The sequence below is a fragment of the Argopecten irradians genome, chromosome 2 (genome assembly GCF_041381155.1).
Source record: "Argopecten irradians isolate NY chromosome 2, Ai_NY, whole genome shotgun sequence".
Lineage (NCBI taxonomy): Eukaryota > Metazoa > Mollusca > Bivalvia > Pectinida > Pectinidae > Argopecten > Argopecten irradians.
Genome location: NC_091135.1, coordinates 39,101,951 through 39,627,486, shown reverse-complemented (window position 1 = coordinate 39,627,486; position 525,536 = coordinate 39,101,951). Strand labels below are relative to the sequence as shown.

The following is a 525,536-nucleotide window of genomic DNA, read 5'->3' as shown; positions in this document are numbered from 1 at the left end:
TAAACATATCCCGGTTTTATTGTCATAGGCGGGTGTAAAACCACGTGTAGTCAACCCTTACCCCAAACATATCCCGGTTTTATTGTCATGTGTCGAGAAACACGTGTAGTCAACCACCTTACCCCAACATATCCCGGTTTTATTGTCATGTGGCGAGAAACACGTGTAGTCAACCCTCACCTCAACATATCCCGTTTATTGTTTTGTGGCGAGAAACACGTGTAGTCAACCCTTACCCCAACATATCCCGGTTTTATTGTCATGTGGCGAGAAACACGTGTAGTCAACCCTCACCTCAACATATCCCGGTTTTATTGTTTTGTGGCGAGAAACACGTGTAGTCAACCCTCACTCCAACATATCCCGGTTTTATTGTCATGTGGTGTAAAACACGTGTAGTCAGCCCACACCCGAACATATCCCGGTTTTATTGTCATGTGGCGAGAAACACGTGTAGTCAACCCTCACTCCATCATATCCCGGTTTTATTGTCATGTGGTGTAAAACACGTGTAGTCAACCCTCACCCCAACATTTCCAGGTTTTATTGTCATGTGGCAAGAAACACGTGTAGTCAACCCTCACTCCAACATATCCCGGTTTTATTGTCATGTGGTGTAAAACACGTGTAGTCAACCCTCACCCCAACATTTCCAGGTTTTATTGTCATGTGGCGAGAAACACGTGTAGTCAACCCTCACCTCATCATATCCTGGTTTTATTGTCATGTGGTGTAAAACACGTGTAGTCAACCCTCACCCCAACATTTCCAGGTTTTATTGTTTTGTGGCGAGAAACACGTGTAGTCAACCCTTACCCATACATATCCCTGTTTTATTGTCATGTGGTGTAAAACACGTGTAGTCAACCCTCACCCCAACATATTCCTGTTTTATTGTCATATGGCGAGAAACACGTGTAGTCAACCCTTACACCAGCATATCCCGGTTTTATTGTCTTGTGGCGAGAAACACGTGTAGTCAACCCTCACCCCAACATATCCCGGTTTTATTGTCATGTGGCGAGAAACACGTGTAGTCAACCCTCACTCCAACATATCCCGGTTTTATTGTCATGTGGCGAGAAACACGTGTAGTCAACCCTTACCCCAACATATCCCGGTTTTATTGTCATGCGGCGAGAAACACGTGTAGTCAACCCTCAACCCAACATATCCCGGTTATATATTCATGATGAGGGGAAACACGTGTAGTCTACCCTTACCCCAATATCTCCCGGTTTTATTGTCGTGTGGTGTGAAACACGTGTAGTCAACCCTCACCTCAACATATCCCGGTTTTATTGTCGTGTGGCGAGAAACACGTGTAGTCAACCCTTACACCAGCATATCCCGGTTTTATTATCTTGTGGCGAGAAACACGTGTAGTCAACCCTCACCCCAACATATCCCGGTTTTATTGTCGTGTGGCGAGAAACACGTGTAGTCAACCCTCACTCCAACATATCCCGGTTTTATTGTCATGTGGCGAGAAACACGTGTAGTCAACCCTTACCCCAACATATCCCGGTTTTATTGTCATGCGGCGAGAAACACGTGTAGTCAACCCTCAACCCAACATATCCCGGTTATATATTCATGATGAGGGGAAACACGTGTAGTCTACCCTTACCCCAATATCTCCCGGTTTTATTGTCGTGTGGTGTGAAACACGTGTAGTCAACCCTCACCTCAACATATCCCGGTTTTATTGTTTTGTGGCGAGAAACATGTGTAGTCAACCCTCAACTCAACATATCCCGGTTATATTTGTCATGATGAGGGGAAACACGTGTAGTCTACCCTTACCCCAATATCTCCCGGTTTTATTGTCGTGTGGGGTGAAACACGTGTAGTCAAATTCCCACTCGAACATATCCCGGTTTTATTGTCATGTGGCGAGGAAACACGTGTAGTCAACCCTCACCTCAAATATATCCCGGTTTTATTGTTTTGTGGCGAGAAAAACACGTGTAGTCAACCCTCACCCCAACATATCCCGGTTTTATTGTCGTGTGGCGAGAAACACGTGTAGCCAACCCTCACCTCAACATATCCCGGTTTTATTGTCATGTGGCGAGAAACACACGTGTAGTCAACCCTCACTCCCAACATATCCCGGTTTTATTGTTTTGTGGCGAGAAACACGTGTAGTCAACCCTCACCTCAACATATCCCGGTTTTATTGTCATGTGGCGCGTAGAAACACGTGTAGTCAACCCTCACCCCAACATATCCCGGTTTTATTGTCATGTGGCGAGAAACACGTGTAGTCAACCCTCACCACAACATATCCCGGTTTTATTGTTTTGTGGCGAGAAACACGTGTAGTCAACCCTCACCTAAACATATCCCGGTTTTATTGTCATGTGGCGAGAAACACGTGTAGTCAACCCTTACCCCAACATATCCCGGTTTTATTGTCATGTGGCGAGAAACACGTGTAGTCAACCCTCACCCCAACATATCCCGGTTTTATTGTCATGTGGCGAGAAACACGTGTAGTCAACCCTCACCTCAACATATCCCGGTTTTATTGTTTTGTGGCGAGAAACACGTGTAGTCAACCCTCACCCCAACATATCCCGGTTTTATTGTCATGTGGCGAGAAACACGTGTAGTCAACCCTCACCCCAACATATCCCGGTTTTATTGTATCTTGTGGCAAGAAACACGTGTAGTCAACCCTCACTCCAACATATCCCGGTTTTATTGTTTTGTGGCGAGAAACACGTGTAGTCAACCCTTACCCCAACATATCCCGGTTTTATTGTTTTGTGGCGAGAAACACGTGTAGTCAACCCTTACCCCAACATATCCCGGTTTTATTGTCATGTGGCGAGAAACACGTGTAGTCAACCCTCACTCCAACATATCCCGGTTTTATTGTTTTGTGGCGAGAAACACGTGTAGTCAACCCTCAACTCAACATATCCCGGTTATATTGTCATGATGAGGGAAACATGTGTAGTCTACCCTTACCCCAATATCTCCCGGTTTCATCGTCATCATGAAGGGAAACGCGTGTAATCAACCCTCACCCAACTTCTCCTTGTTATAAAATGATCATGGCGGGAAACGTGTAGTCAACCTTCATCCAACATATCCCGAGTAAATCTTCATTATGGCAGGAAACACGTCTAGTCAACCCTCGCTCAACATGTCCCAGTTATATATTGTCATCATGGCGGGGAACGCGGCATGTATTCTACCCTCACCCCAACATCTCCCGGTTATATTGTCATCATTGTGGGAAACACGTGTATTTCAAACCTCACCGAACATATCCTGGGTATATCGTTATTGTGGCAGGAAGCATGTATCCAACCCTGACCTTATTCTCCCAGTTATACGTCATGATGGCGGGAAACACGTGTAGTCAAGCCTCACTCAACATCTCCCAGGTATATTGTCATGATGGCGGGAAAACGCGTGTAGTCTGCTCTCAACCAACATCTCCAGGTTATATCGTCAACTTGGCGCGGAACAAGTGTATTCAACTCTCAGCCAACTTTTCCTTGTTATATAGTTATCATTGCGGGAAACTCATGTAGTCAACCCTCGCCCCAACAATTCCCAGGTGTAATGTCATCATGGCGGGAAACACGTGTATTCAACCCTCACCCAACTTCTCCCAGTTATATAATGATCATGGCGGGAAACACGTGTAGCCAACCCTCACTCAACATCTCCCAGTTACAAAATGTACATATATTGTCATCATGGCGGGAAACAGATGTAGTCTACCTCCCAGTTACAAAATGTACATATATTGTCATCATGGCGGGAAACAGATGTAGTCTACCCTCAACCCCAACATCTCCCGATTATATCGTCATCATGGAGGGAAACACGTGTAGTCTACCCTCGTTCCAACATCTCTCGGTTACATCGTCATCATGGAGGGAAACACTTGTATATAATGATCATGGCGGAAAATGCGTGTAGTCAACCCTCACCCCAACATGTCCCAGTTTTGTTGTCATGTGGCGAGAAACACGTGTAGTCAACCCTTACCCCAACATGTCACGGTTATATTGTAATCATGGCGGGAAACACGTGTAGCCAACCCTCACCTCAACATATCCCAGTTATATTGTCATCATGGCGGGAAACACGCATATTGTATTTCATTATCAGTCCTATCGATTGTTTCCTTAGTCTAAAGATCCGTTTAATACATTACTTTTGTAAATCTTCTAATACACAATAGTTTGTCTCGCGTCTCAGTTTCTTCCTCGTGTTCTGCTTTTGTTCTAAGTATTAACAAAAGGTGTACCGAAATTCTGCGAAATACATATTATTAGGGATAAGCTAGATATCTCAATCGTATTGATGTTAAGTATGCATCGTTGAGTGTTTCAGCATCCGTAGCGATACTTCCGTGAAATAGTATATGCATGTAATAAGTATAGGATAAGGGTATGAAGAACACTATATATAAAGATGAAATGGTATACATCTCAAGTTTGACATTTAAAGATGCTCCACCGCTAACAAATGGTATTTTTTCACTATCAAAAACAGGAGCAGACGATTTAGTATTTTTCTTCAGTTACAAAAGTTACTTACTTTACACTATTACCACCACTGAAAAGTTTGAGCTTCTAATTTTACTTCAAGTTAAAAATATGAAAAATCATTAATTGCATCCCGAAAAAAAATCCGTGGCACTATATTCTATATGGAATGAAGTACTGATTGCACATGCACCACAGGCGAAATGAATTATTTTATATTATTTTTTGTCTTAATTAGGCATATTTATACACGATTTAACACCAACTATTGTTCAAATGATGAATATCATTTATACTCTGTAGGCGGTGGAGCATCTTTAAATCAATGAACAATATAAATAAACTGTTATATAAAAAACATTCTAGTAATTGTAATTAACTCTTTCTCTTAATAATTTCGATGCAAAGAAAACTATAGACCTACAGGGTAAATGGTCTTAAAACGTCAAATAACCTCGAAAAATACGACACTAATTTAACAAATACGGTGCTAATCGTCGCTAATCATTCCTGACGACAAGTGTGGTGACGTGATTCCTGGAGGGGAGGGCGGAAGTGATTAGCAGCAGAACAAAAATTATCTGTCGAATAGTCCCTGCTAATCAGAGCTTCAAGGTGATGATTAGGGGTGGGCAGGTGTAAACAACTGTAAAATAATGCCATTGGCTGTTGTGTTTGGGAATATATGAGCATGGGGCGAGAAATCGAAGTAGTTTGACATTTTATATGCAATACGTAAGTATATACTCGCCTATCCTTAGATTACATCAGTTACTATACAAATGTACCAATGATCGGAAGATGATCGAGCATATGTAGATTTATGAAATGAAATTGATATTAGGTAAGTTTTGTTAAATATAATTTTATAAATGTAGGTAGATACTCTAAACTTCTAGGGGTTTAACAAGAAATATTGGATTCCCATAGTTCAGTTGATCAATTACTTTTCATATTCAAGATGAAAATTATAGTTGTGTATTTAATGCCATTAAAATATCACTATGAAATTTAATTCAATCATCGTAAGAACACTAAATATATTATTTAGTTCAACCAACTTTCTGAACAATCAGCCGAAACAAATACAACTAACTCAGTCATTTAACTCATTGCACAAACAAAAGAGAAAACATTCAATAAATTCCACAATATGAATTAGGCCTATTTATAACTGGCTACGTATGTTTTCACGAGTAGATTCTATACAATTGAATTTATTTTAACATATCTACCCGAATATTGTATGTACACAACGTACATAGATATCCTCTATAAGAATTGAACTATTGTATACATGTCTCTGTCAACGTACTTTACACATGTGTCCAGCCTGTGTCGTTAGCACTTGTTTCGTCATCGATGCTTATCATAATATCTCAAGTCATAACTAATAATATTATTATAATGACAAAATAGGTGCATTCATTCAAACTGATGATACACAATATAATCTATGAAAGTTCATGTCATAATTTGTGAAAAAATTGTGAAAAACATTTTTTTTCAATTACATACGCGAGTGAAAAATGTACACATTGATCGGTTATTTGGTATTATTATGTGGGCGACCATTGTTTTCTGTGGCATCTCGACCTAATCACGATGGTGCTTTCTCGTTACATTACATATAATTATATTTTGTGATCAAACAATTCTCCTTTCAAGCAATGAAATCGCATGAACATTGATGCAATACTACAATTAGTATATTTACATAAAAATAATATATGCGAAATAACATATTGTTAATGAATCACTTTACGCAAAAGTTTATTAATCTGGCCTATTTTCACTACGCGGACGCACCCACTTAGAACCAAATTGCACCAGACGCCCTATCACACCCTGCCTGCACACCCCTTTGTCTTCCTCAAAGATGTAACTGAGAAATGACGGCAAAATACATACATTTCGATGAACATGAAATAAAATGCAACTCGTATGCAACAAATTACAACTCGGTGTGATAATATGCACCTCAATTAACGACGAAAATGCTTTAGTAGTACGATGCAAATGTCAGACAAATAACCCGATTTCTGACTCATCGGGAACCTTCGGTAAATTTCGCCACTATCCGAAAAACAAAATATTACCAACCAATCAAATGCGGAAAATTCCAGCAAGCCGACCAATCGTAACGCTTGTTACATATTGATGGGCCTTTTCCAACATGGCGGGTGAGTCCTCCTCACATATCAATAGTTTGTTATACGAAATTTGAACTTTTGCGCCTTCACTGACGTAATTATATTACCTTTCAGATATTGACTTTTATACCGACTTAAACGATGACAACCCCGAAGATGGTATGTATTACCTCCATTTTATTATAATCGTATGTGGGTCAGTTTTGATGATGCGGAGAAGAAAAATGCCGTCCCAAGTTCTATATAGATTCGATATCCTTTCGCGCCGTTATTTGTATATTTCTCATTCATAAAATCGTTTTGTGGTATGATATTTATGTAGTAGATAAGTTTATTTGGATATTTAGAGTAATATGTGGTTAGGAATGGGTGAAAGGTAACCGTGCACGTGTAATTCTGTCGAAATTCAAACACGACGCCGAGTTTTTCCGAATATCGTGATGCCATGAAGGTGGGTCACGTGACCTTGGGTTTCCCTGACCTTTTGAACTGTGTTGTGTTCGCGCGCACCGATGTCCCGTTCAATTTTGGGATGATTATTTTCGTGATTTGCTGTATTATTTACATGTTTTCACGTGGAAGTAATCAGGTATTCTACTGGTTAAAGGTATCGACTTGAACGTTGTCACAGTATTGATTTCGAAATAATAACACTTAGTCATATATGAGTAAGAACATCCTCCGAGAGTGGTTCTGTGATTAATGGTAAATTAGGTCACGCTGCCATCCTTCTTCAGCGGGGGATTCGATAGGAGCCCGCCAATTTTGTGTTTTATATCTAAACGTGAGTATATTAGAAATTGTACCTAATATGAATATTTATCATTTTGCAAATTGTCACGTTATGAAAATAACACGTGGTATTCTATTGGAGAACATAAGAAACGTTTGGAGAACAAAGCCATTGTGCAGGAAGCCATTTCCAAACGTAAATAGTCCGCGCACATGTCCCATGACTCGGACAGGTAGTTTTAACGTTTTCTTCGCCAAATTCTGTTCAATAACTTTCCACGGCGCATATTCCTACGTTTTCTATTCAATTATGAAAACATCCATTCTCTCCTTGAGTCATTATTCGTATATTTGTCCTAGCTTTTAAGTTGTTCATAAATAAGGAAATTAAATTCACTTGGTTGAAGCATGAGAATAATAACAAGTATCGGGTTGGGCATTTGTTTATTTATTGCTATTATAATGATAAATAGCTATATAAAACTGGTGAAAAAACAACATTTTTTGAGATAAAAATGCTTGCAGACAAAACCAGATATGTTTTTTGCCTGTTTTATATATATAGCTATCACCATAAAAGCATTAAATTTACATGTACCCAACCTGAGTATATCGCATTAATTCAAATGATTTTCAGCTAAGCAAATGTCAAAATTGATGGTTGATTCATTGTTGTTTATTTACAGTAAATACAGACTGATCATTCATTTAACTCATTGTGAATAATAAGTGATTTGTGGAAATAAATATTGATAGATAAATCCTAATGCTGATCAATCGTTACTTCAGGATAAGCTTGTTTTTTTAATTGATAGACATATTGCCTGCAAATTTGAGGAACTTGTTATTTTCAAATCTCATTGGTTAATAACTCGGTAAAGCATTAAATTTCAAGAATCTTGCATATGAAAAAGATAATTTGAATTTGCTGAAGTGCATCTCTGTACGCTCAGCATTTTAGGTATTGTACAAATTTGGCTTTTATTTTAATAGGATTTGGACTCGACGACAGCCTTGATGGAGAAGATAGTTATGGAACAGATGACAAGCTTACTCCTTTACAGAAACTCGAAAAATACATGCAGAGTGACAACGTTTACACTAGGTAAAGTGGCAGATTGCTGATCTGATTAATGGTTTTCTGTCACATTCTTGGTAATTCTTTTCCCAAATGAATTTCTGAAATAAAATGCTAATGACATTTTTTTGATCAGACAAATGGTGGCAAGAGGTCTGCTGGACACACTACGAGCCGTGGAAGACACAACAGACGGGGAATGTGTTGCCGTCCTCAATGCAATGGTTAGGCTCTCGGAGGACAGTGGTTAGTACTTTAATTGATTGTCAAAATTAAGCATTCATGTACAAAAATATTTTTAGATTGTAATGTTCTGAAACTGTTAATTTCATTTTAATGACTTTACAATAATGATATATCAAGACAAGTTTCCACACAGTTTGATTTTGTTTATGTCTTAAAAATGAGGTTCATTGTTCTAGTAAATAGTATAAGCATTAAATTCATGGTATTTATGACTACAATGAACTCTTATACTATTCCTTAAATGACTTTTATAAAACCAAAAAATGTAAAATTTATTTGACATTGTTTAGGCATATGATGCATCATTTATGTATATTTTGGTTCTTTCAGATCCCATTGTTCGATCCGAGTTGATGGAACAGGTGCCACACATAGCTGTATATTGCCATGAACATGCAATAGTATTTCAAAATTCTGTGCCTTTGTATGTCCTTCCTATGGTAGTAAGGTACCTAAACGACCACCACAATCAGGTAATTGACAGCAATCATTATTATAGGAAAGCATCGTCGCCGTAGGGCTGTTGGCAATCCTTGTAAAATGAATAATTTGAACAATCATTATTATTGATATTTTGAATTGATCTTTTCACAAAGCATTTTGAATTTGTTTCTCATTTACTGCTAAAGTTTGAATTCTGGTATGTTCGGTCTTGAAATCACTTTTTTTTTTTTTTTTTGGTTGGTTGTAGGTTAGAAAAACAAGTCAAGCTGCCCTATTGGTGCTGTTGGAACAGGAATTAATAGTTAAAGGTGAGTTAACTTTAGATGGAAAGAGTTGGATGTGATGGATTCTTTATTGTACTGCGTTATAGCAAAATTTTCGTGAAATCTATGTAGCTTTTCAAACAAGATCCCTCTAATACAACAGACTTGTGAAATCGTGAAATCTTGCTATTAAATCTATAGGTAATCTGTAATAGGTTTAGCTAGACAGTTACCACATGAGGAGAGGGACTGTTACCAGAAGTGATTTGATTGTGTATTTTAGCATCTTGTTGATTGTGTTTTTCACATAATAGTAACTTGTTATGAATTATGTATTTCATACAATACAAATTTGTTATACATTGTTTATTTCAGCGGATATAGAACAACAAGTAGTGAGTGTTATACTAGACCTTGCCAGCCCCGACAGTTTGGACGATTATAGAACAGAGGCTGTGGCTGTAAGTACATCAGTGTTGTAAAAGCTGGAAGACTTAAGGATCTGCTTGATGTATTACACATTTATTGAATCATTAATTATCACATACAAACATATATATGACCTAATTCTGACATCTACATTTGAGTGTCCGTCTCATGTAATGAACCATTTATCTCTACTCTGTGAAAGACATGGGTAGTGAGATGTTAAGTATTGCATCACCTTACTACCCTGTCTTTTGCGCAGTGGAGGGATGTGCTGCCAGGACAAGATCACACTGCAATACTGAATTTGAATATTGTTTCATAGTTTGAGTTATTTTGGATGTTTTCTGGAGATTTTGGCATGTATATTTGAATGTCATCAGTTTCGAATTGTAGCAGGTGTCGGATAAGGTTTAAGTGTTGTGAGGATATGTGCCAACTGGAATGTTTGACATTGTAAAATCAGTCTGGTGTGACTGTCAATGCTGGATGTTATAGTCAGCTATTAGCCCTATCACAGCCAGCTTTGATGAGCCATACTGTCTGTTTTCTCACCATTATCATTTTCTCTGATTTCTTCTCATTCACAGTCTCCTCTTTTATATTTCTCCGTGCATGCATGTTTTGTAATGTAAATATTTCAGTGTGAGGAAAACCATGTGTAGCTGGACAGGGGTTCTGACCAAGTGGCTGTGGTTCAGTGATATTGATTGTATCACAGCCTGCTTGGATCAGTATCTAGGTTTGGCATTTCTACATATATATGTGTATTTGTATCAAGATAATCATCAGAGTCCATCACCTTATGATTTTGTCTCCTGTGCTACCAAGTATCTATTGCTGCACTTCTAATAAAACTACCTCCATGTTGTGTAAGGGAAAGGGGGGGGGGGGGTTAGCAAAATTTGAATTGGGGAAATTACAAAAAAAAAAAATCAACTAAAAGAAATAACAGCTTTCTGTAAAGAAGCAATTGCCTATTGAACTGCAATGAATACAGCACATTGTTTCCTTTCTAAGAAAAAATCCTAATGTTTATCTATGTCCTACATTACATATTTTGTACTAACACTTTAGTGACCTACTGTACAGAGTGTAGGTAAACATCATTTGTGTGCCTGTAGTATTGGTCAGAGGCATCAAAGTGGTTGTGAAATGTTCACCATTATCATATCACAGCCAGCTTTGATGAGCTCGGGGCAGTATCAACCTCATCTTGCCAAGCCACATCTTTCTCTGTCTCTTGTTATATGTTCCTTTGATTGATACCTTCTCTATGATGCTTGGGTTAATCTGAATCTAAATAGAATACAGGTTTTCTGACTTGTCAAAGTGGCTGTGAATTATGTTGTTATATAGTCATATCACAGCCAGCTTTGATGAGCTCAGCAACTGTAATTGACAGTGAAGTACTTGTTCTCTCTATAAGTGTTGCCTTGGAACAGCTTAGTGATGCCTGCTATAATGAATGATTTGGTGTTCTTAAGTGCATTGAAGTGGTTGTGATGTGTTGATACTATAGTTCATATCACAGCCTGCTTTGATGAGCTTTAGGGCATATACTTCTGCTTTGTTTTACCAATATTGTGGAGAATCATTTAAGAATTTTGATATACAAAAGTATTCACAGATTAAAAAAGATTCTGTCCTTTTCAGTGTTGAACTAAAGCCAACTAGGCAATGAAGTGGAGTTGTCGGCTCAAGGGATGATCAAATGAAGACTGAATCTAATCTGTTGAGACTGTCAAAGTGGCTGTGATGTGCTACTTCTTTTCCATATCACAGCCAGCTTTGATGAGCTTTGGCAGAACAATCAAACTACTACCATATCAAGAACACTACTGATGGTTCCACAGTTTGAGAAGGACTACACAAGACTTTATGTACATTTTCTTGAATTTTGATAAACTTTATTGCTTGTGTAATGTGTAGCTTTATTGTGATTTGTGCAACATTTGTGATATAAAAAAAAATCATTGATTTGTTTTGAGATGATTCAGTCGAAGCTGTGGACACTTAGTGAACCTTTATTACACCTCTCGTAACTCCGAGGAAGGCGGAAAATGCTGCTGTCAAAGTGGCCGTGATGTGTTAATAAAACTGTCATATCACAGCCAGCTTTGATGACAGATATTTCTGTCCTATCAGCATTGTTCTCTGGGAGGATTGATGTCTTAATTGTAGAAAAGCATTTTAAATTTCTATGAAGATAAAAGATAAGCTGCTATATGTTTTTTCACTTCCCTTTTGCAATTTAAAAATTGAAGCATTGATTTATCTTTATTTTTGCAGCTGATGAGCAAAATGGCTCCTTTATTAGGAAAGGAAATGACCGAGCGTGTGTTCTTACCCAGATACTGCGAGATGTGCACAGATCCCCTTTTTCATGTGCGAAAGGTAATTTCATAGCCAAGTCTACTTTTTGGTCATTGATCTTTCTGTTCAAATTTGTAGTGGTACTATTAGATCAATTCAACCAAACTTGACATTCTGTGAACTTGTGATATATTATAAATCAAGATTACATAGTTCACTTTGATACTTGAGAGGGAATATATTCCTGATTGCATAAAATGCTGTAAACAAGACGTGATTAAATGGTCAATTTTGTCTTATAAAAAAAATCCACACTAAAGATATGAACCTACAACTAGAACATGGGACAAAGTAGATAAACTATGCTGTTCTATTAGTAGTTTTCTGTACTACAGGAAGTTTGTTGAAATTTTAGGTGTGTGCAGCAAACTTTGGAGACTTCTGTACTGTAGTTGGACAGGGAAATACAGAACAACAATTGGTAAGAGGTCTTATTTGGTTTGTTTATTTTTACGTCCTATTAACAGCCAGGGTCATGTAAGGACGTACCAGGTTTGTTGGTGGAGGAAAGCCGGAGTACCCGGAGAAAAACCACCGGCCAACGGTCAGTACCTGGCAACTGCCCCACATGGGATTCGAACCCGCATCCCAGAGGTGGAGGGCTTGTGGTAGTATGTCGGGACATCTTAACCACTCGGCCACCGCGGCCCCAAGAGGTCTTATCACATCATTCATAATGATAATGACTATAATGTACTATAAAGTTTTTCTTGTATCATAATTTTGACATTCTCAAAAGATGCACTAAAGTATTGTAAAGGGATATTTTGTATTCTCTTGTTTCAGTTTTGAATTTGAAATATACAAAATCTTATTTTGTTGAATTCAAATTTAGGTTTGAGGTTAAATATTTTAAATAATAAAATCACAAATGTTTTCCAGCTGCCAAAGTTCTATTACTTGTGTGAGGATGGTGTGTGGGGAGTGAGGAAGGCCTGTGCAGAATGCTTCATGGCTGTATCATGTGCCTGTTCACCAGATGTACGCAGGGGAGAACTGTCCACGCTCTTTGTTAATTTGCTCTGTGATCTATCTCGATGGGTAAGCAAATTTTCAGGATGTTAGTTTTATACTTGTATACTTTATCTGAAAACTCAAACTATGAAATTTTAGAATAAGCAATTTTGTTAATAGGGAAATGGATGCGAGAAGGAAAGTTAAAACAGAAATATAACCAGCAACTAATTGTTTCAATTAAATTCATGTCTATATAATTAAGGTATAGCTGTACAACTACTTTGTATATTTAAAAATTATGACTTTATTTGAAGGTACGGATGGCAGCATTTCAACAATTAGGTCCATTCATTTCAACGTTTGCTGACCCAGGAGTAACCGGATTATATGTTGATGATGATGGGATTCTCTGTATCAAGAATCCTGAAATATTATTAGCACTGTAGGTATCTGTAATCTTAGTAGGGAGGGGAGAGATGATATATTTGGAATTCTGTCTGAATTTATTTTAAAAAGAAAATGAAATATTGCCAGTTTTGACCAGTTGAATATCTTGCAAATTTGTATCGGAAGAAATGAAAATATTTCAATAAAACTTGTTTGCACTTACATGTTCTGAGAAATTGATAGCGAAGAATGCACAAATTTTGTTTATTGTAAAAGTCTTGATTTTGTTTAAGTATCACAAATATTATCGTTTGAATTAGATATTATATATGATTTAGTGTTACTAAATACTAAACAAGAGAGATAATGGAGAGAAATTGGGTTACAAAATAATTCCCCAAATATTCTTTTTCCTGGATATATTATTTTCGATTTGCAGGGAAAGTGGTGAAAGGCTACAAAATATAGTTGGTCAAATTGACAAAGATGACATTCTTGCATCTTCTGAAGTATGTGAGGAGGAATCTAACGCAAGAGACCTGAAGGTTGTTGAGGAAGGTGGTAGTACGAACTGTGACTGTGATAACACTGGAGAACCAATGGAGATCTCTAATGACAATGAAATTGATGTAGGTATTCTCGAGTCGGAAACCAAAGACACACCAGATATTTCACCTGAAGAGTTACGTGCCAAATGTTACAAGGAGGCAGAAAAATCAGCATCGCCTGAAGATACCAAAGTTGTAAAAGACAATGACAGTAGTGAACAGAGTGAAACTAGAGAAAGTGAACAGGTCTGTGATAATGAGAAGTCGGCTTATGTACAGGAAGGGGCGGAAGAATCAAAAGATAGTTCTGAAAATGTTTTATCAAACTCTGCAACTGAAAAAGAAAGCTCTTCTGCTGGATCAGAAGATGTAGTGCATATACACTTAGATAATGTAGGAACCAATTTCAATTCTTTCCAGTATTGGCGGACTCCATTACCCGAGATTGACTTAGATTTTGATATTGTAAATGGAGCTGCCACCAACTTTCATGTGACCACCAAAGTACGGGAGGACAAGATGTTTAGTTTGTCCAGTCCCCAGGACACTAATACGTCAGATAGCAATACACAAGCATCTAGTGATAAATTGTCGGACACACTCAACTGGCTAAACTTAGACGAGGACAGGGAGTCCAAACAGACTGTGATAGAAGGAGGAGTCACTTTCCACACTGCCAGTGTAAATACTGTGTGTGATGAGACTGTTGATAACATTGGCAGTACACATGTCCTTGGTGAGCATTTGAATGAGACCACCAGTAAAATTGTGGATGGTGTTGTAAAAGGTTGGTTTCTATTAGGTATATTATGTAGCTTTAGAAACCATTTTTCACAAGCCACTATCATATTTGCCATTTAGTATGATAAATTACCAGATTCTATTTTGAATATTTCCTGAATTATTCTTTCGACAGTACTACAAGTTTAATGCATTTATTCCACTTCTCTTTTCCACCAGAAATTAACAGTATTCGTCTACAAAAGCATTTTGATAAATTGGATTAAGTTTTCATTGCAAAATAAATGTGCAACATCTTATGGGTATAATTATGTAATTACTCTAACTTGCAGACATCAATGGAAGCAGTTTATCAGATAATGCAGAAATGGACGAGGCACAACTAGCTCAACAACAGGTATTAATTCTGACCATAGTGTTTTGAAATTTCTATATATCAGCCACTCCATGTAGCATGTTAACCATCAAATGCTCTGTCATGAAATTAGCATTTCGGTTGTCTTTTTCCTCTAGTAGTTTTACAATAAAAATTTGTGTTAAGCAAAACAATTACTTTCATTTAAATTGTGAATTGATCATGAATAGTTGAAATATTGATAATTATTGTAATTATTCAAGTAACAAAATTTTGTGTTTTACTATTAAGTAATAAATTTGTATTGGTGAAATTGTTCAATATTGTTCAAGAAAATGGTGAAGAATAGATTGTTATATTGAAGCAGATGTTGATGTGTTTAAACCAGGACATAGTGCCCCAGAGCCTGCTTGAGAGTTACCTGGGGATGGCTGATCCGTCCCGGGCTCAGACTGTTGATACAGAGATCACTCGTCACTGTGCCTACAATCTGCCAGCAGTGGCCTACACACTAGGTCGAAAAAACTGGAACTGTATCAAGATGCTTTATGATGTACTAGCCACAGACATGCAGGTAAGTCTTAAGAGTAGTTTTAGTGGAATAAATTACAAATTTAACATGGGTAGTTTCTGTATTTGCATATGGTTTCAGGTCTGGTTGCAAATTTTCTAGTCTGGCTTGGGTTCCAATTGACTCCTGAACAGGGTTAATACCAATGTTCTCATTACTGTACTAGATTATGAAGCAATTACAGTGTACTAGCTTTTGATAAAAATTGATTGATTAGAAAAACTTTACTACCAATATCTTTTGAAATAATGCACAATGAAGATGTTATGAATAGTTTAAATAGTGTCCTTAAATTTTCTGGCTATTCTATTGATTTCGGTGTTCCTTAATCTTGTTCAATCTCTGTTCCCAACATTTTTTTGAGTATTTTTGATAATTTATGCTAAAAGTCCTGGTATTTTGTGTTGTTGTCTGCAGTGGAAGGTAAGAAGAACACTGGCCTTTTCCATACATGAAATGGCATTAATACTGGGAGAGGAAATAACACATAGAGACCTTGTTCCTGTATTTGATGGATTCCTCAAAGATTTAGATGAAGTTCGCATTGGAGTATTGAAACATTTAGCAGACTTTCTAAGGGTGAGTAGTCTTTCTGATTAAGAACCCTTTGATTTGTGTGAAATACTTTTACCATGACATTAATTTTGGGATACTATTCTTTATATAGCAAAGCTGTAACATTTCTGCTTTTATAGTATCAATTATTTGACTTATTGTCTTTTAAGAATTTACTCAATTCGCCTTTCATCCATAGTCCATCATCCTTCAGTCTGTTAACAATTCTTGTTATTGCTGTTCCTCAGAAAGTACTGAAGGGATCTGTCTCAAATTTCATCTGCATATTGCATTTTTGGGACCGATCGGTGAACAAGATGGCCAACAGGGAGCCATTTTGGATTTTGATAATTGTTTGTTACTGATATATATATATCAGAAAGTTCTGAAAGGGTCTTTCTCAAATTTCATATGAAGTACGAGTAAAAGTTTGAAAAGCTGAGAAAAGATCCCTCTTTCCATTGGCAGACATAGATCATTCTTTGGCGGGCACCAAGATCTCTCTGTTATATTTGGTAAATTTGCTAAATTAGTTAACAATTGAGAAATTTTTATGAGTATGTGTTTGATTTTACAGCTTTTAAAACCCAATATGCGACAACAATATCTTACTAAAGTGGAGTGCTTTATGAATACCGACAACTGTCGCAACTGGCGATTCCGACTTGAATTGGCAGAGTAAGTTGATGTATTTTGACTATTGGTTAGAGCCGGCTTGTTTAGAATTTATATGCAAATACACAAGTAATCGATGAATTTTATTAAATTAAAGAGGATCTTTGTATTAAATATATAATTAGAAAAGCATTTAGATAGATGTTAATTGTCAGAGCACTTTTAATTACAAGATATTTTGAAATAGAATGATAATTTAAGTCTCTTCTTGTTACAGTCAGCTTATGTTGATGTCAGAGCTATTCTCTGCCCACGAAGTCAGCCACTACCTCCTGCCTTTAGGTATAACTTTAGCCGAGGACAAGGTGTCGGAAGTTCGCCAGGCAGCTTTCAGATTGGTAAGAGGATTTCTTTGTTTAAAGAGATAATTCTACATTGTGCTCCATAAAAGAGATGAATAGATTGATGATACTTGTGTCCAATTTGAAATCTACTTTTTAGTTTCAGGTCTTGTTATGTACTATATATTTCAAAGATGCTCCATCGCTGATAAATGGTATTTTTTGTCCATCAAGAACAGGAGCAGACAAATTAGTATTTTTCTTCAGTTACAAAAGTTAGTTACTTTACACCATTACCACCATTGAAAAGGTTGAGCTTCTAATTTTACTTCAAGTTAAAAATAGAGCAGATAATTAATTGCAGCCCGAAAAAATTCCATGGCACTATATCCTTTATGGAATTAAGTACTGATTGTGCATGCACCAAAGGCAAAATAAATTATTTTATAGTATTTTTTGTGTTAATCAGACATATATACATAAACAAACACCAATTATTGTTCAAATGATGAGTATCATGTATGTCCTGTAGGCAGTGGAGCATCTTTAAATGGAGCTATCATTTCAATTGTAACTAAATATGGAGTAAATTGAAAGTTGATTACACCTAATATATAAACAGTAAATATTTAGATTCTAGAGCGAAAAATGCATAATTTGTGTCAATTGAATGAAAGTTCATGTAGTATTTCCAATTCGTCTTTGTATCAAATAAATTTTTAGGGGAAAGTTAGATATAAATCAGTCATTCATTTGCATTTATTTTAACAGCTAAGTATCATGCTGAAACGAATGGCTGACCAAAATGATGAAAAATTAACTGTAGGTTTGGTTAAGGCATTGAAAGAAAAATTTGCAGAGAGCAATAAATGGGCCAGAAGACAAGTGTAAGTATGGCATAATAATGAGGATGGTGTCTTAAATAATTCTGTAATAAAATAGATTAAATGGAATGCTTTATGCAGTTACTTGTAGTTTTAAACATCTAGTCATTCAGATATATTTTCCAGTGGTTCTTATCTGTTTGAAAAAAGTATTAATATATTTTTAATAAATCTTTGTTTAATTTTGGATCAACTTTCTAATGGTATTGATGACTTGTTTCAGGTATGCTCAGTTGATAGAATATATACTAGAGGAGGATGCCGTTCCAATTGAGATCTTCACTACAGAACTGGTGCCAAGTCTTTTATCGCTATGTCATGATGTTGTGCCAAATGTGAGAATTTCTGTTGCCAAAACAATGTCTCGACACATATTCACACGTGGTAAGTTGGATTTACCGGTATCAAATGTGTATTTCACGTGATCATTTATGAAAGAAACTTGCACACAAAGGTTTTTATAGAAGGAATATAATGAATATGTATTCTTCAGAGAAAACTTTTTGGGACATGTATGACATAGATGATGCTTTGTAATTTTCCTATATAAGTATGCATCTATGGTAGAGTTGGAAAATTGTTTCAATTCCTTAGCTCCATCATTATACCCCTGCAACGAAGTTAAGGGGGTTAAACTGGAATCAGGTTGTCTGTAGATACAACTTTGTTTGGCAAAATCCTCCTAAACTACTTGACATTTTCGATTAATATTTGGCACACAGAACCTCAGCATACAGGAGAGTTAAGCAATCAATATAGGGTTTTACAATGCCCTCTATTAATGGAGTTATTACTAAATTTGTGCAGCAGGGGTATTGGTCCATTCTGACGACAGTTCTAGTTTTACATGGTTCATTCAGTTATAGCACAAAAAGAATGAACAGTCAAACCTGTCTACTAATGTGTTGCATCCAAAGTCCTCCCGCGGTATTTTCTATGTACATTTCACCAGTTTAATGTGTCTAACGCGTCTGCGTCACACATTTCTTGCACATATTTCGTACAAATGACCTGTGTAATGCTTCTCTTAAATTGTCAATCCTAGCCTTACCTACATACCAGGCAGTGAGGCACTGGCTTGATAATTAAGCAAACAACACTCCTTGACAAGTACCCCAGTTCCAATTGGCATTATAAACTTTGGAATCATAATGGCCACAATTTTCGGTAATTGTAATCGTGGATCTGGATTGGTATACAATTTCAGGATTTCACTAATAATCACGTTTTTTTGTTGTTGTTTTTTAAATGGGAAGGGAATTATTTTTCCAAAAAAAAAAAAAAAGTTAATTTTTTAACAAATAATTTGTAAAAAAATATATTAAAGGATCTGAATAAAAGGTATATTTATTAATAGTAAATCTGTGTAAAACTAATAAGAAATGATAAAGAAATTAAATTTTGTTATCTCACATAGATTAAGTTAGATTTTGACAAGTATTGTAACAGGTTTGAAATTATTTTACGAATTATTCATAATTTGGAAACATGTTTAACTTATTCATCTAAGTCCAGTATTGTTGTTTCAATGTTAATACAAATAAAGTGTATATTGTTGTGTCGCAATCCATTGGTAACCTGCATATTAAGGCACATGTCACATTTTTGTCTGTCCATTGGGGTGCCTCATTACACAGGTTTTATTGTAATATTATTAGGTCATCTGACCCGAAGGGTCAGGATGACCTATAGTCATCATGTTTCGTCCGTCGTCGTGCGCGTGCGCCGTCCGTCCGCGTGCGTTAACTTTTCACATTTTGAACTTCTTCTCAAGTTTGACCAGTGGGATTGAGCTGAAACTTACCTGAAATGATCCTGAGATGGTCCCGACAAAGTGTTGTTATTTTTCGGGTCGATCCGAAATCCAAGATGGCCGCCACAGCCGCCATCTTGAAAACACATTTTGAAATTATTCTCAAGTTCAACTCGTGCGATTTGGCTGAAACTTGCATGAAATGATCCTGACATGGTCCCGACAAAGTGTTGTTATTTTTTTTCGGGTCAATCCGAAATCCAAGATGACCGGCACATCTGCCATATTGAAAACACATTTTGAACTTCTTCTCAAGTTTTACTGGTTCGATTTGGCTGAAACTTGCATGAAATGATCCTGACATGGTCCCCGACAAAGTGTTGTTATTTTTCGGGTCGATCCGAAATCCAAGATGGCCGCCACAGCCGCCATCTTGAAAACACATTTTGAACTTCTTCTCAAGTTCTACCGGTGCGATTTGGCTGAAACTTGCATGAAATGATCCTGACATGGTCCCGACAAAGTGTTGTTATTTTTCGGGTCGATCCGAAATCCAAGATGGCCGCCACAGCCGCCATCTTGAAAACACATTTTAAACTTCTTCTCAAGTTCTACCGGTGCGATTTGGCTGAAACTTGCATGAAATGATCCTGACATGGTCCCGACAAAGTGTTGTTATTTTTCGGGTCGATCCGAAATCCAAGATGGCCGCCACAGGCGCCATCTTGAAAACACATTTTGAACTTCTTCTCAAGTTCTACCGGTGCGATTTGGCTGAAACTTTCATGAAATGATCCTGACATGGTCCCGACAAAGTGTTGTTATTTTTCGGGTCGATCCGAAATCCAAGATGGCCGCCACAGCCGCCATCTTGAAAACACATTTTAAACTTCTTCTCAAGTTCTACCGGTGCGATTTGGCTGAAACTTGCATGAAATGATCCTGACATGGTCCCGACAAAGTGTTGTTATTATTTGGGTCGATCCGAAATCCAAGATGGCCGCCACAGGCGCCATCTTGAAAACACATTTTGAACTTTCTCAAGTTCTACCGGTGCGATTTGGCTGAAACTTGCATGAAATGATCCTGACATAGTCCCGACAAAGTGTTGTTATTTTTCGGGTCGATCCGAAATCCAAGATGGCCGCCACAGCCGCCATCTTGAAAACACATTTTGAACTTCTTCTCAAGTTCTACCGGTGCGATTTGGCTGAAACTTGCATGAAATGATCCTGACATGGTCCCGACAAAGTGTTGTTATTTTTCGGGTCGATCCGAAATCCAAGATGGCCGCCACAGCCGCCATCTTGAAAACACATTTTGAAATTATTCTCAAGTTCAACTCGTGCGATTTGGCTGAAACTTGCATGAAATGATCCTGACATGGTCCCGACAAAGTGTTGTTATTTTTCGGGTCAATCCGAAATCCAAGATGACCGGCACATCTGCCATATTGAAAACACATTTTGAACTTCTTCTCAAGTTTTACTGGTTCGATTTGGCTGAAACTTGCATGAAATGATCCTGACATGGTCCCGACAAAGTGTTGTTATTTTTCGGGTCGATCCGAAATCCAAGATGGCCGCCACAGCCGCCATCTTGAAAACACATTTTGAACTTCTTCTCAAGTTCTACCGGTGCGATTTGGCTGAAACTTGCATGAAATGATCTTGACATGGTCCAGACAAAGTGTTGTTGGGTTGATCCGAAATCCAAGATGGCCGCCATCTTGAAAACACATTTTGAACTTCTTCTCAAGTTCTACCGGTGCAATTTGGCTGAAACTTGCATGAAATGATTCTGACATGGTCCCGACAAAATGTTATTACATCTCTGGTTGATCCCAAATTGAAGAAGGCTACTATGACACTATATCTAATTAATTTCCTACATGTTAAGGCCCTTGGGCCTCTTGTTTGAAATAAAATTTGTTGAAGGAAATGGAAAATGATCCTGACATGGTCCTGACAAAGTGACACCATATGAAATTAATTTTACTATTGCCAAGGTAGTCAGATGACCGTTAAGGCCCTTTGGGCCTCTTGTTTTCAAAATTTCGGTTATCACTTTGACATTGTTTACTTCAGTTGGGGAAAAAAGAAGAACTAGTATGATGCACCTTGAAATCCAATAGTAAAGTAAGGCATGGCTAGTCATGTCAGGTAGAGATTTATATTTCATCACTAAAAGCAGTCGAAATATATGGTAATACATTGTATTGCCTGTACCTACATATTCAATTTCCTGTTGCAGAATATTTCACATCACCGAAGAACCCTCTGTATGATGAGATGTGTAAGACTCTACAGAATTTACAGTCGGACAGTGATCGTGATGTGCGTTTCTTTGCTTGTCCCCAGCAGGATACCTTTGTCGATCATGAGGAAGACCTTCATCCTGATTATATACAAGGAAATAACTATTCACAGGAAGAAACGGTAATTTTCTTACCATCCATTATTGATGTGCGAGATTTCTACTGGTCAGGGATTTGTATTGCAATTACCTTGCATAGGTGGAGAAAAAAGATTGTAAGCTGCCATAGTAACAACAATACGTCATTGACATTCAAAGGATGTCTTAAAAACATTCCACACTTACTTTTACAGAAAGAATATTATTGGAGTTTCCTCTAGAACGTTAGAATTCTTGCTGTAATAGTGAATATTGATGGTGAACTAAGCAGAAAGTAGAACATTATTCAATATATTGTCATATTTTTGAGGAGATTATAGACCATTTCCATGATAAAATAAATGAAAAGTTGAGAGAAATGTTGTATTGCAGATGAAAGTAACTCATGTCTCCAAAAGAAAAAGCCTATTTGTCGTTACAAAAGGTAGTGTTTCCATCTCTGACAGGTACCTCAATACTGTGTAGCCCAAAATTTAACCTGACCCTTTGAAATTATAGTCCTTTACAGACATATAATTTCACTTGTATTATAGTACACTATATATTGTAATACATACCTGTTTCCTTTGCAGCTTCCTGTGTAGAACAGAGGAACCCGGATGTGTCCAAGGTATTAGGACTCAGGGACCAAGAATCAACTGTATGCAATGTGACAGGCTGTGATAATAGCTGCACATGTAAATGATTTGTGATAACCATGCTAAATAGTACAAGACAGATGCTGGTGTCTGTAGGCCATGTTTGAAAAATCTTCGTTTTCTGTATACATAGCCGAAACATGCATCTAGTCCATAAACAGTTATATTTGCAAAACTTACAAACCAAATACATGATGTTGGGCCCCTCCATCAATTGACGACCATATTTATAGGAATCAAATATTTTTTTAACTTGGCCTAACTTGTACAATATATACATATATATTATTCTTATTATCCAAATGGGCTGTGACTTTGTGTTGTTTGTGTGAGGAAATTTATGGTGTTTTACTTGAGTGGAAAATGCTGCTTGAAGTCTTTAGAGACGTGTACCGTATGAAATGTATGTAATAAAAGTTGTATGTCTTGTGAGGAAGGAAATGTATGTGTGAAGAATGGAGAATTATGTTCATAGTAATATGAATGCTGCTGATTTCAGCATAACAGTTTTGTTTGCCATATTGGCATGCTCATATTACTTCAAATAATAGATATTATATTAATGTCCAGAGAAATTTTTTAATGCCTTGTATGCCAAACTGTCATCTTATTTCATCTTTATAGATGGAGTTATTAAAGTCCTCTTTCTACTTTAGTCCTTGTTTTAAACAAGTAAAAATTCCACAGTGTGATAAGGTTTTACTTTCCCCAGATATTCTGTTCATATCTTACAATACACCAATATCTTTGATATTATACTATCACAAGTCTTTGTTTATACAGCCTTTTCCTTTAATTTGTTGTATTTCCATTTGATTTGAAAATATGATATTAAATTTAATGCCAATATGACATCAAGTGATTTAATTTTATGCTAATAGCCTGTAGATATCATTATTCTAAAGATGCTGAATTATATATGGTATACAACAAAAAGAGAAAATTGCTTGGTTAGGGTCAGGATGACCTATAGTCATCATGTTTCGTGCGCCGTGCGTTAACTTTTCACATTTTGAACTTCTCAAGTTCTACCAGTGGGATTTGGCTGAAACTTGCATGAAATGATCCTGACATGGTCCCGACAAAGTGTTGTTATTTTTCGGGTTGATCCAAAATCCAAGATGACTGCCACAGCCGCCATCTTGAAAACACATTTTGAACTTCTTCTCAAGTTCTACCAGTGGGATTTGGCTGAAACTTACATGAAATGATCTTGACATGGTCCCAACAAAGTGTTGTTATTTTTCAGGTCGATCTGAAATCCAAGATGGCCGCCACAGCAGCTATCTTGAAAACACATTTTGAACTTCTTCTCAAGCTATACCAGTGGGATTTGGCTGAAACTTGCATGAAATGCTCCTTACATGGTCCGGACAAAATGTTGTTATTTTTCGGGTCGATCCGAAATCCAAGATGGCCGCCACAGCAGCCATCTTGAAAACACATTATGAACTTCTTTTCAATTTCTACCGGTGGGATTTGGCTGAAACTTACATGAAATGATCTTGACATGGTCCCGACAAAGTGTTATTTTCGGGTCTATCTGAAATCCAAGATGGCCGCCACAGCCGCCATCTTGAAAACACATTTTGAACTTCTTCTCAAGTTCTACCGGTGGGATTTGGCTGAAACTTGCATGAAATGATCCTTACATGGTCCGGACAAAGTGTTGTTATTTTCGGGTCGATCTGAAATCCAAGATGGCCGCCACAGCCGCCATCTTGAAAACACATTTTGAACCTTGCATGGTAATGACAAAGTGTTGTTGTTTTTCGGGTCGATCTGAAATCCAAGATTGAAATCTTGAAAACACATTTTGGACGTCTTCTCGAGTTCTACCGGTGCGATTTGGCTGAAACTTGCATGAAATGATCCTGACATGGTCCCGACAAAGTATTGTTAATTACATCTCTGGTTGATCCCAAATCAAAGATGACTACCATGACACTATATCTAATTAATTTCCTATATGTTAAGGCCCTTTGGCCTCTTGTTTGAAATAAAATTTGTTGAAAAAAATTGAAAATGATCCTGAGATGATCATGACAAAGTGACACCATATATAATTAATTTTACTATTGTCAAGGTAGTCGGATGACCGTTAAGGCCCTTTGGACCTCTTGTTACGATTTCTTGACTAGTTAAAAGTGCTATATAACTGTAAAAGACTACAGTTTAATCAAGTTTAGTCCCTGAATACTGGTCATGTTGGTACGTGTGAAAGTGTTAAACAGAATGTCTTGTACGTCCTGAAGGCCATATAGGAGCACAATTGAAGTCTAGTCCATTAAAACGCTTATTTCTTTTCAGGAATTATCTGTGCACATGTTTATACAGTAATGTTTTGAATATTTTAATCATTTTTAGCCAGTCAAGATCAATTCTCGTGATGATTATATACCAATAAGTATAACTAAAATTGCAAAACAATTAATGCAACTGTACCAGATTATTTATATTATTATATTATATTATATTTGAATAACTTTAACAGAGAGGATAAAGAAAGCGAAATTATCAATTGGTTAAGTAAGCCATTTGTATGATTGTACCCGAGCCAGGTTTCTTATTTCTCGTGCCTTCAAGACCTTTTAATTTGAAATCTATTCTTAAATAATCTAGTAACCAAATTGTTTTTTAAGCAGTGTTTTTATTCTTTTGGCAATATGATAAAAACTGTGACATGCAATCGACTTGATTTTGTAATGTTTGCAAATCCATCTCCTGTCGTTTTCCTATGTTAAACGGTTACAACAAACTTAAATGTTACCGGAGGACTCGAGGATGTCAATTTACTTAAAAGTAATCGAACTGAATCAAAAGCTTTTCAGTTCTTTTGGTTATTTCTTTTAAATTGCTTCTAGTCATAGAATTTTACATGGATTGTAACCAAATTTGGCCACAAATATCCTCTAGGGAAGGAAACAGTTTGAATAAATATTGGTTCTGACCCAAACGGGCAGGACTGGCGGGGCCCAATAGGGAAATAGATGTAAATCCTTTAAACTGCTACTAGTCATAGAGTTCTGCATGGATTGTAACCAAATTTGGTCAGAAATATCCTCAAGGGAAGGGGGAACAGAATTTGTATACATTTTGGAGCACTGAGGGGGGCTCAATAAGAAAATTAGAAGTAAATATTAATTTCCTTCAGAAAAGGATCAATGAACATGTATTTAGAACATTTGTTCGCATTACAAACCAGGTGTACACTCGGGGCCTCTTGTTCTTACATTTTTTTTTTTTTTTTTTTTTTTCAAGACTTCAAAAGTTTGAAATTTGCCATTAACTTCTTGGCTAAAGATGATGCAAATTGTGATTCTCCAAAATCTAGATTAGTAGGGTTAAAGTAGATTGAATTTTGAACAAAATTTATAGTTAATGGAGTGGAGATCTTCTTTAGATATTCGAGATGAGTTTTGTTAAAGTGCATGCACGATGTAAAAGAGGCGTGTAACATTTTTGATGGAAAATAGATTTTAAAAAATCTCTATAATTATTTATTTTGATACCACATTGATATTGCTGTTGATTAAAGCTACTACAGCGCCTCGTGTTAAAAATTACAAAGCTCTATATTGATCAATATAGATGTAATCTATTTAGAATTTTGATCCAGAGTCTTCCTTGGATACATTTTTGATTTGTCATTGGTGTGATCAGGGATGAAATACCTGCTTAAGGTCATTTACATACTGTAATAAAAGTGGTTGTAACTAAAACAAAAATGTGTGCTAGGTTACTCAAATATGATTTTACCAATTGATATAAATTTTGAAATGTACATAATGTACTCTACAATATTTATCTACTTTTAGTTTTGTCTAAATTGTATGAATCATTTATATATATTTGGTTGAAATGATAATTTGGTTGAGCAATAAAATGTTGCTGGTAGTATATTATCTAAAATGAAAGACTATCGGATCATGTTGAAATGTTTTTTCCTTTGAATGAAGTGCTGCATCAAAACGAGACATACTCGGGATTTAGGGAATGTCGATATTGTCTTTCACAACCCAAATCCATTTATTTATTGGGTAATATATGTGATTTTGAGTGGCCAAGTATTTGATATTATCGGTTTTAAGTGGTAAATAAAACAAATCTGAAATGATTGAAGTGTTCTAAAGTTGTAATGAATATTTATCTAATTTGTATTGTTTGATAATCTGTTGCCTATAAGTAGGTGATAAAACATTTTACCAATTAATGCCGTTGTTGTTATACCTTTTTATGACTCCATTGTCCCAAGGCTGACCAATATCCTCCGATGGCTTTCACCATACCTTTAAAATTACACTTTAAAAGATAACAAAAATACCCTTATCTAAAGGCTAGTGAATCTTATATTGTGGCCTTGAACAAGCATTCAATACAAAAGAGCATAATAGAGAGCCAATTTACTGAATTGAATATAACTTTGCTATTTTCAAATACGAATGGTATTACTAAAGATCCACCACCTGTCTGAAATGGCTTGTAATTTTAACATGGGAATGTAAAACAAGATCGTTAATTTTGTAGAGTCGCAAAAATTATGAACTTGCCGTTAATATTACATTTATCACCATTATCTTCAATTTAATTAAAATACACGTAAATAAAATGCTAATTTTCTTAACCACCGTGTCCAACCGTACTGGAGGTTGCGGTTGCTCAAGGTAACGCAGAGACCGGTTAACACCGGAAGAGTGCAGGAATTTGAAAGGGTAGATCCACAAAATTGTCAAAATACTAAATTCTGCTGAATTAATCAACAAATGAGGTAGCCCACTTGGTGGAACAGACATTGTAGATTTAAAATTTACTTTGGAATGTAATCGAAAAATTTCATGCAGTCCAAACACTTTGTGATTATTTTGGTCACCGAGGAATTTTTGTAATCGAATCGAAATTTTAGTATGTTTCTAGTCGAATTCTTTGATTTTAACACTTTCTAATAGCATTGTTACAAACAAAAAACAAACCAGCCGAATGTCATACAATTCTGTCTTGAGGTTTGCACATAAAAGCTAATTGAATTTTGTGTGTAAATGAGGTTGCGGTTGCATAAAGTAAAATCTTGGGGTTTGGTCACACAAAATGTTTTGAATGATGGTCAACTTATCTGTGAACTTTGTTGGGATGTTTTAGAGGTGTTTTCGATCATGTTTGCTATTGTAAAACATCAAATAATTTGATGTGAAATTAAAACAGGGTGTAGTTTCAGACATGTAATAATATTTTTTGAACATAAACATCCAGTGGGTACGTGGACGAATATTATGTCAGCTTGTACATTACTTTTGTAATGATAAGGTCAGTTTGAATCTGCGACGAATATTTATACAGGTGTGACGTAAGGTAAAGCACTAATGTCACGAGAATGATTATATGTTGATTTTGTTCTCTTGGTATAAAAACTACTACGACAACTATAAACAGTTGATAGTTTATTTATACACAAAAACGGAGACAGATAACCCTTTCAGTACTGTGGCCGTAAAGCACACATGTACAGGCTTCTAGTTATAGGTCGTGTATGTCCAGTGCCTATTTTCCACGTAATGTCCGGACACGCTTCCTCAAGGGTGGGCGTGCACGTGCAAGGACAGGGTCAATGTGACACACTCAACCAATCCATTCACTCGCCTCTCATACGTCATCATAACAACTTACATACACAGATTTACATGTACAGGACATTACATGACACAGGGACATGTAAATTCAGACAATACACAGCGCATGTAGTTAAAACACCATATATAATACATTTATATATATGGTGAATTTAAACACCGCGACATTCTCCCCTGCAAAGGAAAATGACTCCTGGCATTTAAATCACATAATGTTAAACATCACAGTTAAAATATTAATAGGAAAATCAATGAGCAATACAGTATCCAGTATCCAAGTGATTGGGGCAATCCCTACCTACAAGGATTAAAGGATCACTGCTCACTGAACAGATTTTTTTACCAATATTAGAAATCAATATTTACAAAATTTATCACCTTGGCCAGTGTCCCAAGGTATTATCCAGCATCTATAGCTTAACTAGAATCCCTCCTCGGCCAAGTGAAACAAAACATTCCTGATGCGAATATAATCTAACATTTATTATAATTGAATGTAAATTGCAATTATGCTACAATTCTACTTAATAAATGGTAAATCATAAGGTAATACACATTAGTAGCTGTAGATATTAAATATAATTTTCACAATCAGGAGTGGTCTTTGCTCACTATGACATTCTCCCACTGCTCTAAATGTCTAAACGTAGACCTCAGACCCAGAATTTGAACTTACAAACCATACAACTTAGGAGGTTTACAGGCTCGTTCTGTCTTCCCCAAATCCTTTGGTGATGTGGAGAAAATATGCTGCCACCTACCCAGTACCTGATATGCTCTCTCCAACTGCTCAGGAGTGAGATTATCCCTGTTTACGGAGACCCCCAGTTTGTCCCACCATTCCCCCTGAGTCTTAGAGGATTCAGTATCCTTACTAGAGGGTTTTGGGGACCACCTGTCCATTACCTTAACGTCTGTGAGATTACAGAGAGGCGATTTTGGTGATATGGTAATCGACTCCGTAGACAGATTACATATCCGGACTGGTACTCGTTTCAGTCTTCCAGGTGCACATTCAAGTGACACTACCCTTGGACATACAACAAGGTTTCCAGATTGCAGAGAACTGCCCTGTTCTGTTACAGCCGTACTAAAATCACCATGCTTGCTTACCAAGCCATGGACAGTCTTTACCTGGTTTGGACCTATGTACACTGGGTATGTATTGGCAGATTTCACCACCACGGGATTGTTAACACACAGAGTATCAACAGCAGACTGCCAGGCATCTGGAAATGTAGAATCAGAGCCAGTCTGTTGTGTATCCCTACACATACGAATTATATTTGTGCCAACAATCACAGGAACTTGTCTGTTATAGTTGGTCATTGATGTTACCAGAATAATACACAAAGTTCACAATCAGACAGAAATGGAATAGTGATATCTGCCTCAATATATCCTAAGTATGGTAACTTAGACCCACCTGCTCCAAATACCTTAAGATCAAAATCTTTAATATCCATCAGAACAGGCTTAGGATTCAGAGAGTTGTAACATTTCTCTGAGACACAAGTGATCATAGAGCCACTATCAATGAGAGTAGAATATTTCTCCCCCCCCCCCCCCTAGTATGATATGGTCAACATTAGAACCACCAACCATTCTATCATGCAGAGTACTGTCTGTACTATTAGTGTTATTCGGGCTTGTCCTAACTACACCAATCCCCCATCTGCCCTACAACAGGTGAGGTTACTCTTTTGGCTCAGACTTTCCTGCTGGGGGTTTCTGGGCATTACCTTTATTCTGTTTCTGGTACCCATCGCTGCGTCCAGCCTTCCCTTTATTTTGGTTTGCCCCAGACTTACCATTACCATCAAGCTTCTTTTCGAGGACCTTGATTTTGCTCATTAAGGCACTTACCTGGTTAGTGAGCTTGTCAAGTTTCGTGTCACTCTCTGAAACTTGTACAGGGCTATGTTGAGCTTTAGCCTTTTTAGACTTATCCGTTGCCTTCTGAGCTGGGTTAAGCTCCAGGTCTACCGCTCTGACTTCCCTTAACAGCAAGTCATATGACTTAATGGAGTCATACTTGTGACGCGTCTGGCCTTTCAATTTGTCACAGCGTAAGCCCGTCCAAAATTTGGATCGGAGCATGTCGTCTCTGGCTGCAGAGTTTACATGTCCACTGTTAATGGCGAGCTGTAACAGTGCCTCGAGTCTGCACCCATAAGCGTTGACAGACCCACCTTCTTTCTGTGTAGCAGAGTATAACTGCTGTAACACAACTTCATTAGAAGCTACGTTACCAAAGAAAGTGTCTAGTTTCCTTAAAATCTCAGACAAAGTTGCCCTAGGACCTAATGGTATAAGTGTTTGACGAGCAATACCCCTGAGTGATTTCCTGATGGCTTGGAGAATCGACTCTTCTGACAGGGTGCTGTCGGATGCTAAACACCTTACCTCATACCGCCAACCCTCATAGGTGGTTTCACCACGCTGAGGTGACTCATCTCCAGAGAATGTGGAGATTTTCGGAACTTGAGGTAAAAGGTATGTATCCCTTCTTTGAGGTGGTGGAGTGAGTGGAACTCCATATCCTCCCCCAAGCCCTGAAAATGGAGAATCACTAGGGTCATTACCCTTTGGAGGTAAAGGAGTACTAGTATTCACTCCCTCCCCACGTCCTACAAAATCAAATTTATAAATTGGGGCACCTACCATACCTTTGTCACTATTTGACTTTACCTGTGCAGGCAATACCGAGGCTGCAGGAGTCTTGACAGAACCAGGATCGTTTTGGCCAATATACTGTCATACTCCACCTTGGTAAACAGGACATAGTCGTCATTCTGGCGCAAAAGACTAGCCATGAGACCATAGTCTGCCTGATCCAAGTTGGATGATCCTGCGTGTGGCTTTGACATTGCCATGTTGTACAAAATACAAAATGAAATACAAAGTAAAAGTTAATAAGACAATGAATATAAACGATGAAATAAGTAGTACAATATCTAGTATTCAAGTGATTGGGGCAATCCCTACCTACGAGGAATACAAGATAACCACTTAATCATACAAATACAAACTGAAGGCAGAAATTTAAACACAATATGTACAAATAGAAACAACAAATCTTTTCATCCAACACCTAGCTAGTAGTGGAGTAGAGTGGATTCCGTCCTTGTACAGACTAAAATTCAGTGAAACCCTAGATTTATCCTGGTGTTTTGCCTTCCTGTACCTTACCAGTCCAACCTGAGATGAGGTGAGCTGACACAAAGTCTATTATTGACTTGCGTAAGGAAACTATTCAATTCCAACACCCTGTCATTAAGGATGACATCTTGATGTTGGAATGAATCAGGATTTGGATGTCCCTTGGATTTGTTCCACTCGTAAATAGAGTATGAAGGGATCTCCAAAAATACAAGTTGTACATGGGCGCCAATGTAACTTTAATACCTGCCTCTGCCAGGGATCGAACTCGGGACCTCTGGATTTCTAGTCTGACGCTCAACCGATCGAGCTAAAGAGAAGTTCTCCCTAGCCGAGCGATATATTGCGGCTAGTATTGACCAGAGTTACATACTCCCCCTCCAGGAATCAACTCGTCCTCGAGTTTCCAGGGGTCACAACGATTCCTTCGCAGGTATCGTGAAGTATCATTCCCGAGCCCCACGTTGGGCGCCAATGTCACGAGAATGATTATATGTGGATTTTGTTCTCTTGGTATAAAAAACTACTACGACAACTATAAACAGTTGATAGTTTATTTATACACATAAACGGAGACAGATAACCCTTTCAGTACTGTGGCCGTAAAGCACACATGTACAGGCTTCTAGTTATAGGTCGTGTATGTCCAGACACGCTTCCTCAAGGGTGGGCGTGCACGTGCAAGGACAGGGTCATGCAGGGTCAATGTGACACATTCAACCAATTCATTCACTCGCCTCTCATACGTCATCATAACAACTTACACACACAGATTTACATGTACAGGACATTACATGACACAGGGACATGTAATTCAGACAGACACAGGGACATGTAAATTCAGACAATACACAGCGCATGTAGTTAAAACACCATATATAATACATATTATATATATGGTGAATTTAAACACCGCGACACTAAAATTCTATTTTTTAATGCTGTGAAACAGCATTCCTAGGTACGCTCGGAGAGTCTGTGCACATCAAAACAATGAAACCACTCTGCGATGAAAATTAAAAGTTGTTTTGTTCATTTCACGTAAAACTTGATGGTATGAAAAAAATAAACCCCAATATTCAAAACCACAGACATAGAATTTGTACATACGTATACACCATGGTAGGAGTGTTTTAAGTGTTCAGTTGGGACTCTCTGATATTTGTATTACTCCGAGAACACTGGTCTCCCGAAAATCACGAACAACGCCTTCTTCGCTGTCTTCCTCCGCGACAGACTGTTTATTTAAATTTTACATTTTACGTAATTCATGCTAATGATCGATTATTGTAATAAAATGTTAGGAAGGTAACTGCAAAAGAAAGTTTTCATAACGCTTATACAGTTTTTTGTGTTGGTTGCATTGACGAACTATATCCGATGATACACTGTATTATTGCGCAGTAAAAGTTAATAGTATGTGTCTGTCACTGGGAGTTGTGTCTTTTGTTTATCGACAACTGCGTTATATTGAAAGGGGAAAGATACAAAATTTATCAACATAAACTTACAAAATATAATGATGATATACAGATTAGATCTTTATATGTACGAGCATTTTAAAGTGACAAATAAACTATTGTCGTGTAATGTACGGTAGCCTTATGAAGACTTGCTAAAGTCAGATGTATTGTATGAAGTTTTTTTGATGTTAGCGTTCTTATGAATTCAAAAGAAATTTTAGTGTTATAAGTAAGCAAATAATGTACCTTTTACTCGGCAAAAGTATATGGCCATGTTTCATCATGAGTCAAAAGTCGGCAAAGCACAACTCAAGGTATAATGTTCTGCACGATAATATCTTGCCAACCAGTTACTGTTAGGCTTACGAAGACTTGCTAAAGTCCGGTACATTACATGAAGTTTTCTTGATATTAACGGCTAGCGTTCTTGTGAATGTAAAAGAAATCCGGGTGATATACGTTATGAAATAATGTACCTTTTATTTGGCAAAAGTATCTGGCCATGATTTTAGACAAAAGTCGTCAAAGCAACCCATGATAGTTTTCTAAAAAGGAAACCAAAACATATCCGGAAATGGTAATATATCTAATGTGATATTTTTTCCGAAAATATTCTTCAATGATAAGTGGATATTAAGATACGGATATACTTATTATCTTTTTTTTTTTTGTCTTTGAAGAGACATTGATGAAACGATGAATTATCCTTAATGTGATGAACTGTTTTGGGAATTGAGAAGAGGAAATGATGGGAAAGCAGGGCAAAGAGCCGTCCATGTTACTGATACATTCAGAGGTGGGCGAAATTATTTCTCTGGTATTTCTAGTACTTCAGAAATGTTATTTCAATTTTGTTGATATTCGCCATATTCGTTGGTAATTGCCTAGAACATCGTAATTGCCTAGATCATCAAAATCTGATGAACTGTTTGGGAATTAAGAAAGGGGACTGATGGGAAAAGAAAGTTTTTCATTTGATTGATATATAAGTTTTTCATTTGATTGATATATAAAATTCGGTTGTGGACGAAAATATTTCTCTGGTATTTCTGGTACTTCAAAAATGTTATTTCAATATTGTTGATATTCGCCAAATTCGTTAGTAATTGCCTAGAGCATACTAAGACAACGAATTGTTCAATGTGATGTGACGAGGTAGGCCGATTATGTCCGACAGTTTTATGTCACATGTTTGTTTATAATTATGTTTAAACTGAAAAGCCAAATGGCTTAAAGTCAAAGTGATAAGAGCGCAGCTCTCTGCGCGGCCGAAGGCCGCGTAGAGCGAAGCTCTACTAACCATAACACGTGTGTGAGCATATAGATTCCAATACATTCCAGTACCCCTTGGACTTTGAAATCGTGTCCCGCGGGAAAAGTCTCGCGCCTCCATGTAGGCAGCCATGTTTTAATTCTCGTTATCAGCACGGCGAGATTTGAGATTTTCTGTACTAGACGAAACGTGTCATCGGGATACGCTTTAAAATTACTTTAACTTACATATATACAAGAACAACGCAACAAATGTATTGGCCAAATATAATAATAGGGTACTCTGTATGTTCTCAAGCGCACGGCACCGTCAGCAGTGACGTCACAAAACCTGACGCCAAAGATGACGGCACTGTTTCCCGCGTATTTTTGATAACATGTGTGGCATATTTCCAAGTTTTCTCCGCATCTGATGAAAAGTAAATTGAACTATTGCATTTGGATTATATCGAATTCTTTCCAACTATTGATATCCTGTGCATGTCAGTGAAATATATTTTATTGTTAATCTCGTAGAAAAATGTAAACAATATAAAGTTATGATGTTATATAATCCTGTATTTACATGACATGGAGCTGCGCTCTTCTGAGGCTTTGCCTTAAATTCATATTAGTGAACTTTAACTTTAAAAGCATTCGTCGCTATACAGAAGAACAAAGACCAAATTATCAACAAATTCTATATTGAAAACTGTCTTGAATTATCACCATGGTACTCGTCTATCAGCTTTGAAGAGCAGCAATTGAAATATTTGAAGTAACTAGGAATACATTTGTTTATAGGAAAGTAATTGTACAGATGATAATAAATGTCCATCTTAGACCCGCCAACATCCATTTAGTTTGTATCCATAAATGTACGTCTGTAACGGCCCAAATTTGAAAATTGTTTAAAAAAAACGAAAACCATTTGCTGCTAAGTGTAAAAGTATGAAAGTGTGTATGTATAAAGTTTGCTTTGCTGTTTGTCTTGTAAAATTTACACTTCAAACAGTCTTCTAAATTATTATACAAGTAACACTATCTTTTGAAATATGTACGTCAAGCACCAGTAGTTAATACGACTATGATTCATTAATAATATCACAAAATGTGACACTAAATATCTGACATTGATGATATAGTTTGTATCTACCATAAAATACCCCAGTACTTCTGAAAACTTAAAACCGTTTTTTATTTAAACCATATTGAGGATTATGAAAATAGTATGTAATGCACTGTGGCAATATAATTCTAAGTTTTCTACGGAAGAAAATAAAAATAGTTTCCAAAACATAACAAAAACCAGACAACAACAAAATCCATTTTATATGTGTTTTATTGAATGGTTTTAGTTCATAACTTGTCAGTTACAACCAGTCTCGTGAATAGCACATGCCATCGCCCTGACTCCAGCCCAGGTCTCGATCACAGTAGGTCTTATCTGGTCCTCGGGCAGTACAAAACCATAATATCCATCGTCCCTTAGCTCCAGAGCGTAAGAATATTTCACTCCCAAAACATCTTTTACCCAGTCAAATATCCCACCGGCAGCGTTGTCTGCAATACGTAGACACAAACGTTGATAAAATGTAAATTATATAATTGCAATAAGATTAAAAAGAGTTTTATAAGTGAGTATGGTTTTATATATACTCGGGGAAACATGTTACAGGAAATAGAAATACAAAATTCGGATCGAACAATATTTATTTCTGTATCTCCATTAATAATACATACGCAATGGAATCAGGATATCAAAATTTAAAGTCTGTCTCAAATCTGATCTGGGGCCTGTGCAAAGAACTCTATTTACGTGAACAGCGTTTCTAAAGGTTGCACTTGTAGCTATAGAAAATGCTTGACCTTTGTGCATCCAGCCATTTGTGCCCAAACCCTCTAGCCAAATCTAGACCAATATGGACTGTTCCGACTATGATCAACATATTTTCGCGATTTCGCGGGGCATTGACATGATCGTGAAATTTTGATCCCCGAAATATTAAGAATTTGGTTGAAGGGAATTCACTTGAATTCAAATCGCGAAATTTCGATTCGCTAAAATTTAATTTTCCTAGTTTTTAGTCCAAATCTCGAAAATAAATTTGGACCCACTAAAATAACGGGGTGTAACATCCTCGAGTTGTACGGTATTTTATTATCCTCGAGTATTTTATTATCCTCGAGTTGTACGGTATTTTATCATCCTCGAGTTGTACAGTATTTTATCATCCTCGAGTTGTACGGTATTTTATTATCCTTGAGTTGTACGGTAATTTATCATCCTCGAGTTGTACGGTATTTTATTATCCTCGAGTTGTACGATATTTTATTCACCTTGAGTTGTACGGTATTTTATTATCCTCGAGTTGTACGGTATTTTATCATCCTCGAGTTGTACGGTATTTTATTATCCTCGAGTTGTACGGTATTTTATTATCCTTGAAGTCGTTCGGTTAAAGGAACAATTCAGTCTAAGAGAACCTTAGAATTTGTACTGTATAGGAAAAACCCCATTTCTAATGGAAATTAGATCAGACGATTTTACTTGATATATGTCAGAAAAGCCCATGGTGGTGAAATGCGTGTGAAATGTTCAAACTCGCTCGCTGTCCGCCATTATACATTGTGGTCGAACATCTTGTATGCCGAACCCTGTCCATTGCTCGTATCTAGTAATGCTACTTTTGTCTAGAACTGCTCCAATCGCTCTGACAGTAGTGTGTTTACCTTATTATGCGAATTGTCTTGAATAAAAATCACTTTATCACCTCCTCAGTGGCTATGCAGTTCATTGGTATGGGTACAGCGTACATATTGTACCTACTTAACCGTATTGATCAACGGTTTGTAATTACAGCGGTATCAATTCAAATACTAAGCAATGATGTGGAATTTGTCAATATTTTATGATATATGTTTCATACGAAATGTAGAACAATACATTTATGCCATATTTTGCTTCTTGGTTATGTAAAAGAATTAGCCTGAGTGAATTGTCCCTTTAATGCATTTATCATGTGATGCTATTAATTGTTTGTAGCAATATGACACAATATTGATCACCTTTGGCACATCCCCTCAGGCCCGTGGAGGATCAGCTTAACTATCGGTGTTTGTACATTTTTGAAACCCTATCCCATAGAAATGCAACATAATTCACTACACTAGCCTAACATAGGACCAGATGCGGTAAAAAACAAGAGGCCCAGATAGCCTGTATTGCTCACCTGGAATTTAAAGTCCAGCAATGTTCTTAGTACGGGTAAGATGTTTTTAAAGATTTACTTCTAATCCGCCACCATTTGACTTCACCCCGTGGTTTGTTGCCAAAGGAATACGTATGTTACTACTTTTAAATACTTGCTGGTTGGCTTGCGCGAGATCTTTTCAACAATTGATACCATCTAAGTCGTTTATTTCATTCTAGTTTCAAAAGCAATTTAGCCAATGAAATACCATTTCTTGGACAAGAACCAGACACAAGAATCAAGGTTACAGGTAAATATACTAAAATATTTACAGTTTGCACTGACATGGACTCAATAACCATGTTTTCTAGTATTATCATTATCAGTGTATAATGATATCACAACACGTACAACGATTCTATTGATACGGGAATAGTCAATGGCGTAGCAATGTGAGGTCATTACCCCACTTTTGTTGGGAACATATGAATGACTCGATTCTAATCAGTTATTCAATCGAATTCGTTGACGATGACAGGAGAGAAAAAATATGGGTATTTTAATGAAAATATGCAACTGCTGTGAGAATAAAATGTATTCATTTACGTGAAAAACTGTAAATATAAGGAATATGTTTTAATTTACACGGGCTCCATTATCATTATTTATACCCTATAACCTCAACAAAATAAACATCTATTCCTTAATAGAATGATATACGTTTTACATTTTTTAATCCAGCCGATTTTGTGTATGTGTTATTGCCGTAGAGGTACCGTTGTAGGAGAACATACTGGTTCCTTTTAAACAAACAAAACTATCATATAGGAATCTTCGATAGTTTAATTATTCTATATCTTTATGTTTATACATTTTATTTATCGTGACTTTCTAAATGTCCGTTCTACAAATATTCGTTTACTACTATTTAAGCATTAAGAATGTCCGTCCGTTTTTTGTCTATGACTTCATAAACCCAAAAGATATCGAGAATAATGGTTATAATTTAATTTAGATAACTCAATCAGGTACTAATAAGGCATTAATTTCCGTACTTTAAATTCCTCGCGAAAAAGTTCTGTATGTATGACGTCATAATACTCGATGTACAAATATTTCGGTCTTTGAAAAAATAACCTCGAAGATCTAATCAATAACAATGAGTGTAACAAATGGAATTGAATTATCTGTTAAAACCGTAAACGTGGACAAATTCGTGAGTGATTCATCTTACATTTCGCATTTGCAAACATTCCACAATGGGGTTTTTTTTCGGGATAAATTCACACTGTTTGCAAACTAGCTTCTGATATGACCAAAATAATACAATGGGTAAAAGTTTGGCCCTTAACAATTTCTTCTTAAAATTTTCTCCTCTCGTAAATTTCCAGGGTTACAGTATTCTACTTCTTGGCGTCCGATTAAAGCAAACGATGTTATGAACGAAAGCTTACAAAGAACTGATGGAGAATGAATAAAAAAAATCGAGTTTGTTAATTTTCAAATTTTGGATACTAGACACTTGCTTAAGCGAGTTTCATTATTTATTTGAAAATTAACTAAAGATAATTTAGATAAACATGATGAATAACAGTCACGCTTTAGGGACCTATTATATACAGATATATCCAGTATCCCAAAACAGTCAATATTCTGTTGTTTATAATAATAAGCAACTTCCTGTTTTAATAGCAATTTAAAGGGAAAAGTACTATAAAAAGCAGTCCAAAGTTGAAAGCCTATCGGAATCAAGAGAGTTTGAAATTGACCAATGAATGTAGCCGTATGTGTAAACACTGGGGTGGGTAAACTCAAGCAATAACCAACTGCTGTGGAATTAATCACATGCTTTTTTCCATTGTAAAACATGCATAGCTATTGGATAAACATACTTACATTTCACCGTGTTGTATGGATTTCCGACCAGATACTGAGTGCCGCTCGTTGCATAGAGAGCGTTTATTGCAATGTATGCAACCTCTTCCTGAAATGACATAGACATATTCTTCAATTACTTGTATTATCATTATCATTATTTTGACACTCCTTGTCTTCAAACTTTTTGGTCACATCCGCAAAAATATCTTAAATATGTAATTCTTTCGGCATACTAGTCGCATTATACAGAATCATAAAAGATGCTGCTCTAGTAATACTGCTCTCAAGTGTTTGAACGTTGTGTAGTCAGAATCTTATTATTTTGACAAAGCTCTAAATTCAGGCAAATTATTTTTTGTAATATCAGGAAGGCATTCGACCGCGTATGATATAGTGGCTTTCTTTTCAAACATTAAAAAATGGTATAGGTGGAAAGCTTTTATCTTGGTTTGAAAATTTTTTAATGAATAGGAAACGGAAAGTAATTTTAAAATGAATTTAGATCTAATTATGATGGAACACGTCAAACTTTTTTGGTTCATTACTTTGCTTGGTGTACATAAACGCGATTTTTTTCTGATAGAGATTCCACTAGAAAACGTTTTGCTGATGGCACATCCTTATGTTTGGTTGAAGAAAATCCTGTTACAACATGTACTATATTAGAATCGGAGATAGAAAAATAAATACACGGACAAAGCAATGGCTTGTCACATTTAATCCAGTTAAATTAGAAACTATTAACAAGTTAGAAAAAGAAATTTTGTGAAAAAAGGAAAAAGTGATATAGCATTAACGTGACAAAAATCAAGTTAAGGATGCTCCCCCGCCGACAGAGCATAAACGATACCAATCAGTGTACAAGGCAGAAAACCCACTCAAGAAAATAAATATAAACTATTTTGAGGAATTCGAAATGTAACAGGTCATGTACATTATTTCCATATTTTTTTCCATTGCAAATTATCAAATTCATTGAAGCATTTAATTTTTCACAGATTTTACATCTTTTAAGATATCAGGAAGCTTTATTTTCTGTGTTGCACCTTCAATCGATCAGTTCCCAAGAAAACATTTGTGTTTGTTTCTCAAATTTGGACCTAAACTCTACACAACACAACAATGGGCATATATAAAAATAATAAATGGTAGCTGGGCAGCTCATGGCAACTACATTATTCCAAAATTAAACCTTATACCATCTTTAAAATTCAAACTCGATGAAAACACCCTACAAACAATTTATTGTTCATTCATAAGACGTATCACGACTAAATTTAGGATCATATTATTTTTTCTTCTTCCTAACTGACTTTATCTTTCCTAATGCATCCCTTGGCACCGCCTCACTTTTGGCCTTGAGTTGAGCGTTCGCTCCTGTGAGGAACGCTCTGGGTTCTGTCCCGTGGCCGAGACACACCAAAGTCTATAAAAGTGGTAGTTTCTGCCCCTGCTTAGCGCTCAGCAAAACGGGAGTGGGACGACTGGTTCGTCCGTTGCCAGTATAATGTGACCGGGTGGGGTGTGTTGCTTGGTTTCTTCGGCGGCATGCTTCAGTGATATAGCACTATAAAAAGGACAACAGTTCCACTATACAAGAAGACACAACATGAATATACCGCAGTCTCCCAAAACACGCACCTCGCACAGCATACACGCAAGCACTGCATACATGGGAGGCCGTCCTTACATGACCATAGCTGTTAATAGGACGTTAATTAATCAAACAAACAAACAAGGAGAAAGGAAATACATTTTATGGAAATATACCTCATGAGCCAAATATTGAAGTCGCTGGATTAATAGCAGACGGCACAAAACAGGTTATTATGTGTGGTGTGGTCGAAGATATAAAAACATTTTATATTATTTTTTGTGTTAATTAGGCATATATATACACGATTAAAAACAAATTATTGTTCGAATGATGAATATCATTTATACTCTGTCGGCGGTGGAGTATCTTTAAAACGCAAATTAATGCCTTGATAATGTTAAGAGGATAGATAACTGGCTCAAACAGTATTTTTTTCTGCGTTTCATTTTGGTTTTATATTTTAAAAAGGCATTCTGTATGACTGATTTTAGGACAACTTACCAATCTTGCGTAGTCGTCAGGTATTACATTATTTGTAAATCCCCAGGGTAGCATCCAAAATTGGCTGTACGCATGCACGTTTAGGTATGCAATCAATTTACTGGCTACATTTAACGTAGCATTCGCGACAGCCTGTGTTTCTAGTTCACTGTGTGGTCCCTGGCCTCTGTAGATGTCACTACACATGCTTGAGCTCGTCCCCTCTCCTGCACAATCAACATTATAACATAATATATTACATGTTTTATTATGTATCAAAATCAGATTATATCTGCTGTTTATGATCCGCTCAGTACAGAGCCTATTCGACAGCTATTCTTAATATGATATGTGATACATTTGGAAACTGGTTTTGTTTTGACATGCCTATTGACATTTTCAACATGTCCAAATCACGAGGTACATTTTTTTCTGTGCAATGTGTAGTTATAATTAACTGATGGGACTGGGGAAATATTAAAACGCTTTACGGACAGCGGACGACAGACGGCAATGAAAGATGCTGAAGCGCTGTCATACGCGCAGATCAGACGATAAAAATAGCATTTAAAAGAAATAATATCATTCTTATTTATCAGAGTTACTTCCCTTTTTTTACTCCGTCAGTACTGAATGCGGGTTGGAGTGATGTTTGGTTGATACATGACGTATATTTCATATCAAGGTTGATGACGTATCTAATATAGAAAATTTTGTGGCGCATTTTAAAGAATATGAAATATATTATGAATTTTTTATATAAAAAACAGACAGTGTAATTACTACACCGGCCGGTGACACATCCTCGTGAAAAAATGGCGGTTTTAGAGTTGTAAATAACACAACACGTCAGAGCTTTCTGGGCTCAGTTTCATGAACATTCCTTAACTTCCAGGAATACTTTAACTTACATTTTCCTATAGAAAACCATAACAAAAGTGAAGGAGCCTTCCTTCAAATCTGTAATGGTTTTCTATGGAGAATTTTAAGTTAAGACTTATCTTTAACTTTAGGAATGTTCGTGAAAGTGGGCCAAGTCAATCAGTATAATATTTTACGATAAAAACCGCCATTTGAAAAAGGGCATCATTTTACTGAACATATCTAATATTAAAAAGTGTGTTAAAAATAGTTCAGTTTTGGAATAAATTAAATTTGGTATCAATATAAATATAGCAATTGAAATTATTTAAAAAAATAAATGGTGAAAAATTGGTCACACTAAAGGAAATAAACGAGATTTGTTTATGACCAGTCATATCGTTAGATTATGGTTACGGGGGAAATTAGAGGCAACCATTTACTGATTTATTTATGGCAAAATGACGAATAGTTTTCACATGTTTGTATAAATTATTATTAATTTTTAGTATTCTGAATAAATTCTAAATGTATTTGGATGATTTCCGCTGGTGATTAATTCTGCGACCCCGACCAGTGTTCTTTTTTAAGATTGAATTACAACGACAATGTTGTCTGTCATCACAAGAAGCAGACGATACAAAATTGGGACTATTTAGCTTAGAATAAAGCCGATATCATACATCCCCCTGACTAATGTTGTACTTGTGAGTTAAGCTTTAATATTTTGGTATTTTTTATGCTAAAAATTAATTTTGGTCTAAAACTGAAAATATTGTTGGTAACTGAAATTGGTATTAGTCATCTTTCTGAACAAAAAAATTGTTTAAAAATGACATTTGATTTGGTATACCGGGCCGATTACATGTTCTTCACGATAATATCTCGCCAGCCATTAGGGAACGCCCAGACCTAGAGATAACGTAATGTAAATTTATTTCTGAATTTCGCGATTTCCATTTCAAAACAAGTTTGCGAATATAATTATTCCCGGATTAATAAAAAAGAACGGAGATTCCTATCAATAGAAGTAAATGCAGATATTAATTCGTAGAGACTTACTTCCGCAAATTGACTTGAATTGCGAAACTAAATAACGCGCGAAAGAAAGTTGGTTTGCACTATTAGGTTTGAAAATCAAAGATATGTACCGGTCATCACAACGTACCTCCCCAAGCTGTAGCAAAATTTCTGTTCAGATCTACTCCATAGCAGAAAAAATTGTTATTCCTTCTGTTTTTTCTCCATAACCGCTGTGATGGAAAAAATAGAAATCACTAGGTTAGCGAAACGTCAAAAGGTTAGCATGCATCATTTTTTCAATGATTCTAGAGTCTGAGATAAATTGTGTCTAAAAGCCAGTTTACTTGATCGCACCTTAGAATATTCCTTGTGGTGTACACGATCTAGAGATTTGTGGCAGCCAAAAAGGTAAAACTATGTCTTACATGTTATTAAAATTCTCCAGATTTGACACATTCTCGCTAGATAAACAAAGAACACTTACATTTATTCATCAGAATTACGTTAAACGATTGTTTGGCTGGTTAGAATTTAATTGCAATTTCAAAACCGAAGCGTGGTACATTTTATCTTCGAACTTTGTCATGGTTATGTGGCGCAATTTGCATCACGAATATTGATATATGGCTATTGTTTTTTTTTTACTTAATTTGTCAATTGATTTAGCCTAGTCGAAACAAATATGTTTTCAAATATGATGGCTTTGGCGTCCTTCAAAGAGTCTAAAATAACTACATTTCTTAGGCTGCCATTCTTTGGAAATAGTCGAAAATTTCATCAACAATAACTGAACAATAACTTTTAAATGTGCTTTCATCTTGGATTTCGGATCGACCCGAATTATAACAACACATGGTCGGGACTATGTCAGAATCATTTCACATGAGTTTCAGCTGAATCGGACTGGTAGAAATGAGAAGTTCCAAGTGTGTTGTTAAGATTGCGGCCGTGATGGCCATCCTGGATTTCGAATTACTCGAAAAATAACTTGGTCGAGATCAAGTCAGGATCGATCACTTAAAGCAAGTTTCAGCTCAATCCCACTGTTGGATTGTTTTCGCCTCTGAAAAAACCCCAACTTGGTTGAGACCATGCCAGGATCGATCACTTAAACCAAGTTTCAGCTCAATCCAACTGTTGGGATTTGTTCGCATCTGAAGAAACTTTAGAACAATTCTACAATACTAACACGGACAAGGTGTAAATACACAATGACCAATTAAAGTCGGGTTTCATCCTTTCTATATAAGTTTACAACTGAACAGAGCCAGGTAAGCACTTAGAAGAGCTTCAGATCCATACATAATCACAAACGTAAGATCTGTGCATCCTCGTAAGCAACAGACAAAGCTTTTTTGAAAAAAAAGGTACCGTATTTACCTCAAACTAAATTATATTCATTTTGTAACTGAAGTGATAGACTTACGTCTTTACTTAATTTAGTATTTGCGAAATAGAAATCAAGTTTATAGATAAGTTTCCAACAATCTGTCCACGATGGCATAACAAATTTGTTCTGCGGTTTCCTTCAACCAGATTCTTGTTGATACAGAACCTGGAATAGGACACTTCATATTTTAACTATATATATTATGTATTTTTCTTTGAATTTTCCTGATCGAATCTTTTGACGGATTTCAATCAATTTGGTATACTTATAGAGCATTGCTTACACTTACAGATCACAATATATTCATACTTTTAATTAATGTATTTTTGAGAAAACATTGTTTTATCAACGAGCAGCACTTTTTCTTGGAAGCGATGCAAAACGAAACATAAAAAATAAAAAACATTATGAGCTGAAAGTGTAGATAATTTGCTATAAGTATGCCAAATTTGGTTAATATCCATACATGGGTGAGATCGGGAAAATTCAAAGATTTTTTTATAAAGACATGAAATATATGGTTAAAAATATGAGGTGTCCAAGTACTTTTGTCCAGGTACTGTATGTTAGAGTGTCTGGTCATACTTCGATTGCTGGTTAGTGCCATATTTGCGTTTTCGTGGTTTTGAAAAAGGATAACTCCGTCTCATACCCATCATATGCAACAGTGGCGGTAGTCAAGCTACCACAGGTTAATTTCAAGCTAGGCCAGAATCTACTACTCACTGGAATATCACAATATATCTTAAAATATACCTCGTGAGCGTGGGAGTAGACGTAACCGTCAGGATTAGACACTGGAATGATCTGCCAATCAAACATCTCTAACATTTTAGAGTCATTCTTCAACTGTAATTAAAAAAGCAACAACAATACAGTCAAAACTAGAACTTTTTGGCAAAACCAAACCTACCGCCTTTTTGTTGACAAGAGGTTAATTGGGTAACAATGGAAATCAAATGATAATGGATGTTTTGAGAACTTTATGGTTGAACAGTTTCCATTCTTTGAAAACCCTTTATACCAAATTAAATACTGACCAATCAGAAGACTCAATTGTTTTTATGGTAACAATTATTGAAACATTTGAACTGAAATTATAGACAGCTATATTTCTAAAACTAAACTTCGGTTCATAGGCTAATGAGCTATTGGCCATTTCACACTCTTTAAAGTAACCTGGCTATGATGGCAATCGGAATAACAAAAGACAGATAAGGTCTTGAAAACAATATCCTTAGGATTTGTCATTACTTAAACCTCTATAAGTTTTCAGCTTAATTGGATAGTATTATTTGGAAGCATCCTAGTACAGTACTCAGGGGAGGAGCTTACCTGTTGGATAAGGAAAAGACAGAAGGGAAGAGATGTATAGTACTCAGGGGAGGAGATTACCTGTTCGATAAGGTAAAGACAGAAGGGATGATATGTATAGTACTCAGGAGAGGAGCTTACTTGTTTGATAAGTTAGAGACAGAAGGGATGATATGTATAGTACTCAGGGGAGGAACTTACCTGTGCGATAAGTTAGAGACAGAAGGGAAGAGATGTATAGTACTCAGGGGAGGAGTTTACCTGTTGGATAAGGTAGAGACAGAAGGGATGAGATGTATAGTACTCAGGGGAGGAGCTTACCTGTTCGATAAGGTAGAGACAGAAGGGATGAGATGTATAGTACTCAGGGGAGGAACTTACCTGTGCGATAAGTTAGAGACAGAAGGGAAGAGATGTATAGTACTCAGGGGAGGAGTTTACCTGTTGGATAAGGTAGAAACGAAAAGAAGGGATGAGATGTATAGTACTCAGGGGAGGAGCTTACCTGTTCGATAAGGTAGAGACAGAAGGGAAGAGATGTATAGTACTCAGGGGAGGAGTTTACCTGTTGGATAAGGTAGAGACAGAAGGGAAGAGATGTATAGTACTCAGGGGAGGAGCTTACCTGTTCGATAAGGTAGAGACAGAAGGGAAGAGATGTATAGTACTCAGGGGAGGAGTTTACCTGTTGGATAAGGTAGAGACAGAAGGGAAGAGATGTATAGTACTCAGGGGAGGAACTTACCTGTTCGATAATGTAGAGACAGAAGGGAAGAGATGTATAGTACTCAGGGGAGGAGTTTACCTGTTCGATAAGGTAGAGACAGAAGGGAAGAGATGTATAGTACTCAGGGGAGGAACTTACCTGTTCGATAATGTAGAGACAGAAGGGAAGAGATGTATAGTACTCAGGGGAGGAGTTTACCTGTTCGATAAGGTAGAGACAGAAGGGAAGAGATGTATAGTACTCAGGGGAGGAGTTTACCTGTTCGATAAGGTAGAGACAGAAGGGAAGAGATGTATAGTACTCAGGGGAGGAGTTTACCTGTTCGATAAGGTAGAGACAGAAGGGAAGAGATGTATAGTACTCAGGGGAGGAGCTTACCTGTTCGATAAGTTAGAGACAGAAGGGATGAGATGTATAGTACTCAGGGGAGGAGCTTACCTGCTGGATAAGGTAGAGACAGAAGGCAGGCGATATCCACTCCCTGGCATGTATCCCACAGTCTATGAAGATTGTCTTCTTATCTTGACTAGACTCTCCGTTTGAAATCTATCGTTATTTAAAATACCATTATACCACTAGCAATCACATCAATAGTTATTTAACAAAATAAATCCTAATTCAATGTTGATTGTAATGAACATCACTCATATCACCACATAATTAAAGAGGTAACTTATATACCTGTGACAACTGTAGCTCCCTCGTGAGGACTTTGAAAAAAATGCGACTGCAAGTCAAATCTCCATACATGAAAATTGTGTGATATTTTCAACGCAAATCCCGTTGTTTGTATATTTTATGGTAAATCCAGCTTAATTTCTAAAAGAAATGTTGAAATTGTGCCTAAAAAATAGTAATTTGACGCTTTGACGTCATGAGGCTTTATTGCATGAGTAGCCATGCAATACAGCTTCAGGCGACATGGGTGTATTGCCCTAGACCAGCTAATATTACACGTGTAGGTCCATGGAAGACAGAAATCATTTATGCAAAATCTGACCCCCTTCTCCAAAAGATGATTTTCACATAATGGGATTAAAATCTATCATATGACTGTTAGTTTTTTTTCAAGAATACGCTCTATTTTTCCTATTAAGCTCTGCCCATTCGACCCCATCCTCGATACTCCAGGGGTAACTATCACTGTTATTGTAATAATCCATGGGCTATGTCATAATAAAACTGAAGGCATTTTAATAAACAAAACTAACCATGTACAGGCTTTCACAATCTTCGTTTGCCGATTAGTAGAGAGCAATGCCCAACTTCAAAGCCATACCTACCGTTATTGTACATCAAAGCCATACCTACCGTTATTGTACATCAAAGCCATACCTACCGTTATTGTACATCAAAGCCATACATACCGCTATTGTACATCAAAGCCATACCTACCGTTATTGTACATCAAAGCCATACCTACCGTTACTGTACATCAAAGCCATACATACCGATATTGTACATCAAAGCCATACATACCGTTACTGTACATCAAAGCCATACATACCGCTATTGTACATCAAAGCCATACCTACCGTTACTGTACATCAAAGCCATACATACCGCTATTGTACATCAAAGCCATACCTACCGGTACTGTACATCAAAGCCATACCTACCGTTATTGTACATCAAAGCCATATCTACCGGTACTGTACATCAAAGCCATACCTATTATTATTGTACATCAAAGCCATACCTATCGTTATTGTACATTAAAGCCATACCTACCGTTATTGTACATCAAAGCCATACCTACCGTTATTGTACATCAAAGCCATACCTACCGTTATTGTACATCAAAGCCATACCTACTATTATTGTACATCAAAGCCATACCTACCGTTATTGTACATCAAAGCCATACCTACCGTTATTGTACATCAAAGCCATACCTACCGTTATTGTACATCAAAGCCATAGCTACCGTTATTGTTGATCAAAGCCATACCTACCGTAATTGTACATCAAAGCCATACCTACCGTTATTGTACATCAAAGCTATACCTACCGTTATTGTACATCAAAGCCATACCTACCGTTATTGTACATCAAAGCCATATCTACCGTTATTGTACATCAAAGCCATACCTACCGTTATTGTACATCAAAGCCATATCTACCGTTATTGTACATCAAAGCCATACCTACCGTTATTGTACATCAAAGCCATACCTTCCGGTACTGTACACCAAAGCCACACCTTCCGGTACTGTACATCAAAGCCATACATACCGCTATTGTACATCAAAGCCATACCTACCGGTACTGTACATCAAAGTCATACCTTCCGTTATTGTTGATCAAAGCCATACCTACCGTTATTGTACATCAAAGCCATACCTACCGTTATTGTACATCAAAGCTATACATACCGTTATTGTACATCATAGCCATACATACCGTTATTGTACATAAAAGCCATACCTACCGGTATTGTACATCAAAGCCATACCTACCGGTACTGTACATCAAACCATACCTACCGTTATTGTACATCAAAGCCATACCTACCGTTATTGTACATCAAAGCCATACCTACCGTTATTGTACATCAAAGCTATACATACCGTTATTGTACATCATAGCCATACATACCGTTATTGTACATCAAAGCCATACATACCGTTATTGTACATCAAAGCCATACCTACCGTTTTTGTACATCAAAGCCATATCTACCGTTATTGTACATCTAAGCTATACATACCGTTATTGTACATCAAAGCCATACATACCGTTATTGTACATCAAAGCCATACCTACCGTTATTGATGTTCAAAGCCATACCTACCGTTATTGTTGATCAAAGCCATGCCTACCGTTATTGTACATCAAAGAACCACACCACCAGTCTCATCCCTTGTCACACACAGAACCTTCAGATTTGCTATAGCAAAGTCCGGGATTGTATATTACAACAGTGATAGTAAACCCTTAAGTTTCGAGGATGCTTCGGCCCCTGGGGTGTCAGGGTCACCATTGGCACAACACGAGGTTTCCGAGTAAATTTGGTTAATTCATCGAATAGTTTATAATTAGTAGTGATTAAGGCGAAATATTGACAGACGGAGGCCGAGCCTTGGCATAAACTTCAAACGAACTTGCGGACCAGGAGAGCTACAAATTACGCGCTTTTCATTCATTTCTCTTATTTTTTCATATTTTAAAAACTAAAATTAAGAATTTTTGCTTAACACTTAATACTAACTTTAACAAGGCGAAGCGCTCGATTCTCTGCTGTCCGTGGCAACAGTTTCTCTACTGTCGTGTAGTTTGTTAAATGCAATCCATCCAGGTGGGTTTCTATCTGATAATGAACCAACAATGAAGTTACATTTGATACTTTAGTCGCCTTTACTCGGTTACAATTTTACTATGTTGATTGATAATTATATCGTATTGCGAGACTCACAGATCATTTGATTTCAACATTTAAATTGCCATGACATTTTATGGCAAAATATCTAAGCTGTATATTTAATATATTGATATTTTGTACTGTTTGTTTATTTTGATGAAAATTAAATAATACAATAATCAAAATGAACACAACCAACAAAGAATCGATGAAGATACATTTACATGATTTGCGATAAATAATCCTTTTTGTCATTAAACAAAAATAACAAATATTCAACTTTAGTTAATGTCATTGATAAAAAATATATAAAAAAGTATGTGAAACCCACCTCGCCCATAGTATAGTATGAATCGAAATCTATGGTTCTTGCCCCGGACGTCATTCGGCTTCTTCGTTGCAGAGCAGACCTTTCGCGATCAACCAGTCTAGAAGATATATAACACTTATAAGAATAACAAAAACAACCTATTTCAATACGTAAATGAGGAAAAAACAAAGTATAGATTTTAACCGCCCTCCCTCTCCCTATAATCATACAAAAAACAACCTAATTACTTCTTCCTGTCCCTGATACTGTTTATAACATGAAGCCAAAGGGCTTTACTGGTCACCATGAAACAGGATCATTCCAGACAAGCTCTATCCCACTGGTGGATCTTGAGAAGAACAACAAGGGACGAATGTTTGTGTTTGTTCGGCCACATGCTTTAGTGAGATAGCACTATAAAATGGAGACAACACGAATATACCACAGCCTCCCAAAACATACAGACATTCACACACCACAACACGAATATACCGTAGCCTCTCGAAAGATATAGACATACACACACCACAACACGAATATACCGTAGCCTCCCAAAACACACAAACATTCACACAACACAACACGAATATACCACAGCCTCCCAAAACACACAGACATTCACACACCACAACACGAATATACCGTGTATCAAGTTCATGATCATCTTGAGAAGACGATATCGAGTATAAACGACTCCGAGACATTCACAAGTTAAACTAACACATTTGTATTGGGCGGAAGTGAAGTGTTCAGAGTCTGCGCAGGCGCAGTACATGTTCAGTAAATATTACAGAATGAGATAGTTATCTTAGATCTACAAAAGCGAAACGCATATGTAGCCTCCCAAAAAATACAGACATTCACACACCACAACACGAATACACCACAGCCTTCCAAAACATACAGACATTCACACGCCACAACACAAATACACCACTGCCTCCCAAAACATACGGACATTCACACACCACAACACGAATACACCACAGCCTCCCAAAACATACAGACATTCACACACCACAATACGAATACACCGCAGCCTCCCAAAACATACAGACATTCACATACCACAACACGAATACACCGCAGCCTCCCAAAACATACAGACATTCACACACCACAACACGAATACACCACAGCCTTCCAAATCATACAGACATTCACACACCACGACATAAATACACCACTGCCTCCCAAAACATACAGACATCCACACGCCACAACACAAATACACCACTGGCTCCCAAAACATAAGACATTCACACACCACAACACGAATACACCGCAGCCTTCCAAAACATACAGACATTCACACACCACAACACGAATACACCGCAGCCTCCCAAAACATACAGACATTCACACACCACAACACGAATACACCACAGCCTCCCAATACATACAGACATTCACACACCACAACACGAATACACCACAGCCTCCCAAAACATACAGACATTCACACACCACAACACGAATACATCGCAGCCTCCCAAAACATACAGACATTAACACACCACAACACGAATACACCGCAGCCTCCCAAAACATAAGACATTCACACACCACAACACGAATACACCACAGCCTCCCAAAACATACAGACATTCACACACCACAACACGAATACACCACTGCCTCCCAAAACATAAGACATTCACACACCACAACACGAATACACCGCAGCCTCCCAATACATACAGACATTCACACACCACAACACGAATACATCGCAGCCTCTTAAAACATACAGACATTCACACGCCACAAGACGAATACACCACAGCCTCCCAATACATACAGACATTCACACACCCCATCACGAATACACCGCAGCCTCCCAAAACATACAGACATACACACACCACAACACGATTACATCGTAGCCTCCCTAAACATACAGACATTCACACACCACAACACGAATACACCGCAGCCTCCCAAAACATACAGACATTCACACACCACAACACGAATACACCGCAGCCTCCCAAAACATAAGATATTCACACACCACAACACGAATACACCACAGCCTCCCAATACATACAGACATTCACACACCACAACACGAATACACCACAGCCTCCCAAAACATACAGATATTCACACACCACAACACGAATACATCACAGCCTCCCAAAACATACAGATATTCACACACCACAACACGAATACACCGCAGCCTCCCAAAACATACAGACATTCACACACCACAACACGAATACACCGCAGCCTCCCAAAACATAAGACATTCACACATCACAACACGAATACACCACAGCCTCCCAAAACATACAGACATTCACACACCACAACACGAATACACCGCAGCCTCCCAAAACATACAGACATTCACACACCACAACACGAATACACCGCAGCCTCCCAAAACATACAGACATTCACACACCACAACACGAATACACCACAGCCTCCCAAAACATACAGACATTCACACACCACAACACGAATACACCGCAGCCTCCCAAAACATAAGACATTCACACACCACAACACGAATACACCACAGCCTCCCAAAACATACAGACATTCACACACCACAACACGAATACACCGCAGCCTCCCAAAATTCTATACCACAACATATGTCACACAGGAGGGGTCTGTCTTTAACCCTGGTTGGTATTCACACGTTAAACCTTATAAACCAAACCTAACCATATTGTTATTATTTGCCACATATGACATTGTTCGATTTAGTGACGTATTTCTTGGACGTGAGTATACTTACGTTTGAACATTATCAATCATTACGTCCACATCTAACCCCAAACTCCTTATTTCGGCCATGAAATGTCCGAGCACTTCCGGGGCAACTCTCACCTGGAAACTGTCACCAACATGATGCGGGTAGTGCCAGAAATCGACCTAAATCAGAAATTGGTGTACAACATATACAGAGACATTGTTATATCACGTTTGGTTTAGCGAAATGTGTCACGTTTATACAGTATGGAGAACAACGTTCCGATTTAAGTACCAAGCAACTCACAACCCATCCTTGATACTCCAGTTGTTCCGAACACTTACTATCTCAACGTCCCTGGACTATCTCATAGTAAAATTACAGGCAGCTCAGCGTAAAACATCTGAACCAATCACAGGCCTGAAAAGATTTACTTTGAAGACTACAGAGAGAGCGACGCCCGATATCAAAGCCACACAGCCAACCACAGTGTACCGTTATACGGCTCTTTTGATGTACATAGAACGACTAAATTACCTGTTCTATTCTGTTGTCTCCAATTTTACTATGAGATAGTCCAGGGTGTAGATATCGTAAGTGATTGGAACCCATGGACTATCTAGGATGCTCACAACCCAGACACAACTCCTAGTCATTCGGGACTCCTATGTACAGAGTACAGCGACCCCTATATACAGAGTATCGCGACCCCTATGTACAGAGTACCGCTGTCCCACTATACAGAGTACCGCGACCCCTACATATAGAGTACCGCGTCCCTCTATACAAAGTACCACTGTCCCTCTATACAAAGTACCGGTGCCCCTATATACAAACTACCACTGTCCCTATATACAAAGTACCACTGTCCCTATATACAAAGTACCACTGTCCCTATATATATACAAAGTACCACTGTCCCTATATTTATATACAAAGTACCACTGTCCCTATATACAAAGTGCCACTGTCCCTATATACAAAGTGCCACTGTCCCTATATAAAAAGTACCACTGTCCCTATATACAAAGTACCACTGTCCCTATGTACAAATTATAAAGTACCACTGTCCCTATATACAAAGTACCACTGTCCCTATATACAAAGTACCACTGTCCCTATATATATATTTATCGCACCTCGGACAAAAATGTCCCCAAATGATTGGCGGAGAGCCGTCACGTGGTGACCCCCTAACACTTTTTATCGCACCTCGGACAAAAATGTCCCCAAATGATTGGCGGAGAGCCGTCACGTGGTGACCCCCTAACACTTTATAGGGAGTCAGTAAATTTCATTATTGGGCAATATGGCGGCTGTCGCCCTCGCTTCAAAATTTAAACACATTCTCTTCAACTAAATATACCACTTCATTACCGCAAAACTATATATTACTTGTTATTTTTTGTGTAAAAATAATTTTAATCGTATTAATACTTCAAATTAAATGAAATGCATCTTTTTAAATACGAGTTGCTTCCCCTACGCCAGTTTGAAAGTTGATGACGCGGCGAAAGGCAAACGTAACAATTCAAGCGTTTTCTATACTGTGATTATAAACAAATGGAGGTGTTCGTACCAGTCGATCATATCAATCCTCACACTAAAATCAATTTATCGGCATAACTTTATAGTGATTATCTCAGCGAGAATGCACAGATGATCAAGGAGATTGTGCTTAAAATGTTAGATGGATGTTTGTGTCACTCTTGTTTGTGATGCTTTCAATATATACATACGGTCTGGTGTAGTATTGAGGTAGGCCAACTGTGTACATAGGAATGTCGAAATTATCGTTGATTTATGAATAATTCAGTATTATTCTGCAGGTTCCTTATGCAGTATATTTGAAAATTCTTGAAATAAATAAATAAATGTATAGCCTACTGAAGTAGGCCAATTATTTTAAAAGTGTCGATTGTTTGTTATCATTCGCCAGTATGATTTAAGTTTGATTTCATATTCTTGACCAAACAAATAGGAAACAAAGAATTAATCAAACAAATAAATAGTCCTCGATGCGATAAATTCGTTATATAGTCAGTAACTGACCCCCTATAAAGGCATAGAGGGTCAGTAAGAAGTATAGGAGGCTCGGGCTACGCCCTCGCCCCCTATAAATCTTACTAACCCTCTATGCCTTTACAGGGGGTCAGTAACTGACTATATAACTAATAATATACAAAGTACCACTGTCCCTATATACTAAGTATCACTGTCCCTATATACGAAGTACCACTGTCCCTATATACAAAGTACCACTGTCCCTATATACAAAGTACCACTGTCCCTATATACAAAGTACTGCAGCTGAACAAAAGTAGCGTGTCAAAATTTTCGCCTAGTTATGACACACACACCAATATTTCTGTTATTTCTTAGGATTTCTAGATATAATCACTGCATAAAAATAAGTGTCACATCAGTATTACACGAAATATCGGGAACAAGGGGCGTTACAAATTAAGCTAATACATTACACACAATTTATTGAAATAAGTGTTTCATGTTAAGACCTACTGTATACCACTTGATTTTCGCGCTATTCACATTTCCCCGTTATTTCTCTAGTGAACGCGAGCGTGAATTCAAAACTTTTGCGAAAAGACATGAAGGCGTAATTGTCAGTAAGAGGCCTTGATCACGAATTTACGTATTCACGATCACAATATACCGGTATGTTGAAAATATCAAGAAAAATACTTGTATACGTGAAAACAAACAGGTTTAAAGTATTTTCCGTCTTTGCATATTACAGACTTAGCTCCCTTGTGGGTAGGTATTGATTGTTACGTCATTATTATGTGAGCGCAACTCACGTCGTTTTCTCCGAAACGTATGACGTTACGCTCTTAAACACATGACGTCACAATCAATACCTACCCGCAAGTGCAGATAACTCTGTAATATGCAAATTCGGAATACTGCATTTTGATTACTGTAAAGTTGCAAATTTTCGCGACTCACTGTTTGGAACTTAGTCGACGGAGTTTACTTTCGCGAATTATCTGTTAAGTCTGCGCAAGCGTCATACAGACGTCAAGATGTAATTTGTAAAACCAGGATTTTTGTGAAATTTCGTGAGGTATGAAATTTCGCGAATTTAGATAAATCCGCGAATTTCGAGAAATTAAAACCCCCTGAATATAAAGAACTACACAGTACATCATATTTAATGTATATAAGCCAAAACGAAATGTTACCTCCAGTTGTTCACCCAGAGCTGCTATGGCCGACACATCACTCTGTTGTCTGACGAATACCTTGAGCACACGGTGTCTGTAATTATAATAATTACAGATACTTCTAAGCATAATTCCAAATTGAAAATCAGTGAATGTATACCTATGTTGTCAATGTGTACATTGAAGGAAGTGTGTTAAATGAAAATGCGACATTATCACTGTCGAGTACAACCGCTGAATGTAGGTCAAACCCAACGACAAGCCGATTTGGGGAAATCTTTTGGATTATAATATTGCAAATTAATATCTGATCTACTCAATGATAAAAAATGAAAAAAATTAATTTCAATCTGCACTGGACTTTTTGGTTGTCGTTCTGAACAATAGTATTGTAATTATGTATTACTATATAATATATAATAGCACTATGTATTTGTTCATACGGCTTTTGAGTTTCAAGAAGGTTCGGAAAAAAATTGGTGTAATCATAGCAACTCATGTTCCAGCATAATGATCCGGTGAGGTAACACCATTAATGTCGCTATCACAAGGAGACACAACAAACACACACTCACCACACACATCGCTAAACGCTAAACAGAATAAAGTCAATTGTTTACTGTATAACGCACACTTAAACGTTATATATTCAGATTTACTCGTCCAATAATAATAATAAAAAAATGGAAAAACAAACACACAAATAACAAACAAACTAACTTACCCGTCGTATGATTTTGCGGATGCCACAGTAAGGACTACTAACAGTATAAAAGGAGTCATCGTCTACAATAAGGAGACATATGACACTTGTTTATTACCACTTGGACCAGTTTCAACAACATTCCTCAACTTTAAGGAATTCTTTAAAGGGACAATTCAGTGAGGCCAAATCTGTAACATTACTATGAAGCATAATATGACATAAATGTATTGTTCTACATTCCTTATGAAACGCATAACAAGAAATATTGACAAATTCAACGACATTGTTAAGTTTTTTGATTGATACCATTGAAATTCCAAATCGTTGATCAATATGATTAAGCAGGTACACTCTGTACGCTGTACCCATACCCGAGCCAAAGTCACGGACGTTAAACAAATGCAAAATATAACCACTGAGGAGTTGATGAAATTATTTTTAGACAAGAATGCACACACGTTACTGTAACAGCGATTTGAGTAGTTCTAGACAACAAATTCTTTACTACACTGGTAAGGGCCAGGGCTCGGCATACAAGACATCCGACCACTATATATGATGACGGATAGTAATCGAGTTTGAACATTTCACTACAGTGGACTTTTCTGGCATATCACAGTAAAACCAAATAATTAAATTTCCATTAGAACTGGTTTGTATCCGATATATGTGCAAATTTTAATGTACTCTTAGAGTGAATTGTCTCTTTAACTTAAAATGTTACATAGGAAAGCGTTAGAGAAGATAAAAGAAGACAAAAGCCCCTGTTTGAACTAGTGATATTTTGTATACGTGTATATTACTTCTTAGTTGTACTTGAACAGAACTAATTTGACAACAAGAGTGTATGCTTCCGGCCTAACATAAGGTATTGATATTGACTCGTCAATTACTGTATTGCTTTTAAATATACAAAACTGAAGAAAAAAAATAAAGATTTCAGGAAATAAAGTCCACAGGGTTCAAGTATATATGTATGTTACTATTTAATCTTGTCGTTATATTTACTATTGTCTATAACAGGTACAAGAGGCGTTTGTTTGACCGGACTAGACTTGACAAAAATATATACATCGAATCCTTTATTTAACCTTGTCATGCAGATGGCGGTTGTAAACTACTACACGTGAATATATACTTTTAGAAATACCAAACATGAAATGAAGACTAGTTTTGAGAAAAAATGTCCAACTGCTGTATTTGTGTCAAAATATGCAAATCTATGGAAATGGATTAGAATCTTTTTGTTATTAAAAAGAACATTTAGAATGTTCAGATCACATTATAGCAATAAAACTATTTAACATAAACTGTTTAAGACATACAACAATCTACGATTCACCAGTAATACCTAATGTTAGACCCCATGCATACACACTTTTTATCAACTTAGTTATGTTTAATTACGCCTAAGAATTTACACATATAGTTCACCTAAGAATTGATATAGTTAACGAATGTTCGTGAAACTGGGCCACCGGGAGATTTCCTTTGATGGACATAAAAAGAATCGACGCTCAACTTCAAAGCAACACAGTGTACCATTATTCGATTCTTTTGATGTTCATCTCTACTGGCCTGTTATTGGTCAGTTTGTTTTCTCCTGAAATGCCTTCAGTTTTATTCTGAGATAGTCCAGGGGTGGCTATAACCATAGTGAAAGTAACCCCTTGAGTATCGAGAATTTCAGCAAAACAGATATGAATTTGTTAACATTTTACTTTTACAAAAGCAATGTCACTAGTAGGTTGGCCTGTGTTATACATTTTCGTTGACAGTTTTCAGATGCAGAACTCGAACAGAATTCTCAGGCAGGAAAAATTATATAAATTACCCTTTGTATTACAGGAACTTTACCTGGTCTATTTATTGTCTTATAATACAATAAATCATATTTTAATTATGAAATAATTATTAATGATACATTATTCGATCCTATTGACTGTACCATCATCGATGTCAATAACATTTGTTGAAATGAAAATGCAATAAAATTTCCTACATTCTAATACCTAGATAATTAAGATACAGCCACAGCGTCTCTGTGTGAACAACAAAACATACTTACTTTGAGTAGAGCTTTGCTACCAGGACAACGACTTCTGGTAGAAATGGAGTTGTTACGTCTTATATAATATGCAGTCAAACTCCGCCCATCATCATCATCATCAACTATCATCGCTATACGTGTGTGGGAACGCGCACAAGTGGCAGTTTCCATCTGTTAGAAGACATGTTCTATGGGGCGATGGCTAATCAAGGACTCACGATATTGGACCAAAGTGTTATTTATTTGACAATTTGTAACAAATGCACCTTTTAGGATATTTGTACGGAAGCGTATTCGGCTCACACAAGAAAATTTTTTTTCTTCAAAATAACGAAAATACTTGATTTGGCGGCCGCCACTTTGAGATAATTCGCTAGGCCTACTTACGAATTTTATGGCAAATATTTACATAGCGACCGCCATAAAATCATTTGTCTGCCGCCACATAGATATAAGATCATAATGCGGCCCCCATATATCGGCTATATATCTAAGTGGCGGCCGCTAAATTAAACATTTTCGTTAGCATGAAAAATATTTTCGTTTTTGAGCCTATTACAGATTTATATGGCGACCAGTAAATAATATAAGACTCTTTCATATGTGGATATGGCGGATAGGGATTCTACCCAAGGGTCACAAAACGTTATATTTTCTTCCATACTTCACAGGGATATCCCGTGGTTGCTAGGGAAAAGATATCTCTATCTTACACAGGGGGTGTAAGACAGCTCACACGCGCTAGACAATAACGTAACGGCATCAATACATGCGGCGTAACTGCGGCGTGCATTGTAGATTAAGTCATCAATTTTGACGCATAACGGCGTTCCTGCGATAATGGCGCGATGAAATAGCTGGAAACCAAGTGGAATTTCGTCGTTTTTCTCTTCTAAGTATGGGAGAAAAAGAATCTTACATGGGTATGTGAAGTGGACAGGGATATCTCAAACCTCGTGAAAGATTTTGGCCGGTGGACGATATCCCTGTCCACTTCACAGACCCATGTAAGATTCTATCAATACGCAGCTGGCTTTGTGGTCCCGAGGGTAGAATATCTCTATCATTTATTTCCATATATGAAAGAGTATTTTTCTTTCATACCTCGACGTTTTATGGCAATTTACAATTATGATATACATCATTTATGAAAAAATAGAAGAAGTCAGTTCCCCACACATGAAAATTGCATGATATTTTCAACTCTAGTACCATTGATTGCATCCATTACAGTAAAAGCCAGTCTAGTTTCCGAAAAGAAAAATTACCAAGGAAATGGTGATTTTGTTAACGATGTGACGTCACGAGGCTTTATTGCATGGGTAGCCATGTAATACAGCCTCAGGCGACATGAGTCTATATCACTTGACCAGCCAGTATTACACCCATAGGTATGAGGGAATATTTTCGTTACCCTGAATTTTTTTTTCTCTATTTCCGTATATTTGAAAACGAATTGATATAACATTGTTACATATAAAACGAAAGAAGAAAAGGGGAAACATTGATGAAACTTGTTTTAAACGGATTACCGTACCTAAATACATATCTTTTAAAGTATGGTTGTTAAGTTCAACAATAATTTATAACAATGAGAAGGGCACACATGTTGATCTAAAAACAAGCTTCCCCACAAGGCTTCAATTCAATATGATTTGGAGAAAAGAGGTACTAATATCCAAATGCGCTAAATGATACCATACATCATTCTTCACGTTAGTGGTAAAATCGGAGATAATCATGGCGAATCTCAGAATTTGGTCCAAAGGGAAATAGTCTTGCATTCAATAAAACTATTTTCGATAAATCTAGAAAAAATTCCTTGAATGCTTACGCATGTATTGTGAACCTCAATCACTTAGATTGAGTTTATCACTGTTATTATTTTATTCATCTATGGTTATTTTGTGGCTTTACATACACAAAGTCAGTTCTGCTATGTTCTGTGGGAATGGACGCCAGCCCTTATAGTTACAAAGTCGGTAAGTGACAGGAACATTCTGGTGACAAAAGAAAACGATTTCAAATCATCTTAATTAAAAACATAAAAATATAAAACTTAAAAAATAATAATGCCTATGAAAAACATCAGTTGGAGAGCTTGTTAATGAAGTCATGTCACCATTATACAATCAAAAAGTCACGTGATGTCACGATAACAATTCAACCAATGGGAGCTTGAGTTGATCGATTGGTGACCTTTAACACTAACCTTATTGATTTTAGTACTTGGACACAGTAGCAGGCAGACAGAAGATCATAAATTAGCTGGTCTGTCTCTAAACCAACTCTATTTAAAGGTATATGTGCCGTAACTGGGCGAAAATTTTGGCATATTAATTTTTCTTGATTAATCTATTGAAAACTATCAGGTTTAATCAGAGATTTAAATATAATTTACTATTTAAATCTCTGGTTTAAGCGGTGAAAATCATTCAAATGGCTTCAAATGTCTTATAAACGTTAATTACAACATAGAAATTATGTACTGTAAAATTTTTTATGCATAATGTATGTTTAGATGGAAACTTTCCTACAGAAATCACTTTACAATTACAATAACACTGTAAAAATATGAGATGAAATTGTAGACCACAATTTGGCTTCATGGTCTAACCGTAGGCACTCATTTCGTTTCACTATAGATGTACAAATAATGATTTTTGGCAATACTGCTAAAATAATTTTCTGCTCTTATTTGTAACCAATGCATTGAAAGTACTTTAATTTTCAAAATATTAGTAACTTTTGGTGATGAATAACATATTAAAAGCTTAACTTGTTTCGTGAGTATGAAGAATACGCAACATATACCTTTAAGTTATATGTGGCATAAGTGGGCAATATGTTCTTTTTTCTTCAGTAATCTACAAAACCATACGTTTTGATTAAGCAACATATATTCTAGGTGTACTATGGCATAACATGTCCTTTAACAGAGGCTACTACTGAAGTGTGATGTTTAGCACATACATGTAGTTAACATTTTAACGTTTTCTATAACAAATATATAGAGATACATATTCAGGTGTGAAACACATCTGAGTCCAGTTGTTCAAACCGTGATTATCTTTATCACAATGTAATGACAAGTTTCAAATCAAGATCAAATATTTTCGTGTAATACTAACTTTACACAAAATTTTGCAAGATCCTTAAGAACTTCACTTTCTACCTAAATAGTTATTTTAGTGAAGATATCAGCACAGGTTTTCATAAAAAAAATCACTAATCATTTCATTAAGCTGATAATTTTTTGAACATCAGGACCGTGGTGAATATGATAAACTTTAGGTGGCATTGAAATTTATAACCTTGTTCTATGGTGATCAATAACAAACGTCAGACGCTGGAACGACAACAGATGTCACACATTTACTACCATCATATATCAACAACCCACGGTCTTTAAACTCTTACCGTGTCTTTCCCATAATTAATTCTAACAGGAACATTCAGATTAGCTAGCAATGTCCAACTTTCCATTTAAAATTATCATATGATTATTCTACTGGAACTAAAAAATATTGATTAAAAAATAAATAAACGAACTAAATTTCAAATTATAAAAAGATGTAAAAACAAAAGTTTAAATACAACGAATGCTAAATTTCAAGTGGGTGATTTAAAATTAAAAATGACTTTCCACTATAAACACGATCATATTAAACAATCAACCGTATTATTCTTCGCTTCCACAGAGTCTTACAGATGTCCAAGATAAGAGCTCGTCATCCTCCTTTCCAGAGTTCATCTCCTTTCAAAAACTCCACTTCCTCTTCATACTTCCATCAGCGTGTAGTATTTCTTCAAATCCTCCTTTCATGGACAAAATTTATCAGCGTCATTGCTAGAAAATCGTCATCCTCCTTTCATTGTGCTCGTCATCAATGTCATCCCATCCTTTCATGGGCTGTCGTCAAGTCATTCGACTCTAATAGCTCGGCCGAATTTGCTCGTCATCCTCCTTTCAACTCCTTCAATCAAGCTAGTCATCCTCCTTTCATGGACTTCTTCATCAGCTCGTCATCCTCCTTTCATGGGACTTCTTCATCACTCTGTCAATCCACCTTTCATGGACTTCTTCATCAGCTCGTCATCCTCCTTTCATGGACTCCTCTTCATCAGCTCGTCATCCTCCTTTCATGGACTTCTTCATCAGCTCGTCATCCTCCTTTCATGGACTCCTTCAACAGCTTCGTCATCCTCCTTTCATCTCATGCTCGTCACATCCTTCATTTCTCTCAGCTCGTCATCCTCCTTTCATGGACTCCCTTCAGCAGCTCGTCATCCTCCTTTCATGACTCCTTCAACAGCTCGTCATCCTCCTCATTTCATCAGCACGGACTTCTTCATCAGCTCGTCATCCTCCTTTCATGGACTCCTCAACAGCTTCATCAGCTCGTCATCCTCCTTTCATGGACTTCTTCATCTTATCTCGTCATCCTCCTTTCATGGACTTCCTTCATCAGCTCGTCATCCTCCTTTCATGGACTCCTTCAACAGCTCGTCATCCTCCTTTCATGGACTTCTTCATCAGCTCGTCATCCTCCTTTCATGTGACTTCTTCATCAGCTCGTCATCCTCCTTTCATGGACTTCTTCAACAGCTCGTCATCCTCCTTTCTTTGGACTTACTTCAACAGCTCGTCATCCTCCTTTCATGGATCACTTCATCCTCCCCTTTCATGACTTCGTCATCCTCCTTTCATGGACTTCTTCATCAGCTCGTCATCCTCCTTTCATGGACTTTTCTTCATCTGCTCGTCATCATCCTATTCATGGACTTCTTCATCAGCTCGTCATCCCTCCTTTCATGGACTCTCTTCAATCAGCTCGTCATCCTCCTTTCATGGACTTCTTCAATCAGCTCGTCATCCTCCTTCATGGACTTCTTCCTCAGCTCGGGACTTCTTCATCAGCTCGTCATCCATCCTTTCATGGACTCCTTCATCAGCTCGTCATCCTCCTTTCATGGACTCATCAGCTCGTCTAATCTCTTTTCCTTGACTCTTCCAGCTCGTTCTCCTTCATGGGACTTTTCATCAGCTCGTCATCATCATGGACTCCTTTAATGGACATCAGCTCGTCATCCTCCTTTCATGGACTCCTTCAATCTCGTCATCCAGCTTTCACACTTGGAACTCTCTCATCAGCTCTCATCATGACTCCTCGTAATCTCCTCCTTTCATGGACTCCTTCATCCCCCAGCCTCTCCACTTCATCATCTCCCTTTCATGACTTTTTTTTTTTTTTTTTTCTCATTAGCTCGCATACCTTTCATGGGACTTCTTCTCAGCTCGTCATCCTCTCTTACATGGACTTCTTCATCAGCTCGTCATCCTCCTTTTCATGGACTCCCTTCACCTTCGTCAACTTCATCTCCTCCTGTCATGGTGTCTTCTTCATCAGCTCGTCATCCTCCTTTCATGGACTTTTCAACGCTCGTCATTCTTCAGAGAGCATGGACTTTATTTCATCAGCTCTCATCTCCTTTCCATGGTCTCCTTCATCAGCTATAGCGTCATCCTCCTTCATTGGACTTTCTTCATCAGCTTGTCATCCTCCTTTCACTTCTTCAATTCAGCTCGTCATCCTCCTTTCATGGACTTCTATCATCAGCTCGTCATCCTCGCTTTCATACTCCTTCGCATCAGCTCGTCATCCTCCTTTCATGACTCATTGCATCAAGCTCGTCCATCCTCCTTTCATGGGACTTCTTCATCAGCTGCGTCTCCTACATTTTCCCACCCCAGATGTGCTTCCATCAGTCGTCATCCTCCTTTCATCAGCTCGTCATCCTCCTTTCATGGACTTCTTCAACAGCTCGTCATCCTCCTTTTCATGGACTCACTCCATCAGCTCGTCATCCTCCTTTCATGGACTCCTGTCATCACCTGCTCGTCATCCTCCTTTCATGGACTCCTTCAACAGCTCGTCATCCTCCTTTCATGGACTTCTTCATCAGCTCGTCATCCTCCTTTCATGGACTCCTTCAACAGCTCGTCATCCGCCTTTTCATGGACTTCTTCATCAGCTCGTCATCCTCCTTTCATGGACTTCTTCATCAGCTCGTCACCCTCCTTTCATGGACTTCTTCAACAGCTCGTCATCCTCCTTTCATGGACTCCTTCAAGACAGCTCGTCATCCTCCTTTCATGGACTTCTTTATCAGCTCGTCCATCCTCCTTTTCTGGACTTTCTTCATCAGCTCGTCATCCTCCTTTCATGGACTCCTTTGCAATCTTGTCCGTAATGAACTGTCCAAGACAGACGACAGAACGATGTCAGGTACAAATTTTTATTTCCGCAACATTTAGGAAATCCAACTTGTCACCCGGGTCCACCTCTATTTCCAAAGATTGAGCTTTAATCTAGGATGGAGGAATTGTTTTAAGCTGTCCCGTTTCCCACATCCCTTGTTTCAAAACCCAAATAGAAGACCGATATTCAGACGCACTGTCCCCCATTGTCCGACTTTCTACGTCCGTGATGTCACCCAAAACTGTTTCTTGTGGCTCCTTAAGCTAATAGGGGCCGCGGTGGCCGAGTGGTTAAAATGTCCCGACATATTACCACAAGCCCTCCACCTCTGGGATGCGGGTTCGAATCCCATGTGGGGCAAGTTTGTCAGTACTGACAACTGAACGGTGTTTATTTACTCCCTGTACTCTCCGCATTCCCTCCACCAACAACCCTGCCGTTTAAAGGACTTTAAAACTAAAAAAACCAAAAAACCATTAAGCAAATACGTGGTTTCCAAAGCTAGATGTTACCCACAGACGTAGTCGAAGTGCAAAATTAAGAGTGTTTGTGCCATCTATATAATGCTTTCTCACTGGAGGATGCTTATTCTTTCTGTATGTACATTTTAATTTTAATTGTTTTCATCTTATATAATTTTACATCAATGTTTGCTTTCGAATCAAAAGCCTTTAAGAGTTTGTGGCTTCTTGTGTTCACTGCCAGTGCGTACTACGGGGCTTATTGTTTATTGAAATCGACACCTGATTGAGCTTATTGATCTTAAAGGCTTCAAAAATACTAGGGCTTGGTAAGCCATGTTTCTCAGTTCTTGTCCATAAGTTCCGACTGATGCAACGAGTAACTTGGATCAGTTGCAGTACAGATTCACGTGATTAGCATTATCAACAAATATTTAGGTAGCCGTCGTAAAAACACATTTAGTCTTCTTTGAATATTAAACGGCCAAACAAAATAATTTGCAGTGATATTTCCAACATCGTTTATTTTTCTATTCCAAAGTTCTTATCCTGTAACCTTGCTTTAAAGTTCCAACCACATTTCCAAAACACCGAAAGTATAGGCTTTTTGCGGACCGAACGCTTGACCTTTCCTGGAAGTTATAATGTTATATCGCAATTACTTTAGTCGAATTGAATTACATTTTTTATGAAAATTGTCTCTAAGTTTAACGGTTTTGCTCGCTAGTTCTCACAAAAATAAAAACTTTTAGATTCGTTTCATAAAATCTCATATAAAATGGACACTCATCTAAGATCATATATACATGTATATATACTGCAAACATGGCAATCTGCATGAGGGATTGGGGTGGCAGGGATATTTGCGGTGGAGTGGCGGGGTTATTTTCGCTGGGGTTGCGGCGATATTTTCGCTGGGGTGGGGGATATGTTCGCTGGGGGTTATTATTTATATAAAATAAAGTCTTCGTGAAAATATTCACTTTTACATTTTACTTTTTCATCTTTTTTTAGTTTTTAACATGTCTGACGAATATTGCGTGTTATTAATAATTCCTTACATCTTTCTCAGTCTTGAAACCGTATATAGAAGAGGAGTTGTAACAGTGGTTAACTCAAAGTGAGTAGAATTTTCTTCTGTGTTGTTAATCTGTAGCGTCCAACTGATACTGCACTTAAAATCTAGTATACTTTCGATGATACCCTAACTAAATCATGAAATGGATACAAAAAGGAGCGATTGGTCTGCCCATTTGTTTGAAACAGACACATGTTTAAGTTGTTATCTAAGTTTGTAACTATTGTTGTCCATAGTTTTAAGTAAATAACGTCATCCTTATTTAGTTTGCCTATCTTCTATGGTCATGCAATGGGATATGGAGAGGGACAGGGAGATCTAAACATACCATGGTCTCCCAAACACACATAAAGCACAAAGAAAAGGAAATGCAGTCAACGGTCAAGATTCAATTGATTTTGTTTGTAAGTTTACTTTAGTTTTACGGTCCATCGACAGATTAAGTCATCTAGTGTCGACTGACTTAGAACCTCTTCGATGATACATTTTTATAACTGAGTATGTTGTAAAATTTATTCGTGTCGGTTTTGCTCGTCAGCTCTACCGACTGACCAACGTCAATTCAACACTATGTACCATACACAAAGATTTATTTTACATCACACTTTCAGGTCTTCGCCAATTTTTGCGATGTAAACCCTGTTCGTAGTATTGATTTACTATCTGGATACTTGGTGACGTTGACTGCTATCTTGGGGTTTGTGTTTGGGTATTTTGAATTCAATCAATCTTGGCTTGGTTCCTATCTTGGGGTTTCTGTTTGGGTATTTTGAATTCTATCAACTTGGCTTGGTTCCTCACCGGGGGTTTGCGGTTGGGTATTTTGAATTATATCTACTTGGCTTGGTTCCTCACCGGGTGTTTGCGGTTGGGTATTTTTGAATTATATCTACTTGGCTTAGTTCCTCACCGGAGGTTTGCGGTTGAGTATTTTGAATTATATCTACTTGGCTTGGTTCCTCACCGGGGGTTTGCGGTTGGGTATTTTGAATTATATCTACTTGGCTTGGTTCCTCACCGGGGGTTTGCGGTTGGGTATTTTGAATTATATCTACTTGGCTTGGTTCCTCACCGGGGGTTTGCGGTTGGGTATTTTGAATTATATCTACTTGGCTTGGTTCCTCACCGGTTATGCGGTTGGGTATTTTGAATTATATTAACTTGGCTTGGTTCCTCACCGGGGGTTTGCGATTGGGTATTTTAAATTATATCTACTTGGCTTGTTTCCTCACCGGGGGTTTGCGGTTGGGTATTTTGAATTATATCTACTTGGCTTGGTTCCTCACCGGGGGTTTGCGGTTGGGTATTTTGAATTATATCTACTTGGCTTGGTTCCTCACCGGGGGTTTGCGGTTGGGTATTTTGAATTATATCTACTTGGCTTGGTTCCTCACCGGGGGTTTGCGGTTGGGTATTTTGAATTATATCTACTTGGCTTGGTTCCTCTACGGTTACCGTTTGCGGTTGGGTATTTTTGAATTATATCTACTTGGCTTGGTTCCTCACCGGGGGTTTGCGGTTGGGTATTTTGAATTATATCTACTTGGCTTGGTTCCTCACCGGGGGTTTGCGGTTGGGTATTTTGAATTATATCTACTTGGCTTGGTTCCTCACCGGGGTTTGCGGTTGGGTATTTTGAATTATATCTACTTGGCTTGGTTCCTCACCGGGGGTTTGCGGTTGGGTATTTTGAATTATATCTACTTGGCTTGGTTACTCTACGGTTACGGTTTGCGGTTGGGTATTTTTGAATTATATCTACTTGGCTTGGTTCCTCACCGGGGGTTTGCGGGTGGGTATTTTGAATTATATCTACTTGGCTTGGTTCCTCACCGGGGGTTTGCGGTTGGGTATTTTGAATTATATCTACTTGGCTTGGTTCCTCACCGGGGGTTTTTTGCGGTTGGGTATTTTGAATTATATCTACTTGGCTTGGTTCCTCACCGGGGGTTTGCGGTTGGGTATTTTGAATTATATCTACTTGGCTTGGTTCCTCACCGGGGGTTTGCGGTGCGGTTGGGTATTTTGAATTATATCTACTTGGCTTGGTTCCTCACCGGGGGTTTGCGGTTGGGTATTTTGAATTATATCTACTTGGCTTGGTTCCTCACCGGGGGTTTGCGGTTGGGTATTTTGAATTATATCTACTTGGCTTGGTTCCTCACCGGGGGTTTGCGGTTGGGTATTTTGAATTATATCTACTTGGCTTGTTTCCTCACCGGGGGTTTGCGGTTGGGTATTTTGAATTATATCTACTTGGCTTGGTTCCTCACCGGGGGTTTGCGGTTGGGTATTTTGAATTATATCTACTTGGCTTGGTTCCTCACCGGGGGTTTGCGGTTGGGTATTTTGAATTATATCTACTTGGCTTGGTTCCTCACCGGGGGTTTGCGGTTGGGTATTTTGAATTATATCTACTTGGCTTGGTTCCTCACCGGGGGTTTGCGGTTGGGTATTTTGAATTATATCTACTTGGCTTGGTTCCTCACCGGGGGTTTGCGGTTGGGTATTTTGAATTATATCTACTTGGCTTGGTTCCTCACCGGGGGTTTGCGGTTGGGTATTTTGAATTATATCTACTTGGCTTGGTTCCTCACCGGGGTTTTGCGGTTGGGTATTTTGAATTATATCTACTTGGCTTGGTTCCTCACCGGGGGTTTGCGGTTGGGTATTTTGAATTATATCTACTTGGCTTGGTTCCTCACCGGGGGTTTGCGGTTGGGTATTTTGAATTATATCTACTTGGCTTGGTTCCTCACCGGGGGTTTGCGGTTGGGTATTTTGAATTATATCTACTTGGCTTGGTTCCTCACCGGGGGTTTGCGGTTGGGTATTTTGAATTATATCTACTTGGCTTGGTTCCTCACCGGGGGTTTGCGGTTGGGTATTTTGAATTATATCTACTTGGCTTGGTTCCTCACCGGGGGTTTGCGGTTGGGTATTTTGAATTATATCTACTTGGCTTGGTTCCTCACCGGGGGTTTGCGGTTGGGTATTTTGAATTATATCTACTTGGCTTGGTTCCTCACCGGGGGTTTGCGGTTGGGTATTTTGAATTATATCTACTTGGCTTGGTTCCTCACCGGGGGTTTGCGGTTGGGTATTTTGAATTATATCTACTTGGCTTGGTTCCTCACCGGGGGTTTGCGGTTGGGTATTTTGAATTATATCTACTTGGCTTGGTTCCTCACCGGGGGTTTGCGGTTGGGTATTTTGAATTATATCTACTTGGCTTGGTTCCTCACCGGGGGTTTGTGGTTGGGATATTTTGAATTATATCTACTTGGCTTGGTTCCTCACCGGGGGTTTGCGGTTGGGTATTTTGAATTATATCTACTTGGCTTGGTTCCTCACCGGGGGTTTGCGGTTGGGTATTTTGAATTATATCTACTTGGCTTGGTTCCTCTACGGTTACGGTGCGGTTGGGTATTTTGAATTATATCTACTTGGCTTGGTTCCTCACCGGGGGTTTGCGGTTGGGTATTTTGAATTATATCTACTTGGCTTGGTTCCTCACCGGGGGTTTGCGGTTGGGTATTTTGAATTATATCTACTTGGCTTGGTTCCTCACCGGGGGTTTGCGGTTGGGTATTTTGAATTATATCTACTTGGCTTGGTTCCTCACCGGGGGTTTGCGGTTGGGTATTTTTGAATTATATCTACTTGGCTTAGTTCCTCACCGGTTACGTTTTGCGGTTTGGTATTTTGAATTATATCTACTTGGCTTGGTTCCTCACCGGGGGTTTGCGGTTGGGTATTTTGAATTATATCTACTTGGCTTGGTTCCTCACCGGGGGTTTGCGGTTGGGTATTTTGAATTATATCTACTTGGCTTGGTTCCTCACCGGGGGTTTGCGGTTGGGTATTTTGAATTATATCTACTTGGCTTGGTTCCTCACCGGGGGTTTGCGGTTGGGTATTTTGAATTATATCTACTTGGCTTGGTTCCTCACCGGGGGTTTGCGGTTGGGTATTTTGAATTATATCTACTTGGCTTGGTTCCTCACCGGGGGTTTGCGGTTGGGTATTTTGAATTATATCTACTTGGCTTGGTTCCTCACCGGGGGTTTGCGGTTGGGTATTTTGAATTATATCTACTTGGCTTGGTTCCTCACCGGGGGTTTGCGGTTGGGTATTTTGAATTATATCTACTTGGCTTGGTTCCTCACCGGGGGTTTGCGGTTGGGTATTTTGAATTATATCTACTTGGCTTGGTTCCTCACCGGGGGTTTGCGGTTGGGTATTTTGAATTATATCTACTTGGCTTGGTTCCTCACGGGGGTTTGCGGTTGGGTATTTTGAATTATATCTACTTGGCTTGGTTCCTCACCGGGGGTTTGCGGTTGGGTATTTTGAATTATATCTACTTGGCTTGGTTCCTCACCGGGGGTTTGCGGTTGGGTATTTTGAATTATATCTACTTGGCTTGGTTCCTCTACGGTTACGGTTTGCGGTTGGGTATTTTGAATTATATCTACTTGGCTTGGTTCCTCACCGGGGGTTTGCGGTTGGGTATTTTGAATTATATCTACTTGGCTTGTTTCCTCACCGGGGGTTTTACGGTTACCGTTTGCGGTTGGTTATTTTGAATTATATCTACTTGGCTTGGTTCCTCTACGGTTACGGTTTGCGGTTGGGTATTTTGAATTATATCTACTTGGCTTGGTTCCTCACCGGGGGTTTGCGGTTGGGTATTTTGAATTATATCTACTTGGCTTGGTTCCTCACCGGGGGTTTGCGGTTGGGTATTTTGAATTATATCTACTTGGCTTGGTTCCTCACCGGGGGTTTGCGGTTGGGTATTTTGAATTATATCTACTTGGCTTGGTTCCTCACCGGGGGTTTGCGGTTGGGTATTTTGAATTATATCTACTTGGCTTGGTTCCTCACCGGGGGTTTGCGGTTGGGTATTTTGAATTATATCTACTTGGCTTGGTTCCTCACCGGGGGTTTGCGGTTGGGTATTTTGAATTATATCTACTTGGCTTGGTTCCTCACCGGGGGTTTGCGGTTGGGTATTTTGAATTATATCTACTTGGCTTGGTTCCTCACCGGGGGTTTGCGGTTGGGTATTTTGAATTATATCTACTTGGCTTGGTTCCTCACCGGGGGTTTGCGGTTGGGTATTTTGAATTATATCTACTTGGCTTGGTTCCTCACCGGGGGTTTGCGGTTGGGTATTTTGAATTATATCTACTTGGCTTGGTTCCTCACCGGGGGTTTGCGGTTGGGTATTTTGAATTATATCTACTTGGCTTGGTTCACCGGGGGTTTGCGGTTGGGTATTTTGAATTATATCTACTTGGCTTGGTTCCTCACCGGGGGTTTGCGGTTGGGTATTTTGAATTATATCTACTTGGCTTGGTTCCTCACCGGGGGTTTGCGGTTGGGTATTTTGAATTATATCTACTTGGCTTGGTTCCTCACCGGGGGTTTGCGGTTGGGTATTTTGAATTATATCTACTTGGCTTGGTTCCTCACCGGGGGTTTGCGGTTGGGTATTTTGAATTATATCTACTTGGCTTGGTTCCTCACCGGGGGTTTGCGGTTGGGTATTTTGAATTATATCTACTTGGCTTGGTTCCTCACCGGGGGTTTGCGGTTTGGTATTTTGAATTATATCTACTTGGCTTGGTTCCTCACCGGGGGTTTGCGGTTGGGTATTTTGAATTATATCTACTTGGCTTGGTTCCTCACCGGGGGTTTGCGGTTGGGTATTTTGAATTATATCTACTTGGCTTGGTTCCTCACCGGGGGTTTGCGGTTGGGTATTTTGAATTATATCTACTTGGCTTGGTTCCTCACCGGGGGTTTGCGGTTGGGTTGTTATTTTGAATTATATCTACTTGGCTTGGTTCCTCACCGGGGGTTTGCGGTTGGGTATTTTGAATTATATCTACTTGGCTTGGTTCCTCACCGGGGGTTTGCGGTTGGGTATTTTGAATTATATCTACTTGGCTTGGTTCCTCACCGGGGGTTTGCGGTTGGGTATTTTGAATTATATCTACTTGGCTTGGTTCCTCACCGGGGGTTTGCGGTTGGGTATTTTGAATTATATCTACTTGGCTTGGTTCCTCACCGGGGGTTTGCGGTTGGGTATTTTGAATTATATCTACTTGGCTTGGTTCCTCTACGGTTACGGTGCGGTTGGGTATTTTGAATTATATCTACTTGGCTTGGTTCCTCACCGGGGGTTTGCGGTTGGGTATTTTGAATTATATCTACTTGGCTTGGTTCCTCACCGGGGGTTTGCGGTTGGGTATTTTGAATTATATCTACTTGGCTTGGTTCCTCACCGGGGGTTTGCGGTTGGGTATTTTGAATTATATCTACTTGGCTTGGTTCCTCACCGGGGGTTTGCGGTTGGGTATTTTGAATTATATCTACTTGGCTTGGTTCCTCACCGGGGGTTTGCGGTTGGGTATTTTGAATTATATCTACTTGGCTTGGTTCCTCACCGGGGTTTGCGGTTGGGTATTTTGAATTATATCTACTTGGCTTGGTTCCTCTACGGTTACGGTGCGGTTGGGTATTTTGAATTATATCTACTTGGCTTGGTTCCTCACCGGGGGTTTGCGGTTGGGTATTTTGAATTATATCTACTTGGCTTGGTTCCTCACCGGGGGTTTGCGGTTGGGTATTTTGAATTATATCTACTTGGCTTGGTTCCTCTACGGTTACGGTTTGCGGTTGGGTATTTTGAATTATATCTACTTGGCTTGGTTCCTCACCGGGGGTTTGCGGTTGGGTATTTTGAATTATATCTACTTGGCTTGGTTCCTCACCGGGGGTTTGCGGTTGGGTATTTTGAATTATATCTACTTGGCTTGGTTCCTCACCGGGGGTTTGCGGTTGGGTATTTTGAATTATATCTACTTGGCTTGGTTCCTCTACGGTTACGGTGCGGTTGGGTATTTTGAATTATATTAACTTGGCTTGGTTCCTCACCGGGGGTTTGCGGTTGGGTATTTTGAATTATATCTACTTGGCTTGGTTCCTCACCGGGGGTTTGCGGTTGGGTATTTTGAATTATATCTACTTGGCTTGGTTCCTCACCGGGGGTTTGCGGGTGGGTATTTTGAATTATATCTACTTGGCTTGGTTCCTCACCGGGGGTTTGCGGTTGGGTATTTTGAATTATCTCTACTTGGCTTGGTTCCTCACCGGGGGTTTGCGGTTGGGTATTTTGAATTATATCTACTTGGCTTGGTTCCTCACCGGGGGTTTGCGGTTGGGTATTTTGAATTATATCTACTTGGCTTGGTTCCTCACCGGGGGTTTGCGGTTGGGTATTTTGAATTATATCTACTTGGCTTGGTTCCTCACCGGGGGTTTGCGGTTGGGTATTTTGAATTATATCTACTTGGCTTGGTTCCTCACCGGGGGTTTGCGGTTGGGTATTTTGAATTATATCTACTTGGCTTGGTTCCTCACCGGGGGTTTGCGGTTGGGTATTTTGAATTATATCTACTTGGCTTGGTTCCTCACCGGGGGTTTGCGGTTGGGTATTTTGAATTATATCTACTTGGCTTGGTTCCTCACCGGGGGTTTGCGGTTGGGTATTTTGAATTATATCTACTTGGCTTGGTTCCTCACCGGGGGGTTTGCGGTTGGGTATTTTGAATTATATCTACTTGGCTTGGTTCCTCACCGGGGGTTTGCGGTTGGGTATTTTGAATTATATCTACTTGGCTTGGTTCCTCTACGGTTACGGTTTGCGGTTGGGTATTTTGAATTATATCTACTTGGCTTGGTTCCTCACCGGGGGTTTGCGGTTGGGTATTTTGAATTATATCTACTTGGCTTGGTTCCTCACCGGGGGTTTGCGGTTGGGTATTTTGAATTATATCTACTTGGCTTGGTTCCTCACCGGGGGTTTGCGGTTGGGTATTTTGAATTATATCTACTTGGCTTGGTTCCTCACCGGGGGTTTGCGGTTGGGTATTTTGAATTATATCTACTTGGCTTGGTTCCTCACCGGGGGTTTGCGGTTGGGTATTTTGAATTATATCTACTTGGCTTGGTTCCTCACCGGGGGTTTGCGGTTGGGTATTTTGAATTATATCTACTTGGCTTGGTTCCTCACCGGGGGTTTGCGGTTGGGTATTTTGAATTATATCCACTTGGCTTGGTTCCTCACCGGGTGTTTGCGGTTGGGTATTTTTGAATTAAATCTACTTGGCTTGGTTCCTCACCGGTTACGGTTTGCGGTTTGGTATTTTGAATTATATCTACTTGGCTTGGTTCCTCACCGGGGGTTTGCGGTTGGGTATTTTGAATTATATCTACTTGGCTTGGTTCCTCACCGGGGGTTTGCGGTTGGGTATTTTGAATTATATCTACTTGGCTTGGTTCCTCACCGGGGTTTGCGGTTGGTATTTTGAATTATATTACTGCTTGGTTCCTCACCGGGGTTTGCGGTTGGGGTATTTTTGAATTATATCTACTTGGCTTGGTTCCTCACCGGGGGTTTGCGGTTGGGTATTTTGAATTATATCTACTTGGCTTGGTTCCTCACCGGGGGTTTGCGGTTGGGTATTTTGAATTATATCTACTTGGCTTGGTTCCTCACCGGGGGTTTGCGGTTGGGTATTTTGAATTATATCTACTTGGCTTGGTTCCTCACCGGGGGTTTGCGGTTGGGTATTTTGAATTATATCTACTTGGCTTGGTTCCTCACCGGGGGTTTGCGGTTGGGTATTTTGAATTATATCTACTTGGCTTGGTTCCTCACCGGGGGTTTGCGGTTGGGTATTTTGAATTATATCTACTTGGCTTGGTTCCTCACCGGGGGTTTGCGGTTGGGTATTTTGAAATTATATCTACCTGGCTTGGTTCCTCACCGGGGTTTTGCGGTTGGGTATTTTGAATTATATCTACTTGGCTTGGTTCCTCACCGGGGGTTTGCGGTTGGGTATTTTGAATTATATCTACTTGGCTTGGTTCCTCACCGGGGGTTTGCGGTTGGGTATTTTGAATTATATCTACTTGGCTTGGTTCCTCACCGGGGGTTTGCGGTTGGGTATTTTGAATTATATCTACTTGGCTTGGTTCCTCACCGGGGGTTTGCGGTTGGGTATTTTGAATTATATCTACTTGGCTTGGTTCCTCACCGGGGGTTTGCGGTTGGGTATTTTGAATTATATCTACTTGGCTTGGTTCCTCACCGGGGGTTTGCGGTTGGGTATTTTGAATTATATCTACTTGGCTTGGTTCCTCACCGGGGGTTTGCGGTTGGGTATTTTGAATTATATCTACTTGGCTTGGTTCCTCACCGGGGGTTTGCGGTTGGGTATTTTGAATTATATCTACTTGGCTTGGTTCCTCACCGGGGGTTTGCGGTTGGGTATTTTGAATTATATCTACTTGGCTTGGTTCCTCTACGGTTACGGTGCGGTTTGGTATTTTGAATTATATCTACTTGGCTTGGTTCCTCACCGGGGGTTTGCGGGTGGGTATTTTGAATTATATCTACTTGGCTTGGTTCCTCTACGGTTACCGTTTGGGTTGGGTATTTTGAATTATATCTACTTGGCTTGGTTCCTCACCGGGGGTTTGCGGTTGGGTATTTTGAATTATATCTACTTGGCTTGGTTCCTCACCGGGGGTTTGCGGTTGGGTATTTTGAATTATATCTACTTGGCTTGGTTCCTCACCGGGGGTTTGCGGTTGGGTATTTTGAATTATATCTACTTGGCTTGGTTCCTCACCGGGGGTTTGCGGTTGGGTATTTTGAATTATATCTACTTGGCTTGGTTCCTCCGGGGTTTGGGTTGGGTATTTTGAATTATATCTACTTGGCTTGGTTCCTCACCGGGGGTTTGCGGTTGGGTATTTTGAATTATATCTACTTGGCTTGGTTCCTCACCGGGGGTTTGAGTGTTTGTACTCTCTGTGGGGAAAAACAATGGAATTGTATGTTGATTACATTGAGGATTTAGATATATACAGTACAGTATACTACGTATCATGATGCAATGCACAACGACGACATCACGATGCAAATTTTCAGCTGAACACATTTTAGTTTAGTGATAGTAAAGGAAATCTTTTTACAAACGCTCAGCATTTTTTCCAAATAGAAATAAATTTGAACGATCATGAATTGGTGCAAAAATGCAAAAATCTGGTCATTATGGTATAGTATAATTATTTTTCGCTCTTTAGTTTAACTAAAAAAATAAATCTTTTCGGTGTCATAATAGTCAATAGATTTTAAAAAAAAAGTAACTGTACTGATTTCATTGAATCAACTTACTTGTGTGTATAGTCGATGTTGATATGCCCGAATTTCGCTGTCGTCTTCCGGTAGCACCTGTCCTGTTCTAGTATATTCACCAGCACCACAAACTTTTGACTAAACAACGCAACAGTATATTGATTCCATCATTAAACGATATGGTAAAGTTATACAAAAATGTAGTTATCATAGCAATTCATCGCCCACAAGCAGCGCACTCTCATCAATTTGGCACCTTTCTTACTCCATCCATCGTTGTTGAGCGCACGTCAGATGATTTTCATACCCACTGAAATGATTGGTATTCTATATAACATTGGGGGATTTCAGCTTGTGAAAAGTAAGACATAAATACATGCCAAAGCACTAACTCTTCTCTCTTAATTTGCAATAAAATACTCGGACCTAGGACGTCTTCCCTAATTAGCTACATTGAAAATATAGCGAGCTCGCAGCAACACCCGTCATTATTTCTCGGAATGGGACTGGTGGTCTGGTGTCCACTTTCAACTTTAAGTCTCTCGTCTATCAAGGAATTCCCATTGGTTGATTAAATTCTCGGAGTTTGGATCCATATAGCGTTGGTATGACTGCTTCCCACACCAGTGAGTTTAGGGTTGGTTTTTATCGTCGGTCTGTATTTTTATCGGCTAGCTAATTGGCCGAGGCTATCTTGATTGGTGACACCTAGGTGAAACTAAGCAATATCTTGCATGTGTTTTATTGAGCGTGGTCGACAATCGATTCAATTTGCTAATTATGCGACAATGTGATGTAACCCTTTCTGACGGATTTCATTATTCTAATTTAAGCAAGTTGATAATACACAAGGATTGTAAACTAATTTACCATATTAAGATGATATCAAGTACGCATTTGGTACATAGATTGCACAAAGGCCAACGGTCAACATAGTAATGGTGTCCATTTTGGAACGAGCAAGTGGTAAGTGAGCGAGAAACATTAACACTCAAAAGGAAAGGGTACCTTACGAAATCTACTATACAACTGCTAATTTTCGCGGAACAATGGCGTAGTCGCGAAAATGTTATCTGCGAAAACAATAAGTGGTAGGTGCATCATTAAATAAAAAACCCTGTATAGTTCCTGGGGAAAATCCTGTACACCGACGGATCGAATCAAGCATTATACAAATAACTTATCGCATGCGCGAAAATGAGTTGGTTGACAGTACTTTGAGCGCTAATGAGGCACGAGCTAGAGGCACGACCCTTAACCAATGTTCGATACTGTTCATAGGCACGACCCTTAACCAATGTTCGATACTGTAAGATACAATAACATATACCATATATAAGGCGGGGTCCTTCAGTAGGATAGCACTATAAAAACGGCAAGAGTCCAACTATAACAAAGTCTCCCAAAGTACTCACACACTTCACAAATACACTACATACACGGGAGGCCGTCCTTGAATGACCCCGACTATCCAGTGGGACGTAAATCCAATCAAGCAACTAACTATACAAGGTTTCCTACTAGGTGTTGTGTAACAATAATATTTAAATACCATTATATCCTACCAAGAGGATAGAAGCATCATTTACCACACGGTAATACCAATTACCACAGCCAACAGGATGCATAGGGATCCCGGTGTAACCAGAAACAAGGGTATACGAGTTAAATGATCCTTTTATTTTATCTAACATGTCCTACATGTGATCAGTAGGTAATGCAGATGATGAAGACGGTTGTCTTTCTGGTCCACCTGGTCTCGTTTTCATTGTACTTCTATGGAGGTAATACACATATTACGGTTAATTGTTGTTATAGTTATTAAAAATTACATTGTTACTAATTCAGATAGTCATTAAACAATGCACATGTACAATGTATTATTTGTGAAGCAAATGCATTGCATCGCCGCTTTTGAATGGCGAATTAGAACAAAGACAAACGCGCAGATCTGAAATAATATACCGATGATAATAAGAGCAATTACGCGTAAATTGGAAATAGATTATTACAGATCATAACATTAAATGGAAATTAATCCTACACAAAAGGAACTACTAGAAGATCTGTGTTGCGATGGGATTTCGACCTCGGCAAATATAAACAATATGCATTATAGTATTATTGAGGGGGCGTAGAAAAGACAACTGGTGCAAGATCCAATTTTCGAGCAATTTCCTCAATAAATATAATATAAATATCGGGGATGTGGTGGGGTGGGGGAGAGGTAACGGCCATTTTAGGAGAGTATATTATGTGTACGTGTGGTGAGTGTGTTTTGGGAAAATCTTAGTATTCGTGTTGTCTCATTGCGATAACGGCGGGTTTGTCTGTTTAGAGCGATATATCTTCGGAGTAAAATGGCATAACTATTTGGTTAAACGTTCTATTAACATCCATCCATTGTCATTTAGGACATGTCAGATTTAGGTGAGGGAGTAATCCGGATTACGCGGAGAAAAATCACCGACTTGCAATCAGTACCTGGTAACTATCCCGCATGGAATTCTATCTCCAAAGCCAGAGGTGGTGAGAACTCGTGGTCAGAACTGATAACTGTCCTGCCCAATGGGATTTGAACTCCTCGTGAACCAGCGATACAAAGGTAGAAGAAGGCTTGTGGTAGTACGTCGGGATATCTTAATCACGCGGTCCTGTTCTATGCTATAAACGATTTATGCTAAGCAGAGCAGCATTTTGACTTTTCCTCCCAGTTTCAGCCAATATCGTACGAAAAACAAATAAATTAATTTGTCCCTTGCATTACTTCATATATATAGTAAACATGATGTCTACACAAAAGTATACCTGTGCAACTGGACATGGTGTGACAGTCAAAAAACACAACGCATTTTATTTTCGTCGACGATGGGATATGGATTCTGTCGGAAATCGAACTTCCGAAGTTTAAAGAATAAATCAATCAGTCATACGCGGAGATCAATGGAGAAGATAACACGGGTATTGTTGTGTCTAATTATTTTTTGATTTACTCACGGAAGCTGAAAGATAAGGCCGCGTGGACACATTGTAGATAACAAGGGAAGGGAGAATGGGACACAGTGATGATAGGTGGGTGGGTAGGTTGTCACTAGCACAGGTGAGGGAGAAAGGGAGATATAGGGAGAGGAAGGGAGATATATGGGAGGAAGGGAGATACAGTGGAGGAAGGGAGATATAGGGAGAGGAAGTGAGATATAGAGGAAGAAAGGGAGAATGGGACACAGTGGTGATAGGTGGGCGGCAGGTTGTCACTAGCACAGTTGAGGGAGAAAGAGAGAAAGGGGAGGGATGGAGATAAAGGGGAAGGAAGGGGGATATAGGTAAAAAGGGAGATATAAGGGAGGAAGGGAGATATAGGGAGAGGAAGGGAGATACAGTGGAGGAAGGGAGATATAGGGAGAGGAAGGGAGATACAGTGGAGGAAGGGAGATATAGGGAGAGGAAGGGAGATATAGGGAGAGGAAGGGAGATACAGTGGAGGAAGGGAGATATAGGGAGAGGAAGTGAGATATAGAGGAGGAAAGGGAGAATGGGACACAGTGGTGATAGGTGGGTGGGCAGGTTGTCACTAGCACAGGTGAGGAAGAAAGGGAGAAAGGGGAAGGATGGAGATAAAGGGGAAGGAAGGGGGATATAGGTAAAAAGGGAGATATAAGGGAGGAAGGGAGAAATAGGAGGAAATGTGGATATAGGGGAGGAAGGGAGCTATAGAGGAGGAAGGGAGATTAAGGGGAGGAAGGGAGATACAGTGATGATAGGTAGGCGGGCAGGTTGTCACTGGCTCAGGTGAGGGAGAAAGGAAGATATAGGGAGAGGAAGGGAGGTATAGATGAGGAAAGAGAAATATAGGGGAGGGATGGAGATAAAGGGGAAGGAAGGGGGATATAGATAAAAATAGAGATATAAGGGATGAAGGGAGAACTAGGAGAAAAGGGATATATAGGAAGAAAGAGAGGGGTAGGAAGGGAGATATAGGGGGTAGGGTAGATACAATGGAGGAAGGGAGATATAGGGGATGGACGTGAGATATAGGAGTGGAAGTGATGGATATATAATGAAGAAAGAGGAGGAGGATATAGGTAAGGAAAAAGGAGGAATAGAGATATTGGGGAGAAAGGGGAAGGACAAGAGATATAAGGGATGAATGGAAATGTGGGGTAGAAATTGGAGGTGTAGAGATATAGGGTAGAAATGAGTAGGAGAGGTGGGTAATGATGATATATATGGTAACCATGGTAATGCTTGGCGTATTGTTTATGGCAAGCCAATTTATTTTTATTCCGAATTTCCGAAATTCTATTGCCGATATGGGGAATTCTATTTCCCGATATCGGAAATTCTATTGCCGATATCGGAAATTGAATTTCCCACATCGGAAATTCTATTTCTGATATCAGAAATTACCTTTAATCTCTGATATTGGGAATTCTAATTCTGATATCGGGTATTAGCTAGCAGGGAGTTATTGTAGTCCAAAATGAAATAGTATTTCTCATATCGGGAATTGAATTTCTGATGTCGGAAATTCAATTTCTGTTATCAGGAATAGAATTCCCCATATCGGGTATAGAATTCCTGATATCGGAAATAAAATTTCCATATCAGAATTAGAATTTCTGATGTGGAAAATTGTTTTCTAATTCCTGATATCAAAAATAGAATTTTCAATAAAGGAATTAGAATTCCCGATATATAGGAAATTATCGGAAATTTCAATTCGGATATCGGAATTAATAGAATAAAAAGTAGCTCGGCTTGGCATATATACCATAGCCATCCAAAACATGCAGACATTCACCGACGCAACACATTGCATGTAGGGGTGGCCGTCCTTAATGATGACCACAACTAAATAATGCGTAGGCATAGATTGCATAAACTTGCAGTTATTTAAATTGACTCACTGATAAAATAAAGGTCAGATTCTGACAGGGGCGTAGCTAGAGGCTTTTTACATGTGCAAGCCCAGGCGAGGGGTCTGGGGGCCGCCTAGGCCCACAGCGGGTCCAGGGCAGCGCCCTGGTTAGGGGGTTCAGGGGGGCGAAGTCCCACGAAGGAAAATGGTTTTAGGGAATTGTTTAGCCCCGAAAATGATGTTTGATAATGCTTGGTATTGCTAAACTAGAGTTATTAAAATCAAATGAATAGGTCTGTTATGCGTTAATGTTTTACTCGCTTCTGTTCCATTTGCAAATAGTGTATGAATATCTCATGATAAGTCCTACATATATCTTGAGTGACTCTAAGGGGATTTGAAGATAGATAGACGAAATTTTCTTACGTTACGGAACATTTTCATGTGTAAAAATCGAATTTTACATATATGTGGAAAAAGTGAATGAATATAAAAACAGTGCCTCATATAATAAGGCATAAAAGTCGCACTGATAGAAAAAGACAGTATGCGGAATTTTGTCTTCATAAAGTCTATCTTGACGGGAAGTTCTATTTCTCTAATTTTGGAACAATAATCCCAAATCCAGGTAAGGTGGCCTATTCCTATTTAGATGACTGAATGGAATCTAGTCCTCAAAACCTGCTTATATTATTAGTTTAAAAAAAATCTATTATATAGACTTAAATTGATATTAATTAGACAAAACAAGTCTAATAATATAGGCAGTTTTAGCGGACTATCTAAGTAGAATCTACTCTGTGTCACTAAAATTTGTAGGGTGTCACTTTTCGATATTTCATCTGTCGTCCTTTGACTTTGACTGTGTGTCTTTCGGTTTAAGTTTGAAAAAGCCATTTTGTCGTTAATTGTGTCTCCTTCATATTACCGCACCAAACAACACAAGCATTAATTAAACACCTAGAACCCGTAGGTTTATCGTAATAAACGGATACGACTTCAGGTTTCCATTTCCGGACTTCCAAAACTGCACGGGTATTCAGTATCATTAATTTTAGATAAATAATCTACGGTTAGGTTATTTTTTTCACTTTGATTTTACATTACATTCAAGACTTTGACGGATCGACAATATAGATGTTTTAACTTTACAAGACCATGAATAATTTATACTAGTTAGGATTTTTTATGTGCAAGCCCGGGCTTTTTTTCATAGAGCAAGCTACGCCCCATTTCATCGTTGGTGCTAAATGTTATCTAGGATAAAGGGTTCCCATCTTGTGTGATGTCGTTATGTTTAATGTCCAAAGTCAAATTATAAATCATAATCATCCAATATATTTGACATCGTGACTCTTAATATTTGGAAGATTGAATTTCATCCTGTCATCGACTAATGTCAAGTTTCCGTGCGTCCTTTTGGGGTTAAACTAGGCCTAACATTTCGTAATCCCCGCCATCAGACACATTGGCCGCGAACTCTTCAATCAGTCACGTGACATTGCATGTGATCTTTCAAAATGGCGGCGTTCTGACGACAACACAAGTATTGTCAAACCAAAATTTGTTCTTGATGTTGCATGAAAATCCATCGTAGCAGCACTATTCGACAGCAATGAGCGTTTTTCAAAGCATCAAGGGTACTTTTGCAGCAGGGTAAGATAAATGTCATCAAAACGATAAAGTTTGTTTATGTTTATGCAGTACGTACAGTATTGATCCCGCACCTGATGTCCACAAAAAATTTAATCTTTATTCTTCTACTCAATCACAAAATGATTGAATGATTTAGAAAAAAACCCACAAATATGTATTTCCAGGTTGAAGTCGATAACCTCGCGTGATGTAAAAGAAGAGAAGTTTCAGCATGTGAAATCCGGAGTTTGTTTGGACGCTGGAGCTGATTTATTAAATAGGTATGTACGAATGGTATAAGGTAACACCTTTTCTAAATGATGAAGATTTTATACTGGATATCTAAATCATGTAAGATATCTATATAATGATGGAAACTATGCTTTTAGGCTTCCTAATTTATCATTGCAAAAACCTCAACATTTTCTCTTGAAGTCATGTTACAGGTACAGATAGATGTGTAATTAACAGGAGAGGAGAAAATGTAGTGGCCAGACCGGGATTCGAACCCGGGACCCTCGATCTGAACACTAGCCGAGTGCTCTACCGACTGAGCTACCTGGTCACCGATGATCGACCCAGTCCAATCCCGCTACACTCTTCCCTCCTTTCTCGAAGTCTTCCCCTCGAAGACACACTAAACCCTTCCAAACACCACCACCGTGGGTTATTTAGTTGGGCGCCAATTTTGTAACAGGAGAGGAGAAAATGTAGCGGTCAGACCGGGATTCGAACTCGGGACCCTCCAAACACTAGCCGAGTGCTCTACCGACTGAGCTACCTGGTCGCCGATGATCGACCCAGTCCAATCCCGCTACAGATGTATATTAAATTTGACAATTTCAAGATCACAAAAAGACATAAGTTAAGTACAATTTACCATCGATTAGTCCCACCCTTTTGTGATAATGATGTCCCAAAATGATGAGGTGGGACTAATCAACGGTAAATTGTACTTTACCAACATTGTTTTGGGATCTCCAAAACCCCTGAAAACATCCATAAAAATTAAGAATTGGTGTTGTTATTAATTTTGTATGAAAATGATATAACATGTACATGTATAAGTCTGATTTTTTTCATCAAACATCCTGTTAACATTTCTAGATACCAGAACACATGGAGAGAACTTCATCAGGATGCAGAGGAGAATGCTACTCTGGCTGAGGTAATAAAAATGCTCTGATAAAATACTAGCCAAAATATTTGTGTAGACTGTAGCATTGGTTTGAGAGATCTTTTTCTCTATCAGGTTTTAATAAGTGACCAGTAGTAGGTCATAGGTCCTCAGTTTGACCAACTATATAGAAGAGTTGTTGAAATATACTTTTGGATTTGATCACAGTCACACACTGTAACATTGGCGCAAAGGCAAATTGGAAAGTCATCTACCCCTGGAAACTAGGGAGGCTGAAGTTGGTTCCGAGGTCCGAGTTCCGTTTAAGCTTAACGGACCAGTTCCGAGTTCCGTTTAAGGAGATTTTCTATCATTTTAGATAAAATCATTCAATATGCCTAAGACATATTAGATATGTTGCCTGTTGTCTTTTTTCATGGATTAATATTGGTAAATCCACTATAATTTAGTTTTCAATCAACTTCCATTTCCGAGTTCCGTTTAAGTAAAACGGAACTCGGAACCAGTTCCGCTGGTTCCGAGTTCCGTTTAAGGAATTTTTCTATCCTTCTATACTTTTTCCTTGATTTGTATTGTTATAGTATCTTCAGCTGTTTTAATTTGCGAATATATTTGTTGCTTTACAATTTGTTAATTGCTAACCATTCTCTGGATTAATTCTTCTGTTATTTTGTAATTACAGAGCTTTGTCATAATGATTATAACATGGCGAGATATGTTTGTTGTTATCATTAATCTTGACCTTTATATTTTCACACAGAATGTGGATAGTGAGATTACACAGCTGTTTGTGACCATAGATAGACAGACAGACCTGTTAAGTCAGTTACACACCACCGTGGCAGATCTCCCTGTTATACTCAACAAATTACAGGAACTCACGGATGTACTAGGTAAGTGATCGACCAACAAATTACAGGAACTCACGGATGTACTAGGTAAGTGATCGACCAACAAATTACAGGAACTCACGGATGTACTAGGTAAGTGATCGACCAACAAATTACAGGAACTCACGGATGTACTATGTAAGTCATTGTAGGAACTACTAGGTAAGTGATCGACCAACAAATTACAGGAACTCACGGATGTACTAGGTAAGTGATCGACCAACAAATTACAGGAACTCACGGATGTACTATGTAAGTCATTGACCAACAAATTACAGGAACTCACGGATGTACTAGGTAAGTCATTGACCAACAAATTACAGGAACTCACAGATGTACTAGGTAAGTCATTGACCAACAAATTACAGGAACTCACAGATGTACTAGGTAAGTCATTGACCAATAAATAATATCATTAAAGAATTTATACATGTCATGTTTCTTGCATTGGAATGGAGACTCCTGAAATTTCAAGCGACAGAATCAAAGTCTCTCTGCAGTTTTGAAAAGATAGACCTATGTATGTTTCCTCCAATTTCTAGTTTTCTCCCACTGGTTTGAGAAAATTTACAAAAATTTCAATCTTCACAGTATCACATATATATATTGGATATACATATATTGTATTTCTATTTTTTCAAACTTTTACTCAAAAACTTTAAAGTTTAGATTTAAAATTTTAGCATAACTTTTGTCAGAGATAATTAGTGATGATTTAAATAAATAAATAGTAAATTGATATATATTTATTTTAACATCATAATGATATTTTTACCAATGTGTTACATGATTTGTGTTGGTTTGCTAACAAGAGGCCCAAGGGCCTTAACGGTCATCTGACTATCTTGGCAATAGCTGTATAGGAAAATAATTAGATATGGTGTCATGGTAGCCATCTCCAATCTGGGATCAACCAGAGATATAACAACACTTTGACAAGATCATATCAGTCGCATTTCATGTTTCAAGTTTCAGTTAAATTGCACTGGTAGAACTTGAGAAGAAGTTCAAATGTGTTTTCAAGATGGCATCTGTGGCAGCCATCTTGGATCATCTGTGGCAGCCATCTTGGATTTTGGATCAACATAAAATATAACAACACTTGGTCGGGACCATGTCAGGATCATTTCATGCAGGTTTCAGCTTAATCACACTGCTAGAACTTGAGAAGAAGTTCAAAATTCAAGATTTTGGAATATTTGACTCTCGTAACCTTGAAAGTAGGTCAAGGTTATTCATTTCCAAACTTTGATAGCCCTTTATCTCAGCATGCTATTGACTAAATATGAATACCCTGGACCTTTTGGCTAATAAAAAGGTGTAGTTAAAAGATTTTAGCTTAATTGACCCCTGTGAACCTTGAAAGAAAGTCAAGGTCATTCATTTTTATAACTATGGTAACCCTTCATCCCAGCATGCCACCAGCAAAATATGAGTATCCTGGACTTTTGTGTTAGTTAACAAAAATTGTTCAAAGATTTTAGCCTATTTGACCCCTGGGACCTTCCAAGTAGGTCAAGGTCATTCATTTTCACAACTTTGGTAGCCCTTCATCCCAGCATTTTATAGGCCAAATATGAGTACCCTGGATCTTTCGGTAAGTTAAAAGAAGTCGTTCAAAGATTTTAGCCTATTTGACCCCCGGTAACCTTGACAATATGTCAAGGTCATTAAGTTTCACAACTTTTGTAACTCTTCATCCCAGCATGCTACAGTCCAAATATGAGTACCCTGGACCTTTTGGTTAGTTAAAAGAAGTCGTTCAAAGATTTTAGCCTATTTGACCCCCCGTGACCTTGACAATACGTCAAGGTCATTAGTTTTCACAACTTTTGTAGCCCTTCATCCCAGCATGCTACTGGCTAAATATGAGTACCCTGGACCTTTTGGTTAGTTAGAAGAAGTCGTTCAAAGATTTGAGCCTATTTGACCCCTGTGACCTTGAAAGTAGGTCAAGGTCATTTATTTTCACAACTTTGGTAGCCCTTCATCCCAGCATGCCACAGGCCAAATATGAGTACCCTGGACCTTTCGGTTAGTTAGAAGAAGTCGTTCAAAGATTTTAGCCTATTTGACCCCCGTGACCTTGACAATACGTCAAGGTCATTAATTTTCACAACTTTTGTAGCCCTTCATCCCAGCATGCTACAGGCTAAATATGAGTATCCTGGACCTTTTGGTTAGTTAGAAGAAGTCGTTCAAAGATCTTAGCCTATTTGACCCCTGTGACCTTGAAAGTAGATCAAGGTCATTTATTTTCACAACTGTGGTAGCTCTTTATCCCAGCATGCTACAGGCCAAATATGAGTACCCTGGACCTTTCAGTTAGTTAGAAGAAGTTGTTCAAAGATTTTAGCCTATTTGACCCCTGGTGACCTTGACAGTACGTCAAGGTCACTAATTTTCACAACTTTTGTAGCCCTTCATCCCAGCATGCTACAGGCTAAATATGAGCACCCTGGACCTTTCGGTTAGTTAGAAGAAGTCGTTCAAAGATTTTAGCCTATTTGACCCCTGGTGACCTTGACAGTAGGTCAAGGTCACTAATTTTCACAACTTTTGTAGCCCTTCATCCCAGCATGCTACAGGCCAAATATGAGTACCCTGGACCTTTTGGTTAGTTAGAAGAAGTCGTTCAAAGAATTTAGCCTATTTGACCCATGTGACCTTGAAAGCAGGTCAAGGTCATTTATTTTAACAACTTTGATAGCCCTTCATCCAAGTATGCTACAGGCCAAATATGAGTACTGTGGGCCTTACGGTTATTGAGAAGAAGTTGTTTGAATGAAAAGTTTACGCACGGCGCACGGCGGACGGCGGACGGCGGACGACGACGGACGGTGCATGATGACTATAGGTCATCCTGACCCTTTGGGTCAGATGACCTAAAAATGCTGTTATATGGCATAAATTCCAGTATAAGGGTCGGCAAAATGGAGATCTTCAGTTTGTCAACATTTGACCCATGACAGGTTTGGTTGTCTTTTTAACCTAAGAAAACAGCTGAGTAAAGGTTTACATTACAGCGTCTCTGGAGTACGAGAATGTGGAGGTGGCGTTGGTCCGACTGGAGGACGTGTGTGAGGAACAGGAGCTTGCTCAGGCTAAGATGTACGACGCTCAGAAACTGGCCACTTATACTCACAGAAAGAGTGAAGAGCTCCAGAAAATTAAAGGTAATACTTTACAGGCTTTTCTGGCATAATAGAGTATTGATTAAACCAGAAATGTCTATGAGACGTTATTACCCCTGCTTCAATATGAAATCAGGACAGGATGGGATGGACATCACACTGTAACACAATATAAGCCTTCCTGTTATTTCATGGGGGGGGGGGGGGGGGGGGCCCCCCCCCCCCCCCCCCCCCCCAAAAAAACAAAGAAAATAATTAGCAGGATATTTTTGCCATAGCTTTGATAATATTTGCTATTGTTTTGACAAAACATCATATTGCTTTTTACGTTTATATATATCAGAATTAAAAAAAGGGTTTTGTTCTAATTTAAATTCTATTCTTTTATCTATGTTCTCCTATTTTAGTTGAGTTTGCCAAAGATCATGCCAAAAAGATGGAAGGCTATGAAAAACATCGTCAGACAAAACTAAAGGAAAGACAGGAAGTCTTTGAACAACAATTTAATAATGACCTAGATTACTTCAAATCACACGGTCGTCTAGAAAGTAAGTGGAGATCAAGAGACTTTAATAGTAGCCCTAAAGAGATTCACTCTGGAAGTTGTTAGGTCACCTGACCATAGGTCATGGTGACCTATTGCGATAGCCTTTTGTCTGTCGTCGTCCGTCGTGCGTTGTCCGTTGTGCGTTAACTTTTTGTTGTGAACACAATAACTTGAGTAAATGTGAACCGAGATTGATGAAACTTTGTATGTAGCTTAATATAAACAAGATCTCGGACGATTTCGAGTTTCAGGGTTGCTGGGTCAAGTTCAAGGTCACTGCTACTATTTTTAGAAAATCCCTATCAGCACTCTAGCGGCTTCATTCCTTGAGTGATTTTGATCACACTTCACACATAGACAAAGGATCATAATATCTCGGACAAGTTTGAGTGTGAAGATTGCCAGACTAAGATCAAGGTCACTGTTACTATTTTTAGATAATTTCTTTGTCAGCACTCCATCGTGTGTTAACTTTTTGTTGTGAACACGATAACTTGAGTAAATGTGAACCGAGATTGACGAAACTTTGTATGTAGCTTAATATTAACAAGATCTCGGACGAGTTCGAGTTTCAGGGTTGCTGGGTCAAGTTCAAGGTCACTGCTACTATTTTTAGAAAATCCCTATCAGCACTCTAGCGGCTTCATTCCTTGAGTGATTTTGATCACACTTCACACATAGACAAAGGATCATAATATCTCGGACAAGTTTGAGTGTGAAGATTGCCAGACTAAGATCAAGGTCACTGTTACTATTTTTAGATAATTTCTTTGTCAGCACTCCATCGTGTGTTAACTTTTTGTTGTGAACACGATAACTTGAGTTAATGTGAACCGAGATTGACGAAACTTTGTATGTAGCTTAATATTAACAAGATCTCGGACGAGTTCGAGTTTCAGGGTTGCTGGGTCAAACGAGTTCGAGTTTCAGGGTTGCTGGGTCAAGTTTAAGGTCACTGCTACTATTTTTAGAAAATCCCTATCAGCACTCTAGCGGCTTCATTCCTTGAGTGATTTTGATCACACTTAATACATAGACAAAGGATCATAATATCTCGGACAAGTTTGAGTGTGAAGATTGCCAGACTAAGGTCATGCAAGGTCACTGTTACTATTTTTAGATAATTTCTTTGTCAGCACTCTAGCGGCTTCATTCCTTGAGTTATTTTGATCAAACTGCACACAAATACAAAGGACTGAAAAAGTTTGAGTTTCAAGGTTGCAGGGTCAAGGTCAAGGTCACCGTTTCTATTTTTCAATCATTTTCAGTGCTCTAGCGGCTTCATTCCTTGAGGGATTTTGATCAAACTTCACACAAATTTAAAGGATCATAATATTTTCGACAAGATACAGTTTCAGGATTGCCAGGTCAAAGTCAAGGTCGCTGTTACTATTTTTAGGTCACCTGACCATACGTCATAGTGACCTACTGCAATAGCCTATTGTTCATCGTGCGTTAACTTTACTTTGTGAACATGATGACTTGAGTAAATGTTAACCGAGTTTGATGAAACTTTGTATAAAGCCTTATATCAACAAGATTTCGTACGAGTTCAAAAATTGGAATTATTCGACAGTAACGTACAAGTTATTGCCCTTTGTTCTAATTTTATCATGGTGCTTGTGAACAAGATAACTTTGGTAAATGTGAACTGATTTTGATGAAACTCTGTATGTAGCCTTATATCAACAAGATCTAGGATGAGTTTGAAAAAGGGAATTTTTCGACGGTAACTATATTATAGAGTTCATGTCCTTTGTAATAATGCTATTATTGGACCTTGTGTTCTAAAGATATTGTGCTTTATCAGAATTGTGAATTTTATAACCCTTGACCTCTTTGTTTGCCCCTGGGGAGGAGGCTAAGTTTGCTATAGTTTATATTGAATACTTCTTGGGTATATTTTGTTTATTTTCTACTGGAAATTGTTCAAACTTTTTATTCACATTATAACCACTAGAGGACATTTTGCTATTATGTCATTTTGACCCTGTCTCATCCCCAAAGGCTGAGGGGTGGAGCCCAGTGGGGTCCAAATGGCTTAAATTTTTAGGTCACCTGACCATAGAATGATAAAATTAGAAAGAAAAATAACAACCATATGTCAGTTATGATAAATTGTTCCAGTATGCAAATTCATCCAAGACCTCATTGCATACAGAGTTTCATCAACATCAGTTCATATTTACTTCAGCTTCTGTGTTGAATACAGGAGGGAAAAAATTAACACTCCATGTGTTAAAGTCCCTCATAGCTATTATGTTGGCCCTTAAATGACAAATTACTATTGGATGTCAGGTGACCGTTAAGGCCCATGGGTCTCTTGTTTACAAATAAATTCATCTTCTATAGCTGTTATTTAATCTTTAATATTGAACCATAGCAAGCATACCGTAAGATCTGCCATCTTAGTGCCAACAACCATGTGTTTTGTTGTACGGCCCTAGCTCACCCATACACAGCCATACAGCAGATTGCTGGTTATTTACACAGGTCAAAGTTTTCGTGATTTAAATTAGGGCTGGATCAATATATCGATAAACTGGTATGTATAGGTTTTTTATATATCGATAGGTAAACATGCTGCAGATCGCTGTATCGTTTTAACAACTCAACCCCTCGTTTATGTTATATAAATTGGAAATTCCTGTCCAAAAAATTCTAAAACATCATTCAAGTAAGAGCATTTCAATCAAAAACAGGTGTTAAGCACCTATGTCACCTAGATGCATAAGAAATTAAGAATATCAATTGACAGAGCTTAATTAATACAGACAATAAACCAAATTAGTAGATTTTTGCCAGGTTATACAATGTTTCATCAAAATTGTCTTTTATTGTCACAATATTCAAAACAATGGTCAACTGACTTTGAAAGTATCGCTTATTGTTTCATTGTATTGTCAATATGTATCACAATATCGTTTTAGCCCTTCCAATACCCAACCCTAATTTCAAGGAGGACATTAGACTTAAAATTTTAATTTAATTTTTGTGATTTGGCTTTCAGAAAACATATGATTTTTAAACCATTCTTTAATATTTTGCAGATAAGATTTTTGTAATCATAGAAATGTTCTGTAAATTGTGTAAATAGCATTCCAGTAAAAAATAACCAGCCATCTTGGATTTTGATAGTCAAAGTTTGTTAACACTATTTCTCAGAAAGCACTGAAGGGATCCTTCTCAAATTTCACATGTAGGTTCTCCTAGGGCCCTTATTGTGCATATAAGATTTTGGAACTGATCAGTCAACAAGATGGCCGACAGGCCACCATCTTGGATTTTGATAATTCAAGTTTGTTACTGCTATTTCTCAGAAAGTACTGAAGAGATCTGTCTCAAATTTCATATGCAGGTTCCACTAGGGGTCTAGTTGTGCATATTGCATTTTGGGACTGATTGGTCAACAAGATGGCCAATAGGCCACTATCCTGTATTTTAATAATTGAAGTTTGTTACCACTATTTCTCAGAAAGTAATGAAGCGATCTGTCTCAATGGGACTGTTATCAAATTTCACATGTAGGTTCCCCTAGGACCTTAGTTGTGAATATTGCATTTTCGGACCGATCGGTCAACAAGATTGTTGACAAGTAGCCATCTTGGATTTTTGATAATTGAAGTTTGTTACTGTTGTATATCTCAGAAAGTACTGAAAGGATCTTTCTCAAATTTTATATGTAGTAATATAAAGTAACAGTTTGAAAAGCAGAGAAAAGATCCCTCTTTCCATTGTCAGATGTGGATCATTCTTCGGTGGGTGCCAGGATCCCTCTGGGATCTCTTGTTATAGGCTTAACCTGATTGAATCAATGTTGTTACTCGTGTAAAGATGATTTATTTCAGAATTGATAAATATTACATGTACTCCATTAGTAAGATTTTGACTTGCTGCACTTTTTCTAACAAAGAAATATCCTATTTGGGTATAGCACAGTGCACATGCCTGTCTTGGGATTCAAATATTTTAACTCTAAATTTGGCCAGTAGGCTAGTTTTGCACTACTGACCATCTTGGTTCTCTGCAATAAAAACAAAAATGAAAAAAAAGTATGAAAATTACCTATACGTTTTCCTACCTTACAGGATTATCTACTAGTAGTAATGATAGCAGTAAGAAAACTGACCTAGCTGATATCAGCTGGGAGATGGAGAATACAGGCCTGGACGAATTCCTCGAAACAGACACAGCAGTTCTAGGTAATCATACCTCATACCAACAGGTTTGTTAGGTGTTTTATCACTTTCAGATTTAAAATAAATACATAAATAAAACAAAATAGTAAACATGATTCTGTTATGACCTTTCAATTTCATAAACAATCCAAAATCACCTTGAAAATAATAGTCACTAGATCTAGATCTGTCATCTAGGCAAATTATACTCCATCCCTGCAGTTCCAATATACATGAATACCATCTTCGCTGTATAAGGATTATTGGCTCCAAGTTTCAATGAATTCCTTACATTAGTTTAGGAGGAGTAGCTGTTTAATGGTTGTGTAACAGAGGGGTATAACTTTGACAAAGGTGGAGGTATCTCGTTCCTATACAGATTACACACATCTACACTGTGTAAGTGACAAAGGTGGAGGTATCTCGTTCCTATACAGATTACACACATCTACACTGTGCAAGTGACAAAGGTGGAGGTATCTCGTTCCTATACAGATTACACACATCTACACTGTACAAGTTACAAAGGTGGAGGTATCTCGTTCCTATACAGATTACACACATCTACACTGTATAAGTGACAAAGGTGGAGGTATCTCGTTCCTATACAGATTACACACATCTACACTGTACAAGTGACAAAGGTGGAGGTATCTCGTTCCTATACAGATTACACACATCTACACTGTATAAGTGACAAAGGTGGAGGTATCTCGTTCCTATATAGATTACACACATCTACACGGGCATGATAACAATGCTTGTAGTAAAACTAAAACATAAATTGTACAACCGTTTTAGTTAAGACATTTTTTGAAAATTATTCTACAGATAATTTTGATGTTGAACCTGAAGACGAGATAGAGCAGATATCGGAGGAAGAGGTGGAGGAAGAAGAGAGTGAAGAAGAGGAGAGAATAGATGTGACATTACCTCGGAAGTCTGATTCTATAGAGGAAACAGGGAAAGGGGAGACAACTCCAACTGACAAGGTGGCACCTGAGAGTGAAACAGAAGGAACTAGTGAAAGTAACACAAATATTGACGACTCTGGGGTAAAAACCACTGCACCTGACACGGATAGAAGCGGGGACTAGCATAGGAAGAGAGCTATTTTACTGACATTCCACAAGTGAGAAAGATTTTAAAAAACATTTGGTGCTGTAAGCTAGAATTATTGCCTCAAGTTCTGGATAAAACCATGGTATTTAATTCATTTAAAATCAACACTTGTATATCGAAGACATTGAATGTTTTTTTTTTTTAAATTAAATGTACTGTTTTAGATAGATACCTTTTTGGGGTCAAAGTGATGGAATGGTTCCTAATATTTTACTACTAATAACACTTCACCTCTTTGTTGCACTGTGGTTGGTAAACTCCACTATACATAAAACTCTTTGTCTTTTAGTTGTGCTGTAGTGGAATGGTTTTAAGTTAATGAGATTATCACTGTCTTTTCCTTGAGCCAACAAGTACACTTGCATACATATGGTCCATCAATTCAGAGAGAGATTATTGAACATCCCTGTTAGATACTATATTTTGAAATATGAGATAACGTGTGAGATTGTTTAAATACATATTAGCTATTTTAATGGTCATAAAATAGCAAAGTTGCCAAATTGCCAAAAGTTGAAGAAGAAACAACCTTTAGTGGGACCAAGCCTATGTTAAATATCGGGACCGTTTTTTATGTTGTTTTGTTTGAACATATCAATGTATGCTATGTGTAGATTTATAGTACTGGTCGTTTTTTGTGACATATTCCTTTTATCTGTCCGTCCCAAAACATTATTGGTGGTTTGTTTTGGTGGGGTCTCAAGTTATAATTTACAAAAGATGCAGACTTTCTGATTAATTGGGATACAATGCATAGTAATACCATAAAGATCCAGTAGATAATCATTATTTAAAGAGATTTATATCAAATTTCCAATGAACTACAATTGTTTTGGTATGGTACAGGATTTGTGTTCAAAACTTATATTAATGGTACTCTCTTTTGAAATGCTGAGTAATTAAGGTTACCTCTGGATTGAGAGTTTGTATGAATAGGTACAGACTGTAGGTCAGAGTGTTCAATTATTGTATGACTAGCCTGGCTATTTGTAAGGATGAACTATATAATATATACCTTAAAGGACCCATTGTCTTTATTCAAGCTTTGATGTCACAATTTTTTAACTTCATCAGGGTATGAAAGTAATTTTGTTTGCAAACTGTGTGCAAAAGTTTGCAAACAAAATTTATTTCATAACCCAATGAAGTTAAAGTTAACAAACAGCAACACCAATGGTTATAATTTATTTTCAGACCCCTTGATAGAATAAAATTTGTTTTAACGTACAATTCTGTTGATTTTCCAGTAAATTAGTTTTCCAAATCAATATGCAACGTCGATGCCTCTATTGTGACGTCAAGATTACGTCAGATTTTTGGGCCATTCTCGGATGCAGAAAAAAATCTACCAAGCAGAAAGTCATTTAATATGAAAAAAAAATTGATTAAAAAAACCAGTCTCATCAGGGCTAACTTGTTGCAAAAAAGTATCTGTATACAGGGTATTTTTTTAACAGACCCATTTGCTTTATCTGTCCCTTGGGTGTTCTTTATAGATTGGTTTGAATGTACCGTCATATACAACATTTACATGCTCTTCCAGTTTTGGCATCACATTCCATTTTCTCAAGTATTTAAACATTTATATATTTCACATCTTCTACAACATATCTTTCCATTCCTCTCTGACCACAAATAATATATCAAAGTGTTATGCCAAATTATTGCCAGAAAGTTTGAGGTGTTAGGCAATGTTAACCATTGAATAATGTGTTAGAATTACAAAACATATTTTATTTATATTATAATAAATGATGTCATTGATCAAATTTGTGTTTGTATAATCTTTACTCTGACTACAATGTGTACATATGATTTATATGTTACTCTGGCTACTACGTGTACGTGTGATACATATGTACAGGATAAGTTCATGGGTCGTTAATAAATTTGTGCATCCACGTTACAGCTGATTATATTAAATACAAAGTCCCTTGTTGCAGCAGAAGTGGGTACATATGCACTACAGGATCACACAGATAAGTCATTAACAGATTTATGTCACATCCCCATTTTCTTGTTAGTTGGTAGATTTGCAATGATTTCCAATCGGCGTTGGTGAAGAGCGAGGCACATCCTGCAAATGATGAACTTGATTTTAAAGATCATGTCTCTATTTAAGTATCTGTTTCTGGAGCAGTCTAATACAAGTTCTTCATTAACGAACGCTGAGCGTCCAATCAACTTTTCTTCAATATAGGAGTTTGTTTTGTGTATTACACTCAAGTATAAAGTGTTCACGTGTCTCAAGGGATTTCTTGCAGAGTAGGCAGGTCAAGTCTATAGTGTTTTGGTTGAAAGCCTGTCGGTTTCCCTGTAAGATGTATGTACTGGTCAGGAGGCAGCTGCTTTATGACCATCCTTTCTTTATCTCCTCTGTTCTATGATTGGATGCAGAATGCCTGTCTTGTAATTTTCCATGTTGACATATTTCAAGATATTGGGATACTTTGGCTGTGATACAATAAGCACTTCCCAGTATCTTCTGATGTTTGTATTAACCTTGGAATTCCAGGCAGCATATTAGAATGGGGTATCCAGAAGATAAGCAATACTTAAGGAGATTGTATATAGCTAGTAACTTTAACTATCAAAATCCAAGATGGTGGCCTTGGGGCCATCTTGTAGCCCAACATGTGAAATTTGAGAAAGATCCCTTTAGCACATGTAGGTTCCCTAGTTGTATACATATTGCATTTTGGGTCAGATCGGTTGACAAGATATGGCAGCCAGGCCACCATCTTGGATTTTGATAGGTAAAGTTTGCTACCACTATTTCTCGGAAAGTGCTGAAAGGACTGTTATCAAATGGCCGACAGGCCACCATCTTGAACTTCGATAGTTGAAGTTTGAAAAGCAGAGAAAAGGTCCTCTTTCAATTGTCAGACATAGATCAATCTTTGGTGGGCACCAAAATTCCCCTGGGATCTCTTGTTGAGACATAAAATACTATTTGTCAACAGTGGAGCATCTTTAAGGCCTATTATCGGAGGAGTGGAAACCCAAGTGTAGATTCAAAATGGCCACAGCTGAACCTATATGGGTCAAAACTTAAAAACTTTTCTGGTTTCAATTGGGATATAAGAGTGTTAGGTGTCACTATAGTCATTTATTTGATCTAAGGGACAACTTTAGCCAGAGTTTACCCTTTCTGACGGATGTCATTTTACTAGTTTTTATTGAATGAAGGTGAACCTTGTTACATTTAACTTTTGAAATGATATGACAGTGGTACTAATGATATGAACTAAGCTCTACTGTGTTTTGGTGTGAAGTGAAAAGTTACAAGCTACTTTCATTTTCTATTTCTATTTATCCAATAACAACAGACATTTCCATTAACAAACATATATTTTATTATATTTCAATCTAACATCTTTCTTCATCATTATTTCGTTTATATCATAATTACATAGGTTAATATAAATACATGCATGTACACATCTCTGTACCTCATCTGTACACTGGTAAACAAAAAAACAATACTTAATGATACAGGTGTGAAACAAAATATTACAACTTCAAAAAAGACGTTGATAATGAAACTTACTTGATTTACTCAACTTGCAATACCTTTTCCTCAATGCTGAACATCAATACATAATTTTATCTTGTATGTTAGAAAGAGTTGTCTTTCTTGGGGTATACCTAGCTCATTTGTCCAATTACAAGGGTACTAAAATAGCATCAACAAAGATTCGTATTTCACATCTGTATGACATTTTTAGTGTGATTGCATAGGATACAAGGAAATGTTCTTTTCTCCCCCGTAGTAATGATAGACATCTGTATTGTGACTTTAACCTATATGTGTCAAAATTTAATATACACATAGTGATTTAATGTTGATGTATCATGTATACAGACTTGTACTAAATCATATAGCAGCCATTCATATCCTGTATTTGCATATTACCTATAGGATCTTACATGAATGTTCGTTTCATATGAGATTTTATGAAACAAGTCCAAGAAGTTTTTATTTTTGCGAGCCTTGGCGAGCAAAAACAAGAGGCCCACAGGGCCTGTATCGCTCACCTGGTTTGTAATGTCAAGTCATGTTCTGAATACAGGTTCATTGTTTCTTTTCTGAAGGAATTTGAATATTTACCTCTTATTTCCCTATTGGGCCCCGCCCCTCCTGCCCCCGGGGGGTCAAAGCCAGAATTTATACAAGTTCTGTTCCCCTTCCCCCAAGGATATTTGTGGCCAAATTTGGTTACAATCCATGCAGAACTCTAGGACAATTAAGTAGCGATTTATAGGATTTACCTCTATTTCCCCTATTGGGCCCCGCCCCTCCTGCCCCCAGGGGGTCAGAGCCAAAATTTATACAAGTTCTGTTCCCCTTCCCTCAAGGATGTTTGTGGCCAAATTTGGTTACAATCCATGCAGAACTCTAAGACAAGTAGCGTTTTATATGATTTACCTCTATTTCCCCTATTGGGCCCCGCCCCTCCTGCCCCCAGGGGGTCAGAGCCAAAATTTATACAAGTTCTGTTCCCCTTCCCCCAAGGATGTTTGTGGCCAAATTTGGTTACAATCCATGCAGAACTCTAGGACAAGTAGCGATTTATAGGATTTACCTTTAATTTCCCTATTAGGCCACGCCCCTCCTGCCCCCGGGGGGTCAGAGCCAAAATTTATACAAGTTCTGTTCCCCTTCCCCCAAGGATGTTTGTGGCTAAATTTGGTTACAATCCATGCAGAACTTGATGACTAGTAGCGATTTAAAGGAAATGTTGACGGATGGACGACTGACGGACGATGGACGCCGCGCCATGACATAAGCTCACCGGCCCTTCGGGCCAGGTGAGCTAATAAAAACTTCGAGACAAGTTTCATAAAATCTCATATGAAATGAACATTCATGTAAGATAATTTTTATCACATAGCTCCAAATACCTACAAAACAAAGAATTTCACCTCAAAGTGTATTTCAAATCTCCAGCAAAAGCCGCCATTGTGTCTGTCCGACGTCACAATGAATTTCCAGCCAATGAAAATTGCTTCGGATAATATTACATTAGTGACATTTGCAAAAATATTACACAGGCGAAATCACTGGATATCAGGCGGATTATGTGATAAATAGTTATCTGCTTTTGTGGGTAGGTATTGATTGTGACGTCATATGTTTGGGAGTGACAAGCATTACACTGTTTTTAAAGAAAACTTATATTTTTGCACATATTTAAGACTAATGACATCATAATCAATACCTACCCAAAAGAGCAGATAAATTTATAATACAGTGTATACAAAGACTGGATATGGTTTCTGAATACTGTAAACCAACTGATTCGTGCGTATCGCGGGTGATAGAAAATTGCGAAAATACCCCCGGTAAACATCTGTGATATTGCTTCAAACACAACATAGAATCATAACAGAGTCTATCGCATAATAAAATAGTTGTGAATAAGTTGTTCACCAGAATAATGTGAAATTCAGTGCGGTTACAGTACATTGTAAGGGCTTGGCAAATGTTTGATTTCTGAACTATAAGCTAAATATGTTTCTATGGCCCAAGATAAAATATTAGCCTTGAAGTTCCCAACTACATATGTATATGATTGTTACTAAATACAGTAAAAACTCTTTTACTGACCACCTTGCTATTAACACCACTTATTAGGGGTCCCAAATGGCCAATTTCAACACAATTTGACCTGTGCATAAATACTGCTTGGCTAAAAACACCAATTTCTTTATCAAAAGGCATATATCTTGTACAGTAAAACCTGCCTTGGCAGATCACCTCTCTATAAAGACAGCCTGTTTAATAACAACACTTTCCCAGGGTCAAAATTTCCATGTGTAGAAAGACATTTTTGTCTATGTCCCTTGGATGGTCATTATAGACAGGTTTGACTGGACTATGATTATTGATCATGTTAGTGATTGCCGGTCCAAGTGTGTCAAAGTTTCTGAAGGAACATGTCCAGCTTCAGTAAACCATGAACACAATGCTTATAATTCTGTATCACAGACTGCGAGTTGGAGAGACAATGCCACAGATTACACAGACAGCAAGTTGGAGAGACAATGCCACTCATTACACAGACAGAGAGTTGGAGAGACAATGCCACTCATTACACAGACAGCGAGTTGGAGAGACAATGCCACTCATTACACAGACTGCGAGTTGGAGAGACAATGCCACTCATTACACAGACTGCGAGTTGGAGAGACAATGCCACTCATTACACAGACAGCGAGTTGGAGAGACAATGCCACTCATTACACAGACAGCGAGTTGGAGAGACAATGCCACTCATTACATAGACAGCGAGTTGGAGAGACAATGCCACTCATTACACAGACAGCGAGTTGGAGAGACAATGCCACTCATTACACAGACAGCGAGTTGGAGAGACAATGCCACTCATTACACAGACAGCGAGTTGGAGAGACAATGCCACTCATTACACAGACAGCGAGTTGGAGAGACAATGCCACTCATTACACAGACAGCGAGTTGGAGAGACAATGCCACTCATTACACAGACTGCGAGTTGGAGAGACAATGCCACTCATTACACAGACAGCGAGTTGGAGAGACAATGCCACTCATTACACAGACAGCGAGTTGGAGAGACAATGCCACTCATTACACAGACAGCGAGTTGGAGAGACAATGCCACTCATTACACAGACAGCGAGTTGGAGAGACAATGCCACTCATTACACAGACAGCGAGTTGGAGAGACAATGCCACTCATTACACAGACAGCGAGTTGGAGAGACAATGCCACTCATTACACAGACAGCGAGTTGGAGAGACAATGCCACTCATTACACAGACAGCGAGTTGGAGAGACAATACCACAGATTACACAGACTGCGAGTTGGAGAGACAATGCCACTCATTACACAGACAGCGAGTTGGAGAGACAATGCCATATATTACACAGACAGCGAGTTGGAGAGACAATGCCACAGATTACACAGACAGCGAGTTGGAGAGACAATGCCACATATTACACAGACTGCGAGTTGGAGAGACAATGCCACTCATTACACAGACAGCGAGTTGGAGAGACAATGCCACTCATTACACAGACAGCGAGTTGGAGAGACAATGCCACTCATTACACAGACAGCGAGTTGGAGAGACAATGCCACTCATTACACAGACAGCGAGTTGGAGAGACAATGCCACTCATTACATAGACAGCGAGTTGGAGAGACAATGCCACTCATTACACAGACAGCGAGTTGGAGAGACAATGCCACTCATTACACAGACAGCGAGTTGGAGAGACAATGCCACAGATTACACAGACTGCAAGTTGGAGAGACAATGCCACAGATTACACAGACTGCGAGTTGGAGAGACAATGCCACTCATTACACAGACAGCGAGTTGGAGAGACAATGCCACTCATTACACAGACAGCGAGTTGGAGAGATAAATGCCACTCAGATTACACAGACTGCGAGTTGGAGAGACAATGCCACAGATTACACAGACTGCGAGTTGGAGAGACAATGCCACTCATTACACAGACAGCGAGTTGGAGAGACAATGCCACTCATTACACAGACAGCGAGTTGGAGAGACAATGCCACAGATTACACAGACTGCGAGTTGGAGAGACAATGCCACAGATTACACAGACTCTGAGTTGGAGAGACAATGCCACAGATTACACAGACTGCGAGTTGGAGAGACAATGCCACATTAACACAGACAGCGAGTTGGAGAGACAATGCCACATACACAGACAGCATACTGTGCCACAGATTACACAGACTGTAGAGACAATGTCAGATTACAGATTAGTTGGAGAGACAATGTCACATATTACTCTGAGTTGGAGAGACAATGCCACAGATTACACAGACTGCGAGTTGGAGAGACAATGCCACAGATTATACAGACTGGAAGTTGGAGAGACAATGCCACAGATTACACAGACTGCGAGTTGGAGAGACAATGCCACAGATTACACAGTCTGCGAGTTGGAGAGACGATGCCACAGATTATACAGACTGCGAGTTGGAGAGACAACGCCACAGATTACACAGACTGCGAGTTGGAGAGACAATGCCACAGATTACACAGACAGCGAGTTGGAGAGACAATGCCACTCATTACACAGACAGCGAGTTGGAGAGACAATGCCACAGATTACACAGACTGCGAGTTGGAGAGACAATGCCACAGATTACACAGACTGCGAATTGGAGAGACAATGCCACAGATTACACAGAGAGATAAATGGGGTAGGTACAACCCCAGTCATTAGTCTAGCTAGTGTTTATGAGCCGCGGATTAAGAAATGGGATGCTGCTCATACTTTTAGCTCCTCCACACTCCTGTGTTCAGAATGGACAGATGTAGAACACACAGTCACATGGTCCTAATAACTCTGCCTCAAAAAGGAGGTCATCTCATACTTATTAATTCTTTTGTCGCAATCTTCACCACCATGTTAAAGTCAACATTCATGTGAGCCCTCCAGTAGCGACGGTTTCGTCCCCATACGTTGGCTGGAAAGCAGGGACTACCAATTCCGTGGAACACTCTGGCAATCGCTCGGCCGTTCAGCTTGTGCTCTGTACCGTACACATTCACAAATTGACGAATGTCCGACACCAGTTGTCCCAGTTCGTACTGTGGAACCTATCAAAGCGAAAAAAGTTCTGTAGGTTTTTTTCCCCTTCACATTTTTGTTACTTTGTTTTTTTATGTAAGATGAAGGTTTGAAATCATACAAATCTAAGTTAATGTAACCAATTTGTGCAGCATTGTATTATTTCATCAACTTGACTTAAATATTACATTTCATTCATACCTTATAAAATATCAGGAAAGATTTAAGTTTGTAATGAACAGTTTTAAATTAAAACACTCACACAAAAGTATATAACCAGTATACCTAAATTGTAATATTTAATTTCTGTCACAATGAATTGCACATGGTAAAGTTTGCCTTATACAGAAACAAAACTGTATTTAACTTTACTATTTCTATAAAGAAATAATTATAAACATGCAAAATCGATACAGATGTGTCAAAATCCTGAAAATTGCTGTCATCAAATTACTATCTCAATATTCCCATTTTTAGCAGCATTTTGTTGATTCGTCCAATATATCAGACACAGGTTTATATTTACCTCTGGTGTGTCGTCTGCTTCTTCTAATGCCTGTTTTAATAATGTTTGTTCCTGAAAGTAGTCCACGATTACAACTTTCAACTTCTCATCTTTTCTTTTGTCAAATTCATCCGAGCACATCCAGTAATTCTTGTGGGAAACACTAGTAAAATATAAAAGATACCTCAAATGATATATATGTCCTGCTACCATATGAAATTTGTTTCACTTTATCATAATCAATTTTTTTTTACATTGCTGGAAACCCACAAGCAATATCTCGATTGTTTGTAATAATAGAATGGTACATATACTGGCTCATGGGTTTTTGATGAAAACTCATTTTTTCACATGAAAAAAGGGCCCAAATTGCTCAGCTGCTACCTACCCCTGCGAATTGATGTTCATGAACTTTCATGAACCATGAAATGTTTATGAATGTTCATGAACTTTCTGTAAATGTTCATGAATTGTTCATTAAATTTTTCATACAAAGTTCATGAACCAGTTCATGAACATTGGTTCATGAAGTGTCCATAAAATTTCATGAACTTTTCATGAATAGTTCATGAATATAATATTTAAATATGGTTTTCATGAACTGTTCATGAACACCAGTAGATTGTTCATGAACTTATTCTTAATTCATGAATTATTCATGAACATAAATTATATGTTCATGAACTAAATTGAAGTAACTGGTTATATATTAATTATGCTTTAAAAACATGCCTTGATTTTTTAATGCTAAATTTGGTTTTTTCCCTATTTTTCAAAAATATTTGAAGCTCAAAAATTTTTTTTTTTTTTCATAAAATCAAAGAGAGGCCTCTTGCATGATCACATGACAAACAATCTGGCTTTTGATTGAGTGCTGGAATATAGGGTCATGACATCAGCAGATTTTAAACAGTGATGGAGGCATTTACAAAGAGATGAACTATGTGCAACAATTCTTAGGATATATTATAATCCAAAGGTTCATTTTATGGATTGATGACACAGTTTACAAGGTATGTTAAATATCCAATTATATTGTTTGTTTGATTTCAATTTAATGTGCATAGCATATCTTTAGGAGCTGGAGTTTGCATGTACATGTGTGTGCAACATAACATGGAGATCTTTGATTTGATTTCTACAAGTAAACAAGCTAGTTTCATAACCTGAAAGGTGCGAAACAATAAAGAAATGTATAAATAATTGGTATCTAAAAGATTAAAAGGTTAATATATGTAGAATCTGTTTTTCAAAAGTCACATTTTAACTATTGAAACTTTCCATTTACTGGCTCCATTTGTTTGACAAGAAATGCTTCCAATGTAGTCAGAATCAGTTGATATACATGGTAGCTAGTCCTTTAATTAATAATAAATATTAGCATTTTATGGATACAGAAGCTATCAAATTTAACTAGTCATTTAAAAGGGTCAGGGCATTTCCTTTCACAAGCTAGTAGCCTGAAATGTATGTGTACATAATATTGCGCTTAGACATGTGTAAGGAATTTACATTGAGATTAAGGATGGACCATGGCCTCAAGGCCATACTTAGTGGGGATAGGGAGGGGGTACAGAGTAGGGGAAACAGCTGGACACAAAGGGCCCTTGCACTTATATACTGTCAGTATAAACTTCACCACTGAACTACAATAGACAGGTTTATTAAAAATATTTGCTATCAAAGGAAATTTTTTCAACTCTCTTTAAAAACAAAAAAACAACAATTTGTTACAAAGTATCAAATTGCATTTATGTTGCGATGATTGCAGCTTTTTTATTATGTCTTATTTTGTTTGGCGCCATGCGAATATTTTTGGAGTGAACTGGTCAGCCCTGACTGACCACACAAAAGGTCACGCGAAGGGATATGTGATCACGTGACCTTTGATAGCGTCACTCAGAAAATTCTCACGGCAAGGTAGGCGCCATTTTTTATATTGATTTAATCCCACGTTTTGCCAGTTTGTTTACCTTCCGGGTCACAATCTTCTGCTCAACGATGCGTGTAAAAGTTTTAGTTATGGGACATAGCTATGTCAGACGGCTTGGGGAGGAAGTGAGTAGAGATAGTTCGGGATGGACTAATCTACGTTTGTCCGAGGACGATGTTTTTGTTATGTTTAAAGGCAAAGGAGGTGGGAAGGTGCGCGATATGTTCACAAGGGATTTTTCTAGTTACATTGAGCATGTTAAACCTGATGTAGTCATGCTACAGATTGGTGGTAATGATCTGGATAACGTTAGTGTCGATCCGACCGAGATAGCTCAGGATATTTTGTCTGTTGCGAGCTGGTTAGTGTTCGGACATGGTGTCCGCCATGTTGGCGTGTTGCAGTTGTTGCCTCGTGTGAGGACTCGTTGTTTACCTGCATCTCTGTATAATGACTCTGTACGGAAGGTGAACTGTGTTTTGAAAGACCGCATATCGGAATTACCACATGTTACGTACCATAAACATAAGGGACTGAAAGCCAGTGCACAAAATGTGTTTTTGTCGGACGGCGTTCACTTGAATTATTCATGCGGCATGCCTTAATATATTCGGAGTGTCCGTGGGGCAGTGCTTTCGTCCTATCGGAGAATTACACAGTGCAATATAAAGTAAGTGTCTCCGTGGTTTAAGGGATTGCATTATATAGCTACTAAAGAGTATGTGCATCGAGTACCCTTTAGTCAGCTCTATATGCAATGTGGCGTTTTTTGTCCCCTCACCTACAATAGTTAGGTAATTTTTATGTTAAAATGTATTTAGTTGTATAAATACAAAGAATATGATGTATTCTTACATGTGTACTTACTACAGAGTTTGTATCAAGTCAATGTTGTTTTCCATGTCGTTTTAATAAAACGGCCATTTCAATCAAAATCTGATGTTTTGGTTATTTTTACTATTGTACTATTGCATAGCTTGCTGCTGGTCTGCCTTATGCAATTCATGCAACATAAAGACTTATATATAATAATTATATATATTGTATGTAATGTATATGCTATTATGACATCTATTTATAATCTATACTATGACTTTGCCATTTTCTCCTAAAAAGAAAACTCATTGCTTGAAAAATAAACATGTCAGCTGGAGACATTTTAATGAATTTGTTTTTCAATATTAAAGTATGATTGCTGCAGTTGTAATTCATTACAAATTTTGATTCAGTATCAAACTGGTTTGATGCAGTTCATGAACTGTTCATGAACTAGATATTCATGAACTGCTCATGAACTAAATATTCATGAACTGTCATCAATTTTTTTCATGAACAGTCCATGAAGCATTGTTTACTATTTTCATTTGGCCATTTAATGTTCATGAACTGTTCATGAACTATTCATGAACTATTCATGAACTGTCCATGAACTATTCATGAACTGTCCATGAACTATTCATGAACCTGTTCATGAACTATATATTCACGAACAGTTCATGAACAAGTTCATGAACTGTGCATGAAAATGCTGTGTATTATTTCCATTAGGCCATTCAATGTTCAGGAACATTTATGAATGTTCATGAACTTAATTCATGAACTTTTGATGAATAGTTCCTGAATGTTCATGAATTATTCATGATCGATTCGCAGGGGTTGTAATCATGGTGCATAATATAGGTCCAATATAGTCAATTCAATTTGTTCTCCATGTTTGGCTAAATTAGTTTATAAAGGTCAAGGTAATTCATTTGAACAACCTTAGTACTCCAACTTAGCAAGCTACAATGCTAAAATTAGGTCACTATTTAAGGGTTAAGTTATTGACAGGAAGTCATTTAAAATAATTTAGCCTATTTGACCTCTGTGACCTTATATGAAGGTCAAGATCATTAATTTGAGGTCACATATAAGCTCTCTAGGCCTTTTAGTTATTGACAGGAATTCATTCTGATTTTAGTCTTTTTGACCCCTGCGACCTCTAATAAAAGTCAAGGTCATTCATTTGAAAAAACTTGAAAGCCTTTTATCCAAACACGTTATAAATGCAACATGATGCCTCAAGGATTCTTTGTTTTTGAGGAGAGATTGGAGGGAAAAGTTGATGGAAGACGGATAATGGACCCTGTACCATACCATATACGCTGTCTTGTCCTTTTGGCAGAAGAGCTAAAAACTGTGTACATCTCCATATTGGTGAAGAACATGTACATACAATATACTAAAACAGAATAATATGTAATGGCTTGACTTTATATAACACAGTCTTCATTTCTGGCAACTTACATGAACTTTACATATTTTAGTATCTACCAGAGAATGTGAGGTTTCAACTGTGCTGAATTAGGCCAATAGATATAGATGATTAGCCAACGAATGGAAGAATCTATGGCCTGAAGTTGTAGTCATGGTTATACAAGATGGAAGCACAAAAAAATCTATAGAAGTATGGGAAGCCATAGAACCAGCGAAGCCAAGGTGACCTAGTTTCTTTTCACATTCAAACTCATTGCCAAAGGAAAAGAAATTACTTAGAAGCTTGTTACACAACATAAACCATTTCTAAATAATTAAGTAAATAACTGTCTGATACCACATTTAGCTGGACATTATTGAAATGTATTTCACACTGAAAACTGTTTTTGATATATACAGTAACCATTCATATTCCAAGGGTATTTTTTTTGCTCTTTCCTTGCAAGAAATGTAACATTAATATATGGTTGTGGGAATTTGCTTTTTCTGCATAACATTTACCTATGTAACCAGAAGGATGATTACGCCAGTTTATCATTGCAGTCACCTATTCAAGTTAGCTTTTAAACTTAAATTTGATTACGCCAAAATAAAGGTTAACAGCACAGTATAACTAAGTCATACCCAGCCCTTGTCTAATCCAGATCCCTGTCTACACAGTATAACTTGGTCAAACCCAGCCGTTGTCTAATCCAGATCCCTGTCTATACAGTATAACTTGGTCAAACCCAGCCCTTGTCTAATCCACAGTATAACTTGGTCAAACCCAGCCCTTGTCTAATCCAGATCCCTGTCTATACAGTATAACTTGGTCAAACCCAGCCCTTGTCTAATCCAGATCCCTGTCTATACAGTATAACTTGTCAAATCCAGCCCTTGTCTAATCCAGATCCCTGTCTATACAGTATAACTTGTACAAACCCAGCCCTTGTCTAATCCAGACCTCTGTCTATACTGTATAACTTGTACAAACCCAGTCCTTGTCTGATCCAGATCCCTGTCTACACAGTAGAACTTGGTCAAACCCAGTCCTTGTCTAATCCAGATCCCTGTATATACAATATAACTTGTACAAACCCAGCCCTTGTCTAATCCAGATCCCTGTCTATACAGTATAACTTGGTCAAACCCAGCCCTTGTCTAATCCAGATCCCTGTCTATACAGTATAACTTGGTCAAACCCAGCCCTTGTCTAATCCAGATCCCAGTCTATACAGTATAACTTGGTCAAACCCAGCCCTTGTCTAATCCAGATCCCTGTCTATACAGTATAACTTGGTCAAACCCAGCCCTTGTCTAATCCAGATCCCTGTCTATAAAGTATAACTTGGTCAAACCCAGTCCTTGTCTAATCCAGATCCCTGTCTATACAGTATAACTTGTCAAATCCAGCCCTTGTCTAATCCAGATCCCTGTCTATACAGTATAACTTGTACAAACCCAGCCCTTGTCTAATCCAGACCTCTGTCTATACTGCATAACTTGTACAAACCCAGTCCTTGTCTGATCCAGATCCCTGTCTACACAGTAGAACTTGGTCAAACCCAGTCCTTGTCTAATCCAGATCCCTGTATATACAATATAACTTGTACAAACCCAGCCCTTGTCTAATCCAGATCCCTGTCTATACAGTATAACTTGGTCAAACCCAGCCCTTGTCTAATCCAGATCCCTATCTATACAGTATAACTTGGTCAAACCCAGCCCTTGTCTAATCCAGATCCCTGTCTATACAGTATAACTTGGTCAAACCCAGCCCTTGTCTAATCCAGATCCCTGTCTTCACAGTATAACTTGGTCAAACCCAGCCCTTGTCTTATCCAGATCCCTGTATATACAATATAACTTGTACAAACCAAGCCCTTGTCTAATCCAGATCCCTGTCTATAAAGTATAACTTGGTCAAACCCAGCCCTTGTCTAATCCAGATCCCTGTCTATACAGTATAACTTGGTCAAACCCAACCCTTGTCTTATCCAGATCCCTGTATATACAATATAACTTGTACAAACCCAGCCCTTGTCTAATCCAGATCCCTGTCTATACAGTATAACTTGGTCAAACCCAACCCTTGTCTTATCCAGATCCCTGTATATACAATATAACTTGTACAAACCCAGCCCTTGTCTAATCCAGATCCCTGTCTACACAGTATAACTTAGTCAAACCCAGCCCTTGTCTAATCCAGATCCCTGTTTATACAGTATAACTTGGTCAAACCCAGCCCTTGTCTAATCCAGATCCCTGTCTATACCGTATATAACTTGGTCAAACCCAACCCTTGTCTATATCCAGATCCCTGTATATATACAATATAATTGTACAAACCCAGCCCTTGTCTAATCCAGATCCCTGTCTATACAGTATAACTTGGTCAAACCCAGCCCTTGTCTAATCCAGATCCCTGTCTATACAGTATAACTTGGTCAAACCCAGCCCTTGTCTAATCCAGATCCCTGTCTATACAGTATAACTTGGTCAAACCCAGCCCTTGTCTAATCCAGATCCCTGTCTATACAGTATAACTTGGTCAAACCCAGCCCTTGTCTAATCCAGATCCCTGTCTATACAGTATAACTTGGTCAAACCCAGCCCTTGTCTAATCCAGATCCCTGTCTATACAGTATAACTTGGTCAAACCCAGCCCTTGTCTAATCCAGATCCCTGTCTATACAGTATAACTTGGTCAAACCCAGCCCTTGTCTAATCCAGATCCCTGTCTATACAGTATAACTTGTCAAACCCAGCCCTTGTCTAATCCAGATCCCTGTCTATACAGTATAACTTGTCAAACCCAGCCTTGTCTAATCCAGATCCCTGTCTATACAGTATAACTTGGTCAAACCCAGCCCTTGTCTAATCCAGATCCCTGTCTATACAGTATAACTTGGTCAAACCCAGCCCTTGTCTAATCCAGATCCCTGTCTATACAGTATAACTTGGTCAAACCCAGCCCTTGTCTAATCCAGATCCCTGTATATACAGTATAACTTGTCAAACCCAGCCCTTGTCTAATCCAGATCCCTGTCTATACAGTATAACTTGGTCAAACCCAGCCCTTGTCTAATCCAGATCCCTGTCTATACAGTATAACTTGGTCAAACCCAGCCCTTGTCTAATCCAGATCCCTGTCTATACAGTATAACTTGGTCAAACCCAGCCCTTGTCTAATCCAGATCCCTGTCTATACAGTATAACTTGGTCAAACCCAGCCCTTGTCTAATCCAGATCCCTGTCTATACAGTATAACTTGGTCAAACCCAGCCCTTGTCTAATCCAGATCCCTGTCTATACAGTATAACTTGGTCAAACCCAGTCCTTGTCTAATCCAGATCCCTGTCTATACAGTATAACTTGGTCAAACCCAGCCCTTGTCTAATCCAGATCCCTGTCTATACAGTATAACTTGTCAAACCCAGCCCTTGTCTAATCCAGATCCCTGTCTATACAGTATAACTAAACCACCTTGTCAATCAACAAACCCAGCCCTTGTCTAATCCAGATCCCTGTCTATACAGTATAACTTGGTCAAACCCAGCCCTTGTCTAATCCAGATCCCTGTCTATACAGTATAACTTGGTCAAACCCAGCCCTTGTCTAATCCAGATCCCTGTCTATACAGTATAACTTGGTCAAACCCAGCCCTTGTCTAATCCAGATCCCTGTCTATACAGTATAACTTGGTCAAACCCAGCCCTTGTCTAATCCAGATCCCTGTCTATACAGTATAACTTGTCAAACCCAGCCCTTGTCTAATCCAGATCCCTGTCTATACAGTATAACTTGGTCAAACCCAGCCCTTGTCTAATCCAGATCCCTGTCTATACAGTATAACTTGGTCAAACCCAGCCCTTGTCTAATCCAGATCCCTGTCTATACAGTATAACTTCGTCAAACCCAGCCCTTGTCTAATCCAGATCCCTGTCTATACAGTATAACTTGTACAAACCCAGTCCTTGTCTAATCCAGATCCCTGTCTATACAGTATAACTTGTCAAACCCAGCCCTTGTCTAATCCAGATCCCAGTCTATACAGTATAACTTGGTCAAACCCAGCCCTTGTCTAATCCAGATCCCTGTCTATACAGTATAACTTGGTCAAACCCAGCCCTTGTCTAATCCAGATCCCTGTATATACAGTATAACTTGGTCAAACCCAGTCCTTGTCTAATCCAGATCCCTGTCTATACAGTATAACTTGGTCAAACCCAGCCCTTGTCTAATCCAGATCCCTGTCTATACAGTATAACTTGGTCAAACCCAGCCCTTGTCTAATCCAGATCCCTGTCTATACAGTATAACTTGTCAAACCCAGCCCTTGTCTAATCCAGATCCCTGTCTATACAGTATAACTTGTCAAACCCAGTCCTTGTCTAATCCAGATCCCTGTCTATACAGTATAACTTGGTCAAAACCCAGCCCTTGTCTAATCCAGATCCCTGTCTATACAGTATAACTTGGTCAAACCCAGCCCTTGTCTAATCCAGATCCCTGTTATACAGTATAACTTGGTCAAACCAGCCTTGTCTATCCAGATCCCTGTTAACAGTATAACTTGGTCAAACCCAGCCCTTGTCTAATCCAGATCCCTGTCTATACAGTATAACTTGGTCAAACCCAGCCCTTGTCTAATCCAGATCCCTGTCTATACAGTATAACTTGGTCAAACCCAGCCCTTGTCTAATCCAGATCCCTGTCTATACAGTATAACTTGGTCAAACCCAGCCCTTGTCTAATCCAGATCCCTGTCTATACAGTATAACTTGTCAAACCCAGCCCTTGTCTAATCCAGATCCCTGTCTATACAGTATAACTTGGTCAAACCCAGCCTTGTCTAATCCAGATCCCTGTCTAACATATAACTTGTCAAACCCAGCCTTGTCTATCCAGATCCCTGTCTATACAGTATAACTTGGTCAAACCCAGCCCTTGTCTAATCCAGATCCCTGTCTATACAGTATAACTTGGTCAAACCCAGCCCTTGTCTAATCCAGATCCCTGTTATACAGTATAACTTGGTCAAACCCAGCCCTTGTCTAATCCAGATCCCTGTCTATACAGTATAACTTGGTCAAACCCAGCCCTTGTCTAATCCAGATCCCTGTCTATACAGTATAACTTGTCAAACCCAGCCCTTGTCTAATCCAGATCCCTGTCTATACAGTATAACTTGGTCAAACCCAGCCCTTGTCTAATCCAGATCCCTGTCTATACAGTATAACTTGGTCAAACCAGCCCTTGTCTAATCCAGATCCCTGTCTATACAGTATAACTTGGTCAAACCCAGCCCTTGTCTAATCCAGATCCCTGTCTATACAGTATAACTTGTCAAACCCAGCCCTTGTCTAATCCAGATCCCTGTCTATACAGTATAACTTGTCAAACCCAGCCCTTGTCTAATCCAGATCCCTGTCTATACAGTATAACTTCGTCAAACCCAGCCCTTGTCTAATCCAGATCCCTGTCTATACAGTATAACTTGTACAAACCCAGTCCTTGTCTAATCCAGATCCCTGTCTATACAGTATAACTTGGTCAAACCCAGCCCTTGTCTAATCCAGATCCCTATCTATACAGTATAACTTGGTCAAACCCAGCCCTTGTCTAATCCAGATCCCTGTATATACAATATAACTTGTACAAACCCAGTCCTTGTCTAATCCAGATCCCTGTCTATACAGTATAACTTGGTCAAACCCAGTCCTTGTCTAATCCAGATCCCTGTATATACAGTATAACTTGGTCAAACCCAGTCCTTGTCTAATCCAGATCCCTGTCTATACAGTATAACTTGGTCAAACCCAGCCCTTGTCTAATCCAGATCCCTGTCTATACAGTATAACTTGGTCAAACCCAGCCCTTGTCTTATCCAGATTCCTGTATATACAATATAACTTGGTCAAACCCAGCCCTTGTCTTATCCAGTTCCCTGTTTATACAGTATAACTTCGTCAAACTCGGCCCTTGTCTAATCCAGATCCCTGTCTATTCTGACGTAACCGTATTTTCCTTCTACAGTAATGAATACCTTTAGTACCTGTAATCTTGGCTATATAGGCAGCTCATCCCAGTACAGTAAAATCTGAACAATGTTTAATCTAGAAACTTGTCTTTTCTGACATAACTGTATTTTCCTTCTGATTTATAGTAAATGTAATTAATACCTTTATAATCCAGCATTCTGGCTATATAGGCCAAATTTGCTTCTCCTGGTAGCATATGGTTTAGACAAGTTTCACTGTTTTGGAAATATCATGAAAACCTTATTGGGCCTATAACTGGTTTAATACGGTAGGAATAAGCATCGATCAAGAATATATCCATAGATATATAGCTTTAAAATCAAATGGAATATAAATTCTTTTCTATTTGTGGTAGCAACTTACAATTCAAAACTGAACAAACCTTAACGTTTATATATTTTATAAACAGTGAATATATCAATATTTAATTCTTTTTGAATTTGCTATAACAACAAAGATATTAAAAAATTAGTATAATTTCAATTGCTCCCTGGGATACATTTCTAACGTTAGAGATTCATTCTAGCTTCAATAACACTCTACAATAGCTTTCAGTTTGGAACATATTTCACATTTGATTTCATTTCACCATTTCTAAACATGAAAATTTTATACAAATTGATTCTTTCTGTTTCCGAATTACTTTATAGACAATACTTAACAGCTGAGTTTATTTTAAATGCAATGCTTTTAGCACTTTATAAATATTTGCCTGGTGTAAAGTCGCAATAGCAACCGAAATGTTCTCCTGAGGGTTAGGAATGCACAATGCACTTTATGTACCCATGTGCATTGCTCAATATTGACGAGCATAGTGGAGAGAATTTAATGGCACATTGTATAAAAATCCAGCCATTTTTCTGTACTAGAGAAATGGATTCTGTCTAATGTTGTTCTGAAAATGTCACCTATTTCATTCCTTTTGAAGGTTTCATATGTTTGTATTGTGTATGCTGTTGTGAGTACAATATGTGGCCACATACTACCTGGCGATTGGTCAATATTGACGGTGCAAGACACAATGGCTAATGATAACACATTATCCCTCCCCTTACAAGAAAATTATACTGTTTACCAGATAATGTACCTATATCCTTCCTACATTTCTGGTTCAAACCTTTCTAATATAAAAGATGTGTGGTCCAATAAAAAAAATTTTCTTTGATAATTTAGTGGCATCTATTCCTTTTCGTGGTTCTAATATTTTTCTACAACCCTCCCAACATATGATACATATGTGGCCTTGTATGAAATATTCCAGCAGTCTTATTCAATTACTGTTCGCAAAATACATAGCAATGAATATAGGTTTTCATGAAAATCAATTAGAAGCCATACATACTTCAGATATTACAGAGAAACACATACTAGCCTCTTCACTTAATGGAATTACGGTTTGGCACAAAATATGGATTGAAATTTAAAAATAAATATCACATATTATACATTAATCCTTTAAAAAAGAGAAATTCTATTTCCTATCAACTGACAGCAAATTGAATTTTATCTTTATGTAACTGTATCACACTTTCAAAAACATTGGCTAGGTTCTTGAGTATTGATCATCTGACTGCAGTGTTGTAGAGGTATTGGGCATACTTACCCCCTGAGGTTGTTGTAGAGGTATTGGGCATACTTACCCCCTGAGGTTGTTGTAGAGGTATTGGGTGTACTTACCCCCTGAGGTTGTTGTGGAGGTATTGGGCGTACTTACCCCCTGAGGTTGTTGTAGAAGTATTGGGCGTACTTACCCCCTGAGGTTGTTGTAGAGGTATTGGGCGTACTTACCCCCTGAGGTTGTTGTAGAGGCATTGGGGGTACTTACCTCCTGAGGACGTTGTAGAGGTATGTTGTAGAGGTATTGGGGGTACTTACCTCCTGAGGTTGTTGTAGAGGTATTGGGGGTACTTACCTCCTGAGGTTGTTGTAGAGGTATTAAGGGTACTTACCCCTTGAGGTTGTTGTAGAGGTATTGGGGGTACTTACCTCCTGAGGGTGTTGTAGAGGTATTGGGGGTACTTACCTCCTGAGGGTGTTGTAGAGGTATTGGGGTACTTACCCCCTGAGGTTGTTGTAGAGGCATTGGGGGTACTTACCTCCTGAGGGTGTTGTAGAGGTATTAGGGGTACTTGCCCCTGGAGGGTGTTGTAGAGGTATTGGGGTACTTACCACCTGAGGGTGTTGAAGAGGTATTGGGGGTACTTACCTCCTGAGGGTGTTGAAGAGGTATTGGGGTACTTACCACCTGACGGTGTTGTAGAGGCATTGGGGGTACTTACCTCCTGAGGGTGTTGTAGAGGTATTGGGCGTACTTACCCCCTGAGGTTGTTGTAGAGGTATTGGGCGTTCTTACCCCCTGAGGGTGTTGTAGAGGTATTGGGCGTACTTACCCCCTGAGGGTGTTGTAGAGGTATTGGGGTACTTACCCCCTGAGGGTGTCGAAGAGGTATTGGGGGTACTTGCCCCTGGAGGGTGTTGTAGAGGTATTGAGGTACTTACCAACTGAGGGTTTTGTAGAGGTATTGGAGGTACTTGTCCCCTGAGGTTGTTGAAGAGGTATTGGGGTACTTGCCCCCTGAGGGTGTTGAAGAGGTATTGGGCATACTTACCCCCTGAGGGTGTTGTAGAGGTATTGGGGTACTCACCCCCTGAGGTTGTTGTAGAGGTATTGGGGGTATTTACCTCCTGAGGTTGTTGTAGAGGTATTGGGATTCTTACCCCCTGAGGTTGTTGTAGAGGTATTGGGATTCTTACCCTCTGGGGGTGTTGTAGAGGTATTTGGGGTACTTGCCCCTGGAGGGTGTTGTAGAGGTATTGAGGTACTTACCAACTGAGGGTTTTGTAGAGGTATTGGAGGTACTTGCCCCCTGAGGTTGTTGAAGAGGTATTTGGGTACTTACCCCCTGAGGTGCTTGTAGAGGAATTGAGCGTACTTACCCCCTGAGGTTGTTGTAAAGTTATTGGGGGTACTCACCTCCTGAGGGTGTTGTAGAGGTATTTGGGGTTCTTACCCCCTGATGTTGTTGTAGAGGTATTGGGGGTAATTGCCCCCTGAGGTTGTTGTAGAAGTATTGGGGGTACTTACCACTTGAGGTTGTTGTAGAGGCATTTGGGGTACTTTCCCCCTGAGATTGTTGTAGAGATATTGGGGGTACTTATCACTTAAGGTTGTTGTAGAGGTATTGGGGGTACTTACCATCTAAGGTTGTTGTAGAGGTATTGGGGGTACTTATCACTTAAGGTTGTTGTAGAGGTATTGGGGGTAGGTATTGGGGGTACTTACCACTTAAGGTTGTTGTAGAGGTATTGGGGGTACTTACCACTTAAGGTTGTTGTAGAGGTATTGGGGGTACTTACCACTTAAGGTTGTTGTAGAGGTATTGGGGGTACTTACCACTTAAGGTTGTTGTAGAGGTATTGGGGGTACTTACCACTTAAGGTTGTTGTAGAGGTATTGGGGGTACTTATCACTTAAGGTTGTTGTAGAGGTATTGGGGGTACTTACCACTTAAGGTTGTTGTAGAGGTATTGGGGGTACTTACCCCCTGAGGTTGTTGTAGAGGTATTGGGGGTACTTTACCACTTAAGGTTGTTGTAGAGGTATTGGGGGTACTTACCCCCTGAGGTTGTTGTAGAGGTATTGGGGGTACTTACCACCTAAGGTTGTTGTAGAGGTATTGGGGGTACTTATCACTTAAGGTTGTTGTAGAGGTATTGGGGGTACTTACCACTTAAGGTTGTTGTAGAGGTATTGGGGGTACTTATCACTTAAGGTTGTTGTAGAGGTATTGGTATACATAAGGTTGGGGTTGTTGTAGAGGTATTGGGGTACTTACATATTGGGGTACTTACACTTAAGGTTGTTGTAGAGGTATTGGGGGTACTTACCACTTAAGGTTGTTGTAGAGGTATTGGGGGTACTTACACTTAAGGTTGTTGTAGAGGTATTGGGGGTACTTACCACTTAAGGTTGTTGTAGAGGTATTGGGGGTACTTACCACTTAAGGTTGTTGTAGAGGTATTGGGGTACTTGGGGGTACTTACCACTTAAGGTTGTTGTAGAGGTATTGGGGGTACTTACCACTTAAGGTTGTTGTAGAGGTATTGGGGGTACTTACCACTTAAGGTTGTTGTAGAGGTATTGGGGGTACTTATCACTTAAGGTTGTTGTAGAGGTATTGGGGGTACTTGCCACTTAAGGTTGTTGTAGAGGTATTGGGGTACTTACCACTTAAGGTTGTTGTAGAGGTATTGGGGGTACTTATCACTTAAGGTTGTTGTAGAGGTATTGGGGGTACTTATCACTTAAGGTTGTTGTAGAGGTATTGGGGGTACTTACCCCCTGAGGTTGTTGTAGAGGTATTGGGGGGCATTTACCTCCTTAAGTTGTTGTAAAGGTATTGGGGGTACTACCACTTAAGGTTGTTGTAGAGGTATTGGGGGTACTTACCCCCTGAGGTTGTTGTAGAGGTATTGGGGGTACTTATCACTTAATGTTGTTGTAGAGGTATTGGGGGTACTTGCCACTTAAGGTTGTTGTAGAGGTATTGGGGTACTTACCACTTAAGGTTGTTGTAGAGGTATTGGGGGTACTTACCCCTGAGGTTGTTGTAGAGGTATTGGGGGTACTTACCACTTAAGGTTGTTGTAGAGGTATTGGGGGGTACTTATCACTTAAGGTTGTTGTAGAGGTATTGGGGGTACTTATCACTTAAGGTTGTAGTAGAGGTATTGGGGGTACTTGCCACTTAAGGTTGTTGTAGAGGTATTGGGGTACTTACCACTTAAGGTTGTTGTAGAGGTATTGGGGGTACTTACCCCCTGAGGTTGTTGTAGAGGTATTGGGGGTACTTATCACTTAAGGTTGTTGTAGAGGTATTGGGGGTATTTACCACTTAAGGTTGTTGTAGAGGTATTTGGGGTACTTATCACTTAAGGTTGTTGTAGAGGTATTGGGGGTACTTACCACTTAAGGTTGTTGTAGAGGTATTGGGGGTATTTACCACTTAAGGTTGTTGTAGAGGTATTTGGGGTACTTATCACTTAAGGTTGTTGTAGAGGTATTGGGGGTACTTACCACTTAAGGTTGTTGTAGAGGTATTGGTGGTTCTTGGCCCCTGATGTTGTTGTAGAGATTTTCATGTGTATATTTTAGCTACATTGTACATAGTTACATTACCTTCTTAAAGTGTTGTAGAGGTATTTGAGTTGCTGTATCTCAGTTTTTTCCTGCGTCTGCACCCTGTCGTGTAGAAATTGAAGAACATCGTCTAACTCATCGTCATCCAGATCACCAGGCGAGCGGAAGTGGAATGCAAGGTCAGAAAACTCTACAAGTACTCCACTTCTGACTGGGCCTGTTGTACCTGTAATGTGCATCAAACAGTACTCATTAAAAGGTCAAAGGTGTGACAGCATGCATTAATAACCAGGTCAACAGTTTAATAAAAACAGGTGAGACAATATAACCTTATAACAAGGTCAAAGGTCAAAATAAACTGGTGATACAATATGCACTTGCAAAAAAAGCCAAAGGTAAATGAATTATGACAAGGTCAAATTTGATACACACAGGAGAGATAAGGTTAACACTTAGTGGCTCCAGAGTACAACACTAAGACTTTGGACAGTAGTAGTTTATCACATACAGAGTGCAGATTGTCTAGTTACATATATAGGCGAAGTGAGAGATCTCCCACGAAAAGTGTCTCGGAACTTCACCGGTGGGAGCACATATGAACCAGCATTACCTCTCGACTGGGACTCAGAACTTCAGAGCTCTAGACAAAGATTCTGCATCTCGGTGTCTAGACCTGCACTCAACCATGACAGAGGACACTACGAGTTGGTGTACGCCAGCCTGATTCAGTCACATGACTTAGGGTTAATCCTTGGGTCATGCGACTGAATCCCACTAAGAATTAGTCTAGCTCCTAACTGACTAATTAGACTGAAGAATTTAAAGGCATCTAGATGATAAATGAAATCTACCTGTGAGTAGATCTTTTGTTGCAAAACTAAGTTTTACTTTCATCTATAATGGTAACCTTAAATAGAATTGTCGCCAGAGTGGATGACTAATACCCCATCCACCCACCCCACAAATTCAGCAACAACTCCATTAATAGGGGACATTGCATAACCCTATAGTTTTCTCAACTATTATGTCAAGGGTCTGTTTACCAAATTTTATCAAAATCTGTCAAGTAGTTTAGGAGGAGTTTTCTGGACAAAGTTGTGTCGACAGACAGACAGACAGACAGACAGACAGACAAACAACTCAATTCCATTATACCCCTTTTAACTTGAAGGTATATCAAGCGGGAAACATACTAACCAAGGTAGACAAAGAGAACACCAGAACACTTATAATCTATTTGTTTAATGTCCTATTAAAAGTAAGGGTCATCAAGGACATGACAGGTTTAGGATCTAGAGGAAAGCCGAAGTAACCAGAAAAAACCCACTGACCTAGTCACTGGTAACTGTCCTACATGGATGTTAATTCACCTCTAAACACACATTTAGGCTCTTCTAAATCAAAGACTAGACGAGTCTATTATGATATTTCTAGTTAAACTTGCGATCAACATAAAGGTAGAAGGCTAGTGGCAACATGTTATAACCATGAAGGCAATGTGTTATAACCAGGCAACATGTTATAAACAAGCAGGCAATGTGTTATAACCAGGCAACATGTTATAAACAAGCAGGCAATGTGTTATAACCAGGCAACATGTTATAACCATGCAGGCAATGTGTTATAACCAGGCAATATGTTATAATCACCCACAACATTTTTAGCCTTGGTAATCAAAAATAGAATTTTCAAGATGAGTTTCATTGAATGTCTTTTGAGAGTAATAAAAAATTACGTTTATGATGCTTTTTTAAAATTGAACTCAAAATACAAAATTTTGGTAGATATCAATGTCTAAAAGTGAAATCAAAATGTCAAATTGAGGCAGCAATTTTGTCATGCCATTATGGATTTTCGACATGATGGCTCTTATCCTGTTTCTGCTTAAAAGAAAAGATGAAGAAAAAATCTCTAAGAAAAAGGCAGCAGTAAGATAAGAGTCTATATAAGCCAATAAATGACTGCTCTAGTGTACTTCAATACAATTTGCTTTTGAACAAAAGAAGCCTATAGTAAGGTCATGAATTTTAATGAGCAGTATACATTGTTGGTTTCATGAGACAAACTTACAGTAAGGCACAAAGAAGTGAGGGTTTCGTTTTTCCCTGTAGCAAGATACTGATTTACAGAAATGTCATTGCTGGCTTACTTGGTGACCGGTAAAGCTCAGCCTACACCACAGATGGAAGGGCACACCAATATCACAGCAACATAAATCTAATGTTAAAGTGTCTCTGTTACAACTACTTCAATTAGAATAAATCTGGCTTGTCCAGTAGAATTCTCCAATACCAATCACCCAATCTGTTTTATTGTATTGTGTGAATGTAGACCAAATAAAACTGTTACTTCTATTGTTGCTACATCAAATCTTTGTGCCATTCAGACTCCCTTCTAATAGGATTTCCCATCTATTATAGGGAGAAAATGTTTGTCTCTCAAGTTGAAATTTAATCAGAAGTAATAGAATTTAATATCTTGGTCCAATAAAAGCTGATCAAGGTCAAATTCAAATCACCAAGGAAACTAATGCCTGTTTTCAAGGACACAGATCAAGGTTCACACCAGCTTTAAAAATTCTGTCGCCAAATTTTTTGCCAAAGTGAAATTTCTTATGCCAAATAAGATTTGTTGGAGCCAAAAAAAATGTAAATTTTCTTGTTAAAAAATGAAGAATTATCTCCCTTTCCAATAAATAATTTTACTTTTAGATAACTATTCGGAAAGATTAAACAAACACTTAATGAAAGGCTCATTTAACAGGGTGTATTATTTAGTAGAAAGGCTTTCTCAGCATTTTGTTTTGTGTTAAAAAATGCAAACATTGATTAATTGAATTTCATATTGTATCACAGATATTCTTCAATTAATCCCTAAATAATTATATCTCTAAAAAATCAAAAGAAGTAAAATAAGTGAGTAATAATAACATTAATTGTGAAATTTATTATTTCAATTAATTTGAAATTATACTGATTATTTTTGCTGTAAAAATATTTTTTCGCAAAATGCGACATTGGCGACCGACCACTGGCATGAACCCTGCAAATTGAGTTGTAAAAGGTAGCAGATTACTGGACATCTGAGAGTAATCGCCATCTTGTCTGGACAAAGACAAATTTGACAATGTATACAGGAAAATTGCCATCTTGTCTGGACAAAGATAAAAATGACAATGACCAAAGAACAAATTGTCTCGTCTCTGCTTATTAGGTTGATATATTGTTTGTATTTCAAGTCTTCAAAATTTTTAAACTTTTGCAGAGAACCTGAATGGAAAAAAGAGACTAAATCCATATTCTGTGTAAATCCATATTACTGATTAGTAATTAAAATATGGATCAATTAACAATCAAAATAAAGAATCAACAACAAAGATAAATAAATTGATAAAACCAAAATAACACACACTATCTCAGAAAAGATTCACTAGTCCAAACTCTAAGTGGATTATAACACAGGAAGCAGCGACAGATTTATATCCAGACTCCTGTTAAATCAAGACCAGGAGTTCTGGGAGAGTAAGTGTTTACTGCTTCATCGACGATATCCACCTTATGACTCTAGGCTTCGATTTCTAGAAACTAACTTCAGCAAAAATAAAAAAAAAATTCAGTCAAATATTACATAGAAGAAAGTTTTTATTTTTATTTCAACCAATCTTATCAATAATAATCAATATGATTGGTTCACAAGCTAAGCCTACATAAGCCCTCTTGTAAGTTTTTATTGAAGTCTGCGGTTTTCGTTCTGAGAAATCAGGACGAGGTCAAATCAAGGTCAAGATCATTCTCAGTATAAAAATAAGAAACAGAAGCGAAATTGTGAAATATGTTAATGTCATAGAATACAGTTTTATATAATGTTATATCTAATTTGTTAATACAATTCTGTATCATAAAGCTGAGACAAAATTATATAACAGATTAGATTCAGCGATACACCATGTGCACTGAACTAAGTACCTGGCCGATTAAAGTCCCAAGCAAGTGTCTTAAGCTCCCGCTTGACTGGTCCAGATGACCAACCCATACAGTCACTGACCTCGATGACCGAGAAGGATAGACTGTTAGTGTCACTGAAGGTCTTTCCATTTTTCTTTGCTCTGGCTATCGCCACGGCAACTGGTGGACACTACAATAGAAACAGTATATATAACTAAATTTCCCCTGAGCATTATCCTGTCATTTGCTTAATAGGATTGTTAAGTGTACATTTCAAGTTATTACTACATAAATGATGCCTCATTATCACTGTTAATTAATACTCCTTGTTATCACTGTTTAATACTCCTATTTCATAAATGCCTTGATCATCAGACCTTGGTATTTACAGTCAGAAATATAGACACTACTCGGACATTTTTAAACATTACATTGACATCAAAAGACATGGTTTCTGTATTAGCATCCAGAGTTATCTGTCCTTGTGGGTAGGTATTTATTGTGACTTCATATGTTTACGAGTGAAACTTCATAAATTTTTTTCTAAAAAGAGAAAACAATGTAGAATTTCTATAACAAAATAATGATGTCACAATACAGGGGTTTCAAGATCCCAAAACGATGTTGGTAAGTATGATTTACCATCGTTTAGTCCTGTCTTCCAGTGATTAAAATGTCATCTTTTGATGTAATTTCTGTGATGTCATAATCACTGGAAGGTGGGACTAATCAAAGGTAAATCATACTTTGCCCATGTCATTTTGGATCACAAAACCCCTATATTGATACTAAATTGCACGGGTAAAAACAGCTACATTATATTAAAATAAGTTGTAACTGGTTTAACTATTTCTCAATAAAGACTCTCACCCCAGCATTCTACAGACCCAATATCAGGGTTTCTAGGCCGAACAAAAAGTTGAAAACATGTTTTCACCCATGGTACCTACAGTTGGTAGTAGACTAAAGGTTACACCCTTGTGCACACGGAGTGCACGAGGTTTAGACTACAGGTAGACACGGACGGAGTGCACGAGGTTTAGACTACAGGTAGACACGGAGTGCACAAGGTTTAGACTACAGGTAGACACGGAGTGCACAAGATTTAGACTACAGGTAGACACGGAGTGCACAAGATTTAGACTACAGGTAGACACGGAGTGCACTACATGTGAACACACGGTGTCCACTACGGGTGGACATGGTGTCCAGGTACATTCAGACCTAGACAGACAAGTTGATGTGTTGTAGCTAGGAATCGGGGGAATACATTCTTCAATTTAAAAGAATACATAATTATAATGTTTTAGAGTTTATTTTTTTAATTACAACATCTACAATGAAGTGTACAGTATATATAACTATACTTTATTTTTCTTGGTAAATACATCTCTGCTACATTAATTAATAAAACCTTTTCATTGCAAAAGTAAAAAAGATAAATTTATGTTCATTAAGTATATGTCTATTTGATTTTATATCTGTAGGTTCCATTTCATATCTAAAATATATTACGTTTTCAAAAGTCAATGTATTATAGGTAGATTGCATTAAATATATATATCATTTACATGAAATACAAGCATTTTCACAAGTCAAAAACAACTGTGAATTGCAGCATAAACCAGTCTTATTGTGCTTTTGAGACACTTTTTATTTCATAAAAAACTATACAATGTAAGTAATACAATCATATACCGGGTGATACATAGCTTTTAAATAAAAAAAGATTTGATGCATATCAATCAGTTATCTAGCGATACTGTTCTAGATCGTCTTTCATTAAAATATATATACAGTTGTATATTATTTTTCTTTTCTAATTTAAGTTCTAAGTGTAATGTACGTAAAAAGAGTTTAATTACGTATCCTTTATTAAAAACTGAAAGTCTATAAAAGACCATGCATAATTAAATCCACTTCAAACTATGTGACGTCCTCCACTTATTGGTGGCTAGCCTACCTACAAGTACCCAATTCAGCTTGTTTTGATTCTTAATTACCAGTAAACACAATATGCCCGACCCCGCAAGTTATCTTGACCGTATATTGCGTCATGGTCCAATAATTATAACTTGTCAAAATACAGGTAAGCCAGTATCCAGTTATAAAGGTACCTCACGGATCATCGATAGATATAGCCAGAGGGTAGAATCGTTGCCTTCTGTGTTTGCACGGCTTTTATGAGAATGGGGCAGTATTATCTTTGTACATGTAGTTTTTAGAAATTGTTACAATGGAAGTTTGTTAAGACAAACAAAATATACTTTACCGTTTAAAAATCATATAGGTTTATGAATTTGAAACACATAGAATACCATTCTTATTAGATATATAATAATAATAATAATTTATTTTATTAGAGTACGTGTCACACATTTTTTCAAACATACAATAAAATATATTTGAATTAAAATGTCCAGTCTAAATGACTTACGAGACACTGTTAAAAATATAAACATTCGATGTAGTACACGTTATAGCTTTGACAATATGTACATGTAACTAAAAAGAAATTTAACGTCTTTTCTTTAAAAAAACTGAATATAGAACTAGCTAAAATCGACTGCATTTCACTGTTTGACATCAAGAAATAAAACTTTTCATCAGAACTATACTTTAAAAAGTCATTATTAATACTATTAGATCTGTTAAAAAGTCTTTGCCGTTCTTCATTATAAAAGACACAGTCCCATAAAAAATGTGATTCAGTTTCTCTTTCGTTAAAATCACAATATTTACACAGTCTTTTATGTAAAGGAGATACATGTACATACATGCTGGAGAGCCTGGGTACACCGTGCACCGTATTCTGGGGGGGGTAGATTGCAATTGGGATGAGGTAAAAACTAGCTGGGAAAACACGATAAGTGATGCTGAATACACCTCAATTATAATTATTGTCATGACAGGCAGCCGTGTAGTGGAGATGACGGGAGCTGTACAATGCGTTAATCAAGCATGTCAGTCACAACCATGCATTTCCCAATAATACATGTACAGTGGAACCTCCCGAAACCGATCATGGTCGGTGCATATAATTTCGGCCGGTTTAGAGAGGGTTCGGTTTGGAGAAGTGAACCGAATACCGATCATCACGATCCGGATTTAATCGATCGGAAGTCGTTTTTTACATTAGTGCACCGCATGTATGCCTAGTGTTCGTTAAAACCGACCGATATTGATTGTTAATGTGAATGTTATCACAAAAGAGAAAATCATACGTTTAAAAGGAATGGATTACAGCAAACTTGACTTTGTTACCGCTTATAAATATAGTTTAGTTAGTTGCGTGAATGTTCTTGGGGATGTTCTCGTCTGCAACCTACATACGACCGATCGCTTCCGGTTACGTCAAGAATCAAATTATATGGTCTAATTACACGATGATCAGTCGATGCCGGTGACATTATATGACATAGTCATTTTCTAAAACAATACATGGGCTTCGGCTTCTTCTTACAGATCATTTACGTTATCCGACAACTACAAATGTAAATAAAAAAACCGTGTAATTTGAAATACGAAACTTTCTCTTTATTACTAGCTCTGCTTGTTTTCCTACAGTAAACAAACCGCGTGCACATTCTAGACCTTCTTATAGAATATCTAAAACAATAGGAGCAATGAATAATAAATAATTACACCACCATCACACTCGGAGTATAATTACCGTGTACATAACTACCTATAGCTTTTACACCTGTAAATACATGCCCCAAGGACATGGCATGCGACAACTATGGTACAGGTACGGCTGTGTATATCAAACCCGGATCGGACGCGCTTACTAGACACAGACCTCAATGCCATTCTAATCGGCATGTCGCACACGCTAAGAGCCCGGCTATTTATCAGAACGTGTTATTACATAGTATAACCCTTTAGACTATTCAACACCGATCCTATAAAACAACCGCGCGCTACATCCACGGTAACTGGACAAACGGAATATGAGTAAGGAAAACCTCAGCTTTGTTTGTGGAAGTTTATAATATAACTAATTAATAAAGATGAATGTCAACACCGTACAATCACCATCCAATAGTTCCTGTTTTCTATTCTAGAGGGACATCCGGTTTTTGTGACTAAGGGTTTCGGTTTTGGAGGGTTTTTTTTTCCACTTGATTTTTTTGTATTATATGTGTTATATTTTTTTATTTTAATTTTAAATCTAAAGCACAGCTTCATATCAGTCAAACATAAATATTCAAAAGTGCAAAACCGAAGCCCAGAGTATAAAATACCATTTCCGCCCTACACTTTACGATACATCAGTTATTAAAACAACCTGCTAAGTATATTAGTACGATGAGTACATTGATAAATATATGTAGAAGAAAAGAGATAGCCACACCATAAGTACAAGCCTCACAATGCTACAAATGGACCCTTCTAGTCATGGAGTATGTATAATGTACGTCAAACAGGTGTAGTTGATAAGCTGTGAACACACTCAGACTGAAAAACATAATTGACAAACTGGGGCCAATGAACGGCCCCCATCTATGCCCTCAGTCTGACCAATGTTAGTTGAAATAAAAAAATCATGACCCGAGATTGATGATGGGAGACAGAGTGAAGTCCCAAGTGACCATTTGCAACATGGCAATCCTAGCCTAGTGGGTCAACCTTACGAGCACAAGCGGTGCATATTATCCACAGCGTACTTAATCACTGCATTTTGTTTACCACGAAACTCATGATGTTTTGTAAAAGATCGGTAGAATAGGAATAATGGTCACAAAATTAATCTAGCTTTTCAAAAAAATTAAAACACAAATTGAGCCAAACACTACACATCATCTCATCCAACACATCACTAAATTGTACAAATACTTCCCGAAAATAGAAAAAGTCCAAGAAGCTTTGACTTTATTTTGACTCTGTCCTCGTTTAATATCACTCATCAGGGTCAAGTATAGATCCATCATTTTGGTATCATAAAGCCTCAATCCGCTTGTGAGAAAATTCAGCTATGAGCTGCATAGGCAAGCCGAGGCCACATGCCTCAATACTAAATTAATTACACTAATTCCTAAAGCCAGAGCTTACAGGTTCCTCCACACATTGTTGGTTTCAAGCAAAAGAATAAGCCATATATCTTCTAATGTCGTCTTTTAACGATTCTGTGTGACGATTTTTCATATTTCCAATGCTTTGCAATGCACCAGGTTCCACGAAGCAAATGCACAACGTATACACATTTGACAGGGCTTAAAACAAATTAAGATTTATAAGAATAAAAAGTCAATGTTTAAACTATATATCACTAGCAAGAAACAAGTTTTTTACTGGGAAAATGCGGACTTGAACGATCCATTGATGAGACATAACCAGTACGTGGTTTACCGTAACAACCTGTACGCAGTTAATTTGCTTTTATAACTTCTACTAAAAGTTTTGATTTATAAATTAATTGAATGATGATATGTTTTGATACATTTTTACTGAGACTTTATATGTATCAATTCAAATAAACATTACCGTGCGAATGGTTTTCTAGTAATTAAGGGCAGTTTTATGTTGCAATAAATATTACATGTATGTTTCTGATCGCAATAAATATTTCTATCTGTCAAAGTCCATATAGACTGCAGAATAAATAGATATTTTCTCATATCTCTGTAACACATCATCTAGTTTGTCTGTAGTGTCTGAATGTAGTGGACATATTACCTGGACACGATGTCCACCTGTAGTGGACACCGTGTTCACACGTAGTGCACTCCGTGTCTACCTGTAGTCTAATTCTTGTGCACTCCGTGTCTACCTGTAGTCTAAACCTCGTGCACTCCGTGTCTACCTGTAGTCTAAACCTCGTGCACTCCGTGTCCACTCGTAGTTCACACCGTGTGCACAATGTGTAACCTTTAGTCTACTACCAACTGTATTAGCAAAGTAGCAGATCTCTTAGCCTTTCAGTTAATGAAAAAAAGTTGTTTGAATGTAAAGTATACACAATATCGATTGGTGATGTCTGATGGCTTATGTCATCCTATAAATGACTTGTAACAAATTCATAGCTAGGGATTTTGATTCACTAATTACCACATTACATGTGATGCCTCAAACATCAGCATTGTATTCCATATTACATGAACTTGCAAGTCTTTTACATGTGAATCACAACATAAAAATGCATCTCATAGGTTAAATGGCATATGCATGTTTAATGTAACAGATGAATGTGTCATGAGTACAAGGAGTTAAAATATGACTGATTCTTTTCGTCCACAATCTACATTTTGGTTCACTAACAAGCGCCCCACTTTTTTACAGTTTTTTAAGTGCCCTCGGCGCTATAATGACAGCGAATATGGTATTATGATACATGTGTGCTATCAGGATCTTGGTCCCCATGCAGAGATATTATTTACTGTGCAGGTTCAAGATGTGACATTTACTCTAAAGATCGAGAAATGTTATTTTCATTTAACAATCTCTATATAAGTTAAAACATACTGAAGGAAACTGATAGGGGTCTCTTTGTAGTACAAAATGACATTGGTTGATATTTAAGACATCTGCATGGTACTCATCCTCCTTTTCTTTAACTGGCTAGGGCCTCTGTACCGGCCAGTGTATATGACAGTTTAAATAATCACTTTAATTTTTTAAATGAGTGAGGATCAAAATTTATATGAAAGTTTAAATTATGTTTTGTTTTTGTTATCAAACTGACTGTTTCTGTAACACTGTATAGGGAACAACCAACTAAATAAAAAAAAAGACCTTCAAAATGGCCCCTGTGTATACAAGATTGAGCCCAGCTATTTTAACACGGCCGCTGATTGGCTGGCTAATTATGAATTTCAACAGTAAAAAAGTTTTCTGACAGGTAATTATCCCTTGATAACCATGATATGAATTTGGAAATTCATATTGAGATTTAGGTTCAAAATATCAATTTTGATAATGAATAGGTAAAAACATTAAAATCTCAAGTTTTTTTTAGTGCAAAATGAGCCTGATTTCAATAAAGCTACCCTGGTTGGAGTTTGAGCAGAAGGACCCAAACTTTTTTTTCTATCTAGTGTTATATGAGAACCTAGACTTTAATTATAGAACACAATAGCTAACTAATATTCCTTTGTTTTAATAATACAGTACAAAACTTTAACAAAGTTTAACACTGTGGTCTAAGTAAAATTATTTAGTTGGTTGCTCTCTACATAGAAATAGGCCTATAAATAAAGTCAAAGTACTTGCCTTTTTTGCCAGTTTTTGTAAGTGACTGGGGCCTCCGTAGCACTGTATATGGCAGTTGGCGTACACGTTGGCCATTGACTGTAGCCACATCTGAGAATGGTTCTCCAGGTAACACATTAGTGTACACAGTCCTGGCAGTGTATTTAGGATAGAAAGTCAGTCAAAATGGCGGCTTAAGATAAAATCATACAAAGTACGAAATTTATACATGTTACTGCAAAAATAAATAAATAACATACCTTCCTCTTTGACATCTAAATTAGAGACTGTGTCCTCTATTGGTATGGCTCTCTCATGTCCAGGACAAATCCGAGGCTTTACAGATGTACCAGTGTCTCCCTCTGGTGTTGGTACTCTGGTGTCTCCCTCTGGTGTTGGTACTCTGGTGTCTCCCTCTGGTGTTGGTACTCTGGTGTCTCCCTCTGGTGTTGGTTCTGGTACTCCTCTGGTGTCTCTCCTCTGGTGTTGATATCTGAGTGTCTGCTTGTGGAGTTCGTACTCCAGTGTCTCCATCTTGTGATTGCACTTTGGTGTCTCGCCCCAGTGTTGGTACTAAAGTGTCTCCATCCGATGTTGTTATTCCAGTGTCGCCCACTGGTGACAGTTCTCCAGTGTCTGCATCATCCCAATCTGTCACACACAAACTTGCAGTTTGCTCACATTCTTCCTTCTCCTGTTAATGCGTAAAAAAAACATTTTCTTTACAAAAACGAGTAATCTGTGAATCTATGCTGAAATGATCAGTATCTAGATGTGTAACAGGAGAGGAGAAAATGTAGTGGCCAGACCGGGATGTGAACCTGGGACGTCCGAACACTAGCCAAATGCTCTACCATTGAGCCGATGATTGATCCAGTCCTATCCCGCTACACATGTAACAAGATATTTTCTGTCCCTTTTATAAACAAATCTTTGTGAATGCCAGAAAAAATCAGATGTCAACTTCTGACAAATAGTTTTAGAAACTGAACTACAGTTCACTGCATAATGTCTCATGATTCTGAGATACTGCACAAAATATGTCTCGATAAGAATTAATGGGTGCTGATTTAAACTTTAATCTTTGAGGTCACCATCATAGCAACCTAGGAAAGTGCAAGGCACTATTATAACTTATTTGATGCAAGAATTGTTTTAGATTTATCATGATCAGGTTAAAAAAACTTATGGAGAACTACAAACAAGAGGACCTTTAAGACCCAAAATACGTAACTTTTCATTTTTTTTTTTTTGTTGAACTTCTTCGAATCGTTTTGGTTTGTATTTATTGTGGACCGCATTAATTGAATCAAGCTGAAAAATAATAAAACTTGGTCCGGACCATGTGAGGATCATTTCATGCAAGTTTCAGCTAAATCACATAGGTAGAACTTGAGAATTTCCAAATGTGTTTTCAAGATAGCGGTTGTGGCAGCCATCTGGGATTTCAGATTGAGTCGAAAAAAAAACTATTGGTCAGAACCATGTCAGGATCATTTCAGGCAAGTTTCATTCAAATTGCACCTGTAGAACTTGAGAAGAAGTTCAAAAAGCTTTTTCAAAATGGAGGCTGTGGCGGCCACCGTGGCTTTCTGATTGAGCCAGAAAAAAAAAAAAAAAAAAAAAATTTGTGATGACTAAAGGTCATCCTGACCCTTTGAATCCTGAAGAACAGGAAATGAGCAAGTGGCCATCTTGGAATAGCAAAATCTTTAAGAAAAAAGTTTGCATGTTGTTCGCGATCCCTTAATATCCCTATAAACCAATTTTCATTTAGATCGGAGACTGAAACCTGAAAACAGGAAGTGGACCAGCGGCCATCTTGGAATACCAAAATCTTTACAAAAATGTGGATGAAATAATTAACTTACATTATATATAATAATAATAATAAAAATACTGTAAGAGGTATCTTCATAATTCCAATTGTTCTGAAATCATAACGATTTTTTAAGTGTTCCAGCAAAATTAATGTAGTGTAACTTACTTACTTTTGGAGAAATCTACTTTTTGTGTCCCTATTTCCCTGATGCAAATATTCACTGTTGCCATACTTGGAAGGTCTTTATTACTACGGTGATTATTCCCCTTGAAAACAAGCGATCTGACGCCCTTCGAGGGTTAAGTTCATTTTACGAATTTAAAGTCAACAAAAGAAGCGGAACAATATCAAGAAACAACGCATTTTCAGCACTAATATCGACATTAGTCGGGCATAGAACTCGATACCAGATAATAAGAATTTCCTGTAACAGTTGCAATAGGAAAATATTACAACGTCAGTAAATAGATGTTTAATTTCTTTCGTTTGATTCAATTTCTAAATTCGATGACTTGATCCAGAACATTCTAGTGACGTCACTTTTAGTAGGAGTGAATGAAACGGTAGTCAGTCCTGCCAAACAGTGACGTCACAATCACCGGAATGACGTCGCTTACATATTTCCCATGGTAGTAAAAGGAGTACACACTCATTCGGTTTGGTGAATGTATCTTTTCTTGATCATCAAAGAAGCATTTCGCTTTGAGTAAAATCGTGTAAATAACAGGCAATTTGCTTTCGTTTTGAATACCATTTTCTGTATGTATAATGAAATAGTTGCAGGATACACAGAATACACGGTCACTATCTTACAATACAAGTTTTATTTTGGTGTCGACAGGGAAAACCGAGATGACTCGGCAAAACCTCCTTATCTCATCTCATTGCACAAACGATATCAGCATCGATATTAATTATAGCTAAATAAAAAATGTCCAACGTTGGAAATATTGCAAGTAGATCTACATACATTCATTATTTACATAATCCAGTAATTAGAATAATAATTTATTTTATCTAGACTAAATAATTTGCAAATCCCATACACCGCCTGCAAGGAGACGTCCTTGACCTATCGCTACCCACGATGCTCTCGATCGTGGTCTTATATAATGTAACTTTTCATGGGATATATATATCTAGATATATCTGTTTTCGACAGTTAAATTTCTATGAACATGTGTAAAACAAGCAGTCTCAACTGTTATTCTGAGACCGTAAGGTGCAATCTTGGTCATCCCAGTCCCTCTGGTGTTGGTACTCTGGTGTCTCCCTCTGGTGTTGGTACTCTGGTGTCTCCCTCTGGTGTTGGTACTCTGGTGTCTCCCTCTGGTGTTGATATCTGAGTGTCTGCTTGTGGAGTTCGTACTCCAGTGTCTCCATCTTGTGATTGCACTTTGGTGTCTCGCCCCAGTGTTGGTACTAAAGTGTCTCCATCCGATGTTGTTATTCCAGTGTCGCCCACTGGTGACAGTTCTCCAGTGTCTGCATCATCCCAATCTGTCACACACAAACTTGCAGTTTGCTCACATTCTTCCTTCTCCTGTTAATGCGTAAAAAAAACATTTTCTTTACAAAAACGAGTAATCTGTGAATCTATGCTGAAATGATCAGTATCTAGATGTGTAACAGGAGAGGAGAAAATGTAGTGGCCAGACCGGGATGTGAACCTGGGACGTCCGAACACTAGCCAAATGCTCTACCATTGAGCCGATGATTGATCCAGTCCTATCCCGCTACACATGTAACAAGATATTTTCTGTCCCTTTTATAGACAAATCTTTGTGAATGCCAGAAAAAATCAGATGTCAACTTCTGACAAATAGTTTTAGAAACTGAACTACAGTTCACTGCATAATGTCTCATGATTCTGAGATACTGCACAAAATATGTCTCGATAAGAATTAATGGGTGCTGATTTAAACTTTAATCTTTGAGGTCACCATCATAGCAACCTAGGAAAGTGCAAGGCACTATTATAACTTATTTGATGCAAGAATTGTTTTAGATTTATCATGGTCAGGTTAAAAAAAACTTATGGAGAACTACAAACAAGAGGACCTTTAAGACCCAAAATACGTAACTTTTCATTTTTTTTTTTGTTGAACTTCTTCGAATCGTTTCGGTTTGTATTTATTGTGGACCGCATTAATTGAATCAAGCTGAAAAATAATAAAACTTGGTCGGGACCATGTGAGGATCATTTCATGCAAGTTTCAGCTAAATCACATAGGTAGAACTTGAGAATTTCCAAATGTGTTTTCAAGATAGCGGTTGTGGCAGCCATCTGGAATTTCAGATTGAGTCGAAAAAAAAACCTATTGGTCAGAACCATGTCAGGATCATTTCAGGCAAGTTTCATACAAATTGCACCTGTAGAACTTGAGAAGAAGTTCAAAAAGCTTTTTCAAAATGGAGGCTGTGGCGGCCACCGTGGCTTTCTGATTGAGCCAGAAAGAAAAAAAAAACTTTGTCAGGACTAAAGGTCATCCTGACCCTTTGAATCCTGAAGAACAGGAAATGAGCAAGTGGCCATCTTGGAATAGCAAAATCTTTAAGAAAAAAGTTTGCATGTTGTTCGCGATCCCTTAATATCCCTATAGACCAATTTTCATTTAGATCGGAGACTGAAACCTGAAAACAGGAAGTGGACCAGCGGCCATCTTGGAATACCAAAATCTTTACAAAAATGTGGATGAAATAATTAACTTACATTATATATAATAATAATAATAAAAATACTGTAAGAGGTATCTTCATAATTCCAATTGTTCTGAAATCAGAACGATTTTTTAAGTGTTCCAGCAAAATTAATGTAGTGTAACTTACTTACTTTTGGAGAAAATCTACTTTTTGTGTCCCTATTTCCCTGATGCAAATATTCACTGTTGCCATACTTGGAAGGGCTTTATTACTACGGTGATTATTCCCCTTGAAAAACAAGCGATCTGACGCCCTTCGAGGGTTAAGTTCATTTTACGAATTTAAAGTCAACAAAAGAAGCGGAACAATATCAAGAAACAACGCATTTTCAGCACTAATATCGACATTAGTCGGGCATAGAACTCGATACCAGATAATAAGAATTTCCTGTAACAGTTGCAATAGGAAAATATTACAACGTCAATAAATAGATGTTTAATTTCTTTCGTTTGATTCAATTTCTAAATTTGATGGACTTGATCCAGAACATTCTAGTGACGTCACTTTTAGTAGGAGTGAATGAAACGGTAGTCAGTCCTGCCAAACAGTGACGTCACAATCACCGGAATGACGTCGCTTACATATTTCCCATGGTAGTAAAAGGAGTACACACTCATTCGGTTTGGTGAATGTATCTTTTCTTGATCATCAAAGAAGCATTTCGCTTTGAGTAAAATCGTGTAAATAACAGGCAATTTGCTTTCGTTTTGAATACCATTTTCTGTATGTATAATGAAATAGTTGCAGGATACACAGAATACACGGTCACTATCTTACAATACAAGTTTTATTTTGGTGTCGACAGGGAAAACCGAGATGACTCGGCAAAACCTCCTTATCTCATCTCATTGCACAAACGATATCAGCATCGATATTAATTATAGCTAAATAAAAAATGTCCAACGTTGGAAATATTGCAAGTAGATCTACATACATTCATTATTTACATAATCCAGTAATTAGAATAATAATTTATTTTATCTAGACTAAATAATTTGCAAATCCCATACACCGCCTGCAAGGAGACGTCCTTGACCTATCGCTACCCACGATGCTCTCGATCGTGGTCTTATATAATGTAACTTTTCATGGGATATATATATATCTAGATATATCTGTTTTCGACACTTAAATTTCTATGAACATGTGTAAAACAAGCAGTCTCAACTGTTATTCTGAGACCGTAAGGTGCAATCTTGGTCATCTCAGCCAAAACACAGGCGCACATAAATTAGGACAGAAACATTTACTAGTAATTTGGTACGTATGTCATTTAAAAGTATTGGAGACCTTTTGATATGCACATGTATATCATGACGTTTCAAGTGGCTGGCCGTATTATTTTTTGTGAAAAATTAATTATACATATATGTTATAAAATTCGGTTAGCTCTTTTATTGTCATTATTGTTATATACACTGTATGTGATATTTGAATGAAAACACATATTTTACCTAAAAAGCCAATAATATATATAATGTAAGTATCGGTTTGCTTGTAATAATAATACAAGAGGCCCAGAGGGCCTGTATCGCTCACCTGGTTTTTTGTTAGTAATTATCACAAGACTCTGACAATTAGAAAAATAAGCAAAATTGACTCCCAAAGTTTAATTTTGAATCACAACCATACAATGATGCTATTGATACCATACAAATATGCTATCCAATACATAGGTTCAGAGACAAAGTAATTTATATGAAAGTAGTAGCCTAATTGACCTTTTTGACCTCGCATCTATTGCCGTCTAAGGCCCCGGGGGTCAGCCCTATCATTTGTACAATTTCAAATCCCAACCCTGTAAGGATGCTACCATTGCATTATAAGTGCTCTTCCATTCTTAGTTGCAGAGAAGAAGTCGTTTATATGGAAATAGCTAAATTAACCACTTTTGACCCCACCCAGGCCCCCGGGGGGTCAGCCCCATCATCTGCAAAATTTTGAATCCAAACCCTATAAGGATGTAACCATTGCATTATGAGTGTAATCCCATGTTAAGTTGCAGAGAAAAAGTCATTTACAGTGGACCCTCGATAATCCGGACACCTTCGTTCCCAGCCTAAACCGTCCGGATTACGAGTTTTCCGGACTGCCGAATTCCGTGTTCTTAGTCAATTAAATTGTCACGTACGAGTTACTCCCCTTGACCTTGTAATCGATGATAGGCTTTTATGTAATATACGTGTATCATAATTAATACTTCTTTTGTTATGTTTTATAGGTATTTTTATATCATTACGTTAAAAATATTGAATAAACGTATTTCTTCTTCAAAATACGAAACCTAAAGCCATTGTTAATTGTGTAGTATGTATGCATATAGCTACGTATCCCACTCTTGATCTATCGTACGGCAAATTGCCTAACAAAGGATCAATATCATCTACGTTCTTGGCATAAAAAAACTATGATAACAAATAGTTGTGAACATTTTATGAACTCATATAATTGTTATTTTGTATAATGTGTGTTTTTAATGCCCATTTCTACAAGTATTTGCTTTCTGACTTACAGACGTTTGTAACGACTACGCGCCCGTTCACGTCTAACTTCGTGCACAATGTCACACACGTGTAAATGGCATATGCCGTAGCCTTTATATCTTATACCATAAGCGATGAATTCGAATAGATTCACATACATTTAAAATTCTTATTAATTTTGTGAGTATTATCTCACTTTATTGTATCCGATACTCATAGCGATGTATTCTGCATGCGAAACAAGTAAGGTATCTACAGCATACGTACCCGTACCCAAGCTCAAACTGCATGTTTAAAAGCGTGTGGCTAAACGTATATTGCGTATCTCAATAACAACACTGAAGTACCGTTACATGACTGCATGTACCCGTGTGAAAGATGTTCAGGTAAACGCCCGTGGCTATGACCTGGCAGCCGTCGTTATTACAACACACTCAGTGTCAAGTGATTGTGTGTATTGTACACATGACTGTAGCTGGCCTTGGATTTTCTCGGCACGTGGCGACAACAAATTGTCCGGATTATTGCGGGAATTTATTAACGAAAATGACATTCCGTTCCCAAAATGGAGTTCCGGATTCGGAATACGAATTTCCGGACTAGTGAGTATTAATAACGTTACGGAAATTGACGCCTTTTGACCCCGCCCCTCAGGCCCCCGGGGGTCAGCCCTGTCATTTGCACAATTTGGAATCCCCACCCTATAAGGATGCTACCATTGCTTTATGGGTGCTATACCATGCTTAGTTTCAGAGAAGAAGTCGTTTATATGGAAATAGCCAAATTGACCCCTTTTGATCCCGCCCCTCAGGCCCCCGGGGGGTCAGCCCTGTCATTTGCACAATTTTGAATCCCCACCCTATAAGGATGCTACCATTGCTTTATGGGTGCTATACCATGCTTAGTTTCAGAGAAGAAGTCGTTTATATGGAAATAGCCAAATTGACGCCTTTTGACCCCGCCCCTCAGGCCCCCGGGGGTCAGCCCCATCATTTGTACAATTTTGAATCCCCACCCTATAAGGATGCTACCATTGCATTATGGGTGCTATACCACGCTTAGTTTCAGAGAAGAAGTCGTTTATATGGAAATAGCCAAATTGGCCCCTTTTGACCCGCTCCTCAGGCCCCCGGGAGGTCAGCCCCATCATTTGTACAATTTTGAATCCCCACCCTATAAGGATGCTACCATCGCATTATGGGTGCTATCCTATGCATGGTTTCAGAGAAGAAGTCGTTTATATGGAAATAGCCAAATTGACCCCTTTTGACCCCGCCCCTCAGGCCCCCTGGGGGTCAGCCCCATCATTTGTACAATTTTGAATCCCCACCCTATAAGGATACTACCATTGCATTATGAGTGCTATCCCATGCTTAGTTTCAGAGAAGAAGTCGTTTTTATGGAAATAGCCAAATTGACCCCATTTGACCCCGCCCCTCAGGCCCCCGGGGGGTCAGCCCCATCATTTGTACAATTTTGAATCCCCACCCTATAAGGATGCTACCATTGCATTATGAGTGCTATCCCATGCTTGGTTTCAGAGAAGAGGTCGTTTATATGGAAATGGCCAAATTGACCCCTTTTGGCCCCGCCCCTCAGGCCCCCGGGGGATCAGCCCCATCATTTGTACAATTTTCAATTAGTAGCCCATAAGGATACTACCAGTCATATTTTGTTGAAATCCAACCGGACGCCGGACGCTGCGGTATCCCATAAGCTCACCTCGGTCCTTCGGACCAGGTGAGCTAAAATTTAATAATAAGAAACCGAGCAAAAACAATATGTCCCCCCACTTCTCTTAGGGGACATAATAATAGATATATCTAAATCCCTCTCAAGCTGGGGGAATAAAATATTTATTCTGTAAGCAAGAGGCCCATTGGCCTTAACGGTCTTCTGATATTTGATACAAAATACTTTTGTCATTTACTAGCCAACTGATGTCTTTTGTTCACAAAATAGAAACATAGATCTAATAGGTCTGCATACAAAGTTTCATTAACCTTGGAGCATATTAACTAACATTATCGTGTTTACAAGGTTCAATAATTATTATTGCAAAGGCAACAAGGACATAGTCATTCAGATCCCCCGCCAATGGAGATATCAAAGCTGAAGTAACTTTGATTGTGGAGATTTATGTGTATGAAAAAAAACAGGAAAAAGTGCAAAAAATGAAAACCTAAAAATAGCAAAAGGTACTACTACACCATAAAATGAATGTGTCTATGAAGTGGAAATATCTCTGCTGGTTTTAGAGTTATGCTCCGGAAACGAACCTGGTACAAAAATATGATATTTTCAGCAATGTTTCCATGGTTACGGAAAAAGTGCAAAAAATGAAAACCTTAAAATAGCAAAAGGCACTACTAGACCATAAGAACAATGTGTCTATGAAGTTTCATGGAAATATCTCTGCTGGTTTTAGAGTTGTGCTCCGGAAACGATTCTTACACAAAAATCTGCCATTTTCAGCAATGTTTCCATGGTTACAGAAAAAAGTACAAAAAGTGAAAACCTTAAAATAGCAAAAGGCACTAATAGACCATAAGACCAATGTGTCTATAAATTTTTGTGGAAATATCTCTTCTGGTTTTAGAGTTATGCTCCGGAAACGAACCTGGTACAAAAATATGATATTTTCAGCAATGTTTCCATGGTTACGGAAAAAGTGCAAAAAATGAAAACCTAAAAATAGCAAAAGGCACTACTAGACCATAAGAACAATGTGTCTATGAAGTTTCATGGAAATATCTCTGCTGGTTTTAGAGTTGTGCTCCGGAAACGATTCTTACACAAAAATCTGCCATTTTCAGCAATGTTTCCATGGTTACAGAAAAAAGTACAAAAAGTGAAAACCTTAAAATAGCAAAAGGCACTACTAGACCATAAGACCAATGTGTCTATGAAGTTTCGTGGAAATATCTCTTCTGGTTTTAGAGTTATGCTCCGGAAACGAACCTGGTACAAAAATATGATATTTTCAGCAATGTTTCCATGATTACGGAAAAAATGCAAAAAATGAAAACCTAAAAATAGCAAAAGGCACTACTAGACCATAAGACCAATGTGTGTATGAAGTTTCGTGGAAATATCTCTACTAGTTTTAGAGTTATGCTCCGGAAACCATTCGTATGGACGGACGGAACCCATTTGTATATCCCCCGCCAACTTCGTTGGACGGGGGATAATAACTCCTAATTAAGTTTAAAAGTCGGATCAAGTTTTTGAACTCGTTCGAGATCTAGATCTTTCCTTGAGATCTAGATTATTTCAATATTATCGTGTTCACAACGTCCAATCATAATAGTGCAAAGAGCAATAACTCTGTAAATTACAGTCAAATCAAGCTGATTTTCAAATTTATTCGAGATATTTCCAACGTTAGTCCATATGTAAATTTCCATTAAGCTCAGTGCATATTTACTTAAGTTATCTGCATGTTCACAAGTTCCAATAATTATTAGTGCAAAGGGCAATAACTCCATAAATTATCATCGATTCCAGCTGTTCTCAAAATATTCCAAGATATTTCCAATGTTAGTGTACATACAAAGTTTCATTAAGCTCGGTTCATCTTTACTCAAATTATAGTGTTCAAAAGGTCAAATAATAATTATAAGTGCAAAGGGCAATAATTCCGTAAATTAATGTTGAATCAAGCTGTTTTTTGAACTAGTTCAAAATATTTCCAATGTTAGTCTAAATACAAAGTTTCATTAAGCTCCGTTTTTATTTACTCAAGTTATCGTGTTTAAATAAAAGATCCAATAATAATTATAAGTGCAATGGGCAATATCTCCATAAATTACACTCAAATCAAGCTGATTTTCAAATTCTCCCCAAATCTTTCCAATGTTAGTCTACATACAAAGTTTCATTGAGCTTGGTTTATATTTACTCAAGTTATCGTGTTCCCAAGTTCAAATAATTATTATTAGTGTAAAGGGCAATAACTCCATAAATTACTGCCAAATTACGCTGATTTTCGTACTCATCCGAGATCTTTCCAATGTAAGTCTACATACATAGTTTCATTTAAGCTCTTTGACATATATGTTATATTGGTATACCTACTCTTTGTCTCTATTGTTATATTGGTATACCTACTCTTTGTATCTATTGTTATATTGGTATACCTACTCTTTGTATCTATTGTTATATTGGTATACCTACTCTTTGTATCTTATTGTTATATTGGTATACCTACTCTTTGTATCTATTGTTATATTGGTATACCTAGTTTGTATCTATTGTTATATTGGTATACCTACTCTTTGTTTTTTGTATCTATTGTTATATTGGTATACCTAGTTTTTGTATCTATTGTTATATTGGTATACCTACTCTTTGTATCTATTGTTATATTGGTATACCTACTCTTTGTATCTATTGTTATATTGGTATACCTACTCTTTGTATCTATTGTTATATTGGTATACCTACTCTTTGTCTCTTTGTATCTATTGTTATACCTACTCTTTGTATCTATTGTTATATTGGTATACCTACTCTTTGTATCTATTGTTATATTGGTATACCTACTCTTTGTATCTATTGTTATATTGGTATACCTACTCTTTGTATCTATTGTTATATTGGTATACCTACTCTTTGTATCTATTGTTATATTGGTATACCTACTCTTTGTATCTATTGTTATATTGGTATACCTACTCTTTGTATCTATTGTTATATTGGTATACCTACTCTTTGTATCTATTGTTATATTGGTATACCTACTCTTTGTATCTATTGTTATATTGGTATACCTACTCTTTGTATCTATTGTTATACCTACTCTTTGTATCTATTGTTATATTGGTATACCTACTCTTTGTATCTATTGTTATATTGGTATACCTACTCTTTGTATCTATTGTTATATTGGTATACCTACTCTTTGTATCTATTGTTATATTGGTATACCTACTCTTTGTATCTATTGTTATATTGGTATACCTACTCTTTGTATCTATTGTTATATTGGTATACCTACTCTTTGTATCTATTGTTATATTGGTATACCTACTCTTTGTATCTATTGTTATATTGGTATACCTACTCTTTGTATCTATTGTTATATTGGTATACCTACTCTTTGTATCTATTGTTATATTGGTATACCTACTCTTTGTATCTATTGTTATATTGGTATACCTACTCTTTGTATCTATTGTTATATTGGTATACCTACTCTTTGTATCTATTGTTATATTGGTATACCTACTCTTTGTATCTATTGTTATATTGGTATACCTACTCTTTGTATCTATTGTTATATTGGTATACCTACTCTTTGTATCTATTGTTATATTGGTATACCTACTCTTTGTATCTATTGTTATATTGGTATACCTACTCTTTGTATCTATTGTTATATTGGTATACCTACTCTTTGTATCTATTGTTATATTGGTATACCTACTCTTTGTATCTATTGTTATATTGGTATACCTACTCTTTGTATCTATTGTTATATTGGTATACCTACTCTTTGTATCTATTGTTATATTGGTATACCTACTCTTTGTTATCTATTGTTATATTGGTATACCTATTTTTGTATCTATTTTATTGGTATTTTAATTGTTATAACCTACTCTTTGTATCTATTGTTATATTGGTATACCTACTCTTTGTATCTATTGTTATATTGGTATACCTACTCTTTGTATCTATTGTTATATTGGTATACCTACTCTTTGTATCTATTGTTATATTGGTATACCTACTCTTTGTATCTATTGTTATATTGGTATACCTACTCTTTGTATCTATTGTTATATTGGTATACCTACTCTTTGTATCTATGTTATATTGTATACCTACCTATTGGTATACCTACTCTTTGTATCTATTGTTATATTGGTATACCTACTCTTTGTATCTATTGTTATATTGGTATACCTACTCTTTGTATCTATTGTTATATTGGTATACCTACTCTTTGTATCTATTGTTATATTGGTATACCTACTCTTTGTATCTATTGTTATATTGGTATACCTACTCTTTGTATCTATTGTTATATTGGTATACCTACTCTTTGTATCTATTGTTATATTGGTATACCTAATCTTTGTATCTATTGTTATATTGGTATACCTAGTTTTTGTATCTATTGTTATATTGGTATACCTACTCTTTGAGCTTGTTCCTGAAGTTTCTGGACAGCTTTACAGTGACAGGGTATAAATATGTACTGGAGGAACTTTTTGAGGGTCCGGTAGTCAACTGTATTGGCATAGGTGTGGCGTCTCAGCTCACATAAGTCTTTACCCTAAAACACAGAAAAAGGTCAAAGTTAACACCCAAACACAGAGGTATGTACAAATAAGGTGCAATGTCTACTGTTACGGCTCTGGTCAGTCTTAATTCTGAAATAGAAAAGAAATACAGAAACTAGCTAGGATAACCACTTTCAGAACTTTATATAATCTTATTTCAGCATTTCATGGCAGACAGACAGACAATCAGATTCTAGTATACCCCCCTTAACTTCGTTAAGAGGGTTATAACTATATTATCTTCACAGTTTAGACACCTTCTGTACATTTCATTTTAAAATTCATGTTTCATCCAGGGAAAACATAACTTAAAACACACTGGTTACATTTCAGTTTCTAAAATATAGTGGATCTTGGTTGATAGGAACTGGGATAATTTCGATAACCTGGCTAAATACAAAGTATTTTGCTGATCCTGGCCAAATTCCCTTTGTTTATAAAACTTGGAAAATTTGAATTCGGAAAAATTGAAAAATCAAATAATGTAAAGTAAATTTTTGGTGTGAATGACAAAAATCATACATCATACTTCCTGTATAACTTCCTATGACTACATGTGTCTTATTTACATAACTTATATCTGCTATTTATATGTGCATAAAAAATTTGTTGTGACTGCTGTTGATGAATCAATATTTTGGATATATTCGGTTTTATTGTTGATTTGCAACCACCATCGACACTTTTGACAGCTTCCTTGTTACATTGTTTTACGACATGGAACTAGTTGAGATATATATATATGCTAATAAAATATAAAGTTAAGAAATTGTCAGTAGACTTGAGAATTTGCCTAATTCGAACACTCGGATAACTCAAAGTTTTATCTCGGTCCCTTCGAGTTCGTATTAACTGAGTTCCACTGTACATGGAAAACAATAGACACCCTGATATACATTTCGGTTTTTTTTTTTTTTTTGCTTTTTACAATAAAATGTGTTGAAATTGAAATAAAACATAGCAGAGATCATAATGTCCACTTTCATGGCACTAGACTGTATTATGACAGCTAATGAAAGTAAGAAAATTTAATCATTCACGTGTGTCTGGCTAGTCCTACAGGATACTTAATAGTCTTCAAACTGATGATAACGATGAATGACAATGTTCATTGGCTGTGGGCGATGTCGCTGGTTCTATATCTGAGGACAGTGTATCTGTGCTTTACCATACATCTGAAAAGTAGTCGTTGGCTTTGGACGATGTTGCCAGTTCTATATCTGAGTACAGTGTATCTGTGCTTTACCATACATCTGCAAAGCAGTCGTTGGCTTTGGGCAATGTCGCCAGTTCTATATCTGAGTACAGTATATCTGTGCTTTACCATACATCTGGAAACCAGTCGAGAAATATGACCAAGCACTAGAGGTGACAAAATTAATCACTGGACAGTCATTGCGAGCTTAGACATTAGCACTGGAATTGTCTGGTATGGTTAATGATTCTGATGAGATTGAAGAGATACCGTGACCAATGCTGGGGTTTAGGCACATATGTATGTGGCAAACAAATTAAGGTGTCCAAGTTCATGAATTAACCCTTCAACTCTTGGTTTAGAGTTTGAGATTTTTGCGATTTCGCAGAACATTGGCACTGTTGAGAGAAAACAAAAAAAGTATTTCAAATATGAAGACAAAATTGCGAAATTTTTGCCTGGCTACAATAACTGCCTGTATAGTATACTATATTCGCCTTAATTAGCGCCCATGGCGCTTAGATAATTGAAACAAAGTTGAACCAAAATGTATGTTGTGGAAGAAAAAAGTCAGCCATATTTTAAATCTTTCTGTACTCATGGTACTTTTATCTGTAACAGTAACCATATATATAGAGAATACACGGTTAGTATCTTACAATACAAGGTTTATTTTGGTGCGAGACTTATGTATTGTAAGATTAGCCTCGTCATCTCGGCTTTCCGTGTCGAGCACCAAAATAAAACTTGTATTGTAACATACTAACCGTGTATTCTGTTTATCCTGCAACCATTATGGCATTCAAAACAAAAGCAAATTGACAGTTCCTTTCTTTGTTTCGCTCAAAGCGAGACGCTTCTTTGATGCGGAGGTAAAGATTCATTCACTTAACCGAATGAGAGTGTACTCTTGTTACTGCCGTCGAAAATAAATAAGCGCATTCACAAACAGTAACCGTAATTCTATTCAGTGTGATATATCACTGAAAGGAAATGAAAATACTAAAATAACAATTAATACCCATTAAAGAATTACTTAACAATGCATACCTTTGTCATGAGCCAAGAAAAAGATGACACCGCCATACGAGATTTTCGATATCGTAAAAATGACATCATTTCGATGAATGTGACGTCACATTTTAGCGGGACTGAATGACGTTTCATTCACCGGAAGGTTCAAGTTCTGGGTAAAGTTAAAAAAAGTTCCGTCAGATATGGAACAAATTCACGTGATCTTATTGGAGGATATAGTTTATCCAGCAGTAGCTATCGGTCAGTATGTGGGACAGTTGCAGGATAACTGTCTTTTATCCTCTGAGACGCATTACTATGTTGTGATTCACATGTAAAAGACTCGTTTAAGTTCATGTAATATGGGATACAATGCTGATGTTAGAGGCATTATGTGTTGTAAAACATTGTTCAATCCATGGAAAAGGGGCGTTTATACAACTTAAACTCTCTCTACAAAGGGGAGGGGCACTAATTACAGCAAATACGGTATATGGAGATGCAACCATATGCTATTTATGTTTGAAGTTGATTATCTTTTTCTGAAGAGCACATAAACTTCAGCGTTTATCAAGTACTGAGATTTGACTCAACAATTAAATTTTTTCCAAATTTCAGATAAATAATTCAATAACTAGTTAACTGTTAGGTCATCTTCTGTTTTTGACAAGTAAGCATACATTATCTTCATAACAATGACCATAACAAAGACTAAAGGACAATGTTTTTGACATTATGTGAGAAGGAACTGACTGATCACCAGAAGTATGTCTAGCCACACCCTGTCCTCTCACAGGCACAAGTTTCCATTCAATATCAGAACAAATGTCTTAGTATACAAATTACTAAATTCATGGCATATGTGGTACCTGTTCCATTTGACTGACAGCTGGCAAATCACAAATTACATTCTGAAAGGTTCATTTGGGATCAGTTTATGTTGTTTAAAATAGAAGTCAAATGTTTCAAGTCACCAAAAGTAAGGTATGGCTTACTCTATAGGCCCTACACGAATATTCCCCCAAAGGTATGGCTTACTCTATAGGCCATATGACCTCTATTAATATCCCCTCCCCCAAAGGTATGGCTTACTCTATAGGCCATAGGCCCTCTATGAATACCGACCCCTCCAAGGGTATGGCTTAATTACTCTATAGGCCATAGGCCCTCCATGAATATCCCCCCAAGGGTATGGCTTACTCTATAGGCCATAGGCCCTCCATGAATATCCCCCCAAGGTATGGCTTACTCTATAGTCCATAGACCCTCCATGAATATTCCCCCATCCAAACATTTCATGGAAGGGACATAAAAATGTTCCTTACAAACGGCAATATCCGTTTCTTATGAAGCCAGGAAGCCAAGAACTGGACCAGTCTTCCCTGCTGTGATTTTTACTCAGGATTGTTTCATCTAAATGACACCAGATATATGTATGATTTAAAATTTCAAATGGTTGCTTTAATAGTGTTCAGTGCAAGCAGATTCAATCTGAAGATGAATCTAAAGGGTCAACAAAGGATGACCCCCGAGGTCAACAAAGGATGACCCCTGAGGTCAACAAAGAAGTAATGATGACCCCTGAGGTCAACAAAGAAGTAATGAGGACATTAAGTATATTTATGACCCCTGAGGTCAACAAAGGATGACCCCTGAGGTCAACAAAGGATGACCCCTGAGGTCAACAAAGAAGTAATGAGGACATTAAGTATATTTATGACCCCTGAGGTCAACAAAGGATGACCCCTGAGGTCAACAAAGGATGACCCCTGAGGTCAACAAAGAAGTAATGATGACACAAAGTACGGATGACCCCCGAGGTCAACAAAGGATGACCCCTGAGGTCAACAAAGAAGTAATGATGACATAAAGTACGGTATATTTATAGAGATTTTACTCTTAACTGGTGGCAAATATTTTCATTCATATTGAAAGCAATCTGGCTACATGGTCAACCTTATTCTGCTAAGAGAATTTGTAGATAATGATTCCCACAATGGATGTAGCAGACCATTTAGTTTGTAGATAAGGATTCCCACAATGGATGTAGCAGACCATTTAGTTTGTAGATAAGGATTCCCACAATGGATGTAGCAGACCATTTAGTTTGTAGATAAGGATTCCCACAATGGATGTAGCAGACCATTTAGTTTGTAGATAAAGGATTCCCATAATGGATGTAGCAGACCATTTAGTTTGTAGATAAGGATTCCCAAAATGGATGTAGCAGACCATTTAGTTTGTAGATATGGATTCCCACAATGGATGTAGCAGACCATTTAGTTTGTAGATAAGGATTCCCACAATGGATGTAGCAGACCATTTAGTTTGTAGATAAGGATTCCCACAATGGATGTAGCAGACCATTTAGTTTGTAGATAAAGATTCCCACAATGGATGTAGCAGACCATTTAGTTTGTCGATAAGGATTCCCACAATGGATGTAGCAGACCATTTACGTTGTAGATAAGGATTCCCACAATGGATGTAGCAGACCATTTAGTTTGTAGATAAGGATTCCCACAATGGATGTAGCAGACCATTTAGTTTGTAGATAAAGATTCCCACAATGGATGTAGCAAACCATTTAGTTTGTCGATAAGGATTCCCACAATGGATGTAGCAGACCATTTAGTTTGTAGATAAGGATTCCCACAATGGATGTAGCAGACCATTTAGTTTGTAGATAAAGATTCCCACAATGGATGTAGCAGACCATTTAGTTTGTAGATAAAGATTCCCACAATGGATGTAGCAGACCATTTAGTTTGTCGATAAGGATTCCCACAATGGATGTAGCAGACCATTTAGTTTGTAGATATGGATTCCCACAATGGATGTAGCAGACCATTTAGTTTGTAGATAAAGATTCCCACAATGGATGTAGCAGACCATTTAGTTTGCAGATAAGGATTCCCACAATGGATGTAGCAGACCATTTAGTTTGTAGATAAGGATTCCCACAATGGATGTAGCAGACCATTTAGTTTGTAGATAAGGATTCCCACAATGGATGTAGCAGACCATTTAGTTTGTAGATAGGGATTCCACACAATGGATGTAGCAGACCATTTAGTTTGTAGATAAGGATTCACACAATGGATGTAGCAGACCATTTAGTTTGTAGATATGGATTCCCACAATGGATGTAGCAGACCATTTAGTTTGTAGATAAGGATTCCCACAATGGATGTAGCAAACCATTTAGTTTGTAGATAAGGATTCCCACAATGGATGTAGCAGACCATTTAGTTTGTAGATAAGGATTCCCACAATGGATGTAGCAGACCATTTAGTTTGTAGATAAAGATTCACACAATGGATGTAGCAGACCATTTAGTTTGTAGATATGGATTCCCACAATGGATGTAGCAGACCATTTAGTTTGTAGATAAAGATTCCCACAATGGATGCAGCAGACCATTTAGTTTGTAGATAAGGATTCCCACAATGGATGTAGCAGACCATTTAGCCTCTGATATAGGACCCTAATTATCTTTTATTGATAATAATCACACGGACACAAGCACTTTTGGAACGGCTTCAAATGTCTCCTTGGCTAACGGTCAATAAAACCCTGACATGTAATATCCATATCAATAAATCTGTAGAATGAAAGGGTTTGTGTGTTGTTTGTTACAGTGTTGTATACTTAAGTATCCATCAATATTACTGTGTATTATTATATACCGTTACACAGTCTGTGATCTATACAATTCCTGGAGAGAATCTATTATTCTAAACAGGATTCTGAAACAGGATAATCAAGTTCTAACATCATATATGATATATCTCAGAGAGATATTCATTTGCATGACTGCAATGAAGATTTAAGTCTTTGATTACCGGGGAATTGAAAAGGCGTCACGATCCGGTCACCAGTTCCAATATGCACCAGAGGTTTCAAACATTACACAAAGCCTGATGCTGTTCCAAAACTATAAAAATATCAATTATATTGTTAAAAAAATAAGAGACATGCTTTACAATGATTTTCTCATCACAGTTGAAATCTGTCTGTTTTTATCATCAAAATCACATTTGTGCTACCATGCAGACTAAAGCCACAGAAAGTCAACTGCAGCAGTTTGTTCCAGCAGTCATGCGATATTGATCTTTAAGAGATTTTTTTTCCCTACAAAAATTATATTGCACTATGATTTGTAAAGATAATATTGTGTTGTTTAGAAATTAGTCAATGGTGTTGAATGGGTGCAATGATATTTAGAGACAATTGAATGTTGCTTTAGAAATTCTAAAATTGGGTTTAAAATTCATATTTAGAGACCTTCTTGATCTATTTAACAGTGATCTTTTGTTTTTGCCAAGTACATGATAAGCCCACTGGTTTTGTGACTGTAGAATTCATATATAGCTGAAATTACCATAAATACCATTTTCAGTCCTATGAGCACCCCTATTCGTATAAGCGTCCCCCCCCCCCCCCCCCCCGCCTTTTTTCAGGCCTCAATTTCACTGAACTCAAATTAAACTGAGTATTTTTTTATTGATTTCTTTTGCAAAATTGGTTTTATTCAGTGCCCCCTTTTTTGCTTCAATTTGTGACTGACTATATAACTAATAATAATGGGTAATGTAATAATTATCGCATTGAGGACCATTTATTTGTTTCATTAGATCTTTGTTTCCTATTTGTTTTCTCAAGAATCTGAAATTAAACCTGAATCATGATGGCGAAGTATACAATCAATTGCCACTTTTAAAATATTTGGCCTACAGTAGGCCTACATATTTATTTATGTATTTCTTTCCGGAATCTTCAAATAACTGTATAAGGAACCTGAAGAACAATACTGAATAATTCATAAATCAACAATAATTCGACATTCCAGGTGCACAATAGGCCTACCTCAATGCGACATCAGACTGGTTGTATATTGAAAGCATCACAAACAAAAGCGACACAAACATCCATCCAAAATTTATAGCGCAGACTCCATGATCATCTCTGCATTCTCGCTGAGATAATCACTTAAAGAAATGCCGATAAATTAATTGTAAAGTGAGGGTTGATAGATACGAACACCTCCATTTGTTTATGATCCCAGTGAAGAAAACGCTTGAATTCTTACGTTTGACTTTCACCGCGTCATCAACTTTCAAACTGGCGTAGGGTAAGCAACTTGTATTTAAAAAATGCATTTAATTTAATTTTAAGTATTAAAATGATTTTAAATTAATTTTACATAAAAAATTGATAATAAGTAAAATATATTTTTACGGTAATGAAATGGTATATTTAGTTGAAGAGAATATGTTACAATTTTGAAGCGAGGGCGACAGCCGCCATATTGCACCATAATAAAATTTTCTGACCCCCTATAAAGTGATAGGGGGTCACCACGTGACAGCTCACTGCCAATCATTTAGGGACACATCTGTCCGAGGTGCGTTAATTTTCCTTATTAGGTCACTAACAAACTGTGTACCTAATTGTCTTTTATAAACATTATGACAGGACTGCTAGGACAGGGCAGAATAAGACTCAATACCTGACAGAGGATAGGACAGGATATCACATAACAGGGCAGGACAGGGATGGGACAGGATATAACATAACATGGCTGGACAGGGATAGGGCAGGATATAACATAACAGGGCAGGACGGGTATGGAACAGGAACAGGATATAACATCAGGATATAACATAACAGGACAGGACCGGTATGGGACAGGAACAGGATATAACATAACAGGGCAGGATATAACAGGGCAGGACAGGATGGGACAGGGATATAACAAAAGGGCAGGACAGGATGGGACAGGGACAGGATATAACATAACAGGCAGGACAGGAATGGGACAGGGACAGGATATAACATAACAGGGCAGGACAGGATGGGACAGGACAGGATATAACATAACAGACGGAGAGGACAGGGAAGGACAGGACAGGATAAACAGGGCAGGACAGGATATAACATAACAGGACAGGACAGGGATGGGACAGGGACAGGATATAACATAACAGGGCAGGACAGGGATGGGACAGGACAGGATATAACATAACAGGGCAGGACAGGGATGGGACAGGACAGGATATAACATACACAGGAAACAGGACAGGAGGACAGGTGGGACAGGACAGATATAACATAACAGGCAGGACAGGGATGGGACAGGGACAGGATATAACATAACAGGGCAGGACAGGGATGGGACAGGGACAGGATATAACATAACAGGACAGGACAGGGATGGGACAGGGACAGATATAACATAACAGGGCAGGACAGGGATGGGACAGGACAGATATAACATAACAGGGCAGGACGGGATGGAGACAGGACAGGATATAACATAACAGGACAGGACAGGGATGGGACAGGGACAGGGACAGGATATAACATAACAGGACAGGACAGGGATGGGACAGGGACAGGATATAACATAACAGGGCAGGACAGGGATGAGACAGGACAGGATATAACATAACAGGGCAGGACAGGGATGGGACAGGGACAGGATATAACATAACAGGGCAGGACAGGGATGGGACAGGGACAGGATATAACATAACAGGACAGGGACAGGGATGAGACAGGACAGGATATAACATAACAGGCAGGACGGGATGGACAGGACATAACAGGCAGGACGGGATGGACAGGACAGATATAACATAACAGGGCAGGACAGGGATGGACAGGGACAGGATATAACATAACAGGGCAGGACGGGGATGAGACAGGACAGGATATAACATAACAGGGCAGGACAGGGATGGGACAGGGACAGGATATAACATAACAGGGCAGGACAGGGATGAGACAGGACAGGATATAACATAACAGGGCAGGACAGGGATGGGACAGGGACAGGATATAACATAACAGGGCAGGACGGGGATGGGACAGGACAGGATATAACATAACAGGGCAGGACAGGGATGGGACAGGGACAGGATATAACATAACAGGACAGGACAGGGATGGGACAGGGACAGAATATAACATAACAGGGCAGGACGGGGATGAGACAGGACAGGATATAACATAACAGGGCAGGACAGGGATGGGACAGGACAGATATAACATAACAGGGCAGGACGGGATGAGACAGGACAGGATATAACATAACAGGGCAGGACAGGGATGGGGACAGGGACAGGATATAACATAACAGGGCAGGACGGGATGGGACAGGACAGGATATAACATAACAGGGCAGGACAGGGATGGGACAGGACAGGATATAACATAACAGGGCAGGCAGGGATGGACAGGACAGGATATAACATAACAGGGCAGGACGGGGATGAGACAGGACAGGATATAACATAACAGGGCAGGACAGGGATGGGACAGGGACAGGATATAACATAACAGGGCAGGACAGGGATGAGACAGGACAGGATATAACATAACAGGGCAGGACAGGGATGGGACAGGGACAGGATATAACATAACAGGGCAGGACAGGGATGAGACAGGACAGGATATAACATAACAGGGCAGGACAGGGATGGGACAGGGACAGGATATAACATAACAGGGCAGGACAGGGATGGGACAGGGACAGGATATAACATAACAGGGCAGGACAGGGATGGGACAGGACAGGATATAACATAACAGGACAGGGACAGGATATAACATAACAGGACAGGACAGGGATGGGACAGGGACAGGATATAACATAACAGGACAGGACAGGGATGGACAGGACAGGATATAACATAACAGGGCAGGACAGGGATGGGACAGGGACAGGATATAACATAACAGGCAGGACAGGGATGGGACAGGACAGGATATAACATAACAGGACAGGACAGGGATGGGACAGGGACAGGGACAGGATATAACATAACAGGACAGGGACAGGATATAACATAACAGGGCAGGACAGGGATGGGACAGGGACAGGATATAACATAACAGGGCAGGACAGGGATGGGACAGGACAGGATATAACATAACAGGGCAGGACAGGGATGGGACAGGACAGGATATAACATAACAGGGCAGGACAGGGATGGGACAGGACAGGATATAACATAACAGGGCAGGACAGGGATGGGACAGGGACAGGATATAACATAACAGGGCAGGACAGGGATGGGACAGGACAGGATATAACATAATGGGGCAGGACAGGGACAGGACAGGGATGAGACAGGACAGGATATAACATAACAGGACAGGGACAGGATATAACATAACAGGACAGGACAGGGGTGGGACAGGGACAGGATATAACATAACAGGGCAGGACAGGGATGGGACAGGGACAGGATATAACATAACAGGACAGGACAGGACAGGATATAACATAACTGGGCAGGACAGGGATGGGACAGGGACAGGATATGTCTCAACAGTCCAAACGGAAATGTTAGGGAATGGATCATCTTATGTTACATATTGACTAACAACACAAACTTTGTCAGATCAAAACATTTGTAATCCAGACCGTTTAAGTAACCATCTAACTAATGACTAGAAGTGTAATGTAACAGAAAGGATGAACAAAAATATTCTACCAATCGGCTCCAAAGTGGAATAAGGCTTGTGGTTACAATGTTTATAGATACCATTAAAATCTTCCAGTCAGAACAGAAGAGCTATCAAACCATCATTTTCTTATTTTCACAGGTGAGCAATTCTTAAAGAAGACTATATTATATCATAACGTGCATTTGAACCAGAATTTCATGTTGCACCAGAAAATAAACATGCCATTTCAGAACAAAAAAACCCCGCAAACTATGATAAAGCCACACATACCTTGTATAGTGCTCATAACAAGTTTTAAACGTTGGCATCATATTCCACTAATTGCATTATAGGAGAATATCTTGATCTTTAAGATTTCTATCATGAGAAAATGCTATTAGTGAGATTCAGGCATACATGCAATTTAGAATCAAATTCAATTTCCACCCAATGATGTTGGATTGCGAACCAGTAATTGATAATATTCATATTCAGGTCTAAAACCGCGCTTCTAATCCTGCCCCGGTTACTCATTAGGACATATTAGAGTAACACAAAACCTCTCATAGATTATCAAATGATTGACATTTCAATAAAATCCTCCCTATAATTATATTTCTTAGATTTTAGATTAAAGTGGGACTTCATTGTATGAGGAGAAGATTTCACCAGCCGCCGTTCACTGTACTCCTGGACCACTTAAAAGTGGAGTCACTTTTTTAACAGACCTTTCAAGCGTCATTGACATTTGAAAGGTTTATACCAACTTTATTTACCCTAATAGTTATATTAAGGCTCTTTTGAAATTGACATAGTTCCATGTGGCCAAATTTGGTTACAATACGTGCAGAACTCTATGACTAGAAGCGATTTAAAGGATTTACCTCTATTTCCCCTATTGGGCCCCGCCCCTCCTGCCCCCGGGGGATCAGAGCCAAAATTTATACAAGTTCTGTACCAATTCCCCCAAGGATGTTTGTGGCCAAATTTGGTTACAATCCATGTAGAACTCTATGACTAGTAGCGATTTAAAGGATTTACCTCTATTTCCCCTATTGGGCCCCGCCCCTCCTGCCCCCGGTTGGTCAGAGCCAAAATTTATACAAGTTCTGTTCCCCTTCCCCCAAGGATGTTTGTGGCTAATTTTGGTTACAATCCATGCAGAACTCTAGGACAAGTAGCGATTTAAAGGATTTACCTCTATTTCCCCTAGTGGGCCCCGCCCCTCCTGCCCCCGAGGGGTCAGAGCCAAAATTTATACAAGTTCTGTTCCCTCTCCCCCAAGGATGCTTGTGGCCAAATTTGATTATAATCCATGCAGAACTCTATGACTAGAAGCGATTTAAAGGAAATATTGATGGACGGACGACGGACGCCGCACCATGACATAAACTCACCGGCCCTTCGGGCCAGGTGAGCTAAAAATGCAAGAAAAGAAAACTTAGAGAGAAATTTTAAATGACTTGAGAGATTTTGTTATGTATCATATATATTACTAAATATTTGGGCATTTCGATATAACGCATATTTAGTACATATAGTAGTCGAACAGATACGTGAAGTATAATAGATTAATGATCTTTATTCACGGTTAAAAGCCGTGAAAATGTTTATAAATTATTAATACACACAATGGATTTCATTTACAAAATATATCATCAAAATTGTGGTTCGCAGGGGAAATTAAAGACAGTGCCCCCTGAAAATACTACACGTTGCTATGCGTAGTAAACGAATTCCATTCATAAATCACACTTTCCATTGACCAATTTGAGTACAAATCATGTGCATATCTACAAGGGGAATTACTCGCATGGGAATTTTGTCTCTTCCATATATTGCAATTCAGTCGACCTGACACTGGAGTTTGATCTCCTATAGAAACCAATGAACTGTTACATGACTGCATGAACCCTTGACAAAGGTGTTGAGGTAAACGCCTGTGGCTATGAACTGGCAGCCGTTGTTATGACAACACACAGTGTCAAGTGGTAGTGTATGTTTTACACATGACTGGATTTTCTCGGAACGTGGCGACAGAAAGTTGTACCGATTATTGCGGGAATTTATCAATGAAAATTGCATTCCGTTCCAAAAATGGGGTTTCAGATTCGGAATTTAAATTTCTGGACTAGTGAGTATAAATAATGTTATGGAAATCAGTTCCCTGACATTTCCGTCCGCATTGTGTGTTTTCCGGACTACCAGCGTCCGGATTATCACGGGTCCGCTGTATTTAGTTCTGATTCAGATTAATGTTTTGATTAATGGTACATGTTACCTGTGGTGACTCAAAACATGACTATTATCATAAAAGTTTATAAAAATTAGCTATACATACAGTATAAAATATATCTGATGAAAGATATCAGTTTTCTGTGGGAGTTCTTCTTTGTTTAAATATGGTAAAGCTGACCAATTATGAGACTCCCACATCCCTATTGAATGGTCTAAACAATATACTGACCGCTTTAGTCTTGAGTGCCCGCGGACCTGATTAATGCCAAATAAATCCTGACCCTGATGAAGTTCTTGAGATTGATCACAACAAAATATTGACCGCTATGCATATAAAGCAATCTCTTGACTTTGTATAGGATGTTTTCCTCTCTCGGTCAAAATAAATACCCATCACTATTGCAAAACATTACATACGCATGAGCACGCAATACAAACAGAAATTGTGTACGCAGATCCATTGTACGCGAACAAGATTAGCCGTCATACAATAAAATGAAGTTTCCCAATAAAATCTGTAACAAAGTAGTTAATCACATCAATTTCTGACAGTAATAAAAACGAACTACTCGTTGAATTGAATCCCTTTAACAGATCTGACCCCAAGTTCTCCTGTCAGAGTCCATAAAGGACCATTTCATTTCTTTATAATGACCAACTTGCCGAAGCCTCAAGAAAGATGTGCACTTTTAACAAGACTAATGTATCTTTTACTTCCTCGTTAGCCATTTGGTGAATATCTCTTTTCTTGAGATAAATTTTGGTATGCCCTGTTTTCTGATACAGTACAAAGTGTCTATTCAAGCATCCAACTGTCTTCCTATGGCATCTATGGTCTATATAGATGCCAGAGTTTTACAGACAATCTTCATAATGCACACTGGCGCATTATGGGATGATTGTCTGCAAAGCTCTGGCATCTGTATAGACCATACATGCCATAGGAAGATAGTTTAATACTTATTTTATATTTGACACCTTTTACCTTGAATTAAGGTCAAGGTCATTTATTGTAACAAACTTGTTAGCTCTTCATCCCAGCATGCCGCACACCTAATATGAGCATCCTGTGTCTTTTGGTTCTTGAGAAGAAGTTGTTTAAAACATTTTTGCCTTTTTGACCCCTTTGACCTTAATGAAAGTCAAGGTCCTTCATTTTAACAAATTTGGTAGCCTTTTATCCAAGCATGCTACAGGCCCAATATCAGGTCTCTAGGTCTCTTAGTTATTCACAAGAAGTTGTTTAAGGATTTTAGCCTATTCACAAGAAGTTGTTTAAGGATTTTAGCCTATTTGACCCCTGTGACCTTGAATGAAGATCAAGGTCATTCATTTGAACAAACTTGAACAAACCTTCATGCTATAGGCCCAATATCAGTACCCTGGGCGTTTTTGTTTTTGAGAAGTAGTTGTTTGAATGAAAAGTTTACACATGGCGCACGAGGATGGACGATGCATGATGACAATAGTTTATTATGACCCAGATTAATGTAGAAATCACACACATTTTGAATTCAAGAGACAAAAATATATCATATCTCGTGATTTTCTTAATTTCAAAATTGTAGCCAATCTTGTGGTTTTCTTAATGTCCAAAGAACATAAAATTACATCAAATCTTGTGGTTTTCTTAATTCCAAAAGTGTATAGTATTTTTCACATTATCAGATTTCCAACCTATTACATAACAAAATGTTGCCGGGAAGGTCAAAATCATTATAGGAAATTATCCTATATTTCCAACATATAGATGCAAATTTAAATGCCTAATCTAATGTCTTGAGCATATGCACCAACTTGCAAAAAAAAAAAAAAAAAAAAAAAAAAATTAAAACTGACAATTTCAGGAATGGTGAAAAACACAAAATTGGTGGGTTTTTTTTAATTTCTAAAACACACAAATTAAACAATTTCCTAATTTCCAAGACACCTTCTCAAATATCAAGCTTGCAATATATAATCCTTTTTTCAGTTTCTTCACCAAAATGTTACAGGGTTGTTTGCCATTAATAAAAAGATTTTTTGCTTTCCAATTTTTTCCTCATGTTTGTCAAATCAAGCAAATACTCCGTAGACATCAAATTCTATGAAATTTCTGGTGTGTATAATTAACTCAGGGTGAAAGTGAAGGAAACTTACGGTTTGGACAATCACACCTCTTTTATATTGGTCTAGCTGGGCAGCAGCTGGAGATTTCATTGTTTGCCATCATTTTCAAGAGACCAAGAGATAGTATTTAGTGGCTGTTAACGGAGAATGATGACATTTCCTACTCAATATCTGTTGATAGATTGGACAATTCTGATTTGCCACAACATCAAACATGCGCTACTTTAAATGTTATGTAACACTGCAGACTATCAAATCAATGTTGTAATGGGTCTGCACAGTGAGCTAAATAACCTCTATAACACTTCACCCTAGTACATAGTCTATCATTCCATCATAAGAAACGTCAGCGGGTAAGTGGTTAAAGGTCCTTAGCCATCAGCTCTTTCCCCAATGGGCTAGTAGCTCTTTCCCAATGGGCTAGTAGCTCTTTCCAAATGGGCTTGTAGCTCTTTACCCGGTGGGCTAGTACAGCTCTTCCCTGATGGGCTAGTAGCTCTTTCCCAATAGGCTAGTAGCTCTTCCCCAATGGGCTAGTAGCTCTTTCCAAATGGGCTTGTAGCTCTTTACCCGGTGGGCTAGTACAGCTCTTCCCTGATGGGCTAGTAGCTCTTCCACGATCGGCTAGTAGCTCTTTTCCAATGGGTTAGTGCAGTTCTTCCCCAATAGGCTAGTAGCTCTTTCCCAATGGGCTAGTAGCTCTTCCCCGATGGACTAGTAGCTCTTTCCCAATGGGCTAGTACAGCTCCTCCCCCATGGGCTAGTAGCTCTTCCCCAATGGGCTAGTAGCTATTCCCCAATAGGCTAGTAGCTCTTCCCCATGGACTAGTAGTTCTTTCCAAATGGGCTAGTAGCTCTTTCCCAATGGGCTAGTACAGCTCCTCCTGGATGGGCTAGTAGCTCTTCCCCAATGGGCTAGTAGCTCATTCCCAATGGACTTGTACAGCTCCTCCCCCATGGGCTAGTAGCTCTTCTCCAATGGGCTAGTAGCTCTTTCCCCAGTGGACTAGTAGCTCTTTCCCCAATGGACTAGTAGCTCTTTCCCCAATGGACTAGTAGCTCTTCCCCCTTGGGCCATCAGCTCTTCCCCTATGACATTTTAACACTCAGGACACCCAGGGCTACCATGCCAGTTCACAGCTGTTTCATGCCTTATTAGTTAATAGCCAAAACTGTTATCCATTCACCTGTTTAGCATGTTGCACGAGTGGTTAAGATGTCGGATAGCCCATTGTTATCCCTCTACCTCTAGGCCAAGATGACCCAGTGATTGAAGTGTCAGTTAAAATAACTATCTATTCATGGGTCAGACTCAGCACTGACCAAGGTTTTTATAGTGTAATTATTCTAACACCATGGTCAAAAGTTACAAGGGTTCAGGGTATAAATAAAGGATTTTCCACATTTAGGCTTGTGACATATCAAGTAAGTTAACTTGTTCCATAAATTACATGATACATAGCCATGAGTATAAGTTTCCACTTATCACAAAAATATTTAATGGAAATATTGGCAAAAAATTCAATTTTGCTTAAATACAAGACCAGGCAAAATTTGACTCCGATATGATGTGTCCATCTACAGAGACAATTAGTGTACATCATATATTGATTATAATGTCATAATTACTATTAATGACCTTGGCATTAGTCAATTAGGTTTTATAGCAACCTGTTAAAATCTGAAATAATGACATCTGGCTACACTGTCAGTCATTATTCTAACAGGTCAGTGTAACACCATATTAACCTCAACAAAAGTTAGTAAATGGGTTTTAAGATCTTAGGGTCTATTTAGTAATGAGTGGAAAGTTCATGAAGAGTTAAGACTTAGGTTACCGTCAGATCTAAGTTGGGTATGTGGGATCCAGACCTTGTTATAAGTTGAGTTGTACTAAATCCTACAGATTTATGAGCTAGGTATTTCTGTATACATTAATTAGTTGGGTATCTATAAAGACTATATGTACCAGGGTAGCTGTAATGCTCTGAGCTTTCTCCAGCTGCCGTAGCAAGCGCCTGTCCAGCGTCGTATGGATTATTGATACAGCGAATACTCTGTCACTGGCACACTACCTTCCACACAAGACATTGTGTTAATTCATTATCTTTTATTTGCAAACAATGAACAACTGAGTCGTCCTTGCTGTTTAATTTGGTACAACTCCTCATCCTTTTTGTCCGTGTGTTAGCGAGACTATATTTCTCTGGACACTTGGACATTACTGGACACCAAAACTGACCTATAGTTGAGTCCACTGGAAACTGGACGCTCATGGCTACTTTGACACAGAAGGAATATTTGGAGATGAAGGTAAGATGTTAATTAATAATTAATTAAGAACAAGCTTTTTTCTTTTACATATTTATCATTATACTATTCATGTACCTAGATTGATTGTTTGCTCATTTCAAAAACTTTCAAACCACCAGATTAGTGATGTTAAATAAATACTAAATATTAAATGACAAGAACGCTTCCAGTTATTCGGTTGATTGAATAGAAATGTGCATGCTCTATAAAAAATGATATTTTTGAAGCAGCTATGATTCATCATAATTTCCCATTCTCATGAAACATCATGTACATTCCCGGATTTTTAAAAAACGTTTTCCCCCTCTTGCTGAAGTATTAAATATGAATTTAAAGATCAATAAAATATATTGGTATATTTGAATTGTACCAGTGTTTTGTGGACAGACGACACAAGTTTGTAACCTGCATAACCAACTAATTTAAGAGTTATCGGCGATGAGAAAATGAAACATGACAGTTTCACTTCACCCACACAACTTAAATAAGTGTACATTTCATCATAACCAATCAACATCTTCTAAGATATTACTATTAAAATGAAACTCATTTAAAGCTTCCACAATTACTGTAAAGTGGGCTATTTATGCAGGATCATAATTTTGCACTTTTAGGTAAAAACAAGGCCATTCTCAATATAGTGAACATTATGATGACCCACTAAATTGTGAAAATAATCGGCCAATTGGTACTTAACTTTAAAGGCTTAAAATAAGTCCTTTACCATGCTGTTTCCTTCAATGCAGCTATGGTTTGTTTTTATGTGTTGCAACTTTTTGTGCAAAATAAAATTTTGAGTTCAGGGAATATTTGTTCCATCACAAAGAATGAATTTCTTATTATGATTTTTGTTTGCAATGTTTTATGTAAATTTTGTACATATTTTTACACTCCAGTTGCCGACTGCAATACTAAAAGAGCAATGGAGATGTATGCATGAGATTATCTACCATAGAGAATTGTTAACTTTTGGCTGTATGATATGGAATTTATCAAATAACTTCCAAAATTTGAAATGACACTTTAGAATTTTAGGTGAGCGACATATCTGATTATTCAAGGAGTAAAATTAATTTTATATAACATAACCAAAGGATTGATATTCTGTACACCACAGACAATCAAATAACACTCTCAAAATTCTTCCTTGATATGGAAAGTAAATTTGAAATAGGATGACATGGCTTCTGGCAGAGCCTTTGGTGCGAGGATATAGATTTGATCATTACCAGTTTATTATGATGTCACTGTAATTTCAATATTCTGCCTTATATCAGAGTTATCTGCTGTTGATGGTACTGAGGCTAGACTCAAGGACATATGACAACACTTTAAACACAAAATTGCAAGAATTTGGTTTTGTTATGTGGGTCTAATATTATTATTAACATGATAGAATATTTATATTTAAAGTTAGTGAAATTCAAAATGACCGCACTTTATTAATTTGAAACAAGAGGCCGATGGGCCCTAAAGGTCACTTGATATTTGATACAAATTAGTTATGTTATCTACTAGTCAACTGATGTCTTCTGTTCACGAAATAGGAACATACATCTAATAGGTCTACATACAAAGTTTTATTAAGCTTGGTGCATATTTACTCACATTACCATGTTCACAACGTCTAATATTTATTATTGCAAAGGGCAATAACTCCGTAAGTAAGTTAAAGTCGAATCAGGCCAATTTCAACGTCCAAGATCTTTGCAATGTTAGTTTATATTTACACAGTTTCATTAAGCTTGCTTTACAATTACTCTAGTAATTGTGTTCACAACGGTCAATGATAATTATTAGTGCCAAGGGCAATAACTCCATAAATTACCTTGGAATTCAGCTGATTTTCGAATTTGTCCGAGATCTTTCCAATGTTAGTCTACATACAAAGTTTCATTAAGCTCTGTTTATATTTACTCAAGTTATTGTGTTCACAAGGTCAACAATAATAATTATTGCAAATTAAAGGGCACTAACTCCATAAATTATTGTTGAATCAAGCTGATTTTTGAACTTGACGAGATATTTACAATGTTAGTCTACATACAAAGTTTCAAGAAGCTCGGTTCATATTTTAACTCAAGTTATCGTTTTCACAAGGTTCAATAATTATTATTACAAAGGACAATAACTCCGTAAGTTACGATCAAATAGGGCCAATTTTCATACTCGTCCAAGTTCAATCCACAGTTAGTCTACATACAAAGTTTCACTAAGCTCTATTTACTCAAGTTATCGTGTTCACAAAATCAACAATAATAATTCTTCAGTGGTATTATCTATGTCTCTTTAGTGGTATTATCTATGTCTCTTTAGTGGTATTATCTATGTCTCTTTCGTGGTATTATCTCGGTTTCTTTAGTGGTAATATGTACGTCTCTTTAGTGGTTTTATTTAGGTCTCTTTAGTGGTAATATCAAGGTCTCTTTAGTGGTATTATCTAAGTCTCTTTATTGGCATTATTTAGGTCACTTTAGTGGTATTATCTATGTCTCTTTAGTGGTATTATCTATGTCTCTTTGATGGTATTATTAAGGTCTCTTTTGTGGTAATATCTAGGTCTCTTTAGTGATAATATCTATAGGTCTCTTTAGTGGTATTATCTATGTCTCTTTAGTGGTATTATTAAGGTCTCTTTAGTGGTATTATCTATGTCTCTTTAGTGGTAATCATGCTCTAGTGGTATATCTATGTCTCTTTAGTGTATCATCTAGGTATATCTAGTCTCTTTGTGTATTATCTATGTCTTTGTGTTTATGCTCTTTGTATATCTAGTCTCTTAGTGTATTATCTATGTCTTTAGTGGTATATCAGTCTCTTTAGTGGTATTATCTAGTCTCTTTAGTGTTTATCTAGTCTCTTTAGTGGTATTATCTATGTCTCTTTGTGGTATTATCTAGGTTCTTTAGTGGTAATATCTAGTCTCTTTAGTGTATTATCTATTCTCTTTAGTGGTATTATCTATGTCTCTTTAGTGGTATGTCTCTTTAGTGGTATTATCTATGTCTCTTTAGTGGTATTATCTAGGTCTCTTTAGTGGTATTATCTATGTCTCTTTAGTGGTATTATCTAGGTCTCTTTAGTGGTAATATCTAGTCTCTTTAGTGGTATTATCTATGTCTCTTTAGTGGTATTATCTATGTCTCTTTAGTGGTATTATCTATGTCTCTTTAGTGGTATTATCTATGTCTCTTTAGTGGTATTATCTAGCTCTTAGTCTCTTTTAGTGGTATTATCTATGTCTCTTTAGTGGTAATATCTAGGTCTCTTTAGTGGTATTATCTATGTCTCTTTAGTGGTATATAGTCTCTTTAGTGGTATTATCTATGTCTCTTTAGTGGTATTATCTATGGTCTCTTTAGTGGTATTATCTAGGTCTCTTTAGTGGTATTATCTATGTCTTAGTGGTATCTATGTCTCTTAGGGTATTATCTATGTCTCTTTAGTGGTATTATCTAGGTCTCTTTAGTGGTATTATCTAGGTCTCTTTAGTGGTATTATCTATGTCTCTTTAGTGGTATTATCTAGGTCTCTTTAGTGGTATTATCTATGTCTCTTTAGTGGTATTATCTATGTCTCTTTAGTGGTATTATCTATGTCTCTTTAGTGGTATTATCTATGTCTCTTTAGTGGTATTATCTATGTCTCTTTAGTGGTATTATCTATGTCTCTTTAGTGGTAATATCTAGGTCTCTTTAGTGGTATTATCTATGTCTCTTTAGTGGTATTATCTATGTCTCTTTAGTGGTATTATCTATGTCTCTTTAGTGGTATTATCTAGGTCTCTTTAGTGGTATTATCTAGGTCTCTTTAGTGGTATTATCTAGGTCTCTTTAGTGGTATTATCTAGGTCTCTTTAGTGGTATTATCTAGGTCTCTTTAGCAGTATTTTCTAGCAGTGCCTAAAGGCGATAGAAAGAATGATTAATCGTGCATGAAAATATTTGATATGGATGTAAACTGCAAGTAAACTCTAACCAGTGAAATCTACTGAGACATTCATTTCTATGAATTTTATGTTCCACTGCAAATGATGTCCTTAAAAACTTAGTCACACAAGCATATTCACACAGTTATGGAGGATTGTGTTGTAATTGAAATCTAATTGCTTTATTGGTCCTGTTGGCTGGAATACCAACATTTTAAACTTTGTATAAATTCAGAAAAAAAAGGAATTCAACCATTTCTCAAAACTTTATACCTTTTCCTTGAATTAAATTCTTAAATATTTAATTAAAACAAATTGAATTGAGAGTCTGATAAATCTTGTCATTAAAGAAACATCAAAAACAGTTAAAGGTAAACAACTTTTCCTAAATGGCTTTTGATTTTTAAAATGGGATGTAAAACAATATTGATAATTTTGTAAAGTCGCAAACGCTAATAGCATAACGTTAATATTATACTTATCATCACCTTCTCGGACAAATTAATCAAAATTAATTAAATGTAACTTTCAGAACAACGTAGATTGTATTATGTTTCCCACTGTCCTCATAAATACTGTGTTAACTATCACTGCGCCAGACAACAAAGTGAATCTTTACTGTTAACATAGATTTTTTGTATAGCTTGAAGGATCTTTAAATGTAATTTCAATCTCATTTTCATGGTTATTCTATACAACATCCTGCAAACTCAGTGGCATAAAATATTTGGTGGTATTTGTTCTATTCATAAATTTATAAAACCATGACAAGAAAATAAGGAAAATTCATAAACAAAATACCGGTAATACAATATTCATGATGGTACGTACATGCAGACAAAGGAGAAGGTACGGTAAGATTCGAATATGGCCTCAGAATTAATTCTCCAGTAAAGAACAACATATTTTGCCATATAACTGTTGAATACATTTGCTAACACATTACATCCCGAAAATATCCCGCATGTGCCAACTATGTTCACTATGACGTCACCAACATGCAGTTTCCCGCCATTTTTTACAAAAATCCTTGAAAAATCATACTTTTTGAGTGGTTTTCTCTAAAAATGAATGTGGCCGCCTTCGTGGAGCAGAAAGAGATGTTCACACGTTGTGTAACGTGTATTTACGCATATCCATGCAAAACGTAAAGTTGCTCCAAGATGGCGGCCAAATCCGCTTCAAGCCTTTTCTAACCTAAAGATGATGAATTTCTATCAAAATTTGGCGAGAAGAGGAAAATCATCAATCTGATGATGTCATAGGTGGAGCATAACGTGTACATGGTTATAAAAAGTTATGTTTTGATGAATGGCAAGTATGAGAGTATTTATTGATGTGAAATTGATGTGGATCAGAGTTAATATTTTTCGGCCTGAAAAATTAAGGCCAAATACTGGTCCTATCATATCTACACTCCTTTCTTTAATTCATGTTCTTAATCAGGCCCATTGTTTACTTTGGGAGATCACATGGATCTTCAGTAATTACAGGGTTACATTGCAAGAAGACAATTTTTTAACCACAAACACTAATTGGATCCTACTTTGAATAATTTGAATGTCAGATGATTATCGCTAAGTTCCATGGAAGGTCACACAACATAATGAATGTACCTCGGAGAGTACTCATTACTGTGTCCAAGACCTGATGGCTGATCACTCTTGTACACAGATACTCACACCTAAACTACACTGTTTGGTTTGATTAGTTTAGCAGCTTACCAACATCCAGGGTCATTTAAGAATGTGTAAGATTTAGATGGTAGAGGAAAGCCAGAGTTCCCATAGAAAAATCACCAACCATCAGTCAATACCTGGTGAATGTCCCACATGGGATTTGAACTCTCGATCCAGAAGTGAAGGGCATGATGTAACATGCCAGGACTGAGAAGTAAATGGCATGAACTAATATGTCAAGGCATCTGAATAACTCGGCCATGGTGGCCATCTTTATGTACTTGACAGAGAACTTCACTGGGCTGCTGTGGAGGGCATGATGTCTTTCATCCAAATCCAGAAGTGAGATATCCATATCTCTATTGAATCTCTCCGACCCTGAACTTAATAAATCATTCTTCTATTGAGTTTGAAAATATCTTGATCTACAATATCTACATTCGTTTCTACTGAGAAAAGATATTTGTAAACAGAGTTATCTATCCTGAATAGTGATAGTGACCTTGAACAGATATTTATCATAGACAAAATTAGCTTCTGAACATTGCAAATATGGAAAATAAACAATACAAGAGACCCATTGGGCCTGAACAGTCACCTGACTCATACAATAAAACATAGTGGAAGTGTAAAATACAAAAAATATTAAATTGGCTCTATATCTTACATGCAATTAAGACATGGCATGCTAAGAACTCTTCAGTAAAAGTTGTTAATCATGTCAGGACTAAATTATCAAGTCTCAGAATATGCATAATAGTTATAAAAAATTGTTAAACATAATTGACCTTCTGAGTGAGGGTCAAGGTAATTCATTTGAACATTCGAAGTAACCCTTTTCAATTTCAACAAATTTTATTTGAAAAAAACCCATTATCCGGTATTTGAAAAAGGATTGAACAACAGGCATTGCCTATATGAGTTCTCTCCCACCCTTAGTAACCCTTCATCTAAGTCTGCTACAGGTCCACTCTAGGCCCCATAGTTTTTGACAAGAAGTTAATACGTTCTAGAAAGATTTCAGTCTATTTGACCTCTGAGTCCTTGAAAGAAGGTTAGGATTATAATTCATTTGGACGAACTTGGTAGCCTTTCATCTTAGCATGCTACAGGCCCAAAATTGGTAGCCTGGGTCTTCAGTTATTGGGAAGAAGTTGTTTGAATGAAAAGTTTATGCACAGCAAAAGGTCATCTTGAGACAAGAAACCTACCTTTCAGTTTAAAACTTCAATAAACTGTCTTGTGTCTAATGTCCTGTTAGATGAAAGACTCTCATCATCACAAGTACAACAATTCTAGTCCTCAAAAGGTGAAATATTCTATTAGACTTGTCAAAAGGTATAAATCAATAAAGTACTGTGTCTGAAAAGTTTGTCATATATCATTTTAGAAACATGATTAAGATTTCTTTTTGTGATATATAGCTGCAGATGCTCATTTCTTGTTGTTATTTACTGTAGCTGTCTAAACTTATCACTTTCAAAACAGTTTGAAATATTCCCACATATTTTATCACTGACAGTTTGTGATCATTATGCAGTATTTTAAGCAGGAAGAATATTTCAATTTAGAATTTGTTTAGGCAAACAAGGCAAGAGGTAAACAAACAAAAGATTCATAATGAAATTTCATGGTAAGTTATGTTACAATTAACGCAGAGAGCTGTTTTAAGTCGTAGAATTTATTATCATAGTAAAAAGGATGAGACAAAACCTATTTATGTTGTTTAAACATAAAGTTTAGAATTAATGAAGCTTAAAAGCTTCCATGAGATATTCTAAACACACAATTATCACTGACTTATTTGCTTGTTTCATATTTCAATTACTTTATTTGCACAACAAAGACATATAGAAAAGTTTTCTATTTAAGTACTTTGTTAGCATTTCTCTTGTAAAAATTAAAAAAAAAAACATCGTTCAAATGAAGAATGATCAGAACAGAAAACTTCCAAGTGCCTGAGGGATAAGAATATTGAAGATATAAATACACTCCACTATAGAATGTCAATCACCGATCTAAACAAAAACACAAAACCTTTTTGATTTTTCCTTCTTTATTACTGAACATTTGATATGCCAAGAGCTTTGGACCACAATAACTTGTAATATTAATTTTTACTTTTATCATACCGGTAACTGTTACAATTATCACTGTCTTTGATGAACAAATATTTCACATTCTCTTTTGTTTGACATTCTCTTTGATGCCTGCATGTCAATTTGTGCAATATCTAAATCGAAAAATATTATTGCTTCTTTGATTATACGTTATATTTTTGAATTGTTTGATTGTTCTGGATTTTTATGTGATCACACTAGAAAAGATGGAACAGTTGGATAACCAACTACAGACAACAAACAATCGACATACAAAACGATAAAACAGGAAACACAAACGTAAGCAATAAAATCGTCACTGGTTCATAGTTTTATGACAGAAATAATCATAACATGAACCCGGAATAATTGAGGTGTAAATGTAACATCCACTTAGGCTTATTGTTACACACGGTGACACTCTTCAGAGACAATGATCAACATCTCAATCACCACAATGTTTCATTTAAACACATTGATTAACATCTCAATCATGATAATTTACATTTGGAGACATTGATCAACATCTCAATCACCACAATGTTTAATTTGGAGACATTGATCTACATCTCAATCACCACAATTTTCATTTGAGACATTGATCTACATCTCAATCACCACAATGTTTCATTTGGAGACATTGATTTACATCTCAATCACCACAATGTTTCATTCGAACACATTGATTAACATCTCAATCACCAAAATGTTTCATTTGAAGACATTGATTAACATCTCAATCACCACAATGTTTCATTCGAACACATTGATTTAAACCAATCACACATGTTTCATTGAACACATTGATTTAAATCTCAATCACCACAATGTTTCATTGTTTGATAATAAACATATTAACTTTAAAAAGACATTCGAGACATTGATCAACATCTCAATCACCACAATGTTTCATTTTGAGACATTGATCTACATCTCAATCACCACAATGTTTCATTTGGAGACATTGATTAACATCTCAATCACCACAACGTTTCATTCGAACACATTGATTTAAATCTCAATCACCACAATGTTTCATTTGTTTTGGATAATAAACCATCATAAATAAAGACTTTTAAAAAAAGACACTCTTCAGAGACAATGATCAACATCTCAATCACCACAATGTTTCATTTGAACACATTGATTAACATCTCAATCATGATAATTTACATTTGGAGACATTGATCAACATCTCAATCACCACAATGTTTCATTTTGAGACATTGATCTAAATCTCAATCATCACAATGTTTCATTTGGAGACATTGATTTACATCTCAATCACCACAATATTTCATTCGAACACATTGATTAACATCTCAATCACCAAAATGTTTCTTTGGAGACATTGATTAACATCTCAATCACCACAATGTTTCATTTGAACACATTGATTTATATCTCAATCACCACAATGTTTCATTTGTTTTGGATAATAAACCATCATAAATAAAGACTTTTAAAAAAAAGACACCTTTGTTTGGGACCATGTCATGGACGTACTATGGCAAATGTGTCTTAGAAATCCTTCAGTTAAGACCGATTTCCAAGGACTGTTTGAAAAACTTATGATTTCCAAGGGCAGGCTGAATCTGATCTAATTTATATAGATTTTGAATTCGCTCTGATTTCCAAAGACAGGTGAATCTTTTCTGATTTCCAAAGACTGTTTGAATCTTTTCTGATTTCCAAAGACTGTTTGAATCTTTTCTGATTTCCAAAGACTGTTTGAATCTTTTCTGATTTCCAAAGACTGTTTGAACCTTTTCTGATTTCCAAAGACTGTTTGATTACCTATTTTGCTGATAGAAAGTATTTACTGCCACATGACCTTTTGCTTTAAAACTGTCATTATATACTCTATTGTCCAATATGCTTACTCTCAGAAATTAATTTGCCTTTACCAAATAACTTCTTAGCTTTGATCATATCTTAAATGTTGTTATTAAAGAAAATATCTTTGTGTTATACCTATAATTCAGCTTGAACATTCCATGTTTGCTTGAAATGTGGGGAACCGTATTACCAAATATCTCCATACAAATGTGATCATGGTTATGATTTCTTAATTGATAATGTTTCAACCTTTCAAATTAGGTGAATGACTATCCAAATGGCCCTATAAGCATATATGGATACAGTAAAATATGTTAATAACAAACAAGCTTACAATTTATGGTTGTAATGGTGTAAGTTTCATTACCATAAAGGTTTCTAAAAGATCTGTCTGCAATATGTATAACAAGGGGTTAAGATGTCTCAACATATATAATACCACAAGCCCTCCAACTCTGGGTTGCGGGTTCGGAGGTTTTTCTGTGGGTACTCTGGCTTTCCTCTACCAACAAACCTGGCACAGACCCTTGCTGTTAATATGATGTTAAACTAACAAAACTCCAAAGCTGTGTATAACAACCTATGCTTGTAACAAAGTGATTTTGTCAGTGACCTAAGGTTCGTTATAACTCTGTTGTACTATATATGGTCAACATACAGCAGACCATTAATTTAAATATGACTGTATAACTGTCATGGAAGCTCTTCAAAGAGTGTCCTAGAATTATCATAATTCAACCATTTTCCCAGCTTCTTTAACAGTATTCGTGATCTTAATAAATATGAATTGTGTCAAGGCTACATTGCATTAATATCCATACATTACAAAAAGTCTGCCCTACAGTCAGCCAGCTTGGCATAGGAAATGCTCATGTAGTATCAGACCAGACAATTCAATAGATTTTCTACAGAAATCCTATTCTCACTACCAGATATAGATAAGCTATAAATCACGCCAGTTTGTAAAATGTCTGCCGAATGTCCACCATCAGTCGTGAACACAAAAGTCACATTTCCTCTATGATGGGAACACAGTTAGATAAAGTCGTCTACGCTTTTTGTTGCTGGCGGGTTAACAATGGCGTTATACTGACCTCTATTTCCTATGATAAGTGACACTTAACAAACACACTTTTCAGGGATGTGAAAAAGTGACAGAAAAACTGGATCAGTACTCTTCAACTGATGTAGACGGGTTTCAATTTTCAGACTCAGATGTGTACAGCAAAAAATAATTTTATATACCTTTACCACTAAATTAGATAACCCAACGATGATGGGCTAATCGCAGAAGGTTGAAAATGGAACCTCATGTGTGTGTGTTTTTTTTTTTTTAAATTCTTTATTGAAATTATGAATTACATGTAGCAGCATAATATATAATTCAATAAAGTGTATAATGTATTAAAGTGATCAATCAATTGATCATGCAGTTCTGATTCAGACCAAATCACTTATAAACCCAAAAGTTTGTCAAGTACAAATGCTGCATAAAAAAATAGTGCAAAAATAGCCAGGTTATTAAAAATATTAATTACTAATTAAGTGTGCATGCATGGTGTCGTGATCAGTTCATTTTTTTGTAGTAATAATTTGCAGTAAAATAGGAGATAGTTTCCAATGCAAAAAAATACAGAATCAACCAATTAGAATGCAGATAATTTTAATGACAAATGTTTAATGAATAAAATTTATAAAATTGCTTTATTGAATGAGAAACACAATAGTCCTATGATAAAATGAATTATCAAAGCAACTAGAAATTAATGGCCATTTTAAGGGAAACACTGGTGATGATGGTGGGACAGTGCTTGTCTGTATAAGACAATGAAATCAAGCAACTTTGAAATGTGATAAAAAGTTCAAGAGAATATGTGCAGCGTGATCAACTGAGAAATTAGACTGACTTAGTTAGAGGAGATAGTTTTCCCCAGTGTTTACTTGTATAGTGGACTAGCCACAGGGCAGGTCAAACAGAGGCTAATACTCCTAAGCAGATTGTCCTTCCTTAATTACATCTCGACATCAGTGTCTCTAAAATGTCCACTGTCGACTTCAAAGACGTCACTCTCTGCATCATTACCAGATAATCACCAATTCAGCCATCTGATACCATACCAATAGTCTTCAACTGCATGATAGAGCTCATCAGCAAACTATCCTTTAAAAAATGCTACACCGCTGATGAATGTTTTTTTTCCTCCATCAAAAACAGAAGCAGACGAATAAATATTTTTCTTCAGTTACAAAAGTTACTTACTTTATACCATTACCATCATTGAAAAGTTCGAGCTTCTTATTTTACGTCAAAATGAAATTATCAAAAAATAATTAATTGGGTTCCGAAAAAATTCAATGACACTAAATGGAACGAAGTATTGATTATGTATGTACCAAAACCAAAATAAATCATTGCATAGGCAGTTTTATGTTAATTGACTATTAGTTATTGTTTCAAATGATGGGTATGATTTATGCTCTATCAGCGGTGGAGCAGTTTTAAAGTTTTGATGCCTTGATGTTAAAATGTAGAGAATAAAATTAAATTGGAGATGCAGTATAATTCTAATTAATAATTGATATCGCCAAAAACAACACCAAAAAAATGTAGCCAAAATTTTATTTGTAACAGTTTGCCTACATATTTGTGATCATAATAAGTAATTATACTTTTCAGAAAATATATAAGTTTTAGGACATAAAACATTATTTTGATACCTTTTTGGATCAAAAAGGGAACCCTGTCATACACCTCTACTGGGCAACTTTAATTTTGCCATAGCACAGGCCCCTACCCGGGACCTTTTGAATTTTTTTAAACATATTTCAAGGGTTTGCATTAATGTTTCTACATGTAACATTTAGTTTAAAAAAAATTGGTCTGTGGACAAATTTCCATTGTTCATGAAAGAGGTTATTACAGTCAAATCCAGCTGATTTTTTGAACTTGTCTGAGATCTTACCAATGTTAATCTACATACAAAGTTTCATTAAGCTCTGTTTATATTTATTCAAGTTATCGTGTTCACAGTTATTTCCTATGGTCAAGTGACCTTATAAAATCTACTCTTTATGCAAAGTTACCAATACCATATAATTCTATATATGATAGGATAGCAAAACAGGGCCTGACCGGCACCTATGGAATTTTAAGAATGATCCTTTCTGATTTCTAGAGACAGTTTGAATTCTTTCTGATTACCAAAGACAGTTTGAATTCCTTCTAATTTCCAAAGATAGTTTGATACTTTCTGAAACTGTTTAAATCCTTTCTTATTTCTAAAGACAGGTAAAAACCTCTCCGATTTCTAATGACCGTTAAAAATCTTTCTGATTTCTAAAGACAGGTTGAATCCTTTCTGATTTCTAAAGACAGTTTAAACCCTTTCTGATTTCTAAAGATAGTTTGAATTCTTTCTGATTTTTGAAGACGGTTTCAGATTTCTATCCTGTCTGATTTTTGACGATAGTTTGAATACATTCTGATTTCTAAAGACAATTTGAATACCTTTTGATTTCTTAGAGACTGTTTGACTTCTTGCTTTGCTGAAAAAAAGCCCTTTGCCTACATTAATCATTTTTACATATGTCACAGATCTCAGTCTGTAAAACTGCCATAAATGACTCTTTCAGAGAATTTTTTCTAAATTAAAAACAGGGCCCAGGAGCTTTGAAATTGGGAATTTCAAGTCATATATACACAGTGACATTGGAAGTCTTATAAGCACAATGTAATATTTGTATATGCATATAACTAAGTTGACATTTTAAATTATTTTATTTTCAGCACATAAACTGCAAATCTGAAGTACTTAATGGGAAATCTACTTATTTGAGAAAAAATGTTGTATATTGGTGACCAAATGCACTAGAGAATAGGCTTTGCATGATTCCCAAATGTGAGTATTTAGAGAGGATTTTGATAATAAATATTACCAAGCTGTAACATGCCTATGGGTTTAAGTGCCCCCCACAAGGGTAATATCTGACATCTTTCATGCACTGCATATTGGATGGGGTGTCAATGAGCCAGAATATCTTTAAGAAAATTAAGTCCCTTTGATCCAAAAATGTTACAGCTAAGAATGTTCTACATTTCCTCCATTGATCCACCTGCATGTTCACCCCGTGGGAGCTCATACATGTGGTTTTACCAATGATTAAATTTAGTCAAAATCTAGATTACAACTTGTGACTGATGTTAAAATTGAAGAATTGGCCATGAACACCAAATGGCTACTTCCCTTTGAATAAAGCTTGTACAATGCATCGTGTAACAAAGTTTTTTGCTTTTGTGGTTGCTCTTTCAGTGTTAAACCATGAATAAAAGAACGAATTTGGTTTTATTGTTAACTGGTAATGTACTATATATGGTCAACATACAGCAGACCATTAACTTAAATATGACTGTATAACTGTCATGGAAGCTCTTCAAAGAGTGTCCTAGAATTATCATAATTCAACCATTTTCCCAGCTTCTTTAACAGTATTCGTGATCTTAATAAATATGAATTGTGTCAAGGCTACATTGCATTAATATCCATACATTACAAAAAGTCTGCCCTACAGTCAGCCAGCTTGGCATAGGAAATGCTCATGTAGTATCAGACCAGACAATTCAATAGATTTTCTACAGAAATCCTATTCTCACTACCAGATATAGATAAGCTATAAATCACGCCAGTTTGTAAAATGTCTGCCGAATGTCCACCATCAGTCGTGAACACAAAAGTCACATTTCCTCTATGATGGGAACACAGTTAGATAAAGTCGTCTACGCTTTTTGTTGCTGGCGGGTTAACAATGGCGTTATACTGACCTCTATTTCCTATGATAAGTGACACTTAACAAACACACTTTTCAGGGATGTGAAAAAGTGACAGAAAAACTGGATCAGTACTCTTCAACTGATGTAGACGGGTTTCAATTTTCAGACTCAGATGTGTACAGCAAAAAATAATTTTATATACCTTTACCACTAAATTTGATAACCCAACGATGATGGGCTAATCACAGAAGGTTGAAAATGGAACCTCATGTGTGTGTGTTTTTTTTTTTTTTTAAATTCTTTATTGAAATTATGAATTACATGTAGCAGCATAATATATAATTCAATAAAGTGTATAATGTATTAAAGTAATCAATCAATTGATCATGCAGTTCTGATTCAGACCAAATCACTTATAAACCCAAAAGTTTGTCAAGTACAAATGCTGCATAAAAAAATAGTGCAAAAAATAGCCAGGTTATTAAAAATATTAATTACTAATTAAGTATGCATGCATGGTGTCGTGATCAGTTCATTTTTTTGTAGTAATAATTTGTAGTAAAATAGGAGATAGTTTCCAATGCATAAAAATACAGAATCAACCAATTAGAATGCAGATAATTTTAATGACAAATGTTTAATGAATAAAATTTATAAAATTGCTTTATTGAATCAGAAACACAATAGTCCTATGATAAAATGAATTATCAAAGCAATTAGAAATTAATGGCCATTTTAAGGGAAACACTGGTGATGATGGTGGGACAGTGCTTGTCTGTATAAGACAATGAAATCAAGCAACTTTGAAATGTGATAAAAAGTTCAAGAGAATATGTGCAGCGTGATCAACTGAGAAATTAGACTGACTTAGTTAGAGGAGATAGTTTTCCCCAGTGTTTACTTGTATAGTGGACTAGCCACAGGGCAGGTCAAACAGAGGCTAATACTCCTAAGCAGATTGTCCTTCCTTAATTACATCTCGACATCAGTGTCTCTAAAATGTCCACTGTCGACTTCAAAGACGTCACTCTCTGCATCATTACCAGATAATCACCAATTCAGCCATCTGATACCATACCAATAGTCTTCAACTGCATGATAGAGCTCATCAGCAAACTATCCTTTAAAAAATGCTACACCGCTGATGAATGTTTTTTTTCCTCCATCAAAAACAGAAGCAGACGAATAAATATTTTTCTTCAGTTACAAAAGTTACTTACTTTATACCATTACCATCATTGAAAAGTTCGAGCTTCTTATTTTACGTCAAAATGAAATTATCAAAAAATAATTAATTGGGTTCCGAAAAAATTCAATGACACTAAATGGAACGAAGTATTGATTATGTATGTACCAAAACCAAAATAAATCATTGCATAGGCAGTTTTATGTTAATTGACAATTAGTTATTGTTTCAAATGATGGGTATGATTTATGCTCTATCAGCGGTGGAGCAGTTTTAAAGTTTTGATGCCTTGATGTTAAAATGTAGAGAATAAAATTAAATTGAAGATGCAGTATAATTCTAATTAATAATTGATATCGCCAAAAACAACACCAAAAAAATGTAGCCAAAATTTTATTTGTAACAGTTTGCCTAATATTTGTGATCATAATAAGTAATTATACTTTTCAGAAAATATATAAGTTTTAGGACATAAAACATTATTTTGATACCTTTTTGGATCAAAAAGGGAACCCTGTCATACACCTCTACTGGGCAACTTTAATTTTGCCATAGCACAGGCCCCTACCCGGGACCTTTTGAATTTTTTTAAACATATTTGAAGGGTTTGCATTAATGTTTCTACATGTAACATTTAGTTTAAAAAAAATTGGTCTGTGGACAAATTTCCATTGTTCATGAAAGAGGTTATTACAGTCAAATCCAGCTGATTTTTTGAACTTGTCTGAGATCTTTCCAATGTTAATCAACATACAAAGTTTCATTAAGCTCTGTTTATATTTATTCAAGTTATCGTGTTCAAAGTTATTTCCTATGGTCAAGTGACCTTATAAAATCTACTCTTTATGCAAAGTTACCAATACCATATAATTCTATATATGATAGGATAGCAAAACAGGGCCTGACCGGCACCTATGGAATTTTAAGAATGATCCTTTCTGATTTCTAGAGACAGTTTGAATTCTTTCTGATTACCAAAGACAGTTTGAATTCCTTCTAATTTCCAAAGATAGTTTGATACTTTCTGAAACTGTTTAAATCCTTTCTTATTTCTAAAGACAGGTAAAAACCTCTCCGATTTCTAATGACCGTTAAAAATCTTTCTGATTTCTAAAGACAGGTTGAATCCTTTCTGATTTCTAAAGACAGTTTAAACCCTTTCTGATTTCTAAAGATAGTTTGAATTCTTTCTGATTTTTGAAGACGGTTTCAGATTTCTATCCTGTCTGATTTTTGACATTCTGATTTCTAAAGACAATTTGGATCCCTTCTGATTTCTAAAGACAATTTGAATACCTTTTGATTTCTTAGAGACTGTTTGACTTCTTGCTTTGCTGAAAAAAAGCCCTTTGCCTACATTAATCATTTTTACATATGTCACAGATCTCAGTCTGTAAAACTGCCATAAATGACTCTTTCAGAGAATTTTTTCTAAATTAAAAACAGGGCCCAGGAGCTTTGAAATTGGGAATTTCAAGTCATATATACACAGTGACATTGGAAGTCTTATAAGCACAATGTAATATTTGTATATGCATATAACTAAGTTGACATTTTAAATTATTTTATTTTCAACACATAAACTGCAAATCTGAAGTACTTAATGGGAAATCTACTTATTTGAGAAAAAATGTTGTATATTGGTGACCAAATGCACTAGAGAATAGGCTTTGCATGATTCCCAAATGTGAGTATTTAGAGAGGATTTTGATAATAAATATTACCAAGCTGTAACATGCCTATGGGTTTAAGTGCCCCCCACAAGGGTAATATCTGACATCTTTCATGCACTGCATATTGGATGGGGTGTCAATGAGCCAGAATATCTTTAAGAAAATTAAGTCCCTTTGATCCAAAAATGTTACAGCTAAGAATGTTCTACATTTCCTCCATTGATCCACCTGCATGTTCACCCCGTGGGAGCTCATACATGTGGTTTTACCAATGATTAAATTTAGTCAAAATCTAGATTACAACTTGTGACTGCAAATTGAAGAATTGGCCATGAACACGTAATGGCTACTTCCCTTTGAATAAAGCTTGTACAATGTGCATCGTGTAGAAACATTTTTTGCTTTTGTGGTTGCTCTTTCAGTGTTAAACCATGAATACAAAAGAACGAATTTGGTTTTATTGTTAATGGAAATAGCTGTCCCTTAGGCTATAACTACAAATATTTCTACCTGTGAAATATACTTTAAGGGCTTCAAACTACAAAAAAATAAGTACAGGTCTGCGAACATTTCATTTGACACTGTGTCCATAGCTAGGGAAATAATTGATCTCCATTCAAAACAGTTTGGAATGTATGACAAACTTTCTAATTATAGAACAGGTACAGAAAAATAATTCACTTCCAAAAATATCAAAGATAAAGAGCAATATGATATTTACGAGACAAATAGTCGATTGAAGGTCAGATTCCTGAAAAAAATCATCCCAGTCAAATTAATGCAAGGAAAATGTTTAAAGTGCAGATGTACATGTATAGTTATAATCTTCTATTTATACATTTCAAACCACTCATCATAATTTGAAAATCTGGGACTGCATGGTGCTTTAATATGCTGACAAATGTACTATAACCAGGGTATGACAGCTTTGATACCCAGAGCCAGATGCTGAGATATGGCTTAAAACCAGCATACAAATGACAAGGGACTCAAAGCAATATTATATAAACATAATCAGGGTCTGAAAGTCATAAAGTAGCTTAAACATTCATGTCAAGGCCTGATGATTGAATTAAAGCATCATAAACATGGTCATGGCCTGACAGTTTTTACGTAACTTGAATATGGTTAGCTAGACTGGTGAGTTTTAACATAACCATGGTCCAAAGCCTAGTAGCTTTCAGCTGCATGGACATGATTTGGGCAGGACAGCTCTAAAGCAGCTTGAAAATAAGCATAGCCTAATGGCTTAAAGTAACATGAACATGGTTAGAGCCAGAAATATTACAAGAGGCCCAAGGGCCTTAACGGTCATCTGACTACTTTGGCAATAGCTGTATAGGAAATTAATTAGATATGATTAAAAATAAAAACACTTGGTCGGGACCATGAAAGGATAATTTCATGCAAGTTTCAGCCAAACTGTATGGGTAAACTTTAGAAGAAGTTCAAAATATGTTTTCAAGATGGTGGCTATGGTGGCCATCTTGGTTTTTGGGTCAACCTGACGAATAACAACACTTTGTTGGGACAATGTCAGTATCATTTCAGGCAAGTTCCAGCAAAATCACACTGGTAGAACTTGAGAACAAGTTCAAAATATATATTAAAGATGGCGGGTGTGGTTGCCATCTTGGAATTTGGATCAACATAAAATAGAACACTTGGTTGAGACCATGTCAGGATCATTTCATGCAAGTGTAAGCTAAATCACACTGACAGAACTTCAAAAGAAGTTCAAAATTTAAGATTTTAGAATATTTGACCCCATGACCTTGATAGTTGACCTTGACCTTGATAGTTTTCACAACTTCGGTAGCCCTTTATCTCAGCATCTACTGGCTAAAGATAAAGACCCTGGGCCTTTTGGCTTAAGTTTGAAGAAGTACTTAAAAGATATTAGCCTAATTGATCCCTGACCTTGAAAGAAGGTCAAAAAAATCATTCATTTTAACAACTTTGGTAACTCTTTATCCCAGCATGCCCCAGGCCAAATATGAGTACCCTGGACCTTTTGGTTAGTTAGAAGAAGTCATTCAAAGAATTTAGCCTATTTGACCCTTGTGACCTAGAAAATAAGTCAATGTCATCTGTTTTCACAACTTCAGTAGGCCTTCATCTCAGCATGCTATAGGCCAAATATGAGTACTCTGGTTATTGAGAAGAAGTGGTTCAAATATTTTAACCTATTTAACCACTGTGACCTTGAAAATAGGTCAAGGTCATTCATTTTCACAACTTTGGTCACCCTTTATCCCAGCATACCACAGGCCAAATATTAGCAACCTGGACCTTTTACTTAGTTAGAAGTCCTTCAAAGATTTAAGCTTATTTGACCCCTGTGACCTTGGAAGTAGGTCAAGGTCATTCACTTTCTCAACTTTGATAGCCCTTCATCCCAGCATGCTACAGACCAAATGTGAGTGCTCTGGGCCTTACAATTAATGAGAAGAAGTCGTTTGAATGAAAAGTTTACTCACGGTGGACGACGACGGACGGTGCATGATGACTATAGGTCATCCTAACCCTTCGGGTCAGATGACCTAAAAAGCAACTAGAACATGGTTAGGGCCTGATGGTAGCAACATGAACAGGATCAGGCCTGATGGTAGCAACATGAACATGGACAGGGCCTGATGATAGCAACATGAACATAGTCAGGGCCTGATGGTAGAAACATGAACATGGACAGGGCCTGATGGTAGCAACATGAACATGGACAGGGCCTGATGGTAGCAACATGAACATAGACAGGGTCTGATGATAGCAACATGAACATTGTCAGGGCCTGATGGTAGCAACATGAACATAGTCAGGGCCTGATGGTAGCAACATGAAAATAGACAGGGCCTGATGGTAGCAACATGAACATGGACAGGGCCAACAAGTCAACATTATCTGGTATATACCTTCAGATTGTGAAGCAGCATACCGGGTAAACATGATCAGGGTCTGGTACCATTAAATCATTCACAACTGTAATTTCATAATGGACTTAATCCCTTTGCTCCGGCAGAATCATAAAAAGATCCTGGTGGGTTATATACTCGACAATCACACTCTAATGTTTTGTGAGTTGTTTTATTGTTAATTTTTTAGAAAACCAGAATTCCACGAAAGTGAGTGTGTCGCCTGCAAAGCGTCACACAAAAATAGTTATTTACAGTTGAAAATATTGTTAATAATTAGGTGAAGTTAACAAGTCCTGTAACTCTTGCAAATGTTGATTGATTTTGACCAGTTTCAGTATCAAACCACTCGAAGAGCTCATTAATATAAAGCGATATACCAAATATGGTTGAAAATGGACAATAAATACTAAAGTTATCGAGTGGAAACCAGACATTTATCTGTTTTGACAATTTTAAAGTACTGTAACTCTTGCAAATATTGACGGATTTTGACCATTATCAAACTCATTCTAGATCTCTTTGATATAAAACAATTCTAGATCTCTTTGATATAAAACAATAAGTAAAATTTGGTTGAAATTGGACAATAAATATTTAAGTTATCCAGTGGAAACCACGGATTTATCTGTTTTGACGATTAGAAAGTCCAATAACTCTTATTGATGGATACTGACCATTATCTAACTCATTCGAGATCTCATTGATATAAAGCAATATACCAATTAAGTTATCAAACGGAAACCGTTTCCCGGACCCCGCCAACGACATAGTGATACCTAAGTGTCCACCTTGCGTTGCAGGCAACATAAAAGTAATAGGAATTATCTCCCTTTGTCCTATGTTGCATATTGATTCATGCACTGGAAATAATCAAGCACAATTTAGCCATTCAGCTATAGTCAAAAAGGTGTAAAAATCTTCAGCCTCTATTTTTCCATTTTTAATCAAAATGAATTTCCCAATTACACAAGATAGAAGTGTCTAGATATAAATAAAACAACAATATAGAACTATTTTGGTCATTTTAGATTCGTAAGTGGCGTTGAGATTAGAGGAAGCTGTAAACAAAGCTATATCCTTGGTGTATCTAACGCTGTGTTCCCATTTCACAGCTTACAGGATAAATATCTGCATGCCTCCCTATCCTTGTATACAGCATCCCCAGAAAAGGGATGGTCCAATTGGTGATTACCTTTAGGTAATAACCATGGCAACAAAATGAGTCTTGTTGCGAAAGAAAACACACCACAGATTTCTACGCCATAAAATGCTGTCTATGCTGCACTAAATAGACATTACAATATTGTTATGGTCTGTTTTACTTGTTGAAGTGCTAAATCATAACTGCTATAACAGTCTAGCTAATGTAGAACGTCAACTATATGATGTATATGAAGTATAGTGTACCAGCTAGCAGACTGCAATGTTTGAGCTCATTCTTCTTCTGAACTATAGCTATAGTAAATGTGTTGTTTTTTGGTAAATATTTCATAAATGAGCATCAATCTTTTTTTATAATTAACTGTTTTGTTATTGTCCTAATTAGAACCAAAATAAAGTTCTAGTCAATAATTTTATCAAGGAAGATATTTTCACTCTGTTGTGGGGCATATATATTGCATGGTTATAAAGATATGATCTGTCAAATATTGAAAAATTAATGAGAAATAGAGATGCCCTTAAATTTAAGGTCAAAGCTATCATTTATACAAAATCTGTTCACATTCCCCCAAAGATGTTCCTGACCAAATTTGGTAAAACTTTATGACTAGCAGCGTTTTGAAGGAATTTTCCTCTATTTCCCCTATTGGACCCACCCCTCCTGCTGCCCCTGGGGGGTCAGTGTCACCATTTATACAAAATCTGTTCCCCTTCCCTAAGGATGTTTCTGGTTAAATTTTTGTCCAAATCCAATAAGAACTTTATGACTAAGTAGTGTTTTAAAAAATTACCGAAATTTCCCCTATGGGCCCCACCCTTCAGACCCCAAGGGGGATCAGAGTCAACATTTATACAAAATCTGTTCCCCTTTCCCTAAGGAGGATTTTGGCAAAATTTGGTTAAAATTTCGTCTAAATTTTTTTGACAAGTAGCGATTAAAAATAAAAGTTTTACGCATGGCGCATGACGACTTACCGTGCAAGATGACAATAGGTCATCTGACCCAAAGTAAAAATTACTTTCTCATGACTACAGTGTCTACAGAATCAGGTTAAACCACGCGACCTCCTTGGTCTTGTACTTTAGAACTGAATTAGGATGATGTTGTAAAAACAACATCTGAAACGGCCTTCTTCTGTAAACATCTAATCAAACAAGCTTTATTCTTGTGTAAACAGTTCTCCATTTCCCAAAGTGCCTGTGACCCTGATCCAGCTTTAAGAGGAACTGTAAGACCAGCTAGAATATGTTATCCTTTTAGAACTTCGTTAAATATTGGGAATGGTGCAGGACATATTGCTATCATCACAAGATTTTAATCTGCGAAATATTGAGAAATGAATGGAATCCTATAGACCTTTAAAGCCAGAACATAAAAATTTAAAACGACAAAATTAGAATTTTCTTACTTTTAGCTAAAATTCCAAAAACTTTGAGCTGCACATACTGGCTAAACAGTGTTCAGACACTTTAATATCTTCATTTTTTTTCTTGCATGAATATTAAACAAACATATTTCAAATCAATCAGATATTTATTTCCTTGAAGCTCGTAATGATTAACCCGGAAAACTTAAGCAACAGATTTCTGTCAAATGAGTATAAATCATTATAGCCTATTGACATAATTCTATGAATTTCCATAAATTCAATCTACAGCGAGACTTAAAAAGCAAAACAGAAAATGTTATAGAAACAGGCTTTCAATATGACAGAACATCAATAAGGAGAATGTTCCAATAAAAAACCCAGATAAAAAATGTATTTGTTCTCTCACTGACAAAAATATCAGAAAACTAATTGTTCAGTAATATCAATACTGTATAGCATCAATGTAATAAAGATCAATTGCTATCAATATACAACATTGTTGGTATTACCATGCCAGACATGTACCTTTGGTGAGCAAAAAGAGGTAGATTTTTTACTCAAAAGCGGTAGCATTACATGCGGCATTTTTCGTGACGCGTCAGAGATATAAATATCAATAATATGCAAAATAGCTACAAAAACATATTTTGTTAACAAATTATGATTTAACTTTAATTATCACCATAGGCCATGCATTGGTGGCTCATTTTGTATTTTCTAAATGTTAATTAAGGCTTATATTAAATTTAGAAGATGAAAAATGCCAAAAAATACATTGTATAATTTTATTTCAATGCTATTTATCACCTTTTTTAATTATACATTTTGTCTATTTTTTTTTTTTTTTTTTTTTTTTTTTTTTCACTTTTTTTTTTTTTTTTAATACATACTGGACTCATTTTCTTTTGATTTATGCAAGAAAAAATACAAATATTTGTTTCTAAAATTTACACCAATATTCTAGAGAAATAATCACCCTGAAATTTTTTTTTTTTTTAGTGATATCCTGAAAAAATATACCAAAATCCGGCTCCTTTATTAGAATCACCTCATTCCAAAATGGTGGCCATTACGATTGCAAAGTTTATGATTTTCAGCAGACACTGTATGCCTATTTCACATTAAAAAAGTGAGTAAATCATTTAAATTATAAGTAGTGTTTGTTTTTGAAATGATGCTGACTAGTTTTAAGCACAAAATTTATTGAAAGGCCAGATGATTGTTTCCTTACGGTAATACACATATCGTTACACTCAGACACGTGAAATAGGCTTAGCAAGTGACACCACCAAGCCAAGGTGGAACTAGCCCCAGGCTGCTAATTAGCACCAGTGGGTGTTGGTCAGGGAGTATTCACGCAGAAATCGGATTATTTGGATATTAAAGCGGTAGGCGGAATATCAGTCTCAAAAGCGTTAGACTTCCGCCAGAATCGGTAGGGTTAACATGTCTGCCATGCTTACAAAGTAACATTGTTGGTATCTCCATGGTTACAATGTTACAACATTATCCCCATGGTAACAACATTGTGGATATCCCCTTAGTAACAATATTGTTGGTATCTCCATAGTAACAACATTGTTGATGTCCCCATGGTAATAACATTGTTGATATCCCCATGGTAACAACATTGTAGATATCCCCTTAGTAACAACATTGTTGATATCCCCATAGTAACAACATTGTTGATATCCCCATGGTAACAACATTGTGGATATCCCCTTAGTAACAATATTGTTGGTATCTCCATGGTTACGATGTTACAACATTGTTGACTTCCCCATAGTAACAACATTGTTGATATCCCCAGAGTAACAACATTGTTGATATCCCCATAGTAACAACATTGTTGGTATCTCCATGGTTACAATGTAACAGCACACCTATTTCAGTAATGTTCGTATCACCATGGTTAAAAGTGATGTCAGCATCCATTTTGGATTGCTTTGACCATTCCAAAGACTATTATGAGGTTCAACCAAGCAAATCTCTTAAACTGGAAACAATTTTATATGATGGATGGACTGTGATTACCTAAGGAGGATCCTGTATCAAAGATGTAACAGTCATGGTCCACTGGACTCTATCAATAGGCTTCCATCGCATCGATGAATTGTCACTATAGGTACTAAAAATCTTGTTCAGTATTAAATAAATGTTGGTGACAGATTGTAAGGTATTAACTGATCTGATCCTGTCAAGAGGAAATACAACAGAAACATGATGTAAATAGGAACATTCCTTATACTTAGTTTTAATAGACACAAATCACCATAATGTGTGAATCACAAAACCATACAGTAGAGTGGCTGGGTTTGATCTAAAAGCCTGTCAGTAAACAGGTTTCTGTTTGTCTCTAAAAGGTTAACACCAGCAATGTCATATAAGGACAGGCGACATTATACCAACGAACCAAAACAACAGATGACATACTAACGAACCAAAACAACAAGGGTTCACTGACTTTCCTATCTAAACATCTCTACAAATTTTAACTCCATTATTAAGTACAAGATTATAAAATGTCTTTTGCAAAATGATAGACATATGTAAATTACATAATAACAAAAAAAGAGGAAGCAATACAATTGAAAGTTATCTTGGAATCATTACAGATCAGTTAGACCTGAATCCCGACTCCATACAGGTCACAATCACCCCTTTGTTCCCGTGCATTCTGAGACAAGCCTCATTTAATTAAACACTATGGTCAGTATGATATCCCCTCCCAGTCCCTATTGTTAAGATTGGATTGAGTGACGCTTAAGGGAGATATTCAGAAATTTTGAATCTTATTGCTTGTTTGGGTGTATAGCATATATACATACTAAAGTTATGGTAATGTACTTCAGCGAAATTAATTTTACTGAAAAACAAGAGGCCCAAGGGTCTTAACGGTCATCTGACTACCTTGGCAATAGCCATATAGGAAATTAATTAGATATGGTGTCATGGTTAAAAAATAAAAACACTTGGTCGGGACCATGTAAACATCATTCCATGCAAGTTTTTAGCCTATTTGACCCCTGTGACCTTGAAAGTTGGTCAAGGTCTTTCATTTTCACAACTTTGGTAGCCCTTCATCCTAGCATGCTACAGGCCAAATATGAGTACTCTGAGCCTTATGGTTATTGAGAAGAAGTTTTTCAAAGATTTTAGCCTATTTTACCCCTGTGACCTTGAAAGTAGGTCAAGGTCATTCAATTTCTGAACTTTGATAGCTCTTCATCCCAGCATGCTACAGGCCTAATATGAGTACTTTAGGCCTCACGGTTATTGAGAAGAAGTCGTTTGAATGAAAAGTTTATGCATGGTGCACAGCGCACAGCAGACGACGGACTGTGCATGAAGACTATAGGTCATCCTGACCCTTCGAGTCAGATGACCTAAAAAGAATCAACTAATTCATTTATCAGAGTTGGAAGCAACAGGTTTGGTGCAGTTACCAGAACATCATCCTTTTTGTTTTATTTTAAATACTGTAGTGGACTCAATAAGTACCTTGGGTTCTAAAAAAAAATAAGGGGTCGCTTTACAGAAGCAAATTTGGACAAGTTTTTACATTTAACCCTTTGAGCGCTTGTCACCGCAAATGTCGTTCCGCTAGTATCAGTCTCCTAATGTTGGTCACCGCAAATGTCGTTCTGTTGACAACCTTTTTCACACGGTTCGTAGGTATTTCCCATCCACGTGTTTATAAATAAAAACGATTCTGATTGGTTGTTTAGGCCCCAAACTAGCATAACAGCATGTGTGTACTGATACTCTCTGCAGGAGTACTACAATATGCTCTGTTGAACAGGCCCCGACAGCAAACGTAAACAATTTGTAAATTCAATCATGGCGGCCACTTTTGACTCAGATTGGGACAGTGACGAAGATGATAATATCAAAAATATCTTCAATGAAAATAGTGACAGTTAAACTGATTTTGTAGGTTTTGGACCCGAGGACATTGTTAGGAATGGAGCAGTAATTGCTCACATTGATATGGATGATTTCTCGCCCGAGATTCAGAATGACGACGATGACAACTCGGACAAAGCGGAGGGTTGGATGAAATCATCGGGGCCACCTTTGTGTGCCCCGTTTACAGGGAAATCAAAACTTAATATTAATATGGAAAATCAAGAACCTATTTTCACTTATTTCTTAATGATGGTTTTTTAAATATTGTTGTCCAACAGATTTATATGCCAACCGCAAAATATCAAGGTCGTCAAGAAAATCATTAGAGTATCTTTGAGGGGAAACAGGTGTCACTCGAGGAGATGAAAGTATTTTTTGGTTGTGTTATAGCGATGGTATTGGTCCATAAAGCCGATACTTACTGGGCAACTGAGAACGTTATTTTTACTCCATTTTTCGGAGACAAAATGTCTAAAGATTGTTTCCAAAATATTCTCTCAAACTTACACCTGTGTGACAACGACACCTTCATACCTATGTAAAGTATCGTCAGGTATTATTACCTGCTGATGACAAAGACTCTAATTAAATATCTACCTGACAATTAGAGCTATGATTTACCTGTTCACACCTGAAATTTGAATCAATTAATCACCAAAACTAATGAATTGTATTCCTTGCTGTAGAACAGGAATAAAGAATGATAGTTAGGTGATTTACAATATAAATACTCCTACTTTATGGAATTTTGAAGAAATTATATTTATTTACCCGTAATTTTTACCTGTAAATCCTTACCTGGCAACTTTTTACTATTAGAGACAAATTAACAAATTAACCATCTATGTAAACCTAAACATCTACTGAACAAAATTTGTATATATGTCTATTATTGAAAATGGCATGGAAAAAATGTTGTTGAACATTAAATAAAGGTATTCATAATTTCTGTATTTCTTCAATTTAATTCAACAGTGAGGCCCCTTGTATAGTAAGAGTATATAGCGCTTAAAGGGTTAATTATTGAAGAAACTAAGATATCAATCAATTTGAAAAAAGAAATCAAACAATGAAACTTATGGTTTTCTTATTTTCAGTCTGCATTAGATTTGATGTCAATGGTATTGAGGCCTCAATACATCTAGGTAATCATTGTAGGACTGGCCTGCGGCGGTGATCATAATTGGCGAACATGTAGCTCAATCAGTAAATGATCCGACAAGTGTTCAGAGGTCCCGGGTTCAAACCCCGATCTGATTTCTACAATCCCCATCTCCTGTTACAGAACTAAGATCACTTGTATAGAAAATATGATACAGCCTTGGCCTAGATTTTCAATTTCAACATAAAACCATATTAAATACCCTTGCATTTTCATCCTTTCTTGCATGGCATATTAATCTACAAATTACTGAATGTTGTTGTTTTCATATATAGAAGTTTGCCAGAACCTACCTGGAGCCTGCATTAACCACACATTATTGTTGTTGTGGCGTTAAGTGACAGAACTTCTGTAATGATACATTCATTAAATAGGCATAAGTGTGGAAGACAATACCGTAACGACCATCCATATAACAAAGATATTTACTGAACTGAGAAATCAGTAGCCTACATAGACACAATAATGCTAGTAAAATGACTATTCTAGAAGTTGTCGCCACAACTACCTTAACGACAAATCTCGATCGTTCAATGAACTGTCAGCTTCATCTTTCAATTTTCATTCACCAAGAACCGGAAAGAAAAGGCCCTTTCAAATTTGTTTATAGCTAAAATGGATTCTTATTGGAAGACTCCATAATAATGAGTAATTATAAATTATAAAATTAATCTAAAATTGTTGTTAGAAATAATTTGCTTTTTTAAAAATTTTGAGCCTTAAGCTAACGATACTCACTCCTGTGGAACCTTGGGAGATTCATTCGGCTCTCTCTTATAGGCTCTTGTGGTGTGTGTTGCAACAAATTGGTGTTCAAAACCTCATTAAAGCAAATAAGTATTGATTGCCTTGCTGTACTTCTAATTTCTGTTATTAAGAAAATCAATTGTCCAAAAACTACTTTGCTTCATCGAATTCATTCATTTCTCCTTATTTCAAATTCTAAATAACAAAGCAAGGACTTTGGTTAAAAATGTTTTCTTTGAAAGATATAGTCCAGAATTTGACCCCTATGACCTTGAATGAAGGTCAAGGTTATTCATTTGAACAAACTTGGTAGCCCTTCATCCCAGCATGTCACAGGCCCAATATCAGGTGTCTAGGTCTCCTATTTTTTTATGAAAAGCTTCTGAACTTCTTTTAAATCATGAAAATAATTAAAATACATACATTGGAAGCTGAAAGACTTGCATGCCAGGTTTTTAGAAAAAGGGTAATTTAAAACCATTGACCTTCATGCAGTTGGTATACTTTAACCATTCCTTGGATTGATATAGGGTACTATATATATGTTTACCATTTCATTGTAGGTGTATGGATATATAGGTACATCTTCCAATGGTAAGCTTAATGCTAAGTAGATTTGTTAACAAATGTAAAACAAAAATATTAACATCAATTATGCATGTAATTCACCATCTTTAGGCATGATCTACATAGCCATATTGATTAAGGAATTTTAAATTGCTTTTTCCAAGATGGCAGATGCCAAAAATACTGTTAAACAAATTTTAAGATATAATTTCAGCAGAATTACATTATCTGTTATTCTAACGCGACTGTCGACGAGCTATTTGGATAATCAGTTAAGTACGATGATCCGTGTCATAGACAAACTTGTCATTTTATTGATTTGTCGTTCACCAGCCGTGTTTCTCTGTTATTCTCTGTAGTTACATCCAATCTGTTCCACACATAGACGTACATTATATAGTTTCAATTCTCAATTACAAAATATCTAGTTATATACTCTGAAGATATTTCAGGTAATTACCAGGTTAAGGAACTTATACCTATTATATCCCAAGTTATTGAACCATTCTGCAGATTAACTTCAAAACAGAATCCAATTCTAGGACAGTCCATATTTTCATTAAGATATTTCTCAACCGAATGTCCTCGAGGAATCTTAATAACAAAACATGATCTTTGGTACATAATCTCAGAATAAGAACAAACAATGCCATGTCTTATCCATTTCAATCATTTGTTCTAAATTTTGAAACAGGACACTACATTTTCCATCAAATGCCCTCAAGGCCTCTTAATCACACCATGCATACGTTATAACAAAATCTACCAGTAGGATCAAACAATACCACAGCACATGTATTTAAAGTATCAATCATCATTTTATTCTGATTGAAACAAAAAACAGGATTTTACTGTAAGAACATTAAAAATTTTACTTCAGCTATTTCCCCCCATCAAATGCCTTTGAGGAGACATGAACAGCCCATCCATTAAACAATATACATTCTTATGTCTCAGTACATAATCAACCAATACCGTGAGGTACATGCATTTCATTTTATTTATTTTTTATTTTGTTCTGAAATCCACAACAGAATGCAATTCCAGTGGAAATCACTTCACCGATCTACCAATGTGAATTGTACGTACGTGATGCACTTTACAATATAATCACAGAATCTTGATGTTACTCATTCATAATGGACTGTTCCAGCCTTCGAAACAGAAAAGTTCAAATGTGTCACCAGGGGTGAATGAGTTCAGATCAAACAATTAATGTGTTACCAGGGTGAATGAGTTCAGATCAAACAATTAATGTGTCATCAGGGGTGAATGTTCAAGTGAATGAGTCAGATCAAACAATTAATGTGTCACCAGGGGTGAATGAGTTCAGATTAAACAATTAATGTGTCACCAGGGTGAATGAGTTCAGATTAAACAATTAATGTGTCACCAGGGGTGAATGAGTTCAGATTAAACAATTAATGTGTCACCAGGGGTGAAGAGTTCAGATCAAACAATTAATGTGTCACCAGGGGTGAATGAGTTCAGATCAAACAATTAATGTGTCACCAGGGGTGAATGAGTTCAGATCAAACAATTAATGTGTCACCAGGGGTGAATGAGTTCAGATTAAACAATTAATGTGTCACCAGGGGTGAATGAGTTCAGATTAAACAATTAATGTGTCACCAGGGGTGAATGAGTTCAGATTAAACAATTAATGTGTCACCAGGGGTGAATGAGTTCAGATCAAACAATTAATGTGTCACCAGGGGTGAATGAGTTCAGATCAAACAATTAATGTGTCACCAGGGGTGAATGAGTTCAGATCAAACAATTAATGTGTCACCAGGGGTGAATGAGTTCAGATCAAACAATTAATGTGTCACCAGGGTGAATGAGTTCAGATCAAACAATTAATGTGTCACCAGGGGTGAATGAGTTCAGATCAAACAATTAATGTGTCACCAGGGGTGAATGAGTTCAGATCAAACAATTAATGTGTCACCAGGGGTGAATGAGTCAGATCAAACAATTAATGTGTCACCAGGGGTGAATGAGTTCAGATCAAACAATTAATGTGTCACCAGGGGTGAATGAGTTCAGATCAAACAATTAATGTGTCACCAGGGGTGAATGAGTTCAGATCAAACAATTAATGTGTCACCAGGGGTGAATGAGTTCAGATTAAACAATTAATGTGTCACCAGGGGTGAATGAGTTCAGATTAAACAATTAATGTGTCACCAGGGGTGAACGAGTTCAGATCAAACAATTAATGTGTCACCAGGGGTGAATGAGTTCAGATCAAACAATTAATGTGTCACCAGGGGTGAATGAGTCCAGATCAAACAATTAATGTGTCACCAGGGGTGAATGAGTTCAGATCAAACAATTAATGTGTCACCAGGGTGAATGAGTTCAGATCAAACAATTAATGTGTCACCAGGGGTGAATGAGTTCAGATCAAACAATTAATGTGTCACCAGGGGTGAATGAGTCCAGATCAAACAATTAATGTGTCACCAGGGGTGAATGAGTTCAGATCAAACAATTAATGTGTCACCAGGGGTGAATGAGTTCAGATCAAACAATTAATGTGTCACCAGGGGTGAATGAGTTCAGATCAAACAATTAATGTGTCACCAGGGGTGAATGAGTTTAGATCAAACAATTAATGTGTCACCAGGGGTGAATGAGTCCAGATCAAACAATTAATGTGTCACCAGGGGTGAATGAGTCCAGATCAAACAATTAATGTGTCACCAGGGGTGAATGAGTTCAGATCAAACAATTAATGTGTCACCAGGGGTGAATGAGTTCAGATCAAACAATTAATGTGTCACCAGGGGTGAATGAGTCCAGATCAAACAATTAATGTGTCACCAGGGGTGAATGAGTCCAGGGGTGAATGAGTTCAGATCAAACAATTAATGTGTCACCAGGGGGTGAATGAGTTCAGATCAAACAATTAATGTGTCACCAGGGGTGAATGAGTTCAGATCAAACAATTAATGTGTCACCAGGGGTGAATGAGTTCAGGGTGATCAAACAAACAATTAATGTGTCACCAGGGGTGAATGAGTTCAGATCAAACAATTAATGTGTCACCAGGGGTGAATGAGTCCAGATCAAACAATTAATGTGTCACCAGGGGTGAATGAGTTCAGATCAAACAATTAATGTGTCACCAGGGGTGAATGAGTCCAGATCAAACAATTAATGTGTCACCAGGGGTGAATGAGTTCAGATCAAACAATTAATGTGTCACCAGGGGTGAATGAGTTCAGATCAAAACAATTAATGTGTCACCAGGGGTGAATGAGTCAGATCAAACAATTAATGTGTCACCAGGGTGAATGAGTTCAGATCAAACAATTAATGTGTCACCAGGGGTGAATGAGTTCAGATCAAACAATTAATGTGTCACCAGGGGTGAATGAGTTCAGATCAAACAATTAATGTGTCACCAGGGGTGAATGAGTTCAGATCAAACAATTAATGTGTCACCAGGGGTGAATGAATGAGTTCAGATCAAACAATTAATGTGTCACCAGGGGTGAATGAGTTCAGATCAAACAATTAATGTGTGTCACCAGGGGTGAATGAGTTCAGATCAAACAATTAATGTGTCACCAGGGGTGAATGAGTTCAGATCAAACAATTAATGTGTCACCAGGGGTGAATGAGTTCCAGATCAAACAATTAATGTGTCACCAGGGGTGAATGAGTTCCAGATCAAACAATTAATGTGTCACCAGGGGTGAATGAGTTCAGATCAAACAATTAATGTGTCAGTCAGGGGTGAATGAGTCCAGATCAAACAATTAATGTGTCACCAGGGGTGAATGAGTCCAGGGGTGAATGAGTCAAAACAATTAATGTGTCACCAGGGGTGAATGAGTTTAGATCAAACAATTAATGTGTCACCAGGGGTGAATGAGTTCAGATCAAACAATTAATGTGTCACCAGGGGTGAATGAGTCAGATCAAACAATTAATGTGTCACCAGGGGTGAATGAGTCCAGGGTCACCAGGGGTGAATGAGTTCAGATCAAACAATTAATGTGTCACCAGGGGTGAATGAGTTCAGATCAAACAATTAATGTGTCACCAGGGGTGAATGAGTTCAGATCAAACAATTAATGTGTCACCAGGGGTGAATGAGTTCAGATCAAACAATTAATGTGTCACCAGGGGTGAAATGAGTCCAGGGGTGAATGAGTTCAGATCAAACAATTAATGTGTCACACCGTCCAGGGGTGAATGAGTCCAGATCAAACAATTAATGTGTCAACCAGGGGTGAATGAGTCCAGATCAAACAATTAATGTGTCACCAGGGGTGAATGAGTCAGATCAAACAATTAATGTGTCACCAGGGGTGAATGAGTCCAGGGGTGAATGAGTCAGATCAAACAATTAATGTGTCACCAGGGGTGAATGAGTTCAGATCAAACAATTAATGTGTCACCAGGGGTGAATGAGTCCAGATCAAACAATTAATGTGTCACCAGGGGTGAATGAGTCAGGGGTGAATGAGTCCAGATCAAACAATTAATGTGTCACCAGGGGTGAATGAGTCCAGGGGTGAATGAGTTCAGATCAAACAATTAATGTGTCACCAGGGGTGAATGAGTTTAGATCAAACAATTAATGTGTCACCAGGGGTGAATGAGTTCAGATCAAACAATTAATGTGTCACCAGGGGTGAATGAGTCCAGGGGGTGATGAGTTCAGATCAAACAATTAATGTGTCACCAGGGGTGAATGAGGGGTGATGATCCAGATCAAACAATTAATGTGTCACCAGGGAATGTGAATGAGTTCAGATCCAATACAATTAATGTGTCACCAGGGTGAAGAGTCAGATCAAACAATTAATGTGTCCAGAGGGGTGAATGAGTTTCAGATCCAACAATTAATGTGTCCACCAGGGAGTGAATGAGTCCAGATCAAACAATTAATGTGTCACCAGGGGTGAATGAGTCAAATCCAGATCAAGGGTTGTGATCAAACAATTAATGTGTCACCAGGGGATGAATGAGTTCAGATCAAACAATTAATGTGTCACCAGGGGTGAATGAGTCCAGATCAAACAATTAATGTGTCACCAGGGGTGAATGAGTCCAGATCAAACAATTAATGTGTCACCCAGGATGTGAATGAGTTCAGATCAAACAATTAATGTGTCACCAGGGGTGAATGAGTTCCAGATCAAACAATTAATGTGTCACCAGGGGTGAATGAGTCCAGATCAGGAGTGAATGAGTTCAAACAATTAATGTGTCACCAGGGGTGAATGAGTTTAGATCAAACAATTAATGTGTCACCGGGGTGAATGAGTTCCAGATCAAACAATTAATGTGTCACCAGGGGTGTGAATGAGTTCAGATCAAACAATTAATGTGTCACCAGGAGTGAATGAGTTCAGATCAAACAATTAATGTGTCACCAGGGGTGAATGAGTCCAGATCAAACAATTAATGTGTCACCAGGGTGAATTAGTCCCAGGGTCCAGATCAAACAATTAATGTGTCACCAGGGGTGAATGAGTTTCAGATCAAACAATTAATGTGTCACCAGGGTGAATGAGTTTCAGATCAAACAATTAATGTGTCACCAGGGTGGAGTGAATGAGTTCAGATCAAACAATTAATGTGTCACCAGGGGTGAATGAGTCCAGATCAAACAATTAATGTGTCACCAGGGGTGAATGAGTCAGATCAAACAATTAATGTGTCACCAGGGGTGAAATGAGTTCCCAGATCAAACAATTAATGTGTCACCAGGGGTGAATGAGTTTAGATCAAACAATTAATGTGTCACCAGGGGGAATGAGTTCCAGATCAAACAATTAATGTGTCACCAGGGTGAATGAGTTTAGATCAAACAATTAATGTGTCACCAGGGGTGAATGAGTCCAGATCAAACAATTAATGTGTCACCAGGAGTGAATGAGTTCAGATCAAACAATTAATGTGTCACCAGGGGTGAATGAGTCCAGATCAAACAATTAATGTGTCACCAGGGGTGAATGAGTCCAGATCAAACAATTAATGTGTCACCAGGGTGAATGAATGAGTTCAGATCAAACAATTAATGTTCACCAGTGTGAATGAGTTCAGATCAAACAATTAATGTGTCACCAGGGGTGAATGAGTTTTCAGATCAAACAATTAATGTGTCACCAGGGTGAATGAGTTCAGATCAAACAATTAAATGTGTCACCAGGGGTGAATGAGTTCAGATCAACCATTAATTAATGTGTCACCAGGAGTGAATGAGTTCAGATCAAACAATTAATGTGTCACCAGGGGTGAATGAGTCCAGATCAAACAATTAATGTGTCACCAGTCACCAGGGGGTGAATGAGTTGTCAGATCAAACAATTAATGTGTCACCAGGGGTGAATGAGTTAGATCAAACATAGATGTTCACAGGGTGAATGAGTTCAGATCAAACAATTAATGTGTCACCAGGGGTGAATGAGTTTAGATCAAACAATTAATGTGTCACCAGGGGTGAATGAAGTTCAGATCAAACAATTAATGTGTCACCAGGGTGAATGAGTTCAGATCAAACAATTAATGTGTCACCAGGGGTGAATGAGTTCAGATCAAACAATTAATGTGTCATACAGATCAAACAATTAATGCATACATTTCAAATTTCACTTCCATCTGATATTGTTTTCACTCTTCTGTTCTTTCTTTCCTTCAAATATTTTACAATCATCTCAAAACAATGTTTCTTCCGCTCATTCTAATCATGAACTTATGTATTTTCATTAAAATTCTTTGAAGATATTTTTTCTAACTAAAATAAATCTATATTGATCAAGCAGTGAATGTGACAGATATCAGAATATGATGTTGAACGGATATCAATAAAGAGATTCTAGTATCTACAAATAGATTACTTTTTCAATCTTAATTACTCGAATCATCAAAATATCAGAATTATTGGATGGGATGGGCAAATCTGTATCAATGAAGACATTTCACATTTACAATCAAATAAATAGAGCATAAAGTAACCAAAGAAATTTGAGTTTTCAAAATTTGAATGATAAGTTTTAAAAAGTAGCTACACTGTCAACAATAAACACTATAAGTTTGAACACATTAATTTTTGAATTACCTATATAATCATGTAAAGTCTGCTTGTCGGTATTAATTCATCAGTGAAAATAAACATCACTTATATTCCAAAGACATTTACTTTAAAAGGAAGCCTAAACAGTCACCTGAGTGTTTTAGTAAATTTGCCCCCCTCTCCAGGGGAAGTTCTGAGACCCCAGGGCAATGAAATTCACAATTACTGTAGAGGGTCTCAAGACTTTTCAATCTCTGAAGAGTATTTGATTCTGTCACATCTGCGAGCAGAGAAGATTTTTTTAAAATTTGAACCCTTTTGGTCTCTCCCACAGCGCCCCGGGGTGGGGCTATATTATTCATAAATTAGATTGGTATTATACCCTAGAACCTTTGTGCAAAACGTGATTGAATTTGCTTCAGCAGTTTTGGAGAAGAATTCTAAGTAAATTGATTATGGACACACAATAGACGACGGTCAAAAGGCTGTTAGATTTGGTCACTGACATTGTCTCAGGTGACCTAAAAATGAGGGAAAAATAAATTCTTTATCAAAATTTTATTCATTTATTTGTTTTGACAAACAAAACAAATCCCACTCATATCATAAACATGCAGGTTGACAACGTCCTGACCAATTAGATATTGTAACACATTAACAAATTTAATGCACCTGATAATATAAACAAATATTGGAGTAAGATACAGATTAGGGACTCTCCAATCTCTATCGTCTGGAAAAGTATATAAAACAGCCGTTTATAATCATATAAAACATCCACAGTCTAGGAAGCCAATTCTCAGATCGTCAGAAAGGGCTTGGTTAAGAAACAGGAGCTCTCAAAGGAATTAAGTCACATTCAATTGTTTCTCATGTGAAAGGCATTTGTCCTCACCCATACCACATCTTGCCTATAAAAGACATTTGTCCCCCCCACCACACCTTGCCTCTAAAAGATATTTACCCTGCCCCCTACCACACCTTGCCTGTGAAAGACATTTGCCCTTCCCCTTATACACCTTGACTGTGAAAGACATTTGCCCTCCCTCCTACTAACCCTTGGCTGCAAAAGATATTTCCCCTCCCCATCACTACTTGCCTGTTAAAGACATTTCCCCACTCCCATACCACACCTTACATGTGAAAGACATTTGCCCTTCCCTGTACCACACCTTGCCTGTGAAAGACATTTGTCCCCCCCCCCCCACCACACTTTGCCTGTAAAAGACATTTGCCCTCCCCCTTGCACACCTTGCCTGTTAAAGACATTTGCCCTCCCCTGTACCACACCTTGCCTATGAAAGACATTTGTCCCCCCCTTGCCACACCTTGCCTGCAAAAGACATTTGCCCTCCCCCTTACACGCCTTGAGTGTGAAAGACATTTGCCCTCCCCCTAACACGCCTTGCCTGTAAAAGACATTTGCCCTCCCCCTATCACGCTTTGAGTGTGAAAGACATTTGCCCTCCCTCCTACCAACCCTTGGCTGCAAAAGAAATTTCCCCTCCCAATCACTACTTGCCTGTTAAAGACATTTCCCCTCTCCCATACCACACCTTGCCTGTGAAAGACATTTGCCCTCCCCTGTACCACACCTTGCCTGTGAAAGACATTTACCCCCCCCCCTTCCTACCACACCTTGCCTGTAAAAGACATTTGCCCTCCCCCGTACCACACCTTGCCTTAAAAAGACATTTGCCCTCCCCCCATCACACCTTGCCTGTGAAAGACATTTGCCCTCCCTACTGCCACAGCTTGCCTGTGAAAGACATTTGCCCTCCCCCTAACACGCCTTGAGTGTGAAAGACATTTGCCCTCCCCCTACCACACCTTGCCAGTAAAAGACATTTGCCGTCCCCATTACACACCTTGCCTATGAAAGACATTTGTCCTCCCTCCTACCACACCTTGGCTACAAAAGATATTTTCCATCCCCCATCACTTCTTGCCTTTTAAAGATTCCCCCTACCACACCTTACCTATGAAAGACATCTGCCTTACCCTACCACACCTTGCCTGTGAAAGACAATTCCCCTCTCCCATACCACACCTTACCTATGAAAGACATCTGCCTTACCCTACCACACCTTGCCTGTGAAAGACAATTCCCTCTCCCATTACCACACCTTACCTATGAAAGACATCTGCCTTACCCTTCCACACCTTGCCTGTGAAAGACAATTCCCTCTCCCATACCACACCTTACCTGTGAAAGACATCTGCCTTACCCTTCCACACCTTACCTATGCAAAGACATCTGCCTTACCCTTCCACACCTTGCCTGTGAAAGACAATTCCCTCTCCCATACCACACCTTACCTGTGAAAGACATCTGCCTTACCCTACCACACACTTGCCTGTGAAAGGCATTTTCCCTCTCCATACCACACCTTACCTATGAAAGACATCTGCCTTACCCTTCCACACCTTGCCTGTGAAAGACAATTCCCTCTCCCATACCACACCTTACCTATGAAAGACATCTGCCTTACCCTACCACACCTTGCCTTGTGAAAAGACAATTCCCTCTCCCCATACCACACCTTACCTATGAAAGACATCTGCCTTACCCTTCCACACACTTGCCTGTGAAAGACAATTGCCTTACCCTTCCATACCTTGCTTGTGAACACCCCTTTACCTATGAAAGACATCTGCCTTACCCTACCACACCTTGCCTGTGAAAGACATTTCCCCTCTCCCATACCACACCTTACCTATGAAAGACATCTGCCTTACCCTTCCACACCTTGCCTGTGAAAGACAATTCCCTCTCCCATACCACACCTTACCTATGAAAGACATCTGCCTTACCCTTACCACACCTTGCCTGTGAAAGACAATTCTGCCTTACCCATACCACACCTTACTTGCCTTACCTCCACACTATATGAAAGACAATTCCACTTGCCCACTCCCATACCACACCTTACCTGTGAAAGACATCTGCCTTACCCTTCCACACCTTGCCTGTGAAAGACAATTCCCCTCTCCCATACCACACCTTACCTATGAAAGACATCTGCCTTACCCTTCCACACCTTGCCTGTGAAAGACAATTCCCCTCTCCCATACCACACCTTGCCTGTGAAAGACATTTGCCCTCCCTGTACCACACCTTGCCTGTGAAAGACATTTACCCCCCCCCCTTCCTACCACACCTTGCCTGTAAAAGGGACATTTGCCCTCCCCCCGTACCACACCTTGCCTTAAAAAAGACATTTGCCCTCCCCCCATCCACACCTTGCCTGTGAAAGACATTTGCCCTCCCTACTGCCACAGCTTGCCTGTGAAAGACATTTGCCCTCCCCCTAACACGCTTGAGTGTGAAAGACATTTGCCCCCCCCTACCACACCTTGCAGTAAAAGACATTTGCCGTCCCCCTTACACACCTTGCCTATGAAAGACATTTGCCCTCCCTCCTACCACACCTTGGCTACAAAAGATATTTTCCATCCCCCTCACTTCTTGCCTTTTAAAGATTCCCCTACCACACCCATTACCTATTGAAAGACATCTGCTTACCCTTACCACACTTGCCTGTGAAAGGACAATTCCCTCTCCCATACCACACCTTACCTATGAAAGACATCTGCCTTACCCTACCACACTTGCTGTGAAAGACAATTCCCCCTCTCCCATTACCACACCTTACCTATGAAAGACATCTGCCTTACCCTTCCACCTTGCCTGTGAAAGACAATTCCCTCTCCCATTACCACACCTTACCTATGAAAGACATCTGCCTTACCCTTCCACACCTTAGCCTATGAAAGACATCTGCCTTACCCTTACCACACCTTGCCTGTGAAAGACAATTCCCTCTCCCTACACACACCTTACCTGTGAAAGACATCTGCCTTACCCTACCACACCTTGCCTGTGAAAGGCATTTCCCCTCTCCCATACCACACCTTACCTATGAAAGACATCTGCCTTACCCTTCCACACCTTGCCTGTGAAAGGACAATTCCCTCTCCCATACCACACCTTACCTATGAAAGACATCTGCCTTACCCTACCACACCTTGCCTGTGAAAGACAATTCCTCTCCATACCACACCTTACCCTATGAAAGACATCTGCCTTACCCTTCCACACCTTGCCTGTGAAAGACAATTCCCTCTCCCATACCACACCTTACCTATGAAAGACATCTGCCTTACCCTTCCACACCTTGCCTGTGAAAGACAATTCCCCTCTCCCATACCACACCTTACCTATGAAAGACATCTGCCTTACCCTTCCACACCTTGCCTGTGAAAGACAATTCCCTCTCCCATACCACACCTTACCTATGAAAGACATCTGCCTTACCCTTCCACACCTTGCCTGTGAAAGACAATTCCCTCTCCCATACCACACCTTACCTGTGAAAGACATCTGCCTTACCCTTCCACACCTACCTATGAAAGACATCTGCCTTACCCTTCCACACCTTGCCTGTGAAAGACAATTCCCTCTCCCATACCACACCTTACCTGTGAAAGACATCTGCCTTACCCTACCACACCTTGCCTGTGAAAGGCATTTCCCCCTCTCCCATACCACACCTTACCTATGAAAGACATCTGCCTTACCCTTCCACACCTTGCCTGTGAAAGACAATTCCCTCTCCCATACCACACCTTACCTATGAAAGACATCTGCCTTACCCTACCACACCTTGCCTGTGAAAGGCATTTCCCCTCTCCCATACCACACCTTGCCTGTGAAAGACATTTCTTAGCATCCAAGAAAGAATAGAAACATTAAAGAGAAGATGAAGCTGATCACACGTATCTATAGATGTAACAGAGGCAGTATTTAATATGACAATCGCTGCCTCAACTCTGGATCAAACTCAGGGCCTCTGGATTACAAGTCTCAACCGATAAGGCTAAATGAAAACGCAAGGAACTTTTCAAACTTACAAGTACAGAGTGAGAAACAGCTCATAAAATACTTCTGGAGAAATTGCCATTATAAAATAAATTTTAATTGCCAATATTCAAGATGCAATTCAGTCAATGATCTCTGAGAATTAAGTCAATGACCCCTGAGAATTCAGTTAATGACCCCTGAGAATTCAGTCAATGACCCCTGAGAATTCAGCCAATGACCCCTGAGAATTCAGCCAATGATCTCTGAGAATTCAGTCAATGATCTCTGAGAATTCAGTCAATGACCCCAGAGAATTCAGCCAATGACCCCTGAGAATTCAGCCAATGACACCCGAGAATTCAGTCAATGACCCCTGAGAATTTAGCCAATGATCTCTGAGAATTCAGCCAATGATCTCTGAGAATTCAGTCAATGACCCCTGAGAATTCAGCCAATGACACCAGAGAATTCAGTCAATGACCCCTGAGAATTCAGCCAATGATCTCTGAGAATTCAGTCAATGACCCCTGAGAATTCATGAATTAGAAGAGTTCAAATGTGTCTTCATGGGTGAAAAGTTAATGTGAAGCTTTCATACAATTTTTGTGATTAAATCTGTTTACTAATACACAACATCACAAGACACCCCAGCCCGGGAGTTTGCTGTTCAGCATTTCAGTTGCTTATATATCATTTAACAGAAGAACTAGGTTTACATATTCCTGAATCTAGACTACCTATAATTGATCAGTGTCTATACATTTAAATTGGCTACTATTGTCAACGGTCAAGTTTTGATAACAGAATCTCACCTAGACAACTGGATTGATTTTGCAAAACATAAGTGTGCGCTCACTCTTGCACCTTACAAACAGAGAGGAATGGAAATGGTAAACCATCGCACACTGCTATACTGACAAATAGCCATGCCTGCTGTCGGATTCTAATGGAGTCATAGCGTACAATATAGGCGTCATTCAGTGTCATTCAACTCCTGACCACTTATCACCGTTACAGATTTTAATCATTTTAATCAGATCTAAAAGTGTGGGCAAACTAAACACACCAAGTAATTAAAAAAAAAAAAAAAAAAAATGCCCATTATTCATCAAAAATCTTCACATGATTTCAATATCACAGCTTTTATACCCTTGGTTACTTCAGAAAATAAGGGGAAAAAAATAACATTGGACATTTCATATTTCACGCTAAAAGTATGTATTAAGATTATTAATTAGTATACAAGTTTGTCAAATTCCTACAAAAAGCTAAAATGTCACCCACATCTAGTTCCTGTGATAGTTATAGCCTAGATAAGGCCTAAGGAGTGTTAGTATACAGGAACAAGATTGTTAGTCTTCAATCATCGTCTGAAGTTAGGTAAAAGGGAATGATTTAGATCACAACATTGACAAATCAGATGAAGGAGGAAGTTGAAGACGACATATCTATTAATGTAGATGCTGTTTATGCACTAATAATGACAGAAAATCTGTATTGTAACTAGAACACCAGATAAGTAGCTTCATTAGACAGTTGTTTAATTCTATCGACATCAAGACCATTCAAGGTGCAAAGTTTGACAGACAAGAAAATGTTAAGTACCTAAAGAAATGCCATCAACCAATGACAATTACCAGATAACTGGCCTACATATGTACAGGTCTCCGATTTCGAAATCTCTATTGTAGCGAGTGGGAAGAGAGATTGGCATCATTAGATCTGTACCTATTGGTAAAGCAGAACTGGAAGTGTGTCAGCGGTACTCCAACACCTAATGGCTCTCTGAGAGGTTACACATATCTGTATAGTGTAATTGACACAGAGAAGCACTGCAGCATTTAGGCCATTTGTGTCCCTATGTATAATGACTTGTAAGTTCCAGTGTAACCAAACTTAATATGACATTTCCAGACAGAAAAAAAATCCTCATCACTAATATTCCCAATAGAAACTTCCAGTTCTTTTACATCTATGTTGAACTTAAATAACATCCTTATTTATCTTATTTGAACACCTTGTTATTCATCCAAACAAAAAATATTGTGACCTTGAGATTCCAATAAATTATACTGTAACCTTTATCCAATTAAATTATACTGTGACCTTGACCTTCATCCAAAGAAATTATACTGTGACCTTGACCTTAAAGGAAGTTCATAATTACCTTCAACACCAAAAACAGACACTGACCTGCTTTAATAACTGAACACATGACCCAAACATATTAGGCTCATAATGGGTCAAAAACATACAACCTTGACATAGCTGCATTCCTATGTTCACAATGACCCTAACATAAGACAATGTGACCTTGAAATGTTTTAGAAAGTTTACAATTACCTTATTTATGCTAACAATGTCATGACAAAATGACATAATAATTTTGATGGTTTCAAAGTTATCTATGAAATTGTAGAAGGCCTTTCTATCTGGAATTGTTATGCTTAAAAAAGTTTGCATAAATAAGAGTCCCATGGGCCTTAACGGTCATCTGACTCATATGGCACAAAACAACAAAGTCACAGTATAAAGTAGTGGTTAGCTGTTAATATAAGCAATGCAAGGAACTCCTTTGTTGTATATGTAAGTTTCTGAAATAGGTAAAGGTCATTTGTTGAACAAACTTGGTAGCCCTTTATCCTAGTATGCTGCAGGCCAAATATCAAGTCTCTAGGCCTCTTGGTTATTCACAAGAAGTGGTTTAAAGATTTTAGCTTATTTGACTCTTGTGAAGTTGAATGGTCATCAAAGTCATTCATTTGAATAATTTGTTCCTACAGATGTTCCACAACATATATGATTGTAACCCAATCATGGATTAAAGAGGAGTAAGATTTTAAAGCCAAATTACAGCAAAGCTTCCATTTTGGACCCCTATACCGTTCTAACCCCATGGGTCTTATCTCCGTCCTTTGTCAAATATAATTGTCCTCACCTAATGATGTTTCATGACAAATATGGTTGTAATCCACTCAAAGGTTAACGAGGATTAGGATTTTAATGCAAATTTTCATCAAAGTTTTACTTGTCAACCCTGCCCCTTTGTCCCTAAGAGTCAAATCTGGCTCATTTATACAAAATATGAAAACAATGTTTCAAAACAAATTTGGTTGCCATCCATCCAAGGATGAAGGAGGAGTGCTAAAAATAAGAAAATTTCCCCTTTTGGGGCCCTTCCCCTCTGCCCCTTGGGGTCAGACCTTACCTGTTTAAATAACATATGATTGTCCTTCCCCAATGATGTTTCACACAAAATATGGATGCTTTAAAAAATATCGGCTTTTAAAGGTAGGATGCTAATTACAAAAATACAATATTCAAATATGTTGGTAGAAATTAATTGTCTTTTACAGAAATAAAAAGAAACCTCATTACCTAATTGAAAATTCAAGAAAGCTACTTGTGAATTGCTAACATTCAAAGGGACTATAACTTTAGATTTCACTGTTGAAAAAAGAAGCCCAGCGTTATGCATTTTATTATAAATCATAAAACTTACACTTTCTCTCAATTACAAAAAGTATCGACAAGCATTTAGAATTAGATATAAATAAGAGGCCCATGGGCCTTAATGGTCATCTGACTATTGGCATAAAACAACATAGTCACAGTATAGAGTAGGGGCTAACAATTAAGGCAATACAACAGACCCCTGATTTGAAGCTGCAAGTTTCCAAAATATTTCATGACTTTGACCTTAAAAGTACATAAAGGTCACTCACTTGAACATACTAGGTAGCTCTTTATTCTAGTATGCCACAGGCCCAATATCAGTACTCAAGGCCTCTTAGTTATTCACGGTTATCTGATTATTAATGCACTATAGAGTAGAAATGAAGTACACAGCAAGTTGCATGTTTAAAGATTTTAGCCTTTTTGACCCCTGTGACCTTGAATGAAGGTCAAGGTTATTCATTTGTACAAAGTTGGTAGTCCTTTACCCCAACATGCCACAGGCCCAATATCAGGTCTGTAGGCCTCTTAATTATTCACAAGAACTCCATTTCAACAGACTTGGTAGCCCTTCATCCTAGCATACCGCAGGCCCAATATGAGTAACTTTGGCCCGTTGGTTCTTGAGAAGAATTTGTTAAAGGATTTAGTGTTTTTGACCCATGTGACCTTGAATGAAGGTCAAGGTCATTCATTTGACTTGGTAGCCCTTTATCCCAGCATGCCACAGGCCGACTATGAGTACCCTGGGCCTTTTGGTTCTTGAGAAGATGTTGTTTAAAGATTTTAGCCTTTTTGACCTTGACTGTGACCTTGAATGAAGTTCTTCTGTTGTCCACGTGTGATACATGTACCAGCTAGCGCACATGCTTCTGCTGTCCACGTGTGATACATGTACCAGCTAGCGCACATGCTTCTGCTGTACCAGCTAGCGCACATGCTTCTGCTGTCCACGTGTGATACATGTACCAGCTAGCGCATATGCTTCTGCTGTCCACGTGTGATACATGTGCCAGCTAGTGCACATGCTTCTGCTGTCCATGTGTGATACATGTACCAGCTACCCCACATGCTTCTGCTGTCCACGTGTGATACATGTACCAGCTAGCGCACATGCTTCTGCTGTCCACGTGTGATACATGTACCAGCTAGCGCACATGCTTCTGTTGTCCACGTGTGATACATGTACCAGCTAGCGCACATGCTTCTGCTGTCCACGTTTGATACATGTACCAGCTAGCCCACATGCTTCTGCTGCTGTCCACGTGTGATACATGTACCAGCTAGCGCACATGCTTCTGCTGTCCACGTGTGATACATGTACCAGCTAGCGCACATGCTTCTGCTGTCCACGTGTGATACATGTACCAGCTAGCGCACATGCTTCTGCTGTCCACGTGTGATATATGTACCAGCTAGCGCACATGCTTCTGCTGTCCACGTGTGATACATGTACCAGCTAGCGCACATGCTTCTGCTGTCCACGTGTGATACATGTACCAGCTAGCGCAAATGCTTCTGCTGTCCACGTGTGATATATGTACCAGCTAGCGCACATGCTTCTGCTGTCCACGTGTGATACATGTACCAGCTAGCGCACATGCTTCTGCTGTCCACGTGTGATACATGTACCAGCTAGTGCACATGCTTCTGCTGTCCACATGTGATATCTTCGGCTTTCTCCGTTCAGTATGAGGCAATCATTTTACTGACTTCAAACATTAAACATACTGCTTGTTGGTAATTTTAAATTTGTATCTGCGGGAAAGTGTAAGGTTTGGGATATGTAATAAACTGCATAACGCTTGGCTTCTGTTTTTAACAATGAAATTTAGAGTTGTAGTCCCTTTAAATACCCCAAAAGTTATAAGTTGGTTTTCAATTTCAAGTCAGGCACCAAGCACAACGAATTATAAGCCACATCTGAAGTATCCTGATTGGCTATAACAGGTTGCTATGGGGACAAAATGCTAATTAACTTCTAATTATTTCTCATAAATAACAGGAGTTAATAATTTACATACTCTCACTTCTAAATAATGGGCAGAAGACTCATTAAGGTAGAAGTGTCACAATTTGGAGCATAAAGAGGGGGCGGAGAGTAATTTCCAAACTTTCTCACAAGGATATTCTCCCAAGACACAGGGATAGGTAGGTCAAATTCAATGTGTGAAAACAACATGTGGGTACAACTAATATTAGTGAGTGGGAGGTGCAGATAATTTACACTCACTGAAATCTAAATTGGCATTTGTAGGAGTTAATCTATACGCTCTATAGACTGATTTTTGACAAACGGCCCAAAGGATCTTGACACCCATCTTTGGGGATTTAAGAATCATTTATAGGTGGGTTTCCATGTAGCTGCAATATTGTAGCTCAAAAGACTTTTAGACAGAAAATGGTGTCTTCTTTAGAGCTACAATTGGTGCCTATTACTGCTAATGGAGCAAAGTAATGGTTATTGAAACCGTTATTTAAACGTTTGCATGTATTTTATCGTACTTGTTTTAGATCGGCTACCTACTAGGCATAAAACTGAACCATATAAAATATCAAATTCTCAGCGAGACATCTTGTTTTACATATACACATATGAAGACCTTTCCCCAGTTAATTTATACAGCAAGTCTACAAGGTATGAATTTGATGTTTTGTGAGCGGTACGGTAGGTATTAAAAATGGTAGTTATGTTTGTTTTCGACAAAAATAATATATAAATGCTTGTATACGCACAAAATACTTGGAAACCTACAAAAAAGTATAGAAAATTGTGCCCGAGTGATTTTCGGAGGCAATGCTCCACTAGGACACATAGGGGCCAATTCGTACCCGGCCGAAAGGTAAAGTAGGCCGGGTACGTAAATTCGTTCTAGGTTTCCATGGTGATCTCTGGAGGAGGAAGATTTCTCTATTACATAACATGATAAGAGGCCTGCGGGTCTGAATTGTCATTTGTCTATTGTCATTTTGTAAATAATTTTTGGATCAACATGAAAGAATCAAATGCACCACAAAAGCTCACCTTTTCTGTTACTAAAAATTAATACATTGTACACTAGAAACTCTCATTAGAAATTGTTGAATGATAACATGAATCATAAAAGTTATATTGTAATGTTTGGAAAAGTACCAATTGCATAATAAGTGCAAAAAATTAACCTTTAATAAAGCTGCATTAACTAGGACATAAATAGAAGGGCAGAAAATTATTTCCTAAATTTCCAGATTGCAGGAAATGATGTAATAATTGTGGAACATAAAATATTGCCACACGTATAGCTAAAGGGTAAACTTGCCATCAAAAAAGCTAATAGAGTATAATTATCTTAATTTGACAAATTTGTTGTGATGTTTTTCACATTATAATCAGATATTAATAATAAAATTCCCTTGTTTTTGGTTCATCAAATCTCAGTTTCATTTTCATAACTTCACATATATGAGAATGAATTCTGTATTCAGAAAGTCATGAACAACTTGTCGTAATTAATAAAGGCATATCTTTGTACCGAGTTTGTACTTAAGATAATGAAACTGTAGAAGTTTCAAAAGATGGGCACTTTAAAAAGAGCATCTTGAATAATAGAACAATAAAAAAAATAACGCTAAATAGTAGGGCAATTGAAACATCATTCCACACTTTTCATTAAAATCTTCTGGTAGAATTTCAGAAGTTTGAAATGATTCCTTTTCAGAAAACTGTTTTTTGTCAATTATGTTGCAAAATGGCTGCAATGTCTGCTATGACAAAGACCAAAATGTCACCTGCAATTTGAAATAATTTGACTTGTTTGTAACTTGTTTTTTAATTGACCATAAGGCTTTTGTGTTATCAAACAATATTTTTATTTTAAGTAACAGTTTTTTTCCCTATTTTTTCTAAGTCACAGTGACCTTGACCTTTTAATGATTCCACTCCGGAGCATCTATATAAAGTTTGAGATGAACTAGTTTCAAACAAACAGAATTACAAGACAGAAACAAGTTTTCAGGTTTTAAAATGACAGAAAGTGGTCAACATATGTACTATAAACAGAACAAAAAGATCATGACATTGTATGATAATTTTAAAGATGCTCCACCACTGACAAATGGTATACATCTCTAGTTTGACATTTAAAGATGCTCCACCGCTGACAAATGGTATACATCTCTAGTTTTACATTTAAAGATTCTCCACCACTGACAAATGGTATACATCTCTAGTTTGACATTTAAAGATGCTCCACCGCTGACAAATGGTATACATCTCTAGTTTGACATTTAAAGATGCTCCACCGCTGACAAATGGTATACATCTCTAGTTTGACATTTACAGATGCTCCACCGCTGACAAATGGTATACATCTCTAGTTTGACATTTAAAGATGCTCCACCGCTGACAATTGGATACATCTCTAGTTTGACATTTAAAGATGCTCCACCGCTGACAAATGGTATACATCTCTGGTTTGACATTTAAAGATGCTCCACCGCTGACAAATGGTATACATCTCTGGTTTGACATTTAAAGATGCTCCACCGCTGACAAATGGTATACATCTCTAGTTTGACATTTAAAGATGCTCCACCGCTGACAAATGGTATACATCTCTAGTTTGACATTTAAAGATGCTCCACCGCTGACAAATGGTATACATCTCTAGTTTGACATTTAAAGATGCTCCACCGCTGACAAATGGTATACATCTCTAGTTTGACATTTAAAGATGCTCCACCGCTGACAAATGGTATTTTTTTCACTATCAAAAACAGGAACAGACTATTTAGTATTTTTCTTCAGTTACAAAAGTTACTTAGTTTACACCATTACCACCATTGAAAAGTTTGAGCTTCTGATTTTACTTCAAGTTAAAAATAAAAAAGAATTAATTAATTGCATCCCGAAAAATTTCCATGGCACTATATATCCTATATTTAATGAAGTACTGATTTCGCATGCACAGAAAGCAAAATAAAATATTTTATATTGTGTTTTGTGTCAATTATACACGATTAAACACCAATTAATGTTCAAATGATGAATATCATTTATGCTCTGTCAGCGGTGGAGCAACTTTAATCAATTAGTTCTACCTTTTGGCGATTGTGAATTTGGTATCTCAAATCTGTCTTGTTTTTGAACAATACTGCATATGATATCACTCGTGGAGAGAACATTTTGTGCATTTGTCATTCTGGAACAGTTATATGCAATATATTTTTTTCATTCTTTCCCTTTTGTTTGTTGGTACATGTATTTGATTTAAGGAAATTATGTTGACTATGAATGTAGTGAAGTGCCAAAGGCTCAAAAACCAACTAATAGTTGTCAAATGGTACAAATACAAAGATGAAAGGAAAGATAAGAAATATCTGAAAATCTGAATTAACCTAGGAAAACAGCAAATATAATATCATTTATGTGGTTGTTAGGTGTATAGTTTAACCATAGTATAATTTCAGGCTTTGTGAAGCTCTAGAACTTTTGCTTTTGTTGCACTATTAAGTATTGCCCTAGTAACATTAACCTGTGTGAAGATCCATCAGATAATCTATTTAACAGCTGTCAGTTAGCTGTTGGTTACTATTCATACACACTGGTACATGTCTGTGTGTAGAACTTCCGAAAAAAGAGACAATCTCGTCAATTATATATTTCTATATATCCAAACCTTTATTCAGGTTGGCCAGAGAGAAAATTCTGTAACAAAACATCAGCACACAGAAGTCATCAGATACATCATTATGTGACCTCTAAGTACAGAGGATTCCGCTTATTTGAATAAGTCATTTTCCAGAAGAAAATATGCAAATAACCGGAGTATTCAAATAGGCGGAGATGACATTTTGCACCTTCGTTTGACCTAACACATATGTATGTGAACAGACAAATAGATATCGTTTCGTTTACTTCATAAATACGTAAATTATTTACACTGAAAACGAACAACAAGTAATTATTTTCGAAGTTGTAAATCAATTTTAATTGTTTAATAACAAAAAATATTCCAATATTAGATTCTTGTTTACGTTAGCCTTAGATGGACATGTGAATATTTGAGAAACGGCTAAACGATCGATATCAAATGCAATAACTAAACAGGATTGAATTTGTGTCTACAATTCTGAACCTAAATAATAAACAAATTTACGTACATTTGCCTGGCAAAATGAACTTACGATCGTGATTAAACTTCAAAATGCCGATCAACTAGTAGTGTTGTTTTTACATATGTGTATGAATTTGAAAATGGCGGCAGGTGATGATCGCGAAGCCATGCGCTCACTGGACCTAAATGTGTTTTGAGAATTCTCCCTGTGTTGTTGATCTATACGGCGAATAGCTTGATAACATTTTAGAAATTATTGCATATTCAAGTAGCAATGAAACAACGTAGCAAGTATCGTTTGTATCCTACATACTGTACAAAACTTGCGGTAGTCATTGCACGCCGACTTTGCATGCTATTATGTCTCGTTCAACGAGACGCTTGTTACGCACATGTCTGTCGTAGTCAACAAGACTTTGGTTGAACAAGACTACTCATGAATGGCGATTGTTGTAAGGAAGCATGGTTTCTCCAAGCGATCGCGAACTAAGGTACGCTACGTTAATAAATAAACATATTTGAAAGTGCAAATACTTTAATTAGATGTTTGAGTTAGTGATTATACTAAAGTTATGATCAATCGCTGCTGATGAAAATCATAACAGCATTGAATACCTTTGCAGATTCATGCATAAAATAACTAGCCATTCGATAACGTTAATCTGTCACCATGATGGTTTCTAGTAAAAGCGAAGTATCTTGAAACATATACCGGCGAATTTCGCTAAAAATATATTGCAAAAATTGAAAAATATTCGATTTCATTTTTAGAATTTCCCAAATATTTTATTCAAATAACCGAAGGTCATGTAAAAGTCTATGCAAATACACAGAGTTGAAAAACAAAGATAAAGAAGGAAAAAATCGGGACCGCAGAATTTTATGCAAATAACCGAAATATTCAAATAACCGTTATTCGATTATGTGGAGTCCTCTGTACTCAGATAGCCTATTTTCTCATCCTTGTTGTCATCTTCTCACAACATCCCCCCTTTTTCACATTATCATCTCACATCCTCACTTTCCCAAATTGTCATCTTCTATTATTTCCACCTTCATATATTATCCTCCTCTCACATCCCCACCTTCCTATATTGTCATTCTTTTTTGTCCCCACCTTCCTATATTGTCATTCTCTCACATTCCCACCTCCCTATATTGACATCTTTTCACATCCCCACCTTCATACATTGTCATCCTCTCACATCCCAACCTTCCCATATTGTCCTCTCTCACATCCCATCCTTCCTATATTGTCATTTCTCACATCCCCACCTTCATATATTGTCACCCTTCATATCCCTAGACCTTCCTATATTGTCATCCTCTCACATCCCAACCTTCCCATATTGTCCTCCTCTCACATCCCATCCTTCCTATATTGTCATTTCTCACATCCCCACCTTCATATATTGTCACCCCTTCATATCCCCGTAGACCTTCCTATAATGTCATCCTCTCACATCCCCACCTTCCTATATTGTCATTTCTCACATCCCCTCCTTCTTATAATGTCATCCTCTCACATCCCAACCTTCCTATAATGTCATTTCTCACATCCCCATCTTCATACATTGTCACCCTTTCACATTACCACCTTCCTATATTGTCATCCTCTCACATCCCAACCTTCCTATATTGTCATCTTCTCACAATCCCACCTTCCTTTATTTTCATCCATCTCACATCCCCCACCTTCATACATTGTCACCCTTTCACATCCCCTCCTTCCTATATTGTCACCCTTTCACATCCCCACCTTCCTATATTGTCCTCCTCTCACATCCCCTCCTTCCTATATTGTCATTTCTCACATCCCCTCCTTCCTATATTGTCATTTCTCACCTCCCAACCTTCATATATTGCCACCCTTTCACATCCCCGTAGACCTTCCTATAATGTCATTCTCTCACATCCCCATCTTCCTATATTGTCCTCCTCTCACATCCCATCCTTCCTATATTGTCATTTCTCACCTCCCCACCTTCATACATTGTAACCCTTTCACATCCCCTACTTCCTATATTGCCACCCTTTCACATCCCCACCTTCCTATATTGTCCTCCTCTCACATCCCCACCTTCCTATATTGTCATTTGTCACCTCCCCACCTTCATATATTGCCACCCTTTCACATCCCCGTAGACCTTCCTATAATGTCATTCTCTCACATCCCCATCTTCCTATATTGTCATTTCTCACATCCCCTCCTTCCTATATTGTCATTTCTCACCTTCCAACCTTCATATATTGCCACCCTTTCACATCCCCGTAGACCTTCCTATAATGTCATTCTCTCACATCCCCATCTTCCTATATTGTCATTTCTCACATCCCCTCCTTCCTATATTGTCATTTGTCACCTCCCCACCTTCATACATTGCCACCCTTTCACATCCCTGTAGACCTTCCTATAATGTCATTCTCTCACATCCCCATCTTCCTATATTGTCATTTCTCACATCCCCTCCTTCCTATAGTGTCATTTCTCACCTCCCCACCTTCATATATTGCCACCCTTTCACATCCCCGTAGACCTTCCTATAATGTCATTCTCTCACATCCCCATCTTCCTATATAGTCATTTCTCACATCCCCTCCTTCCTATATTGTCATTTGTCACCTCCCCACCTTCATACATTGCCACCCTTTCACATCCCTGTAGACCTTCCTATAATGTCATCCTCTCACATCCCCACCTTCCTATATTATTATTTCTCACATCTCAACCTTCCAATAATGTCATCCTCTCACATCCCCACCTCCCTATATTGTCATTTCTCACATCCCCACCTTCATACATTGTCACCCTTTCACATCCCAACTTTCCTATAATGTCATCCTCTCATATCTCCTCCTTTCTTTATTGTCATCCTCTCACACTAATACCTTCAATATTTTCCCCATTCTCAAATCCTCACCTTTAGCGTTTGTCATCATAGGTATATGTCTGTCTGTCAGTGTAAAACTAATGAAAGCATTCACAGACAAATGAATTAAGTAGGGTCCAGTAAAATCATTTAAGGGAATTCTACCTTCTGTCTGGCCAAGCCTATTGGAAAACCTGATTATTACGTTTCGCCAAACTTGTCTGTACAGACAATTGTAACAAAGTCTGCAATTGACTCCGAACCAATTCCCCTGGAGGTAATTTCCAAAATATCACAGATTTTCTTTTGTATTCTTGCAATATGGTTACTGGAAAAAAGACTAGATAGAAACGAAAAAGGCACGATTTCGGAAATGAAACTGATAAAAACAGGTCAGTGTCTTAGACGTCTTATTACTACAAGTGTTGCCATGGAAATAGATCGTTTTGATAATTAGATGGCTCACCAAGGACACACCAGTCCAATGACAGTGACCAGTACAAGACGTGGCAAAACATAATGTCACATTCTTATAGTCTAGGATCAATATCAAAATCTTAGTATTTAGAGCAGCTGAAATGGTTTCACTGAAATGTGATCTTCAGAATAAAACATACTTCTTAAGACTTTCAAACAAGTAGATAAATAAAAAGTGCTGTTATTTAAAGGGAATAGATAATTTGAACATTATTATGAAGATCTGACTGTCTGGTTTACATTTTCAGGTTATTTAGTGCAATATTCGACCTTGACACTTGAACAAGCACATTCAAAGAGTAAGATGTTAAGAAATAACTTTGTAATATCACTGAGTGTAAGTTTTTGTGACAAGCTCTATGTACCAAGTAACCAATACAGAGATTGATTAAACAGCCTCATTAAATATTGGCCTAATCACTTCCTTCTTTAAGGAATACATGAATAAAAACAATTCTCATTTGGTACATTGTGATTCTCAACCAAACTAATTAGCATAAAATTGAAAACTAATATATAAAGATAAGTTCCTGATGAGTTCTGGCACCATTTAGCAAGAATTCAGATCAACTTAAAACCATTATACATGCAATTCAACATTGAACATTGTGAATAGGAGAGTAACATAAGACCTCTGTCATGTATTAAATTTGGGCCAAATCAATGTCCCGACATATATGAAAACAAGCGCCTCCACCTGTGGGTCATGAACTATAATCCCATGTGGGACAGTTGCCAGGTATTCAGTGGTTTTTTTCCTGGTACTCCTGCTTCCCTCCACCATCTAAACTAGACACATCAGTCTTCAAATGACTGTGGCTGTTAATAGGACGTTAAATCAATGAAACCACTGCAAGTATAAAACACTACGGTATGTAGGTCATTCAAAGGTCACATAGACTCCAAGTATAAAACACTACGGTATGTAGGTCATTCAAAGGTCACATAGACTCCGAGTATAAAACACTACGGTATGTAGGTCATTCAAAGGTCACATAGACTCCAAGTATAAAACACTACGGTATGTAGGTCATTCAAAGGTCACATAGACTCCGAGTATAAAACACTACGGTATGTAGGTCATTCAAAGGTCACATAGACTCCAAGTATAAAACACTACGGTATGTAGGTCATTCAAAGGTCACATAGACTCCGAGTATAAAACACTACGGTATGTAGGTCATTCAAAGGTCACATGGACTCCGAGTATAAAACACTACGGTATGTAGGTCATTCAAAGGTCACATAGACTCCGAGTATAAAACACTACGGTATGTAGGTCATTCAAAGGTCACATAGACTCCAAGTATAAAACACTACGGTATGTAGGTCATTCAAAGGTCACATAGACTCCAAGTATAAAACACTACGGTATGTAGGTCATTCAAAGGTCACATAGACTCCAGTATAAAACACTACGGTATGTAGGTCATTCAAAGGTCACATAGACTCCAAGTATAAAACACTACGGTATGTAGGTCATTCAAAGGTCACATAGACTCCGAGTATAAAACACTACGGTATGTAGGTCATTCAAAGGTCACATAGACTTATCTTACATTAACAATATCTGACCTCTGATATTGCATGACGATGTATATTATCTTTGAGGATCAGTGCTTTTATCACTGAAGCATGTATCATTAGTCACAGTCAGCTAGTACTTTTCACAAGGATTGTATGTAAAATGTATTCCATCTCTAGATCTTTAGAACACTACATTAAATTTTAATCTGTTGCGCGAGTTGATGAATACAGTATGACGTTCCCAAATCGGCTCATGTCTTATCCGAAACACTGTGTATTCAGCTTTGAAACTTTTTAATCCAGAAACCTTGCTATACTGTCTAAATATACTTACTGTTCCTGGCAACGTTTGATTTCTACAAGTTATTCTATGTTAACATTATCTCTGTAATTCTGAACGAGATTGAAATTCCAGGAAAAAAAGTGTTCCATCCTTTCTTAACTTGAAGTGATGATCGACTGATACTGATGAACTAGTCCAAGTGTTTCCATGGTGATGATACACTTAGATATTACTTTTATAAATCTAAACACCCAGTCAAAGTTATTTTCACTGTTAGGATGTTTCAGAAACCGATCAATTATAATAACTCTAAGCAGAGTACTCAGAGGCATATTTTCAAAACCTGTACGACATACATAAATAATAAATCCATCGTGTATTAGTAGGTACATTTATATCAAACATTTACAAGAAAGGCATAAATAATTATTTTTCTAGGCATATCCACCGCAGTTATGACATTTCTAAGACCTCATGGATTGTTTTTCACATAAGATTAAAGGGTCATAGTGTTTTCTGATAATGTATTTGTACTTGGTGTTCCTGGGTTTTGTTCTATGCACCTATACAATACATCTATAAATACTGAAGATAACACAATAAGAGCGGCAGCAGTATTCTTGTATGACCTGAAGTCAACAATCATTACAGTATTCTTGTATGACCTGAAGTCAATGGTCATTACAGTATTCTTGTATGACCTGAAGTCAATGGTCATTACAGTATTCTTGTATGACCTGAAGTCAATGGTCATTACAGTATTCTTGTATCACCTAAAGCCAACAATCATTACAGTATTCTTGTATCACCTAAAGCCAACAATCATTACAGTATTCTTGTATCACCTAAAGCCAACAATCATTACAGTATTCTTGTATCACTTAGAGGCTAACAATCATTACAGTATTCTTGTATCACCTGAAGTCAACAATCATTACAGTATTCTTGTATCACCTAAAGCCAACAATATTACAGTATTCTTGTATCACTTAGAGGCTAACAATCATTACAGTATTCTTGTATCACCTAAAGCCAACAATCATTACAGTATTCTTGTATCACTTAGAGGCTAACAATCATTACAGTATTCTTGTATCATCTAAAGCCAACAATCATTACAGTATTCTTGTATCACCTAAAGCCAACAAATATTACAGTATTCTTGTATCACCTAAAGCCAACAAATATTACAGTATTCTTGTATCACTTAGAGGCTAACAATCATTACAGTATTCTTGTATCACCTAAAGCCAACAATCATTACAGTATTCTTGTATGACCTGAAGTCAATGGTCATTACAGTATTCTTGTATGACCTGAAGTCAATGGTCATTACAGTATTCTTGTATCACCTAAAGCCAACAATCATTACAGTATTCTTGTATCACCTAAAGCCAACAATCATTACAGTATTCTTGTATCACCTAAAGCCAACAATCATTACAGTATTCTTGTATCACCTAAAGCCAACAATCATTACAGTATTCTTGTATCACTTAGAGGCTAACAATCATTACAGTATTCTTGTATCACCTGAAGTCAACAATCATTACAGTATTCTTGTATCACCTAAAGCCAACAAATATTACAGTATTCTTGTATCACTTAGAGGCTAACAATCATTACAGTATTCTTGTATCACCTAAAGCCAACAATCATTACAGTATTCTTGTATCTGTGACCGGAGCCCTGGTCGGATTGGGCAGGTCACATACGTTTTGATGTTGTAGTAGATTGTCATGATGGGGGAATTAGCGGGGCACAATTAACACATAGTATATGATACGATTGTTTATTTGCAAGTGAGAGGTAAAATTACACATAATCCAATGATAATACACAATAGACACAAATATATATATACAGTTGAAGTCGTAGGGGAAAGTCAAGTCACCATGATGAGTTAGTCAATTAATGCTATGTATCCGTAATAAACTTCATATAAAATCCAGTAAGTAGAGGTAAAATCCAAATATAAGAATCTCTGACTCTATACTCCTAACTGAACTCTCCAACTAACTCTTCTAACTAACTAACTGTTGTATCTCCTTAAATCAGAATCCTAAATCTACTCTAAATTCTAGTGACAGGTGGCAATTGCCTTTTTACTCAAAGTTCTCAAAATAGAGTGACATGTATTTCTCAAGGCAAAAATAGGTGAGAAACAATTAACATGTCTATGAATATAAGTGAAATGTTTTAGATAATTGAAGGCTTAATCCTTTCCTGTTTGTCCCAGGAAGTAAGGGATTAACTCTGACACCTTTAGCTAGGATTTACTTAACAATATAGATAATTGATTACAGGTAAAAATAAAAATGACTTACATATGACAGAAATGGTCTAGATAATGATTTTATATTAATTTCCAATAAAATATATGGACTTATTCAATAAAGAGAAAAATATTATAAATTGTGCAAATTTAGTATTTGCACTGGTGAAATATCACTTAGAGGCTAACAATCATTACAGTATTCTTGTATCATCTAAAGCCAACAATAATTACAGTATTCTTGTATCACCTAAAGCCAACAATCATTACAGTATTCTTGTATCACCTAAAGCCAACAAATATTACAGTATTCTTGTATCACTTAGAGGCTAACAATCATTACAGTATTCTTGTATCACCTAAAGCCAACAATCATTACAGTATTCTTGTATCACTTAGAGGCTAACAATCATTACAGTATTCTTGTATCATCTAAAGCCAACAATAATTACAGTTTTCTTGTATCACCTAAAGCCAACAATCATTACAGTATTCTTGTATCACCTAAAGCCAACAATCATTACAGTATTCTTGTATCACCTAAAGCCAACAATCATTACAGTATTCTTGTATCACCTAAAGCCAACAAATATTACAGTATTCTCGTATCATCTAAAGCCAACAATCATTACATTATTCTTGTATCACTTTAAGGCTAACAATCATTATAATATTCTTGTATCACCTTTAGCCAATGTTTAATACACTATATTATTGATCATTGTGAATAAGACCAAAGAAATGTTTATCATCATTTTGGAGATAAATAACTTAAAGTATAATATTATTATTAATAATATATAATAATATATTGACCATGAGAAGTGCACTATCAAAAGGTACAGTAACCTGCTTTAGTGACCCCCTCTTTATAAAGACCATCTACTTAATAAGGCCACTTTTTCGTGGTCCCAAGTGGTTAATATTCAACACAATATGGTGGTATTGAAATCAAAAACTATCTTCTGGTGATTGTGACATCTTATTTTGACATGATTTTTGTAATATCATCGATATTGTACTTTGCCTACATTGTTTTAGAATCCCCGTATGTCACCATGTATAAAGACAATTTTTCTGAGTCCTTTGGCTGATTTTGATAAACAGGATTTAATGCACTTTAATTTTGACTTATATCAAACAGAGATAAAAATTCTCAGACATCAGAAAGAGATTGCCTGGGTGATGCCAACGGCTCTTAGTTTTAGAAACAAAGGAAGATTATTACATATGTTCACACAAACAAATCAATCATCTACAGAAATAAACACCACAAAAAATGAGAAAAAAACTGAGATAGAAGTCAGAATGATACCAAAAATACATTACAGCTATGGAAATAGGATAAGAGAAATATATAATCCTGTCTTGTGGATGGTATCGAGATAACATATACATCTCAGTCAAAATCAGAAACGTCTGCCAGTCACCCATGATTTTATGTTAATTTGGATATTAAACAGCCACTTCTGAACACCATACAATATCTTCTACACAACAATTTTGATAATATTCTCACAAAAAAAGGGTTTATAATAATTGTTTACAGAAATATTTATCAAGATGCAAGGAGAGAAAAACAGTTATATAGAACATACAAGAGAAAAAAAGTGATTTTGTAATAGCAAGACATGTAATGTATCTCTGTTAAGTAATATACAGCACTTAATGAAATCAGCACGATGTGTAAGTCCGATGGGATATATAGATGGCGCCAGTGTAGAGACACCTGATAGAGTGGTCAGTCATGGACAAAGTAACATCCGGAGTGACATACAACACGGAGTAAACTAACGCTTGACATGTTTCCGAGAACAATGCCCACTAAGAATTACAGGGCCGTTCTCCAATACAATGCCAATTAATATCAAATCTCAAAGGAAGTGAATTAAGACTCACAGAGATTACATCCAAATTTACATGTTAAATCTCTGCTTTTTGGTGTAACGTGATGCCTCCAGCGGTGTCACAAAGCCTCAGAATTGATAAAAACACAGAAAGGCTGATGATCTGAAACTTGTGGTTTCTTGTGACATGTATAACTTTACAGTACACTGTGAAAGTGTTTTATCATTCCATTTTTGTAACAAAATTATCAATCCTTTTTTGCAACAAAGTTGATACAATATATATATATATATATATATAGATAAAAAAATACAGCTGCATGTGAAATGAATAAAAACATGCACTTCAAACTGAGCTTTTGTTTTGTTCTTTTGAAACAATGAGATTGTCTTACTTAATTGATAAAAATCAATATAATAATAATACCTTAATGAAATACACTTGCTAATCATTTGTTACAGGACACAAACTGCTTAGCCTGCAGTCTTTTTAGTTACAATTATTGTAACATAATCACCCTCTTGTTAGAAAATAAATTATATTTCTTTTTATTCCGTTAATTACAATTTGAAACCTTATAGGCAAAGCGTACTTAAGAAAACGATTGCAGTGAATATAATGGGTGGGCTAGTTTATTATTCACTTTCAGATTAATGCCGCAGGAATGTAGTTGCAGTAATCCATCAAATGAGAACAAACTCTCTTGTTCAAAAGTCACTGAGCTTACAGCACCAGCAGTCTAGTTGTAAGCTAGATTCACCTTTTGCATATCTTTTATTGAACACTTTGAATTATTGAATATGCTGATAGCTTTTCATCCTTAAAGTAAGACAGAAAGTAAATATGTTGATGCTGGCAAGTCGCTGAGGCTGCCACAAGAAAAGCAAAGTTTTGGTTTCATCTTCTTGAAATTGACTGATCGCCAGGCAGTATGTAGCCATGCCTCATGTTCACAAACGCATGTGTACCTACTCAATCTCGGAACTAACATGATTGCATACACAATACACAATGCAAAATCACATGCGGTTTGATTGACAGCTGGTGATCCGTCAATTATTATCTACTGCCAGAAAAAATATTTCAATACCTTAAAACTACACCATGTTCATGTTCACCCCCAAATACAAGCAGGTAAACCTGGAAGAAGGAGAAATTTTTGGCTCTGTTAGTGTTTTAAAATGCCATGTATAATGATCAATTAAGTGCCTAATATCAAAACTGAAGAAAATTTTGTAAAGGACTTTAAAGATCTTTACATCTATGAAGAGTATTTGATTCCTCCACATCTGTGAGTAGAGAAGAAGATTTTTGAAATTGTAGTCAATTTTACCCCTTTTGGCCCCTCCCACAGCCCCCTGGGGGTGGGGACCATATAATTCACAATTTTGATTGGCCATATGCCTTAGAAGGTTAGTGCAAAATTTCACTGAAATTGCTTAAGCAGTTTTGGAGAAGAAGTCGAAAATGTAAATTGTTTACGGACATACGACGCACGGCAACGGCAATTAGAATAGGTCACTTGAGACTTCGTCTCCAGTGACCTAAAGATTGGTTTGACAGAACTTTGTATTAAAGCCATTCTTATAACTTTCAGGTGTATGTATACTTATATACACATAAAATTTTCAGTGAATCTCCTGTTCCTTCACCCATGAAAATTCATAATGAACTGGTCCAGTGCTTGAATTGGATGAGTTCAAATGTGTCTTCAGGGGTGAATGATTTCATATTGCTGAATTGTGAAACATGTTTTAGCCACCAGAATTGCCTGTTCATAGTGTGTGCAGCCGTATACCCACAAGTAAGTGATTTTTCACATGGATCTCATTTGTTATTGATGTCCGACAAACCCATCTCCGTCAACTATTCACCAAGGGTGTTGCTACCTTAAATGGTATTGATATCAAGTGTTTTCAAAACCACACTTGGTTATATGTATACATCATCGTGGTCAATGCTTGTCAATCACCACTGGTGTGTATCCATAAACCAGGCAGCAACAGTAACCAGTCTGCAAGTGAGATTGGCATAGTCTAAATGTGGGTCATAGATATTTGTGGAGCCTGCAAGGGATTCCCCGAATTCAGATTGGGTTTCCTATTCTATATATCCTACATGAACATGCAACTATGGGCTCTCATGGCCATTAGTTATCTACTCTCCCCTACAATATACAATGATTTTTTTGTTCACCAATGTAAAATGTTACAAAAACATAATGAGTCTGTTATGGCAAGATATTAATCTGGAAGCCGTAAGATAACAAAGACATCAATTATAATGACAAATCTCGCTTTCAACGTAATCAGAATCCTTACTTCTGTGTTAAAACTTACTTAATTTCAATATAACAACATGTTTGCATTATATGAGTTATTTTTAAAGCCTTCGGGTACCTTTATAATTAAAACATGTGGCCTAATTGTTTCACAACCTCACATGACAAAATTAAAACATTGAAAGAGATTATTCTTTTAAATTATGGCATTAACGATGGTTTTGATTTGGTCGTTTAATACAGATCTATGGCATTGGTCTATATATATACTTTCAATAGAGGCATAATCTGTCCATTTTTATGATTCGTCTGGCTTTTCCAATCATATAATACAAGGACAAATGTCTAATATTATGGACATTTGCATCACTGAAGCATCGTTACGAGTAATCTTATATTTCGGGGATCAATCTATTGACAAGACTGATATTCCATAGAGGTTTGAGGAAGTTTATACTGACTAATGACAAGAATAATGCACCAGGGTTTGTTTGAAATATAGCCTATTAAAAAGGCTGAAATGACACAGGAATTTGAGAAATAGCCTTTTGACAAAGCTGAAATGGCACAGGTGTATGAGAAATAGTCTTTTGACAAGGCTGAAATGACACAGAGGAAATAGCCTAATGGCAAAACTATAATATTACTAAGATTTTAAGAACTATTTATGTTTTCAGCCATTAAGGAGGCCAATTGCAGCCATCTTGTATGTTTATTCGTTAGCTTGCCATAAGTGAAAAAGATTTTAAGATTGTTTACATTGCAAAGTTTGATGACACTGATATTATCACATAAAGCTGCTAGGATATAGGTAGAAAGGGACAAGATAGAACAGATATATATAACACTATATTGCCTCATTCACCCCTCAACACACATTAACTAATTCAATCTTGAAGATTTAGACTCTTCTAAATCAAAGACTTGACCAGTCCATTATGAAATTCTGGGGGTGAATGAGATAACAGCTTCCTCATTTCCTGGTAGTGGCATAAAAAGCACCATATAAACTAGACATTGTATCCACTTAAAAATTATTTTTTTTGACTTATTAAGGTTTTATTGGCATATGCATCCTCCAAGGGAGGGGATGGAAATCTATCTCCGGATTTATGGTAATGGCCCTGCTAGGAAGGAATTCTCCAGTGGGAGCCAAGGACAGATTGACTGTGGCAGATGACAATGATTTATGATATTGTTACGAGGATCTTATGACAATAACAATATCCACATTAATCCTGCTGTACATTTTAATTAAATAGATGAGCAGTAAAGCATTAAACCGACCAGTAAGCATTGTACCAGGCAGACTGGGGAGTTAATTACAATGACATCACAGAACAAGGGGAGGTAATTTGCACCGCTGGGAGTAAACCGTAATACCTTCAGTACCTAATTAGGTTAAATAATTGATACAGGAATTTTTTGTATTCTGTATACCTTCAGTTTGCATTCAATGTCTATAAGCTGATAGAATTAATAATTTTGTGATATTTTTAACAGAGATGATATTAAAATATGATACAGTCAATTGAGGTAATTGATTAGAAAAAAAAATAAGTGAGTTGCAATGACCAAGTGACTGAGCTATTCCAACATTCTAAATCTTGCCCTCCAACTATGGCTCTTTTGTTTGCATCCCACAAGAATAGATTGATGATGATAAAAATAAATGTCATACATCTTTGAATATTATGCTTTTTTGTTGTTTCTTAAGTTTTCATCAAAAAATTTAATTCTACAGATGCCATCAGCAGGGTTAGAAAAGAAAGTATGTCGTGGTAATTTTATTCAAGTAAACAAAGTTCCATTACGACTTTATTGCAAAATGTTACTGACTTAGCATTCTAAGCCATTTTTTTATTGAGAAGAAGTTCTTTACATCAGACATATATTTCAAGCTGGATTGAAGGGTAGAAGAGAGCTCTAGCAAAAAACAAAGGACAGGTCATAGAAATTGTCTGTTGAATCTATCAAGCATGCATGACTGTTACACATGGAAATCAAAAATAATTTTCAAAATATAGTGTTGCTATATTGGTCTCTTTGTTGCCGTCTGCTAGGAAATTCTACATGTTGTACTTATTGAAGAACATGGACAAGTATGGCTGGATAAAGCAGCTGATATTTTATGGTATTACAGTTTGGTGATAACAGGTTTTCATTGTTGATACCTGGCACTTCAATAAAAACTTTTATCATCGCTGGTACATACTAATGTCAATTTACAGTGAAACATGTCATCCATATGTCAGCTTCATAAACGAGCAGTCAAAGAAGATATCAAATTTAATGAAATTCTTGGTGTTGAATCTTGTCTAATTTCAAAGACATTTACTCATGGTACAAAACACTTCACATTGAAACTTGCCATACATACGTTAGCTTGCAGCACTGATACACAAATGAAATGGTGGGTGTTTTGTCAAACAAGGATATATTGTGGCAGCTGAGAGATATATAACAACAACCTGACTGTGATACATGGGAACCATAATGTATTTTACAATAGCACATACATTGAAATTTATTGCAAAGATGGAATTTTGTAGCGATTTCATAGAGATGTTCCATTAACCGTACAGATGTTTTAAACATGTCAATGATACACCAGGTTCACAAGTATAGGGTGTGAAATGTGTCCTTCGAGATACAACATCCATCTCAATGTAGCGCTCTCTTCACACTCCTGCTGCACCATATCAAATGAATGTTTCAAACTCTACCTGATGGTAATAGACATGGTAACATTGGTTGACAGTGAAGGACATTTTATGCAAGAAATGATCTATTATGCAACAATGAACTTTTTTTTTTCTGTTGGAATGTCGAATAAAATCAAGCATAATTTTGTTGTTTTCATTTTCATAATATTTCGATAGATGAAAGGGGTTTCATAATATCTCGATAGATGAAAGGGGAAAAAACAAATGTTTTTTTTGCTGTGAAATTAAACATGAAATATTCAAAGACAAAACACCATGGAAATATTATCACTGGAGATGTGTTAGTTCTTCATTAATATCTCACACAATCCATCCTGATCAATATTAGATGCGGGGATCATGTGGCATATGTACTACAGGGCAATGTCTGTAAAAGGAACAGCGATGGGGTATACCTTTAATGGGGGACAGGAAATTAACCTACACTAGATATGAGGATGTTTAGAACTTTCATCATTACCATATTAATTCACAAGTATTTGAGGTCAACAGATCAAACCATATTAATCAAAAAGAATTTCAGTAACACTGTAAAACAACACAAAATCCTAGACAACTATGAAACACCTATAATACAAAATTGTCCCTGCATAAAAGTGAAACTAGAAAATTGATGGATGTCCGAAAGGACCCTGCTAAAATGATCTTGCAAAGCAGTCATTTCCAGACCTCGTTTCTTGGTGCATTAGGGGTTACTTGCTCCGCAAACCTACCACAAGATCTAATATGAAAAACAAATAATCTAAAAAGTAATTACTTGATAACACTTAGGCGATTTAAGTGTATACTGAATATACTGAGGTTAACAACACAGAAGTGTACTCTTAGGCGATTTAAGAGTGAAGAAAGAAAAATAGCTGCAAAAGACTCTTGAGCGAATCTGTGAGTAAATTTTTTAAGCAATTGAAGAGCCTCTTGAGTGATTCAAGAGAATAAGAATAAAACAACTCTTAAGATTTAAAAGACTCTTGAGCGATTCAATAGAAGATAGTAAGGAAAGTTACAAAAATTGCCATACAAAACTGCATTAAGTATTGGGGGTAGAATTCCCCAGAAATAAAGCCCAAATAAAGCCCCCAGACACAAAATGTATAGCCCACCCATACAAACTATAGGAGTGAGTAGCCCAACCCACCCCAGGTATAAAACAAAAACACTATATTACAGACTTAGTTATAGTTACGGAAACATGCCGTATTCGACCCAATAATTAAGCACCCATGTCCCTATAAGTGCCCCTTCCCCTTTTTGAGGCCTCAATTACAATTGTCCAGGCATAAAGAAAGACCAAAAATACACAAAACTGTCTAGATTTGCAGTAATTTTGTCTTAATAGCACCTTTTCATTTTTTTCAATTTTTTCAAATGCCCTGGGTACTTATTGTGTCAAATATGGTAGTCACCAATTCTCAAAAAAGTGAAGTTAGGGTTGGCGGGCGGGTAAGCAAATAAATTACATGTAACACTCACCAGCACAACAAAATTAATGGGGGCAAATCTAATAATAGACATATACCCCTCTAGGCAATAATGGTCAATAAGTTGACTCTAATCTCATTAGCGTATACATCAATAATAATGAGATACAGATGACACAAACGTGAGACACACAAAACAAGCTGAAGTAAAAACTAAAATAGACTAAGTAAAGGGTAAAAAAAAAAAAAATTAATTCAAACAAACTTAAATACATTGCAACAAATATTTTGAGACAAAAACATTGCATATAAACTATAATTTAACAAGTTAAATTATCATTTAAAACCATGATCATGATTCTCAAAAAAGTGAAGTTAGGGTTGGCGGGCGGGTAAGCAAATAAATTACATATAACACTCGCCAGCACAACAAAATTAATGGGGGCAAATCTAATAATAGACATATACCCCTCTAGGCAATAATGGTCAATAAGTTGACTCTAATCTCATTAGCGTATACATCAATAATAATGAGATACAGATGACACAAACGTGAGACACACAAAACAAGCTGAAGTAAAAACTAAAATAGACTAAGAAAAGGGTAAAAAAAAAAAAAAAAATTAATTCAAACAAACTTAAATACATTGCAACAAATATTTTGAGACAAAAACATTGTATATAAACTATAATTTAACAAGTTAAATTATCATTTAAAACCATGATCATGATATAGGATGTCCCTAAGAACCTCTGTACATACCGATTTTGATTCAAATTTGACAATTTTGAAATTGTCCACGTTTAGGGGCCATGGTGGCCAAAAGTGGTCTCTATAGCAGAGTGGTCTTTATACACAGATCAGATTGTGTCAGCCATTGGGGACCCTACAATGTGGTCTTAATAAGCAGGTGGTCTTTATACAGAGGTGGTCCATATTAAACCTGTTTCACTGTACTGATTAAAAAGCTACATTCTTAGGCTCATACATTTTGCCAGCTTTAAGGTGCAAGTACTGCTAGAAACAAAACTGACCCCAGAAATTGTTTTGTGTTGCAGTTCTCTAGTAATCATACTTCACACTAATCGTATAAAACAGAGCTCAACTCTGGTACACTATACTGGCTCCACTATTGTTTAACATGCTATTAAGTTTGTTTAAGGACAGGCAAACAGATTGCCTATACAATTTAACCGAATCCATACTCCAAATTAATATTATATTGTTTCAAAGCACCATATGGTTGTGGTCATTCACACTGTAGTGGTCAGTTAAGGTCATCTTAAGGACAGATGGTCAGTACATTGACGGGATCCATACACAAATTAATTTCATACATTGTTTCAAAGCATCACCAATGTGGACATTCAATGTCAGCAAGGACAGAATTTTTGACTGATCAAACAACAAATTAATGGTCAGTGTCTCCAATCCCAGACAATATATTCTGACAGATGGCAAACTAAAAATGTCCTGGGAGACATAAACACTCCCACTTCAACATGGAAACTGGACAGATGAGATTGGGCACAACCGGATGCAGAGGCATGGGAAGGGATGCATTCGGATTGACATGAGTATCATTATCTTTAACTCTCATCCAACCATCCCTACATTTCATAGTTGTAGGTGGCATAAAAAGTTCCCCTTCCATGTTGTTCAGTGTGAGGAGGTTTGGTAGGTTAAGTACATTGGGGTTACTTCACATAGGAGTGTAAAGTTATAAGGTTAAATAGAGAACTATAGTTCACTGACCTTCGAGACTTGTTGATGTTCAACTGGACAAGACTAATTGACACAATTAATTAGTAATTAATTTACAGGATTGACCACTAACTATCCCCTCTGTCTGGATAATCTTAATCAGTTACGCACATACAATCTGTCCATGTGACTAGGGAGGATCTGACCTATATGTCCATATATATCCATTCTACTTTCAGTTCCATCATCAGATGGTGGGCTAAAAATCAAGATCGTAACAATAACGCTATACAAAGAGTGAATTTCACTTGATTAAGTAAAAGGCAACTTTATTTTTTTTCTATTTCTGTTGAGTGTTTATAACTTAAGTTTCATTATTTAATCTAAGTTTCGATGAGGAGGCCTTACGTTGTTCTGAAATAATATGATAGTACAAATAGTATTAGTCGCACGGCCACATTTCTAGGGATTCACACGTTTCAGACCAAGTTATCAATGTCAAAGTTATGTTTCAGAGAAAATAACAGAAATAGTTGCATAAAACGAAGCGTAAATACCCATAAATGATGCATCTTTGGTGTCATCAAAAAGAAATGAGATAACCTTGATCTAAAAAATGTTTCAGCTATTTTCTCAATTTGGGTACAATTTGAATGACATTAAATTTTAAAATGTAGCAAAACTAAAGTCATCTTTATTGTCTCAGCATCTTTAACTTGGCCATAACACGGGCCCCTGAGACCTTTGAATTATTTAAAAACATACTTCAAGACTTTTTATTGTTCGTACATATAATAACACTTGGTTTTATCGCAATTGATCTGTAGGATAATTTCCTTTGTTCATAAAAGACGTCCTTTCCTAGAAAGATTCAGCTGATTGACCATCCATATTATTCAATATTTATTTGAAATAAATGATTAAAAACCAATATACAGCCAACATCCTTATAAAGACAATCCAAGGAACCAACAGATAAAATGGTCTTTAAAGCCAAGTGGCCTCTACGTATAGGTTAAAATGATTTTATTAAGCAGGTGGTCTCTCTATAGAGGTGGTCACTAAGGCAGGTTTTCTGTGCCTGCAGTTTCAGTATTAGACAACATAAGTGTCGCCCTTCCTTTCTTGGGCTTAAATTTCATTTACTTTGAATGAAATGCAGACTGAAAATATGAAAACTGTGTTGGTTTCCTAATACTGAAAATTTTGCAAATTGATTTATGGCTAACTTTGTAGAATAATTTTATGAAAGGTTGTCCTAATTTGTTTCTGTAAAGCGCCCTTTTATTTGCTTCATTTTTTTAATTGCCTAGGGGGCTTATTGGGTCGAATAGTTATGTGTATAGTGTTGTAACAGACCATAGAAAGTACATGCAATCTCATTGTGAAACACAGTACAAAACTCACTGTGAAACAAAGTACAATCTCATTGTGAAACACAGTACAAAGCTCATTGTGAAACAAAGTACAAATCTCAATGTGAAACACAGCTGGAAGCATATGCCAGAACTCCACTGAGCTTTCAGTAGAGTAAACAACAGTTTTAAATGTAAACATACATCTATAAAGTTTACCAAAGCACAAGGGAAGCACAACAATGTATTTCCATTAAAACAAGTAGAAACCACAACAATGTATTTCCATTAAAACAAATAGAAACCACAACAATGTATTTCCATTAAAACAAATAGAAACCACAACAATGTATTTCCATTAAAACAAATAGAAACCACAACAATGTATTTCCATTAAGGTAGACCGTCCCTTCTGGTTTCCTCTCATGGATTTCGTTCATTTTTTGATATTTTGATTTTAGGTATACCCTGATCACAAAAACCGCATAAAAATCATATGTCACCGGGTTAATTTTTCTTCCAGGGTTGCTTAAAGATATGTACAAATGACTTAATAATCCGGATTTTAAGGATTTTTAAATAAATAATATTTCCTCCCTGTAGCATCCCTTAACATATAAATAATATACCTGTAACATGTTCATACCTTCAGTAGGTGATATAGAATTCATTACTATATCCAATAAGCTGGGTTTTCCACAATAAAACGAAATATCGTTATTTTAAAATTAAGTCCGGACCCAATTTTAGTGAAAAATTGCATAAAAATAGTAATATTTTCTTTTTTTCTGAAAAAATGATCTCAGGAAAAATCGATTTTTTAGAATTTCCATGAAGACTGGCTTATTTGCAATACGAAAAGCCAATAAAAAGTATACCTCACCGCATTATTTTTCAAATTATGACCGATTTGCTTCCTACAACCCCTTAAATTTTGGTCTGAAAATGTTAAAAAATAGGCGAATCTGTAGCACTTTTCAACGTTTTATGTTATTCATCTACCCTTGTTAGTTTTTACCGATTGGCACACCTTTATATTTATACACTTCAAGTAAACACTCGAAAAGGTTCTAGACGAAATACTTGCTCGAATGCCGATTTCAGAAGCGAGTTGTAACAGGTGGGTACGGAGAAATAAAATACGTTTGCCGGGATTTGGATAGCGACGTAACAAACGTATGACGTCACAGAAGGGACGGTCTACGTTAAAATGAGTAGAAAAATTGCAGTTTAAAGTTCTCAGAGATTCGAGACATTTAATATTCGACTACTGAAAATCAGAAGAGAGTAATAATTGTTATATGACTGTGAGTTTTGCCATTTTCTGATTGGTCTAGACCACTCAGACAGGACTTAACAAAATTCAATGTCAACCTGAGACCGATGAACACCTGTTCAGAGGTTGACATTGCAAATCCAGTAACCTGGCTAAAAATAGACACAGGGAATTCCCTATCTTTTCCACATTTTCGACCAATCAAAATAGAGCATTGCCGATCATCATGCAAGGCAATAGCTAAATCCAAAATGGCAGACAACAGTGAGGTAGGATTAGGAAAGATGATAGGCACATTTGAAATGTAGCTATATGTTCTTAAGTTATATCATGAAGAAGTACAGCAGAAGTACTAAAAGTACCTACTGAGGATACCTGGCTGAAGATATTCTTGTCTTTTTGTTTAATTAGTCATTGCGCTGTCCTTGCTTCAAAATATTGTACCAAGTTGCAAAACTTACAAGTATCAATGTATCGTTTCATATAACAAAACAATTATTGACTTTTTGCAGGTTAATACGAGGAATTGTTAAACCTTTGAAAGGTGATATTTCCCTCGGCCTTCGGCCTCTGGGAATATCACCTTTCTCAGGTTTAACAATTCCTCGTACTAACCTACAAAAAGTCAATATCTGTATAGTGTTTTTCAGATGATTGTTTTCGGTAATAAGTGACATCATAATCTCACTTAGAGATGAAGTGTAGTCACGACCAACATACAAAGTTCTCATGATGAGTTAATAAGTTTACGAATGAAAAGGTAATATTTACAGTTTGCACTGACATGGACTCAATAACCATGCTTTCTGGTATTATCATTATCAGTGTATAATGTTAGCAAAACACGCGCGACTATTCTATTGTTACGTGAATAGTCGATGACGTAGCAACGTGGGGTCATAACCCCACTTTTGGCGGGAACATATGAATGACACAATTCCAATCAGCTGTTCAATCAAATTCGTTGACGATGACAGGAGAGAAAAAAATTTGGTATTTCAATAAAAGAATATGAAACTGCCGCGGGAAAAAACAATATTCATTTACTTGAAAAAGTGTAAATATAAGTAATAGATGTTTATTTTGTTGAGGTTATGAGGGTATAATGATAACGGAGCCCGTGTAAATTTTTTCTATTCCTTAAATAACTTAATTAACCAGAGAATGCACAAGTAACAGGTGATGTCTAACAGAGCAAAAATCAATATTTACTTCAAATACAATGGTATGAGGTGCTGCACTCATAGCTATTTAATATAGGTGAAATACAGACAAAAGCCCTTCCAGACAAAATACCTTCTAGACACCAAGAGGCATCCCTGCATGTCAGAGGCCCAATATCAGGTCTCTAGGCCTCTTTGTTATTCACAAGGTGTCGTTTAACAATTTTATTCTATTTGATAACCTGTGACTTTGAATGGAGGTCAAGGTCATTCATTTGATCAAAGTTTGTAGCCATTCATCCCAGCATGTCACAGGCCCAATTTCAGGTCTCCAGGCCTCTTAATTATTCTAAAAAAGTTTTTTCAAGGTTTGAGCCTATTTGACCCCTGTGATCTTGGATAAAAGTCAAGGTTGTTCATTTGAACAAAATTGGTAAACCTTCATCCCAGAATGTCATATGCCTAATATCAGGTTTCTAGACCTTTAAGTTATTCACAAGAAGTCAAACTAGGCAGCCCTTCATCCCAGCATGTTACAGGCCCAATATGAATTTCCTGGGCCTTTTGGTTCTTGAGAAGAAGTTGTTTAAAGATTTCAGACTTTTTGACCCCTGTGACCTTGAATGAAGGTCAAGGTCATTCATTTGAACACACTTGATAGCCCTTCATCCCAGCATGCTACAGGCCAAACATCAGTAAACTGGGCCTTTTGGTTAGTGAGATGAAGTCGTTTGAATAAAATAGTTTACACACGGCGCATGGCATACAACGGCGGACGATGCATGATGACATTAGGTCATCCTGCCCCTTTGCGTCAGATGACCTTAAAAACCCTCCAGACAAAAACTCCTCAAAACAAAAGCAAGAAAGTGCCTCTAGACTAAAACTCTTCCATACAAAAAACCCTCTGGACAAATGTCCTTCCAGACAAAATCCCCTCTGGATCTGGACAATGTCCCTCACGACAAAAGCTCCTACAAAGAAAAGCCCCTTTGAACAAAAGCCCTTATAGACAAAAGCCCCTCTCAACCAAAGCCCATCCAGAAAAAAGCCCTCTGTAAAAGCTCCTCTTGACAAAAGCCCTTTAGAACAAAAGCCTCTGAAAACAAAAACCCCTCTAGACGAAAACAAAATCTTGACAAAAGCCCTTCTGTACAAAAGCCTCTAAAGACAAAAACTGCTCTAGACAAAAACAACTGGACAAAAGCCCTTCTGTTCAAATGCTCATACAGACAAAAACCCCTACGAAGAAAAGCCCCTCTGAACAAAATCTCTTACAGTCAAAAGCCCGTCCAGACAAAAGCGTCTCGCACATAAACTAATAGGAGAAACAGCAACATTTTATATGTAGATTTTCTAGAGCTATTTTATCAACTTAATGAAAAAGCTCTACTAAATAGTTCTATGTAAGACTTTTATAAGCTGAGTGGAACTTATGATATTAGATATTTTGATGTCATTTTTGTGCAGGGAACACACATGTGAAAGAGGGAAAGTAAAAATTTCCAATATTTCATACTTCATGGAGATATCCCTGATTTCTAGAGAAAAAAAGACTTTCTAACACAGGGGTGTATTAAAAAATACAAATACAGCTCAAAACTGCTTCCCAAAATCTTCTATTCAAAATGTGATATTCCTGTCAACTTAACATGCCCATGTAAAATTCTATTTATCTTTTTTTCCAAAAGCTACATCATTATCTATTTACAAGAGGCCCAGAGGGCATGTATCACTAATACCTTGTTTGTAATGCCAAGTTCTGAAGAATTTAAATATTTGCCTCTAATTTCCCTATTGGGCCTCAGTCATTCTGCACCAGGGGGTCAGAGCCAAAATTTATATTAATTCTGTTCCCTTTCCCCGGCAGATGTTTCTGGCCAAATTTGGTTACAATACAAGAGGCCCAGAGGGCCTGTATCGCTCACCTGGTTTTTTGTTAGTAATTATCACAAGACTCTGACAATTAGAAAAATAAGCAAAATTGACTCCCAAAGTTTAATTTTGAATCACAACCAAACAATGATGCTATTGATACCATACAAATATGCTATCCACTACATAGGTTCAGAGACAAAGTAATTTATATGAAAATAGTAGCCTAATTGACCTTTTTGACCACGTTTATAGTGCCGTTTAAGGCCGGGGGGTAAGCCCCATCATTTGTACAATTTCAAATCCCAACCCTATAAGGATGCTACCATTGCATTATAAGTGCTCTTCCATTCTTAGTTGCAGAGAAGAAGTCGTTTATATGGAAATAGCTAAATTGACCCCTTTTGACCCCACCCTTCAGGCCCCCGGGGGGTCAGCCCCATCATTTGCACAATTTTGAATCCCAACACTATAAGGATGCTACCATTGCATAATGGGTGCTATGCCATGCTTAGTTGCAGAGAAGAAGTCATTTATATGGAAATAGCCAAATTGACCCCTTTTGACCCCGCCCCTCAGACCACCGGGGGGTCAGTCCTATCATTTGCGCAATTTTGAATTCCCACCCTATAAGGATGCTACAATTGCATTATGGGTGCTATCCCATGCTTGGTTTCAGAGAAGAAGTCGTTTATATGGAAATAGCCAAATTGGCCCCTTTTGACCCCGCCCCTCAAGCCCCCCGGGGGTCAGCCCCATCATTTGTACAATTTTGAATCCCCACCCTATAACGATACTACAATTGCATTATGAGTGCTATCTCATGCTTAGTTTCAGAGAAGAAGTCGTTTATATGGAAATAGCCAAATTGACCCCATTTGACCCCGCCCCTCAGGCCCCCCAGGGGTCAGCCCCATCATTTGTACAATTTTGAATCCCCACCCTATAACGATACTACAATTGCATTATGAGTGCTATCTCATGCTTAGTTTCAGAGAAGAAGTCGTTTATATGGAAATAGCCAAATTGACCCCATTTGACCCCGCCCCTCAGGCCCCCGGGGGGTCAGCCCCATCATTTGTACAATTTTGAATCCCCACCCTATAAGGATGCTACCATTGCATTATGGGTGCTATCCCATGCTTGGTTTCAGAGAAGAAGTCGTTTATATGGAAATAGCCAAATTGACCCCTTTTGGCCCCGCCCCTCAGGCCCCCGGGGGGTCAGCCCCATCATTTGTACAATTTTCAGTTAGTAGCCCATAAGGATGCTACCAGTCAAATTTTGTTGAAATCCGACCAGCGGTTATGGAGAAGAAGTCGATTGTTGACGGACGCCGGACGCTGCGGTATCCCATAAGCTCACCTCGGTCCTTTGGACCAGGTGAGCTAACAAGCAGAACTCAGGATGACCAGCAGTGATTTAAAGCATTTACCTCTGTTTCCATATTGGGCCCCGCCCCTTCTGCCCCCAGAGGGTCAGAGCCAAAATTAATACAAATTCTGTTCCCCTTTCCTATAGGATGTTTCTGGCAAAATTTGTTTACAATCCATGCAGAACTCTATGACTAGAAGCGATTAAAGGATTTACCTCTATTTTCCCTATTTGACCTCACCTCTCCTGCCCACGGGGGGTCAGAGCCAAAATTTATATAAATTCTGTTCCCCTTCCCCCAAGGATGTTTCTTGTCAAATTTGAATACAATCCATCCAGAACTTTATGACTAGTAGTGTTTTAAATAAATGTTGATGGACGGACAGACGCCGCGCTATGACATAAGCTCACTGGTCGTTGGGGCCAGGTGATCTAATAATTACAGTATATCATCGTTTTCTAATTAATAATGACATAAGCTCACTGGTCGTTGGGGCCAGGTCATCTAATAATTACAGTATATCATCGTTTTCTAATTAATCAAGTATATCATCGCTTTCTAATTAATAACACCATAGCATCGTTGTGTAATTAATAGCAGTAAATCATCATTTTTTTCAGTACAATTTTTATGTCATAATTACGTATGACACTCAGCATTGAACTGTGTCATTACCATCGTCAGAGAACAACAATTGATTACACACTATGCTTCACCGATCATAAGTACAGCGTAGTGCAATGAACCATGGATCTAGGACAACATGTTGATACCTACATTTTCAGTTAAAGTGACTGCTATAAACGAGAGCAAGATATGTGGGTATGAGAGCACTATATGGTAGCTGTATCGATCTGGACAAAGAGCCGTGTAATCCCTGTGAAAGACCGATACCTGATAGTTGCCAAAAGCCCAGTCAATAACCATGAACAATAATTCATGAACCAGCTTTGATTGTGAATGGCACATGATGATATCTCAGATACATAAAATGCCAAATTACTGTTTTTCATGTTCTTTTTTATTAACGTGTTCTTCCATGTCTCTCGGGCAAAAAATCTTGATTTGTTCCAACCACTTCAGGGTATAAAAATGAGCAATATTGACAGGAACTTTATGGAGCAATCACCTTTTTTTCTACTAATTTCTTTCATTATATAATTACGGTAAAATGTCTATAAAGACCACTTCAGGTAAAGAAGACCAGAGCTCTCGTAGTCTGTTTTCACACAGAGTTTGAATCGTGTTGAAATTGGCCATTTGGAACCTCAAAAAGGTTGTCTTTATACAGATATGTGATTATAAATGCAGGTTTTATTGTGCAGCTTAGATTACAAACATTTGTGAAGGATATACCTTAAATAACAAAGTCTAATATTCACTAAATATCACACACAACTTGTAAGAAAATATTGAAAATTAAAGTCCCATTAAGCTTTCACAAAACCCTGCTAAGATGTGCATTAGGATTCCTTATGAAACATACTTCATTTGATTTCTTTCTAATGAGGATAATTACGTTAATAATCAATTAGTAAATAGTTCTTAAAATAGAACGGGTTGATTACCATACATAGAAATACCTCGTGTTCCCATATGTGTTCGACATCCAGATGGTAAAAAAACAAGTGTGGCCATGAGTGAGTGTTGTTTGTAGATCACTTGATTAAAGTTCGGTATATTAGTTGTCTTTTCTCCAGCTAAAAACTTGCTCACAAATTCATAGTTTATATCTCTATACACAATAGATCTGTACATATAACAAGAGATCCCAGAGGGATCTTGGCGCCCACCAAAGAATTATCTATGTCTGACAATGGAAAGAGGGATCTTTTCCCTGCTTTTCAAACTTTTTCAAACACACTACATATAAAATTTGAGACAGATCGCTATAGTACTTTCTAATAAATAGTGGTAAAAACTTCAACAATGAAATCTAAGATGGAGGCCAGTTGGCCATCTTGTTTACCGATCAGTCCCGAAATGCATTATGGATCAGTCCTTAAAGGTACTATGCACAACTAGGGTACAAGGGGAAACTATGCAGGGAATTCAAGAAAGATCTCTTCAGTGCTTTCTGAGAAATAGCGATAACAAACTTTAACTATCAAAATCCAATATGGTCGTCGGTCGGTCATCTTGTTTACCAATCGGTCCCAAAATACAATATGCACAACTAGGGTCCTAGGGGAACATGTATTTGAAATTTGAGAAAGATCCCTTTGGCACTTTTTGAGAAACATTGGTAACAAACTTTAACTATCAAAATACAAAATGGCCGCCTGTCGGCTATCTTGTTGACCGATTGGTCCCAAAATGCAATATGCACAACTAGGGTCCTAGGGGAACCTACATATGAAATTTGAGAAAGATCCCTTCAGTACTTTTTGAGAAATAGCGGTAACAAACTTTAACTATCAAAATCCAAGATGGCCGCCTCTCAGTCATCTTGTTCACCGATCGGTCCCAAAATGCAACATGCACAACTAGGGCCCTAGGGGAACCTACCGTATAAAAGAGAAAGTCGAGAAAGATCCCTTCAGTACTTTTTGAGAAATAGCGGTAACAAACTTTAACTATCAAAATCCAAGATGGCCGCCTGTCGGCCATCTTGTTCACCGATCGGTCCCAAAATGCAATATGCACAACTAGGGTCCTAGGGGAACCTGTATATGAAATTTGAGAAAGATCCCTTTGGCACTTTTTGAGAAATAGCGGTAACAAACTTTAATTATCAAAATTCAAGATGGCCGCCTGTCGGCCATCTTGTTGACCGATCGGTCCCAAAATGCAATATGCACAACTAGGGTCCTAGGGGAACCTGTATATGAAATTTGAGAAAGATCCCTTCGGCAACTTTTGAGAAACATTGGTAACAAACTTTAACTATCAAAATCAAAGATTGCCGCCTGTCGGCCATCTTGTTGACCGATCGGTCCCAAAATGCAATATGCACAACTGGGGTCCTAGGGGAACCTACATATGAAATTTGAGAAAGATCCATTCTGTACTTTTTGAGAAATAGCGATAACAAACTTTAACTATCAAAATCCAAGATGGCCGCCTGTCGGCCATCTTGTTCACCGATCGGTCCCAAAATGCAATTTGCACAACTAGGGTCCTAGGGGAACCTGTATATAAAATTTGAGAAAGATCCCTTCGGCACTTTTTGAGAAATTGCGGTAACAAACTTTAATTATCAAAATCCAAGATGGCCGCCTGTCGGCCATCTTGTTGACCGATCGGTCCCAAAATGCAATATGCACAACTGGGGTCCTAGGGGAACCTACATATGAAATTTGAGAAAGATCCATTCTGTACTTTTTGAGAAATAGCGATAACAAACTTTAACTATCAAAATCCAAGATGGCCGCCTGTCGGCCATCTTGTTCACAGATCGGTCCCAAAATGCAGTTTGCACAACTAGGGTCCTAGGGGAACCTACATATGAAATTTGAGAAAGATCCATTCTGTACTTTTTGAGAAATAGCGATAACAAACTTTAACTATCAAAATTCAAGATGGCCGCCTGTCGGCCATCTTGTTGACCGATCGGTCCCAAAATGCAGTTGCACAACTAGGGTCCTAGGGGAACCTGTATACGAAATTGGAGAAAGATCCCTTTAGCACTTTTTGAGAAATAGCGGTAACAAACTTTAACTATCAAAATCCAAGATTGCCTCCTGTCGGCCATCTTGTTGACTGATCGGTCCCAAAATGCAATATGCACAACTAGGGTCCTAGGGAAATCGATATATGAAATTTGAGAAAGATCCCTTCAGTACTTTCTGAGAAATAGCGGTAACAAGAATTGTTAACAGACGGACGACAGACCACGGACAAAAGGAGATTCGAATAGCCCACCATCTGATGATGGTGGGCTAAAAACACAATATATCCATAATATACATGAACAAAAATGAACTTCAATATGCGTCCAGAATATAACTGCAGTAATATAAATTTATTCATTAATTACCAGATATAAACAGTATGTATCTTTGGAATATGAAATATACAATATACACAGTGAAAAAGTTAATTCTTGAAAGATTAGAGCTTTGTATTAATGATAAATACTGACCCCAATGTACAAAAGTCAATAGCGTAGTAAGTGCAATTACACGATATATATATATATATATATACTTAAACTTTTAAAAGACGTTGTGCATCAGTAGATATTAAGAAAAAATATATCAACACGGCATTCCTTTTCGCTAACATTTTTCAGGCCTTTCAGGCCATCTTCAGGCGATTGTTTTTTACTTTAGCTTAGATACAAGATGACGTCATAGTAAATGATGACGTCATAATAGACAATACTCGCAGGGGAGGTAACGGTATTGTCAGTAAATATAGGTACAGGTATCACTATATTATTAAATTATTATAACTAATCAATAATGAACATATTAATGACCATTCAACAATGGTTTAAATAATTTTACAAACATATTTTCTTTGCAGAGTCTGTTTGTAATCCCAGCATCTTCCATCATGTAAAATGGGAATATAGTAAAATAGCCTTTACCACATGTGTCGAGGTGTGCACTGAGTGGGATTTTCCGAGTTTCTGGTCAGCGTATTTGCTGCTTGTGAACTCGGACTCTCTCACTCAGTGCATTTCCTGTTTGTCCTATGTAGAATTCTTTACAAGTGGGACATACAATCACGTAGATAAGGTTTTTGCTTTTGCAACTCAAATAATTATTAGGCGTTACTTTTTTCCCAGTCTTTAAAAGAAGATTGGTCCCTTCGTGGATGTAATTGCAGGTCCCACATCGTGTGTCTCCACATTTCGTCACCGAGTAGGTGCATCCCTCTGAATCATTATATCGTGCACTTGTAAGTATCCTTTTCAAATTTGGCGGCTGTCGCTTACTTTGAAGGATTTTAGATTTCTTGACAATTTGTTGCATCTTTTGGCTTTGATTTAAGATTGGAATTATGTCTTTTGCCGTTTCTACGATATTTTGATGATAGGGGTTATGTGTGACCACGAACGGTATATTTTGATTCTCGTGGGAGGACTTTACTTTCCGTAATTCATTAATGGGTATGACTTTAGCCCGGTCAATACTGTTGTTTATTAATTCCATGGGATAATGTTGTTTTCTCAAGAAACATCGAAGTTCATTCAATCTCTTTTCTCGTTTGCCATAGTCGATCACAATTGCACATATACGTCTGGCGAGGCAGAAAGGTATGTTACGCTTTGTGTGAGTTGGATGACATGACCGAAAATCTAAATATTGGTGCGTATCCGTTGGCTTGTAGTACACATCCGTTAAAATGAATTTTCCCGATTTTTGCACTAAAACATCTAAAAAGGCTAGTTCTGTTTCGCTTTGGTCTATGGTGAATTGAATGGACGTGTTTAGGTTATTCAACATGTTGTGAAATGTTACTAAATCTGTTTTTGACCTTGTCCAAATAATAAAGCAATCATCAAGATATCTTTTCCAACACATTTTTACGTAGTTGACGAATGTCTCGCAAAAGTTTGCCCTCAATTTGTCATAGAGCTGTTGTTCAAGATATCCCATCACCAAATTTGCGTATGTCGGAGCGACTTTGGTGCCCATAGCTGTCCCGTTGGTTTGTAGATAATGTTTTCCATTGAAGCAAAAAGAATTATTCTGGAGAATCAGTTTCAAAGCTTCAATTATGAATTCTATTTTGAATCTTGGATCCAATGCATTTGAATGTTTGTTTGTCCAGAAGCGTATGGCTTCAATACCGAGTTCGTGTGGTATGTTTGTGTATAAACTTGTCACATCGAAACTCACTAGAATTGCCTCTTCATCAACTTCAGTTGGGAGTTGTGCGATGAAATCCATGTCGTCTCTGAGGTAACTCGGGATATGTTGACATAGGGGTTTTAAAATGATATCCAAGAGATTGCTTAGACGGTGCGTGGGGCATGCCGGTCCTGCAATAATAGGCCTCAATTTTAAATCTGCCGGTCTTAGGATATTCACAACTTCAGAGTTTTGTAAATCAATGGCTTCTTGGATCATCTTACTTTAATGAATTTTCGGTAAACCATAAAAGTTGCTACATTTAACGTTAATCACTGTTAGATAGTTCTTTTCTTTTTCAGTGAGTGTTTTACATTGTGTTGTTAGCTTGTTAATTTTCCTCATAGTTATTTTGTCCATGTTTTCAGGAATATCTTTATAGTATTTCGGATCATTTAATTGTTCAAGAACCTTTTCCTTGTACTGTCCAGAATCCATTATTACTATGGCCCCACCTTTGTCGGCCTGTTTGATCACTATGGACTTCTCATTTTTCATGGTGTCTAAGGCTTCCCTTTCTAGACGGGTTATGTTTTGCTTTACATTGTTTTTGGTTTGTACCAGATCCGAAAGAGTGTTTATATAGTTATCCAGATGAAAGTCTCGACCTTTTGGTGGCATAAAATTTGATTTATTTCTAACTAGAGATATATCTTCCGTGACCTCTTTATCAGCAAAGTATTCCTTTAGGCGTAATTTTCTTCCAAATTCTTTTATATCTACCTGTAGTTCAAGAATATTTTTGGTTGGAGTTGGAGTGAATTTAAGTCCACGTTTCAAAATCTTTAATTCCTGTTCATTGAGGTCTCTTCTGGATAAGTTAATTACCTTTGGATCTATTCTGATATCGTTTCCGTTGGCTCGGTTTCCTGTTCCGATAGTCTCTCGCGGGATGGGTTTGGTTGACCTGCTCCTAAAAAATGGATAAGGCGATATGATTTTTTAGTTTGTTTCTTTCCCGGTCTGCCTGGTTTTGGTATTCCTCGTGCTTGATTCTGTCCTCTTTTATACACGGTATTCCTCTTTCCTAGATTGATATCCACAGGTGTTGGATTTCTCTTTCTGCCTTTCCTTAGTGCTTCGGAATAACTTTGATAGAAGTTTTGGCGATCCGGTGTTTTATTCCTGCGCTGTCCACTTTGCGATCTTGGCCGTTGGTTTCTGTTTATTACAGTAGTGGTTATTCTTTTTCTCTGGCCACTTTGTGATCTTTTCCGCGGAGGAATGTATTGTTTTTGTGTTCTTGGCTTTTCTCTGCTCCTGCTTCTGCCTCTTACATCCGATGGAGGTGGTCGAGTTGGATTTCTCTTCCTCGTGGGTTGTTTTACGGCAGGTTCCTTGTTATTCTCCTTGCCGTAGTTTGTTTTGGTATGAGTCCAAGAAGGTTTGTTTTTTGGTCCATAGACCGATAGATTTCTGCTCTTCTGCGGAAGTGTCTTTTATCCACATTTCCTTCAACTTTTCCGCAATGTGAGTTGAAGATATTTTGCAGATTTCTTCATTCATAAGAATGTCTACCGCTTTATATGTATCTTCGTATCTCTTCTGTTTGATTTCAATGAGTTTAATGTCAGTTTGAAAGCGTTGGACGGCCAATTCAAATCATAGTATTTTCTCATCCATGGCTTCCCCATTAATCTCCTTTATCAGATACTTTTGCGGGAGGATAGGATTTTCAAGAGCAATCCATTGTTTGTATGTTTCGACGAACTTCTTGTTTCTGTAATGGTTCCAGAAATTTTGTTTTCTTTTGTTAAGTTGCCTTTTCCAAATTGGAAGAATGGTCTTTCTTTTGATGAAAGCTTCTCGTTCCAAATTGACATCATTCAATTCTTTAAGAATTCCGTTTTCCTGATAGCCAGGCAGTTCATTCTGTGGTTGAATTAAATTGTTGATAGTTCCTGATAATTTGCGGATATCGGTAGATAAATTGTCTTTAAATCCGGCGGTGTCTCCACAATAATGATCGATATTTCGCAGGATCCCAGTGTTTACTTCCGTCTTGGTTATCAGTGTTGTTAATTTGCTGGAAATCTCCCCAAGTAGCTTGTCTGTAACTGATTCAGTTTGTTTCGACGAGCGTAGTGTTGCCATGCTGATCACATGCACAAGAAAAATATACTTAAACTTTTAAAAGACGTTGTGCATCAGTAGATATTAAGAAAAAATATATCAACACGGCATTCCTTTTCGCTAACGTTTTCAGGCCTTTCAGGCCATCTTCAGGCGATTGTTTTTTACTTTAGCTTAGATACAAGATGACGTCATAGTAAATGATGACGTCATAATAGACAATACTCGCAGGGGAGGTAACGGTATTGTCAGTAAATATAGGTACAGGTATCACTATATTATTAAATTATTATAACTAATCAATAATGAACATATTAATGACCATTCAACAATGGTTTAAATAATTTTACAAACATATTTTCTTTGCAGAGTCTGTTTGTAATCCCAGCATCTTCCATCATGTAAAATGGGAATATAGTAAAATAGCCTTTACCACATGTGTCGAGGTGTGCACTGAGTGGGATTTTCCGAGTTTCTGGTCAGCGTATTTGCTGCTTGTGAACTCGGACTCTCTCACTCAGTGCATTTCCTGTTTGTCCTATGTAGAATTCTTTACAAGTGGGACATACAATCACGTAGATAAAGTTTTTGCTTTTGCAACTCAAATAATTATTAGGCGTTACTTTTTTCCCAGTCTTTAAAAGAAGATTGGTCCCTTCGTGGATGTAATTGCAGGTCCCACATCGTGTGTCTCCACATTTCGTCACCGAGTAGGTGCATCCCTCTGAATCATTATATCGTGCACTTGTAAGTATCCTTTTCAAATTTGGCGGCTGTCGCTTACTTTGAAGGATTTCAGATTTCTTGACAAGTTGTTGCATCTTTTGGCTTTGATGTAAGATTGGAATTATGTCTTTTGCCGTTTCTACGATATTTTGATGATAGGGGTTATGTGTGACCACGAACGGTATATTTTGATTCTCGTGGGAGGACTTTACTTTCCGTAATTCATTAATGGGTATGACTTTAGCCCGGTCAATACTGTTGTTTATTGTATATATATATATATATATATAAGTATGATGTAGCAACTGGATGCAGGAATAAAGTAACCAGTGCTCCATTATGATATTAAACATATGTTAATTCAAGTTTATTAATCCAGCATAAGTGACAATGTTTAATGATTTAGCATGTTTACATATATATATTGTACATAACATACCTGTAAAATGACTATGCATGTGCCAATAATTTTATGGATGGACAGTTAATAACTTCAAAATGCGCAATTAACCAAGATACATAATTCAAAAATGGAGAATTAAAGGTGGCCTAGAAGCTAATGAGCTGAAATAGACTAAAAATCAGGCAAATAATTAATTATATACATTTTCAAACACTTCAACACATTATTTTAATTGTACATGATGCATGTATAAGTATTATATACACAGTGAATGTATACATATGTTGATTGGATATTGGTGCCAAGTCCCTGTGTATACAGTGTACATGATAGTTAGGCTGATGGGATATACATCCATATTATAAAATGCAATCAAATCATAATATCAAGCTGTACTTATCCGTTCTTTGATCTTCTGTGCAAACTACCTGACATTTGCTTACAAGTTTTGTCTAGTCACCCCATGAAAGGCCTCTTCAGAAAACACTAGACAAACACATACATTTTCTATTTCTATGTACATTTTCAATAAAGCGTGCAGTCGAATAGAAGTGCTTACCAGAGATCAAGCAACTTTTTTAAATGAATCGCTAAATCGTTGTTAGTTATCAGAGTTTAACTCGCCGTACACCTGTTCCAACGGGCCCATTTGTGTTATTCAGAGAGTTTTAGGCTAATTTCGAAATCTGTCATGTACAGTTGTACTTCATCTACAAAGTTTTTCTGGGAAATTCCACTTTTTTTCTGCATGCGCATGCGAACTCCATATGTTTTTTTGTAGCTCTGCTTATGCTCCATGGCAAGGAGTTGGGGAAACACCTTCTTATACAAGAGATGTTGATAAACATGGAAACCTCGGACATTTTTCATTAGCGGATATTTTTATAAGGATATATACTTTATCATTCAGCAAAGTTTAGTACTTTATGATGATAATTTAACTCCCCAAAACATAATGGGACATCAAATTTTCCTTGACAGCTAAACATGAAGGATTTTTCTTTTTTGTTTTGCTAAAATGTAAATAGAAATTGTTTGATTGCATGCTTTGAATACACGGGAACATTTTTATCTGGCTTCATAACCAAATCAAATGATAATCATGAGTTCTGGATAAAAATCACACTGTCCAAAGATAAAAAGATTAAAACCTAGAGTCCAGCAATCATTTTCACATTTTATTGAATTATTAAATAATGTCAAGTAGACACATCAATTTCTACTTTCAATAACAAGGGCCCATTGGGCCTGAATCGCTCACCTGCAATCTGGTAATCATGCTTAACAAATAGAGTAAATAAGAACTTATATCATCCCTAAGCACATTAGAGGCCTCTTTATCTCTTGGTTATTAAAAAGAAGTCGTTTAAAAATGCTCCAAATGGTATTTTTTCACTATCAAAAACAGGAGCAGACGATTTAGTATTTTTACTTTACACCATTACCACCATTGAAAAGTTTGAGCTTCTAATTTTACTTCAAATTGAAAATATGAAAATAATTAATTGCATCCCGAAAAAATTCCGTGGCACTATATATCCTATATGGAATGAAGTACTGATTGCGCATGCACCAAAGGCGAAGTAAATTATTTTATATTATTTTTGTGCGTAATTAGGCATATATATACACGATTAAACAACAATAATTGTTCAAATGATGAATATAATTTATGCTCTGTCGGCGGTGGAGCATCTTTAAAGATTTTAGCCTATTTGATCCCTGTGACCTTGAATGAAGGTCAAGGTCATTCATTTGAACAAACTTGGTAGGCCTTCATCCCAGCATGCCACCAGCCCAATATCAGGTCCCTATGCCTTTTGGTAATTGAGAAGAAGTCATTTAAAAATTTAAGCCTATTTGACCCCTTTGACCTTGAATCAAGGTCAAGGTCATTCATTTGAACAAACTTGGTAGCCCTTTAGTCCCATCATGTCACATGCAAAAAATATCAAGTCTCCAGGTCTCTTGGTTATTACGCAGCAAAAATGTTTCCCAACATATAGCTATTCTATTATCTCATGAGGTTTTTTTGACCCAGAGTTATCATCAAGAGTAGTAAGCTAACGAAATAGCAATCCGCCAAAACTCCAATGTTATACATGATCGTTGGTATAATATTCCAGGCCCTTCATGATCGTCCCCACAAGATTGGCCCCACCATTCTCGCAAATTTCACTACTGAAAAATGATAAGTAATAGGTTCTTAATCATTGGACCGAATTCAAACAGGATATGTTAGGACATGGATGAGGTGTATCAAAAGATGTACGCCAAATTAGAACAACATACATACAGTATCAGGACCAATAATATACCAATATTATGTCAGTGATTTTGAACGCAGGGGACAATTGGAATATAATAATATTTTCACAGCTCAAAAAATAGTAAGTTATTGTAAGACATGTTTTACATATTTGGCTTGACGCAGCAAAATTGTTTCCCAACAACAAATTATTATTCACAATCAGTTATTTAACCACTTATCAATCTGTTAAAACAACAACAACAAAAATATATAGAAATGCAAAAGAGAATTGTTATACCATCATTTGGTTTACAAAAAACATCACCGGATGCGGCATATGATTGTTATTTTTTCCAAACCGCTAACACTACAGTTTCCTGGTGTCTTGGAATTTCCTGAATATAACAATGGCTATTGACGATTTATATATCTTAACAAATTTGAATTTAAAGTTGGCTGAATATCTAAGTGGGACTTCAAAATAATCCATTTTCATGTTCAAAATTTTGTAGACTAGTAGCCTCTCAAACTGAATTATTACAGCAAAACGCTAACTAATAGTTATAGGGTATCAAATTAAAGTTCCGTAAATACCATGACACTTTTCGAAACATATTGTGTCTTTTAGAATGAGCACATCCATTGTTTATTTCCTGTGTATAACGCAAGCAAATATAAGATGGTTACTACAGTGTCACATATTTCTTTCACTAGTTCTTAATGCTAATCATTTTCGTTGTGCGTGCTTTTTCGCCAGAGTGTCGTCTTCGACCTCGGTGACCTGATGTGACATTACATTACCGGGTTACCATCGTGGTTCTACTGTCCATGGTCAGAGTTAAGATCAGAAACATCGGCTTCAGGGATGTGGGAGCTCTTCCTGTTTCCAACTTAGTTTCACCTAGATTCACATATCGTATATGATGTTCCAGACTTCCCCTGGTACAATGATGGGAAAATGACAACACAAGGATCAAATCATTCTGTGGGAGGTTGAGTTTGTTCGTTCTCCGCGTTAATTCGTACTGATGCAACAATTCGCGTGCATATCCTTGTAACCTCATATCTCCGATTAGGATTGGGCAAGGCATGCGTTCGAATGCTTTGGATAGCGACATAAATGAGGTCTGCGAGGTGAAGTTTTACTCGCTACGTCTTTGCCAAAGTCTGGAAATCACGTTTAGAGAACTCTTTTTAAGCCGATGAGTCTTTTCAATGGTCTCTCTTTGGGGGACAACAGGTAGTTGACTACCAGATGAGATGTGGTGGACACAGACCACAACAACCAGCAACCTTCCAAGGGAGTGGGGAAAAGTCAGTCAGGTTACGCAATGAAATTGAACATTAAAGTGCATTTACTTATGTGCCCCATTAAATGACCTTCTTATGATATGATACCATGTTTAGTGCCCATTTATCCGGTTTTGCACGCGGGTCCACAAGATTGCCTAATACGTATCATCATATAATTTTAATACGAATTATGCGAGTTTTATATGTGCTAAAGAGAACCAATCTCCACCATTGGAAGAATGTGCAACTGTTCTAATTTAATTTATCCATATAAATGTGCCGGAGAAGTCTGAAACAGCATTATACTGTACGATCTGTTAGAATCTGAAAAAAGATCCCACACATGCGCCTGAACCTGTTGTTCCCTGATATGAACTCTGGGGAAGGCTCTGGACGGTGGGTTCATAAAAGGGCTAGGAAACAAACACTGGTAATTTAGCAGTGTCCACATGAGACTCTCATCGGACAATCGAAATCGACGTCGATCTGGCTTTCGACGAATTGGAGTTACTTGATATCTCGAGAACTACTCTGAACATTCGGACCTACATGTATCCGAGCTACCAGATATGCCGAGTCTCTTCAGTGGATATGTCAGTGAGGCGAGAAAGCACGCATTTTTCACGCTCATTTTCAAAGACACAAACGCTTTGGGAACTGTTAATGATATTAACGGAAACACAGGCTTAGCTAAGGTTACATTTGTTACGCTATCAGTAGGTGTTGTGTTATTTTTGAGACGCTGCTAATCTACAAAATTGAGGGTATAACAATAATTCTTTTTTTGCATTTCTATATATTTTTGTTGCTGTTTTTTGTTTTTAGTGATTGATAGGAGTTTAAATAACTGTTTACGAGTAATAATTTGTTGTTGGGAAACATTTCTGCTGCGTCAAGCCAAGTATGAAAAATTTGCTGAAAAATCACCATTTTTGAGCTTAAAATATTATTTTTTTATTTCTTCCGTACAAATCACTACACATATTGGATTATTTGGTCCTGATATGTATTTGTCGTTCTATTGTGGTCATTTTGATACCACATTTGTCTACTTTAGTTGAAAAATATCAGTGTTATGACTATTCTTCATTTTTTAGTGAAATTCCAGATGGTGGCCATCTTGATGACGTCATAACCGGAACCTATACCATGTTAACATTGGTTTTTGTTGTTTTTGTTGTTTAAACTGATTGATAAGTGGTCAAAAAACTTATAAGAAATAATAGATTGTTGTTGGGAAACATTTTTGCTGCGTCACAAAATATGAAAAATTTGCTGAAAAATCACGATTTTTTGAGCTTTATAAATTTCCTGCGTATAAATCACTACATACAAGAAGAAGTCTTTTAAAGATTTTCACCTATTTGACCCCTGTGACCTTGAATGACTGTGACCTTGAATGAAAGTCAAGGTCATTCATTTGAACAGACTTTGAAGCACTTCATCCCAATAAGTCACATGCCCAAAATCAGGTCTCTAGCCCTCTTGGTTATTAAAAAGAAGTCGTTTAACGATTTTAGCCTATTTAACCCCTTTGACTTTGAATGAAGGTCAAGGTCATTCATTTGAACAAACTTGGTAGCCTTTGATCCCAGCATGGCACAGGCCCAATATTAGGTCCCTAGACTGTTTGGGTATTAAGAAGAAGTTGTTTAAAGATTTTAGCCTATTTGACCCCTGTGACCTTGAATGAAAGTCAATGTCATTCATTTGAATGAACTTTGTAGCGCTTCATCTCAACATGTCCAATGCTCAATATCAGGTCTCTAGCCCTCTTGGTTATTAAAAAGAAGTCTTTAAAAGATTTTAGCCAATTTGACCCCTGTGACCTTGAATGAAGGTCAAGGTCATTCATTTGAACAAGCTTGGTAGCCCTTCATTCCAGTAGTCCTTCATCCCAGCATGCCACAGGCCCAATATCAGGTCTCTAGGCCTCATGGTTATCAAGAAGAAGTCGCTTAAAGATTTAAGCCTATTTGACCCCTGTGACCTTGAATCAAGGTCAAGGTAATTCATCTGAACAAACTTGGTAGCCTTTTATCCCAGCATGTCACATGCCAAATATTTAGTCTCTAGGCCTCTTGGTTATTAAGAAGAAGTCGTTTAAAGATTTTAGCCTATTTGACCCCTGTGACCTTGAATGAAGGTCAAAGTCATTTATTTGAACAAACTTGGTAGTCGTTTATTCCAGCATGCCACTTACCCAATATCAGGTCCCTAGGCCTCTTGGTTACTAAGGATTAGTCGTTTAAAGATTTTTGCCTATTTGACCCCTATGACCTTGAATGAAGGTCAAGGTCATTCATTTGAACAAATTTGGTAGCCTTTGATCCCAGTATGTCACAGGCCTAATATCAGGCCAAATATCAGGTCCCTAGGCTGTTTGGTTATCAAGAAGAAGTCATTTAAAGATTTTAGCTTTTTTGACCAATGTGACCTTGAATGAAGGTCAAGGTCATTCATTTGAACAAACTTGGTAGCCCTCTATCCCAGTATGTCACAGGCCTAATATCAGTTTCCTAGGCCTCTTGGTTATAAAAAGAAGAAGTCGTTTAAAGATTTTAGCCTATTTGACCCCTGTGACCTTGAATGATAGTCAAGGTCATTCATTTGAACAAGCTTGGAGGTCCTTCATCCCAGCATGTTAGATGCCCAATATCAGGTCACTAGGCCTCTTGATTATGAAGCAGAAGTCTTAACAAGATATTTCAGCCTATTTGACCCCCGTGACCTTGAATGAAGGTCAAGGCCATTCATTTGAACAAACTTGGTAGCCCTTTATCCCATCATGTCACATGCAAAATATCAAGTCTCTAGGTCTTGAAGTTTTTGAGAAGAAGTTGTTTAAATGGAAAAGTTGAAGCCGGACGGCCAAAGTCATTCATGACTTTGCGTAAAGTATAGTGTATGCTATAATGTTTGCTCAGACATTGAAGAGGTACATTTGTGTATGTGCAAGCAAAAGGCGTGCCTATATATTGTCTGGCAGAAAAGTTGTGAAAACTCTTTAAAAGAAGCTATAAATTCGGTAACCCAATATAAATAGATTTTCTTTAACAAGAACAGCAAAATACAGCATGAAATGAGAGGATATAAAGACAGGAATTGAAACTCAAATGACATTTTCAGCTGGGGGTGGAAGCTATATATATAAGTATCAAGTTTTAACACTGAGCTTACCAGGTACTTTAACAGTTGACACTGACCACCAGCAGTCAATCAAATCGCCTGGGTAGCCCAAATGACTTTGCGTTTAGTATAGTGTATGCTATAATGTTTGCTCCGACATTGAAGAGTTACATTTGCGTGTGTGCGAGCAAAAAGCGTGCCTATATATTGTCTGGCAGAAAAGTTGTGAAAACTCTTTATTTAAATTGGAATACGAAAAGCAAAATGAAAAAGAAGCTATCAATTGGGTACCCGATATACGAGGGATGTTCCGAAATTAATGTTACTTGCACAATATCTTGTGGAAATCGTGCTAAATGGGCTTAAAACTACCTCGTGGCAATAGCATGATATCTGAAGCGTGATATAGGTAAATATCTCGCTCACAATTACACTGACCTTGGTGCTGTGTACATTGTTTTGTAGCGTACTCCTTACACTCTATACAAATATGGTTGGCAAGAGAGTTGAAAACGTAATTGAAATTAGGCCCTATATCAAAGGTAGGTCTCTACTTGGCTTAAAGCCGGTGGATATTCATCATGAGGTGTGTGATATATATGGGAAGGGTCAAATGTCATATATGACTATTTGTAGGTGGGTTGCTTGATTTAAGTCGGGACACCAGCAGCTTAAAGATGCTGCCCACACAGGTCGCCCTGCCAACAACAACAAAGCATAACATTGAACTAATTCGGCAAATCCTTGAAAAAGATGCAAGGTACACTGTCCGGCAGTTAGCTAAAATGACAGGCTTGTCTTTAGCACGTATTCATTGCATTTTAAAGAAACATTTTAAGCTGGGCAAGATCAATGCCAGGTGGATACCCCATTTACTAACTGACAACCAAAAGAGGTCCCGGGTTGACAAGGCCAAATCCTTATTGAAGAAATACCCAAAATACAGCAAAAAGGTTTTTGATAATTTGGTCACAGGTGATGAAACATGGGTGTATTTTTTCGAACCCAAAAGAAAATGCTCTAATCGAATCTGGGCCAGCAAAAACGCCAGGCGCCCTAGCATTGCTAAAAGAATACGCACCGTGAGGAAGGTTTTGTATTACATATTCTTTGATAACAAGGTTGCAATCATTCAAATCCCTATTCCAAAAGGCAAAACTGTCACAGCGAAGTATTATAGAGACGTTGTACTTCGAAAACTTTAGAAAGTCTACAAACACCGCCGCCCACAGACAGGTTTGAAGTACCTCAGGCTCTTACATGATAATGCGCCAGCACACAAGGCGCGCATTGTAACGGAGTTTTTGAAGGCAGAAAAGGTCACTGTTCTCCCCACCCTGCATATTCACCAGACTTGGCCCCCTGTGACTTTTTCTTGTTCCCCAAACTGAAATTTCACCTGTCTGGAACAAAATATAAATCAAGAAATGCCCTTGGCTCTGCCATTTACCAGTATCTTATTAGTATACCAATTCAAGAGTACGAAAACTGTTTCCAAAAGTGGATCGATCGGTTGAAACGATGCATAAATGCAGAGGGGGAGTACTTCGAGGGACAGGGCAAAGTAAAATGATCAGAATTACTTCTATCAAAGAACAGGAACAGCAAAATACTGCATGAAATGAGCAGATATAAAGGCAGGAATTGAAACTCAAATGACATTTTCAGCTGGGGGTGGAATCTATATATATATATATATAAGTATTAATATTTAACACAGAAACGGTTTCATTAATGTCAGTTGAAAAATGGGGCAGCTTTATGACGTATCTATTTCCAAGTTTTGATAAATATCTTGTGACTGTGAAGGGAATAGTACGATAGGAAATTTTCATTCATTTTTCTGGGGGAAAAAAGAATTTATTGTATACTGGCGAGTTTATTTAACAAGAAAACATGTGTGGGCATTGTTGTAGTATGTAAAACCAAGGAATGAAATTGCCTTCTTAAAAAAACAAATTACCTCGCCATCGACTGATTGACATGTTTTGTTTATCATCACCATGGATACCCAAACCTGTCCCTTACAATTCAATAGACGACACACTGGAATTTCACTTAAAAACTAATTTCATAGAATCCTCAATGAAATGAAGCCAAAGTGGAATTATTTCTTTTATTACTTTTTCTGATTCTATTTTACATGATAAGACAAATAATGCCTATTTTACCATTATCATAAGGTTTAGTGTTCGATTTTTCCCCCAGACATTTCTTTTATCAATAAAATGATTTAAATTTAATTTCTTTAATGGCCTTCATGATACAATTAAGCTTTTTTGTCGTTTAACTCTTCCTTGTTTTTCAATGAAGTGCACAATGCGCCAAAATTGAATATCTGAGGGACATATTCTCATTAATTAAGATTAGATGGAAATAGGGATAGAGACGGGGGAGGGGGGAGGGGGGGAGGGGATGAGAGGCAATAATATCTATATCTAATATTCTGTTAAATAAAATTATTGGCCTTTCTTTGCTTGATGTTATATGTGTCATATTCGCAGTCATTGCACAAGAAGCATCCTTTTTGTTTATCTTAAAATTGATGTACATATATAGAACAACATTGCACAACATCAAACGACCAATGCTAGCCTAATGATACAAGGAAACTCAAAACCTTTAAAGCTACAACCTCAAAGAAGTTTGTTTCTAACAGAAATAGACACATGTCTTTTACACAGATAATGTGACATTTCCAGCATAAGTATGTAAGATATTAAGTTTTTATTTCTATTCAGAAAATGATTACTATATTTAGGATGCTACAGTTTTTTATTCCGTTGATTTATCACCTCTCTCCTGTGAAATCACTCTCAGTATAAACATCGATAGATCTAATAAGTCGACACATGACACTTTAATAGAATTAATTGTGATACAGACTTATTCGCAACAGGAAATGAACATCACATATTTTACATTATTCTACAACCAATCAAAATCTGATTTATCTCTTGTTAATTCTGTTAATAACATTTTCAATCATTTATGAATAATACATCACATTTTATTGATTGTTTTTTTTTTTTTAATCCATGACTTGTATGTATATATATACCTATATATTGTTCAGCATCAAATCAACAAAACATCTCTCTTACATCATCATGGAATAGCTGTAGCTAAGTAAAGCATTTATAATAAGCAAAACCAATGATGTCATCTTAGTCTTCAACTTTGATCAATGATGTCATTTTAATATTCAAATCTAACCAATGATGTCATTTTAATATTCAACTTTGACCGATAATGTCATCTTAATCTTCAACTTTGACCAATGTCATTTTAATATTCAACTTTGACCAATAATGTCATCTTAGTCTTCAACTTTGACCAATAATGTCATCTTAGTCTTCAACTTTGACCAATAATGTCATCTTAGTCTTCAACTTTGACCAATAATGTCATCTTAACATAATTCAAATCTTCAACCACCATAATGTCATCTTAATATTCAACTTTGACCAATAATGTCATCTTAGTCTTCAACTTTGACCAATAATGTCATCTTAGTCTTCAACTTTGACCAATAATGTCATCTTAGTCTTCAACTTTGACCAATAATGTCATCTTAGTCTTCAACTTTGACCAATAATGTCATCTTAGTCTTCAACTTTGATGATCAATAATGTCATCTTAGTCTTCAACTTTGACCAATAATGTCATCTTAAGTCTTCAACTTTGACCAATAATGTCATCTTAGTCTTCAACTTTGACCAATAATGTCATCTTAGTCTTCAACTTTGACCAATAATGTCATCTTAGTCTTCAACTTTGACCAATAATGTCATCTTAGTCTTCAACTTTGACCAATAATGTCATCTTAGTCTTCAACTTTGACCAATAATGTCATCTTAGTCTTCAACTTTGATCAATAATGTCATCTTAGTCTTCAACTTTGACCAATAATGTCATCTTAGTCTTCAACTTTGACCAATAATGTCATCTTAGTCTTCAACTTTGACCAATAATGTCATCTTAAGTCTTCAACTTTGACCAATATGTCATCTTAGTCTTCAACTTTGATCAATGATGTCATCTTAGTCTTCAACTTTGACCAATAATGTCATCTTAGTCTTCAACTTTGACCAATAATGTCATCTTAGTCTTCAACTTTGACCAATAATGTCATCTTAGTCTTCAACTTTGACCAATAATGTCATCTTAGTCTTCAACTTTGACCAATAATGTCATCTTAGTCTTCAACTTTGACCAATAATGTCATCTTAGTCTTCAACTTTGACCAATAATGTCATCTTAGTCTTCAACTTTGACCAATAATGTCATCTTAGTCTTCAACTTTGACCAATAATGTCATCTTAGTCTTCAACTTTGACCAATAATGTCATCTTAGTCTTCAACTTTGACCAATAATGTCATCTTAGTCTTCAACTTTGACCAATAATGTCATCTTAGTCTTCAACTTTGACCAATAATGTCATCTTAGTCTTCAACTTTGACCAATAATGTCATCTTAGTCTTCAACTTTGACCAATAATGTCATCTTAGTCTTCAACTTTGACATCTTGACTGACCAATATGTCACCTTCCCCTACATCCTGAACCAATGATCTCACCTTCCCCTACATCTTGAACCAATATTATTGCCTGTTTTTTTATTATAAATATTTTCATGATGAAAGTTTGCCTCTGAAGGTAGTGCAATCTAGAACTGATGTCAAAGTGGTCAACTAATACCCCATTTGCAAAAATTTAGTAATAACTGCATTAATAGGGGACATTGCATGCCTCTATATAGTTAACTCAACTCCCCTTTATGTCAGGGTTGGGGTATAAATACCACAAAAAACATCTTGTGCAATGCTTACTCTTTCAAATCAAATCATAAACCTCTTTTTAATCATCTTGAGCTTATATGTCTGTCAGTACTTTGAAATATTGGCAATGCCTGAGAGGTATTAAACTCTAAGGCTTTGACCTTTAAGTTGGTAGACAAAAGGACTTACTGACTGTAACACAGTGAGGAATTGAAAAACGTTATTACAACAAGGTTGGTTGTTTCCATACACACAGTCCTAATAAAAAACACTATCTGTCTGTAATATCTCTCTGATACCCTGTCTGAGAGCCATCCAGCTGGCTATAGTGTAGGTATATGACTATCAATCGATCGGAAGCATTCTGTGAATGAGTCGCTAATTTCCTCACTGATGCGGAGAGGATCTTATCGCCACACTACTTGGGTATATGAGAGTGAATAACTTTAAAAGTGTGTTGATATCTAACATAGCCTGTACTGTAGCCTGTAATAGGGACTAACTACCACAGGGACTTGTAACGTAGGTTGTGTGAAAGTCTGTTGTGTATACATGTGTACTATATACTATATAAAAGGACAAGGGAACCAACGACTCGCTTGGAAGAGGTACACCTGCCTCTACAAAAGTCGCCCGTATTCCGTCAAACATGGATAAATATGTACATATATAATACCAATACATTCTTAAATAAATTTTCGACATGGAAAACACAACTTCAATCACGATATAATATATTAACATACCTTTATTTCACTATGAACGTGGAAAATGCAGTCAGATTTCCTCGCTGTCACGAGGTTAAACACGTTTGAGTGGATATTGTGTACCCCATACCCGGACCCGAACTGGAAACCCCATATACACAGTGCCTGTATACTAAAAGCTACAATATTAATGTGGTAACGGTAAAGTAAAACATTAGAGTCTCGACTTAAGTTAGATTCTTCAATTAATGATACGTGTATTTCAAATAAAGGTACTTCTAAGAACCTTAACCATGAAACTTAATTTATACAGAGTCTGGGTACAGAATTTCAGTGCAGTAGCGGGTAAGGGCGAGTACACTAAAAAGGTACCCATCATCAATTACAATATGGCGGATTATAAGAACAAGAGTCGAGTGCTGGATAAAAAAAGTGTGATTCCTCGCTCAGTTGTTGGATTGGATTAATGAAAGTGTTATCGGAGATAGCCTATTTGTATTTGCAATGGGAAAATATCACCAGAAAATGAAATGAATGCATACAAAATTTGTTACAAGGGAATATGAGTGCCTTTGACCTAGATTTCACTCGACAGGCATAACGACAGTGAGGATATCTGACTGCATTTTCCATGTTCATAATGAAATAAAGGTATGTTAAGATATTATTTCGTGTCTGAAGTTGTGTTTTCCGTATCGAAAATTTATTTAAGAATATATTAGTATTAAATATATACATATTTATCCATGTTTGATGGAATACCGGCGACTTTTGTAGAGGCAGGTGTACCTCTTCCAAGCGAGCCGTTGGTTCCCTTGTCCTTTTATATAGTACAGTATATAGGCCTAGTACACATGTATACACAACAGACTTTCTCACAACCTACGTTTTCTCACAACCTATGTTACAAGTCCCTGTGCTAACTACAGTGTGTTACAAGACCCACATGCCTGTTACCTCAGAACCCAACTTACAGACTGGAAAAATTTATAACAAAGTACATGTAATAGAAACCAACTACAGTCTGTCACAGGACTCAACAACAGTCTGTCACAGGACTCAACTACAACCTGTCACAGGACTCAACTACAAGCTGTCACAGGACTCAACTATAACCAGTCACAGGACTCAACTACAACCTGTCACTAGACTCATCTACAACCTGTCACAGGACTCAACTACAACCTGTCACAGGACTCAACTACAACCTGTCACAAGACTCATCTACAACCTGTCACAGGACTCAACTACAACATGTCACAGGACTCAACTACAACCTGTCACAGGACTCAACTACAACCTGTCACAGGACTCAAGTACAACCTGTCACAGGACTCAACTACAACCTGTCACAGGACTCAACTACAGCCTCCAATAGACTACAGCCTATAATAAAACTCAAACAAATCCAATAACACACTGAGTCCGCCTTACCAGCCTACAACAGACCTAATTAACACGTCCAAAGTAATCAAACTACAACCTGTAGCATGATGTAACTACAGCCTGTTTGAGGACTCAACAATAGCCTGAAACCGGAACCAACTAAAGCCTGTAACTGGGATCAACAACAACCTGAAATAAACCAAACAACAGCCTGTAACAGGGACCAACTACAGCCTGTTACAGACCATCTACAGCTTTTAACCGGGACCAACTGTAGTGTATAACAAGGACCAACTACATCCTGTAACAGGTACCCACTACAGCCTCTAACAGGGACCAACTTAAACCTATAAAAGACCAAACTACAGCTTGTAACGGGGACCAACTGTAGTGAGTAAAAAGGACAAATTACAGCATCTAACAGGGATCAACTACATCCTGTAACAGGGACCAACTATAGCCTGAAACAGGGATCAACTACAGCCTGTAACAGGAACCAATTATAGTTTATAAAAGGTACCCAATGCAACCTGAAACAGGGACCAACTACAGTCTGAAACAGGGATCAACTACAGACTGTAACAGCAACTCACTACAGCCTGAAACAGAGACCAACTACAGCCTGTAACAGCAACCCACTACAGCCTGAAACAGGGACCAACTGCAGCCTGTAACAAGAACCAACTGCAGCCTATAACAGGTACCCACTACTGCCTGTAACAGGGACCAACTACAGCATGTAACAGGTACCCAATGCAGCCTGAAACAGGGGCCAACTACAGCCTGAAACAGGGACCAACTACATAACTTAACTACAGCTTGTAATGGGGACAAACTGTAGTGTGTAACAGGAACAAATTACAGCATCTAACAGGCACCAACTACAACCTTTAATAGTAACCCACTACAGCATCTAACAGGGACCAACTACAGCCTATAAAAGGAACCAATACAGCTTGTAACAGGGACCAACTAGTGCCTATAACGGGTACCAACTACAGTCGACTTGACAACAGGCTGTTATTGAACATGACTACAGCCTGTTACAGTACCTGACTACAGCCAGTTACAAACCTGACTACAGTCTGTTACAGTACCTGACTACAGTCTGTTACAGTACCTGACTACAGTCTGTTACAGTACCTGACTACAGTCTGTTACAGTACCTGACTACAGCCTGTTACAACCTGACTACAGTCTGTTACAGTACCTGACTACAGTCTGTTACAGTAACCTGACTACAGCATGTCATAGTACATGACTACAGCCTGTTACAGTATCCGACTACAGCCTGTTACAATACCTGTCTACAGCCTGTTACAGTACTCGACTACAGCCTGTTACAGTACCTGGTTACAGCCTGTTACAGTACCTGGTTACAGCCTGTTACAGTACCTGACTACAGCCTGTTACAGTACCTGACTACAGCCTGTTACAGTACATGACTACAGCCAGTTACAGTACCTGACTACAGCCTGTTACAGTACCTGTCTACAGCCTGTTACAGCACCTGTCAACAGCCTGTTACAGTACCTGACTACAGCCTGTTACAGTATCTGACTACAGCCTGTTACAGTACCTGACTACAGCCTGTTACAGTACCTGACTACAGCCTGTTACAGTACCTGACTACAGCCTGTTACAGTACCTGACTACAGCCTGTTACAGTACCTGTCTACAGCCTGTTACAGACCTGTCAACAGCCTGTTACAGTACCTGACTACAGCCTGTTACAGTACTGACTACAGTGTTACAGTACTGACTACAGCCTGTTACAGTACCTAACTACAGCCTGTTACAGTACCTGTCTACAGCCTGTTACAGTACCTGACTACAGCCTGTTACAGTACCTGACTACAGTCTGTTACAGTACTTGACTACAGTCTGTTACAGTACCTGACTACAGTCTGTTACAGTACCTGTCTACAGTTTGTTACAGTACCTGACTACAGACTGTTACAATACCTGTCTACAGCCTGTTACAGTACCTGACTACAGCCTGTTACAGTACCTGACTACAGTCTGTTACAGTACCTGACTACAGCCTGTTACAGTACCTGACTACAGTCTGTTACAGTACCTGACTACAGTCTGTTACAGTACCTGACTACAGCCTGTTACAGTACCTGACTACAGTCTGTTACAGTACCTGACTACAGTTTGTTACAGTACCTGACTACAGCCTGTTACAGTTACCTGACTACAGTACCTGACTACAGCCTGTTACAGTACCTGACTACAGTTTGCTACAGTACCTGACTACAGCCTGTTACAGTACCTGGTTACAGCCTGTTACAGTACCTGACTACAGCCTGTTACAGTACCTGACTACAGCCTGTTACAGTACCTGACTACAGCCTGTTACAGTACTCTAGCCTGTTATAGACCTGACTACAGCCTGTTACAGTACCTGACTACAGCCTGTTACAGTACGTACCTGACTACAGCCTTTTACAGTACCTGACTACAGCCTGTTACAGTACCTGACTACAGTCTGTTACAGTACCTGACTACAGCCTGTTACAGTACCTGACTACAGCCTGTTACAGTACCTGAATACAGTCTGTTACAGTACCTGACTACAGCCTGTTACAGTACCTGACTACAGTCTGTTACAGTACCTGACTACAGCTGTTACAGTACCTGACTACAGCCTGTTACAGTACCTGACTACAGCCTGTTACAGTACCTGACTACAGCCTGTTACAGTACCTGACTACAGCCTGTTACAGTACCTGACTACAGTCTGTTACAGTACCTGACTACAGCCTGTTACAGTACCTGACTACAGCCTGTTACAGTACCTGACTACAGTCTGTTACAGTACCTGACTACAGCCTGTTACAGTACCTGACTACAGCCTGTTACAGTACCTGACTACAGCCTGTTACAGTACCTAACTACAGCCTGTTACAGTACCTGACTACAGCCTGTTACAGTACCTGACTACAGCCTGTTACAGTACCTGACTACAGCCTGTTACAGTACCGTACCTGACTACAGCCTGTTACAGTACCTGACTACAGCCTGTTACAGTACCTGACTACAGCCTGTTACAGTACCTGACCTGACTACAGCCTGTTACAGTACGTACCTGTCTACAGCCTGTTACAGTACCTGACTACAGCCTGTTACAGTACCTGACTACAGCCTGTTACAGTACCTGACTACAGCCTGTTACAGTACCTGACTACAGACTGTTACAGTACCTGACTACAGCCTGTTACAGTACCTGACTACAGCCTGTTACAGTACCTGACTACAGACTGTTACAGTACTGTGACTACAGCCTGTTACAGTACCTGACTACAGCCTGTTACAGTACCTGACTACAGCCTGTTACAGTACCTGACTACAGACTGTTACAGTACCTGACTACAGCCTGTTACAGTACCTGACTACAGCCTGTTACAGTACCTGACTACAGCCTGTTACAGTACCTGAACTACAGCCTGTTACAGTACCTGACTACAGACTGTTACAGTACCTGACTACAGCCTGTTACAGTACCTGACTACAGCCTGTTACAGTACCTGACTACAGACTGTTACAGTACCTGACTACAGCCTGTTACAGTACCTGAACTACAGCCTGTTACAGTACCTGACTACAGCCTGTTACAGTACTGACTACGACTGTTACAGTACTACTACAGCAGTACCTGACTACAGCCTGTTACAGTACCTGATACAGCCTGTTACAGTACCTGACTACAGCCTGTTACAGTACCTGACTACAGCCTGTTACAGTACCTGACTACAGCCTGTTACAGTACCTGACTACAGCTGTTACAGTACCTGACTACAGCCTGTTACAGTACCTGACTACAGCTGTTACAGTACCTGACTACAGCCTGCTTACAGTACCTGACTACAGCTGTTACTACCTGACTAGCTGTTACAGTACCTGACTACAGCCTGTTACAGTACCTGACTACAGCCTGTTACAGTACCTGACTACAGCCTGTTACAGTACCTGACTACAGCCTGTTACAGTACCTGACTACAGCCTGTTACAGTACCTGACTACAGCCTGTTACAGTACCTGACTACAGCCTGTTACAGTACCTGACTACAGCCTGTTACAGTACCTGACTACAGCCTGTTACAGTACCTGACTACAGCCTGTTACAGTACCTGACTACAGCCTGTTACAGTACCTGACTACAGCCTGTTACAGTACCTGACTACAGCCTGTTACAGTACCTGACTACAGCCTGTTACAGTACCTGACTACAGCCTGTTACAGTACTGACTACAGTCTGTTACACCTGTACAGTGTACAGTACCTGACTACAGTCTGTTACAGTACCTGACTACAGTCTGTTACAGTACCTGACTACAGCCTGTTACAGTACCTGACTACAGCCTGTTACAGTACCTGACTACAGCCTGTTACAGTACCTGACTACAGCCTGTTACAGTACCTGACTACAGACTGTACAGTACCTGACTACAGTGTTACAGTACCTGACTACAGCCTGTTACAGTACCTGACTACAGCCTGTTACAGTACCTGACTACAGCCTGTTACAGTACCTGACTACAGCCTGTTACAGTACCTGACTACAGCCTGTTACAGTACCTGACTACAGCCTGTTACAGTACCTGACTACAGCCTGTTACAGTACCTGACTACAGCCTGTTACAGTACCTGACTACAGTCTGTTACAGTACCTGACTACAGACTGCTACAGTACCTCACTACAGTCTGTTACAGTACCTGACTACAGCTTGTACCTGAGATGAATTTTTACAGGGCTACATTGTGATATAACACCCAGTACTACCTGTAAGTGTATGTTTTGATACATACTCAGTTTTTCCCAGTAAATGATGCTAATTACGATAGACCAATTCTGGTAGGGTGTGTGATGCCTACAATACAGTGTGGGCCTACCAGAGCGCAGCAGTTTCTAGGATTATTCAGGGAATTAGAACCATGCTGAGGTATGTAACACTCTCGTATCAACCCTGTATAATCTTTTTAGAATCTTTCATGATAAATCACTACATTAATGTTTTATTTAATTATTTTTATCACATCACAGATTGTATCTATTTTAAACCTGCCCTTTCTTGTAATCACTGGCATGTGTCTAGATACTATAGATTTTATCAAAAACTTTCAGCAAGACAATGCTAGCACATATTTTAACGCTGTAACAAATGTTTGAGAATTTTTGTGTGTGTATTTGTATGGGATATAGTCAAATGATTGACTAAAAGGAGATGCTTTGGTGGAAAAGAAAATTAATGAAGCAGCCTTTGTTTGATCGTTATTAATCATGACACTATCATCAGTTAAGTACCTAATCATTTTGTCAATAATGTCAAGTCCTACAGAGAGGTCTGGCACACAAACCTCCCTCCTACAAGTGCTCTGAAATACCTTGTAACCAAAGAAAGTATCACATAATGATATATTTTTTCTTTCCATCTAAAAGTAAAATTTTGCTTTTACACATCCTCATCTTATATAAAATTTTGGTTTATCTTTTCCTCATGTGAAGATGTTAAGAAACGTAGGTTGTAGCATATACAAACATTTAGCAAACTTAAATTTATTTATCACATTCTTATGCTAACTCTGTATGATATAACCATTTTAACTCAACTATAATTATTATAGTATTACAAGATTGCATTTTACGGTCTCGGAATAGCAGATGATACTGCTTGTTTTACACATGTTCATAGAAATTTAACTGTAGCAAACAGATATATCTAGATTTAATATCCCATGAAAAGTTACATGATATTAGTCCACGGTCGAGAGCATCGTGGGTAGCGAAAGGCCAAGGACGTCTCCTTGCAAGCGATGTATGGGATTTGCAAATTGTTTAGTCTAGATGAAATAAATGATTATTCTAATTACTGGTGTATGTAAATAATGAATGTACTTGTAATATTTCCAACATTGGACATTTTTATTTTGCTATATAATTAATATCGATGCTGCTATCGTTTGTGCGATGAGATGAGATGAGGAGGTTTTGCCGAGTCATCTCGGTTTTCCCTGTCGACACCAAAATAAAACTTGTATTGTAAGATAGTGACCGTGTATTCTGTTTATCCTGCAACTTTTTTTATTATACATACAGAAGATGGTATTCAAAACGAAAGCAAATTGTCTGTTATTTACACGATTTCGCTCAAAGCGAAACGCTTCTTTGATGATCAAGAAAAGAATGCATTCCCTAAACAGAATGAGTGTGTACTCCTTTTTACTACTGTGGGAAATATGTAAGCGACGTCATTCCGGTGATTGTGACGTCACTGTTTGGCGGGTCTGACTGCCGTTTCATTCGGTCCTACTAAAAGTGACGTCACTGGAATGTTGGGGATCAAGTCATAAAATTTAGAAATTAAATCAAACGAAAGAAATTAAACATTTATTTACTGACATCGGAATATTTTCCTCTTGCAACTATTACAGGAAATTCTTATTGTCCGGTATCGAGTTCTGTGCCCGACTAATGTCGATATTAACGCTGAAAATGCATTGTTTCTTGATATTTTTCCGCTTCTTTTGTTGTCTTTAAATTCGTAAAATTAACTTAACCCGCGAAGGGCGTCAGAACGCTTGTTTTCAACGGGAATAAACACTGTAGTGATAAAGACCTTCCAAGTATGGCAACAGTGACTATTTGCATCAGGGAAATAAGGACACAAAAAGTCGATTTTCTCCAAAAGTAAGTAAGTTACACTACATTAATTTTGCTGGAACACTTAAAAAATCGTTCTGATTTCAGAACAATTGGAATTATGAAGATACCTCTTACAGTATTTTTATTATTATTATTATATATAATGTAAGTTAATTATATTATATCCCAATTCAATGCCCTTCTCTATTACATCATAAGCCTATGCCCTCCTCTATTATATCATAATTATATGCCCTCTTCTATTACATCTTAATTCTATGCCCTCATCTATTACATCTTAATTCTATGCCCTCCTCTATTATATCATAATTATATGCCTTCTTCTATTACACCATACATCTGTGTTCTAATCTATTACTTAATAATTCTATGCCCTCCCCTAATACATCATAATTCTATGCCCTCCTCTATTACATCATAATTCTATGTTCTACTCTATAACATCATAATTCTATGCCCTTCTCTATTACATCATAATTCTATGTTCTAATCTATAACATCATAATTCTATGCCTTCCTCTATTACACCATGCATCTATGTTCCAATCTATTACATCATAATTCTTTGCCTGCCTCTATCACACCATAAATATTTGCCCTCCTCTATAACATAATAATTATATGCCTTCCTCTATTATATCATTATTTTATGTCCTTTTCTACTACAAGATAAATCTATGTCCTAATCTATTATATAACAATTCTAATCATCATTATTTGCTTTTATTATTTTCAGAAACAACACAATACTTTATTTAGATTTTTTACTGCAATCCATTTTTGTAACCTAACCAAATGCAGTTGGCAGTCATATAGACTATGAACTTCAATCGCTTATCATGACGCCATTATCATTGTGACCTCACAATTGTCGTGCCAGCGATTACTGAAAACAGCTGTTCAAATGTCTTTTCCATCCTTGAAGATAATAAACAACTAATTCATTTTAGATGCAAAATCCCTTGGTGTTCCAAAATAAAATTGTAACCAAATGTAAATATATGCATTGAATGTCTTTCAGTTGGCATTCATAGCCAATATGAATGCCAACCAAACAGAGGCAAATCCAACATGAAGCGTTAGTACACTTCATGAAATTTGCCTCTGTCCAGTTTGCATAAATTTTGGCTATGAATGCCAACTGAAAGACATTCAATACTTAAATAGTATATAGTAAATAGTTGTCATTATGAAGCAAATAAGAATGCACCATTCCTCTTAATCTTGTGTTAGTATGCCATTCTCTCTTACAAGACAATTCTATGCCATTCTCTCTTACAAGACAATTCTATGCCATTCTCTCTTACAAGACAATTCTATGCCATTCTCTCTTACAAGACAATTCTATGCCATTCTCTCTTACAAGACAATTCTATGCCATTCTCTCTTACAAGACAATCTTACAAGACAATTCTATGCCATTCTCTCTTACAAGACAATTCTATGCCATTCTCTCTTACAAGACAATTCTATGCCATTCTCTCTTACAAGACAATTCTATGCCATTCTCTCTTACAAGACAATTCTATGCCATTCTCTATTTCAAGACAATGCTAAAGCCAACTAACAAGCCTTTTCCCTCTATAATATGTTAATGGTGACAAAGACTCTGACATTATTACAAAGTTAAGTTCAGGAAATTAAGATTTATATAGCCTATTAACCTTGATATGTCAGATTAAATAAAGAAAACAACATAGTTAAAATATAAGGGAAATCAAACAGGCTTCATTGGTTGTCAGCTTTGGTGTCCATAGGGAAACTGTGACAATTATGTCGTTGAAATTGAATCTCTTTCCCTTTTTCTCCAGGATATTTTGTACTAAATTGGGTTAATATATCTGTCCGACTGGTCCGAGCTGGTCACAGTCATCTATATATAGACCAATGTACTGAATAACAGTAGACAGGGTGTGGGAACAAACAAATAAAACAAAGAACTGTTGTAGCCATGCAACAATACCATAATATTTAAGCATAGGAGTTAGAAACAAAAATTGTTTTTAAGCTGTGTCAATCCTCATTTGCAAACAATTATTTTTTCTCTCATAACCCGATGAAATTAACAAATAGTGACATCAAATAATAATTAATACTTGATAAAAAAAAAATACATTTCAATGTACGAAAGATAGATATAAGCTTGACATGCATAGTAACCATGACAATAAACATAAACTTGACTTTGGAAATCTTCCAAAAGAAATTGCAAGATATAGGGGGATTGGGAATATACAGCATGATCTATGTAATAATAAATAATTCAATCTGTGACATCTACAATCTGTGACATCTACTGTTTACAATCAGTGTCTACTGTTTACAATCAGTGACATCTACTGTATATAATCTGTGACATCTACTGTTTATAATCAGTGACATCTACTGTTTACAATCAGTGACATCTACTGTTTATAATCAGTGACATCTACTGTTTACAATCAGTGACATCTACTGTTTATAATCAGTGACATCTACTGTTTATAATCTGTGACATCTACTGTTTATAATCTGTGACATCTACTGTTTATAATCTGTGACATCTACTGTTTACAATCTGTGACATCTACTGTTTATAATCAGTGACATCTACTGTTTATAATCTGTGACATCTACTGTTTACAATCAGTGACATCTACTGTATATAATCTGTGACATCTACTGTTTACAATCAGTGACATCTACTGTTTATAATCTGTGACATCTACTGTTTATAATCTGTGACATCTACTGTTTACAATCAGTGACATCTACTGTTTATAATCAGTGACATCTACTGTTTACAATCAGTGACATCTACTGTTTATAATCTGTGACATCTACTGTTTACAATCAGTGACATCTACTGTTTACAATCAGTGACATCTACTGTTTATAATCTGTGACATCTACTGTATATAATCAGTGACATCTACTGTTTATAATCTGTGACATCTACTGTTTATAATCTGTGACATCTACTGTTTATAATCTGTGACATCTACTGTTTACAATCTGTGACATCTACTGTTTATAATCAGTGACATCTACTGTATATAATCTGTGACATCTACTGTTTACAATCAGTGACATCTACTGTGTATATAATCTGTGACATCTACTGTTTATAATCTGTGACATCTACTGTTTATAATCTGTGACATCTACTGTTTATAATCTGTGACATCTACTGTTTACAATCTGTGACATCTACTGTTTATAATCAGTGACATCTACTGTTTACAATCTGTGACATCTACTGTTTACAATCAGTGACATCTACTGTATATAATCTGTGACATCTACTGTTTACAATCTGTGACATTTACTGTATATAATCAGTGACATCTACTGTTTATAATCTGTGACATTTACTGTATATAATCTGTGACATCTACTGTATATAATCAGTGACATCTACTGTTTATAATCTGTGACATCTACTGTTTATAATCTGTGACATCTACTGTTTATAATCAGTGACATCTACTGTTTACAATCTGTGACATCTACTGTTTATAATCAATCTACTGTGACATCTACTGTTTATAATCTAATCAGTGACATCTACTGTTTATAATCAGTGACATCTACTGTTTATAATCTGTGACATCTACTGTTTACAATCAGTGACATCTACTGTATATAATCTGTGACATCTACTGTTTACAATCAGTGACATGACAATAATCTACTGTTTACAATCAGTGACATCTACTGTTTACAATCAGTGACATCTACTGTATACAATCATGACATCTACTGTATACAATCAGTGACATCTACTGTTTTACATCTGTGACATCTACTGTTTACAATCAGTGACATCTACTGTTTATAATCTGTGACATCTACTGTTTACAATCAGTGACATCTACTGTTTACAATCAGTGACATCTACTGTATATAATCAGTGACATCTACTGTTTACAATCAGTGACATCTACTGTATATAATCAGTGACATCTACTGTTTACAATCAGTGACATCTACTGTTTACAATCAGTGACATCTACTGTATATAATCAGTGACATCTACTGTTTATAATCTGTGACATCTACTGTTTACAATCAGTGATATCTACTGTTTACAATCAGTGACATCTACTGTTTATAATCTGTGACATCTACTGTTTACAATCTGTGACATCTACTGTTTACAATCAGTGACATCTACTGTATATAATCAGTGACATCTACTGTTTATAATCTGTGACATCTACTGTTTACAATCAGTGACATCTACTGTTTACAATCTGTGACATCTACTGTTTACAATCAGTGACATCTACTGTTTACAATCAGTGACATCTACTGTTAATAATCAGTGACATCTACTGTTTAAATCTGTGACATTACTGTTTATAATCTGTTTCTACTGTTTATAATCAGTGACATCTACTGTTTATAATCAGTGACATCTACTGTTTACAATCTGTGACATCTACTGTTTATAATCAGTGACATCTACTGTTTACAATCAGTGACATCTACTGTTTACAATCTGTGACATCTACTGTTTATAATCTGTGACATCTACTGTTTATAATCTGTGACATCTACTGTTTAATCAATCTACTGACATCTGTGACATCTACTGTTAATCTGTGACATCTACTGTTTTTAATCAGTGACATCTACTGTTTACAATCTGTGACATCTACTGTTTACAATCAGTGACATCTACTGTTTATAATCTGTGACATCTACTGTTTACAATCAGTGACATCTACTGTTTACAATCTGTGACATCTACTGTATATAATCAGTGACATCTACTGTTTACAATCAGTGACATCTACTGTTTACAATCAGTGACATCTACTGTTTATAATCTGTGACATCTACTGTTTACAATCAGTGACATCTACTGTTTATAATCTGTGACATCTACTGTTTTAATCAGTGACATCTACTGTTTACAATCAGTGACATCTACTGTTTATGATCAGTGACATCTACTATTTATAATCAGTGACATCTACTGTTTACAATCAGTGACATCTACTGTTTACAATCAGTGACATCTACTGTTTACAATCAGTGACATCTACTGTTTACAATCAGTGACATCTACTGTTTACAATCAGTGACATCTACTGTTTATAATCTGTGACATCTACTGTTTATAATCTGTGACATCTACTGTTTTTAATCTGTGACATCTACTGTTTTTAATCAGTGACATCTACTGTTTTTAATCAGTGACATCTACTGTTTACAATCATCTACTGTTTACAATCAGTGACATCTACTGTTTACAATCAGTGACATCTACTGTTTACAATCAGTGACATCTACTGTTTACAATCAGTGACATCTACTGTTTACAATCAGTGACATCTACTGTTTAATAATCAGTGACATCTACTGTTTATAATCAGTGACATCTACTGTTTATAATCTGTGACATCTGTAATCTGTTTACAATCTGTGACATCTACTGTTTATAATCAGTGACATCTACTGTTTACAATCAGTGACATCTACTGTTTACAATCAGTGACATCTACTGTTTACAATCTGTGACATCTACTGTTTAAATCTGTGACATCTACTGTTTACAATCAGTGACATCTACTGTTTACAATCAGTGACATCTACTGTTTAAATCAGTGACATCTACTGTTTACAATCAGTGACATCTACTGTTTATAATCTGTGACATCTACTGTATATAATCAGTGACATCTACTGTTTACAATCAGTGACATCTACTGTTTACAATCAGTGACATCTACTGTTTATAATCAGTGACATCTACTGTTTATAATCATGTGACATCTACTGTTTACAATCAGTGACATCTACTGTTTACAATCAGTGACATCTACTGTTTAATAATCTGTGACATCTACTGTTTACAATCAGTGACTTACAATCTGACTACTGTTTACAATCTGTGACATCTACTGTTTACAATCTGTGACATCTACTGTTTACAATCAGTGACATCTACTGTTTACAATCTGTGACATCTACTGTTTACAATCAGTGACATCTACTGTTTACAATCTGTGACATCTACTGTTAATAATCTGTGACATCTACTGTTTACAATCAGTGACATCTACTGTTTACAATCAGTGACATCTACTGTTTACAATCAGTGACATCTACTGTTTACAATCAGTGACATCTACTGTTTATAATCAGTGACATCTACTGTTTACAATCAGTGACATCTACTGTTTACAATCAGTGACATCTACTGTTTATAATCTGTGACATCTACTGTTTACAATCTGTGACATCTACTGTTTATAATCAGTGACATCTACTGTTTATAATCAGTGACATCTACTGTTTACAATCTGTGACATCTACTGTTTACAATCAGTGACATCTACTGTTTACAATCTGTGACAATCTACTGTTTACAATCTGTTACTGTTTACAATCAGTGACATCTACTGTTTACAATCAGTGACATCTACTGTTTACAATCTGTGACATCTACTGTTTACAATCAGTGACATCTACTGTTTACAATCAGTGACATCTACTGTTTACAATCAGTGACATCTACTGTTTACAATCAGTGACATCTACTGTTTATAATCAGTGACATCTACTGTTTACAATCAGTGACAATCAGTGACATCTACTGTTTATAATCTGTGACATCTACTGTTTATAATCAGTGACATCTACTGTTTACAATCAGTGACATCTACTGTTTATAATCTGTGACATCTACTGTTTATAATCTGTGACATCTACTGTTTACAATCTGTGACATCTACTGTTTATAATCAGTGACATCTACTGTTTATAATCTGTGACATCTACTGTTTATAATCAGTGACATCTACTGTTTATAATCTGTGACATCTACTGTTTATAATCAGTGACATCTACTGTTTATAATCTGTGACATCTACTGTATATAATCAGTGACATCTACTGTTTACAATCAGTGACATCTACTGTTTATAATCAGTGACATCTACTGTTTACAATCAGTGACATCTACTGTTTACAATCAGTGACATCTACTGTTTATAATCTGTGACATCTACTGTTTTATAATCTGTTTAACATCTACTGTTTACAATAGTGATAATCTGTGACATCTACTGTTACATCAGTACATCTATGTTTAATCTGTGACATCTACTGTTTACAATCAGTGACATCTACTGTTTAAATCAGTGACATCTACTGTTTATAATCTGTGACATCTACTATTTATAATCTGTGACATCTACTGTTTATAATCAGTGACATCTACTGTTTACAATCAGTGACATCTACTGTTTACAATCAGTGACATCTACTGTTTACAATCAGTGACATCTACTGTTTACAATCAGTGACATCTACTCTTTACAATCAGTGACATCTACTGTATACAATCAGTGACATCTACTGTTTACAATCTGTGACGTCTCCTGTATATAATCTGTGACATCTACTGTTTAACAATCAGTGACATCTACTGTTTTTAATCTGTGACATCTACTGTATATAATCTGTGACGTCTCCTGTATACAATCTGTGACATCTACTGTTTTTAATCTGTGACATCTACTATATTCAGTAAAAAAAAAAAAAAAGAGGAACTGCCGATACATTTTCAGAAATTCCTTTACGCCATTATTTCAACTTTTTCATTGATGACTAAGGAAGTCAACTTTAGGTCACTTAAAGTAGAGCTCCTAGCTTGGTTGATCTTGGTTTCATATTTATGTACAACTGTTTATATACTGTATCGGATCAGACACCAAACTGTCATAGTACATAGTCTATGTACTTACTCTGATCTGATAGGAGTGATGGATCACACATAAGGATAGTGTGACTTTATTAAAAGGATTCAATTAAATTTTCACAGGACAGACATGGTAATCAAGCAGAAGTTAATGGGATAAGTCAAATATTTCATTGCATTGAGTCTAATGAAACACCTTCCATTTACCCAGCTCGTAATATAAGGACATATCCTTAGATTAAAAACATCCCAGCACAAAGTTCTGTATCAACATTCTATTTAGTACATCATTTAATACAAATGATTGAAAGTGATTTAATGGTTGTTATAAGCACTTTTGTGGTGTCAATAAAGGTATTCCAAATCCGCCGGGAGTGAATTAGAATAGTGACACGTCAGGAAGGACCCAGCTAAATGACTTACCTACCAGGTTTTGGGTTTTATTAGTTTAACGTCCTATTAACAACCCAGGTCATGTAAGGACATGCCATGCTAGGTTTGATGGTGGAAGAAAACGGGAGTATCAGGAGAAAATCCACCGATCAGCATTCAGTACCTGGCAACTGTCACAAGCTGAATTTGGTAGTTATGAGAGATTTTTCTGTCATTCCTTTGAACTGGAAGTACGAGCAAGCCAACTACATGATGTCATAAATTCATGTGGTGTAACCCTGATAGACATTGTCGATAACGATATTTATTTTGATGCGTCTACTATTAATGGACATGTGATCAATGAGTTGCTGTGAAAATGCTTCTTTTGAGACTAAAATCTCATCCATTTTCTTTTGTATAAGTGAGAAAAATATTCCTTCCCCACTCTTTGGGCTTCTCCAACTTGGGATGTGACAACAAAATCTCAGATAATCCTTGGGGGAATTCCTTAATATCCAACCTTTGCCAAAGCCTTGCACTATTCCAATATTCATATCTCACTAAAACTATTCACTCCCTACATTGGGAATGTGACAATGAAATCTCAATCCTTCAGAAATTGATAATCTACATGAAAACTTTTTATGAACATAAATATTAGAAGTATCAACTTGAGCTATAAAAATCAAAAATGGCTGCTCGACCATCATAGAAAAAAAATTAAAAAGGTCATAGGCATCATACAGTATAATTCATTGATTTTATTGATGCAGTGTAGGAAGCAAGTTTGTGAAAATCTCTCAAGAAATAGCAAAGTCAACTTTTATCTATATGGATAATTTTATCTTAGTCTGAATTTGTTTTAGTTAATTGGAAATGTATGGGCAAAGTAAAATTTCAACAATTACATAGGCAATATCAATAAAAAGAACTGCTTACTAAGAGATGTACAGACAACATTTACATTTTATGGTAACTAATCTATATACCCTAAAAGTTAAGGTCATTTTACTAACTTATTTTTTACAAGATGAATTATTAAACTATTAAGGCCAAAAAATTCTCAGGCCACTTTTCCAAAATGAGATGCAGGAGGGAGGGATTTATTTTTATCATTTTATAGCATACAAAACTGAAATTAAGGACATCTTTTTTCTTTTTTTTTTTATTCTGAAATTTCATAGCAATGTTAGCTTAGACCAAATGGTACTTTATTCTATTTACTTATCACTATCATGCATGTTTAATCTTTATTCTATTGTTCTCATATGATTGATAAAACATTATACAACTCCTTGACACCAGAAAACAAAACTTTGAAAGCATGCATTTTTCCTTCATTATAGAACTTAGATGTCTATATATCCATGTAGCACTTGTCGATTCCTTATCATCAATATCTATATCCTTGCCTTAATAATAAGACTTGTCTACTCTGGTCGTTTTTTTTTAAACTTTTCTGGAAATGCCCATGTCTTGGAAATCTCTAATGATCCATTTTCATAGCATGGTGAAAGTCAATGAAAGAACATCCTTCTGAATAATGATGGAAGACCTCTTCCTGATTTGGACATAGTTCAGCGCCATTTATAATGCATGGCACTTCGAAATTGTGCTCATTCAAATTAAACAGCTGTATGTATTTGTGTTATATTTAAGTGTTTTGTCAATCACAGTGAAGGAATGTCTTGTTGATCACAGTGAAGGAGTGTCTTGTTGATCACAGTGAAGGAGTGTCTTGTTGATCACAGTGAAGGAGTGTCTTGTTGATCACAGTGAAGGAGTGTCTTGTTGATCACAGTGAAGGAGTGTCTTGTTGATCACAGTGAAGGAGTGTCTTGTTGATCACAGTGAAGGAGTGTCTTGTTGATCACAATGAAGGAGTGTCTTGTTGATCACAATGAAGGACTGTCTTGTTGATCACAATGAAGGACTGTCTTGTTGATCACAATGAAGGAGTGTCTTGTTGATCAGTGTTGATCACAGTGAAGGATCGAGTGTCTTGTTGATCACAGTGAAGGAGTGTCTTGTTGATCACAGTGAAGGAGTGTCTTGTTGATCACAGTGAAGGAGTGTCTTGTTGATCACAGAGAAGGAGTGTCTTGTTGATCACAGTGAAGGAGTGTCTTGTTGATCACAGTGAAGGAGTGTCTTGTTGATCACAGTGAATGAGTGTCTTGTTGATCAGTGTTGATCACAGTGAATGAGTGTCTTGTTGATCACAGAGAAGGAGTGTCTTGTTGATCACAGTGAAGGAGTGTCTTGTTGATCACAGTGAAGGAGTGTCTTGTTGATCACAGAGAAGGAGTGTCTTGTTGATCACAGTGAAGGAGTGTCTTGTTGATCACAGTGAAGGAGTGTCTTGTTGATCACAGTGAAGGAGTGTCTTGTTGATCACAGTGAAGGAGTGTCTTGTTGATCACAGTGAAGGAGTGTCTTGTTGATCACAGAGAAGGAGTGTCTTGTTGATCACAGTGAAGGAGTGTCTTGTTGATCACAGTGAAGGAGTGTCTTGTTGATCACAGAGAAGGAGTGTCTTGTTGATCACAGTGAAGGAGTGTCTTGTTGATCACAGTGAAGGAGTGTCTTGTTGATCACAGAGAAGGAGTGTCTTGTTGATCACAGTGAAGGAGTGTCTTGTTGATCACAGAGAAGGAGTGTCTTGTTGATCACAGTGAAGGAGTGTCTTGTTGATCACAGAGAAGGAGTGTCTTGTTGATCACAGTGAAGGAGTGTCTTGTTGATCACAGAGAAGGAGTGTCTTTGTTGATCACAGTGAAGGAGTGTCTTGTTGATCACAGTGAAGGAATGTCTTGTTGATCACAGTGAAGGAGTGTCTTGTTGATCACAGTGAAGGAGTGTCTTGTTGATCACAGTGAAGGAGTGTCTTGTTGATCACAGTGAAGGAGTGTCTTGTTGATCACAGAGAAGGAGTGTCTTTGTTGATCACAGTGAAGGAGTGTCTTGTTGATCACAGTGAAGGAGTGTCTTGTTGATCACAGTGAAGGAGTGTCTTGTTGATCACAGAGAAGGAGTGTCTTGTTGATCACAGTGAAGGAGTGTCTTGTTGATCACAGTGAAGGAGTGTCTTGTTGATCACAGTGAAGGAGTGTCTTGTTGATCACAGTGAAGGAGTGTCTTGTTGATCACAGAGAAGGAGTGTCTTGTTGATCACAGTGAAGGACTGTCTTGTTGATCACAGAGAAGGAGTGTCTTGTTGATCACAGTGAAGGAGTGTCTTGTCAATCACAGTGAAGGAATGTCTTGTTGATCAGTGTTGTGATCACAGTGAAGGAGTGTCTTGTTGATCACAGAGAAGGAGTGTCTTGTTGATCAGTTTTGATCACAGTGAAGGATCGAGTGTCTTGTTGATCACAGTGAAGGAGTGTCTTGTTGATCACAGAGAAGGAGTGTCTTGTTGATCACAGTGAAGGAGTGTCTTGTTGATCACAGAGAAGGAGTGTCTTGTTGATCACAGTGAAGGAGTGTCTTGTTGATCACAGTGAAGGAGTGTCTTGTTGATCACAGTGAAGGAGTGTCTTGTTGATCACAGAGAAGGAGTGTCTTGTTGATCACAGTGAAGGAGTGTCTTGTTGATCACAGAGAAGGAGTGTCTTGTTGATCACAGAGAAGGAGTGTCTTGTTGATCACAGTGAAGGAGTGTCTTGTTGATCACAGTGAAGGAGTGTCTTGTTGATCACAGTGAAGGAGTGTCTTGTTGATCACAGAGAAGGAGTGTCTTTGTTGATCACAGTGAAGGAGTGTCTTGTTGATCACAGTGAAGGAGTGTCTTTGTTGATCACAGTGAAGGAGTGTCTTGTTGATCACAGTGAAGGAGTGTCTTGTTGATCACAGTGAAGGAGTGTCTTGTTGATCACAGAGAAGGAGTGTCTTGTTGATCACAGTGAAGGACTGTCTTGTTGATCACAGTGAAGGAGTGTCTTGTTGATCACAGTGAAGGAGTGTCTTGTTGATCACAGAGAAGGAGTGTCTTGTTGATCACAGTGAAGGAGTGTCTTGTTGATCACAGTGAAGGAGTGTCTTGTTGATCACAGTGAAGGAGTGTCTTGTTGATCACAGTGAAGGAGTGTCTTGTTGATCACAGTGAAGGAGTGTCTTGTTGATCACAGTGAAGGACACAGTGAAGGAGTGTCTTGTTGATCACAGTGAAGGAGTGTCTTGTTGATCACAGAGAAGGAGTGTCTTGTTGATCACAGTGAAGGAGTGTCTTGTTGATCACAGAGAAGGAGTGTCTTGTTGATCACAGTGAAGGAGTGTCTTGTTGATCACAGTGAAGGAGTGTCTTGTTGATCACAGTGAAGGAGTGTCTTGTTGATCACAGTGAAGGAGTGTCTTGTTGATCACAGTGAAGGAGTGTCTTGTTGATCACAGAGAAGGAGTGTCTTGTTGATCACAGAGAAGGAGTGTCTTGTTGATCACAGTGAAGGAGTGTCTTTGTTGATCACAGTGAAGGAGTGTCTTGTTGATCACAGTGAAGGAGTGTCTTGTTGATCACAGTGAAGGAGTGTCTTTGTTGATCACAGTGAAGGAGTGTCTTGTTGATCACAGTGAAGGAGTGTCTTGTTGATCACAGAGAAGGAGTGTCTTGTTGATCACAGTGAAGGAGTGTCTTGTTGATCACAGAGAAGGAGTGTCTTGTTGATCACAGTGAAGGAGTGTCTTGTTGATCACAGAGAAGGAGTGTCTTGTTGATCACAGTGAAGGAGTGTCTTGTTGATCACAGTGAAGGAGTGTCTTGTTGATCACAGAGAAGGAGTGTCTTGTTGATCACAGTGAAGGAGTGTCTTGTTGATCACAGTGAAGGAGTGTCTTGTTGATCACAGTGAAGGAGTGTCTTGTTGATCACAGTGAAGGAGTGTCTTGTTGATCACAGTGAAGGAGTGTCTTGTTGATCACAATGAAGGAGTGTCTTGTTGATCACAGTGAAGGAGTGTCTTGTTGATCACAGTGAAGGAGTGTCTTGTTGATCACAGTGAAGGAGTGTCTTTCACAGTGAAGGAGTGTCTTGTTGATCACAGTGAAGGAGTGTCTTGTTGATCACAGTGAAGGAGTGTCTTGTTGATCACAGAGAAGGGGTGTCAAGTGTTTGTGATCACAGAGAAGGAGTGTCTTGTTGATCACAGTGAAGGAGTTTCTTGTCAATCACAGTGAAGGAGTGTCTTGTTGATCAGTGAATGAGTTTCTTGTTGATCACAGTGAAGGAGTGTCTTGTCAATCACAGTGAAGGAGTGTCTTGTTGATCACAATGAAGGAGTGTCTTGTTGATCACAGTGTTCATCACAGTGTGAAGGAGTGTCTTTTTGATCACAGTGTTGATCTCAGTGAAGGAGTGTCTTGTTGATCACAGTGAAGGAGTGTCTATGTCTGGAATGCAGGATGGTTTTTGCAGATTTTTTTTATCAATAACATATTATGTTCACTGCATTTTTTTTTTTTTTTTTTGCTATAGGATTTGAAATGCAGTGGTGTAAAAATATATGTGAGTGGGTCTGAGAACCAATAAATTGTTATGGCCTATAAATATATGTGAGTGGGTCTGAGAAGCAATAAATTGTTATGGCTTATAAATATATGTGAGTGGGTCTGAGAACCAATAAATTGTTATGGCCTATAAATATATGTGAGTGGGTCTGAGAACCAATGAATTGTTATGGCCTATAAATATATGTGAGTGGGTCTGAGAACCAATGAATTGTTATGGCCTATAAATATATGTGAGTGGGTCTGAGAACCAATGAATTGTTATGGCCTATAAATATATGTGAGTGGGTCTGAGAAGCAATAAGTTGTTATGGCCTATAAATATATGTGAGTGGGTCTGAGAAGCAATAAATTGTTATGGCCTATAAATACATGTGAGTGGGTCTGAGAAGCAATAAATTGTTATGGCCTATAAATATATGTGAGTGGGTCTGAGAACCAATAAATTGTTATGGCCTATAAATATATGTGAGTGGGTCTGAGAACCAATGAATTGTTATGGCCTATAAACATATGTGAGTGGGTCTGAGAACCAATAAATTGTTATAGCCTATAAATATATGTGAGTGGGTATGAGAACCAATAAATTGTTATGGCCTATAAATATATGTGAGTGGGTCTGAGAACCAATAAATTGTTATGGCCTATAAATATATGTGATTGGGTCTGAGAACCAATGAATTGTTATGGCCTATAAATATTGTGAGTGGGGGTCTGAGAACCAATAAATTGTTATGGCCTATAAATATATGTGAGTGGGTCTGAGAACCAATAAATTGTTATGGCTTATAAATATATGTGAGTGGGTCTGAGAACCAATAAGCTGTTATGGCCTATAAATATATGTGAGTGGGTCTGAGAACCAATGAATTGTTATGGCCTATAAATATATGTGAGTGGGTCTGAGAACCAATAAATTGTTATGGCCTATAAATATATGTGAGTGGGTCTGAGAACCAATGAATTGTTATGGCCTATAAATATATGTGAGTGGGTCTGAGAACCAATAAATTGTTATGGCCTATAAATATATGTGAGTGGGTCTGAGAACCAATAAATTGTTATGGCCTATAAATATATGTGAGTGGGTCTGAGAACCAATAAATTGTTATGGCCTATAAATATATGTGAGTGGGTCTGAGAACCAATAAATTGTTATGGCCTATAAATATATGTGAGTGGGTCTGAGAACCAATAAATTGTTATGGCCTATAAATATATGTGAGTGGGTCTGAGAACCAATGAATTGTTATGGCCTATAAACATATGTGAGTGGGTCTGAGAAACCAATAAATTGTTATAGCCTATAAATATATGTGAGTGGGTATGAGAACCAATAAATTGTTATGGCCTATAAATATATGTGAGTGGGTCTGAGAACCAATAAATTGTTATGGCCTATAAATATATGTGAGTGGGTCTGAGAACCAATAAATTGTTATGGCCTATAAATATATGTGAGTGGGTCTGAGAACCAATAAGTTGTTATGGCCTATAAATATATGTGAGTGGGTCTGAGAACCAATAAATTGTTATGGCCTATAAATATATGTGAGTGGGTCTGAGAACCAATAAGTTGTTATGGCCTATAAATATATGTGAGTGGGTCTGAGAACCAATAAATTGTTATGGCCTATAAATATATGTGAGTGGGTCTGAGAACCAATAAATTGTTATGGCCTATAAATATATATGAGTGGGTCCGAGAACCAATAAATTGTTATGGCCTAATATGTGTGATAAAAAATTCAACAGATTTCCAAAGAGTAAGGGAGATTACTCATTTTTTTAATAAATACCCTACAACCATTAGCTTATGGTATGATAGATGTTAGAAACTGTAAGGCAGTGAAAGGGAATTAAGGAGGTACGAGATAAATCATTACGTACAAACATATTAGAGTTATTTGTCAATATGCTATCTAGACACTCCTACCACAATACATTATACACAAAACTGAAAAATAGATTTTTTTTTCTTTTTGAAAAAACGGTTTTCTCATCTTTCAAATCTGTCGTCTGCCCACACCATATAACACTGCTATGTATGGCTAATCACCGTCAATGTCATTTATCCAATCAATGCTTGGCATACTAACAACCCATTCCTCATCCTGGAGACTGGTCATCAACCGGAGACCCCGTCATGAAGATGTAAAATTTAATTATACCAATTAGGTAGACACTTATCTATCCACTGAAGAGTTTGTGTATTACATTCCTCGCAGGTGGGCCCCTGAACGTGTCGATCACCACATATTGAAGAACGACGAGTTAAATTACGTCACCCAGTAAGGCCAAATCACCCAACACGAATCTGACGAACAATTTGTCTGACAAACACCATAATAGGCCGCCGTAACTCCTGACACTGGGATAGATAATCAGAACTCAAAAAAACACAAATCTAAAATTCCAGTGGTGTGTATAAAGAATAAAAATCTGTACTAATGATGAACACCTAACTATAATGACCATTTATCATCTCTTCCTCCAGTGTTTTTACTATATTAAGACATTCTGTGTTATAATGACGAATTGCTCAAAGTGGCTAATGATCAATCACTGTCGAAATTGTATAACGACCAGTTGCAGAGATCAAATTTTCAAGTTATTAGATCACTTTGACCAAGATTTTTTTTTTTTTTTTTTTTTAATTTTGGAACTAGCAGGGCTTCCTCAGCAGGAACAGATGTGGACTTGAGTATATAGCAATAGAAGGGTGGTCAATTCACTTACCACCATGGACAATATGCTATATTCTTGTACAAGATATTTAACTTGTTCCAGTATACAAGTGCAGTGTGGTAATGCAACAAAGCTGATTTAGTTGTGTCATTATACTGCCTAAATGGCAGCTCCGACTGCATGCTTTCATAGAAGGCATTGGTTTGCAATTCTTGTGTTACTAAATTACAATAAAATATCATTTAAAATCACTAAAGACATCATTTTAGTAACTTCAGGCAATGGATGCAAGTTTGAAAAATAAAATTGGAGTTTTATGATTTGTGGAGGGGAATTTAATTGTATCTGTCATCTTTGTATGAATGAAATAAATTCCATATTTCAAGAAGATTTTATTGATATTACATACATCAAATGGATAGGAAATCAGGCTACACCTATTTAAGTCCTTTCCCCAGTTCTAAGTCGTTGGGAGGCGTTTGGTTGTAACCCCATAAAATAAATTGTAAATTGTCGTGTATCAGACATTAATTAATTATTTCTCCATCATCCATTTATACCTGAGAATCCAATAACAAGTCAGTCAGATATAAAACAGAATCTTCAAGGGCATATTTGATGATGATTTATCAATTAAGTGAGGGGAGATTATTGAAGTTTAAATTAAAGTTGTTCAGAATACTACAGGGATTAAGTATGCATGACATTTTCTTTTTAACTATTTTCTTCTTATTTGTTGATTAATGAAATCAATTTTTTAGACGCAAGTTTAGACATCAGTGCAATTGATTAAGAAACTACTAGACTTATTGTATTTTCTGCCTGCTCAGTAAGCATCATATAGACTGGTTGAGCTAGGACAATAAAAGACAAGGCCAATATAGAAAGTATGTGCTCCCTGAGCATAATTTTAGCTGTCATAAAAGAAAGATTTTGAAGAGAGGAAAAGTAGCAAATTCCTACTAAATTATTTATCAATTCCAACACCACTGAATGTATAAAATGATGAAGTTGCACAAAGAATGGCTATTCCTTTTCCAAAATGCATGAAAGGAAGGAAATTTCTCATTACTTTCATATACGTAATCAATTGCCTATCAGAGATGCATTTACATCACTTTGTAACAAATTATTATATATAATAGCTTATCTATTACTTCAAGCATCTGAAGAACGTTATTATTCTATTATACGATCAAATCCTTAGGTCCTGTAAACCTGATCTACCAGTAGTGGAGATGGTATCGTCAGTGGTTTAGGTCTGTTAATCTACACTGTAGATGGAAAGGTCTCAGATCCATGACTTAATCACATTCTTGTAATTGTTATCAGGAACCTCAGGGTAAATAAATCACATTGTCTTTCCCCTGACAATTGTTTTCATATAATTAGAGGTGTTTTCTATGAAATTAACCAATTTTAATCAGTGCCAATGTCTGATCTCATTATCGGTGCTTTTCAAAGTGTAATATTAATAGGCTGATTGGTTGGTTGATCAGACTTTTCAGTTGGTTGATTGGACTTTTCAGTTGGTTGATTGGTTGATCAGACTTTTCAGTTGGTTGGTTGATCAGATTTTTCAGTTGGTTGATAAGACATTTCAGTTGGTTGATTAATCAGACATTTCAGTTGGTTGGACATTTCAGTTGGTTGATCAGACATTTCAGCAGGTTGATTGATCATACATTTCAGTTGGTTGGTTGGATATTACAGTTGGTTGATTTATCAGACATTTCAGTTGGTTGGTTGATAAGACATTTCAGTTAGTTTGTTGGTTAGACATTTCAGTAGGTTGACTGGTTGATTAAGCTAAATGTCCTATTTACAGCCTGGGTAATTTTAGACAGCCTCTCATGCAACGTGCTGTGTATGTGTTTTAGGAGACTACAGTATGTTTGTATTGTACTTTGTAATAGTGGAACTTAATCTTGCCCACTTAATATTGCTACTCACCTGGACACTTGATTATACTGAAAACATGCAAATAATTTGATTAAGTTTAATGTCCTATTTTCAAATAAGATCATTTAAAAATGGTTTTCCCTATATGCGATGTGTTTCGTGTGTATAATGTGTTTTTAGCAAAACCAAAACGGATCTAAAGTGATCAACCTCTACATAGATAAACTTCCAGGATGGAACACCAGCAAGTGACAAACTTTTTACAGAAAATTGATTTTATGATTTACAACAATAAAGACCTTAGTAACATCTCTGTATAAAGACCACCTGCTTTAGTGACAATCTCTGTATAAAGACCACCTGCCTTAGTGAACACCTCTGTAAAACGAACACCTGCCTGAGTGAAAATCTCTGTAAAAAGACCATCTGCCTAAGTGAACATTTCTATATAAAGACCATCTGCCTTAGTGAACAATTCTATATAAAGACCACCTGCCTTAGTGAGGCTTAGTGAACATTTCTATAAAAAGACCACCTGCTTTAGTGACAATCTCTGTATAAAGACCACCTGCCTTAGTGAACATCTCTGTATAAAGATCACCTGCAATAGTGACCATCTCTGTATAAAGACCACCTGCTTTAGTGACCATCTCTGTATAAAGACCATCTGCTTTAGTGACCATCTCTGTATAAAGACCAACTGCTTTAGTGACCATCTCTGTATAAAGACCACCTGCTTTAGTGACCATCTCTGTATAAAGACCACCTGCCTTAGCAACCATCTCTGTATAAAGACCACCTGCTTTAGTGACCATCTCTGTATAAAGACCAACTGCTTTAGTGACCATCTCTGTATAAAGACCACCTGCTTTAGTGACCATCTCTGTATAAAGACCACCTGCTTTAGTGACCATCTCTGTATAAAGACCACCTGCCTTAGCAACCATCTCTGTATAAAGACCACCTGCTTTAGTGACCATCTCTGTATAAAGACCACCTGCTTTAGTGACCATCTCTGTATAAAGACCACCTGCTTTAGTGACAATCTCTGTATAAAGACCACCTGCTTTAGTGAAAATCTCTGTATAAAGACCACTTGTTTTAGTGACAATCTCTGTATAAAGACCACCTGCTTTAGTGACCACCTCTGTATAAAGACCACCTGCTTTAGTGACCACCTCTGTAAAAAGACAGCCTGCTTGACAGCTTAGCTATAGCAACATTTTTTTCCTTGTCCCTTGATTTTTAAATGTAATAACTAGTACGTGTATTACATATATATTCTGAGAGTACACTATCCTGAATATGTAGATGTATAATACAATAGTCTATATCTGATCAGAACAACGAAATCTGATAATGTCTGCAATTTTAAAACAGTCATAATCTCCAAACTCAATCTGTGGACATCAAAGAATTCTTTTTTTGAACACAATGATGATGTTTAATTCCGTCAAACAACAAAACTGTAGATAAATTCTCGTCTGATAATGAAGAATTTTTTAACAGAAGCTTAGCACCTGTACCCATTTATATATAACATCAGCACACTTTTATCTACCACGTGATATATTACATCATACATACAATAACTGTATAGTTAAAACAATAAGTATATCCCAGCTATATGTCTGGGACTCTTTGTTTGATGTTTATCTGCTATCAGCCAGGCGTTTTATTCTCATGTTTTTCCTAATAAACCATCCCCTTTAAATTAGCAGGAAGCAGACAGAATCTAGCGCTATCTACAAACATGTATTGGACAATGTTTAAATATAGACAAAAGTCTGTCTGTCACCTAAACAGTACATGTGTATGTCAATAAAGTATTGATCTAATGGTTGGTTCAGGGATAGGTTCAAACAACTGAGAGTACATTTCTATAGAAAGGGACATATGTACTGGGAGATAAAATTGGGGAAGGGGCTGGGAGGAGAGGCAGGATGAGGGGCTGGAAGGAGAGATGGGGGAAGAGGAGGGGTACAGAGGAGTGGGAGGGGGAAAGAGGCAGGGGGATGGGAGGGGCTCAGGGGAGGGGAGAGGAGGAGGGAGAGCTGAAGGGGAACTATGGGCATACTTATGTGCGCTTCATTCTTAACAGAAAAACAAAAAACAACAGAATAGTGGTAGGTCACAAAAACACATAACAAAAATAAATCAATGTAAGTTTTTTCCATATGGCAGATTTTGTATACAATTTCAGACAGCAATATAAGAAAACTAATTTATTATTCTAAATAAAAAATCATTCAATAATGTCATTCAACTATTTTATAGTAAATAAATCCTCATTAAGGAACTATAAAGTAATTGGTACCAGTTCCCTATTTGACACATGATCAAACTCTTTGACTCTCATCAATCTACACAAAAAACTCAACATTCTATTAATCATACCAAGAAATATGACAATCCCTTATAAACATAGACAATTAGGAAAATATTAAACCATGATAAAACATACATCTGATTCTTTCTTAGTTTTTTTTTTTAGAGTCCCCCCCCCCCCCCCTTAGTGTCAGTGAGCATCATTGTATAGGTATGTAGAGCTTGGTTGTTAAGGTTTCTCAGGTTTTTAGGAGGATAATTATGACAGTAATTATCTTTGTAGGTACTTTTCAATTTTTTGCTAATTTGACCCAGTTCCCACAAATGTTTCAGATTTAAAGTAAAACTCCATTAGTTACTTAACTATTTTATCACATCTGGAACTAACTATTTTGCATTTAGATTCATCACTAAAGTTACATAGTCAATCAGAAAAAACAAATATATGGCTAAATTTTATAAAAAGTAGAGATATTGGAGGTATTAACAAACAAATATATAGCAAGTGGTACAGAGATTAAAGTTATACTAAGGCATCGAATAGAAAACAAGAGGTCCAAGAGCCTTAACGGTCATCTGACTACCTTGGCAATAATCTATGGTGGCCATTTTCGATTTCTGATCAACCAGAAAATTAACAAGGATATTGCCAACTCACCCGATTTCCCCGGGTTGACCCGTTTTTTAGACATTTTAGAATGTATAACCCGATTGACCCGGCGGGTCATCAAATAACCCGATTTTCAGCACTTGGACTAAAGTGTCAAAAAGCTCACAAAAAAATTCGTCAGATGAAGCCATTAGCGCAATTTTAGGCAGGCAAGCCAATCATAATGGCCGCCATTTTGTTTAGTCAAAGATAATAATGAAACCGGACAAGAAAAAATCCGGATTTTGCTAAATTTAAATATTATTTCAAAGATTTTTTAATACAATATTTTTATCAATTATCAGATTTAATTATATTATTACATAAATATATCATATATATTATTGAATTACAATATGAAAATAATAAATATATGCATATTTAAGGCTTTTAAAAGGTGTTAAAAAATACACTAAAATGTTGTTTCGCACATGACCCTTGTTTTGACTCTTTCACCCGTTTTTTCAAGGGTGATCACCCGATTTGACTTCATCAGAGGTTGGCAATACTGCAAGGACATAGTCATTCAGATCCCCCGCCAATGGAGATATCAAAGCTGAAGTAAGTTTGATTGTGGAGACTTATGTGTATGAGAAAAAAAAACAGGAAAAAGGAAATTGAGCTTAAGAAAGATGGAGTATAATTCAAGTAGAGCGGGGCTGCAATTGTTGAATCAGGTATACAGCCTTGACATTTATATTAGACTATATACACAAAGATGGGTGGAGTTTTGCAAAGTAACATTTACCATTTACCATATTTTCAGCAATGTTTCTATGGTAACGGAAAAAGTGCAAAAAATGAAAACCTAAAAATAGCAAAAGGTACTACTAGACCATAAGAACAATGTGTCAATGAAGTTTCGTGGAAATATCTCTTCTGGTTTTAGAGTTATGCTCCAGAAACAAACCTGGTACAAAAATCTGCCATTTTCAGCAATGTTTCCAAGGTTATGGAAAAAGTGCAAAAAATGAAAACCAAAAAATAGCAAAAGGCACTACTAGACCATAAGAACAATGTGTCTATGAAGTTTCATGGAAGTATCTGTGCTGGTTTTAGAGTTGTGCTCCGAAAACGATTCTTACACAAAAATCTGCCATTTTCAGCAATGTTTCCATGGTTACAGAAAAAAGTACAAAAAGTGAAAACCTTAAAATAGCAAAAGGCACTACTAGACCATAAGACCAATGTGTCTATGAAGTTTCATGGAAATATCTCTTCTGGTTTTAGAGTTATGCTCCGGAAACGAACCTGGTACAAAAATATGATATTTTCAGCAATGTTTCCATGGTTACGGAAAAAATGCAAAAAATGAAAACCAAAAAATAGCAAAAGGCACTACTAGACCATAAGACCAATGTGTGTATGAAGTTTCGTGGAAATATCTCTACTGGTGTTAGAGTTATGTTCAGGAAACCATTCGTACGGACGGACGGACGGACGGACTGACGGAACCCATTTGTATATCCCCCACCAACTTCATTGGGCGGGGGATAACAACACTTTTTTGGGACCATGTCAGGATCATTTCATGCAATTTCCAGCCAAATCGCACCGGTAGAACTTAAAAAGAAGTTCAAAATGTGTTTTCAAGATGGCGGTTGTAACGGCCATCTTGGATTAAGGATCGACCCGAAAAATAACAATGCTATGTCGTGACCATGTCAGGATCATTTCATGCAAGTTTCAGTAAAATCGAACCGGTAGAACTTGAGAAGAAGTTCAAAATATGTTTTCAAGATGGCCATCTTGGATTTCAGATCAACCCGCAAAATAACAACACTTTATTGGGGCCATGTCAGGATCATTTCAGGCAAGTTTCAGCCAAATTGCACTAGTAGAACTTTCTACTAGTCATCATTACTCACTGGTGGGGTACATTCTACTAGTCATTATCACTCACTGGTGGGGTACATTCTACTAGTCATTATCACTCACTGGTGGGGTACATTCTACTAGTCATCATTACTCACTGGTGGGGTACATTCTACTAGTCATCATTACTCACTGGTGGGGTACATTCTACTAGTCATTATCACTCACTGGTGGGGTACATTCTACCAGTCATTATCACTCACTGGTGGGGTACATTCTACCAGTCATTATCACTCACTGGTGGGGTACATTCTACCAGTCATTATTACTCACTGGTGGGGTACATTCTACTAGTCATCATTACTCACTGGTGGGGTACATTCTACCAGTCATTATCACTCACTGATGGGGTACATTCTATTAGTCATTATCACTCACTGGGGGGGGGGGTACATTCTACCAGTCATTATTACTCACTGGTGGGGTACATTCAATCACTTCCTTTTCTACTTGTTACTAGTCACTGGTGGAGTATATTTATTATCATTTTACATATTAATGGATGACTATGATGAATATGTTTTCATAAGAGTTATGGTCATTATAACTGTACAAACATGAATAGATTGTTTGCCAACATTGACAGATCTGACATTCCCTGATGTATAAGATGATGGAGGACAGCAAATGTACAGTGAGAGGGAACTTTTATTATATCATAACATCACAAGTATGACTGGTTCCTGTTAAATCTTATGTTTTAACATAAAACCTCAAAACACACAATAATTATGGGTATGATTGATAATACACAGACCAAACACAAGCACATTACTTGAACTGAAGACTACTACATGCCAATTTTCTGTAGCAAAAAACAAAGCACAGCATTTTAAGTGCCGTATTTCACTCAAAAAGTCACCATGCTCCCACATAATTGGCACCACTTTTACTTTGTTTCAAGAACAAGTTTTTAACTAGATATACATAGTAAAAAAAATGGATGTTTTTAAACAATAGATATTACAGGTAACATGAATATGTAATCAGATGTAAAACTTAATTAATGATATTTTCAAATAATTGCAAGTCATATAAGCCATATTGTTTTATTTTGACTTTAACCTATTTTACATACGTGTAAAGCAACAGCTATTCCGCATATGAGTTCTACTAGTAAGGGTAAAAGTATGTACAAAAGAAAAGAAAGGGAAAAGTTGTCTGTCTTATTGGTATTGTAATTTTGAAGTTTTGACGACGACCATTAGCTCCAAATATATTGAAACTTACTTACTTTTGGAGAAAATAGAGTTTTTGTGTCCCTCAGTTCCCCCTGAGGCAAATATTCACTATTGCCATACTTTGAAGGTCTTAATCACTACAGTGTTTATTCCGGTTGAAACAAGCGTTCTGACGCCCTTCGAAGGTTAAGTTCATACGAATTTAAAGTCAACAAAGAAGCGGAACAATATCAATAAACAATGCATTTTCAGCACTAATATCGATATTAGTTGGGCATATAACTTGATACCAGATAATAAGAATTTCCTGAACAGTTTTGATAGAAAAATATTACGATGTCAGTAAATAAATGTTTAATTTCTTTCTAAATTTGATGATTTCATCCCGAACATTCCAGTGACGTCTTTTAGTAGGAGTGAATGAAACATCAGTCAGTCAGTCCTGCCAAACAGTGGCGTCACAATCACCGGAATGATGTCGCTTGCATATTTCCCACAGTAGTAAAAAGGAGTACAGTAAAACCCCGTTATCTTGATCATCAAAGAAGTGTTTCACTTTGATATATATATATATAATGTAAATGTCTGTTAGCTTGTAACATGGTATACTTTCTTTACTTATTTGGTGGTAACAACATGGGTCAAATCAGGTATAAAGTCCTATAGAAATGCCAGAAAACGAACTCTCCTACGCCAGCAAGTTAGTGGACAAAATTACACATTGTGTAATCAATTTACATATCCTAACAATAGGAATTTCTGTTTGTTTGGCTAACAAAGCCAAAAACAATATAAGTAATTCCCAAGAGAATCTAACCAGGATCGCAGTTTAGGAAACCTGAGTGAGGATCCCGGTGGGACAAACCAGGATCCTGGTTGGGTAAACCGTGATCCCACATGACCGAGATCCCGGCTGGTCACAGAAGAGTTACTAGAACCCCTTTTTTGTACCTCTTTTTATTGGAACTCTTTTGTTTGGGAAGTTCAAAATCAAGATGTATGCTACCAGGTTAGGTAGTCAAAGTTTGTTGCATTTATTTGTGAATTTAAGGATATCAGCATTTTGGGTAAGTTTCATAATGTTACTAAAGTAATTCATAGATTGCACTAAAGTAATTCATAGATTGCATTCACAGCAATGTTTTTTTAATAGAAATGACCAGTAATGAAGCATGATCTTTCTGAATGATGAATGTCCAAAGGCATGTTTTAATTAATAAGTTACAATTAGGCAATGGCGGCAATAATTAGCATTTATAAGTTTTAACTACATATACTTTGATGGGTAGTGGGTTCCTTATACATATACTTTGTTGGGTAGTGGGTTCCTGTCCATTTACTTTGTTGGGTAGTGGGTTCCTGGTACATTTACTTTGTTGGGTAGTGGGTTCCTTATACATTTACTTTGTTGGGTAGTGGGTTCCTGGTACATTTACTTTGTTGGGTAGTGGGTTCCTGTCGATTTACTTTGATGGGTAGTGGGTTCCTGATACATATACTTTGTTGGGTAGTGGGTTCCTGTCCATTTACTTTGTTGGGTAGTGGGTTCCTGTCCATTTACTTTGTTGGGTAGTGGGTTCCTTACATTTACTTGTTGGGTAGTGGTTCATTTACTTTGTTGGGTAGTGGGTTCCTGATACATTTACTTTGTTGGGTAGTGGGTTCCTGTCCATTTACTTTGTTGGGTAGTGGGTTCCTTATACATTTACTTTGTTGGGTAGTGGGTTCCTGTACATTTACTTTGTTGGGTAGTGGGTTCCTGGTCCATTTACTTTGTTGGGTAGTGGGTTCCTGTCCATTTACTTTGTTGGGTAGTGGGTTCCTGTCCATTTACTTTGTTGGGTAGTGGGTTCCTGGTACATTTACTTTGTTGGGTAGTGGGTTCCTGGTCCATTTACTTTGTTGGGTAGTGGGTTCCTGGTCCATTTACTTTGTTGGGTAGTGGGTTCCTGGTCCATTTACTTTGTTGGGTAGTGGGTTCCTGTCCATTTACTTTGTTGGGTAGTGGGTTCCTGATACATTTACTTTGTTGGGTAGTGGGTTCCTGGTCCATTTACTTTGTTGGGTAGTGGGTTCCTGTCCATTTACTTTGTTGGGTAGTGGGTTCCTGTCCATTTACTTTGTTGGGTAGTGGGTTCCTGTCCATTTACTTTGTTGGGTAGTGGGTTCCTGTCCATTTACTTTGTTGGTGGGTAGTGGGGTTCCTGGTCCATTTACTTTGTTGGGTAGTGGGTTCCTGTCCATTTACTTTGTTGGGTAGTGGGTTCCTGTCCATTTACTTTGTTGGGTAGTGGGTTCCTGTCCATTTACTTTGTTGGGTAGTGGGTTCCTGTCCATTTACTTTGTTTGGTTGGGTAGGTTCCCTGTCCATTTACTTTGTTGGGTAGTGGGTTCCTGTCCATTTACTTTGTTGGGTAGTGGGTTCCTGGTCCATTTACTTTGTTTGGTTGGGTAGTGGGTTCCTGTCCATTTACTTTGTTGGGTAGTGGGTTCCTGTCCATTTACTTTGTTGGGTAGTGGGTTCCTGTCCATTTACTTTGTTGGGTAGTGGGTTCCTGTCCATTTACTTTGTTGGTTGGGTAGTGGGTTCCTGTCCATTTACTTTGTTGGGTAGTGGGTTCCTGTCCATTTACTTTGTTGGGTAGTGGGTTCCTGTCCATTTACTTTGTTGGGTAGTGGGTTCCTGTCCATTTACTTTGTTGGGTAGTGGGTTCCTGTCCATTTACTTTGTTTGGTGGGGGGTAGTGGGTTCCTGTCCATTTACTTTGTTGGGTAGTGGGTTCCTGTCCATTTACTTTGTTGGGTAGTGGGTTCCTGATCCATTTACTTTGTTGGGTAGTGGGTTCCTGTCCATTTACTTTGTTGGGTAGTGGGTTCCTGTCCATTTACTTTGTTGTGGGTAGTGGGTTCCTGTCCATTTACTTTGTTGGGTAGTGGGTTCCTGTCCATTTACTTTGTTGGGTAGTGGGTTCCTGTCCATTTACTTTGTTGGGTAGTGGGTTCCTGATCCATTTACTTTGTTTGGTTGGTAGTGGGTTCCTGTCCATTTACTTTGTTGGGGTAGTGGGTTCCTGTCCATTTACTTTGTTGGGTAGTGGGTTCCTGTCCATTTACTTTGTTGGGTTGGGTAGTGGGTTCCTGTCCATTTACTTTGTTGGGTAGTGGGTTCCTGTCCATTTACTTTGTTGGGTAGTGGGTTCCTGTCCATTTACTTTGTTGGGTAGTGGGTTCCTGTCCATTTACTTTGTTGGGTAGTGGGTTCCTGTCCATTTACTTTGTTGGGTAGTGGGTTCCTGGTCCATTTACTTTGTTGGGTAGTGGGTTCCTGGTCCATTTACTTTGTTGGGTAGTGGGTTCCTGTCCATTTACTTTGTTGGGTAGTGGGTTCCTGTCCATTTACTTTGTTGGGTAGTGGGTTCCTGTCCATTTACTTTTGGGTAGTGGGTTCCTGTCCATTTACTTTGTTGGGTAGTGGGTTCCTGTCCATTTACTTTGTTGGGTAGTGGGTTCCTGGTCCATTTACTTTGTTGGGTAGTGGGTTCCTGTCCATTTACTTTGTTGGGTAGTGGGTTCCTGGTCCATTTACTTTGTTGGGTAGTGGGTTCCTGTCGATTTACATTTACTTTGTTGGGTAGTGGGTTCCTGTCCATTTACTTTGTTGGGTGAGTGTTCCTGGTCCATTTACTTTGTTGGGTAGTGGGTTCCTGGTCCATTTACTTTGTTGGGTAGTGGGTTCCTGTCCATTTACTTTGTTGGGTAGTGGGTTCCTGGTACATTTACTTTGTTGGGTAGTGGGTTCCTGGTCCATTTACTTTGTTGGGTAGTGGGTTCCTGTCCATTTACTTTGTTGGGTAGTGGGTTCCTGGTCCATTTACTTTGTTGGGTAGTGGGTTCCTGGTACATTTACTTTGTTGGGTAGTGGGTTCCTGTCCATTTACTTTGTTGGGTAGTGGGTTCCTGTCCATTTACTTTGTTGGTAGGGGTTGTCCATTTACTTTGTTGGTAGTGGGTTCCTGTCCATTTACTTTGTTGGGTAGTGGGTTCCTGTCCATTTACTTTGTTGGGTAGTGGGTTCCTGTCCATTTACTTTTGGTTGGGTAGTGGGTTCCTGGTCCATTTACTTTGTTGGGTAGTGGGTTCCTGGTACATTTACTTTGTTGGGTAGTGGGTTCCTGTCCATTTACTTTGTTGGGTAGTGGGTTCCTGATACATTTACTTTGTTGGGTAGTGGGTTCCTGGTACATTTACTTTGTTGGGTAGTGGGTTCCTGGTCCATTTACTTTGTTGGGTAGTGGGTTCCTGTCCATTTACTTTGTTGGGTAGTGGGTTCCTGTCCATTTACTTTGTTGGGTAGTGGGTTCCTGGTCCATTTACTTTGTTGGGTAGTGGGTTCCTGGTCCATTTACTTTGTTGGGTAGTGGGTTCCTGGTCCATTTACTTTGTTTTGGGTAGTGGGTTCCTGGTCCATTTACTTTGTTGGGTAGTGGGTTCCTGGTCCATTTACTTTGTTGGGTAGTGGGTTCCGTACATTTACTTTGTTGGGTAGTGGGTTCCTGGTCCATTTACTTTGTTGGGTAGTGGGTTCCTGTCCATTTACTTTGTTGGGTAGTGGGTTCCTGTCCATTTACTTTGTGGTAGTGGTTCGTCATTTACTTTGTGGGTAGTGGTCCTGTCATTTATTTGTTGGGTAGTGGGTTCCTTACATTTACTTTGTTGGGTAGTGGGTTCCTGTCCATTTACTTTGTTGGGTAGTGGGTTCCTGGTACATTTACTTTGTTGGGTAGTGGGTTCCTGGTCCATTTACTTTGTTGGGTAGTGGGTTCCTGTCCATTTACTTTGTTGGGTAGTGGGTTCCTGGTCCATTTACTTTGTTGGGTAGTGGGTTCCTGGTCCATTTACTTTGTTGGGTAGTGGGTTCCTGGTCCATTTACTTTGTTGGGTAGTGGGTTCCTGATACATTTACTGAGGCGGGAACCAGTCTAGGTAGTGGGTTCCTGGTCCATTGTCAGTCATCTTGTGGTATGTATAGGGTGATCAAGGAAATGGAGAAAGCTAGGCTGCAGAAGCTAAAATCACAACAGGCAAAAAGGACATAGAAAATCATCACGAAATTAAAGCAGTCGACAGTAGCAGATCCACCTTGAAAGACATTGCATGCTTCAAAATATCCAAGTCTTTAAACTATCAACTAAAATATATATTACATGAGCTAGTGTAACCATCATGCGGTAGAGAATAAGACAGCTTCATAAAGGACAAAATGCTGAGAAAGGAAATTCATCACACTTTTTATGTCTAAAATGGTGTATAAAGTTTATAATGCTACAACAGGCATAAATGTCAATATCTACCATCCACACCTGTCAGAATGTGTGAAAGTGTCAAATTTCATAAACTTAGCTGGCACATGATCCTGGCTGTAAATAGGACTTAAACCAAGACTAATGACATTTCAGAAATGCTGAAATGGCTGTTTCTATAAGAGGTAAAAATAAACAGAGAAATTGAGAGCAGTTCCAATACACTAAATTCTGTTGTATTAACCCTTTAAGCGCTTGTCACCGCAAATGTCATTCCTCTAGTATCGGTCTCGTAATGTTGGTCACCGCAAATGTCGTTCTGTTAACAACCTTTTTCACACGGCTCTTAGGTATTTCCCATCCATGTGTTTATAAATAAAAACGATTCTGATTGGTAGTTTAGGCCCCAAACTAGCATAACAGTGTGTGTGTACTGATACTCTCGGCGGGAGTACAACGATATGCTATGTTGAACAGGCCCCGACAGCAAACGTAAACAATTCGTAAATTTCATCATGGCGCCCGCTTTTGACTCAGACTGGGACAGTGACGAAGACGATAATATTGAAAATATTTTCAATGAAAATAGTGACAGTTAAACTGAATTTAAAGGTTTTGGGCCCGAGTATATTGTTAGGAATGGAGCAGTAATTGCTCACATTGATATGGATGATTTCTCGCCCGAGAATGACGACGAAGACAACTCGGACAAAGCGGAGGGTTGGATGAAATCATCGGGGCCACCTTTGTGTGCCCCGTTTACAAGGGAATCAAAACTTATTATTAATATGGAAAATCAGGAACCTATAGATTTTTTTCACTTATTTCTAAATGACGATTTTTTAAATACTGTTGTCCAACAGATTTATATGCCGACCGCAAAATATCAAGGTCGTCAAGGAAATTACTCGCGTATCTTCGAGTGGAAACAGGTGTCACTCGAGGAGATGAAAGTATTTTTTGGTCTTGTTATAGCGATGGGATTGTCCATAAAACCGATACTTACTGGGCAACTGAGAACGTTATTTTTACTCTATTTTTTGGAGACAAAATGTCTAAAGATCGTTTCCAAAATATTCTCTCAAACTTACACCCATGTGACAACGTCACCTTCATACCTACACATGTATGTAAATTATCGCCAGGTATTATTACCTGCTAATGACGAGGACTCTGATGAAATATCTACCTCCTGAATCAGTCCTTCAGAGAAGGTAAACTCACAAGAAATGTGTGAAATAATAATCAAAAAGTCAGAATTTACAACATCATTTGTTTTATTTCATAATAATTCAACGACAATGTTTCCCTGTCAATTAGAGTTATGATTTACCTGTTCACACCTGAAATTTGAATCAATTAATCACCAAAACTAATTAATTCTATTCCTTGCTGAAGAACAGGAATAAAGAATGATAGTTAGGTGATTTACATTATAAATACTCCTACTTTATGGAATTTTGAAGAAAATGTATTTATTTACCTGTAATTTTTACCTGTAAATCCTTACCTGACAAATTTTTAGAGACAAATTTACCATCTATGTAAACCTAAACATCTACTGAACAAAATTTGTATGTATGTCTATTATTGAAAATGGCATGGAAAAAATGTTATTGAACATTAAATAAAGGTATTCTTAATTTCTGTATTTCTTCAAATTAATTAAACAGTTAATGGGACAGTTCAATGGAGTGAAATCAGCCACATATAACCAGGGAACAAAGTCATACCAAGTATTGTTAATTCCTAATCATACAGCTATATGATCTAGCAGGTACAATGTGTATGACACACTATATCATACAGCTATATGATCTAGCAGGTACAATGTGTATGACACACCATATCATACAGCTATATGATCTAGCAGGTAATGATGACACATATATGATCTAGCAGGTACAATGTGTATGACACACTATATCATACAGCTATATGATCTAGCAGGTACAATGTGTATGACACACTATATCATACAGCTATATGATCTAGCAGGTACAATGTGTATGACACACTATATCATACAGCTACATGATCTAGCAGGTACAATGTGTATGACACACTATATCATACAGCTATATGATCTAGCAGGTACAATGTGTATGACACACCATATCATACAGCTATATGATCTAGCAGGTACAATGTGTATGACACACTATATCATACAGCTATATGATCTAGCAGGTACAACGTGTGTATGACACACCATATCATACAGCTATATGATCTAGCAGGTACAATGTGTATGACACACCATATCATACAGCTATATGATCTAGCAGGTACAATGTGTATGACACACTATATCATACAGCTATATGATCTAGCAGGTACAATGTGTATGACACACTATATCATACAGCTATATGATCTAGCAGGTACAATGTGTATGACACACTATATCATACAGCTATATGATCTAGCAGGTACAACGTGTATGACACACTATATCATACAGCTATATGATCTAGCAGGTACAATATTGTATAACACACTATATCATACAGCTATATGATCTAGCAGGTACAATGTGTATGACACACTATATCATACAGCTATATGATCTAGCAGGTACAATGTGTATGACACACTATATCATACAGCTATATGATCTAGCAGGTACAATGTGTATGACACACTATATCATACAGCTATATGATCTAGCAGGTACAATGTGTATGACACACTATATCATACAGCTATATGATCTAGCAGGTACAATGTGTATGACACACTATATCATACAGCTACATGATCTAGCAGGTACAATGTGTATGACACACTATATCATACAGCTATATGATCTAGCAGGTACAATGTGTATGACACACTATATCATACAGCTATATGATCTAGCAGGTACAATGTGTATGACACACTATATCATACAGCTATATGATCTAGCAGGTACAACGTGTATGACACACTATATCCATATCAAAGCTGGATCCCATATGGTACAATACAAATTCTTACAAGATCCTGCACCTGAAAAGGCAAATACACTACTGTAAGGCTAATTTGAGTAGTTCTAGACGATGCTTTACTGAACTGGTGCCAGTTCAGTCTACCTGGCGTATCCACCACTCATCTTTAATGGCAGCAATGAGGGAGCTATTTGTTGTATACCAAACATTAACCAGAGCAGATATCTGCGGGCAGTTCACAGCAATACCAACTACTCCAACTTTCAAAAGAACAGGTTTATTACCAATATAAACACTCTCTCTGACAAAATTGTCCCTTGAAACTCAACAACTCAACAATGTCTTCCACATCATTAAAATAAATTACCAGTCATTAAGTACCAACTTATATATCTATTAATATTGTATAATTCCTAACATATGAATTAATGCTTCCCAATTAACCAAACCGCGGGGTTCCCTGTGGAACAATTATTGTACACATTAGGACTCCCGAAGGGTTACTCTCACAATAATTAATATACTGCTGTTTTTGGTATCGATTTTGTAACCAGTAACCAGATAATTCTGACTTAATCAACGTTTACCAACATTTATTGGCTTATACAATTTAGATACATGAAATATTGACAGGGCATCAGTGGCGTCTGATCGAGGACAGATCAATTATATATCACCAGAGCAAATTGAAAATAAACCTATAGATTATATCATTGCTGTTGTTACATATTAATTCTTTAAAGGATCGGTCCTTCAAAAGCTCATTCCAGAACTACGATTCCTATAGTATTGCTACATCTTCATTACTTATGTGAGTATGAATATTTCTCTCATCATTTTTATAACTTGCGTTTATGGGTCTGACTATAATATACTTCCACTCCCAAGGTTGTGGAAACGATGGTTGTTTAAAATTGATATTTGTTTACAATTGCATCAGAAGATGAACCTCAAAGCTGTCACAACTTTGTATTATATAATGGTCATCATGATGTTGCAACATTGTCATCTTGACCTTGGAACATAGTCATCACAACCTTGGATCATTGTTACTGTGACCTTGGAACAATTGTCATCATGACCTTGAAACACTGCCATCATGACCTTGGAGTGATGCTGTTATGACCTTGAATCAGTATTGTTATGACCTTGGACCATTGTTTTCATGATCCAGAGCATCATAACATTTGATCATGGCAGATATATATGACCTAGGATCATCTTTATCATGAACTTAAATAAATTCTCATGTTTTTGGATTATTGCTGTTAAGATCTTAGAAAAATGATGTCATATTTCTGTAGCATTTTTATGAGCTTCAAACACCTGTCATAACCTTAAACCGTGGTAGACATGGCCTTGGATTACTGTTGTCATTGTCATGACCTTTGAACATTGTTGTCATAACCTTGGAACATTGTTGTCATGACATTGGAACATTGTTGTCATAACCTTGGAACATTGTTGTCATGACATTGGAACATTGTTGTCATAACCTTGGAACATTGTTGTCATGACATTTGAACATTGTTGTCATAACCTTGGAACATTGTTGTCATGACATTGGAACATTGTTGTCATAACCTTGGAACATTGTTGTCATGACATTGGAACATTGTTGTCATAACCTTGGAACATTGTTGTCATGACATTGGAACATTGTTGTCATAACCTTGGAACATTGTTGTCATGACCTTGGAACATTGTTTTCATAACCTTGGAACATTGTTGTCATGACATTGGAACATTGTTGACATTATCTTTGATTATTATGACCTTGGAGTAACATTGTTATCACCTTGTATCACCTTTGGCATGAATGTGGATTATTGGTCATCATATCATATATCCTTGTTGAGAAGATCTTGGTGCGTGTTTTTTTTTATTATTATATTAGGCAATGTTGTTGACCTCGGATAATTACTGGTTCAATAGTTTTTATACAGCTGCCGATGAATGATCTAACATTTCATTGTAACAAAGTAAAGGACTAAAGTCTTGTAATAACATTGCACAGATCAAATTGTTAACAAATTGAAGCCCTTTTTCCACTCATGTGGCACATTTATGCTACCATAGAACTCCCTTCCCTCATTTAGTTGCTGTGCGGTCAGACATTTATAGTTTCTATTTAAAGGCCCACTAACTTTCCGAAACAGCTTTCGATTTTTGAAATGGAAATATAAAACAAGATTGATTAAATTTGCAAAGTCACAAAAGTTATGAGCTTAACGTTAATACTTCATTCTGAATGATTCAATTAAAATCAATTAAATGTTAATTATCATAACGTGGGTTGATTATGTTTCCCACCGTTGTCCCAATTACCGCATGTTAGTTGACTACTTGACTATATATGACTATAACTGTGCCAGACGGCAAAACAGCGAAATGAATCTTCACTGTTAACATAGATCATGCAGGAAACTTGCATTTATTTGGTATTGTAACCTTTTCTTAGACTATCGATATATATTTTCTTATGGCATCATCATTTTTAAGGAACTTTTAATTTTTGTTTCGGAAAGGTAAGTAGGCCTTTTATTATATCCATGATAGTCATAACATACCTTCTGCCCTTTGAACGAATCTTCAATGTTAACATAGATTACACAGAAAAACTTATGGTTGGTATTGTAACTTTATCCTAGGCCATCAATATATGTTATTATTTTAGAAAACTTTTGATTTTTGGAAAGCATTGGACTTTTAATTATATCCATGATGGTCAACTTGTGTCCTTTACATTTCAGATAATGGCTGAATGTCTCAACAAGAGCCTGGACAATGTAACGATGCCAGCGACAGCCATGTCACCGGATGCCATACTGGAGAGACAGTTTCACCATATCTTCATGGAAGTGGGCGTTCCTACAGTGTGTGCCTTCGGCCTCATCGGCAATGTGCTAAACTTGATGGTGCTCACGCGTGAAAAAATCCACTGTACCCTAACAAAGATGGAGAAATCGGCCCACATTGGACTGATAGCATTGGCGGTGTCTGATTTTATGTTCTGTTTCCTGGCGCTGATGTTCACAATTCTGCCACTAGAGGGCGTGTATAAGGGTCTCACACCAGTGCTTTATTACCATTGGCTGGGACCAAGTTTCATCACTATCTTTATCATCACAAGTACCTGGCTTATCGTTGTAATGGCGGGGGAGCGTTACCTTGCTGTGTGTCATCCATTTAAAGCCAGGAAAATTATATCACTGAAGCGTACCAGGATCACAATTCTACTAGTCTACTCTGTGTGTATAGTTCTAACGATTCCGCTTTTTTTTGAAAAGGTTATCACGGAAACGAGGTGTTATAATAACAGCTTTCGCTACAAAATTGAAAACCGAATTGAATTTGGCGACGATTTTGTGCCTGTTCGTCGAATGGTATGGGCAGTTTTGTTTGATTTCCTTCCGAGTGCTGCTTTGTTATATTTCAACATCTGTTTGATCTGGAAAATTCACAGAGCAAAAAAGATTCGACGTGAAATGGCCCCCGGACATAGCAAAGACATGGTGATCTACCGTCACGGTCGAGAGAACACAAGTATGCAGACGGAGCGCGACTACACACAACTACAATCCATGGTCCATAACAAGTCAAGTGTGGTAACTCGGAATAACGGACATTCTTACAACGTCTCTACAGTGAGAAAGGCTCCCCAAAAATCACATTTCACATGCCGTTTTTCGAGTGCTAAGCTGAAGAAGCGGCATTCAGAAAGTGCCCTGAACAGTGTCACAGCCACGCTTGTCGCTGTTGTTGTACTGTTCCTGATTTTGGTTTCCCCATCAGAGGTGTTAAAGTTCACGTACTCTAAACTGAACGAAGGAAAGGACGGACCAAAATATACCAGCAAGATGATCACTTATGTAACCAATTTCATGCAAGCGCTCAACTTTTCCTTCAATTTTGTGCTTTACTGTGCCGTGAACAAGTCCTTCCGAGATACACTAGCCAGTATCTGTTGTTTCTGCTCAATTCGTAACTTTCATGATCCTGCCACAACACGTCTTCAACAATCAACAGACGTGCATGAATTGTCATAGACAGACAATAGGAATTCATTATAGACAAGAGTAATATATCATAGACAACAAGAATCCATGAGAGACAATGGGAATTCATCATAGACAATAGGATTTCATCGTAAACAATAGGATTCTATCATAGACAATAGGATTTCATCATAAACAATAGGAATCTATCATAAACAATAGGAATTCATCATAAACAATAGGAATCTATCATAGAACATAGGAATTCATCATAAACAATAGGAATCTATCATAGACAATAGGAATATTCATTCATCATAAAACAATAGGAATCTATCATAGAACATAGGAATTCATCATAAACAATAGGAATCTATCATAGACAATAGGAAATTCATCATAAACAATAGGAATCTATCATAGACAATAGGAATTCATCATAAACAATAGGAATCTATCATAGACAATAGGAATTCATCATAAACAATAGGAATCTATCATAGACAATAGGAATTCATCATAAACAATAGGAATCTATCATAGACAATAGGAATTCATCATAAACAATAGGAATTCATCATAAACAATAGGAATCTATCATAGACAATAGGAATTCATCATAAACAATAGGAATCTATCATAGACAATAGGAATTCATCATAAACAATAGGAATTCATCATAAACAATAGGAATCTATCATAGACAATAGGAATTCATCATAAACAATAGGAATTCATCATAGACAATAGGAATTCATCATAAACATAGACAATAGGAATTCATCATAAACAATAGGAATTCATCATAAACAATAGGAATTCATCATAAACAATAGGAATCTATCATAGACAATAGGAATTTATATATACTGACAATAGGAATTCTTTATAGGCAATAGAAATATATCATGGACAATAGTTAATTCATGATAGACAATAATAATATACCATAGACAATAGAAATTTATCATTAACAATAAATGTCTTTCAAAGACAATTGGATTCATCATAAACAATAGGAATCTATCATACACAATAGGCCTTGATAACCAGGTGGTCTTTATACACAAGTAATTTTGTGTTGAAATTGACATTTTGGGACACTGAGAAAGTGATCTTACCAACTCATTCACCCCTAAAATGTCATAATGGACTGGTCACGTCTTTGATTTAGAAGAGTCTAAATGTGACTTCAGGGGTGAATGAGTTAATAGGTGGCCTTTTTACAGAGAATGGCCGCTAAGGCAGGTTTGACTGTTACTATCCTCAAATCTTCATTAATATTTGGAGAATTCGGATTATAATAGGCAATTTTTTCACCCACTAATTAATTATATCACCATTTTAATTCAAGAGAGATTTCTATGACAATCCTATCAATTTTTACGTGTGGGTGATGGGCCCATGATCATGTCATGGTGAAAAAGCTTCTCTATGACTATAGGTATTTTATTTCGTACTTTTTATGTTGAAGAAACATAATCATTCCCCATCTCAAACTTGTAATAATGAAATATCAACCCTTTGGGAAATACATGAATGTCTTGGCAAGTCTTGGGTTGGACATTCATAAATTACTCCTTAATCAGGTTGTAATTTCCTTGCCGTACCCCAAAAGTAGGGGAAAGTGTTTATTACCAAATCTATAGGACAAAATATGAAATATTCATATCTTAAAGTTGCAAGGTCTATGACTTACTCTCTCCATTTGTCATAGAAAATGCTTTTAAAGTGTTCTACATATTTTACTCCACTTCATTAAGTTTTAAGCTTTCCATATTTACTGACTTTTGGAAAGTTTGTATTTGCAAAGTTATTGAATGATTATATTTAAATATTGATCTTTAAAGTCTCAGAGCTGTTCCGATCTATTCCTATCTGTACGGGTATCACCAATGTTGTATGTGATACAATTCGGGTTTCTAATATTACCCCGGCCCCGGTACCCAAAAGTTTTAAACATGATGTTGATATGTGGCCGCTTTTAAAATATATGACATTTCTTACCTTTATCTGTATGGTATGTTGGTGCTTTTATGGATCTGATACATCATATTATGCATCCATATTCACACATTTTATGTTTTACAACAGTTTAATTGTTGAAGTGAAAATTACATAAAATGTAACTTTAAGATTCATGTAATATTTTTCAAAATTCATATTTCAGATTAGAGCCAGTTTCATCTTTATCCCTGGATCCTATTTAGATAAAACAATTAAGTAATTAACAAGCAACAAATATAACTGCCTAATAACCAACCTATTTGAAACGACAATAATAATTTGCCTCTGGTACCAATGTGTTGCTTGCTATACATAAAAATACCTCATTAAGAAAGCTTCTCATAGGTAACTTACTGAAAACAAATTCTTGTAGTCATTATATCAAAGCTTAAGTTTTTCAGACATTTTTTTACGCTATCATATGTTAGGATCGAAGCTGGTAAAACCCAGAATGCTGTGCTGTTTTGCTCCTCTGAGACAAGCTTATTAAATCAATCATTATAGTAATAGTGTTTTCAAAAACATCTTCAAAGTTGTTAATTATCATCAATCTATTTTTGGAAAACTAACGCCTCGTTATGAATGAATTATTAGCAGATTTAATTAGTATATTGAAATAAACTGCTGTTGCTGTACATGTTGAATTGCATCTCTGTTTATATATATATACCACAAAACCTCCACCCCTGGCTCACCAATTTGAATCCCATGTGGGGCAGTTGCCAGGTAATGACCGCTGGTCGGTAGTTTTTCTCTGGGTATTCCAGCTTTCCTTCAATATCTATAACCCTAGCTGTTAATAGTATGTAAATCTAATCACACCATTGTTATATCATATATACTCTATTCATGGAAATTAGCATATAAGGTTCTGTATAGCTTTGCTTTGGAAATACCAAAACACTAAACAACAGGCTGTAATTATACACCGTAAATAAGTACAACAAACATCTTCCTAGAGTTACCCATCATATCCATAATCTATGAAAAGAAATTCTGTTTAATTAGTGTACATATATGCAAAATAAAAAGCTGCAAAGTTAAACTACTATTCTACGCAATTTCATCTATTTTTGTGCTGATATTTTCATGAACACCTGCGCATACAACATATATCTGTGTATTAATGGTGATTACAGTAGCACGACAATGCAGCCATTTTGGTGTCGGATTCGGCACTTTCTTAATACTGTAAACTCAACAATGTCTTTTGATTCGATTAGATTAATACTATGATAGCCTTGAAATTTTTTTGTAGTAATTTCATTTTGTCCTTTTTATGCTGAAAGCTGTCCAAGGATTAAGATCGTGTTTCTGTATTATGCTGATCTCTACAGCTGTATTTTAATATCAAGTTTCTGTTATATTGATTTGTACATGTCTGGTTAAATATGCTTTAGTGGTGAATTTTAAGCATGCAAAAATTGTTTGTTTTTAGTATTTATCATTAATGTAAGTCGTAAATTATCTATAAAAGTAAAGTACAGTTTTTGTCATAATTAGTGCCCATCTCCCTTTCTGTTGAAACCATTGTATTGAAATCCCTATAACACATAAGCCATTGAGTTGAGGTTAGCCATAGCCTAAATAATGACAAACACCCCCTTCCCCTCCCCTTTATAAAAAGATTGTTTCAGGTGAATACAAATAAGGATGCTCCGATCACAATGCATTATTAAATTAATTAGTGTCAATCAATTCTGAAAGATGAAAACAAATTCCTCATAATCGTATTTTTTGTTATGCCAATATCCTTTATGGAATCCTGAATATTGCAGGTGGCTGGGGCCCTTATTACAGAAAATTACATCAAATCTATATATGATTCGATATTTTTTTTACTTGTTGGTAAATATATTATAGTTATCCAAAAGGTGTCTCCACATAGTTTATAATGACTGTTGGGAACGTTATCTCTACAGCAGATCAATTTTGAAATATGTATTGTGAAACATGTGGTCATGCCTTTTTTTTCTTAACATGCTGCTTATATTACTTATGAGTCCTAAAGCTGGTATGATGAAGGATAAATTGAGCACAAATATGGATACCATAATCAACCCTATAAACTCTCCACCACCTATCTGAGGCTACAATTTCACTCACCTTCATTCAAATGTTGATTGAAACTATGAAATCTGTGTATGTTTCTCTAATTGATTTCTTTTGCAAATTGATTAATACATTGTCATTTTGTCAATTTTAAGTATTTATTGGGTTGAATACGGTGCTTCAAATTTCACTACATCATTATTGTGATTTCTATATCATGATTTTTGTTTTCAATTTCACAGCAGAAACTTTTTCCTGAGTGTTTTGAAATCTTTTTATATGCTGATTTCTTGCACATTTTAGCTTCTTGTGTAATTAAAATACATAAAATACTCAAAATGTTTAATATACATCGTTTATGCTAATCAAATGCCAGTTATGAATATTCCTATTGTGTGTATCTTCTATATGTATGTCTCAATCAGTTCATTATGGCAAAATGTCCCATTTGATATACTTAAGAAATAAAATTGTCCATGTGAGATATATATTGTGTACTCTTTACAAAGAACAAATTTACACATACAATGCACCATAAAAGAAGACAAAGAAAAGATCATATTATTTCAGTGAATAGTTAAAGTCCCATTATGCTTTCACCAAACTTTGCTAAAATATAGATTAACATCCCTTATGAAAGTTTCTTCATTTGGTTTCTTTCCAATGATGATAATTACGCCATAATCAATTAGTAAAGAATTCTTAAAAAGTTAAAAATACCTCGTGTATACGTATATGTTCGATACCCGGATAGTAAACAAAACAAGCGTGGCCGAGAGAGAGGGCAGTTTTGAGCAAACGGTGAGCAATACAATGTTCTATAATTGTTTTAGTATATGATACATATTAGATTTCACAGATTATAAATGTGTCCTGTCAAAGTTTACATATAGTTTATATAAAGCTTAATACAAAATACGTATTAATCGAAAAATAGTGGATGTAAATAATGACATGAATACATAGCTAGAGCACAATATGGGGTATTTTATCGTACAAATATAAACACATGGCCGTGTCAATTTTGGTAATGATCGGTTGATTTTAACTTTTACTCTCGTGTAATAATTTGAGATAAATAAAGTATTTATCCCAAACTATATATAAATAAACAAATAGGGCTATATACCGTTACCTGTTGAGATTTCATTTCTGTATAATACGAGATTTCATTTCTGTATAATTAACTGATTAAATGTTTCTTGATTACGTTTCGTGTGGTTAAAAAAAGGATCATCATACATTTCATCAGAGTATGTGTGTATATACATCAAGTATTGATTACTAGGTGCATGCGTCTTAATTATCGTATGGGCATTTTTATATATAGGCCTACAATTTTATGTACATGGGACAAATTAAACTAATCAAAGACTCGCATTTATATTAGTACAAACGTCAGTATTAGAGTGAACTAAGGGGATATAAATATTGTCAGACTATTGGAGTTTCATCTTTAAAAAGACACAACATATATTATTTTAACCCTTGATGCTACCTGGTGGACTATCATTTGCCTTTAGTACGTAATTCTTATGCCGTAGGTACCGTACCGTATACATGTAAGTATTAAAATGGAAAAGGGAATTGAAACTGAAATTTCTCTATTTTCACGAGTGTGCATTCCATTTTACGCTGAACGTGAATTATGTTTGTAAGCATTAGTCTTTTTTTATTTCGGTATTTATATAAACAGGTTAAGTTTAGTGAATGCACCTGTAAGAGAAGGAAAGTGTCAGGTCAGGATTCAAACCTGTGACCTCCGTACAGTAGCCAGATGTCCAACCATCTGATCTACTAGGTCAACTATGATCAACCCAGTCCAATTCTGCTATACAACAATTATTTCTTTTATTCAAAAATGGTTTGGCAACTTACAAATGTTTGACAAAAAGATATTGGGTTGGACAGTGACTGAAGAAAACAGATGGATGTACAGAAAAAACAGGAAAGGTGAGTGATGAGCACAATATCCTAGAAACATCATTCAGGTTGTGGGGTACAATTACAATCCTCCAGGGCTCCATAGTGAATCCAATATTGTAAGGACCGATTGCCCTTGCCACTCCGATATTGCTGAACTACTATTATATCACTGACACAAGACATAATATCTTCTATAAATAATAAATCCTATAGCTTTCTATGAATTTTGTATTGTCATAATATACACATAACATACAGCACTTTTAGAAATACCAGGATATAATTAAATTTCATATGTTTCACTCATTTGTGTTGGTTAGAAGCTTGAGGTTTTTTACATAAACTGAAATGTTGGTACACAAAGCATTGTGAAGTCATAAACAGAAAAAGTATTTATTGAGAATTTTTAAAGCGGCACAGTCATTCAAGGATAAACTAAAAAACTAAACTATTGGCTATGATAACAATGCACTACATCTGAATTTGTTTTATTGTAAAAATAAGTAAAAGCCTGAAAATTAATGCATAATTAATAACTGACTGAGTTATTATAAATAAATTATAATTAGTTTTTTCAGAGATGCTTGAATAATGTCCTTCTGTTTTATGTCATAGACTTCATTAACTGAAAGGATACTGAGAATACTGCTGAATTTTTACCTCAATATAATGGAACATTAGATATGCTCTGATTTTCTCATTGGATAATACACTGTCACATGGAGGGAAATGGTTAGCAACACCAAGTCAATATTCCTATTGTGATGTCACTCCCAAGTCGATATTGCAACTGTGACTTCACAATACCCTGACATTGAGTTTTTCAGGAAGATGTAGTCGAGCCATTCGCTGTGCATTTCTATATTATTAAGCATGAAACATTTTAAAATAATTACCATATCTAATATAAAACTTTGGTTTGGTCTATAAGGTTTTTGATACCACATCGTTTGAATCTAACATAACACCCTCAGTCATTATTTAAATCTACCAAGGCAGTATACCACCATATGGACCTCATCAGAGGTCCAGGATTGATAAATATGATGACATGCATACATGCATAAACTACAAAAGGATTCTAAAAGACAAATGATCACTTTTCAGCAGTACTGTGACATATCACCAGACACAAAGTAGAGACCCTCACTGAGCTAGCTGGTAAAAATTAAAGCATCAAATTAGGACTTTCAGCTACCATTTCATTTCATATTACAGCTAGTTTAACATCACAGTAACATAAGGCTAATTTTGGTTTCCCTTGTTATAGGGTGAAGTATAAAACAGAAGCATGAAATTGTTTCCAGTTGAAAAATTCTGAAAATAACTTGTCTTCAAATCATCAGTGATAAACAGTTTCAATATAATCAAAATTTTAGCTGCTGCGTGGCAAAACTTCATTTTCAAAATAAAGTCGAGCAGCTGATTTTGAACCGAATCAACAAAAACTGTATCTCAAGACTTCCAATAAAATTTAAATGAAGCTTTTCACCTTCAGTTTGCAATTTAAAAATAAAAAATTTGTCTTCAAAGTGCAAGTTGTGTGTTTCAATCGAGGTATTCTCTACCGAACTCAATAAGAATTTGCCTCTTTCCCCCCGATGTAGCTTCCCAGAGTGCATGGCATTTAAAGACTGATTAGAGGGAGTGGTTTTTGAGCAGTGCAATGAATGGGAAAGGAATTACGGCCATTATAAGAGGAAATGGTTCGACATCACAACGCTACACTGAGACATAACAGGTCATACCATCCAATGATCCAGGATGGCTGTAAGCTTTATCTGAGTTCTATTTTAGTCGTTTCTCAAGGGTGTCTCTACGACTTATCAATGATGATAATTAGAAACCAAACAGTTAGCCCATAATCAGAACCGAATCATATCACCGAATAAATGGTAGCGGACCGTCTGCTCACGCATATACTTTGTATGAAAAGCTGGAGCAGACGTCAGCCAGTGCAGCCATCAGCCAGCAGAAAAACAGCATTGAGCTAAGTATCCTGATTTTGTCTTTGAATACAGCAATCTGTAATCATGTTATTGAAATTAAAAAAAACACCATCACACAAGAGAGATAGTAGGTTATTCCATGGGCATCGACACCTGATGTTAGCATGCTGAGAGTTTACCCCTGTGTACCAGGAACAAAATAAACTCCTGATTTTTTCACAGACATGAGAGCTCAAAGCAAATAACTGAATACAGAGAACAAAACAAAATATTATTATAAATCAAAAGCTGTAAGAGAATCCGACAGCAAACTACAAAATACTGCAGAACAATTTAAAATATTATCATAATAATAATCCAAAAGAAGTGAGAGAACAAAAAAAGCAAATAATTTAAAAAAATATTATCATAATCTTTTAAAAAATTCTTTTAGGTTTTTTATTGACAATGAAGATTGACTCATAGCTACTATAGTAAATAGGTGTAATATCTTTGTCTTTTTTTTAACATTAACGATTAACCGTGACCAAAGCATTACTTGCTGCTATCAAAAAATCAGGTATTCATACCAGTGATAACTAAAATGTAAAAAAATACACTAACAAAACACATTTTTCTCATTAATTTCAAACTTCTTTCAACATTTTTTAAAACCCATCCTCTCTAAGCGAATATGTGAATTTTTCTTGCCGATTGAGCTATAAAATGTTTACTCAATATAAAGAAATATAAAGATCAACCAATCATAAGCTGTATGCGCTATTAAATATTCATAGTTGTTTCCCTAAGCTACTCTCGCTGCCCTTTTCATTGGTATAATTACAGTAAGATATACTGATAAAGGGCCATAACCTGGTGATTTGTCAGACGTTACAGTATGTGACTGTGATATTCTACAGCGATACACTGGCTTTAACGTTGTTCACATTTACACCTAGTGCATAAACAATAACCGATATCCAATCCCTTTACTTATCTTTTTATTATTTATTTGGATGATTTCCATTCATGCTCTTGATCTATATTAACTGACATCACAGATAAAAAACAACAAGAGGCCCAAGAGGCCTTGACGGTCACCCGAGTGCTGATACAGAAAGAGCATTGCAAAGTTGGTTCAAATCTTTAAAAAGTATTTACGAATTAGAATAAACTTTAAAGTTGAACCTTCATATTAAAAGTTTCATTTTTTGTTTCTAATTTTGATAGTTAGTGTATTATGTTACCGAACCTTATGCTTAAAATTCCAATTTGCTTTGCCAATGTTAAACAATAAAACCAAACTAGAAGTCAGTCAGTATCAGTGATTTTATAAATTTCACTTTTTAATCAATGAAAATTATTTGGTTCCATCAAACCTGTGAATTCAGAAAAAGATTTTTGAAATTTTAGCCATTTTGACCCATTTTGGCCCCGCCCTCTGGTCCCTGGGGGTCAGTCAGGACCAATATGGATATGGTGTTAAAATGCTATTTCAGGCTAATAATTCTAACCCAGTTTGACTAATTTCCCAATGGGGAAACATTTTTGGCCCCGCCCCTAAGGCTCCTGGGGGTCAGTCAGGAAAATTTGTTAATAGGATTCATTTGCCATCGCATAGAGATAATTCTGACAACATTTGACTAATTTCCTATTGTAAATGACCAAATATTGCTCCAAAATGTGTTTTCACTATATAAACTATAGTAAACTTAACCCCCTCCCCAGGGGGAAACCGGAGAACCCAAGGTAATATAATTCACAATTTTTGTAGAGGGCCTTGAGACCTTTCTATCTATGTAGAGTATTTGATTCTACCACATCTGTGAGTGGAGAAGAAGATTTTTGAAATTTTAGTCAATTTTACCCCTTTTGGCCCCTCCCACAGCCCCCTGGGGGCTGGGAGTCATATAATTCACAATTTGGAGTGGCCTTATACCTTAGAAGATTTCTGCAAAGTTTCATAGAAATTGCTTCAGTGGTTTTTGAGAAGAAGTCGAAAATGTAAATTGTTTACGAACACATGACGCACGACAAACGACAAACGATGCACGACGACGGGCAAAAGGTGATTGAAAAACTCTTGATGCCATTACAATTACTGAATGAATGAATGAATGACATCAGAAAAATATTTTACCTTACAAGACTGTTGTTCAAACTAAATGTCCTATAATCATCATTTCTTAGCAAGTGACCTTTTATAGTTAACCTTTGACCCAGAGGTAATCCAACCCTTATGTAACCTTATAAGCTAACATTAAACTTTTTTTTCAATCTAATCCTTCCAATATTTTTCAAGCTATAATGTGAAAAGCAACATTTGAACAAAAAATGCCTACTTTTTTGTAACAAAGATGTTGATTCATAATTGAGCTGTTGACAACACCACCCTGTGCTTCCTCATAACCTTACACTTTGTATACTGTTATATCAACTTTAAGGAATTGTAAAATTTTACAATTTATTGGCACTTAAAATTCACGGAGAAGATCTTACAAAATACCAAGTGGTCCTGAATGACATTACAAATAATTAAATGGTTGTATATTTGCTTACCCATGAAAAATTAGTATACTTATGTTTCATAGGTATGCAAATTGTTGATTTTAATTGGTCAAAAAAAAAAGAAAGCCACAAAAATTAAATCCAAATGTTAAACTCAGTCCATCAATTGTTTCTAAAATTGTTGTATGGAAACCAACATTCAGACATGTGGAAGGTCCTGTCCAACACACTGATGGACAATCAGAACCAATCACCACATAATTAGCCCCCTCAGGTTTCACCAGCACAGAAGTAATTAATGACATCACAAATCTTTACACCACATCTTTAACACCATCATCATTGGGAGATATTGAATAGAAACAATACAGATAATGTTAAACCAGTTCGCTGTTGTAATCTAATCTGTAAGTCGGAAACACGGAAAGCTTATTTCAGTAAAAACGTCCAATTAATTGCCCGATATGTTCTATGTAGATGTACAACCACATTCACACTCTTCCTAAATGCAATCCATTTCCTATAAAACAGGAATAATAATACCAGAATTTGCTTCCTTGATCATGAGAAATGTACGTTTGATTGATAATATAATGCATTTTTCTGATCTCGCAGCATTGGTTCTATACTGTTTGGATCAATGGCTTCCGGTCTGTATCAACTCACTTGATACAAGTAAATATAAAAACAACAATCTAAACCAGTGGATTGTTTCCGGCAGGAATGGCTGGGATAGTCATGCAGATATAGGGATTAGAGCGACGGAAATAAAAACAATACTTGGAGATTTTGGAACAATGGGTTTGAACACATACTTAACTGATCAAACAACAGTTAATGTAATCCCACTGATCATAAATAACATGGAAAGAAACAAAACAACATCAGGAGTTGTTTCAGAAAGCAAAACAAACCCTCTTTTACAAACATATCTAATGGTGAAAAATTGATGTTTAACACAGAACAAACTTCCATGTGAAATTTCTGCACTACAAAATCTTTTCTTCCATACATTCTAATTGAAATGTGCCCCAAACATGTCTTTAGTGTGAAATTTGTTTAGTTTGGTTTGTTTATTTTTTACGTCCTATTAACAGCCAGGGTCATGTAAGGACGTGCCAGGTTTGTTGGTGGAGGAAAGCCGGAGTACCAGGAGAAAAACCACCGACCAGCGGTCAGTACCTGGCAACTGCCCCACATGGGATTCGAACCCGCATCCCAGAGGTGGAGGGCTTGTGGTAATATGTCGGGACATCTTAACCACTCGGCCACCGCGGCCCCCTTTAGTGTGAAATATGGAATACATATACCATTGAGATGTTTTTATATTAATCTTTTTTTTAGTTTAATTCCAAACTAGAACTGATATCCAGGAGGTCAACATAAACTGTTTAAGGATTAAAGTTATATATGCTATAACTGGGCAAAAATTATGACATGTTATTTAAGCATTGATGTTATTTTTTTTTAACTTCATATGGTAATGAAAGAAATTTTAATTGCAAACTGTGTGAATCTGTGTAGCGGATGCTTTTTGATTCTTTTGATTTTCCAATGGATTATTTTTTCCAAATCAATACGCAACGTCAACGTCTCTATTGTGACGTCATGATTATGTCGGATTTTCGTGCCATTCTCAGGTTTTTTCTTCATAGTATATGAAGAACAAGAATCTGCCAATCAGAGAGTTGGATTTAGTATGAAAACAAATAGAAATTAATTATTCCTCAGTAATCTATTAAAACCCATCTGGTTTGAGGAATTAATCTGTGAAAATCATTCAAATGGACAGACAAACATTTATGATACCTTCTAAATGTTAGAACACAGATGTTATGCACTGTAAAATTCATGGTTTTATAATTTATGTGTAGGAATCACTTAACAATTACTAGAAATACTGTAAAAATGTGAAATGAAATAGTAGAAAACAATTTGACTTTATGGTCTGACTGTGTGTACTTAAATTTCACTGCACTGTAAACATTATTATAATGAATGATTTTTGGCAGTACTGCCAAAAATCGTTTACAGCCCTTATTTGTATTTCTAAAATTAAAACCTGTGCATTGAAAGTATGATAATTATGAGAATGATTGGTAAATAAAACCTGTGCATTGAAAGTATGATAATTATGAGAATGATTGGTAATTAAAACCTGTGCATTGAAAGTATGATAATTATGAGAATGATTGGTAATTAAAACCTGTGCATTGAAAGTATGATAATTATGAGAATGATTGGTAATTAAAACCTGTGCATTGAAAGTATGATAATTATGAGAATGATTGGTAATAAAAGCCTGTGCATTGAAAGTATGATAATTATGAGAATGATTGGTAATTAAAACCTGTGCATTGAAAGTATGATAATTATGAGAATGATTGGTAATTAAAACCTGTGCATTGAAAGTATGATAATTATGAGAATGATTGGTAATTAAAACCTGTGCATTGAAAGTATGATAATTATGAGAATGATTGGTAATAAAAGCCTGTGCATTGAAAGTATGATAATTATGAGAATGATTGGTAATTAAAAGCCTGTGCATTGAAAGTATGATAATTATGAGAATGATTGGTAATTAAAACCTGTGCATTGAAAGTATGATAATTATGAGAATGATTGGTAATTAAAACCTGTGCATTGAAAGTATGATAATTATGAGAATGATTGGTAATTAAAACCTGTGCATTGAAAGTATGATAATTATGAGAATGATTGGTAATAAAAACCTGTGCATTGAAAGTATGATAATTATGAGAATGATTGGTAATTGTTGGTGGTGAATAACATGTTTATAGCTCATCTCTGTGAGTATGAAACATATGGCACATAAGACTTTAAGATTATTGCCACCATGTTTTATTGAAATCCCTCCAGTAGTTTAGGAGGAGGTTGCATCTAAAAACTAACAGAGAGATGGGCAGATAGATGGACAACTTGAATCCAGTATCCAGTATATCCCTCCCCCAGACTTTGTTGTGGGGGTGGGGGTGAGAGGAGGTATAATAACCATGTTTGACTCCAAACAAATGCATGTCAAGGTGGTCAAAAGATAGGAATGGTGATAGAATGACACTAAATGTTGATATTCTGCCATAACATTATTTCCTCGGAAAATTTACAAAGAGTTATGTTCCAGCGACACTGGATATATACTTAAGTCTCACACAAACGTTATTACTATTCATGAGGGTTCCAGTAGCACCATATGCTACCACAAAGTTTTAAATTTAAAATTTTGGTGAACAAATTAAATAAAGTAGAAGATAGATGGACAAATAAGAAAATAAAGAAACCTATGCTCATACCGACTATTAGCACTTAAATTTGCACCATTGAAGTACTAAACACATCCAACACATGCACGAAAACTTTAATCTAGCAACACAGATGTACATGTTGCTTTCATTTTAATCATTAATGCCAAGATCAGTTTAATGCATTAAGTGCCCTATGTGAACTACAAAGCAATGCACAGCTAAGCATCCTTATATGAATCATCGTTCATCCAGTGAACCTCAAATATTGTTTATTGAAAATATAAATGTATGAAACAGACCAAATTTCTGATTTCTTTAAGCAAACTTTACACAAGGAATATTGTTCACCGATTGGTCCAAAGATACAATATGCACAACTAGGGACCTAGGGCAACTTGCACTTGAAATTTGAGACAGGTCCCTTCAGTGCTTTCTGAGAAAAAGCGGTTACAGACTTCAATTATCATAAGAGATCCCAATGGGATCTTGGCGCCTACAAAAGATTGATCTATGTCTGAATATTGTCAGATGGGAAATTTCTCTACTTTTCAAACTTCAATTATCAAAATCCAAGATGGCGGCCTATCGACCATTTTGTCAACCAATCGGTCCCCAAATGCACAATACACAACTAGGATCCAAGGAGAAACTACATATGGAGTTTGAGACAGATCCTTGCAGTACTTTCTGAGAAATAGTTTTAATAAAATTGACCGATCAGGCCCAACAGCCATCTTGTTGACCGATGGGTCACAAAATGCAATATGCATAACAAGGGCCCTAGGGGAACATACATTTGAAATTTGAGAATGATCCCTTCAGTACTTTCTGAGAAATAGCGATAACAAACTTTAACTATCAAAATTCAAGATGGCTGCCTGGCGGCCATCTTGTTGACTGATTTCTCCCAAAATGCAATATGCATAACTAGGGCCCTAGAGGAACCTACATATGAAATATGAGAAAGATCTCTTCAGCACTTATTGAGAAATAGCAATAACAATAATTGTTAACGGACAGACGAACGAACGTACAACAAACTACGGATGAAAAGCGATTTGAAAAGCCAACCATCTGATGATGGTGGGCTAACAAAACACAACAAAATGCCAGACATAATTTCACTGACAGGAATTTCCTGGTCACAACAAATTTATCATCCAAAGTTATTAGTTGATAGGAATCAGTAGTTCCTTAACCTTTCCTTTCAAATATTCTTCAAGTTCCCCTTTTTCTTTTCAAGAATTCTTCAAATTCTCCACCCCCTTTCTTTGCAATTATTCTTCAAGTTTCCCCCTTTCTTAAGTATTCTTCAAGTTCCCCAACCCTTTCTTTTCAAGTATTCTTCCAGTTCCCCCTCTTTCATTTCAAATATTATTCAAGCCCCCTCCTTTCTTTTTAGGTATTCTTCAAGTTCCTTCTCTCTTTTTTCATGTATTCTTCAAGTCATTCCCCCCTTTCTTTTCAAGCATTCTTTAAGTTCCCCCCTTTCCTTCCAAGTATTCTTTAAGGTGCTGCAATTTCTTTTCAAGTACATGTATACTTCACATTCCCCTACCTTTTCTTTTTTCAAGTATAGGTCAAGTTTCCCCCTTTCTTTTCAAGCATTTTTCAATCAGTCAATATATTATCATATATATTTTTCCCATTATCGGTTTCAAATTTTTTCAAGAAAGGTGGATATCATAAATTCTGTGTTTCCAAGTTGTCCTCAATCCCACATGCCCCCAAGCCCGCCCTTCACCCTTGGACCGCTATTTCTAGGGGAGTACTTAGTTTGTCGTAACCTTAGATATGCATGTTTTGTCCATGAGGTGTGTCATTGTCCTGACAGTATACAGGTCTACGACCTGCTCAGTAATTCCATTTGTTTAATTAAATCATCCAACAAAAGCAGCCCCTCAAAAAATATAAAAATCTGACAACGACAGAATGACCTAAACCATTATGGATGTCTACAACATTAGCTTAACAGGGTATCTCTGTCTCGTGTATTGTTGTGTCCAGGATGTTGCGGTTTACTTGGGGAAATTCTGATACATTGTGTCAACAACAGACTCACTAACAATAACAGACAATAAACAACATACAATAGAAAAAGCTCAGCTGTAAACAGGAGATAATGAAGCAATCGTGTAATGTTTTGTTGTGTAAATAATGCCATTAAGCCACTGGGGCCATCGCACGGTCATTTGTCAATCTGTTGGCTCAAATCACAAAAGGCATATTTCAGATACATGTTTCTGCTACATGAGCATTCAATGTTGTAAGACAGAGCCATTTTAGGATATATTTTTTGTTGCTGCTTTGAATTACAATGATTAAGAACATAAAGTTACAAAAGTAAGAACTTCAGATGGAATCTATACCACAGCTTTGCAGACAATCATCTCGTAATGCGCACATGCATTGTCTGAAAAGCTCTGTCATCTACATAGACCAGATTCCATAGAATTGTTTATTGCTTAAATAATCCACAACATATATCACACTTCATTTTCAAGGTCATTAGAAGCCTACAACACAAGGTGGACCTCCTTAATTAGGAAACTGCACTTTTGATTGACAGCATCAGAGCGTCAATATTCAATGAACCTGTTAACATTGAGATTGTATAATTCTGAAAACTCTAGAGCATTCTGCTGACAACAAACAACAATGTCACTTTTATCGCCTATCTTTTTTAACAAATCTTGTTAGAACCTTTTAACTATATGAACACTAATTATTGTTTTTAATGGGAGAACTGTGTAATTAGGTTCTTAATTATTGATAGATACAGTTGTCTGCATTTCCTTATCAGAGTATGCTATAATAAATGTTCCATGTATCTGTTGGCTTGTCGGACGATATGAATAATATGTGCGACCATTTGTATAAGCAGACGTCTATTACAATCACCAGAGACATTACAGCCAGGCTAACCAATAACGAAATTGTCTGATACAAAATTCAGAATGAGTTTGTCAGATCATTTATCAAAAGCATGAAGATTGATTCCGAACATAAAAGAATAATGAAAGTGCTTATAGCAAATTCTTAAAAGGACAATTCAAAAAAGCCAATTTTCACACATAACCACAAAGCAAATTATTACCTAAAACCATTGTTCTTTATTCCGTATGAAATATGTCAGTATGATATTAAAGCCACTGAAACAACAAATTTTAATTGTTTTTTTCAGGGCATTGAACTCATCCCCCGGACAAGTGGTACCCTAAAATCTACTCATCAAAATGTCATTTTCACTTGTTCTCAATATTTTCCAGGCATCAAAATTAAGCATATGTTTATACATGTACATACGTATTATTTTCGCTGCGTTCAGCTCATTATGGGTTTGCCCAATATTTATCATATTCTGCACTTCTTACATTTCTTCTTTAAAGACAGGAGCTGGCCTATATAAAGTATAGGCCTATTTGATTGGTTCATTTAGCATCAAAATTGGGTAAATCTGATTAATGTACAGACCCTCGGTGTAACATGAATGAGAGACTGTATGTTATTAGATTTACATTAAAAATTTAATGATGAAATAACTATGTATCAAAGTGTTATTTGTTATTTGTATGTGTTTATTGTATATGACATTTAAATTTCCCACTTGATAAGCATTTCAACAATTACTTTCCTGGGACGGAGTTTCAGACTTAACACCATGCATCGTCTTATTTACTTTCTACTTGAACGAAAGTCACAAAAAGCTGCTGAAGATGTCCCTGACCTTATGCTTATATGCAAGTTATTCAATACATCTGGCTTTTTCATTAAGATATCTAAGAATACCTAGGATTTATTCATGTTAACCTGCAGTATTGTACATACACATGCACATTAAAAACAAACTTAGGGAATTTTCTGAAATAATAGAGAAAGCTCATTATTTAAAGATAAATAAGACATATAAGGTCCAGGTCATAATTGGAGTCAGAAACGTTTACTCATCCGACAGCGACGGACAAGCATGTTGTCAATATTCACTCACCCAACAGCCAAATCCACACGTCTAGACAAGCGCAAGAGCGTTCTTTCCCCCAGTCCTGTAAAACTGCATCATAGATCCTTATAAGATAAACATTCTTTTGATAGCATTACACATACTCTAAAGTTAACCAACCGAAGTTTGCGGAATGACAATGAATAAATTGTAGCTTGTTTGTCTGGTGAAGTCAGCAGAGGGATGTGCACACAGGAAAATGGTCCAACATCAACACAATCAGTGGCTTTCAAATCAGGACAAATTCCAAACATTATTGTTTATGTTGGTTATTTTAATTTATTCTGTTGAAATTCCTGATCATAAAGCTACGTGATTAACTCTTTCCATACTCATTCAAATTTCCCACTCACTACTGGAGGTAAATATAATGGGCTTCGTCCTTTGTTTATTGACCAAATGCATGTCAATGCAGAAATTGATTAAACAGTGTTTTATGACTGCAATGTGTATTATATATATTATCTGTAATTTAGGTGTGGAAACTTGATAGCAGATTTCATTTAAAACAGCAAAATTGTTTGACAGAATCCTGGAGAACACACCTATTGACGACATATGTGTAACACAAGTGTAAGTTAGTTCAGAAGAATGGTTTTTCTTTGTCTTCAAATATTTCTTGCACATACATATTATTTAAATAATACAACTAACATATTGTTTGATATTTTTAATTTTTGATGTTTTTTTTTATCATTTTCTTAATAACGATCGTGCAGAAAATCGCTGTTGTGTTGTGATTGCAAACAGCCACGCTTCAGTCGGCCAATTTTCCGTGAAATAATCTTTTTTATTGGACCATGCATTTGGTACGTAATTATTTTCATCTTTCTTATATTTCCAATACATAAGATTTCTTTAAAGGTAGGTTTTGCCCAATGAAATATAAAGACTGCAAAATTGAAATTTATCCTATACATAGATATAATCTTCAGATCATTTTCAATGCATACAGCGAACAATATGGGTGGTCAGTTGCCTAGCTTGACCAGGAAAATACTCCTCTAAAAATAGAGCGAAGTCAAGCTTTACATAGAACATGACGTATTTTTTCCAAAACGAGGCCGCAGCAACAAACGGAAGCGTGCAACAAAATGTCAGATAGAAGTGACAGTCTTGCAACGGCATGTTTAGTTAAAAAACAACAACAACAAATCGAAGTGCGAGGGACTGTTTATACATATCATATAATCTAAAACACTTCATGTTACTTACATACGCTCGCTAACTTTGTACACCAAATATACATGTAGTTAGTCTGTGGCTGTTTGTGCGCTGGCATATGTGTTGAAATTTAACTCACCATGTGCAATGCCGTTACACGAGTCCCAACAGATCCCGGCAAGTTCCGCTTAATATGTGGCTTCTGTTTCTTCTATTGCTACATGCCATCTCTGAATTTAATTCCCTATAGATATCCTAGGGTGCTACCGAATCCATTATAATTTCCTCCACTTTGTTGCCGATTCAGATATATTTTTTTCATCTCACACACTTTCGTTCAGCCATTTTGTTTACTTTTAGTGCGTGACAATGCGCATGCGCCAAACTTCGACAACACAATCCATCACAGCTTCATTTGCATATTATTTTGTCTGACGGACACCGTAATAAATCAAGGATTTCCTTCAATTTTGTATTCAAGACACATTTGTTCAATCTCAAACACATAAAGAAATTAAATTGAGATATTTTAATGTTTTTTTATCTTTTCTTCCGCTTATCGCATTTCACAAAAAAAAATATTTATTTGGTAGGCGAAACCTACCTTTAAAACACTTTTAATGAGATTATTCCGATTTACAACTTTGCTATATCGGTGAATAAAACTTACCATTTTCACAAGCGATGTAATAACGCCTCATGAGGGATACAGGTACATGTTTCAGGTATCGTTTAATGTACCATAAAGTATACGGAGACATGTCTCTGTGACGGGTTAATGCATCACGAGTACAGAAAGAGTTAAGCAGGTCTGACTTGTATGCTCTACCCATAACCAACCCAGACTTCCGTAAGGTTCACAAATACAACCAATAGTCACCTGGGAGTTAATCATTGGTCTCTTTCAAAACTTCTCACACAGGAGGTCCAAGTGATACCAACTGCTCCCAAGCAAAACTTCCATGTACTCTTCGACTGAATTGTACCCTTATAATGGTTTTATAAGGGAGCAACAGCCATACTGTTTAAAAAAGTTTAATTAGTTTTCTGTGTAGGTGACAACCTAATTCTTCAAGACAGGTAAGTTTGTGATGATGAAATAAAAAACAGTGTCCCTAGAGCAATAAGAAATCGCGAAAATTTATCTCCACGCAGATAAAATGGAACAGTAAGACTCTAAATCACAAAATTAAACCGCATGACATGAAAACACAAAATTTTTTAGCCCCAAAAATAACATTCCTTTCATGATTTTGTAACAAAGGGGCATGCTTCAGAAGAGAAAGGAAGATTGCCCTGTCAGGTGTGAACCTGACTGTAATTTACTGACATATTATGAGTTAAGTAAGTGATTCCTGTGAGAGTCACTCTGGGAATGGATTGATAGTACTTGACACTGAATATATTGCAGACCTGATGACAGGGAATGAAATAACACTCTACCTCACAGCACATTTTTGTTCTTTTTTTAATCACAAAAAACTTCAAACAAAACACCATATGGATCTTTTTCAACATCAATAATGAATTGGCCAATCAACAACCATTAGTTCTAATAATCGACCAATCAACAACCATTAGTTCTAATAATCAGCCAATCAACATCCATTCGTTTTAATGATCAGCCAATCAACATCCATTCCTTTGCATGCAGCTCCAAGTTGTACAGGAATACATAACAGAAATGATTGCCCTCAATTATTCCAATTAAGAGTTTTAATTGGCTATATATCAATACATATATATAGATGAGAAAACTCAATGTGTAATGATAATCAGAAAATTGAAATAAATCATCAAGCTCGATCCTTTGAAATCAAGTACCTGGTTCCAGTCGAACACTGTTATATTGAAATTCTGGGGGAATAAAAAAATACTTAACTATATTCCAATATAACTGAGGCCCAACCTTTGTCGGACAAGAACATTTTATATAAAGATTTCACTCTCACATAATGTAAGCTCATTAAATACATAATGCAATAATCAAAAAAAGAAAGTCTGCAAATACTGTTTGTTTTGCGCATGTATATAAAGTTTTCGAACACATGTAAAACATGGTGTACATATAACACTCGGATAGCAATGTTTTTGGTGTTAAAAAGTCATCATGAAAAATTATCTCATTAAAGTTCATTGCAGGGTCATGAAAGAATGAAATCAACTTAAAATTCCAATTGCAAGGTAAAATTTAAAAAAAAAAGAGAGAGAGAGAGAGAAATTGCTTCTTCAGCCAGTGACAAATTTTCCCATGGAAGTAGCCATTCATTTTGTTCTCAATTGGACTTACCTTTATCCTTCCTTCAATGTACCTTATAAATTAAGTATTCCAAAACTATTCCTGAGCAGCATGTTGCCATGCCTAACAATATGTAAGTAAAGGCTACATATAAACACTGGAAGTAACATAGGGATATAAAATGTACCGAAATCAGTCCGCCATTTTGTTGTGACTGTAAACAACCACGCTTCAGTCGGCCGATTTTCCGTGAATTAAACAATTTTACGATTGATCATGTATCTGGTACGTTATTATTTTTATCTTTATTATATTTTCATCACATATTATATCGTTTAAACACTTTTACAGTGATTTTTTCGATGTATAACTTTACTAAACCGCCATTGTGTTGTGACTGACAACCACGCTTCAGTCGGCCGATTTGCCATGAATTAAAGAATTTTACGAATGAACATGCATCTGATACGTAATTATTTTCATCTTTAATATATTTTCATTGCATATTTTATCTTTTAAACACTTTTTACAGTGATTTGGTCAATGTATAACTTAACAAAACTGGCGAGTACAACTAAAGATTTTCACATGTGAATCACGACGTAATCATTCAAAAACATGGTCAGATTTTTGTTTTCGTCCACGGATAAGCCGCACTGATGTATAAGCCGCACTATCGATTTTCAGGTAAAAAAGTAGCGGCTTATACTCCGGAAAATACGGTAATGTTAATTTGCAGAACGTTGGCAATCATAACAACTATTGATGAATAAAGTTCTGAAAAACAAAGTGTTAAGTAACTTAACTCAGCCCTACACCAAAGAGTAGGTCAGTTTCCAAGCAAAGATAACTCTTGATTATTAAATGAAACCAACACAGTTTAACAAGACCTACCTCAGCATCCAGGAACAGATGACAGTGTGAATCTTGCCCATCCCTCCCTGCTCGTCCAATCTCCTGTACGTAACTTTCAAAACTTTTCGGTAAATTGTAATGTATGATTCCGCGGACATTAGACTTGTCCAGGCCCATCCCAAAGGCCACCGTTGCAACTACGACCCGCAGTCGTCCAGACATGAAGGCATTTTGGACACGTTTTCGTTGAGCTGGAGATAAACCTGCATGGTAACTCTCTGCATCCCAGAAGGCATACTTCTTTCTCCCTCCTAAAACAGATAAAAACAAAAAATGAAATAAGGGCCCACAGCAAAGACCATGCAGGGAACCTTTTCTACATCTTATACTGACATTTCATTTAAAAAAACTTTTCTTGTCAATCCAACCCCGTCATTTAAGACCTTGATCATTGTTTTTCTGGGCTGTCCTCCCAATGCTGCAAGTTGAGTTAGGACTTTAAACTAGCCTTTCTGTTCACTTTCACCCTGGCTGTTTTTCAGTTCAATGACTACTGCCCAGTCTTAGACTATATAGTGATCTTTACCTTTAGACTGATCTTTTTTTTTCACTCCTAGCTATCTTCCAAATCCTGTGACAAGTGACCTTGACCTCTATACTAATGACCTCGACCTTAACCGACCTTTCTTTTTACTCTGTCTGTCCTCCCAGTCCTGCCACAAGTGACATTGACCTTTATACTTATGACATTGATCTTAAGTCTGACCTTTCTATTCACTCAGACTGTCCTTCCAGTCCTGCGACTAGTGATCTTGACCTTTATACTAATAACCTTGACCTTTAGACTAACCTTTCTTTTTTCTCAGACTGGCCTTCCAGTCCTGCGACTAGTGAGCTTAACCTTTATACTAATGACCTTGAACTTGAGACTGACCTTTCTTTTTACTCTGACTATCCTCCCAGTCCTGCGACTTCTCTTCCTTCAGACATGTCCTGATCAGTGTGGCTAGCCGTTCTGTCTGTTCACGCCTTGTACAGTATATAATGATGGACTCGCACTCACTAAATCTCTCACCCTGCAGCATCCCAATCAGAGACTGAAACATAAAGTTAATCCATTGAGGGTCAAAGGTCAAAGGAGTCCTAATTTGAGTCCTAATTTGGTATGGTAAATAAAGGTATGACATCAGGGAGAAACAATATGGAGTATTCGAGATACAGAAACAACATGTGTAAAGAAATTATAATTTACATTTGATTAGTCCTACCTTTCTGTGATTGTGATGTCACAAAAATCAAGTCAATAGATGACCAGGGGACAGAACTAAGAACATTCCTTTTAGGAGGCGAGGGTTGGGCGGTGTCAAAGGAGACATGAACAGTACCTGGTCTCTGTCTTCATCCCGTGACACGGACAGGAAAAGGTTCCTGGGTACCGGCGGACCTCTAATGACAGCGTCCTCACAGTCCTCAATACCGATATGTTTGGCCACGTCAGCAGCAGTGGACTGGGTAGCTGTGGCCGTCAGTCCCAGGAAGCAATGGACGCCAAACTTGTCACGTAATACCTGTAATATAAAAATGTTTCAGAAGTTATTGAATATATATACCATGTTTCATATACAGAGGATTCCGCTTATTTGCATAGGTCATTTTCCAGAAGAAAATATGCAAATAACCGGAGTATTCGAATAGGCGGAGATGACATTTTGCACCTCCGTTTGACCCCACACATATGTATGTGAATAGGCAAATAAATATCGTTTTGTTTACTTGATAAATACGTAAATTATTTACACTTAAAACGAACCACAAGTAGTTATTTTCGAAGTTGTAAATCAATTTTAATTGTTTAATAACAAAAAATATTCCAATATTAGATTCTTGTTTACGTTAGATCGACACGTGAATATTTGAGAAACAGCTAAACGATCGATATCAAATGCAATTAGATTCTACTAAACAGGATTGGATTTGTGTCTACAATTCTGAACCTAAATAATAAACAAATTTACGTACATTTGCCTGGCAAAATGAACTTACGATCGTGATTAAACTTCAAAGTGCCGATCAACTAGTAGTGTTGCTTTTACACATGTGCATATGAATTCGAAAATGGCGGCAGGTGATGAAGCCATGCGTTCACTCGACCTAAATGTCTTTTGAGAATTCTCCCTGTATTGTTGATCTATACGGCGAATAGCTTGATAACATTTCAGAAATTAATTCATATTCAAGTAGCAATGAAACAATTAACGTAGCAAGTATCTTTTGTATCCTAAGCTTACATACTGTACGAAACTTGCGGTAGTCATTGTACGCCGACTTTGCATGCTTTTATGTCTCGTTCAACGAGACGCTTGATACGCACATGTCTGTCGTAGTCAACAAGACTCTGGTTGAACGAGACTACTCATGAATGGCGATTGTTGTAAGGAAGCATGGTTTCTCCAACCGATCGCGAACTAAGGTACGTTACGTTAATAAATAAACATATTTGAAAGTGCAAATGCTTTAATTAGATGTTTGAGTCAGTGATTATACTAAAGTTATGATCAACCGCTGCTGATGTAAATCGTAACAGCGTCGAATACCTTTGCAGATTCATGCATAAAATAACAAGCCATACTATAACGTTAATCTGTTACCAGGATGATTTCTAGTAAAAGCGAAGTATCTTGAAACATATATCGGCGAATTTCGCTAAAAATATATTGCAAAATTGAAAAATATTCGATTTTATTTTTAGAATTTCCCAAATATTTTATTCAAATAACCGGAGGTCATGTAAAAGTCTATGCAAATACACGGAGTTGAAAAACAAAGATAAAGAAGGAAAAAATCAGGACCGCAGAATTTTATGCAAATAACCGAAATATTCCAATAACCGTTATTCGATTATGTGGAGTCCTCTGTACAGCATAAAAAAAATGTTGTTTTGCTGTGTTTGGTTTTGTGTTGAGGAAATCAGAATCGATAAGTTATCTGGGAGGTTATCAGGTACTAGTAGTAGGATTGTTGTTTTTCTCAGGGAACTCCAGCTTTCTCACTCACTAGAACCTAGCACATCCTTAAATGACCATAACAATTTCGTCAAAGGATAAATAAAGCTGCTATCCATATCCGACTTATAAAAAAATGACACACAACTGATGTCAAGAAGCAAAACTACAACAGACAACCACCCTACAATTGCTGGTATTTGCAGGGATTTTGATTTAAGAAATTCAGTTTCACCCAAAGTCATGAAATCCAAAGTCATGAAATCGATTACCTCATGAAATTTTTCAAAATTCATGATTTTCTGCATTCCATCATGTGAATGACACATTCAAAGACTAAAAAAAATAAAAAGATGATTTGCAAAATATTCCCGCCATATTGAAGTTCCATAGGGGTAATTACTACAATGTATACAGTATTATCGATATTTCCCACATAAAGACACAACACTATCAAATAGGTCTATGCTAATCACTAAAGAAAAACCACAAAATGTAATAGTAAAACAACGAACTAATCAACAATGCCAAACAACAAACTGCTGACGACGATTTCTCAAAGGAAGAAAACAAAAAATTCATCTACAACCAATTTGCTCTGCTGGCCATAGAGAATACTGCAGGTGCAATAAGTGTTTGGTGTAGATTTCTTCACAAGTAATAGATTTCACCAATGTGATAGTTTGCACAAAAAGAAGCAGTAAATTTTAAAAGGAAACTATAAATTCATTTTCTATTGGGAAATCTCATTGAAAAAGTTTGAAAAATGACAGTCGTGACATTACACAGGAAATCCTATATTAAAATCTAAGAAGATTCTGTAAAGTAATTTTCTTAAGGGAAATCTATTATATGAAATAAGAAAATAATAGCTCGAATGTAACATCAGTCTTTTTATTTATCTAGACAATTTTTCAAACTATTTCAGATTTTACCCTCTAGTGGATAGCATGTGAATAAATTGACAAAGAAAAGTTAAATAAATCCAAATCAGAAGACGTTTCGGATTTTTCTTATCGAGAATAAATCGAGGCCATCGGTAGCCAGGTCACGCATGATCCTCAGCTATGGTACAACACAGACAAATATCGTTATGAGAATATATCAACTGAGCAAAAAATAAAGATTTTAAACAAGGAGCTGCAAAGCGTGGCATTATCCCCTGCGCCCTGCAGTTGATCTGAAAACCCAAACATATATATCTCAAGCTCAAAGTAAGTGTCTTTAAAGTATAACTTTGAATGTATATATTTGAGTTTGGCATTATAACAAAAAGAAATAATAATTTGGTATTTTTGACTAAATTTCCATGGTGACAGAAAAAATATTGAAAATGGATGGTCTGCAATAGCAAAATTAATTAAGGCACAACTAGGGCAGTTGTCTAAATGATAATTTAATGTGTAAGATTAAATTTTTGCTTATGCATAAAATTATTTAGATCACTCATATACTATCTAAATTTTTTTATCCTTATAATTATGTGTGCAGGTATGAATGCTGTATTTCAATTCTTAATTTAGTACATGTATGTTCTGTAATGATTGGATAGTATGCTAATGAGTCTAGAGAATATATGTTGACCAATCAGCATTAGGTTCTAGAGGAGGATGTGAGTAATGGCTAACATCAATCAGATTTTCGCCTTCCGCACTTGTGGTCAGTCTGATCTATCGACTTATTATTCTCATTTTATTATAATAATGAATCTATAATTCTTTTAAAGACAATCGTTTACAACTAAATCTACAAAGATATTGACTTATGTGTAACTTGTCTTTATCCTAGGTGAGACAATCTCACATCGGTAAAATTGCAGATATCCCTGTCTGGGGTAAGAGAGAGATATCTTACCATGGATATATAAATGTATCTGTCTAGGTTCAGAGAAAAGCATCAATCTCCCGATTTTTCCCAGTACTCAATTGCAGGCAACACAATCCTGAGACACAATAAACTACTTTTCCTCACATTTATCTGTCTTTATGTTGTTTGTGATTTAAAAACACACTTACAATTCCTACACTCAACACAACTTAGGGACTATCGAGCGTTTTGATAATTTTACAGCACATCCAGCAATCCAGCCTTATAATTATACACATGAGCCCAATTTTACACCTTTATGCCACCTTTATTAGAAAAGTCACTGAGTTAGCTGTTTGTAATAGGTATTGTAGAACTAGAGTTCTTTTCATGAACTCCCAGGGAAAATAAAACTGATTTCAAAACATCTTATTTGACGGGAGGACAGACGGATCAAAGGACAGATGGCAGACCATGGATTGAATGTGGTTTATAAGCCAAATTCTGATGATAATGATGAGCTAAAAATTGAAAGTTGACCTTACAAATGATGTGGTAAACTTAAAGATGCTCCACTGCTGACAAATGGCATTTTTTCGCAATCAAAAACAGGAGCAGACGAGTTGGTATTTTTCTTCAAAGTTGCTTGCTTTACACCACTAACACCATTGAAAAGAGTGAGCTTCTAGTTGTACTTCATGATAAAAATATTAAAAGTAATTAATTTCAACCCCGAAAAAATTCCATAGCACTATGTCCTATATAGAAAGAAGTATTGATTGTGCATGCACCAAAAGCAAAATCATTCTTTTTTCCCATTATTTTTTGAGTCAATTAGACATAAATACACACGATTAAACACCAATTATTGCTTAAATGATGAGTATCGTTTATGTTTTGTCGGCAGTGGAGCAACTAAGAAGGCGGAAGACATAACTTAAGAAGGCAATAGTCTTAACTTAAGAAGGCAGTAGTCTCAACTTAAGAAGGCAGTAGTCTTAACTTAAGAAGGCAGAAAACTAAACTTAAGAAGGCAGTAGACTTAACTTGAGAAGGCAGTAGTCTTACAAATGAGGTGATAGGTTTATCTTACCAAATGAAGCCTTAACCCATGCTATCTTACCTTACACAGGCGAAGGTAGGCAGGACGAAAGTTATGTGACCATTCTGACAGACAATGAGCCTCATCTATACAAACAAAGGAGATTGGTGGCAGGTTGGCCTGGGAATTCAGCAGGGACATGCTGCCACCAGCCACTGCCTCTGGGGACACCAATAGGAAGTGGACACGGCCATCTTTGACCGATGCCAGTACACCTTCCCTCTGTGCCGGGGTCATATTGGTGTGCAGACAGGCTCCATGTAGGCCAGCAGGTAGGCCTGTAATCTGAAATTTAAAAAAAAAAAGAAAACATAATTTACTCAAGGTATCCCTATTCATGTTACTTAATTAGGTCAACGTAATGTCAAAATATAGACAACAATATCTTTTCAAACTGTGTGAGTGACTTTGGCCAATGTTTTTTTTCATATTGCTTGCTACCTACCAACAGTCACTGAAGAGGGTTTTGATGGCCAAGTAGTTAAGATGGCCCTACACATGAGGTAGCTTTTCGAGATGGCTAAAATAGGCTTTACCTGATGCCAAATACTTTTCCATTTTTAGCAACAATTTGCTGAAATTGAAATGAGGCAGTTGCCAGGTACAGTACACCAGCCATTTTTCTCCGATTTCCTTAAAGACCATAGCTGTTAAATAAGCAAATTTTCTTGTGAATTCTTATTGTGAAAATGACTTGGGCATTCAGACCTTTGAGAGCAATACAATGCATGCTGTTTTGGTGAGTAAGACATGTATAATGTGAAGTGAACAATGACACAGATGTTGATAGAGTGACACAGCTCTATAATAGAACTTAATGTAATTATACAACTTATTGTCAGGAATGTACCACCAGCATAATTATTGACCCTAGAATGATTGTAAATTCATTATAGCATTCCCTACTATACGATATCATGTAATTGTTGGTTATAAAATCATGATGTGAGTACAATACAAGCCAGTTTTAGCAGTATTCACAAAACAGGCATGGTATAAGGTGACAAGATAGGCTGGGTGAGATATATGTTGTAACATGAGGCCGGTGGTCAAATGAGTGTCAAACTAAATACCCAAAAACAAAGCAGTACAAATAATTGTTCAGCTAATTTCCATTACATAGACTTGTTTTATCTCCTATTTATTGGTACCATAGAAAGGAAAGACCAACTCACACCACTATCCCCCACCCCCTAGCTCCCTCTCCCCTACCCCAAGCTTCCCCGACCCTAGCCACCCTCTCATACGGTTTGATCAAAGAGGTTTCATCAGTACATTACTCAACCCCCTCTCCCCACCACCTAAACAATCCCTCAGATTACATTAGACTAGTGCTAATCTATTCATTTATCCCCCATACCAAATTTCTGTAGTGCTAGAGACATTTTACCAGAAATAGTCTGCTCATTTAATCCCTTTGTTTCCCCTTCCTCCTTACTACATAGGTTTGGTGACCTAAAAATGTCAGCTCACTTCATCCCTTAATGTTAGATTAGATTTGACCACAACGAAATCAGGTCATCCCTTGATCCCCATTTAGCTATAGATGACAATGACCAATGGTCAGCCACCGATTCCCATTTGGCTATAGATGACCATCACCAATAGCCAGTCTCTGATCCGCCTTTGGCTATAAATGTCCAACATCAATGGTCAGTCCCTGGTCCCCCTACACCTATAGATGACCACCATCAATGATCAGTCCCTGGTCCCCCTATACCTATAGATGACCACCATCAATGGTCAGTCCCTGGTCCCCCTATACCTATAGATGACCACCATCAATGGTCAGTCCCTGGTCCCCCTATACCTATAGATGACCACCATCAATGATCAGTCCCTGGTCCCCCTATACCTATAGATGACCACCATCAATGGTCAGTCCCTGGTCCCCCTATACCTATAGATGACCACCATCAATGATCAGTCTCTGATCCCCCTATACCTATAGATGACCAACATCAATGATCAGTCCCTGATCCCCCTATACCTATAGATGACCACCATCAATGATCAGTCTCTGATCCCCTATACCTATAGATGACCACCATCAATGATCAGTCCCTGATCCCCCTATACCTATAGATGACCAACATCAATGATCAGTCCCTGGTCCCCCTATACCTATAGATGACCAACATCAATTATCAGTCCCTGATCCCCCTATACCTATAGATGACCACCATCAATGGTCAGTCCCTGGTCCCCCTATACCTATAGATGACCAACATCAATGATCAGTCCCTGGTCCCCCTATACCTATAGATGACCACCATCAATGGTCAGTCCCTGATCCCCCTATACCTATAGATGACCACCATCAATGGTCAGTCCCTGGTCCCCCTATACCTATAGATGACCACCATCAATGGTCAGTCCCTGGTCCCCCTATACCTATAGATGACCACCATCAATGATCAGTCCCTGGTCCCCCTATACCTATAGATGACCACCATCAATGGTCAGTCCCTGATCCCCTATACCTATAGATGACCACCATCAATGGTCAGTCCCTGATCCCCCTATACCTATAGATGACCACCATCAATGGTCAGTCCCTGGTCCCCCTATACCTATAGATGACCACCATCAATGGTCAGTCCCTGGTCCCCCTATACCTATAGATGACCACCATCAATGGTCAGTCCCTGGTCCCCCTATACCTATAGATGATGACCACCATCAATGGTCAGTCCCTGGTCCCCCTATACCTATAGATGACCACCATCAATGGTCAGTCCCTGGTCCCCCTATACCTATAGATGACCACCATCAATGGTCAGTCCCTGATCCCCCTATACCTATAGATGACCACCATCAATGGTCAGTCCCTGATTCCCCTATACCTATAGATGACCAGCATCAATGGTCAGTCCCTGATCCCCCTATACCTATAGATGACCACCATCAATGGTCAGTCCCTGGTCCCCCTATACCTATAGATGACCACCATCAATGGTCAGTCCCTGATCCCCCTATACCTATAGATGACCACCATCAATGATCAGTCCCTGATCCCCTATACCTATAGATGACCACCATCAATGGTCAGTCCCTGATCCCCCTATACCTATAGATGACCAACATCAATGATCAGTCCCTGGTCCCCCTATACCTATAGATGACCACCATCAATGGTCAGTCCCTGGTCCCCCTATACCTATAGATGACCACCATCAATGGTCAGTCCCTGGTCCCCTATACCTATAGATGACCACCATCAATGGTCAGTCCCTGATCCCGCTATACCTATAGATGACCACCATCAATGGTCAGTCCCTGATCCCCCTATACCTATAGATGACCACCATCAATGATCAGTCCCTGATCCCCCTATACCTATAGATGACCACCATCAATGATCAGTCCCTGATCCCCCTATACCTATAGATGACCACCATCAATGATCAGTCCCTGGTCACCCTATACCTATAGATGACCACCATCAATGATCAGTCCCTGATCCCCCTATACCTATAGATGACCACCATCAATGATCAGTCCCTGATCCCCCTATACCTATAGATGACCACCATCAATGATCAGTCCCTGATCCCCCTATACCTATAGATGACCACCATCAATGATCAGTCCCTGATCCCCCTATACCTATAGATGACCACCATCAATGGTCAGTCCCTGATCCTGCTATACCTATAGATGACCACCATCAATGATCAGTCCCTGATCCCCCTATACCTATAGATGACCACCATCAATGGTCAGTCTCTGATCCCCCTATACCTATAGATGACCACCATCAATGGTCAGTCCCTGTGTCCCCCTATACCTACAGATGACCACCATCAATGATCAGTCCCTGATCCCCCTATACCTATAGATGACCACCATCAATGGTCAGTCCCTGGTCCCCCTATACCTATAGATGACCACCATCAATGGTCAGTCCCTGATCCCCCTATACCTATAGATGACCACCATCAATGATCAGTCCCTGGTCCCCCTATACCTATAGATGACCACCATCAATGGTCAGTCCCTGATCCCCCTATACCTATAGATGACCACCATCAATGATCAGTCTCTGATCCCCCTATACCTATAGATGACCACCATCAATGGTCAGTCCCTGATCCCCCTATACCTATAGATGACCACCATCAATGATCAGTCTCTGATCCCCCTATACCTATAGATGACCACCATCAATGGTCAGTCCCTGGTCCCCCTATACCTATAGATGACCACCATCAATGGTCAGTCCCTGATCCCCCTATACCTATAGATGACCACCATCAATGATCAGTCCCTGATCCCCCTATACCTATAGATGACCACCATCAATGGTCAGTCCCTGATCCCCCTATACCTATAGATGACCACCATCAATGGTCAGTCACTGGTCCCCCTATACCTATAGATGACCACCATCAATGGTCAGTCCCTGATCCCCCTATACCAATAGATGACCACCATCAATGGTCAGTCCCTGATCCCGCTATACCTATAGATGACCACCATCAATGATCAGTCTCTGATCCCCCTATACCTATAGATGACCACCATCAATGGTCAGTCCCTGGTCCCCTATACCTATAGATGACCACCATCAATGATCAGTCCCTGATCCCCCTACGCCTATAGATGACCACCATCAATTGTCAGTCCCTGGTCACCTATACCTATAGATGACCACCATCAATGGTCAGTCCCTGGTCCCCTATACCTATAGATGACCACCATCAATGGTCAGTCCCTGATCCCCCTATACCTATAGATGACCACCATCAATGGTCAGTCCCTGGTCCCCCTATACCTATAGATGACCACCATCAATGGTCAATCCCTGGTCCCCCTATACCTATAGATGACCACCATCAATGGTCATCCTGCCCCTATACCTATAGATGACCACCATCAATGGTCAGTCCCTGGTCCCCCTATACCTATAGATGACCACCATCAATGGTCAATCCCTGGTCCCCCTATACCTATAGATGACCACCATCAATGGTCAATCCCTGGTCCCCCTATACCTATAGATGACCACCATCAATGGTCAGTCCCTGATCCCCCTATACCTATAGATGACCACCATCAATGGTCAGTCCCTGGTCCCCCTATACCTATAGATGACCACCATCAATGGTCAGTCCCTGGTCCCCCTATACCTATAGATGACCACCATCAATGGTCAATCCCTGGTCCCCCTATACCTATAGATGACCACCATCAATGGTCAGTCCCTGGTCCCCCTATACCTATAGATGACCACCATCAATGGTCAGTCCCTGGTCCCCCTATACCTATAGATGACCACCATCAATGGTCAATCCCTGGCCCTAACCTATAGATCACCCTATACCCTATATAGATGACCACCATCAATGATCAGTCCCTGGTCCCCCTACACCTATAGATGACCACCATCAATGGTCAGTCCCTGATCCCCTATACCTATAGATGACCACCATCAATGGTCAGTCCCTGGTCCCCCTATACCTATAGATGACCACCATCAATGGTCAGTCCCTGATCCCCCTATACCTATAGATGACCACCATCAATGGTCAGTCCCTGATCCCCCTATACCTATAGATGACCACCATCAATGGTCAGTCCCTGATCCCCCTATACCTATAGATGACCACCATCAATGGTCAGTCCCTGATCCCCCTATACCTATAGATGACCACCATCAATGGTCAGTCCCTTGTCCCCCTATACCTATAGATGATCACCATCAATGACCAGTCCCTGATCCCCCTATACCTATAGATGACCACTGGTCAATGGTCAGCTCTCTACTTACCTGGTCTTCCATAAGAGAGACTAATGGTGATATCACCAGGGTGATGCTCTTGGATCGCTGGGCGTAAAGATAGGCTGGTAACTGGTAACATAAAGATTTACCTCCCCCTGTCGACAAGACAACCAGTGTTGATAGACCTGTCAAATACAAAACAAAGAATTATCTTCCCTTGTCAACAAAAGGGCACACAAAGGATGATCAATCTGTCCAATCTATAACCAAGAATGATATCTACTGTTTTTCGTTGATCTGTCATATATACAACAAGAGGTATTTCCCTCCATTGATAGGACAACTACCTGTTTAATAAGGTAAAACAACTTATTTTAGCATGACATTAAATCTAATGTAATTAGCAGATATTTAACAAGAGGCCCATGGGCCTTAACGGTCGTCTGACTATTGACACAATACAACACTTCAAATAATATATTAGTGGCAAACAATTTAGGTAATACAAAGAACTCTTTTAATAGAAGAAGTTCAATTTCTGATATATTTAATGAATTAGACCATGAACGAAGGTCCCTTGATTCTCACCATGCTAAAGGTCCAATATCCAGTCTCTAGGACTCGTTAAGATATTAACAAGAAGTCGTTTAAAGATTTTAGCCTATTTGACCCCTGTGACCTTGAATGAAGGTCAAGGTCATTCACTTGAACAAGCTTGGTAGCTATTCGTCCAATCATGTCATATACCCAATATCAGGTCTCTAGGCCTCTTAAGTTATTCATAAGAGGTTGTTTAAAGATTTTAGCCTGTTTGACCCGTGATCTTAAATGAAGGTCATGGTCATTCATTTTAACAACCATTCATCCCATCATGTCACAGGCCCAATATTAGGTCTCTAGGATTCTTAGTTATTCAAAAGAAAAATTTAAGATTCTAGCCTATTTGACCCCTGTTAACTTTAATGAAGGTCATGGTCATTCATTTGAAGACACTTGGTAACCATTCATTCAAGCATGTTACAGGCCCAATATCATGTCTCTAGGCCTCTTAGTAATTCACAAAAAGACATTTAAAGATTTTAGCCTATTTGACCCCTGTGACCTTGAATTAAGGTCAAGGTCATTCACTTGAACGAACTTGGTAGACTTTCATGACCCCTGTGACCTTGAATGAAGGTCAAGGTCATTCACTTGAACGAACCTGGTAGCCCTTCATATCAGCATGTCACAGACCTAATATCAGGTCTCTAGGCCTCTTTATTATTCACAAAAAGTTGTTTAAAGATTTTAGCCTATTTGACCCTGTGACATTTTAATATTAAAATACAAAATAAGGCCATTCCAATTTGATTTCTTGTTCTTCGGATTTTAGGATTTTAAAATAGGAGCGAGCGAGCGAAATTTTTTTAATTCTAAAAATATTTTGAAAGCGGAAAAAATTGGAGCGAGCGAATATTTTCACAGTATTTTTTATTAGACTTTTATGTTTATTTCTTGAAATAACAATTACTGGTAATAACCGAGTTTTTATGTTAATATGAGTTTTGCTGTTTTTTTCAGTGTTTTCAACATTAATAACTGTATCAAAGATGAAAAAAAGGAAGTCTAATGTTAAGTTTTTGTGCAGCTATTGAACATATGCTATTGCACAAAATACTTTCAATGCATGATATATTTCAGTTTAAGACAAACCTTGACAAGACAAACCTTGACCATTTTAACATTGAATAGCAATGTTTAATACTTAAAAGGAAATAGTTAAGAAAAATTAACTTCTTGTCAATAATTTCAATATTTAATTTGCTGTTGGCGGAGCTATCTGCAAAAACCAACAAACTAATAGAAACAATCAGGGATTAGCATTAATGGAAAATATTTTAAACTAATGTAACCTCATCTGACATGTACGTTCTTTCTTAGTTGTCACATAATTTTGTATGGAACCCAGTAAAATGTGTAATTTACTACCGATGTTAATTTGACCGAATAGCAGACGAATCGTCACCTACTGTAGCTAGCTGTTACTAAGTCATGCAGTCAAAAAATGGTTGCAAATGCAAGCTACATGTATGTGGGCCACGTGTCAAAATTCACACTGACCAGGTCTTAAGATATAAGGCAACTGAGGTGTTAATTAATAAGCGATTGCCTACAAATAATGGACATGCTTGATTACCGTTATTCGTTCGTAAGTCGGCCAGTCAAATCCCTTTCATGGTCGCCATTTTTAAAGTGAGATCGAATGCAAAGTCTTTTAAAAGAGTTGCAGACCTCGGCAAAAACAGACTGAAATCGGGACACATCCTATTAAAAAGTATGCGTCCCTCAGTCTCTATCTCGAAGTACCACTCTGTCTGCACGTGGTAGCGGAAAAACATTTCTGTTGTTGTAAAGGTTTGTAACATGCTTGCGGGTTTGAAGAGACAATGTACGAATAATTCAAACATCTGAGTGACCAGGAAATGGTGACTAGTAAAAATGAACACTATAAAAAATTGCCCGGGTTTGTCAGATTCCCGACAAAAAAAAGAGGAGCGGTAAAAAAATTAATTTATTTTTATTTCATTTTCGGAAAATAGGAGCGGGAAATCCGACGAACAAGAAATCAAATTGGAATGGTCTAATAAGAATTTTTTTTTTTACTTTTCTTGGCTAAATATCAATCATCACCAGATGTAACAATATCAACACATTTTAGCCAGTCTGGTGCCCAGTTCTGCCAAGTTAACCCAGTCATCCCTGAAATTTCATAATAGAAGAGTCTAAATGTGTCTCCAGGGGTGATTGAGCTAAAGTAGATGTCAGCAGATCCTGAATTATCAACAGATGATTCTAAATTAATTCCGTGACTGCTTCAAAAATTACTCAGGAATTTCGATAACCGAGGTAAAAATTAATGACATCAATTGTATTAGACAAAATTTATTTCCCATGACATGCAGATTAGGAATGAGGGCTGCTTTAAATCTGCTTTATTTCATTTCTATCATAATTTTGGTGATCCTGACTCTCAAAAGACGCCAAAAACAAATCAAATCAAAGTTTTGTGGTCAATGTCAAATCTTGTCAAATTACAACCATATTGTGAGAAAATCGATGTAAAGTTTTCACCAAATTTATCATACAGGAGTCAATCTTGAAACCTCCGGGTCACCATATGACTAGCATTTTGCTTTCTGTTGTTGATCGGTTGATTAATATTTAGTTTTATTAAAGTGTTTTTGCACGTTTTGTAAGTGCTAATTCATATGCAGCCCTAGATTTTCTAATCGGATATTTGCGATATTGATTGAACCATCAAGTTATGGTAATTTATATAAGCGATAATAAATCAAAATTTACATTTTTCTACATTCCACTAAAATTTGACTGTGCTAAAATATGCATGAGTAACCTGGAGTGATTTTCATTGTGACAGAAACATTACCAAGTGACATCATTTTGGCTTGTTTAGTTTTACGTCATATTAACAGCCAGGTTCATGAAAGGATGTGTCAGCTTTGATAGTGGAGGAAAAATGGAGTACCCAGAAAATCCACCAACCAACAGTCAGTGCCTGGCATCAGGAATATGATGTAACGTCAGGATTTAAGAATGGCAGGACAAAGTGACTTTCTCCTCTGTATTTTTGCAGCACATCTTGGCGATGAAATTCTTTAAAATCTAGATTAATGGAGTTTTGTATTCAAAAGAATCTTATTTGTGTTCATTTTCTATGAGTTTCTCATTGATGAAACTTGTTAAAAAATTTTAATTTTTCCTCACCAAGGTTCGTAAGACCTCTTTCATTAATGTCATTGAAAAACAAGAGGCCCAAGGGCCTTAATGGTCATCTCACTACCTTGGCAATAATCATATAGGAAATTAATTAGATATTGTGTGATGGTAGCCATCTTCGATTTGGATCAAGCAGACATGTAACAACACTTTGTCAGGACCATAGAAGGATCATTTCATGCAAATTTCAGCCGAATTGCACCGGTTGATCTTGAGAAGATGTCCCTCAAAATGTGTTTTCAAGATGGCGGCTGTGGTGGCCATCTTGGATTTCAAATTAACCTGAAAAATAACAACACTTTGTCGGGACCATGTCAGGATCATTTCATGCAAGTTTCAGATGGCATCGTTAGAACTTGAGAAGAAGTTTCAAATGTGTTTTCAAGTTGGCGGTTGTGGCGGCCATCTTGGATTTTCGGATCGACCCGAAAAATAACAACACTTTGTCAGGACCTTCTCAGGATCATTTCAGACAAGTTTCAGCTCAATCACACTAGTAGAACTTGAGAAGAGTTCAAAACGTATTATAGAGATGGCGGCTGTGGCGGCCATCTTGGATTTTCGGATGAACCCGAAAAATAACAGCACTTGGTCGGGACCTTCTAAGGATCATTTCAGGCAAGTTTCAGCTAAATCGCACTAGTAGAACTTTAGAAGAAGTTCAAAATATGTTTTCAAGATGGCGGCTGTGGTGGCCATCTTGGATTTCTGATCGACCTGAAAAATAACAACACTTGGTAGGGACCATCTAAGGATCATTCCAGGGTTTCAGCTCAGTCCCACTCGCAGAACTTGAGAAGAAGTTCAAAATGTGAAACGTTTACACATGGCGGACAGCGGACGGCAGACGACGGCGGACGGCGACGGACGAAACACGATGGCTATAGGTCATCCTGACCATTCTGGTCAGATGACCAAATAACTCTGTCAATAACAGTCAAAACAAGCTTATTTTCAAAATTGTTTGAGACATTTCCAATGTTAGTCTATATGTAAAGTTCCATTAAAGTGAACAGTCTAGCAAGGAAAGTTAAAGTTGGTAAAAATGGTGTGAATATATCCAGTATAATTTCTTATGAAATAGAAAAATAAAATCTCCCATCAAAAACTCTGCATGCGAAGAAATTAATTTATAGTATAGGAATCCTAAAATGTCCTCCCGATGGACCATGTTCGTGGTTACATTTCCATGCAGCCTTGCTTTCAAAGAGTTAGGCGAATTATCCCTTACAAACTTTTCCTTAGTTCAATGGTCAGAACTGTGCAACGTAAGCAGAACTTGACCGTCGTTCTAATATGCGAGAACATTTGGAAGGCCAATGAACGCATTTAGACTGGTTTTCTTTGCCTGACTATTCACTTTAAGCTCAGTGCTTATTTACTAAAGTCATCATGTCCACAAGGTTCAATAATTAAAATTGCAAAGAGCAATAACAGATTTTTGAATTTGTCCCAGATCTTTCTTATTTTAGACTAACTACAAAGTTACATGAAGCTGAATGCATATTTACTCAGGTTATCGTGTTTACAAAGTTCAATAACTATTATTGCAAAGGGCAATAACTCTGTAAGGTACGATCGAATCAGGCTGATTTTCGAACTCGTCCAAGATCTTCCTATTGTTAGTCTACATACAAAGTTTCATTAAGTTCGGTTTATATTTACTCAAGTGATCGCGTTCACAAGGTCCAACAATAATTACTAGTGCAGAGGGCAATAACTCTGTAAATTACTGTCGAATCAAGCTGATTTTTCGAACTTGTCCGAGATCTTACCAATGTTAGTCTACATTCCAAGTTTCATTCAGTTCGATTCATATTAACTCAAGTTATCGTGTTCACAAGGAAATATTAACGGACGACGCACGATGACAGACAAAAGACTATTGCAATAGGTCACCATGTCCTATGGTCAGGTGACATAATAAAATAGTAAATCACAACTTGGCTTTATAGTCTGAACATATGTATTGATTTCACTGCACTGTACATGTATAAATATAATGACTTTTGGCAGCGCTCTTATTTGTGCTGGTAATATTTAAGCCAATGCATTGTGTGTATTGTTCTCAAAATGGTGGTAATTTTTGGTGGTAAATAAAATATCAAAAGTTTTACTTAATTCGTGAGTATGAAAATTACAGCACATATAACTATGAAGTTTACACTAATGTCAATTTTGTTAATTCACAGAAGAACATCGCTGATAGGTATCTCTTATTGTTTTTAAAAGATTGGTGTCACTATATCCCGAAAAAATCTACTTAACAGGATAAGACAGTGACTTCCAGTATCATGTGCTCAATTGGAATTAGTGCATATCGGATGTACACATACAGTGGACCCTCGATAATCTGGACAACTTCGTTCCCAGCCTAAACCGTCTGGATTACGATTTTTCCAGACTGCTGAATTCCGTGTTCTAAGTCAATTAAATTGTCATGTATGAGTTACTCCCCTTTACCTTGTAATCGATGATAGGCTTTTATGTAATATACGTGTATTATAATTAATACTTCGTTTGTTATGTTTTATAGGTATTTTTATATCATAATGTTAAAAATATTATATAAACGTATTTCTTTTTCAAAATACAAAACCTAAAGCCATCGGTAATTGTGTATATGTATATGTATGCATATATACATATCCCACTCTTGATCAGTCGTACAGCAAATTGCCCAACCAAGGATCAATATCATCTACGTTCTTGGCATAAAAAAACTATGATAACAAATAGTTGTGAACATTTTATGAACTCGTGTAATTGTTATTTTGTATAATGTGTGATTTTAATTACCATTTCCATAAGTTTTTGCATTCTGACTTACAGACGTGTGTAACAAATTAATTGTAAATGGCATGTGCTGTAGCCTTTATATCTTATACCACAGACAATGTGTAAATGGCATGTGCCGTAGCCTTTATATCTTATACCACAGACGATGAATTTGAATAGATTCACATACATTTAAAATTCTTATTAATTTTGTGAGTATTATCTCACTTTATTGTATCCAATACTCATAGCGATATATTCTGCATGCGAAACAAGTAAGGTATCTACACCATACATACCCGTACTGTATGTTTAAAAGCGTGTGGCTAAAAATGTATTGCATATCTCAATTACAACACTGAAGTTTGATCTCCTATGGAAAACCAATGAACAGTTACATGACTGCATGTACCCGTGTGAAAGGTGTTCAGGTAAACGCCCGTGGCTATGACCTGGCAGCCGTCGTTATGACAACACACTCAGTGTCAAGTGATAGTGTGAATTGAATACATGAGGGTATACAAATTTCCTGACTAGTGAGTATAAATAACATTACAGAAATCCGTTCCCTGACACTTCCGTCCGGATTGTGAGTTTTCCGGACTATCGGCATCCGGATTATCGCGGGTCCACTGTACTCCAAGCCCGACAATGAAAACAATAGTGTTAGAGTATGCTCGCACTAAAAATCAAATCAATAGTGTATCTATATTCATATATAAGTGTGTGTGTTGACAATAGCTGTTTGAGAATAGCTTTAAGAATAGCAAAGTTTGTCTATGCAGTATATATCATAGCTGCAATATTGTAGCTCAAAAGACTTTTTGACAGAAAATGGTGTCGTCTTTAGAGCTACAATTGGTGTCTATTACTGCTAACGGAGCAAAGTAATGATTATGCAAACCATTATAAAACGTTTGTTTGCATTTTTATCGTACTTGTTTGATATTGCTTACCTACTAGGCAATAAAACTGAACCACATAAAATATCAAATTCTCATCGAGGCATTATTTTTTACATAATACATATGAAGGTCTTTCTGAAGGGAATTTTTACGGCAAGTCCACAAATTGTGAATTTGACGTCTTGTGAGCGGTACGGTAGATATTAAGAATGGTAGTTATGTTTGTTTTGGACAAAAATAATATGTTAATGCATGCATATGCATAAAATAATTAGAAACCTACAAAAAAGTATAGAAAACTATGCCCGAGTGATTTTCGGAGGCAGTGCTCCACTACGACACATAGGGACCATTTCGTACCCGGCCGAAAGGAATAGTAGGCCGGGTACGTATATTCGTTCTATATATATCAGTTTGTATTAGTTAGGTGCAAAACTCATTTTATCCTTTTCTTTTAAATCCAAGATGACTGCTTAGTAGCTATTTTGAATACATTTCGTCCAAAAGGTTACACAGTAGATATAGTGGATGACATGGGGAATCATCCTACCAAATTTGAGAACACTTCCCTCCATACAAAACCATACATTTTTATGTCATTATTGAAATCCAAGATGGCTGCTGAGCAGCCATTTTGAATTCATTTCGACCTTAAAGTTACACAGGAGATCTAGATGGGGGATCATTCTACCAAGTTTTAGAATAATTACCAATTCCTTCAATACAAAACTTTCTTTTTTTTTGTCATTTTTTAAATCAAAGATGGCCAGTGAGCAGCCATTTCATTTTGAGTTGTCAATAGTGTAAGGCAAAGTCAACAAGGTGTGACTGAATCATCCTTGACATCATTGTGATGTCATCGAATTGTTGTTGTGACGTCATGATATTGTTAAAACACACAATCATACAATAGTTAAGAACATGCCAAAATCTAGTAAAGATAGCTTGCTGTTATCATAAGATAACATGGGACATCCTCAAGTCAGTTAAATTGACCAATATCCTAATCCAAGATAGGGGAAAAAGTAATCCCTTTAAGACAACCCTAATTCAGTGTATGTATAATTGTGAGAATATGAATGACTGATTCGTCTTAATACCAGAGAGAATCCTCATAACTGCCTGCTCTTGTCCTCTTCTAAACCCGTCAAATCCAAACATCTTCAGGCCAGCCAAAACCTCGGCGGGGGTCACTGAAAAACCCAGATCACTAATTAATCACTTCGTTACATAATGACTGTATAATATGTTGGGAGTCAAGATTCAGACATTCCTCTAGGCAAATTTCTAATGCCATTATGGAAATTACTCCCACTATGATTATCTCTCTGGGTAATTGGCCATCAAGCCTTGTCTGGTAGCACCAAAATATTGGTGTTAAGACCGTATTATCCAGGGCGTCCGGGCCTCGTGACTTAACGAGCGTTTACTGCCACCAGCAGACAGTGTGATAGCGTTGCTGGATGATACCAACATTAAACACAGACTTTATATATAAATGATGTCTCATCACAACCCCTAATTTAGTTTAAGCTTTTCCAAAATCCTGTAAGGTGCGACGATTACCATTTAAGGGCAAGCTAAGTACCTCTCATTACAACTGACAAATTTGTGTATCAAAACAAGATAATAATTGGTTTCCTTTCCCCTGTTATAGGTGTGAACTCCTAAAATATATTAATGGATTTTCCCAATGAGATTTAAAACCTATTTCTTTTCTAATTTTAAGCTTGAATGAATGTCAAATTTAGGGTACAAGCTGCTTTCAAAAAATATCAAAATTTCACAAATCAAAATCACTTTCTCATTACAGATTCCAGGGTTCATTAAGGAAAAGTGACTTTCAAAATAAGTACTAAGAAGGCACTATTTACACTGATTTATAAACACTGATATCATGGTAGTAATTGTGTCACCACAAGAAGTACTTTCTAATGACAAAACCTTTCCTAAGTACTTTCTAATGACAAAACCTTTCCTAAGTACTTTCTAATGACAAAACCTTTCCTAAGTACTTTCTAATGACAAAACCTTTCCTAAGTACTTTCTAATGACAAAACCTTTCCTAAGTACTTTCTAATGACAAAACCTTTCCTAAGTACTTTCTAATGACAAAACCTTTCCAAAGTACTTTCTAATGACAAAACTTTTTCTAAGTACTTTCTAAGAATGTACCTCGAGGCAAAGTACTATTTAAGTTCTATATAAACCTTGGATTCATATAAAATTTTTAATCAGTTCCAGAACTTATTCATCTTAGGCTGCATACAAAGGTTGAATAGGCTCATTTCATATTTACTCAAGTTATCATGTTTACAAGGTCATATAATACAATTGCAAAGGGCAACAACTCTGAAAGTTTATGTCAAATAAGTCTTATTTTCAAAGTTGTCAGAGGTCTTATCAATCTTCGGCTTAATACAAAGTTGAACTCATTCCATGTAAAGTCAAGGAAAAGTTATTAGATGACGGATGATACCAAGGCACCATAGACAAAGTACAGCAGAGAACAAAAACTATCATAAAAGGCCACCATCACCTATATTTAGATGACCTAAAAATACAGATGAATCAATTAAACTTTTAAAAGTACATCCAATTTTTGATTTTGTTATAAGATTCAAAGGAGAAGGTACATTAAGACTCGAATATGGCCGCAAAATTAATTCTCCAGTAAAGAACAACATATTTTGCCATATAACAGTTGAATACATTTGCTAACACATTACATCCCGAAAATATCCTGCATGTGCCAATTATGCTAACTATGACATTATCAACATGCAGTTTCCCGCCATTTTTCACAAAAATAATTGAAAAATCATACTTTTTGAGTGGTTTTCTCTAAAAATGAATGTTGCCGCCTTCGTGGAGCAGAAAGAGATTTTCACATGTTGTGTATCTTGTATTTACACAAATCCATGCAAAATATAAAGTTGCTCAAAGGTGGCGGCCTAATCCATTTCAAGCCTTTTCTAACCTAAAGATGGTTAATTTCTAGCAAAATTTGGCGAGAAGAGGAAAATCATCAATTTGATGACGTCATAGGTGGAGTACATTGTGTACATGGTTATAAAAAGTTATGTTTTGATGAATGGCAAGTATGAGAGTATTTATTGATGTGCAATTGATGTGGATCAGAGTTAATATTTTTCGGCCTGAAATATTAAGGCCAAATAGTGGTCCTATCATATCTACTCCTTTGTTTTACTCAATTCATTCAAAGCCTAATTGCAATTCCACAGACACCAAGATAAAGATGTTCTAATAGTCTTGTAATGGTTACAATTTGTTTTTACCTTGGGTACCTGGTTCGATCAGGGGAGATAATCGGGGCGGGGCAGCAATATCCTCTGGGGCTGATCTAGTGATGCCAGCCTGTATCTGTATATCCTCCTCATCCTCTGACGGATAATGAGAATGACCTTGGTACTCGGAATGACCTTTAAACAATGGAAACAAATGTTAATCTTAGGCAGTAAATAAAACACAATATACCTCAAGCCATGCACCTATGAATTTTTATTTTTTGATGAGAAGCATTAAATACAATTTTTGTGTATGTAATTTTATTTACATGCATAAAAACCTTCTCAAAGTTTAAGAGATAAACCCCAATATTTTCTTGACTGATATTCAAAATTGTACTTTTTCATACATTTTCTTCGATCATATGATAAAACCTTTAAAAAAAAACTCTTTGCAATTTTTTTTTATTGCTTATTCAGTTTAGAAATTTTAACACCAAGACACAGATGCTTATCTATCCCTTGACTGTATATACCTTTTGTATTCTCTTGTACCTTCGTCACCTTTTTCTCTTTTTTGACTTCTGACCTTTTAACTTTGATACCCTTAGCCATCATGGCTGCCTCCTGTAGACTTGGGAAATCCTCTTCATTGATTGGTTCCTCATGGCGATCACCACCTCCCGACTTGGAAGATCCACCTTTGTGAAAACCATGTCTTGGTCAGTTAATATGGTGGTTTATTACAACAGGTAAAACAAAGGTCAAACTATTTACTCCTACCATGGCAACCAAAATGTTCCTATGGGAACCATTATTGAATCATGTGATGTGTCAAATTATAGGCATTCATATGTTCCAACCATTTGACAAAAGTTTGAACAAAATTTGTCAAAAAGCTGTTATTGGCCATTTTACAAAACCTGTGTATATAGACCTGGTTAGCATGGCAACTAAACTTTTGGCAAAACTGAGAGCCTACATGCAAATCTTCACATGGTCCCCAACATTGCTGCAAAGTTTAATTAAAATTGATACAGTATATTAGGAGTTGTCCAGACAAAATATTTCTACAGACAGACAGACAGATAGACAAGCTGATTCCAGTATAATTTCATATAAGGATGTATAAATATGAATACCAAAATTGTGACATAATTTATTTTTTATTATTTCTTTTGCTGATTGATTGATGGTTTATAACTATTCTATCAATCCAAAGGTTTATTTGGTGCCATTAAGCAGCCTTTTACTTTTCTTTAAGTGCCCTAATCCTTGGTGTTTATTAATGGTATTCTATGTTATGCTACTAAGGCACTACCACCCAAAGCTACAAACTGTACATGTGTTAGTCAACAACAACATATAAAGAGGTCAGACCTGGCTCCAATTTCTCCAAACAAAAGTATGGACTTAAGTCAAAACTTTCCTCCTTATGTAACTTATGTGAATAAAATTGACTTAAGTCAGTTTTTGACTTAAGTTTGTTTTGTCATTTTTAGTGCAATATTTGTTGAAACTGGACTTGACCAATCGCCAGACATTAGAGCAACCATCATAGCCTATACAATACCAAATGCAAGTGCAGTACCCAGGTAGATTGATTGGAAGCTGGCGATCCATCAATTGAATTTGAACCATCTAGATATTTTTTGGCAACATCTTCCTTCAGATTTGTTTGACTTACCTGGACATTTGTTAGCCCAGTGACCAGGCTGGCCACACTTGAAGCAGTTGTCTCCCCTACTGGCGTTCCGAGCAGCCATTTTCTGTTTCCACATGAAGCGTTTGTGCTGTGGCCCCGTCATGCCTTTTCCTCCCTTTCTTTTATAGGTCTTTACTTTCATATTCAGTCGCACAAAATTGTCTTGTGATACTTTCCTGCACAGAGTAAAAGGAGTCATTTAAAAGATTGCCTCTTCATATTTTTGAAACATAATAATCAAATAATGTATTTAACGTAAATAACGACTTTGAATTTGGGGTGTACAAATTACATTGATATAGAAGGTTTTAAAATTTAATTGAGAGGGGTAGGTGTTGATCAGTAATCCTGAAGGGCTATTGATCTTTGTTTGTAAAATATCACTCTTGTTATTATAGAAACATACCGGGTACCTATTATACAAATATTGCACAAAATATACTGATAAGATATTTTTCAGAATTTTCTGAATTTTCACAGTATGCCAGTTCTTTTTCTGTCTATGTAACTGGTGTCAAATATCTACCCCATTTGGCCACTATCAGAAATCTGAAAATTGGAAGAAAAAATAATACCCTTTTTCTGTTCATGATTACTCAATAAAATTCCCAATTGAAAAGTTATTGATTCTCATGATGACAGATCTCTTTTGGATCCCTAAACAAGAGGCCCATGGGCCTTAGCGGTCACCTGAGTTCGGATACAGAATAAAACAAAGACACAAAAACACTATATATTGGCCCATCAGGCCCTTAAAACCAGTCAGTGATTTTATAACTGACTTTTCAATCTATGAAGAGTATCTGGTTCCATCAAATCTGTGAATTCAGAAGATTTTTTTCTTATTTTAGTCATTTTGACCCCTTTTGGCCCCACCCATCTACCCCTGGAGGTTGGCCAGGACCAATATGGATATGATGCTAAAATGCTATCACAGGGTAATAATTCTAACCAAGTTTGACCTATTGAAAATTAAGCAAATAATGCTCATAAATGTGTTTTTCCAATATCAATTAAAATAGATTTGACCCCTAATCAGGGGAAAGTCTGAGATGCCAGGGCCATGAAATTCACAATTTTTGTAAAGGGCCTTAAAAAGACCTTCGAATCTATAAAGAGTATTTGGTTCCATTAAATTTGTAAATTCAGAAGGAGACTTTTGAAATTTCAGCCATTTTGACCAATTTCGGCCCCACCCTCTGGCCCCTGGTGGTCGGCCAGGACCAATATGGATATGATGTTAAAATACTATCTCAGGCTAATAATTCTAACCAAGTTTGACCTATTGAAAATTAAGCAAATAATGCTCATAAATGTGTTTTTCCAATATCAATTAAAATAGATTTGACCCCTAATCAGGGGTGCCAGGGCCATGAAATTCACAATTTTTGTAAAGGGCCTTAAAAAGACCTTCGAATCTATAAAGAGTATTTGGTTCCATCAAATTTGTAAATTCAGAAGGAGACTTTTGAAATTTTAGCCATTTTGACCAATTTCGGCCCCACCCTCTGGCCCCTGGTGGTCGGCCAGGACCAATATGGATATGATGTTAAAATACTATCTCAGGCTAATAATTCTAACAAAGTTTGACTCATTTCCTATTACACATGATCAAATAATGCTCAAAAATGAGTTTTCCCTATATAAACTTTAGTAAACTTGACCCCCCTCCCCAGGGGGAAACGTGAGACCCCAGGGTCATATAATTCACAATTTTTGTAAAGGACCTCAAGACCTTTAAATTTATGAAGAGTATTTAATTCTACCATTTCTGGAATTTCAGAAGAAGAAGATTTTTGAAGATTTTGCCTATTTGACCCCTTTTGGCCCCACCCCTCAGGCCCCTGGGGGTCAGTCGTAGAAAAATTGTTAATAGGATTAAATGGCCTTCTCATACTGATAATTCTGACAACATTTGACTTATTTCCTATAACAAATGACCAAATAATGCTCAAAAATATCTTATCCCTATATAAACTATAGTAAACTTGACCCCCTCCCTAGGGGGGAACGTGATACCCCAGGGTCATATAATTAACAATTTTTGTAAAGGACCTCAAAACCTTTTAATCTATGAAGAGTATTTGATTCTACCATTTCTGGAATTTCAGAAGAAGATTTTTGAAGTTTTAGCCTATTTGACCCCTTTTGGCCCCACCCCTCAGGCCCCTTGGGGTCAGTCGTGGTAAAATTGTTAATAGGATTCAATGGCCATCTCATACTGATAATTCTGATAACATTTGACTTATTTCCTATTACAAATGACCAAATAATGCTCAAAAATGTCTTTTCCCTATATAAACTATAGCAAATTGACCCCCTCCCTAGGGGGGAACGTGAGACCCCAGGGTCATATTAAGTTTTAGCCTATTTGACCCCTTTTGGCCCCACCCCTCAGGCCTCTGGGGGGCTGGGACCATATAATTCACAATTTTGGTTGACCTTTGGCTATGGACGGTTTCTGCAAAATTTCAACAAATTTGGTTCAGTAGTTTTGGAGAAGTCGAAAAAGTAAATTGTTTATCGCCATACGCTGCACGACGCACGACGACGGACAAAAGGCGATTAGAATAGGTCACTTGAGACTTCGTCTCAGGTGACCTAAAAATTGTACTACTATTGAGCTTTGCATGTGACTACACTTGTGTCGTTAGACAATTAAGGAACAGTTAAGGCATTATACTGGCACAGTTAATTTAAATCAGCATAAAAAATGCTTCTCAAAATTGGTGATAATCAATTTCTCCATTTAACAAATTTGCGCTAAGATTTTACCAAAATCGATCTTTGAAATATTCTGAAAATATGCAGAAAAAAAGCTTTTAACAAATTCTAAACGTAATTTGGTGTTTTATAGGTGTTAGGTCTTGATGCTGGTTGGTGTTTTCTTTCACTCTGGAAAACTCTCAGCTTTCATTCAACAAAAACAGTTTAGTAGCCTGTGGGGACATCACACACAAAAAATCAGACCAACCTGTTCATTCAATTCAATGGCTGCCTGTTATTTAAGACAAGGGAATATACATAGGTTGTCAAAAAAACACTTTCTAACATCTGACTTCAATATAGTCTCCCACTTTTAACACACTTGAGATACACTTGATTTGATATTTTCTGTCACACATCATTTCTTTAAAAGTTCATACTGCGTCTCACGCAGACTCTTAGAGAACATACGACAGACTAAAGTGTTAAAACTAATGTTCTGCTGTTGGGAAAATCAATTTTACTAGATTAATTTTGCTATGTTTAAATCTCCTTTAATTATATATTTCAGTACATATAGCTAAAATTCACCGTGCTGAAGCTCCAACTCTCTACCAAAAATACCGTAGTCTGTTTTGTCGCAGCTGTTGGTGATAGGGCTAGGGAAAAGATTACTGGTAATTGAAAACCACAATGGTGTTTGGTTTGCTTTGATTTGTCTGTGTTTATATAGTTAGAAAGAGATATACCACAGATTGATGGACTTAACTCCAATGAAATCTCCAGTAATTACATATATCCCTGTAGATGTTTTTTATCAAAATTCTACAATAGCTTCACAACAGCCTATAAATGGTTGATGTGCTACAATCTAATCAAGAGCAATCATGATGTATTGAAAGTAACCACACCCACACAAAAGGTCAAAGGCCATTATACAGTACACCAGCAATTTTATCTACTATTTATTACTGGTAATTTCACAATTTTTTTTTCAAATTCCTCCTCTAAAATCAAGTAGGAACATAAACAAAAGATCCCAGAGGGATCCTTGCACCTACTGACAATGGAAAAAGGGATCTTTTCTCTGCTCTTTATACTCAAACTATCAAAATGCATCATGACTGCCTGTCAGCCATCTTGTTGATGGATTTGTCCAATTCCATATGCACAACTAGGATCTATATGAAGGATGGACAAACATAGAAACTGAATTCAGTATACTACTGTTAAAATCATCCATTACAAACACCTTGCCTAATGAACTTTAGGAGTGAATCCAGTTCTCTCATACTGGAGAATATTTTTCTTCGTAAGAACGATGAAATAAAGAACCCTCGAGATGTAGACCTAAAAACTCTAAACTCTTTTCTGGAAACAGTACCATGAAGTTTTACCCATATAATTCTGTTGAAAAGTACAGACTCTAGAGAAATGTAATCATGCAACCATTGTACTTATCCACCCTTTTCATTTTTATCTAACAGGTTTAAAGCATTTAAAACATTTTAAATTAATCCCATTTGTAACATCTAACAACATTATGTAAATAAAGTCAGCTTCAGTAAAGGTCAATAAAATCTTCCGACTTTGTTCATTAACCTCTGAACCTTCCAACAAGAAAATAATAAAGAAGTTGTATTCCACTAACAGCTAGTTAGCTGATTTGACATGAGTCTGGTCTGCTGATTATGTCTGTCCTTGTCTGACCTCACACAAATCGACATGACGACTTGTGCTGAAACTTTCATTATAACCTGGGAAAGCAATACCAAAGATTTTCCCACATCAATTTGCATTGCATCTATCATGTACTGTGAGCGACCATGCCTAGGTTGATCGGCCATTCTGTTTTTCGATTTTGCCAAAAACATAAATATGACAACAGCCCATTGAGAATCTACCTACAAGGTATGTGAATTATGAGAACGATTTTTCAACATGTGTTAATTCAATGGTAATAGCAATTGATAACACAGGGAATGACAGATGGACAGACGGATAAACAGCACAATTTGACTGCTGCCTATGAAATGTTTCTCACCTGCCTGTTCCCACAGACGACGGTTTCTTCGACACAGTACTGCCTTTGACATCTTCACCACCAGATGCAACTTCTGTATCATCTGTCGGTAAATCCTACAGGGAGGAAAGTTATAAAAGACATAGGTTAATGTTCAAGGTTCATTACTTATTCTGCAGTTACTTTGCATTTCTTCTTCATTTTCATATTTTTTTTAATATTTACAATTTTGATTAACCATAAAGGAGTAAAGTTAACGACTAAATCTACTATTCAGCTGAGGTAGTTCCTAGAAATTCTATGTAATATTCTGTCTTTAATAGACATACATTCAATATGAAGAAATGTGACAAGTGTATATGAAAACAATAACATATTCACATTTTCGACAGTTTCAGCTTTTTTCCTTTTTCTCTGAGCCCCATCTTCACACTTGTCTTTTTTTCGCTTCCTGTTTTGTTTAGGAATAACTGGAATATCATCCATCTCCTTTGGTTCTTCCGTTTCCATGGGAACACAGTCAGGCGTCACTGTCTCTCCCGTCCATTTCTGAGTGGTCCTTCTAATCTGAGGTTTGCTAGTAGAAACTGGTGGAATGGTGTCGTCTGCTGATTTCTGGCTTGTCTTTTGAATTAAAACCTTTTTAGTAGTATCTGCTGTCGATGTTTCATGTGTGCCCTTCTGCACTGTCTTTTTAGTTTTAATATTTGTCTCTTCTGCTTGATTGCCACCAACTTTGGACACAGTTTGTTTGTTGTTGAGTGATGGGTTTGAATTCTCTTCTCTCTCCCGTGATACATATTCTGGATTTCTGTGCCTCATTTTCTTTAGCACTGGACTGTTAAGTTCAGAAACTTTCTCTATAAAATCTGACTTAACATTACCATCTACTTCATCTTCCATGGGTTCATTAAATTCATAACTTGCTGATTTTGGCAGGACTGGAATCTGATTCCTGACTTTACAAGTAGTACTATATTTACTAGATACAATAACCTCATCTACAATCGGTTCAGGAACAAGGGATGTTTTTTTACTAGAAAGTGAAACAGCTTTTCTAAACATACCAAACTTGTTAGAATCATCATCTGTCTCTTTGCTTACTTGATGATCAGAAGCCATTTTGTCCATATCATCTGTTTCGTCACTAAAACAAGTAAAACTGTCCTCATCATCTTTAAATGGTGTTGCTATGGAAACGCTTTGCTGTAGAGACTGTTTCCACTGCCTTGAGATAATTGCTTGCTCTTTAACATCTTTTTCGCCTATCTTTTTAGAATTTGCAAATAACTTACTGCCAAGGCCTTTCAAGTATACATTGTTTTTCTTAGAATTTGAGGTCTTTGGCTTCGATTTAGAGGAACTATTTGTTATCTTTCTATCAAACTGTTTCCCCCAAACTTCTGCTTCTATAGGCGGTATATCATTATTGCTCATTTGATGATTATCACATTCCCCGGAAAAATTTTCCTGTCCTTCTTTGTCTTTATGATCACAGGCAATGTTTTTATTCTCATGTTTGTCAGCAGCTCCATGTGAATTATTCCCCTTGGCAGAATTTGTGGATTTAGTGCCGTCTGCTTCTTTTGTGTCAGACGAATTCTTCCTTGCCTAAAAATATAACAAAAACAAAAAACATTTAATTAAAACATTGTAATTTGGCCAAACATCTGCATGCTACAGTTAATTTACTCAAATATAACTACAGTCAAACCTGCCTTAGGGACTCCCTGAATTAAGTTACTCCCTGTCATATGTGACTGTATATTTCCCTCCCAATGCAACTAACAACCATCATTTCTGTGTAGGAAATACAGAAAGAGACTTTTTTTCAGCCACCTTCCGAAATTTATAAATAAACAAAACTGGAAGTTAAAAAAGATTGATATCGTATCGCGAAAATGTGATTTCGGTGAGTACTGTTAATTGATTATGTTTCGAATAGTTCAATGATGCAGTGTGTAGATATATTAATGTTACCAGTCCACTTTTAAAGACTAAAGCATTGGAGTTTGCTAATGATTTGGGAAAATCTCATTTCGCCACTTTGTTATAATGCTAAATACTGTTGCTGCTTTGTTACAATGCTAAATACTGTTACCGCTTTGTTACAATGCTAAATACTGTTGCCGCTTTGTTACAATGCTAAATACTGTTGCCGCTTTGTTACAATGCTAAATACTGTTGCCGCTTTGTTACAATGCTAAATACTGTTGCCGCTTTGTTACAATGCTAAATACTGTTGCTGCTTTGTTACAGTGCTAAATACTGTTGCCGCTTTGTTACAATGCTAAATACTGTTGCCGCTTTGTTACAATGCTAAATACTGTTGCCGCTTTGTTACAATGCTAAATACTGTTGTAAAACAGGAGGAAATAGTGTGGACGATCATGTTGAGTGGTTGTAGGTAGTTTGAAATCAGTGACTTTTTCCTGTGAGAACTCATATTTAGGTGCAGTGTAGGTTTCAGTGGAGATTTCCAGGACTTTACTTACATCTTCCAGCTTGATGCATTGGTAAAACTTGTATTACTGTTTTAATTTGATATCTGATAGATATTTTATTCCAATTTTGTAACATTATCAACTGATTACATTTCATTGCTAAATGTTATGATGAGTGATGGATATTTAACTCCATTTTAATAACTTGCTTCAGATTTATTATTAAACGTATGAATTGTCTTAATTTATTTGAATGCTTTTAAATTCATACTTCTATATATAGTTGTATATACATATATATTTTTTTAATTTAAGATGTGCTGTGGATTATGTTCCGTTTTGCATTTGATATCAATCAATAAATTTAAACTTCCATTTACGTGTCATTTTCATTGAACCTGGATTAAGAGACCACCTGTCATGTGTGACCTTTTTTACTGTCCCCCTTGGAAGGTCACATATGACAAGTTTGACTGTATAGAAAACAAGAATTTTACAATTTTACTAGTTATTCATGTATTTCATCATATTTCCAATTTTAATGAAAGTTTCCGAAATCTGGAGAGTATCGATCATTACTTCAAGACTGGAATCAACAAGTTCACAAATGTGTTCCTGATCATACAAAAGTGTTATTGAAACTATTGAACTGTGTCACTAACCTTTGATTATAAAATCTTATATATTACTATAATAAACACATAAAGGAATCTCAAAAGGAGATTAATCTGGATGTTAAATGGTATTTAAAACAAGATCTAATTGTGACGGGTGCCGTCACATAAAGTTCTCCCAATCTCCACAGAACTTAATTTGACAAGAGTGACATTGATTTACCGATAAATAAATTCTATTTCGGAGAAGAAAAATGCTTTTGAAAAGTCACATCATTTAAAGTTAATATATTAAGCACAGTAATGCCTATAATTGTATTAGATTTGTTTTCAACCATGTTCCTTTTTGTTTCATTTTGACAAATTGCATGTCATGGCAGCCATTTTGACTCCTGGTCTGCAAAAGTTGTAAAAAAAAATGACCTCAAATTTATTTTATGTCACTAGTAACAGTATGATCTACAACTTCAAAAATACAACAAAAATCAATTGGAACTAAAACGGATCCCTGCTGATCAGTGAATAAAGGAAGCTAACTCTTACTGGTTTTTAGAAAATTTGAAACATTCACAAAATTTGTTTTTTACTCATAATTATGGTATTTTTCAAATTTAAAATTTAGAGTCGGATTTAAACTACATATTGAAACCAATTCCAGGCAAATCTGTCCAGTAGTTAAATATCTATATGCAGTTCAATTTTGAACAATAAAAGGCTCTGCAGCCATGTTGGATGCTTCTCAAAAAAAGGAAACCTGTTGATACATCTACAGGTCACTAGAAATGACATCACAAAATTTCATGGCGATCCGAATGAAGTTTTCGAGAAAATGGTCAGACAAAGTTGCAGCGAAAAAAAAAGAACCAGGAGGAGAAGAAGAAGAATAATAAGAAATGAAGCAAACAGTTCCCCACTCCATTGGGGAAACTTAATTAGAACAAGAGGCCTATGGTCCTTAAGGGTCACCTGATTTTTCATACAAATTAGTTATGTAATTTACTGATGTCTTTTGTTCATGAAATAGGAACACACATCTAATAGGTCTACATAAAAAGTTTCATTAAACTCAATTTATATTTTCTAAAGTTATCGCATTCACAAGTTCCAATAGTAATTACCATTGCAAAGGGCAATAACTCCGTAAATTACAGTTGAATCATACTGATTTCCGAACTTTTCCGAGATCATTCCAATAGTAATTACCACTGCTAAGGGCAATAACTCAGTAAACTACTATTGAATCATACTAATTTTAAAACTCCTCCAAGATGGTTCTAATGTTAAGCTCCGTTTATATTTACTAAGTTATCGCATTCACAAGGTCCAATTATCATTATTAGTGCAAAGGGCAATAAGTCTGTTTACCACTGAATCATACTGATTTTCCAACTCGTCTGAGATCATTCCAATGTTAGTCTACATACAAAGTTTCATTGAGCTTGGTTTATATTACTAAAGTTATAGTGTTCACAAGGTTCAAAAATAATTATTAGTGCAAAGGGCAATAACTCCATAGATTACAATTGCATCATACTGATTTTCGAACTCATCCGAGGTCATTCCAATATTACTGTGAAATCATTTATTTTCATTGGGCTTAATTTTTGAATTTATAAAATTTTACAATTTCGTTGACACGTAAATTCGTGGAGAAGGCCTTACCCATTACTGTTAAAAATACACAGTCGACGCTGTCACTGTACTGTGTGATCGCTCAAGCGGAACTAAGCTCTACCACTACACACCATGTACATTTACAATCACAAGCTAGAGTGGGTACTCAACCAGTGTTTTTACAGGTGTAGCCATGAAACAATTATCGTGTCACATTGATAATTTCATGATAGACTCAATCACTTAATCGTTTGCACATGTAGATATAGTCTATCAAATTTTGAAAACTGTCTTTCTTTGAACAATATATATACTTTCCAAATTTGATCTTGTTATATATGCTATTCCCTGAAATAGACTTCCTGCAGTGAGGTACTAATATAATCATCTAATGAATGCATAAACTAACATGACATTTGTATACATTCATTAACAGAGATCAATTTTCGCGGGTACGTAAATTCATTAATTTTGGTCAAACAACAAAATCCACAAAAATTAAACCCCCATGAAAATCAATGATTTAACAGTAGTCTACATACAAAGTTTCAGTTTATATCTACTAAAATTATCCTGTTCACAAGGTCCAATAGTAATTATGAGTGCAAAGGGCAACAAGGACATAGTCATTCAGATCCCCCGCCAATGGAGATATCAAAGCTGAAGTAAGTTTGATTGTGGAGACTTATGTGTATGGAAAAAAAAAAAGAAAAAAGTAAGTTGAGCTAAAGAAAGATGGAGTATTATTCAAGTAGAGCGGGGCTGCAATTGTTGAATCAGGTATACAGCCTTGACATTTATATTAGACTATATACACAAAGATGGGTGGAGTTTTGCAAAGTAACATTTACCATTTACCATGATATTTTCAGCAATGTTTCCATGATACAGTTTCGTGGAAATATCTCTAATGGTTTTAGAGTTATGCTCCGGAAACGAACCTGGTACAAAAATATGATATTTTTAGCAATGTTTCCATGATACAGAAAAAAGTACAAAAAGTGAAAACCTTAAAATAGCAAAAGGCACTACTAGACCATAAAAAGAATGTGTCTATGAAGTTTCGTGGAAATATCTCTGCTGGTTTTAGAGTTATGCTCCGGAAATGAACCTGCTACAAAAATATGATATTTTCAGCAATGTTTCTATGGTTACAGAAAAAAGCACAAAACGTGAAAACCTAAAAATAGCAAAAGGCACTACTAGACCATAAGAACAATGTGTCTATGAAGTTTCATGGAAATATCTCTGCTGGTTTTAGAGTTGTGCTCCGGAAACGAACCTGGTACAAAAATCTGCCATTTTCAGCAATGTTTCCATGGTTACAGAAAAAAGTACAAAAAGTGAAATCCTGAAAATTGCAAAAGGCACTACTAGACCATAAGACTAATGTGCCTATGGAGTTTCATGCATATATCTCAACCGGTTTTCCAGTTATGCTCCGGAAACGAACCTGGTACAAAAATATGATATTTTCAGCAATGTTTCCATGGTTACGGAAAAAGTGCAAAAAATGAAAACCTAAAAATAGCAAAAGGCACTACTAGACCATAAGACCAATGTGTCTATGAAGTTTCGTGGAAATATCTCTGCTGATTTAGAGTTGTGCTCCGGAAAGGATTCTTACACAAAAATCTGCCATTTTTAGCAATGTTTCCATGGTTACAGAAAAAAGTACAAAAAGTGAAAACCTAAAAATAGCAAAAGGCACTACTAGACCATAAGACCTATGTGTGTATGAAGTTTCGTGGAAATATCTCTTAATGGTTTTAGAGTTATGCTCCGGAAACCATTCGTACGTACAGACCGACGGACGGACGGACAGACGACGGACGGAACCCATTTGTATATCCCCGGCCAACTTCATTGGGTGGGGGATAATAACTGCATGAATTACCATTGAATCATACTGATTTTCAAATTCTTGCGAGATCATTTCAAAGTTAGTCTACATACAAAGTTTCATTAAGCTTGGTTTATATTTACTGAAGTTATCGCGTTCACAAGGAAATGTTAATGGATGTCGCACGATGGACGAAGCATGACGACAGACAAAAGACTATCACAATAGGTCACCATGACCTATGGTCAAGTGATGTAAAAAAGCAATTATATCAATAAAAAATGACACATTTTAGGATGAAATTGTTGACCTTATACTTAGTACAGAATTATCTTTCAAAAAATGTCATTGTATATATTACAGTTATTTCCCATGCGAGAAAGTATTGATGTGAAAATTTGAGAATGAAATACTTTTCTCTGAAAAATATGTTGTTATACTCATAAACATATGTCATCACATTCAATACCAATCAGTAATGGGAGTGCAAGGGGAGATAACTATTCAATATACAAAGACGGGATCTGGCATAGCTGACTGTAACAGATATCTTTTAAAGAAAAATATCTTTTGTTTTCATTTCAAATCATTTTTTTTTTTTTTTTTTTTTTTTGCCCCTGAAATTTTTGTATTAATATCCATATATCCCTAGATACTATCACCAAAATCCATCTGACCACCTTTTGCCCAAAATACAAAATATAGTATATGTCTAGGTAAAAAAATCAGGTAAATCTCACAGGTTAAGGTATCTTTATGATACAGTCTATATTTAACAACATACTTGCTGATATATGTTTTTAAATTGTAGGTGTTCTGGGATATAGCCTTCTGAACTTAGACACTTGAGCACATAACTTGTGTTTTTCACTGAACTGAAACACTTGTGGAGAATATAATATGTGTTTATTGAGCATTTACACTCAATTAAAAGCATATCTAAACTACATGCTTTAACTCTTTTGTAAAACAAAATCTCATTCCAGGAAAACAGTCTCTAAAGGAGAGATCCATGACCTGCCATTTTAACCTGATCTTAATACAAAGGTTTATGCTTATTAAGGATGGTATAGTCCCTGGCGGTCGTCCTTCATTCTTCTTGTTCATCTTACCTTCTCTTGCTTCCTAAGTTGATTGTACTGCGAGTAGGCAACTACAAATATAAAGCAAATTCATAAAGGACCTTAAGGATGTATTCTTCTGAGGTTTCAGTCCCGTTGAAGTCTCGACAAAGATCAAAGAAGTTATGAGATTTTCAAATATATTTTATCAATATCTGTAGCAAGTTGCCAGATGCAAGTTTTGTTAAAAAATTACATTTCTATTTTCAGTAGATTTTTTTATACATGGATTTTCAGAAATGGCCCATTTGGCGGCCATTTTGAAATTGTGTCTTTTCCTCTTTGAGTAGAGCCATAGTTTAACCATTTTTTACTGAAATTGTTTTTACTTAAATCATCACTGCACCAGCATTTTTAGCTGTATCAAGCTAATTTTTGCTGTTAATCTTTACTAGGTTTGTGGTTATTAAAATATTGAGCATTATTGCGTGAAGTGATACGCTTTTGTCACTTTAATTTTACATTTAATGGTAATTTGAGCACTTTTATTTTTTACTCTAAAATACTGAAAAATAACACATATTCAAATGGGGCAAAAAAGTAAGCACACTGACCCCCCATTTTTCTGCCTAATTTAGAAAGAACAACCCATTCCCTATTGATATGCAAAATATTAACAAAAGTTTAATACCACAACTGTTTCTATAAAGGGTTAAATTTGGCAAAAATGCCTGAAAATGGTATATTTTGTAGCTCAAAATTAAGGGGTAGGGGTAGCATATGTTGTTATTAATCAAAACTTGTATATTTTTAAAGAAGACCACAGGAAAATAAATTCTTCAAACTTCCATACATATCAAACATCTCATTAGGAAATTATGGCTTTAAACTCTTGTGTATATGGTCAAAACGGCAAAAATCCCAAAAAATCTAAGATTTTGTCAACTTGGTATCTCTGAGTAACAATAGCTCAAAAACGAACACACCGACATATGTTTTTTCTTCCATTTTCTTGTATGGTATGAACTCCTATTTCCAAAAATCTATATGAGAAAAAAAGTTTAATACAAGAAATTTTTGACTTCTCAGAGGTGTACATCCTTAAATGAATATTTATTTTATATCAAGATTTTATGAAATAACAAGGAGCCGCAAAGCTTGGCATTATCCCCTGCGCCCAGTTGTGTATGAAAGCTCAAACATATAATGAAAGGTTCCCATTAGCAAAAGGCACAACTAGAGCACTAGCCTAACATGTACAGAAAGTTTCGTGTAGCCAAGTTGAATGGTTTTCGATTATAGCCCGGAATAGAAAGGAAACTTTAATAATATGGTATTTTTTAATAAATTTCCATGGTAACAGAAAAAGTATTGAAAATGGAAGGTTCCCATTAGAAAAAGGCACAACTAGAGCACTAGCCTAACATGTACAGAAAGTTTCGTGTAGCCAAATTGAACGGTTTTCGAGTTATAGCCCGGAATAGAAAGGAAACTTTAACAAGAGGCCCAGAGGGCCTGTATCGCTCACCTGGTTTTTTTTTAGTAATTATCACAAAGACTGACAATCATTAGAAAAATTAGCAAAATTGACTCCCAAAGTTTAATTTTGAATCACAACCTTAAAATGATGCTATTGATACCATACAAATATGCTATCCAATACATAGGTTCAGAGACAAAGTAATATATATGAAAATAGTAGCCTAATTGACCTTTTGACCCCGCATCTACTGCCGTCTAAGGCCCCGGGGATCAGCCCTATCATTTGTACAATTTCATATTCCAACCCTGTAAGGATGCTACCATTGCATTATGAGTTCTCTTCCATGCTTAGGTGCAGAGAAGAAGTCGTTTATATGGAAATAGCTAAATTGACCCCTTTTGACCCCACCCTTCAGGCCCCCGGGGGGTCAGCCCCTTCATTTGCAAAATTTTGAATCCAAACCCTTTAAGGATGTAACCATTGCATTATGAGCGTAATCCCATGTTAAGTTGCAGAGAAGAAGTCATTAATATGGAAATTGACCACTTTTGACCACGCCCCTCAGGCCCCCCGGGGGGTCAGTCCTATCATTTGCACAATTTGGAATACCCACCCTATAAGGATGCTACCATTGCATTATGGGTGCTATCCCATGCTTAGTTGCAGACAAGAAGTCATTTATATGGAAAAAGCCAAATCGACCCCTTTGACCCCACCCTTCAGGCCCCCGGGGGGTCAGCCCCATCATTTGTACAATTTTGAATCCCCACCCTATAACGATTCTACCATTGCATTATGAATGCTGTCTCATGCTTGGTTTCAGAGAAGAAGTCGTTTATATGGAAATAGCCAAATTGACCCCTTTTGACCCCGCCCCTCAGGCCCCCGGGGGTCAGCCCTATCATTTGTACAATTTTTAATCCCCACCCTATAACGATACTACCATTGCATTATGAGTGCTATCTCATGCTTGGTTTCAGAGAAGAAGTCGTTTATATGGAAATAGCCAAATTGACCCCTTTTGACCCCGCCCCTCAGGCCCCCGGGGGGTCAGCCCCATCATTTGTACAATTTTGAATCCCCACCCTATAAGGATGCTACCATTGCATTATGGGTGCTATCCCATGTTTGGTTTCAGAGAAGAAGTTGTTTATATGGAAATAGCCAAATTGACCCCTTTTGACCCCGCCCCTCAGGCCCCCGGGGGTCAGCCCCTTTTTTTTTTACAATTTTGAATCCCCACCCTATAAGGATGCTACCATTGCATTATGGGTGCTATCCCATGCTTGGTTTCAGAGAAGAAGTCGTTTATATGGAAATAGCCAAATTGACCCCTTTTGACCCCGCCCCTCAGGCCCCCGGGGGTCAGCCCCATCATTTGTACAATTTTGAATCCCCACCCTATAAGGATGCTACCATTGCATTATGGGTGCTATCCCATGCTTGGTTCCAGAGAAGAAGTTGTTTATATGGAAATAGCCAAATTGACCCCTTTTGGCCCCGCCCCTCAGGCCCCTGGGGGGTCTGCCCCATCATTTGTACAATTTTGAATCCCCACCCTATAAGGATGCTACCATTGCATTATGGGTGCTATCCCATGCTTGGTTTCAGAGAAGAAGTTGTTTATATGGAAATAGTCAAATTGACCCCTTTTGGCCCCGCCCCTCAGCCCCCTGGGGGGTCAGCCCCATCATTTGTACAATTTTGAATCCCCACCCTATAAAGATGCTACCATTGCATTATGGGTGCTATCCCATGCTTGGTTTCAGAGAAGAAGTCGTTTATATGGAAATAGTCAAATTGACCCTTTTTGGCCCCGCCCCTCAGCCCCCTGGGGGGTCAGCCTCATCATTTGTACAATTTTTAGTTAGTAGCCCATAAGGATGCTACCAGTCAAATTTTGTTGAAATCCGACCAGCGGTTATGGAGAAGAAGTCGATTGTTGACGGACGACGGACGACGGACGACGGACGACGGACGCCGGACGCCGGACGACGGACGACGGACGCCGGACGCTGCGGTATCCCATAAGCTCACCTCGGTCCTTCGGACCAGGTGAGCTAATAATATGGTATTTTTAAATAAGTTTCCATGGTAACAGAAAAAGTATCGAAAATGAAAGGTTCCCATTAGCAAAAGGCACAACTAGAGCACTAGCCTAACATGTACAGAAAGTTTCGTGTAGCAAAGTTGAACGGTTTTCGAGTTATAGCCCGGAATAGAAAGGAAACTTTAATAATATGGTATTTTTGAATAAGTTTCCATGGTAACAGAAAAAGTATTGAAAATGGAAGGTTCCCATTAGAAAAAGGCACAACTAGAGCACTAGCCTATCATGTACAGAAAGTTTCGTGTAGCCAAGTTGAACGGTTTTCGAGTTATAGCCCAGAATAGAAAGGAAACTTTAATAATATGGTATTTTTGAATAAGTTTCCATGGTAACAGAAAAAGTATCGAAAATGAAAGGTTCCCATTAGCAAAAGGCACAACTAGAGCACTAGCCTAACATGTACAGAAAGTTTCGTGTAGCCAAGTTGAACGGTTTAGGAGTTATAGCCCGGAAACGATACTCGGACGGACGGACGGACGCACGCACGGACGGACATCCTTAAATGAATATTTATTTTATATCAAGATTTTATGAAATAATAAGTCTTTATGAAGTTTTCATTTTTGAGTTTCATGAAATTTCAGATCAAATCAAAATAAATCTTAGATACCTTTATAAAAATCACAGTGCTACTAATATCCCAGAGGGATCCTAGCGCCCATCAAAGAAGGATCTATGTCTGACAATGGAAAGAGGAATCTTTTCTCTGCTTTTCAAACTTTGACTACCACACATACTTCTTATGAAATTTGAGGAAGATCACTTCAGTACTTTCTAAGATATACAACAACAAAATTCAATTATCAAAATCCAAGATGGTTGCCTGTGGCCATCTTGTTGACTAATCAGTCCCAAAATGGAATTTCCACAATAAGGGCCCTAGGGAAACCTGCATATGCAAATTGAGACAGATCCCTTCAGTACTTTATAAGATTATTCACAGAACGATGGACGTACTACGAACGAAAAGAGATTTGAATAAAACTACATTTCGAAGAATTTCAATGCCAAAGTATGGTACAAAAATCCAGCAGAAGCACTATGGGTCATATGACCTAAACAGTTACTGGATATTACTATATTGTGATATGTTTTCCATTTCTTTGTCAACACGACCATTAAGTGGATTAGTCTGGTCCCCTATGTTTTGTATTACACACAATGACAGACTACATGCACAGAGTCTCATCCTAATCTGTATTAGACTTGAAAATATACTGGAAGTTTATTTCATATTACATTTTTTTTCCATTTCTCATAAGAAGCAATTAGACTAGTTCCATGCAAGTACCTTTGATGTTTTCTGGTGCTTCCTGAATGTCTTCCTGAAAAAGAGTTGATAAAAAGAAGTTAATTAGTTTGTTGATATTGTCATTCAAATGTTTTGTTGAAAGGCAATACATATGTTACACCAGGAACACATATCTATAGACATAATATCACACAGCAAAATTCAAATGAGAAGTGAATGTACAATAAAGTCGTACGAAATTACATGTTTTACCTTTTAAACAAGTTTGCAAAGATAAGCATTCAAACAAATTTAATCTAAATGAAAATTGTTATCAATATAAATGTGAAAGATAACAATTTGCGAAGATAAACGTTCATAAATTACTTTGATCGCAAAATTCCCGAAAGTAAATCGTCGGATAGAAAGTTCTCAGTTGGTTTGCATTATCTGAGCATTAGAATATTTATTGTGAATATTTGAAAATATCATTGAATGAAAAATCGTTTTATTAACAACATCAACAGTTGAAAATCTAATAAGTCAGGAAAGATTTGTTTTGCAGAGGAAATATCAAACAGATTTAATCCAAATGTGTCACTCTGGCCTCAAAATATGAAAATATATCATCTTGTATCTTAAATTTGCTTACACAAAGTCATGACTCACTAGTTTTGACCTTGATCACAGTACTGGTAAGTCATGTCCCTTAGTTTTCACCTTGACATTAAAAGGAATGCCTATATATTTGTTTTCAACTTAGCCTTGATAAAGGCCCACTAGATTTAGACTTGGCAGTATTCAATCGCGACCTAATAAGACTTGAGAATGCTTAAAAAGGAAAGGCTGCTTATAAGGACCAAATTAGGACTATGTACTCTTTCACAAAATTATTGTACAAAGTAAGCCATCAATCAATATGCAAAATAAATCAAATAAAAAACCATTGGTTTCAATAATTTCAGACTTCAATCAAATTGTGGTAGGTAAACATGAGGAGAAGGCCATGAGGAGAACATCAAACAGGGAGAAAGGAATGAAGGCACTAATATTGGGTTGAATACAGTATATAAATATAAAGTAAGAAGTTTAATATACAACAAGTGTGACATATAGGACTGATGTGAGGCAGTCATCATAGATATAATGGGGAAGAAGTCAGTTTACCCTCAACATTTATGATGAGCTCTTCCATCTTCAGAAATAGAATAGTTCAAATATGTTTACAGGGGTGTATCAGATGACAACAAGTTAAAGACATGTACATTGTGTATGCATTACCTGCTTTGGTTTCCGATTGTGTTCTTTATAAAACTGTGATTCCCAGTGCTTGAGGGATTTCTTCAGATCAGATAGTGTTTCCATGTCTGGAATAAAAATAAATTTGTTTAAGTCTGCAGTTCATATTGTTATATATCAGACAGATCAGGTCAAACAGCCACATCGACTTGGATGTCAATAAAATCTACAAAGTTAACATATCAGCCTGTCTTTATTAAAAACTTTCCTTGGTTATTAATATAGAAAATCTACAGTTACAAATAAACTGACAAAATTTCATCAATCTTTTTTGATAAAACTCGTTTCATTGTCCAAACGTCCTGATTCATATCAACTAAATACACTCTATTATATTCCACAGTAAACAAATCTGTAGAATTTAATATCCTTCCAGACGATAGAACTGATGATCCCATATTTCCATGACAACATATTAATTTTCTACATACAAACCTTTATACATTCACATTTTTAATTACAAAAAAAGCTTCATGGCTCTCGAATAATATCAACAATAAAAATTATATTTCTGCTAAGTCAAAATTAGAGTCGAACCAGCCACACTGATCATCTCGGTATGAAATCTTCCTGCGTAATAAGACCACTTTTTATCTCTGTATAAAATCTACCTGTGTAAAAAGTACACTTTTTCAAGCACCCAATTGGTCAATCAATTTTAACACAATTTGACCTGTGTATAAAGACCACTTGGCTATACAAAACATTTTCTTTTTTCCTTTAAGTGGTCTTCATAGACGATATAGACTGGTTAGACTCTAGATCAATGATTCAAATATCAATTAATAACATTATTTCATAATCTCTACAGGACCAACCAGTCCCATTCCTGGAAATCCTCTACAGGACCAATCAGTCCAATCCAATGAAATCCTCTACAGGACTAATCAGTCCAATCCAATGAAATCCTCTACAGGACCAACCAGTCCCATCCGAGGAAATCCTCTAAGGACCAACTAGTCCCATCAAATGTAATCCTCTACAGGACCAACCAGTCCAATCCAATGAAATCGTCTACAGGACCAACCAGTCCCAACCAATGAAATCCTCTACAGGACCAACTAGTCCCAACCAATGAAATCCTCTTCAGGACCAACTAGTCCCAACCAATGAAATCCTCTACAAGACCAACCAGTCCAATCCAATGTAATCCTCTACGGGACCAACCAGTCCAATCCAATGAAATCCTCTACAGGACCAACCAGTCCCAAGCAATGAAATCCTCTACAGGACCAACTAGTCCCAACCAATGAAATCCTCTTCAGGACCAATTAGTCCAATCCAATGAAATCCTCTACAGGACCAATTAGTCCAATCCAAAGAAATCCTCTACAGGACCAACTAGTCCCGTCAAATGTAATCCTCTACAGGACCAATTAGTCCAATCCAATGAAATCCTCTACAGGACCAACTAGTCCCAACCAATGAAATTCTCTACAAGACCAACCAGTCCAATCCAATGTAATCCTCTACAGGACCAACCAGTCCCAACCAATGAAATCCTCTACAGGACCAACTAGTCCCATCCAATGTAATCCTCTACAGGACCAACTATTCCCAACCAATGAAATCCTCTACAGGACAAACTAGTCCCATCAAATGTAATCCTCTACAGGACCAACCAGTCCAATCCAATGTAATCCTCTACAGGACCAACCAGTCCCAACCAATGAAATCCTCTACAGGACCAACTAGTCCCATCCAATGAAATCCTCTAAGGACCAACTAGTCCCATCCAATGTAATCCTCTACAGGACCAACTAGTCCCAACCAATGTAATCCTCTACAGGACCAACCAGTCCCATCCCTGGAAATCCTCTACAGGACCAACCAGTCCCATCCAATGAAATCCTCTACAGGACCAACTAGTCCCATCCAATGAAATCCTCTACAGGACCAACTAGTCCCATCAAATGTAATCCTCTACAGGACCAACCAGTGCACTCCAGTTCAATGAAATCCTCTACAGGACCAACCAGTCCCATCCAATGAAATCCTCTACAGGACCAACCAGTCCAATCCAATGAAATCCTCTACAGGACTAACCAGTCCCATCCAATGAAATCCTCTACAGGACCAACCAGTCCCATCCAATGAAATCCTCTACAGGACCAACCAGTCCCATCAAATGTAATCCTCTACAGGACCAACCAGTCCCAACCAATGAAATCCTCTACAGGGCCAACCAGTCCAATCCAATTCAATGAAATCCTCTACAGGACCAACCAGTCCCAACCAATGAAATCCTCTACAGGACTAACCAGTACAATCCAATTCAATGAAATCCTCTACAGGACCAACCAGTCCCAACCAATGAAATCCTCTACAGGGCCAACCAGTCCAATCCAATTCAATGAAATCCTCTACAGGACCAACCAGTCCCAACCAATGAAATCCTCTACAGGACTAACCAGTACAATCCAATTCAATGAAATCCTCTACAGGACTAACCAGTACAATCCAATTCAATGAAATCCTCTACAGGACCAACTAGTCCCATACGAGGAAACCCTCTACAGGACCAACCAGTCCCATCAAATGTAATCCTCTACAGGACCAACCAGTCCCATCCAATGAAATCCTCTACAGGACCAACCAGTCACAACCAATTAAATCCTCTACAGGGCCAACCAGTCCATCCAATCCAATTTAATCCTCTACAGGACCAACCAGTCCAATCCAATGTAATCCTCTACAGGACCAACCAGTCCCAACCAATGAAATCCTCTACAGGGCCAACCAGTCCAATCCAATTCAATGAAATCCTCTACAGGACCAACCAGTCCCAACCAATGAAATCCTCTACAGGACTAACCAGTACAATCCAATTCAATGAAATCCTCTACAGGACCAACCAGTCTCAATCAATGAAATCCTCTACAGGACCAACCAGTCCAATCCAATTCAATGAAATCCTCTACAGGACCAACTAGTCCCATCAAATGTAATCCTCTAAAGGACCAACCAGTCCAATCCAATTCAATGAAATCATCTACAGGACCAACTAGTCCCAACCAATGAAATCCTCTACAGGACCAACTAGTCCAATCCAATTCAATGAAATCCTCTATAGGCCAACTAGTCCCATCCAATGAAATCCTCTACAGGACCAACAAGTCCCAACCAATGAAATCCTCTACAGGACCAACCAGTCCCATCCGAAGAAATCCTCTAAGGACCAACTAGTCCCATCAAATGTAATCCTCTACAGGACCAACCAGTCCCATCCGAAGAAATCCTCTAAGGACCAACTAGTCCCATCCAATGAAATCCTCTACAGGACCAACCAGTCCCATCCAATGAAATCCTCTACAGGACCAATTAGTCCAATCCAATGAAATGCTCTACAGGACCAACCAGTCCCATACGAGGAAATCCTCTAAGGACCAACTAGTCCCATCCAATGAAATCCTCTACAGGACCAACCAGTCCCATCCGAGGAAATCCTCTACAGGACCAATTAGTCCCATCAATTGTAATCCTCTACAGGACCAACCAGTCCAATCCAATGTAATCCTTTACAGTACCAACCAGTCCCATCCAATGAAATCCTCTACAGGATCAACCAGTCCCATCCAATGAAATCCTCTACAGGATCAACCAGTCCCATCCAATGAAATCCTCTACATGACCAATTAGTCCCATCCAATGAAATCCTCTACATGACCAATTAGTCCAATCCAATGAAATGCTCTACAGGACCAATTAGTCCAATCCAATGAAATCCTCTACAGGACCAATTAGTCCAATCCAATGAAATGCTCTACAGGACCAACCAGTCCCATACGAGGAAATCCTCTACAGGATCAACCAGTCCCATCCATCTACAGGATCAACCAGTCCCATCCAATGAAATCCTCTACATGACCAATTAGTCCAATCCAATGAAATGCTCTACAGGACCAATTAGTCCAATCCAATGAAATCCTCTACAGGACCAATTAGTCCAATCCAATGAAATGCTCTACAGGACCAACCAGTCCCATACGAGGAAATCCTCTACAGGATCAACCAGTCCCATCCAATGAAATCCTCTACAGGATCAACCAGTCCCATCCAATGAAATCCTCTACAGGACCAATTAGTCCAATCCAATGAAATGCTCTACAGGACCAACCAGTCCCATACGAGGAAATCCTCTAAGGACCAACTAGTCCCATCCAATGAAATCCTCTACAGGACCAACCAGTCCCATCCAATGAAATCCTCTACAGGACCCACCAGTCCCATCCAATGAAATCCTCTACATGACCTACCAGTCCCATCCAATGAAATCGTCTACAGGACCAACCAATCCAATCCAATGAAATCCTCTACAGGACCAACCAGTCCCATCCAATGAAATCCTCTACAGGACCAATTAGTTCTATCCAATGAAATCGTCTACAGGACCCACTAGTCCCATCCAATGAAATCCTCTACAGGACCCACTAGTCCCAACCAATGAAATCCTCTACAGGACCAACTAGTCCCATCCAATGAAATCCTCTACAGGACCCTCCAGTCCCATCCAATGAAATCCTCTACAGGACCAACTAGTCCCAACCAATGAAATCCTCTACAGGACCAACCAGTCCAATCCAATGAAATCCTCTACAGGACCAACCAGTCCAATCCAATGAAATCCTCTACAGGACCAACCTGTCCCATCCAATGAAATCCTCTACAGGACCAACCAGTCCCATCCAATGAAATCCTCTACAGGACCAATCCAGTCCCATCAAATGAAATCCTCTATAGGATCAACCAGTCAAAGCCAATGAACACCTCTACAGGACCAACCAGTCCCATCCAATGAACTCCTCTTCAGGACCAACCAGTCCCATCCGAGGAAATCCTCTAAGGACCAACTAGTTCCATCAAACAAAATCATCTATAGGACCAACCAGTCCCATTCAAGGAAATCATATACATGACCAACCAGTCCCATTCAAGGAAATCCTCTAGAGAACCAATCAGTCCCATCCAATGAAATCCTCTAGAGAACCAATCAGTCCCATCCAATGAAATCCTCTACAGAACCAATCAGTCCCATCCAATGAAATCCTCTATAGAACCAATCAGTCCCATCCAATGAAATCCTCTACAGGTCAGTACAGGACAAACCAGTCCCATCCAATGAAATCCTCTACAGGTCAATACAGGACAAACCAGTCCCAACCAAGGAAATCCTCTATAGGACCAACCAGTCTCTTAATTTAAATTTTAATACAAGATATATTGAGATCAAAATCTAGAGTGTCTATTTAGATAACCCTTGTACTGTTATAAAATTGGTTTTAGAGTGTCTAATTTCAATAACCCTTTGTACTGTTATAAGTATTGGTTTTAGTAGTGTCTAATTCCAATAACCCTCTGTACTGTTATAAGTATTGGTTTTAGTAGTGTCTAATTCCAATAACCCTCTGTACTGTTATAAGTATTGGTTTTAGTAGTGTCTAATTCCAATAACCCTCTGTACTGTTATAAGTATTGGTTTTAGTAGTGTCTAATTCCAATAACCCTTTGTACTGTTATAAGTATTGGTTTTAGTAGTGTCTAATTCCAATAACCCTCTGTTTTGTTATAAGTATTGGTTTTAGTAGTGTCTAATTCCAATAACCCTCTGTTTTGTTATAAGTATTGGTTTTAGTAGTGTCTAATTCCAATAACCCTCTGTACTGTTATAAGTATTGGTTTTAGTAGTGTCTAATTCCAATAACCCTCTGTGTACTGTTATAAGTATTGGTTTTAGTAGTGTCTAATTCCAATAACCCTATATACTGTTATAAGTATTGGTTTTAGTACTGTCTAATTCCAATAACCCTCTGTACTGTTATAAGTATTGGTTTTAGTAGTGTCTAATTCCAATAACCCTCTGTACTGTTATAAGTATTGGTTTTAGTAGTGTCTAATTCCAATAACCCTCTGTTTTGTTATAAGTATTGGTTTTAGTAGTGTCTAATTCCAATAACCCTCTGTACTGTTATAAGTATTGGTTTTAGTAGTGTCTAATTCCAATAACCCTTTGTACTGTTATAAGTATTGGTTTTAGTAGTGTCTTATTCCAATAACCCTCTGTACTGTTATAAGTATTGGTTTTAGTAGTGTCTAATTCCAATAACCCTCTGTACTGTTATAAGTATTGGTTTTAGTAGTGTCTAATTCCAATAACCCTCTGTACTGTTATAAGTATTGGTTTTAGTAGTGTCTAATTCCAATAACCCTCTGTACTGTTATAAGTATTGGTTTTAGTAGTGTCTAATTCCAATAACCCTCTGTACTGTTATAAGTATTGGTTTTAGTAGTGTCTAATTCCAATAACCCTTTGTACTGTTATAAGTATTGGTTTTAGTAGTGTCTAATTCCAATAACCCTCTGTACTGTTATAAGTATTGGTTTTAGTAGTGTCTAATTCCAATAACCCTCTGTACTGTTATAAGTATTGGTTTTAGTAGTGTCTAATTCCAATAACCCTTTGTACTGTTATAAGTATTGGTTTTAGTAGTGTCTAATTCCAATAACCCTCTGTACTGTTATAAGTATTGGTTTTAGAAGTGTCTAATTTCAATAACCCTTTGTACTGTTATAAGTATTGGTTTTAGTAGTGTCTAATTCCAATAACCCTCTGTACTGTTATAAGTATTGGTTTTAGTAGTGTCTAATTCCAATAACCCTCTGTACTGTTATAAGTATTGGTTTTAGTAGTGTCTAATTCCAATAACCCTTTGTACTGTTATAAGTATTGGTTTTAGTAGTGTCTAATTCCAATAACCCTCTGTACTGTTATAAGTATTGGTTTTAGTAGTGTCCTAATTCCAATAACCCTCTGTACTGTTATAAGTATTGGTTTTAGTAGTGTCTAATTCCAATAACCCTTTGTACTGTTATAAGTATTGGTTTTAGTAGTGTCTAATTCCAATAACCCTCTGTACTGTTATAAGTATTGGTTTTAGTAGTGTCTAATTCCAATAACCCTCTGTACTGTTATAAGTATTGGTTTTAGTAGTGTCTAATTCCAATAACCCTCTGTACTGTTATAAGTATTGGTTTTAGTAGTGTCTAATTCCAATAACCCTCTGTACTGTTATAAGTATTGGTTTTAGTAGTGTCTAATTCCAATAACCCTCTGTACTGTTATAAGTATTGGTTTTAGTAGTGTCTAATTCCAATAACCCTCTGTACTGTTATAAGTATTGGTTTTAGTAGTGTCTAATTCCAATAACCCTATGTACTGTTATAAGTATTGGTTTTAGTAGTGTCTAATTCCAATAACCCTCTGTACTGTTATAAGTATTGGTTTTAGTAGTGTCCAATTCCAATAACCCTCTGTACTGTTATAAGTATTGGTTTTAGTAGTGTCTAATTCCAATAACCCTTTGTACTGTTATAAGTAAGGTTTTAGTAGTGTCCAAATCCAATAAACCTCTGTACTGTTATAAGTATTGGTTTTAGTAGTAACCCTCTGTACTGTTATAAGTATTGGTTTTAGTAGTGTCTAATTCCAATAACCCTCTGTACTGTTATAAGTATTGGTTTTAGTAGTGTCTAATTCCAATAACCCTCTGTACTGTTATAAGTATTGGTTTTAGTAGTGTCTAATTCCAATAACCCTCTGTACTGTTATAAGTATTGGTTTTAGTAGTGTCTAATTCCAATAACCCTCTGTTTTGTTATAAGTATTGGTTTTAGTAGTGTCTAATTCCAATAACCCTCTGTACTGTTATAAAGTATTGGTTTTAGTAGTGTCTAATTCCAATAACCCTCTGTACTGTTATAAGTATTGGTTTTAGTAGTGTCAAATTCCAATAACCCTCTGTATAGGTTTTAAGTAATTGGTTTTAGTATGTGTCTAATTCCAATAACCCTCTGTACTGTTATAAGTATTGGTTTTAGTAGTGTCTAATTCCAATAACCCTCTGTACTGTTATAAGTATTGGTTTTAGTAGTGTCTAATTCCAATAACCCTCTGTACTGTTATAAGTATTGGTTTTAGTAGTGTCTAATTCCAATAACCCTCTGTACTGTTATAAGTATTGGTTTTAGTAGTGTCTAATTCCAATAACCCTCTGTACTGTTATAAGTATTGGTTTTAGTAGTGTCCAATTCCAATAACCCTCTGTACTGTTATAAGTATTGGTTTTAGTAGTGTCTAATTCAATAACCCTCTGTACTGTTATAAGTATTGGTTTTAGTAGTGTCTAATTCCAATAACCCTCTGTACTGTTATAAGTATTGGTTTTAGTAGTGTCTAATTCCAATAACCCTCTGTACTGTTATAAGTATTGGTTTTAGTAGTGTCTAATTCCAATAACCCTCTGTACTGTTATAAGTATTGGTTTTAGTAGTGTCTAATTCCAATAACCCTCTGTACTGTTAAAAGTATTGGTTTTAGTACTGTCCAATTCCAATAACCCTCTGTACTGTTATAAGTATTGGTTTTAGTAGTGTCTAATTCCAATAACCCTCTGTACTGTTATAAGTATTGGTTTTAGTACTGTCCAATTCCAATAACCCTCTGTACTGCTATAAGTATTGGTTTTATGTGTGTTTTACATCTAATACTATCTATAGTAAGTTAAGAATGTATAATGTCTAAGATTTTGTTGTTAAAGAGTTCCTCGAGTAAATATCATGATTCATCCCCTCAATGTGCTATTCAGTCTTAATTCAGAGGTGAATAGCTATTGTATCAGACAAGCATTAAAACATCAGCCATCAATAGCTAGCCATCAACCATCCCAGCATCGTGCAACATCACATGACAAAGACTGATGTGCACTTAAAGGAAATTCAAAATCAGGTTATCGTATTTATGCACAGATATGACGAGTTCAAAAGAATTTAATGTAGCAGAAGAGATAATTCTAAAAGTGATTTCTGGTGTTCTATTTTGCCATAGTCTAGGTACAGAGGCTAGTTTGAATGGAAATTCTTTGAAACAAATATAGAATTTCATTTTCATACTGGGTATAAATAGTTGCTTTTTCAGGAATGGGCAGCACTGGCAAAGTGGTTTGGGTGTCTGGTATTTCAAAACAAACCCTTCACCTCTGGGCAGCAGTGGCAAAGTGGTTTGGGTGTCTGATATTTTAAAGCAAGCCCTTCACCTCTGGGCAGCAGTGACAAAGTGGTTTGGGTGTCTGATATTTTAAAGCAAGCCCTTCACCTCTTGGCAGCAGTAACAAAGTGGTTTGGGTGTCTGATATTTTAAAACCAGCCCTTCACCTCTGGGCAGCAGTGACAAAGTGGTTTTGGGTGTCTGATATTTTAAAGCAAGCCCTTCACCTCTGGGCAGCAGTGACAAAGTGGTTTGGGTGTCTGATATTTTAAAGCAAGCCCTTCACCTCTGGGCAGCAGTGACAAAGTTGTTTTGGGTGTCTGATATTTTAAAGCAAGCCCTTCACCTCTGGGCAGCAGTGACAAAGTGGTTTTGGGTGTCTGATATTTTAAAGAAGCCCTTCACCTCTGGGCAGCAGTGACAAAGTGGTTTTGGGTGTCTGATATTTTAAAGCAAGCCCTTCACCTCTGGGCAGCAGTGACAAAGTGGTTTTGGGTGTCTGATATTTTAAAGCAAGCCCTTCACCTCTGGGCAGCAGTGACAAAGTGGTTTTGGGTGTCTGATATTTTAAAGCAAGCCCTTCACCTCTGGGCAGCAGTGACAAAGTGGTTTTGGGTGTCTGATATTTTAAAGCAAGCCCTTCACCTCTGGGCAGCAGTGACAAAGTGGTTTGGGTGTCTGATATTTTAAAGCAAGCCCTTCACCTCTGGGCAGCAGTGACAAAGTGGTTTTGGGTGTCTGATATTTTAAAGCAAGCCCTTTACATCTGGGCAGCAATGGCAAAGTGGTTTGGGTGTCTGATATTTTAAAGCAAGCCCTTCACATCTGGACAGCAATGGCACAGTGGATTGGGTGTCTGATGTTTCAAAACAAGCCCTTCACCTCTGGGCAGCAGTGGCAAAGTGGTTTGGGTGTCTGACATTTTAAAACAAGCCCTTCACCTATGGGCAGTAATGACAAAGTGGTTTGGATAATTAGCAAAAAATTCCCCTCATGTATTTTCACGTTTACTGTTTATAGTACAAAATCATGTTACACTTTCAAAATGTTGTAGCTTTTAACATATATATCTATATATACATAGTGCATGAAAAATATAAAGGAACAACATATCTCTGCTACAAATTATTGACACATGAGCTGTTCCATATTTTGTAAAATACTGTGACTTTTGTCCTCTAGTGACCCAGTTCTCATGATCAGACAACCAACAACTAGAGCTGATGTTTTTGGGATATTTTCTTTAAACTGAAGAATGTTTGCTAATGTTAAGATATTACAATGCATGAAAGACCAAGACATTAGCAACTATCTTTTGATCACTACATCAATTGTTTTTAGCCTCATATAACTGTTAGTTTTTTAGGACAAGATCACACCAATAAAAGTTATTGCAAGTTCATACAAAGGAGTATATATACGTAGGTTTACATTGTAAAACAATAGATCACAAACCGACTTTCAATTGACTCTCAGACTCTTAGTAGAGAGAAAAGTTAAAAAATAATGTACTAAATATATATGTCTATTATATCGCTCTCCAAATATCTTTCTTTGAAGACTTAATTCAAATTTTCAGAGATCCATTAAGAATCTTGGAGCCAACCATTGAATGATCTGTGTATATGTTTGAAATTTACAATTGATCTATCCAGTTTTTGCTTTTTTTCTATCCCTATAAGAATCTTTATTTAAAACATCTAGTACTGACATAGGAAAACTACATCTGTATGAAGTCTATAAAGCACTAACAAATTTCCATTATCAAAATTCAGAACAGCCTCCAAGTCAGAATGGTCTAAAAGTGTAGTTAGCAGAGATAAACTTTATGTTGACTCTACAAAAATCTTCTGTGTACTTTTTGATCAATAGTAAAATAAAACTTCAATTGTCAAAATTCAAGATGGCTATCTATTGATCAACAAATTTATATTGTTTTTCAAGTGTTGCTGTTTTGAATAATGTGGGACAAGGAAGTAATTCCAACCGTGTGGACAAAACAAAATTGTCACATTTTCGAGGCGATCTGCCCCTTTATCAAGACATACAAAACAAACACGATTACATAATAGGATATGAACAGTAATGCGGGACAAAGTAGACAAATATTAAACTATACAGCAGGGTAAATTGCGCTCCATTGTGCTGTATAGTTTAATATTTGTCTACTTTGTTCCGCATTACTGTTCGTATCCTATTATGTAATCGTGTTCGTTTTGTATGTCTTGATAAAGGGGCAGATCGCCTCAAAAATTTGACAATTTTGTTTTGTCCACATGGTTGGAATTACTTCCTCGTCCCATATTTACCATTTGAAGGTATTTGTATCAAACGGACTTACGTTTGATTGGATCCCGTGTCATCTGGAAAATCCTGTTTATATTACTTCTTTGACCCTTATTTTGAATAATGTATAGATATAGTACTCCATGTCAAAGAGTGGCATAATCGACAGGATTTTGAGTCGGTAAGATCTATTTTTGTGGGCTTTATCTATCAATTATAACACAACTGTAACCAAGCATTTGAATAAGACTAAGGTCAGTCTAATGCAAACACTTAGAAACCCTGGATTTTAAGTACCTATGGATTTGAAGCCAAAATGTGTACTAAGGGAGGCAACTCCAATTTGGAAATTTGTTTTCGTCAGACTTTGATGGTGGTGTATCAATTTCTTATTTCATACTTGGTTATTATTAATTAAATTTGTTGAAAGGTTATCATTTTGATCTTTTTAATTGCTACAAATAAACTTTATATTGATGGTAGAAATCATTTAAATAGAAAACAAGAACTGTCGTCAGAGTGCACGTGGCAGACTAATATCCCCTGCTGGGGCTAATTAGGCTCCATTAATAGGGGACATTCCAGAAGCCTATATAGTTTACTCAACTCCCATTTATGTCAGGGTTCTATGTACCAAATTTTATCAAAATCTTTTCAATAGTTTATTAGAGGAGTTCACCGAACAAAGTTGTGTCTACAGACAGAGTAGGGCTATGGATCGTGAACCAAGTGGTGATCTGATCCAATCCATGATTCAGACCTTACAATTCAGGGATTGAACCACGAATCTCTAAAAAAGCTAATAAGTATTCAATTAAATTATTTTGAAAGAAACATTACAATTTTAGACTTGCTATTTGATTTTTAGCCTAAAATCCCGCTTTATATTGGAAACAATCCTTATTTGATGTTAATATTGTATTATATAACACCACACTGAAATGCATCGGCTTCGGTAAAATTTTGTTTTGTGTGATGCCTTCATATATCACCGTGTCATTAATATAGCATGATACTTAAATACTTCTAAAGAACGGAAGCCATACTGTGGACATTTGGTAATGATTACAATCGTTTTCGAACTTTTTATCTGCTATACATTGTCAACTTCTCATTACCATAAATTTATTTAGAATTTTTCAACTGCCAACAGAGCATAAATGTTAACGGTACTCATCATTTGAACAATAACTGATGTTTAATCGTGTATATATATGTCGAATTATGTAAAAAAATAATATTACATAATTCATTTTGCTTTTGGTGCATGCCCAATCAGTACTTCATTCCATATAGGACATAGTGCCACAAAATTTTTTCGGGAGGAAATTAATCATTTGGAATATTATTTTACACAAGTTTTTTTTAATTATTTCCGTGCTGACATGTAAACAAAGTAAAAGTTTGAATAATGTGTGAATTAGAATCTAACCTTCTTGCTAGCTTTACTTCATGACAGATGTGTACTTTCGGTTTAACTTATAGTAAATAGTAAACAGCAAATCAATCATAACATTGATCAAATATAATTCAGCCTTCAAGTGTAGGTATACGTATTTTATCTTAACCCATGTCAACATTATGTAGGGTAAATCATTTTGGTGAAAAATCGTGATCCATTAGGGGAGGTAACATCAGAATGTGTGACAAACTACATCAAGGGGAGGTAATGTCAGAATGTGTGACAAACTACATCATGGGGAGTTAATGTCAGAATGTGTGACAAACTACATCAAGGGGAGGTAATGTCAGAATGTGTGACAAACTACATCATGGGGATGTAATGTCAGAATGTGTGACAAACTACATCAAGGGGAGGTAATGTCAGAATGTGTGACAAACTACATCAAGGGGAGGTAATGTCAGAATGTGTGACAAACTACATCAAGGGGAGGTAATGTCAGAATGTGTGACAAACTACATCAAGGGGAGGTAATGTCAGAATGTGTGACAAACTACATCAAGGGGAGGTAATGTCAGAATGTGTGACAAACTACATCAAGGGGAGGTAATGTCAGAATGTGTGACAAACTACATCAAGGGGGAGGTAATGTCAGAATGTGTGACAAACTACATCAAGGGGAGGTAATGTCAGAATGTGTGACAAACTATATCAAGGGGAGGTAATGTCAGAATGTGTGACTAACTACCTCAAGGGGAGGTAATGTCAGAATGTGTGACAAACTACATCAAGGGGAGGTAATGTCAGAATGTGTGACAAACTACATCAAGGGGAGGTAACATCAGAATGTGTGACAAACAACATCAAGAGGAGGTAACATCAGAATGTGTGACAAACTACATCAAGGGGAGGTAATGTCAGAATGTGTGACAAACTACATCAAGGGGAGGTAATGTCAGAATGTGTGACAAACTACATCAAGGGGAGGTAATGTCAGAATGTGTGACAAACTACATCAAGGGGAGGTAATGTCAGAATGTGTGACAAACTACATCAAGGGGAGGTAATGTCAGAATGTGTGACAAACTACATCAAGGGGAGGTAATGTCAGAATGTGTGACAAACAACATCAAGGGGAGGTAACATCAGAATGTGTGACAAACTACATCAAGGGGAGGTAATGTCAGAATGTGTGACAAACTACATCAAGAGGAGGTAATGTCAGAATGTGTGACAAACTACATCAAGGGGAGGTAACATCAGAATGTGTGACAAACTACATCAAGGGGAGGTAATGTCAGAATGTGTGACAAACTACATCAAGGGGAGGTAATGTCAGAATGTGTGACAAACTACATCAAGGGGAGGTAATGTCAGAATGTGTGACAAACTACATCAAGGGGAGGTAATGTCAGAATGTGTGACAAACTACATCAAGGGGAGGTAATGTCAGAATGTGTGACAAACTACATCAAGGGGAGGTAATGTCAGAATGTGTGACAAACTACATTAAGGGGAGGTAATGTCAGAATGTGTGACAAACTACATCAAGGGGAGGTAATGTCAGAATGTGTGACAAACTACATCAAGGGGAGGTAATGTCAGAATGTGTGACAAACTACATCAAGGGGAGGTAACATCAGAATGTGTGACAAACAACATCAAGAGGAGGTAACATCAGAATGTGTGACAAACTACATCAAGGGGAGTAATGTCAGAATGTGTGAACAAACTACATCAAGGAGAGGTAATGTCAGAATGTGTGACAAACTACATCAAGGGGAGGTAATGTCAGAATGTGTGACAAACTACATCAAGGGGAGGTAATGTCAGAATGTGTGACAAACTACATCAAGGGGAGGTAATGTCAGAATGTGTGACAAACTACATCAAGGGGAAGGTAATGTCAGAATGTGTGACAAACTACATCAAGGGGATGTAATGTCAGAATGTGTGACAAACAACATCAAGGGGAGGTAACATCAGAATGTGTGACAAACTACATCAAGGGGAGGTAATGTCAGAATGTGTGACAAACAACATCAAGGGGAGGTAACATCAGAATGTGTGACAAACTACATCAAGGGGAGGTAATGTCAGAATGTGTAACAAACTACACCAAGGGGAGGTAACATCAGAATGTGTAACAAACTACACCAAGGGGAGGTAACATCAGAATGTGTGACAAACTACACCAAGGGGAGGTAACATCAGAATGTGTAACAAACTACACCAAGGGGAGGTAATGTCAGAATGTGTGACAAACTACATCAAGGGGAGGTTATGGTATGAAATTAAGATTAGACAATTCTACAATGTATACTTCAAGACAAAAATATGCATGTCTTAAAGGCCCACTACCATTCCGAAACGGTTTTCAAGTTTTGAATTGAAGATGATTTTGTAGAGTCTTGAAATGAATTAATTAGCTTATCATTCATACAACACTTATTATCACCTTCAGAACAAAGTAATTGAAATAAATGAAACGTTAATTTCCTAACACGGGTCGTCCTATGCTCCCTCCATCATCCTACATGTAAATACTGCACGTTAGTTTACTATCACAGTGTCAGACGACAGAACAGCGAAATAAATCGTCACTGTTGAAATAGATTAAAGTTGTATTTCTGGTAATTTTCACTGTAACGATATGTCGTTTTAACATTTGATATTTGAACATGGACATGTAACTTGATGATTTAGCTCCCCAAAAGCATATGTCGGCCTATAAGAGAGCCGAAATCTAGGGATAATATATTCCTGGTTTTGAATAAAACACCTCCAATCTCCGCCATATTCAGTACCCTCGAGTTTTGTCGAAATTCCAAATCGTATCACGTGACTGGCGTCAACACGTCCTGCACATGGAGATCCAGTTAACTAGCGTAAGCCCACATGTGTTTGTTTACGTTTTCCTTCTGGCTAATATGAGCAAATCGTGCTGGTTTATGTCCACAGAGCGATAATTTGAAACATCTCATTCACACATTCCCGTAATTCAATATTGTGTGTATCAAAAATCGTAATGTTTTAGCATTAATTTCTTTGTACATCCAGTCTGCTGAGGTCGACCACGTGTTTTGTTTACAAAAAATTGTTGACATTTCTCTTGGTTTCACAACTCTCGTATTACTTCGAGATTGTCGCGAGGATGTTCGGAAGAGTTCGGAATGATTCAGTATCTTTCGAGCCTATTTTTTACGTGTACACGTTAAAAAGATTTTTTTATTTTGTAATTAAAGTGAACAGTCGGGCAAGATCGATGGCTAAATTAGGTAAAAATGGTGTGAATGTATCCAGTATTATTTCTTATGAAATAGAAAAATGAAATCTCTCGTCAAAATCTGTCTGCGTACACAGAAATTAATTTAAAGTATAGGAATCCTAAAACGCCCTCCCGGCTGACTATGTCCGTGGTTACATTTCCATGCAGCCTCGCTTTCAATGCTTTCAACTTTTCTTTATTTCAATGGTCAGAACTTGGAAACTAAGCCGAACTTGACCTTCGTATTAATATGTGAGAACTTTTGGAAGGCTAATGAAAGCATTTAGACTGGTTTTCTTTGCCCGACTATTCACTTTAAAATACTCCCATTGCTGCAACTTTATAAAAAGTGGTAAAATTAGAAAGTTTAAACCTCGGACAGACGGAGAAAAATGTGTATAGCACCTATACAGTTTTTACTATGACAAAAAGAGCGAAAGTGATAGACCATCCAACTTTAAGTTACACGGGGAATATTGCATTTTTTTGTTAAATTGCTAACCACTTTCAAGAAACTTTTAATTTGTTTCAGAAAGGTACCGTAGTGGGCCTTAAATAAATAAGAATAGATAAATACTATATAATAGTTTGTACTGTCAGCTGAATCTTCTTTCTGTTACATGTATGTACCTCGAGACCTTGACAAACATTAGTAAAATCATGTGGTGTTTTTGTTTTTTGTAGGATGTCAGCTGAGTTATTACGATCGATCCAATGCCAAATAAATGCGATTTGGGGGAATGACACATCCATATGTTTTCTTTTTGTCTTACAGATACTGTCCGTAAGTTTTGTGCTTCCATCATGTGAATGTAAACATGAACTGCAATGAACGTACTTACCAGTGTGTTCTATTTACAGCTGTCAGTCGCCATATTCCTTTTTACCCGCGGAAAATGAAACCGAGGCTGGAGGGGAATTCCGAAAAAAATTTGCTCAAACCAAACTGGTGCAAGAAAGATAACTCTTACTTCTTTACGTTGACTTTGAAAGACACGACATAAAATCACAAAAAATAACAACCGGAAGTTGATTTTTACCAGCCTTTTTCTGATTATAATGTTTTGATTAATTAAAATATTTAATAATCAATCATACAGTAATTGGTTTTTTCCTTTATTAAAATATTATTACCATACTATTTCCCCTCAATTTGTGCCTACATGTTTATATACATGTATATAATATTGAAAATCTGAAAATCAAAGATATTCTAAATTCCAATATGTTAATTGACGTCTAGATAGGAAAAAAAACTGTGACTGAGGCAAAATATAAATGCATAATTCTGAATTCAAAATCAAGTCAAACCATGCCAAAAAAACAAACAACGGGTTGAATGGATGCACATAGAACGGGTGCGATGAAAAATAACGGAAAAAAAATAATAGGAGCTCCAGAAAATTAACAGTCTTTTTCATCGACGACATTTTCGTATTATAGATATCTACATGTACAGACAGACATTTCCTTTCTTTACAGAGATTTACTAACACGTTTGCAATTGTATGTCAAATGTTTACAAAGTAATTAAAATGGACAATTTCTGCATCAAGTATTATGTTTGTAGCATATATTATTTAATAGATTAGTCACAAATCTTTCTTATTCTATTTCTCAAATTGGCAGCCACATCTCATTTTAATGATTTTAAATTACAAATCAGCGAAAACATCATGATGTTTATCATATTATCTCTACAGTATCCTTTTTATAAAAATAACTTCTTAATTTCTTAAATTCTGAAAACTTCTATCATTCATGTCTCACATTATGCAAAATTTGTGTTAATAGTGTCAAACTGACTGAACTAATTCACGGTAGTACTCCTCTATATATATATCACATATAACTACAGTATATGTATATACGGGGTGTCTGTTGTTACGTAATCACTGCGTATTGTATTATACATGTATACATGTATGAGTCTTAAGACCCTCAGACGTCAATAAAATTCAAAACAGGCGATAAACCAGTTTAGAATTATATTTCAAATACGTATGCTTGTAAAATCTTCTACGGCATTGTATGTGTCAACTTTCTGGGGTAGAAGAATATCTTGTGTTATTTTTTTATAAATCACTGTCATCTGCCATGTCCTCAAGGTAGGGAATCCGTCCGAATTGTCATTGTATTGTTAGTGCATACTACGCCATTTCTCTAAAAATAATAAGTTATATCTTGACAGAGCAGAATGACGAAGTTACATCAGCTACCCAGCAGATATCTTGTTTCAAGGACGTTGGTATGTTTTTGAGCATGAATACACCATGTCCAGAGTGAGTGTTAAAACTGGTTGCGACGAAATGTTTATAGAGAAATATATGAAATTTTTCTACTAAAACAATATTTTTAAATGATTGAAAAAAAATCTTTTCATCAAATTGTGCTTGCCCTTCAAAACAGTTGACAATATTGAAGCAAATTTATCATAGTTAATTCTTGTTCGAATTCTAAAGGTCCAATGTCATAAATTGTGCGTTTTGCCTTCGTTGTCGTCCGATATTCCGATATGTTATAAAAGTGTCAGTGACGATGTAATTAAATTTTACTGGGTTACAATCTCGAGCTATAAGTAAACTCTGAATATCGATAACTCCCTGATGAACCCTATTACTCGAGTGTTATAGAATAAGTCTATTTTGGTACTTATTGAATGTCATAAACTACTAACATTTAGTCAAAAATAACACCGTGATGTATGTGATTATGGCACTCTTAGGTTTAACTTTTCATTGTTAACTTTGATTTACATGAGAGTATACGGATGCTTTATGATATCAGCCAGTGTGTATATTTGATAGTGAAACATTTAAGATATTTTGGATAACATTCCTGTGATAGTGTAAACTTGATATATATAAGTTTCTGTATTTGCATATTACAGAGTTATCTGCCCCTGTGGGAAGGGGTATTGATTGTGACGTCATGTGTTCAAGTTGTGGGCGTAACGTCATACTCTTAAGAAAAAACGATGTGAATTTCGCACACAAAATAATGAAGTAAAAAATGAATACCTACCTGCAAAAACGGAATAGCGCAAATGAAATTTAAGAAAACAGTTTTTGTACTGGAAAAAAAAGTCTTCGAATGAAAATTTTAATTCTCTAACATAAAATACAATTTGAGAATAATAGCTATTGTTTTCATGTGGCAACCGTTTCGCTAAGAACAATAGAAAAACTGCTGAAATTCCGGTAAACAATAAAATAGTTCATTCTTTACGAAATGAAAAATAAAAGGAAACACAGGAAGTGGGATGGTATTGAGAATGTTGAAAATATCTAGTTAATATTCGTCATATTTTTCATGCTTGCGGATTACAGTTTTTACACAACCTCTTATAATCCAAGATGATTCTATTACCAACTCATAACCGTTCTCTGCCATGGCATCTCATAATAAAGATGCCGATAAAGTTTCATTGAAATACGAACCATTTCCGCTTCCCTTTTAAAAGATTTGCCATCTGGTCTATATCACCTATTGGATTTTATAAAACGTTATTTTGTTTCCTCATCTTTGATAACCACGTTAAATTCACATATGCGCACGGTGTGCTCCGGTTTACACAGTCATGTGACTGACTTACATGTGATACATGACCGACATGTGACTACATGACGTGGGTCCGGTTTACACAGTGACTCGACTGACTTACATGTACTTACATGTGATACATGTGATGTGTGGTCCGGTTTACACAGTGACTCGACTGACTTACATGTGATACATGACGTGGTCCGGTTTACACAGTGACCTGACTGACTTACATGTGACACATGGTGTGGTCCGGTTTACACAGTGACCTGACTGACTTACATGTGATACATGGTGTGGTCCGGTTTACACAGTGACCTGACTGTGACCTGACTGACTTACATGTGATACATGACGTGGCCCGGTTTACACAGTGACCTGACTGACTTACATGTGATACATGGTGTGGTCCGGTTTACACAGTGACCTGACTGACTTACATGTGATACATGGTGTGGTCCGGTTTACACAGTGACCTGACTGACTTACATGTGATACATGACGTGGCCCGGTTTACACAGTGACCTGACTGAGTTACATGTGATATATGGTGTGGTCCGGTTTACACAGTGACCTGACTGACTTACATGTGATACATGACGTGGTCCGGTTTACACAGTGACCTGACTGACTTACATGTGACACATGGTGTGGTCCGGTTTACACAGTGACCTGACTGACTTACATGTGATACATGACGTGGCCCGGTTACACAGTGACCTGAGTGACTTACATGTGACACATGGTGTGGTCCGGTTTACACAGTGACCTGAGTGACTTACATGTGATACATGACGTGGTCCGGTTTACACAGTGACCTGACTGACTTTCATGTGATACATGACGTTGTCCGGTTACACAGTGACCTAAATGACTTATATTTGTGTTATATACATGGTATATATATATTTTGTACCATGAATGGAATATCCGGATTACATGGTGTGGTCCGGATTACACAGTGAGCTGACTGAATTGCATGTGATACTTGACGTGGTCGTTTTTTCACAGCCTATATATAGGTCGCGTTTAAAAATTCTAATACACGACATCAATCAGTCAATAAAGATATATAGAAAAAAATGCAATGGTTCCTTGCGAAAGTAAACAGAAATAATAATGAAACTCAAGACATTGCCACAAGGAAGCCGCCTGAAGACGTCTAGACGATACATTGTATTATAAAGGCAAAATACCTTACGGCAAAGTCCTAGTTCTATTGTCTATGTATTGAAATATTCGATTGAGTGCATTTTATTATGAAAACACGATGTTTTTAACCTGGGGTTATACTCGTAAAGCTGCTAGATTAGTGTATGATAGGCAGACTGTTTTATAGGGTCTTAGAAGAAATACTCAGTGACAAATTGGCCAATGTCTCTCAACTCAAGTAGACGTGAGAACACCTCAGACTGTTTAGTTACATCAACAACTTCATAAACTGTCTGACTATTTATTCCTGTTAACATTTGCTAAATGGACATTCAGCCGTCAAGAATTTTTCCTTTGGAAGAAAAGTAGCAAATTCTTATTACCCTCTGCGCATGTCGGCTGACCTTAAAGAAAGGTCATATATATTTTACTGGAGACACTCGTAGGAGTCCCCATTTACTATCGGGGATTGGCGACTATCTCGCCGCACGATGGACATGGACACGAGTTTACGTTAACAAGGTTACCAACGTGAACTGGTAACGCCGATTTTGTCATCACCTGAAGGTTATTTAATCAGAATGAACGGGAAAACACGATGGCTGGCTTTGTTTGCGATCAGCTGTGCGTTTGTGTATTGGGTGCCCGTGGAAGCCCATGGTTCAGAAGGACAAGATTCAAACAACGAAACAGAACGATACCAACTTGTAGTGTTTGACTTTGGCAGAGTGGAACTACCTTATGTGATATGTCTGTGGATTCTGATCGTTAGTTTGGCCAAAATAGGTAAAATGATACCACAAAAACACCTGTGTGATTCTGAGAGTGAAGAGAAGTAAGGGGGGGGGGTAACTTTCTGGTAATCAAGGTGTCTGTAACTTAGACCAAGGTTTAGTAAATAATTTATTTTGAAGATTCTATATAGAGAATACATTTTGATCGTCTACTATACCAGATTTGATTATACTGAGACTCAGTATACATTAAAATTTCCAAGAGACAAAAAGGCCAACCTGTCTATAAAGACCATGCACAAAAGTTAAAGAGACAAAGAATATTGGTCTTTATAAATTTACACGCAGGACACCGTCTGTTAATTTGGTCATTTACTACATTAAGGCCCACAAGAAAATGGCCACATGAAGAAAGTAGCTGTTATTCACAAAAAAAAAAAATTGTATGTATATTTGTAGTAATGTACACTGATTTATTCTGTTCTGCGAGCTTATATATTATCAAATGCTAAAATGAAGAAAGAAGTCCTGCGTAACACTCCTGCCTTGTAATTTGAGGAAAATCTTACTGAAATCATATAGGATGATAGTTTCATAGTGGTAGCTATATATATATAGCATTGATCATATTTTACTTGTATACGGAATGTGATTATTGTCAACAGGTAAGCTTCCATAGCCACACATACTATAATACATAACCACCTACGTTAGCGGGCTATAGTAAACAATATTGAAAGAAACTGTGTCATTTCCCATAATACTATGGTGATGTACGTCAACAAAACAGCTGTCAGACGACCTCCACTCCTTCAGCTTACGTTTTCATCACCATAAAAAATCCATAGAGCATTCACCTATAACACAAATAGAATCTGTTTCATTTGAATATAGCATACTCGTACAATCCTAGATAATTATTACACTTTTGAAATATAAATATAAGTTGTATTCGACCTAATAAGCCTCCCCTTCTATATTTAAGCACCCCTTCCTCTTTTGGAGGCTTCAAGTTCACTAACCTTGAATTTAAATTTAAGTGTAAGTGCCCAGTCCAATCTATTCTCTTATTTTTTGAACACCCTGCTTTGGTCTAATACAGTACTAAAGACTTTTGTAATCTGTTTGTCTTATTCATTTCTTTTGGTTTGATCGATGCTTATAAATTAGCAAGATGATAATATCATAATCATTACCTATTAAAACAAAGCATCACCTGTCAAATCATTATTAAATCAAAACTTATACCTTAATTAATAGAAACAGCTCTTGTTTTTTAAAGCATAACTCTGAAATAAGTTGAATAATTTTATAGAATTTCAAGAGCTGTAAGCTTACTGTTAATACTATGCTTATCATCACTTCCTTTACAATTGTAAATAGATAAATGAAGTGTCTTGCTAACTACCACAAACTACCACAATTAGGTTGACTATCACACATAAACCATCACTGTAACAAAAATTTACAGAGAAATTAACATTTATTTAGAGTGTTGTAACTTTATCTAAGGCCATCAATATAAATGTTGTCGACGTTATACATTTGTAATTGTCATCATTTAACTTTTTACTTTGTTTTTCTTTCGGAAACATAGTGGAGGCTTAAATATATTTAAAGATATTATGACTTGAATTTTTACCTTTTTTTGAATTTTTACCTTGTTTTAAAAACATAGACCTGCTTGTGGTTGGGAGAGTTTATACAATAGAGATAAATTAAAGTCATCTTTTTTATGATAATTGTTGTCCAATGTTCATAAAGATAGTTTCAAATTTTAAAGTATTGTGACGAAGGCCGTTCTTTAATAGCTTATCATCAAAATCAAAGAGTTGTATTCATTACTGTAGTCACAGGCTACTCTCCAACAATCAAGTTTTGGACAAAGATTGTAGTTGACTATTTGATCTGAATGTGTAAAATGATGGAGATGTTTATTTGTCATTTCTGTTTTGACACTTCAAACTTCAAAGCTTTTTTTTGTGTCCCACCTGTTGAATTTAGCTAAACCTTGTCGGTTTTCATTTGTACATAGGAGAATCAGTTTGTTTCAATCAAATTTTGTATTTGATAATCAAGTCAGTCTGAATTTTAAGATGGGATCGAGCTACAGCCTGCATCTTGAAAAACACATTTCTTGAATTGTGCCAGGGGCATTTAAGTTGATACTTTCTTGGGATAATGGATTTCAAGTTATTCTGAAATGAAACAAGATCTAAGCTACCTTTAATCTGCCATATTAAATTTTTACTGTTTTTCCTTAGAGATTTTGACTATAAACATGCTATATGGAATCCTAATATGAAGAAGGTAGCAGAGATTTCCAATATACTCAATGTAGTCAGACGACTACTAAGACCTTTGGGCCTCCTCTTGTGTTATTAAGATCAGACATTTGTCCTTTAGGCCTCTTGTCATATTTTAAAGTCAATATGAGTGCGATAAAACGAGATTAGACGATGCCCAATCTACTTGTTAATTTCTCATAAATTTGTGGAAAAATTGATTAGATATAAGATAAACTAAACAGGGTTGCAAAGTACATGCACATGTATATCGAGTGTAACTCCTATCAGTGACATCGACAACATGTACGTATGCAGTATGCACCCCGTTACCTTCACCTGATAAACCACCAATAAAATATATACTTATCACCAGGTCATGGCTTATTAGGTTTTATTCCGTCTTTGCATATTACAGAGTTAGCTCCCTTGCGGGTAGGTATCGATTGTTACATCATTATTTTGTGAGCACAATTCACGTCGTTTTCTTCGAAATGTATGATGTTACGCTCGCAAACAAATGACGTCACAATCAATACCTACTCGCAAGTGCAGATAACTCAGTAATATGCAAATTCGGAATAAGTGACTAGATCACAAAGTCACCTTGGCGTTTCCTCTAGGAGTTTAAATATTAATGACAAATCTTAACATTTTCAGCGTCTGCACTGTTTTGTAACCTTAATCATCAATGTGATTGTGTTTGTATAATATGACGCATCTTAAATGCCAACCCAAGGCTATATGTGTATGACGTCAGAAAGTATCATTTTGTACTGATGGTATCTTGAATTAAAGCCTAAGAAATTTACAGCTGCAATAACACGCACAGCCCATTTGCATATCAATATACATCTTTGATTAGCTCTTCGTATTGATCTTTCACCTTTTCAGAATGATTTAGTGATCTATATTAATCTGCTGATCTCTGTGTGCCTCGAATACAGATTATGTAGTTTATAGTTTTTAGACTTTCATATGTTGGTTTTGAAGGACAGATCTACCTGAGGGTTAAAAAAAAATCTGGTAAAGCGCAAGTTTAAGGCTATATATATATGTTGAGGATAGAATTTATTTATCCTTCATGCTCAGATGATGAAAGCATTTTTTTTGCCTCAAATCTTAAAGATGCTCCACCGCTGACAAATGGTATTTTTTCACTATTAAAAACAGGAGCAGACGATTTACTATTTTTCTTCAGTTACAAAAGTTACTCACTTTACACCATTACCACAATTGAAAAGTTTGAGCTTCTAATTTTACTTCAAGTTAAAAATATGAAAAATAATTAATTGCATCCCGAAAAAAATCCGTACCACTATATCCTATATGAAATGAACTACTGAATGCGCATGTACCAAAGGCAAAGTAAATCACTTATATTATTTTTTGTGTCAATTAGACTATTATATACACGATTAAACACCAATTATTGTTCAAATGATGAATATCATTTTTGGTCTGTCGGCGGTGGAGCATCTTTAAATTTGTGATTATAATTTCCCTATGAATACGTTGCACCCTTTTAAAAATTTTGAACTACACTGTATTGACACTTTGGTTATATAAGAAAACTACCGGTATATCTGGAAATGAAGTCTTCAAACCTGAAATTGGTTGTATACCTAAGGTTGTATCAAAAGGAATTCCATTGCTACTAGCATCTATTATATGAAAGTCATGACACGATCATGTGTCTGTATTGCATGGGTATAGTAGTTACGTAATGTTATGAAGGAACACGAGGCTTTCACATGGGACAAACTAGTGATAAACCTGTGACATAATTATTGGACAGATGTAAACAGGTAAATCAAGGTAAAAATTAAAAAACAAAAAAACCACATAATTTTTAAAAATAATTTAACACCTGAATGTAACATGATAAAGTGTCCTACCTATATGACGCAAAAGATGCATTCTAAAGTTGTCAGATTCTGAATTGATGATGACATTCACACTATTACTCATGAAAACAGCATTTACAGTCAAACTTGCCATAGCAACCATTATGTATAAAGAACACCTGTTTAATATGACCACTTCCATATAGGGTCCCAAATGACCGGTTATAAGTACAAGTTGACCTGTGTATAAAGATAACATGTCCATAAAGATTGTTTTGTCAGTAAGACAGTCTAAATAGCCATGTTTTAACTGTATGCTTATGACCAAAAGTTTTAAAACATCAGACCTCAAGATCATAAAAAAGTCTTAAGACAGCCTTTATTTGTCCAATCATACACGAATATACAAAAAGATATGTCAATTTTGATTGGCTAAGCTTAATCATGAACCTGAAGCCTGTTTAGCATAACCCGGTAACAATTTAAAGTAATAATTATTATGGTCTGTAAAATTTACTTGTTTAGAAATATAAAAAAAAGAACTTGCTTGGAAATACCAAAGACAAAATTACGATTTAAGTTTACTTTCAACTTTATTAAATCGTCAGCCTGACATTGCAGACATGTCAACAAACGCTTGTTTTGACAAACACTGTTGACTCTGGCTGAGGGATTAATTGGGTTGGTATTATCTACTGAGCAATGGAAAGATGTTGATAAATATGGAAGATCTGGTTATATGCTAATAACTTTTGAACTTAGGACCTTAGAGACAAGTTCAGACCATTTCACTTGTGATACAGGTGTGTTGTTGGATTGACAACGGAAGAATTCACTATCTGGTCAGCAGAATGTTTACATTGTTCAGTAATTAGGTCATACTGTATCCCCATGTACTAATAAACAAAAATTGTCATTCACCAAGATATGAGAAAATTAAGTCCTGATAAAATTCTCTACTGCATTCCTGGATAACAGATAATATATCATGATATATAAATTATTTGAATTTTTATTTATCTCTTTTGTTTGTTTGGAAGATTGAAGGGGAAGCTTAAAGCTACCACGGAAATCTGAAATGATAGTAAAACCTAGTGAGAGTGGGGAGTATCTAACAAGTATACTGTAGTTAATGTTAAAACCTGCTGGATGTTGTCCACCCCATCTCCGTATTATCCTCCATTTCCAATCCAACTTCATCCCTTTGTAACTTTTCCTATTCCATATTTCTCTCCAATCTTACTCAATTTCATCCCTTCATGCCATCCCTTGACCCTAATCTCTCTCCATCCTGTCATGCCATCCCTTGTCCCCAATCCCCCTCCATTCCTTTGTACCATATCCTATCTCCAATCCTACTCCAGCCATTATTTTATATACTATTTCCTGTTTCTCCATCCCTTTGATCGATCCCTTTTCCCATTCCCACCTCATTTCTCTTTGTAACATCCCCAATTTCCAATCCACTCAAGTCATAAACATCTTCTGCCCCTCTACTTTCCCAATCCCTCTTTACCACCTGATCCCTATCTCCAATCCCCCTTCATCCCTTTGTACCATCCCCACTCCTTTATTCCACTCCATTCCTTTGTACCATCCCCTCTCCTTTATTCCACTCCATTCCTTTGTACCACTCCCTCTCCTTTATTCCACTCCATTCCTTTGTACCATCCCCTCTCCTTTATTCCACTCCATTCCTTTGTACCATCCCCTCTCCTTCATTACATTCCAACCCTTTGTACCATCCCCTCTCCTTCATTCCACTCCATCCCTTTGTACCATTCCCTCTCCTTCATTCCTCTTCATCCCTTTGTACCATCCCCTCTCCTTCATTCCAATACATTCCTTTGTACCACTCTCTCTCCTTCATTCCACTCCATTCCTTTGTACCATCCCCTCTCCTTCATTCCACTCCATCCCTTTGTACCACTCCCTCTCCTTCATTCCACTCCATCCCTTTGTACCATCCCCTCTCCTTTATTCCTTTCCATTCCTTTGTACCACTCCCTCTCCTTCATTCCACTCCATCCCTTTGCACCATCCCCTCTCCTTCATTCCACTCCATCCCTTTGTACCACTCCCTCTCCTTCATTCCACTCCATCCCTTTGTACCATCCCCTCTCCTTTATTCCTTTCCATTCCTTTGTACCACTCCCTCTCCTTCATTCCACTCCATCCCTTTGTACCATCCCCTCTCCTTCATTCCACTCCATCCCTTTGTACCATCCTCTCTCCTTTATACCACTCCATTCCTTTGTACCACTCCCTCTCCTTCATTCCACTCCAGCCCTTTGTACCATCCCCTCTCCTTCATTCCACTCCATCCTTTTGTATCATCCCCTCTCCTTCGTTCCACTCCATTCCTTTGTACCACTCCCTCTCCTTCATTCCTCTTCATCCCTTTGTACCATCCCCTCTCCTTCATTCCAATACATTCCTTTGTACCACTCTCTCTCCTTCATTCCACTCCATTCCTTTGTACCATCCCCTCTCCTTCATTCCACTCCATCCCTTTGTACCACTCCCTCTCCTTCATTCCACTCAATCCCTTTGTGCCATCTCCTCTCCTTCATTCCTCTCTATCCCTTTGTACCCTCCCCTCTCCTTCATTCCACTCCATCCCTTTGTACGATCCCCTCTCCTTCATTCCACTCCATCCCTTTGTCATCCCTTTGTACCATCCCCTCTCCTTAATATCACTCCATCCCTTTTTACCATCCCCTATATCCAATCCTCTGCACTATCCCAATCCTTCAATTTTTCTTATCCCTTAATTACCTGTTCTACTTTTTCAACTCAATCATTCCCCCCTTTTATGATCACTCTCCTGACCTAGATTTGAGACAATAGCTCTGTGGGCGGATGGTGGCAGTCAGCCAGGATTCCACTTAATACCAAAAACAATGTCTAATCTGGCTCAAAAAAAAAGGTTATTGTTCCAGTTCACAAACCCTATAGGGTCATAAAGTGCCTGTTACACGATTCAAGGTTGATGTAATTTGATTGTCGAGGAGCTTTCTATTGTCAATTATTTTTAGAAAGTAAATGTTTTATTGCATGAAGATGTCAGAAGCGGTATTTTTATGGTAGGAACATAATGTGAAATGTCCACAGGAGTCTCTACTTGTTGCAAACCACACATTGGGAAATAAACCAAGACCAATTGGATTATAAGTTTTGCTTGTGGTTCATTAATAAATCGGAACAACTGTACTGGTGTAAGTGTATTGATTTATCATTTTTTAAGAAAAACTTCTCAAATCAAAAATGTCCAGTACTCTTATCTGTCTCTTGATCATCTAGGCATTGAGTCTATGTTAAAATCTAAAACTTTTCTAAAAGTGTTTGATAATAATTGTCTACAAAACATGATACCCAATAATTTTCCACAACATAAGGTGGGGGGATTTAAGGGGGGGGGGGGAGGGAACACAAGTACGATTAGCAAACAAATGATAAATATGTACGATGGAAACTTATTTGGAGTCTAAATATTTCAACAATAATCCAGTATCTCTTTATTCTCTGATGTTATTAATTTTCAAACAATATTTTGAGGGGCCTAGCGTTGGACTGCCACTGTCCCTGTACTTAAACGACATAATAGTATCATACATATGGATAGGATGTTCTGAGTAAAGTTGATTGAGTAGCCATGACTCTAACAGCTTGTCCTCATCCTCATTTGTCTATCTATTTCAGCATTCCACCTCCACCACAAGCTACCGTTGATTATCCCCGAGAGTTGTCTCCTCATCGTTCTTGGCCTTATCGTTGGTGCCATCCTTCACTACAGCCATGTTGCCACGACCAGTGAATATGTCCTGGATGCTGACATCTTCTTCATCTACCTGCTCCCTCCCATCATCTTCGAGGCGGGATACTTTATGCCTGTTCGCTCGTTCTTTGACAACCTTGGCACCATCCTGCTCATGGCGGTGGTCAACACCTGTATCAGTGCCGGACTCATCGGTGCCTGTCTCTACGGCCTGTCCTGCTGGGGACTGTTTGGCCGCCAGATCAGCCTTCTCAGTTGTTTTATCTTTAGTAGCCTCATCTCAGCTGTAGATCCGGTCGCTGTCCTGTCAATATTTGAAGAAGTCCATGTTAATCAGATGCTTTACATCATTGTGTTTGGTGAATCTCTACTAAACGATGGAGTGACTGTGGTAAGTACAATATAACTGTAATTCATGCCCAGGTTGCTTATAGTTTCAACAGAACGTTTATTAAAAGAAAAAAAAACTTAAATGTTTGCAAAATGCCTTTAATAAAAATAATGTATTATGACTTAACACACTCATTAACTTGTGATAATTCCATAGAATTATTACAAATTAATGAGTTTTTCACAAATTTTTGTGACTCAACATCCATATTATAGAAATTTAACACACTCAACAGTATAACCTATATGTGCGGTAGTAATTTTACAATGACGAGTATATATGGGGCTTTGGTACTGCATCTTTCCTAAACCTCCTAAACCTGCCAGGTCCTTAAATGACTTGGCCGTTCATAGGGTGTGAAACAAAATAAACAACAAAAACATTTCAAAACTTTCAACACTTCCATAGAAACAAAGCTTGACATGTACATTAGCCCAGATACTCTAGGTCTGACTGACAAGAGCCAGAGCATCTCCAGCTTGATGTATAGTTATTTGATTCTATACAGAAAGTTCCCATCATTTCAGGTGCTCTACCATATGATGGAGGGATTTATAGAGATTGGAGAGGAAAAACTCATCGCTATTGACATCGCCACTGGCCTCAGTTCGTTCTTTGTGATTGCATTTGGGGGCACTCTGATCGGAATCCTGTTTGGATTATTCGGAGGATTTATTACGAAATACACCCAGCACGTTACCATCATTGAACCTTTGTTTGTCTTTGTACTTGGATACCTGATGTACCTTACGTCCGAGATGTGCCATCTGTCAGGAATTCTCGCGTGAGTATTCAGGAATAGACATGAATATGTGAACATGTACTAAAGTCAAAATTAAATTGCTATATTTCATAGATTGAGGTAAATTTGTATCAATTGTGTCATAAAATTAATTTTTGATAAATTACTAGAATATCTAACTTGGAAGCTACACACATTTATTTAGAACATTTATCTGTGCAATTACTTGCCTTAGCATCTTAGCATTATAACATTAATCTGAGTATAGACTGCTTTAGTCACATTTGTATTGGTGCATTAACTGACTAATATAGACAATAAGACATTATGTAAAAATCTAGTTTGTCTCTTGATTCTGTGGTGTTTTCCAGTGAGATAGCCCTATAAATGTGAATCTTTTTGCGCCTCATGTTTTTTTGACCGCTTCAATAAAAAAAAATGGAAATAAGAGATAAATTTTATTTCATCATGGATTGTAATGAAGTCTTTAATTCTGATTACTGACCTGTGTTGTAGGCTATCATTTGGAGGAATCGTACTCCGCCATTACCTAGAGGCTAACATTTCCCGTAAAACAAAAACCAGCATAAAATACTTCATGAAGATGTTAGCAAACATCAGCGAGACAATTATCTTCATGTTCCTGGGTCTCTCAACCATGGTCGACACGCTTGATTGGAATTTCAGCTTCATTCTCTTCGCCCTGCTCTTCTGTCTAGTGTTCAGAGCCCTGGGTAAGTATTTGGTGACAAAAGGGAGATAACTCTAGTATATTAGAATTGTCTGATTTAGATAATTTTCATCTAAGCTCAAGTTTTATGTGTACATAACTGTCTTTCTTGATTTTGCGTATATTATCATCAGCACTTTTCAGGATTTTACTTTTTCAGTTCTTTTCGTTTATAAAGTATCGAAAACAAAATCAAAATGAATAGTGCCAAACAGGTTCCTAGGCAGGTATTGACTTGATTTTATTTGTATGACAAATTAACAAAAGTGAGAAGGCTTGCTACATTTGTACTTTATTCAGGACATTAAATATTTTGTACAATCAATAATACAATGAGCCAATGTTTGTAAAATCCCATTGAAGTCTATCCACTATAATACCGTTGTTACATTTTAGGTGTGATAGTTTTAGCGTTCATCCTGAACCGTCGCCGTCTGGTGAAATTGACAGGAATTGACCAGTTTATCATGGCGTATGGTGGGCTTCGAGGAGGAATTGCATTCTGTCTGGCTCTGTCTCTAAAGGAAGAATTGGTGCCTGAAAAGAATCTCTTTATTACAGCCACAATCATCATTGTTTTCTTCACAGTTTTCATACAGGTACAGGTCAATTGAGATTTATTTAGATAAGTTTTACACCTTTGAAATTTGAAAAATTTAGTTGAGTGTTTAAACGTAGTGAAACATCTCTAGCAAGGATAACCTTATATAAAGTAAATAAATGTTGTCTGGTTGTAAATCTGCACAATAACATTTTGGAAGGAATATCAACATCAGATCTCTAATTATTTCAGGGTATTACAATCAAGCCCGTAGTGAATGCTCTGAAGGTTAAACGACAGAAACATGGTGACCCTTCACTTCACGAGAAAATCAATGAAACTGTAAGTAAAAACTACTCCTCACTTTGCAGTGTTTGTCTTTCTACATAGCTACTCATTTTGGTTCCTTATTAAACATACTCATAGTGCCATTTATTGAAAAAACATAGAAGCTACGTTTCTTCCTTTTTGGCTTATTATTCAAGCTCTTTGAACATCAACAGTTAAATTTCTCCCTTTTTGGGTAGCATTTATATTATACAGTTATTAACTGGGGGTTTTGGGCAACATATATAGAAACTGTTTTAACCTGGTATAACAATCAATTATAGATTTACTGTATAACTTTTTATTAGTTTAATATACTCAGCGTTGACTGTTGACATTTCAGTTCATTGACCACTTGATGGCTGGTATAGAAGGAGTGACAAAGCGATCGGGACACAACCTGATGAGGAGCAAGTAAGTCTAGATAGAAAATTAAACATAGATGCCCTGATCATTATGTAGGCCTAATATTGAAACCTACTCAAATGGCAAAACTCTGTAATATGCTGTTATACAAGTTCATGAGTTTGCAAGAGACTCTCAAAAAGAGAGAATCAAATACCTCGACTGTTTTCAGAGTTTGATAATCTTCTTCATTTTATTAAAAGAAATACTTTTTTTCCATGAAAAATGACCTTGTTATATTTTTCATTCAGATTCCGTCACATAAACCACAAGTATATCAAGCCGTGGCTGAATCGCGAGTCGGTCAAACTGACGAGTACGAAGGCTGACAAGGTTCTGGATATCTATCATAGTATCAGTGTACAAGACGCCCTCCACCAGATGGGAGACGGGGATGCTGTCGAGGTCACTGGAGGTCACAAGCTCCCTCTACTGTCAGCAGAGTAAGTTTTCAATAATCTCCTTTGTACTGTCAGTAGAGACAGTTACCTCCCCAGTCCAGTCAGCTGATTAAGTTTTCAATTATTTCCCTTGTACTGTCAGTAGAGACAGTTACCTCCCCTTCCAGTCAGCAAAGTAAGTTTTTAATTATCTCCCTTGTACTGTCAGTAGAAACAGTTACCTCCCCTGTCATGTCAGCAGAGTAGGTTTTCAATTATCTCCCTTGTACTGTCAGTATAGACAGTTATCTCCCCTGTCCTGTCAGTAGTATATGTTATCTTACCTTTACTGGTGGTACAGACTGGAACTGACAACAGACACAGTTATATTTTCTGTAGTATAAACAGAGTGAGTTATCTTCCTTGTCCTGCTCGCAGAGTAAGTTATCATTTCTGAACTTTCAACAATGTGCGTTATCTCCCCATTAAATTGAGATATAAATTACATCCCACAATTTCAGTATCTTCCTGTCCTGTTAGATTTGTAAGCTTTTCTTTTTGCAAATCTTTCAAGATAATGATAAAATTAGAGAAATGAGTTGTTCATGTTCATAGAAAATACTTTAAATAAGAACATAACTGCATTTAGTGTAAAACACTGTAGTTATAACAAAATATAATGTTGTTTTTAGGTCTAAAATGAATGGTTACCATCAGGAACATGGCAACAATGGCCACCTTGTGCCTTCATCGAATAATGAAAAAGAAGAAAACCTTCACCGTTTACTGAATGAAGGCATGCTCCGACCTCGAACTACCGTGAGTAGACTTGTAACATGATAATTCCTATGCAGTTTTATTCGGCAGCAATCGTCATTGGTTTTCATTTCTGTGGAATAATGTAAAATAAAAACAAAATTGTGGCTACTAAATTTAGCGATTTCCATTTCAAATTTAGTTCCCGGAGGAAAAGGTTCGTGATTAAGTTTATTAATTTAAAATTCATGCAAGCAAATTTTTGCAAATTTAGTTTGACTGTTAAATCATTTAGGACTAACCAGGATGTTGCCATGCACTTATTTCATACAGATGTATTTTTGTTCTCACCTTGCTGTTGACCGTAACTGATTAATGCTTTACATTTCCTTGCAGTGTGTAGTCAACCACAAGAACTCAGTTCCTGAAGTTGAGGAGAGTAAGCGCCTTACACGTCCAGCGAAACTTTTCACCGACACCAGCGATAGCCATCAAAGTATATCCACCCCAAACTTGCATAGCAACAGACATACAGAACACACCTTCATCTCTCCGGAGGTTGTAGGTATGTGTGCAGACATTGTATGTAAAACAACTTGGCGTCTTCTTAGGTCTATATATTTATACATACACATCGATATGATATAGATATTGTTTGAAAAAATGTTTCCCATGAATTTAAATTTCTCAGATATCTACTGTACGATTTTGAAATAAGACTCTTTTTTTTTAAAAGACAGACATCAGATTTTGAAATATGTGATTTTGAAGAAATATTGGAAAAAAATTACCTTTATATGATTTTATCTCTGTTTTTGATTTAGATGAAGTCTTTGATAATGATTCTGATGGACATGAGAACGTAACTTTGAACTTCAAACCTATGACGGAAGATTTCAAGGAAACGACGTGTAAGAAATAACAGAAGCTTTTTGTCCTCAAGGGGAGATAACTCGAATGCATAGGTTGTCAATACAAGATAAATCTGCATCTGGGCCTTATATGTTACATACATTAGAGTTTTTACCTTTCTTTTTTTGACAAATTTGGATTGATGTGTTATTTCTTTTGAACTCTAGTAGAACATATTGTATGCAATTAAGGGAGGTAACTCTTGTTATATCTGAATTTCAGATAAGAAATTACAATTTTATGTTTAGTTTAATGATACCCATTCCCTGGAATGTATTTGATAAGCATGATAAACAATAAGTTTTAAATTTTAATTACAGTTGAACCATTGCCACCACCAACAAGTACAGCTACTGAACTAGAGTTACCATGGAAACGACGCCAGTCGCAGGAGCCAATCCCCTTGACATCACAACTCTCCTCTAGTGAAGAGCCGTTAACAGCAGAAGCCCCTACCTGGGTGAACAATTTGTCATACAATCACCTGCTGGCCTCTGGATCGCCGTATGCCTCCCCAGAGGTCACGGTAATCCCCATCCCAAAGGAAACCAAGGTGCCTGTGTACAATATATTCCCCCCAGCACCTTCTAACGAAAACAGTAGCTTGATGCCTCCGCCATGGTCTACACACAGCGAGTGTTCTCAGGAGGACGATGCTCCCGTCACCTCTGTAAATATGTGTAACACAGGTGATAAAAGTAACAATTATTTATTATCTAATCATACATCTCCGCCTCCTTCACATCACATTATCATTCCCACAATACATCACTTCGATGGCTCGGTGTCACAGGAGCAGGTCTGTGAGGAGGGAGATAAGAAACCTCTCCGTTCTTTACCGGGGTCAGCCTCCGCACCCGACCTGCCCAAACACTGGACACACTTCAACAATAAGGGTCGGCTACACTCCGAGTCGGTGTTAGAGGAGGCACGACTACAGGAACAGCTGCAGAGCCGTGTCCAGGAATGGCTTTGTGCAAACAATTCTAACAACGATGGGATCATAATCAATCTTATGGATCATGGTACCCCTGAAAATGTCAGCGACAATGACGCAGACGATGAGAGTGATGATAGGGAAGATGACAACGAATTAGAGAGCAGTCATTTATAACAGTAATGCAGTGTAGGTGTGCCCTGATGTGCCTGATAACAGGAGGAGGAAGTTTGGTCTGACCCCAATGGACAGATTCAGAATAGTTTATCTGGGTTTAGCCTTACAACACAATATCTGGCCTCAATTTCTCGAAACAACAAAAGGTGCTGACATAAGTCAATTCTCAAGTCATTTCCAGTATGTCAAAATTTTTGACTGGAGTTTGTTTCCAGAAATTAAGACCTACCTGATTTGTTCTTGTCTGACCCTCTATCACTAGACCTGATTGGTCGATTTATATATATATATATATGTATGTCTATTCCTATAAACGCTTCATTTGGAACATTCCATGCAAGTTCTCTTTTGAGGTGTGATCACTTTGGTGTTAAGAATTCCTTTATATGTTTTAATTGTGATTAGCCACCAGGTGCTGTGTCAAACTTCGTAATTTAATGTGTTGTAAAGTGTAATCAGCATGTTCTATGAATAGAATCAATCAAATTTGCTCCCATTAATTTTTTCTCATGACTTAAAATCAATTGAATAAATAGTTCATCTCCACTAAATTCAACTGTATATGTTCATTGATCTAAATTATTTATCTAATTGAAAATCATCTGTATACATCATTATGTGAATAGAATGGTATCTGTTTTCCTCTTTCCATCAGTTGGATATATTCATTAAGTTCAATTATTTATTCCAATGTATATACCTGGTACTCATTTTGGCTATTCCAATAAAATATGGACGACACTCAAGGATATCAGAATTTGAATGCAGTACCACCTGTAAAATTTAATTGATAAATGAATTTCTTTATGAGTTGTATTCTGAAGATAATGAACAACGATGATTATTATGTAATTTTCCTCTTCACATCAATTGTTAATACCATTCAATGAATTCTAATGTATTTCCACTGTTGTACATGTATATACACTAAGGTCATGGTGATGTTATTTTCCTTTTAATAACGGTTATATATATATATTCATTTGAGCTACATAAGTGGTGCATCATCATCATTGTCATTGCCATCATCATCGTTATCATCGTCATCATCATCTTTCTACATATGTGCAGACTACAAAGGTGTAACCTGCTCTCGCCACTGATTATATAATGAAGTTTGACACAGCTCCCTACCGGTGATCTGGTGTATATATATTATATAAGCACAAAATATGTGATATTTGAACTCCTTTTTGTCCTACTTAAGATACACTGTACGTTTATGTACGAGGAATGTAAACTTTTGAGTGAGTTCAACCTCCCAGTGTTTGCACTATGTCTGTCTAAAGCTGACAGGAACATACCCAATTGACTGTGTGAGCTTTAACCGTCTGTTTTATATATAAAACATTTCATTTTTATTGTGATATGAACACATTTGTTCAGTATTCTCATCTTGAACTTCATCTTATTACTGGGGTATGGTAGTGGAAATATCATCCCCTGCTCCTGGGCAAAATACATCAATTTGCCTGGGGCTAATATCTAAAAATTATGAAACTAGCCAAATTTGATGTTGAAAAGTAGATCTGTATGCAAATTTTACTAGTCATGTCCACTTACGTCATCCATGTGCTATTTATTCATGCTTCTGAACTTTATCACCATGACATTTATATCAAAAACACTATTTAATGTGAAAACTTTGCCATGATTTTGAGCTCACCTGCCACGAAGGACCGGTGAGCTTATGTTATAGCACTTTGGCTGTCGTCCATCCAGTTGTCTGTATAGAAGAAGGGGGGCCACTTTTGTATAAGCTATCTCTAACCCCATATCCACAATAAATTGGAAACAGATGGAATTACTTCCCTGTATCAATATATTTAGCTTGTCTTTGAGGAGATAAATACATAACCGATACTCTGACATTATATTGTTGGTTTACCTTAAAAATGCCAGGAGAGTGATACAAACCCTCTGGGCCTCTTGTTAAGTCTTTGAGTTCTGTGAATTGGCAAAGAATGTTACACCAAAGTCGCACCAATGTGATCAAACCACATGTAACAGTCAATACCCAGGCACAGGAGCAGACAACTGGATCTGACTTAACACAATGTTTGATTCCTATGGAGTCATGAATGCTTGCATTCACATGACATATTGCTAAGTTACTTGATGTAAAACTCATTAATTCCTGATTACACATTTGAACTCTGCCAATTCTATGGTTGGAACAGTCCATTTTTGGAATGAGAGGGGTGATGATTTTATGCAAATAAGCGTTCCATAATTGTGTTCTTCAATATCTCCTGGTTTCTCATTGATATTACAAACAGTTTGGATTGTTCTAAAAAATGTTGTAATCAAATATACATTACTAGTCAAAGCTGTATTACTTGAGGATCATACCAAAGAAGATGAAAAATGGGTGTGAAAGCTTTACTGTTGCCTTGTACATGTATTTTAAATGTTGGCTTATCAATCTCTTATTATTTTATATTCACAGTACACCTTTGTAGTACTTAACTGTTGCCTGGTGTCTTTCAAGATGTATTTATCTGTTGTGAAACATTTTTTGCTAGAAATGTAAAACACAAAATGTTAGGTAGAAAAAACTTCAATCTCAGACTTATATATATGAATTGATCATCTGGTTTTTAGTCAATTTTGCCTTTTTGCTGAGTATAATTTGTAACATTAGAAATCATTGCTGGTAACCTTAATAATTGAATGTCTCTGAGTAGCGCGTATATATTTACGAAAACCATTCTTATGTTTAAGCTTAAATTCAACCTGAAATCAAAAAAGGGAGCGAAGTGTAATGGTTCTGGGTCGGGTTGATCCCCCATCAATCAAGATTCACTGGTCAGCTGGAACTCCCATCTAGCTGTGCATTTGTCCACTCCTGATATAAAAGCCACTAGACAAATTAAACATAGTAACTCATGTTGTTTATTTTTATTTGTTTTCCTATCTGAAGATTCTTTGAGATAAAGTAAAATAGACTAAGATATTTTTTATTGCCTGGTTACAAATATTATGAGAGCATAACTATGGCTTTAGGCCTAAATTGATGAAATAGCCAGATTATCTTTCCTTAGTGAATTGAATTTAAGGTCAATGAAGATAGTGACAGTTTATTATAACTATTGTTTTTTACAAAGTACATCTATTGTTCACTGTGGTTTTTTACGTTATGTATGTGGTTGGAGATTTCTAAAATCCTGTAAGAGTTGTAATTTTCTAAACTAGTCATCCTTAAGCTATGATTTAAAAATACTACATCTGTATTACAGTATATTGGGCTTTAGGTGAAGTATATGTATTTGTATATGTGTAATATTCAGATATATATGATATAGTTACATATATAGGCCATATATTGAGGTTATGAAATATAAAGTGTTTATTGTATAAACTATATAATTCAGTTTTAATTTTACCAGATTTATTTTAAATTTCTGTTTTACATGTATTATGTTTAGATGTGTTGAAAATTGCCTCAAAATTTTTGTTTGCTAATCATACTCCTATAAGTATTTTTTTTTTTTTAATTTTCATTCAAATTTGATATGTGAAATGGATTGTAAAATTCTATCCTTTGTGTATTTGTGTGTAATAATATGCAAGATAAATTCTTTAAAGATAAATAGTTGATAAATAGTTGTAGTGAAAAACAATACATTGCCAGAGACCAATGGTTTATTGCATTACACTATCACTTATGAGTAGCATAGCAGAGTGTGAAATCAACAATGGGTCTTCGCGATGAAATACTGCGATCACAAGAATATGCAGAAATTCACGATATAGAAATTTGACGTCAACTTCTACTTAAAATCTTCATCTAACTCCAGTGTTGTATTGTTGTGCAATGCTTTCGTGTTTGCTAAACGTAACGTGTAAATGTTTGAAATTTTTATCATTCTTTAAATATCTGAAGATTTTTTATCCAATCGTGTAAATCTCACATCTGACACTTACTAGCACAGATATTTATTAATGCAAATCAAAATACCTCGGAATTTATAATTTATAAGAATATGTGGTCAGGAAATGCTTTTCATTTGCAAATGTAAAGCTTTCTATAAATAGATATTTCATGATGAACTTGTGAAAATATGATTAGGACAGTGATGCGATGCATGAAATCGGTAAAAATAAATACATGTATTGCTAAAAGTTTTTATCTTCAGCATGAGCAAGTAGTATCTAAAGACTAAAAGAATGACTACACGTGTATTAATTTGAGAAGTTGAACTAAATGTGAAGGCTTTTCATGATGTCTTTCTCCAGTTTTTAAGTTTTGACAGCTGACTTGTATACGTTTGTGCTGTAGGAAGGTGATTGAGATGTCAGGGTTGATCAGAGATATGTTTATATAGACACCTACCCGTGACAGGCCTCTATATATACAGGTCTCTCCATGCTATACATCCCCTGTGGTTGTCATATCGGAAACTTTTTTGATGCACCAATCAATTAAACTGATGATTATGTAATAAAATAATGACAATAAAATCTACTGGGTTCTTTTGTCTGTTAAATAAGTAAATACATGGTGGAGTACATGGCGTAATTCCTTAATTCAGGAATCTTGGCATGAGTAAATGACTAACTCTTGAGTAAACTACAACTTAAAAAAGCGCGCCATCTTAAGAGTATTAGCTGCACCACTTGGCTCACAAGTTTTGGTAGAAGTGCATGACTTAACCCATAGACGTTGATTTTATTACTCAGTAATGTATACTTTTCTTGAAGACACATGAAGCAGATCGCCTTGTGTGTAATGATATGCAAGATAAATTCTTTAGATTCTTGATTCATAAGCACTCCCTTTGTGACAATTTTTGAGCGCCTTTGGGGCGAATATGGTACATCAACTCATGGTTGATTGCACAACGTAAGTGTAGCGTAGTGTAGTGTGCATTCAGCCATGAGTCCCTGTGAAGAAATTCTGCGGATCACGAGAATATGCAAAATACTAGAACTTTGGCTTCAACTTAAAATCTTCATATCAAATTCCTATGTTGGATGTTGGTTTGAGTGCGTGACTTAACCCATCAATGTTGGCTGGAGTGCATGACTTAACCCATCAATCTTGGCGTATGACTTAACCCTTCAATGTTGGCTGGAGTGTATGACTTAACCCATCAATGTTGGCGTATGACTTAACCCATCAATGTTGGCTGGAGTGCATGACTTAACCAATCATTGTTGGCTGGAGTGTATGACTTAACCCATCAATGTTGGCTGGAGTGTATGACTTAACCCATCAATGTTGGCTGGAGTGTATGACTTAACCCATCAATGTTGGCTGTGTATGACTTAACCCATCAATGTTGGCTGGAGTGCATGACTTAACCCATCAATGTTGGCTGGAGTGCATGACTTAACCCATCAATGTTGGCTGGAGTGTATGACTTAACCCATCAATGTTGGCTGGAGTGTATGACTTAACCCATCAATGTTGGCTGGAGTGTATGACTTAACCCATCAATGTTGGCTGGAGTGCATGACTTAACCCATCAATGTTGGCTGGAGTGCATGACTTAACCCATCAATGTTGGCTGGAGTGCATGACTTAACCCATCAATGTTGGCTGGAGTGCATGACTTAACCCATCAATGTTGGCTGGAGTGTATGACTTAACCCATCAATGTTGGCTGGAGTGCATGACTTAACCCATCAATGTTGGCTGGAGTGTATGACTTAACCCATCAATGTTGGCTGGAGTGTATGACTTAACCCATCAATGTTGGCTGGAGTGTATGACTTAACCCATCAATGTTGGCTGGAGTGTATGACTTAACCCATCAATGTTGGCTGGAGTGTATGACTTAACCCATCAATGTTGGCTGGAGTGTATGACTTAACCAATCATTGTTGGCTGGAGTGTATGACTTAACCCATCAATGTTGTCTGGAGTTTATGACTTAACCCATCAATGTTAGCTGGAGTGTATGACTTAACCCTTTCAATGTTGGCTGGAGTGTATGACCTAATCCATCAATGTTGGCTGGAGTGTATGACTTAACCCATCAATGTTGGCTGGAGTGTATGACTTAACCCATCAATGTTGGCTGGAGTGTATGACTTAACCCATCAATGTTGGCTGGAGTGTATGACTTAACCCATCAATGTTGGCTGGAGTGTATGACTTAACCCATCAATGTTGGCTGGAGTGTATGACTTAACCCATCAATGTTGGCTGGAGTGTATGACTTAACCCATCAATGTTGGCTGGAGTGTATGACTTAACAAATCAATGTTGGCTGGAGTGTATGACTTAACCCATCAATGTTGGCTGCAGTGTACGACTTAACCCATCAATGTTGGCTGGAGTGTATGACTTAACCCATCAATGTTGGCTGGAGTGTACGACTTAACCCATCAATGTTGGCTGGAGTGTATGACTTAACCCATCAATGTTGGCTGGAATGTATGACTTAACCCATCAATGTTGGCTGGAGTGTATGACTTAACCCATCAATGTTGGCTGGAGTGTATGACTTAACCCATCAATGTTGGCTGGAGTGTATGACTTAACCCATCAATGTTGGCTGGAGTGTATGACTTAACCCATCAATGTTGGCTGGAGTGTATGACTTAACCCATCAATGTTGGCTGGAGTGTATGACTTAACCCATCAATGTTGGCTGGAGTGTATGACTTAACCCATCAATGTTGACTGGAGTGTATGACTTAACCCATCAATGTTGGCTGGAGTGTATGACTTAACCCATCAATGTTGGCTGGAGTGTATGACTTAACCCATCAATGTTGGCTGGAGTGTATGACTTAACCCATCAATGTTGGCTGGAGTGTATGACTTAACCCATCAATGTTGGCTGGAGTGTATGACTTAACCCATCAATGTTGGCTGGAGTGTATGACTTAACCCATCAATGTTGGCTGGAGTGTATGACTTAACCCATCAATGTTGGCTGGAGTGTATGACTTAACCCATCAATGTTGGCTGGAGTGTATGACTTAACCCATCAATGTTGGCTGGAGTGTATGACTTAACCCATCAATGTTGGCTGGAGTGTATGACTTAACCCATCAATGTTGGCTGGAGTGTATGACTTAACCCATCAATGTTGGCTGGAGTGTATGACTTAACCCATCAATGTTGGCTGGAGTGTATGACTTAACCCATCAATGTTGGCTGGAGTGTATGACTAACCCATCAAATGTTGGCTGGAGTGTATGACTTAACCCATCAATGTTGGCTGGAGTGTATGACTTAACCCATCAATGTTGGCTGGATGTATGACTTAACCCATCAATGTTGGCTGGAGTGTATGACTTAACCCATCAATGTTGGCTGGAGTGTATGACTTAACCCATCAATGTTGGCTGGAGTGTATGACTTAACCCATTAATGTTGGCTGGAGTGTATGACTTAACCCATCAATGTTGGCTGGAGTGTATGACTTAACCCATCAATGTTGGCTGGAGTGTATGACTTAACCCATCAATGTTGGCTGGAGTGTATGCTTAACCCATCAATGTTGGCTGGAGTGTATGACTTAACCCATCAATGTTGGCTGGAGTGTATGACTTAACCCATTCAATGTTGGCTGGAGTGTATGACTTAACCCATCAATGTTGGCTGGAGTGTATGACTTAACCCATCAATGTTGGCTGGAGTGTATGACTTAACCCATCAATGTTGGCTGGAGTGTATGACTTAACCCATCAATGTTGGCTGGAGTGTATGACTTAACCCATCAATGTTGGCTGGAGTGTATGACTTAACCCATCAATGTTGGCTGGAGTGTATGACTTAACCCATCAATGTTGGCTGGAGTGTATGACTTAACCCATCAATGTTGGCTGGAGTGTATGACTTAACCCATCAATGTTGGCTGGAGTGTATGACTTAACCCATCAATGTTGGCTGGAGTGTATGACTTAACCCATCAATGTTGGCTGGAGTGTATGACTTAACCCATCAATGTTGGCTGGAGTGTATGACTTAACCCATCAATGTTGGCTGGAGTGTATGACTTAACCCATCAATGTTGGCTGGAGTGTATGACTTAACCCATCAATGTTGGCTGGAGTGTATGACTTAACCCATCAATGTTGGCTGGAGTGTATGACTTAACCCATCAATGTTGGCTGGAGTGTATGACTTAACCCATCAATGTTGGCTGGAGTGTATGACTTAACCCATCAATGTTGGCTGGAATGTATGACTTAACCCATCAATGTTGGCTGGAGTGTATGACTTAACCCATCAATGTTGGCTGGAGTGCATAACTTAACCCATCAATGTTGACTGGAATGTATGACTTAACCCATCAATGTTGGCTGGAGTGTATGACTTAACCCATCAATGTTGGCTGGAGTGTATGACTTAACCCATCAATGTTGGCTGGAGTGTATGACTTAACCCATCAATGTTGGCTGGAGTGTATGACTTAACCCATCAATGTTGGCTGGAGTGTATGACTTAACCCATCAATGTTGGCTGGAGTGTATGACTTAACCCATCAATGTTGGCTGGAGTGTATGACTTAACCCATCAATGTTGGCTGGAGTGTATGACTTAACCCATCAATGTTGGCTGGAGTGTATGACTTAACCCATCAATGTTGGCTGGAGTGTATGACTTAACCCATCAATGTTGGCTGGAGTGTATGACTTAACCCATCAATGTTGGCTGGAGTGTATGACTTAACCCATCAATGTTGGCTGGAGTGTATGACTTAACCCATCAATGTTGGCTGGAGTGTATGACTTAACCCATCAATGTTGGCTGGAGTGTATGACTTAACCCATCAATGTTGGCTGGAGTGTATGACTTAACCAATCAATGTTGGCTGGAGTGTATGACTTAACCCATCAATGTTGGCTGGAGTGTATGACTTAACCCATCAATGTTGGCTGGAGTGTATGACTTAACCCATCAATGTTGACTGGAGTGTATGACTTAATCTGTTGGCTGGAGTTTATGACTTAACCCATCAATGTTGGCTGGAGTGTATGACTTAACCCATCAATGTTGGCTGGAGTGTATGACTTAACCCATCAATGTTGGCTGGAGTGTATGACTTAACCCATCAATGTTGGCTGGAGTGTATGACTTAACCCATCAATGTTGGCTGGAGTGTATGACTTAACCCATCAATGTTGGCTGGAGTGTATGACTTAACCCATCAATGTTGGCTGGAGTGTATGACTTAACCCATCAATGTTGGCTGGAGTGTATGACTTAACCCATCAATGTTGGCTGGAGTGTATGACTTAACCCATCAATGTTGGCTGGAGTGTATGACTTAACCCATCAATGTTGGCTGGAGTGTATGACTTAACCCATCAATGTTGGCTGGAGTGTATGACTTAACCCATCAATGTTGGCTGGAGTGTATGACTTAACCCATCAATGTTGGCTGGAGTGTATGACTTAACCCATCAATGTTGGCTGGAGTGTATGACTTAACCCATCAATGTTGGCTGGAGTGTATGACTTAACCCATCAATGTTGGCTGGAGTGTATGACTTAACCCATCAATGTTGGCTGGAGTGTATGACTTAACCCATCAATGTTGGCTGGAGTGTATGACTTAACCCATCAATGTTGGCTGGAGTGTATGACTTAACCCATCAATGTTGGCTGGAGTGTATGACTTAACCCATCAATGTTGGCTGGAGTGATGACTTAACCCATCAATGTTGGCTGGAGTGTATGACTTAACCCATCAATGTTGGCTGGAGTGTATGACTTAACCCATCAATGTTGGCTGGAGTGTATGACTTAACCCATCAATGTTGGCTGGAGTGTATGACTTAACCCATCAATGTTGGCTGGAGTGTATGACTAAACCCATCAATGTTGGCTGGAGTGTATGACTTAACCCATCAATGTTGGCTGGAGTGTAACTTAACCCATCAATGTTGGCTGGAGTGTATGACTTAACCCATCAATGTTGGCTGGAGTGTATGACTTAACCCATCAATGTTGGCTGGAGTGTATGACTTAACCCATCAATGTTGGCTGGAGTGTATGACTTAACCCATCAATGTTGGCTGGAGTGTATGACTTAACCCATCAATGTTGGCTGGAGTGTATGACTTAACCCATCAATGTTGGCTGGAGTGTATGACTTAACCCATCAATGTTGGCTGGAGTGTATGACTTAACCCATCAATGTTGGCTGGAGTGTATGACTTAACCCATCAATGTTGGCTGGAGTGTATGACTTAACCCATCAATGTTGGCTGGAGTGTATGACTTAACCCATCAATGTTGGCTGGAGTGGATTACTTAACCATCAATGTTGACTGGAGTGTATGACTTAACCCATCAATGTTGGCTGGAGTGTATGACTTAACCCATCAATGTTGGCTGGAGTGTATGACTTAACCCATCAATGTTGGCTGGAGTGTATGACTTAACCCATCAATGTTGGCTGGAGTGTATGACTTAACCATCAATGTTGGCTGGAGTGTATGACTTAACCCATCAATGTTGGCTGGAGTGTATGACTTAACCCATCAATGTTGGCTGGAGTGTATGACTTAACCCATCAATGTTGGCTGGAGTGTATGACTTAACCCTTTCAATGTTGGCTGGAGTGTATGACCTAATCCATCAATGTTGGCTGGAGTGTATGACTTAACCCATCAATGTTGGCTGGAGTGTATGACTTAACCCATCAATGTTGGCTGGAGTGTATGACTTAACCCATCAATGTTGGCTGGAGTGTATGACTTAACCCATCAATGTTGGCTGGAGTGTATGACTTAACCCATCAATGTTGGCTGGAGTGTATGACTTAACCCATCAATGTTGGCTGGAGTGTATGACTTAACCCATCAATGTTGGCTGGAGTGTACGACTTAACCCATCAATGTTGGCTGGAGTGTATGACTTAACCCATCAATGTTGGCTGGAGTGTATGACTTAACCCATCAATGTTGGCTGGAGTGTATGACTTAACCCATCAATGTTGGCTGGAGTGTATGACTTAACCCATCAATGTTGGCTGGAGTGTATGACTTAACCCATCAATGTTGGCTGGAGTGTATGACTTAACCCATCAATGTTGGCTGGAGTGTATGACTTAACCCATCAATGTTGGCTGGAGTGTATGACTTAACCCATCAATGTTGGCTGGAGTGTATGACTTAACCCATCAATGTTGGCTGGAGTGTATGACTTAACCCATCAATGTTGGCTGGAGTGTATGACTTAACCCATCAATGTTGGCTGGAGTGTATGACTTAACCCATCAATGTTGGCTGGAGTGTATGACTTAACCCATCAATGTTGGCTGGAGTGTATGACTTAACCCATCAATGTTGGCTGGAGTGTATGACTTAACCCATCAATGTTGGCTGGAGTGTATGACTTAACCCATCAATGTTGGCTGGAGTGTATGACTTAACCCATCAATGTTGGCTGGAGTGTATGACTTAACCCATCAATGTTGGCTGGAGTGTATGACTTAACCCATCAATGTTGGCTGGAGTGTATGACTTAACCCATCAATGTTGGCTGGAGTGTATGACTTAACCCATCAATGTTGGCTGGAGTGTATGACTTAACCCATCAATGTTGGCTGGAGTGTATGACTTAACCCATCAATGTTGGCTGGAGTGTATGACTTAACCCATCAATGTTGGCTGGAGTGTATGACTTAACCCATCAATGTTGGCTGGAGTGTATGACTTAACCCATCAATGTTGGCTGGAGTGTATGACTTAACCCATCAATGTTGGCTGGAGTGTATGACTTAACCCATCAATGTTGGCTGGAGTGTATGACTTAACCCATCAATGTTGGCTGGAGTGTATGACTTAACCCATCAATGTTGGCTGGAGTGTATGACTTAACCCATCAATGTTGGCTGGAGTGTATGACTTAACCCATCAATGTTGGCTGGAGTGTATGACTTAACCCATCAATGTTGGCTGGAGTGTATGACTTAACCCATCAATGTTGGCTGGAGTGTATGACTTAACCCATCAATGTTGGCTGGAGTGTATGACTTAACCCATCAATGTTGGCTGGAGTGTATGACTTAACCCATCAATGTTGGCTGGAGTGTATGACTTAACCCATCAATGTTGGCTGGAGTGTATGACTTAACCCATCAATGTTGGCTGGAGTGTATGACTTAACCCATCAATGTTGGCTGGAGTGTATGACTTAACCCATCAATGTTGGCTGGAGTGTATGACTTAACCCATCAATGTTGGCTGGAGTGTATGACTTAACCCATCAATGTTGGCTGGAGTGTATGACTTAACCCATCAATGTTGGCTGGAGTGTATGACTTAACCCATCAATGTTGGCTGGAGTGTATGACTTAACCCATCAATGTTGGCTGGAGTGTATGACTTAACCCATCAATGTTGGCTGGAGTGTATGACTTAACCCATCAATGTTGGCTGGAGTGTATGACTTAACCCATCAATGTTGGCTGGAGTGTATGACTTAACCCATCAATGTTGGCTGGAGTGTATGACTTAACCCATCAATGTTGGCTGGAGTGTATGACTTAACCCATCAATGTTGGCTGGAGTGTATGACTTAACCCATCAATGTTGGCTGGAGTGTATGACTTAACCCATCAATGTTGGCTGGAGTGTATGACTTAACCCATCAATGTTGGCTGGAGTGTATGACTTAACCCATCAATGTTGGCTGGAGTGTATGACTTAACCCATCAATGTTGGCTGGAGTGTATGACTTAACCCATCAATGTTGGCTGGAGTGTATGACTTAACCCATCAATGTTGGCTGGAGTGTATGACTTAACCCATCAATGTTGGCTGGAGTGTATGACTTAACCCATCAATGTTGGCTGGAGTGTATGACTTAACCCATCAATGTTGGCTGGAGTGTATGACTTAACCCATCAATGTTGGCTGGAGTGTATGACTTAACCCATCAATGTTGGCTGGAGTGTATGACTTAACCCATCAATGTTGGCTGGAGTGTATGACTTAACCCATCAATGTTGGCTGGAGTGTATGACTTAACCCATCAATGTTGGCTGGAGTGTATGACTTAACCCATCAATGTTGGCTGGAGTGTATGACTTAACCCATCAATGTTGGCTGGAGTGTATGACTTAACCCATCAATGTTGGCTGGAGTGTATGACTTAACCCATCAATGTTGGCTGGAGTGTATGACTTAACCCATCAATGTTGGCTGGAGTGTATGACTTAACCCATCAATGTTGGCTGGAGTGTATGACTTAACCCATCAATGTTGGCTGGAGTGTATGACTTAACCCATCAATGTTGGCTGGAGTGTATGACTTAACCCATCAATGTTGGCTGGAGTGTATGACTTAACCCATCAATGTTGGCTGGAGTGTATGACTTAACCCATCAATGTTGGCTGGAGTGTATGACTTAACCCATCAATGTTGGCTGGAGTGTATGACTTAACCCATCAATGTTGGCTGGAGTGTATGACTTAACCCATCAATGTTGGCTGGAGTGTATGACTTAACCCATCAATGTTGGCTGGAGTGTATGACTTAACCCATCAATGTTGGCTGGAGTGTATGACTTAACCCATCAATGTTGGCTGGAGTGTATGACTTAACCCATCAATGTTGGCTGGAGTGTATGACTTAACCCATCAATGTTGGCTGGAGTGTATGACTTAACCCATCAATGTTGGCTGGAGTGTATGACTTAACCCATCAATGTTGGCTGGAGTGTATGACTTAACCCATCAATGTTGGCTGGAGTGTATGACTTAACCCATCAATGTTGGCTGGAGTGTATGACTTAACCCATCAATGTTGGCTGGAGTGTATGACTTAACCCATCAATGTTGGCTGGAGTGTATGACTTAACCCATCAATGTTGGCTGGAGTGTATGACTTAACCCATCAATGTTGGCTGGAGTGTATGACTTAACCCATCAATGTTGGCTGGAGTGTATGACTTAACCCATCAATGTTGGCTGGAGTGTATGACTTAACCCATCAATGTTGGCTGGAGTGTATGACTTAACCCATCAATGTTGGCTGGAGTGTATGACTTAACCCATCAATGTTGGCTGGAGTGTATGACTTAACCCATCAATGTTGGCTGGAGTGTATGACTTAACCCATCAATGTTGGCTGGAGTGTATGACTTAACCCATCAATGTTGGCTGGAGTGTACGACTTAACCCATCAATGTTGGCTGGAGTGTATGACTTAACCCATCAATGTTGGCTGGAGTGTATGACTTAACCCATCAATGTTGGCTGGAGTGTATGACTTAACCCATCAATGTTGGCTGGAGTGTATGACTTAACCCATCAATGTTGGCTGGAGTGTATGACTTAACCCATCAATGTTGGCTGGAGTGTATGACTTAACCCATCAATGTTGGCTGGAGTGTATGACTTAACCCATCAATGTTGGCTGGAGTGTATGACTTAACCCATCAATGTTGGCTGGAGTGTATGACTTAACCCATCAATGTTGGCTGGAGTGTATGACTTAACCCATCAATGTTGGCTGGAGTGTATGACTTAACCCATCAATGTTGGCTGGAGTGTACGACTTAACCCATCAATGTTGGCTGGAGTGTATGACTTAACCCATCAATGTTGGCTGGAGTGTATGACTTAACCCATCAATGTTGGCTGGAGTGTATGACTTAACCCTTTCAATGTTGGCTGGAGTGTATGACCTAACCCATCAATGTTGGCTGGAGTGTATGACTTAACCCATCAATGTTGGCTGGAGTGTATGATCAAACCCATTAATGTTGGCTGGAGTGTATGACTTAACCCATCAATGTTGGCTGGAGTGTATGACTTAACCCATCAATGTTGGCTGGAGTGTATGACTTAACCCATCAATGTTGGCTGGAGTGTATGACTTAACCCATCAATGTTGGCTGGAGTGTATGACTTAACCCATCAATGTTGGCTGGAGTGTATGACTTAACCCATCAATGTTGGCTGGAGTGTATGACTTAACCCATCAATGTTGGCTGGAGTGTATGACTTAACCCATCAATGTTGGCTGGAGTGTATGACTTAACCCATCAATGTTGGCTGGAGTGTATGACTTAACCCATCAATGTTGGCTGGAGTGTATGACTTAACCCATCAATGTTGGCTGGAGTGTACGACTTAACCCATCAATGTTGGCTGGAGTGTATGACTTAACCCATCAATGTTGGCTGGAGTGTATGACTTAACCCATCAATGTTGGCTGGAGTGTATGACTTAACCCATCAATGTTGGCTGGAGTGTATGACTTAACCCATCAATGTTGGCTGGAGTGTATGACTTAACCCATCAATGTTGGCTGGAGTGTATGACTTAACCCATCAATGTTGGCTGGAGTGTATGACTTAACCCATCAATGTTGGCTGGAGTGTATGACTTAACCCATCAATGTTGGCTGGAGTGTATGACTTAACCCATCAATGTTGGCTGGAGTGTATGACTTAACCCATCAATGTTGGCTGGAGTGTATGACTTAACCCATCAATGTTGGCTGGAGTGTATGACTTAACCCATCAATGTTGGCTGGAGTGTATGACTTAACCCATCAATGTTGGCTGGAGTGTATGACTTAACCCATCAATGTTGGCTGGAGTGTATGACTTAACCCATCAATGTTGGCTGGAGTGTATGACTTAACCCATCAATGTTGGCTGGAGTGTATGACTTAACCCATCAATGTTGGCTGGAGTGTATGACTTAACCCATCAATGTTGGCTGGAGTGTATGACTTAACCCATCAATGTTGGCTGGAGTGTATGACTTAACCCATCAATGTTGGCTGGAGTGTATGACTTAACCCATCAATGTTGGCTGGAGTGTATGACTTAACCCATCAATGTTGGCTGGAGTGTATGACTTAACCCATCAATGTTGGCTGGAGTGTATGACTTAACCCATCAATGTTGGCTGGAGTGTATGACTTAACCCATCAATGTTGGCTGGAGTGTATGACTTAACCCATCAATGTTGGCTGGAGTGTATGACTTAACCCATCAATGTTGGCTGGAGTGTATGACTTAACCCATCAATGTTGGCTGGAGTGTATGACTTAACCCATCAATGTTGGCTGGAGTGTATGACTTAACCCATCAATGTTGGCTGGAGTGTATGACTTAACCCATCAATGTTGGCTGGAGTGTATGACTTAACCCATCAATGTTGGCTGGAGTGTATGACTTAACCCATCAATGTTGGCTGGAGTGTATGACTTAACCCATCAATGTTGGCTGGAGTGTATGACTTAACCCATCAATGTTGGCTGGAGTGTATGACTTAACCCATCAATGTTGGCTGGAGTGTATGACTTAACCCATCAATGTTGGCTGGAGTGTATGACTTAACCCATCAATGTTGGCTGGAGTGTATGACTTAACCAATCAATGTTGGCTGGAGTGTATGACTTAACCCATCAATGTTGTCTGGAGTTTATGACTTAACCCATCAATGTTAGCTGGAGTGTATGACTTAACCCTTTCAATGTTGGCTGGAGTGTATGACTTAACCCATCAATGTTGGCTGGAGTGTATGACTTAACCCATCAATGTTGGCTGGAGTGTATGACTTAACCCATCAATGTTGGCTGGAGTGTATGACTTAACCATCAATGTTGGCTGGAGTGTATGACTTAACCCATCAATGTTGGCTGGAGTGTATGACTTAACCCATCAATGTTGGCTGGAGTGTATGACTTAACCCATCAATGTTGGCTGGAGTGTATGACTTAACCCATCAATGTTGGCTGGAGTGTATGACTTAACCCATCAATGTTGGCTGGAGTGTATGACTTAACCCATCAATGTTGGCTGGAGTGTATGACTTAACCCATCAATGTTGGCTGGAGTGTATGACTTAACCCATCAATGTTGGCTGGAGTGTATGATTTAACCATCAATGTTGGCTGGAGTGTACGACTTAACCCATCAATGTTGGCTGGAGTGTATGACTTAACCAATCAATGTTGGCTGGAGTGTATGACTTAACCCATCAATGTTGGCTGGAGTGTATGACTTAACCCATCAATGTTGGCTGGAGTGTATGACTTAACCCATCAATGTTGGCTGGAGTGTATGACTTAACCCATCAATGTTGGCTGGAGTGTATGACTTAACCCATCAATGTTGGCTGGAGTGTATGACTTAACCCATCATATGTTGGCTGGAGTGTATGACTTAACCCATCAATGTTGGCTGGAGTGTATGACTTAACCCATCAATGTTGGCTGGAGTGTATGACTTAACCCATCAATGTTGGCTGGAGTGTATGACTTAACCCATCAATGTTGGCTGGAGTGTATGACTTAACCAATCATTGTTGGCTGGAGTGTATGACTTAACCCATCAATGTTGGCTGGAGTGTATGACTTAACCCATCAATGTTGGCTGGAGTGTATGACTTAACCCATCAATGTTGGCTGGAGTGTATGACTTAACCCATCAATGTTGGCTGGAGTGTATGACTTAACCCATCAATGTTGGCTGGAGTGTATGACTTAACCCATCAATGTTGGCTGGAGTGTATGACTTAACCCATCAATGTTGGCTGGAGTGTATGACTTAACCCATCAATGTTGGCTGGAGTGTATGACTTAACCCATCAATGTTGGCTGGAGTGTATGACTTAACCCATCAATGTTGGCTGGAGTGTATGACTTAACCCATCAATGTTGGCTGGAGTGTATGACTTAACCCATCAATGTTGGCTGGAGTGTATGACTTAACCCATCAATGTTGGCTGGAGTGTATGACTTAACCCATCAATGTTGGCTGGAGTGTATGACTTAACCCATCAATGTTGGCTGGAGTGTATGACTTAACCCATCAATGTTGGCTGGAGTGTATGACTTAACCCATCAATGTTGGCTGGAGTGTATGACTTAACCCATCAATGTTGGCTGGAGTGTATGATTAAACCCATCAATGTTGGCTGGAGTGTATGACTTAACCCATCAATGTTGGCTGGAGTGTATGACTTAACCCATCAATGTTGGCTGGAGTGTATGACTTAACCCATCAATGTTGGCTGGAGTGTATGACTTAACCCATCAATGTTGGCTGGAGTGTATGACTTAACCCATCAATGTTGGCTGGAGTGTATGACTTAACCCATCAATGTTGGCTGGAGTGTATGACTTAACCCATCAATGTTGGCTGGAGTGTATGACTTAACCCATCAATGTTGGCTGGAGTGTATGACTTAACCCATCAATGTTGGCTGGAGTGTATGACTTAACACATCAATGTTGGCTGGAGTGTATGACTTAACCCATCAATGTTGGCTGGAGTGTATGACTTAACCCATCAATGTTGGCTGGAGTGTATGACTTAACCCATCAATGTTGGCTGGAGTGTATGACTTAACCCATCAATGTTGGCTGGAGTGTATGACTTAACCATCATGTGTGTTATGACCCATCAATGTTGGCTGGAGTGTATGACTTAACCCATCAATGTTGGCTGGAGTGTATGACTTAACCCATCAATGTTGGCTGGAGTGTATGACTTAACCCATCAATGTTGGCTGGAGTGTATGACTTAACCCATCAATGTTGGCTGGAGTGTATGACTTAACCCATCAATGTTGGCTGGAGTGTATGACTTAACCCATCAATGTTGGCTGGAGTGTATGACTTAACCCATCAATGTTGGCTGGAGTGTATGACTTAACCCATCAATGTTGGCTGGAGTGTATGACTTAACCCATCAATGTTGGCTGGAGTGTATGACTTAACCCATCAATGTTGGCTGGAGTGTATGACTTAACCCATCAATGTTGGCTGGAGTGTATGACTTAACCCATCAATGTTGGCTGGAGTGTATGACTTAACCCATCAATGTTGGCTGGAGTGTATGACTTAACCCATCAATGTTGGCTGGAGTGTATGACTTAACCCATCAATGTTGGCTGGAGTGTATGACTTAACCCATCAATGTTGGCTGGAGTGTATGACTTAACCCATCAATGTTGGCTGGAGTGTATGACTTAACCCATCAATGTTGGCTGGAGTGTATGACTTAACCCATCAATGTTGGCTGGAGTGTATGACTTAACCCATCAATGTTGGCTGGAGTGTATGACTTAACCCATCAATGTTGGCTGGAGTGTATGACTTAACCCATCAATGTTGGCTGGAGTGTATGACTTAACCCATCAATGTTGGCTGGAGTGTATGACTTAACCCATCAATGTTGGCTGGAGTGTATGACTTAACCCATCAATGTTGGCTGGATGATGACTATAACCCATCAATGTTGGCTGGAGTGTATGACTTAACCATCAATGTTGGCTGGAGTGTATGACTTAACCCATCAATGTTGGCTGGAGTGTATGACTTAACCCATCAATGTTGGCTGGAGTGTATGACTTAACCCATCAATGTTGGCTGGAGTGTATGACTTAACCCATCAATGTTGGCTGGAATGTATGACTTAACCCATCAATGTTGGCTGGAGTGTATGACTTAACCCATCAATGTTGGCTAGAGTGTATGACTTAACCCATCAATGTTGGCTGGAGTGTATGACTTAACCCATCAATGTTGGCTGAAATGCATAACTTAACTTATGACAACCATCCTTGATATTTCAGGGGTTTCTGTCACTGTTGTTATATCCACCCCGAATTATATCATAGCAAAACTAAAGGCTCTGTCTGCGACAATGATGAACATTTTAATTTTGTCCTTTGTCCAAAAGAATTGAATAATAGTACATTGTGGTTCACTGTGTGACTTTGAAGTTGGGCTTCTTTATCCACGATAAATGATTTGGTTTGGTATTAGTAGATAATGGTGTATGGACTAAACCAATGAGCATGGGTTGAATTGCATGACTTTGCATCCAACAATTAGTTGGAATATATAGCACTTAAGTCACAAAGAAGAACTCACAAACATTTGATAATGCGTGCACGAGGATTGGATTGGTGATATTTGCTTGGCCATTCATCGTCAGGAAATCCTCGGTTGATTGCACTACGCTACGCGCTTCTTTTATCGTTGTAGCGTACCGAAGAACAACCATCCGTGAATCTCTGACGATGTTGAGCAGCATGACATTACCAATAGCCGGTTACACACGTAATCAGCCTAGTTACGTTGCGGTCTTTAGACACTGGGTTTCTGAAGGTGAATATTGCCCAGCAAATGTTGTTGAAATATCATATTTCACCATGGAAACTTGGTTTGGTAAGTTACCTTACCAATCAGACTTGATTGCAGAGTATAACTTCGTTAGGACGAACGCTGGTGTGTACCCACAAGAGCTGGTGGGATGAAATATCAGCAAGAATGAGAGTTTGTAGGAGGATGCTACTAACTTTCTTGTGATAATAAGAGTACGACTCTGTTTACGAGTCCTGATTTAACAGTAAGGAGTGTATCTATTTCCGAAACTTGATCGGAGACGAGTGTTTAACATAGGTTCAGTAAGATGTGTGTTTGTTCAGACTTGAATGCTATATCGAATACTAAATCTGCGTGTCAAGTCAGTGAAATTCTGTAAACTAGTCTTTTAAATGGCATCCTTCTGTGAATCCTTATGCAGCATGTATAAGTTTAAGAGCACAAGTCTGTTTAATAGTCCGAATTTAAAAAGACATACGACAAAACGGACCAATAATGTAATGATTGATGTATATCACCTCCAATGTCTTCATTATCTTGAAGATTTACAAAATGAACATCCGACAGATTTTTGTATTTATTTTATATTTCTTAGTAGTACCATCCCCATTTTTGTAAATTCGAAAATTATGCAATTTTAAAGCAAAGAATGGACTTTTGTAGTCAAACAGAATAGATTAGTTTGAATGTGTTCTAGTTATAGGAGATTTCAGAAAAGATGGCGTGACGTCACAGAAAGTTTACATCCGGGTCCTCAAAGGTACTAAAGTGGTAATAAAAAGCAGTAAAGTACAGGACGTGCGTTTTCTGTACAACCAGACATGGATTTGTCGGGTCCTTGCCAACCACAGCCTATATTGATACCATCCATCCAAAGGAGAGTCTCATAAAGAGAGACAACACCATCGTCATGGGGATATCGCCAACAAAACTGTGTATGTCATTATATTTAAAGTTGGAGACAAACAGATGACTTGTTGATAAAGAAGTCTATCGCACTTCTACACGCCATGACGATGTTCCTGTTGCAGATGTCATGATTGAATTACAGCAGTATTTACAGCATACATCATGCATCAAAGACAGGAAGATATTCTCTGTCCGGACGGAAAGAGTTCATTGTATAAGTTACTAATAGACGACGCATTTCCCAATTTTGTTACTCAGTAATGTCCACTTTTCTTAAAAATACATGTGGTAGACTGCCTTGGTCTGGATTACTCCATACTTATTTTCAAGATACTGTGATTATTTAATTACGAAACACTGTATGCTTTATGGTAAGATATCTAATAACTATATCCACTGAGACATTCCTTGAGTCAGAACATTTTCCATCCACTCATATTTACCAAATTTCAGCTGGTCGGAGTAGTTTAAATAAAGACGTTCTAAGTACCTAGCATCTGCTCCAGATAGGTCTTGAACTCACGACGTGAAGAACTGACGCTAATGGTAGAAACACCATTTGACAGCAGGGTCCCACTCGGGTCACACATTTTGTCGATAATACTGATAAACAATGAGACAAGCACACGTGACTGATGAAAGCATAATCGAGTTCATAAATCAAGGAGCAGTAAATCTTCGCCAACCAAGGTTCTTGCTATAAATACCTCCCAAGCGCCAAGATCTTTGACGCAATAATGACCGTTATCAAAGACGGATTCTAGGATTTGCAGTTTGCAGTTTGAGGACTGTCACAACCATGTGTGATGTCAAGTTTGACGTCTCCTTGATTATCACCCCGCACTTCTTCGTCTTTAATATCGGTACCTGAGCGGATGGCCTCCAGTCTACTGTAGTCAAGGACGTAAGGCTGCCTTTTCCTCGCCATACTCCTCTGGTCCGACATGAGTTCTTCGAGTTTTCGAGGCGATAATGTTTCTTTGTATGTTCGAAAATCTCGAAATATTGCTGACGTTGTCTTCCGTCTTTCAATGAGTTGAGGAAGACGAGCTTTCTCAATCAATTTGTCAAATTTTGCTTTGTCTTTCTTCGGTGATGAAAGCACCACTGCCCTATTTGATATTTCACGTTCGATGAACTTCTTCATTGAAAACACAGTTTTACAGTCCCCTGGTAAAAACGAGGCTTGTCGGGACAACGGTGCCCGGATGTTTGTTGACGGGGGCGCTTCACCTACGGTAGTTTTCCGAACAAATCGTGGACGTTCTGAAGCAGCTCGTTCTGGTACCTTGTGCATATGTTGTTTCCACATTACCAAAGCATGCAATTTTACCGCAAGTATCGTCGATATAGCAGATCTTATTTTCTCTTCTTCGTCATCTGCTGTGTCTGTAATTTGTTCCTCTGGAATGGGTTCCATATCGTTTTCCAGATCGTCCATGTCAGTATTTCTATTATTGTCGACGGTTGTGGAGATATCACTGATATCACTCTCAGCGATGGAGGAAAACCTGGTCCGGGTACCGACGTCTCTTTGAGTTCGTCTCATGTCCGACACATCCGATTTACTCCGTCTAACTGGAGCCCTCTTCAGTACCCTCACATAGCCTGGAATGTCGTCTGCCGTGTCGGTGAGATGCGTCGAACACTGTGAAGTTTGTCGAGAAAGTTGAGGTAGGTTGTTGTTCTGAACATGACTTTTCTCTGTCATTGGTCGTCTGTTGGTGTTTAGGTCATACCTCTCGAAGCCGTGCTCTCTATAGACACTGCCACACGCCAACATCTTTGTGTACTCGTCTTTCAGCATCTCAAGCTCGCGACTACTGTGTAGACGTGCTACTCTCTCGCTGGAAATCAACTGCTTGAGCTCTTTCAATAACTTCCACCTTTCGTGCTCGTTTTTCATCTTGGTTTGTAACATAGCCTCGTTGCTCATCCTCACGATAGAACTGTTGGCTGTCTCACCAAACAGGTGGTCAGGTAGGAGTTTTCTTGGCATAGTTCACAGTATCTGAAAATATACAAAATAGTCATAGTATGCATGCATAATCCAGGCTACAAAATCTACAATGTCTGTCATAAATCACTCATAATAGCGGGCTTAATTACGAGGTGAAATTACAAACGACAAATCTTACTACTTTAGTGTATTAATGAAAAATGTAATTGTATAACTTCTTACAAAATGCAAAAGAATGAATGACATGTGCCAGATGTATGATTTGAAACAAATGAAACTAAGAATTGACAATTAAAATTTTCGTGTATCTAAGGAAACCAAATAAACTGTTGCAACTGTTGAAACCAATGACACAATTTGACAAAATGTAATTACTAAACTGGATACATAAAAGGCAAATCACACAGTCTTCACGATACAGCTACTTCGTATTGTGCCATTTCTAAGACTCCATCAAGGAATAGCAATAACTAATTCGTCATTTTAAGACTGGCTATGCAGTAATGTCAGGAACATGATACAATTGTTCCATTATCAGAGCATGACGTTACTATCAGTTTACAAAGTAATGCACTTCACGAAACGTTTGTTGAATATTTTGATTTTTGATAGCTAGTCCAAAGAATTTAGACCATGGAAGTGTTCTGGCAATAATGCATTTCGAAAAAAACGTATACAAGAACAAAGATCAGCTACGTTTGATTAATAGAAAAGCATGTTATACAATTAGAAATATCTACATCGAATCCGAGTCAAGCGACGATTTCAAAATGATTTGATAATTTAAATAGACTGTTGATTTCAAATAATTACTGTTCATCAAGCAAGTACTATTTCCCCTACAATTTCGTCATAAAAGGGACAATCTACACCTATCAAAACTTTTTATTTAATGCATACTGTAGCAAAATATTTTGAAAATAATATTTTCCTGTGACGGTTATATAATGTATTCAATAAACAGTGCAGTTCAGAATATCTACTGGAAGATTCTATATCAAAATTCGTAGAGCTGAAAGTTATTCAATTTTGCCGTTATTCTTTTGCACCATCATGTACAAGCTATCAATATTTGATTAAATGCATTTTGAGTGACGTTTTTAGTTGTCTCTGGTAAGCATTGCGTTAGGTCCTTAGCATTACCGATTCTCATTTCAGAACAATAAAATGGCGCATCTGAATGTCTAAAGCCACTTGATACCCTGTGTGTCTATCGTACAATTCTTTGTTGGTGCCTTTAGATCCCCAATATTTACAGGTAACCTTCATTCTATGGTCTTTTCAGACAAACAATCTGATTTTAGATTTTTTCAGAAATGATTAAAACGAAACGTTAATTGTTACAAGGACAGGAATGGCGATCTATTGCGTGATAATTGCTATGGTCACGATAGTCGCACTTATAACACGGAAGTTTTAATATTAAAGCACAAATCTCCTACTAAACATTATTCAGTTGTGTGTTAAAAAGCAATCAGTATTTGTAAATCGTTTCATTTGATATACCACGCACGACACACTTAGACACCAGTTAAAACTGTTACTTTGAGTCCCGAGAATGTCCAATATATTATATAGCGATTGATATAGAATTTAAGTAAAACGCAGATTATTAGTGGCTAAAGAAAACAAAGACTACAAATAGTGACAATGTCCTTCTGGCACCCGGCGGTAATGCTAGAGAGTAAAGACTTTAATAACTGTCTTTATCTCTGAGGGCAACTGATTTTGAAACTCAAAAATACTCATTTTAGAGTATATGCTATCTAAGAACTATGGATTTGTACTACAAATCGACATTACTCAATTTAACCCCCTTTTTTCCTTTTGAAGTCTACCAGCACAGTAATTGGTGATTTAGCAAAACACCCAACAAACATATGTCAATACTTACATCGGTACACAACGTCTCTGCTCGGGGTTCCCACTTCAGCGACTGATAAACGGTCCTTTCTGTAATGTCTCTATTAATTTCGAATATCACTACAGCACAGGCCTCTAAAATGGTTCCTCAGTGTCAAATCAAATACGTGTGTCATTCTTAGCTAATTAATGTCCGTCACGCCATTAGTTAAAAATGTCCCTCCATTCTGCGCAGTGCGCTATTACACAGAAATCACTTGGACATATTGTCTTCTTCTTCAACTTTAAAAACATCAAGAATGGTCCAATCTCGAGAATGAATCAAATCCCCATTCTTTGCAATAATTGCATTCCTCCGTATGTTTTGGTGGTTAAATCGATGATAAACATTTGTGGTTACATCGAGAAATTAAAGCTATAACTGATTGACTAAATGTCGAGTTGACGGTATGCCACGAATGAACCTCAAAATCGACCCCTGCATTAACACAATCGTACATCTAAATTGAAAACTGGAGAGTTGTTAAGAATACACCACCATTTTTTTAAGGTTCAATCATTACGAACCGATAATAAATTACTTGTGTACAGAGAGTCGACGTCTTTTAAAAAACACTCTGCGCTACCAGTCTCGATATTGACAACTTAAGTGAAATTTGACCTTCTACTATTTTTATTTAGACTAACGCTACATAGTCGTCAAACGGGAATTAAATACTTTACAGAAACAAACTGGTCATACCTCTAGGGAAAGTGTGGGTTTGTCTATATCATAAATGTGGTGACAACTTACTATCGAATGTCTTAGCGGTCAGGTCAACAGATATAACTTATAATAGAGAAAGGCCACACACAGGAGCTTTTTTAACTAGCTACTTTCATAGGTAACATGGATCATTAAGTAGAAGTGTAAATGTTTCTTTTATACAATAGGTTTATTATTTATTGGGTTTTCTCTGTCTTTTGTGCTATACAATACACAATGGAATCATATGAAAATTATTCACCACATGATCGAGTTTAGACGATGATCAGCCGTCGGCTGTACACGGAAAAACGTTTATATTCCTTAGGTAAACACCGAGTACGCCCTCTAAATCCTGGCGCTGTGCACATTTTAGCTTATTTCATTTTTATCAAAGCCTCGTGGATATACCCACATACAAGAATAAACACTTTTACGGAAGCCTGTTAGGGTCCCATTGAAAAAAAAATTTATGTCGTTATAACGACTTAGTATCTCGTTATAACGACTTAGTATGTCGTAATAAATTAGTACGACTTAGTATCTGGTAATAACGACTTATTATCTGGTAATAACGACTTAGCTATGTCGTAATAACGACTTAGTATCTCGTAATAACGACTTAGTTATGTCGTAATAACGACTTAGTATCTCGTAATAACGACATAGTATGTCGTAATAACGACTTAGTATCTCGTAATAATGTAAACGACTTAATATCTCGTAATAACGACTTAGTCGTTATGTCGTAATAACGACTTACGACTATGTCGTTAATAACGACATAACTAAGACATAGTAGTTATTACGACATACTAAGTCGTTATTACGACATAGCAGTCGTTATTACGAGATACTAAGTCGTTATAACGACATACTAAGTCGTTATTACGAGATACTTAAGTCATTATTACGACATACTAAGTCGTTATAACGACATAGCTAAGTTGTTATTACGAAAATCAACATCAGTTTTTATTTCATAAAACATACCGCAGATAACAAGTCAAATGTCTACACGTGTACTACTAAAATATAATATCATTTGTACTATAGACAAACGAGAGAATATTTAAATGTAAGATTTCATCTCAGGATTATTGAAATCTATATTTCCATTAAATGTTAACTACAATTATTGACTAGCACTTAACTAAAATGAACGAAAAATGGATGATAGCAATTGAAGAACACTCCTCCAATAGCAAACTTTATCCCATATGCATAAAAAAGGAATGCAAAACATTTATTATTTGTTGTTGTTGTTATCTGATTGAAAAGTTATAGAACAACTTTATATACTGTTTTTTATGCATTATAAGAGAAGTAATTATTTGCATTTCTGATAAAATTAAATGGATTTTTAAGTTAAATTATTACAGTTACAGTTCTTTTTACAAAGAAGAATATTTTACAATATTAATTCGAATATTCGATTTTTGGAAACGTTTTTATCAGCAGTGCTGCAATTTTCAGCTTGGAAAAAAGATTTATTATGAAATTCTTACTTGTTTTATGCTTATTACGAACTACTGGCCCCGATTTCTCGAAACAAACTTAAGTAAAAAAAAAACCAACAACTTAAGTCTAAAATTATTAACATAGATTACATCATAGAAATAGCTTAAGTTTTGACTTTAAGTCATCACTTTTGTGTCGAAGAATCGTCGAAGAATCGAGGCCAGGTTGAGTAGTTGGTAACTAGTGGACAAAGTGGATTGTCATGTCGAGAAGAAATGGTAGCTCACCATGTCTGAAACAGACACCTTGACTGTTGCTATGAAGTCTGTCGTAACACAATACCGTACCTACAAGACTGTTTGGTGACTTTGCACTAAGGTTGTTACTGATTAGTTGATGACGGTAGTATAGTTTGAAGGATGATTATTTTGAAGTTGATGGAAATTTCAACTAAATTTAATGTACACAAATCATGTTATCATTTCCATGAAATCGTCAGAAAAAATAAAAACATACAAAAGTTACAAAAATAAACCGACGTTGATTGGCACCAAGAGCAAGGTGTTGTGAAACATCCTTTATTATGAGTGTTGACCTACATGTAATGTCGGTATCATGGATATTTATCATATTTAACTCCAAGAATGAATCGAGATTTTCAAAAGATTTTGCAAAAACATTTCGATACATTACATTGGATGGGTATGTAGACTAGAGTAGGGCCACATGTATTGTGTGTTGAAAAGTTATTTCTATAGCGGACAATCAATATCTAATGCTTTTAGATAGTGCCATCTGTTTCCATCAGTTTTAGTGAAAATTAGAATATGATTGAAAATATTCACATAAGCACCAAAATGAGAACGTGTGTGGCACAACACTAGTATAAATACGATAATTGGTTTTATAAGCTGTTTTATTGCTTTAAATGCAATAATGTACATTTTGTTTGAGGGTTAGTTAGCTACATTTCTGCACTACACATTATTTTTCTTGCAAAATAAAAACACTTTTACACTCTGGCAAGAGTTCAAGCGTTACTGCAATTTTTATGGCGTAGTTCCTCATACCGAATGTATAAAGTGTTACTTCCATTTATGTGAAATGTCTTTTTTATAATTTTTGAAGTAATTTCATGAAGACATGTCAGCTTAGTTTTATTGGGTAATTCGTTCTCTAGAATATATTTTTAAAATCGTTTAATTATTTCAAATACCATGCTCTCTCACAAGTGGAAAACTGAAGGTGTGAGCGACAAAGTATAGAAATAGAAAGAGAGAATGTTAGCACTCAAAAACGCTAAATGTAACGGTGATAATTGGTATATTTTTATTCAATGTGCTATGTAACACGTGTACCTAACACCGAAATAAATAGTCACGATACGGTTGTGGGTCAAACACACATATGAAAATGAAAGTTTAGAAATGACAAAATAAAATCTGTATAGGCATTCCATTGACGATTAGATTCACTGATCCTTGTTTTTAACCAAGTTTCAGTTCAACGTTGCATATTTTGTCATGCAGACTCGCAATGGTCCTATATAAAACAATAATTTGATCATATCCCCGTAGGCTAAAGTAAAGTAATGATATCTACGGATGAAGAGAAAACAAAGGAAATCTTTGACAGCAAATCAACCCTACACATTTTATAAACCTATTACAGGAAACCTAAACATAATGATATTACATAGAAATAAGATATCAAAAACTACAAGAAGAAATCCATGTTCCTTCTTCCATAGACCACGCTCACCATAAAAATCAGCATTAATATCGTTGTGTAACCACATTTTCAAATGAGCTTGGGCCATGGGTAGTTTACTCGCCACAGGTTACAAAAAGTATAGGCATTGATACTGTCACACACATGTGTACAGGTGTTGTTCTTTGAATAAAAAGTTGTAATCTAATTGCTAAAAGGTTTTTAAATCATCGTTAACTTATTGTAGTCTCTGTTTATAGAATTGTTGTTGTTATTATTTATTTTAAACAAGTATGGTACATTATGTACCATCACGTTTAATGAGCCATGGGATCCCCAGCTAGATGATAGCTATCTAAACCACACGAGTTAACTCCCTTCCATCACCATATTTTTCATGCCTTAAAAGTAGAATTTGGTCGATGCTAATTTAATATACACTATAATTGATATGAAATGGAGTATAATGAAATACTGTTTAATTTGAAATAAATTTCAAACCCTGTTCACACATATCCATTGTCTTATTGATATCAGAATTTGAACAGATTTCCCGTTCCCCAAGGACTTCAATACATAACCGAGTTCCATAAAAAAAAGTTTCTTATTTTTCTCAAGGAAAAGAATTGCAATGCATTGATCATGTCAATGAATAATGAACTCTTACTCCGGCAGAAAGTGTCCATCCTATTACATAATTGGGCTACATTTGTTACTAGCCCTCCACCTTTTTCAATAACGATGAACTTTGTGGCATACTTGCGTGTTGCGTTTTCTTTTCCTCTATGCCCAACTGGAGACACGTTGAGCTCCTTGGGCGAGTCTCTGCACTGAGCTCTTTGGGCAAGCCTCCATACTGCTTTTCTTTTCCGGTCAGTGATCCTCTACTTGACAATCTCAATACAAGCCTCTGCACCAAGCCTCCACAGATAAGTTCTTGGTCTGTCATCCCTTCTTCTATAACACTCTCCCAACATGTCCTCGTACTTGGCACGCGTCCTCTTGATTGTCTGTCCACGCCGTCCTTCCCATGACACAACTCCTAACTATCAATTGCTTCTTTGTACTCGCAGACCATTACACAATGATGTCTGGTCTGGCATAGGTCTGGACTACATGTATGTCTGGGTACTATGATCTGTACATGTAGTTCAGATCCTCATGTATGCGGCCTCTTGTCATTTGTCATTGCAAGTACGTCTCGTTTCTCCTTTGTTTTGAGCGACGCAACAATCTGTCCCTCCTTCACAAAGCTGTAGTCCGTTTCTCCTTTGTTTTACCGACGTCACACTCTGTCCCTCCTTCACAAAACTGAAGTCCGTTTCCCCTTTGTTTTTTAGCGACGCTACACTTTGTCCCTCCTTAACAGCTGTAGTCCGTTTCTCCTTTGTTTTTTAGCGACGCCACACTCTGTCCCTCCTTCACAAAGCTGTAGTCCGTTTCTCCTTTGTTTCCAGCGACGCCACACTCTGTCCCTCCTTCACAAAACTGTAGTCCGTTTCCCCTTTGTTTTTTAGCGACGCCACACTCTGTCCCTCCTTCACAAGGCTGTAGTACGTTTCTCCTTTGTTTTACCGACGTCACACTCTGTCCCTCCTTCACAAAACTGTAGTCCGTTTCCCCTTTGTTCTTTAGCGAAGCCACACTTTGTCCCTCCTTCACAGCTGTAGTCCGTTTCCCCTTTGTTTTTTAGCGACGCCACACTCTGTCCCTCCTTCACAAAGCTGTAGTCCGTTTCTCCTTTGTTTTCAGCGACGCCACACTCTGTCCCTCCTTCACAAAGCTGTAGTCCGTTTCTCCTTTGTTTCCAGCGACGCCACGACCTGTCCCTCCTTCACAAAACTGTAGCTGTTTCTCCTTTGTTTTTAGCGACGCCACACTCTGTCCCTCTGTCACAAAGCTGTAGTCCGTTTCTCCTTTGTTTCCAGCGACGCCACACTTTGTCCCTCCTTCACAGCTGTATTCCGTTTCTCCCTTGTTTTCAGCGACGCCACACTTTGTCCCTCCTTCACAGCTGTAGTCCGTTTCTCCTTTGTTTTCAGCGACGCCACACTTTGTCCCTCCTTCACAAAGCTGTAGTCCGTTTCTTCTTTGTGTTTAGCGACGTCACACTCTGTCCCTCATTCACAAAGCTGTAGTCCGTTTCTCCTTTGTTTTTTAGCGACGCCACACTCTGTCCCTCCTTCACAAAGCGGTAGTCCGTTTCTCCTTTGTTTCCAGCGACGCCACACTCTGTCCCTCCTTCACAAAGCTGTAGTCCGTTTCTCCTTTGTTTCCAGCGACGCCACACTCTGTCCCTCCTTCACAAAGCTGTAGTCCGTTTCTCCTTTGTTTTTTAGCGACGCCACACTCTGTCCCTCCTTCACAAAGCTGTAGTCCGTTCTCCTTTGTTTCCAGCGACGCCACACTCTGTCCCTCCTTCACAAAGCTGTAGTCCGTTTCTCCTTTGTTTCCAGCGACGCCACACTCTGTCCCTCCTTCACAAAGCTGTAGTCCGTTTCTCCTTTGTTTCCAGCGACGCCACACTCTGTCCCTCCTTCACAAAGCTGTAGGCCGTTTCTTCTTTGTTTTTAGCGACGTCACACTCTGTCCCTCATTCACAAAGCTGTAGTCCGTTTCCCCTTTGTTTTTTAGCGACGCCACACTCTGTCCCTCCTTCACAAAGCTGTAGTCCGTTTCTCCTTTGTTTTTAGCGACGCCACACTCTGTCCCTCCTTCACAAGGCTGTAGCACGTTTCTCCTTTGTTTTTAGCGACGTCACACTCTGTCCCTCCTCCACAAAGCTGTATAGTCCGTTTCTCCTTTGTTTTACCGACGTCACACTCTGTCCCTCATTCACAAAGCTGTACATAGTCCGTTTCTCCTTTGTTTCCAGCGACGCCACACTCTGTCCCTCATTCACAAAGCTGTACATAGTCCGTTTCTCCTTTGTTTTACCGACGTCACACTCTGTCCCTCATTCACAAAGCTGTACATAGTCCGTTTCTCCTTTGTCTTCAGCGACGTCACACTCTGTCCCTGATGGTTCCAATTTGTTTTAACCTCCTTCTGCTGTCCTCTCTCTATATCAGCTAGTCTACCTCGATCGTTGTATATGTCTTCATGTATGACGCCCTTGTTCTTATACCGTCTGATAGTGTCTAAGCACATGCATTTTGTCCAACATTTTGCCGAACAGTACACATCCATGGTAAAATGTAGTCCCTAAGCTTCTGTGAAGACTGATCGCAGTTGGAAATTCAGTTGGGCTCTTGTATATATCTCTGTAAATGTCCGCTTCATATCAATTTAATACTTGTGTTGGAGCGTAACGAAACGTCACCGAAGTCGAATTTTGATTAAATTGCTGCTGCATATGCATCTTATCTTGTCCATGCGCCTCAGATTCTCGAATCCACATATCTGCCTTCTTCCCCAACCCCTCTCCCTCCCCTTCTCTTGCTGAACCCTAATCTCACGATGCACCAGACCTCCTCTCGCCTTGTAGTCTATGCTGTCTTTCATTGTTTACAATCAATGTAAAGCTATAATCAAAGGTTATTGAATTTACTTGCAAGGAAGGCAGTACTTAGTTGTTGATTTCATCATAGAATGTTACAGTCCAACTATTAAAATTCATTTCGGACAATTTTTTCTATGAAATATACGCCGTTATTTCAGGTGATTACTAGAAGCGACGTTAAAACTGGAGACGTCATTTTCCTTTTTGGGTTGATAAAGTAAATTATTAAGCCATGGAAATGCTCGTAACAAGCAAAATTGAATAAAATTTTATCGTTGGGTTTGAAAAAAAAATCTTTCTAGTAGATATATATTTTTCAAGACTGAAGTTATTTCACAGTGTTAATGACATCCTTGTTGATTTCATTGCAGATCTTACATATGTAATTGTCAGAAAAGGTTTACTTTTCAGGTTAAAAAAGTTCGTGCCAGGTCCCTATGGTCACATTTCATTGTCAAACATTATACAAATCGAAGGCTATACAGTGTTATATATAACATACAAAGAGGATGGAAAGGGAGCATTTTTACAGAGGTAGTTCTAAGACGGTAATACTGTCAGATGTACATGTATATAAGATAGACAAATAAAAACGAAACATGTAAAAAAATTGTGACTGGAAAAATTGTACTTTAAATTAAAATGTTGAGTTATAATTATCTCTTTAAATATATTCGAAATTTGGAATATCGTCATATGCGATAAAACAGTTGATATATCCCCAGATGTCACACAAAATCAACACCGTTTACCTAGATGTTATGTAATTAAGAAGATACGATATACAATGTAGTTAGCTGTAGGCTGTGTACACATGTCACACGTATAGCTATAAAAAATAGGACTGACCACTACTAAAGCAAGCCTAACTACGCTGTGTGTGTAAAGAAAATCCTTTATGTACAAAAAGTATGCAGAGGTTTTAAAATGTACGTCCGTTCGAGAGGGGAAGAAGTTTAAGAAATAGGCTATTGTTAACTGGATTGATTTGCGCCTGGCCATTGAAAAACAAATTTAGTAATTGCATCCGGGGATCTTTTGAAAAAGTCCATTGTGATTGGTTTATCTTCGGACAGCGAAGATATGCCCATTGCATTAGACGCGTTTGTAACAGACGGTTTGATTGGCTGACACGGCGAAGCGTTCAAGGGTAAAAAATTATGCAGATAATGCATAAAAATAAATAACATGGTGAAAATGAAATACTACTTGACTAATTTCATCGAAATTTACCTGTTCATATGACATAAAACATGATTAAATCCTATTAAAATAAACAAACACTAATTTTTTGCCTGTTCCAAACTTCATCCACTGGCCAATCAAAATCGTCCTTATGGAAGGGCACTTGCTATTCACACGATGCATGATGTTGAGGTTATAAGCGGTCTAAACTCAACAAAATCATCCGGTTGAAAATTGTCTATTTTTCTCGACAAAGGACAGGTAGGGTGTTTAAATGTTGTTTTATTTGTGTATTAATTTGTTAATTATATTATCATCTGTGTCATTTACCTTGAATTGACAACATGCCCCTTACGGTGGTCCCTATTTGTCCCTGGCTTCTGTTAGATAAAATTCTCCAAAAACTACACACCGAAATGGCGTTCAAACGAAACTTTCCATTGTTGTGTGGTGACAGGGATAGGTAAATATGCATTTTGGTTGTGGTGTATGTTTCATTGTATGTAATATGAGTTTATTAGTGAATAATTATCGGTTGTTGTCACTCGGAAAGTGTTGCACGTGCGTTGGTAAATACACAATACGGGTTGTCCCGTGGATGGGGCCCAAACAGAAAATCATTATCTTAGTACACACACACGCGGTACACTAATGGCCGACCTCTTTGTCTTCGCCAATTTTTTTGATGATACTTTACAAGTTTGTTGTGTTTTTATGTCGTTTTGGTATCCGATATTATGTCTAATTCTTATTCTGAACGCCATAGTTCAAGCAAGAGAGGTTCATTCGTGGTTCATCTCGACCTCAAATGGGGCCCCCGAAGGGGTAACTGGTTAGCTTTATTATTACCTTTTAATTGTTCTGTGTTGTACAGTTAATCTTTTTGGCTAGCAGATGTTGTAGAAATATTTATATTATTTAACTGCATTATTTGATGCTTTTTCTCAATTTTGTAGCAACATCTTTAAAATGTTACAGGAAAATCCCTTGTACATTGTAGTTCAAGGTTTGGGAAAACCCCATTATGTTTAGGAAGAACTGCCTTTATTTTTACTATGTGAAAAATACATACTGCTGAAGTCCTATTCATTTTCATTGCATGTAAAGAATTTCACAACATCTGTTGAAATATGTTTAAATTTTACATAACACATGTAGACTTACTGTTTAACACATTCATACAGGTAAATACTGCAATTTTTATTCGTAAAATTTGCTAGAGATATTAAGATGTTTTACAAAAAAAATTCAAATTTGATTTTAAATTTGCTTCTATTATTTATGATATGGATGTGGTAAATTGCGTGAAGTAAATATACGGATGAAGACATCATTAGCACAAATGAAATATGAAATATACTTTGTTGCAGTAAATATGAATTGTTGGTCAGATTATCTTTTAATGTTATTAGTAATGTTTATAATATACCTCTTAAGTTAAATTAAGGATATTCTAAAAAATCTAACTTAAAAAGTGGATAAAACAACATAATCTCTCTCATTTGTTTTGCTTAATTTACTCACGAAGGATGGCACTTTTTCTTGTTAACATGTATACAAGGAACATTATTGAAATTTATATTTCACATGACTGTGTATTGTTCGGATGACACCAGAGACTGTCTGAAAGAATACTTATTTCATTCTGTTACACTTTCTTTTGTATAGGAAAACGTGCTACTTACAAGCAGGTTCACTTTGACATGATGTATCAACTATAGTTATCCATAATGATTGTCCAATACTGGTTAGCAAATTACAGATAGATGTTAAAAATGGACACAACACTAATGTTTTTGAAGTATATTTCATTCACCTAGCTATTATGATTGCACTAAATCTCCCTCAATCTGCAGATTGTTCCGCACAGCAAGTGATAAATGTATAATTATATATAACATGTATTTTCTAATTCATTATTCCATTGTGATATATATGTTGAGTACCCAGGACTGAGGTATGGTACTAATATTTTGGTACCCGGAACTAAAATTATGACCTTGTGTTCTTTCCATTTGAGTCGTAACATCTGCATAGTAAAGTTATGTGTAATTTAATATTAACTTTAAATGTTATACAATCACACGTTTAACATGAAACTTGGAAAAAAAGAATCCAGCAGACAATTTACTGCATTATCAAAATATTAAATGCATTCAGTGGCAGATTGAAGCCTTGCTTAAAACCAAATACATAAAGGTCTTGAACAATAGGTATGGTTTGTAGGGGGTATACGGTATGTTTCATTTTCATTTACAATTTTGATTAGGTCATAAAATGGAAAGAGAACTGGACTTTGAACTGCTAATTATATAGTCTTTTCTTGAACGTGATGGTGAAAAGAAAATGTGGAACTACCAGTGGATGCATGGCACAAAAAAATGTGGACAGAAACACCTTTTAGTTTAACCCCTGAGCTCCAGTACAAGCATTATATATCTATCTGAAATTGAAACTATGAATTATGCATAGAATTTATATAAACTAGGAACGGATAAAAACACCAGCTTCATTCTGACTTTAGAATCAACTGAAGAAGGCTGTAAAGGCAATTGAACTTCCACATTTATTGATTTTTCCCTCACCTGGTCTGAAAGTGAAAGATTCTGCAAGATAATGTTTGGCGATTTTTAAATTGATTTCTGTTGTTATTTAGTAGTGCTGTCAACTTCGTCTTGTGTGCAATTTGCCATTCCCTTGTGTGTTGCATCATTTTCTTTTTCCATTTTGCCAGTTTATTGTCCTCTCATCCAAATTAAATCAAAGTGCTAATTGTTTTATTCAGTATTAAACTAGTTATGGTATGGGCATAGTCTTACATGGTGCAATCCTTTATGTAATTTTAATTCTGTTTGATTCTTAGCATAATTGGTGATTTTTGCATCTTGGCAATAAACTAATTCCAATGCCTTACGTGGGGATGCATCTTGGTTTCTCTTTTGACAAGTAATGTAGGACAGTACTAGTGATGGCAAACAAAAGATTTAAATTGACTGACTTTCAATATGACGACTTCTTTCTAACTAAGCATTAAAAAGGATAGCACTTACATTGCATTGGCAACATCCATATGGAATGGGGATTCAAAATTGTACAAAATTGTTGGGCTGACCCCCAGGGGATCTGAGGGGCAGTGCCAAAGGGGTCAATTTGGCTATTTCCATTTAAACGACTTCTTCTCTGAAATCAGGCATTGGATAGCACTCATATTGCATTGGTAACATGATAACATCCTTATGGGGTGGGGATTCAAAATTGTACAAATTGTGGGGCTGACCCCCCCCCTTCCCCCCGGGGGTTCTGAGAGGTGGGGCTGAAAGGGTCAATTTGGCTATTTTCCATATTAATGAGTTTTTCTCTGATGATAAGCATTGGATAGCACTCATATTGCATTGGTAGCATCCTTTCAGGCTAGCCTAAGGGATTCAAAATCAACAAATGGTTGAACTGATCCCCCTGGAGGCCTGAGGGGTGGGTCAATTTGGCTGTTTTCATATAAACGACTTCTTTGAAACTTAGTATTGGAAAGTACTCATATTGCATTGGTAACAATCTTATGGGGTAAAATTGTACAACTTGTGGGGCTCCGCCCTCAGGGGCTTTGGGGGGGGAGGGGGGGGGGGGGGGGCGAGGCCAAAAATGGGCCATATGGCTATTTCAAATTGTTAGAGTTTTTATGATAATTACTAAATAAACCAGGTGAGCAATTCAGGCCCCCTGGGCCTCTTGTTTCATTTCACCAGGCTATGAAAGAAATGTTTTGTGCAAACCAAGTGATTCCATGTAGTCGATGCTTACAAAAAGTTTGCAAACAACTTAGGATTATCTTTCCAAATCATTGTGCAACATCAACGTCGCGATAATGTTCGGTTTCACACCACTCTCATATTTTCTTTCATAGAGTATGAAAAAAAAAGAATCTGCAAATCAGAAAGTCAGGTTTAGTATGGAAAGAAAAAAAAATCTCATCATGGGACAGTTATAGAAATGCTTCAACCACAGGCACTGGAGAATTAATTTTATTCATTGTAGCAAAACTACATTAGACATGAAAACATGACATTAGGTTTGTTTACAGTACAGTAAGTAATAAAATTAAGTAATAAAAATATTAATACCAAACATTCCAGTTGATATTTGTAAAAGTATGTAAATGTATGGACTTTTTAAGATGTTTAGTTTTAAACAAAGTATTTAAACAAGTTTTGTTTTTTTCCAGGTGCTAGTCAAGTACTGGTCCTGTCAATGACACTACAATGGACTTTATAGAGAAGTAAAAGTGGACAATAACCATTGATCGGGATCAACCAGACACTTGTTTGTGCCTGGTGTTCGCCTCACAATGACTGACGAATCCATGCTCAGCTTGTTTGATGCGGACGGTGGGTTTTTGGACGAGTTGACAGGAGGAGATACTGGAATCGGAGGTCCTGGAAATGGCATGGAATCCACCATACTCGGCCAAAACACGGGTATGGGTGGCATTCAGCCCGACCCGATGATCAATACTGGCTACGGTGCAGCATCTCATAACCTCTCAGGGAACCAATATTCGGGAATGTCTTACCAAGGCACTGGTGCACCCCAGCAACAACAGTTTCCTTCTGAGAATTTTACTGCACCTCAGTTTAATGAACAGCAAGGGGTCCATCAGATGGCCGGTGTAGGCATGACGGGCATGAATGGTGGACAAAGACAACCAAGAATGATGATGCCGAACCAGCAGATGACTACTCAGAATCAATTTGGTGGTTCGTCTGCTGGTAGAGGAATGATGCAGCAACAGCAACAGGCTCCAGGTGGCTACCCCTCGTACCGAATGGGCAGTGCACCGATGTCTGGACCTCGTCTTCCTAATCCCCACCAGCATCAGATCGGGATCAATCAGAACATATCACAGGCGACCAATAATATTTGGAACAGCAGTCAAACTAGTCCTAATCAAGCAAATACCTTCCTTCACCAGCAGAGGCCAATGCAGTCCCAGCTTCAGCAATCCCAGCAACCTCAGCAACAACAAATGGCACCGTCACAACTTGGAGACGGAACCTACCTCACTCACCATGACTATGCCTTACCTAAATCCTCTTCAAATATTGTTCCCCAAGCAAATGTAAGTCAATATGCGAACACAAGTGCAAACCAAGCGGGTGTGTACAATATGCAAAGGTTAACATCACCGCCTGGTAATCATAATGTTATGTCTAATGTGCCATTGTCTGCCAGCAGTGCTTTGAATGCTATGGGTCAAATGCAGCAGCAACAGCAGCGTGCAATCCTACCCCAGGTACAGCCATCATTCCAGCAACCAGGCATTAGTACAGCCAACAATGTGAGACAAACTTACAGTGCTAGTACACAGATGCAGAATATGCCACAACCGTTCCAAGGAAATTACCTACACCAGCGACCTCAAGTGAACTCTGTTGTTCCACCAACCTCGAACTATCAAAACTTTCCATTCCAGCAGTCTCAGAATGCTATGTCACAAGGGATGGGAGACACATCTAGTCGACTTAGCCATTTCCAGAACACCAGCCCCAATCAGACTAATACCTTACTGCCTGGTTTCCCTGGTGTGAACTCTCAACGTGGGACCACTCCATCTCCGCGACCAACCCCACCTCCCCGGCCCACACCACCTCCCTCCCATACCCCTGATATCACCCATACCTCCCCAACATCTCAGGGAAATGCCCGACAGTTGCATCAATCCCAGATGGAGCTGATGTCGCCGCCTTCTGGTGGTCAAACAACGCCTACTGCTAGTCCTTACCACAGCAGTGACGGAAGTAATTCCTCAATTAACCAAACTCCTATCAAGTCCAACACGTACGCGCCGGTGGGGAATAGCCAGATGCCATCCGTGGGCATGAGAATGAGCGTCAATACTAATGTACAGAATAGAACTACAGGTGTGGCCCCAGCCAGCCCCAATGTAAAGGGTCTTGGTCAGGGTATGGCCCCTCCAACCATGGGCGGACAGCCTGCTGTAGAAGTAGGTGGACCAGCTGTAATGTCAAACTTGAACATGAGTGGTCAGCAGAATGTTAATATGAATGGTCAGACTAATTTGAATATGGGAAATGTTCAACAGAATGTTAATATGGAAATTCAAAATCTCCAGCAACAGATTCAACAGTTGCATAACATGCCCCAGACCAATCAGACACAACAGGGGATGCTTGATTTACAAGAACGAATTCGGACGTTGCGTGCTAAACAAGAATTAACACACCAAAGACAAAAGCAAATGCAGCAGCAGCAACAACAGCAGCAGATGCAGCAACATATTCCAAATTCAAATATGGTTTCTCAGCAACAACACCAACATAATCAACAACAGCAGCAACTTGTGTTTCAAATTCCCAATCCACAACAACAACCCCAACAGCAGCAGCAGCCACAGGACAATCCACAGAAAGTGATACACTTGCAGTCTAGTGTAAGCGCTACAGGTGTAAGACAATCGTTTATACAGATCCAACGGCCTAACCTGCCCAATCAGTCACAAAATCAGCAACAGAAGATAGTAATTGTGAGTTCTACACCAGGTGGAGGAGGATCAATGAGTATGATCCAACGACCTCCTCACACCACTCAGCCTCAAGGTCAGCAGCCGGGGCCGATGGACCCATCACAGGGACAGTTCATGCCCCAACAGAACCAACAAAATCTACAGGTGATCGTTCAGGTGAGTCTTTTCTTTACTTCGGCACATATGATATTTTTCTACTACCATGGCTTTTATCTGGGTACAAAATGGTCCCCATTGACTTTTGGAGCACAGCAACTATGAATCATTACTTATGCACAATTTGTTATTATTTTTATGCAGCCCTATTTATGGTTTCAAATGATTTCATACATTTAGATGCATATTTTATTAAAATTAAAACAAACTTAACAATGAATTGTAATATCTACAATACCGCTCACAAGACGTCAATTTCAGTTGTTGTAACTTTGTAAGGGTCAGGAAGATGTTTGCTGGCTGGGAGAGTCTTGCTTGATTTGTTCACATCAAACACCAGAGACCTAGAGCTTCAGCAAAAATCAACCAAACAATATTACAATTTCGAACTATTTTAGAGTAATCCTTCCTTGATAAACACCCATGGTTTATGTAACTTGAATTTGTGGCTCACAATTTTGTCCCATATATACCTAATCTTAATGACAATTTATGACTTATGTGGTTGTCCAGTGTAGATGATATAATTTGCTGTATCTGTCCATTATAGATGACACACCGTGCTGTATCTCATTATAGATGACACACCGTGCTGTATCTAACCAATATAGGTTACAATATAGGTTACAGACTTTGCGGTATCTTACCAGTACAGATGCGAGCCTTTGTGGTTAATTACCAGAATAGGTTAGTTACAAACTTTACAGTATCTGACCAGTATAGGTTACAGACCTTGCTGTAACTGACCAGTATTCATGACAGATCTTGCTGTATATCTGACCTGTATATATATGACCTTTCTGTATCTAACCAGCATATATATGGCAGACTTTATTCTATTTGACTAGTATAGATGCCAGCCTTGCTGTATCTGACCAGTTTATGTGACTTTGCTGTATCTTGCCAGTGTACATGCCAGCCTTGCTGTATCTGACTAGTGTACATATTAGCCAGCTGTATCTGATTAGTGTACATGCCAGCCAGCTGTATCTGATTAGTGTACATGCCACGCTGTATCTGATTATGTACAGCCGCCTATCTGATTAGTGTACATGCCAGCAGCTGTATCTGATTAGTGTACATGCCAGCCAGCTGTATCTGATTAGTGTACATGGCAGCCTTGCTGTATCCTGACTAGTATATATGGTTGTGCTGTAACTGACCAGTGTACATGCCGGTCTTGCTGTATCTAACTAGTGAACATGCCAGCCTTGCTGTATCTGACTAGTGTATATGGCAGCCTTGCTGTATCTGACTAGTATATACAATTGCCAGCCTGCTGTATCTGACTAGTGTATATGGCAGCCTTGCTGTATCTGACTAGTATATACAATTGTGCTGTAACTGACCCGTGTAGATGCCAGCCTTGCTGTATCTGACCAGTACATATGACGTTGTTTTATCTGACCACTGTATGACTTTGCTGTATCAGACCAGTATATACGACTTTGCTGTATATATCTGACCAGTATAGATGCCAGCCTTGCTGTATCTGACCAATATACATCATAACATGACTTTGCTCTATCTGATCAGACCTTGCTGTATCTGACCATTATAGGTGCAAGCCTTGCTGTATCTGACCAGTACATATGACTGTGTTGTATCTGACCAGTATATATGACTGTGCTGTATCTGACCTCTGTATATGACTTTGCTGTATTCGTCCAGTTTATAATACTTTGCTGACCAGTGTATACATATGACTTTGCTGTATATCTGACCAGTGTATACATATGACTTTGCTGTATATCTGACCAGTGTATACATATGACTTTGCTATATCTGACCAGTGTATACATATGACTTTGCTGTATCTGACCAGTGTATACATATGACTTTGCTGTATCTGACCAGTGTATACATATGACTTTGCTGTATATCTGACCAGTGTATACATATGACTTTGCTGTATATCTGACCAGTGTATACATATGACTTTGCTGTATCTGACCAGTGTATACATATGACTTTGCTGTATATCTGACCAGTGTATACATATGACTTTGCTGTATATCTGACCAGTGTATACATATGACTTTGCTATATCTGACCAGTGTATACATATGACTTTGCTGTATATCTGACCAGTGTATACATATGACTTTGCTGTATATCTGACCAGTGTATACATATGACTTTGCTGTATATCTGACCAGTGTATACATATGACTTTGCTGTATATCTGACCAGTGTATACATATGACTTTGCTGTATATCTGACCAGTGTATACATATGACTTTGCTGTATTGACCAGTGTATACATATGACTTTGCTGTATATCTGACCAGTGTATACATATGACTTTGCTGTATATCTGACCAGTGTATACATATGACTTTGCTGTATATCTGACCAGTGTATACATATGACTTTGCTGTATATCTGACCAGTGTATACATATGACTTTGCTGTATATCTGACCAGTGTATACATATGACTTTGCTATATCTGACCAGTGTATACATATGACTTTGCTGTATATCTGACCAGTGTATACATATGACTTTGCTGTATATCTGACCAGTGTATACATATGACTTTGCTGTATCTGACCAGTGTATACATATGACTTTGCTATATCTGACCAGTGTATACATATGACTTTGCTGTATCTGACCAGTGTATACATATGACTTTGCTGTATATCTGACCAGTGTATACATATGACTTTGCTGTATATCTGACCAGTGTATACATATGACTTTGCTGTATATCTGACCAGTGTATACATATGACTTTGCTATATCTGACCAGTGTATACATATGACTTTGCTGTTATCTCCTGTACTCCAGGGTTCGATCACTTACGATCTCTACACCCCTGGATATCTCATATGAAATTGAAGGCAGCTCAGCTGAAAATATTTGACAATCACAGACCAGCAAAGATTTCCTTTGAAGACTACAGAGAGAGCGACGGCCAACTTCAAAGCCACATAGTCAACCACAGTGTACCGTTATACGGTTCTTTTGATGTACATCAAAGGACTAAATTACTGTTCTGTTCTGTTGCCTCCAGTTTTACGATGAGATAGTCCAGGGTGTAGAGATCGTAAGTGATCGGAACCCTGGAGTATCGAGGATGGACCGTGTATACATATGACTTTGCTGTATATCTGACCAGTGTATACATATGACTTTGCTGTATATCTGACCAGTGTATACATATGACTTTGCTGTATCTGACCAGTGTATACATATGACTTTGCTGTATATCTGACCAGTGTATACATATGACTTTGCTGTATCTGACCAGTGTATACATATGACTTTGCTGTATATCTGACCAGTGTATACATATGACTTTGCTATATCTGACCAGTGTATACATATGACTTTGCTGTATCTGACCAGTGTATACATATGACTTTGCTGTATATCTGACCAGTGTATACATATGACTTTGCTATATCTGACCAGTGTATACATATGACTTTGCTATATCTGACCAGTGTATACATATGACTTTGCTATATCTGACCAGTGTATACATATGACTTTGCTGTATATCTGACCAGTGTATACATATGACTTTGCTGTATATCTGACCAGTGTATACATATGACTTTGCTGTATCTGACCAGTGTATACATATGACTTTGCTGTATCTGACCAGTGTATACATATGACTTTGCTGTATATCTGACCAGTGTATACATATGACTTTGCTGTATCTGACCAGTGTGACTGAAATAAAAACCTCTATGTGGCTGTTATAGGTGTGCAGATGATTGTGTGTCCATGGCCTTGTGTATATCCCTCCTATGTGACTAAGACGTATGGAAGCGACAGATCAATCGTTAAAAATGTGTAAACAGGTTGATGGGGAAAGAGCTATACTGAGCTTGACACACTGGTGTAGAGAAAAGCCAGCACTGCCAGGCGAGTTGTGAGGGGACACACTTGTGTTGGTATATCTGTGCTTGTATTGATTAAACTGACCAATAATCTACCTACACCAACGTGTACACGGACCGCTGACCTGAAATAATCTCTAGCTATTCACCACTGTCTAGCTAAAAAAGTTACTTCATTGTCACTGATCTAGCTCCATATTGAGTCCTATCGTGGGACTACAGCCTAGTGAGGGCTCCTCTCAGCCAACATGGATCTCATAAGCGTTACTGTGTCTCCATGAGTCTCTGATGTCAATCTAATAATACCAGGGTCTCGATTGGTTTGAGATGCTTGACCACAGCTAGAAGTCTCGTCTTGACAGCAATGGCTAAGTCAAGGTTGTTCATAGGCCAATTAGGTCACTTTGCAAATGGGTTGAACCCAGGTCCACAAGTCACTAGCCTGTGTCTTCTCAAACTCATATTTATTATAAAATAGTTCATGGCATAATAAATATACTTCTTTCTTTGTCCATCTTTCCATCTATAAAGTGTCATTCTTCAATCCCTTCATGATCAATTTCTTAGTTTTGTTGGGTATACTGTCGCTGTGTGTAGGTTGTTGGTTTATTTTCAAGTATGTTTACTCCAGCTTTGTAATTGATGCACTGTTTATGTGATTTGGGTGTAAAACTAAAATAAAACCAATCTTCAATAAGAAAGTTGTTTTAATGTAACTTTACATAAACATTAAATAATTGAATATCCAATTTATGGAATTGTGCATGTGTAAATAAATTAATAAATATGACTGTTTAAATATCAATTACTTTTGAAACTTTAAGAAAATAAGATATATAGACTGTCAAGAAGAGATTATAGCTTTGTAGTGTACTGTTTGGAAACAGTTGATTAAATACAAAGTGTATTTAGTCGGCGAGTGGTAGATTCGTGGAACTCCCTTCCAAACTTAGTAGTAGAAGCCCGTACTCTGAACTCGTTTAAAAACCGACTGAACACTCACTTGAATTCAGTACCATGTAAATTTTACCCCAGTTTTTATATGGCACAACCCGACAATAATCTAGTAAATGAACAAAACGCGCCACAACCAGCTGGAACCAGCTAACTACAGTGTCTAAGACGAGGTAACAGGTAAATACTGTTCAATAGTTATAGTATTCACACTCACAGACTAGTAGGGCTAACTTGTAGTCACATGATCAGTCTATGGGCTATATATAGTAGTCATGTGACTTCAATAAGTGAACACTGTTTATCTTATATGAACACAGAAAATGGCCAGTATGAAATTCATCACAGCTTATCATTCAGGTACAACATCTTTTGTTTGTTTATTGTTATGTTGTTGTTGATGATAGCATTTACTTCATAGGATCTTCCTTGACTATTATAAATAAAACTTTTCACTGTTTTATGTGAGGTATAAAGATTGTGCTGCTGTTTTAGTTGGGTAACAGCGAGTAGAGTGGTGGCCTATTAGTAGGTCTGGTTAAAGACTGTCATAGTTATTATGGTGATATCTAAATCAAACTCATCTTCAGATAAAATTTGGTTTTCCTATGTACATGTAATTTCATTTAGTGCAGTAGAGTTAGAAATCGGGTCTTATATCAATGCCAGTGCTAAAAAGGATCTGGGGACTGTGTAAACACAAGCACTGATACCAAATATTTTATAAAATCCTTAATATTCGTTCTACTGAGGATGTACAAGTGCATTTTGTTTTTGATATAGTTCATTGGTAATAACTGTTTTAAACCAGGATTGATAGTGTTTCAGAGCTAAATGAGTAAATTATCCAACTGAATCCAACAATGGTCAAATAGATCTATAAACTACCAATTCTGTATGGAAGTATGTTTTAAGTTGTTGAAGTTTGTTGGATGCAAAATAAAGTGTCTTTACCAATTGAACTTTAATGGAGCACCATAGCATCTTTATCCTGGTTAACAGCTGTGCTAAGTCTTAACATTGTCGAACATACTATTTATCTGTTTGATTGGGTATGTAGTGTAAGTTTTAGCATCACACAATGTTCTGTTGATTACAAATAATTACTACTTCTGGTTGCAGGCCTCAAAGTAGCACTTGGGAATGACTAGCCAAGTGGCGAGTGACCTCTAAATTTTACTCGCCAAATGTTGTCAAGCGAAATTTATAAGTTTCAAATATTGATTTGATGTGTTAAAAGCTTTATTGCGACACCTTACACTATTGAGCAAGCAGATACAAATATACAAGTATTAAAAACATGAAAAACATAATTTTGTGTTGGTCAAAACTCTTTTTATTCAACAACTGCAATGTCCCACCAAACAGCCTCTGTACTTCAGCTTCCTTTTTGTTTTAAACCATTTTTCAATCTGTTTACATTTCTATATACGGTAATATAAGTAATTTATATATAAATGTATAGTAATTATCAATATATCTCAAATTTATTCAGTTACTAACTCATATCTCGCCGATTAGGGTTATAATATTTGATTTTAAATTGAATAAATTGGGCCTAATACCTCAGGCAGTCATGTACAAGCTTCCAAGAGTCCGTTTTTCGTTGCAAATGTCTACCAGCGGCTTGGAATTTACACTGTAGTTCTGGCTTGGCAATTCTACACATGTATGCATTGACGAACTTCATGTGCATATCTTGCAATGTTTGAAGCGATAACAGTATCATGAATGTCTTACTGTCTTTCTGTGTCACACAAGCGTCTGTCTCTTTCGTAACAATCAGTAGTTGGACACAAAGTCTATTTTGCCGGCCATTGATTAATTAATAATCTGTTCACACATCTTTCAAAACATCGTACCTTCGTCATGTCTTAGCCACAACATTCATTCAGCCATGTCGAAGCGTTTGCTTCCTGTCGATGTATTGGCTTCAGTCCCATTTTTCACATGAATCCCGAGTCAAATCTGCCATTGTTTTCTGTTTGTTTTGACTTTTTAAAGCCAAAACAAGTCAGGGGGATTTGCCCTGGCCTTTTTGCCGCCACATTGCTACTGATACACGCTGTAGGGTCATCAAGACGCTTTACAGCATGCAGTAATTATGCTTTTAAGCGCTTTTCTGACACAGATTAGATATATGTTACTACTAAAAGAACCGAACACAAAATAAATCCGGAAATATTTAGGAATTTTTTACTCGCCGTTTGGCGATATATCGTTAATTTTAACTCGCCTTTGGGAATATTTACTCGCATATGCGAGTAAATTTCTCTCAACTTTGAGGCCTGGGTTGGCCCCTCAAAGTGCTCAATCACATATGATTTAAAGTGTTTTAGGGAGTTACCAATTTTAATTATTTTAAGTGTTTTTGGGAGTTACCAATTTTAATTACTCCAGTATTTTTCACCCTTTTTGGCCACATTGATACCTTATGTTTTTTAGCTCACCATCATCAGATGATCACGTCACATCATCATTCAGGGGAGGTAGCTCTTGTCAAATTAGACTCTGTGGAGATTGGGGGAACTTTGACTGCAACTGTCACAATTAGATCTTGTACATTTTGGGACTGATAGGTCAACATGATGGTTGACAGAAAGTACTGAAGGGATCTGTCTCAAATTTTATGTGCAGGTTCACCAAGGGGTTTAGTTGTGCATATTGCATTTTAGGACCGATCGGTCAACAAAATGGCCGACAGGCCTCCATCTTGGATTTTGATAATTGAAGTTTGTTACCGCTATTTCTCAGAAGGCATTGAAGCGATCTGTCTCAAATTTTATATATAGGTTCCCCAAGGGCCTTAGTTACAAGTGCATATTGCATTTTTGGACTGATCGGTCAACAAGATGGCCGACAGGTAGCCATCTTGTATTTGGAAAATTGAAGTTTGTGTTACTGTTATATATCTCAAAAAGTACTGAAAGGATTTTTCTCAAATTTCATATGTAGTAATTTGTAGTAAAATTTTGAAAAGCAGAGAAAAGATCCATCTTTCCATTGTCGGATGTAAATCATTCTTTGGTGGGCGCCAAGATCTCTCTGGGATCTCTTGCTATTCTCACAATTTGCATGCTATGTCTCAAAAAACACATTATCTGGTAACCTAACTTAAACAACTTTATTTATTTTCAGTCCCAGCAACAACAGTTACCACAACAGGGTCCAGCAGTTATGATGAGTCCCCCTCAAGTGCCTACTTCTTCCTCTAACATACCTCAACAGCCCCAGCAGGTTAACATGGCCGGCATGCCTGGTCCCCTCATGCACCAGGCTGTGGCGCCCTCTGTTCCTCAGGGGGTGCCCTCAAATTTGCCTTCCAATATGCTACAGATACAGCAGATGGGCCAGGGCCAGCCACAGCCCAACTCACAAGTACCCATGGTGGGTTTCCCACCTATGGACCAATCAGAACACATGGATAGTCAGATGACTGGTTCAGTCACGACAAGTACGCCCAGCGGCAAAAAGTCTAAGAAAGCAAAGCAACAGCAGGAAAAAGCCAACAGGATTGTGGCAGAGGCTGTTGCTCGTGCGCAGGCCGCTGGCAACACTGGTTTACCTCCCTTATTAACACAAAATGCTGGCATCCCTTCCACAGTGGGGGATGTTACAACACCAGAAATTCGTGATGAGGATGAAGATGAAGAGGGAGGTAAGAAAAAGAAGAAAACAAAGAGGAAGAAGAAACCAACAGAGCCAAAGACTCCTAAGACACCCAAATCAAAGAAGGCTAAGACACCTTCTGCTTCTATTACGTCAGAGCCAGTCAGTGTGGAGAAAGAGGAAGCATTCAACACAGACGACAAAAGTGATGAGCTTATTGTAGACATAGAAAGTACAAATCCTTCTACACCAGAAAAGAAGAAACCCACCAAGAAACCAAAGTCGGAATCCAAACCAAAGTCATCAGTCAAAAAGAAAAAGAAGTAAGTGATATCTGAAATATTATTCTCCATGTCTTGTTTCTTTCTGCTTGATTTTATTAACCCTATAAATTAATTTGTTTGATATTGATAGTAATTTCAGATTTTGAAAGCTGTTAATTATAATTGCACATAAAGACTGGATAATTGCTTCAATAAGGAAGTTCATGTAACCTCCTGTAAGCTATTTACTGTGAACTGGTGCATTCAGATTAGTAATTCTACATGTAATCAATTTTGTGTTAGCTTTGCAAGCATAAATTTCTTCACAGTGATTAAACTTTGTGCCATATTTAGAGCTGAAAAAAATGTGTACTATAAAAGAAGGAAATTAGTCTTATGTGCTAGAGACATAATTTAACCACACAAAAAAAAAAAGAAAGAAAAAAAATTTGATGTGACAATCTCTATGCCCTCAGATTTAATTTACACACACATAAAAAATAATGGGTGACAACAGGGAATGTCTCTATGTCTACTGTTTTTCTCCATCTGTTTTTGATTTACAAATGCCTGGTATGATCCATTCACGGCGTTATGATTCTGGGTCTGATTGATTTGTTAGTATAGATACTACTAAAACTGTAGTGTGTGGTAGTGATGTGCTCCAGATTGATTTGTTAGTATAGATACTACTAAAACTGTAGTGTGTGGTAGTGATGTGCTCCAGATTGATTTGTTAGTATAGATACTACTAAAACTGTAGTGTGTGGTAGTGATGTGCTCCAGATTGATTTGTTAGTATAGATACTACTAAAACTGTAGTGTGTGGTAGTGATGTGCTCCAGATTGATTTGTTAGTATAGATACTACTAAAACTGTAGTGTGTGGTAGTGATGTGCTCCACATTGATTTGTTAGTATAGATACTACTAAAACTGTAGTGTGTGGTAGTGATGTGCTCCAGATTGATTTGTTGGTATAGATACTACTAAAACTGTAGTGTGTGGTAGTGATGTGCTCCAGATTGATTTGTTAGTATAGATACTACTAAAAACTGTAGTGTGTGGTAGTGATGTGCTCCAGATTGATTTGTTAGTATAGATACTACTAAAACTGTAGTGTGTTATAGTGATGTGCTCCAGATTGATTTGTTAGTATAGATACTACTAAAACTAGTGTGTGGTAGTGATGTGCTCCAAATTGATTTGTTAGTATAGATACTACTAAAACTGTAGTGTGTGGTAGTGATGTGCCCCTGATTGATTTGTTAGTATAGATACTACTAAAACTGTAGTGTGTGGTTGTGATGTGCTCCAGATTGATTTGTTAGTATAGATACTACTAAAACTGTAGTGTGTGGTAGTGATGTGCCCCTGATTGATTTGTTAGTATAGATACTACTAAAACTGAAGTGTGTGGTTGTGATGTGCTCCAGATTGATTTGTTAGTATAGATACTACTAAAACTGTAGTGTGTGGTAGTGATGTGCTCCAGATTGATTTGTTAGTATAGATACTACTAAAACTGTAGTGTGTGGTAGTGATGTGCTCCAGATTGATTTGTTAGTATAGATACTACTAAAACTGTAGTGTGTGGTAGTGATGTGCTCCAGATTGATTTGTTAGTATAGATACTACTAAAACTGTAGTGTGTGGTTGTGATGTGCTCCAGATTGATTTGTTAGTATAGATACTACTAAAGCTGTAGTGTGTGGTAGTGATGTGCCCCTGATTGATTTGTTAGTATAGATACTACTAAAATTGTAGTGTGTGGTAGTGATGTGCCACACTGATGTGCCACACTGATTCCTGTATGATTATAAGCAGTATTAGTTGACCTAATGTATGTAATTTGGGATGATTTATTGTTAGGGGAAGTTAACTTGTCAGTCTTGTGTTAAATATGGCAGGATTTGGGGCATCAGAGCATAAAACAAAAGACATTTATGTGATAATTTTATATAGGCCACTGAGCCTGAACTGGCTTAGCTATCAAATGATCATCATTTGGATAGGTGTATTATACAGGTAGGTGGAAACAGGTGAAAATTCAGCTCACACCTTGCTGTTAATCCTTTATACATCATTTATAAAAAATTCTGTTATCTCATTCATGATTGCCGATTTGGGTTAAAACTATAGAATGTCACAAAAGTATTTATCACCATATATATGAAAGGGGCAAATTGAGCTATTTCACTTTTCCAAAAGAGAAATCAGTACAGGTATACTTTACAACATTTCATAGCCTATACTGCTAAAATTCAATTTCCATGCCAAAAAAAGGGGCATCGGTGGCAGAGTAGTTAAGATATCTCAACATATTACCACAAGCCCTCCACCTCTGGGTTGCGAGTTCAAATCCCATGTGGGGCAGTTGCCTTGTACTGACCGCTAATCAGTGTTTTTTCTCGGGGGTACTCAGGCTTTCTTTCCACCAACAAACCTGGCACATCCTTTCATGACCCAGGCTGTTAATACGGCATTAAACTAATAAAACCCAAGCCCCCATGCCAAATCACTGTTATGATTATATAAAATTAACTTAAGATTTTAATAACAACAAAAAAACAGTGTTTAGTGATTTTGAAAAGAGAGAAAAATATATAATTATATAATTCAACTTGATTTGAAAGATTTTGAGGAGTTATTTTGTTTTAACACGGAACATTGAACTTTAAAATTCAGTTTAAATTATATAACTAATAATCACGAATTGCATTATTTTACCATGGAGCTGTATAAAGACTGGCTACATGTGTGAAATAATCCAGACCATTCTGATCGTTAATACCCAGCCAGGAAAGAGAGGGGGGTATAGTCTTATCCATGCTCATCCTGTCCCAGCTCAATTTTCAAATGGAGGAGGGAGCATTCATGATGTCTTAGACATTTCTAATTAATGTAACACAGCTCTTTGAGTGAATGAATTGTTTGAATTCCAGACCACCAGCCACCTTTATGAAGTTGAAGAAGAGGAAAAGAGGTGCATCTTCTGACGGTTCAGATGTGGAATTAAAGATTACGCCACCTCCATCTCCTGTTGGGGATGATGATGGACTTCAGGTAGAGTTTCATCTTCTAGGTCTGACCAGGACCTGTTGCACCGCATTATGTTTCGTCCTGTTTATATAGAGGATTGGGTATTCATGTCTTGAGCATTTCTAGTTCTGAAATTTTAAAAATTCAGAAAAAAAAAGTTGTTTGTTGATAGAAAATTTACTTAGAATTCAAAGTTGACTTATGTAAGAATCTTGTCAGGATTTATCTGCTTGGGGGATTAATATTTCGACAAAAGTCTGTCAAGGTCATAGTCCTCATTCAAGGTCGAGATAGAATAAACTTTCATGTGCTGAAAATTTCGAATAAAATCCGTAGATTTACGTAAATATATTCATTTCCTTGTTAGAAACGGCGATCGGCCCGAAACACCAAGAGGAAGAAGTATATGGATGATGTGGACCTGAATCTATCTGAGGATGATAACCTGGACATCGATGTGGAAGGGACAGATGGTGCCATTATGAAATCCTTGGACTCTGTAAGTTAATGCTTACTGGAGTAATACTTCATTAAACAATATACGATAGAAATGTCTGCTTATAAATTCCTTATCACTATTCAAGGTAGGACTATAGATTTGCCATATTAAAAGAAACATGCTTTTCCTAAAAATCTGGCATAAAAAATTCTTAACTATTTCAACTGTAGAGCATCATGAAGTAAACTCTGTGATTTTGCTGATCTTTGAGAGTGGGGAGAGAACAAGAAAAGTTGTTAGGAAACAATTCTTCTTAGGAAACAATTCTTCTTACTTAGTGTGTTGTCAAATAATCAATATTGAAAAGTTCTTATTTATATTTTGATTTAATGTGTCTTTAAAGGAGAAAATGTTTGTTATATGTAATATTTGTGTCTACAGGAGAATGCTGTAGAAGAAGACAATAACATTGTAGTTGAGAAGATTCTGGGTATGAGGATGAGGATCCCTGACAAAGATGTAAGTTCTATCACCAGGTACCATACATCTGTGGCAATGTTCCTAGGCAACTCAAGTCTGCAGTTATCAGTGGATTATGTAGGGATTTTTACCATAGTTGTGTTACTACGATATATTATTATTGTCCCATCATGAAATAAAAGGGAACACACAGTATGTGTTATATCTCACACCCCGTCCTGACTTTATTAATGGAGACAGACATTTATGTCTTGCAGACAATTTTAGTTGTTAAAAAACTGTTATCAAGTAATTCCAAGTTACAGAATAAAATTAAATCCATTGATAAGAAAAAAAGTTCTTTACCTGTTTTAATTGATTTTAAGTCGTCTATTAATTGTACACAGGTGGATGTGGAGAATGAAGACGAGCCGCCAGAGGAGGAGGTGGAGGAGTTCTACGTCAAGTACAAAAACTTGTAAGTTATTTTTATTACCATGGTAACTTATTCCCTATCTTAATCAGTGCTAAAATGTAATACAGGTACAGCTGATCCTCATTATCTGACTTGGCAAAGAACTTAACACATATCTGTGTCATTTCATTGGTGACACAGTCCCGACCAAACTTTACATGTATCATCTGAATTTACATAAATTGTTGGATGATTTTTTTTATGGTCCCGTTATGGTATTTATTGCAATAATTAGATGGGAAGCGAAACAAACAAAAAAACATGCACTGCATGTTGAATGATTTTTTTATGCTGTATACGTGTGTAATTTTACTGCTTTCTGCTCTTGTGTGATATACCATTCATTAACATGTGTTGGTAGAGGAGACGTTGTAAGTTAATTGTGTTGCAACATTGTGACACGATGAGATTTTATGTGAACCGTAACTATGTTTTCAGTTCTTACCTACATTGTGAGTGGAAGACGGCAGTGGAGATGTACAGGGATAAGAGGATACACCAAAAGATCAAACGCTACAAGATGAAGAAGCTACAGTCCAGTAATTATTTCACAGAGGTATGTTATAGCTTATATTGGTCACCCGTTCAGATACAGTGTCTACATTAATGTAATCTGTGATGGTCATACATGATACTTTTCTGTTTTACTTATAACAAAAAAAAAAGTGAAAACAGTATGAGCAAGCCTGATGAGGGTGGCATCCTTTAATACATAGCTACTGTTAACAACTGAACAAAACATCAGATATAAAATAATTTGAAAGATAGATGATGATGAAGATTTTCTTCACAAATCTTCATGATATATAAGTATTACTGGTAACACAGCAAGGGAGAACGTTCTTTGGTTGCCGACACAGATGTAATGTGATGCTTCGTTACTAAAAACTTTTTATACCTTTGCAGATGGACGATGAAGAACTCTTCAATCCTGACTATGTGGAGGTAGATAGAGTACTGGAAACTTCAGTAACAACAGATCCAGCTACAGATGAGAAAACCACTCATTTTCTAGTCAAGTGGCGGGGACTCCCATACGAGGATGCCACCTGGGAACTTCAGCAAGATGTTGACCCGGAGAAAGTTAAATTTTTCAACCTGTACAAGGATCCACCTGATGAGGACGACAGAGAAGTATGTTATAGGTTCAAAGGCATAGAAATTGAACACAGCTATTTCAGTCAGTCTCCCTTAACACATTAACTTTGGATTAAATCATCTATTTTTACAATTCAATAGTTCAAAAGTTTTGATTATTAGAGTATATTTTGCTGTATGATGGGGTGCACAGTTTGCCATTTTCTATTTATATTTTGAAAAACATGAAAGAGATAGATCTTGTTCAGAAAAAAAAATTAAAAGATCAGCTTCAAACAGGAATTTATTGTTGTAATTTGAAACATTTTAAAACATAAATGAAATGTTTTATTGTATGAATATTGAGATACTATTATAAAAGTTGTATTAATTTGGATGTTTAGCCTGTTGAGCGCCCCAAATCCAGCGATTGGAAGAAGAGGGACGAGACTCTTGTATACAAGGGAGGTAATACAGTGCGCGAGTATCAGTTGGAGGGTGTTAACTGGCTAACATTTGGCTGGTACAACGGGTAAGTTTCTGTATACTAATTAAATTAATATTCCCTTAGAACTGTATTAACTGAATCGTTATTTGTTAATTATGTAGTTTCAAATTGTCTTTATTCTATGAAATAGCAAATGATTAAGCCAAAAAGAAAGCCTGCTGAAAAGAACTTTCTTCAAGTCAGATGAGAAATTGGAAAAAATCTTCTAAACTTTATACTGTTGTATTAGATAAAAACAGATCTTTTCTTTACTTTATTAAAACATGTTTATTGGTGTTCACTGTGATAGGTAACTAATGGGGATAATTGATAGAATTTCTCTTGATGGTAATTTATATTCCTTGCAGACAAAATTGTATCCTTGCTGATGAGATGGGGCTCGGTAAAACTATCCAGAGTATTACATTCCTACATGAGATATTCCTCTATGGCATCAAAGGCCCTTTTTTGGTTGTCGTGCCTCTGTCTACTCTTGGTAACTGGCAGCGAGAGTTTGAGACGTGGACTGATCAGAATGTTATAGTGTACCATGGAAGGTAAGAGCTTATTTTATGATAAAAATGTAGACATTTTATTGGTACCCATAAAATTATTTAATAATCTTAGTAAAAGAAAACAGGTTGAAGATGCAAGGGCACAAACTATTTTGATTGATTGTTGTATTTATTGTCCACCATAGTCTAGCCTGATTAGATATGTATTTTAATATTCTCTTTACAAAAAATGCAAAATAGGCATTATATGCAATGAAGAAGCCTATCTAATACTGTGGTATGTTGATTAATATGGCATTAGTATCATTATATTGATAAGATGACCAATATCTGTTTGTAGTTCGGTGAGTAGGAGCATGCTGCAGCAGTATGAAATGTACTACCGGGATTCAAACGGCAAAAAAATCCCCAACGTCTACAAGTTCCATTCTCTGATCACCACATACGAATGTATTATCTCTGACTGTGATGTCCTCAGCGCTATTGACTGGCGTTGTCTCATCATCGACGAGGCCCATCGTCTCAAGAATAAGAACTGTCGACTCATGGAAGGGCTTCGCATTATTGATTGTGTAAGATTATTTACCACATTATCAATGGTCTTAAAAACTCAAGAAAAAAAAAAGAAATCTATCATACTTTTAAGCTTTTCCTTCTGACAGGAAGTCTTGAAAGTTATAACAGTCAGCATGAGTTGATGTCTATCCTTATTTATTAGTTCCAGAGTTCTAAAGAATATTTATGACTAGGTATATGAGGTGCTTGTTTAAAGTTTAACCCTGTATTCATAATAATAGATGTTCACATTTCTCCATGCACATAACCCAGGCATTTTTCTATGACAGCTATAAGATTCAATATTTCTGTTTTGTGTTTAATTGGATAGGAGCACCGTGTGTTGCTAACGGGGACACCTCTCCAGAACAATGTGGAAGAACTCTTCAGTCTTCTTAACTTCCTCGAACCAGAAAGGTTTAGCTCTGTCAACAGTTTCATGGTGGACTTTGGTGATCTGAAGACTGACGCTCAAGTGGACAAACTAAAAGCTGTAAGAATTCACTGTGGAAAATTGTAAAAACTTAATCAAATGTAGTAATATGGCTGCTTTGCCACTGATTGTTAATTCAATGTAACTTAAGCTTGAAAGCTCATAGCTCTGATTTGCAAAGATTTTGTTGGTCAGGTCAATTTGAATTTTCTTTCAAGCTCGATTGATACAATTGATTTCCTTGTGATGGTTAGAGTAATATAGTTATTGCAATGCTTGTCCTCAGTTGCTGAAGCCTATGATGCTGCGTCGGTTGAAGGAGGATGTCGAGAAGAACCTAGCCTCCAAAGAGGAGACCATAGTTGAGGTAAGTTATCATGACGTCTGAAATGGGAAATTTTCTGTCCTACTGTAAACGTGGAAATTACCGCAGGAGGGAAATTTTTACTAACTACACAAACATTGCTTAATCGCCAACCCCCTGTGTGTACTATTTTGTACATGTATGTGTGTCTTTTTGCAAAAATAACAATACAGTGAAATGTTTACAGGTGGAAATCGTGAAAATAAACACTCGTGAATATATTGTATTATTTTTATCAACATAAACTGCTCTGTAGGTATTTATCAAAGTGTGTTGGAAAGTCATTTAATTTCGTAAGTTTTTTATTCCAAAAAATTCTGATTTATCTTAATCTCTTTCTTTCAGGAAAAGATGAAACAGTAAAGAATGAAAATAGTATATTAAATAAATAATATGTTGCAATTCTTATATTTCAAAAGGTGGAACTGACCAACATCCAGAAGAAGTACTACAGAGCCATTTTGGAGCGAAACTTTAATTTCTTGTCAAAAGGAACGGGTAGCTCAACCAATGTTCCCAACCTACTCAACACGATGATGGAGCTCCGTAAATGTTGTAACCATCCGTTCCTTGTCAAAGGTAAAGTTAGCATTCATACAATATAATACAAAGAAATGGGACTAATTCACGTACCACCTGATGTCCGATCAGGTTTGTGCGGGACTATTGTTTCTATTGGAGATGGAAGGACGTCAAAAGATGATATCTCGTGCTTACATCATTTCAGCGGGAAGATTACAAAAAGTCACTTTCCATCACCAATGGAGATGCTAGTCCCGCACAAACGTTATTGGGTATCTCGTGGTACGTGAAATAGTCCCATTGAAATCGAGACTTTCACCTAGATTTGGTGCTTTAAGTTAGTGTATCATTTCTTCCCTGTTCTGTTTTGCTCCTTTTGCTAGATATGATTTTAAATAATGTATGAAAGATATCTAAATCTGAATTCTACAAAATTATTGAAATGCTACTCAATGATACAGGCTAGGAATGAGACTTGTACCTATGGATTTAACCAGTCATTTATAAATTGGTTGTTGTATTGAAGTGTTTAATTAATTCAGGGATATACAACAATTGAATTATTGATAAGATTTTGATAAATTTCAGGTGCTGAAGAAAAGATAGTGAGTGAAATGAGGGAAAAGCATGGCGCCACACAGGAAGCTACATTCCTCTCCATGGTCAACTCAGCTGGAAAACTTGTCCTGTTAGACAAGTTACTGCCTAAACTCAAACAAAATGGTCACAAAGTTCTCATCTTCTCTCAAATGATAAAAGTGCTAGATATCTTAGAAGACTACCTCATTCATAGAAAGTAAGTAATGCATAAAGAAACTGCCGATTTGTGGGTTTTATCATGCGTTGTTCCCAAACTCTTCTGTAAAGATTCAGTTCAAATGTAACCATTTAAATTATGTTGATACATTGATAATAGAAAATCTCTAGGATGAGGAGACAAATCGTTCACGAACAATACTTGTAACTGAAGGTTTTGGTCATTGCTTAATCTAGGTCATCCCAAGTGTAGTGTAGCAGAATTGTACACTATTTAAAATTTACTTTTCACCTGCATCTCAGAAAAAAGATTTGTTTCATTCAGAATTGTTGTAGGCTATTTTTTTCTCATGAACAATTCTTCTTTATTTTGTGGTGAATTAAATCATTAATTTTTATTTCTAGGTACCTTTATGAAAGACTTGATGGCAGAATCAGAGGAAATATTCGTCAAGAAGCAATTGACCGATTTTCCAAGCCAGAGTCGGACCGCTTTGTTTTTCTCCTGTGTACACGTGCTGGTGGTCTGGGTATCAATCTGACTGCTGCGGACACAGTCGTTATCTATGATTCTGATTGGAATCCTCAAAATGATCTCCAGGTAAGTTACCGAATCACAGAAAGTTTTTAAAAAATCTTTAAATTGTGTTTAGGATGACAAAATTTCAAAATGAATGCTATAAAAAACATAAAAAATCAGAGCAAGTCATATAACAAAAACAGCAATACATTAGAACACTTCTAACATTAGTACATTTAACAGTAATTTGGGGATAAAATCGGTAATTGTGAATGTTTTGAAAACTTTGATCACCAAAATATCTTCCTTTCATGAAACAAATGATGGAAAAAAAATTGTTTGAAAATAGAGTATAGATTGTATGAAAAATTAAATTTTGAAAAATTAAATTTAAAATAAAATGGTATAATTATTTCTGAAATTTTCAGGCTCAGGCAAGATGTCACAGAATTGGACAGAGTAAGGCTGTGAAGGTGTACAGACTGATTACAAGGAACTCTTACGAACGTGAGATGTTTGACCGTGCCTCCATGAAGTTGGGCCTTGATAAGGCTGTTCTACAGTCAATGGGTGGAGAAAAGAACTCACCGGTAAAATTAAAACTTGAATTTTCCAGATAGCTGTCCTATGGAAGGAGAAGATTCGTAATTTGATGAATATGATTGTCTCTTTTCACAAAATTAGCATATTCCGGTACATTAAATCAAATGCTAGCTATTAAAGTAAAATCTGTCTTGTAGTAATTCATTATAGCAATTGCATAGCATAACTTAGTCATATTGATTTAAAACTGTTTATTTCTAACCAAAACAAATACGTCTTTTTGTTCAGAATTGAATCTGAATTGTCACAAGAGTTACTAGAAAGAATTGTTTATTTTTCCAGCAAGCCCAGATGTCCAAGAAAGAGATTGAAGAACTGCTAAAGAAAGGTGCGTATGGGGCTTTGATGGAGGACGATAATGATGGTGATAAATTCTGTGAGGAAGACATTGACCAGATCCTACAGCGCCGTACACAGGTCATACAGATCGAGTCGGAGGGAAAGGGATCCATTTTCGCCAAGGTAGGAAGCCTATTCCATGAGATCGTCTGGCTTTAGTTGAAATATCTCCAATGTAAAGATATGAATCATTTCCCCATTTATTGTTCAGTAGAATACAAAATTAAAAATAAAATCAGAGACTTGAAATGCGATACAGTTTTTGCTACTCATAAGCTATACAGACCATAAATTAGGAATAAAAATATTTATTTTTCAAAGTTTTGTATTTATTGTAAACATACTTATTTTGGTGCAATCAAATTTTAGCATGAAATTGAATAAGTTACCGCAGTGATGAATTATTTTATGAATCAATTGTAAAAGTCCAAAATACAAAAGGGATCTCAAAATGAAAACATGTGGAATTATCGTACCTGAATAGTAATACATTTCCATTGTGTTTTCTCACTACAGGCTAGTTTCTCAATGACCGGTACCAGGGAGGATATCGACATTAATGATCCCAACTTCTGGCAGAAATGGGCCAAAAAGGCTGACCTTGACACAGATGAACTGAAAAACAAGGTATGTATCACCAACTTTTGCTGATAGTGAAGATTTGCTGAAATGTCAGTGCTTTTAATATCAATTTTACATGTATTTATATTACCATAAAAGTTCTGACACAGTTAGAAAAACTATGGAAATTATAACCTCTGACTAGTTATTTTATTTAATTTTTAACTACAGAAATTTTCCCTTTCCCAAGAGAAAAAAAAAATGCGTCCAATGTTCTTTATCTAAATGAATGATATGCAATTGAATTGATATGCCAATTTTGAACAATATTTTTTTCCCACATATTTAACCAATTGAAATTTTCGTTTTAGAATGAATTGATCATTCAAGAGCCCCGCCAGAGGAAAAAGACAGCTCGCTTTGGTAATGACGAGTCACTGCTTGATATGTCGGAGCTGGAATCAAGCTCAAGTAACTCTGACGACGATGAAGAAGGTGAAGACAAGGGGATGCGTGGCGGTCGTGGAGGGCGCAAGAAGCGACGTGGCCGAAGGAACAAAGATGATGAAGATTTTGATGGTGATGACTACAATGGAGAAGGTTACTCGCGATCAGAATGCTTTAAAGTGGAGAAACATCTGCTGTTTTATGGGTATATACATTATCATTATAGCAGAGTCATTAGCACACTTTTCAATTATAAAAGCTTTGAAAAAGTAAAATCTGTTCTATTCATTCTTGAGAAAAAATGCAAAAGAATAATCATTTGTCTTTTAATTTGAATTTGGTACTTGATAAAAAGTAGGTGTGAAATGGTTTTGATACATTATATATTATACCTTTCAGATGGGGAAGATGGAAGGACATCATCGGCCATGGAAAATTCAAGAGAAGATTAATGGAGAAGGATGTAGAAAACATATCCAGAGCTCTGGTATGTGCTTCTAGTATTAAATGTATATGTGCTTATTTTAGCATGCTTAAATTGTAGCACATCATATAGGACAATACTGAATTTACAAACAGTAGTTGTCATAGTTTCACTCAGTGATGGAGATGTTCTTGAACGTATTTAAAGAATGGTAAAATTTGTGTGCTTACAGATGAACTTTATGGTACTAATTCTGTTTTGTTTTCTCATTTCAGCTGATATACTCACTGCAACATTACAAAGGTGATGACAAAATCAAGGAGTTCATCTGGGATTTAGTATCACCATCAAGTGATAACTCCCTCAAAAATCATTCAGGTAAAATATTTTTCTCGACTCCTCATTAAAAAACAATCCTTGGTTGTTTCATCATAAAGAACTTGCACCAATTCAGAATCGTTTAGAAATATTTCTCATCACCTGAAAAAAGTATTATTGGGTTAGAAGCTGTGTGAAATTTTAATGAGAAATGTTTAATAAATCTGTTAATTTAGAATTGTTTTGATCCAGGATTATCTGCCCCTGTCCCAAGAGGCCGCAAGGGGAAAAATAAGAAGAAAGAGGCTCTTCAAAACATGGACCAATCCTTTGCAGTTGACAAAAACAAGATTGATCTAGATCCTGAGGTAGTTCTAAGAGATGCTGGTTACCGACGCCATCTCCACAGGCATGCCAACAAGTGAGTTGTGGAAAGTGATTGAATTAATCAGGTTCACAAAGGGTCAGCGGAAATGAAAGCACACAGAATGACATGCTATTAATTTAGACATTTATGTAACAAGGACTTTTGAGAAGATATAATGTAACTGCACAGGTTGTAGTTTTGATTTGTGTAAGACACAATCTATTTACACAGTTTTCACTAGCTATTTTTCCTTACAGGGTGTTGCTGCGAGTAAGATTGTTATATTACATTAAACAAGAAATCATTGGAGAGGAGGCTGAAAAAGTATTCCAGGGCATCAATCCAAAGTAGGTGGACATCCCTATCTTTTCCTAGAAACTTGTCTATTTACATAGTTGGAAAAGAAATTCTAAGTCATTGAAATTCCATCTATCGAGTGTTAATGATCTCCAGATAATTTTTAGTGGTGAAAGAAGGGCTACTCGTGTTTGTAGACTCTTTGTTTAGAACATTCTTGATAAACTACTTGCAAAAAATGTTCTTCTAATGTTTCTGCAGAAGTGAGGCTATGTTTCTCTCTGAATCTACACTTCGCTTGTTTAAATCCCCTTAAAGAATTAAATTGTCTTCATAGTGGAAATATTGGATGAAAAGAAAACTAAATAAAACACTTTTTGCTTTGATAGTGAAATAGACATTCCACAGCCTAATGCCGACGGAGAACCTCCAACTGCCTGGTGGGATGACGAAGCTGACCGATGTCTCCTCATCGGCGTGTTTAAACATGGTATGTACCTTATAAAATATCTGTGGGACTTCACCTCAGGACTCCATAAATTGTAATCCATCACATCTGTCAATGGTTGAAATTCTTACCTGTAAGTTATGTATTTTATTTCCAGGTTATGAAAAGTTCAATGCCATTCGGTCAGACCCAAGTCTTTGTTTCCGTGCACGATGCGGACCACCAGATGGCGCTGCTCTAGCGGCCGAACAGAACGATGACGAGTAAGCAAATACAATCTTCACTATGAACATAAGTTTCCTTCCTCCCACAAAAATTGTGATTACATTGAGAATCCCAACCCCTTCAGAATAACAATTGTTTCCTTTGATTTCATGATGTAGCTTTCCCTCCCCTCAAAAACCATATCCAGACATGCTTCTTTTAATTACTAACTTTGAAAAGCTAGTAAGCTTCTGCAAATATGTACCTGTGTGTATTTCTGTGATAAAAGTGAAGGCTCCTTCCCCTGTAATTATCTGTGTGAGTTCCTGTGATGACTTGTCATGCTAATACGGAGGGTCCGCCGTGATGCTGGATGTGCTGGCGACACTGGGCCTAAATGAGTTGACACTCTCTTACTGAGGAACGCTATAGCATATCTTTGTAGTGAAGTTGAATGTGTAGAATGGCATATCTTTCTGTCTCTTTGATAGTACTGACATTAAATCAGTAATTTGATGCCAGTTGATGTGTTTTTGTAGTAGTTAAACAATTGTAAATTGATTTAATGATTTGTAAAAAGTGATTTGCTTTTAAAATAATTGAGGGTTATTTACAAAATTTTTATTTCCCATAACTTGCATAACTTAATACAGTTAACTAACTCTATTGATCTTAAATTTGACAGTGACGACTTGGACGACACACAAGGAAATGCTAGCATATCTAAAGCAATAGATACCCCAGATGAGGGATCAGTTAGCTCAGTGTCAGACGCCCTAAGTAAAAAGGGGCCAGCTGTGGGGTCAATAGGGACTCCCCAACCTCCAGAATCAGAGGGCGACAAACTTCCTTGGCCAAGTGCCTCTGACCTCAACACAAGGCTGCGACGAATGATCACAGGTTATCAACGCAATCACAAACGCCAACTCGTGAAAAATGCTCAGAAAGTCAAGGTAAGATATTCTGTCTGGTAAAGTGATATGTTCAGATATTAAGGAGAATAACTGCTTCATTGTTGCTGTCAATATAAATTAACAAATTGTTGTCCATTTAAATTCAAAGGAAGGCAGATAACGCTAATATGATGAAATACAATATAATTGCAAAATGTATATAAAATAATTTGTAACACAGAAGTTAATAGTTGTATTGTAAATTTGGAGGTAAAAGCTTCCTGTATGTATAAAATCAAGCAGGCAAATTAACTGAACTATCTGTAACAATGACAAACCATAATGAATGTGATGCAATGTTGGATGATATTCGTAATTTGGATGTACATCTAAAGGCAATACCTATTGTATCCACAGCAACTCCAGAAGCGGGATAGACTGGAGCAGGCGATAAAGGAAAGAGAGTCACAACGTCGACAGTTCCAGCAATGGTATGTTTATAGTCATTTGTTAATTGTGATGGCATGCTATGCAGCCAACTACGCAACTAGTCATAATTACACTGTATCAAATGTAATACTTTCACATACACCTAAGGTGGACCAGTTGGTGTAAATTCTGATCTTTTCATCTGATGGTGAGGAATACTTGATTTTAACTGTGTTTACTGTGTATTTTCAGTCGCTGGTCTCGACGCGAGGAAGCAGATTTCTACCGGGTGATATCAAGTTTTGGTGTGGAATTTAACCTCACGACAGGCAGATACAAATGGGATAGATTCCGTGCATTAGCTCGCTTGGAAAAGAAGTATGATGAAACACTCACCGAGTACTTTCAGGCCTTCTACCACATGTGTATGAGGGTGTGCAAAAAGTTCAAAAATGATGATGACGGTAAGAAAATCTTCAGTATATTATGAGTAGAACTTTTTAGGGGGCACATTAGTACAATTACTATTAAATATGATAAGATGTTGTTGTAATGACTTGAATATTTGATTGAAGCTGATGCAATCATCCAAAGGTGATGTAGTGAATATTTGTGAATCTGATGCGTCATCATGTAGCTAAGTTTCCTATAATGATATTGGTGAATGATAAAATGGCCTTTACTGGGAACATGTTTTTCTCAACCTGTACACACATTTTGCTTTAGACGATCTATAGTAGAATAAACCAAACAATGTCATGTTGTGTAATATCAAAATATACTGTATTTTGTCTTACAGCTCTACCTCCCAACAACATTTACGTGGAACCAATCACAGAAGAAAGGGCGAGTCGATGTCTGGCGAGGATAGACCTGCTAAACAGAATCCGTACAGACGTGCTACCTCATCCCAAGTTTGAAGAACGAGTGAAGCTGTGTCAGTCGTCCTATGATCTGCCGCCCTGGTGGATCCCAGGAAAACATGACCGTGACCTTGTCATTGGGGCTTCAAGGTAGGCATGTTCCTCCTCAATATAAGGGCAGGTGTTTTGTCACTTTGGGACTTTTGTTTTGTATACATTTAGGACTTCTGGATAAAAAGCTTTGTAGGGATAATAGACGAATTATAGCGTAGAAACTTTTTGATGGGCCAATTGCCTGATAGGTAGTTGACACAGACATGGAGCTGTCAGCATTTAATGTGAGTTTTATCTGATGTAATTTATATTAATTTTCAAAGAAAAGAAGCAAATCTGATATCATAAATTAATGATATATATGCTGTCTTTGAGGAAGAAAATTTTGTATTTTAAAGTTTGAAATGGATTACTAGGATGTTTTCAGTTTCCAATATCGCATGCCATTATTTTGATTTTACAGACATGGTGTCGTGCGGACGGACTACAATATTCTGTATGATCCAAGTCTGTCATTTAAAGATGTAGTAAAGAAAGGGGTTTTCCCATTTACAACTGAATCTCCTGGTCCTCAAGCTGGCACGAAAGGTTGGTAATTTTCATGGATAAAATATTATACATCCTACTCTATTACGATAATGCCGTGATATTCGATAACTGATATTGAGTACCGGTAGTCGGAGCTCCATTTGGGCAGTATAATGACACAACTGAATCAGCTGTCTTGCATTACCTTACAAGTGGGATAACATCGTTATTGTATTTATTATACTTGAATCATTATTTCTGTTAAAAACAGGTATTTTTTATTATAATTAAGATAATAATTTATTTGGAGATTTGTTGGTTTAAAAAAATATATACCACGAAATACTAGGATTGTAGAATAACATTCGTTTACAGCCAGTTCTCCGACGATTTGTTCAGATTGTAATTTGTAATTTAAGAGAAAATGGCAAAATTTCTGACTCCATATGAGCAGGCAAAACTTTCTGGCTGAAGTCTGTAAGATTATAAAAACAACATGAAAAATGCCTTACTTAAAGGTTGAACTTTTTTTTTTTCAGACAAAGAAACAGACAATGAATCCTCCCTAAAGAAAGAAGCTGAGATAGGAGAGGAAAAGGTGAAAGAAGAAAAGGTGGAAGGTGAAACGGACATGGAAACAACAGAAAATAAGGAAGTGTCTAATGGAGTTAAAAAAGAGGAGGAGGTTAAATCTGAGACAGAAGTAAAAGAGGAAGTGAAAGAAGAAAAGGAGGAACAAGATGAACAGAATGAGTCCAAGGACAAGGAAAGCATGGAGGTTGAAGAATCACCAGACAAGGAGGTGAAAAAAGAAAAAGAAGAGGAAATGGAGGTTAAGACAGAAACTGAAACAACGAAGGAGGAGAAGGATGAAGCTGAGGAGAAACCAGAGGTGAAGAAAGTAGAAGAAAAAGACAACATAGAGGGTGAGATGGAGGAAGAGGAGAAAAAGCCTGTAGAAAATGGCCATCTAGACACGGAGGAAGAGGAGGCTGGAAAGAAGACAGACGCTGGAGTAAAGACAGAGGAGCAGGAGGAGCCTAAGGTTCTTAGTGATACTGAGATGGTACGAAAGGTGATTGAGGCGGTGAAAGAACGACGAGAGGACCAACTTATGGAGAAGAGATTCTCTAGAGAGGATGAGGTAAGATACTCTGATAACGGTAGCTTATGTAAGTAAGTGATACTTCATTACACATTGGGAAAATAGTAACATACCTTTGTATTAATATGGGAATGTCAAGAATGTATTGGAGGTTCAAAGCATTTCTTTGTAAGTGATGGGATTTGGAATGCAATACACTGCATTTAAATATTGTTAATTTAAACTCTTACTAATTTGGAATAACAAATGTCAAATATTTTAAATATGTTTGTTTAACAAAGTGTTGAGATGTTAATTGGAGGAAATTTTATTCTCAAAATAATATCTTTTTTTTTTTGCAGGAGCTCCAGAAGTTCATGATTGCAGAAGACTATGATTCAGAACTACCTCCTGGGGAATTCAATGCCCTTGGAGCCTCCCTAAACTGGCCGAAGGTAAAAGATGCATCCATGCTTCAACACAATGTGTTGATCTTTATGTATTTTACCTTTTTGGGTTGTTTTAATGGACAATTTAATATAGACCTACTTCAGCAAATGAACCCTGCTCTGATATCAATATCCACACACTAAGCTTAAATGCTATTGACATGCGAGTATTATTATAAAAAGGATATTAGTGATAATCAAGGAAAGATAAAGTGGTGTTTGGTAAGGAGATGTGTATTGGAGACATCAAATTCAGAATAATAACTAATTTATTTTTGTGTTTCTAGGATCGTGTTGTATTCCATCGGTTAGAACACATCTGTTATTGTGTGGAGCAGGGAGAGTGGCCTTTCCCTAAGAGAATGAACCCGATGACCGACTCTCGCAGCGGCACGCCTATGGGCTCACTAACACCAAAGGAAGATGCGGAACTCAGCCATTCAGACGCCGGCGACTCGGTGTATGATGGAGTGAAGGTGATGAGCGTAGATAGATTAGATAAGGATTTTGAAGTTCAGATGACAGAGGTAGGGGGCCGACAGTTGTCGGCATGGCTTTGGATTGATTTCTCATCAGATGCCAGCTTAACTGTTTTCTGTCTTTCTCATTGGCTGCCTGCCTACTGCTGGACTCATATTTGCTGCCTAATGTTTTGCCTGTTGGTTTATGGTTTGGTGTTTGACCTAATCAGCTGTGTAACACGTTCAGGAATTGTCTGTTGGAAACTAGCAATACAATATCTTAATTATAGGTCATTGTCTGTATCTCTGATCTGTCTTTCCTCTCTGACAATTTATCTCGGGATTGTAACTGCCAAATGTAGCGAAGTTTGAATAACTGCAAAAGTGAAAATATTTATTTCTACTTGTCATTACTTTCATTCAATTATCATTGTCAAATATCTTTTAGCATGTTTAAACAAAGAATTAGTATCAGTATTAGTGGGGTTACTAGTATGTTGACAGTGATTAGGTCTAAAAATGTAAATTGGTGCAACCATTCTAGTTTACATGTAAGTGTATGCATGCTCTTGTTGTCAATATCTACTTAAAAATTTGGTATTGTTTTGAAAAGTACATGATTATGTATGTTAAGTGTTGAAAAGATAAGAAAAATTATCCATTATTTTGTTTTCCAAAGTCATAAGATCACAAGATAACAGTAGAAGCTGTATTGAGATCATCTGCTTTGAATATATTTTTGTTTGATTCGATTTCATCTTTTATATTGTGTTTGTGTTATGGACTCATAAGTTACTCTGGAATTAGCTAAGAGCATACCAGTGAATCTGTCCAAATATTTAGATTTCATAGAAGTCAAAGAAAATTATTTCAAGCATGAATAGTAATTTATTTTGAAGCCCATGAGTTGGGTAGATAATATCATAATAGAATTACACTACTCATGAATGTATACATGGTTCGTTTCAATATAGGAACTGGTACTTCATTGCTATATTATGTATGTAAAAACTGTTTAATAATAAGTTCACAAATTAAAACATTCTCTTAATTCGTAATTGATATTCAACATCTATATATTGATACAAATTTCTAAAAAAGAACTTGAAGAATTGAGATCATTGATTGATATAGCAAATTGATGTTATCAATTAAGAAAGATTTTTCATCATGGTTTGGTTGTCATGGTTACAGGGCGATGGTTTGAAGATGACATTCCACCGACGAGCTGCAGCACAAAGGAAATATGAAATGGAATTAGAACGAGAGAGAGAAAGGGATGTGGGTATGTATCATTGTAGACCTGTTGTATACTCGTATGAAGCAAAAGGGGTAGTATTCATTTCAATCATTTTCTTGACAAAAGAGAAGTCAATGGGATCAGATAACATGCATTACATTGATAGATCTTCTCCCTATGAAACAACACATTGGTACAAGTTACAAACGTTAATTAACATTAACACACTAAAACAATGATAGTCTTCCAATTTCAGATGAAACGAGATAACTCCAATAAGATTATTATATTTTAATAAAAGCAGTAAACCTTGTGCAGACCTGTGATATAGACATTGCTTACTTACCTATGTTATCCTGATTTCTTGTACCAGTAATGTCTTGAGAAACAAAATGAAATTATTTGCTCCCTGATAGGTTTTGGGCAGCATTGCTTGTGTACTATTTACTTAATTAAGAAAGTGTTTCACATTTTGAGTTGTTGATTTGTAACAGGAGGACGTGTTCAACAGATACTCAACCAAAGTTTACAGTCGACAGCGTCGAGTGACGACAGCCAGTCTGATTTAACGCCTCGTTCTCAGGTACTCGGTCATTCACCACGCCAATCACCTCATCCCTACTACTATCCACAGGTTTGTCCAGTGACCATCCAGGGTATACATACAAACTGCCTCTGTTGTCTTGTCTGCCTCTGTCACGTCGCTAGGTAGTTTTAGAGAAATTAGGCACTGAAATGCATCGCCCTTCAAACTTAGGCTGAACAGTCAAACACCATTAAGTTGCTTAGTTTCATCAAAGTAATCTTTGCACATTCTGTGTTACTGTTACTGGCTTGTATTCTACTGGCAACTGTCACTTTCTGTCAAAAGCTTATCTCCATATAATGTAGTTATAGTAGAATTAAATATAGACAGTATCTGGAACTCCTTAATTGTCATGTTAGGAATGATAACTGATTGGTATTAGGTTTTCTCATTCTATTTCAATGAAGGAACATCTCTGCAAAAGAACAATTCCATATTTTGAAAATTTGTGAATTTTTTGGTAGGACGTGTATTAAGCAAAACCAATTATGAAAGAGTAGCATATTTCTTATTCTTGAAATCGCTGTAGTATATGGGTAAGGCTCTTTAGTACTTTTGTAAAGCCTTGTCACCTGCAGGCCTTAATTGTTTTATAATTCACTTGTGTTAAAGATTAGTCCACCATACTGCATGTAAGCCTTAGTTGTCTGATGTGTGCCTTTGTAATCCTTTCCTTTTATCATGGCTTCTCCTTAGATAACTGCATGACATTATTATCATAGTCCAAACAGTATTACAGTTGTGATGATATGTGTTTGACCAACTGTAGAAACGATTAGGACTAAATGTAAGGGATATTTGGGGGCGACTTTACTATTATCACTCAAGAGATTGGGACAATTGTACTTAAATAATTTATGTTGGGATGTTTGAAAAAAATGTGATAAAAAGACCTTTAATTTTATAACCTGATCTACCCCAGAATTGTTTCATATTTTGTTGGTGTCTTTGGCAGCATGCTTCAATGATATACCACTATAAAAAGGGCAAAAGTTCCACTATACAAGAAGACACAACACGAACATATCCCAAAGTACGCATCTCGCACTACATACACACTACACACTGCATTAACCACATGTGAAACTGTCCTTACATGACCCTGGCTGTTAATAGGATGTTAATTGATCAAACAAACAAACAATTGACATGAAATCCACTGATGACCTTTATTATAGTACTGTATGGTATGACCTTTAACCCAGTGATGACCTGTATTATAGTATATGACTATAGACGTGTATACTGTATTGTATGACCTTTAACCCAGTGATGACCTGTATTATAGTATATGACTATAGACGTGTATACTGTATTGTATGACCTTTAACCCAGTGATGACCTGTATTATAGTATATGACTATAGACTTGTGTACTGAATTGTATGACCTTTACCCCAGTGATGACCTGTATTATTACTGTGTACTGTGTACCGAATTGTATGACTTATGAACCTGTTGAATTGTTCTTTATCATTTCGTACTTTGGACCTATTGTAACCTGTCCTGTTTGGTATTGTTGTATACGACCCTGTTGTAACCTTTCTACAGAGATAAGTGTAATACTATATATGTATGTATGACCCTGGATGGCACATTAGACCTAGGAGGATGCTGTAGCGTAGTGGTAAGATTTCCCCTTCTAACACCATTACATCTCTATTAATCTGTCTCCTAGTAATACAGAGTTATCTCCCGTTGTCGATGGCTATGGAATGTTTTGTCTTTTTTTTATGGTCATTCAATCTTGAAAAAATTACATAAATTGTTCTCTTATGTATTGATGAAATGACACTCGATAGCCCAACGGAAGATAACTCTACGTAAAAAAATGACTTGGCAATAACTGTACCTCTTTCGCTTCCCTTCAAACTTTGTCTCCTTATGTTCATTACTTAGTCTTTTCTTGATGAGGAGTTACCTACCTTTGGGAGTAGGAACTGTTTGGTGTACCATTAATTTGAGACAACAATGTAATTTTTTTTATGTATTCTTAATACCGACTCCCAAGGGAAGATAACTGCATATGGAAAAGACTCAATTCTCTTTTCTTTCATAACTTTTCCTAAACTTGGAATCACCTGTATACTATTGAATGAACCAGCAACAGTGTCTCTTAATTGCTTTATTTATCAATGAACAATTAATTCTACTTCTTTTCTTTGGACCTTTAAACAATCAACTTTGTCTCAAATTCTCACATGACTATTACAAACATATGTCTTTCGAACTTTTATTGTCCTCACTAATTTGTAAATTACACCATAAATCATGAGGTCATTATAAATAATGGATCATTATTTTGTTGGAAATTGAGTCCTGGTGATTTAGTTGCTTTAATTGCCTATAGATTCTATCCTTTAGCAGAAAAAAATAATATCAATAGCAATTGGTTTTATTTTCCTTATGTACATTCCTATCATCTGCTTAACCTCGTAAATATCATTCTGCATGTTAGTCACATCCATTTCTTCTGCAGATGGAAAATGTGTATAACTCATTTAAAATATCATTTATATGTTCTTAACCAATATTCTATGCTTATAAATGAAAAAAAGAAAAAGAAAATGAAATATTTTGAAGTGGTGAATTAACAAAAAAAACCATGATTATCCGAATTTGATTCAATATTAAAAGTTTACTTCACTTTTAACTGATATTTTGCTATTAGAACCACAATAGTTGATATAAATTACTGCCAACAGAATGTTAGTTGACGTGTGTGTTTATGTGTGTGTTTTACTTTGACAGACCCCAGCTGACCTCATGACAAATGGTGGGCCTGAGTTTGACCCAGTTCTGTTAAAAAGGAGCTTGGTAAGTGTCAAATCAATAATAGTTCTTAAAGATGCTCCACCGCCGACAGAGCATAAATAATATTCATCATTTGAACAATAATTGGTGTTTAATCGTGTATATATATGCCCAATTGACACAAAAAATAACACAAAATAATTCATTTCGCCTTTGGTGCATGCGCAATCATTACTTCATTCCATATAGAATATAGTGCCACAGAATTTTTTCAGGATGCAATTAATTATTTTTCATATTTTTAACTTGAAGTAAAATTAGAAGTGCAAACTTTTCAAATGTGGTAATGGTGTAAAATAAGTAACTTTTGTAACTGAAGAAAAATACTAAAGCGTTTGCTCCTGTTTTTGATAGTGAAAAAATACCATTTGTCAGCGGTGGAGCATCTTTAATAATGACCTTGTCATCCTCAGTTTAAATGGATTTTGCTGTAAGCAAATGATTATTGTGAAAGTTTGATATACAGTAAAACATGGTTATGACGAACCTCTGGAGACCAACTCAATCGCTTCATTATAATCATAGTTTGATATATATGTACTAGGAACCATGATAGGGAATGAAATTGACTACATTATAACCAGGAATTCTTTGTAAGTGTGTTTGTTACGTTAGAAATGTGTTTTACTGTAATATGATTTTCAAAGTCAAGTTTAGAAATCTATCTATAAGTAACTTTCAATGAAATGTATTTGATATCTATACTTTCTGTAAATAAACAGATAAAACGTATAATATCATCAGGTCGTTACTTCACTTCAGATAATAAACAGGTAAAACTTATAATATCGTCAGGTTGTTACTTCACTTCAGATAATAAACAGGTAAAACTTATAATATCATCAGGTTGTTACTTCACTTCAGATAATAAACAGGTAAAACTTAAATATACTTCACTTCAGATAATAAACAGGTAAAATTTATATATCAGGTGTACTTCATTCAGATAATAAACAGGTAAAACTATAATATACATCAGTACTAATAAATAATATACAGTAAAATAATATTCAGGTCTAACTTCACTTCAGATAATAATATTGTCAGGTCCTAACTTCACTTCAGATAATAAACAGGTAAAACTTATGATATTATCAGGTCGTAACTTCACTTCATATAATAAACAGGTAAAACTTATAATATTATTAGGTTGTAACTTTACTTCAGATAATAAACAGGTTTACTTCATTGCAGATGGAACATGCACTGATGTTTCCAGAGAGAAGGCGAAGAGGTCGGAAAAGGAAAGCTGAAAAAATGGCAGAAATTGCTATGGCAGAAGCACTGGCTAGACGTAGCCAAGCACGAGCCTTAGTAAATGTAGAATGTGGTAAGTAGATTTAGATAGCCACCAACATTAATATTCATACTGCTGCTGAATATTCATTATCAAGGGGTTTATGATAGTGTATAATTGGACATCCTCGGTAACCCAGGCGATATATACACTAACGTTAATATCCCCTGGGAGCAATCGCGACCTTCATCTCGAACTCCTGAATAATTAATGAGGCATTTTCATTGGTTCCGTCACGCACACCCATCGCATAAACATTTGACCAATCACATTAGACTTAACAAAACCGAATAGGTAGTCTAGAAATAAGGATGGCGTCGCCCTTTCAGTTTTCGAGTGTATTGGAACGATTTGCCATTCCAGTACTAAAAGAATTTCAAAAGAAAAGTTTTGAGGCTTTATTGGAAGGAAAAGATGTTTATCTGTCGGTGAAGACAGGTGGGGGTAAGAGTCTGTGCTATCAGGCCTTTCAACAATTATGGACAGAAAAGAATGACGGAGATCCAAATTGTGCAGTGTTGGTTATTTCACCACTTGTTTCAATAATGAAAGAACAGAGCGACTTTTTAGAATCTCGAGGCTTTCGGGCCACTTACATTGGGAAGGACTCGTCGGAAGATAATGACATTTCACAAAGTTGCCACAGAAGCGGCATGTCTTCATGGGCGCAGCCATTGATATCCATAAATATTTTCCCTCCAAGCCTGAAGAGTTCTCATTTTGAAAAAGTTATGTTGATTGGTTACTATTTATAGAATGACGTCATTGAAACGGAGCTATGAGATCAAGTACGCCCACGGGTTGATAAGTGGAGCGTAGTGTAGTGCGATCACCCGTGGGTCTCCGACGATGATAATTGGACTATAGGAAAAATATTCATTATTCTGTTGAACATTAATTACCTGTTATTGGGTTTTTAGGTCACCTGAGACGAAGTTTACATTATCGACTTCTTCTCCAAAACTGCTGAGGCAATTTCAATGAAATTTTGCACAAACCTTCTAAGGCGTAAGGCCAATCAAAATTGTGAATTATATGGTCCTCGCCCCCCAGGGGGCTATGGGAGGGGCCAAAAGGGGTAAAATTTCAAAAATCTTCTTCTCTACTCACAGATATGGTACAATCATATCTCTTCATAGATAGAAAGGTCTTAAGGTCCTTTACAAAAATTGTGAATTATATGACCCTGAGGTCTCTAGTTTCCCCCTGGGAAGGAGGTTAAGTTTACTATAGTTTATATTGGGAAAACACATTTTTGAGCATCATTTGGTCATTTGTAATAGGAAATGAGTCAAATGTTGTCAGAATTATCAGTATGAGATGGCCATTTAATTCTATTAACAAATTTTCTATGACTGACCCCCTTGGGGCAGAGGGGCGGGGCTAAAAAAGGTCAAATAGGCTAAAACTTCAAAAATATTCTTCTAAAATTCTGGAAATGGTAGAATCAAATACACTTTATAGATGAAAAGGTCTTAAAGTATGTTTTATAAAATTTGTAAATTATATGACCCTGGGGTCTCACATTTCCCCTTGGGGAGGGGGTTCAAGTTTACTATAGTTTATATAGGAAAAACACATTAATGAGCATTTTTTGCTCAATTTTCATTGGAAATGAGTCCAACTTGGTAAGAATTATTAGCCTGAGATAGCATTTTAATATCATATCCATATTGGTCCTTGCCAACCCCCTGGGGGCAGAGAGGCGGGGCTAAAAAAGGGTCAAATAGGCTAAAACTTAAAAAAATCTTCTAAAATTCTGGAAATAGTAGAATAAAATTATTATAAATGGAAAGGTCTTAAGGTGTTTTATAAAAATTGTGAATTATATGACCTTGGGGTCTCACATTATCCCCTGGGGAGGGGTCAAGTTTACTTCAGTTTATATAGGAAAAACATATTTGTGAACATTATTTGCCCAATTTTCATAGGAAAGTAGTCAAACTTGATTAAAAATATTAGCCTAGGATATAGCATTTTAACATCCATATCGGTCCTCGATGACCCCCTGGGGGACCAGAGGGGCAGGACCAAACAGGGTCAAAATGATTAAGATTTCAAAAAATACTTCTAAGTTTACAGGTTTGATGTAAGCAAATACTCTTCATAGTCTAAAAAGTCAAATTTATAAATCACTGACTAACTTCAAAGCCCAGCATATAGTGTTTATATGTCTTTAATTTGTTTCATTATTTGTTGCATTATATATTCTAACTCAGGTGACCGTTAAACCCATGGGCCTCTTGTATGATATTGTTAGATTGGGTATCTAAAAAAGAAAAAATAATGCTGTTGAATATTCATTATCTATCATGGGGTTATACAATATTATTAAATTGCCAATAAAACAAAGAAAAAAATAGTGCTGTTGAATATTCATTATCTATTATTGGGTTTTACGATATTGTTTAATTGGGTACATGTATGTAAATAGAGAAAATATGCTATTACATATTTATTATCAATCCAGTAGTATATGATAAATGTTTAAATGGGGTAGTATTGGACGATAACTTTTGAAGCAAAATATTTTAAATACGTAGTTATGGTTACAATTTTGTGTTGCAGAAGCCCGGGTCCCTGTGATAAACCTGGAGGATGGTAGTCGGCTGTCGGGAGATGAGGCGCCATTGAAGAAAGATCTGGAAAAGTGGTTAGACCGTCATCCAGGGTACATGATTGACCGACCAGGGGATATGGAGGAAGTCGAGGACTTCTCAGAAATGGCAGCATTACAACGGGTAAAATAGCAATTCGTAAACTCGTGAATGGGGAATGAATGATATATGATAAAGTGTAGAGCTCATTTAATATTCTCATTAAAATTGAGGGATCCATCAGTTTTCAGATGGAAAAATAAAGTTTGCATTTTTAAAAAAAAGGGGGGGGGGGGGGCAACGGCCAATTAGAGAGTAATAGAGATTCCTGAACTTTTATTCATAATTATCTGTTAGAAAAACATTTCAATAGAAATCTTGGATATGAGAGCTAATATTCATATTTCTGTACACCTAGGAAGTTTCAATAATCCATTGCACTATACCTAGCATCCCTTCCACATGTAGCCCTTAGTAATCTATCGATTCCCATCTGTCATTAGTACACTTTGTTCTGTCCTCTCTCTTAAACGGTCAGTACAATTTTACACTTTGTGTTAAACAAGCAACATTTGGTGACATTGCTTTGCTTGGAGAAAAAAGAAGATTGTTGATTGAGTTTAGAAGACAAGAGAGATAGGTGCTCGGCAAATTATCAAATTCAACTGTCGAGATATTCTTGTTGATAACTCAGGTGGACCGTTAAACCCATGGGCCTCTTGTATGATATTGTTAGATTGGGTATCTAAAAAAGAAAAAATAATGCTGTTGAATATTCATTATCTATCATGGGGTTATACAATATTATTAAATTGCCAATAAAACAAAGAAAAAATAGTGCTGTTGAATATTCATTATCTATTATTGGGTTTTACGATATTGTTTAATTGGGTACATGTATGTAAATAGAGAAAATATGCTATTACATATTTATTATCAATCCAGTAGTATATGATAAATGTTTAAATGGGGTAGTATTGGACGATAACTTTTGAAGCAAAATATTTTAAATACGTAGTTATGGTTACAATTTTGTGTTGCAGAAGCCCGGGTCCCTGTGATAAACCTGGAGGATGGTAGTCGGCTGTCGGGAGATGAGGCGCCATTGAAGAAAGATCTGGAAAAATGGTTAGACCGTCATCCAGGGTACATGATTGACCGACCAGGGGATATGGAGGAAGTCGAGGACTTCTCAGAAATGGCAGCATTACAACGGGTAAAATAGCAATTCGTAAACTCGTGAATGGGGAATGAATGATATATGATAAAGTGTAGAGCTCATTTAATATTCTCATTAAAATTGAGGGATCCATCAGTTTTCAGATGGAAAAATAAAGTTTGCATTTTAAAAAAAAAAGGAGGGGGGGCAACGGCCAATTAGAGAGTAATAGAGATTCCTGAACTTTTATTCATAATTATCTGTTAGAAAAACATTTCAATAGAAATCTTGGATATGAGAGCTAATATTCATATTTCTGTACACCTAGGAAGTTTAATAATCCATTGCACTATACCTAGCATCCCTTCCACATGTAGCCCTTAGTAATCTATCGATTCCCATCTGTCATTAGGTACACTGATTGCTCTGTCCTCTCTCTTAAACAGTCAGTACAATTTTACACTTTGTGTTAAACAAGCAACATTTGGTGACATCGTGCTTTGCTTGGAGAAATAAGAAGATTGTTGATTGAGTTTAGAAGACAAGAGAGATAGGTGCTCGGCAAATTATCAAATTCAACTGTCGAGATTAAAATGCTTGTTGATAGACATTTTATTGTAATCCCAGATGAGATGTTTTTGACTGTTGTTTTAACCCTACTGATGTTGACAGTTACAGGAAACCCCGGAGCGGAGACGAGGACGGCGACCTCGGGTGGACCCAGCAATGCTGGATCCCAATAAACTAACGGGAGATGAAAACGTATCTGTAATTCACAGACTTACTGGGAAAAAGGTGAGTCAGTCATTTTTCTCCCATAACTCTCATCCTGTGGTTGCTAGGGATAAGATAACTATCCAACACAGAGGTGTGTACGTCATCAAAATTATCATTCATTTACAGAAAAAATACACTAGTGTGATCATAAAATGGCTATTAGATGAAGTCGACTTATATTTAACTCATTCATCCTGAAGACACATTTGAACTCTTCTATTTCAACACTTGGAACATTCCACAGCTTTGAATAAATTTGAGATAATCGTTTTAATTTGTACTGAGAATATCTTTTGTAATTTACAGATAACTGGTGCTAAAGCTCCACCTCTGAAATACCTAGCCGAATGGTTGGAGCAAAATCCTTTCTTTGATGTTGACCCTAAGTGGACAGACCTAGTCAAAGCGAAGGTAAACCATCATGCTATTCTATTGCACAGAATTCTATGTGTAGTTACTTTCTTTTATGGTCTTGATTTTCAATACAATGTCAGGGATATTGTTAGCCTTTACTATCGCATATCAGCCAGGATGCCAGTGATTGATATATTTGATATGCTAGTTTCAAGGCACCTGTGATATAATGAAATTGGACATTGCTCTTGAAAGAGTCCACAATTTTTCATTTTGTTAATATTCTCATAAATACTACTTGTACATGTAAAATGCCGGTCTCATATTGCTTAAATTCTCTTTATAATTACTGACTATACGATAATGAACAAAATCTTAAACTGGTGACTATATCCCAAATAATTTTGTATTGCAGGGGAAGCTTCCCAAATCCTTATTGTCGCGAGTGGTCACACCTTCAGAGAAAAGAGGACGTGGGCGACCTCGCGAAAACCTTCTATCACAGTCTGTACTGGCTGGGGAAAACCCATTCACATCCATGGCAGGATTCTCTGGGATGTCCTCTCCGGGCATGATGGCTGGCTATCACAAACTACCTCTGGGGATGCCCTTTGGGTCTCTACCTCCACTCGGAATGGCCAATCCAATGCTTGGATTGGCTGGCTTTATGCCTGGACTAGCTACCTCATCACTTACCAAAGAGTTTGAATCTTCTTCAAAGAAAGATAACTCTCCTAATAAAAAGGACAAGTCGGATTTAAAATCTGCATCTAGTAGTTCTACTCCCACACCCCACCCATCATTCCCGAACCTTATGTACAATCCACTTATGTTCAACCCATTGCTCGCGGCCCAGGCACAACACCTAGGGTTTTCTCTCCCTACCAGTCTTCCCACGTCGTTCGCTTCACTGGCTGCTCAGTCAGCCATGATGAATGGTCAAGGTGGCGATTCAGACCTTGAGGAAGGAGAGATTAAACGTTACACTCCAAAACAACAACAGGATATGGCACAGGATCTCTCTGTGAAAAAGAACTCGGAGCCTTCTCCAAAGCGACCACGTGAAGACCGTGAAAAATCCTCCAATTCTAAAGTGCAGGTTGACCAGGAACAGCCATGTGATCTCTCAATGAAAGTTAAACCCAAGGAACATTCGTCTCATAAAGAACAATCAAGGGTTCACCAACGAGAACCAAGTAAAATACCTCATCACAAAGTACCTCATAAAGATCAGTTGTATAAGGAACACCACAAAAGTCATCATAGGGAACACCATAAAGATTCGCACCATCGAGAACACAAAGACTCGCACCACAGAGAACACCACAAGGAATCGCACCATCGAGAACATCACAAGGATTCGTCACACCACAAGGAATCACCGCACCACAAGGAATCATCGCACCACAAAGAATCGTCGCACCACAGAGAACCCAAGGACTCCCACCACAAAGAAATAGATAAAGAAGAAGCTTTAGAACTGTCTCAAAAGGATTCCAAAGATTTCACCAAGGTGAAGACTAAAATACAGAGCTCTTTTAAATTGAGCAGGATTGTAGACTCGTTGAAAGACAAAGTGAAAAAAATGGAAGATAAAGGCAAAAGTAAAAAATCGAAACTTGACAGTATTTTGTGTAAACTTGGTTCCAAGGTGGATGGGGATGAGGAGAGTAGTCAGTCTAGTGTGACACAAGAGGGCAGGGATGAAGAGGCCAGTGTTAGTATGGAGGGCATAGAGGAAGATGTAGGGCCAGACCCAGAGGAGGCTAATCCCGGGGTGGGGCCCGAGGAGGCTGCTCCTGAGGGGGCTGGGCCTGAGGAGGCTAAAGAGGATGAATTAGAAGAAGTGGAAACAGCAGCCAGTGAGACTGAGAACAAAGATATGGCTGAAAGTGCATTAACTGTTGTTGAAGACACTGAGAAAACTGGCGGGGAGGAGGAGAAAGAGGAGGCTGATTCCTGATGTGTTGTTCCCTTCAGTCATTGTAGTGCAATACACCGCCACAGACCTCCCCAGAACTTTAGTTTACAACGGCTCCCTTTTCAGTGTGTGAATGTGTTTGTAGAGGAGTGTGCGAGTATACTGTGATTATACATCGGATGTGTTGTGAAACTTGTAAAATTGGCCATTTCTGTTACTATTATTATTCCTGTGCGATTTCAGACATTTTCAGGATGTATTTTTTTCTAATTTTGAATTCGTTTTTGCGAAAAGTGCATATCAGTGAACAAATATGTTTTTTGTGTGCCCTCTCGATCTTACCAGCAGCTGGTAAACTGTTTACCTGTTTGTGGTTATTCATCTGTTTCTCACCTCACCCAACCACAGGTGTCACTATTCATATTTAGGCTTGGTTTTTTCGGCTGAGGTAAAATTCATTTCCCTCACCGATTGAATTTGAGGTAAAATTCATTTCCCTCACCGATTGAATTTGCGTTTGATACGTTTTGTAAATATTGAGTCACAATTTATTTTGTCAATTTTGTCTATAATTCATTTATAGGTGTCTTGATTTTTAAATGGTACCCAGGTTTAACTTTAAGATACTGGTAACCAGTCATAAATAAAATGTACTGTAATACCATGTTCAGTTGACAGTGTCTTATATATCGACAAAAAAGGAAAAGATCACACAAAGTGTTGTTAATAAACCAGTATTTTGAACCAAAGATGGCTTGTGAAATACACAATCAAATTAGATGTAGTTTAATGGATTTCATTGTAATAGTATAGAATTGAATGAAAATAGCAAGTCAAAACATGTGGATAAATTATGAATAAACGTAATTTTGATGACCTTGATATTGGCATTTGAACAAGATTTGTGTGTATTGGATTAAAACATGACTGGTTGTACAGTAGGTAGCACAATTATAATGATCTCAGCCAGGGTTAGAGGTACGACAGAACCTCCCGGGACCTGACCGCTTGTCTTCTGGGGGCTGTGTCGATACCTTATTTCAGGGCTACCCTAGCAGTTTTAGTATTCATTTGTTAATTTATTATGAGCATGCTTATATTAGCACCATCCTATTTCGTAAAGTTCTTTCAACAGATCATTTGTTGCACATCCGAGTGAAATGTACAGATGTATACTGGAGCAAACTAAGTGCTAAGTATTGGGTTGCTGCTAACATACGTATGTTTAACAGCCATTGTTTTGATTCTCATGTAGCATTAGATATCATTCTCATACTCTAGCCAGCACTGTGGAAGTCTGTTCTTCTGGTGTAGTTCAAGATTCAACGTTATCATCTATATAGAAAAAGTAGCCATATACTGATGTGCTAAATAAGGTGATGTGTCCATACCTGAAGATTTGTCTTGTACAAAAATTCTGTGAATTTTAACAATGTTGACATATCATACATGTAGAAGTGACATGTTTGGATAGAAAAGTAGTCATCTGTACAAACTTGATGACATGGTATTGGACTGGAGAACAGACTTCCTTTCTTCAGTGTTTAGCTATTCATAGACCACCATCATTGTTTCTATACTTCAACCATTCAGACTGTACACACTATGCACTGTCCACCATCCAATATCTACAAGGTTATATTTTCGCTCGATTTGAATAAATACATTCACTGCAAGATGCTAGCAATAATAAGAATAGCCAAATTGAAATGTTCTTTCATTTACTTTTGCTGTATATGGCATAGTTTTGGTTCACCCCTGGAATTTGATAATGGATTGTTCTCGTCCTTGAGCTAGAAGATTCCAAATACATCTTCAGAAGTAGATGAGCACAAAAATAAAGCCCTGTTTGTGGTATTGGACAGTATATAAAGTGAACAGCACACTATCACAGGGACTTTTAGGCTTACAAATATACCACCATTCACAGTATAAAGTTTGTTATACTGTACTGATATTCCATCAAGCATACAATTCATGGATTATTGTTTTAATAAAAAGGTTACGGTAACATCAACCATTTTTAAGCCAAATTATGTACTTTATTTCATGTACAACGGTAAAAAAGATGAAATAAATGTCAGATACTGTATTATTAATCCTACAAGTCCCTGTGAGCCGCTAATATTAAAATTGCTCAGTTTCACTCAGGTGTCTATGTTGAACTAGTCCAGATAACCATGTCATACGAAATGCCAAATGCAGTGCAATTTCCTTTTGATTATCTAACCAAGTCTAATTCAGAATAATTAATTCCATCATTACTATTATAGGTATTTAAAATGTAGTAAGTTAATCAATCTATTCTGATGTCGTTTAGTAGTATAGTAGTACCTGAACTACAGGTAGTTCGAAAGTACATGATAGTTTACAAACAGCTCTATAAAATGGAATGTGAAGATATTTCATCAAATGCAAATTGCATTAAAAACATCTTTGATATTGATTATTGATATTTTAGGTTGTTTTGTTTCGTTTCACCCTATTAATCACTGCTGTACGATGTTTGTGTACGAATATAGGTGTCAGTGTATTGTAATATGTACAGCATACATATCCAAGTGTAAATAGTTCACCTTCACATGTTGTTCTTGTATGAACGTTGACCTCGAGTCACACGATTCAACAGTAGGAATTTATATCAATTGATGATTTAATATTTTCCAGATACCATGGTTACATTTTTTTGTTCTCTTAAATCAAAATGTTAATTGTACAATGAAATGTGTAATGTAAGTTATTAAAATCTGATAAATTATTGACAATGTTAGTCACATGGTTGCCGCTACATGAGAGATTTTCCTACTGTATTAGCAGTGTGAACTGTATGGGTGTATTTATTGAAAATGACAACAGATTGTATGCATCATTATTTTTTATTAAAAACATGGATTTGGTGTGGCATTTCTTGTGTCTTTTTTGTCCTACTATCAATATACATATATACCGGGGAAAGCATTAATGAAAACGTGTTCTGTGTCATCTTTCAGTCCAGAATTAAGTCGCATGCTTCATCTGACATTTAGGAGACCTTACAGTGTATTTTTGATACATTAGTTGAGAATCCGTCAAATCCAGGAGAATTAAAAACTTTTCGGATCTGGCACTTCATTTCACCAATGAATTTAGACCCAATCCAAAATCATTAAAGATGCTTTACCGCCGACAGAGCATAAATGACACTTATCATTTGAACAAGAATTGGTGTTTAAGCATGTATATAAATGTCTTATTAGAACAAAAAAATAATATACCCTAATTGTTTTGCTCTTGGTGCATGCCCAATCACTAGTTCATTCCATATGGAACATAGTGCCAAGGGTTTTTTTCTGGATGCAATTAATTATTTTTGATATTTTTATAGCTCACCTGGCCCAAAGGGCCGGTGAGCTTATGTCATGGCGCGGCGTCCGTCGTCCGTCGTCCGTCGTCCGTCCGTCCGTCGTCCGTCCGTCCGTCCGTCTGTCCGTCAACATTTCCTTTAAATCGCTACTAGTCATAGAGTTCTGCATGGGTTGTAACCAAATTTGGCCACAAACATCCTTGGGGGAGGGGGAACAGAACTTGTAATAAATTTTGGCTCTGACACCCCGGGGGCAGGAGGGGCGGGGCCCAATAGGGGAAATATAGGTAAATCCTTTAAATCGCTACTTGTCATAGAGTTCTACATGGATTGTAACCAAATTTGGCCACAAACATCCTTGGGGGAAGGGGAACAGAACTTGTATAAATTTTGGCTCTGACACCCCCGGGGGCAGGAGGGGCGGGGCCCAATAGGGGAAATATAGGTAAATCCTTTAAATCGCTACTTGTTATAGAGTTCTGAATGGAATGTAACAAAATTTGGCCACAAACATCCTTGGGGGAAGGGGAACAGAACTTGTATAAAATTTTGGCTCTTGTCCCCCGGGGGCAGGAGGGGTGGGGCCCAATAGGGGAAATAGAGGTAAATCCTTTAAATCGCTACTAGTCATAGAGTTCTACATGGATTGTAACTAAATTTTGCCACAAACATCCTTATGTGAAGGGGAACAGAACTTGTATAAATATTTGCTCTGACCCCCCCGGGGGCAGGAGGGACGGGGCCCAATAGGGGAAATATAGGTAAATCCTTTAAATCGCTACTTGTCATAGAGTTCTGAATGGAATGTAACAAAATTTGGCCACAAACATCCTTGGGGGAAGGGGAAACAGAACTTGTATAAATTTTGGCTCTGACCCCCCAGGGGCAGGAGGGGCGGGGCCCAATAGGGGAAATAGAGGTAAATCCTTTAATCGCTACTAGTCATAGAGTTCTACATGGATTGTAACTAACTTTTGCCACAAACATCCTTGGGGGAAGGGGAACAGAACTTGTATAAATTTTGGCTCTGGCCCCCCGGAGGCTGGAGGGGTGGGGCCCAATAGGGGAAATAGAGGTAAATCCTTCAATTCGCTACTAGTCATAGAGTTCTGCATGGAATGTAACCAAATTTGGCCAGAAATATCCTTGGGAGAATAAGAACTGAGTTTGTATAAATTTTGGCTCTGGTCCCCGGGGCAGGAGGGGCGGGGCCCAATAGGGGAATTATAGGTAAAATTCTATAAATTGCTACTTAATTGTCCTAGAGTTTTGTATGGATTGTAACTAAATTTGGCCACAAACATCCTTGGGGGTAGGAGAACAGAACTTGTATAAATTTTGGCTCTGACCCTCAGGGGGCAGGAGGGGCGGGGCCCAATAGGGGAAATAGAGGTAAATTCTATCAATCGCTACTTGTCCTAGAGTTCTGCATGGATTGTAACCAAATTTGGCCACAAACATCCTTGGGGGAAGAGGAACAGAACTTGTATACGTTTTTGGCTCTGATCCCCTGGGGGTAGGATGAGGTGGGGCCCAATAGGGGAAATAGAGGTAAATCCTTTAAATCGCTACTTCTCATAGAGTTCTGCATGGATTGTAACCAAATTTGGCCAGAAACATCCTTTGTGGAAGGGGAACAGAACTTGTATAAATTTTGGCTCTGACCCCCAGGGGGCAGGAGGGGTGGGGGCCCAATAGTGGATTTAGAGGTTAATATTAAAATTCCTGATAAGATTTTTTATCTTGAAATAGAATTAGAAGCTCAAACATTTCAATGGTGGTAATGGTGTAATGTAAGTAACCGGCTATTGTTTATATTCTTGAGAAAAATACGATTTGTCAGCGGTGGAGCATCTTTAACAATTTTGCTATTTCTCTGCCCAGTTTCACAAGGAATAGCACTGTATATTACTAGAGTAAATACATTCTTTTCTATAGTCATGCCAGTTCTTCAGATGGAACAATTTATCATCAATCTAAATAATTTATTATCCAAAACATTTGGGGGGAAAGGAATTTCAGACATGGAAAGTGATTGTGTAGATTGCATTTTAATGTTCTTAGAGTATGTGCCAGGGGCGTAGGAAGCGAGGAGGGGGGATTGTCCCCATTCATTTTAGAAAATTTTGAGCTGCGCGGCGCTTTTCCTAAAACGTTAAGTACGTAATGTACAAACCTTTCATAATGAAAATTCAATTCACACGAACTAGACTAAAAATGTTCATCAAGAGAATATACTATTCCAAAAAAAAAGTATCTTAAAAGATTTTTTTTATATGTCTAAGCAAGACAATTACTTAATTATTATTTTTGAGTTACAAAACAATGTGCCGAAGGTGTGAATCCGGCATGTTCAGACCGAGCAAGGTTGCATAATGGTATGACGACATTCACAATTATCATTTCTAAATGCAGATAACCTTAAATCGAAAAATGACCGTGTTAAGAACGCTTTAAGATCATCAATTTGATATATTGTTATTAAACTCATCTCGGCCATTCTCAATCGTATTTTTTTCCAGGGGGGGGGGGAGACTCCCGGGCCCCTTAAACAACAAAATCTCGCGCGTGTATCGTAAAACCAGGTAAAACTCATCTCAGCCATTCTAAATCTCCCGGGCCCCCAACTGTCACAAACCTCGAGACTTCGGAGCTCGCACGCCAATTTGTAAACGTATTAATTAATTTCCTGTTAGCGACGCCACTGTCTATAGATGTGTACAAGTTTTATGAAGTATCTCCTGTAGGTCTGGCCGGGGGGGGGGGGGGGGGGGGGTTACAAAATATTGAGGACCTTCTACACCACTGTGGTGATTGGTGGAAATCCACGAAGAAATTGAGCCAATGACCTTGACAGTTTTGCCGTGTGTTTTATATTCATTTCGATTTATTATCAACTTCTTTTCGTTGGAAATTCGTGAAGTTACAAAGCCTTTATAAATATGAACATTTTGTATAAATAATTTAACAGCCAATGGTATATTTTAACACATTTTACATATATATATGACAACTTGCTACAAGTGAGACGGGTCCTTGATGAAAATCACGGTAGGCTGCCATAAGGAAAGGAGGTTGTTCAAAACCTAACACGACGTGACGGTTTAAGAAAATATTTTAAGGCCATAGTGGGTCAAATGCGAATACAAACACTAAATCGATTTAACATATTTACTTCTGATCATTGCATAAATTTTGTGGTAGATTTTTAGGGTAAAACGAAGAAATTAAACTAGAAACTTTTGTATATAAAAAATCATCAGCGATATATGCAGGTGTTGCTCTCACTGTCGTTATAGTTAAAATAAAAGAATGTACAGCAGCCGAGAGAGCGACCGTCCCCACTTCGAAGTCACATAGCTACCGCTATCATCGATCATATTACCCATGTCTTCTGTTGTTTTCAGTTTTGCTGTGACACGTACTGTGATATACAACTGTAGGTAATATTATTACTCTTGGGATGCTGGTTTACTGTACATAACTGCATGATATTTCGTGTTGGCTGATTTAATGAAGCCATATAGATCTATATGTCGCTGAAAGACCCGATTAATTAATGTGTTGTAATAGTTAATTAATGCTCTAATACTAATTAAAGTGCCAACGATACATCCTCAACGTATATATAATTTGACACATTATTTATCAGAGATTTAGCCTAGTATATACCTGTGTTGGGTTTAGCTAGTTTACACCCCACAGTAACATAGGATGCAAAGTACAGACTAACAAGTTACGACAATGAAAATTTTTTGGTCATTCTAGAATAGCAAGGATTTATTTAGGGTACGTCCTTGAAAATAGCTGGTGTTGATTTTAGATCAAATTTTTTTTTTTAAATCCAGAATATTTTGGTGGATTTTTACTACTTAATATTTTGGGACAGGGTGCTACCATTTGTTTTGATTATTATTTTCCTCCATATTATAACATACATGCAGAAACATTTGTTTCCTACTTTCTGCACTCTGTTCAGAACTTGAGCAAGTCTGTCTTCATGCGCGGCACATTCTCTAAAATTAGCGACAAATTTGCTAACATTTTTTTCGTCATCAAAAGATTGCATATCGAACAATTTAAATAACTATACAGCGTAAATGAAATATATATATGAAAATTGAATGCATATCCTTTTTATATAAAGAATTTTATATATATACCTTGCACTACTTTTTAGGCGTAGGGATAAATATTTCTACGTTTTCTGACTTGTCCTAAATTTCCCGCCACTTGTGTGTTTAGAAATCGACGGCCATTGTTGATTCTTCCCCTGAACCGGAAGGGGTCAATCTGTAGTAAAAAGTTGTGAAGATGGGCTTGTCGGAGGACGGAGAAGAAGCCGTGGAGCGGCGATTTGAAGAAATATGTTTAGATTTGAACATGGATAAACATCCACGTGAAGAATCATGGAATAACTACAGAAAAATACGTGAAAACTACACGTTAGAAGTAAGTTTCCTCCATCCAAAATGCTGGTTGTAAATGCTCGCATTAGGCGATAATTTGTGACAAATTTATCAGCTTTTATATAGATTTCTTTGTGCAAACGTACCGTAAGAATGTTTTTCTTAATATGCATTATTGATGTGGTGTTTTGATTTGTGCGTTAACACTATCGCAGTACCGGCAAGTTCATTGTGTACTTGCAGGGCGACCAGTTACACTGGCTGGCATGTGCCCTGTACGAGGCCTGCAGGCGAAGCGTCGTACCTACTGTGGGGAAGGGAACGATAGAGGGCAACTGTGTGTCCCTAACCAGACTGCTCCGCTCCGCTGGAAGATTCAGGTAATACTACGATCGACTGAGGGTTAGCTACTGAGGGTAACGCGAAATAACTATCTGTTGATGGAAATGTACATTTCATGCAGCATTATTTCATCGGTGCTTAGGTGTTATTTATAGACACCTGAGTATTGTCATACTTCTCAAAGCTATGAAATTAGATTGATGACACATTGAAAAATGAAACGGGAATTGATTGTTGCAGCACAATTACATTAATATCATTATGTATACTATTAATAGCCTATAACTGTACAGGAGTTACAGCAATTTTTAGCTAGTACCCATTTCCTTCCTTATCAGTCAAATGTAGAGTGAGGGTACGTAATTTCGCACTGCCACACCTGACGATTTTTCGCGATTTTCCTTTATATGTTTTTAATGTGCGAAAGATTTTCTCTGTTGTTTATGTTGTGACTAAGGGAGGCCTCTCACTGTTATATTTAGCTAAACTTTTCAGGATAAGTTTGTTTTGAAAAAACGAAATTCGAAAAATATGCCCCATCTCGGTCAAAAAAATTCTAGAAAAAACCCACTTGATATAGAATAATTCTGGGTGATAAATAACTGACTCACACACAAATATGTAGAAAAAGTATCCCTTTTTAGAATATAATGAAAACCATATGAAAATCCATCAAGTATAAGAGAAAAACAGATATTTTCTGTGAACACCCTATGACTTTCTTGACCTCGTTTACATTTTATACATTGGGGAGCGGTCTTTTTTGTAACGAAAATGGTGGCGAGATGTCACTTTTTCATTTCTAATATAATTTGGTTGTGATGTCATTTCAAGATTGGAACTATACTTAATCTTTGTTTATGATGTTGAAGATAATTATTTTCTTTAAAAACAAGAAAATTTGAGAGGTGTGTGATATTGTGTTCCCCAAACTCGTTCAACTACAGGTTTAATCTCAAGTTAATAACAGCTCCCGTGCGCTGAGATACGTCTGCACATATCCAGATACATAAACACTTTTACATCTGCCGATATAACTTAGTCAAGTCTTTTTGATTCTGAATGAAAATATTTTAAATTCATTAAAATCAATGCAAAAAGTGTGCGAAATTACATATCCCCACTCTAGATAGACAAATCAATTTATTGCGAGACTGTGGTGTGTTTAAAATGTCAAGCTCTTGCAAACGTGTGCTTCATGATCAGCTGGTAATGTTGCGCTCTTGTTTAGGTTAATGCTTCTGGTAACAATTTCCTGTTGCCAAAAGCGCTGAATTTAGTCAAAACTTGCATTGCTATTAAAATTAGTGCTGGAACTGTTAGTAAAAATGCCAACCGGATAACCGTATAATTTTGTATCTGTTTAAGTAACGTTACTGTCGTACATCGATGCCATGAGTTTGTCATACTTTGTCTGGATTCCATCACAATTGTTCATATCTTTCAGAAAACGCTCATTTAACACAAAGAATTATTACTTTGAATTAGATTTATTTTGATTGTTTTTAACAAAACCATGACAGTGAATGGAAATCGGTGTAAGCACTTACAATGTCAAAGTAGGCCTACTTCCTGCACATGGTTTCTTTTGCACACCGCACTTGTGCACATAACACTCACTCAGTGGAACTTTTGCATAGAAGCCAAGTGACACCTATAAACGTTTTAGTGACGACCCAGTTTCCGATAACAACACTGGTGTCGTAACACTTTTAATTTCATTACAAAATTGCGCTTCTGAAAGCATATATACTTTATACTATAGGTGAAGACGATCGTTAATATAGGAATTGCATTACTATGAGGAGTATTTTTACCATACATGTATATGGCGGTTATCAGATAGCTAAAATGCTAACCGAATACAAGCTGAAACTGAAACATGCAACGGTTAATTGGTTACCCGTTCTAGCACTATTTAAGATTATTCTAAATTTGTTATTTCCTGATGACCGAAGCTTTTGTCAGTGCTAGCACATCTACAAGTACTGTAATCACCATCATCAGCGCCCAGTGCTCTTAAAAATTGTAACAAAGGGGGCACTTATTAGGGAACCAACATTTCAGTTGTGGACAAAAAACTTGAATTTAAAAGTCAGCCATGTTTAACTTTATCTGTATTTGTGGCACATTAATTATCAATTACAGTAAACATGCATTATGTCTTATTTCCTTTGTTGTGATTCACATGACTAGCACTGGATCATGTAATATGAGATACAATACAGATAAAAAAAAAATGGGGATCTTTTGATTTTCTATGCTTATAAAGGATATATAGTAACGCTGTAAACACAAACCCTGTGTAGTATGTTGTATACATGTACATAGTCCTTGTTCCAAATGAATATTATTTAAAGTTGTGGAACCTGATTATGAACATCAAAATAACACATCAAATGATAATTATTTGTGTTATTTTTCTGTGCAATCACTTCAATTTTCAGTGACAATATAAATAACATATATACTTCATATTTTATGTAAATTTATGTATTTGTGCATGATCTTGTCATTTCAGTTTAATCCAGTTTTTCAACAAAATGAAGAAGTGGGCCGACATGGCAAACCTTCCTCAAGAATTCAGAGACAAAGTAAACAGATTGGAAAGAAACTTTGCTGTTTCTACAGTGATCTTCAAGAAATTTGAACCTATTTTCCTGGATATCTTCAGGAATCCCTTAGATGAACCTCCAAAACAGAACAGGAGTAGGAAGCAGAGGTGTGTAAACATAGCTTTATTAGGGCTGAAACGATTAGTAATTTTTGTATTCGATTATTCGGTCACATGTAATCGATTACTAATCGATTAATCGTTTGAATTGAAGGCAACTATATTGTTTCACTACTGACTACTGAAAACGTCCGCCATGTTTTGTTATCAACTAATAATAATACCTACCGTATAATATGACAGAGGACATGCCTTATATAATATAAGCCTACCAACAAATAAGAATAGATTTATTGACAAAACAAACGTATTTTGTCCCAAATAAGCTCTGAATTCCGTTCCTGTATTGTCTTCCGTAACATCGATTAAATCATGTCTGCTAACCCGCTGTTTTGACGTGACCTTCACACGTACGACTAATCAACCAAATCTGGATCGCCACGGAGCGACATGACCAAATTTTCGTCAATGAACTTTTTTATTTCCGTGATCAAAAAAATAAATAAATCAACAACTCTTATATTCAATTAGAATATGAACAAAAACATTCTTTTTATATGATAAACACATGCAATAGTAAAATTTAAATGCTCAAGATTACTGCTCCTTCCGCTCCCGAGCATCCCGGCGGCGATTAGGCCTCCGTGACGTAACAACATGGAGTCGATCGCTAGTGAAAATTGGCTAACAGCGTGTTGCAAGCTTTCTCATGACATCCACTTTTTCATTGATTAATGACTTTAACTTCCACAGAGACGTAATTTAACAAGTATTTCTCACATCATATATGCTTTGTTGAGTTCAAAACATGTACATAAAGAGATGAAACTCCAGTCGGAATGGCTTACTCAGAAATCCATGATCTGTCAACGTGTTTAGTCAGCTTACAATGCACTGGCTATGCATGTTACGATTAACGATTAATAAAATCTTTAATCGATTATCAGCAATTAGCTTCATTAATCTAATCGCCTCTGATTATTCGACTAATCGTTTCAGCCCTAAGCTTTATACTACGTCAAATAGTTTGTTGTGGGTACAATTGTACATTTATTGATTTCTACCTTTTAGGCTGGTTTTAAAGTCCGTGGTAAATCAAGAGTCAAGTGGGCATTTTAAAATTTAAAACACTATTTTCAAAATTTACTATTTTCAGGTAAATGCTAATCTGAAATACAAAATGTTATATTATGGAAAATTAAAAACCCTTCTTGTTGCAATATAACACTTGTTGCAACATAATTATGTAAATGTCTTTAAATTAACAAGATCTGTCATGGTGTCTTAAAATGTCTGTTTTGTTGATGCAGGAGGCTGCCTTGTTCCTCAACCGATGTGTTCAACTTCTGTTGGACGATGTTTGTGCAAGTCAAAGGTAAGTAGTGTTTAGACCCATAATGTTCCTGATAAAGTCCCTGATTTATCTGTATTAATCATGCAAATAAAGTCATGGAAGACTTATGATAACTTTATTAAGTGAATAAACTATTTTGAAAATTTAAGATTGTCGATATATTGTAGCATAAAAATTTTGAATTGTATGATAGTATTTACAGGTGGAAAATGGTATGGAATAGGAATGATATTGACAGACATGGTTCTTCCAAACTTGAAAATAAAACTTTTGACTGTCTTGTCTACAGTTTAATTATGTTGGGTGCATTTCTTACAATAAAGTACCTGAATTTGATTTGTATAACGTAAAAACTTGTATAATTTGCGCACCAGTGTAATTTGCGCAGGTACTTTTTAGGGCTGAAAATGCTGGAAAAAAAATCTACTATCAGTATATTTTGCGCATCAAAATATTTTGGGGGGAAACGATGTCCAGGGAGTCCCAAAATCGATGTATGAAGGTGACAATTTCAATGCAAAATATTCCCCAGAAATGCTTGAAAACTTGCACAAAGAAGTGTTGTATTAAGAAGAAATAACATATTAAAACCACATTGTGTTTGTTTTCTTTTATTGGCCACCGTAACCTGAAACTAAAATATCTTGCAGATGTCCAAAACATCGGCGGTCCGGTTCGCTGTACTCCATGCACATGTCAATGTTTTGAATAGTACACATGAATAGTAATCAGGAATATTCAAAAAGATTAGAATCTATTTGTTTAAAATTGACACAATAAGTAATTAGTGTGTTTGAGATCATTAACAATCAACAGCAATTGGCTAGCGGATACGTTAGCTTGCAACAATCACATTGTGAGTAAACTCACTACCTGTACGGTACCAGATCCAAGCTGATGGCTAATTATATTTATCAATACGATTGAATATGTCACTAACCTTGTAGCTTGTTAATTCTGCAGTAATAAAATTGCAAACCACTTATTGAAAGTTTTTTTTTTTTTTTTTTTAAAAAGTCCTAAATATAGGTCAGTTTAGGCATCTTATAAATCCCACGTGTGTTTTGACTTTTTGTGCACGGCCTGCAGCCGGGGTAAACATGTTTGTGTATACACACACACACTCTCTACAGACTCTCTCTATAGCCTCTCTCCCCTAAAATAATACAGGTAAACTACATTGACCCGGCCAAAGTCACTGATTGTGGCTGTCCCATTACACTACGAGGTGTACAGGGTATACATCTCTTGCTGTCAGTAGAAGCCATGCTCTCAGTCAATCGCCATTGAAATTCTCGGGGCAAATGTAAACAAGACATCGTGGTCATAACTTAACACTTTAATTAGCCATAGATAATCCACTATAATAGGTGAGGCATTGTTTTTACAATCATTAATACCTTTTATTATATAAAATGGCTACTATACACAGAGCAGTACCTCAACATTCATAGATCGCCAGCCCCTCAGAATGGACAGATTTTTTCCCCGTAAATTTTTTAAAACTACTCTATCAATGTAATTTGCGCACCCCCAACTTCAAATTTTATTTATGTACAGAAAAAGTGCGCAAATTACACAAGTTTTTACGGTACATGTACTAGCAAGGTGAAAGGTCATAAAAGTCTATTCCTGTCAAGAGTTGTAACTGTATGTTTTTGGTTATCATAGACACTCCATTTCTGTCACCAAGGTATTGACATTTTATTGTTCTTGGACTTATTAAGGGTTTGTGCTATGATAAACTCTTGTAATTGATTTCTTTAACCAGGAAACTTCCCTGCTATAAGTGATGATCTGGTCAACTCCTACCATCTGCTGCTGGCCTGTATAGACTGGTTCTATGCTAATGCTCTTCTTGGAGGCAGAAAAGACCTACTGAATCCAGAATTTGCTGGTGCGTGCTAAAAATAGATGTTTGCTTTGGTTTAGATATTAATGAAATACAGAATTTGATGACGTGTTTCCTATTTTCCTTGATTGAGAATTAACTGACCTATATGTGTTGTAATAAATAGTGTGAAATTTGAACTCAATTTTAAGACACGATTTATAAGATGATTTTAGAAAACATTTACATTGGCTTTACCTACTATATAATACAACTTTTGGGAAAACGCTGTTACAATTTGATGGAAGATTTGTGGTAGAGGAGTAAATCAATATATAACTGTAATAAAAATCCTATCAATGAAAATGAATATTTCTAAATTAGGATATGTATAGATCTGTGTAACTATGAAAATAATGTATTGTGTTAAGGTTTACCAGAGAGCTACCATTCCAAAGATTGGAAACCTCCCACAGAACCGCCCTGTATCATCAGACTTCTGTGTGAGAAACATGAGGGCTTGGAACTGGAAGCTAAGGTTATAAAGGAACACTGGTGGAAACCACACATCCGTAAACTATTCGATAAGAGGGTGAGCATGTTAATGTAATATGTCATTTCATAGATTTAAAAAAAAAAAAAAAAGAGCCAGGATAATGGAAGAAAAAACATCATGATATTATGACCAGCATTAGGCAAATGCTCAACATAAACTATGACTATGAGCTTGGGCCAAGAAATAAAAGAAGTTTGGTGTAGTGTGGTCGCTTTAATGTTGTCTCCCTTCCTTAATGTTGTCTCCCTTCCTGATCCCATTCTGATAATATTGCTTTGAACTTTTCAATCTTTGAAGGCATGTATTTTTAAGTAACATTGACTTTTTATATCAAATTTCATGGTTACAAGTAAATTTTCTTGTGCAATGGTTAATATCTGTGAATAAACCTAGAAATTTAAAGAAAAGGCCATAGATCTTTTCACTTTATAATCATTGTGAACATAAAAACTCCCAATTTCAGGTATTAAAGGGAAAACCAGAAACATTATCAGCAATATTGGAAATTGGAAACTTTGAAGCCAACAGGTAATATATAAGTATAAATTTCTTTTTACTTGACAAACCTTTACATTGGTTTCTGTTTGTATATATATATATTGTTTGTTTAATGTAGTGAGTAACAATTGGATTTTTTGTATGGTTTAGCTAATATTAAACTGGTTTAATGTTTTATACACTGTTGACAAATTTACAAATAGTATTTACTAAAATGTGAAAACTAAAATGTGTGTTCCAATGTCAGATAAGATAGTCTGTAATCCTGAATTCGAAAAGAAGACTGCATTATATTAGTCTGTCAAGATGAGCTTAGAAGGGTTACTTTTTGACAAATTTTGTATATTAAAACTTATCTTAATGCTGTATTACTATTGAATGGTCACCATTTACGGTCACCATTTACGCATTCCCTGCCAAGTTAAGAGGAAAGGATTAGGGTTTAACTGTATCAAGGGTACCAATCTACCTTATGAATGATTGATATCAGCTGTACATCAGATGAACAGTCAGCCATTTTGTATCACCTCCCATGTAAGTGTGCCATATTAATTCATGATCTTATGTGTAATAAGAGATTGAGTTAACACAACCCAGACAAACTTATCAAAGTTATGTATCGTCTTACTTCATTCACCTCATCCATACTGCACAGGTGAGCACTGCTATATAGTGGACACATATGAGATATAGACGGGGTAAGCATTGTGTGGAATAAATATCACGATACGCGGCTTCAGTATATTTGGATTCCATGAAATCATCTATTTTTACAATAATGGCAGTAAAAGATAATTAATATGGTACATTTACAAGCTATATGATACAATATTGCCGACTTTCCAACCAAAATTCAGCCGATTGATGACATATACTGGTACAACATGTGTATCCTCATCACGTAGAAGACAAGTTTTTATGTTGTAGAAGTTGATTGTTAGTTTTGACGTGAAGTTGATTGTTAGTTTTGACGTGTGTTTTTGTGTAATTATTATCAGTATGAGGAAAGCTTATTGGAGTAGATTTTTGGTTCCATTTGTATTGTTTTTGAATTTGTTGATGATTGATGTGCTGTTTCTTTTGTGGGTGTAAACAAGGCTCCTTAGTTGTTGTAAGTAGTTGGTTTAAGATCTTTAACACAGGTTCATTGCTGCTGTCTATTGTTTATAAAGACAGCCACAGTAGCATTGGGCTATTGTTCTTTCACTCATAACAAATAAGTCTTTCCATGATGTTTGTGTAAAAAAATATAATCATTTGTTTTACCAATCTCAATTTTCACCATGTCTTACTTTTGTATATATTAGATAATAAATATGCGTGTACTGAAATTTAAAATTGCATTCAAGCTTTATACTTCAAAATTATGATACATCTATGAGATCTTGCTCGATGAAGATAATTTATACTACTATGTCAAATTAACTGCGATGTATTATAAGTCAACTATATTTTCTGAATACCATGTTTTTGTTTTGTATAAATAGTAAATATCATGGAAAGTTTGTCAATTAACACACATGCATCTTTATCTCGGTTTTGATATCAACATTGTTATATGTACCATCGTAAAATGAAGGGAGGATATTCTTTTTTTTTGTATATTACAGAAGTTATCTTCCCTTGTGGATATGTATTCATTACTATATCATATGCTTGTGAGTGAAACATCATAGTTCTCGGAGAAAACAAAATATTTCGTATCAGAATAGATAACTCTGTAAAATGCAAAGACGGAATACAGAGGATTAAGCTTATTTGAAAAAGTCATTTTCCAGAAGAAAGTATTAAAATAACCGGAGTATTCAAATAGGCGGAAATGGCCTAACAAAGCATGGTTTCTCCAACCGATCGCGAACTAAGATACGTTACGTTAATAAATAAGCATATTTGAAAGTGCAAATGCTTTCATTAGATGTTTGAGTCAGTGATTATACTTCAGTAATGATCTACTGATGTGAATCGTAACAGCATCGAATACCTTTGCATAAAATAACAAGCCATACAATAACATTAATCTGTCAGCGTGATGATTGATTTCTAGTTAAAGCGAAGTATCTTGAAAATAATATATATGAATTTCGTTAAAAATATATTGCAAAATTGAAAAAATTTGATTTTATTTCTAGAATTTCCCAAATATTTTATTTGAATAACCGGAGGTCATGTAAAAGTCTATGCAAATACACGGAGTTGAAAAACAAAGATTAAGAAGTAAAAAAATCGGGATAGCAGAATTTAGGCAAATAACCGAAATATTCAAATAACCGTTATTTGATTATGTGGAGTCCTCTGTATAGTGTTAACATTTCTGTCTCGTCCGACCTTGACCTATTTCGCTTCGATATATGGAGGCACGGCCATTAAACTCTTATTGTATTTCAGGTTTTGATGTTACGTTATTTAACCAATTTCTTTTTGTTCTTGTTTGTTTTTATACATTCTACCTAACCAACGCATCACTAGTCACCACTGACACTGACTCCCTTCCCCCGTTTTTGGCATGCGGTTTTGTTAAAAGATTATTTGATATTGTGGTTTAATATTTAGTTTCTCCCCTGATTTTCAGTATTGCTATCAACAAAAGTTATGAGGAGTTTCCCTTACGCTATAGCAGGTAATTAGTCATCCCATAATGCTGACAGATGGAGGTGTTCAAATAATGACCAGATTTTCATATTTCAGTCTCCCTGCTGTTTTCATTTTCATCATTATCATCATCTTCATTTCTTTATTCATTTTACTGGTAGTTTTGTGCCAAAACTCTTGTGGGAAAATTACATGTTCTCCAATAATAATTTGATGAAGAAAAGTTAAAAATCTGAAACTGAAGATTTGGTCACTAAATCCCTCTATTTTGGAACAATGTCAGATTTAAAATCTTTTGATTTATTCAAAACAAAAATTTAATTTATGATTATTTTATGTGTTTGTATAACATTTGTAAAGTTTGCAAAAAATAATGCATTTTGTGTTTGATATCAATATAAAGTTTTTGCACATCACTACAACTGATTATGTCATTTGTTTTTCAAATTTCTATGTTTAATTTTAATATTCTTTATGTAATTTCAGTAAAACTATAAACAATCAATATGAGGAGTATGTATTGAGTGTTGGAGATTTTGATGAACGGATATTCCTTGGAGACGATGCAGACGAAGAGATAGGAACACCTGCCAGAGCTTCGGAGGAGGTGTCGGGAGAGTTTTCAGAGAGAATGAATGTAAAAAATAATCTACAACAACATTTTGACGAAGTAAGTAAACTTATGCACTTGAATTTTTTTTTTTTTTTTTTGAAAATAATTTTGGAAAGTGTGTTGGGGGGGGGGGGGAGGGGATAGGAGGATGGGTCTGAAAATAAGTCCCTTATGAAATTTGAGGGATGATTGAGTTAAAGATCATGGATTATAAGTTGAAAGTATATATACCCGGTATCAGATTTATAGCAAGCCATGCTAAATATGCTGTCTTTGAATTTTTTCCCTGGAATGGATGAATATTCAACTTGGTAAGCTATAAGGCATGCAGAGCACTAAGACATTAATTAGGTCTATAAACCATATATTCAAGTAAACAAGAAAATATATTGACTAGTCTGTTCTTTAATAATATTTTTAAGTGTCGGAGCATATTTAAAAGTCTACCTACCTATATGCTATATTATCTTCTGCTTCTGACTATTTTGATTGGAGAACATTATCCATGTTAGACACACATGTGTACTTTGAATGCTTCACTGAAGTCCTATGTATGATAATACAAGACTATAAATACTCTTGTACTTCCTGTAGAACATGTTCAGGGCAATGATTCATGTCTCATATGGAGATGCTATTTTACTAGCGTGTCCAGTATTAATGCAGTTACCAAATAACTAATTGATGTGAAAAAAGGATATCAAACAGTTACATCAAATCTTAGTTGATCAGGAGCACACAATAAACAGTAAACGAAACACGTATTCATTTTGAATTATTGATACATTCAACATTCAACTGTTGAATACAGGTTGGTTAATGAAAAGTTTAGACCGTCACAGGTACTAAATTTTGTCCCTGGGTATCCCAAGTTTAGTACTTATAAATACTAACAATAAATCATTATGAAAAGGGGAAGAGGTGGTGTAAACTTCGGGATCTAGTGTTACCAACACAGGAAGAGGCACCTTCTAGGTCCAAATCCATGGAACTATGTCCTATATGGAATGAAGTACTTATTGTGGAAGTACCAAAAGGAAAATAATTTTGTTTTAATTAGACACATTGCAACGAATATACATTCCCAACCTACAATATATTTTTGCTGGGTACAAAATGGTCCCTATGTGTCCTAGTAGAGCACTGCCTCTGAAAATCACTCTATTTTTAGCTATTCAAATCGCTTATTTTTAGCTATTCAAATCGCTTATTGTCCGTGGTCCGTGAACCGTCCTTCTGTCCATCTGTCCTTCCGTCCATCCGTCCGTCCGTCCTTCCGTCCGTTAACAATTCTTGTTACTGCTATTTCTCAGAAAGTACTGAAGGGATGTTTCTCAAATTTCATATGTGGGTTCCCCTAGCGCCCTAGGTGTGCATATCGTATTTTGGGACCAATCGGTCAACAAAATGGCCGCCAGGCAGCCATCTTGGATTTTGATAGTTAAAGTTTGTTACCGCAATTTCTCAGAATGTACTGAAGGGATCTTTCTCAAATTTCACATGTAAGCCTCTAGGGGGCTAGTTGTGCATATTGCATTTTGGGACCAAACGGTTAACAAGATGGCCGACAGGCCGCCATCTTGGATTTTGATAGTTTAAAGTTTGTTACCGCTATTTCTCAAAAAGTACCAAAAGAATTCTTCTCAAATTTCATGTACAGGTTCCCTTAGGGCCCTAGTTGTGCATATTGCATTTTGGGACCGATCGGTGAATAAGATGGCCGACAGGTAGCTGTCTTGGATTTTGATAATTGAAGTTTGCTACTGTTATATATTTCAGAAAGTAGTCAAGGGATCTTTCTCAAATTTCATGTGTAGTAATATGTAGTAAAAGCTTGAAAAGCAGAGAAAAGATCCCTCTTTCCTTTGTCAGACAAAGATCATTCTTAGGTGGGCGCCAAGATCCCTCTGGGATCACTTGTTTATATTTTTTGTAGGTTTCCAATTATTTCATGCATATTCATGTATTTACAGGAGTTTTAATATCAGGCGGTAACCAGTACTTTTTGCTGGCTGAACCTGACTGTGGTACCGCCTGATTAGGGCTAAATTACATTAGATAGCATATACAGATGGTATAGAAAAGTACCCCCAGGCCGCCAGACAGCCATCTTGGATTTTGATAGTTAAAGTTTGTTATTGCTATTTCTCAGAAAGTACCAAAGGGATCATTCTCTAATGTCATATGTATGTTCCCCTAGGGACCTAGCTGTGCATATTGCGTTTTGGAACTGATCGGTCGACAAGATGGCCACCAGGCCGCCATCTTGGATTTTGATAGTTTAAGTTTGTTATCGCTATTTCTTAGAAAGTACTGAAGGAATCGTTGTAAAATTACATATGTAGTTTCCCCTAGGGCCCTTGTTGTACATATTGCATTGTGGGACCAATCTGTTAACCAGCCATCTTGAATTTTGATAGTTGGAGTTTGTTACCGCTATTTCTCAAAAGGTACTGAAGGGATCCGTCTCAAATTTCATATGTAGGTTCTCCTGGCCCTAGGGCCCTAGTTGTGCAAATTGCATTTTGTAACTGATCAGTCATCAAGATGGCCAACCGCCTGCCATCTTGGATTTCATCGTTGGAAGTTTGTTACCACTATTTCTCTGAAAGTGCTCAAGCGATCTGTATCAAATTTTATATGTAGTATTTTTGAAAAAGTTTGAAAAGCAGGGAAAAGGTCCGTCTTTCCATTGTCAGACATAGATCATTCTATGGTGGGCCCCAAGATCCCTCTGGGATCTCTTGTCTGTCTTAAAGTCTTTTGAGATACAATATTGCAGCTTGACACATATAAATGCGATTATACATCTTTAAGCTTAGTCATGTTCCGACAAATATTGTCAAGCAGAGTTATGGTTCTTAATTCATGAAAATACTTTTATGATGTTTTAGTACAGTAATCCCAGCTTGACCAATTTACTTTGAACGCATTTATGAATGAAGGTATAAGGGCCTGGTGAACATTTAGTTGACTTGTGAATATGTTTATGAATGAAGGTGTAAGGGCCTTGTGAACATTTAGTTGACTTGTGAACATGTTTATGAATGAAATGAAGGTATAAAGGCCTGGTGAACATTTAGTTGACTTGTGAACATGTTTATGAATGAAATGAAGGTGTAAAGGCCTGGTGAACATTTAGTTGACTCGTGAACATGTTTCTGAATAAAGGTATAAGGGCCTGGTGAACATTTAGTTTTTACATATGCTGCAATGTACAACCCTAGCTGAAATACCCAAGATACCCTTTCTGAGTTTGGCCTTATTCCTTATAAGTTATGTAATATATTGTGATATGTAATAATTTAGGGCTGAAACGATTAGTAATTTTTGTATTCGATTATTCGGTCACATGTAATCGATTACTAATCGATTAATCGTTTGAATTGAAGGCAACTATATTGTTTCACTACTGACTACTGAAAACGTCCGCCATGTTTTGTTATCAACTAATAATAACACCTACCGTATAATATGACAGAGGACATGCCTTATATAATATAAGCCTACCAACAAATAAGAATAGATTTATTGACAAAACAAACGTATTTTATCCCAAATAAGCTCTGAATTCCGTTCCTGTATTGTCTTCCGTAACATTGTTTAAATCAAGTCTGCTAACCCGCTGTTTTGACGTGACCTTCACACGTACGACTAATCAACCAAATCTGGATCGCCACGGAGCAACATGACCAAATTTTCGTCAATGAACTTTTTTATTTCCGTGATCAAAAAAACAAAATAAATCAACAACTCTTATATTCAATTAGAATATGAACAAAAACATTCTTTTTATATGATAAACACATGCAATAGTAAAATCTAAATGTTCAAGATTACTGCTCCTTCCGCTCCCGAGCGTCCCGGCGGCGATTAGGCCTCCGTGACGTAACAACATGGAGTCGATCGCTAGTGAAAATTGGCGAACAGCGTGTTGCAAGCTTTCTCATGACATCCACTTTTTCATTGATTAATGACTTTAACTTCCACAGAGACGTAATTTTAACAAGTATTTCTCACATCATATATGCTTTGTTGAGTTCAAAACATGTACAAAAAGAGATGAAACTCCAGTCGGAATGGCTTACTCAGAAATCCATGATCTGTCAACGTGTTTAGTCAGCTTACAATGCACTGGCTATGCATGTTACGATTAACGATTAATAAAATCTTTAATCGATTATCAGCAATTAGCTTCATTAATCTAATCGCCTCCGATTATTCGACTAATCGTTTCAGCCCTAGATAATAATTTATCAAATAAACTGATAAGCCCCACTAATGAGAATAGATAAAACATTGATTATCACCTCTCAATAATTAGAGATGTAGCACTTACTGATAGCTCTTGTGTTCCGGAAATTGGGTTGTTGATCTGTATACAGTATTGTTGTATGAATATTACGGTAATTACATTATTCAACTAAGAAAAAAAATTACCATATACGTGCATAAATTGATTGAAGTAAGAAAAACAAAAAAAATTCTGACCAAACTGAATACACTGGGTCATATCTGTTGTTTGCTTGATGTTGAGAAGTGAAACAATTGTGTATTACTGTGTAATTATTGAGTAATGACTAATATTACTTTAACTTTGAGGGCTTTACATGTTTTATGTTTGAACAATCAAGACTTCCTATATATATGTCTGTTTTATTTGTATATTTTTATTCCCCCTCCCCCTTTACAACATGTAAAATTACTATGAATCATTATATACAGCAAAATCTTTCCATGCATGCTGTAATTGATGATGAAAATCTTTGTGTGAAATTTCAAGTAACAAAAAATGTTTGTGCATGAGGTAAATGTTATTTTGGTTTTTATAATTCAAATTAAAAATGATAGATAAATAAATAAATAAATAAATAAATAAATAAACAAATAGATAAATAAAACAAGTTTTGCATTCTTTTATTATCCAATTAAATCTAAATGTTCATTTCACATAAATTAAGTAAAAAGTCTTGCAGATCACAACTATCCCCGACATTACTAAGTAAACATTAATCGAGTAATTTAACAAATTATTGACTCCTAAAAGTCTATTACTGATACGCTAAACAGGGTTATAATGTGTCCCCAAAGTTTCTTGTTTATTTTAGAAATCGCTTTTAAAAAGTTCAAGTCATTGTAACCCTACATTAGCTTTTATCTTTCATTGGATTTAGTTTGTACGGTATATATATGTAGATGTTACTTTACAATTTACTCGAGCTCTTTGTCCCAACAGACGTACAAAATTTTATGAAATAAGTTTTAGTAAATTGGATTAGAATTTCACTGAATAGTTTATAAAATAAATATTGGCAATGAACCCATTTGCTGATAACCGTGGTGAGGGGGAAATTTTCCAAATCTCCTTTTTTAATTAGCTTAATTAACGAACAGCTGATAATGTGTTGAGTAATTAAATGTTATTGAAGCCAGACTTGGTACATACGTGTGTGGGTAAAACTGATTTGGCTGCTGTGAGTGTATATATAAAGTGTGTAGGTGTATATATTAAAAGTGTTGATACCATCACCTGAGCATGTAACATGTCTTGACCTGTCCGCTTGCTTTCCCACTTCTGGAAACAAAGAAACAAAGAGACAGTGAAGTTAGTGAACTGGTAGTACCCAAGTCAGTGTTATTATGGTGTTGGAGGGACATGGCTAACTGACCATGGCTAGTGGTCAGTCTGTGTCATTACTGTATTTTAGTGGACACTTAACACATCTGTGTAAACAATAAGTTTAGTGGAGTATGGAAATCAGCTGTACAGCTTATCCACCTGCTGGGATTGGGTTCATATCTCTACCCAGGGGATCTCTATAGCCATATGACAGCATTGTAGAAGTGCTGGATATTATTTTACAGATTATTAACGTTCCTTTGGAAAAAAGCATGGCAGTGAACAAAACCTAAATGGATATATTTATGACAACTTATCTACACTGATTAATGTGATGAAGAACAAAAGATTTTTTTTTTTCAAAAAAAAAATTCTATCGGTGGATTTGGAATAGGGAAAGTACTTTCCCAATATACCTAGCTAGTGTATAGAATTAAAGATATTTGTGATAGCAAAATAATAGGCTGTACAACTGCCGAAGATTGGAATACATAATGTCCGACTCAAGGATATTTTGTTTACCAAAATCTAGATGGAGGAAGAGACGGTTCTTGAGACCAGCAACATGTCCATGTCGGAAAAACTTGAAGCGTTCTTGGCCTAATGCTAATAGTCCATGTGTTGTTTTGTCATTTGAACAGACTAGAAGCTTGGCTCCCCTTACTCCCCTCACTGGCAGGCGATACCTGAAGGAAAAGGACCACAGTATTACACCAGTCTCCACCGCCACTCAGAGTGTCGGTCGACTACAACATCTCCTGTCAGGACGCAAGACTGGACCCAGTGAGGAACTGCTACAGCTCTTTCAGTAAGTTTATTGTTTCTATTGGAAAGAAATAATAAAAATAATTAAAAAAGGTTGAAATATATTGTATGGTAAGAACTCTTAAGTGCCAATTAAATGAAAATGACAATTTATTTTCCATATTGATTATATATGCTAAAACAATGCAAAATCATTTTGATATATGGTACTGCGTACTTATGTTAAATATAAAGGGAATAAAGGGAAAAGGAGAAAACAAACTGACAATGCTTTGTATCTTGATTTCACAAAGACTTTTAAAGAAGGAAACAAAAATCAAGCTTGGTTAAGCATTGTTAGCTTCTTTTGAAAATATGACGGAAAAGGAAAATTGAGAGGGGAAAAAATTAAGAAGAAAGAAATGTACAATTGAATGGAACAGTTTTAACCAGTGAATATGAATAACAGTTATGATTTCTGAGTTCTATATTATTTTTCTTGATGAAAGATAGGATTATTTTCACTTTGTGAAGTGTTGTTCAATGTTAAGTCTCTATTGACATGCTTTGAAATGACATGTCATATTATTATTATTTTTTCACATTCAGTACATATTCTATAAGAAAATAAATATTCTACTTGAAAATATTGCCCCCCTAAATATTTTCTTAGGATTTTCCATTGTACAAGATGAAAGGAATTTTAAACAATTATGATTTGATTGTGTAGGATTGTTTTAGAATAGGTTTCTTAATTTTTACTTCTGCATACAGTTACCCTTTTGGAAAACAGAATGAAGTTATCGATGATAAAAATTTTTTTATCCCAATCATAGCAAGGTTAGGAAGGGACATAACTCTAGAAGTTCTCTTGTTTCTCTTGGTTTAATGTTTACTGAGGTTTCTTGATAATTTGTCACTGTGCAGAATCACACAGCTTTAGAGCACTGCAAACCAAACAATAACCAACTATTTTGATACTTAATGCATTGTTTGTTTGCAGAGAATGTAAAAAGGATCCCAACGATTCCATAATACCTCGATTAAAGGAGATGGGAGATGTGTTCTGCAATCATTATGTGCAGGTTAGTCTACATACAATTTAAATCAAAACAAAGGTTTCAAAAAAGTAAAATGACAAAGTTTTGATTTAAATGGCATAGTTTTGATTTAAATGACATAGTTTTGATATAAATGATATAGTTTTGATATAAATGATATAGTTTTGAAATAAATGATATAGTTTTGATATAGTTTTGCCGTTTGGAGTATGATTAGTGTCATCTTCCTGTGATTGTGAATGATTATGAGATTATGTAACATCACTCACAAATACTGGAAGGTGGTACTTCTACTCAAACCATATGAATTACAGTAAACTTTCGGTTAGTTTGTACAAAATTAAATAAACATTGATGGACCCGTTCAAATTATCCAAATAAATCTCCAGGGAAAAATTGGAACTATCCAAGTTGAAATTGGTAAAAATCAGTTTGAGTACCGACATAGCTGCGGTAAGCAATATGTTGAATATAAGGCTGGAACTCTATAGGAAAAGCAAATATATTTTGCTTATTTACCTGAAAGATGAACTCCTCGTAAACCTGAGCATTTAATTTACGAATTTATAATTTATTAGATATATCTACAAATAGTGGTATACTACCTAGCAGAAGCCATGCATATGTGAATGTTGTCAAAGCCCCAAAACAGCACTGTTCGCGATCGACGCTTTAATCTAGGCCTACATATTGTCGTCCATTTATTTATTTAAACCACAGAAAATCTAGTTAGGTCTTTGTTAATCAATGTTAATTAATCTATTTATTCAATTTGATTATAAAGAAAGTCCGGTTTCATTTACGAAACTGCTGCTGAAAATGTTCACATTCAGTTCGTAAAATTGGGTCACAATCAAACTGTCAGATTGTCGAATCCTCGATTACATTTTGTCTGCTTCTAAAATAAGATTATTACGTAGCTAGATTTAACTTGATGAATAATTATTTCTGTATTGTTTAATTTGTGTACAAGTGGATTGTTTCAGCTCTAACTGAATATGTAATCACATCCACTGGCTGTGACCCAGTGGCTGGCGTCTGATGCTTGCCAAGACACCTCGTAACTGGTCTGTCCAAGCCAGCATGAGGCACATGTTTACATCTCGATCGGCTAACTAAGGAAAGATCAAATGCATATTGTAATATCGACTTTAACTGATATCTTTATCTAGAATGGACTTAACAAATATTGACGATCTCTTGCATGTGTTTCCACAGGTACAGCCAGATCATATATATGTTTTTCCTGAAAAAATTATGTGTTCGAACTATCAGCGGGTTCAAATTAACCGGAGGTTTACAGTAACTATTTAGTAACTGTTATGTTGTTTCCATCCCCAGCCCACTGATGACCATCCCGGTGCCCACATTGACTTTGCCAAGCGCCGTCTACAGCTTGGAGAGAGCCTGTATTTTAAAACCTTAGAAAGCATTATAACCTCGGAGAGAAAGCGCAGGAAAAAAGGCAGCAAAGAAAGCTTGGCACCAATTACTGTAAGTATCTAGGACAGTTACAATTAAGTGGATTTACACTTAAGCTTGTGTCTTTTGAAAATTCAAAAAAATGATCTACTCTAGTTTGAAAACATGAAAAACAGTTGTCATTTGTTGAGGAACCTCTATAAAATTAATGTTTGTATGAGGGATTTAGTGCCCTGGAATCTTCCATTTCTATAGATGGTAGTGAAGGTGTGTATTGATTAAGGATAAGAAATTCTATTCACTTCGAGAAGAAAATCAGATGTCAGAATTGAGAAGAACTGCTTTTTGAGGGTAATTTATTAAACTTCAAGATTACAAATGAGGACCATCCGCTCCATTAAGAAAAAGTTCAATTAATATTCTAATTAATTTGTAAATTTTCTAGACACAAATCCCATATCATAATTGCTTAAGTTGTGCTGAAAAAGTCACTAATACCTGACCATTGTTTGTTACAATCTGATTGGGTTTGTTACAGGCGTTGTTAGAACAGGATATGTTTCACCGGTCACTGATCGCTTGCTGCTTAGAAATTGTCATCTTCTCATACAACTCTCAGAGGTGGGTATTGCATCATGCTTTCTAGAAATATTGTTACAAACTTTTTGTGGATGTAACATTACAACAGATTATACCTGATGCAGGCTACAATTCATCAGATTTCAAATTTATGGCCAGTGATGCAGATTCACTGGTAGAATGTGAAACACCTTAATGGTTAGGCCACTGTTACTATAGGTTTAATAGGGATTGAATGTGGCTGAAGTGAAATCCATGTATGATAAGATAAAGAGGACCATTATATCTAAAAAAAGAATGTAAAAATAATTCATGTTGCCAATAAGATGTTGAAATGGAGTGGTATGAACAATTGGTTGTTGTATTGAGAATTTGTAATATGTGCCACAGGATAATTATAATGAAGATAGGTGCACTATTAAACTTAAAATACAGTAGAGGATATACAGATATATGGGCTTCTCCATCAAGATGTGTACTAATGTGTCAAATTTCCATGGTATGTTAACTTGTGTATTGTACAGGATGTTTCCCTGGATAGTGGAGATCTTTGAGCTGAGTGCCTACCACTTCTACAAGGTTGTAGAGATTATCATAAGGGCTGAGGAAGGACTATCCCGGGACATGGTCAAACATCTCAATCATGTAAGTCTATCAACATGTATCCTTAACATGAAATGAATACAATTTGATGACATGATTTTAAGTGAAGAATAGTATTATTAGTGGTAAACATTTAAAAAAAAAAAAAAAATTGTAATGATAATAAAAAAAAATGTCATTCAAGCAATATCTTGTGAATATGCTGTGGCATGGGAACAACCTAAAAGATTTGGCTTAAAATGTAATTCTGCCTCTGTTGCTATGAAGTAAAGAAGGTATTCAACTCAATAATAATCAGCCATTTCATATTTAAATGCTGCTTTTCAAATTGCTTAATTTGTTAAGTAAATTTTATCAGGAATAGCCTCTCGTTTAAAATCTCCTACTTTTTTTTAATCAGCTGTCGCATTGACCAATATTAGCTATAGTGATATTTAGATAGAATGAAAGAAATGTTTCATTGGCTGTTTGGAGGAAGTCAAGGGAATATGAACGTTTTTATGTAGACCATGTAATTCACACTCTGTAACCCCACAAACCTTTGTTATTACAGATTGAAGAAAGTATTTTAGAGTGTCACGCCTGGAAGAATGAATCGCCTCTGTGGGACACCATAAAAGACCAAAATAGCGAAGTACCAGCTTGTGAAGATGTAATTTTATTTTGTATATCTTTATTCTAAACCTCTTAATTATTTGGCAGTTGGTAGATTTCACTTTGATAATCAAAACATTGCAAGATAATTTTGATAATTAAAGTATTGCAAGATAAAGATTGAGTTAGCCTACCTTATTTGAGGATTAATTTGACAAATATCTGTAATACTGCTTACTATCATAAGAGATTACATAGGTTAGACACAATGGTGTCAGACCGTGTCACATTCTAGCTATAGTCCTCCGACTCTGTCACATCAACTGTTGTTAAGGATTTCAAATATAAGGTTGAATTAAATTTTATGTTTATATTTCCAATATTTCAAGGTCGTTTTACCGAGTCAGCTAGAATCTGTACAAGTGAATCCTCCAATGCTTCATCCAGCTGTTAAAAGACTAGTGGATGAAGGACGTAGCAGTGGACAACAACAGCCACAGCAATCTACAACTACTCTTAAAGGTAGGACATGTATCAGTTTGGATCAATTCCACAAGTTATAAGCATATAACACATTTAGGGTTATCAGGAGTTCATGTAGATAGGAAACTTAAGGAGGTAGTGTAAGTAAATTAAATACTTATACGGTCCCAGAAATGTCCAGATCCTACAGGATAATGGTTATAGATCACATTAGAAAGACAGCTAGGAGCTAACGACGATGGCCAGTGATCCCTTTATTAGCACGCCCTACCCACACATTGTATCTAGAATCATCCTTATACATCAATGTTACATTGTTTAGATTCTCTGCTGTCGCCCCCTGGAGCTACGACGATGGCCAGTGATCGCTTTATTAGCTTGCCCTCCCCACACATTGTATCTAGAATCATCCTTACACATCAATGTTTCATTGTTTAGATTCTCCGCCGTAGCCCCCTGGAGCTACGACGATGGCCAGTGATCGCTTTATTAGCTCTCCCTCCCCACACATTGTATCTAGAATCATCCTTACACATCAATGTTACACTATTTAGATCCTCTGCTGTTGCCCCCTGGAGCTACGACGATGGCCAGTGATCGCTTTATTAGCTCGCCCTTCCCACACATTGTATCTAGAAACATACTTACACATCAATGTTACATTGTTTAGATGCTCTGCCGTCGCCCCCTGGAGCTACGACGATGGCCAGTGATCTCTTTATTAGCTCGCCCTCCCCACACATTGTATCTAGAATCATCCTTATACATCAATGTTACACTGTTTAGATGCTCTGCCGTCGCCCCCTGGAGCTACGACGATGGCCAGTGATCTCTTTATTAGCTCCCCTCCCCACACATTGTATCTAGAATCATCCTTATACATCAATGTTACATTGTTTAGATGCTCTGCCGTCGCCCCCTGGAGCTACGACGATGGCCAGTGATCTCTTTATTAGCTCGCCCTCCCCACACATTGTATCTAGAATCATCCTTATACATCAATGTTACATTGTTTAGATGCTCTGCTGTCGCCCCCTGGAGCTACGACGATGGCCAGTGATCGCTTTATTAGCTCGCCCTCCCCACACATTGTATCTAGAATCATCCTTATACATCAATGTTACACTGTTTAGATTCTCTGCTGTCGCCCCCTGGAGCTACGACGATGGCCAGTGATCTCTTTATTAGCTCGCCCTCCCCACACATTGTATCTAGAATCATCCTTATACATCAATGTTACACTGTTTAGATTCTCTGCCATCACCCCCTGGAGCTACGACGATGGCCAGTGATCGCTTTATTAGCTCGCCCTTCCCACACATTGTATCTAGAAACATACTTACACATCAATGTTACATTGTTTAGATGCTCTGCCGTCGCCCCCTGGAGCTACGACGATGGCCAGTGATCTCTTTATTAGCTCGCCCTCCCCACACATTGTATCTAGAAACATACTTACACATCAATGTTACATTGTTTAGATGCTCTGCCGTCGCCCCCTGGAGCTACGACGATGGCCAGTGATCTCTTTATTAGCTCGCCCTCCCCACACATTGTATCTAGAAACATACTTACACATCAATGTTACATTGTTTAGATTCTCTGCCATCGCCCCCTGGAGCTACGACGATGGCCAGTGATCGCTTTATTAGCTCGCCCTCCCCAGGAAGTGCCAAGAGACGTCTGTTTATCACCAAGCATAATCCTGCTGGTGCCACCGTAACCACTATATCCAGCAAGACAGAGACACCAGGGTCAGCAACCAATACCGCTTCAACAACCACCAGTACTTCAAACTCTCCAGCTGTCCCAACACAGATAATAGCATTCCAACAGGCACAGACGGAGGATGGCCGACAGGTAGGGTCTACAGCACCAGTGCATGTGGTATCATTGCAGAGTTATCTGCCCTTACTGGTTAAATATCAGTTGAGGTGTCAAAATTTCTTGAAGGCCCACTACCTTTCTGAAACGGCTTTTAACTTTTAAAATGGAAATGTAAAACGAGATTGATAATTTTATAAAATCGCAAAAGTTATCAACTTACCGGTAATGCTACACTTAGCATCATCTTCTGAACAATTTAATTTAGATAAATAAAATGTTAATTTTCAAAACGTGGGTCGTGTTTTATTTCTCCCCGTCGTCCTAAATACCTCACGGTAGTTGATTATCACTGCGCCAGAAGGCAAAACAGCGAAATGAAACCCAACTGTTAACAGGTATATTATGCAGGATATCTTGCATAAACTTCATGTTGTAACCTCATCTTAGGCCATCGATATATATTTTCTTATGTTATTAATGTTTTTTAGAAACCTTCAAATTTCGCTCCGGAAAGGTAGTGGGCCTTTAAGCAAAATAAAAGACTTTATGCAGGCAAACTTGTGATGTCGTAACTTAAGTTTGTAATTACAGAATATCTAGACAACAAAGAAATCACCAAACAACATTTAGGTTTCCTAATTTGGTGCTCGCTCTGGCCTATCTGAAGCCTGAAGTGGTAAACATGTTTTTGTCTGCTTTTTTTCACCACAGAGAGAAGATATTGGATGTCCTTGAAAACATTTTTACTTAATGACTCTGAAAAATCCCTGTAGAGTTGATGTATAAAATGTGATTCTTGTGTTTTACAGGTGTTGATACCAGTACATACCCTTTTGCCCCAGAAAGCCTCAAACACGATAACCACGCCTAAAACCACAACCACTACAGCTACTCCTGCTACTACAGCCGTGCAAACCAATAATTCTGTCTCCACACAGACGCCAACAAACAAACCAAGGAAAACAGGCTCTCTTGCACTGTTCTTTAGGAAGGTATGGATTGATGAAATAACGTCTATTAAAGAGAATTTAGCTTTCATGCCACTTGAATTCATACAATCATGAAAATTGGGTTTGGTGTTGTCTATCTGTAGTTTGTCCCAAAATTTGTCTTTGAATCTCTGGAGGTTTTATAATTATATTATGACCTATCTACTGCATATAGCTCTATCATTTTAAGGGTTAAGTGTTGATGTTCTTTGTTTATTTGCATAATCTTTACATCAATCAGTATCTAAAGAATTTTTGGAATTTCTTTACCTTCATAATAAATTTCTTTAAAAAGTTAATTTGAAAATTGAAAAACAATTGAATATTTTAGATGTATCACTTAGCCAGTGTAAGACTGAGGGATCTATGTGACCGATTACAAGTGGATGATGATGACCTACGACAGAAGATGTGGACGTGTTTCGAGCATACACTTGTCCATCACACGGATCTGATGATGGACCGTCACATCGACCAGATGATTATGTGTGCAATATATGTGATGGCCAAGGTAAAACACTAGTTGATCTTCATTTCTTTCAAATGGTCTTAATTCATGTACAGCTTTTGTAAGTTTGATACAAATACATACACATGTTGTTTGCATATTTTTAGCCCACCATCATCATATGTTGGGCTATTCAAATCACTTTTCATCCGTGGTCTGTCTGTCCATCTGTTAACAATTCTTGTTATCGCCAATTCTCAGAAATTACATGAGGGATCGTTCATAAATTTCATATGTAGGTTCCCCTAGGGCCCTGATTGCGCATATTGCATTTAGGGACCGATCAGTCCACAATATGGCCGCCAGGCAGCCATCTTAGATTTTGATAGTTTAAGTTTTGTTATCGCTATGTGTCAGAAAGTCCTAAAGGAATCATTCTCAAATTTCATATGTAGGTTACCCTCTGTCCCTAGTTGTGCATATTGTGTTCTGGGACTGAGCGATCAACAAGATGGCTGCCAGGCCGCCATCTTGGATTTTGATAGTTAAAGTCTTATCGCTATTTCTCAGAAAGTACTAAAGGTATTCAAAATTTTCATATGAAGGTTACCCTAGGGCCCTAGATGGGCATGTTGTGTTTTGGGACTGATCGGTCAACAAGATGGCCGCCAGGTCGCTTTCTTGTATTATGGTATAAAAAGTTGTTACTTCTATTTCTCAGAAAGTACTGAAGGGATCTTTCTTAAATTCCATTTGTAGGTTCCCCAGGAGCCCTAGATGGGCATGTTGTGTTTTGGGACTGATCGGTCAACAAGATGGCCGCCAGGTCGCTTTCTTGTATTATGGTATTACTGAAGTACTGCAGTGATCTGTCTCTCAAATTACATATCCCATAGTTGTGTATAGTGCATTTTGGGGCAGATCTGTCTACAAGATGACTGACAGGCCACCATCTTGGATTTAGATAGTTTAAGCTTGAAAAGTAAAGAAAATATACATCTGTCAATTGTCAGACATAGAGCAATCTTTGGTGGGTGCCAAGAACCCTCTGGGATCTCTTGTATTGTGAAGACAGCATAGTTTCTGAAAAAGAAAATTTTCAAATTTTACTCCTAGACTGATAATATATTAATTTTATTGATGCTGTGACATCACAAGGCTGTATTGCATGGGTAGCAATGTAATAAAGCCTCAGGTGACATGTGAAGGGTTAAACAGTATTACATCTTTAGGTATGAGGAAAAAAAGTGTATACATACCATAATTTGTGACACATAATAATTCAACTTCTGCTATTACTTGTGTTTTAGGTGACCGATCACCCACAGTCTTTCCAGAATATCATGAAGTGCTATAGACTTCAGCCTCAAGCACAGAGTCACGTAAGTATACTAACGAGGCTTGTGTCCATCACTACTTCTAAAGTGCAGCTGTCTATAAGACAAACCATTATAAATCTTACTTTGTAGAATCTAAAAATTTACAAATAATCTATTTCACAACCTTAGTTGTTACTTAATTATGTTGCATGTGAATAAAACCATTTTTGTGAACATTTTCTTAAAGTTAGATATGCATCGAGTTAACTTGAATAGAGTTCATAGTTAAAAATTCCTTCTGAGATTTGAGTTCCTGATTGACCCTCATCAAAAATTCATACAAAAAATATCTGCTACAAAAACAATGTGTACACTTCCATCACAGTTAAGGCCTGTGCTCACCTTACTGAATCAATCAATGGTTTGTTTCTCTACAGGTATACAGAAGTGTGCTAATCAGCGGGCGACGTAGACGGACGTCTGGTAGCAGTGACAGCAGTAAAAATGGAACCAGTGGTTCCTCTTCTCCAGTTCCTGAAATAAAGGAGGAAGTGACTACAAAAAGTAAGTATTCTTCAAAGCATTCTATGAGTGAAATCTTATTTCTTGCTCTGTAGTTAAAAGTGAAAAGGTTTCCACTAGTAAGGTTCACTTAAAGATTGTTTGGTTTTTGGAGACTCATTATTCTTTATTAGGTATAGCTACCTAAAATTCCTTTTTGTCCACTAAAACAACCTATATATTGTTGGTTAGTGATATGATGATGGATATAAAAACTTAACCTTACTCTGGGGAAACCTATAGACACCTACCAAGAATACTGACTTGGTTAATCCTATCCAAACACAATATTTGCATATTGGCAGTTTTAAAAGCTTTTCTATATTATCACAGCTTTGATTCACAGTTTCATAGGTCCATTACAAAGTTCATCCTGTAGTGCAGAAGGTTTTCATAGGAAAATTGTTATAAAAGTGGCCATTTCCATTCATCTACATGTATATTTTGTACAGAAAAAGGAGAAATCCGATCGTCCAGTACACTACCTGTGCCTCACCCTAGTAGTCACCCTCCCACCCCCACACGTCTACTCGCCACAGGGCCAGGCTTTGATTTAGGCGAGGAGCGAGGCGACCTCATCATGTTCTACAACATGGTAAGTATACAGTCCTACTTATTTTTGAGATTTTAAACTGGTGTCAAATACAAACTTTAATCAATTCTATTTTAACATTTTTAATTACTATTAAATTCTCTTTATTTGCACCATATCGGTTGTAAAATAAGAAGTAAAGAGGAAAAAGCATCTTTCCTTGAGCAATGCTCTTTGGGAAATATTACCAACCTTATCAATCTGATTATAATACAGATCCTTATAACCACTCCGCTCAATAGAGTATCTAACAACATACCATAAGGGGTCACGTTCTGGTGATCTTTACACCACCTGTATTTCAGATCAAATACATTTTCTGCTCATTACCAAATCAATTGAAAATACCATTTCGTCCCATTATACATGTACATTTAGCTTTGTTGTGCTCTTTGGATGAGATGACTACGTACACAAAAATAATTCTTGATAGCTTTTTCAAACTATTCGTCCTCTGAAATTCACTTTCAAGATTCTGCAGGTAGCAATGTGAGTATTCAATTGACTATTTCCAAAGGTCACCTGGATGTGACCCTCTCACCTAACATAGTGACGATAAGGATCTGTATTTTAGTCAGATTGACTACCTAAATTACCTGATTGAATCAGTTTGATGTTCCCTCCATACAGTATATTCTAGTGTTAACCATATCTGTTATATAATTTGGAGATGGGGACATCTATTGCTTTTTAAGATATATCTAGATCTTAAAGAATTCAAAACATTGAATTCTACAAAATATTGAAGGTCAAGATGAAAATAATATGGCTTTTGTGTGACTAGTGATTTTGTTAAGTTTGATGTATAACACAGCTTTTTACACTTTCAGGTCTATGTAGGAAGTATGAAGAAATTTGCCATGAAATTTTCTTCACAAAGTCAATCAGAGGTTGGTATTGATTTTCCATGAAGTTGATAATTGATCTCAAACAACTAGATTTTATCTAGGCATAAGAGGATGAAGTAAAATACTGTTATAGATAGTTTATGAATAGCACAACCAAATTTTTTTCTTAAAAATAGGTTCCCCTAGGTCCCTATAGTTGTGCACATTGTATTTTGGGACCAATGGTTAAACAACATGGCCGCCAGACAGCCATCTTGGATTTTGGTATTTAAAGTTTGTTATCCCTATTTCTCAGGAAGATTTAAAGGGATCTGTCTCAAATTGCACATGCACTTCCCCTAGGGTCTTAGTTGTGCATATTACATTTTCGGACCGATCGATAAACAAAATGGCCGACAGGCAGTCATCTTGGATTTTAATAATTAAAGTTTGTTACCGCTATTTCTCAGTAAGAACTGAAGGGATCTATCTCAAATTCCATGTACAGATTCCCCTAGAAACCAAGCTGTGCATATAGCATTTTGGGACCGATTGGTTAACAAGATGACAGGCTGCTGTCTTGGATTTTCATAATCGAAGATTGTTACCGCTATTTCTCAGAAAGTACTGAAGCTACCGTCTCAAATTTCATATTCAGGTTCCCCTAGGACCTTAGTTGTGCACATTGCATTTTGGAACCAATCAGTCAACAAGATGGCAAACAAGTAGCCATCTTAGGTTTTGATAATTGTTTGTTACGGATATACATCTCAGAAAGTACTGAAAGGGTCTTTCTCAAATTTCACATGTAGTATGTAGTAAAAGTTTGAAAAGGAGAGAAAAGATCTATCATTCCATTGTCAGACATAGATCATTCTTTGGTGGGCGCCAAGATCCCACTGGGATCTCTTTTTTCATAGATCAAAATTTTGTGACAAAGGGGGTGGTCTGGTGCAAAAGTATCATCCCTGTGAAATGACTGGCTCTACAGTAACATAACATAATAGATACAATAGATATAAGATATACATTAAAGTTTGTAACATAACATAATAGATACAATAGATATAAGATATACATTAAAGTTTGTAACATAACATAATAGATACAATAGATATACGATATACATTAAAGTTTGTAACATAACACAATAGATACAATAGATATAAGATATACATTAGGGTTTGTAACATAACATAATAGATAGATATAGATATACATTAAAGTTTGTAACATAACACAATAGATACAATAGATATAATATATAAAGTTAATAGATATAAGATATACATTAAAGTTTGTAACATAACACAATAGATACAATAGATATAAGATATACATTAAAGTTTGTAACATAACATAATAGATATAAGATATACATTAAAGTTTGTAACATAACATAATAGATACAATAGATATAAGATATACATTAAAGTTTGTAACATAACACAATAGATACAATAGATATAAGATATACATTAAAGTTTGTAACATAACACAATAGATACAATAGATATAAGATATACATTAAAGTTTGTAACATAACACAATAGATACAATAGATATAAATAACATTAAAGTTTGTAACATACATTAAAGTTTAGTAATACATTAAAGATTTGTACATTAAGATATACATTAAAGTTTTACATAAATGATACATAGATAAGTATACATTAAGTTTGTACATAACATAATAGATACAATAGATATAAGATATACATTAAAGTTTGTAACATAACATAATAGATACAATAGATATAAGATATACATTAAAGTTTGTAACATAACATAAATAGATACAATAGATATAAGATATACATTAAAGTTTGTAACATAACAAATAATACAATAGAAATAAGATATACATTAAAGTTTGTAACATAACATAATAGATACAATAGATATAAGATATACATTAAAGTTTGTAACATAACAAAATAGATACAATAGATATAAGATATACATTAAAGTTTGTAACATAACAAAATAGATACAATAGATATAAGATATACATTAAAGTTTGTAACATAACATTATAGATACAATAGATATAAGATATATATTAAAGTTTGTAACATAACATAATAGATACAATAGATATAAGATATACATTAAAGTTTGTAACATAACATTATAGATACAATAGATATAAGATATACATTAAAGTTTGTAACATAACATTATAGATACAATAGATATAAGATATATATTAAAGTTTGTAACATAACATTATAGATACAATAGATATAAGATATACATTAAAGTTTGTAACATAACATAATAGATATAAGATATACATTAAAGTTTGTAACATAACACAATAGATACAATAGATATAAGATATACATTAAAGTTTGTAACATAACATAATAGATATAAGATATACATTAAAGTTTGTAACATAACACAATAGATACAATAGATATAAGATATACATTAAAGTTTGTAACATAACATAATAGATACAATAGATATAAGATATACATTAAAGTTTGTGATGTTTTACAGGATTGCCCACCTCTGTCACCACTGCCAATGTCCAAAGTACACCCTTCATCCCCTCGGCGATTGCCTGGTAACCATTGTGTTTATATATCGCCCCACAAACTCACCAGTAACCTTCCCAGCGAACGGATGTTGTACTGCTTTCAGAAGAGTCCGGCAAAGGTATGTTCAGTCTTTGGTAGATCAGTGCTTTGAATTGAAATTTTATGATGTGAACTTGAGCTTAATTATCATCCTGGTACCCCTCTAAAACAGAATGTAAGAATTGAACAGTCCATATTTACATTATGACCAACAATGATTTTTACAGTAGTAGGCGTTACATAGCATATTTCAACTGTCACTGCCTCTTTTTCATCAATGTTATCATCAATACTTAAATTTCTTTCATGGACAGAAAAACAATCTAAAACATATCATCTGGAACACCTTTTGGTAAAAAGGAATTCTGTACTAGTAACTCAGAAGATTATCACTGAAATTATTTCACAAATTGCTCTGATCGTAGAAGACCAATAGAAGAAATTCACTATAATGTGTCATGATGTGACAGATGGACTATTCTGTGGAAGGATTTATACTGTACCTAGATTTGATTTCAGTAAGATATATACTACTTTATCCTAAAATAAAAATTAAGGATTTTAGATTTGATTGATTATTTCCTTTCAGGACTTACGTGCAATAAACAGAATGCTCAAGATGAAGGAGAAGAACACTACATCTTTCCTTGGTAAAAGGATGCTTAATGTTGATAATGATGGACCTAGTCCTGCTAAACAAATCTATCAGGGTATCTCATTGATGCGACGTCTTCAGAACCTTAACAGTGACCGACAGGAGAACGCTCAGTGACGGACAACATGGGGAAAAGAAACAGTGCAAGGTTGAAGTCAGTTGTCTACAGAACTGGAATAATGGAGGAAAATCAATAAAATCAATATTGAAAACAATGCTCTGACAAGACATTCAAAACAACACTTACATTGCTTTCTCCCGAATCGAATCTGGACATGTTAAAACCTTGTTATTTTCTAAGGATGAACTGAATCTGGAAAATGATGAAACATTATTACTAAACTTGTGATTTTTTATGTGGATAATATAAAATTAGCAAAAATTCAAACACCAGATAATAAGGACTAGTATTAAACCAGTACATGAATGTTGTCTGTGTTTCAGTGTTGTCAAATAGGAAAATAATATTTAGAGAGGGTACTGTTTCAACCAGTTTATCATGAAATAGTTATTTCATTGAATGAAATTATCTATTATCATTTTCTTTTATTTAAAAACTCCAAACAGAATTAGGAGGCTTCACCTTGAATTCTTTTTATTTTAAACATGACCTATGGATAAGAATCATTTATCATGGAGACATTAATTTTAAAATCAATTAAGTTTAATACCTAATTGTTATCATTTTCAATGAAATTAATTAAATCCAGGGTCATATTAATGCAGTTGTAATTTCTGTTTCGCATGCATCATCATTAATAATTTTTTTATTTCATGATTTGATCTCTTATAGACCATTATTTCCTGGTCTTAGTTGTATGATTTGTATATATAGTCTTTGTACATAAGATTAATCACACTGTAAATTTTGAAAACAGTATATATATACACAAACAATCCTTTAATCTCATGTGGTGCAAGATGCACAATGACTGTGATACAAAGTAAAATTTTAATAGGAGTTTTGATAATTATATATTGTATAATTTAATTTTTAAGAACATTATTAATGATGTACAAAACAATGAAGACGTTTGTAGATTTATATAGATTTACTCAACCACTGGATGGCACGACATGGTGTTGGACAGCAACTCTTAACTTGTAAATAGTCTATACGGCACCACGTCCAAAATATGGTGTAGAATGCTGCTCCTTCCCTTAAGAGCGGATCTTTATTTGATGTCAGCTTCTTAGTCTAAATATTCTCTCAAGGCAGACATTGTACGTTCAGGTTACAGTTTACGAATGTTACACACATGTGTGAGATTTTGATAATATGGAATGAAACGGTGGGAATGAATTGTAACTACTGTGTTTCAGTATTTGTACGGATGATTGAATGAAGAATTAATGTAATGATTCAATGTGCAGCTCATTTCAATATGCAAACGACTCCTTACGAAACATATTGATGAAATGAACACTGATGTAAGATTATGGCTCTAATTAGCAATCAAATGTATCCAAATCTTTGATTTGGTTGATATTAATTAAATATTTAATAAATTATGCTTCCAAGGAAATCAGGATTGTTAATTTCCTGGAGCTACAAGGGAGAACTCTTCCTATTTTACAGAAGAAAATTAACGGGAGTAACATAAATTTTATGGACCATTTTGTTTTATTTATTAATTTTAACATATAGTGCTTTTATATTTTTATTTCCAAGAGAAAAGAGAGTTTTCTTTTGTACAGATGATACAGATTGTGATTTGTGTACGGTACTATCATGGCCAGGATACATGCAGATAAGCTTATAAATTTATTGTCACTGAACTGATCTGCTTGAATGAACTGATCTGCTTTTACAGCCCATCCACAGTTGTTAACACTTTGGTGCAGATATTAGTTGGAAAATTATGGATCAAAGTTTTGATACTTGGGAACATCTTTGTTTACTACTCTATACAATTCAATTTTATGTTTAACTGGCGTTGAGAAACTGAGAATTAATATGGGAACATTTTTAAAAACCAAATGGATCTACGGTAAATCGCGATATAACGCCTTGAGAAGTTCAAAATAATAAAATGCAGAAAATAGGTAGATTCGGATATTTTTTATTGAAAGTGTGAGACACGAGAATCTTAACAGGTAAAGGACATTTCCATTGGGTTACTTATGTTCAGGAAACATTTTCTTGTTCAATGTTGTATGCTACATACATGCCATGCTGATGTTCAAAATATTTAATGATCAAGTGTGTAAAATGATTGAAATCTTTGTTTATTAAAAGTTTCTAGATGAAAACTATATTGTTGTATGAAGAATACAGCTTGCTGTATAGAAGGAAAACGGCATGGAATGTCTTCATTGGCTTTATGTGATTGTGTGTTCTGGAATGATGTGGCGTTCATGTTCCTTCACTATTCTCTTTCTACTCCTCAGAGTATTGCTTTCTTTTATCAGTTCTAAATGAAGGTCTATTTTGAAACCGTTTTGTTTTTACTGTTGCCAAATGATCCATGTAACTTGTTTTCATGTACATATTTTGTGTGGGTAAATTACAATACATAACTGTATAAAAAACACTCCCTAAGCGTACTTGTACATAGTTGTGTGGGTTACACATTATACAGAACTGGACATGAATTACTTAAAGTGACAATGAAATGTGAAACAAAAAACATGATATTGTAGTCAAAAATAAAATGTTTCAATACTTCATTCTGCTGGCTTGTTTTTTTATCATCAGATAATGGACTATTCAAATCACATTTTTCCCGATCGTCTGTAAACCATTCTTGTTATCACTGTTTCTTTGTGTAGGTTCTGTATGTAGGCTCCTCTTGGCCCTACTTGGGCCTTTGTATTGTATTGTGGATAAGATCCAAACTATGATGACGGCCGATAGGCTTCCTTTTTTGACGGTTATAATTTGACCAGAAACCTAATTGACTTTTTTGCTCTTTTTACTTGAATTTGGCATGAAGAGATCTAGCCTGTGTGTGTGTATATATATGTACGAGAGTGACTCGGGACTAAAGCAGGAGAAGCAAATTAATGATATCGGTATACCCTCCTCCCCTTTGGATATATTGACCGTTGGTTGGACATTCATGCCAAGTTCCTGTGCTATGGACAGTGAAAGGGAACGTTCTTCACTGGACGAAGGCGGTACCGCAGAGGAAATGGCTTGTATCCATTCATTCATATCTTTACTCCTCCGAAAACGAAGAGTTACATGGCATTAGCAACAATCTCCGTATGCCATCGGGTGACAAAAAGGAAATAATTCAATCATGCTTGGCACAAACATTTCCATTGGCCTAATGTTGATGTGAGTATCCAGTAACATTTCCTGCTATTAAGTTGTTTTTGATTGGCTCATAATTTGACGAAATGGCATGGTGAAGTTATGGGTTTTTTATTTAAAAACCTGAAAGTCTAAACCATTTTGAAATTTTCTTTCAGATGACATCACTTTCATTTTATTGTCTTCAAGCATCCAAGATGGTCGCTTTAGCTTTTGTTTAACTTTTTAAAACATTACATCCTATCATCAAATAATGTGTACTAATTTTGACAAACATTTTATGATAAATTATGTAAAAATCTACGCATCAAATTGACCATATTATCGCTCCATGGTGGCCGCGGTGGTCGAGTGGTTAAGATGTCTCGATATATTACCAGACGCGGGCTTCCCTCCACCAACAAACCTGGCACGTCCTTACATGACGATAACTATTAGTAGGACGTTAAACTTTAAAAAAAATTAGCTCATTGGTCAGAGTGCGGATTTAAAACGTTGGGGTTTTTTTTGTATTTCAATTTCGTACACGTTTTTCAAAGGTATTAGTCACGTTCCAATGAAAATTGACATGATTGTCAGTTCGGATGTGTATAAATGTACAAGATATTTTATCAATGCGGTAAACAAAATGGCAATCATTCCCAGGCTTTGATCGGTCGGGGTATTCTGACTATTTTGTCAAAATGAAGTTGTTTTGAAGGATGCCATAACACCATTGATAACACTTTGCAAACTGGTGCTGCAATAGTAAGAATGGAAGTTTCCCATTGAAAGAAATTTTAATATTGTTGTATGTGAATGAATTAAGTACAAATATAAAACTTGCCCAGTTACTGGAAAAAAAAACCGGTGATTGTGATTTTGAAGGATGCTGAAAACAGTGCGGTTGCATTGTAGTTTGAGAGGCTTTTTTTGTTTATTTTGTATTTTATATATATTTTTACCACAGTAGGCGATGTCTTAAATAAATAATAATTATATAATAATTAATAAAGCTCGTGTCTTTTGAAACTTTAAAAAAAATAACTCTCTGGTGTTGTATAAATTCAATATTTAACAGCCACTCATGGCGTAACCTCTATATATCCGTTGTCTAATATCTTCTATTGCTCTATTTAAAATATGACTACAACTTTATTTATTACCTTTTACATATAAACTTGTGCTCAAAATAGTTTTCTATACTCTTGAAAAACTTGTATATTTTGACGACATAAAACACGACTTTGATGCCATTTTTGATATAAAGAAACCCTGTCATACATCTCTACTGAGCCGTAACGCTGGCCCTTGGAACCTTTTGAATTTTTCAAACGTATTTCAAGGGTTGGCTTTAATGTTTCAGCATGCATATAACATTCAGTTTTAATAAAATTGTTTGCGAAAGAGGTCATTTACCATCAGCTCAACAAATTATGTATTAACAGTAAGACTTCAGTAGGTTCAATCATATTTTATTGCCATATAATATATTATGTACAATTGGTCATAATGCACACCAACATATATACGTAGGTTAATATCACTACGATAAGCGAAATGAACGTACATTGTTGTACAAGAGAACTATGCATTTGTACTGTGAACCAACTTTCT

The 525,536-nt window shown here is 37.0% G+C and overlaps 9 protein-coding genes and 2 non-coding genes across 18 annotated transcripts; 7 read left to right on the top strand and 4 right to left on the bottom strand.

Moving 5' to 3' along the window:
• The first annotated feature begins 6,628 nt into the window (after positions 1-6,628).
• On the top strand, positions 6,629-27,208 carry LOC138315441 (serine/threonine-protein phosphatase 4 regulatory subunit 1-like). 5 transcript variants are annotated; one of them, XM_069256474.1, is made up of 21 exons: positions 6,629-6,700; positions 6,785-6,829; positions 8,396-8,507; positions 8,617-8,726; positions 9,057-9,199; positions 9,418-9,478; positions 9,809-9,894; positions 12,152-12,256; positions 12,591-12,656; positions 13,118-13,276; positions 13,507-13,634; positions 14,019-14,863; positions 15,201-15,265; positions 15,612-15,797; positions 16,212-16,373; positions 16,927-17,027; positions 17,242-17,362; positions 18,077-18,192; positions 18,413-18,573; positions 22,196-22,380; positions 22,930-27,208. In XM_069256474.1, exons 1-21 carry the CDS (start codon positions 6,694-6,696, stop codon positions 22,939-22,941), a joined length of 2,976 nt encoding a protein of 991 aa, XP_069112575.1. In that variant the 5' UTR covers positions 6,629-6,693; the 3' UTR covers positions 22,942-27,208. The 5 variants fall into 5 exon arrangements, with proteins under 5 accessions (XP_069112575.1, XP_069112574.1, XP_069112573.1 ...); XM_069256473.1 differs by having other exon boundaries at positions 15,591-15,797; XM_069256472.1 differs by having other exon boundaries at positions 14,019-14,914.
• An 8,611-nt stretch (positions 27,209-35,819) lies between these two features.
• On the bottom strand, positions 35,820-59,466 carry LOC138315440 (carboxypeptidase B-like). Its single transcript, XM_069256469.1, has 12 exons — positions 59,300-59,466; positions 57,250-57,311; positions 56,544-56,619; positions 53,386-53,522; positions 50,652-50,748; positions 50,171-50,269; positions 47,398-47,505; positions 45,675-45,767; positions 43,674-43,758; positions 41,666-41,871; positions 39,586-39,673; positions 35,820-36,058 (listed from the first exon to the last, which is right to left on the bottom strand). The coding sequence occupies exons 1-12, from the start codon at positions 59,450-59,452 to the stop codon at positions 35,865-35,867; spliced, it is 1,398 nt and encodes a 465-aa protein (XP_069112570.1). The 5' UTR covers positions 59,453-59,466; the 3' UTR covers positions 35,820-35,864.
• A 24,190-nt stretch (positions 59,467-83,656) lies between these two features.
• On the top strand, positions 83,657-96,573 carry LOC138315439 (dysbindin-like). Its single transcript, XM_069256468.1, has 8 exons — positions 83,657-83,816; positions 83,981-84,076; positions 84,903-84,963; positions 85,694-85,826; positions 88,850-88,999; positions 89,365-89,505; positions 93,593-93,706; positions 94,514-96,573. Exons 1-8 carry the CDS (start codon positions 83,776-83,778, stop codon positions 94,777-94,779), a joined length of 1,002 nt encoding a protein of 333 aa, XP_069112569.1. The 5' UTR covers positions 83,657-83,775; the 3' UTR covers positions 94,780-96,573.
• Trnat-agu (transfer RNA threonine (anticodon AGU)) lies at positions 84,284-84,360 on the bottom strand. The gene is given in 2 exon segments: positions 84,284-84,318; positions 84,324-84,360. It is a non-coding gene; the product is annotated as a tRNA-Thr (tRNA).
• Positions 96,574-102,605: 6,032 nt separating the features above from the next.
• On the bottom strand, positions 102,606-382,880 carry LOC138316639 (ATP-dependent DNA helicase Q4-like). The gene is made up of 24 exons (XM_069258313.1): positions 382,839-382,880; positions 365,983-366,068; positions 364,762-364,795; positions 359,929-359,969; positions 352,683-353,912; positions 352,323-352,417; positions 347,555-347,748; positions 346,404-346,568; positions 345,919-346,062; positions 343,720-343,812; positions 335,208-335,344; positions 329,456-329,719; positions 324,910-325,092; positions 324,459-324,621; positions 323,564-323,835; positions 143,553-143,690; positions 133,459-133,764; positions 130,920-131,093; positions 130,660-130,879; positions 130,421-130,551; positions 123,230-123,398; positions 119,304-119,490; positions 103,934-104,075; positions 102,606-103,436 (listed from the first exon to the last, which is right to left on the bottom strand). Exons 2-24 carry the CDS (start codon positions 366,064-366,066, stop codon positions 103,200-103,202), a joined length of 4,803 nt encoding a protein of 1,600 aa, XP_069114414.1. The 5' UTR covers positions 366,067-366,068; positions 382,839-382,880; the 3' UTR covers positions 102,606-103,199.
• On the top strand, positions 300,338-301,877 carry LOC138315438 (thyrotropin-releasing hormone receptor-like). The gene has a single exon (XM_069256467.1). The coding sequence runs from the start codon at positions 300,338-300,340 to the stop codon at positions 301,628-301,630; it is 1,293 nt and encodes a 430-aa protein (XP_069112568.1). The 3' UTR covers positions 301,631-301,877.
• Positions 382,881-387,092: 4,212 nt separating the features above from the next.
• LOC138315437 (probable Na(+)/H(+) antiporter nhx-9) lies at positions 387,093-406,097 on the top strand. The gene is made up of 12 exons (XM_069256466.1): positions 387,093-387,477; positions 395,260-395,726; positions 396,254-396,510; positions 396,985-397,202; positions 397,595-397,797; positions 397,992-398,081; positions 398,410-398,480; positions 398,723-398,914; positions 399,544-399,670; positions 400,004-400,172; positions 400,432-400,518; positions 400,840-406,097. The coding sequence occupies exons 1-12, from the start codon at positions 387,273-387,275 to the stop codon at positions 401,631-401,633; spliced, it is 2,880 nt and encodes a 959-aa protein (XP_069112567.1). The 5' UTR covers positions 387,093-387,272; the 3' UTR covers positions 401,634-406,097.
• A 15,131-nt stretch (positions 406,098-421,228) lies between these two features.
• On the bottom strand, positions 421,229-427,033 carry LOC138315436 (uncharacterized). Its single transcript, XM_069256465.1, has 2 exons — positions 426,450-427,033; positions 421,229-424,606 (listed from the first exon to the last, which is right to left on the bottom strand). The coding sequence occupies exon 2, from the start codon at positions 424,592-424,594 to the stop codon at positions 423,356-423,358; it is 1,239 nt and encodes a 412-aa protein (XP_069112566.1). The 5' UTR covers positions 424,595-424,606; positions 426,450-427,033; the 3' UTR covers positions 421,229-423,355.
• An 8,142-nt stretch (positions 427,034-435,175) lies between these two features.
• On the top strand, positions 435,176-484,454 carry LOC138315435 (chromodomain-helicase-DNA-binding protein 8-like). 3 transcript variants are annotated; one of them, XM_069256464.1, is made up of 43 exons: positions 435,176-435,282; positions 439,241-441,715; positions 449,669-450,462; positions 453,346-453,466; positions 453,810-453,941; positions 454,323-454,400; positions 454,748-454,818; positions 455,254-455,371; positions 455,722-455,949; positions 456,297-456,424; positions 456,748-456,936; positions 457,235-457,466; positions 457,781-457,942; positions 458,169-458,249; positions 458,666-458,825; positions 459,357-459,564; positions 459,930-460,125; positions 460,473-460,634; positions 460,930-461,109; positions 461,503-461,613; positions 461,919-462,199; positions 462,394-462,481; positions 462,694-462,796; positions 462,989-463,157; positions 463,361-463,450; positions 463,790-463,890; positions 464,006-464,111; positions 464,738-465,005; positions 465,363-465,436; positions 465,627-465,838; positions 466,174-466,387; positions 466,755-466,879; positions 467,359-467,963; positions 468,266-468,358; positions 468,640-468,879; positions 470,008-470,098; positions 470,548-470,687; positions 473,390-473,455; positions 474,647-474,782; positions 477,318-477,490; positions 479,178-479,300; positions 479,589-479,693; positions 480,052-484,454. In XM_069256464.1, the coding sequence occupies exons 2-43, from the start codon at positions 439,364-439,366 to the stop codon at positions 481,597-481,599; spliced, it is 10,854 nt and encodes a 3,617-aa protein (XP_069112565.1). In that variant the 5' UTR covers positions 435,176-435,282; positions 439,241-439,363; the 3' UTR covers positions 481,600-484,454. The 3 variants fall into 3 exon arrangements, with proteins under 3 accessions (XP_069112565.1, XP_069112561.1, XP_069112564.1); XM_069256460.1 differs by lacking the exons at positions 479,178-479,300; positions 479,589-479,693; positions 480,052-484,454 and having other exon boundaries at positions 468,640-468,828; positions 477,318-477,524; XM_069256463.1 differs by lacking the exons at positions 479,178-479,300; positions 479,589-479,693; positions 480,052-484,454 and having other exon boundaries at positions 470,548-470,636; positions 477,318-477,524.
• Positions 464,376-464,477, top strand: LOC138317108 (small nucleolar RNA U6-53/MBII-28). Its single transcript, XR_011207728.1, has one exon. It is a non-coding gene; the product is annotated as a small nucleolar RNA U6-53/MBII-28 (small nucleolar RNA).
• A 4,684-nt stretch (positions 484,455-489,138) lies between the features above and the next one.
• Positions 489,139-523,351, top strand: LOC138315434 (retinoblastoma-like protein 1). 2 transcript variants are annotated; one of them, XM_069256458.1, is made up of 25 exons: positions 489,139-489,352; positions 489,553-489,689; positions 492,173-492,373; positions 493,636-493,700; positions 495,451-495,576; positions 495,942-496,102; positions 496,530-496,594; positions 499,134-499,181; positions 499,640-499,823; positions 506,028-506,194; positions 507,134-507,215; positions 508,533-508,685; positions 509,152-509,234; positions 509,717-509,837; positions 510,349-510,447; positions 510,779-510,911; positions 512,470-512,732; positions 513,509-513,691; positions 514,020-514,199; positions 515,447-515,518; positions 515,893-516,019; positions 516,469-516,611; positions 517,439-517,498; positions 519,947-520,105; positions 520,616-523,351. In XM_069256458.1, the coding sequence occupies exons 1-25, from the start codon at positions 489,215-489,217 to the stop codon at positions 520,796-520,798; spliced, it is 3,333 nt and encodes a 1,110-aa protein (XP_069112559.1). In that variant the 5' UTR covers positions 489,139-489,214; the 3' UTR covers positions 520,799-523,351. The 2 variants fall into 2 exon arrangements, with proteins under 2 accessions (XP_069112559.1, XP_069112560.1); XM_069256459.1 differs by lacking the exon at positions 499,134-499,181.
• The last annotated feature ends 2,185 nt before the right edge of the window (positions 523,352-525,536 follow it).

What these genes read in the sequence shown, in the direction of transcription:
- LOC138315441 (XM_069256471.1), top strand. An exon ending in CGATGACAACCCCGAAGATG is followed by an intron (nt 6,830 to 8,395) that starts GTATGTATTACC and finishes TTATTTTAATAG; the next exon opens with GATTTGGACTCGACGACAGC. An exon ending in TAAACGACCACCACAATCAG is followed by an intron (nt 9,200 to 9,417) that starts GTAATTGACAGC and finishes GGTTGGTTGTAG; the next exon opens with GTTAGAAAAACAAGTCAAGC.
- LOC138315440 (XM_069256469.1), bottom strand. Translation starts at nt 59,452, where the DNA reads ATGGAAACTGCCACTTGTGCGCGTTCCCACACACGTATAGCGATGATA. An exon ending in TCTACTCCCACGCTCACGAG is followed by an intron (nt 43,759 to 45,674) that starts GTATATTTTAAG and finishes TTTCCATCACAG; the next exon opens with CGGTTATGGAGAAAAAACAG. An exon ending in TCCATACAACACGGTGAAAT is followed by an intron (nt 36,059 to 39,585) that starts GTAAGTATGTTT and finishes TACGTATTGCAG; the next exon opens with ACAACGCTGCCGGTGGGATA.
- LOC138315439 (XM_069256468.1), top strand. Translation starts at nt 83,776, where the DNA reads ATGAGCGTTTTTCAAAGCATCAAGGGTACTTTTGCAGCAGG. An exon ending in AGAGCTCCAGAAAATTAAAG is followed by an intron (nt 89,000 to 89,364) that starts GTAATACTTTAC and finishes CTCCTATTTTAG; the next exon opens with TTGAGTTTGCCAAAGATCAT. An exon ending in AACAGACACAGCAGTTCTAG is followed by an intron (nt 93,707 to 94,513) that starts GTAATCATACCT and finishes ATTATTCTACAG; the next exon opens with ATAATTTTGATGTTGAACCT.
- LOC138315438 (XM_069256467.1), top strand. Translation starts at nt 300,338, where the DNA reads ATGGCTGAATGTCTCAACAAGAGCCTGGACAATGTAACGATGCCAGCG.
- LOC138316639 (XM_069258313.1), bottom strand. Translation starts at nt 366,066, where the DNA reads ATGGAAACACTATCTGATCTGAAGAAATCCCTCAAGCACTGGGAATCA. An exon ending in AGTTATGAGGATTCTCTCTG is followed by an intron (nt 335,345 to 343,719) that starts GTATTAAGACGA and finishes TGTATTTGACAG; the next exon opens with GTCTATCAACACTGGTTGTC. An exon ending in CAACACCAGAGGGACTGGGA is followed by an intron (nt 131,094 to 133,458) that starts TGACCAAGATTG and finishes ACGCATTAACAG; the next exon opens with GAGAAGGAAGAATGTGAGCA.
- LOC138315437 (XM_069256466.1), top strand. Translation starts at nt 387,273, where the DNA reads ATGAACGGGAAAACACGATGGCTGGCTTTGTTTGCGATCAGCTGTGCG. An exon ending in CACAACCTGATGAGGAGCAA is followed by an intron (nt 398,481 to 398,722) that starts GTAAGTCTAGAT and finishes TTTTTCATTCAG; the next exon opens with ATTCCGTCACATAAACCACA. An exon ending in TGCTCCGACCTCGAACTACC is followed by an intron (nt 399,671 to 400,003) that starts GTGAGTAGACTT and finishes ATTTCCTTGCAG; the next exon opens with TGTGTAGTCAACCACAAGAA.
- LOC138315436 (XM_069256465.1), bottom strand. Translation starts at nt 424,594, where the DNA reads ATGCCAAGAAAACTCCTACCTGACCACCTGTTTGGTGAGACAGCCAAC.
- LOC138315435 (XM_069256464.1), top strand. Translation starts at nt 439,364, where the DNA reads ATGACTGACGAATCCATGCTCAGCTTGTTTGATGCGGACGGTGGGTTT. An exon ending in GTTATAGTGTACCATGGAAG is followed by an intron (nt 456,937 to 457,234) that starts GTAAGAGCTTAT and finishes ATCTGTTTGTAG; the next exon opens with TTCGGTGAGTAGGAGCATGC. An exon ending in AAAACATATCCAGAGCTCTG is followed by an intron (nt 462,482 to 462,693) that starts GTATGTGCTTCT and finishes TTCTCATTTCAG; the next exon opens with CTGATATACTCACTGCAACA.
- LOC138315434 (XM_069256458.1), top strand. Translation starts at nt 489,215, where the DNA reads ATGGGCTTGTCGGAGGACGGAGAAGAAGCCGTGGAGCGGCGATTTGAA. An exon ending in TTTCCCTTACGCTATAGCAG is followed by an intron (nt 499,182 to 499,639) that starts GTAATTAGTCAT and finishes ATGTAATTTCAG; the next exon opens with TAAAACTATAAACAATCAAT. An exon ending in TTCAGAAGAGTCCGGCAAAG is followed by an intron (nt 520,106 to 520,615) that starts GTATGTTCAGTC and finishes ATTTCCTTTCAG; the next exon opens with GACTTACGTGCAATAAACAG.